The 576,716-nt window shown below is 50.0% G+C and overlaps 5 protein-coding genes, 1 long non-coding RNA gene and 1 other non-coding gene across 7 annotated transcripts in view; 1 reads left to right on the top strand and 6 right to left on the bottom strand.

The window, feature by feature from the left end:
- Window positions 1-13,537: 13,537 nt before the first annotated feature.
- Window positions 13,538-24,950, bottom strand: CACNG1 (calcium voltage-gated channel auxiliary subunit gamma 1). The gene is made up of 4 exons (XM_028522121.2): window positions 24,527-24,950; window positions 15,427-15,501; window positions 14,271-14,408; window positions 13,538-13,791 (listed from the first exon to the last, which is right to left on the bottom strand). The coding sequence occupies exons 1-4, from the start codon at window positions 24,759-24,761 to the stop codon at window positions 13,565-13,567; spliced, it is 675 nt and encodes a 224-aa protein (XP_028377922.1). The 5' UTR covers window positions 24,762-24,950; the 3' UTR covers window positions 13,538-13,564.
- An 8,778-nt stretch (window positions 24,951-33,728) lies between these two features.
- On the bottom strand, window positions 33,729-89,755 carry CACNG4 (calcium voltage-gated channel auxiliary subunit gamma 4). Its single transcript, XM_028520280.2, has 4 exons — window positions 89,304-89,755; window positions 43,119-43,202; window positions 37,825-37,965; window positions 33,729-35,562 (listed from the first exon to the last, which is right to left on the bottom strand). Exons 1-4 carry the CDS (start codon window positions 89,521-89,523, stop codon window positions 35,024-35,026), a joined length of 984 nt encoding a protein of 327 aa, XP_028376081.1. The 5' UTR covers window positions 89,524-89,755; the 3' UTR covers window positions 33,729-35,023.
- LOC114504430 lies at window positions 45,730-45,868 on the bottom strand. Its single transcript, XR_003685200.1, has one exon.
- Window positions 89,756-137,446: 47,691 nt separating the features above from the next.
- Window positions 137,447-168,618, bottom strand: CACNG5 (calcium voltage-gated channel auxiliary subunit gamma 5). The gene is made up of 6 exons (XM_028521706.2): window positions 168,420-168,618; window positions 143,682-143,938; window positions 141,493-141,579; window positions 140,419-140,559; window positions 138,876-139,021; window positions 137,447-138,620 (listed from the first exon to the last, which is right to left on the bottom strand). The coding sequence occupies exons 2-6, from the start codon at window positions 143,875-143,877 to the stop codon at window positions 138,363-138,365; spliced, it is 828 nt and encodes a 275-aa protein (XP_028377507.1). The 5' UTR covers window positions 143,878-143,938; window positions 168,420-168,618; the 3' UTR covers window positions 137,447-138,362.
- Window positions 168,619-187,082: 18,464 nt separating this feature from the next.
- On the bottom strand, window positions 187,083-543,326 carry PRKCA (protein kinase C alpha). Its single transcript, XM_028520046.2, has 17 exons — window positions 543,121-543,326; window positions 539,846-539,877; window positions 396,244-396,326; window positions 292,764-292,875; window positions 289,492-289,620; window positions 262,384-262,540; window positions 261,192-261,326; window positions 260,861-260,957; window positions 237,130-237,261; window positions 236,218-236,391; window positions 234,048-234,139; window positions 231,803-231,865; window positions 230,885-231,023; window positions 213,969-214,049; window positions 205,782-205,889; window positions 204,222-204,362; window positions 187,083-193,264 (listed from the first exon to the last, which is right to left on the bottom strand). The coding sequence occupies exons 1-17, from the start codon at window positions 543,291-543,293 to the stop codon at window positions 193,100-193,102; spliced, it is 2,013 nt and encodes a 670-aa protein (XP_028375847.1). The 5' UTR covers window positions 543,294-543,326; the 3' UTR covers window positions 187,083-193,099.
- On the bottom strand, window positions 470,994-478,174 carry LOC118502160. The gene is made up of 3 exons (XR_004904855.1): window positions 474,828-478,174; window positions 471,498-471,500; window positions 470,994-471,005 (listed from the first exon to the last, which is right to left on the bottom strand). It is a non-coding gene; the product is annotated as an uncharacterized LOC118502160 (long non-coding RNA).
- A 27,956-nt stretch (window positions 543,327-571,282) lies between the features above and the next one.
- APOH (apolipoprotein H) overlaps window positions 571,283-576,716 on the top strand; it is a 12,129-nt gene continuing 6,695 nt past the window's right edge. The window contains exons 1-4 of the mRNA XM_028520830.2: window positions 571,283-571,434; window positions 571,806-571,982; window positions 573,271-573,367; window positions 574,951-575,027. Coding sequence (XP_028376631.1) covers window positions 571,371-571,434; window positions 571,806-571,982; window positions 573,271-573,367; window positions 574,951-575,027 — 415 coding nt within the window. The 5' untranslated portion in view covers window positions 571,283-571,370. The remainder of the gene's footprint in view (window positions 571,435-571,805; window positions 571,983-573,270; window positions 573,368-574,950; window positions 575,028-576,716) is intronic.

The following is a 576,716-nucleotide window of genomic DNA, read 5'->3' as shown; positions in this document are numbered from 1 at the left end:
TCATTTCCAACCTGTCCCAGGCTGAGCTGACGCTGCTGGCATGGGTGCCACCCTCTGAGGGCCACTGGTCTAGAGAAAGTCTGAAAGTCTTCTCAACCATGCATCTGTTTACTCAGTATAAAAACAGAGCTCTTGAGACATTTTTATAACTCCAAAGCCATGCGTGAAGAAAGAGCTCTGTGGAGTGAAGAGGCCTCTGGATTGGCTGCCGCCCTGTCCCGTTGCCACCCCCATTAAGGTCGGGCTCCTCTTGCACGTGAGGGTGCAGAAAGCTTTGTCATTTCTGGGACGAGCTTGGATTTGTGTTCACTGCAGCCTGGGCTTGGGTCTGGGAACTGTGTGTGGGTTTGATGTGCACGGAGTCGGTCTTGACCTCCACCCACATGGACACGAGAATTGTGGAAGGAAGCCATCTGAATGTCACGAGGATGCACTTGGCACTAAGTACAGGAGGTCCTGTCCTAAGGTGGCAGTGACATGGAAGACAATAGATAATCCCCAAATAATGTATTTGTAGTTTTTATTGGGGGGAGGTTGAGGGCGAAGGATTTCTTTTAAAATTATGTATTTCTCAGGACAACGAAATTGTTTGGGATTCTCTATGTCAGCTGGTGTTAGAGAGGCTGCAGTGATGAAAATGGCAGAAGATGGATAATCATCTCTGATTACTTTGCTACCTTATACAAATCTATATAGTTTGCAAAAACAGTCTAGGGGAATCTGCCACCTACACAGCATGAGCTATTCATAAACCGTAGGTGCACATGGATGAGCAAGTTATTTTTGAGAAGGAAGCTATGATACAGTAAACCAAACAGGTCTCTGGGTATTTTAAAGTTTGTGTTAATGTCATTGTTAATATCCCCCTCTAGACTGTAGCTTGAGGGGTATTGGGCTCTATCTCCAGTTTTTAGTTTGACTTTGAATTTACTGAGATACTAGAATGAGAAAAACTATTTTAAGATAATAGATTGTAGAATGACTTAGACATAGAAGTCCACATTTTAAGCATCATTAGAACACCCAGCTTTGGAATTCTTAATGTAGTACTTCCTACTCAGAAGGCTTGATGCCCGTCCGCGGGGTTGTTCATTGTTCAGCACAGGTTACTTTATCCACTTCCAACTCATAGGGAGCTTTGTTTTATTTACATTTTGCTTTGCACATTGTCTTTTATGCAAAAACCTCTGTAAACCTCTGTCTTTCTGTAGGTCAGAGGGCTCCTTTGTCCACGTTGAAGTCCTAACGTGTCAGTCACAGCTGAGAATGTTTCTCAGCCCCCCGCCCCAGGCAGAGGAAGGGTCTTGGATTTTCACGCATCCAGACCGTGCCTATTTCCTGTAACTCCACGTGTGTGACATTGTACTGTATCCGCTTTCTGTGCCAGTCATCTGACCTGATTCTTTGAAACCCATGAAGGTACTGGTTATACGTAGTAGTTGTATTCTAGGTAAATATGGTGATTGAAATACCTCTCCTAAATTATAAAGGTAATGAGTTTTGCTTTGCATTTTATTAAAGGGTCCTGTTATTAGTGACATAGTTTTGTTTTTTTTAATGCTTCAAAAACACAGTTCTTATCTAAACTTGTTCGGCTAACTTCATATGATCAATTATTTAGCAAATTCACACTGGGTCTTATTTTGGCAAGTCTTCCAAAGGGAGGCTGATGTAAAACTGATAGGGTCAATTTCTGTCTCTCATTTGTACAGCCATCTAATCATAATTTATGGGAAAATTATAACAAAAATTTTTTTCTGAAGTTAATGATACCTCATGGGAGAGGTTCTAGTATCTAAAGAGTAAAATAACTCAAAGCCACTCTCTGGGGGGTTTTTTTTTTCCTTTTTTTTTTTGTCGGGTTTCTTCTTTCTTTTTTTTTTTAACTTAGTTTTGGAATTGCTTTAGCCACTTTGGTTCCTTAGGACAAGTTTTCAATTTGGGAGTCTGCAGTGACTACATTGTGATCATTGTCTTGGTGAAGTTCTTTTGTTTTAAAAGATTCGTGGTAACACAAAATGTATTTTACTGCTACAACTAAAATGTATTTATAATAAAATGCCTTTTTAATAATTTGGAGATGTGTTGATTATGTGTGAACCAGCATTCCCCGCCTCTCTTTACTTTTAAGATCAAAGGGCCTGACAGGAGGCCGGCTCAGCACTGTATTTTATTTCTGATACTGATCGGTAAAGCTAGCTAGAGGAACAGAACTGACGTCAACCTGAAACATTGTAACTCCAGTTTGCAGAAATTTGTGACTTAAACCTCCAAACACCAGCAGCAGCCTAGAGGATTAAAGTGGTACCTGCAAGTTTAAAAATCGTCAGTGGTCTGTGAGAGGAGGAGCCCTTTTCAATTTGTCATTCCACACAGATCTTAGGAATTGAACAAAATTATCATGAATGACTCTCAACGAGTCCCTTGTTAATGCTGGGCTTGTGCAGCCGGTAGTTTATTTTAGAACTCGTAAACGTAGGTTCTGTCACTACGTTATGAGGATGTAATAAATAAGACACTCGAGGTAGTATGCGACAGGCGCGAACTCTGCTATCTCACCTGCCTTTATCTGCACCCCGAGGCCCCACCCCACCCCAATGCTGGCTGTGCGGAAAATTGCCCTGAGTCAGGGTCTTGTTCCTGTTGGGGAAATCATTCTTTGCATCTGCTGCAACGCGACTTGGAGAAGCGTTTGCAGGTCATGGAGTGCTCTGCGTGCCGGGGCTATTTTATTTTTAACATTCTATTAATGTGGCCCCATAAATCTAACTTGTATATACTGTGCTCAAGCTTTGTAAATGTAAGTAGATAGGACAGTCAGCCTCTCATAAGGACAATTTATAATTCTTACTCATCACAGTGAGTCAGTTTTTAAGCTGGGTATCTTGAGTTGATATGGTATGACAAAAATCACCTCCGGATTTGGGAAAGAAAAACACTTCCCCACATACAAATCCAGTGGCTTTGGAGCACTCCTTGGGCTGTGGTCTGTTCTAGATGAAGTAACCTAAGGCCCCCGTTATCAGTGGGAAAATGCAAAGAAGGCTCTCCCAGGTGTTAGTTATCTGCCATGTTGGTGCTCTGGAGGCAGGGAGCCCAGGGCCAGCATGAAGGTGGGAGTTGGCGTAGTGAATGGAGAACTGTTTGCGCTCGCCTTGGTTGAACAAGAACGTGTAAATGCCCCCGTGGTTGAGGTCATGCCACCACAGAGCCTGTGGTCTGCAATGGACTCTGCTGCTTGACTGACTTTGCATTGTCCTAACAAACCAATCCCCTAATGCAGCGATTTTCAACCTGTGTGCCACAGGAATTTTTAAAACCGGTGCCACTAGACGATAAAGGTTGAAAATCTTTGCCTTAGTGGACGGAAATCCTTTTCATTCTTTTCTTTGGATTGGACGACCCTCACATTGATGGCATTGCCTTGGGTCCTGTTCCCCAGTCACCTTTCTGACACAGGTCTGCGCGGGCCAGTCTTCCTTGGGAGCCCTCTGTGGTTTCCCCTCACACCCTAAGCTTCTTGGCTGGCCTTGGGAGGTGCCCCTGGTCTTGTTCCTGAGCAAACTGCACACGACAGACCCCCATCAGACCTCTGCCACCCACTTCTGGGCGGGCCCGCTGGCCTCTCTGCTCTGATTGGAGCTTGCTCTTCAGCACTCAGATCTCCACCACCACCCCTCCTCCCCTCCCCCTCCCCCACTCCGTCTACATTGGGGAGTTCTACTTATTATTCAAGACTGTCAATTCCACCTCCTCTCCTCCCTTTTCCTTTGCCTGCAATTAATCACAGTTTCTGGATTGTAGTTAGGAGTTTGTGAGGTTCTGGAAGGCGGGGATTATGGCCTCAGGTCTGTAAACCTACCCTCAATGGCCTTTGAACACCTGCTGAACTGGATCGCAGGGTTTGATTGAAAGAAGAACTTATAGACACTCCCCTCCCCGCTGGCATCCTTTGCCAACACAGAGAGGCTAGATGGCAGGGGTGATGGCCTGTGGTGAAGGAGGAGCAAGCTCTCCCGCGCAGTGACATCCCCACCCACGCCACACAGCTCTCCAAGCAGTGGCAAAGCATTAGCATTCACGAGTATTTTGTGTCTCACCAGGTATCACTGTGAGAACCCTACATCTGACAGCTTCACCATGGTTATGTCAGTTTTGATGGATGCTGCCGACTTTCGCATCGCCTGGCCTATAGGCATATACCTACCATGCAGAGTTCTGGGAAAATGATGAAATCCCCCTTTGTCTGAAGCTCCCGTTGATGCTAAATCCGCAGAGGGAGGTAATTAAATTGAATAGAAGCTGCGGCTTGCAAAAATCTAGGGTATTATCCCACTCTTAGCTCATTAAAACGGATGCTCTGCAAATTGTTGTGAACCATTGTTTCGGGAAGCTGTTGACAATCCCTGAGGAGGAAGTGGCCCTGGCTGGGGGACGGGATGAGCCAGGAAAGGACTCTGGAAGGTGGGCGTGGCTGCTGACCGCTGGCTCCTGCTCTGGGCTCCAGGGGCAAAGGAAACGAGGCGAGAATGTGGTTTGGTGGTGTTTGCTCTCTAATTGAATAGAAATGTGATATGATGACAAGCCCTCTACAGCTGAACTGAGTGCCTTCTGAAAGTGTAGGAGAGCTTGCAAAGAAAACTTGAAAGTCTTCTAATTAGTCCTCAGGGTGTTGTTTCCTTCGTGTACAAGAGACTCGAGGGAGGAGCCTGAAGTGGCAAGAGTGGGCAGCTTGCGTTTGGGCCTGCCCGTCATGCCCATCTGCGGGTCAGGACTTTCCTCTGCGGGAAACGCAGACGTGTGTGTGTCCTTACAAAAGTGGGCAGGGGCTGTTCTAAGAGAAAGGTCTGTGGCCTCAATCCTCAGCTTCGGGACCAGGCTTCAAGTAAGTGGTGTAACTGGGGACAAAGTAGCAGGAAGGTACTGGAAGGTGGGTAAGCGAACAGACCTCCCCAGTGAGTCAAATCTCCTCCTCCTCTTCCTCAGGGGTGACCCTATAGGCTTTCTAGGACTGAAATGATTCCTTCTGGGCTGGTTCTGCTGATAGGATGGAAGAGAAACAGTTTTGGGGGAAAAAAATTGTGATCTAGGGTAATTAGAGGTGGTTTTGAACCTTCTGGAAAGCACTTCCAGAAATCCGTCTGTTCTTAAAGGCAGATCCGTGCCGTAGCTCAGGGACCATCTTGCGTGGGAGAAATGTGGCCATGTTCTGTGCTGCAGTGAGTAGCGCTGGCCCGTGATGCGTGGGTCACCGGCCAGCAGTGACCACGGAATGCTGCGGATGGCTCGCCGAAAAACACGCGAGAACAAAACTTGCACAGAGACAAACTAGTTTCTGTGGGGAAGTAGGGACAAAATGGCCACCCCCCCCTAGTGGGGAGCTTGCCGATTTACCATCCTTACCTGCTTTTATTGGGCTCATTTTGCATAATAATTCAGGTAAAGTACAGTACTCATTAGGGGGAAGTAAGGAACTATAGAAAACAAGGAAGTCTGCTGGTCTATTGAGTCGGGGTCAAAGAGCTGTAAGACTTTGAGGAACAAACTAACTTCCTCCTTGGACCCCTCTCATTCAACTGAGAGCATTCCAAACAAAGAAGGTTTCACAGTAATTTACATATTCTTTCTTAGGCCTGATCACCCTGGGAATCCGCCCTTTTCAGCACAGAGCTGCACCACCCTGTCATTGTTTCAGGCTTAGGTGGAGCAAGGGAACTAAGGCAACCAAGAGATAAGGAGATTTTTCTCCCAGACGATGAGAACTCAGGCTAAGTCAAAGCCGAGGAACGAGGGTCCATCACCCCCTTTTGCTGCAGCCCCCCAAGTCCTTCTTTTGGGGGGGCCTCCCAAAGTGATCGTGCCTGGCTTAGGTCATTCCCCCCGTGGGGAATCTTACCCGTCTTTGGCTAACCAACCAAGCTTTTTGGGGTTCAGTTATGAATAAAGCAGCAGAAGCGGCATTCCTGCCAGGGAGATAAGCTTTTGTCTCCTTGCTGGCTTACGGTTCCAAGGGCGTTCCCTCAGCCCTAGCCCAGGCGGGGGCTTCAGCCTCTGATACCAGTCAGGGCGGTCCCCAACAGGCCCGGTCTCATTCGTCCCACTTGGGCCCAGCCCCTTGGGCTGCAGACTCCTGAGGTCAGGGAACCAGGTGGAGCACGAGCTCCTTCCAGCTCCTCTCTTGCTCCTCGAGGCCTTCCGACTGCACTTCCTGCTGCTTCTCTTTGTAGCATCTTGACACGCACTCCCCCTGCCCATCTCCTCGATGGCATTCAGAGTCATGCACTCGGTCAAGGTGCCAGGGCGTCCTGAGGGCGCTGCATACTGGATGCTGTCCAAAGAGCATTTGGGGGAAAGGATGCAGGAGAGTTTCCAGCTGCCAGGATGATTTTGAAGAAAACACAGCCCTTCCCTTCAAAGAGGATGGCGTGTCGACACCCCGAGCGGTACACAGCGGCCACCAGCCGGGCACAGGGGCACGGGGGTCCATGGCAGAGGAAGAAGGGAAGTGTGAAGTTTGCACTGAGGGGTTGTTCACCATGTCACCCTGTGATGGCAGAGCTGAGCCCTGTAGAATGAGCAGGATTTTAGTGTCAGGATGGGCAGGGTAGGACAAGTAGGAATCTAGTTACAATTAGCATTTTGGACTACAAATATGGCCACCATTTGGACTACAAGTAATATGGCAACTGACCTCTGACCCAGAAGAGGTGACTGACATCAGACCAGGAGCCACCAATGCTAAGTTGCTTCTTTGTTCACCAAGAACCAATCCTTGGGTCCTGCGCGAAGTCCAGCCATATAAAACTCCCAGCCTTTCCCTTCTCCCACGCGGTCTTTTCTTAGCCCCTTCTCCAGGCGGGGAAAACATCGCCCGGGAGCACAAACTTCCACAATAAAGCTCATCTGCCTGTTTCCATGGCTAATTGGCTGCTTATTTCCTCGGCGGGGTCTAAGAAAACCTTACATTTAGCACATTCAGAAACGGGACAGACCACATGCATGTCCTTTTGTGTTTCCAAGGAACCCCCCCAAATCTCATGGCACTTATGTTTTATTTTGAAATCATCCACCATTGAACTCAAAGTTCCTGAGGGGCAGGACCATAATGTATTTCTGGTTATGTCCTAATTTAGCACAGTACCTACCACGCAGTGTTGATACTCAGTGGGGGAGGTGGAATAATGGTTCCCCAAGAGGCCCAAGATACCCACACCTGAGTCCTCAGAACCTCTGAGCGCATGTCCACACCTAGTGCCCGGGACCTGTGAATCACTGTGGAGAAAGGGACTTTGCAGGTGGGGTTATGTTAGGATCTCGAGATGGGAGATGATCTCGGGTTACCTGGAGGGGTCCGCTGTCATCACGAAAGTCCTCAGGAGAGGGAGGCGGGAGGGCCACAGTCAGAGAAGCAGGGTGTGAGCACGAAGGCAGAGAGACTGGGGTGAGGCCACGGCAGACCGAAGAAAGTGGGCGGTCCTGAGGGGCTGGAGCCATGAGGAAATGCATTCTCACCTGAAGCCTCCGGAAGGAACCTCCCTGCTCACACCTTGATTTTAGCATCATGAACCTCATTTTAGACTTCTGACCTGCGGAGCACTGTAAGAGGATCAATCTGTGTCCTTTTAGCCACTAAGTTTGTGAGATTGGTCATAGCATCATTAGGAACTGAGCATGCTCAGTAAGCACGTATTTGCTTAGGAGAAGGCCCTCCCTTTGGGGACAGATGTGGATGGGGTTGGTATGTTTGGAAAGCCACATTGGAGGGTGGCCAGGGCTCAAGTGGAGGGTAAGAGAGCCTGGCCTCCGGTGGCAGCAGGGACACGAGGAGGGCATGACTTTGGGAGTCATTTCAGAAGTGGGGTCTGTGAGGCTCGGCTCCGTCGGTGGGCAGCTCGGAGTCAGGGCACCCACAGTGATGCATGGCCTGGGTGAACGTGCAGGTGTAGTGCCTTCAAAATGCGGGAGCGACGAAGGAGAGCAGGTTTGGGTAAGAAGAGTCCGAGGTTGGGATTGCACTTCCACGTCTAGGGAGCGCTGGAACATCCAGGGAGCAGGCCCCCCTAAAACTTAGCGAAAGGCAGCAGGCAGCGGGACCGAAACCTGTGAGCAGAGATGGGCCGGAGGCAGGGGCCAGGGCCATAGACACAGGGGCAGAAGGAATTCTTAGAAACTGTGAGATGTGGAGGCAGAAGACAGAAAACTCTGGAGACACCTGAGTTTAAGGGGCAGGTGTAAAAACACAAACGTTGTGGAGAGCAACAGTACAGACAGAAGCATCAGTGAGCTTTTAGAAGGGCGCAGAGGTCAGAAGCATGAAATGCTACGGAAAGCTGTAGCAAGATGCAGTGGGCACCTGCGAGGTCGTTGGTGACCTGCAGGAGACCAGTTCCAGTGGCAGGGAGACAGACGGCATGGCTGGCGCAGGGAATCCGTGGTGACAGGAGAGATGGAGAATTATTCCAGACACCTGTCAGCTGACAGGTGAAAGGCAGGGCTGTAGGTCTCGAAAAGGGCACACTTCCTACCCTGCGGCTTCTAGCTACTGTCTCCGCCCGTGACCTCTGCCCTGCAGACACAGCTCATTCATACCCCTGTCCGTCCGTCTTCATCGTACCCCTTCCTTCCTCAGATCCTTCCTTGGCCATCCGTACGGTAAGCAAGAGAAAATTATTTTAAAGAGCTCTTTCTTTCTTGAACTCCTACAGGTTTTGACCGCAAGATCTGCATCATGGAACGTAGCTAGAAGGAACGTTGCCAATGGTTTCCAAAAATCTTAAGCAACAGAATCTTAAAAACAAAAACAAAACAAAAAAAAACCCCCAAAAAACCCACCACAGTGTTATGTTAGAACCTAAAAATGTAAGGCCTAAATATGTAGTATGTAAATGTATGTTTTACTTTTATAACTTTAGTAAATACAGTTATGACTGCTTCTTATAAGATCAATCCATCAGAGCACCGAGGGTGTTCTGAAGCACACAGACGCTCGAAACTGGGATTCACGAAAGGCAGATGCTGTCTGATGTCTAAATCCAGTGCTGATTTATTTTCCTTATTTTGTTTCAGTTGGACAACAGGAGCAAACCTGTGGTCCAGATAGATAAACAGAAATGTATCTGCTCGTACCCTTTTCCCTGAGCAGGTAGGCGCAGGCCTGAGTTTTACAAAGACTGCCTACCACGGGGCAAAACCCCCCATCTGTGAAACACAGGCAAGAAGTTGAAATGCACACAGAGAAACGGCTGAAGGTCTCCTTCGCAGAAAGTTCCAGCACGAGTTGGAACTCCTTGGAGGTCTTTTAGGTCCCGAGATGATGCCTGAGATGCGTTGAGCATGCGATGGCTTCTGCCCCAGGAGGAACAACTGAAGCCTGTTAGGTGCACGTGGGCTGGGCGGCTTCTCTGGCCGAGGGTGGAGCTGGGTCCTCACCCACTGCATGGGTGGCCCTTTCTGTCTTGAGACATCGTCCAACTACCTGGACGCAGTTAGAGGGGGAGAGGCTCCCTTCAGCCAGGCGCCACCTGTCCTCCCTCGTAGATCGCACCTCTGGAAACCCGCACAGCGGGGGTCCTCCTGTTCCGTCTGCCCTGCAGCCTCACCCCTTCTTCATAACCGCCGGCTGCCCCGTGGCCCGTGTGTCCTGGGTTTGCCAGCCTCGGTTGTGGCATTTCCTTTCCTCATTTTCCTCTCCATTAGGCAGATTATAGGTTGTCACCTCCCTGCCACTTGGGTGCTTCCAGGTAAAACTGTATCCCTGGTTTTAGAAAGCTCATTAGTGCTTTAAGACATGCCCTTGGTCGCCCTCAGACCCTGCTGAAGGGAAGCACAAGTTCTAGCCTGGCAGGGTGGGGGTGGGGAGCATGTTGGCTGTGAAATCAGGAGCCCAGCACTCGGGTTGTGCTGGAGAGGAATCCCCCACCCTCCTTCTTCCCCTGGGGTTACCAGGACTGCTTTGTGGGTGAAGAGAGGGGCAAGTCTAATCCCAAATCAGCAAGAATGTAAAAGAGGCTGGGTCTTTCACATTAAGGCCGAAAATTCTTGTCAGGAGCAAAGTCAGAAGAGGAGACAGCATTGCCCTTGGTAACAGCCTTGTGTGGGCACCCACTTCAGCTGCAGTGGCTGCACCCGAGGGAGACGGTGAGCTGGAGACATGAGCCGGCCACAGGCGGCAGCGTCCCCACCTGAGCCCTGTTGTGGGTTTAATAGGGATGTTGCACCTCAGGGGCTTGTGAATACCTTGTTCCCACCTCCAATCTTTTCTGAAAATGGGCAGGGTATGAATTAGACATGAATTTGTAAATAAAATATTTTATGGAAATGGGACGAGTCACACTGGCAGGAAAAATATTGTAATAGGATACGATTAAAACCCCTCTTTCCGGGTTAGCCGGGGAAGATAGAGGCACACAGAGATCCTTGATATGTTCAGCCTCGAGGAGGCATGAATAAGAACCAGACTTGGGAAGGACCTACTTCCTATGTGTTTGCTGAAGAGAGGGTGACATGTCTCTTGGTTCTCCCAGTTGCCTGGCGTGGAGGCAAGGCAGGATGGGGGAGGGGCCCTGGTGGGAGCCCAGCAGCCTCAGTGCCCACTCCTGTTCGGGCGCCAGTTAGCCAGCGCCCAGGGAGCACGTGCTTCTCCGGCCTCCGGGCCTCTCTTCTGTGCACTGGGGGTCTCTGCAGCCTCTCCCACTGCCAGGCAGAGCTGAGGAGCGAGTGTGACACTACCGGAAACATCAGTGATTCAGGGCCTGCCTCAGTTTACTTATGACATCATGTTCATCATGGACATTTGGCAACAATTTTGACTTTAAAAAAATCTCACAGTATTATCCAAAAGAATCGAATGTGTGGTCCTGGAGACATACTCGTACAACTGGTTTTATAGCCGCATTATTCACAACGGCCAAAAGGTGGAAGCGGCCCAGGTGTCGGTAGACGGATGGATGGAGAACCAAAGTAGGGCCCACACCTCCTGTGAAAGGTTATTCGGCCTTAAAAAGGACGGACATTGTGACAGAGGATAAAACCCGGATGAAATTTGAGGACACCGTACTAAGTGAAATAAGCCAAACACAAAGGAACAAATACTCTTACGATTCCACTCACAGGAGGCACCTGGGGTTGTCACATTCACAGAGACAGAAAGTAGGGTGGTGGTCACCAGGCGCAGGGTGGGTGGAGACGCTGGGGAGCTGTTTAACGGGTACTGCATTTCTGGAAGATCGAAGGGCTCCGGAGGTCGGCCCCACAACAACGTGAACGTGCCCGGCACCGACGAGCTGTGCACCTAGAAGTGGCGAAGGTGGCCAACTTCCTGCCATGTGGATTTTACCCCAGGGTTTTAGCATATCCCACGCAAATGCTATTCATCTGGACAGCTGAGTTGCTAGTCTTGGCTCTGCTGCCTTCCTCGCCTCCTAAAATTTTATGGATTTTAAAAGGCTGGAAAAGTGAAAGTGTTATGGAACCTCAGGGTTTGACGATTGTTGAATTCATGCACACTCAGCGAGGGATTAGCGGCTGTGGATTTCTGACGCTAAGTACACACGTTAGGGCAAAACGTCCAGCTGCTTTACTTCGCCCCCTGCCCCCCGGCCCTCTGGGCGTGGCCTGGCTGACAGCTGCAGTCAGGGCCCACGGGCGCCTTGACTCCTGAGCCAGACCCCGCTGGAGTGGACTGCCCAGCTGCCCCTCCCAGCAAGCACCAAGGTGGTAGGCTGGGAAGACAAGGGTGTTCTACTGCTTTGGTGGGTTTGCTTGTTTGTTTGTCTCCAGCGTCGGGCTCTATTTTGCATCCTCGCTTTGCCTTTTTCTCTGCAGCAGTGGCAGGAGCAGCCGCCCTCCAGTCCCTCTGTCTGCACGGCAGTTCCTGGCACACCTTTGTCTCTTGAAAGAATCAAAACTCGATAAAGCCATATGTGTTCTGTCCAGTGGGTAGCCAGTCAGAAGTGTTTTTCGGTGCTAAAAACATGGGCACCTGCCCTGACTGGTGTGGCTCAGTGAGGTGAGTGTCATCCTGAAAAACAAGGTTCACCGGTTCGATTCCCAGTTAGGACACAGGCCTGGGTTGTGGTTCGGTTTGCTGGTCAGGGCATGCACAAGAGGCAACAGATCGATGTTTCTGTCTGTCTCTCTCTTTCTCCCTCCCTTCCCCTCTCTCTAAATATAAATAAATAAACAAAACCTTAAAAATAAAAAATACAATCACCCATGTAGAAATATAAAATGCACACCAATCTAATTATTCTAAAAGTAATAATAATAATAATAATAAACCAATAATACTGACCTCCAAAATGGAGTTTGTGGAATGAGGTCAACCATCTTTCTTCTTACCCATTGTGAAATGCCAATCTCCTTTTAACTTTTTTTAAAACCATTTAAAATTGTAAAAAAAAAAAGGAAAAAAGAATCCTTCGCCTGTGAGCCGTGCAACAGACAGGGGACCAGGCGTGGCCCCCAGCCCGTGGCCTGCGGCCCCCATGCTGGGAGAACGAGCCTCACACAGAGCCTCCGGTGCACGTTCCAGGCCAGGAGCACACGGATCCTCACCGCCAGCTGCGTCCGACTTGCCGTCCCTCGGGCTGGGTGAGTACGGCAGGGCTTTGGGAGGAAGGAGGGTAGAAATGCTGGCACCCCGTGTGGCTACATGTTTGACTGCTAAGCCCTGCTTCCTGAGGTGCTTTGCAACAAAAATCCAGCATCAGAAATCGGACACTCGTGGCCATGCTGCTGTGTCAGCACTTGGATGCCTAGCATGCCGGCGCTCTGGAAATAACCCCTCCTATTTTTAACACCCCTGCCTAGTCAGATGGTCTCTGGCTTCTCCAGAGAAAATCCCGGGCCCCAGAGAGACAAGCTGGAATCCCGTTGGTAAACAGGACCTCTCGTCCCGCCTGGCCCCCCCACACGAGTCCTCAGCATTCCCAGGGACACGCTTTCCTTTCTCCCTCAGTGTCGGGGTGGCCCCTGAGCTGTAGTCAGGAATCCTGGCGATTGCTATGGCACCACACAAGGAAAAAGCAAGTTTTCAAAGAGCTTTTATTTCAAACCATGGTCAGAAAATACCCAGTTAAAAATGCTTCTCAGGCCTCCTGGAAGCCAAGGACAGAATGTTCAGCTCACTGAAAAGGGGGCATCTTGTCACCAAGGACAGAGGGGCTGGCTGCAGACACAGGGGAGCACCCGGAGCTGGCAGTGCACACAGGGTGTCCCTGTGAGGCTGAGAGGACAACGGGAGCCAGCTTATCAAAGACAGCTGGCACCGTGGGGACACCTTGGAGCTGCGGTGGAAGGTCAGGCCTTTGCAAACACCTGTGCACCTGCCGGACCTGCCTCCCCCCCACCGTGGGCAGGTCTGGGTCACGGCCACTTGCTGGATTCACAGAGGAGCCTGTCACAGCCCACAGAAGTGCTCAGAGAAGGGAAACAGTGGCAGCTGTTGTGGGGCAGGTGGGGGAACCGGGAAGATGGAAAGCTCCTGCCTCCTTTCTAGGATGTTCTGGGCTGGGTGCTGCCCGCTGAGGGGAAAGCCCTGAGAGTCGCTGGGGCCCCAGGAGGGCTAGTGGTCGGGGTCGGCATCCATGCAGGACTCCCAGGGGTTGCGGGGCATCCGAGGCAGGGAGAAGAGGAGCAGGGCGAGGCCGCCCAGGAAGAGGAGCACGAAGGCAGCGCATGCGCAGGCGAAGGACCAGGCGTAATAGTACTCGATCCAGACGGTGTCCTCGCTGTCGATCATGCGCTTCACCGACTGCCGCAAGACCTCCACCGAGACGAAGATGCAGAGGCCTGCGGGGAAGACCCGCACGCTCAGGGTCCCGCCCCCACTGGCGTCTGCTCCCGGGCACGGTGGAGACCCAGTCCCGGGCGGGAGGAAGCTGGAGACTGAGGATCTAAGTGGACACCTGCAAAAGCGCCCCCGCTGCCTGCTCACTGCACAGTTCGCCCAACCTCAGGTTACATTACCTGCGTGTCTCCCCATCTTTTGTTAGTATTTTCGCTGGATTCATTTAAAGTGTGTTAGTAACTGGCATTGCTCTCAGTGGCTTGCTGATTAAGTCTTTGTGAGAAATGGACAAATTGCCAACACTTGCCCTCCTAGACCCACCGAGAGAAGATGGCACACGGGCCAGGCCTGCTGCTGCGTGGAGCCTGGGCGTCCCTCTAGACTCACATCACAGGGTCAGGGTGAGGACGGGCGGCAGCATCCCTCACCCCGGGACATCGGCCCCCCAGCCCGGGCGCACGGGCGGGAGCCCCCGTGCTACCTGAGAAGGCGTAGAACATGGATGCCGGCCTCAGCAGGTAATCCCGCTTCTTCCCGAAGGACAGGAGCACGCAGACGGTTCCTATGATGGCGAAGCCGAGGCTGAAGATGGCGATGGCAGCGGCCGAGATGCTGTACTCTGCAACACACACAGGGCCCAGAGGGCACCTCAGCGGCCCTGTCCTGGGGCCTCGGGCCTCAGCCGGCTGTGCCGCCAACCGGTGGGTGACGATACCACATACTGTGGTTCCCACTGTGTTTGTGGAAAGACTGAGGGCCCGAGAGAGGAAATCATGCACTCAAAGTCGCTGACGGGTAATGACCTAATTCCAATCCTGGGTTGCAGTAAACTGCAAGTCCACCCCCCTCCTCACTCTGGGGGCAGAGGCCTCAGAAAGGGGCAGGAGGCGTGTGACTGGAGGCCTTTCTGGAGCAGAAAACTTCCTCTGAGTGACAGGGCAGAAGGGGCAGGCAGTCGGTCAGAATGGGGCTGACAAGCAGCCTCTGAAGTGTGGCTCGTTGCAGAGTGGGCGGCTGTGATTGTGTGTGTGCGTGCACATGTGCCACAGGTGTAGGATTGCTAGTGTGTGTGTTAGTGATGCACCAGCATATAAGGATCTATCAGAGTGTGTGTGCATCCCACACTGTGTGCAGCCATCCGCACACGTGTAGGTGTGGACCAGTACTCACGACAGTGGGGTGCAGGAGCTCCATGGTTCCCTGAAGGCCCCAGGGCCCATGTCTCCCCACGACCCCCCACTCTCCTATTCTTGATTTCGAGGGAGGGAATCGGACAGTTCCCCACGGACTCCAAGCCACCAGCCCCGAAAACCATCGCAGGGGCATGAGCACTTGTTCCGTTTCCCTAGCTCCCATCACAACAGCTCCCCTTGGGCTCTGCTGGAAAACGCATTCCTTCTGCAATTCAGGGGCCGGCCAGGGGCCGGCTCTTTTCCAGCCTCTCACCAGCCCTGATGGATGGAGGCTGGGGATGCGGGGAGACGGAGCACCTCTGTCTCCGGAGCGCAGAGGGTGACAGGGCCGTTTTCATCAAGCTCGGGGAAGTCAGGGCTTCTGTGCCAAATGATTTTCTGGCTCAGCAGCGTGTGACGGCAGCCAGTCCTCCCTGCCCTCCCTGCTTTCCGCCGCAGCCTTACCTTTCTGAGTGGTGAATTCGAAGATCTCTGAGCTCTCTCCTGGGTTAAAGTGCCTGAAGTAGGAACAGTTTTTCTCTGCAAAGGAGGGAGACAGCCTATGAGTCGAGAGAAAGGAGCCTGCAGCCGAGGCAGAGGCTTGGTCAGGAAAGACTGGACGTGGCCCCACTGGGGCGGCATGAAGGGACCTGCTGCATGGCCGGTCATCTTGTCCCCAGACCCTCACTCTGGGCTGAGACAAGCCTCTTTCTCTGACCATTAGACCAAAATTTCACTCGGTTAGGGGGGTTGCATAAGAGGCTGGCAGAGCTTCAGGGAGCCAAAGCTGACTGAGGCAGAGGGACAGGCAGTGCTGTGGGGACTGAGCCCATTAGGCAGATGGGATAATCGAGGCCCAGGGCTCAAGTCGCTTGTCAGGAGGTACGGGGTGCATGGTCAACAAAGGGCTGAACAGTGGTTCTCAACCTGGGTCTGGTTCTGCCCCCCAGGGGTCATTGGGCAATGTCTGGAGACATTTTTTGGTGTCACGAGTGGGCAGGGTTGCCAATGGCACCTACTGGGTAAAAGCCAAGATGCTGTTAAACATCCTACTGTGCACAGGACAGCCCCAAGTGTCAGCAGTGCTGAAAGAAACCCTGGGGCACACCACGACCCAGAGCCGTGTGTTGGCGGTCAGGCCGACCGGATTCCCTGGGTGTGGCTGGGGAAGCAAGCAGTGTTTTCCAAAAGCTTTCCCAGAGATTCTGATGGTTGGCGAGCCCTGCTCCAGGCCCCTAAAATGCCCCACAAAGTGCTTTTCTGAGGGGACCACCTGGATGGACTGGGCGAAGGCTCAGTAGAATCCATTCACGGGCCAAATGTGACCAGCACATCTTTTCATCGGACGCTCGGTGCCTGGGGCTGTGGAGGCAGCCCAGCCAGGACGGCCCATCTGGTGAGCATCAGGAAACCCACAGAAGGTATGTGGACAGCGGGACATACAGTCTGGATGTGGTAGGGGATAGAGGAAAGTCTCAGAACAAAGAAATTCATGTGTATTTTAAATGTAACTTCAGTCATGATTTCTCTTCTTCTTTTTCCTTTTTGTTTCTCTTATAAGTAGATATACTACAAACTCAAAGGGTAGTCTTATTGCATATTGAATACAATTCAATATTCTTTACTCCTAATTTAGGAAGTAGATGGGTGGGTTCTATTATTCTGTTTCTTTAAGAAAACTAAATTAGCCCCAGATGGTGTGGCTCAGTGGCTTAAGTGCCGGCCTGTGGACCAGGGGGTCGCCGGTTCGATTCCCAGTCAGGGTGCATGCCTGGGTTGCGGGCCGGGTTCCTGGTTGGATGTGTGCGAGAGGCAACCGATTGATGTATCTCTCACAAATATCGATGTTTCTCTCCCTCTTTCTTCTTCCCTCCCTTCCCTTCTCTCTGAAAAATAGATAAATAAAATCTTTAAAAATAAAAAAAAGGAAAACTAAATTAGGTTGCTTTTTATTTGTGTGAAGCCCATGTGGATCCATGATCTTCAAAGGAAAACATCCCTGTTTAGATGGCATCTGGCTTGTGCATTTATTTCTTTACCTTCAGGTTGTATTTACACTTTCTTGAGGCGATTGATGCCTCCTTTTTTTCGGAGACGCACCTGGAGCCCTGCCTTCACTGGATGCAGGCTTCCTTCTGTCTGGCCTAAATCATCTCTTGCCCCCTGAAGCCTGGGCCTCCCTCTCTCCCCTCCTCCCCCACGTCAGGGTTCCTGCCCCTCCCGCTGTGGGGGAGGAAGTGACCCCTGGAGATCAAGCCTGGCTTAGCCGCAGTAAATGTTCCAAGCGGTAAACCACCTTCTCTTTGAGCTTCTATATTTAAATCACTTTCCTTCTGAACCGAGTTACCTGGGGTGTGTGCCTACCAGTGGTGACGTCAGAATCGAAGCTGCTCTTTTCTCTCTCACAGCTTCCGGTGCTATTTTAAAGCATAACGCTCTTCTGTTTGTTAGATTATCCACTGTAGCTTCTGTTGAATCACTGCATCAAAGTGGCTTGTGCTATGTCGTATGTCACCACGTACCTCCCTCTGGACAAAGGAGCATTTTTCTGTTTCATTCTTTAAGGGCCAGTTTTGTTTGTCACTGAAAACTCTGAGAAGAATTGACTGGATTCCAGTGTGTTTCGTGCTCAGCTGCCTCCCTGACTGCTTTCAGGCCTCGAGATGGAGGCCCCCGGAGCGGAGGGCCCGATGGAGGCCCATGGGCGCCTGGCCGCGGCCCAGCTGCACGGCGGCTCCTGGTGGCTGCGGCTGCACCTGCACAGTTGCTTTGTGTCGTCAGCCCTGCCAGATAAGCTCCAGGCTCCATTCTGCATGAACGCTGCTGCCCATGGGTGGTGCCACAAAAACTTTCTGAGATCACAGGGGGAGGCTGCATGCCTGGGAAGCAAGCTTGTGGATCCTGGGTGGGGGGGTGGGTTTTCCCCTCAGGGGCCCAGGCACAGCACCCCTGTCCCTCCCCTCCCCTGTTCAGTGCTCTCACACACGGGGGCGGGGGACAGGGGCACCCAGTCCAGTGGGCAGGGTTTCCGCTGAGGACATGTAGAAGTCTCAGCTTCTGTCTCATGTGGCTGAACTTAGGGCTCGAAGACAGAAAGGCCAACCCCGTCTCCTCTCTTGGACTTCACACATGAGAAAGGCCAGTGCCTTTTGCCCTGAACCTGGGAGGGACACGCCACCCACTCAGGGCCCCATGGTTGCCCATTGGAGACCACAGGCTGCTTCGTGGTCCCTGATGGGTCCAGCATAGGTGGGAGCTTGTCAGACCCAGAGTTCGCCTGGACGCACCTGGCACCAACAAGATGCTCATTTAGGACCAGTCAAGCTGGGCATCTGCCACTGTTACTCAAGAATTGCCCAGGGTCCTCTTGGGATGGGCAGACCTGTCCCGGCCCTTTTGGGTGCTGTCTGGGTGAAGAGAGTATCGAGGGCACTTGAAAAGGAAGGACATCTGAATTGAGCCTTGTGTGGGCCACATGGTCACAGGTAGAGGATTTGGAGGAGGGGGCAGTGACAATTCTGTGCAGATCCTGAGCCTTCTTGCCTCTGGCACTCTGGTATCCTCCCCGGGCCCTGCCTGGCCTCCGTGACACTTCCACAGAGCTCAGGGTGTCCCGCTTTTCGGCGATGGGCTCTGGTCCTTCACTGGGCAGAAGAAACAGTGCTTAGACTAAGTTGGCAGAGAAACCAATGCCAGGGGGATGACCTGGGGCCTTGGTTAGGGGCCCTGAGGCTCCTCCAGCCCCCTCGGTCTCTGCAAATGGCTCACAGTGATTTTTAGAATTTGTATTTCTATTTTTCTGTATTTCAGAAATACCTGCCACAAACAGCCAGAAGACTCAGTGGTCTAAACCTTTCAGTGGGTCATTTCTTTTAAAATATGGTGAACTCAGCTGTTGGGCTTGGCTGGGGTTGGAGTGTTCTGGCTAACCAAATGCCGTGGTCGAGGGAGTGACTACACAGAAGCACATGTAACTGGGCCAATTTCAAAGAACTAGAACAGAAGGTACATTTAACTGCAAGCCATCCTTGAGTGAATACAGACCTGTCTTCGACAGCTGGAACAACTAGTGCAGCTAGGGGTGTTTTTGGGTGATCCCTGAGCATGTGTTGGTGTATCCGGTGCTGGTTGCTGCAGATGTTAATATATAAAAAAATACTTTGTTGATTTGCACAAAACCAAGAGAACTAGTACTTTAGGGGTTGGAAGAAACATTTCTCCCACTTCTAGCCCTGGCTGGTGTGGCTTAGTGGATTGAGCACCTGCCTGCAGACCAAAAGGTTGCTGGGTTGATTCTAGTCAGGGCACATGCCTGGCTTAAGGGCCAGGTCCCTGGTTGGGGGCATGCGAGAGGCAACCAATTGATGTGTCTCTTGTACATTGATGTTTCTGTCTCTCTCTCCTTCCTTTCCCCTCTCTCTAAAAATAAATAAGTAGAATTTTTAGAAAAAAAAAGAGAAACATTTCACCCATTTCTTACTTGCATCAGTGCCCGGTTGTCTTCCCTCTATTTGTAAAAGTTCTTCGAGATCCAACAGTAGTTTCTCTGTCCTCCGGCTCCCTCCACCCGCTGACCGAAGAGTTTTATGAAATGGGTTGGAGAAACCCCCAAGAGCCTACCCCAGAGCTTCAGAGCACTGCTGTCCTGTGGGAGAGGAGTCTAGTTACGGCCTGGGTCTCCAGCATGGGATTGTGTGGATGGGCAAGGGGGCCCCTGACATTCCTGGGGTCAGTAGCACCATGTGTTTGTGTATGGCCCCAGTCCCCGCACCGAGTACTGGAAGACGAGATGGGCCACCAGGGAAACGGGGCCTCGGGGCAGGCTGCCGCTGTGCCCTGAAGAGGCAGAGCCTGGAAGAGGCAGCGTTCCACCCGGCCCGTGGGCTTGCGGCCAGACAGCCTCTGCTGACAGCTGCGGAAGTCCCACTCACTTTCCGGAGGCACTAGTGTTGCCCTCAGGTGTTGATCTTGTGCATGACAATCCTCTGAAAATTCTTCAGGTCAGTGGGAAATCAAATGAGACAGGTTGTGTCTTCAGAGCCCCCAGCATTGTGCAGCTGCGTGGGACACTGGGAAGTCTCCTTGGGGCACCAGCTCCTGGTGCATGTCACGGCAGAGGCTGGCCTCCTGTGTTTTCTCAGGTCAGCAGCCTTTGGGAGCTATGTTTGTATGTTGAGTGAAAGGTAAGGGAGGGGGCTGGAGGGCAAAGAGGCTCCGGGTTTGAGACTTGGCCGTTGAGCCTCTGCTTGTTACCAGGTTAGCCTTGGGAAAGCCACACTGAGCCTCAGTTTCCCCACATGTAGAAGGAGAATCACCCGTGCGACAGAAGTCTCATCACTGGGTTGTTGTAGAGTAGTACAAAGTGGCCAAGAAAAGGGTGAACTTTAGGGGTACGAATTCTGGATACTCTGCCATGGTAACTGTGTGAATTTGGTCAAATCACTCAAACTCTCTGTGCCTCATTTTCTGTATCTGTAAGATGGGATGATGATAATAGTATGGACCTCATAGAAAACTTTGTGAGGATTACATGAGTGCATATATATATTTTTTGGTGTATATATACATATACATATAAAACACACACACATATGTGGTGTGTGTGTATGTGAGAGAGAGAGAGAGAGAGAGAGAGATCGATCTACTGCCTTCTAGCCTCCGTGATTTTGGGGAAAAAATGAGCTGTTTTCCGTACTAAGATTCTTTGTATGTGATGAGTCACTTCTTGCTTGCACGAGGGTCTGTCTTCCTCTTTTGACTCATCTGTCTTTTGATTATGATGTGTCTGGGTCTTGATTTATCCTGCTTGAAGTTCATTAAGCTTCACGGGTTTCTAGATTAATGTTTTCCATCAAGTTTGGAAAAATTTCAGCCATTAGGGATTTTTCAGTATCCTTCCTTCACCTTTCTCTCCCCCCCTCCCCCTCCTGGGAGTACCACTCTGCATATACTGGTACATTTCATTCTGTCCCACAGGTGTCTCGGGCTCTGTCCATTTTTCTGTCTGTTTCTCAGACTGGCTAATCTCAGCTGACCTATCTTTAGGCTCATGGATTTGTTCTGTTTGCTCAGGTCTGCTATGGAACCCCTCTGGTGAATATTTTTCATCTCAGTTATTGTACTTCTGAACTCCAGAATCTCTATTAGTTCCTTTTACAATAATTTCTATCTCATTGCTGATATTCTTGATGTCATTAGACATCATTCTTATCTTTAGTCCTTTAGACATGGTTTCTTTTAGATCTTTGAATGCATCTAAAATAGGTGATTTAAAGTCTTTGTCTAGTAAGTCCAATATCTGGGCTTCCTTAAGGATCTATTATTGGTTTCTTTCCTTCACTTAGGTATGGGCCATATATTTTTAGTTCTTTGCATGTTTTATAATTAAAAAAATTAAAATGTAAATTTAGAACTGGGAAATTTAAACAACGTAATGTAGCGACTCTAGAAATCAGATTCCCACTCTTACCCAAGGTTTGTTCCTGTTGCTCCTTGTTGTTATTGTTTGTTTAGTGACTTTCAGAATTAATTTTGTAATGTCTATATTCTTCGTCATGTGTGGCCACTGAAATCTCTGCTCGGTGAACTTGGTGGCCAGCTCAGAGATTTCCTAAAATTCGGGGAACTTATATGCCTGCAGTCTTTACTGAGGGGCCCTGCGCTAAGCAGAGAGTGCAGCACGCAGCTGAGCAGCACACCTTTCTGCTCTAGCCTTCATTCTCTGCTTGCACGCAGCCTCGAGGTACGCCAGAGGAGAGAGCTTAGGGCTTTCTCAGGTCTTTCCAGTGCGTGCACATCACACTCTGCGTGCACAGGGTTTTCTAAATCCCGAGGAATGTGCTGGAACTTTTCGGAGCCACCTATGGACATCTCATTCTCCAGCTTCACAGGTAGACTGCTGTTTGCCCAGTCATCTACTGCTTCGGGCAGTTATGGTATTGAACAGGCGTTTCTCATTGTTTTTGACAAATGCCCCCTGGGAAAACTACTGCTTCCACTGGATGGTCTCAGAGTCAGATGACATAAAGACAGCCTTGCAAGTGGGGACATCCAGGGGACCACCACAGATCAGACAGTGACAGTCCTCTGGGAATGGGGCTTTGAGAGAGATCCAGCCCGCTCCATCCCCTAGGGCGGCTGCCAGGCTGCTGGGCTTCACCATGAGTGGCAGCTGTGAGTGTCAAGGCGATGATGGACTTGGGGGGAAACGAGACCGGAGCAGATTGAAGCACCGCAAACCTCACTGTTCTTACTGAGACTCACCCATTTTTCTTGAATAAGCACTTGCTGGGTTGCTGTGACACTGGCTAATTTCCAGAGTTCTGAAAAAGTTGATCATGGTCAATTTTGCCAATGTTTGCACTGTTTTTGTGAAGAAGAGGATTTTTGGAGGTTCTTATAATGTCATTTTTTTTCTGATGTTATCCAAAGGTAATATACGTTAAGCACTTAAAACAATGTTTGGCAACTCTGACCCATGTGGCTCAGTTGGTGGGCCTTGTCCCGCAAAGCGAAAGGTTGCAGGTTCGATTCCTGGTCAGGGCACGTGCCTGGGTTGCAAGTTTGGTCCCCTGTTGGGGTACATATGAGAGGCAGCCAATTGATGTTTCTCTCTCACATTGATGTTTCTCTTCCTCTCTTTCTCCCTCCCTTCTCCTCTCTCTAAAAATAAGTAAATAAAATCTTTAAAAAAGAATTTGGGAGATAGTTCTCTATTTGTCTTTGCAGGGCTTACTATTAATAATAAGAACTTAATACTACTACTAATAAGTTTGTTATTAATGATAAACAGGGGAACATGTATGAACTCTATTCACCCCTCCAGGGAAAAAGTGATCCTATAGAGCACAGGTGGGAAAGCAAGAGATGTTCACATGCAGAGAAAAGAGAGGGAAGAAGGCAGGAACGCAGGTCAGAAGCTTGTTTGGGGTAAGGCTGTGCTCCTGACTATGATTCACTCTGAGGTAGACTGGCCAGGTTTAAGGCCAAGCCATGCCTGCTGGTCCCCAGCGGCTGGTTCGGTCACCTGCCGCCAGTCTGTCTCCTCCTTGTATAGACCCAGCTCACCTCCCTGCTCATCTGCCCTGTAAACTCACCAGCCTTTAAAAGGCACACGCCCCCAAGGACAGGTGGACAGGGCCGTAAAGGGGGCATTCCTGGAGAATCTGCCTGCCCTGCCCTGCCCAGGGGAGTTGGCTGGATGGTGAATCTGTTTACGGGTGTGCTCAGCGCTGGCTGAGGGGCATGGGCATCGGGCTATGTGATACCCTTCAAGCACATGTTCATGCCATTTAAAGCTCTCAGCCTTGAGACTCGGTGTTTCCAAGACAGCTGGGTATTTACGAGTCTTCTGCACATCCAGTGGGAACGAGCAAGGCGGGAGCCAGCAGGAGGGGAAGGAAGAGGGAGGAGGGAGGAACAGGGTTTGGGCTCCTTTGTCTCACACACACGCTGCAGGATTTGGGGGACATAGCACTGACTTCCTTGGAGGGGAGGTTTCGGGGAACACCCAGTCTGGGAACAGGGAATAATTCTGAAAACCAGGTGGGACGCCACTCTCACCCTGGTACCTTGCTATCTCGGAGGGACGGTTTTCAGCACTGGAAAGGACTTGGTGTTGCTGAGCCCAAGCACCTCGGGAGGAAGCTCAGTCGTTTAGGGCAGGGCATGGGCAACGCAGGGGTGGAGCCCGGCCTCTGACTCTCCAGGCCGCGTTCTCCCCTGAGCACACGCCGCTCTCTTTGCTGTAAGTGTGGAGGGCCCCAGCTTTGCAGAGGAGACTAACTGTCCTAACACCAGGTATTCTGTACAAGGAGCTTGCCTTCAGAGTGTGGTCGGCTCACATGGCAGGAAATTGGGGACTGCGCTCAAATCACGGTGGAAGGAAATGCTTCTCAACTCTGCAGGGGTCTGCACTAAGGGAGGACGTGCCGGAGGACTGACGGTTCTCCGAAGAGGCAGGCGGCTCCTCGACAACCGGGTCCCACTTCACAGACAGGTGCTCAGCCCTGGGCGGTTGCTCAAGGCCCTGCACGCAGGAGGGAGCCACGCTTAGTTTCCTACACTGTTGCTACCACCCTGAAATTCCAAAACAATGGCAAGGAGCCCTGCATTTTCCTTTGCACGGGGCCCTGTAAGTTCTGTGGCTGAGCCCTTGTACACCCTGGAGGCTGGGGAAGGAGTCTGCCAGCCCCCCAGGTCCCTTCAGCCTGTGGACATAGGGCCACCAGCCTGTCCTTGTAGGGAGAGGCTGCAGCTGGGCACACCCAGAAGAGTGATGGCTGCTGGGGCCCGAAGCCCCTCATCTGGCAGGCCCATGGTGTCTTTCCTGAGCCTCTTGTCCCACAAGTCCAGCCCCCTGCTCTGAGTGAAAGGCCCCAAGCCTTGGAAGACAGAAAGAGTGAGAGAGAAATGCCCTCGGTTTATAACTGGCCATGGCCCCCAGCACGGCCCCCTATAGTTCAGACCCCCTACCCAGGTCATGGAGGGCTCTTCTGAGCCTCTTTTCCAGGGTGGGGACAAGGACGGGCAGGAGGCAGGGATGGGGGCAGAGTGGGTACGTTACCCCCAGGCAGGCTGATGGGTCCGCAGCTCTTGTCCTCACTGTCACTCATGACGATGCTCTTGGTGCAAATCCGCCAGAGGCCGAAGTGGGCCGCCTCGCATGTGGCGCTGTGGTGCTCCACGTGGGGACTCAGCACGGCCCAGTGGTCGGTCACCACGGCCACCGTGGCCAGCACGATGCCCACCAGGATGCAGAAGAGGGTTACTCGGACCTTCAGCGTTTTGGTCTGGGCCATGGTGGTCCCGAGGAGGAGGCGCTCTGGGCAGCGTCCGGCAGCAGTGGCTCCTCAGGCAGGTGGCAGCCGGGCCGGGGTGGTGACAGCGATTGTGGCGCGGAGGGAAGAAGCTAAGTTTAGTGTGTTGGGCCGAGCCAGAGTGGGCTGGCCTTGGGGCCGAGGGCCGCTGGGCAGGGCTGAGCAGCTGCCCACACGTGACAGGGCCTGAGGGAGGCTTCTATTAATGCACAGGCACAAGCGTGCCGCCGTCGCTGAGGTTGACTTCTTCTCGGGTTGCAGGGCCGTCTTCCCCTCTCGGAGCCAGAAACACCCGCGGGTGGGGCGTGGGGAGAGGGCTGCAGACGGTGACTGGAAACCTGGCCTGAGGGATTGTGGCTGCTCAGGATACCTGGGTGGGGTGTGGGTGAGGGACACTCTGCGTGTGGGCTGGAAGTCACTGCTGGGCAAGGGCAGCAGGCCCTGGGGACTTAGGTGGCTCTGCCTTCTGTTCTCCCACTGGGCAGGTCAGTCACCAGGTGGGGTGAGTGGGTCCTTGTCCTAGAAGTCTGGGGAACCCAGGATCAGGGGCCTAGGGGCATCTTGCAATTCCCTGCCCAGGGCCTCTGGAGCCCACTGCCCAGGCAGGAGCTGCAGCCCCAAGGCCTGTGACATCCCCCAAAGGACAGGGGCATTTCTGACGGTTCCTAGACCTGCTGTGACCTGACATTATCCAGTGTGAGAATGTTATTTTCTTTCTCTCTTTTTAAAAAAGATGTTTATTTTTAGAGAGAGGGGGAGGAAGAGAGAAGGAGAGGGAGGGAAACATCAATGTGTGGTTGCCTCTCACACTCCCCACTGGGGACCTGACCTGCAACCCAGGCATGTGCCCTGACTGGGAATCGAACTGGTGACCCTTCAGTTCACAGGTCAGCACTTAGTCCACTGAGCCACACCAGCCAGAACACCTTTCTCTCTCTCTCTTTTTTTAAATCCTCACCTGAGGACATGCTTTTAGAGAGATAGCAAGGGGGGAAGAGAGAAAAACATTGATGTCAGAGAGAAACATTGATTGGTTGGCTCTAGCACGCCCCAAACCTACAACCTAGGCATGTGCCCTGATCAGGAATCGAACCCGCAGTGTTTTGGTTTATAGGACAATGCTCCAACCAAGCCACACTGACCAGGGCGAGAATGTTATTTTTGATTCAATTCTCCCATCAATCCAACTGGGTCCAGAAGAATAGCCCCATTTGGGGGTAGAGTGGCTTTCTGATACTCTCAAATCAAAAAATAGCTTGGAGAGGACAGAGCATCCGGCTGGACCTGACTGTAGTTCTGTTTTCATTTTACCTGTATTAATGACAGGCAATATTTTCCAGTTATGTATTTATTTACAAAGTAACTGTAGAAGTAAGTTGACCTACAGGTGCCGTTAAGAGGCTAACGGGTGTGTGGATTGGCAGAGGACATGTGAAAGTTTGGTCTTCCGAGAGACCTGCCGGCCCGCACGCCCCCTGGGTTGGTCTCCAGGGCCTGATGCACCTCTTGGCTCCTGTCTCTTCCCGCTCAGCTCACTAGGTGTCTCTAGGCTGATGCATGGCCAGGAATAGACCCCTGAGCTGGGCGGGGCTTGGAGCTTCAAAATCCTGGCCTCGGGTTGACCCAGCTCGTGGAAGGATCGCCTGTGTGCGGAGATGCACTCGGGGTCCAGCCCTGGAGTCCCAGACCATGAGTAATAGTGGTCATCGTAACGGGAGCTCATCTTCAGTGGGTGCTTACCACGTACCAGGTGCTCTGCTAAGCCTTTCGACATCACTGTAGTTACTCTTCACACTGATCCTTGAGGTGAGTACAGCCATTACTCTCCCTTTACAGATAGGGATGTGGAGGCTCAGAGACACGAGGTGTCATGTCCAGGGTCCCACAGAACCCCCATGTTTTAGAACCTGGAGCCAAACTCTTAACTGATGCTTGGAGCTGGGAGGAAACTATTGTGATTATAGGGAAAAAAATACATGTATTTTTCTTCCATGTGCTGAAGTCCTCAGCTCAGGCCCCTGTAACAAAAGATAGATTAACAAGAGAAAACCACCCATTTATTTCATATAAATTTTACATGACAGGGGGGCCTTGGCGCAGGAGATGACGGAAAGAAACAGTTAGATCTGAGCGTTTTAATGCCGGGTATGAGAAGAGTGGGAAGTCGTGGAAAAGTAGGGTGGGATAAAAAGAGGGTCTGGGTTACGTGCAGTAATGGGGTGTGGGGTTGGGGGGTGGGGCGGGAAGGTCTCTCAGGGCACCTGTCACACCAGGGTCTCATGACCTGCTTCAGGGGAAGGTCAGAAAGTCCTTCCTGCACTTAAACGTTCTCAGATGCCTTCTGTTTAAAATATTCACAACGCCACGTTGCCACATTCTGGTGTGGTGTGTTCTGAACCCCGACATGACGGATAAAAGGAACTTGCAGCCTGGGGACAAGCTGGGAGCCCCTGGTGAACAAGCAGAAAGAGGGTGTGACAGGCCCCGGAGCTGAACCAGCTGAACCGAGACCCCGAGCCTCCAGCCCCAGGTGGGGGGGCTGTGACGTCCGAGGTGGTTAGAGCTGCGCTTTCAGGTCACAAACCAGCCCCCCTGCCCAGACTGTGCTCTGCGGATGGTTCTCTCTCAGTCGTCCCCATCTTTGCTCCCCTCCCTCCCTGCACCCCCACTCCGTGTTCCCAGTGAGGGTCACCCACCCATTGGGGCTTGCTGACGCCTGTCACCACCCTGCTGTTGCTCAGGGACCACCTCCAAGCAGGTGGCTCCCCTTTTCCGCAGAGAACAACTACAAGATGAGAATCCTGGGAGCCTCAGCCCTTCCCCATCGCTCCTGGGGGCCCAGCTTCAGGGGCCAGGCAACTGGGGGTTCCAGGAGAGACACTGTGTGGCCTGAGGCAGACCTACTACGTGCCAGGCACATCAGCAGAGCAGCAGATGGGGAACAAGAAGAAGGTTCTGGTGCTTTAAAACAGAATATCTAGTAAGAAGCTATTTTAACTTTAGTACTGCAGATAGATATGGTACCATTTGGAGAAATAAAAAGTGTGTTGGGTTTCCCGGGGTGGCCGGGGTGGGCATCTGAAGCTCTCCAGCACAGGGCCTCTGCGGGTCGTGGAAAATGCCCCAAGTGCGGCCCCTTAGCATCAGACCTAGCAACCACACTGCCGCCACCAAGGGCCAGGCCCCACCTCCCCTCAGTGAGGGGCAGGTCCGTGCCGCATGCGGGGGTCCTGAGTCCTCCAGCCCAGCCAGCAGAAGCATTAAAGATTGATGGCATCTTCCTTTTGAAGTCCTCTGTGTGTGAGTCTACCACGAGGCTGCAGGCAAAGTCCACTGTCTCTTCCCCGTTCACTAAAAGCTCCTTTAAACAGAACGTTTCTGCTCTTGGAGGCCGCCACCAGGCTGCCTACTCAGCAGCATTTGCTGGGAGCTGCACCCCTGCCTTCCCCACCCCCATCAGCATCCTCCACACGGGTCCCACCCTTTTCTGGAAGGTCGGCTTCTCAGGGAGTGGGAACCAGCCTGCCAGTGAGGGGGCCGACAGCCCCAGGATCCGATCCCTGCTCCACTGGTCTCCAGCCGCGTGGCTGCTGGCCAGTCCTTAGCCTCTCTAAGCTGCCCTTCCACTGACTGGGAGCTGCTGCAGAATGAAAGATGATATGTTTATCAGTTTAGCCTGTGGTAGGCATGTCTGGGCTCTTTAGGACGGCCCTGCAACCGGGAAGGGTCAGTATAGTGGGAGAAAATGGGGAGCTTGAGGCCCTGAAGGGCTTGTTGAGGTTGGGGAACAGGTGTAGTGGTGGTTGGGGGGTGAAGGACTGGGAAGACTGGAAACTGCGGTCAAGGAGAAGGACAATGGGCCTGAAGATTACAGGGAGGACTGTCGGGGTGAGGACAAGATCCAAGTAGGAGATGAAGGCCAGCGGAGGTGAGAAGGCCAGGTGGCCAGTGTAGGTGAGCTCAGTCAGTGGAGGTGAGAAGGCAGAACTGTGAGGCGGGGAGTTGGAGTGGCTGGCCCCCCAGATGTTGGTGCGGCTCAGTTTGATGGTGGCAGAACTTGGGGTACAGAGAAAGACTTTGAACCAGCGGTGAAGTCTCCAGTGAGCGTGAAGGAGTGGCCGAGGAGTTGGGGTGATGACAGTGATGAGAGAGGGCTCAGGATGGTCTTTCCAGGCCCCCCTCAAAGGCTTTTCCCTGGGAGGGTGGAGGAGTAGTGGTTTGGAGGTATCAGCACCCCCACCACCCCTGTCCTACAATTGCAAGTCCAAGGACATGAGTTCATAACTTTCTCCGACCACAGACTTCTGTTCCCAAGGCTGCACCAGCCGTTTTGTTGGAAGCTGCAAGTTTAAAAATATCTATATCAGGTGTACCTGCCCCCGTCTTCCTCTGGATCCTAAGGTCCCTCAGATCCTCTTTCCCTTTGCAGCTCCACCTCCTGGGACTGAGGATGGGGCTGGGCAGCCAGCAGGGTTAAACTGGGGACCTGGGCAGGGAACCCCAGCAGCAGAGCGGGAAGCTCTCTCCAGCAGGACTGAGGAAAGGAGTGTCCCTGGGAGAGAGGGAATGGTTTTATCTATCTCAGCTGGCAGAGGGGGACCTCCGTAAGATTTCTAGATGCAGGGAGTTCCAGAGGGCCCCGTGGAGGTGGCAGGTGGAAGGAAGAGGCCTAGAACCAGGTGAGGGTCCTGGAGAGACCACGGGGGCACACCGTGTCTTCCAAAAACAGCCACAGCAATATTTCTGCTCCCACATGTTCTTCCAGAACCTCCTCACTCCCCATCAACAGGTGGCGCCTACTTCCTCTCTCCCTGAACTCAAGCAGGCTTTGAGAGTTCTAACCCTTGAGGCCCAGCGGAAGTGACTCTGAGTGACTTCTGAGACTGCCACCTTTCTCTCTTGCTCTGGGACACTCGCCCTTGGTCGGACCGGCCACCGTGCCGTGAGGGGCCTCAGGCCACACAGAGAAGCCACGTGTGGACACTCAGGCTGAGAACTGCAGCCGAGGCCTTTGCTCAGAGCCAGCATCAGCCGCCAGACATGTGAGCACATGAGCGTCCAGGAGATTCCAGTCCCAGGCCACCGAGATTTCCAGCCGAGGCCCCAGACACTGTGGGGCTGAGAGATGGGCCTTCCTGACCCTGTCCAGTGGAGATAAGAATCTGTGACCATGTATTTAATGACTGTTCACTGCCAACAGGTTCTGGTGTATTTGTTACGCAGCCCTATGAATGGCTACAGTCAGTGATGAAAAGGAGACATTTTGTGTGGCTGCAAATCGCTAAATGGAAGGCCTGGTGCAACGAGGCACCCCCCCGTCTTCTAGGAGGAACGGGGCAGGGAGTGGGGGAGGGGAAGCTGTTATCCCGGGGCCCAGGCACCTAGGCACCCAGGTGTGTACGTAAACAAGATCCGGACTGTGTGTGGAGGTGGACAAGGAGCTTGACCTCTGCGTCAGCCTCTGCGACAGAGCTGGCCAAAAGCTCACAGCGAGACGATGTTAGATCTTAACCAAATGCACCCTGACTATCTTTGTCGCAGTTCAGGCACCATTTACCATCTAGGGAGCAAATAAACCATGCCCACAGCAGGGCACCGGGTAGGTAAGTGGTGAAAGCTCTGCAGCCTCGAAAGACCATGGTTTTGAGGAACACGTGTGGATGTAGGGAGATCCTCACGGTGCAAAGCGGAACGAACGCAGGGGCCAGGCCCCACCCCGCACGCCCTGGGTGCGCTGAGGTGTGAGCCCTGCCTACGTCTCGGGTCCTGGGAGTTTGGCTGTTGCTGTGTTCTTGAGCTTTTCTGTATTTTCCAGGTAAAACACAATACTTTTTGGAATTAGAAAAACATAAGTGTCATTTGTTTTAAAAAGGGCCTGGCTATTTATAGTTTAACTTGTGGATCCTGGCGACCCCGCAAGGGTTACTGTATCTCCGAGAAAACTTGTCAGGGGACAAAGGTCGGGGTGTGGGTCCCTCCAAGCCCCTCTCCTGCAACTGAAGCACAGACGTGTGCTTGCCCTCTGTGATCACAGACTTCTGAAACTGAGGTTGCACAGCCGGTTTTGTTGGAAGCTGCATGGTTTAAAACATTTCTCTCCGGTGTTTCTGCCCAATCTCCCGCTCTGGGTTCTAGGGCCCGTGAGTGCCTCTTCCTCCCCTCGGAACCCCCCTGCCCCTCATCTCCAGGGCTGGGCGGTCAGGGGTGCTGTGTTAGGGAGCAGTGCAGGAGCTGAAGTCAAGTGGCTGGTTCTGAGCTCTCCACAGGGGGGCCTCCCCTCCCCCTCCCATCCTTATCTTCCCCCACCCTTTGCCAGCCCCACCCCAGGGGCCCAGAACAGGACCACCTGCCCTGCAGCCCTGCTCCCAGGGCACCTGAGAGGGGTCAGGACTGGACTTTTACCGCTGGCATCACCAGTGTGGAACCAGCAGCGCCCCAGTGGAGTCTGGGGGTGGGAGGGCCTGCAAGGAAAGCTGCAGCCACACAGCGGCCTGACCACGGAGGGCAGAAGTGAATGGGCACCGGCCAGGGAAGCAGCCTGGGAGGAGCCCTCTGCAGGGACGTGGGAGCACCGTGGAGTCCCTGGATCGGCTGGGTGGCAGGTTTCTGCCAGACCAAGTGCTGCAGGCACGACACCCTGGGGCCTGGCTCTCGGAGCACCCCTCCAGGGGCTGTTCTAGAACAGTCCACTGTGGCAAACTCCTGGAGTGTGTTAGTCAACAAACACTCCTGGAAGCTTATTCTAAAGCCAGTCTCCTGGCTGGGGCATTTCCAAGCGTTTCCTTGTTGAAGTTGAAGTTCAGTCCATCTCCCAACAGCCCTGAGAGGGGAGCGTTACCTTCCTTGTTGGGCTGAGGGCTCCGAGAGAGGCTGAGCGACTTGCCCAGTGCCGCCTGCAAGACGCCCAGTGCTGACCGGAGGATGTGACCCCATCTTTCTGGCTCTCAGCAACGTTGCTGCCCACTCCAGGCAGCCGCCCGGGTGTGAGCGGGGTGGGCGGGGCGGGGGGACGCCACAGAGAGGCGAGTCCCTGTGTCACGCAGGGCCACGTTTCTGGACTTGCTCTCCTGCCCTGGCCCCCAACCCGGCACAGGGGGCCGGCGTCCCCTTTCCTCCTTCCACCCCAGCTTCTGTTTCCAAAACCGTTGCCTCGAAAGGGGCAGGAGATAAAGTGTGCTGCAGAGAAAGGACGTGCTGAGAATAAACGAGGCTTCTCCGTATGTGCACGGTTTAGAGGCAAATGCCCAAAAGCCTCTGACGGGGGGCAGGGGGCGCCGCACAAGTGACCTCACCCTTCTGTGCCTCAGTTTCCCTCCCTGTAAAATCAGGCCAGCGTGGTTTCCTGGCCTGACATTTCTGACCGGATCATCCTTGGTGGTGGGGGTGGGGCTCTTCTGTGTGCTGTAGGGTGTTTAGCAGCACCCTTGTCTCCTACTCACGAGATGCCAGTAGCACCGCCTTCCAGGCTGTGACAACCAAACAGGTCTCCAGACGTTGGCAACTGTCCCCTGGGGAGCAAAACTGCCCCCACTTGAGTACCGCTGGGCTGGCGGTTCTGAGGCTGGCTTGTTCAGACGCCCAAACTTCACCCGGCCCCCCTCTGGCCCGTCAGCCAACAGGCGCCTCGGCAGCACTGCCCCAAAGTGTGAACCTGGCCGGCGGTGCCGGGCAGGGGGCCGGCAGTGCAGACGGAAGCAGGGGCAGCTGGCCTTGACCAGCACAGACCCTACCCCTCATCCCTCTTCTTCTGGGGGGTCCACAGCATCCCGCAGACTGAGGAACACCATTGACCCTAAGTGCCCACAAAGGCTCAAGGGGAGCTCTACCCTTCCCCCCACATCAGGAAGAGAACATTTTAAAAATCTTTTTATTTAATTAAAAAAAAAAGACAGAACAACCCCAAACCAGTAGTAGGTACAGGATTCACAGGTGCTTAATCGGTGAAACACACAGGGGTGGCTGGAGAGGGTGGGGCAGAGACAGCACAGGCCACCCCATCGGCCCTCGGGGAGGTCTCAGCCTGCAGGGGGCAGGGCCGCCCCACCGCTCCCCTGCCCCGGCCGGCAGCCGGCTGAGACGCAGGGAGAAGGAGAACAGGGGCCAGAGCTGGCCGAGGGGCCCTCCCGCAGCCGGGGCAGGGCGTGTGGAGAAAGGCTGTGAGGGCCAGGGGTCCGAGGTTGCTCTGCTCCCTGCCCTTTGTCGCTTCTTTCTACTCTCTCGGTCCCTAGAGGGGGCTCCGCCTTCTCGCCTGGGACTGGGCAAGAGGTAGGAATCGTTGGAACACAGCTTTCTCCATGAAAAGACAGCAGCTCCCGGGGTAGTGGGGATGGAGGGTGGGGTGGGGACTCATGTGGAAGAAACAGCAAAGCTGCCTTGCGTTTGGAAGTGACAGAAGAAGACTCTTGGGGCCTGGCCAGGGGAGGGGTCCCCAGATTTCACCCCCTTCCTCCTAGCCGGAATGATGGTGTCTTGGCATGGAGGGGCGAGGGCAACCAGGGGTGGGGGCAGGACAGCGGGGCTGGCCCAACCCGGGTGCAGCCAGGCGCCCTGACGCTCCAGCACTCACCGCTGCTCGTGCTTGGACAAACCTCCGCCCAGAGCCCGCCTCGAGGGACGAGGGCTCCAAGGGAGCACGACACAGCCTGGCACTGGGCACCTCAGCTCACCAGCACACAGGGCTGCCCACCGGAGGCGGGAGGTGGGGCACGTGGAGATTCCCTCTCTAGGGGCCAAAGGAGGATGGCAATGACCTTGACCCGGATCTGAACTTTCAGGGGGTCCGTGAGCAAGTGGCTGAGGTAAGAATTTGCTCGTCACTTCTAAGGACAACAGCTACCGGACGGAGTCAGAGAGGACAGCTCCGGATCGGATTCCCAAGTCTCCAGAAGTAAGAAAGGGTACGTTGTTAGAAAGCACGTGTTTTGTATAAAAGAGGGTGAGCTCCATGTCCCATAAAGTGTTTCTTCTGAACCCGAACATGCTTCCATGTTCTCTGCTGACTCTGGGGGAGGGGAAGGGCTATATTTGGAAAAACTTGCAACAGGGAAGTGGCCTCCTTGGTCCCAGGCGCTGAGCCGTCGGTCTGGTGAGGGGGAAGGAGGTCGCAGCGTGGCCCTGCGCCCGCTTCCTCGCTGAGCCCTTTCAGGGGTGGCGGAGTGAGTGGCGACAGGAGGGGCCGGGGGCGGTGTCCCGCTACTGCTTAAGATGAGGAACGAACGTAACCTGCTCTCCTGGTGTTTATGTGCAGTGAACCATGACTAATAACCACCTAGGACGTGGACCTTTGTTCTCTGGGTTTTTGGTCACGCTTCCCCCTCGGGTCTGCCCAGGCGTTCAGGCTCCTGTCGCCAAACACCAGTGTGTGTGCCACGTCTGTCCTGTGCTCTCCCCACGAGCAGCCCTCAGGCCACTGGGGTGGGACACAGCAAGAGGCCAGAGGGCCACCTTCCTCTGGCTGTGGAACCTTCAGACTCTCAAGTACAGTCAGTGTGTTCTGCCCTTTCTGGGTGAGGCGGAAACTTCCAGAAGCAGATGGGAAAGGCAGCAGCAGACTCCGGCTTTGACCTCATGTCCGGGCCAGCGAAAGCCTCCCGCTCTGTGGATTCCTCCGCAGGCCTCCCAGGTTGGAGGGGAGCTGGCCCCGGGGCAGTGCAAAGCCCAAAGCACCAGCTGGCTTCAGGGCTCCCTCCTCAGGATCGCTGCCACGACAGGCCACTGCCAGAGACAGACAGACAGACGGACGACGGATAGACAAGAAGGACGGGGCAAGCTTTAGCTTCCACGTGTCTAGCTCTCGGGCACAGAAACCTCAGGTCAGAAAGCGGCTGACCAGTGTCCTGAGGCCCCCGTGGCCCAGCCAGTGGCTGCTCAGTGGCCCAGTGCCCAGGCAGGGAGAGAAGGCCCCGGAAGCCGGTTCTCCTGGAAATACTTGTTTCCGAGAGGAGAGAATGGCTCGATGTTGTTTTCTCGGGTTTGTGAAGGCTGGGCGGCCTCCTGGGGTGTTTCAGAGCCCAGGCATCAGAACACCCTGTTTGGGGGTGAAGTCAGCCTTCCGCTTCTGATTCTAGTCTCCTGGCGCTTTGCTCCAAGCCAGCCCGCGACACACCTAGAGACCAGGGAGGGTTGGGTTTGGTTGCGGTCCGTGGCCAGTCCACCTGGAGGGTTCGGTGCCCTCGAGTGGGGTCCACACAGCCATTCGGGGGAGAGGCTGGCGCTGAGAGGGGTGCTCACACGGGGGTCGTCGCTCACACGGGGGTCGTCCGCCGGTTCAGCATGCTGACGTGCAAGCCTTCCTTCAGGTCCTGCTGGAAGAAGTCGTGCACCTGCAGGAAGCTGGCCTCCTGGCTGGGGCTGTAGCTGGCCGCCGTGGTCACCTTGAGGGGCTCCCGGGACAGCGTGTACATGGACAGCTCACCCATGGGGATGGCCCCCGCGATCTTCAGGCCCACCGGCGACGCGTCCCTGGAGGGCGAGGCCTCGGTGGACCTGGAGCTGGACCTGGAGCGCCGTCGCCGGTACCTGTAGCTGGGCATCCTGGCGTAGGGGGATGAGGAGGGGGCCTTGAGGAACTCCCGTTTGGTCTTAAATCTCAGCTCTTTATTCTTCTCAATGTAAATGTTCACGGCCAGGACGCCCACGGTCTCGGCCACGATGAACGACAGGGCTCCGAAGTAGAAAGACCAGCCATAGTTGTAATGGTTCTTTTTGTCTTCGTCGCGCTTGTCACTTGGGTCGCCCGTGTTGCTGGAAATGTAGACGATGATGCCTATGATGTTGCTGAGGCCTGAAGGGGGAGGAGGAGGGGCCGGGAGGGGAGAGGCAGAGGTTAGACCCACAGGGCACAGGGGGCAGAGCGGGGGCTGGGGGCTCGGACGGGCGTGGCCTTATTCTGGTTGCTGACTTGTCTTTTCAGCACTTGATTTTGAGTGGGTGACGAAGTACAAAGTTCCACTGAGATATACAGTAATGCACAGGCTCTTGGCCACCCAGTTGTCCTCCTGAAGGTGGCTGCTGTTACTGTCTTTCTTTTTTTATTTCTATTTTTTAAATTAATTTTTCTTGTAATCCTCTCTTGAGGATATGTTTACTGATTTTAGAGAGAAAGAAGGGGAGAGAGAGGTGTGAGAGAGCAACATTGATTGGTTGCCTCCCGTATGGGCCCTGACCTGGGATTGAACCCGCAACCTTTCGGTGTGCGGGGCCAGCTCCAACCACTGGTCCAGGGCTGTCCTTCTTACATTGTTCTTGCATCCAGTCTCGTTCTCTCTCTCTCTCTCTCACACACACACACACACACACACACACAGAGACACACACCCACAGATCTATTTTTTTCCCCTGCACACACTCTCTGGCCCGTGCCCTTCCACTGCAGCCCGTCTGAGAGGCAGTTCTGCGCCGGGACGTCCGCACTGCCTCTGTCTACCTGCGCCCACGGCACCTGCCCCCGGACACCCCGCCAGGCCTCTGCTGCGGGTGTCTGGTGACTTCCCGACCTGCTACGACCAGGGTGCCAGGGACGCCTCGTGTGCGCACCATTGCACACGCGCAGGAGCACACTGTGGGGTGCGTTCCTGCAGAGGGCCCCCCGCCTCGCTGGGTGTGTGCATCTGGATGCTTAGAAATAAGCTTTATTTTGGGATCCTGTGCGATTTATTCAAAAGTTGGGAAGAGAATAGAGAGAACTCATGCCTGACTCCCACCCAGTTCCCTGTCAACGTCTTCCCGCACCATGCACTCGGGTCACAGCCGGCACACCCGCCGGGTCCACTGCTGCCCACTGCTCTGCAGACTGTGCTCGGAGTTCCCGGGGTCCCGAGAATGTCCTGTCTCTGGTCCAGCATCACCCGGGGCACCCTGAGGCATTCCATGTTGTGGATTCAGAGTCACCGCTCCAGCACCCTCCCCAGGGGCACCGACGGTCTCAGCAGAGTTCTCAAGTGTCTGGAATTCTGCCAACCAGGGAGGGGAAGTACAGGCACGATCGCTGCGTTTATGTGGTTCTCTCCTATTGTGAGTGCGGGCCAGCAGAGCCAAGCCTCCTGGGCTTGAGTCTGTCTTCCACCAACTCTCAGCTGTGAGACTTTGGGCAAGTTACTCACCTCCCTGTGTACCTGTGTCCTTTTGTACAAATGGGAACGCCACGGTGGGCACTTTCACAGGCTGGGCGTGAGGGCTCAGGGGGCTCATACGCGCAGCGCCTGCAGCAAGCGCGTCTGGGTCTGTGAGGACCTTCGGTCTTCTGTCCTGTTGTCCATTTTCCTGCCGTCCGACCCCCGTGTGGCGGGGCGGGAACACTTCTCGCTAAGGGGGCCTGAGACCCTGCCCCAAGCAAGCCAGTTGTGGGTTTTAACCTTAAATGCAGGCTCTCCGTCCCAACACTCACTGACACACACACACACACCTACACACTCACACAGTTCTAAGACACACACATATCACAGTTCTCACACACACACACCATAGTTCTCACACACACCACAGTCCACACACACCCCCCCCCAGTTCTCATACACGCCACAGTTCTCACACACACATACATAACAGTTCTCACACACACATACCACAGTTCTCTCCAAGCCCTTTGCTCGCCCTGCCCCAGGCATGCTGGGCTCTTCTGCATCTTCTGTGCCCTGGCCAGCCCTGTCCCCTTCACCCTGTCGCTACCTGGCCAACTCCTTCAGGTCTTGGTGTCTGTGAGTCCCTTTGGGTGCCTCTCTGACCGCCCAACTTAACCAGACACCCCTCTTACAGGCTTGTGGGGCCAAGTGCTGCCTGTTTGTGGCACTTTGCATGCCCGGACTTCATTATTTCTGATTGAGGTTAAGTTCACATAGAATTAACCCTGTGAAGTGTGCAGGTCAGTGGCACGTAGCACACTCACACTGTCGTGCAGCCACCACTCCTGTCTCGTTCCAGAACATTTTGTCACCCAAAAGGTGGCCCTGTTGAGCAGTGTGTTCCCCACACCTTGCTCAGCCCCCACACCCGGACTTTGGAAGTGAGTGGCACACAGAGACCGTGGGGGCCAGAGCGGGCGGCTCACCTGCAGCCACGAAGAGGATGCCGGCACTGAGGACGATGTTGTTCTTGCGGCTGTAGAACCGCCCGGCAGCGATGCAGAGCCCACCGAGCAGCAGCAGGATGGTGCTGAGGATGGGGAAGACGCTGGAGGCGCGCACGATGCCTGAGCCGGGCGGGAGACAGAGCAGAGAGGGCAGTGAGACCGGCCGCCAGCTCCTGGCCACGGTGCCGGCCAGGGACCCCGAAGACCAAGGCCCGGCCCCTGGACTGTGACTGTTCCCATCAGGCCCTAGAGACCGTGGTGCATTGGGAGCTGGGCGGGATGGGGGCAGCTAGACTAGATGTGAGTGGCAGCCCCGCCTTGCTGGGTATACCAAGGGGCTGAAGTCATGCCGGCCCACATCTCGCCTAGGCTCTCCCTAGGTGTGAGTCACTTTTCTACCAGCCAGCAGGGAGGACAGCCCCTCAGTGGCAGCAGGGAGGCCACAACGGCAGCCGTGACAACTCTGGACTGCCTCCCCTTTGGATGGCACCTCCCAGCCCGCTGAGCCCTCTCAGGGACGTGGTCTCTGCGAAGCCTCCAGAGGCTGGCTCACGAAGGGACTTGGAGGGGTGGCTGAGAAGGACACGGCCTGGCACTGTGTGGGTCGGGGAACTGGCTGCGCTCTGTGACATGCTGGTGCCGGCTGTGTGGCCTCGGACACGTCGCTTTGCCTCTCAAACACTGAGTTTCTCCATTTGTGGAACTCGGTGCATAATGGTACCTGCAGCCTAGGGCTGGCTTCGTACGAATGAGGGACTTAGCACCAGGCCTGGCCATGGCATGGACTTCCGAAGTAACAGCCTTTATCTCTGTTGTCATTATCCTTGTCATCACCCTCAGAGACAGACAAGGACATGAGACCTCAGGACCTCCTGGGGTCACAGAGGACGAGGCAGCTGGACAGAGAGACACAGGTGGACTGGGGTGTCCAGCAGAGAGAGATGTGCTCCCTTGCTCTGCCCTCTCCCCTCTTTTATGCCTCGAGGAGAGCAGTAATACCCACCTGTAAGGGGGTGAATTGTGGCCCCCAAAAGATATGTCCAAGTCCTAGCCACAGGTACCTACGAACGGGAGCTTATCTGGAAAAAAGGTCTTTGCTGATGTGACTATATTCAGGATCTCGAGATGCCTCCATCCTGGACTTGGCATCCTAAATCCAATGCCAACCGCTCTGATAGGAAGAGAAGACCCAGCAGAAGAGGAGACGCACAGGAGAGAGGCCGTGGGAAGATGGAGGCTGAGAAAGGAGGGGTGCAGCACCAGGTCAGGGAGGTCAGGGAGGGCTGCGAGTCCCCAGAAGCCGGGAGCTGCAGGGAAGATTCTCCCCTCGGGCGAGCCTTGGAGGGAGCGTGTGCTGACGGGAGGCCCTCGGCCTCCCCACTGTGAGAGGGTGAGGTCCTGCTGTTCTGTGATTTGTCATGGCAGCTCTAGAAGAAGGATACCTGCCTGTGAGGGCTTTTGCGAGAATCTGATGAAATGAGGTTAATAAAGCACTTAGTAGGGGCTTGGGGATGCGGGTCCCTCTTCCTTAGCATCTGGCTGGAAGGGCAGGAGGAGGGAAGAGGGGGCGCGAAGGGGAGCCCTGGGCTCAGCCTTCCCAACGTGCCTGCATGCCTCCCAGCCCAGTAAAACTCTCCCTCCGGGACCCTTGGTGGCCCCTGCGGGGGACAGGGAGTCGGGGAGCGCTGGCAGGCGCCCACCTCCTGAGCCAGCTGAGCCAGTGTGCAGCGTCTCTGCCTCTGAAGACAGCGTTTGTCTCCTCTCCTGTGAGCCCCGCAGTGTGCGCCTGGCCTCACAGAGAGCCGTTTGTTTGAGGCCTTAAATGAAGCTCTTCTCCTGCCGCCACCTCTTCCTCCCTGTTTTTTCCCACAGCCATGGGCTCTGGGAGGAGGTTTCCTGGGGCTTCTGAAACGTGCCTCTGAGCCGAGCTCCCTGGAGGCTGCTGGCATCCTATGACGGCCCAGAGGGGTGGAGAGAAGGCGGCCTGGTGCCTTGGGTCGCTGAGGCCAGGCCAGGCTCAGAGCCATCCGTCCTGCCCAGGTAAGTCATGTAAGCACCTGTCCTTTGCCCCATGACCTCACTCCAGAACTCTGGATGTGTGGATGCCAGCCAGGGTCGCTGTTCACAGTGGGGCAGGCTGGGATTGCCCCAGGCTGGGGGACGAGCGAGGCTGATGTCCAGCTGTGTTCCGTGGCCACACCAAGCCCTGGCACACTTCCTTCTAATTCGCCATCAGACACACCCAGCAGCCCTGACATCAGCACTTGGAGGCTTAGCACTGACGTCATCCCCCTACCTGGAAATGCGGAACCCGGAAAAGGGGCGCCAGGCCTGGGGCAAGATGCTCGGGAGCCCCTGGGGCCAGCAGGGCAGGTGGAAACATGATCTCCCAGCCCCACAGCTGCCTGTGGGCCAGCAAACCAGCAGAGGCACTGCCAGAGCCCGGCAGGGAGCCGGCAGGAAGCCCTGTGACGGCGACCTCAGTCAACGGAGCCCAGTTTCTCTGGAAGCCTTCAGAGTGCATGGCTGGGGGCTGACTTGGTTCTCAAACTGTCGAAGGTGGGCTGGGAGGAGCATGCCCAGGGACCTGCCACTCCCACAGGCATCCACTGTGGAACCTCCTGCGACCTTCTCTGACACCCGCTCTCCACTGGAACGTCGGCCCCAGGAAGGGGAGGCCTGATCGCTGCCGTGTCCCTTGTGCCTACAGCAGTGCCTGGCGCATGGCCGGCCCCCAGAGCTTGAACAGGTGGAGACACGGGTTCCCATGAACTTGTGTCTCCCACAGATGCCAGCCCCACAGCCCTCTCTCCTGTGCTTCTGCATCTTTGGGGATCAACAGTCTGGATGAAGGCCACAGGACTGAATGCTGGGGACCAGGGTGTCCTCAGAGACACAGGCTGGATGGCTGCGGCAACTGGGACCTTGGTCTGTCCTGCAACGCTGCCTACTCCCTCCGGCTCCAGGCTCACAGGTACCTGCGCTCTGGAGCTCAGCATCAGGGCCGGTTCTCCCTGTTTCTGCAGCTGGAGTGGAAACAACTCTCCTTGTTGGAGAATCGACTCTGCCCTGCACCCCAGTTCCTCAAGCTGCTGGAGACCTCAGGCCCCGAACCGGTCACCCCTTCTCCTCCTGGGGAGTCCCCGGCCTGGTTACTGACCCTGGCTGTTCTCCCTATAGTGCATGCTTGAGGAGAACATTTCTGTCCCCAGAGAGCTTTAACTGCCATCGTGCTGTTCCCTCCTTTATTTGAGAAAGTCACTGCTGGGCCCTCTGTGCCCTCCCTGGGGCCACCGCTGGCGGGGTGAGGAGCCAGGGCTGGATGGCGCCTGCAGGGCACACTCTTGGTCTGCCCCTTGGGCCTGCCCCCCTCTACCTCCCACCCATCCTGCTCTGGGCCCAGGAGGCGGAGCCACAGAGAGTCATGGGCTGCCCTGGACTCTGGCTTCGGGAGCCCAGCGCAGGTGAGGCGGCTCTTTCCTTGGCTTTCTCCCTCAGTCTGCGCCTGAGGGGGCTGCATCCTTCCTAAAGGCCACAGCTCCTGCTCCATACCTGCCCCCTCCCCCGCCCGGGTCCAGGAGTGTGCCGGCTCCTTCGTTGCTGGCCCAGGAGCGCTCACCATCCCCTGCCGGTTTTCCACAGCCTTGCCCACACCTCTGTCAACAGTCCTGCACGAGCACCCTTCACTCGGCCCGTCTGAGCAGGCCCTCTGCTTCCTGCTGGGACCTCAGAAAGCCACATGATCTGACCTCTGGGCTGACAAGTCACGAGGCCAATCCAGAAAGAGACCCTAGAACTCTGGGGGCCACAGGGGAGGAGGGGACAGGCCCAGGGGAGTGAAGAGGAAGAAGCAGCGCCAGTGCCCGTAACCCCAGGCAAGTTCAAGTGGGACGTGGTAAGGGCGTGGTTTGTTTGTCGGGTGCCTCCTCCCTGCAGTCCCAGGGTGGGGCAGGGGGCAGATCTGCACCCAGAGCCTTAGGCACCCCCTGATTGCCCGGGTGGGGCAGAGAAGGGCAGGTGCTGAGTCGGGGTGGAATTTAGCTGAGCCCTCCCTCAGCGGAGCTAAGCACCAGGGGCTGCCCTAGACGGTTGTGCAGGCCACACCTTGCACACCTCGAAGGGTGTCACCTATACCGCAGGCTCAGCACGTGCTGTGCGGTGGGCCACCTGCACGACCATCAGTGGCCACGCTGTGGAGGAGTATCACTGGCTTGGTCAGTGTTGGCCCCTGGAAAGCAGCGAGGACAGGTGGGAGGAAGAGGAGAAGGTGAGGGAGGGCGATGGGAGGGAGACCAGGCCAAATTATTTCAGGTCCTGGGCCTGGCCGGAGTAGCCTGACGCCGCTCCAGGCTCCACTGGGACCACATGCTGTCCTCTTTTGCCAGATGACTCAGAACCTGAATCCTCTTTTAGAAAAAAATAAAACCAAACCAAACCGACCCACGAGCAGGTGCAGAATGAGCTGTGCTCCCTCTGAGGACACGGGTACTGATTCTCCATAAACGGGACCAGGCCCGCACCCCGGGGGACAAAAAGGGGAAAATGACTTCAATGTGGTGCTGCCTTTTCTGTCCCCGGGCTCCCTCCCTCCTTCCTCCTCGGGAGGCCCAGGGGTACAGTCTGGCTGGATGCAGGGCTTGGAGCTGGGTTAGTCCTTGGGATTTCGCATGTGCTGTGATGTGCTCCATTCCAGGGCCGGCCCAGCCACAAGACACAGGCAGGGCAGAGACAGACAGGGTGGCTCTACCCGTCGGAGCTGAAAACGCTTAAGGCCCACATGTCAGAAGCTGCTCTCACCACCTCCCACAGGCTGCCCGGCACCCTAACAGGCTTAGTGTGCATGGGGAGGGGTGGTCAGGTGCAGCGCTGGCAGGGGAGTGTGTTTGGGGGATCACAGCCCCCCAGGATGCCGGGCCTGGGCCAGCCTCTGTCTTTGACCTCCTGAACCCAGGCCCTGCTGAAGCACCTGCTGCCCTGAAGCCAGCCACACCCAGCAGCCCTGGGGGGCTGGGGATTCCCACGCCTGCATCTACTGTCCCCAGGCCACAGTCTCCCTGGGAGTGGGCCTCTCAGCCAAGTAACTGCACCGGGACACCCAGAATGTCATGGCAACGCTGCACACAGCTCCGTCCTCTGAACCAGAAAGGGAGAGACGAGCGCATCCAGAGAAAGGCACCCCCTACACCCCCGAAGAGCCCATCTTTCCTCCAGCGCCCACCTGCCCCCGGCTTCCCCTCCGCACACGCAGGGGGCAAGGGATTCTCGACACTCACGCAGGAGATACTCCGAGCTGTCGTGGTCGTAGTCGTTGTCCTCGGGGAAGTGGTTGATCCGGAAGCAGTGCCCCTTGTAGATCCCTGGAGGGAACGAGAGGAAGGGGAGGCTGTGAGAGCTGCGTGGGCCTCACTGGCCCGTTCGTTCTGGGCTCCGTTGCCGCGGGGGTGCCTGTGAGCCGGGCTCTGAGCAGGCCCTGGACACGGCGTCCCCAGTCCCGTGGGGGACGGGCACACACGCAGGGAACAACCCCACGGTGGGAGGGTGCCCCAGAGGCAACCATGTCGTTCATGGTCCCAGTGTGGCTTTTCACTGGTGGCAGTGAAGGGCACACGGCCTGTAACTATTTGGGGACAGAGAGACCTCAAGGAGGGCTGTCCTGGGCAAGCAGGATGTGCTCTCCCCTACCCAAGGGGACTGTGGGGACACGCCTTAAAAAATGACAAAGAATTTGCCACTGGGGAGTGGGACGGGGGGCTTTCCAGGCAGAGAAGGAAGCCATGGAATGAAGCCATGGAAGCCAACAGGGTTGGGGCCGGAGCTGGGCGGATTTGGGGGGAGGAGGGAGGTTCAGTGAGCCTTCAGCTTTGCTGGACGTGTGTGTCTGGGCTGAAGAGGGCCATATGCGGGGGACTATGAGTCAGGTAAATTAGGATGGAATCCGCCCCCACCAGATCTGCCTGTATCTTTCCCTCTCTCTCAAACACAGTTATGGTGAGTCCCGCCCCAGGCGCACGCCGAAACTGCAGGCAGTTGGCAACATGATTCCAATCCTCTCATCCGGTGTGAAGGAACAGAACATGGAGCGAAAGAAACTTCCAGAGAGACCGAGGCATCTCCTGCTTGGTTTCCCCTCCCCTCTGTGAGGAGTATCCTCACAGGGCGGGAGGCGGGACACCCTGGGTAGTTTAGTTGCAGGAGGACTGGCCAGTCCCCCTTCTTGAATCTTCCATCCAGCTCTGCCAGCCCCTGCTCCCCTGGAGTCGGGGAACACCCGGGACAGAAGGGGGCACCGGTGGAGAAGGGGCACATGGGGTGTCAGGCCCTGCCCAGCCTTCCAAGCCCTCGCCCCGGGGTCAGCCTCCCTGCTCCTGTGAGGAGCTCATCTCCATGGCCCGTACTGCCAGGCCGGGACGGTTTCCAGCTGGGCCCAATTCTTGTTCTGCAGCTGCTGCCAAGCGTCCTGCTGGCCCCCGGCAGCCCGGCCTGACCTCACACAGTGCGGGAGCAGGGCCTGCATCAGACCAGCATCCACTGAGAAGCTTGGGGCATGCTGCTCTTCCACCGTTTACCAATTAGCTGGCTTCCCGCTGCTTCCCGGAGCTGTCCTGCTGTCCGCTGCCTCCAGAGCGCTAATGTGCAGGGGGGCCCCCTGCTTCCCGAAGACCCGCAGGGGCCCCTGACGGGTGGGCTGGGCTTGGTTAGGGACGGCGAGGAACAGAGGAGGGTCTCAGAGATGACACCTGGAGTGCTTCACACTTCAACTGCGTTCTTGGAGCTGTGTCAAGCATGAACCACTTAGTGACCCGGTTCAGTCTCCTTGTCTGTAGGACAGACACAACCACGGGCCTTACTCCTAGGGATTTCGCATGAGAGAATACTCGAAAGATACCTAGACGATGCTTGGCCCACGGCGACGGCTCCAGGCAGGTTCGCTGCTATTGGACCCAGAAACTACCCGCCCCCTGCTCCGCCAGTCCTCACTCTTTCGTGAGTGGGAGTTGGTAGAGAACCACAAGTGTTTGCAATGGAGAGGAGAAAGCACCAAGACAGGCTGGGGTCAGGATGGCAGGGGTGGGGGCACAGGGGTCAGGACGGCTGGGGGTGGGGGCACACGGAGGCCAGGGTGGGCCGGCCACGCTCTCCCCTCCCTCCCTCCTGGCTCCGGTACCCCAGGTTCAGAACAAGCATTTTCCAGGCGCGGTGGGCTTAGCATAACATTCTGCTCTTTGTCGCCCCCTCTCCCAAGTTTTAGTCTACTCCATGAGTCTAAACACAGTCACCAAGTCACACATGCTTGCTGGAACCAGCCAAACAGTGAGGTTGAAAAAGAAAAAAGAAAATAATCTCTCTCTGCAGGCGTGTTTCCAGAGGTCAACAGTCGGCTGTGCATCTTCCTTGGAGTGCAACCTACACACGTACATGTACGTGAGGTCAACCCCTGTGCTTCTAGAAAATCCAACCTTTCACATGGAGATAATTGTACATTTACCCACGGTTGTAGGAAACCACACAGAGGGACCCCATGTACCCGCCCCCACCGCTGTGGGAACATCTTGCAAAACTACAGTATTGCAACCGGACACCAAGGTGGCTACAGTGAAGATACAGAACGTCCCACCCCACCAGGACCCCTGGTGTCGCCCACCCTTTTGTACCCACACAGCTCCCCCTGCCCCCAGCCCCTGTCCCCACCCATGGCAATCACGAAGGTAGTTTCCACTTGTGTGGTCTGTCCTTTCAAGAATGTTCCTTAGAGGGAGTCACACAGCACGTAGCCCGTGGGGACCGGCTCTTTTCCTTCAGCATGCCACCCCCCACCCCCACCCCCCGCTAGACTCGGCCAAGTTGTTTAGGTATCAAGAGCATATCCCTTTGTTTTTTCTTTTTATTGTCCTCTCCTGCCTCTGAGAGCCAGCCCTACAGTCAGGACGGCCCTCGTAAACTGAGGGGGAGATTGCTGTGTGTCCCGCCGCACCCCCTGTCGCAACCGAGCACAGGGGAGCGGAGAACGCACAGGCCAGGACAAGGGCGTGCCCTTTGAACCGCAGTGCACCACTCCGCGGCGTGGGCACACCACAGTTCGGCGTCGGCGTTGTTTCCGGCGATCCCGCCTGTGGCTCCCGGCTGTTTCTAATGATGCTGCTGTAAACATTCGTGCGCAGGTTTGGGGAGGGGCCGTGTTCTTTCTCTGGCACGCAGGCGCAGGGCGGCAAATGCGGGCTCACTCCAGACCTGCGCGTTTTGTTTTAGGAGGGACTGACAGACTGGTCTCGAGAATGGCTATACGCTTATTTTAAAAAGTGGAATCACACTCTGTAACATTTTACAATACATACACACATCTCTCCAGGTCAATATCTACAGATCTTACTTCTAAGAAAACCTGTTTGTTTTAAATAAAAACCAGTATGTTGATCCTAATCTGAACATTGCTGAAAATCCTAGAAGGAAATGAACAGCGTAGGGACCAGAGGAGTGAATCTTGCTCCATCACTGATAATGCTAAAAGAAAAACATGCTTTGGCAGAAATGTGGGAACCTTATATTCATACTTTCAATCTGAAAATAAAACTCAGGTTTTGAAATGTTGGCTTGCATATAAAACGCATTTGTTCCAAATGCTCCTCCAGTCGATTTGGCTAACTGCCTTACATTGAGAATGCTGTTTTATATTTGACAGAAATTGTAAGTAGAAGTCACTGCCTAACATATTAACTCATTTTCAGCATTCTTTTTATGGGGTTCATAACCATCCATCTTTATGGTTTATCAATTCAACTACACCATAGCGATAGGCATTCCCCTCTCTTGGGGCTGTGTGAACACACTGTAGATGCCACCGAGTGGAATTATGCTCCAAGGTACACGAACGCATGCCCTTTCTCCTTTCCCTCCCACCGCACCAAACTCCTCTGCACCGATGAAAAGAATGAGCACTATCGTGGGTTGAACTGTGGGGACCCCCCCGATATGTTGAAGTCTTTAACCCCTGGTCTCTGTGAATGTGATCTTATTTGAAAACGGGGTTTTGAAGACAGAGCCCAGTTAAGATGAAGTCACACTGGGGTGGGCTCCAAATTCAATGCCTGGTGCCCTGACTGGCATGGCTCAGTGAGCTGGGCATCACCCTGAAAACCTATAGGTCTCAGGTTCAATTCCCTGTCAGGGTATATGCCTGGGCTGCAGGCCAGGTCCCCGGTTGGGGAGAGGCAGTCAACTGCTGTTCCTCTCACATATCATGTTTGTCTCTCAGTGTTTCCTCCTCCCTATCCCTCTCTCTAAAAATAAATATAATCTTTTTTAAAAAATCCAATGATTGGTGTCGTTATAAGAAGGAAATGTGAGCCCTGTCTGGCGTAGCTCAGTGGATTGAGCGTGGGCTGCGAACCAAAGTGTCGCAGGTTCGATTCCCAGTCAGGGTACATGCCTGGGTTGTAGGCCATGACCCCCAGCAACCGCACATTGATGTTTCTCTCTCTCTCTCTATCTCCCTCCCCTCCCTTTCTAAAAATAAATAAAAATAAAATCTTTAAAAAAAAAACTTAAAAAAAAGAAGGGAATGTGGACACAGACACACACAGGGGAGATGGCATGTGAAGACAGCAGTTGGACTGATGTGTCTACATGCCAAGGGACACCCAGTCGTGCCCGCAAGCACCAGAAGCTCGAGAGGGGCAAGGAAGTCTTCCACCCAGAGAATCAGAGAGGGTGTGGCCCTGTTGACACCTTGGTTTTGGATGTCTGGCTTTTGGCGCTGGGATACAATCAATTTCTGTTGCTCTAAACCACCTGGTCTGTAATCATTTGTTACGGCTGCTCTAGGAAACTAATACAAGCGTGTTGCTGTGTGACAGGAAGTGTGGCCTCCTCGTTCACTCATCGTTGGAGCCCAGCCTTGCAGGAAGGTGGAACTTCCCCTACTCCCAGATGGGATGAGCTTTCCTGCTCCTCTGTCTGTTGCAGGAACCCATGGCTGGTGCCTAAGCCCATGTGTACGGGGCATCTGCAAAAGCATCTTCTCAATGAGTGTGCTGCGAGGAAACTCTGCAACCTCTCAGGGCTTGGCTTCCAAAGCAACTTTGCCAGTCATCTGGTGTAGGTCCCCACCGGGGTCCTGAATCCTCTCCCTCGGGCCCTCCTGTTTGGGGACTGCCAGCAATGGGGACCTCATCACCCCCCAAAGCATCCCATTTTCAAGCAGCTTTAAGTTCCCGAAAGGTCACCTGCCTCCACAAAATTTCACCCACAGCTGCTATTTATAATCCATGGCAATAGAGGTTTCCCCCGATCACGTGTCAACCCTTCAAATCACGGAAGAGGGGAATTGTGTCTAATGGGACTGAAGCACAGCGGCTTTCCCAGCTGTCCAGGGTTTGCGGGGAGGCTCAAAGCTGAGCACACGAGGTGGCCTACCAGCTGCCTCCTCTGGCCAGACCTTGCTAACCGTCTAGAGCACAGGCGGCAAACACAAGGCCCAAGGGCCAAATCCGGCCCTCCACCTTGTTTTATCCGGCCTGGCACCTTGTTTCTACCCGGCAGCACAGAGCTCCTTGCCCCTAGTTAAGGAGTAGTTACACTTACACAGTCCTACAATTACATTCGGCCCTTTGAAGGCAACCCTGAGGCTGATGTGGCCCCGGGTGGAAATGAGTTTGACCCCCTGGTCTAGAAGCCTGCTTTCAACCCCACCCACCTTACCCCGCCCACAACCTAAAGAGGCAGGGGCTGTGGAGGAGGGGGCAAGGAGTGTCCTGGGACCTGGAGAGAGAAGGAAATGCCCCTGGGGTCAATAATTTGGGTATTTCTTTTAAATGAGTGTCAAACATCTTCAGTTCCCCCAGCCATTTCTTTACTGATTGGTTTCAAGATCTTTTTTTTTGCCAGCCTCGCTCCCTCCTCTGGGTCAGCTCCCAACTCTCAATGCCCAGAACAAGCGCCCCACCCCCAAACCCGCCGTTCCAGGCTGGATCAGAGCGTGGCAGCCCTGCGTCCCCCTTCTCCGGACCCAGTGTTCCCGTGACTCAGCCTCCTGGGCCTTTTCCACAAGGGCCGCCTCAGCTCCACAACCTGTTTGTGTTGAGTGCAGTGTTCAGCCAGAAGGACCTCACACTTACTGCTGTCAAATTGAATTTGGTTAGCGGTGGCCTGAGGCTCTGACTAGGGAGAAAATGAATGGCTGATGCAAGCAGTAAGAGAGAAAGCCATTTCCAACCCACTTCACATGTGACCTCTCTCTGTGAACGGCCATTGGTGGCGTGGCGGAGTAAGTGCCCTTTATAGCGGTTAGTTCTGAGATCCAGCACTGGCCACGCTGTGGGAACTCTGAGGCGCTCCCGGGGGCCGCCGGCCTGTGTTCCCAGAGACAGGCAGTATCCCTCTCTGCCCCGAGGGTTGGGAAGGCGCTGGTGTGAGGTGCCTTCATTAGTCACCAGGAGAGTTACTTCTTCACCTGTCAGGCTCAGGGATGAGGCCAGAGGGAGTGCCTGCGGCCCTACATTCCTGGACTATCTAATAGAGAAACAGTATAGGAGTGTGTGGCTACACCATGAACCCCTTTCGTTAAAGGTTTTTTTTTTTAAAGATTTTAATTTATTTTTGGAGAGAGGGGAAGGGAGGGAGAAAGAGAAGGAGAGAAACATCAATGTGTGGCTGCCTCTCACGTGCCCCGCACTAGGGACCTGGCCCGCAACCCAAGCATGTGCTCTGACTGGGAATTGAACTGGTGACCCTTTGGATTGCAGGCTGGCCCTCAGTCCACTGAGCCACACAGCAGCCAAGGCCTACTAAAGGCATTTCTGTAGGCATAGGAAACATCTGGAAAGAAATACCTTAAAATGTGTGCAGTGTTTTATTTCTGGGTGGTAGGGTTATGAGTGAATTAAAATTCTCTTGTGTGTTTTCTGGGTTCTCTATGCTATATGAAAATGAACCTGTAAGGCTTGTTAAAAGAGCAGAGCCGAATCTTGGACTCTATGTGGTGATGTGGAGGTGCGTCTGAAATGAGCACCGACCCACCCAGACGTGGGAGCCGCTGGACAGAACGTGAACTGAGGGGCTGGGAAGGTGTGGGGCCGGCTCCTCGGCCTCTGCGGGGCGAGTGCCCCGTGTCCTTCCTCTGGGCTGGGACTGTGGTGCCCTGGGGTCAGGCCCTTGTCTACAGCTTGGATGACTAATCCCCAGGACTCTGCGAGGCAGACGTAAGACTTTCAGTGCCAACCCCAGGAAAGGCCCAGGCAAATCGGGACAAGCCAGTCACCCTGGAGTCACTTCAGGGTGCTTGCATAATGGGCCGCCTCGGAGGTCTGTCCTGGTGAAGGGATCCTGGAGGAAAGAATGCTGGAGGGAGACTTACTAATAATGGTTGTTTGTGTCATTCCTTGACTGCTTTTCATAAGCACTGGTTCATTTGGTCCTCAGGCACCATAGCAGCAGCGGTGGACACCTACTGAGAGTGTGTGACACCCTTTGCCCTGCCTCGTACTTCTCTGCCCGCCGTTTACTCCAGCCTTTTACTCATCAGTGCAGCAACCAGTTCCACACACGTGGCAGCTGAACCGGCTATTTCTTGTTTTTTGCCCACGGCACTGGGTGGATTGCCCAGGGGAGCTGCCCTGCATCTGTGCATGCGGAAGCTCGAGGGGTTAGGGAGGTGGCCTTTGCACAGGAGGATGGGAGCTGGTGGATAAATGTTCCCCTCCTCCATGCTTAGATCCACCCTGCCCGCTTCAGAGCTCATGGTGGGGTGTGTGGAGGGGGACAGGTCCCAACAGGACTGAGCACAGGGATGATCCACTCAGGGCCACCCCTGCACTCTCTGCCCCTCTGTCTCGGTTTCACTCCCCCCAACCCTCCCCGATGCCAGCTCCTAGCCCCGCCACCCAGTATACCTCCTGCATGTAAGGCCTGGCTGCGGCTAAGATGGAAGCTTATGTGCTGAGCATGTTTGATGCACACCTTCACAGATGGAAGAGAGAGGCTGAGAGGTGTTGAAGAACCTTCTTCTTCAAAAGCCCCATGGCAGAGGCCAGCTCGGGATGACCAGACACTTTAAAGAAGAGGCTCGGGGACACCCGGTGTGCAGGTGGCAGAGGGTGGCCCCTGGGATCTAGCTCCTTGAAGCCTCATCAAGCGTTCTTCCAGCCCCACCCTGATGCCGCCTTTCCGAGGATCCTCTCGGGACTCAGGAAGGGCTGCTGATGCCATCTGGGCTGCTGGTCTTTCTCCCCAAGACAGATCAGGAAGTGAGACCACAGAGCCACCAAGGGTGCTGGGTTCGAGAAGACGGTTCCCAGTGGTGTCTCCAGGCCGAGGTAAAGGCAGCTCTGGATCAGTGGGGCTGCTGGGAGCTCGGGGGTGGGGAGGGGAGGAGACCTGGTATGGCCTGGCCCCTCTCGGCTCCAGGACAGGACAACAGTGAATACACAGCCACAGGGGCCAGTAGAAGAGGGCGGGGAGCGGGGCTTTTCTGCACAGTTCTCTCCTCAACAATGTTTGTGCTGAGCACACGCTACCGTGCCCGGCGCTGGAGCTACAGCTCTGAGTTTGGAGTCGTCCTAAGCTCCCACTCTGGTGAGACAAGAAGATAAAATAAGTGACTGGCAGTCTCCTTTCATGGTGATGAGGCAGGCAGGCAGCGAAAGGGATCTGAGGCTTTGTGGTTCTGGGTTCCTGTCCTGAGCTCTGGCTGAACTCAACGCTGAGGCCCGGGGCTACGGGAAGGGGCCCACGTCTGGGAAGAACATCCCATCATTCCCAGCCTCCTGGTGAACACCAGAGGGGCGGGCAAGGCAGAAGAGGCCCAGCTGCCGGTGCTGGCAGCCCAGACAGGAGGAGGGGACGAGGGGGAGAAGCACAGCGGGCCAACCAGTCCACCAGCTTCACTGGGCTCATCCTCTGTGTTGGAAAATTATCAAACATCATTTATTCTTCTAAGTGGCTATCAGTTTGAACTTCCTAATAATTTGAAGTGGTTGTCTCCTGCTGTGAATTGGGTCCTTGTATTCTGGTCACAGCCCGGGTGCGAGGGCCAAACGGGTCAAACCCTTGTCTCGGAGTGGGCCGTGTGGGAGGATGTCCCGTCCTGGGGCCGATCACTTGTGAGGGTGGCTGCCCCTCCGGCGTTTCCCCGGAGCAGCTTGTCTGTGAGCCTGGCTCAACCTCCCATGGGAACAGCCTAGCAGGGCTGCAGGGCTGCGTGTTTCCAAGAAGGACCCAGCAATTCATGGAGAAGGTGGAGAGCTGAGGGGTGGCAGGGTCTCGGACTTGAGGGGAGATGTTATTCTCACAATAAGTATAGTGGCAGGGATTCATGTGGCAGTTACTATGTGCCAGGCACTATTTTAAGCCCCTGATGTTTGTTAACTCCCTTCATCTTCATACTAACCCTGGGAGGTAGAAAGGGTCACTAACACCACTTGCTACTAGGTGCCCTAGCAGGATTTGAACCCAGGCTGCCCAAATTCTGTGTACATGCCGTTACCTCCCATGCCCTGGAGGCAGAAGGACTGGGAGAGTCCTCAGAGCTACAAGTCATTCCGATCGCCGGGAGCATGATGGGGAAGTGTAGGAAAAACTCCAGGCTAAGGACACTGGCTGATGTTTGGGGCTGAATTAATCTTTCACTGGAGGATGGAGATGCTCAGGCAGAGGGATGTCAGTCCAGGACCTCCCACCCGTCGGGACAGAGGGTGAGGAGTTGTGAGGTGCCGGTGTGTATGGAGGGGGTGCCATGTGTGAGCGAGCAAAGGACCATGGGGGCCAAGGCGTGCAGGGAGGCCAGCCTCATGCTCCCGAACCTCAGACAGTCTGGTGTAGGCAGGGAGCAGCAATGGTGTGCAGTGCTGGGCTGGGGGTCGAGCACGGTAGGCTCGGGTGGGACTGGATGGTACAGTCTCTGTGGGGGTGACTTGAAGTTGCAAAGCCCTGGGTGGGTGGCCGCTCCTGAAGGGAGCAGCGAGGTGTGGAAAGGAGAAAGGCTGCGCAAGGTGGTGCAAGCCCCGCGCCCTTGGACTGGGGAGACCCCATTCTTGTCCTTCGACGTGTCTGCAGATGAGGGACCAGAGGCCAGATGGAGGCGACTCGGCCAAGGTCATTCCAGCGCAGAGACGGGGGCTATTCACTTCTAGAGCTGCCATAACCACAAACCAGGTGGCTTAACCAACAGAAATACGTCGTCTCACAGGTCTGGAAGCCAGAAGTCCAAGATCAAGATGCAGGCAGAGTTGATTCCTTCCCAGAGCTCTGAGGAACAACGCATTCCAGGCCTCTTCCCAGCTTCCGGGGGTCTGCTGGCAGTCACGGGCGTGCCACGGCTTGTGGAAGTGCCACCTTGATTTTGGCCTTCATCTTCTCATGGCGTTCTCCCCGTGTGTGTCCATTTCCCGGGTTTCCTTTCTTCACAGGGACCGGATTAGGGCCCACCCTAATGACCACATTTCAGCTTGGTTATCTCTTTAAAGACCCACATTCCAAACAAGGCCGCCACATGGGGTTAGGGGCAGATGCACAGCTGCCCAGCGGGGTGCCCAGACCAGTGCTCCAAAGGCTCCACACTCCCCCGCCCCTCGAGAGCCTTGCTTTGCTCCATGTAATTCCCCCTCAGAGCTCGTCCTCATAATTCCTTAATTCCATGCCGATCTCCAAAGAACGCTCCTAATAGCTGTGATTTACCAATTGGCACCCGCTGTGTCCTGCTAGGGCTGGCCTCTCTCCAGTCGCAGCCAGGCGGGCTGCTGGGTAAAGGAGCTCCAGGCCTGGAGAGGCAGCGTGGGCCGGGCTGGACTTTGTGGGGAGCCCCATCCCCCTGGCCTGTCGGTGACTCTCCGTGAGACCCTGTCAGGCCACTGTGGCCTTCGGGTCCCTCACCCGTGTGTTGGGCAGCTGTTCCGCGTGGGGTTCTGGGACCCGGATGCAGCAGGGTGTCTGCTCACTGAACACTCACGCCCTCTCTCACGGAACACGTGGATATACTGTCTCTCAGCTTCCTTCACAGTTCAGTGTGGCTACGTGACCGGGCTGGCAACCGAGTGTGAGCAGAAGGGAGGCGTGTTCTTTCTGGACAAGGCTCTGGTGGGTGCGTCCCACCAGCACCACTCCTCCCCTCCCCACCAGCCACAGGGAATGGTGGAGCCACAAGGCAGAGGGGACCGAGTCCCTGAATCCCACTGCGGAGGAAATGGGCTTACTCAACACCCACTTTGCACTGCTAAGTAGGCGATGCATCCACTTGACTTATGTGTATGACGTTACGCACTTTGGCATGTTTCTGTTACGGCCATGGTCAATCATGTAAAAAAGGAACATCATGAACATGGTCTCTGCCCGTCTGGAGCTTTCTGCTCGTGAGTCGCTCAGCTCTGACTGAGGCAGGAAGCCCGGAGGAGGGCTCAGAGCTTTGGGGAGCATGTCCCAGAGCCACCCGGCCCCCAGCTGCCGGGCAGAGGTCAGGGAAGGCTGCCCCACCTGGGAGGTCAGGACATGCGTTCACCGTCCGTCAGAATCGAGGTGAGGCCAAAGCATTTTGAGAAGGATGAAGCCTGACGATGTTGCCAGGGTGAGAATATAGTTTTTAAGGCCTGGTTCTTGGCGATGCCTTCAGAACTGACCGGCGTTCCGACCAGAGTTTGGGAAGGAGCCGTCCGTGCCTTGTCCACGGCCAGGTGTAGGGACGCAGAGCTGGGGCAGCCGCTCTGGTGAGGACTGCACTAGCCAGCAGGGCTGGGATGAGTCTCACTCATGCTCTTTTCCTGCTTAGAGTCACGGAGGTGCCTCGTGGTCCTTATAGGATCTGGTTGGATTTTGATATGAGCCTGGTCCGCCCGTTCAGCCCTTTGCCCATTCTTGCTTTTAATTCAGCATTCACTTATTGATGCCAGGCTGTGGGAGTCCAAAGACACAGGTCCTGCCGGCAAGAGCTTACAGTGCTCTGACTGGTGAGGCTCAGTTGGTCGGAGCATCATCTCGTAAACAGAAGTCTCGGGTTCGATTCCTGGTCAGGGCACATGCCTGGATTTCGAGCTCCGTCTCCCATCCGAGTGCGTTCGAGAGGCAACCAATTGATGTTTCTCTCTCACATGGACGCCTCTCTCCCTCTCTCCCTTCCCTTCTCTCTAAAATCAATAAGCATGTTCTCGGGTGAGGATTTAAAAGAAAAAGAACTTATAGCCTCTTTGGGGAGGTGAGTGCACACATCACCTTAGAACAAGAGAGAGTGGCAGCTGCTACGAGGGAGGTGACGGGTTCACAGAGGTTCAGAGAGTTGGGACTAAGTGCTGGACCGGCCACCTGGGACAGCTCTGGAAAGGGGCTGGACCCACAGCGCCAAGGGGCAGGTGCTGTTTGGTGTCTGGTGGTTCAGGTGGAGGAAAAGCCCAGACACACGTTAGGGGGTGAGCTTTTGGAAGACAGCAGGCCTGGGCAGTGGGGGTGGGGACTGGGGCTGCAGAGGGACTGGATTTAATGCCACCGTGAGCTTTTCTGAGGCTGGGAAAGTCTCCTCATGGCTAATGCCAGGAGTTGTAGTCCCAAGCGGCTCGGCATGTCTGGGATTCTGTTCCCAGCCTGGCGGCTCCACCCTGGGGCCCCTGGGGCGTCTTATTTTTGTCCCAGGGGAGCCCAGGGGCCTGGGAGATCAAAGACCGCACTCCTCCAGGATTAACAAGCTCTCTCTTCATTCGCTCCCCTCCCACTGCAGCTCCTTGTGAGGAGGGACACATTTAAACCTTGGCTCCGCCGGCAGCTTCTTGCAGCTGTCAGCCGGGTCATGGCAGCCTCTGGACCCGCCACTGCCAGGGACTCGGGGTGGGGAGGCTGGCGGGACCTCGGACTTGGCTGCCGCCCCCTGTCACCCACCGGGTGAGAGCCCTCTTGGGGGGTGTGGGTCCTTGACTTGCAATGCTTAGACCTGACAGAGAAAAGTGAATTCTACAGCGACGCGGAGCCCGAGTCCCCTCTGTCAGTTCTAGTCAGTGACAGGGCGACAGGCAGAGGGCTCCAGCTGCAAGCCACCTCCTACCTCTAGCAGTCTAGGTGACGATGAGGCCCAGTAGGGCATTTCCCCCAAATGGGACAACACAGAGGGAGGCCAGTGGAGGGTCTGGGGGAGAAGGCACCTTGTCATCAGCTGAAGATGGTGCCTGTTTCAGTGGGGCCGGCTCTGGTCAGGGTCCACTAGGGGCCTGGGGCCTGTCAGGAACCAGTTCTGGCCTAGCCCCTCCCCCAGGCAGTGGGGTTTCCAGAGACAACTCTACTTCTGCCCCCGAACCCTGTCTCTGTGAACCTGACACCTGGAGATCGGTTACTCTGGCAAACTGAGGCGTCTCTCTAGGTCCTGAGCTCTCAGGGTTTTGTGCTTGGCCAGGTTGGCAGCGACTCAGGGGCAGAACTGGGGAGAGGAGGGCGGGCCATCTGCCTGGTGCTAAGCCCATCCTGAAGCTCCGATGTACCGCCGAGGCGTACCTGTGGGAACAGGCCTGGCCCGCTCACACAGAGTGTGGCCCTGCCCCAGCCAGGGCTCCCGGCACACATCTGGCCTGAGCTGGGCCAACCAGAGGCTCTCTCTGGAGTTTGGACCAGAAGCAGAGGAGGCCCAGGGCCTGAGGGGCGGTGGGGAGTTCACCAGTGGGTGTTCTCAGTGGTCCGTGACGCCAGCTACGAAGCTCCTGGTTCTCCCCTTCCTCAGTCTTGGCTGTTAAGCTCCTTCAATCCTTTGGGACCTCCCATCCAATAAAGTCCTCTTTGGGGATCAAGCCAGAAGACGTTGGTTTCTGTTTCACTGCCCACCAGGAGAACCCTAACCCCCAGCCAGCCGCACCTTCCTCAGGGAAAAGGGACTCCAACCCAGTTCTCACGGGCTCCGAAGCCCGGGCTGTACTTCCCTGGGGCAGGTCCGCAGCACTTTCACAAGGTACAAAAGTGGGTGTGGGCTCCCGAGAGACTACAAGGCCAACGGGGAGAAGGGACGTTGTATCGGGGGACGGGAATGCTGAGCCCCAGCCCCCACACGCCATGTGGAAGCTGCATGGTCTGGGAGTTCCAGCCTCTTGGGGTCTCAGCGCCTGGGAACATGATCACAGGACTGCCAGTTAATCACACAGCGTCGCCGTTTCCTGGTGAACAACGTGCGGCCACCAGTGGGCCCCCCTCAGTTCCCAGGAGGAAAACGGAAGTGAGACCACTTGTAGCCGGCATGGAGACAGTGCCCCGAAGTGGGGACGTCTCCTCCGTTCCAATGAGAAAACGTCTTCTCACCTGCTGGTGGCCAGTGGACCAAGTCTCCTCCCACATAAGAAAGGCCTGCCAGGAAGACCTCAGAGATGCCTCTAACATCCCAGAGGCCCCCCGGCCTCACCACCCAGCTCCTGTCCACCCTCCCTGGCCCGTGGCAAGAGGTGGGACCCTGGCCTGGCCTCCTGTCTCGCCACCTGCCACGCCTCAGGTCACTCGGCGAATTCTTCGAGAGAACCCGCAGCACCGGCCTTCTGCCTCCTCCAGCCCTGCGCTCCAGAGCTGCCGAGATCTTCCAGGCTTCCTGCCGAGATTCGTAATTGAACGGAGCCGGGGAGATTTCCCCAACCAATAGCTCGTCTTCGCCCCTAACTCGGGGCAGCGTGTGCCTAGTTACTGTCTCTGTGATTTCTCTGCCCAGATCTGCTCGATGACTGCAGCTCCGATGAAACCTTAACACCAAGATCTGAGCGTTTTTTCTTCGTCTTCTCTGTTTCTTTCTCTCCTCTAACGAGGAGCAAATATGAAGCTCCGAGGCATGGAACAGACCACTGCCGACTCCAGGCTCTCTGCTGGCGTGCCCCTGCATGTCTCTGGAAAGTTCTGCTGCACTGACCCGAGAGTTTCCACTGAAGGGCCCGTGTGAAGGAAGGAGAACCGTGGTGTGCAAGCAGACTTCCAGAAGGGACTCCGGGGACCATCCACTTCATTCCATTTACTCTACACACTAAGAACCCAATGCTTGTGTGGGACCAGAGCCATTTCCATGGTGACAGAGTGGAGCCTGGAGCCCTGGTCTCTTGACTCCAGGTTCACTGCTCTTCCACCCGGCCCACTGCCTGGTGGCCTTCTGGGAAGGACGTCACTGTTTCTGCACCGTGCACCTTCCCAGGTCTTTGGAGCCAGGGCGAGCATGTTCATCCCATCCACCCCATGAGGGCCCCTCGGGTGCTGGCAGGGGCATCATACTCACAGCCTTCCAGTCCCCCATAAGTTCAGTCAGCACCCACACCCCAGGGGCCTGCCATGTGCCGGGCACCGGCTGTGCACGGGGCTTCGGCAGGGAGCAAGCCAGGGTCTCTCAACTTTGAGGTGGCACTGAGGGGACCTGGGGGGCTGGTAGCTGGGCCAGGAAAGCCACCCCAGGAGCTGACACCAGAGCTGAGGCCTGAAGGACGTGCAAGGTGAAGATGGGTGGACTTCCAGGTGGAGGGAACAGCGCTGTTGAGGCTCAGAGGGAAGAGGCTGGCGGCCAGGAGCATCTGAGGTAGCAAAAGGGGGGGCCCACGTGGCAGCTGGAGGCAGAGGGCAGGGGGAGGGATGCCGAGCGGCGGGGCCTCAGCACTGAAGGGACGGTGGACGAGGGTTAAACAAGTAATCAGATGGGATCAGACTTGCTTTTTAAGAGAGACCTGGCCCTCTGCAGGGTGGGGGACAGAGAGGAGGCAGGGAGGCCAGTTGGAACCCAGGCTCTGGGACAAAAGCCTCATTCGAGGTCACCGGCTGACTTGGGACAGAGAAGGGGGGTTCCCCAAGGCCGAATGGTGCCCCCACCCCCATCCACCTCAGACCGGTCATCCATGCCCCTGGGAAGCAGCCCTGGCATGGGGACACTAGAGCCCTCCCACAGTGGCCTCGCCAGAGCCGCTTCACTCACGTCCTCCTGGCTGTGCCCAGACTCAAGGCCTGGGGGACATGGCCCCTAACCCTCACGTGTCCTCCCATGTCCTCTCCGGTCTGTCCATGAGGCCACGTGTACACCCCTGCCTCTGTTGGTGGCTCTGGGTTCCAGGGGAGGTGGCCCGTGGTCCTTCTCCTGTCCCCGGGCCCTTCAGTCCCCAGGCCCAGCTCACTCAGCCTCAGCTCCCTCCAGGAGGTTTGCTGCTAAGGCCTGGGGCTTTTTCGTGTGTGAAAAAGAAAAAGGTAAACAAAATATGAACACCAGCTTCCCTCCCTCCACAGGCACAGCAGGGCCCATGAGTGGGGCTCTGTGGGCTGGGACGTGGCGGCGACAGGCTGGCTGTGAGCAAGATGACGATGGAGGAACCCTCAGGAACAGAGCGGAACAACTGTCATTGTGAATCAAGCAGGCCATTTATGGGGAGCATAAAAGTTAATGGGAAGCCATACTCCAGCTCCTCACCATTAAGCAAGAGAAATGCTGGTGAAAGACATCGAGAGAGAGAGAGGGAGACAGAGGGAGGAGGAGAGCCCAAAATGCCGCAGGATTCTGCTCGCTGGGAGCCTGGGAAAGGCCGGGTGGAAGCCGGCTAGAAACAGGTGGGGGGAGTCACAGGTGATTAGGCAGCAATCCGTGTTTGGACATCACTAGTTTAATCTCCTGTCCGGGGCTTCTTCATCAATTCCCCACCACGCCTGCCCAGGGCAGTTGAGGAGGAGGAGGGGCCCTCTCCTCAGTTCATCTACATGAAGCCCAGTCGGACAGCTCAAATGTGGAGGGAGCCTCCTCTGTCCAGGGTTTGCAGTGGTCCTGTCTCTTACTAGTCTCCAGAGGTGCGCAGGGGACACAGGACCAAAGTCTGCAGAGGGGAGCCCCAGCTGCTCCCATGCCAACCGATGCTATGGCTAGAATAGCAGCGATTACTGCCACCAGCAGCTAACACTCAGTGGGACCTCTGTTGCCTGGCTGCTTTAAGTGTTAACTCACTGAGTCCTCACAACCAACCTCTCACTCGGGCCATCTTACAGATGGGAACATGGAGGTCCTGAGAGGGTGAGCGACTCGCCTGGGGCTGCCCAGACCCTCAGTGTGGAGCTGGGATCAGGACAGGGCGGTCAGCCTTCAGAGCCTCAGTGCTGAAGCCACTTGGCCCTACCACCGTCACACGTGCTGTGCAGCGCCGACAGGCGCCCGCTGGCTGGGCCGGGGCTGGGGGAGCCCGACCCTCTGAGGGACCACCGCAGGGGCGCCTCCCTCTCACCAGCGTCTGCACCCCACTAGGCACCCAGGTGGGCCCAGATGATGGGTGTGTCTCCTCAGAGGTGTGCACTCAGGTGAGAAGGCAGAGCCGGCCAGGTGAGGGAGGAGGTGGGCCAACCCCCTGCAAACAACACAGGGCCTGTGGCAGGGGTGGCCCATGAGCGTGCCAAAGCCCCTGGCCTGGCCCTGAGTGAGCTCAACAGTGCATCGCTTTGGGAAAGGGGTTTCCTGCCTGCCTGTGTGTGGGGCGGGGGACCCTCGGGGCAGAGGATGCCTGAGTCCTGAAGAACAGGCCAGAGCTCTTGACCAGAAGTTTTCAATCCTAGGCTCAGGAATGCACACATTCAGTAAAGCCCGGAGACTTCACTCTGGGGTACCCCCCAGCTCAGAGGCCCTCAGATTCTCAGCATAGATGGATGTCTTCCCCCAGAGACTATCAGGAACCACCCTGAAGTGTCCTGAGTCCCGACATTTCAAGGGAAACAGCTCAGCATCCGGGACCTTTGCAATTCTCCAAGATTCCTCTTCTGGCTTCCACTGCCTTTCTCTCCTAGTTTCTCTGCAACCGTCCTCAGTCTCTCGTCAGGGTTTCTCCTCCACCCTCTGAGTTTCTCACTCCCTGTCTTTGCACCCCTCCCTGACTGCCGCACTCCCGAGGCTTTCAGCATCGTGCAGGCTCTGGTCCCCAGTCCACAGCTTCTGCGACTTCAGACCCAGCATCCCACTGCCTGGTGGGCACCTCTGCCAGGGGCCAGGCTTGGTATGGCTCACACTATGTGATCAGCCTGCCGTGGTGGCCTCCTCCACCCCCTTTCCCTGTCTTATTGCCCCACCCTCTGGCAGGGATCCTCAATGGTAGGTGTCCCATCTCCTCCTTCTGCACCCTGCCTAGATGTCAGCCATTAGCTAATCTTGCAATTTGATTTCCTAAAGAAGCCTTGTCACTGCCTCCCTCAAAATCACCTGCCAGAGTGATCTAGTGACATGAGACTCTGATCTGGTGACACGGGACTACAGTACCTTTGACGATGTTCACCTCCAGCATGTCAGCCGTCAAGGCCTGGTTCCTATTGACCCGAGTCTCGTGGCTGGCTCCATCCTCCAATGCCACGCAGCTGTGCGGGGTCCTTGTCCACGCCATGCTTTTCCAGACCATGCCCTGGTTCTGACTCCTCTCCTTGTCTGGCAGTTTCCTGCCCCCCTTGTGCCTTGTGCACTCCCAAACATCACCAGGGCAGGCACGGCCCCTTCCAAGAAACTTCTGCACCTGCCTCCTCCTTTCCCTTGAAAGCACACGACGCTCTGTGCGCACCCTCATCGTTGTAACTTCCGGCATCATGTTCAAATTGTGTCTCCCCCTGAGCCAGAGGGCCAGCTCTGAGGCTACCTTGTCTTTGAGTCTCAAGCTCCTATTCCAGTCTCTGCTCAGTTCATGCCACTTTAATTGTACTGAACTTTTCTCCAAAGGGGACTTCTGTGGGGCTGGTGACACGGGGGGCATCGCTCTCTCCCAGCCCCCCATTTTTATGTCCACGGTGGAAAGAACATGTACCCTGCATTCCCATCCCCCCTGCAGGTGAAACACCCCAGAAACGCTACCAGGATGCCCAGTAACAAAGCTGAGAGGCTCCGGCGGAACCCGCAGTGCCTCTCTGTTCTCGCGGTGCCAGTGATCCGCACTGCTTGTCATCAGCCCTCCTAAGTCAGCAAATCACTCCCTGATGTACGAGCCAATTGTAGTATGACAGATACGACTGTTCTGGAGCTGAATCCAGGGGCTGCACTCCGAGACCCGCATCCGGGGATCCGGTGTGACCTCTGCCAGACAAGCTCCATTTCAACCAACTCTAAAACCCAAGCAAAAACCCGCCATCATGTCAGCAGGCTCAACTGACAGCAACAAGAAAAAAAGGAAAAACCCAGAGGTCTGTCTGCACCCTGTTTCCTGTTCCACACACACTGTCCGTCCTACAGTCTGATGTCTTGGGAGAAGGCTGGCCCACACAGAGGAGACACTGTGAACTGAGGCACGGACTCTGTCAGGCCTCAACCCCCTGGCATGTCCCCAGGCCCCACCGTGAGCGGCCACCACCACCTCATGGCAGGGCTTTTGTTATTCCACAAGCTGAGTTTCCTCCCGGTGGAGGAGAGTCAGCCCTCCCGTTCCCAGGCTGCACCTCCCTCTGCCTGCGGACAGGAGCCCCGGACGCCCACTTCCAGCCGTGCAAGCCACAGGCGGAAGATGAAGCTTGTCCAGGTGCCGCCACCCAGGTCTGCGGCGCGAGCCGTGGCCAGGAGCCAGCACCGTGTCCGCAGAGGGCTGAATATTTTACATCTAATGCCTCTGAGTTATGGGCTTTATGCCTTTAGACACCAGAATTAACTTGATTTGGAACGGGCCCTGGGGGAATCTGCTAAAGAGAAATACAGATGTTAGATGGAGTCTATTGTGCTTGGCAAGGTGGCTCTCCCCACCTTTGCTCACAAGGCATCAGGGGAAAACTGCCCCAGCCCCTCCTATCAGTGCCACGACCCCCTATTCCCTGCCCCCTCATCCTGGAGCTGTCACTCACTCATACACGCTCTGCCCACCGTCAGCCTGCGAGAACGAAGGAAGGGGAACTGAGAGCTGCCTTTGTGGGGGCCCCATGCCACACCGCCATTGTGTCTACTGCCAAATCCTTCTGAAGACCCAGGAGGTGGGTACTGATGTCCCCACTTTACGAAGGAGGAAGCTGAAGCTCTAGTAAATGATATAAAGAACAAGTGAGGACAGCAGGGTCTGAACTCGGTTATCTGGCCCCAAAGCACATGCTTTTTACTTACAGGACACCCACCTCAGTGGTCGCCAGGACCGGGCCACTCGGGGGCCAGTTTGGCAGCTGGCTGAGCCTGTTAGGGGCCGGTGGTACTTGACAAGTTGTTTAACCCCCCTGGGCCTTGTTTTCCTGCTCCAAACGCAGGGATAATCGCAGGCCCCGCCTCCACGGGGGAGAAAGAGGTAAGGCAGGAGGAGAGCATCGGTGGTACAGGGCCCCATGTGCCCCGTCCCGCATGCCTGCCCTTGGAGGAGAGGCACTCTGTAACTTTAGCTCCAATCCTGAAGTGCGTTTGTCACTGATGACCGGGCGCGTGTGTGGCCAGGTGAGTGGGTGAGCTGGTGCTCTGCGGCTTCTGCTGGGACATCGATGGGAGAAAAGGTGGGTATACTGTCCTGTGCCCTGGTCACGGGAGCCAGCCCAGAGCCGGTGGCATGGGTGAGAAGCTGCCTTTTGCCCCCAGAGCACGCGTCCCGCTTTGAGCAGACAAGAACTGTGGGGTGTGACCCGCAGTCAGTAGGAGCACGGAGCATGTTCCAGCCACAGATGACAGCCCTGCCCGCCCAGGCTCTCAGAGCCTGCGTCTCCAGCTGAGCCCTGATTCACGAGGCTGCTGCCAAAGCTCATTAACACATGATGGAAGATGCCGAGCGCCCACCGCGGGCCTCGGGCCCACACGGACGAGCCAGGCAGCCTCGGGTTGTGAGGCCAGAGGCAGCCCGCAGAGTCCCACGTGTGCAGGCCTGAGCTCCCTGGCAGCCAGGCCACACCGGGGCGGGAGGGCCCGGTGGGCTGCTGACCCGTGGGGATGCTGGAGGCAGGGGTGGGCATTCCTCAGGGATTTCTCTCTGGAAACTCAGGCAGCCAGGATGGAGGGCTCCGAGTCTGCCACCAGGGATCAGGGCTGCTGGCTGGAGCCTGACAGGCCAGTTGGGAGGGGGCTGTAGATCAGGGAAGGAAAAGGACCCTTCCTGGGGGGCCCCTACTTGGCCTGGGGCACAGTGAGTTTCCAGGACCAGTGGGCTGGCTTCAGCCAGCAGGGATCCCCGATTCCACCCCCAGAGGCTGGCCCTGTTTCAGCGGCAGACGCCCACTGTCCCTGTCCCCATATGGCTTCATGTATGGAGGCCTGCTGGAGGAAAGCGGGCTGCCCGCAGAGGTGTGCACTGACTGTCTGTCATAGGGGGCCACTTACACCCCCACAGACAGGGCCTCTGTCTGCACCCGGAGGTCCTGCCTGCATGACATTTATATCTGTGGCCCAACCAGGGACAGATCCAGGGTTCAGTGGGCTCTGAAGTTTGTGCAATTAGACAAACCCTCGTAAAGAAAAAGAATACACAACTACAAACACACAGTTAGACTCTGGGCCTAGGAGGTGCCCCTGCAAAGAAGAGTTCTGGCTCTTCAGAGCCACAGTAAGTCCACTTCTGGGCTAGCCCTGGCCAGGCTCCCAGGCCCCAGGGCTGATCTTGTCCAGAGAAGGCAAGCAAACACCACAGCCCCACCCACTTAGTCACCTTCTCAAGAAGCTCCCACAAGACTGGGAGTCTCCATATCAGGCCTGGGGAACTCCGGAGAACCTCACACAGGTGGCTCCTGTCTGACCTCCTCCCCAGTCACCCACGGCAGGGCTAGGTCCCTTTTGTGCAGTTGGGAGAACTTTCTGAGTAGACAGACAGCCCTTTGCCTGGGAGAATCAGTGCCCAGTGGAATGAATGAAGGAATGAATGCACTCGAGGCTTCATGGGAAGGGCCATCTCTAAGGAGAGTCTTGAAGGATGGGTAGAGTTGGGTGGGCAGGCACCTTCCCCTGGGAAGGGACCCATGGCATTCCAGGGCAGGTGAGGCTACATACGTAGAGCGGACAATGGAATTTCAACTTGGCGCTCTCCTTTGAAGTGGGAAAGAAGGCTCAGCCTGCAGACCTGGGTGCCCATTCCTCTGATGTCTGTACGCTTCAACATCCAGGCCAGGGAATGCCCTCAACGTACACAAGACCCTTGGTTGGCGAGATGCCCTTTTAGTTGTTCACTTGTCCAAAGATCATCATGGTGGGAATTGTGAGGTCACATCCAGGGTTCGTATCTGGGGCCTGCATAGGGCGGTCCCTGCCCTGTCTGGTTGGGAAAATCCTAGTCCGTATAAGACTCTCCTGAGGGTCGGGACAGAGAACACACTCAGGTGCCAAATGGACCAACAGATGATGGCCCAGGAGAGAAGACACCTGCAGCCTCCACTGCTTGGCTCAGCACTGCAGGGGCGGGCCCCTCCTTCCATGAATCTGGCTTCTGGGAAGAGGAGAACCAGGCCTCCCGCTGAATAGGGAGGAAGGCTTTTCCACACTGTTTTTGTTGTTTGTTTAGGGATCTCCTTTCATCTTCGCCTTTCACCGGGCAAAGCTGTAGTGATTCTTACCATTTGGGAGAAGGGAAAGGGGAGGCGGGCCCTGCTCAAGGTCAGGCTGGAGCCTGGCCAGGCACCTTGCACATGTGCCACCCCTCCCATGTTCTCCTTCGTGCAGGAGATGCCGCTGGCAAAGGAGAGGGAGGGAGCTGCCATTGACTGCGCTCCTAGCAACTGGCAGTGGCTGCTGGTTCAACTGCTCTAATCCTCACAACAGCCCACGAGACTGGCATTGTTGTCTCTCCTTCATAAATAAGGAGACTCAGATTTGAAGGGAGCGCAAGAAAAATTCTCCATGGCCACACCCCAAGTCACGGATAGAGCCAGGACTCCAAGTCAAGTTCATCTTGGTCTCCAAGTCAAGTTCATCTGAACTGGGTAGGCAGAATCCTAATGTAATTCCCCAAATTCCCACCCCCTGGCGTGTTCCCCTTGAGTGTGGGCGACACCTGTGAATAAGAAGATTAGGTTAGTTATGTAAGACTCCAGTGCAAGCTAGAGTGGGAGAAGTCAGGGAGACACGCCTGAGGCTGGGAAGGAAGCGCACTGCCATGCTGTGAACTGCCCGTGGGACAGTGTGGCAAGGAACTGGGGGCCCCTTGGAGCTGAGAGAGGCCCCTGGCTGACGGTTAGCGAGCACACAGGGCCTCAGCCAAAAGGACACAAATTGTGCCAGCCACCAGGAAGCCTGGAAGAGAACACCAAGCTCCAGAGAGGAGGGAAGCCCTCCTGACGTCTTGGCCTCAACGTCGGGGGACCTGGACGGAGGATCCTGCTAAGCTGGCCCAGACTCCCAATCCACAGAACCCGTGAGACAATGAGTCTGCGTTGTTTTAAGTCACTAAGCTTGTGGTAATTTGTTAAGAAGCATAGACAACTCATAACATTTATCATCCTACAGGTCCATTTTGCCGCCAGTAGCTCAGTACAATCTTGAAAACAGCCAGTGATTGGGAGAGAAAGAAAAATATCCGTGTTCCCTGGGGGAAATGATTTCGCCCTTCTGAGAGTCAGTTTCCTCTCGTGTGAACGGGGGTCACACCTGTGCCTGCACCACAGGGTTGGTGGGTGGGTCAGACAAGAAAGCACGTTTGCTCTCAGCCCACAGAGTGAGTCCTCGGTGCACATACCCTAATGAAATTGCATCCCCCGTGTGTGTTACCCACTCTTGGAAAGGGACATCGGAAACATTTCAGGAGGCTAGTTAATTTGGTAATTATTTGCAAAGTTGAATTAATTTCCCTGCAAGCATTTCCTAGGGATACCATAAAAAAACTGACGCAAACCAGGGTGGCTTAAAACAAAGAAATGTGGGGGACTTCCAGCCAAGATGGAGGCGTAGGTAGACATACTGTGCCTCCTCGAACAACCAAAATAAGGACAACAACAATTTGAAAACAAAAAAACAACCAGTACTGACAGAAAATTGAACTGTATGGAAGTCTGACAACCAATGAGTTAAAGTAGACACATTCATCCAGACCGGTAGGAGGGGCGGAGCCAGGCTGCTGGGCGGAGAGGGGTCAAGGCAAAGTGGCGGCTGGTGGATTGTGGAGGGGCTTGGTGCGCAAGGTGGCTGGTGGACTGGGCAGTCCCACATTCACGTGCAGATAAACCAGGTGAAACTGGGGAGTGAGACAGACTGCAACTCAGGGTCCCAGCACCGGGAAATAAAGCCTCAAAACACCGATTGAAAACACCTGTGGGGGTTCAGGCAGCGAGAGAGACTCCCAGCCTCACAAGAGAGTTTGTTGGAGAGACCCACAGGGTCCTAGAACATACACACCCCATCCACACGGGAATCAGCACCAGAAGGGCCCAGTTTGCTTGTGGCAAGAGGGGGAAGTGACTGAAATCCGGCAGAGAGCGGAATAAGCGCCATTGTTCCCTCTTGGACCCCTGCCCCACATACAGTGTCACAACCCAGTGACTGGGTTGCCCCGCCCTGGTGAACACCTAAGGCTCTGCCCCTTACTATGTAACAGATGAGTGAAGACAAAAAAAATGGCCTAAATGAAAGAACAGATCAAAGCTCCAGAAAAAATATAACTCAGTGACGAAGAGGTAGCCAACCTATCAGATGCACAGTTCAAAACACCGGTAATCAGGATGCTCACAGAATTGGTTGAATTTGGTCGCAAATTAGATGAAAAAATGAAGGCTATGCTAAGTGAAATAAAGGAAAACGTATAGGGAACCAATAGTGATGGGAAGGAAACTGGGACTCAAATCAATGGTGTGGACCAAAAGGAAGGAAGAAACATATAATCAGAAAAGAATAAAGAAATAAGAACTAAAAAAATGAGGAAAGGCTTAGGAACCTCTAGGACATCTTTAAACATTCCAACATCTGAATTATAGGGGTACCAAAAAGAGAAGAGGGAGGGCAACAAGTGGAACAGTTATTTGAACAAATAATAAAGGAGAACTTCCCCAATCTGGCAAAGGAAATAGACTTCTAGGAAGTCCAGGAAGTCCAGGAAGCTCAGAGAGTCCCAAAGAAGTTGGACCCAACAAGGAACATACCAAGGCACATCATAATTACATTAGCCAAGATTAAAGATAAGGAGAGAATCTTAAAAGCAGCAAGAGAAAAGGAGACGGTAACCTACAAAGGAGTGCCCATAAGACTGTCAGCTGATTTCTCCAGAGACCTTGAAGGCAAGAAGGGGCTGGAAAGAAGTATTCCAAGTCATGAAAGGCAAGGACCTACATCCAAGATTGCTCTATCTAGCAAAGCTTTCATTTAGAATGGAAGGGCAGATAAAGTACTTCTCAGATAAGGTCCAATTAAAGGAGTTCATCATCACCAAGCTCTTATTATATGAAATGTTAAAGGGACTTATCTAAGAAAGAGAAGATAAAAATATGAACAGTAAAATGACAGCAAACTCACAATCATTAACCACACCTAAAACAAAAACAAAACCAAAAACAAAGCAAACAACTAGAACAGGAACAGAACCACAAAAATGAGGATCACATGGAGGGTTATCAACAGGGGAGTGGGAAGGAGAGAGAGGGCAAAAAGGTACGGAGAATAAGTAGCATAACTGGTAGGTAGAAAATAGACAGGGGGAGGGTAAGAAAAGTATAGGAAATGTAGAAGCCAAAGAACTTACATGTATGACCCATGGACATGAACTAAAGGCGGGGAATGTGGGTGGGAGAGGGTGTGCAGGGCGGAGGGAGTGAAGAGGGGAAAATGGGACAACTGTAACAGCATAATCAATAAAATATATTTAAAAAAACAAAGAACAAGAAAACCCCAAAGAAATGTGTCCTCTCACGGCCCTGGAGGATACAGGCCCCAAATCTAGCTCCTGGTGTCTGCAGCCGTCCTTGGTGTCCTGCGGCGGCCTCATTCCAGGCCAAACCTCCGTCTTCATCTCCACTAGACTGCACCTGAAAAGCCCCTATTCTCAGTAAGCTCTCAGTGACAGGTATCTATCATTTGGGGCACACAATTCAAGCCGCATCACACCCCAATGTGAAAGATGGGACTGCAAAGCCCTCAGAACCCTCCTGTTCTCATTTAACTCTCCCATCTTTTCAAGGCCTTACACACGAGAGAACCAGAAATGGGAAGCTTCTACCAAGGAATTTCTGGAACATTCTGGCTTGAGAAAGGTGCAGAGCAACCTCCCCCACCCTGACCATGTCCCAAGTCCCTAGGGACCCTCTGAGGCTCAGTGGAGACCAGGAGCTGTTGTCTGCTGTCTGCCGTCTGAGTGGCGAGAGAGGCAAGGGCCACATGAAATGCAGAGGCGATGTGGGGGCAGAGGTGGGGACAGGCCCTGCAGGAGGCCAGGCCAACTGGGGAGTCAATAGGCAGATGCTGCAAAATCCCTAACGATGGAGCTAGATTTCCAAGAAAAACAGAAAAGCTGCTTCCTGCCTCCGAAGAAAAGCTGGTGCTGCAGGATCTGGGGCCTTCTCCTTTCTCCCTGGCTCCTCTGTCCTGCCTCTGACCAGGGGCAGTTTTCAGAAAAAGATACGCCCATCCAATGGCTTGAATGACTGGACTGGCTGAGTCACAGGGCCCCACGCAGGAGGGAGCCCTGAGCCTGGATGCTCGTGCCCAGCCTGGTCCTTCCTCCACGGCGACAGTACAGGACGGGCCATGGGCAGATGCCGCTCCGGGTGCCCTGTGATGGCTTCACACGATTCCAGGTGTTGGCACATGGGGATGCAGGCAGCCAGGCTGTGTCCCATCAAGCTGGCGGCTCTGTGGCCCTATTATGTGCAGTTGCACACCTGTGTTACAACTGTGCATCCCCCGTGCTGCAGACCCGTGGTATGCACACATTGGGGGCATGTCCAATCTCAGCACACCAGTATCATATGCGAACCAGCACAAACAGACCAACGGCAGACACTGCTCATCACCCACAAGGGCAGCCCAGAGTTCCCCTGTGTCCCAGAGAACGACACTTCCCAGGCTCCCTTGCTCTTGAATTCTGGGCAGGTTTGGCCAAAAGGAAGCTCTGATAGAACCTGAGAGGGCTGAAGGAAGGGAGAAGTTAGGGTATCTCTCCCTCTCTTCCTTGGACAGTGTTTGTGGCAGCTGCCGCATCTCTTCTGGGAGTCCAGTTCCTTCTAGAAAGTCCCTCCGTTGCTGCTCCTAGCTTCCTCCATCGTCCTAGCACCTGCTGATGGCACACCTCTGGACTCTGGTGAAATCACCTCCTGTAGTTCTCTCTCTGCTGTAGGTCCTTCACGGTCCCCCCACATGGCTTCTCAGCTCTTCCATCACCTGCGTCATCAGCTCCCTCTGGTAAACGTCCTCAGTCGGAAAGACACAGAGTGCTCCTCTTTTCCCAGATGGACCCTGACCAACAGAGTAATGAAAACAACCATTTCTTGAGCCCTTAGTCTGTGCCGGCAGCTCTTACCTACACCATCTCCTTGGATGCTCACATGGGCAGAGGATGGGGCTGACACACTACTCCATTCCGTGCAGGAGAAACGGAAGGCTCAGGGAATTTCAGTAACTCGGCCGAGGAGAAGCCTCCGTGTGACTCAGCTGCGATGGAAGGAACACAGGCTCTGGGACAAGTCCCATCCTAGCCACCGAGCGGTCTGACCTCGGGCGAGCGGCCCAACGTTCCTGAGCTTGTTTCCTCATTCTAGAACATCTCCATTGCAGCTGGAAAAACCCTGTACCTGTTCCGAGCTGCTCCCGCTCCGCTCCTCCCCAGCCCCTAGCAGTCACTCATCTGCTTTCTGATTCTCCCGGTAAGTTGACTATTTCGTACAAATGGAACAACACGAGAGGGGGCTGTGAAGGGTTGAGTTGCACCCCTGTCCCCCTAAATCCCTATGTTGCAGTCCGAACCCCAAGAACCTCAGAATGTGACCTTATTTGGACAGAGAGTTATTGCAGATGTAATTGGGAAGGCTGTTAGGGTGGGCCCTAAGCCAGCCTGTCCGATGTCATCATGACAAGGGAAAATGCGGACACAGACCTGCACTTGGGGAGAATGCCACGTGAGGATGAAGGCACAGCTCTACCAGCCAGGGGACACCAGATGGCCAGCACACCGTCGGAAGTGAGGGGAGGGCACAGAATGGATCCATCCCCTCTCACCAACCCTGTGGCCGCCTTGATCCTGGACTTCGGCCTCTAGAACTGTGAGAGAGTACATGCTTGCTGTTCAAGCCACCCAGTGGGCGGCACTTTGTTACGGCGGCCCTGATGTTTGCGCCTGGCTTCTTCCACTTAGCATGTCTGTATGTCTCATCACTGTGTTCTGGGTCACTCAGGCCTTAGTTCTAGAGTGCTGACAGCCGGGTGCCTCTGACAGGACGTGGCAGCAATGTGCTCTCCCAGCCAGCACTCAGGATGGAGACATGCCCAGCGGGGAGACACAGCCCTTCCAGGACATGCACTGAGGAGCTCTGTGTCTTCCCTCATGGTCACACCTGTGGGGTCCCGAGGTGCGGAGCTACCCCGTGTCCTGCTGAGAAACAGGGACCGGCCTGCCTGGCTCCTATCACCACCCCTGAGAAGTCCCCAACTCTCCCCTGCATCTAGCAGTGGGGGCCTCCCCAGAGTTGCTGCATGGTGTGGAGGTTAGGAACGTGGCATTCAGAGCCAGACTGCCTGGGTTCAAATCCCAGGGTCAGCTCTACCACTTGGGAGAGTTACTGTAACTTGCTGTGCCTCAGTTTGCCCATCTGTGAAATGGGGATAAGTAGTGAAGAAACTAGTTAAGGCATGAGATCCTTGTAGCATCTGGTTCGACCAGATCGGCTGCTGTAAAGGGCCCCGCAGTTCCCTGCACACACCCTGTGCTTTCACCTCATGGCTGGGCTCCTCCGCCCCACTCACGAAGTCCTCTGGTCCTCCTAGTGTCCCTTCTTGTTTGGTGACACATCACCCACCCTGTCACCCCATGATGGGGTTCTCCTCCTCCTCCCCACATCCAGTCTGCCTCCAAGATGGACCTCACACTCACACTCCCTCCTCCATTCCATCACCCTGCCCTGGACTCTTCCAGTGTTTTCCTTCCCTGGTCTCCCCGCCTCTAGCCTTGCTCCCTCTGTTGCACCCTCTGGACTTCTTTGGCATTCCAGAACATCCCCAGTGGTTCACTCAGGACCTGGGACACGGTAGGCGCCCGACAAGGTGCAGCCTGTGTGCCTTTGCCCATATGCTGCTAGTTCTGCCCGGAACTGTCGTCTCCTTGTCTTCCTACTGAGCTGATGCTCATCTTTCAAAACCGGCTCAGATGATTCCACACTGAAGCCCACCCGGCCACTCTATCACCACAGCTGTCACCTTGACACGCTGGGATTTTCCACCTTATTATCTGTCTCTCCTGTGACAATACAACCATTACATGTACTGTTGTCTGTTTTACCCACTGCTGTAAAGGACACTCTCCCCACTACCTAGGACGCTGCTTGGTAATTAGCAGCTACTTAATACATGTTTGCTGACTGACGGAATAAATGAGTCTTCGGGTGCCCAGGACTCAGTCTGGGATCTGGTTTTCAAGTCCTATGAATATTTGCTGGATATGAATAGAGACTAAAAAAGTACCTGTGGGGCACTGGGGGCAGGAGGGGCAGGATGAAGGCTGGTGGCACGCATCCCCCAGGGCAGGGTACTAAGCAGCCTCTCAAAACCACAGCTGCCGGGCCTGAGAGAGTACGGGGGTTGTGAGAGTTCATGAGAAACGACAGATCACGAAGCACAAACAGGTGAGAGGTCTTGTCATTTGAAAGGGCTCCGGATCACAAGCTCACTGACACAGAAACGTCTTTTTCCGCCAGCAGGTCAAGCGGCATTCCCAAGAGGCTGGGCACAAGATATTGTTGCTGAATGAAGGAACGAGTGAATCCCTGAGTCCTCAGAGCCCAGCACAGGTTGGGTGCACCCATCCCCAGTGAGTACCTGCGGGGTCAGCCGGGACAGAACACCACACAGCCCAGCAGGTGGGGATTGATGGGGCAGGTGAGGGCTGGTGGCGGGCCGCCTGAGGAGTTTTTGCCACTCCAGACGTGTATGTTAGTAAAGATAATATACGGAGAGTGATCCTAAGAATGCAGCTTGATGAACGCATGTGTACATCCGTGTAATTACCACCCAGATCAAGGTATAGAACGTGCTCACAGCCCTGGAGGGGCCCTCCCGCCTCCTCCCGGTCAGTTCCCCACAAAGGAAGCCGCGTTGCTGACTTCCTTTGTCCTAGATTAGTTTTGCCTGCATTTGAACTTGACATGAATGGAGGCATACAGGATGATCAGACCCTGTTTTTCTGCTCTTTTGTGAGCTGGGAGTCACCACGTGAATGCCAACAATCGGAATGCGGGTGTGAAAGCGTGCTGGCAGGTGGCATCCCCTGCAAAACGTGGGTTCCGGGGGTTTGAAGTGCAGTTAATGTCTCCTTAAAGGAGCTGTCTTGAGCAGAATGCTTTTCAGCTTCTTTGCTGAGAGCCGCCCTCAGTCTGACAGCAAACCTTTCTTCTCCAGGCTGCATGAGTCAGACTGGGGGCCCTGCATTGTGGGCTCTCCTGGTCACGATGCTGAGTCCACCTCCTCTGAGAAGCCTGCCATGCCAGCCCGGCCCACCTCCACTGTCTGGCAGCCACTGGGCTGCACCTGTGGCTCTTGCTCTTTCTTCATGTGTGACCTCCCTCCCCCGACCAGCATCAGCAGTCTGTACTGTGTCCCCTGGGTTCCTGGGTCCACTTGATAGATGTTTAGGACACTGAGCCACCCCACAGCCTCTCCTCGGGGAAACTGAGTCTGCTCCTCTTCCCTGATGGGGCTGGAGAAAGAGCTGGGGAGAGGTTTTGGAGCCAGAGACCTGGGTGCAGTGCTGGCTTGGGTCCCAGGTCAGTGAGCCTGCCTCAGTCTCCCCACTCCCAGGAGGTACCCATACTGTGTTGTAAGGATGAAGTAGCTATGCAAAGCACTTGCACCTAAGAGATTTTCAGAAGTTGTAGCTGCTGCGGTGACAGCTCAGCAGTATAGCTTGGTGCTGAAGAGGATGGAATCTGAAGCTAGACTGCCTGGGTTTGAATCTCAGCTCCACCACCTGTTGGCTCCAGGGCTTCGGGCAAGTTACTCTACCCCTCTGTGCCTCAGTTTCCTCATCTACACAATGCAAGTAACGATAGTACCTACCGTACTGGGCAGCTGAGCATGGACTAAATCAATCTGTAAGACGTGCTTGGGACAGGGCCTGGCACAGAGTAAAAGCCAGGTAAGTGTTAGTTCTTTCTCCCTATGTAACAGGGCCCACCTCTGATGAGGGGAGGGTGTCCTTCGGGTCTGTGGAGGCCTGGCACCTCTCAAAGCGCTCTGCACTGGGACATATACCACTAAGGCTCGTGGACTGCAAACTAGAAAGCCACCAGTTTAAAGACAAACAAAGAAAAAAACAGGTAAATTTCCCCCCCTGATCCTCCAGAGGTGGGGAGGCTGAAGGAGGAAACGGGTACCCCTTCCAGGAAAATGGGGGCCTTTCAAGGCCTGAAGACGAGGGCTTTGTTTTTGGCTCCAGCAAAGACGGCATGAGGGGTCCCCACATCAGGGTCAGAGGCACAGCGGCGGCGGCGGTGAGAACCAGGGGGCAGCCTTCCAGGCCAGCTCTGGGCAGCCCGGCCGCGGGCCGCTGGGCTGGGGACCTCATGTCTGCCTCTCTGCGTGTTCGCTCGCATTTTTATCTCTTTTTAAATTTATTTTTAAATTATAGTTGACGTACACTAGCACGTTAGTTTCAGGTGTACAACACAGTGATTAGACATTTATATAACGTTACAGAGTGATCAAAAGGTGTCTGCATGTGACATGTCTGATAACGGCTTGATGTCCAAAAATACATGACTTGTGCTTTAATCCTACCTAAGACGGCCGCTAACGGGTAAAAGCAGCATTAAGGAGCACCTGGCAATAAGGACCCACGGGCGCTAAGACCTTAGCCTTGACTGGCATTTGTTTTTTTCCTTTTGTAACTTTTGTTTATTGATTTTTAGAGAGAGGAGAAGGGAGAAAGAGAAGCATCAATTTGTTGTTCCTCTGATTCATGCATTTATCGACTGATTCTTGTATGTGCCCTGACTGGGGATCAAACTCACAACCTTGGGGGACTGGAACAACGCTCTAACAGACTGAGCTATCCAGCCAGGACCTCAACTGGCATTTGAAGTGTCAGCTGACTCAGACACAAAGAGCGAGGGACTCTCTCGGTGGCGGTGCCAGTCACAGTGGACACTGCCTTTCTTCCAGTATCACCATGCAAAGAATTTTTCCTAAAGAATTTACACAGATGGAATTGGCAATGCAAAATTTTTGAGAGAGAAGAACCCTTGATTTTTAAACTGTTTGAAGATTTCTGGGTGCAATGAGGCATGCTTAAACAAGCCACAGGGGGATTTTCAGGAAAAGTAAAAAGCAAGCATCTTCTGTTCATACTTCGTTGGGTTCATATTTTAAGAAACCTTGGCCAGTCTGGCCCTGGCAGGAAAATTCCCCCAAAGGAACGTTTTATGACACAGCTTTTATGTTAAGTGCTTACTATTACATACATGATAAAAGCTGGTCAGACCACACATCTGGGTTTTCTTTTCTCATCACTCACTTCGGTGGTCAGCTTGGGCACGCGGATGGCATGAGGCCGATTTCCAGGAACGGAGGCCCCATGTGCATACGGCACTTACAGGAAATAAAGGTTCAACTGTGGACGGCTGGCCAGGGCTGGTGACAAGTGATTGCTCTGGCTGTAGGTCAGGGTGGCCGGGAGTCACACGCTGACAAATGGCGCCTGGGCGTGACTCGGGGGGCGTGCTCCTGGACGTGTCTGAGCGCAACGAGAAGCACTCTCAATGCCGAATGAATGCGCACATCCACCCGTCTGTCTGAGGACAGGGGGCTGGCCTGGCCTGGTGCCTCTTACATTTAAACATCAGGTTTACATGGTCCCCTCCGGCCCCCGCCATAACAGAACATTTGAAAAAGATAGAGGGAGATAAAATAAATCACTTATAGTTCCCGTGACCACGTTGTCACGTGCTGGTGAATTTCTGTCCAATATTTTTTTCCAGTGTCACACAACAGCCACAGCCGCAGTTCCATCTATTTTGTACCAGGTGACCTTTTAGAGGTTCCACATCTGTGGGTTTTCAACTTGCTCAATTTGCTATTTAATAGAATTTTCCCCGTGTTTAATAACCCTCCTAATAATCACAGAGTTAAAATAATACATTTTTATCTAGTAAATGCTTCAAGCGCTTTCAAAAGGCTGCATTGAACAGGAAGGAGAGGGCTTGTGTGACTGAAAATGTGGCAGACTAGAAAGGAAATGAGAAATAAGTAGAAATACAAAAAAAAAAAAAAGAGCGAGAGAGGGAGGGAGGAGAGGGGAAGCAGGGATGGGGGATAAAAAGGAGCAAATGATTCGGGTTTCAGAGGACGCCACCAAGCAGCAAGAGCATCCGACCCGTGTGAAGTTAGGGGACAGGTGAGGGGCCAGTGGGCAACTCCCTGAGACAATGAACCTCAAGGCCATGGCCACGGACCACGGGTGGGCACCATGGTGGAAGAAGGGAGACCCTCCAAATGGCTAGGCAAATGGGGGACTCTCCGCCTACCAGGCATCTGGCCTTGACGCACACGCAGGAATCCGTGGGCAGAGCGACAACAAAAGCTATTTTTCATGCAAGAGGAGTCGGACATCAGGGAAAATCAGAGCCCCTTTGTATGACATGCCAAACTACTGAAGCGAGAAAATGTCTCGGGCGAGGGCTCAGATGCGAGCTGGGAACAGCACGCTGGCCCCGGGGAAGTCGGGCCGTCAATGCGCGCTTGTTATCAGAACGAGGGCAGGAAGCGAGTGTGGGGCGTCCTCCCCCCACCACATGGTGAAGATGAGCTGGTGACACGGTCTTGGCCGAACGGTCCGGCCCCTGGAAGGGAGCCTGGATGTCCTGAAATGTCCTCGGGGAGCCTTCGGGGATCCAGCATCTTTTCTTTGCTCATGGTTTGGTCTGGGGGCTGGGGGCTCTGGGCCCTCTTCCCATCGCTCCGCATGCAGGGCGTTCTTCGGGTCAGTAAATGAGAATAACGACCAGGCACTGAACGCTTGACTCCTGCCTCAGGCTGAACACTGACATCTCATCTCCGCTCCTGCCAGCAAATCAGCACAGGAATTGCTAAATTGCTAACATCCCCATTTTGCAGAGAAAGCAACTGAGGCTCAAATGCGGTGAAATGACTGGCTGAAGAGCCACAGCTGGTAGGAGGCAGAGCCTGGACTCCAATTCGGAACCACATCCAGGATCTGGACCCTTTCCACCATCCCCCCCACTCCGCGTCCCCCCATCCTCTCCTAGATGCCACTCACAATAGCTGCTGCGTATTTCAAGTCCAAGACCAAGCAGATGTACATGGAGCCCAGCGTGTATTTTCCGCCTGACCCTCCCTAAGCCCCTGAGACAGGTCTTGTTAGAGCCCCGGCGGGCGCAGGCAACTGAGGTCAGGTGTATTCTGATGCTCGCCACACCCTGTGCTCTGTCGCCCTGACCGTCTCTCCTGTAGGTTGCCCGGACCCGGACCCGGAGAATAAGTCCCCCCAGGGCTCTCTATCCACAGTGCCCAGCACGAAGCCAGGCACTCAGCGGGCGCCCCATAAATGCTTAGTGATGGCAGAGTTTTAAGTAACATTGCTCTCCAGGCAGCCCCTGGTTCTGTGCAGTGTTTGTGGTGGGCTTTGGAGAAAAAAGAAAGAGAGGGGAGGTCTGCTCCCAGCACCCACCTCTGCTCCCCACCCCAGCAGCCCATTTCTGGGTAACCTCAGGGCCCTCCAGGGCACCCCTTCCTCCAGCCCCAGCTCCCCTGTCCCATTCTCCTTCTAATCAGACTCCTTTCTTGGGGTAGAACAGCACACCCAGGAGCAGTCACATAATTGGCGGGGTGCAGGGCAAAGTGAAAATTCGGGTCCCCTCGTTCCAACATGATTAAGAATTTCAAGCTGTGGCAGGAGATCGTAAATGACGCACAAGGTCCACCTGCACTGGTCTAGGGCCCGTGACTATGGCCTTGGTGACAACGGTCATTTTAAATCTTTTAAATGTGACCTGTTACTGAGGTCTGGAGATTTCTAGGGCAGTCTCGACTTTAGATTTTTCTGGATACTCCCCTACCTCCTCCAAAAAACTAGAGATACCGACACTCCAGGATCTCAGTAACACCTTTTATATCACCTCTTCTACCATCAACAGGAAATCTGTGCTTGCTCTTTTCTCCAGAGTTTTGGTTCTGAAAATGCAAATGCCACAGTACTGTTTGTCCCACAGGGGCCCCCAGGCACTGGGGTTCAACCTCCAGAGCCTGATGTCTCCTCACAAGGGGGAGATGCTTCCGTCCAGCCAGCGGGTGACTCCCACAACCACATCGTCAGCCCAGTCCTGCCTCGGCCTTGTAGTGAGGGCTGGCCCCCCACCCGGTGGCCGCAGCCCATCCAAACCTGAGCTCTCCTGTCCCCGAGCTCCAGACCACTCCCCCTGCGTTGTGTCCTGGGGAATGGCTCCACTGCCTGGAGGCGTCTGTCATTACATCTACTTATATCCATTTTACAGACAAGAAAACAGAGGCTCAGAGAAGCTAAGGAATTTGCCCAAGGTCACAGAGGTAAGACAGAGGTAGAGCAGGATTCAAATGCAGATCTCCTGGTCCACCCCACCCTCCAGCATCTGTCCTCTTAGCTACCACACAGACTCGGTTCAGGTGTCACCTTCCCCGACTCTCCTCTGGGCTGAGAAACTCCTGGGGGGAGATGTCAGGGGCTCGAGGGGGGCTTCGTAGGTCAGGGAATGGGCCTGGCTTGGTCACAGGTGGGATGTGGTCCCGTGGAAGGGTGTGGAATGGGCTGGGGAATGATGGGATCCAATTTATATTTTTATAAGATTTTTCCAGCGATGACTAAGGGCTAGCAGGGGACTGTGGACAGAAGAGAGAGCAGGGATGCCCGAGGCTCCCACCAGCATGTGGGTCTTGGCTGTGGGGTCAGGGTGAAAAGAGGCCAAGCAACAGTGTTTCCAAGAAAAGGAGCCTCAGGTCCCCTCTGCAGTACATCTGTGGTTTTCACAGCACTTCCCCGAGTGCCATCTCACTGGGTTTCGTACGGCGGGGTGGGAAGGCGGAGAGGACACAGGGATAAAGGAGGTCAGAGGGTGGGTGAGTGGTGGAGAGGGGATGAGAGAGGATGAGGGGGGAGGGCAGGTATCTTCTGCCAATTTGACAGCCAAGCAAACCGAGGCTCTAGGAGGTGACAGGATAAGCAGATGATGGTCCAGATGGTTGGTGGCAGAATTAGGGCCAGGCCACAGGTCGCATTCCTGCCCCTTGACCCCCTTTATCCTGGCCCGTATCCCTCGACACTGGAGTTCACAGCAGCAGCCTCAGTCCCTGCCAGGGAAGGGGATGAGGGGACACATGGCCTGGGTGGCTGCCATCACCACCACCCCAGGTGTGGCCTTGGTACTAGATCCTATTTGAACGAATTGACAGCCCTCAGGTTCTGATTTTATGGTTCACAGAAGCCATTCAGAGCGGGTCGGCCTCTGAGAGGTGAGGACACAGCGCGTGTTCTCCGCTGGCCCGACATCCCTGGGGAGGCTCAGCTTCTGCAGTCCCAGACCCTGGAGGTCAGTGAGCAGAGCTGGGGCCTCACTCAGCTCAGCCGCAGAGGTCAGGCCACTTAATTCCTCTGGGAAAACTTCCAAATTTCAGGAAAAGGGGAGGAGGCAGACAGGTGCATATCTACAAGGTACCAGGCACCATGAGGGTTATTCTGTGTGTTTTCTCCTATAATCTTGACAACAATCCCAGGGGTTGATTCGATGATGCTTCTGTTTTTACCATGAGGGTAAATGGAGTTCAGAGAGGTTAAGTAACATGTCTGAAGACACACAGCTGACAAGTGGCAGAGTCTGGACCCACACCCAGCTCTATGTGACCTCAGTGCAGGCCGTCTGAGGCTGCCGCTTCCTTGTGGACTAAAGGGGTTGGAAAGAGTGAGCCGGGACAGCATCCAGCCCCTAGCTGTCTCCCCAGGGAGAGCAGGTAACAGAGAGGCTGGTGGCAGGTCAGACAGGGAGTCCCACCACTTTCAGTTATTCGGTTTTCTCTTAGTCTGTGGAGCTGGGCTGGAGTCCAGAAACTCCCCTCGGCCTTTCCACAGTCTTTCAGAGACGGGGCAGTGGTGGAGAGGAGAGACCCATCCACAGCATTTGCTGAGCACCTCCTCCTTGGTAGGCTTGGCAAGGTAGGGGCACAGAGGGTTAGGATGACAATGGGCACCTTGCTTCAGGTGGGGGAGGGGAGAAGTAGCTGGGGAGCGGGAGAGTGGCCCCCATTACACTCCAAAGCCCTTACAAGCCCATGCTCAGTGAAACCCGGGGTGGCTAAGGGTCAGAAATGCCCCAGGAGGCCAAGGAAGGAGCTGAGTTTGGCTTTATGGAGGAGGTGGCTTGAAGGATGGACAGCAGGTTAGGGGGAGTGGGTAGATGTGAGGGTGACAGAGAGGTTACGATATTTGGGGGGAGCAAAAACAGTCAAAAGACTCTTCAGACCCAAACATAGCTCTGGCTCCAGGACCCCAACAAGGCAGCACCCCAGCCTCCTCCGACAGGGCAGTGGGAGGGGGAAAGGGGCCTGATGCCAAGGCCAGGCACAGCTGAGTGTGAAGTCACAGCCTGCCATACGCCACCCAGCACAGAGCCTGGGGTCTTTGCAAAGACCCTGGAACTTCACTGGGTGGGAGGGTCCACTGGACCTCAGCCCCGTCCTGACCCAGCAAAGATGTCTGGGAGCCCTGGGAAAACAAAGGGGCGAGGATGTCTAGCCCCTGCCCGGATGGCCGCCAGTGACGGATGGCCTTCGGGCCTCCCCAGAGGCTGCGTGTGCTGGAGGTCGGCGGCTCAATTCCTCATCTGGCTCCGGCCCACACCCTGGAGCCCGGTGGAAAACAGAGGCCAACGCGGCCCGATTCCCCACAGTGTTCTCCAAACAGACGCTCCCATTTTGGAGGTGTGTGCTGGGTACTTCCACATTTACTGCCTCACTATCCCAGTTTTCGGATTTGTGAGCAAGAACTCAGAGAGGTTAAGTAACTTGATCAAAGCCACACAGCTGCTCTGCAAAACTGGGCCCTGAACTCATCTTCTCTCCCCCAAGCTTGGCCTCTTTCCTCTACCCCTTGCTGCCTTTTCAGCAAAGTCAATTTCAACGCGGTAGACTGTCCATCTCTAAGGCGTCATCACAGATGTATTCCTTCCGTGCCCCTGGGTGGAGTGAGCTAGGCTTGTCCTGAGCCACGTTTCCTTTGGTTCACGCGCTGTGCCTCTGACACGTGTTCTCTCCGGCCCTGCCCCCCGGAAGCTCGCAGACGCGTCCGCGGCCGCCACCAGCTCCTCAGCCAGCCTTTCGTGCACTGACCCGACTCGACCTTCTCCTTATTTGACTAGTTTTAGTTCACTTTCTCTCGCAGTCCTTCACCTATTTTGTTACTTATGTTGTCCCTTCCTTTCTTCCTTTTTTGGTTGGGGGAAAAACAATAGAGTAAAATCATGTGATCTAAGCTTCGAAAAGTTTTTTCACGTGAAGAAATTGATACTGAAGAGAAAACATCCTTGGTCTCCCACCAGGTCTTGCCTTGCAGTTCCAAAAAGAGGGTCTTGAATGGCACTTTCCAGAGCACTACCTGTGGGGTGGAGGTTCCAGGGTAGATCTCCGTGGGTCCTGCCTGGCCCATCCCTGGGGGCAGAACCAGCTGGTTCTCCCCGTGCAGCTGTTCCCAGGAGAGCCACCGGGTACAGCTGTTCCCAGGAGAGCCACCCGTGCACACACTCACGGGAGGACGTTCCTGTCGGAGGACGCGGCTGCTGCCTGAGTGTGTGTCCGCAGGCTAACTGGGATGGAGGTGATGAGCTGTGGCAGAGAAGGGCCCGAAGGGAGTGAGTTCCCGTGTCTTTCTGCATTTCTTGCTGCTCGCCCTGTGCTATGGGGGCTGCTTCTTGCCCGCTCCAGGGGAGGCTGTGCAGACAGGGCCCTGAGCAGGCAGCCCCCACACCCACTTCTGCTACTGGCTGTGCTACCCAGGAGCTGTGTGACCTTGGGTGAGTCACTCTGCCTCTCTGGCCGCCAGTCCCCTTGGCTTGCAGAGCCTGAGAACTGGGTCACGTCAGCAGTTCACATCCACAGTGCGGACATGTGCTGGGCTGTCACAGGCAGGGTGAGCTGGGTCACCTGCGATTCATACTCCTTTTTAAAAAACTTAAATTTTTTTTTTAAATTACAGTTGGTATTTAATATTATACAATATCGCTTTCAGGTGAACAGCATAGTGGTTAGACAATCACATACTTTACACAGTGATCCCCCTGATGTGTCCAGTACCCGCCTGGCACCACACGTAGTTATTACAATATTATCGACTACATTCCCTGTGCTGTACTTTACATCCCCGGGTCTGCTTTGTAACTGCCCATTTGTACTTCTCAGTCCCTTCACTTTCTTCACCCAGCCCCTACCCCCGCCCCTCCGACAACCACCAGCACAACCCATCACTCTCGAGAAGAAGTGGCATGGGGAAGCGTCTCCGTCCCCAGTCACCTCAAGCCGATGCCAGGTCATCCCATGAGCAGGGACGCTCCCCCCACCTGCATTCCACGTGTTTTCTAGAAGGAAGGAGAGGAGTGGCATTCCTCCAAGCTACCAGGAACCGGGTCTGAGTGGTGGTTCTCTGGGGGGGGGGAGTGCCTTTGCTCCCCCAACCCCAGGGGACATTTAACATCGTCTGGAGATATTTTTGGTGGTCACAAGTTGGTGTGCAGGAAGGGGGTGCTCCTGGCTTCTAGGGCAGAGGTGCCAGAGATGCTGCTATACTTCCCACAACACAGCGGACAGCCCCCTACACAGAATGACCTGGGCCCAAGTATCACTAGTGCTGAGGCTGAGTCACCCTGTCCTGTCGTGAGGGACAGCTGATGCTGGACCTGCATGCTTGGGTCTCCTGTGAGTCATCACAATCCTCCCGAGTTGTGCTGTTGTGCTGTAGGGACTTCCTGGCACTACTTGGCTATGGGAGTGCTGGGTAGCAGTGTCAAAACCTGGGCACCCTCATGGGAACACTCTTGATTCTCTTTTCCAATCCTGTTCCTCCATCTTTCCAATTTGGACACGACGCTGCCAGCTGCCACAGCCCCTAATCCAGGCAGTCCTCCTTGATTCGTCACCCCCGCCTCCCACCTTCCCTCCTCTACCTCTCCGTCTCTGCTGCTCCTCTTGGCCCCAGGTCTCCAGTCTGGCCACCTGCAACAATGTCCAGACTGGTTTCCTGGTGGCCTCCTCTGCTTTCCAGAATCTTCTCCACATGCAGCCACATCATGTTCTAAAAATATAAATCAAGCCCCTTTATTCCCATGAAAAAGCCCCCAAAAGGTTCTGATGTGATCCCACATAAAATACAGGGGCTCCGAACCCAGACCTCAAAGCCTCTGCCAGGCCCCCAGGCAGTGACGTAGCCCGGCCCCCGCCGCCTCCTCCCTGCTCACTTTCCTCCGTCCCCACCAGGTTCTTCCCTTCTTGGAGCCTTGGCTCTCCTCTTCCTCTCCCTGGAAGGTAGTCCTCCCGTCCTTCTCCCACAGCTCTCTCCTGCCCAGGGACTGAGAGCATCCTTGCCCAGCCTCTGTCAGCACAGCCCCCTGCTGTTTTCATCAGAACACTCGGGAGTACCTGGCAGTGTCAGCTCGCCCAACATTATGTCAGCTCCAGGGGCGCAGGGGCCCTCGCTGCCCTGTCCACCACGGTGACTCAGAGCCTCGCACGTCTGACACAGAGCAGGTGCTCCAGGAGCATGCGCTGAGGGAGGGAGTGCATGCGTGGATGAATGAGTAGAAGTGGGCCTGGCGGGCAGGTGACTTAGACCCCTGTGTCTGTGTCTTAGGAAAAAAGTGAGAGCCGCCGAACTAAGTAATCTCGAAGGCTCTTCCAGCTGGAAAAAGCGCCCCCTCTTTCTACGACAAGGCCACAGTGGACCCGGTTCACTGGAAGCTGAGGGTGGGAGCTCTTGGGGGCTTGCACGTCAGGAAGTCCGACGAGAAGACAGGCTCATACACTGTCCTCCACAGCTCCAGTGTGGCTGTCCCGCTTTTGGCCTCCCTCACCTCTGAGGACCCGAGGTCCCTCCTACGCTACGCTGCACTCCCACGACTACGTGCTGGAATCCCCAGAATCCTGGCCTTCCGAGGAGACACACACAGGAGGTTTCATTTAAAGAGCTGCTGGTTTCCTGTTGAGCCTTTCCGAGGCCTCCGGGCATGGGGATCCTCCAGAGCCAGCTCTGTGTGGGGGTCTTAAGTCAGATCGCAGGCTGGGGTCCACCAAGATCCCCAGCTTCTCCTCACCAAATCATGGGGCTCCAGTTAAAAGGAACTAGTTTCTTCTCACGAGAAGGAAGGAAGGGGCGAAGAACAGAGGGGGGTGAAGAGATGGAGCAGGACATGAAGGGAAGGCAGACACGCGGAGGGACTGCCAGGGGCCCTCCCTGGGTGACTGGAGGGTGGGCTCCAGTTATAGAGCGGGAGCAGGTGGAATGCTTGTGTCCCTATAAACCCAGAGGCTGAATGACGCTCTCACCCCAATAGTACCGGGAGGTGGGGCTTTTGGGAGGTGACTGTGTGCAGATGAGGTCACGAGGGTGAGCCCCCATGACGGGATTAGTGCCCTGTTAAGAAGAGATCACATGAACACATCAAGAAAGTGGCCATCTGCATGCTGGGAAGCGAGCTCTCACGAGGAACTGCATCAGCCGGCACCTTGACCTTGGACGTCTATCCTCTGGAGCTGAGAGAAACAAATGTCTGTTCTTTCAGCCACCGGTTCTGGTGTCATTTGTTATGGCAGCCCAAGCTGACTGACTAATACAACACCCTTCCCAAATCTGGGTGGATTAAAAAAAAAAAGAGGACATCCCCTGGCTGGTGGAAGCCAGGCTGGTCTGTCCACACTCAGCTGAGATCTGGACAGTGAGAGGCATCCTGGTCCTCAGCAGCGGCGGCCACACCAAGCCTCATTTTCTACACCTATAAAAGGCAGCTAATTAATATCTATCTCGAAGTGTTGCTGACAATTACATGAACTAATGTGAGTCCTGTATGAAGGTCTCAATGCGGGGAGGCTGTTATTATTAACACTAGAGGGCAAAGGAGGGCGGGGGTGGAGGGGGCGTGGGGGGTTGGGGCACACGCCAGGCTTGGCTGCTGTCACCCCTTGGGCCTGACTGGACAGGCTGCCCCTGGGTTATTGCGAGAGAAAATGAAAGCAAACACAGACAGGAAACGTTCCCGGCCCAGGGGCCGTCGTGGAGTAGGTGGAGCAGGTGGAGCAGGTGGAGAAGGGAAAGTGTTTGGCTCACACCCTCTCTGAATGGGCCGGTGTCAGAGCTGCCCAGCTGACCTGCTGCAAAAGGCTCCCAGGTGCTGGAGGAGCGAGCTTGTGGACGAGGGGCGGGAGCCCTGAGCAGTCACTGATGACTGGCCTCTCCCTCGCAGCCCCTTTTCCTCTGTGTGCCATGGTGTGAATAAAGTCTGGGGACACTGGTGTGAGAGGTGCTGCCCAGGCGAGGGAGGCCAGTGAGACTGGGACCAGGGATCCTCGGACTCTCAGGGTCCAGAATCTTCCCACATCTTCTCTGGCCAGTACACAGATCGGAGCTGGCAGAGAGCAGGCACAGGAGCCACCCCTGGCATCGAGGCTGCCATGTGAAGGCTCTGACAGAGCTGTGGGTGTGCTGGGGACAGCAACATCTATGGAGGACTGGGGGGATGGGAGGGGCAGGGCGCTGCTGAGGCTGAACTTTGCCAGGACTGTTCATTCTGCAGCCAGAGCTCTCCTGATGGCAGCACAGTGACTGGATGCCTCTTGCAGCCTGGCCACTTGCAGCCCGGCCACTTGCAGCCCCAGCGAATGCTCTGCAGCTGACTGTGGGCATTGGGGCTCTGACACGCTGACAGGAGCTGCTGTCACCTGGGCCCCGAGACTCCTTTTCCCCTCCTCGTTTTCACAAGTCTTCTGCCCCTAGCAGACAGCTCTTGCTCTGGAATGCTAGTTTACATTCTGTAGCTTGTCTGCTTCCAACATGCCTATGAGCCTGCACAAATGCTGGTTGGGGATTCCTTTGGTTGAAAAGTCTGCAAAGATGTATTACTCCTTTCCTATGTCCACAGCCTTGGGCTGAGTGTCACCAAAGATACGAAAAAGAATAAGTGGGGGTCTTGCGGAGGGGCGAGCAGCTGGTTGAGCGAGATTAGGACAGGATGGTCCAGAACACAGTGGAAGAAGAGAGAGATGGGGAGAGAGAGAAAGAGAAGGAGAAACATAAACAGAGACAAAGACAGAAGGGGACAGAAAGAGGAGAGGAAAGGAGAGGAGAGGAAAGACAAGAGGAGAGAGAGAGCACGCACTGCAGTTATTTGCGTATCACTTGTATCTTCTTGCTTCTAAATGCCTTCACGCCTGGGTGGTCAAGGACTTGGTTCTGTTTTTAATGGCAACCCAGAAGCTGTCTGGGAAAGGGCAGGACGATGCGATGGGAAGAGCTCTCTAGTCAGACAAAGGTTCAGGTCTGGCCCTACAGCCTCCTACTTGGGGGCCTCTGGGCAAGCGCCTTACCCTGTTGGAGCCTGTCTCCCGTGTGTGGCCGGGTGAAGACAGTGCCCTCTCAGGGCCATTGCCATCACGCCACATGGCAACATGCACAAGGCTCTGTCTGGGCACTTGTCCAACGGAAGGGCAGCAGGGAAGACTGGGCTTTGGGTGAGGGGAGGTGGCAGAAAGGAGACTGGGGTGATGTCAGACCTGGTGGGGCTTGGGGCAGCACTCAGCTGCCCTTCTGCATGTGGCCCCAGCAAAATCTGTGGCCACTCTGCCTACGTGGGTTGCTGGGCTCTCCTGGCCCGGCAACATCATCTAGAGGAAACAGCCAGGAAACTGAATCTCTGGCGTGTGAGTGGCCAGCGAACCCGTCAGAGTTCTGCCATCACAGCCGGCGCTTTGTTAGCTGCCCGCTGCAGTATTTCTTCAGTTCCTGCCCGGAGGTTTGATCTTCTCTCTTTTTTCCCATGTAATGCTTTGGGGCACTTTGTTAGAGAACAGGCAGAAATAATGCATTTTACACACAGAGCCAATATTGAGGTGAGTGGGCCTCTCCATGCTCCCAGGGAGTGGCCTGAGGTTAACGTGTTGTCTGCGTCTCAGCCCAGACACTTGCTGGCAGCTGGTGGCATCATAGATGTCAGGTGGCTGTCAGACTCCGAGATGTGCTTTTATGAGACAGGCTGGCGGTTTCCACACAGGGTGAAGGGCCGTCAGGATGATTCTGGCCACGGCAAGGAATCCTGACCCAGCCTCCCCAAACCTGGGTCGGTCCGAGGATGTTCTAGCCCTGGGAGGTGGCCCTCAAACCCCTGGCGTCTGGGGGACGGCAGAGGCATGGCCAAAGTCCCCCCAGGTGGCAACTTCCCACCCTCCCCCTGTCAGGGAAGCCAGCTGCCCAGAGCCTGGGGCTTTCTTGATGAACACATCAATCCTCATTAGGACGAGGAGTTAATAAAGGAGGCATTTGAGCCACTCTGCAGAGGCCGGGCTCGTTGGCGTGGAGGTGTTCCAACTTCCACTGGGAAACTGGAAGGCTGGGGGTCCACATGTACGTTTGGGTGGTGACCGTGGCATGACTGATTGTGCCACGTGGACAGCGGCCAGTGGGGCCCGTGAGGCCGGCTCTGCAGCCCCTGCTCTGTGCCCAACTCAGGTGCCATGGCAGGCAGTGACGTGGGTACATTCTCCAAACGCGAGGAGTGGGTGTTCGCCATCTGAGCGACTGCTCACCAAAAATGATGTTTTTCAAAAGAAAAGAGGAGGGTGTGATCGTGGGCCCACCGATTCTTTGTGCGGCTGTGTTTCCCAAATTACGGGCTGCACACTGCTGCTCCCCAATCCCCCCACACCTGGGTGAAGGCTCCACTCACCCCTGGCATTGAACTCCAAACTGCAAAGGGTAAAGCGCCCTAGTAGGGGAGGGCATGTGGTGGGCAGAGGTGGGCAGGGTTCCAGATGAGACCAGGCATGGTCTTGGGGGAGAGAAAGGGGACAAGTCAGACCTCCCCAAGCCTCCCCAGCTTTACAAAGTCCTTTTATAGTGGCTCCAAAGGCGGCCAGAAAAGGGCCATGGTTTTGAGAGCTCCCTGCCAACCTCCACCAAGATCCAACCACGCGGAACTATTTGCAGGGGCTGTAACGGAGGTAAGGGAGGCTAGCTGTGTGGGAGAACTTCCCGAAGAACTGAGGGGTGGAGTTAACTCACGGGAAAAGGTTACAGAAAAACAAAGACGAAACTCTCTCCAAGGATTTCTGAAAGGAACGCTCTGCCGACTTCCCCCATCTCCATTTTAAAGCCAAGACCAAGCGGCAGACCTGCCCACAGCCCGACTGGAGCCAGATGGCCCCTCCGCAGCCACCTGTTACTACGAGTTCCGCAGCTGGGCGGGCAGGCACCCGGAAGGCGCTGGAGTCGGGTGCACTTCGCCACCGGAGTCGTCCGGGCCCCTCCCCCGGAGGAAGCGGTCGCCAGTCCCGGGGCACCCAATTCCGGCTCCCAGAGGCATTCCGACCTCACGACACTTACTACTCGGCCTCTTCGCGCAACCGGGGTCCAGGCGCGCCGCCCCTCCTGCCCCGGCGGGTGGCCACGCCCCTCCCAGGCCTTGCCTGGTCCGCGGGTCGCCCCTGCGCACCCCAGTTCTCTACCGAGCTCTCCCGCGGCCTCCTTGCCCGGGGACCACCACGGAGAGCTCCCTGCCCCAGTCAGGGGAGACTGGGTGTCGCTCCTCTTCCCTCCTCACCGAGCATATACCCCGGGGAACAGTAAGGGATGAAGAAGGGTCTCGGCGGCATCAGGTTTGGGCGACCCGGCTCCCGCAGACCCACTGGGAGACCGGTCCCCACCCGCACCCCTCGGCCCGGGCCTGGAGCGACAGCGGAGCGGTCCCCACGCTCCCCGCCCCCGGCCGGCCCCGCCCCAGGATGGCCAGTTCCCATAGCAATCGCAGAGACACCGGTTGCCAAGCAACCCCTCCCCCTCCTCCCTCCCCTCCTCTCCGGTCCCCTCCCCCCAACCCTAGCCTCCTCCCGCCCCCTCGCTAGCCTCCACCTCCCCCGGGGGTGCCAGCGCGGTCCCTCGGGATCGCTCTGGTGTCCGGCTGCGCGCGCGCGTGAGTTTTAGTGTGTTTCATTGTGTCTGTGGGCAAGGGGGTGTGCGTGTTTAGTGGAGAGTTTGTAGGGTAGGTGTGTCGTGGGGTCCGCAGCCGGGAGCGACCCCGACCTGGTACACAGCTGGCCCAGTGGGGACCCGCCCGTTCGTTCCGGCTCCTTTGTGTCTCGCGCGGAGCCAGTGCCGCGCCCACCCTCTTCCCTGCCGCCGGCAGCCCGGACAGGGGGTGGTGTGGTATGGGGTGTCTGTGTGTGTGTGTGTTGGGGATGGGGGTGCCGAGATCGGCCGTACCTTCGATGCAGCACACCCGCCACAGCCCCGAGTGGGTGAGGTCGCCGCGGGAGCGGCGGGGTGGGGGCCCGTCGTCCATGGTCAGGTTGCTGCTGTTGCAGATGTGCGCGCTGGAGTAGAGCCAGTAGTCGGTGCCGATGGCGATGGCCATGAGCGAGAAGGCGGCGAAGGCTCCGGCCGTGGTCAGCAGCAACTGCAGCCCGCGGTCGCATCGCACCATGGTGGGCGCCTCATAGTCCGCCGCCCGCCGGCCCGGCCCGCCGCGCCCGCCCGCCCTCCTTCCTCTGCGCGCCGCTCCGGGGCGCCCGGGCTAGGGGGCCGAGGGCCGGGGGGCGGCGCCGCGCTGCGCGCTCCGACCCGCGCCCCGGGCGTGCCTGCGCTCCGGCAGCGCTGGGGCTTAAACTCCGAGGCGCGGCGGCGAGTGAGAGCAGCGCGGGCCGCCGGACCCGCTGGTGGCGGCGGCCGGGGGCTCCTCCCTCTGGGCCCGCCCTCCCCGCTCGGCCCGCGCCTCCTCCCCGCGCCCTCCGCGCCTCCGCTCCGCTCGCCACCCGCCGCCGCGCTCCGGCCCGCGCCCCGCGCCTCTCGGCGCCGCCCCTCGCGCCTCTGCCCCCACCCGGGTGTGCGCTCCCCTCTCTTCCCCCAACCCCGGCCCGGATTTTCTCTCCCTCCCCACGTCTCCCCTCCCGGCTCTCGCGCGCTCTCTCTGTCTCCCAGGGTTCATTCACATTATTGGAGCGAAAGAAGCCGCGGCACCGGCTCCCTGGGAGCACCGAACGGAAACCGCTACCAGCCACCTCGCTTACCCAACCCAGGACACCTAGCCTCCCCGTAGACGGCCTTGAGGACCCTTTAATTTGTGGTGTGTATGTGTGGTGTCCCTTCTTTCCCCATGTATGAGTCCATGCCTTTACCTGGCGATTAATGTGTAAGAGCGAGTGTGGGAGTGTTCGGGTCAGATTTCTAGAAACCCCAGATGTGAGTCACAGCTGGGAGACTTTGCAGGCCGAGCCAGGCCCCTGCCACTCTCCTCCCGCACCCAGGCGGCTCCTGCCTCCCGCGCTGTCCCGGATTGGCTGTCCGGGATCCGCTTGCAGGGCCAGAGGGTGGAACAGAAGGGAGGTGTCAGCCGGAGGTCCTTCGGGAAGGATACAGGGTCCCTGTTTAATAGGGGGGTGGTGAGGCTGTGATTGAAGTGGGGGCGCTCCCTCATCACTGCCTTTCTGATGGTATGCTACTGCGAAACCCGGAACACCCCGATCGTGCTAGATTGAAACATCCCAGCCCGGAGCTGTTCCCTCTAGTCCCAGCTCGCTCTCCAATACCTTCCTTTTTGCCTTTTGCTCTACTCTCTACTCGAGCTTAACCGGCGTTCCCTGCCCTCCTCCCCGTTACTGTCAGCCTCTGCCTCAAGCCCTGCTGGCTTCTCTTAATTGCCTTTGCTGCTGGCATGGTCTTAACCTGGACATACTCCCTTCCCCTCAGAGCCAATTCAGCCGCCTCCTCCTTCAAAAGCCAGCTCCTAACTTTTCCTTCCATGAGCCTCTGAGACCAGCACCTGGATGTCTAACGTGCCTTTAGTTCCTATCTTCCCAAAGGTCAGGTTCGCATCCCTGATGGGCTTCCTGTGGGTTGTGGCACTGGGACACCGCCCCGCCCCCCGCCCCCCCACAGGTGAAAGAAGAATGTGAGGAGCTGCTATTCTTCTTGCAAGATGCAGCTTAAATTTCGCCTTCTTTGTGGGACCTTCCTGGGGCCACATCGCCGGGAGAAGGTCAACGATCCCGTGCTGGAACGGCTGGTCTGCCACCCGCAAGACGGTGAGCCTTCCTCATGTCTGACAAATACAAGAAGGAGTATTGCTGAGAGAGATGTGTTTCTCACCCCCTGGAAAATTATAGTCTGGTCTGGGGAAATAGAGCATGTAAATAAAAGGGGGGAAAATTCCAAGAGAAGATAGTGCAAGGACCAGACTGGCCGCACTAATTAGCACTTGTTGGCCTGGCCCCCTTCTTCTGCCTTTGGGGTGTCTGTTCTGCTTCCTCACAGTCTCAAAGGACAAGAGTCATCACCTCTGTGTTACTTCCACCCACCAGCAACCGGCCCCGGGGGCTTCTGCACACACACACACACACAGCAGGTGCAAGAGGGCTCGCTGTGGCTCAGAACAGGGCCGCACCTCTATCCCTAATGTCCACAAGGATATATTCTGTTCTCAGAAGCTCCCAGAACGGTGGGTCTCAAGCTTTGCTTTCTTTTTCTGTTCTCTTTCTTTTTCTTTTTCCTTTCACCTCTTCTCCCTCCTCCTCCTCCTTCTTCAAGGAACAAATCTTTTTGTCATATTAAATCTTAAACAGAAACTCAACAAACAAACTAGGTCTCCCACCACTTAGCCCTGTAGGTAAGAATGGGCATTTCTCTGGTTGGACGGGCACCTGTTCCCACCCACCCACCTATAAGACCACTTGCAGTCCCCAGAGCACCTCTGTGGAAACATGGTGTGAAAACCCCGCCGTCTTGAGACAGCTCCTGGGTCACTTGGAGATGACACCTGGGTGGTGGGGTCCTCCTCCAAGCAACAGATCCTCATGCTGACCCCACTGAGGCAGAACAGAAGTCTTCATTCATCACAGTCCTGTCGGACCAGCCCCCACCCCTCCACTCTCAAAGGAGTGTGTGGGAGAGTTGCGAGAGCACTAGACTAGGAGCCAAGACAGTCGCCATGGCATTCTGGATCCACAACAAAGAGGGTGATCTTGGAAAGCCAAAACCACCTGAAAGAAAGACACTCCTCCGGTCCTCCCTTCAGAGTTGTTTTGAGGGTCAAATAAAGTAGCCGTGCGTATTGCATACACTTAGGGACCATCGAGGAATCTGTAATAGATACTCCCTTGTCTACCTTCTCTTGGAGACAGGGAGCCAGACACCATCTAGGGGACGGACCTCACATTTTCTGTTAATTCTCACTATCAGCCTCCTTCCCGCACCCGGACAGTCCAAGGAAACTGCGTGACTTGCTTGGGGCCTCACACCCGCGGGATCCCAGCTCAGGTCCTGATGCCTTCAAGGCCAGTTTCTCAAGGACACTAAACAGCCTCTTGGTCTTTGTCCAGTACCCCTTGACTGCATTGTTATTACTCCTAAATTTGGGGGCTGGGGACTCCAGTGGGACTGGGCAGTTTGCCCTTCTCTCTGTGGACACCCAGCCGGCAACCATGCTGAGTCCTGAGACTGTGGAGTCAAATAAGGGCCTGACCGCCGGCGCGGGGAGCTGGAGCGAACTCAAGACTGTCTGAGCCCATTTGTCACGCCGGGGTGAGCACAACTTAAATCTGGAAATTCTGCTCAGCCGGATTAGAGAACTCTAAATGGCAGTAGTTAACTGCTGCCCGAGGCCCCTGGAGTTTCTCCCCTGTGGCATTTCCAGGTTTGAGCGAGGGCTGAGTCTGTGCTTGCTTGGTGGGGAGGCCCTGGATTGGCCTGCTTCTGGAGAGGCTGGACACTGGGCCTCGTCCCCCAGGGAGCTGCTCAGTGTACGTGTTACTGCCGGGGGAGGAGAGGGCATCATGGATGTTGTTACCTTTTTGGACAGCTGAGAAGGTGGCGATGTTGGGACCTGTCCCCCAAAGCTGTCTTTTTCAACACAAAGTGGTTTCATTCTCCTTCATGGGATCACTGGGGTAATTACCACGATTCTCCACTTTACTTTTGCTGTGAAGACAGAGCTTTAATGAACTCAGAACCTCCGACCATCCCAACTCTAGGGAGAAGCAGCCAGGCGGTCTCGGTGGGAGAGGAAGACAGCACCAGGCCGCTCGTGCTGCGTAAGGTGCACGCTAGAGCGGGAGGAGGCTGCGTCTGCAGTCCCGGGGACAGGGAAGGGAGGGCGGGGCCCGCCGCCAGCTAGGGAACGCGGTCCCTTTCTGCCGCGGCTCCGAAAGCATTTATTAAAAGCTTTGTTTCCCTCCTTTGTCCTCCAGAAATAATGACCTTTGTGTGGCAACTTTTTGTGATGTCTCATTTTCACGCCCAAGCAGATGGTTCTGCTGATTTCTTAGAAGGCTTAGTGGGGGGATTTTTGGGGAGCTTGGGAGAGAATGAATGCGAATAGACATAAAGAGTGATTCTGAATTTTGATAGCTAAGGGTTGGGGATGAGTCTTAGAAGGTTCCAGGGCTTGGCTCAGCGTGGAGCCTTATCTGCACCCCATCCGAGCCGCTTGGAATCCGAGAAGAATGCCTCTGGACTGGGTGCTGACGGCCCCCCTCCGTCGGATTATGCACACTGCCGGGACGGCTTTGTCCTCTCCTCAGTGTTTCAGTAGGGAGTGTGCAGATCAGAGAATGCTACCTGGCCTTCTGTGTTCAAGTTTATTTCATGTCGTTTGCTTATCACTTCTACGCTATTCCAGGTGATTGGAGCCGGACCCACAGGGTCTTTTTGAGCTCTGCCACAAGAAAGCGGTGGCAGGCTCACCACCTGCACACCAGGCCAGCCCCTAGAAGAGCAGAGGGAAATGAAGCAGCGTTTAACAAGTGCTTTCGGAGTGCCGGTCACTCTGTGTGCATGTCGCTTAATCATGGCAATGACTATACAAGGTGGATGCCTTGACTCCCATTCTGTAGAAGGTAAGCTTTTAGTTAAACAGAGTAAGTGACCGAGTTGGGATTTGAACCCAGCTCTGCCTGGAGCACAGCCAGGCTCTGTTGGCGACTCACAGCATCTCACTCCCTGGAGGGTGCAGAGGCTCCAGGTCTTCCAAGTCTCTGCCCGCATCTGCGTCTTCCCCCACTCCTCCTCCCTGTACTTATCCAGATGAAATCAGTGACTATCAAATAACTATCAAAGTCACACGGGGGTGGAGAGGTTAGGGAAAGGCTATACCTGCCACCCAGGTGGGGTGGCACAGGCTCTCGTTTCCTGGGACAATAGGGTGAGCCTGGCTGATGGCAGGGGCTGGACGCCATCAGCCTTAGGAGCCCACCCTCCTCTCCCTCTTGGCCCCGACTCCCAGCACCTGTCCTGGTGCTGGCCGGAGTGGTGGAGAGGGCCAGAGCCTGATCCCAGGCCAGTGGCTTCTCTGAGACAACTCTGGCTCCCAGCTGCCACCCTCTCCTGGGCACTTGTCACTTCACTGTGGTCAGAGGAGGACACAGCCCCCTCAGCAGTGACTCAAACGTTGCCCTGGGAGTGGAGTCCATGGGGGCATATTCGAGATCCGTGTGTTTCCCAGATTGATCCCATTCGGGGCTGCGCTCGGGGCTGTGCTGGGCCACCTCCCCACCAGAATTTGCTCTGGAACCAGGCTGGATGATGAGCATATTGCTAATAAGGGCCTGGCTTGGCCAAAGCTTCCAGCCCAGCACGCTGGATAGTTAGCCGGTTATTCTGAGAACATTCCTTTCAAAACACTCAACAGGACAAATAGGCCCAGAGTTCCTTTGTCCACAGCCAGCCTCTAAAAACTGAGCCGACTCTCAGAGAGTTGAGAAAAACCAAGAAAGAAATCGGCAGGAACATGGGGAAGTGGGGGTGGAGAAGGTGGTCAGTGACGGGGCATTCTGCGAGCAACTGTACCATTGGTGCTTTTTACCAAAGCTTTTAATTCCTAAAATATAACAGCCTTGTGCAGAGCTGGAAGAAAAGGCGGTGTTTCAAGAAAAGGCTGTGTTTCATGCAAAGTGTTTGCTGCAAAGTGCCTGGCTGCTGAATGAAAGGTTCGGTTCAGGGTGGGTCTGGCTACTTCCCGCTTCTAAAGTACACTGTCCTATTCATCTGCCCCCATGGTCTGCGCCTGCCCGCTGGGGGAGGGAGGCCGCGGCTACTCTTGGCCCTCTTGGAGCTGTGCTTGCCGCTGGGTGGGAGGGCTGGCTTTGTACTGCAGATGTCTTTTTGAATTGTGGATATTAATTGAATATTTGCATTTGCCTCCTCTGTTAGCTCGCTCACTTTGTAATTGCCACCTCTGTTAGCTCGGTCACTTTGTAATTGAGGAGCTGCTGGGGTCTTTGCTGCTTTTCTCTCCAAGCCCTTTTCTTATGAACAGGAAAGGGAAGGTCATTGGCTTCAGGTGGACCCAGGTTTCCAGTCCTGCTTTGCCATTTGCAGCTGTGTGACCTTGGACTAGTGGCTGCACCTCTCTGGTACTCTGGGCCCTGGTACAATGGGGACTCATTGGGGCCCAGGTAAGGCATGGACACAACAGCTACTCAGCACTCATAAATACCGGGTTCCATTATATTGACCATCCATTTGATCTCCCCTCAAACGCTTTGAGACACGTACTACTATTGGTCTCATTTGACCAAGGAGGTATGAAGGTTTAGAGAAGGGAAATCACTTGCCAAGGGTTGTGGAGTAGGGCGAACCTCAGGAGAGAAACATCAATGTGTGGTTGCCTCTCATGTGGCCCCCACCAGGGACCTATCCTGCAACCCAGGCATGTGCCCTGGCTGGGAATCAAACCGGTGACCTTTTGGTTCACAGCCCATGCTCAATGTGCTGAGCTACAGTGGCCAGGGCAAGAGTAGCTTTTATTATCTTGCTCATGAATACTCCTTAACAATTAACCTTAAGTTATTCAGTATCCTCATCCACCAACAACCACTGGCTTCACCAGATTCAAGCTTCCTTTGTAATACAGACCGTCACCCATCATCTTATCCAAACCACAAACACTGGATTTTCCTCAGGGGACCCCCTCTATTGGTTCACTTTGTCCCCTGAGAACCTATGAATGTGGGTGTGCTGGGTGGCAAAGGTTTAATTAAAATCATTGTCTTCCATTGCCAACACTCTGACATCTTTTCACGGCCGGAGAGTGGGCTTGTGGCAATCAGCGGTTTAGGAGACTCGACTCACTTCAGCTGTCATGTGGCCTTGTAGAGCTCACCTTCAGAGCTGTTGGAAGTTTGAAAATGACGAGTGAGGTGTGTGGCCCCAGCTGACCCACGCAAGGTGGTCTGACATCAGCAGACGTCACTGTGAGATGCACATAATATGAAATAAATAATATTTATTGTAGGGATGAGTGATGCACCAGAATTTCTGGGTCCTCTCCAAGTGTTCTGCAGACTCACTGGGGTCTTCTCGGACACGTCTGCCCAGAAGTACCTGCTCCCTGGCCTGGGCACTGTGCACCGGAAAGCCTTCTCCGTGCGCCTGCCCCCACCCCTTCCCGGCCCAAGGCGGCACCTGGCAGAGCGAATTCTCACACCCTCACCTCTGGCTTCGGGTTCAGCTGGATCTGATAACAGACCATTTCCAGATAAACAGGGGATGGAAAATGAATTGACTTCCTAGAGGAGATATTTTAAATGCATTAGATCTTTTAAAATTCTGGGGAAATGTGCTTTGACTGATGCTGTATCTGTGGAGAGTGTCCTCACCTGGTGGGCGGCACCTGCTGGGCGGCTGAAGTGCCGGCTCTCAGGCTCTGTGCCCAGAGGGGAGGCCTGGGGCAGCTGGCTCCGCAGGCCCCGGCTCTGTGTCTCCTGGAACGAGGCGCTGCTGTCCCCTGGTTCCTCCACCTGCCAGCCTCCACCAGCTCTCGTCCCAGAAAATGGGTTCACGGTGGAACACGACCGTGAGCAGCTCCGATTCATCGAACAGTTCTGTGTGCCCTGCACTGTGCAGCAGGGAGGATGTTGTTATCCACACCTTACAGAGGGCGAAACAGGCTTTGAGAGGGCAACTGGCTCAAGGTCGCAGCTGATGAATAGAAGAGCTAAGATTCCAGTCTAGGACCTTCTCCTGAGAATAGATTCTTCCTGTAGCTCCGTAGTTTTCCACCTGGATACCTTTGACAATGGCCTAGGGATGTTTAACAAATACATGCTTCCCTCCCAGAGAGCCTGACCACTCTGGAGTGAGGCCGAGGCACTGATGTTTTTTAAAGCTCCCAGATGATTTCTAATTTGCAGTCTGGGAGAGGACCAGGGCACAAGGCCATGATGTCTTTGGATCCAAGTTCTCCTGGAAAGTGGTTTTCAACTGAATTCATCGACAGCACATACAGCCTGGCTCAGTCTCTGTGGCAACGAACAGGGATGGTGGTCGGAGGGCTCCTGCCATCAGCTGGGCTAGCTTGTGCCTGCTCCCCCCACCCCGCCCCGTCCCCAGCCCTGAGTGGGGCAGGAAAGGCAGCTGCTAAACTCATGTGATCTGGGGGCTTCTGTGAGGCTCTCTTGGCCACCTGTTGGCCTGCCACCCAGCCGACACCCCCGCCCCCAGCCCCATCTTGCCTGTCTTTCCACCCAGCAGGTGGTACGGCCCTTCAGGCAGGGCTCTAGCTCTGCCTGCAGCCAGCCTCCTGGGAAGGGAGAGCTTGGGGACCCAGGGACTCGGCCAGTATCTCTCCTCCAGCAGCTGGCCCCATTGGTAATTGGAATCTGCCCTGGGGAGCTGTCACCACCCAGGAGGTTTACTTGGGACAGTCAGGGAGCTTTGGCCTCAGACCACAGGGCTGAAGGTTGACAGGCGGGTGGGGGACACTCACGTCGGTCCTCTGCGCTGGCTCACTGGGGACCTTGGGGCTGTGGGATGTCAAGTGGTGGACATGCCCCCGGGACATCCCAGAGCTGAGTACCCAGGCCGGGGCCGGGTGGCTGCTCGCCCACGGCTCTTCCTCCGCCTGCCTCCCCCGGTTCCCAGCAAGCCGCCCGCTGCACTTGCCAATGGAGCCAGATGCTGCTTTGGGGAAAATACCTTCTGGAGTTTGTTGTCTGAGCGCTCCCAGCTGACACCCACAGTGGAGAAGATGTGTCAGGATAAATGGAAAACCTCTTCATAAATATTTGAAAAAAGGCAAAAGGGAGAAGAAAAAAGAAATAGCCCCAAACTCCCAGCATTTGGGAACATCTTAATGATTACTGCTAACAGATGGGGGATGCAGGTCCTTAACATTCATCAATTTGTAGCGTGATCCCAGCATAGCAACCTGGGGTCGGTGCTTCCTCCAGGGGCTGCCAGCACCGCGGGCCGCTTAGCTTGCCCCGTGGCTGAGGGAGGGAACAGACCTGCCCGGGCCACCGGTGGAAGCCAGGGCGCGTGTGCAGGGGCCGGGCTGCCCTTTATCCATAATGCATAATTGTGCCTTTAAACTCAACTGCCTTGGGACTTTATTACAAGTGGAGCACAGGCTAAAGTGGCTTTTAGGAGAGCCCTTGGGAGAAGAGTAAGAGGCCCCGAGGGCTGGGGAACTAAATAGGGTAGTGCTGGTGCCCAAACAGAGAGAAGCCAGTGGCACACCCAGGGCTGGAAGGCCCAGGGGATGAGCACCTCCCACCCAGAGGGGCTCCACTATAGGGAGACAGGGCTTTTTTCTCTTAATTTTTTTTTTGTTTTGTTTTTAGAAAGAAGGGAAGGAGAAGGAGAAGGAGAGAAATATCAACATGGATCGGCTGTTTCTTGCACGCCCCCAACCAGGGATCTGGCCTGGCAAGCCAGGCATGTGCCCTGGCTGGGAATTGAACCAGTGACCTTTTGTTTCACAGGCTGGCACTCAGTCAATCCACTGAGCCACACAAGCCAGGGTAAGATAGGACGTTTAAAAGCTAGGCACTGTGTCAGTGGTCTTGAGCATTCCCCATGAAAAGGGCCCTTGTCAGAGAAACGTACCACTCACACTCAGCACCTCGGTCTCCCTGCCCACAGTCCCAGGGTTGGTCAGGCTGTCCCTGGAAACACAGCTGCTGCCCCTCACTCCGTGCAGGCCTGGCCTTTGGGGTCAGCACACGCCTTCTTGCCTGCCTTGGGCGAGGTCACGTGCCTGACTCCAGGGCCTGGTTCCTGCCTGTCTTAGATCACTGCGGATGAACCGGGTGCAGGAGAGGAGGATGTGCAGCAGGGGCAGGAGCTGGGCCAGGGCAGGGTCTCCAGAAGACAAAACCTCTGGGAGGGCTTTCTTGGGCAAGGAGAAGATTCCTAAGCCTAAGAGTTGGTGCCTGTGGTGAACTTGGAAAGACAGACGTGTTCTGATCTTTGAAGGCCCTTGTACCCTGCAAAAGGTGCCCTTGGCTCTGGGGCCTCTGTGCTGGAAAAGGGGGCACACAGATGAGCTCCCCACTCATTCGTGTCCACAGTGGGCACTGCCACCTGGAGGGGACCTTCGGTGAAGGCTGGAGTGTGGGCAGGAGGCTGCCTGGGGACTGTGGTGTGTGCGATGAGATACCTGTCCCCAGCGTGGGATGGGAGGCCACAGGGACCTTGACCTTGACTAAGACATTTGGAGCAGCATTTACTGTTGGCCTGTGTATTAGCGTTCTCCAGAGAAACAGAACCAATCAAGATATCAGGGGAGATTTATGATGAAAATTGGCTCACAAAATCCTGGAGGCTGAGGAGGCCTGCGACCTGCCGTATGCAAGCTGGAGCCTCGGGAAAGCCGGTGGTGACCAGGAGCTCTGATGTCTGGGGGCAGGGGAAGATGGATGGCCCAGCTCAGGACGGGAGAGAGAATTTACCCTCCCTCTGCCGTTTTGTTCTAGCTGGGCCCTCAGCGGGTTGGATGGTGCCCGCTGACAGTGGTGAGGAGCATCTTCTTTGCTCAGTCCCCTGGCTCAACTGCTAATCTCTCCTGCAAACACCCTCACAGACACCCCCAGAAACAATCTTTTACCAGCATCTGGGCATTTCTTAGCTCCTTCAAATTGGCACATGGAATTAACCATCACAACCTGCCTCCTCCTCAGATGCTGGAAATATTAACTGCTTCTAGAAGGAGGTGGGGCTAGAAGGAGGTGGGGACCAGGAGGGCCTGGAGGCTGGGCTTAGGGATGGCGCTCACCCTGTCTGTCTCTGCCTCCCAGGAAGGAGGATCGATGCTCACCTCTGCAACGTGAGGTCTGCCTTGGACTAGGACTCAGCTTCCCTCTGGTCTGTTGACTCTGACTCAGTTCTACCTGAAATGCTGTGTTCTGGACACCTTTCTCTTTCTTTAAAAGATTTATTTATTTACTTTTAGACAGGGAAGGGAGGGACAAAGAGAGGGAGAGAAACATCAGTGTGTGGTTACCTCTCATGTGCTCCCTACTGGGGACCTGGCCTGTAACCCAGGCGTGTGCCCTGACTGGGAATCAAACTGGTGACCCTTTGGTTTGCAGCCTGGCACTCAATCCACTGAGCCACACCAGCCAGGGCTGGACACATTTCTAAATAACCAACTTAGAAGAAATGCATGGTCACTAGAAACACCCTGAAAAGAAGGCTGGTTGAAAAGCACAGAGTTTGCTTCCTGACAGAAGTTTGAGTTACAGCTGGTTTTATAGTCAACCGACAACATTTGTCAGATTTTCACTCCTGTCTGGTGCTGGGCTGGTCACACTTGCTTTGATGAGTGATTGTGAAGAGTAAATATGATTCACTCATCCCTTACTCAGTTGATGGACATAGTGGTTTGAACAGTGGTCCCCAAAAGATATGCCTGTAGGTGCTAACCCTTGGAACCTGTGAATGTGACCTTGTTTGGGAAAAGGGTCTCTGCAGATGTCATCAAGATGGGGATCTTGAGATGAGATCGTCCTAAGTCAGAGTAGGCCCTAGCTGGAATGACAAGTGTCCTTACAAGAGAATGCATGGGGTGGGGGCACACAGAGGGGCAGGCCACGGAAAGACGGAGGCAGAGAATGGAGCGATGCACCCACACCCCCAGGAGGGCCCGGGATTCCCAGCAGCCAGCGGAAGCCACGGGAGAGGCGTGGAGCAACTGCCTCCTCAGAGCTTCCGGAAGGAGCCAACCCTGTCGACGCCTTAGTCTCAGACTTCCAGCCTCCGGAGTGTGAAAAAATACATTGGTGGCATTTTAGGCCACCAGTTTGTGACCCGTGGAAATGAATGCAGTGGACATTCGAGGGCCCACGGGCCAGGCTCTGGTTTCGTCCCCCGGCCCACAGCGGGGGACAGCAGAAGGGTGACCGGCCCCCATGGAGTTTCCTCTCTCGAGAAAGAGACAGATGCCAGCAGGGAATTGTGTGACGAGGGCGCTGAGGGCAATGCAAGCAACGTGGCACCTGTTTTTTCCTTCAGAACCCGAGCCTCTGTCTTAATATGACATCACCCTTGGCCCCTTGCTCACTCTGCAAGCCTGCCAGCCACCCTCCACCCCCACCCCACAGCTGGCCACCCTCTGATTCTGCACGGGTCTCGGCTCCACGGGATGTCTGACCTGCCCACTGCCCCCGGTCTTAGGGCTTCCTCCTGGCTGAGTCACCATCTCTCCTCCAGACCCTCCTGGAACTAATTTACATCCCTCAAGGGCTCTGGCCACCTACGTCTGCTCCAGTGCACTCTCCCCCGGCAGCAGAGGGGCCTGGACAAATATCAGTACTCCGCCTCCCTGGAAACCACGTCTCAGCTTTTCAAGCACTGAGGGTCAGATCCCAACGCCCGAACGTGGCCCGCCGGTGGGGTGTGGCCCCTGCCTGTCCCTCTGCACCCTGAGGAGCTGGTTATACCGGATACCTTTCCTTCCGCAGACTCGCCAAGCTCTTTTCTAACTCAGGACCATTGCGCACATGGCTTGCTTTCTATCTAGAAAGTTCTTCCTTCTACTCATGGGTCTCAACTCAATCTCTTGGTTTCAATGTAGATGCCACCTTTTCAGAGAGGCTTCCCCGACCGCCTGTGCAGGATCGAGCACCTCCGGCGGCTTCCTGATCGCACACCGTTCTTCTCGGCTCCTCTCCCCACAGTTACACAGTGGCGGCAGGGGTGACGTGCTCGACGTCTGTCTTTCCTGCACACAGCCCACCCAGCAGGGCGGCGGCCATCTCTGTTTCATTCATTCCTAATTCTCCACCACCTAACATGGGGCCGAGGATACAGAAAGGCCCAGTATCCACGTGTGCCATGAGAAGGTAATGAATGGGATTCCTGCGCCCTGCTGGGGAGGGGAGGAGTAAGGACGCTCTGGTGTGGCAAACTTCTCCTGAGAGCCTACAACTTCATTATCGCGTGAGACAGCCTCAGAAATGGAATTGCTTTTTTTCTTTTCTCTCTCTCTCTCTTTCTCTCCTCCCAAATCCTCTTCTTTAAAGTTTGTTCCCCCCTCCTCCGCCACCCATGGAGTATATATATGTGCAGGTAACCCTTAGGGCGGCAGAAGGGGAAGGTTGGCTCAGTTAAAGAGCGTGCTGACAAAGGTCAGCCCCCTGCCCCCAGCCCCCCGCCCCCCTAAAGGAAACACTTCCTATTAAAACATCTGACGAAAGTTAAAATGCATTGGCAGAAATAAATTGGTTGCTGTAGCAACCAGCCCTGGTTCTCCCCCAGAAGAAAAACAGAGAAGAGAGGAAAAAACGTCAGCTAACTCTGGTTAGAAGAAGCCGTCCAAATGGAACCCTGGGATGATATTGGGAAAGAGCTCACATTCCCAGCCTAAAATGACGTTTTGCAGCCTCTCCTGGGTTCGGGCAGTGAGCGCCCTTCCCTGGCCCGGCCCCCATTCCCATTGCCTTCCCGGCCGGCTCCTGTGGGCGGCACAATGTGTGACACCTGTGGACGATGCTTCCTGTCCCTCTCAAAGTTGTCCCGCGGCCTCCTGTCCCTTTCCACCTGCTCCCGCATTAATGTGCTCCCGGCAACTGGCACTTTAGAGAGACCCTGGGCTGGGTCCTTTGGGAGTGAGTAATCATCTTCCAGAAGTCTCTTGTTAGAAATTCAGATTTTTTATGCACCTGGATTTTGAGAGTGCAATCCACCCACTTGTGCCAAAGGAGTTCACAGAAGGTGTCAGAGTGGGGTGTGAACTCTCGGAGGAGATTCTCCATGGCACCTCTGGGGTTCATGGGGATGACCACCCACTCATGGGGGAGACGGTCGGCGTGGGGCGCCGGCTGCAGGGCTGTGGGAGCGGGGCACAGGCACCCCCACCCCGGCCCTGTGTTTGATGGAACGTGGTGGGTCTGGTGGGTGAGCAGCCCTGGCTCAGCTAGTTTTCTCCGGGCAGATTATCTGCCGAGCACTCGAGTCTAAGGATGCACTTTTCAGGGGTTCGGTAATGGCAAAAAGGCGTCAAAATGTTCCTGTCGAAGGCCCTTGGTGGGTGGTGTGCCACCCGTGAAGTCTGCAGGTTCAGTTCACTGTTCGCCTTCGTTCACCGTGCACGTACTGGCTCTCCTCTGCGGGAGGCAGCGCGACGGCTCCCCAGCGATGCCCAGCTCCGCGCCGCCCCCGGCCCCCGCTGCGCGGATGGATCGTGTTGCCTGGTGAAGGGGAGTTACAGCTGCAGGCGGAATTGAGAATTGAGGTTGTTGATCAGCTGACGTTAGGACAGGGAGATTATCTTGGATTATCTGGGGCCCGACATAATCACAAGGGTCTTTGAAAGTGGAAAAGGGGGGCTCCCCAGGAGGTCAGAGGGGTGCAGTGGAGAAGAGCTTGGGCCACTGCGGCTGGCTTTGAAGACCGAGAAGGTCCCAGCCGGGGACTGCGGGCGGCTTCCAGGGGCCAGGAAGGACAAAGAAGCAGGTTCTCCCCTGGACCTTGATTTTGGCTCAGTGAGACCCATTTTAGACACCTGACCTTCAGAACTGTGAGATGACCAATTTGTGCTGTTGAAGCCACTGAGCGAGTGGCCACTTGCAACAGCAGCCGTAGGACACCGATGGGCCCTTTAAGCGCCGGCCCTGCCCCCGATTCTGGGGTGAGGCAGAGTCGTGGGAGGTGGGGTTCTTACCCCCATCTGGTTAACAGTCCTGAGCTGGGGGCAGCCAGGAAAATCGGCAGGTGAGGCCCTGGGGTGCAGGTGGTGGGCGCTCTGGGGGGTGTGGGGGTGCCGGAGGGCTGTGCTCAGAGCCAACATTTGAGGAATGGACTTGAGGACAAGGGAGTGAAGAGGGGGCTGGGACATGCCGGCCAAGACAGAGGCAGGAGATGGAGCAGCCGGGTGGGGGTGGGGGTGGGGGCGGCTGGGAGAAACGGCCTGGGGGCCGCGGGGGAGCATCCAAAGGGTCTGGAGAGGGGACTGACATGTTTGGATCAGCCTGACTGAGAGCTCAGCCCAAGGCGGAGCATGTGGACTGGATCAGAATGAACTCGGATCAGGGCCTGGAAGGGTCGCCCTCCTGGAAAGAGATGGAGGCCTCTCTCTTGTGGGGGCCCCACCCTGCCCTCCCCATGCTCCCCCTAGTTCCCTTCCCAGCTGAGTCAGCAGCCCTTAGTATGGCTTGACCTGTTTCAAAGAAGTGGTCAGAGCTCCGCAGACCAGCCCTGACCCCCACTTCCCGGCTCTTTCCTCTTTGCAACTGGCCAGGCGCCGGCCGAGGAAAAAAGGCAAATGTGAAATGGAGCCTTCATCACAGGCAGAGCACTGGGTTTGCCATCCCTTCAAAAATTAAATGTAAACTGTAAAAATCGATTATTCAAGGTATAATCGCCATTATTTTCTAATAAAAAAAGGGATGGATGCTGTGATGGATTATGAGCCAGAATGAAGAGAGGCATTTAATTAATTCTACGGGCCTGCTGAAGCGCAGTCCCTGCAGAGCGGGGCCCTGCCTTGGGCCACCCGGGCTGCCGCTGGCTCTGCCAAACTGGTGCCCCAGCCTGGGGTCTGCTCTGGAGCCCTCTCCCGGCGCTGCCTGGGGGCATGGGCTAGGCGCCCAGGATGGCTCTGAGTCACGTCTAGACCTCCAAAGCTGGTTGGGCAAGTGGGAGGTCAGTGGAGGGCCAGAATCTGGGCTCTGGGAGGCTGAAGTCAAGTCCAGACACTCAAGCCCCTGTCCTCTGCCCAAGCCCCAGGACCTGCAAGGGGGCTTTGAGGAGGAGCCCAAGTTCCTTCTGGTGACTGAGCTCTAGGACCCCTACTTTTGTTCTCATCCTCGTGAGCAGGACCCTATGTCCTGTCTAGGTCTATCGAGTGGACATTCACACAAACTCCCAAAATCACGAGAAGAGCAGAGCAGAGCCTTCCAGGTCAGGTGCACAGCGAGGTGCGCAGGCCTGCTCTGGGCGGGAGGGCGGGGTGTTCAGGGACCTGCAAATGACCCCACTGGTGCAAGCTGGTGGGGGGCGGGGGCGGCAGGAGAGAGCTGCGCTGGAGGGACAAAGATGAGTGAATCTTGTCTTGCCATGAAATGTCACTGAAGAAATTTAGAAACAAGACACTGAGCAACTTGGCAAACCTGTCAGGGAGATGGAGCCAGGGTCTGGGTGGAGGAAGGCGCTCCAGTGTGAGACCCTGAGAAGGGGCTGTGGGTCCCTGGGCAGGAGGAGGTGCCGGCTTGGGCTCCACACGGCCAGTGGGGAGGCAGGGGTGGGAGACGTCTGGGCTTATTCAGAGGGGGGGTTGGGAGTTCTTCTCAGACAGAAGAGGCAAAACAGCCGCTTAAAGGCCAGACTTCTTCCCGATCCCTTTGGTTCCCAGCACTCGCTGCCACATCTGTTTTCTTGCCCTGTCTTGCGCTTTCAGGACACGCCACTGGGAACTGAGTGAATGACACCGTCCGGGCTCTTGTGTGATTCACGGACCCTGGGGCCAGCGCTCGGGGCACTGGGGCGGCCTCTGTGGCCGCTGGCGTCTCATTGATTTAACACACAGCTGAGGAACTGCAGTTTCCTGAATGAAACCTAAAAGTGCATGGACTGCAGCGCAGCCAAGGAGGACGTTAGTTCAAATGCATAAACCGGGGTGGCATCAGGACGCGGGCGACCGTCGCCGGAGTTAATCACTGTGCCTCAGATCTGCTGTCTGTCGTGTCTCCCCAGGGGGAGGCACTGGCACGGGACAGAGCACTGAGCTGAGCGGGAGGCTCTTTAGAGGGTGACAATGGCCACTTGTAAGAAAACAGGGTCCCCTGTACACGCAGGCCCCTCGCAGCGGGACTAAGATAATGAATGTTCTATGAGCAGCTCCCGTCTGAAGGGAACTAATTGATTCCGATTTTCCCTTTACTGGATTCCGTAATTCTTTATTATGCCTGCTTGTATGACTGGGGAGGCATCGGTGCTGAGTTGCTGTGTAATAGGAAGGCTGTGTAATCCACACGATAATCATTTATTCACCAGCAGGACAAATGGCGCTTTGTGTCACGAAGAGGACACCTGGCTCTCAACCTGTCACTCTTCCCATTCGAGACAGGTGTGCCAACCTCAGAGCTGAGCAAGCCCCGTCTCCCCCTCGAGGAGGAAGAAGGGGACAGGAAGCCTCCAAGGAAACCTCAGAGATGAATCTGAAATTGCAGCCGCCTTCCCCTCCCCCCGCCCCCCCCCCCAGGCATTCTAAGATAAATGGTAACATCTGGGGCAAAGTCATGCTTCAGAGTGATTCCCCTGTGGCAGGTGACTTGAGACAAAATTTATTTAGGGAGAAAGGACCCAGCTATATCTACGCGTGGGCAGGGTGTGCCCCTCCCCAGAGCCGGCCGGGCACGGCTCCAAGGAAGCCAGGTTCCAGGCAGGTTTTCAGAGACTGTTCTCTCTCTCCTCCTGCAAAGATGCAGAAAGTCAGCTCTTCCTGCAGCTGGCTTCACAGGCTCCTGAGTGCACGGCCTCATTCATTCACTCACTCATTCACTCTCTTACTCCACACACATTTATCAAGCTCCTGCAGTGTGTCAGGCGCCGGGGATACAGAGATGAATCGCACACGTGGCCCTGTTGTCAAGGAACGGACTTTCTGGCCGGGGAGGGAGACAAAAGCGAGCCAACAGAGGAGCGACAGAGCATGCGTGGTTCCCGGACCGGCAGGAGCAGGGACTGAGGAGGGCGTGAGGAACGCTCCCGCGTCTGGGCCAGCCTCTGAGCTGGGCCAGGGGACCAGGGTGTGCAAAGGCTTGTGGGGTGAAACCCAACGGCGACCTTACGGAATGATTAGCAGACATTCAGGGAGGGAAATGGCTGAGGCTTGTTGAGCCAAATCACGAGGGCCAGGCCTGCCTTGCTCAGCAGTTTAGGTTTTATTCTGAGGGCAGTGGGGAGCCAGTACAAAGTTTTAAGCCAAAAAGAGACACTACCCAATGTGCAATGTATGCACTTTAGAAAGATCCTTCTGGCTGTGGTGGAGAGAAGTGTTGCGGAGGGAAGTAGGGAACGTGAAAACCTGACCTAGGACGTGGGCAGTGAGCATGAGAGGAGAGGAGGGGGAGGTGAGGCACCAAGGACACAAAATCTCCAGGCCTCGGTGACTTATAAGACATGAAGGGTGAGGGAAAAGGAGGGAGTGGATTTTACTGCTGGGATCCTGGCTGGGGGCGCTGGGTAGGAGTGCTTTTGGCAGCAAGGGATAGAAACCTAACAGGGACCTCATCAGTACAGGCACTTCATTATCTCCCTTATTGAGAGTTCTGGAGGTCAGCCATCTAGGGTGGCTTAGCATCTCAATAGTGTTATTAAAGACCTAACATTTTCTCTCTGCTCACCATCTTCAATGTGCTGGCTTTTTTACCTCGTGGTTGCAAGATGGGTGCTGTAGCTCTAGACATTTTCATGGCATTCAAAGCAAGAAGAAGGGGAGAGAGGTGGCCACGGCCATGTCTATTCCCTTTAATCAAGGGACAAAATCCTTCCCAGAAGTTTCTGCCTGTAGGTCAACGATCATCCCTAGCTACAAGGTGGCTGGGAGAGGGAGTTTTTAACCTTCCCAGCGCTGATAGCGGAGGCAAGTAAGGAAGGAAGGAATTGGAAATGGGCATTGACTGGGTCAGCAATGTCACCAACCGAGATGTGCAAGTTAAGGGGAAAAGCAGCGAAGTCCTATGTCCTGGGGTAAGTGGGATGTAGAGAAAAAGCAGCCTCTGCCAAAGAGGGTTATGGGGCGCTGGGAGCCGAATGGAGGAAGCCTGGACCCCTGCTCCAGGGCCTGTCCGCTTCACATCCACTCCTTGCCCTTCCCCTGCTCTGTATGGCTGTGTTTCCCTGGCTTCCAGCTCATTCCGCCAATGGGAGGTCCTGGAGGAGACTGGAGGGCAGGAGGAAGAAGTCACCTCCCACCTCCCACCCCTGTCTCCAGGGGCTGCATCTCCTCACAGGCCTGGCTCCTGTCTGCTGTGGTTCCAGGCTCCCTGGGGGCCCCAGGTCTTCCCCTCCCTGTCCCTCCTGCCGCCAGGGAAGGTGGCTTCCGGCTGTCGCTAAGTTCTGGGTCTCCTGACTATTGCAGCTGGCTTCTCAGCACGTCTTCTTCCAGTAGAACCAGTTCCCCGGTCAAAGCCTCTCTATGTGAAGTATTCAGAATGCTCTATGTTTTCCTGGTGGGATGCTAACCGGGCCGCCTATCTTTGAAGAGGCTGGAGCAGGGGTGTGTGTGGGAGAATTTGTTTTCTGAGAATGGTCACAGGAGGGTGGTAGACACAGTGCTCTCGGACCCCTCCCTGGCTCTGGTCCCGCTCCTCAGCCCTGTGGGCACCTCCCCACCCCATCCCATACATCCTTTTCTGCAGAGCTCAGCCCGAGTTGCAAGTTATCCGCGTCCAACCAGCATCACCTAATTGATGTACGTGGGGTGACTAATTCCAGGGCCCGAGGACAGCTCAGAGGCCATTGGACCTGGCCCTGCTATTCTGCAGCTGCATGAATGAAAGCCCAAGAGTAAATTGAAGTCTGCAGACTGGACGTAACGGCCAGCAGCGGGAGTGCTTTCTGTGAGTCAGCTGTTCTCCGCCCATCCCCGATGACTCAACGGGCCAAGGCGAGGAGGGCTGGCACCCCTGTTTTGGGGACAGGATGCCAAAGCACAAAAGTGCTGAGCCACATTCCCGAAGCGACACAGCCTCCAAGTGGCAGGGCCGGCGTCCGAATCCAGGCACTTTGGTGCCAGATCCTGAGACATTCCCCGCCCCCATGTGCTCTACTTCCCACGGTGGCTTGCCCAGGGGACCATGCATGCACCTGGGTCCTGCTCAGGGTCCAGACTGAACTTCTGGCTGACAGGCTGATGTCAGACTCCCCTCTGTTTCTTCCTTTCCACCCTCCTTTCCGTCCTTTGTCCTCCGGGTCAGGTGGGGCCCCGTGTTTCTGTTTTGAAGGCTGTTTCTGAGAGCCCCTTGAGCCCTCAGGGGACGCAGGTGTCTCCCGTGGGCCACTCGGGCCTCCCCTGCCCTCATGGTGGGGTGATCTTGCCCATTCCCCGAGTGTCCAGGCCTGGGCGCCTCACAGAGCCCCACGAGATGACCGGGGAGCAGCCCTGGCCTTGCCTTGCGGGGCGCCCTGCGTTGTGCCCCCTCGTCGGGTGGGTCCCGCAGAGCGGTTTCAGGAGGAGGCCGCCTGCAAAGGCTTCCTGACCCCCTGGCGCCAGCGCTGCCCGTCCTGCCCAAGGCGAGGGCCTCCCCCCCGCACATGGAGGCCTCCAAGAGGCTCCGGCCCACTTGTCCCTCACTACCCTTTTCTCCCCTGGTGGCCCCTGCTTCCAAGCCTCCCTACCCAGAGGAAGGAGCCCCCACCCTCCTCAGTCCCGTTCTGTCACCTGCAAAACCCAGCTGTGGAGTCTTCACCCAACTGCCCCCTCCTCCCCATTTCCAGAAGAGAAGGGATGGGCCCAGGCCTTGCTCGAGCCCCTAGACTCGCCTGTTGCGAGGCCTGTTGCTTGTTGGTCTCGTGACTGAGGGGTAGGTAGTGCTTGGGAAGGAGGCTGCCTCTGGCTGCAAGAGGGTCAGCTCTGCGGCCAGGCTGTCCTGAGTTTGTATCCCAGCTCTGCTGCTCACTAGCTGTGTGGCTCTGGGGAAGGTCCTTCACCTCTCTGGGCCTGGGTTTCCTTATCTTAACATGGGAGTGGATTCTCAGCGTGGTGCTGATGCACGTCTGTTGCTATGAGGATGTCAGCCCCTTCCTGCCTCAGCTTCCACAGCAAGTGACACAGCCGATTTTCAAAGGAAAGCTCCAAGAACCTGCTCCACCTGCTGGAACCCTCCCATCCAGCCAGATAATTAAACCGCAGTGGGGGAAAGAAAAGAGGCAGCCCTCCGGCAGGGCAGGCGGCTCACTGGGTGCTAGCTAGCTGGCCCCACCGTCCCTGCTGAGGTCACCGTATACCAAGGGTTTCCAGGAGCCTCCTGAGGTCAAAGGTCAGACCCCGGGTCCCAGGCTGGTTGGAATGTATGGTTCTGCATTCAGGGCCCTCTCGGGGCAGGATGCCCAAGGCTGCTCAGAGGGAGGGGCGTGGCTTTTCCTCCACTGCCAGCTGTCTCAGGGCCTGAGAACCAGCGCTGTGTCAGTGTACATTCTGGTCTCTGCCCAGCAAGCGGGACCATGGTCTCGGCATGAGACCATGAAAACTAGACTGGGCAGACCTGGGGCCGGCGTGACCCAGGACAGTCACTTTACCTCTGCGAGCTTCAGGGTCCTTCACCGGACAGTGGAGATCACACTACCTGGCCCCCAGGTGCCCTCCACATGTCACCACATCAGATCCTCACAACCCTGAGAGACTGGTGTCTTCAGCAACCCCCTTTGCAGATGAGCAAACCGAGGCTAAGAAAGACCCATGGCTAGTAAACAGCAGCTGTAGAAATCCAACCCAGGTCCGTGTGACCCCAGAACCGGGGCTCCAACTCCTCACAGGCCTTTTTGCTAACACAGGATTCATTCATCACGAAAGCAGAGTCCACCAGGTCAGCCGCTGGCCGGTCAGCCAGTGGGCCAGTGGGTGGAGAGAAGCCCCCGCTCCCTGGGCTCTGAACTGCCTGACCCCTCCGGAGGCTCCAGCTGCAAGCAGCCTGAGCCCCTCCCAGCGCCAGGCTGGCCGGGAGCAAACTGGGGAGAGATACAGTTGGCAAAACACATTAGCATGTTCCTTTCTGCTAATTAGTTTTGTGAAAAATTATTTATCTACTTATTTTCACCAGAGAGCAGTTGGGGCTGCGGAAATGTGGTGCCACATTTTACATGACAAGGAAAGGGAAGAAAATGCCTCTCACTCGGGGTGTAAGCCACCCCCATGTGGGTAACGGGCAGGGGTCTGGGAGGCCCGTGCACAGCAACACCCCTGGGCAGGGGTCAGAGGGGTCTCCCGCACGCCGGGGCTCTGGAGAAACATGCCGCAGCTGCGGCAGTGTCTGCCAAGGGTCACGTGACTGGTGTGACGTTGAAGGCCATCCCCCAGCCCCATAGCCTTGTTGGTGCTGTTCCCACTGCCTGGCCCACTCTTCCTCACCTCCTCTGCCTAGAAAACGCCTCTCCACTGCTCAGGTGCCAACTCAGGAAGCATCTCCTTTGGGAAGAGTTTTCAGACCCCCAGGGGTAGGATGCAGCCCTCCCTCCAGCGCCCTTCCTGGGACACCCTGGCACCTGTAAACCTGTTAAGGGCCTCAGTGGTTTCCAGGTTCGTCTCCTGGCTACAAGAGGTGTGGAGTGCTCTGTGAACTCTGGGTGAAGAAGGCACGGTCAGGTGAGGTGACGGCCTCAGGCTGAGATGGTGAGAGAAGGGTCCCCCGAGGAGGGGCCCGGAGCTGGGACAGAGAGTCAAGTGGCAGAGAGGGTGTCCTCAGCCCCTGGCTCACGTACCTGGGGTGTTCCCTCCCACAGGTAACCTCCCCGAAGGCAGAAAGGACACATCGGACACCGGGTCCCAGGCTCAGCACGGGCGTCACTTGCATGGCTGTGGTTTGGAGAGGCCTCACCAGCACAGGTGTTCACGCCGTCCGAGCTGAAGGAAGGAATGCCGACGTCGTGCTCTAGCCGGAAGTCAGCCAACCTGAAGGTTCCTGTCCTGATCGTTCATCCTCTGTGTGATGCTGGGCCAGCCACTTCCCCTCTCTGGGTCTCAATTTTCTCATCTCTTGGTTCAGGCTAAATGTGAATTCCTCGGCTCCTCACGTTGAAGACTGCCCCTTTCATGTTTGGAGAGCTTTCTAAGGCGTGAGTTCCTCCCCCAACCCCCAGGGAGAAACCAGACACACTTCCTCAGCCTCCCTTGCAGCTCTGGTGTGGTCACGTGACCCGGACTCCACCCAGCAGACCGCTCGAGCCTTCCATCATCAGAGACTTTTTAGGCTGCACTGCAGAGCGCCCCGATGAGGATTACCCTTCAGTGGAGAGAGGTGGAGCTTTCAGGAGCAGCAGCGGTGCCGGTCTTGGTGGTGACGCCCTTGTGGGGCACTCGTATGAGCTGAGGTGTCTGTGTTGGTGGCAGGAGAAGTGTTTCTGCTGTGAGCCAGGGATGGAAGGTGTTACCTCCTCCAGGCCTGATGGTTTGTATGGCCTTTTCTCCCCAGAGGCCTGGGGTAGTCACAGGCTCTGTCCTTGTCTACAGAGCAAAGCTTGTAATCACTGCATGCTTCCCCACCTCTGCTAAATCTATTTTCTCGTGTCAGTCCACTTGGAACTCAGCTGACGTTACAAGGGAGAAAGAGGAAGAAATCCAGAGTATGAGCCCTGAATAGACTAGCGATGAGCTGGCCTTTGTTCTTAGTGCTTTGACTGCATCATCTCATTTAAGCCCCTTAGTAACACTAGTAATTCTATTTTACAGACATGAAAACAGAGGAACAGAGAGATCAAATATCCTGCACAAGGTCCCAGATTGGGAAGAGGGGGAAACCAGGATTCAACCTCAGGAAGGCTGGCCCCACAGCTTGTTTTTTCTTTCATATGATTCATCTCATCCACAGCCAGCTGAGTATTTTGGCCCTCGTCCTCAGGAGGGAGAATGACTATGTAGCAATGGCAGGTAAGGCTCATCTTGTATGTAAGCTCTGATTGCTTAGTTGTGGCTGCCCGGAGCACAGGCAGGGGAAAAGGATCCAGGCTCAGCGGGAGGCAGTTGATTAATAATGTTTGCCATTCAGAACAAGAAAGTGGCAACAGTTACACCTGTCTCTGGACGGTTCCACTGAAATGTTTAGATCCTGGACTATCCAATCAGCTCCACCTTTCCTGGCAGTCTGGTCTCCCCCTCCCCTAGCATTAACTCTCAGCCCCCTTGTTTTTTTCTCCAGCACCCACACTCATTGCCTTTGCTTCTGTGTGTCCCCTAAAATGCAGCCTCTCTTCTTGTAGCCCAACTGCACCATTCCCACCCGCCATGGGAAATTGCCTACAGTCACCGAGATGTCACTGATCTTTATTTTGTTGGAAGCTCCCTGTGCCGTGATACTCGATCCAACATTTGTGCATGCAGACCACCACCAGTCAGACCCCTTAAGGTGGGAGCAGGTGGGGTTGGGGGGATCCATTCTTGGTCTCTATCTCCCCCGGGGTCTAGCCTTATGCAAAGTGCACACTCCACGATGTTTAGGAAATAAACAGATGAAAGAGTGAGTGGGTGGTGTTCTTTATACATTTCATAGTTGTACCTTTTACCAACTCATTGTGAGCAGAGAAGGTATCATCTGAGTCTCTTGGGTTCTCTGCAGCACCACTGTGGTGGACAGTAATATTTTCTTAAAATCTGTGGGGACAGAAATGGAGCTAATAAAGCCTCTTTCACAGGTTGGTTACTGAGCAATCTGAATGTGATAGAGAATAATAAATGCTTATAGCAAAAACTCAATAAATATTTGACTGTTACAAATAGTAACAATAAAATCATAATACCACTTATTGATTTAGCTGTCTTTACCGTACAGAAGCTATTTATTTCATGCATCATTCAATGCTTCTCTTTCGCTGTCAATATGCATATGTAATTTATATCAGTTAGCCTTGGCTGTATAACAAACAACCCTAAAACTTAGTGACTTGAAATGATAATGATTTACTTGATTTACTTGGTTTGCACTTCAAATGGGTAAACTTTATAGTACGTAATTTATATCTCAATAAGGGTGTTTGCTTAAAAAAATAGTCACAAGGGGATCTTGCTCTTTGCTTAACACACTAGCAGAGCTTTTTTTTTCCCCTTTAAAGATAATGTTTCACAAATCTCTAGAACTCAGCTCCCTGAGGCTTTTTCAGGATATCTGGAAGATCAAAACTATTTTCATAGTAATATTAGGATATTATTTACCCATTCAAGCCTTCTTCTCTCACTAGTACGCGATGGAGTTTCCAGAGGTTCCATGAGCTGGAATATTGTAGCGTTTGGATGCAGCAGCAGATACGGGAACCCAGTGTCTCCTATGAAGTCAGCTATTAATGAAACCTGCAAAAATGTAAAACCATGTCAGTTTTCCCACTAAGAGTTTTGTTTTGTAAAATAGTTACGTTTTATTATATACATATATTTATGTTAACATGCAATGAGTTTGTTTATTATTTTAACCGAATGAATGTTTAAAAAATCTCTGTGCTTTAAATTCTAAAATGGCCAGTATTGATAAAAATAACCTCACATAAACAAAAGCCCTTGAGGGTCCTTCATGGTTTTTAAGAGTATAAAAAGTCCCCGACACCAGAAAGTTTGAGAAATGCTTCTGTAGAGCAATGTGACTCTGGGGCCCAAAGTCCTGGAGATGGGCTTTGCAGTATTTTCATTTTCAAATAATTTGTCCTAAGGAAATATCAGTGACATATCTCAAGATACTTCTGCAAGTTAGTTCATCCCAATATTATTTAAGACAGCAAATGTAAAAACAATGCAAATGTCCATCCATAGGGAATTGTTTCAGTAAATTGCAACAACATAATAGAGTACATACTGTTAATAAAAATAATAGTACAAAATAGTATTTTATTTTAATAAAAATATTCACAGTTTATTAGTCAAAAATAGGATATGGTTCAGTGTGTTAAATGTGATCCCATTTTTTTTTAAAAAAGAAAGTTGTTTATCTGCCTATACATAAAACAGAAAATATAAAACATTAACAGTAGTATTATGTATTTTTAAAGTATTCTATAAAAACATGTATTGCATTCTTAATTGAAAAGCTGCGGGAAAATGTTATTAAAGATTAAAAAGCAATAATGATCTTTTCTCATTATTGTTCTTTTAATCTTTAATAACATTTCCCGCAGCTTTTCAATGAGGGAGAAGGACCCGTGGAGGTGGACGACAGTGTGGTGGTGGTGGGGCGGGGTGGGGAAGGGGGGTGGAAAGAGGATAAATGGTGATGGGAAAATAATAATAGAAGAAATAATGATTTCTTTAGGCCACAATTTGGTGAGTAGGCATTTGGGACCAGGCTTATCTAAATACACAGTTCTTGGTGAGCTGGTCAGACTCGGGTCTCTGCGGGGTCTGGTCGGGTCCTGGCTGCCCTCCTGCCTGTGTCCTGACACAGCTGCCCGGCTGCTGGGCGGTGCCGCGGGTGGAAGCCAGCTGGCTGTTGGCTGGGTGATGGGGGAACACAGGTCCACCATCCAGCAGGCTAGTCTGGACTCCTTCACACGACGGCTCAGGCTTCCAAGAGCAGCAAGAGTGGGAGGCGTGGAAGGTGCCCAGCCTCTTGAAGTTCAAGTTTGGAAATGCCATGCCACTTTCATTATATTCCATTCGACCAAGCCAGATAAGTCCAGCCCAGATTTAAGGGGTGGCGAAATTGACTCTATTTCTTTCTAATGAAAATGCAGGGTATTGCGATGCTTTATGCATTTACTACATAGTAATACTGAGGCCCCTTTCATTTGACAAATATTTAGTGCCCTGTGCTGGACACACTGCCTTTGGTCTCTGTGGGGCAGAGACACAGACGTCTCACCTGAATACCAAACACACAGTGGATGATAAGGGAATGTTTGCGGAAGGAGGGACTGAGCTGGACAACCTCAGCCCTGCCTACCGACCACACTGATAAGCTCCACCATTATTCCCCAGCGCGACTGTCGCACAGCGTCAGCAAATCATGCAGACGCACTTCCCATGAAAGCAGAGGGTTTCTTCTAAGACTAACAAACAATATGCTGAGTTGTCATGGGGCGAAGCCACATCCAGTACAAGCAGACTGCTGGCTGCTCCACTTTTTAGGGGAGAGGAAAAAAGCACAGATCCATTCACTGAGGACAAAATCATTATTCTGGTTTTAGACACAAGCAGACAAGCTTATTAAAAGAATACGCTTCTTTGATGTTGCCACTGATAGAGTCTAGACACTCTAGACGACAGCCTTGCGAAGCCGAGCTCCACAAACAAGCTTTGGAGAGGGGGGAGGCCATGGGGCTGGAGGCTGGTGTGTGTGTGTGTGTGTGTATGTGAGAGAGAGAGAGAGAGAGAGAGAGAGAGAGAGAGAGAGAGAGGGAGAGAGGGAGAGAGGAAGCAGGAGAGAGAGAAAGAGCGAACAGGGGAGGTGAGAAGCTTCAAATCTTTTCATCTGTAAGAACAGAACACAGAATGCCTCAGAGGATGTTGCATTGCTTTGGGTTTTGTATTTATTAAAAAAAAACATTGATGACTTCTCCAGGGAGAAGGTTGGAGCAGCTGCTCCTGAATCTGCCGTTGTCTTGTCTACCTGTCTGCCCTGCGCCTTGTGAGGCAGCCACGTGTTGAGGTGGGACCACATACACGTGGGCACAGCCTGAGCCGTGCAGAACCCAGCCCCTCCCTCGCTCTGAGCAGCTCACAGCACCTCACAGAGTACAGACAGGGATGTGCAGGGATGAGCCCATTCTGTCCTGTCCTCTTGTGGCCAACAGGTGCAGAGCACAGTGGGTTCCCCGCAAGGTGAAGGGGCCTGGGCTGGTCATGAGGCACGGCGGGCAGGCAGGCCCGGCCAGGGCTGTGGGTGGGCCTGTGTGCAGGTTTAAGAGCGCGAACGGTGGATCCTGACAGCTCTGCCGCTTACTGACTGGGCTGACTTTGGGCAAGCTACCAAACCTTGCTCACCTGTATGTTACCATCTGTAAAATGAGGATAATAGTAATGTCCACTGAGCATATAATAATTGCTCAATAAACAGTAGGTTATGGACAGCATGCTGTGTCCCCCACCAGATTCAGATGTTGAGGCCTTAATCCCCAGTGTGACGGTAGCTGGAGCTGGGGCCCTTTGGACAAGGTCGTGGGGATGCCCCTCTCTGATGGGACTGGTGTCCTTCCAAGAAAGGAGGACAGAGCTCCGTCTCTCTCTTTCCACCAGGTGAGGAAACCAGGACTGGGGTTCTCACCAGATGCCTACCGTGCCGGCAGCCTGATCTCACACTTGCAGCCTCCTTAACTGTCAAAAATAAGCCTTTGTTGTTGAAGTCAGCCAGTCTGTCATTTTCTTGATACGGCAGCCCAAACTAAGCCAAGGAGCTGCAGTGCCACAGGACGTTGGCATGTGTTAAGGTACAAAGAGGGACCTCAATATTCAGGTCTCTGAGACCCACTTTAGCTTTGGGTTCTTGACCCTAGACAGCCCGCTCCCATTCCAGGGGGGTTCCAACTCCAAGGGCAGGACAAGACCAGGAAAGGTGGTGCATTTATGTTACCTCGTAGCCATGCTGAGCTCTCCAGAGCTGAGAGTTACTCCCTGGGGCGGTAGTGAGTGTCCTGTCCCTGGGGATATTCAAGTAGAGGTTGAGACCAGTTGCAAAGGTGTGTAGTGGGGTTCAGTGGTGGGTGGACAGATGCTGTCTTCCTTCCTTGAGATTCTCTGCATCCGTAACCAGGTAAGCAGCGCTCGGTGTTTAGGTCACTGTCTCCTAACTGGTTTCATTGGACTTGGGCTTCCCCGTCCCCGTCTGAGTGCCCCTCCCAGCATTTCTCCCCGGTCTGAGTCCCCTGCCCCTGCTGCTCCCGCCTGCGCCCGCAGCGAGGCCTGGACAAGTCCGCGTCCATGACGCCTGTGGTGGGGTTTGCCTGTGTGTTGAGGTTACGGCAAGAGGAAGGCTCATCTCAGCATCACAAGGAAGACCACTGGAAGGTGACTTTGCTGTTTGAAACAGTCCGTTGCTCATTCCCGCTGACGGGATCCTGCCACCTTCACGCGTGTGGTTCTCCACGGTGTTCTCCATGCACACCCACCGCCAGGCGTCTGCCCACTTTCACCTTTTGCTATCTGGTTCCAGCCCTGCCCTGGGGCTTCCGCTTCTGCCCAGGTGTATTCAAAGGTAGGTCCTCCCCATCCCCAAGAGCAGTTCTGGGTCAGGCTGGGGAGAGAAGTGTCCCCTCCCTTTGCTCTGCTGTTGTTGCTCGGGAGGAACAGGATGTACCCATCAGACATTTACCGGTTCCACCCTGGCTTCTGGGGCAGTAGATAGTACTAAATCTCTGTCCCCAACAGGGCGGTCAAGTCCCCCTTGGGCCCACAGCTCTCGCTCCGTGCCAGCAATCACCCAGGTAGTGAAGGGCACCCAATGGTCCTCGGCGCTCCCTTCGTCAGGCAGGCCAAGGACCCACGGCCTGAATGAGGGATCAGGACAGAAAACCTGTTCGCTTGGGGTGGCGGCTGCAACTGTCTGACTAGTCATTTCAGACGCACAAACACCCCATTACGGTGCCATCGTACAGGACGTGGGGACAGCAGGACTCACATGATTTCCTTTCTTGGTAATCTAAAGAGCTATTTTTTCATCCCATTAAGAAACCAAAGAACTTAACTTTTTAGAGCAGTTTTAGGTTCACAGCAGAGTTGAGAGGAAGGTACTTTGAGAAGAGATAAAAAAATGTGCTGCAGCGAACACGATCGGAAGAAGCCTGTTGGAAGGATACTAGGAACTCGGGGTATTCTCGGGCAGGCCGGAGAGGCAGCTTTCAGCAGACCCCTCCCAAAGCCGGTGTGCCATCCTGTACACCCTCTCTCTGCCGCCTAGCTGTCTCAGCCTCCTTACCTGCCTGGCCAAGTGGCAGCTCATTCTCTACAGGTCCAAGCATCCCCTCCTCTGTGACCCAATCAAGTAGCTCAGACACCCCTTCTGAGCCCCCATGGCACCCAGCAGCTGTGTGATAGCACCTAACACCCAGAGTGACTAGGAGGGCAGGGCTGGCAGCATCTTCCTCCTGCTCAACCCCCGGGGCTGGGGCCACACCTGGAGCACTGTAGGTGCCGATTCTCAGGCAGAAATAATGCGGACTGGTCCTGGAGTGCCACCTGGCAACCACTCCTGGGGTGTGTCCTGAAGCTGCATCTCCATTCCCAGTGCTGGGCCTGGGGGCCAGGCAGCAGGATGCTGACCAACTGCCCCAGATAGGCAGAGTAGGGCTCCAACCAGGCATTTGCTCTGGGGGTGGGTGGCCTCCTGGGTTTCTGGGGTGAGGACGTCTGCCCTGGAGGGTGTGTCTTCAAAACATCAGAGGAGATTAGGGGTGACAACTCTTAGGAAAGATGTAGGGAGGGGTTGCGTGTGCATGTGGGAGGGGTTGTGGGGGTGGCATGTGGGTGCACTGCGTCTTTCTGGCCAGCGGTGAGGTGGAGGGGGCTGGTGGGCTGAGGCATGCATGGACACGTGCTGGTGGGGTGAGTGTGCCAGATGCCCCGGCCTGCGCTTGCTGCAATTAGTTCTGTGTCGAGGGACCCAGGAGTGTGTGTCCTGCGTGTGTGTGTGTGTGTGTGTGTGTGAGAGAGAGAGAGAGAGAGAGAGAGAGAGAGAGCGAGCACGTGAGACTCAGCGCCGCTGAGATTCTGAGATGCTCCGGGCTCAGACCGTGACCGCCTCCTTCGGTGAGGACAGTTGGGCTTTGTGGGTGGCGTGTGCATGGGGGACGTTGTGTTTCCTCATTTCAGAGGTGCATTCATGACTGTTACCCTTGTCACACTGTTTGTGCACAAAAGGCACTTTTCCTGCTCTGTTTCCTGGCTGATGAACCGCGTCTGGACACCTGGCAGGTTGGGGCACTGGCAACTCGGAGCGGGAAGGACGGGCGGGGTGTCCCTCCAGGGCCGATTTCCCAGCAGCACCCGGGCCGCCACCCGGCTCCTCCCGCCTCCCTCCAAGCTGACAGCGGGGCAGAGGCTCCCTCTCCTGGGCCTGCAAAGCCAGTGGGAGCAGAGCAGCCACGCAGAGGGGAGGGACGTCTGCCAGGAGAAGGGACTGTCCCCCCAGCCCTGTGTCCCTCCTGCTCCAGAGTCTCCTCTGTGGGGCAGTCCTTTGACCCGGCTAACCACCCCCCCCCCCCCGCCCCCGCAATTCTTCCTGCAACGCGGGCAGTGAAGTGTTGGACTAGTGACCAGTGCTGGAACACCTGCTCCCCAGACGTCCTGCATCAGAACCTCTGTGGGGTGGGGGTCCAGGGTCTGTTGAGCCACGCTTTCCGAGTGGTTCAGACAGCTGCTGACATTTACAAAGCACTGTTCCAGAAGGTGTACTAGAAGCACAGTGGGGTGAGGTCACTTGCCCACGGTGTTACTCACTCATTCATTCATTAAAAATCTGCCAAGTGCCCAGTACCCACCAGGCCTGGGCACTGGGGTATGTCAGTGAGCAAAACAGACAAAACCCCCAGCCTCGTGAGCTTATATTCCATCGCTGGTGGGGACTCGGGGAGAGACACAATATGGAAAAGTAGAAAGCAAAGTGTGCGGGTCTAGAAGGTGGAGGGAACTCAGCCTAGGCTCATCGAGAGCCTCTGGCCACTGGGTGGGGACAAAGGTGAAATGAGACCGGGACGCAGGAGGCCACAGCAGGCCACAGTTCAGGTGGGAGGTGACAGGGGCTCAGACTGGGGCTGCCTCGGTGTCCTGGGGCAGGACTGTGTCGCGCTGCAACTGAGAGTGAGCAGGGAGAGCATGCTGGGGATCTGAGGCCCGAAGGGACAAGCCTGCAACGGTCATCCAGGCGGGTGGGGACAGAGGGTCGTTGGTGACTCCTGGTTCTGAATGTGAGGTGAGAATTAACCAGGGCTAGAGTTCTGCCAGCTGAGGGTGGCGAAGAGAGAGGCGACAGCAAGCAGGGTGCGGGCCCAAGGGAGGGAGTCTGGGCCTTGGGCGTGGGATCTAAACCGTGCAAAGAACGGTGGAGGCCCGGTGTTCACAGCAGAGCTGAGATGAGGGACCAGGGCTCCTGGTTTCTCTGCAGGAGAGACCGGGTTACGTGGCTTCCCGGAGGTTTGGTCCAGTAAAACCATCCTGCATCCACTGGTGTCCATGGAGGGATGCAAAGTCTCTCTGGTGCCCTCTGGCTTGTGCCGGGCCTGGTGCCAGCATCTGGATTTCTGGGCCCTTGGCATTTGGCAAAGGGGTGCCAGGGGCTGTGCCAGCACCAGCAAAGAGCTGGCACACAGCAGCTGTGCCCTAATGTCATCAATGTTTGTTGAATGAATAATGGATGAACTGATTCTGGCCTTCAAGTTTCACAGGTTATACTAGTGGTTTTCAATTTTCTGTATCTGTAGCAGTTTTGAATATAAAACTTTAAGTAGAGTCCCCTACTTGGGAGGGATTAAAAATTTGTCTAAATCATGCTAAATAACTGAGCAGTGTTTACACTTAATCCCCAGTGCCATGCAGCTGTGTCTCACAGTGTCACTAAAAGTCCTCATAATTGTTGCATCCTTCATTTTTGTTACCCTCAGTGTACGGCAGCCATCACCCCCTTCTGTTTCATGCTGCAAAGTTAACCCTGTCTTAGGGGTCAGGTTCTAAGGTTACCACCCAAGAAGAAAACACAGTTTAATAAAAAGTTACCCTAAAAAATAATGGATTGTGCCCAATAAGTGGAGAATTTACATTTTATGCTCGAAAACCTCTGCCCCAATATACATGTAATGTACAAATTAAATATTTTTAAATATTTTATTTATTTATTTTTAGAGAAGGGGAAGGGAAGGAGAAAGAGAGGGACAGAAACATCAATGTATGGTTGCCTCTTCCATGCCCCTTACTGGGGACCTGGCCCACAACCCAGGCATGTATGCCCTGACTGGGAATCGAACCAGCAACACTTTGGTTCATAGCCTGTGCTCAATCCACTGAGCTACACCCGCCAGGGGCAAATTAGATATGTTTATGCAAAATAGCAATTACAACATTTTCGATAGAATAAAAGGACAAAGAGTTAGAATTTACTTACTTGAATCAGAATATGTGCAAGAAAAAATTCTCCCCTGTCCTGGCAAAGTCACCATTCTTGGTCCCCAGCCTTGGGTCAACAAAGGGCACGCTGTCTTTGGCATCAATCAGGACAGAGGTGCTGGAGCAGAGAGGGACACCAGACCCCAGGCCAGCAGAGGGAAGCTCTTAAGGGTCCACGAATCCAAAGCAATTGCTTGATCTAAACTTCTGGAGCCACAAACCCTGAGGTTACAAAGAAAACTACAAAATAAAGGTGGGGTGCAGAGGCCCTGTTCCAGGCTCCCCTGGAATGTAGGTGCTATTTTTACAAATGACCTAAAGACAGAGGTCCCCAACTGCCAGACCACAGACCCCGAAGGGACTGTGACTGATTGTCAGGGTCTTAGAGTCCATGTGGGGAGGCAGCTCTGCCCACAGGGTCACTACTGTGTCCTGTGTGTATACGGATGGCTGTTTGCCGAATCTGTGTAAGTGCTGTCACGATAAACCAACCACAAGTCTATCCCAGAGCACTGCGGAGTTCCTAGTGACTGGTGGGTTTTGTACACTCTCAGTCAGCAGGTGCGACCCACACCTCTGTGAGAGCGTGGGCTCTGTGCAAATGCCGCCTGCCCTTCCCCATCTAGGAACTGAGCCCTTCCCAGGCCTCCCCTGCTCTCCTCCCCCACCAAGACCTCGAGGCCACTGTCCTTTTAGATTCTGCTTCCAGAACAGAGCTGGCAGACGGGGGAGCACATGGAATTGGCAGATGTGGAAATCTTGTTATCCAGGCTGCCAGCATGCTGAGTTCCACTGTCTCCCTTGGAGAGGGCCCAGGGGAGGCAGGAGAGAGCCCCTCCTGGTCCTGTGGGGACCCGTGCTCAGAAAGGGGACCCTGCAGGGGAAGTGCAACCCGTCCTTCAGCCTTCGGAACCTCAGCGTCTGCTTCCCACCCTGCGGGCTGAGCCTGCTCTTCCTGTTCTTGTTCCCAACCAGGTTTTATAACCAGGTTGTTTGCTCCTGGAAACGCAGCGTCTGAGCCAGGAATGGGACCCGGCGAGTGATGGATTGGGAACGTCTGACACTGGCAAAGTGCGGGTAAATCCCGGCCTCCTGCTCCAGGCCCCTGTCTGAGCTGCCTTGCCCAGCAATCCTGTCCCAAGTCCTCAGGTGGATCAGAAAAATACCTGTTTCTACAGACTGATCAGGACTGAGGTCATGAAATAAAATTCGAAGGAAAATTGCACTTGAGGACTTTTCTGAAAATGTTACTTTGAAATTTATGTTCGTTCGTAAACCTAGAGTTCTCCCAGAGGGGCAGGCTCAATTTATGCAGTTGCTGTATCTGGCCACTAGATGGGGCTTCTCCCTTTGTGTCTGAGCAGGCAGCCGTGACAATAGCTCCACACCAGGTTTCTCACTCCCAGACTTACGTCACCATTTTCTGAACTTAATCCAAATCTTTATTATTAATAGATTCCACAAATGTCCCCCCACCATTCAGGTCTCAATAGAAATGTCACCTCATCAGAGAGGCTGCTCCCATTCCCTTCTCCCTGACCCTCTTTCATCGCTGTTGTTGCACCTGAGCCTTTCTTAGGTGTGTGCTCAGCTGGTTTTGGGGTCCCATTCCCAGCCCCGACCACTGGAAGGTAGGTTCCTGAAGGTCAGGGCCTCTGGTTAGAATAGCCTCCGATACACAGTAGGTACCCCCAAAATGTCATTCAGTGGCTGAGTGGCCCTTCAGTAAAAACGTAGCTGAAGGTGGCAGGCAGTCGTGGATGACAGGTCAAATGTCAGGGTCAAATGTCAGGCTCCAGAGTCTGTTGGCCAGGTGGATTTGGGTAAATAATTGGGGTTCTCCAAGACCCACCTTCTGGTGTAGGCCGTGGAGAGGGTGGTCACTAGTGGGAGGTCACGTATGTCAAGTGACAGAGCCAGTGCTTGGCACATGGTTGGCACCGAAGAAATGTGAACGTCTTCTCACTCTTTCCCAGGGGAATGATTCAGAATAAATATAACATTTACACTAAACCTTAGCGTTTTCTCTGCTGAGCGTGTTCAGTGTGTTCAGAATAATTAGCTTCGAGCACCTGGCGGAGAAGCACAGACCCAGGCCCTGGGGAACCGGTCTGTCTGGCTCGGGCAGAAGCTTCATCCTGATGGTTTTTATGGAAAATGGTTCACAAAATACCTTCTCTTTTCTCTCCAAAAAAAAAAAAACAAGTAATGTGCATAATCATTGCAACCTGGACTCTCAACCTTAACGTCCATCCCTTGTGTCCCTCCGTCCTGCCTGCTCCCCTGGGCTCCTCTCAGGTTCTCAGACCCACCTCTGAGCTCTGTACATGCTGGTCCCATGTGCAAAGAACCCAGAAACAGTGGCTTGAGGCCTTTCCCCTGGGAACTCTTATTCATCGGGGCAGGCTTGAATGCCACCTCCTCTAGGAAGGCTTTCCTGATTACAGACTCTGCTGAATCAGCTGTGTCCTTTAGGCTTTGCTGTTAGACTTTGCATTTACTTTCCCAATGTCTAGCTTTCCTGTTATTTGTTGACTGAGAACTTGTTAGTAGACAATATCTGAAAGTTAAAGTGGTTTAGTCTTTAGCTGTGGTCTGAGGATCCGCGGCACCAAGATGGCTGCATGAGAACAGCGGTGAAGATAGGCTCTCCAGAACCTGCCAGAGCCTGCATCTGTGTGCTGGGCGTTTCCATGCCAACCAGCTGGGGCCTGGGGATGAGCACTTGCTTTCCTAAATGACCCCCCGAGTTGATTACAGATGTGCCTCTATTAAGGCAGGCAACTTGTTTTATAGTTTGTGAATTCATAGGGCCAGGTCCCGGCTGTTGAGAAATTCATTCTTAAAGACAGAAAGATGACAGGAAGTGAGCGGTGCATTCTCAGATCCAACGCTGGAAACCAAAACTGGGAAACCTGCCACACCCCCTCCTCTCAGCCTCCTGTCCCGCTGCCCCAGACACCGGGCTCAAGCCCTGGGGTCCGGGCCCCCTTTCCTGGCCTCTCCCTCTGTCATGGTCCTTCCCTGCCTTCTTCCTCTCTGATCACCAGGGCCGGTGAAAGCTTTTGGAAGTAACCGCCGGGTTCTCCATGTTGTTTTTCTTCTTGGCTGGAGCTGGTGGCCTTTCAGAGCATTCAGCCGTGTTCTGTGGCCGAAGGACTGTCTGCTCATGTCGCACCTCGAGTATCCGAGTCCTGACTGCAGCGCCTCCCAGTGGGGCGGACCTGCTCTGCCTCGGAGGCCTGGCTTTTGGGCTGTGTGTGTTGCCGCTATTTTTTGCTAAAATTTTTCTGTGTGTTCAAGTAAAAGCATTTGAATGGTGGTGGATTTTTTGTCTTTTTCTTTTAAAGAAACGAATTTTAATCACCTTTGGGCTGTTACCCCAATCAGGCTTCCCAGTGGTGGCACCGCCTACGCTCCCAGCCCCCTGCCAAGCCTGAACCCCAGGCCATGAGTCCTTCCCATGACCTCCCAGTGTCCTTGAAGATGCCGGGAACCAAGGCCAGGGGTCTTCTGTGCTCAGAGCGAATGGAGGCATGTGACCTCTGGCTTAAGAGTGCCAGTAAATATTACTGAGACCGAAAGGATGCCATTTACCAGGAAGGTTTGGGAATCTCTAATGTAGAAAAAGACCCTTTGTTCTGGATTTGCAACTTTTCTGTAAGTTTCAGATTGTTTCAAAATCAAATAGGAAGCTCTGGGGTTGAGTCACAGTCCTCAGGCTCTGTGTGGACAGAGGGCTCCCCTGCGGTGTGTGGGTGCTGGACTAGGGGCTGGCCAGCCAGGCTCGAAGGCTGCTGCTGTCACTGGCTGCATTGTAACAGGTTCTTCTGCATTTCCATGAGCAGTTGTGCATTACTCAGAAGAAAGTGCGGGTGAGACAATATCCAAGCCACCAAAGGAATTGGCCTGTTTTGGTCTATCCCAAGGCAATGTGTTAAAGAGGAAAAGGAGAAACGGCCATAGGAGGGCAGCGTTGTTAGCCTTTTTTCCTTGTAAAATGGGGGAAGCATTTGAAATTTGAAGGAAAAAAGGTTTCTTTGTGGGTGCACATTCTAGGTTGAAGGGACAAGTGCAGAATGTGATAAAGGAAGGAGATAAATGCAAAGGACTGACTCTCAGTCCCTAAACCCTATTTCCCAGGCCCTGGCTGGTGCAGAGTGGCTTCAGGCCTCCAGGTCTGCAGAGCGCCTTAGGTGACAGGGTGACAGCACCTTCTTACCAAACAAAACAGACACACGGACAATGCCCACATGGAGGAAGGGGCTGGTCATCAGCATTTTTGCATCCGTTCTGCGAATCACACGTAAAAGAGATGTTTCAACGTAGAAGGTCTACAGAGGGCCGTGGCCACCCCTTCCTGAGCCTCTGCCCTGCCTGCCATGACCTGGTGCCCTCACACCACTTGCCGGGAAGGCAGCCTCTGCCTGAGCCTCATCCTCCCTCCACTCCACCTGCTCTGTCCTCCTGTGAGAGAGTCTGTGGCCCACGCCTGGCCCTGGGGCTGAGCTGAAGCAGTGGACAGGCCATGAGCAGGGAGACACGGAGCTCACGCGGGGCAGAGCTGACTCTAAGAGCCACAGTGCTGTGAGCGTGTACTTTGACGTGGGTTCTCTGTAGAGCAGTGGAGGAGGAGGTTGGGGAGATATTGGTCAGAGGAAACTTTGGAGCAGCAAGGCAAAGGGCAAAGGGCACAGGTTTCAAAGTTGGTCAAACTCAGGCTTTGACATCGACAAGCCCAGTGACCATTAGAAAGTGACAAGGCATCTCTGGGACTCAGTTTGCTGATCTGTCCAATAGGAGTAACAGCGCTCCCTCCATTCCCTTGTTCTGTGGGTTAAATGGAGTCCTGCTTGTAAAGGGCCTGGAATGTGGTAAGTGCTGAAGAAACCTCACTTCCCATGTTTGTCTTCTGTCCCAAGGAAACAAAGAGGTTCTGGGAGCTTGCTTGGGGCCTCTTCCCTCTGCAGCGCCTTGGAGAGAGGGAAGGAGGAAGGACAGCAGGAGCAGCAATGGCCCTGTGTTTTGGGGCACAAAGGCATGCAGGAGGCTCAGAGCGAGTGATCATATAGGAATAATTATGGCTGCTATTTTTGCGCACTAGTTTAATAACGTTAATTTGGCGACAGCCTGATATTATAACATCCTCTCCCACACAGAGGTAGCTTTAGTTCCCTACTCACCAGAATTCATTTGCATTTTTCCTGTAGGGTTTGGGCTGGGGAGCTGGTGACTCACAGCTGGAGGGGACCTCCAGGGAGTGGCCCCTCTCCTTTGCGGGGCGTGAGCTGCTGGCAATGTTGCCTTGTGATGGACGAATGTAAAACTCGCTCAGCCTCCAGGGAAAGGCCCCTGGCCTTGCTCTCGGCCTCTCCGAAAGCTGGCAAAGAACTGACTGTTCCTGAGCCACTGCACCAGGGTAGGCTTCTTAGAGGGAGAACCTGTGATGCGGTTGCTCAGTGTCCTCGTGGCTGACGGGGAGCCCAAGGGGCAGAAGGAATGATCACACTAACGCGCACGCCTTGGACATGTGTGCTGAACAATGAAGACAAGGACAGAGTGGTTTCTCAGTGAGGGCTGGCAAAATGTGACTAGGGGGATGTTTTGCTGAGTGAACTCAGAAGTCCATCCACCAGAGACGGGCACGTCCACGCCACAGGGCGCGTGCAGCTGCAAACGAAGCGAAGACCGAGGTGCAGCGTGCAGAGAGCGGGCGAGGGCGGGCTTCTCTGACGGCAGCACCGCAGCTCAGCAGAGAGGAAAGGGCGGTACCAGAACCTTCACGCTCTGCGGCCACCAATGAAATAACGGACCGTGGCCATGACTGTCTGCGGCCACTAACCTCACAATGGAAAGGCAGCCAGAGGTTGCATGCTGCCTGATTTCAGATCATGAAAGTAAGCAATTATTGCTGATATTTTAAGAGTGTTATTATTGGCATTTGTGATTTTTTTAAAAAAGGAATCCTAGTTTTTGCAGATGCACAGTAAAATATTTACGGAGGAATGATGTGATGTTTGGGATTTACTTCTAAAATAACCAGGGATTAGCCCCAGCTGGTGTGGCTCAGTGGGTTGGGCATTGTCCGGCACTGAGGGGTCGCTGGTTCGATTCCCAGTCAGGGCACATGCCTGGGTTGTGGGCCAGGTCCCTAACTGGGGATGTGCGAGAGGCAACTGATTCATGTTTCTCTTGAACGTGGATGTTTCTCTCCTCCTTCTCCCTCCTTTCTCCTGTCTCTGAAAACAAAATCTTTAAAAATCCTAAAATAATTGGGACTGGACATGTGTTAATCGTAGCTGAAGGTGCGTGGTGAGTGCAGGGAGTTCAGGGCACTGTCTCCTTGAGGACTTCCAGACCGTTCTGGGGGCGGGGTGAGCACAGATGGCATTCAGGCCCAGCCTGTGGGGGTGAAAACCACAGCCTGCATTCTGAAAAGCAGCGAGGCGGCATCCAAGCATGTGGAATGCCAGCTCCTGCAATGCCTGCATTCTGAGGGCCATAGGTCCCACGGGAACGGTCCCGTGGTCTGCAGGGAGAGGCAGAAGGCTGTGTGGCAGCATCGCTGTTTGTGAGCGGAGCGGCCTTGGAGGCCACCTGACCCGAGGGATGTGCAGGCGGAATCGTGGTCACATCTGGGAGGTGAGCTCACGACTCTGGCCTCTCCATCCCATTTTCCCGGTGTCTGTCTCGTGGATTTCCCCGGGACTCAGGCCAAAGGCAGTCAGCCGCGGTGCCCTAGGCTGCGATTAGAAGAACGGGCTCCGTGCCCTCGGAGCCGAACAGAAGCGCTAGGAAAGCAGTGCTGGACGGAAAAGCGAGAGAGAGAGTGCACACATAGTTGGTGCGGTGTACGCAGATGAACATGTGCGTGCAAAAAGCAACAACACACATTTTAAGGAGCACATATGGCACAAAAGGATACTTTGGGAAACCCATCTCCTGCTTGCTCACGGGAGGGGAGGGGCGAGGAAAAAATGAATGAGCGAGAAACCAGGAGCCAGGACTGGGGCGGAGCAGTGAGGCCGCGCACTGCAAACTGGGGAGTGTGATGATCTGTCTGGGGTTTAGAGGAAACAAATAAAATCATGAAGGATAAACTGCCTAGGATAGCAACCGGCATACAGTAGGCACTAAATAAATGCTAGTGACAACCAAAATAATATACTCATTTAATTACTATTAATAGGCTAGCAGGGTAAATTATTAAGAACACTTTGACCATTTTTCCCCCATTGTTTTCTTCTTCCCCCATCCCGGAAAAGAGTCTGCCCCTCTGTTCCTGGGGACTCACTGAGGACCAACACGGAGTGTCTTCCCAAAGGGATGGGTCAGAAGGACATCCTTGGCAGAGGTCGGGGTAAATAGCGAATCCTGGGGACAGTCCCCATGCCTCTTGGGAAGGAAATGAGCCAGCAAGTGCCACCGGTGGGTTCCAAGGGGGCTAGAGACCAGAGACCCCTGCAGGGCCCAAGACAGGTGCTGGCCTGGGGTTTCTGAGGACGGTGGCCACCAGGAGTTGGGTCCTGCCTCTGCAAGGGCCCCGACACCTCCACTTTCCCGCCACCTGGTAGCCTCTGCCACCCGCTCCCCCTGGGACTCCTGGGCAGCCCTAGGGGATGCTGAATTTCCCACCAACCATTTGAGTGTGGCTCAGTGTTAGATTAGTGTGATTCAGAGCAACAAGGTGACTCTTGCATGTTTAAGTGTGGTGCAGTGAAACTCATTCACACTCCACTTTTTTTCTTTGCACCTCCCGCAGCCGGGAGCTCACACATACGGTGTTTCAGGAAGCGTTTTGTTGAACACACAGAAATACTCCTTCCTCCTCTCTAGCCGATGGGCACCGGCATAGAGGTCTCACTGCCCGGGGCACTGCCGTGGGCCACGTGCTTCAGGGCGCCTCAGGGTTCAGCCCGGAAAGTGGGGCTCGAAGCCAGAATCCGCCTCGAGCTCCTCCACAGGGTCTGCAGGGTCCGCAGGGTTGGAGCCTGGCTCCTCAGCACTCGGCTGTGTCGGGGTGTTGGGTGTGACAGGTAATCCCTGGTCCCTCGCTCCGTGGTCAGCCCCAGCACCTGCTGTGAGTCTTCGTGCAGTGACTAGCAAGCCAGGAGAGCGTGACGAGGTCCCACCACGGACCGACCTCACGCAGGGAAACCTGGAGCTGTTCCATCGCCATGCCCACCCTGGTTGTGTGAAGTAACAGGAAGCACGGCCGGGGTCTCTGCCCCAGCTCCGGGCACAGAGCTCCCGAAACCCTTGTAAGGAGTGCCCAGGGTGCTAGGAACATCTTTTGTTCTGCTATTCGGCCTTTGGCCTTGGCTCCTGACACGTGGTCCTAAGTGCTTTGGAGTTTCCTGGGTGCCAGCAGCGCCTCGTTCTAATGGGGAGACTCCGGGTGGGCACCTGGACGGCCTCAGGGTGGGGCTGGTTGCTGAAAGAGCAAGCTGTGAGTAGAAGCTTGGAACGCTCAGCCCAATCCCTCCCTGCAGGGAGGGGAGAGGGGCCGGAGGATGAGTTCGTGATTGACTCTGCTGCTGCGTGAGGAGGGACCCGTGGAAGTCCGCAGTGTGAGAGGCTGGCAGAGTGTCCTGCCTTGTGCACACCTGACCGCCACAGGGGCCGCTCCCAGATGCACCCTACACAGCTCTTCGTCTGGGTGTCCACCTGTACCCCCCGTCCCACCTTTTATTCTACAGCAAAGTGGTAAGTGTAAGCATTTCCCTGAGTTCTATGAGCTATTCCAGAGCTGATTGGATCCAAGGGGGCGAGTGTGGGAACCTCCACTTTGTAGACCCACACCCACTCCCAGGGTGGGGAGAAGCAGTGAGCAACCCAGGCCCTTCCTCTGTGGCCGGCCTCTGGGGTGGGGGCTGTGTGGTAGGACTGAGCCCTTGAGCTGGGGCATCTGCTCTAACTCCGGTTAGTGTCAGCATCTAACGGAATTGTGGGACACCCAGCTGGTGTCACCGAGAACCGAGCATGACGAGTAGAGAGGTGACAGAAAGGACTAACAAGCAGGGAGCTTTCAGGGGAACGACACTGCGCCACCTTTTCCCCTTACCGACGCCTTTCCTTCCCATCCACCTTTGAGTGGAAGCCTAGACTATTTCTCTGAGTGCGCTGGTGGGCGCCGTGGCCGCGCCGGGCAGTAGAATGGAAGACGCCCACCGCTGGAGACAGGAGCTGGCAGGGCGGTGCTAGTATTACCGCCTGCGTGGTCACCGGCCAGCCCCTAACCCTCTTCCGGTCTCAGTGTTCCCCACGAGCAGGACCAAGAGTGTTGAATGGGACAGTGCTTGTAAAGACCCTACTACATGCCAATCGCTTGCACGGGGCTTTACAAGCATGTTGACGATGACGTCTGGTGATGCCCCTCTGCAGGAGTGGACACTGAAGCCATAGAGTCCAGACTGAGGTTCACAAGAAACCAGCCTTGATTCATGACGGCGAAGCCATTTTCCTGAAACCCGTGACCGACGCTGTAGGACAGTCCATCCAGCCTTGGCCATTTGGGGCTCCGAGCATCGCTGAGGGTTTAACGCACAGGACCCCCAGGGACTCGTGTGGGGCTTGCCTTGTTTAGTCTCTTTACCGTTTTGTTCATGAAGGTAACTTAATCAGGAAAGGACGTAGGCTTTACATACATACTTCCCCCATCCATAGATTCCATCGTATTTCAGGCAGATTTCATTGTGTCTGACTGGGATAGGAGGAGGACCTGTGAATGTGGGTGGATTTAATATTAGAACTGACCCCAAATCAGTCTGCTAAAGAGACTGTAATACATGGTCTCGTTATTGCCTGATCAGAAACCTCCAAAGCCCTGAAGCCTTGTTCTTTTTATGATTGCTGAGTGTGAGATGAATTATTCAAAGGCCAGTGATGAAGATTGGCTCCAACTCTGCAGCCGGAGCCCGGGAACTGCAAGGTCATTTCTGAACATCCATCAGGACTGCTCAGGGCCCCAAGTTCATCCCTGGGCCCTGACGGTGGGGGCGGGGAGCACACCGACTCCAGAATGCTGAGTGCTCCTGTCCTCTTTCTCAAGGGCAGGCAGGCCCTTGCTGCATCCCAATGAAGACCAGCTCCTCAGGCAAAGGGCCCGAGAGCAGGGAGGCTGGGCCTGAGCCCGTGAACTTGACAGCTTGCCCAAGGCACAGCCTTTGTCTAAGGAGGCAGAGCCTGTGAGGGCTGGGGTGGGTAGCAAGGAGGATGCCTGGGCCTCAAGCATCCTCGGTTGCCCACCCAGCACTATTTCCTCTTCCTCTCTTGAGTTTTGTTTGGGAAGCCACTGGACTCCCAACGAAACTCCTGAGAAGGGGCTTTATCTCCATTTCCAAGGGTAAATCCTGGTGGGTCTGAGCCAGTGGTTCTCACCCTGGTGTCCTGTCAGGACCATGTTGGGAGCTTTAACCAGTTCGTGGGACTGGAGCCCAGTCTAGAGCCTGGAGCAGTGAACAGCCTTGTCGTCACCTGGAAGCTCGCTGGAGAAACGGACTCTCAGGCCCCGCCCGAGAACAAAGCCAGAATCTCTAGGCTCGAGGACAACAGGTCAAAGCCAATGTCGTGCGGCAGATGCACTTCCCCAAGGCGGTGCCACGGCAGGTCCCGCTTCTCACTCTTGCCTCACTGTGGGGCTCTGACACCCCCTCATCTGGAACCAGCAGGACCTGGGGTCCCTCCCCCGGCACCAGGGTGGTCTGGACCTTCTGGTGACAATGACACCAGGTGACACCTGAGGCTACTTCAGAGGAAGGCAGCGCTGCCTGTCTCTTGGGACGGGACATCCATCTGCCCTGTGAACCAGCAGTCACGCTCGGAGAGGGACCAAGCCTTGTGAGCAGATGGCAGAGGAGTTCCAGCGGACAGCCTTCGCTGAGGTCCCGGCGGGCGCCAGCCGTCAGGCGAGTGAACACGGAAGCTTTGCAGAGGACAGTCGCTGTCAGACTCCTGCTGCCGGAAGATCTGGAATGAGAGCCACCTGCTGAGCCCAGCCAAGCCCTCGATCTGCACAGTCATATGATCGTGACTGTCTTATGCTGCTGAGTTCCAGGCAGATTTGTCATTATGCATCAGTAGACGACTGGGGCCCATGCCCCCCCCCCCCCCCCCCCCCGCCCTTGCCGGATGTTGGTTTAGGGATGGGCACGTGACCCAGTTTGGGCCAATAAGGCATGTGGTGGAGTCTTCTAGGAAAGCTGCCGTCTCTGTTCCCGAGGTCACAGAAGAAGAGATAGTCCTTCTCTTCCCTCTGATGCGTTGCGTCTTGATATGACACTTGACTGGCTGCTGCCCTCTTGCTACCAGCCTGAGGACAAAGTCAACCCCAAGGATAGCACAGCGGAGACATGGAAAGACCTCAGGTCCTTGAGGGCATCCCTGAGCTGCTGCATTAACGGACGCCCGAGCCCACACCTTCTCCTGGCTCTCCTGACGTGAATGAAGATCACACTTACCGCCTAAAGCAGTCGAGTCACAGTGTTGCTTGTCAGAAGTGTCCTCTCTGTTGCAATGCATGAACCAGAAGCCAGTCTCCAGCAGCTCTGAAAAGGGAGCATCTCGAGGCCAAGGTCGACGGGCATTGGAGTGTCAGCTGTTTCCCCAGGACTGCGCCTCCTGCTGGTGAGCAGGGAGCTGGTGGGAAGTCCTTCCTAAGCCAAGAGCGGGTTGAGGATCCGGGAGGGCAGGCCGATGACGGGACCGGTCAGCTCAGCATGGGTCGGAGAGAGGGTGACTCTGCAGCCACTCTCAGCCCTGAGTCGGCGTGTCTTCCCCGCCAGGAACCGTCAGAAACCCCAAGTGAGTTCTCACTGTCAGGAACCCCAAGTGAGTTCTCACGCAGGCTCGCTCATTCCCAGGAGAGGAAGCCTGAGGGGGCTGCCTGTTTTGTGGATGGAGAAACCGAGGCTCACAGTGTGCATTGGGCTTGCCCAGGGGCAGTGGTGGCTCCGAAGTCCTTCCTCTTGCCTGCAAGACGCTGGCTGGGACTCGGCAAAGGAAGCTGCAGTTCACACCCCCAAACGCTCAGCCCACCTGGGCGACTGGCCAGCGCCCCGCCTGCGGATCTGAGGAGGAGGCTAAGCCTTTCACATCAATTCCGGGGTGAGCTTCTCCAGGGAAACCATCACTTCCCTCTTCTAAGTTGACTCCCATCTGGAAATTTCCATCTCCCAACAGACACATCTTGGGTGCCTTTCAGCAGGGAAGCACCTTTTCTGCTCTGCATTGGGCATGAAAGTGGTGCCTCTTGACCTTGAACCTGCTCTTGAACCTCTGGAGTTGGCTGAACTAGGGCCTCACTCACCATAATGTGGTCAGGGGACCAGGCACTGGCTGGAGAAGCCCTTTCCCCCTCCCCCTGGCTCAGAGGAAGGAATGGGACCCTTCCCGCTGCTTTGGGGGCCTGCCTTTTGCACTCAATCTTGTTCCTTCTTGGGGTCCCCCAAGTATCTGATCTTTTATCTAGATCCCATATTCTTTGGGCTGTCCTCCAGGTGCTCCAGGAAGAAGGCAGGGGGTGCAGGGGTGACGGGGCCCATCACTTGAGATTGCTTAGGTTTTGCTTGTAAACCCAACCACCTTTAGAGCTAGAGGCAGAGTCCGAGGACAGAGCCTGGAGATGATTTTATCCAACCCCTTCATAAGCAAAGGAAAAAGTTAAGTCCCCGGTTCCTCGAGGGGCCATGTGCTGGCGATGGGGCACCTCCCTCTGCCCCGTGGGGAGCGTCAAGCCTGCAGGTGGTGGCTGCTGAGCCTCATCGGCCTGGCTGAGCCCACACTCAAAGCTCAGGCTTGAGCGTGCATGGACGTGCTGACTCCCCACGCCCCCGCACTCTGCACCAACCCTGCATTCGGCAGAATCCACTTGTTCATCCACTTCTGCACCCACTCAGGATGTGGAGTGTTTGTGTTCCAGAGGCTAATTAACTTCCTAAGGGTCGTATTAGCATATGAGAGTGTGTTCACTGAGTTTGGTATAAAAGACAAGCATTGCAAATGGGCTCCGTGTGCTCACCAAGCAGATGGCCTCAGCCAGAGGGGCAGCCTGCAAGGCGCAGAGCCTGGGTGTGCTGACTCCCCACACCCCCAAACTCCACGCCAACCCTGCGGTTCTTAAGGCGCAATGCCATTTCCCCTGCTTTCCTCTGTCCTTTATCCACTTGTGATGGTTAATTATATGTGTCGACATGGCTGGGCCATGGTGCCCAACTATTTGGTCAAACATTATTTTAGGTATTTCTGTGAGTTTTTTGATGAGATTAACATTTAAATCAGTGGACTTTGAGTAGAACAGATTGCCCTCCATAGGTGGTGGGCCTCACCCAATCAGTTGAAGGTCTGAGTAGAACAGACTGACCCTCCCCTTTGTAAAAAGGAAATCTGACAACAAATGGCCTTCAGACTTGAACTGTAACTCTTCCCTGAGTCTGCGGTCTGCTGATGTTTCCCATCAGGTTTTGAACTTGCCCAGCTCGCATCATTAGATGGGCCAGTTCCTTAAAATAAATCTCTCTTGATAGAATCACATCCCATTGGTTAGCCCTAACACATGAGCTATCCAAATGTTAAGGAGGGGACTCTCCCCACGTGTTCCTCTGGATCATCACCATGTGGACTAGCCTGTGACTCCTCCCCTCCATTCTGCACATAGCCCTGACAGCAACCTTCACCTTTGGAGACCGTCTTGTGGTACTGGGGGCTGAGGCATCTAGACTCACCCGAGGCAAGGAGGAGGGTGGTGATTTCCAGCTGGGAGGGAGCCAATGTCCCATGGCTGGTAACCCTGAGTGGTTTTATTCTAAAACTTGTCAGGTTTTGGTGTATGAGTCCCCCATTCCCATTTTTTGAGGGGGAAAAATAAGCAGCTCATCAATGTATTTTTTTTTAAGTGCTCAAGGAAACAAAAGATCAGAAAGTGCATTGGGGAAGGATTCATGATTTCTGAGTTGAGTTTATATACTTTAATGTTTGATTAAAATCTTTTGATTGTGGAGAGGTGGCAAACAGGGTCCAGTTCTGAAGTTAATTTCCGGCTGGGAAGGAAACTGGGATGGTTGCAGTCTGGCAGCTCAGCGTCCAGGACAGTCGAGGCGCACCCTGGTGCCGTCGCAGCCAGCAGTCCGCTCCTGTCCTGCGGTGGCTCCTGTGTCTCCCGTGCGCACAGAGACAAGGCTGGCCCCGTGGCAGAGCACGAGCGCTTTATGTACGGAGGGAAAAGTGCATCCTACATGCTAATTACACTGACGAAAACGAGTAGAGCCTATTGACCCGCCTGTCGAGTTTGGAAAAGCTTCCCGGTGGTCTCCAAGGACATTCACCGACTCCTTTGCTGCGGGAGAACGCGGCTGCCAGATTATTCCGTACACGGTAACCAAAGGCTGGAACAGTCGTCGCAGGTGCCAGCGGAGGGAGAGTGGGGGCCTCACAGTTGCTACTGGCTTATAGGTGAGGATTGAAAAGTGGAAGGGGTTGAAGGGTTGAAGAGGGCAATCTGGAACTTTCTACATGAAGCTGAATCGTTAGATTTCGGCCTGGTGCCCCCATAAAGAGGGGATTTGGACACCAGGGGCGTGCACACATACAGAGGAAAGACAGTGTGAGGATATGGTCCAGAAGATGGCCATCCGCAAGCCAAGGAGGGGCCTCTGAAGAGACCCAGTTTCCTCACACCTTGACCTTGGACTCTTGGGCGCCAGCACTGGGAGAAATAAATGTCTGTTGTTGAAGCCACCCAGTCTGGGGCATTCTGTTGTGACAGCCAAGCAAACACACACACACACACACACACACACACACACACACCGCCAACCCCACAAAACACTGTCCTTTGGAAGGCTGCACACGTCACACGTGCGCTTTTCTGTGCAACTTTCCAGAGCCCGTGAGGGGCCCACCGTGGCTTTGTGCACGCAGGAACTAATGCTACGTTAAAGAGAAGGAGAGAAAAGCAGGCAGAGCAAAATACAGCAGAGAGCCCATTGTTGTTTTGCTGGTCAGAACCTCAAATCCGAAACCGCAGGAGCTGAGACCCCTGGAGAACCGAGGGGGTCCCGTCCTGTAGAGGTCTTGCCACCATTTTCTGTCCCCCAGACTTGGCAGAAGGTGCTCCACACACCCCAGCTCAGGTTTCCTGCTAGGAAAGTGGGCATCAGGCTGCCTCGCCTTCTGGGGACATTGGTTTGCCTACATGTGTACCACACCCAGGAGGAAGATGTGGCCGTTTGTTAGGATTAAATTGGCATCCCCCCTCCCCCACACTCACAGGCATCCTCAGAAGAGCAGCCAGGTCGGTCATTCCCAGCCTGGCTCGTTTAGATTCAAAATGCACCAGGTGTCGGCAAGTCCAGCTCCGGGTCCCACGCAGCCTCTCTGAAAGCTGCCTTCTGCGTAGGTGGTGTAGACTGCCTACGTGTTTGGATCTGAGGGTCTTGGACTGGACGTATGGCTCATGTGAGCAGGGACAGTATCCCCAGAGCCTGAAACAGTGCCTGGGAATATGAACTCAGGCCAGGAAAACTCTGAAATTCTCATGATCAGAGTCACTTCTTTGGGTTAAGGCATTGAAGACCCCTGTCAAATGTCAGGGAGGGGCCATACAGATTAAGACATCATCAGCCATTAACACCTCTTTGTGACTTCATCAGCGGCCTCAGAGCCCCCTTAGTCCCCTAGGGCAGTTGAGTTCTGGTGGGAGAAGGGGAGGGATTCACAGTCTGGGGGGCTGAGTGGGGGGTGGAGAGCACAGACAGGGGAGTTGCATGGAGGGAGGTGGGTGACAAAGAGAATACAAGATTTCACAAGGAACACTGCTGGACAATTCTGAACCAGCCAGACCTCTGCATCAGAGTCACCTTTCGGTCCGTGGTCCAGATCACCATGAGTGTGAGGGCCAGGCCAGCTGGCAAGCACTCAGGTCCCGCTGGGCCTGTGCGAGGAGGAGCCTGGCCTCTCAGGGCTGGCCTTGGCCTTGGCCTGGGCCATGAAGGTGGGTGTGCAGGGACCAATACACGGCTGCGACACCCGCCTGCTCCAGGAAGGGGAGAGTGGCTGGTGCGACTGGCGCTCCAAAGGTGGGGCTGCACTCATGCGCTCAGCCAATCTGCTTGCCCACGGGCTCCAGACCCCTGTTGCCACCGTGGGGCAGTTAGAGATACTGGGTGGGCGGAGGGGGGGGGAAGCAGGGAAACAACTTGGGTCAAGTGACAACAGCTAAGCTTGGAGGGGGGGCTGGCCTGTCAGCCATGGGCCTGGGGCTCACAGGCCAGCAGGGGAGCTCGGGAGAAGCTGCCTGGCTGTGCACAGTCCCAGGAGGCCGGTGGCGAGGCTCAGCAGGGGGAAGACGACATCTGGTCGTAGTCGGGGCACTTGAGCAAGGCTGGGTAGTTGCTGTTCATCTGCAGGGAGGCGTCGCTGGAGATGTCGGAGGGGCTGCGGCCCCGGACCCAGGCGTCTGGGTGGAGGAACTGGCCCGAGTAGTCGGAGCAGTTGCTCAGCCGCGGGCGGTAGAAGCCGGGGTGAGGCCTGTACATGTCCTCGGCGGTATATCTCTTCATGAACAGGTACACGGACATCACCCCCGCACTCTGCGGAGAGGAGGGAGCAGAGGAGGCCCACTGCTGGGGGCCTGGCCTTGCTCCCGGCAGGGGGACACAGTGACCAGAGCCACTGGGGGTGGGGACAGGAGCAGGGCCCTGGGCTATCCACGAGCACGTAAACCATGACACGTTCTGGGGACGAGGGGCGGTGCAGTGGTGGGTCCAGGGTGTGTGTAGCCTGCCGTCCCCCTCCGGCTGGGCCCAGCATGCCCCGCTCCCTGCCCAGCCCGCTGGAAGGGTTACCTCTGTTAGAAGGAAGGAGATGGCAGCGAAGGCGAACGACCAGCCGTACTTGTAGCTGAAGTAGGTCTCCGCGTCCTTGGTCCTGTTGAGCATCTCGTCGTTGATGCTGGAGATGTAGAGCACCAGGCCGACCACGAGAGAGAGGCCTGGGGGAGGGCAGGGGGGCTCAGAGAGGAGGCCCTGGGGTTTGATGGCGGGGACCTACCTCCCCTTGAGGTTCAGGAAGGAAGCCTGGGGGCAGGGCACTCGTCCTGGGGTTCAGGGAGAGGAGGAGCTTGCCTCCTGAAGACCCTGTTCAGACCATGACCTTCTGGAAAGCAGACACGTGCAGGTCAGAAAGCCCCCTGTCTCTGTCTCGTCCGTTCATTTTGGGGTGGTGAACACACGATACTACACACAGATGACATATTAGGGAACCGTACCCTGAAACCTACACAATTTCATTAACCAGTGTCACCCCAATAAAGTCAATTTGATAAAAAGCTTCCTGCCAGCCTCCTCCTGAGCCATGGAGAGCCGGTGGCTCTGGCCCCTCTGCTTCCTGGAGCCCCCGTCGGATGTAGATGCCCCCCCCCCCCCCCTGGACGTTCCAAGTCACCCAAGGGCCAGGGCCCTGGCACTGTATTATCTCACAGCGCCCCAGGCGACGCCAATGTGAAGGGCATGTGAGAACCACCGAGCTAGCAGGGGGCTTTCGCTAAACGGAGGAAGAAAACCGACTCCCGCTGGCTGACGGGGACAGCCAGGCCTCCCGTCCCTGTCTCTCCGGCCTCGGGTGGTAACATCACTGCGGAGACGAGTGGCTCCTGGTTTGTGCAGCCGTGCAGCCATCCCCCTGCCCCCCACCCTCTGCCTGACCACTGGCTGTGGCCTGTGGAGGTCGTCAGGCAGAGAGGTAAGGAGAGTTTGTCCAGATTCTGGTAACTGTTCAGTCGGGGCGGGGGTGGGGGGCCCCGTGGGAGCCCAGAGTCCCACTGCCATTGTGCAAATAAATGACAGCCTCAGGCACCGGTCCCGTCAATGAGTGGCTGTAATTGAATCAGCACATAATTAATTACCCTGTTTTGAGCTGTTCAGGTTTAATTCCCTTCACATGATTAAACCAGGGCATCTTGAAGGATGAATGTTCAAGGAAAATCCATGTGACTCAAGTCTCCCCGGGCACTTAACTCATGTCTGTGCCACTGCTGGTCCCGTGGACGCGGCCGCTGCTCTCGTTAGAACCACCACGTGCGGCCCAGTTCGACCTGAGGCTTCTGATCCTGACTGCCAAAAAATCTCAGGTGCCCCCCAGCTACTTACTGTACGGCCTTGACTACTGTCAGGTTCCTAGCAGGAGGAGGAGCTGAGCCCTGGGTCCCTGCCTCCTGGCCTGGGTGGGAACAGCACCAGGCAGAGGGTGGGCTGAGGACGCTGCAGGTGCCTGGGCCGCTCACTCAGCTGGTCTGGCGCCGGGGGCGGACCCACAGCCTCGGCCAGGACTGCCCAGAGCGCGGCTATTTGGGTGTCGAAAGTCCAGAGTGCACGACAACAAAAGACTCACCCGAGAGGATGAAGAAGATGCCAGAGACAAAGGCCAGTATTGTCCTGTGGGGACGGATGTGTCCGATGTTGCTCAGGATGAAGCCGATGAACATGAAGAAGAGGCTGACCAGAGGGAATGGTGTGGCTGAGCGAATCATCTCTAATGAGGGGACAAGAGGACGCTGTCAGCCTCCACGGGCCTTGCCCTCCCAAGTTGGGTGCTCCTGGCGGTGTCTGTCAGCTGGTCCCCAAAGCCGCACCGTGCACAAACTCCCCAGGCTCCGTCCCCTCCTGGGCTGGCCTGGGACCTCTCAGTGCAGCCACAGCCTTTGTCCCTTCGCCCTTAGCCTATGGAGTCCGTGCTAACTTAGTGTCAGAATTGCATTGAAAGCTCACTTTAGGGGTCAGAACAAGCTCTGGTGAAGCCAAGGCCATGGTCAGCCTCTCTGAGGGCCAGAGGGCTTGATTCAGTTCCCTGAGTACTATGGCCTCAATGTTTCTGTCCCCATCCCCCGTCCCAGGTCCGTATGTTGAAACCTACTCCCCAGTGTGACAGGACCAGAGGTGGGGCCTTTGGGAGTTGCTGAGTTGCTAAGGTCAGGAGGGTGGAGCCCCCCTGCACAGGGTCAGTGCCCTTATAAATGAGACCCCTGGGAGCTCCCTCACCCTTCTGCTGTACAGGACAGAGCAAGAGGGCACCCGCTACGAATCGGAAGACAGCCCTCACCAGAACGTGACCGTGCTAGAGCCTCGCACTTGGACTCCTAGTCCCCCGAACTGGGGCAAGCACATTTCTGCTGTGTATGAGCTACCTGGCGTGTGGGATTTTGTTCCAGCCGCCCGAGTGGGCTAAGATGCTGGGTGTGGATGCCCTCTCACTCACAGGGTCACAAGGCTGGGACATTCCAGCAACCTGTCACCCTCTCAGGACAAGCAATGGACAGAATGAGTTCCGGGGAGCTCAGGCCAGCACAGCCAGCTGAGCCCCAGGACATCGGCTCTTGGGAAACGAGCTGGTCGCCCTGACTCTTCCCTCTGCCCTGCTCTGCTCTGCGGAGCCAGCGGCCCAGCGTGGGATGCCTGAGGCACCTACTCAGGACGTTGACCGTGGACTCAGATGTCAGCTGGGTGTTCATAGGCATCACGTATTCTATGGTGAAGCAGCGTCCCCGCTCCTCGCCTGCAAAGACAAGAACCGTTTACCTTTTCCAGTCCTTCTGGAAGGTGGACTTGAAGTTATTTGGATTGTATTTCCAAATACTTCTAGGATCTTTGACCTGCGGGGTATTCACGCCGGGACGAGCTCCAGACCCTGGGGGTCCCCCCCCACCCCATGGCAGGGCTGGAGCACAGCCTGACGTCACGCCCTTCCTGAACCCAAGCTCTGGGAGGCGCACGAGAAGCGGCCAGACTACAGACTCAGGCTGAGTAACACGATGGTGGCGGTCTCGTTGCTCAGGGGCAGACTCAGTGCACAGTGGGCTTAGCTTCCCCGGTGTGGGTGTCACAGAGCAGAACCCCAAAGCCTTGTCAGCCACTCGGAAGCCAGGTCCTGGTGACTTCCAGCTCTGCTCGATGATGCCACACAGTCTCATGCAGCGAGAGGTGAGGTCAGTATCGGACACCATTCCCAAAACAGACGCAAGTCACTGGCAGGCCAGCCTTGACGTGTCCTCCGTGTCAAATACTGGTGGGCACCAGGTGGGCACCAGGTGGGCACTGGGAATATGGGGGATCACTGTCTAAAGTGAATGACTATCTAACCACTGTGCCGTACACCTGAAACTAATGCAAAATAATATTGAATGGAAACTGCAATTGAAAAATAAAAGTAAAAAAGAGAAGAAAAGGAAAAAGAAAAGGAAAAAGAAGAGGTAAAAGGAACTCGAGTGGCCAAAGACTGAAGTTGGGGTCCCTGGCATGTCTGCAAACCATCAGGGTGGTGGGGGCGGGGGAGGTGGGGCTGCGGAGGCCACCTGTGAGACCACCCAGGCGGAGGCTGAAGGCAGGGCCCAGTTTGGAGGTGCCCGGGGGAGGGTGGGGGAGACGAGGCAGAGACAGGATGACCCCGACCAGAGAGGAAAGGAGGAAACCTCCCCCACAGCCTCCCTCGCCGGGAGGGCCACTCCCAGGAGGCCAGTCGCAGCCGTGGGATGCAGACGAGGCATGGCCTCCCGAACTAGAAAACTTGTTAGAAAGGAAACAATGTCTAACATAAAGGGAACGGTGTGCTGGGGCTGGTTTCCACTGCATTCCAACTGTCCTTGCAGCGACTCTTTAGGACGGAGTTAAATACATGGGTCATGGCAGTCGGTGGGATTGCTCACCAGGGTGACAAACACACAAACACACAGACACTGGTGGGCACCAACCCCACGCCCATCTCCCAAAGTCCCTCCAGCTGGGAGGACCCCAAGGCCCCTCTGCCCAGGGCACCCAGAGGTTACGGGGCCCTCCAAGAAGTGCCCAGTGACCACCCTGTGGCTATTCCGGTCAGCCCAAATTTGGGGCCCGTCTCAGGACATGGAGACAGAGAAGCTCTTCTTGTACAGGCTGGTCCCGGCCATGGTAGCAGGACAAAGGACACTAGTGTGGCTCCACGGCTTCCAGAGAAGCAGTGGCCTCTAGAAGACCTAGCACTGGTGGGGGGACAGGACGGGCGGCACCCAGACCTGCCCCACCTCGCACAGTGGGAGAGACCTGCACCCCGGGGGCCTCCCCGCTGTTCCCTGCACACAGACACGGAGGCCGCCAAGCCTCGCCCATCCTGCGCACCAGGGCTGCTGAGCCAGGGAGGCGTCCTTCCCCTCCCCCAATCTCCACTGCCTCATGTGTAAGGTGGGCGCACCAACATTTTGAAAAATGCTTTCAACAAGGTGCCTTGCAGGGCTGTGGGGAGGCGTGGAGATCAATGAAGCAGGGGCTTCAGGCACGGGGTGGGGGGTGCTTTGAGCCCCGTGGGGCGTCAGCCTCCCTCAGCCTGGAGGTGGAGTGTGGGGGAGGCGTAGGCACACACTCCTTTCAGGTGGGGACACCCAGGTCCCTGGCGATGACAGCACTGCTCAAATGGACGCTACACATCGTGACTCCTGTTTGGGATGGGTCCTGGTGGCTGCAGGGGGCACTGCCCAGGCTGCAGGAGGGTTGTCCGGTTAACCGTCTCCTTCCAGCCACGGCACCTCTTCCCAAGAGTGGGGGAGGGGCGCTTCTGGGCAGGTTTTCCCGGGGTGGGGCTGCTCCTCTGTCCGGGGCAGAGCTGCCCACAGCCCTGGGTGTCCTTACCTGCGAGGAAGCAGACGCGCCACAGGCCCGAGTGCAGGGACATCTTGATCTCCGTGCTCTGGTTCTGGGGCAGGACCACGCCCTCCTCCAGGTACAGCCAGTAGTCGGTGCTGACGGCAATGCCCAGGAGGCCCAGGCCGCACACGGCGAAGACGCTGCTCAGCAGGGTCAGGGCCTTCCTCCCGCAGGCGCTCATCTTCCCGCAGGCTGAGTGGGCGGCCGGCCGAGGCCCTGGTCCCGCCAGCAGGGAATAAGCTCTGGGGGAGGGAGCAAGTAGCAGCTGTACCTCCGAGGAGGCCAAGGTGAGGGGCTTTGGGCGGGGGGGGGGGGGGGGTAACTAAGGTGAGCTCCCTCTGGCTAAACTGATGAGTCAAGACCAACAGGCCAGCTCCCTGGACGCCAGGTCACAGGGCCGAGATGCACCTTCTTCTCCTCCCTGCCAGGAACTCACAGCTTTCTTGCCAGGCTACTGCAAGGGGCCAGCTTGTCCTCTGTGGGAATCCCCCTTGCTGGATAATGCTATTCATCCACCCACCCATCCATCCACCCATCCATCCATCCACCCACCCAGCAGTCCACTGTGCCCAACACGGGAGATAAAAAGACGAACACTGGACACGACACTATCCTCATCCTTGAAGGCTTCCCACCTAGAAGGACAAAGGCTCCCACAAAGCAATTAAAATGCAGCTTCCGGGAGGCTGCGCTAGAGACCTGCCCAAGAGCTCTGCAGCAGGGAGGAGGGCTGGAGGAGTGAGCTCTGCCGGCGGGGGGGGGGGGCTTCTCAGTGTTGAGAAGGACTCAGGGTCAAGTGCGCTTTGGCAGAGAGCTGTGGCAGCCAGGAGGGGAAGTGGCGGCAGCCTTGGGAAGAGAAGGCTTCCTGGGAAGGTGTCTTCTTGGGAAGGGCTGCCATCAGGTGTAGTTCTAGGTCAACAGAAGTAAAGAAGCCACACCACACAGTCCGAGTTCAATGGACTTCCTAAAGCCACCTAGTTAGAGACTGCCTGACTCTTGCCTGCTCAGCACACAGCGCTGGCAGGAGCTGGCCCGAACCAGCCAGGGAGAGGCTAAGAGTCTGTTCAAGCCTGCCTGCTGACACCTGCCAGGGCCAGGCACTGGGCTGGGAGCTGGGAAACCCTGAGGGGTAAGGCTGAGGGATGCTGACCCTCATGGAGCCCAGAGCCCAGCTCAGGGCTCTGACCACTGGCTACCACCTGGAGTCGCCCAGGGTTTGCCCAGCAATCCCTGCTGCCTGGGCGCCACTCCAAGAGATCCCGGTGCAGCTGGGCTCAGATGAGGGTAACGGTGTTTTCCAAGTGCGCCTAGTGATTCCAATGTGCAGGGTCAGGGCCAAGTTGAGAGGGACTGGTCTTTGCTACTCAAAGTGGGAACCACGGACCAGCCGTGTCCCCTGGGAGCTTGTTAGAGATGCGGATGCTTCGGCTCTCCCAACTTTGTCAGTCAGAATCCTCATTGTAACAAGATCCAGGTGAGTTGTGTACCTGCTGAAGTCTGAGAAGAACTGGGTCAAACAGGTGGCAGGGAAGCCCAGGATGCTGAGACAGGGTGTGGTGTGAATGTTCTCACAAGTTTCCGGCGTCACAGCACCTGTGGCGGGGAGGGAACGCCACCCGGTGGAGACCCAGGGCCCTACTGGGGCATGGCATCACGTCTTAGTGGATTCGCCTGCGGAGGCTGAGCTGGCTATAGGAGGGGGGAAAGGGGAAGGTGGGTAAATGGGTGCTCTTTGCAGGGAGGGGGGATGTCGGGCACTGAGTCCACAGCACTGGCCCTGCCCTATCGGCTGACCACGGGAGGGCTGATGACCTATAGAATGAGCCCCAGCCGGCTTCCCAGAGCTGTGTGTGAGCCCATGGAAACCGATGCGCCCTGTCCACCAGGCCAAGAGCACCGGGGTTTAGCCCAAGCCACTCCTTCCTGAACCAGCTTTGACAAAGAAGGGAAACGAAATGCAAAACAGCCAGCCCTCCCCACCAAGCCAAGTCACTCTGCACGCAGTGGGGGTGGGAGGCAGAGGCAGCTGGCCAGGCTCCCAGCTGGGTTATAGGTATGTCACAGAGCACCTACTAGTGCTCTGTGCTCACTGCCATGGCAGAGGCAACAGCATCAGAGGCACTTCACGCAGAGTTCACGAGCTGGGAAAGGGTGACACAACAGTATCAGGGTGGTCACACGGGTGGGACCCATCTGGCAGGTGGACCTCGGTGGGGGAGGGGCCCTGGAGACCACTGTGTGGATCGGAGGGTTGGGGAGTGACGCGGGAAATGATAATTAAGGTTTTCATAGCGGTTGGCTAAGTATATTCACTTACATTTGAAGCTCCCAGGGCCCCGTATCTTCCAGAGAGAATGGGATTAGAACCCAGGACGGTTGCTGGAGGGGAGCGGAGCAGGGGAGGAGAATACCAGGGCAACACGCCTGGATGAGGACAGAGCCCCACAAGCTGCAAAGAGCCTTGAGAGGCAGGAAACCTGGGCCGTATCCTCAGCCCGGTCACTAAATCTCTGTGTAAGGCTGGAAAATCAACCTTTCTGGGGCCCGTTCTTCTCCCGGGCAGCCCAGGGGAAGAGAATAATAAAAGTGCAATCTCCTGAATGCTCACCAGCACCGTGAGGCACCCTGCTAAGCCCGTTCTCTCTGTTTTAATTCTCACAACTCTACCACTGCCTCCCTGCACAGGCGAGCACACAAAAGACCAGAGAAGTTAAGAAACTCACCCAAGGTCACCCAGCTGGTGGATGGAGGTGCCTACGTTTGAACTTCACCCTGCCTCATTCTCAAGACACTTCCCACGCCACCTGTATGAGTGTCTTCCAAAGTAGGGTTCACAGAACAAAACTTCCTTGGAATATTCTAGTGAAAAGGACTCTGGTGAAAAAAGCCCTGAAAAGCACTGCACGTGGGTCCTGGAGAATCCCACTGCACCCATATGCACACGTTAAAGCCCCGGGGACCCAAGCCCACGGTGCACTGAGTCTGACCCAAAGCTTCACGCATGCCAGGGTTTTCCCTGCTCATCTGTCCATGCAATGGCGCCTGCTCTGAGACAGCCACGCTGGGGACAAGGCTGCCCAGAACCACCAGGCCTGCCCTGCTCACCCTGCAGCACGGCCGGGAGATTAAACGTCACAGCAGCTATGACAGGCCTTTGAAAAATCTGAGGCACGGTCCTGGTGGAAGGAATTATTCGTAAGCACCGATGGGCAGATAAGCCCCATCCTTGTAAGGCAGACGGCTCAGGGCTTCCGAAATACGACAGCCGGTGCCGGCCACAGCTGAACAGCCCGTTTTAATGATAAGCTTGGCAGCGAGACAGAAAAGGGATCTGGGTCTTGGAGGCTTGGAAAGATGAAGGTAGACAGCAGACTGGATCTGAATCTATAAACACGAGAAGGGGAAGAAGAGGTCGAGGCTGACCTGACCTGTGAAACTCTGTGAGAGCAGAGCCTGAAGCAGGAGTGAGTGTGGGGCGAGGGGGAGTCCCCTTCCAGAGGATGGGATGAGCTCATGGGGCCCTGTGCAGAGCGGAAGAGAACAATCCTGTTCATGGCACAAGAGTAGTTATACTTCCGTTATGAAGTCGTACTTATCTACAAATGAACGGCAGCATCAGGACCTCACAACGACCCCCTATGTGGGTGGCATTAGCCCCATTTTGTGGATCGGGAAACCGAGGCTCTGGGACCTTAGGTAAGCCTGCAGGAGTCCCAGGTGGGGGACAGACTGCGGACTTAGACCTCGGTCTAATCCCGAGGTCCATGCTCCGGCTGCACCATCTCCCTGCTGAGGAAACAGACCCCTCTGGAGTGTTGGGGTGAAGAGACACATCCAAAGTGGGCCACTAGGGCACCTAGAAATGTATGTGACACAATACTTGGAAGATGGTCTTTGTAAAGGACCAGGTCACCTAAAGGCCGTTGGCTGATCCTACCGGGCTCGATCTCGGCAGCCCCCAGCTGAGCCTCCCATGCAGTCCCCGGGAGGTGCTCTCCGACTCGGCATTTCTGATTCCGAAAACCACGTTGGAGCATGAAGGGCTGATGTTCCTCTCAAACCGCATGTAGGAAAGTCAAGGTCCAGAGGGGAGGAGTGCCTGAGGTCGCCCAGCCAGGCCCCTGGAGGGACCAGCATGTGAACTGGTCATGTTTTGAATGCTGATTCAGTGTTTTTCCCCCCGTGCTGCATGGAAAATCATGAGGCAGCACAGGGGGAAATTACCTGGACTGCTCCATTCTGAAAACACGATTACTCCCATCTTAGTTCATTGCCTTCCTGTCTTTCTTCTGATGTCACCGCCTATGTGCACACCCGATGTCTTCTGGCGGTGGCAGCGGGCGTGGGGGTCCCATTGGAGACGCCGGTCTGGGGTGAGGTCCTGGTTCCCACATCATCAGGCTTTTGTCCACATCCTCGGTTGTACGCGACTGTCTCTCTCTCCCATGAAGCCCGTCCTTCATCCACAAGGTTCATTTGATGTTTCTGATGGGGAAGGCAGACGCTTTTTACGAGCCGCTGCCCGAAGAGATGTTTATCCCATAATGTTCCGTGAATACAGCTGGATGTGAAACTGCGTCTAACAAGAATTCAATTGTGAAAAAAACTCATAGGCTGGGAAGAAGTAACCCAAAATGTGGATGGTGGGTGTTTCCAGGTCATAAACTTATGGATATTTGATTTTCTTTATCACTTTCCTGTGCTCAACTAAGCTTCTAAAAAAACATGGACTATTTTTACTTCCAAAGGAGAGAACGGAAGTAAAGACCAGAGCTGTCCATTCTCCAGTTGCTGCCCTCGTGTGCAGGGTCCCCACTGACTCCTGGGCTGGAGACGCTGAAATGCAGTGTTACCCTCTGGGGCTCAGGGCCCAGACGTGGAAGCCGGGCAGCTTTGAGATGATTACCCGGGTGCCATTACCTTTAAGCATTAGCTTGTTAATTATCAGGCATTAACAGTTGCTAATTATCATCCCATGACTAGCAATTAGGGAGAAATGTCTTGCAGAGAATTAAATCACTAATGGCACATTTCCATGCCCAAGCCAATAATAAAAGGACTTGGAATGGCGTGCTTAGGTGCTCAGAGACAGGTGAGGGGACAGGTGTGCGTGGGAGGCCAGGGAGAGGACGGGACGGTAGTTTAACGGGACAAAGAGGGAAAGTGGAAGGATCGTCCCTGATCGTCCACCCTGATCTCGGTTTCCTACCAGCCCAGAGAAACCCTGGCAGTGCCAGACGGGCTCAGGGAGTGGGGCTCTCGGCAGTCACAGCAGCTGCCCCTGCGAGCTGGCCTAGGGACTCAGCATCTGCTTGTCCAGCTTCCAGCGGGACAAGCGGTGACCGTCCACCCCCAGGGGTTCTGTGGTCCTGTCTGCTTTCTGCTGTGCTGAGTGCCACTGCATGCTATGGTGGTTAGAAAGTGACCACGCATTTCCTGTCACTCCTCCTGTTGGGAGGTGGGGCCCATGTACATCTTCTCCCCTTGAGTCTAGGCGGGTTTGTGACTGCTTCGGCCAATAGCGTACACGGAAATGATGCAGTGTGACTTCCACGGCTGGGTCATAAAAGGAGATGCAGTTGCTGCCTGGTTCTCTTGAGAACTCCCTTGAGGGATGCCAGCCCCCAAGGAAGAAGTTCGACCCTCTGAGATCACCATGTCTCAGAGAAGGGCTCTCAGACTGGGCCCTACTGGCATGTGGGGCTGGACAGTTGTTTGTGCGGTGGGGCCGATGTGGGCAGTGCAGGGTGTTCGGTAGCATCCCTGCCTCTTCCCACCAGGTGTAATACACAAATGTGTTCCTGGGTGGGGCAAATCACCTCGGGTTGAGGACACTGCTTCAGAGGCCGCTCACAGGTGCTCTGGTGGGGACTCCTGCTCAGCAACCAGCCAACAGTCAGAACCTGCCGCCAGCCATGGGCTCGAGCCGTCCTGGACGTCCAGCCCAGCAGAGCCTGTGGATGACGGCAGCCCCTGCCAATGTCTGACTGCACCTGCATGAGAAACCCCAGCAAGGACTGCCCAGCTGAGCCCCAACTGGTGTGGCTCAGTGGGTTGGGCGTCGTCCGGCAAAGCAAAAGGTCACTGGTTTGATTCCTGATCAGGGCACATGCCTGGCTTGTGGGTTCTGTCCCTGGTCAGGGTGTGTTCAAGAGGCAACTAATCAGTGTTTCTCTCCATCTCTTTCTCCTTCCCTTTCCCTCTCTCTAGAAATAAATAAATAAAATCTTAAAAAACCCCAACTGTCCAGCTGAGCACTTCCCAAATTCTTGACCCACAAAACCATAAGCAAAACACATTAGCTGTTATTGTATACCATTATGTTTTGAAGTAATTTGTCATACAGTAGAAGTCACCAAGGCAACTTTATTTCTCAGTGATAGGCATGTTCTTCTAACTGCTAAGTATGAGGTAAGTCCCAGGGGAGATTGTTGAGAATGTGACTTAGCGATGGAGGGTCCGAGGGTCACAGCTTGGTCCCTGGAGTTTACAGCTGTGTGGGAAGTGGGCAGTGTGGGCTTTGGGAGCAGGCAAACCTGAGCTGGAGTGCCAGTGTTTGTGTTCCAGATCCTGCAGAAATCACACGGCCACGCTGACCCTTGGTCTCTCCATCGGAAGCAGGGGTGGCTTCTCGGGGGTTACTGTGGGGATCTAGGGAAGCGTCTCCGCGTAAGGCTGGGCCACTGCGCACCAGCCCGGGTAAACACTGAGATCACGACATGACACCCTGACACCCAAAGCGCAGTGAACAGCAGGGTGGATGGAACAGGGTGATTTTGTCTCTGAAAAGGAACAAAATAGCCTGGGCTTTCTCATCACCGTCCAGCTCTCCAACCTCCCCCTCATCCTGGCAGTTGGCCCCTGCCGAATTCTCACCCCCCCACCCCGCACCGCACCCTCCCTCCCCGGCCAAATTTAAGCCTTCCTGTCTCCCCTGCCACCTCCATACCAATGAAGGCTCGGACTGGACAAATTTTAGGTTTTTCTCATCGGGGGAGCTAAACTGCACAATGATGTAAAGGGCACTCGCCCGCAGCTGACCTAGGAGCTCTGCGGGCCAGGGAGACCGTGGTTCCTGTCTCCTGGGCCCGCAGGCAGGGTGCACACGGGGTGCAGACACGCGCCGAAGGCTCACAGGACGCGCGCGTCGGAACAGGGCGCACGCACAGTGACGACCGCCCTGGGGAGGGCGATGATGGCTGCCTACGTCTATCCACGGAGCAGCCACCTTCTCCCTCTGATCCCTACCTGGACAGGCCCCATGAGGATCACGGTTTTTTTTAATGTAAAGGGGCCTGAGGATGGAGATGTGGCGGTCGCCCGGTTCACACGGACAGAGGTTAGATTCGAACCCAGGTGCATCCAGCCCCTCCAGCGCCGCTGTGGACGCCAGCCCTCTCTTCCACTTACTCCAGGGATGTAAAGCCAGAGCTGCGTTTTTGACTATTTTACGTCAAAGGTAATTTATATCTCATGGAATAGTAAAATATATGGAACATATTGAGGTATATTATGGAATGTGGAATAACAAGCCGTAAGACCAGCCCATAAATCTATTGGATTTGAGTAAATGTGTCTGTACCTGGGGCTTTTGTGCTTCTGACCTGAGATGTCCCTCCCTCCCAGCCCTGCCATCAGCCAGGGATGATAGAGGTTTACCCTCCCTGCTGCCCCGCTATGTCGCACCCCGGCTGTGGACCACACTGGGGGGCCCCGGCAGCAGAAGAGACGCAACAGCAGATGTCCTGGCCGCCCCTAAACACCAGTCCCACAGGTAGGGCAGCCACCCCTGAAGTTCCAGCCCAACAGAAGTGGATTTTTATCTTGTGCTATTTGTAGAAGCCAAACTCCCCTTCAGAAAAGGCAGAGCTGCATGCGTCCTTCTTCCTTCCCATCCCACGTGCACACAGCCACGCCCAGGGCTGCACGCGGCGTCACTCGGTGACACAAAGTCTCAACTGTTGGCAATCAGACACCCACTCTGCGGCCGCCTCCTCCTGCTCACACCTCCAGCAGCGCCCACCGCGCCTGTAGCAGCACAGCCCCCATGGCTACCGGGCATGAGAAGAGCCAGCGAGAAATGGAAGATGGCTTCCTACCCTGGGCCTTAATACGTGTAGACAGGACAACAGTTCAGACTTGATCTAATTTTGGTGACACTGGCCATCCATCAGACCCAGGCCGCCAAAGCCTGCGGGGACAGTGCAGCCCAGGGGTTTCTCCTCTCCTGGGGACCCTGATTTGGAGTCTGCTGCTCCCCTGTGTACTTCTGTCTCCCCAGTTCTGGCTGGCTGATGTCTGCTGGATCAGGACTCCGTGCCAGAAACGGTTCTAAGCAACTTACACGTATTAATGCACTTAATCCTCGAAACAACCCTTTGTGGCCAGCACTGTGATTAAAATGAGGACACTACTAGCAACTTCTTCAAAGGGGGGTGAGGAATAAATGAATCAACACATGTAACTAGCTTGAAATAGGGGCTCCTGCCTAGCACATAGTAAGAGCACAAAGCAATTTTTTAAAAAGATTGTATTCATTTATTGTTAGAAAGAGGTGAAGGGAGGGAGAAAGAGAGGGACAGAAACATCAATGTGAAAGAGAATTGATCGGTTGCCTCTCAAACATGCCTTGACTGGGGACTGAGCCTGCAACCCAGGCATGTGCCCTGACCAGGAATTGAACCAGCAACCTTTTGCTTTGTGGGATGATGCCCAACCAACTGGGCCACACCAGCCAGGGCACACACAGCAATCTTAACTGTGGTCATTATCTCCACTTTATAGGTGAGGGGGTTGGTGGTTCTGCCACCCAGCCAAGGTCACCAGATAGAAAATGGGGGAGCTGGGGTTTGAACCCAGCAATCTGGACGCATTACTTGCTAAGCAAAACTGCTTCTCGCTCCTCTTATCCTGTGAAGTGGCAGAAGTCGTTTCGACAGAGTGCTTAGCTCACCACTTTGGAAACCCTCACTTCCAAAAAGTAGAGATTCCTGCTTGTCGGAGGGAAACTTGGACCTAATTTGGCTCAACATCATCAGCCTCTTGCTTGAGATAAGAGGGCTGACGGTTTCATTCCTTTTCTGCTTGGCCTTTGGCTCGCTCAGGTGCACAGACAGCCTGGGTGTTTCTGTATGAAGTGTGTGTGTGCAGCTGGAGTGGGCGGGAGGGGAAAGGGGCCGAGCGGTGCTGGCTGGCCCCGGCGTTACCCTCATTCTGTCCAATCCCTTCTCTGTGCTCGGAGTTAGTATTTATGTTTCAAGAGAGGCATTTATTTTTAAAGATTTTTATTTTTAGAGAAGGGAGGGAGAAAGAGAGGGAGAGAAACATCGATATGCAATAGATACATTGATAGGTTGCTTCTCGAACACCCCCAACTGGGGACCTGGCCCGCAACCCAGGCAGGTGTCCTGACTGGGAATCGAACCTGCAGCAACCTTTCAGTTCTCAGGCCGGTGCTCAATCCACTGAGCCCCACCAGCCAGGGCAAGAGGGACATTTCTGTTTCTGCTGATTCTTCCTTCTGGGAGGAGGGAGGAAAGAGGGCTGGGGGGGCCAGGGGAGGTGCACTGCAGAAACGCTGCTACAGAAGGACCCTTGGGAGACAATCAGTATGGCCTGTCCCGGTTACCAGGCTGCGGGTGTGTTTCTATAAATACCTCCTGCCATCCGTTTCCCTGCCTCTGGCACATTCTACCCGAACTCGGGATTCTGGTCACCGGTAGCACACATGCCCAGGCCTGCTCCTCTCCACCACCCTGAATCCCTGCCGCTTTAAGCCCCCAGCCCTGGGTCACACAGAGAGTCAGGCAGGTGGCTGTGGGCCCGGGAGCAACACCCACAAGCCCAGGGTTCCAGCCCTCCCAATGTTAGTGCAAAAAGGAAGATGAAGTGCCAGCCACTTCGGGGACAGAGCCTTGAACCAGAGGCACAAGGAGAGAAAAGCATAAAAGGGCTGATGTGTTTCTCTGAGGAGTCAGCTCTTAACATGATGCTGCCTGCTTCCCATCTGCCCTGGTGACTTAACATGAAATGGTGTCTGGGCCGCCCTGAGACCCACAGGCCTGGTTCAGAGCATGCCCAGACTCCCCCAGTGGGTGAGGAGGTCCAGGGCCACTCAGTAAAGTCTAGTGGCCCCTGGGGGGGTCCTGCTGCTGACCGAAGGGTCCTTGCCCCAAGGGATGCTGCATGACTCTTGACAGGTAAAGTCAAGGTGCTTACGATGTTTTAAAAGAGACTTTAATATCTCCCGACTAGACGATAGAACTAATAATCTGGGCAGGGAACTGAGGGCGAAGCAGGAATGGCTTCACTGTGCACCAGGCCCCCAGGGGGCCGGTGGGGACATGAATGAGGAGGCAAGGGTGCTGCCCTCTCTGCTTCTTAGCCAGTGACACCACGTTGCAGGCCCAGAGCTGCTGGGTGTGAGAAAAAGAAGCACTGGCAGGGCGCTGGTCTGGAAAAAGAAGCACAAGGCAGGACAAGCATGAGCCTCAGCCCAGCTGTCACCTTCTCTGTGGCTTGCTGCTCAGGACATTAGCCCACCGAAGCCACCTGGACGCCCTGGGCTGGGGTGGGGGTGGCTCTAGCTTCCAGTCCCGAGTCTGCCGGGGTTGGGCTCGGGGCTGCTGGCTCAGCCTGTCAGAGTCTCATCAGTAACCCAGGAATGGCTGCTTCTTTTCAGGGCAGCCATGGGGGTTCTGTGCCATGAAGTAGGTCGTGGGCTCTTCGCAAATGTTCATCTTCATTCCTCGATCCAGGAAGGAAGCTGGACTGGCCACCGAGGAGGCTGACCCCAGTGTGGAAAATGTGTGGGGTCACGAGATGGTGCTTGTGGGGTGGGAAGGGGAGGGGAGACTGCTTGTGTGCGTCTCACTTTAAGAGCAGCCTTGGAAACTGTCTCCCAACTGAACAAGCAGAGATTGGGGCGGCACGTGGGGGGCAGGGGACACACAGAAGCCTTCAGAACTGCTAGGGAGGAAAGCACCTGCTCTCCAAGGGGTCAGGTCAGGAACTGAGAGGAGAAAAGGGACCTCTCCCAGGACCCCATGGCACGATGGGATCAAACAGGACACAACCCTGGGCCTTTACATTGGTGGGCCTCAATCACTGCGGCCCAGGAGCATCATCCTGAAGAGTTTTGCAGAAACCCCAAAGATGATTGCTTCTGAGACCAATTACACCTGACCTTCTGGTGGGGCAGGTGGAGGGGAGGGTGAGGCATCAGTATTATAAAAAATTCCAGGTGATTCCAATGTGCAGCTGAAGTTGAGAACCACTACTCAACATGGGGACCCTCACAAGCCTGGACATGTACAGACCCCAGGCTCACGGTTGTATCTTAGTTCAGTTTGGACCAGAGCTGAGCTAGCTATCCAACATGGCAGCCACTAGCCACACGGGGCTCTGGAGATGCACAACGTGGCCAGTCTGAGCCGAGACATGCCACTAGCCCAGAACACACACCAGATTTCTAAGAAAGAACATACAGAGAAAGAATGTAAAATATCTCATTGACAATGTTTTAAAATACCGACTACATGTTGAAATGGCATATGGGGCTAAGTGAAATGTATGACAGAAAAATTTATATCACATCATGTAGCTTTCATTATATTCTACCGGACAGTGCTGGTCCAGAGACTAGCCAATGCAAAAATGCGTTTCCTATAGTTTTTCTATCTGTAAGTTAGTTTCACCCGTTGTTTTTGACAAGAATGTCACTTCATGATTCCATTTATATAACATTCTTGGAACGACAAAAATAGAGAAATGAAGAACAGATTCGTGGTTGTTGGGATCGGAACGAGAGGCGGGTGGGGGGAGGCCCGTGTGGCCACAGGAGGGAGCCTTGCCATGTGGGCATGCGCTGCGCCTTAACCGCAGCTACTCAGCATCCTGGTTGTAGTGCACTGTGCTGTAGTTTTGCAAGATCTTACCGTCGGGGGAAACTGGATAAAGGGTTCACAGGATCTGTACATATGATTCCTCTGAACTGCATGTGAATCTACAATTATCTCAAAAGAAGATGTTAAGTTAGAAAGAACAGTGTCACCTCTGGTCACTTCTGTGCTGTGCTGGCCAGAGCATAAGGTGGTGCTACCCTGTCGGAAAGCAGTTTGGCAACATGCCCTGAGCCTTAGGCATTTCTACTTCTTTCGGTCCCCCGAATTCTACTTCTGGGAATTGCAGCTAAGGAGATGGATGTCAGTACAAAGTACGCAAAGGTATTTATTCTCTGTTGTATGCAACAGCACAGCGCTCAAAACCAGCCAGAGTCCTTCCGAAAGAGAAGGGGTATAGGAACTATGGTTTGCCCACTCGATGGGCTTTTATGTAGTCGTTAATGGAAAATCCTGGTAAGATCACATTAAATGAAAAAAAAGCAGAATACAAAATATTGCTAATTTGCTAATCTGTAAAACAAAAAATCTGCTAACACTTGGGATGATGAATATAACAACATTAATAGTGGTGTTTTGGAACCAACTATTTGGGAAAACATATTTGCCAATGAAACCTCGGACAAGGTTTGATCTCCAAAATATATAAAGAACTCACATGACTCCACTCCAGGAAGACACAAAACCCAATTTAAAAATGGGCAACAGACTTGAACAGACACTTCTCCAAGGAGGACATAAAGAGGGCCCAGAGACATATGAAAAGATGCTCAGCATCACTAGCCATTAGAGAGATGCAAATTAAAATCACAATGTGATACCACTTCACACCATCAATAATGGCCATCATAAACAAATCAACAAACAAGTGTTGGAGAGGATGTGAAGAAAGGGAACCCTAGTGCACTGTAGGTGGGAATGCAGACTGCTGCAGCCACTGGAAAACAGTATGGAATTTCCTTAGAAAACTAAAAATGGAACTGCCTTTTGACCCAGCAATTCCACTGCTGGGATTATACCCTAAGAGCCCTGAAACACTAATCCAGAAGAACCTATGCACCCCAATGTTCATAGCAGCACAATTTACAATAGCCAAGTACTGGAAGCAACCTAAGTGCCCATCAGTAAATGAATGGATCAAAAAACTATGGCACACTTACACAATGGAATTCTATGCAGCAGAGAGAAAGAAGGAGCTCCTACCCTTTGCAACAACATGATTGGAGCTGGAAAACATTATGCTAAGCGAAATAAGCCAGGCCGTGAAAGACAAATACCATATGATCTCACCTTTAACTAGAACATTATCAACAAAAGAAAAAAGCAAACAAAATATAACTAGAGACACTGAAATTAACAACAATCTAACAATAGCCAGAGGGGAGTGGGGAGGCAAGAAAGGTTTTCAGGAACTACTGTAAAGGACACATGGAGAAAACCAAGGGGAAGGGTGGGAGCAAGGGAGGGAGGTGGGTTTGGCTGGGGTGGGGAGGAAATGCAGACAACTGTAATTGAACAACAATAAAGTAATAAAAAATAGTGGTGTTTTGATAGTAGGGTTGTGGATGAGTTTGTTTATTCTTTTTCTTTTGCTGTTTAATAAATATGCACCACATTTTCTTTAAGTGACCTATGATTTTTTCCCTTTTTCAAATGAGCTGTCTTCCTGGAGCTAAGGGACAATGCCTCATCAGGAAAGAGGGTGGGTGGCAGGCTTAAGCCCTGCTGGCTGACTGCTGTGGTGCAGCCTGGAGCCCCAGGGCACAGCTAGGAGAGCACTCACAGTTTCCCATCAAGTACCGGCAGGCAGATTTGGAGCTCAATCCCTGCCCCAGCACCACTGAGAGAACCTCTGACTGTTTAGGGGGTAGGAAGGAGAATCTGTAACTTCAGAGCTTATGTGAACTCTGGCGAGATACTTAACGGCACAGGGGCACAGTGGTTTAGAAACTGCGTTTGACTTTACTGCATAATGCCAATTGCTTTCCAAAGCAGCTGTCCCAAATTGCACTCCCCCTTGCAGCGTGTAAGAGAAGGGGGCTTCTCATCGCTTCCTACGGTGTGGTCGGGCTTCTTGTCAAACACGGTGGGAACAAAACGGTGTCCACTGTCATCTCAGCATGCATTCCATGGCCGCTAGTGACATGTGGCATCTTTGCACGTCCAGTCCCATTCCTGTTCCCTTTTCCATGAAGCGCCTGTTTAGGTCTTTCCCCATGTATTTTTCTCTGGGGTTCATCTTGTTTCTTACTAATTTATAGGAACTCTTGAAATATTCTGGATATTAATCCTTTGCCATATTTATAACCATTTCATAGTCTGCCACTGTTCTTTACACTTAATGGTCTCTTTTGAGAAGTTCTTAAATATATTTGAATGCGCAGTACTATTACTGATTTTTGTATAGAGCAACATTGCCCAGTAGGAGCATCTTAGATTTTCTGTATAGGAGATCTATAGTCTGTGAACATTGATACTTTTGTAGTTTTTCCTTCCAATTCTTATAACTCCTACCTCGTTTTCTTATGTCAGTGCACTATCAGGGCACACAGAGAGATGACAGAGACATGGTTGGTCTGATTTTAAAGAGAATGATTGTGACATTTACCACCAAGTAAAGGATACCACCAAGCTATATTTGTTGAAAATATAGCTTATCGGGGAAAGGAAGTTGTTTCCTATTGGTAGTTTGTGACAAGGTTTTCTTTTTGGTCATATTGATTTTTATTGTCCTTTCCATATTTATTGAGGTTTGCATGTTTATTTTTCTCCTATAATCTGTTAACAAAGTAAATTACATGAATAGATTTTCCTTTGTTAAGCCATTCTTCTGTTATTAGAATAAATTTTGCTTTTGTTGTGATATATGATATTACATATAAATTATAGGTCAATCTCATTCATGACTATAGACACAAAAGCCAGTTCAACATTACATCGATGACATCTGTGTTTATAGCCATGAGTGAGGTTGACTTATCATGTCCCCCATTGTCCTACTTAGTCTCCTCATCAAGGTTGTATCAGAACCACAATGAGATACCATGACACATACACACACGAGTAGCTAAAATTAAAAAGGTTGACAATAGTAAGTGCAGACCAAGATTTGGAGTAACTGGAGCTCTCCTGCATTGCTGGTGGGAATGCAAAATGGTACAATTACTTCAGAAGACAGTTTGCAGTTTCTTATAAAGTTAAATGTGCTCTTGCCACACAACCCAGCAATCCCACTCCTGAGTGGGCCGGTTTCTAGCCTCCTGTTCTCAGAGGGGCGCGACAACTTCTGGCCTTGCTAGGGCCCCAGGCCACATCTTCCTGTTTCTGGGTGGGCATTAAAATGTCAGACTTGAGCTCTTATGGCTGTATCTGGGCCTAGCACCTCCTGGTCCTCCTCGGGGTCAGCTCACATGCCAAAGGCTCTGGGTTTGAGTTCCTAGAGGACTTCAATCTTTCTTCCGAGTCTGCTGTGTATTTTAAAACCTTAAGTGCTGGTAGGTGGGTGGGTATGCGTTAGCTGAGCTTACTCTGTTGCTGACACTGGGCATGTTAACTCAGTATCAACTTTTGAGCCCCTTCTTGCCTAGAGGTGGCATCAGAAATCTCTAACACCCCCCACCCAGCATTCTGGAGTGGGGGTGGGAAGGGAAGATGGCCTCTTTCTACTTTTCTGAATTTCCTGATGTGCTATAACCAGCACAAATTATTTCTCCAATTGGGGTACATATGCATGGGAGTGTATATACATATATAAACTTTAGTTTAAAAATTAACAGAAGATGACCTATATGTAAAGAAAAAAGTACTTTTAAACCAGAGCCACTTCATGGCAGAGGGAGGCAGACAGTGAATCCCGGCCCCTCTCCTGGCATGGCCTTCTCTGCTTCTTCCTGGGGCAGAAGCCAGCCTGCTCCAGGCTTTTGCAATGTTCTATTTTTATTTTCATTATTTAACTGTGTCCAGTATACATTGCTGAGCGGAGTGCTCAGCTCCATAGCTTAATGGACAACTGACCTCGCTCTGCAAAAGCGCAAGTCACGTGGGGCTCTGCAGGCTGTTAGCGGGCTCCTTAGCACGCCCCGCCCGGTCAATTCTGGCCTTAGGCGGAGAGAACAGGGGTGCGGCTGCCAAGGAGGGGCACAGGAGTGAGTGAAGCGAGCCGCGGACACTTGCAGCCTGCTCTCAGGAGCTGAGGGGCTCATGGGGCTGCAGGCGGCTGACTATCCGTTTGTTTTCTCACCTCTGCTGGCTCGTTCACCATTCACTGAACTCAGCTCCTGGCCAGACTGACTAAGGGGTTTTAATTCTTCCACCTCATCTTCTTTCTTAGTCACTTAATTCTAGACCTTCACAGTGATCTTAACTGTATCTTTGGACCATCGGACCCCACAAAGGTCATACATCTAGGAGCCTGGAAAACAATGGGGGGAGTCACCAAGCAAACAGGCTCAGAACGGTTTGTTGATCAACTGCATTGACCCTGACCCTCGGCATTCATAATGTTTCACCAAATGTTTACACTGGATGCTTTCATCAAGCCTAGCAAGATGCTGTTACAGATGGTATGATCCATTTGGCAAGTGAGGAAACTGTGGCAGGAGAGGAGGCATCCCACCCAGGGAGGCCAGGATGGGACCTGAACTTGTGCCTCCTGGGGCACAGTCCTCAGCCTGTATTCACCCCACTCTCGCTACAGAGAGGCAGGGCGTCTTCCCAGGTAGACCCATGGGCACAGAGCCCTGGGGGCCACTCAGCCAGGAAGTGTAATGCCCAGGACCTGGGGTCAGGGCGCACCCTGGGCTGATCCGTGGTGGATCTGCCCCTCCCGGGGGTAGGAAGGCAGGGCAGAAGGGCTGCTGCTTTCTCTCTGCCTCCTGCCTCCCTCCCTCGGCTGCCCGCACTCTCCGCAGCCCTCGGCTCGCCAGCGCAGTGTCTGCAGGCCCCCCGATGATAAGTGTTCCTCATTCTCCCCACAACAGCTCATTCATCAGGAGGGAGACGGACGTCTGGTCCAGAGGGAAGCGAGAGGAAGTGGAGGAAATCAATAACGGAGAATGATGTCTCTATATTGTGCCTCCTGTGCGGTATTTCCCTCTGCGGAGCAGGACAGGGAAAAAAATGTTGGCTGCCTTTCTGATGCTAATTGATCTTGAAGCTGGGTGAACCCAGCGGTGGCCCCTTAAGGGCCAACCGTCACCTGCTGGCCCCAGGCTGACAACGAGCTCTCAATCAATGAGCACGGGGCCACCACTGATCTGACTGGGGTGTCCTGGCTCCTCTCTGCTCGCAGCACTGGGGCCTGCTCACAGGGCCTGGGCACAAGTCATCAAGTTTGCGGGGGGGGGGGCGATGTGGGAGAAGGTCAAAGGAGGAAACCAGGGCCACGCCACAGACCCAGACTCATCTCTCCTGCACTCATGGAAATTCCTACTCAGCTTGGGCTCAAATACCTTCAAAGCTGAGCAAAATCCTGGTGGTTCGAGCAGCATTATTAGCCAATAATAATACTTTATCTGAATTTACAGAGCCTGGGCCTCGATGGGGACAGTCACAGCCCTGTCCAGGGACATGGTGAGGAGTGCTTGAGGTGACTCATGCACAAGATGCAGCCCACGCCTGGTACTGTCATCAGCTGCTGTTAAAGCCAAGCTCTGGGACCCTATGCGGGGCGGGGCTTGGTTCCAGGCACACGGCAGCTGTCCCCCCTCAAGTTTCCAGAGTGATCTGCGGGAGTGGGATAGACAGGGGTACAAGGGTGCCTGAAATTCGGAGCAACATCCCGTAGGAAGGATTCAGAGAGGGGCAGCATGTGGGTGCAGAGTGCCAAGTGGGGTCCGAACACCACCACATGCCTGCCACCGCACTCAGAGCTGGGGACACGGCCTGGTCCTCTTCTCTGTGAGCTCAGGGGACAGCTGATGCCTTGTGCTCCAGCAGGGTGGGGTTGGCTTTGGTGCTATGTGCCCGCCAGCCCCGGAGCACCTTCGAGCTCCTTCTGCAGAGCAGGGTGAGGCTGGCTTCGGCCCTGGGGCCTCTGGGACGGAAAAGTGCAAGTGAAGGTCACCCACCTGGCAGCAGTCCCCTCTTCTGAGGCCAAGTGAGCTCTACCCAAGAAGCCGCCTGCATCCCTGCATCCAGGGCGATGGCTGGGGGTGTCTGGGTGTGCCAGCCCGCAGGAAAGGCACTGCTTTCTGGCATGCCAACTCTTACTGCCCACAAGTGCCACGCCATCCTCAGTGGGGCCCCTGTTTGGAGGAAAAGCCGTGATGGGCAGTGGAGAGCAGGGGCCGTCATGAGCCAGGGACAGTGTGAAGCTTGGGAGCCTTAAGCCCTTGACCCTGGCGTCACAGGAGCCCTGGGAGAGAAGAGGTCAGCAGTCAAGAGTGCAGAGCCTCCGTGGTCTCACAAAACATGGGTAACCACGATGCAAAAGGTTTTGAGGAAAAGTAGTAAGTTTTGGCGAGGATGTGGGGAAGCTGGTGATGGGAGTGTAAAATGGTGCTGTGGACAAAACGGTTTGACGGTGCTTTGATTAAGTCACACATATGATGACCCCAGGGCCCAGCAATTCTACGCCTAGGGGTATACCTAAAAAACCTGGTGATGGGTGTTACAACAAATACTTGTACCTGGATGTTCACAGCAGTGTTATTTGTAACAGCCAAAAGGTGGAAATAACACTAATGTGCATAGACTGAGGAATGGATAAACACATGTAGTAGACCCACACCGGAATATTATTCAGCCACGAAAAAGGAACGAAGTACTGAAACATACCACCACACGGGAGAACCCGGAACATGTAATGCAAAGTGAGAAACGCCCACACATTGTGATTCTGTTTATACACCAGGTCCAGCACAGGCAAAGGCATACAGATAGAAAGCAGGTGCGTGGTTGCCAGGCACGTGGGGCGGGGGAGCAGAGGGTGATGGGTGTGTGCTGGGACTCGACAGTGGTGATGGCTGTACAGCATCTGAAGGTACCAAGTGCCACTGAACCATATACTTTAAGATAGTTAAAATAGTAGACTTCGTGTTGTGTGTGTTTTACCACAATAAACCCCCCTACGGATTGCATTTATTTATAGCAAAGACAATGACTCACCACAATTTAAGGGAGATGTACGCACATACGCAATGAGGGCAGAGTCGGGAGGGCTGCAGGGGACGAGCGCAGACCGGCTGTGAGGTGCCTGAGCCCGAGGGGCTGCTCAGTAAGCTGCACTTCCCTCCTGGGACCCCCCCTGTGGGAGGGCGAGGCCCCTGCTGACCACACCCTTCCACACATCCCCTCATCCTGCACCCAGAGGTAGGCGGGACAGGTCCCTCGCTGTCTCCTGTGGATCAAATGATTCCCTGCCTCCCTGAGCAGCCTACCCCCAGGGACGGAACTCCGGAGCTCGCCTGTAACGCCTGGCTCCTGGCTTCTGTGAAATGCGTGATCGGCACTGGAGAACAGAAGCTTGTGGATCTGGCAAGATCTACTAAGGGCAAAGGAAGCACTGGGCATTGATTTCAGTGACCAGTGGGAGCAAATGTTCAACAAGCAGGTTGTGAGTACCCCTTCGGCAAGCCCTCGGTCTAGGGGTTTGGGGAAGAGGGGCAGATGCTGGCAGTGCTGGAGGCAAGTTGGCTGATGGAGGTGATGGCACAGAAGCACAAACAAAGGATCCTAACTGAGGAACATCTAGGAAGGCTTCCTGGAGGAGGTGGCACTTGAGCTGAGTCCATTACATCACCTGGTTCCTATCTGGAGAACAGTTTTCATTTTGAGTGAAGGGAAAGGGAAGAGAAGTTTGGGAGAGTCAGACCCTGTGCCCAGTGACTTGGTTACAGTTTTCTTTTACAAATTCCAATGGTCTCAGAAAGCATATTGAGCTCCTTCGGTTCAAATCCTGGCTCTACCGCTTATGAGCTGGGTGACTGTGGGCAAGTTATCTATGCTTCGGTTTCTTCACATATAAAATATGTTTAATGACAAGGACCTTGACGGGCTGCTTGACAGCTAGATGAGGTCAGTCAAACGCCCAGCACAGTAGACATAGAGGAGGGGACATGTGTAGGAGCTATTGTCATCATATCCACTCTCTTTACACTTGACTGTGTCTTTGGGGCTGGTTAACTGACAGGGCAGCCGACAAGGATCCATTGGCTTCATTCTTTCCCAGCCATCAAGTTCGGCAGAGCCTCTTGCAGACGTCATGGCGTGGGCAAGATGGGCCCAGTGTCCACAGGGCCCGGAGGACAAAGCAAGTGGCCACTGTGTGTGTAGCACCTCTTGTCACAGCCTGCGGTTGTGTGATGTCTGTTGTCTTCCTTTTAATGTTATCCTCACACCAGCCCTATAGGGTAGCTGCTCTCCCCTTCGTTTTAGAATTAAGGAAACTGGGGCTCAAAGAAGTAGAACATTTGCCCAAGGTCACTCGGGGCAGCCGAGCTCCAGGCCCCTGTTCCGCCATCCTCCGCCCAGTGCAGGGCAAGGGGCCTGGAAGAGAAGAGCCTGGGCTGCGTCCCCAGGCCGAAGCTTCCTAGCGGAGCCTGAGTCCTGGACTGGGAGACCAGCCTGACACCGAGGTGCGTCTCCCCGGGACTGGACGGCAGGAGGCTTTCCCACGAGCAGCTTCGAGAGTGATGAGTACCCGCTGCACGTTCACTCCTATTATTAGCGCAGCAGAGCCAGGTACAGACCAGATGCCCCAGAAGGGACGGCACTGTCATTAGCCACCATCTCCTGGAAATGTCCCCACATCAGTCTGTCCATTTGCCTGACATGTGGGACTCAAGACAGTACTTTAGAAAGTGACTCACTGCTGGTGCTCTGTCCCACTCACCCTGTGGCCTGTCAGCCTGCCCTCGGCCCCCACGCCTCGCTAAGGTCTACCTCAGAAGCGGGCCAGTGGCCACACAGGCTGACTGGGCTGGAGGTGGACGCCTTCCCCCAGCTGTGTGCGTCTCCTTCCTCTCCTTGCCTCCCTCCCCTCCTCCTGGTCTCTGCTCAAATGTCACCTGCCAGTGGTGCCTTCCCTGAGGTCCCTTTGAAAGGAGCATCCCACCTCCACACTCTCCAAACCTCCCCTGCCTGGTCTTCCTCTCTGCATTTTCACCTCGCAGCCTGCTGTGTATTTTCCTTCTTCGGCATATTTACTGTCCACCTCCCTCCACAGAGCGCTTACTCCTAAGGGAAGGGTATTGAATGTTGTCTGTTTGGTTCACAGATGTATTCCCAGTGGTTCTCAACAGTGGGTGACCGTACCCCGCCAGGTGCCATTGAGAGACATTTCTGGTTGTAACAGTGGGAGAAGGGGTGTGGCTGACATCCTACAGTGCACAGGACAGCCCTCCCCCGAAGAGCAATCGGGCCCCAAATGCCAACAGTGCCGCAGCTGAGCACCCTTCACTCACAACAGCAGCTGGCATGTATACAGCAGGTGCTCAGAAATGATTGTGAGGGAAGAATGAAGAACTCATTGCTATTATTGAAGAACGGATATAGTTGAGAATAATATTAAAGAAGGGGCTACATTTGGGAGTTCATGGCCAACAGGTCATACTGGTGACCTGAAACTCTCCCCCTCTGGGCTAAGTGTGCCCTTAGCAGCAGCCAGTGCTGGTTGCAAACCGCTCATTGCTGGGCCGTCACAAGCCAGGACCAGCCCATGGTACAGGTCTCCTTAGAGCCCGAGGGACATCCCCCCAACCCTGGGCAGGGAGTGTCAATTCTCACCCCTAATACCCCCCCAACACTTGCCCCCACACTGGGAAATTCCAGACTGTGCCCAGCTGGGCAGGGAACCACCTGCACAGTCTTTTAGGGTGACCCCGGCTGCCTCTCTCCGCCCAGAGAGCCCACGGGGCTCGGTGAACTCTGTTGTCTGAGAAAGGGCGACGGAGGCTGTGGGGCTGCTCAGGAAGGCACAGGTGTTGGAGCCTCCCCGGCGCAGCTCAGCCCAGGCCTTTTGCTGACCTAACCAATCACCGCTGACAGTTTTACACAGCCAGCTGACTAGCCCAGGCTCTGCAGATGCAGAGCGCACCACCTATGGAATACACTAACCTCCACGTGGCCACGCTGTAAGGTGAGGGGAGAGCAGCGGGCTCTATCACCTCCAGAAACGACACAGCCATAGGACTGGAAGCCTCTGGAAGCTTCTATCTAACACCTGCGTCCCCAGCAGGCTGCCCCGCCCGCATCCCCACCAGGAATTCTCACTGGAGGTTCATAGCTTTCCCTGCCTGCTGCTGGTCGCACCCCCCAGGGGCCTCCTTGGGCTCACAGCTGGGCCTTTCTCTGCAAACCCTGAGGCTGGGAAAGTGCCACCTTCTCTCTCTTCCTCTCCCCACCTTGTCTTTTCTCCCCTTTCTCTTCTGTCTTCTGCCTCTCCCATCACAAGTCCTGAAAGCTTTGAAACAAGTCACTAATGCTAAGGTTTAGTAGCTGACATTACCAGGTACAAGGCCAGGGGTCAAAGGAACGAGTCTCTAACGGTGGAATATTAGGCAGCAGACAGCCAGGTTTTGGAGGACAGGACGATATTTGGTGGGCCGGGGTTTTCCTGGTGCTCCTGAAGTCACAGGTAGCTTGGCCCCACTTTGGCCAGAGAGACAGGCTGACCCGAAACCCAGGATGAAATAAAAGATCAGGCTGGTGCCCAGTGACTGCCTGGGCTGAATGGGGTAGGCACAGAAGGACAGCGAGGGCTGGAAGCCCAAGGGGAAACGCCAATCCCCCCAGGGCAGGGCTTGGCGGGGACTGGGGTCCGAGTCTTCTGTCCTCTCTTCCTGGGAGGCCAAGCTCAGTCTGCGAGCTGCCCTGACCCGAAAATCTACACCAGTCCTCCAGCTCTGAGGGTGGCAGGAGGGCTCCTAGGCGCATGGTCACCCCCCTCAAGTTCAATGTCTGAGAGTCAGGCTGGGGACTAGAGGAGGTAGAGACAACCAGCCCTGGACACCTCCGTGAGCTGACATGGACATCTGTGTCCTTGCTGTGCACAACACCCGGCCCCATGCTACAGATGAGGAAACCGAGCCTCCGGGTCAGGAGCCCTTCTGGGGTTGGAGCCCGTGGTCTCCACCCCGACATAAGGCCCGCCTCCTCCAGCCAGCAGTGAATAATTCCGCCAACCTCTTCCCTCTGCGTTCCCCTCCCCCATCTCAGCCCCAACTGACCAAACCTCTACTCACTCACTACCTGAGAATGGCTGACTCTCACAAGCTGGCTGCCTGCTGGCTGGGCCGTGGCTGCAGCCCCTCAGGATGCCGGATCCTCACACATTGGACCTGTGAGGACAGGGCAGCCTGGCTCCTCCCTGCCCCTTGGGATATCCACACCTCCCACACGAGAGAGGGAGGCACCCTAGGGACCTGGCTCTGACACGGGATGCCCCCAGCTACCTCCGGCTGCCAAGTTAGCAGAAAAGTGAGGTGCAGCTAGGGCATCGCAGGCAGACTCGGGCAGGCAGGCTGGCTGGCTGTGGTGTCAGCAGAACGATGCGGCCACCCAAGGTGCCTGTGGTCCTGAGAGGTCCTAAAACCGGGACATCAAATCCAGGCCAGGCACCCCTCGCCTGCCTCCAGTGCAATCTGGGATCTTAATTCATCACCCCCCAAGGTTCATGGAGAAGAGGGAGTGAGCCTGAAGTGGCCGGGAGGGGGTCCCATGTTGGGCTCCCCGGGATGGTGTGGAGCCAGCACCGTGACAGCCGGAGCGTCACATCCACTTGGGGATTCTGTCCTGAGACCTGCTCTCATCCGGTCACTGACAATCCAGTGTGGAGTGGGTGACTGCCTGTCCTCTTCTGAACAAGAGCTTCTTCAGCCACAAAAGGGGACACCATTGTGCCTGGCAGGTTCTAGGGGGCAGATGAGAGCACGTGGCTACACCCAGCTCTGTGAGGGGCGCCCTGTCTGCATCAGCGAGGCTCAGAACAGGAGCCTCTTTCCTCCCCAGCCAGGTCCCCGGATTCTCTGTTAAGTGTCTTTCAGTCCCAGGAAGTGGCAATTCGATCATCAATCCCAGGAAGTGATCATTTGACTTCACTTACAAAATTGTACTAAACCGCATTTTCATCAATGGCCAAATTAGGATGACAGCAAAGAGACAAACCAAGTAATTAAAATGAGGGGACTTTGGGGTGGCGGGAAAAATTTGGGGATGCATCTGCGTGTGGATTCCCCTTGGCCACCACCTCCTTCTCTCCCGCGTGTCCATCTCTGCTCCCTGGCGGCTGGCGGGGCGCTTCCTCTGACCCAGCCGGACCCAGGCACCCTCCCTGTGCCGATGGGCAGCGGGAAGAGTCCTGGGGGCAGGCAGAGTGGCGGCGGGGAGATCGGACAGCTGGGGAAGTGAGGCCACCCGGCAGGCAGGCTGTGTGATAAGTGGGATATTCGACGCGCGTGGACAGCCCTGCTCTACAGGTGGCGGTGGGCTTGCCCTCTGCATTATCCGGATAATTCCTACCAAGCATTCAAGTCCGCCCAGGGAGTCTGCCCTCAGCTTCGGAGCGTGCGGAGCGGGCACACGACCTGCCCAGCGGCGCTGGCAAAGAGGAGGCATCACCAGGTCCCCGCACATCCCGGGGAGGGAGACGCACACACGCTCACACACACTCGCGCTTCCCACCACGCCGCCCCCGCCTTCGCCGCGCCCGGCCAGGAGCGCGCGCGGGGGGCAAGCCGGCCCCCGCCCCGGCTGCATGGTAATGGGGTGCGGGGCGGGGGGGTGAGGGCCGGCCCGGCGCCGTGGAAGCGGCTCCCGTGGGAGGTCGTACCCCACCGCCCCCAGGCTGGGAGAGCCGGTGTCTCCCGGTTTTCCCGGCTTTTACCTCGCTGGAGCCGCAGCGACCCGGATTCTGGTGCAACGCTCCTGGCCGGCTTCGCCTGTCGGGCGGTAGGATGCGCGCGAGGTTCCCCTGGCGCCGATCTCCTGTCGTCCCGCCGAGCCGCTCAGCGACCGTGACCGTGCCTACCGCTGCTGCCGCCGCCGCTGGAGCCGCGAACTCCGAGACTGAGGGTGGGCCGGGGGCGGGGCCGGGGGCGGGGCTTCCCCGCCTCTGCTCTGAGAGCTCCCGCGGGCTTTGGGACCCTGCGGACGCTGGGTTCCTCCCAGGATCTGAGCGCCTCCGGGGGAAACACCTTCGTGGGGTGTGCAGGTGGAGAGCTGGAGGCTGGGGTAGGGAGGAGAGACGGCATAGGGCTTGGCTGAGACCCCAGAGCCCTGGGTCAGACTTCCCTTCAAATTCCAGCTGTTACTGCTCCTGCTGCTCAACGAGAATAACCACAACATGGAACCTAGCATTCATTAATCACTTACTGTGCACTAGGCACTGTTCAAGGCGCTTTGTGTGTATTAAGTCATTTGACCACCACATCAATCCTATTTTACAGATGGGAACACGGAGGCACAGAGCAATGACTGGATGTGCCCCAGGACACACAGCTGGAAAACGCCAGAGCCAGGATTGCAGCTCAGGTCTCTGTGGCTCAGGATCCGGGCGTCAAAACCTCACCGTGGTTTCTGTCTGTGTGGGGTTAAGCAGATTACTTCTTAAAGGCAGAGGGCCTGGCACATAGTAGGTGTTTAGTTATATTTGTTGAGTGAATTAATAAAGCTGTTAAGGGGGGAACCGCCAAAAAAAAAAAGAAAGAAAAAAGAAAAGGAAAAAACAGTGGTGAAGCTGGATCAGTGATATGAAGGTGAAAAATGGGTATAGCAGCCAGGAGACGTATCTTCTTCCAGGTCCGCATTTAATATTCCCAGCGAAGGTCAGAGACGCTGCCCTGGGATCCACGCCTTGCAGGGTCATCTCTGCTGGGCAGCAGCCATGTCCTCAGACAACTGCAGAGTGTGTCTGGGGGTCAGCGGACTGCCTGAGGGTGGGTTTGAGGGCAGGGATGGAGGGGGCAGTGGGTGTCCACCCTCATGGGCTGGTCGAGGGATGTTAAAATGCGCTCCTGCTCCCCAGGTCCTCTTTGATCTGTGTGATGCTGGCCACGTTGCAATGTCCATGGTGAAGCAACAGACCCCTTACCTGCAGAAGGCACCCTTTAAAAAGAAAACAGTTTCCAGGGGTGCTCACAGCCTCCCCTCAGTCATTCTGTCGGGGGAAAGTGGGGAGGTCTCATGAGGTGGGTGGTTGAGAGAAAAGGAGTTGGGATTCAACATGATTCTGCTTCTAACTTACTGTGTGACCTTGGACAAGTTACTTAACTTCTCTGAGCTTCAGGTTCTTCCTCTATAACCAAGGCTGCCTTTGTGGGCATGTGACCTGTGCACATAGCCCTGCTCTTAGAAAGGCCTTATGCCTGCTCTAATGACCTGTGTTTGCTATCTTAAAAATTTTTAATCATTTTTAAATAAGGTGCGGCATTTTCAGTTTGCACTGAGCCCTGCTAATTGTGTAGCCAGTGTTGGTTATAAGACCCACCTCACTGGGTTACTGTGATACTCACTGAGATAATGCCTCCCACATGGGTTTCCCTTCCGCTGATCTGGCCGTAAAGATGAATAGGATTTCAGCAGGGAGACAAAAGGATGGGAAGGGGGTATCAGGCAGAGGGGCCAGCATGGGCAAAGGCCTGAGAATGTGAAATTACATTCAGGGAAAGACAAATGCTCTGGGGCCAGGTGGGGGCTGGAGACCGGAGAGGAAACCAAAGAGGCAGGTTGGGGTCAGCATGAAAGGGCTTCCAGTTCTTTTAAAGAGTCTGGACCTCAGCTTGGGGACCCGTGAGCAGAGAGCACTAGGAAGGGGAGGCAGATGGGCACCAAACACCACCACCCTTAGCCCACAGCTCAGCTTGGACTGGTGCAGATAATGAGCCAGGCAGCGGATGGCGTGGGCAGGAGCCCTGCTTGGAGGCTGCCAATATGGCGTGTTTGAGACGTTCGCTGTCGACACAATGGGAAAATGCTGTAGGTGTCAAAGCCAGCAGCGGCACTTGGGGACCTGGGGACTCTGGGCTTGATAAATAATGGAGCAGCCCTTCCCTTTATGCCTGGGTCTTTTTCAACGCTTTCAATAATTCATGCATTCCACATGGATTGAGAAGTTTCATAAAACATCATCTTTTTTCTGAATCCTGGGCCAGTCTGAGCAAATCTGCTAGCTTCATGCATTAGGTCTTAATTAGAAACATACATACACATGAGCCCATCCAGCTTTGTGAAATATGCCTTGTGATGAAGTCAAGGAAAATGCCCAATCATGTCTCAGATGGGGGGTGGGGGCAGGTCCGGCCAGGCCCCTGGGAGGTGGAGGTGGGCGCCGGCTGCCCTGGGGGGAAAGGGTTGGCGGGGAGGGTCCGCAGGGTGTGCACTCCCCAGAAGAGACTGTATACTTTGGTGCTCAGCGCCCTCCCTGTGGGAGGGGCTTCCTCCTTTGCCTACTGGAAGTCGGGCTCATCTAGAGGGCCTGCCTTGGCCAATGCAATGTGAGCAGAAGTGACATGTGTCACTTCCAGGGAAGTTCTAGGAGCCACTGAGTTCTTTGCCATCTCACGTTCCCTGTCTTTGGGACTGTGGAGACATGAGGCAACAGCCTTATGTACCAGCACATTACTAGTTCCTATTTCTAGGTGAGGAAACGGAGGGTTTAAGGTGCAATGTGACCTAGAAATGACCAGGTTACAGTACTCGCAGGAGAATGGCACATTTGGGTGCCATCTGCCCTGGCATCTCTCAGGCCGGGAGTGGGCACAGCAGCCAGAACCCTCAGGCCAGCTGCCAGGACCCAGGCACGCAGGGTCTGGTCTCAGCAGGGGAACCAGGGAACTGTTTGGGGGTGACTGGGCAAACAGGAAGGCGGAGGCGACAGGGTCACTGGCCGTGAGGTATCCAGAACTCAAGGAACACAGGACTTTAAGACGCAGGGAAATGAGTCTCTTTTTCCTTGGGGGAACCTGGGTCACCAGGTGATGTTTCTTGTCTAGCTGGCTGGCTGGCAGGGACCTAGAAGGTGGCTGTGCTAAATTTCCAGGTGAGATTACTACCTCACCTGCCCTTCCTGGCCCATGGATTCAGCCCTGTAAGTTCCCTCTTTTCTCCTAGGACTTGACCTTGCTGGTGGGGGAGGGGTCGGCAGGGACACTGGCTGTGCCGCACTGGGTCCCCATTACTCAGACCCCCCAGCACGTCTGTCCTCTCCCATCACCTCCCAGTTCTGCCTGAGCCGTTTTCCATGCCCCCAGCTGACACTTGTCTTCAGCCCCCTCAGTGCCTCATCAGGCATCCACATGGGGCCTGTTGATAAGTAATTTCTTCTCTTCAGTTAGAACGTGCCCGCCCCGCCCCCACCTCTTGAGGCAGCGGAGTGTGAAGCCTGGTGAGTTCACACCGCAGTTGCTGTCCCTGCGAGGTGACCAGGTGACCGGCTGGCCATTTGTATCCCCCTTGGCCCTTCTCTAAGCAGCACCCCCTGCTCCACTAAGACCAGCTGTTCAGCCTCTGCTCTTCTGATTTGTCCCCTTGGCAACTCGATTACTGCTTATCCAGCAGTTCGAGGGCAGGGGAGCCCTTCAAAGGAATGAAGACTCCTCTCCGTTTAGACCGAGGAGAAGTGACTGGGTGTCACAGGAAATGACGCTGAAATGAAGGCCCTGATGGGACTGAAGATGGGGTGGCAGGCATGGTTGAGGGGATGAAAGAGACGTTGGCAGGCAAGGTCTGAGGGTGGCACAGGAAGACGGTGCTCACCAAGTCAGCACCTGGACAGCTCCCTGCAGGGCCAGGGAGCCAGATGCCTGGGGAAGGATCTTTGCAAAAGGTGATTGCCGTCCTCTGAACCCTAGATTTTCCTTGTTCTCTACTGAAGCCCGTAAAAGCTGTCTGTCTGGTGATTCACCCCCTTGGGACTCAGGGAGACGCCCGTGTCATCTGATATGCTAATCCACGCCGCCACTCACGGATTCCCAGGAGCTGAGGTGTTCAGTTGGCCAGGTGACACATCACAGCTCCTTAGAGCCCTCCCAGAGGTTCCGGCCACCAGAAGAGGACTGTGGGAGGATCTGTGCAAGCCCAGCACACTTCTGGAAGGCTCCAAGGGGGTAGGCGGGCAGCTCAGCTCTCCTGAGAAATAGGTGAGGTGGCTGGTCACCTCCCCTCCCTCAGGGGCAGCTGCCCTGTGACTGTCAGCGGCTGGTGGGGTGAGAGCTCCTACAACAAAGGGCCCAGAGCCCTGGCGGGTGGGCTGGGAGTGAGGAGAAAGGGAGGCCAGGAACGGAGACGTGAGCTCCTGTTTCAGCACTAAGAAAGCAGGTCCAGGCTCCAGCCACCTCCCCAATTACCTGGCTCCTGAGATGACAGAAAATAGTGTCATAAAGAGCCATTTCCTGGCTTTGAAGTTAATGAAACAAGCTTTGAAGAATAGGAGTGAGGGTGGTTTTTGAAGCAGGCTGCATGTGGGGAGGCGGCTGTGTGTGCCCCGGAGGACACAGATGTGCCCCTCCAGCCAGGACAGTCCCCTAGCCCTGGGCCAGCCCGAGAGGCCCCTGGGCTCTGAGATGGCTGGATCGGACCCCTCCCCTGGAAGAGACAAAGGCTTGAGAAAAGGGACAACATTCCTTGGGGCACTCTGGCAGGGGGATCAAAAGCATTGCAACTGTTAGGACCCTTTGACCCAGTAACCCCTCTTCCATGAATCTCTCTGTGTTCATCACAGCCTTACTTACGATGCACAGAAGGAGGAAACCCCCTCAACGCCCATGTCCACTATTTGGGGATCGCTGAGGATGAGTATGTTAGAGCCACAGGATGGAACATCATGCAGTCATTAAAAGTCAAGTTTTCAATGTAAGGGTACAAAAAGATGCTCACCATATCTAAATATCACTTATATTCATATATTTATTAGAGAGTTACGTGAAAATTTGGACACAAAAATATTTATATAATATGATCCACTTTGTGAAAAAATCAAATAATATACATAGACACACCGTGAAAAATAACTGCAAGGAAATAGATCAGAGTGTTCACCATTATTAACTCTGGAAGAGAGACTATGGGGGATGATTATGTTTTTCTTCATGCTTTTTTATATTGTTCAAAAGCTTTTAAAATTATGAACACAATTTTATAATCAGAAAAATAACATTTATTATTGTTTTAAGTATGGTGCAACATACATAACATAAAATGTACACTTATGGTGCTGTGCAACCATCACCACCATAAAAAGTAACATTTTAAGTGTACTTTGAGCCTTGAGGGTTTTTGTGTACATGGAAGTAGAGGGCTGGAAGACAGAATTTTCAAACCGCAGCGTGAACGTCTCTGGGCCATCCCCCGAAACTCACTCAGACACAAACTACGGTCTGCTCCCTGGAAGCATCGAACCTACCAGTCAGGACTGTTTTGGCGGCAAATGAGAGAAAACCAGCAAAGGGAATTACGTGACTCAGGTAACTGGCATCTGGACTGAGTGAGTGTGGTGGGAACAGGTGTGCCGAGGACAACTGGGGAGTGGATTCTGGAAGAAGGGACAGATGTCATTTCCCAGATCAACAGATGCTTGCTACAGGGGAGCTCAGGCGGGACACCTGTGACGCACCAGCTCGGCTCCCTGCCCAAGGCTGCCATAACTACGACACCATGTTTTTAATTACGATTTTTTAATTGAGGTGAAATTCACATAATATAAAGTTGTCCATTTTAGATGCCATTTTCAGTGACATGCCATGCACCCACAATGCTGTGCAGTCACATCCCTGTCTGGTTCCACTTTCATCGCCCTGAAGGGGACCTGTACCCGTTCATTAAGCAATTCCTTCCCACTCCATCTCCCTGCCGCTGGCCGCGACCAATTCCCTTTCTGTCTCTATGGACCTACCTATCGCAGATACTTCATATAAATGGAATCAGATAATAAATAACCCTCTGTCTGGCTTCTCAACACTTAGCACGCCTTTCAAGGCTCATACACATTGGAGCATGCCTCCATTCTACAGTTTTGATGACCCTGTATCACTGTACATCGTATCACTGTGTACCCCACTCGGTTTACCCAGTCATCTGCTGGTGGACATTAGCGTTGTCCCACCCTTCGGCTCTTGTGACTACTGCTATTATGAACATGTAGACGCCTTATTTGTTTGAACACCCGTTTTCAGTCCTGTTGGTTAGGAACCTGTACCTCAGAGTGGAATCACTAGGCCCTTTGGTAACCCTGTCTCCCTGTTGCAGGAGCTCAGGGATTTTCACAGGGGCTGAGTGTTTTCCATTCCCAGCACAGCGCAGCAATGCATGAGGGCCCCCTCCCAGGGCTCCGATTTCTCCGCGTCCTTGCCAACACTTGTTATTCCCTTTTTCTTACCACTGCCCTCCTGCTGGGGGCGAAGTGTGTGACAGCCCTTTTGAGGGGATGGTTAGCAACGGCAAGGATGGGAGAGCCGGTCCCGGAAATCCGGACCCGAGGGCGGGCACTTTCCTGCTGCTCTGCTGCGCTCTCAGACCAGCCGGAGGTCTGCGTGCCCATCGGGGCTGGGCAGCAGGATGTGACGTTTGCTCTGGGTGCGATAAATTGCCCTCTCCAAAAACAGACCTGCCTCAGGTTATCCAGAAACCTCTAGCTTCTGGAAACCTTGATTAAGAATGACAAATCCCCCAGCCATCACTTGTAAAGGTCTTAGGTTCTGCTCCCGCGTGGGGGTGGAGCCGAGCACCACGGTTCCCTCAATCACTGCCACGTACTCGGAAATGTCTAAACGTCCTGGCAGACCTGTCCCTCTAGGCGCCCCCTGCCCAAAGGGGAGGACTGGGGACACTAGCTCATGTTCTGCCTGGCGGGGGGACCCCCATAGTGTGCAGGCAGTGCCCACCTGTGCTCAGAGTCAGAAAGGTCCTCCTTCTCCGTGGGGAGGCTAAGCAGTTTTCCAACAGTGGGTCAGGACAACCTCAGAGGACCAAGATTCAACCTCCAGCTACTTTCTGTGTCCTCATGGGGTGGGGGGAGGGCAGAGACCATCAGGCTCCCCCAGGGAGGCCGGAGGCAGCCCTCAGTGCCCGCAGTGTAGGACAAGTTCTAGTGCCTGGGCCTGAACAGGGTTTCCCAACCCGGCACTGCCCACACTGGGTGGGGGAGGGGGCTGGGCCGTGCACTTCAGGAAGTTTAGCCACGTCTTTGGCTTCTACCCACTCGGTGTCAGTGCGCCCTCACCCCCATTGTGACAACCAACATACCTCCAGTCATTGCCAAATGTCCCCTGGGCTGCGAAATCACCCCTGGTGGAAGACCTCTGGGCCAGATGTCAGCTGAGGCTATTTCTGGCCAGACTGCTGCTGGCTTCAGAGCAGAGAAGGGGGGTGGGCAGTGTCTCCGATGCGGGAAAGGCTGCCCTGGCTCTGAATCCTGATAAAGTTGTGCACTAGTGAAAGAAACACGCCCCCCCCCCATTCTTTTAGTTGCTTAAAAGCCAACACCTCACTACAGCAAGTCTTAATTTTCTTCCGAGGACAATGTGGTCTGGCTGGGGCACCAGAGGGCGGAGCCTTGCTCCTCTCACCCTGACTGACCCACTCCTTGTGTGATGACAGCTTGGTCACGGCTGCCCCTCCGGGCCTTGCTTTCTTCATGAAGACCCTGCAGCAGCCAGCAGTGGCCGTCCCCAGACAGACAGTCTGGGTCCCCACAACGGCCTCCGATGGAACGGAGGGAGTGGGATGGGGGCGGGGAGGGGGAGTCTCAGTTCTTCCTGCGATGCTATAAGGCAGATCAGTGTTCTTTTCTTTATTATTTAAATGAGCAAATTAAAGATCTGAGGGACTAAATGCACTCACCCACGGTCACTCCGTAAGTCTGAGACTGAACCGGCACTCATTCATTTGCTCCCTCCCTCCTGTGCCTGGAGGGGTGGGGGCCATCAGCTGCAAGCTCCCCATCACAGGAGCAACATGGTTTTGACCAATGGACTGGACCCCAGTGGGGGTCCCGACACCAGCTCCGAGGGCATGTCGCAGCAGAGTGTCCTGAACAACATGGGAAAGGAAGGAGCATATTTGTCCCTCCTCCCTAGGTCCTCCAGTGCCCCACTATGCCCGTTCCTGTTAGCACTGTCCTGTGACCCACCCTCTTCGGGCCCTGAGATTACAGACTGTCAACTCCCCAGGTACGCTTTAACCCCTAAGCACACCCTGGGCCTTTCTCGGAAGAATGAGGAGAAGGGACTATGTCAGTGGTTCTCCCCTGGGGGGTGACTTATCTCCCCAAGGAACGTTGGAGCATGTGACATCTGGGTTGTCACAGCTTGGGGAAGGGGTTGTGGTTGGCACCCAGTGGGCGGAGGCTAAGGATGCTGCTCAACATCCTTCAATGCACAGGACAGTCCCCCAGAATAACGACCCCAAAATGTCATAGTGCCGAGGTCAAGAGGTTTCAAGATAGATAAAATATCAGTGCACATGCAGCTTGCAGGGGAGAAGCGGTGGGGTGAGTTCCACAGAAGGAGCGCACAGGTCGAGGGGTCACCCCCAGTCTGGTTTGCTCTGGAAGGCCCTGGGGGTGTCCTCGGGTGCGGCAGGAGGGGCGGGCTTCTCCTGCACTTTCCTAAGTGTCCCGGTTGGACAGCTGTTACACAGTCACCTGCCGTCAGGGACGAGCAACAGTCACCCCTGTGGAGGCCAAAGCCCCTGGACACGGGGACAGAGTTCTGCCCCTTTTACAGGACAGCACGGCCTGGAGACGGGCGAGCGGCTGGCTCTGGGGGAGGGGATGGAACATTCACAGAGACGCAGGAGTCCCTCGGGGCCTTTGGGCAGAATGATCCTCCTCGCTCACTAAGTGATTACTCTGTGTTTTTTTTCAGTGCGATAAAATTTCCCAGCATCTCCTTGCTGGCCTTTATTGTTTTCTGTTCTTACTGTTTTGTTTCGCTGTAAATTGTTCCTGCTGCAGCAGCAGGTTCTGTGCCAGGAACGGGAAGCACACCAGCAGGAGCTCTTGGATGCAGAGCTGTCCCCGGGACCTGCCCCTACCCAGCCTGTCCTCGTGGGCCTTTTGGAGGCTGAGCCGGTTCCTAGAAGGGTCCTCACTCTGGTCTCACTGAGTCACATGTTCTTGCCCAAACCAGCTGTTGGGAAGGAGAACGGGATTCCTGTTCTCCTTACACCAATGAGCATCCGTCTGCTGGGGACCTAGAGGACCCAGGGAGCAAGTGGTCACCCCAGCTCAGCTCTGGGCTGGGGTTCTGTTGACAAAGGAGCATGCAGAAGCAGCTAGCAGCTGGGCTTTCCCCTGTGAACTGTGAGGCAGATACAGCAGTTAAAGCATCTGCACAGCCCCAGCCCCTCCTCGGAGGGGACCTCCCTTTGCCCATCTCTGACGACCTGCCCAGGTGGCACGTCTTGTAGCAAATGGCCACTCCTCTCAGCCACAGGTGATTGGATTGGAACTGGGAACCTGACCCCCCACAGCCAATCCACAGGCTTGCCCAGGACCAAAGACGTGGCCTGACCAGGAAGCGCACTGGGCCACTGGAGTCCCTCTCTGGGGACAGCCCCGGAGAGGCCCACAACTCAGGCTGAGGGGGGCCAGGAGGAGGTGCGGCTGGTGGGAGTTTTGAGAAAACAGACGTGCTGAGGGGTTAGAAGCACACTCAGAAGGGGATATCCTGTGTGTTTCCATTTCTCTCCCACTCTTGAAAGGACACACTTACAGTGGTGGGGGGAAGGTCAGTGGCGGCCAGGGGCTGTGGTGGGGGCTGCAAAGGAGTGGCACAGGGGGCTCCTTCTGGATAGAACAGTCTCGATCCCGAGCACAATGGTGGTTACAGGGACCTGTACGGGCACCTCATAGCCCACACACGGGCACACAGACACACAGACACAGGATGTAAACCCTGGTGAGGCTTGAATAAGGTCTGTAGTTTGCCTCATGGTGTTTTACTGGGTTACTGTCTTGGTTTTGATGAGTACTGTGGTTAGGTACAATGTTATCACTGAGGAAGGCTGGGTGGGTGGGTACGTGGGCCCTCTCTGTATTATGTTTGCAAATTCTTTCGAGTCTGAAATTATTGCAAAATGAAAAATTTTTAAATGAAAAAGTGAAGCTGAGATACTAACATGAACGACAGAGAAAGATTCAGCTCCTAGAGCTGCCTCCAACCCAGAGATTTCTGTGTTTGGTGCAAACCAAGGAGCCTCAGCGGAACCAACCCTTGGTACGTAAGTCTCTGCGTTTTGGGTTATTTCTTAGGAAAAAATCCCCCAGAGCCGATTTGCTGTGCATAAGCACATTTTAAAGACTTTTGTTACATTGTGCCAATTGCCCTGCAGAGAGGTGGTCCCCACTGATACCCGCACCCCCAGGGTGGGGGAGTGCTGGCGTCCCCAACTCTGCCAAAACTGGGTTTTAATCTTTAAACCCAGTCGATACATAAAATATTTGTTCTTTTTTCTCGAGGAATTCTAAGCTATTTGTTTGGACCAAGCGGGACCATGAGACTGGCTGCTCACCCGGAGACCCGTAGCCTGCCAGTGGGCCGCCCTCAGGACGCGGCGCTTCACTCTCGGGCCCCCGACTCGGTACAGACCACCCGGGAAGGGCCGCGTGAAAGTTTGTCTTTTCAAAACACCCCAAACTTTGGCGAGGACATTGTTGCTCAGTCTCTGGTCTAGGTAATAACATTGTATCCAAGAAGTTTCTTCTGAAACCTTCGCTGAGAGAGGCTTGCATTTCCCAGGGGCGCGCGTCTGCCCCGCCCCGGGGACGGATCACGCTCCGCCTTCTCTCGTTGCTGGGGAGCGAGAAGCCCAGCCTGAGGGTCCCCTACAACACCTTGGCTAACTCTCGTGGGACAGAGATTTACGTCTTTATTGTCTTCCCTCCTGCTCTTCTGTTTTTATTGTATAATTCAGGTGGAGTGTTTCACTTTCGTGTCACTCCAAATCCTGTGGAAAAAGGCAAAAGCCGACATTCCTCTTGGTGGTAAACTCTGGTAACCAGCGTGTCTCTATAGCACAGACCAGACCTGGCACCTAACACAGCGCTCACATAAATGTCTGTTTAATGAGCGAAGACACGAGTGAGTGAACGCACTTGACAATGGCCCACCACAAAGGCATCGACACCGATGGAAAGGAGACACGAGTTGCGTGTTGGTCCGAGAGCAGGGACATGTTACCATGGCAAGTAGGGCTTCCAGACACAAAACAAAAGGAGAAAGGAACACAGAGTCTCAAAAATGTTCAGCTGTATTATTTTTTAAAAATAAGCCATAATGCCTTCAAAATTTCAGGAACAAAGATGTTCATTACCCGGTTGTTTAAAATAATGTAAAAACTGGAACTAACCTAAAAGTCCAATAATAGGGGGAATCAGTAAGAAAATGATGGTGATCTGTCTAATGGAAAATTGTAGCCATCTACAATGTTCGGTACAGAGAGTTCTTCAGGACTTCAAGAAAAATGTGTGCAATAACCTCCCCTGAAAAGGCAGGAGACGGGATTGGGTGTCGTTCCTCACGTTCCCCGCAGGGCGAGACAGCGAGCACAGGAGGAAGACAATGAACTCCGGAGCTCTCCGTGGCGTCTCCAGCTGTGTGCTGACGGGTGGAGTTCATTGTCTTACCTTGGCTTTTCCATGTTCTCCACATTTTTGGCAATCAGCATCCATTTTATAATAAGGGAAAAAGGCTTAATTAAAAATAGAGCAGGAAAAGATACAGAGCGATAGTAAGATCGTTGAAATGCATTTTGGAACGAGGGCACATGCGTCGGACGGAAGCGCGGCTGAGGTGCTTGCTTGCTTCTCTCCCTGACGGCAGCCAGCGTCCTGAGAGGCCCGCCTTCCCGTGGTGTGGCGTCTCTCTCTGAAATTCAAGGTCGAGCCTGATTCCTCTCTGCTCGATTGCGGGCTGGACTGAGCGACTGACCTCTGATGGATGGAATGCAGGGGGAGCGACGAGCGGCTTCCCTCCGAGAGTGGACTGTGACAGGTCCCAGGGCTCCTCCGCCTGGGGGAGGCCCGCTGGCACGCTGCGAGCCCACACGAGCAGCCCCACGACGGCCCGCGTGGCGAGGACCCGAGGCTCCCCTGCAGTCCTCGTGAGGGTGCACCTTCTTCGAGGCAGAGGCGGACCTTCCGGTGACCGCAGCTCTGGGAGGCACTTGGCCAGAACCCGGGACAGACCCTTAGCCCGCCCACCCCGCCGAGTCACGGCCGACTTCCTGACCCGCAGAAAGAGTGAGATAATACGTACTTGTTGTTTTAAGTTGCTAAGTTTTGGAGAAATTTGGCACATGGCAACAGATGACTGATGCGTAGGTAAACACTGACTGTGCGCAGCTATGGAGGGTGTGTGCATGTGCGGGTAAGAAGCTTCACAATGAGCCAGTTTGGTAAAAATTAGAATGCTTGGTTTCCTTCATTTCTTACTGCAGTTTGACATTATGTATCAAAAGCCCTGAAAAGGTTCGTAGCCATTGACCGAGAATCCAACTTTGTGGAATTCACCCTAAGGACACGGGAAGCTCACAGAAGAGCACAGTCTACGAGAGCAGGGACCCCTGTGGACTTGGCTCTGCGCTGTTTCCCCAGCACCTGGGACAGTGCATGGTGCCTTGCGGGGGCACAGTACAGGGGTTCTGAATGAACGAATAAACACATGGAAAAATCGGCCAAGTACATGAAGATGTGAAGATTGGAATATTCATCCCGACGTTGTTTATGACAGTAAAACGTTGAGAATCACCTGAATGCTAGGACAGAGGAGATGATGGGCCAGCATGCACCAGATGCATATGTATAAAAGGGAATATTATGCACCCCTGAAAAGAATTATGTGGAATGATCTACATTTTGTGGTGGAATCTTTCTTAGTGGATATCTACTAAATGACCTGGATGAACCAACATTTTTTTTCTCTACCAAAAATGAAATAATTCCCATGATATGCTGAACATCTTATTTTCTTCAAATTCCTGTTTTCTCATGTCTCCATGCAATTTCCCTCCCACTGTGACTTCCCATGAGCCAACTTATTCCCAAGACTTTTTGACGCCTGCCATATTGTTTTCTATTTAAGTAGCAATTTCAGCAAATGCCATGTAAATGGATGAAATACAATGCAAAAGAACAGAGTTGTTTTGATGAACACAAAATAGAACTTTTAAGAAAGATAATACAGGTGAGTTTTTAAAATTTATAGTGCTAGTTGTGGGCAACTCCAAAAGACAGGAAAATATTGCAGAAATCTAGAAAGATGGCATTCAGGTTGCTTTGTCAATATTGTGCTTCGCTTCAAATAAACTCAAACTGGAAATTTTAAGTCAAGCACTATGGGTATGGCTTATGCAAGAAAGAGACACCCCGCTCAGGAAGTTTCCACCTTTCTGAGAGGTTGTGCATTTATAGGTGTTGCATGACGATGACATGTTTGAGACGTGTGTGTGTCACCGTCATGTTCCCTGCTTTTGAGGCTCAGCTCCAAGGCCCCGTGCAGTTTGGTAAGAGGGTTTCATGGTCCCGTCACAAAAAGGAAAACAAAATAATTAATAAGGTTAAGTGAAGTGAGCAAGCGGTTTCAGCATGGCGGTGCTTATCTGGGGATGGTGGGATTTCTTTTATCTGTATTAGCTAGAAGAATCAGGTGCCATTTTTATAAATTTTTTAAAGCTTCTAAAAGCCTTTTCTAAAATAATCTAAGAGCATCCCCATAGTGTTCTGCCCTGGCCTGGCTTCCCTGGGGCTACCCACTGCAAAGACATTGGCACCTTTGTTTTGACAAGCCCCTATACTGCCTGACGGTTGCCTCACCTGGCCAGCCCTCAGCTCCCCTCTCCCCACACCCCTCCCTGGGGTTCACCTGCAGGCACTCAGTTCCACTAGCTGTTGACATCTGAGGGGGGCAATGCCAGGGCTGTGCTATGGTGAGAGGGTGGGCCGCTTGCTCCTTCCTCTCAGGGCCTCTCCAGGCAAGAAGCACCCAGGTGGGGGTGGCTGCAAAGGGACCTGCCAGGTTCTGAGAATCACAGTGCTATTTTTCTCTCTCCACCCACATCCCGACAGCTCAAAAAAAAAAAAGTCAGGTGAACGTGGGAGAGAGGCTTCCAGAAACAGCTACAGAAGAGCATTAATCTCGTGGGCATCAGAGGCAGCTGAGAGATGGGGCGGGCTTTGAAGGAAGCCACGGAGGGGACAAGGCCCCAAGATGGCCCTGCATCCCTCTGCTCCCCCATCCAAGCTGCCCCGTTGGTCTTGCGAACGTGGCAGTCAGAAACATCAGGGGCCTGGCGCCCAGCCTCGCTGTGCTGCTGAGGGGCTCTGTACCTGGAAGCCGGTTCATTACCTCGGGCCTCAGTTTCTCCATCTGTTAGATGTGCACACTGACTTCTACTCCGCAAAAGCGCCACAGGGGCCCACGAGATGATTGTGTTTAAACTATGCAATGGCTGCTGGATATGCCCATCCTTCCCCTCCACCTGCTTGCTGATTTCTGCCTGTTCATGCTCTTCCCTCTCCATCTTGTCCTCCAATGGACCACAGCTCCCCTGCCTCCTCCAGGAAGGCCCCTGGTGTGGCTCACATCTCTGCTCTTCCAGTTGGCTCAGTCTGGCATTGCTCACCCAGGGAATATTTGACTGCTCTGGACTCACCTTTCCTATCCTGTAAAATGGGCACAGTAAGGAAAGGTGAGAAATGGGCACCCACCTCAAGTGGTCACTGTGGCCTCTAAATAAATGCATGTAAAGTTACCAGAAAAGTGGCTGGCATGCTCACTCAGTGTGTGTGTGTGTGTGTGTGTGTCTATAATTTGCATTATATCTATATATACACGTATATATACATTTTTTTTTGCTATTTTCATCTGTGTCTGAGTCCTTGAGCTACCACTAGCTCTTCTGTTTCTTTAGAACCATATTGTTCTTTTCCCTCTCATGCCTAGAATAGGCCTCTCTGCAATATTTTTATCAAATTAGCTTTAAAAAAGGAATCTTGGGGAGACATCCAGTTCTGCTTTCTTGGAGCCAGAGGCCCTCCTGGCGGACTCCCACAGCCACGGCCCTGCCCCCGTGCTGTGGGCTCTGGGGTGGGGACACGCTGTGAAAACAGACGACCTCTGCCTGTGCCCAGCGCACTGGCGTTTTGGCCGAGCTGTGACTTCACCGCCACAGCACAGGGGAGGCCGGAGGAAGAGCTCGGGGCTGTAAGCAGTCTCGGAAGTGTAACAATAGGCAGCCATTGCCTCTAGGTGCAGGGCTGATGGGCAGAGATTGGGATCTTGGGTTTCCTCGGCAGGAGCTCCTGGAAAGTTTCGAGAGCTGATCTTTGGTTAATTCTTGTGTGTACATCCGGCCTCCTTAATTACCTGGTGACCGCCTCGAGGGCCCGGCACAGTGATGGCTGGGTAAAATCTTGCCGGACTCGGCAATTTTGAGATCCATGTGTTCATTCCCTCAGCCCACAGACTGCCTGCCGAGTCCCCGCCACATGCCCCTTTCTCCGAGAGCTCGCGTTCTGACGCGAAAGGCAAGCGGCACGCGGCGGATGAACCAGATCGGCCCTTCTCTGCGCTCCCCTCCTCGCCGCTGAGCTGGGGCCACGAGCCGGATCTCGTGGGGCCGGTGGGCTGTGCGAGAGTTTGGGTTTCACCTGAGGGTTGTGGAAGCCACGGGAGGGCTTTAAGCAGGGGAGAGACCTGCGTGGACAGGGTCACACTGGCTGCTGTGCCGAGAGGGCCTCAGGGGACCCAGGGGGACCTCGAGGAGATGGACAGAGAGAAAGCGGTCGTGGAGTGAGTGCCAGGACATGGTGTACGTTCATAATGGGGTTTTTGGCGGCAGCATCGCTGGCGTTTGGCCTGGACTGTTCTCTATCCCCATGTCGCAGGTGTTTAGCAGCACCTGGCGGTCGGTCTCCGCCTTCTGGAGTCTGTAATGCCTCCCTCCAGCGTGACCACAGAAATGTCTCTAGACATTGCCAGATGTCCCCTCAGGGGCAAAATTGCCCCCAGCTGAGAAGCACAGCCTTAGTGCTGACCCGACAGGACTTGTGGATGGACTGGGTACCGGTGGGCAGGGATGGACACGGGCTGGTGAGGCCAGTATTGGACGGAGGACTGTCTTTTTAAAATTCTTACCTGAGGATAGGTTTTTAATGATTTTAGAGAGAAGGGAAGGGAGATAAAGATAGAAATAAAGAGAGAGAGATTGACTGATTGCCTCCCGTATGAACCCCAACCAAGAATTGAACCCGAAACCTTTTGGTGTGTGAGACAATGCTTCAACCAACCATGCCACCTGGCCAGGGCGGCACTGCCCACCGATTCAAGGCAAGGACAGCTGCACAGGGAGCCTGCCCCAGCCACAGGGACACGGGCCGGAATTCCTCCACCTGTCAGACTCTGGCTCTCTTTCTCCCAGCAGCCTCTTGCACAGCCGCAGGGGGCAGGCCTGGAGCTCCTGGGGCTCGGGGGTGCTTGGGTGGTGCCGGCTGTCTCCTGGAGTTCACGCAGAGCAGAGCCGGCCTGGGGGCAGGTGGCTGGGCAGCAGCCTGGCCGGCCGCAGGGCACAGATGTGCTGTGGGTGCCGAAGCTGAGCCTTGGCATGCGGCCTGCCTCTCCCTCCCACGCTGCCCAGCTGCTCCTCTCTGTGAAAACTGAATTCCTATTTCTAGAACATCCATCTTTAGCCTGCTGGGGGTCCCCCCACGCCTCCATTCAGCCCTGTTCCTCGACTCTGAGGTTGGCTCAATAATTATCTTCGCACCAGGAATCCCCTGATTAGCTGATTCACAGCCCCCACCCCCTCTTCTCAAATGGGACTGGAAGAGAAAACCCCAGGTCTGTTCTCCAGCTGCAGCCCCACCGTCGGCTAGGTCCCAGCCACTTCCTGCCCTTGTACGGAGCCCTGCCCCTTCCTACGGGGAGGGTCTGTTGTAACGCTGCAGGTTCACCCCACAGTCCCCACCGTGACCCCGTAGGCACCCTCATCATCATGGTCTTTTACACACGAGGACACGGAGGCAGAGACAGGCACAAAGAACGTGCCCCTGATTGAACAGTCACAAGTGGGATGCCAGGCCGTGTGGCTTCAGCTTTGCTTTCTGCCACCAAGGCTGCCTCTCTGGACGGGGGAGGGAGGAAGAGGTGTGGGCAGGGTGGGGGACAGCTTGAGGTGCTGTGCTGGCGGGAGACGGTGTGAGTGCCAGGCCCACAGCAAGGACCGGGTGTGGCTGTGTGAGCCTCCAGGGACCATGTCAAGCTGAATGGCTGGAGTTGACTCGGCGATGGGCTGCCAGCCTGGCCAGAGGTTTCTCTGTGCCGCAGGTATTAGCTGTGTGGGGTAGAGGAAGGGACAGGCTTCCAGGGACAGCTGGGGATCCTCAATCCTGAGACTGGTGGCTTATCAAGTCGTGATGGGGCTGCCTGTTCACCTCCTGGGGCTCAGGTCACGCCCTGGCCCCACGACCAGCCACGTGTGATCACACTGCAGTTGCCAGCATGTGGAAATGGACTGAGTGTGTGAGAAGCAGCACCCGGAGGAGAGAAATCACAGTGAGGGCAGGTGTGGATGCACAGTGAGAGGCGGGCAGGGTGGGGGCTCGGGGTGGGGAGCAGGAGGGGACACAGTCCCCCCAAAGGAGTGGAAGAAGCAGGCAGAGGTGAACTCTGTCAAGGCTGACTCCTTCCTTTAGGAGTGCTATTTTTGTTCCTGTTTTTTCATTCTTTTTGAGGCTAATTCCCTCAAGAGCATTGAGTTTTAAGACACTGGGTGTGTGGGAATGCTCCCTGTTTCATCCCCCACTTCCTGTGCCCAGCAGCAAGGACAGGATGAGGGCTGCTGAAGCAGAAGACGGTGACGGTCTTGAAGCCGAGTCCCTGGTGCAGCTGACAGGATGTGTGAGCAGTATGTTTCTGGAGGCAAATCCCAAGATTTGACCTGAATTCCTTCTGAAATCCTCCCAGTGAAGGGGACAGCCCATCCTTGGACAACGTCCTCACCCGCCGCTGTGTGACCCCTGCAGTGTGGGGGTGCAAGAGTGTAGGCTCCACACAGGCAGGGGCCGTGACGGCCCCCCTCCCCCCACGTCCCCAGTGCCTGGTGCGGCTCCTGCCCCAGGCACGGCCGATGAATGAATGAATGAATGAATGAATGACTTGCCATGACTTCATCCCAGTAGAGGATTTCTAATTGCTTGGGTTTCAACTTAAAGCATATTTTAAGAAAAAAATTGAGCAGGGGTGGGGGGAGGTGGAAGAGTGTAAAGTGGGGATAAACGGTGATGGAAGGAGGCCTGACTTGGGGTGGCGAACACGCAACACAATATACAGAGGATGTGTTGCAGAACTGTACGCCTGAAACCTATGTAATAGTATTAACCAATGTCAGCCCAATGAATTCAATTAGAAACTTAAAAATCCTTCCAATCGTATACATTGAAAAGAAGAGTGAACGTAAGAGGAGTGGGTGCTGGGGAAGTGTCCCGAGTCCCGTTCTCAGACAAGAACACGTGAGGAACAACTCCGATGCCACAAACGATGCAGACGAGGCCGAGTGCACTGAGGAATGATCATATTTATTCATACACAATTAATGTCTCTAACGAAGCATATCATGCAAACAGAGATTAGAGGTCATACGGATTGAGGAAAGCGATGCAGTAAGTTGTACATTCACCTTGCCCGCTGCAAGCCCGATGTCCTCCGCCAGCTGAGCGGCCTCCGCAATTGTCACTGGGGACTTACTCAGAAGGAAAAACCTCCACCTCCGCCTCTTCCTCCTTCGTACACACGTGGGGTCTTACACGGTGTTTTTCGATGAACGGCTTAAACATGGCATGTTCCCCCCATACACACAATATTAGGTAGCAAAAGCAATGATTTCAAATGTTTCTGACCATCTATAAAAGTTATTCTGAAAGACCCTAACAGAAGGGACGTGAGGTGAATTTCTAGACCATTTAGACTTAAGAGAAAAACTGCCTTCATGGGTGACTTTGAATAGTCCACGAATCCCCTCAAGAAAAGAATCACATTCTTTCAGGAAGAACATCAACAAAAATCTACAATCACAGGAACAAATACTCCTAAAGTTCAGCAGAGGCGACGAAGACACAGTTGTTTAATCAGAAAATGCGAAGCCACCCTTTGTCTTATTGTAGAAAAAAAGATTCTTACAAAGTGGACTTGATACTTATTTTTCTGAAAAAATGGGGTTCTGTCTACTCACGTGGGAAAGAACTCTGAAACAGATGCCCGCCTCCTTCCGGGCTGCGGAAGTGTTTCTGGATTGCCCAGTGAGCAAAACCCTTGCAGGACAGCCCGGCATTTTCACTGAGGCACCTGGGGACTCCTGGGGGCTGGAGCCAGACCTGAGCGGGTGCCCCCTTCCCGTGTCAACATGGGGTGCCCCAGGGCTGCATCTGGAAGAGGGACAATGAAGCCATCGTTCTATGGTCTGAACGTCTCTAGGCCCTAGACAGTTGTCCCCAGGGTCTACTGAAAACACAGAAGGTGTCGGTCTGCCAGGGTATTTCACCCAAACCTCTAGTCATTCCAGCGAGGACTCTGTACCCCACTGGCATGCGAGACCCTGCAGAGCACGTGCAGGTTGGGGGGATTGTAGCCGGCTGCCGCCGAGGCCTCCTGCAGGGTCTGTGTGGTTGGAATCTTATCAAATTGTCAGTAACTTTAAAAGCCCATTTTTAAAGAATTGAGTTATTAAAGTTCTCTATAAAAAAGTACAAAGAGCCCAGCATACCCCGTTGTTTTACTGGAGTTAAATTCATTTCTTCCTTAAGGTTTAAAAAAAAGTCTTTGGAACCTGTGGGCCTTCGTGTGGGGGCATCGTAAGGCTGTTTGAGGGCTGATGGGGTCGCATGGTCGTTAACTGCACTTGGCCACACAGCTCAGAGGCTCGGGGCCTCCCAAAGGGCAGAGTGGGCAGGACCGTGGTCGACACTGTTTCCAGACGCCAGCTTGCACCCACACATAATGCAGGCCACCTTCCCCAGTCCCCTCTATTTCTACCGGACGAGAAATGCAGCTCTCCCTGCATCAGCCTGAACGGGGAAGTGACGAAATGTTCATGGTCTGCTGCATTTCATAAATGTAACCCAAGCAAGTCAAGGAAAATGTTTTTAAAATACTTCCCAACGCTCCTTGTCAAACTAGCGTGCAGTCACTGATAACCAGAGTGTCCCTGTCCTTCCCCCGATCTGTCACGCCTTCGCTGCTCCTGTAGCCCCGTGGGTCCCTGGCTCAGTGTCCAGCGCATGGTCATGATTATTCGGTGCGCTCAGTGGGGGGTCTCCTGCCCTGGCTGGGTTTAAAGAAATAAGAACTGGTGTGAACTGCACACATAATAGGCAACTTCATACGACCCAAGTGAGAAAATGCCTGTCAGATTGTGCTGCCTTCCTGAGGCTTTTAAAAACCTGAGACTGTCACTTTCCTCCCTCCTTAGTACAGAGAAAACAAATCCCGGCAAAACACCTCTAATTTCTCTTGCTAAGTGGGCCCAGGTGGGAACGGCAGTGTTAGCTGTGTCTGCGACTTCCCCATCGGTCCCTGGCTGCCACAGAGCTCACAAGCCCCAGAAGGGAAACGGGTGGGGACCTACTGCCTCCCAGGGCAGGTGGGTGGTTCTGCTCAGCCTCTCCCATGTAGGCAGGGGAAGGGGCTTCCAGCAGCGGGTGAGGGTGCTGCTGGCATTTGGGAGATGTTTCCTGAGGGGGACCAGACCATGTCCCTGGCAACAAGCGCCCTCTCCAGGGCCCGCAGGCGGTGACTTTCTTCTGCACCAGCGGCTTCCCATGGAAAGCCCCTGGAAATGGCAACAGCATCCTTCCCAGGATGCCCCCTCCTTCCCCTCTGTCCTGGCTTCCTCCTGCCACAAGCCTCCTTCCAGATGCACACAAACCCTGCTCCTCTCTCAACTCCGCGCCCACTTCCACCTCCGCAGACCTCTCACGTCTCAGCACACCGACAGGAGGGGTCTGCACCCGCGTTCACCAGCAAGTCAGTACACTCTTCTGAGAACCATAGCTCAGGGAGGCGCTCAGCAGCCATCTGTCGGCTTGCATTCATCCTTGGTCTTTCAACCAACCATCTCAAGTCATTTCCAGGGAGCTCTTAACCCTCTGATCTTCTACCCAAATTCCTAATAAGAAAGCCTCATAAGAAAAGACGGACAGTGATTCTGCACTGACTTGCACCAGGCCACGGGGACGCAAGAGAACTAGATGTGTTGACAAGCAATCGCGTCAGTGCCTAGGGGCTCACATCAACCTTCTCAATCCGTTCTCGCCTTGCACAAACCTGCGTTAACCTCTGAGGGAGGCAGTCCAGCCCCTTCTGTTCAAACCGACACCTAGTGGTGTTAGAGGAGACACCTACCGCCTGCAGCTCACAGGGCAGCTCCACCGCTGGGCAGTGGCCACCTTCCAAGGGAAAACAACGCAGGGACATTGGACGGCCTTTTGGAGTCACAGAGCCACGAGTCCGGTGGAGACGCAGAATGTACACGACCCTGCTGGGGGCCTGGATGGCCACAGGCCCTGGTGGCATGGGTACTTCCCCAGCGGCTGGAACCTCCTGCAGTCCCCCAGCCACCTGGCCCTGCGAGGCCTCCTCCTTATTCTGGCCTCCACCAGGGCCCTGCCCTGTGCTTCTGTTCCCACGATGCCCCCAGAGAGGGCCAACACCATAGAATTCCACACGTGCTGCGGCAGACAGGTGTGTGAATGGTTACCACTGGACTCACTCTTTCAGCAATAAGCCCAGGACACAGCCTGGAACCAAATAACCTATGTCAGAGAGACACTTCGCTGGGCCCACGTTTTTCCTGTTTGTCCTTGAGCCTGCTGTTCCTGGGGCAGAGTGCTGGGCGCACAAACGGGGAATTTTCTTTGAAAACTATGCCACACATTTGGAAAGAATACAAGGCCACTAAGATGTGGGATATGTTTCGCAGAGAAATACGAATGCTCTGGAAATGTGTTGGCTCTTTCCCGGGAAGCCCGAGCTGCTGCGTCTTAAACAGGCGGGCAGCGTGGGGCTCAGGACAAATGGCCCTCCGCCATGTGCTTTGCTGGGGCCTTCCTCCCCCTTTGGGGGCTCGGCTGGGGACCCGTCCTGCCGTGGCCCTGTTCTGGGGCTCAGTGACTGGCGCTTCTGTTTCTTAGCCTCTTTCTGCAAACTGGTGCCTTTCCCGTCAGATCCAGCTGAGGTGTGCCTGGTGAGGGCGTGTCCCCGGAACATGCACCGGCCTGGTGTGGGGGCAGGCTGCAGCTCTGAGTGCGCCAGAGCCCCTCGGGGATTCTGAAGCCCGCGGCCCATCAGAGATGGTGGAGGAGCTGCTCTTTTCGGGTCTGACTGACTCCCTGCCCACCTCTTCCTCCCCTCAGGGGTTCCCAGGACAGACACGCCTCTCGGGTCAAAGCCCCCTCAATGGGAGGGCGTTCCATGAGTTCCAGGCAAACAGCCGAAGTCAGTCGCAGAGCACTTCGCTGGGAGATGCTTCTGGGGAGTGGAGAGAAACAGAGCAGGCCTCGGCAAGGAGTGGAGGCAGCTTCCGTCTGGAATGTTCTTTCTGCCGTAGAGGACTGGCTTCTCCGAGGGCCTGGCGTGGGCGGTGTCTGACACGGAGGGCTCCCCGGGCGGGTTCCAGGGGCAGGTGGGAGAAACTCGGTCGCCTCTGCAGAGAGTCTGCAGAGAGCCCCAGGGGATGGTCTGCCCCACGGTCTGCACGTGGGGAACAGGCGTGCCGGCCTCCCAGGGACAGCGCGCGCTGTCCACGGGGCGCAGCCCCCGATCACTCACAGTGGCGAGGCTGGAAGGGAGAGAACCACCGCGTCCAGCCGGGGGCTGTGCTCGCACCACATCTGCCCGGGCCGGTCACACTGGAGTCAGACCCTCTGTCCCCACGGGGAGGAGCGGCAGAGCAGCCAGAACAGAAGACGGCATTAAGAAGCTAAGACAGAGTCTCATCTCAAAAATAATCCCCTAAAATTTTTGTTTGCAGGTAAAACCAAATATTTATATATATATAAAGCCTAATTAATCATGTAAAGTAGCCACTCATTTCTGAAATTAGATCTATGTTAAAAAATTAATATGTCCGACACGGCGCCGATGCACAGCGGACACATGGGGCGGGGGCGGGGAGCAGGGCAGCGAAGGGTTTGACCAAGACATAACCATAGAAGCAGATTAGAAACGAGAGCCTTCACAAATATAGCACAGTTGTGTCTTATAAAATTATTATAACACTTTCTTTATGCTTGATACGATTATATCAATAATATAGATTCACTTGTTATTAAGGTTTATTATAAACATGCAAAATTCATTGCATGATGCATTTGCAAAACATATTAAAATTCTTCTTGCAATAAAACATCTTTGCACTGATATGTATCCAAGTTTCCTGATTCTACGGCTCCAGGTGTGTCACTCAACGTGAACTAGAAGTGGGGACCAAAACCGCATTGATTTTCATCCCTATGGAGACATCGGGGGCCAGAGACGGGAGGAGAATCCGTCGGTAGGGACTGAGGCTAGAGGCAATGCCTGAAGTGACTGTACATCGTACCCTCTCCAACGACACTGCAGCCTGTTAAATAAATAAGTACAAAAGGGCTGGGCGCACGCTTCAGCTTCTCAGGAAGTAGGGAGCAAAGTGTTGGGGGCTGGGGGTTGGCTAACAACACTGTGAGCACTGGCATTGCCGATGGCACCCTGGATCGCAGGATAATCTCCCAGAGATTAAAACGGACGCACGCACACACACTGCTGTATCCTTGATCTGAAACGACTTCGCACGCTCATGTAGCAAAGTCCTTAGAAGATTTGGCCTCTTACAAAGAAATGCAAGTATCAAGACAGGCGTCAACCGAGCAGGACACGAGAAGACAGACTCACTGAACACCCATCTGAGGTTTTCTTCTTCTGTTTTTTAAAAACGGTGACCACCGGGCCGTGGTTGGGTGACAACTGGCAATGTCTGGGGACAGTGAGCTTGGAAACGACATCCTGGCCTCTCGATTCCAGGGATGGTTTCCAAGGAGGCGGAGAACAGAAGCGGCAGGGGTGCGGAAGCCTCCCACCCCCAACCCCGCCTGGCTCCCCCTCTGCCCTTGGGGCTCCCGTTCCTTCACTCCCAAGGTGCCTGGGCAGGGAGGTGTCCAGCCCACATCTTTGGGGGTGCGGGAGGGGTGTCCCGATGGTGAAAACCGACAGACAGAGGATGTGGGAAATATATCAAATCGTACCAAAAAGGGGGCAAGAGCCTGACTGCTGCCGAGGCAGGGTTAACCTACAGCCAGAGTGACTTCTACATAATGAAACCGGACACTGTACATTGTATCATCTTCCACTCCGAGAACGCCGTTGGTTGTGAGAGAGAGACTTTGAACAGCGGGTCACATTTGGACTGACAACCCTACGATTCGCAGGCCTCCATCTGGAACAAGAAACAAGGCCATGGCCCTAAAATTTGAGGGTGAAGGATCATTTCCCGATGCTGGGGGGGCGGGTGGGGCGGGGAGGCCTCTGCTCTCGGCGGCGAGCTTCACGCTGCGCTCTGCAAGATGGGGTGCACAAACTGGGGGTTGACATACGAGAAGCCCTCGAAATCAGACTGGTCTATGTTAGAGATGACCAGCTGATCCGGAGGCGTTAAGACCGGTTGCCCGCGTGTGAAGAACTTGTCAAAGTTTTCCGCCCCTTTGCCGCACTGCGGAGAAAACAGAGAGAGGAGAGGTCAGTAAGTGGCACGGAGCACTGGGCGGCCGCTCTGGAGGCGCGCCCGCAGGGAGGGGCGCGCTGGGGCAGTTAGACAGGAAGAGTCCGGGAGGTGTGCGGCCGACTGGATGGGAAGCCAGGCACAGCCAACACGGTGGAGGCCCACGCGGTTACTGACCCCCACCCACCTGCCCCCCACGAGGTGGCCGCTCAGGGGAAATGCCCTGTTGACAGAGTAAGGGGACAAGGGAACAGCTTCTCGTGTTCCCACCTCAGAGCAAGTGAGGCCTGAGCACAGCTGCCACACACACTCGGCCAGCAGCCTTGGCCCCTGTCGAAGGGCCGGGATGCTGGGCGGGGGTACAGGCAGAGGCCGCCCAGCCCCCCCCCCCCCGCCGAACTGGAAGGCCGAGCTCACGGCCCCACGTCTGTTTTTCTGCCATGGTGTTTGTAAAGAAGCAAAAGCTGTGTTATTAGTGTCTTCCAGCTGGGATGTTCTAAAATCCTCAACCTGAGTCCGCCTGTGACCGCCCTGGGTCTATGTGATGGTGCAGTTGGGCGCGCACCCCGGGGTGGCTGGGTGTCAGCTTATCTGATGGATCTGGGCAGCCAACACAGGCCGCCATGGAGTTCATTTGCAGGGTGGTCTCAGGCTGGAGGTTTGCCCCGGGGCCAGAGGGAGGTGGGGCATGGCCTGCTGTCCATCTCAGGTGTGCCTCTCCTCCAGGTGCGCCTCTCCTCCAGGTGCACACGGTGCTCAGTGCAGACGGGGCTGTGGGCAGAGCTGCCCTGGGAGAGGCTCCGAGCAATGCAGCTGCTCGAGGACCCAGCTGCTCGAGGTGCCCAGGATCCCAGGGCCACTCGGAGACGGGGCGTGCTGGGAGGTGCGTGGGCGAGAGGAATCCCTCCCTCCACACTCTGGGAGGCTCATCCCGCCCCCTGCTGGCCCCCAGGGCAGCGGGCGTTCACTCTGCCTCAGCAGCAGCTCCTCGTGGACCGGGCCTTCTGGCGGGGCTCTGACTGGGCGGCTCCAGGGAACAGCAGGGGGGCCACCCCGCCCCATCCTCGCTGAAACGGGAGGACGGTTGACCTCTGCCTGGACGGCTGCAAAGGTTGAGCACACTGCGTGTTGCACACGGCCCGGCTCGTGGCGACAGCACGGCTCTCGGGCTGTTGTCTTTGTCCGGCTGGTGTGGTCTCGTGGGCCACACGTCCTCACCTTTTCCACAGCTCCTCCCCGTCTTCCAGAAGGTTTCCTTGAGAACCTAGCTTCCTTTTGCTTTCCCCACCCTTTTTCATCAACAATGCCTCCTCCTGTCTCGGTGGATGGCATGTCATAAATTCAAAGTCAGGCCTTCCTAATGGGGAGTTTTCCTCTCTGGGGTTGTTTTCATTTTGTAAGTGACCACATGCTCTCAACTGGAGGAGGGTGCGGACCGGTGACTGGCGGGTGGAACTGAGCGGCATGTGTGTTGTTGGGGAGGAGGGGGAGGTGAGTGGGAGATGGGGTGGGGGGCGGAGTTGTCTGAGCCCCTTTTAGCTGCGTTTTGGAGGCCATGCTAACTAACTATTAGTCCCGCTCACCAGGCGGGTCCTGCCTCCCGCACATGCGCAGGGAGAGGCTGCCCTCCGCACTCCCCGTTTCCATGGTGCTGTTCCCCGGGAGAGCACACAGCACCGTGGAAACAAAGGTCAGCAGAAGCGGAGTCTGCAGTCGGCTTCCTCCCACGTGCACAGGCCACTCTGAAGCGCCCAAAGGCGCTCCAGCAAGGACACAGTCATTGATCTGCACTCAATTCATCAGTCCAACCGACCGACCAACCAGCCAACCACAGGACCCGCCTTGGGGGGCACCACATTCCGCCACTGCTGTGGCGATGGCGGCTGGAGGAACAGCCCTGCTCTGGATATCCCAGTGGTTCTCAACCAGGACGATTCTGCGGCCCTTCCCCTGCCTCGGGGACACTGGGCGACATCTGAATTTGGTTCTGATTGTCGTGACTTGGGCAGGGGGCATGGTTGACGTCCAGTAGGGAGAGGTCAGGGATGTGGTTAAATGCCCTGCAGTGCACAGGACAGCCCCCTGCCACCCCCCACAAGGACTGTTGGTCCAGAATGCCGACAGTGCTGTTGTTGAGAGACCTGGGGTGCGCCAAGATGGTAATAAGCGGCTGAGCCAGTTCAAGGTCAAGCAAGGAAATGAGGAAGAACGGCCCTCTGGCAGACAGGGAGTGGAGAAGCTGCAGAAGTCCAGGGCAGAAGTATTGAGCGACAGCGAGCCTTAGACCCTCCCTTCGAGGAGAACATCTTTCGGGCACCTAATCAATCAACGCCCATTCAAGTGAATCCACTGTGGGCGCTCCCAGAGGCCGGGCCAGGCACTCCCTTAAAAAGCAATCATTTGCACTTCTCTTGCTGTTCACTGACCGTGCAGACATGAACGAGGAGCTTCTGGAAAAAGTGGAAAAGAAGGGGGAGGTTCTAAAAAAAAGAGGAAGGCAAGCCAAGGTAAAGGTCCCTCCCCTGGCTGAAGACCCGTCAGTCTGGCTCTCTACTCGTGGGGAAAGATCGCATAGACCCGACCTGCCCTTGGAGCACCATCTCGATGGTGCTCAGCAATCCTCTTCCAAGGGCAAGTTCCACAGACAAGTGAAAAATAGGCTGAAGGAGAGTTCCTAAGATCCCCAGAGTGGACCACATAAATGTCCACACTGAGGAGCTGGGGTGGGGGGGGCAGGTAGTCCAGGACATCGAATTCTAAAGCTGACCTCCAGAGGAGGTCGCTCTGGAGGGTGGCCACAGCTTGCACAGCTGAGCACTGCAGCCCGCTGGAAAGCCTCCCGCTGGGCCTGCTGCAGCCTCGGGGGCAGGGGGCGCTGAGGAGACCAGGTCAGCCCCAGCTCTGCTCTGCGTCACATGCCACTGGGCTGTCACTGTGGGCCTCAAGGCTGTTCGCTGCGGCAAACCTCTTCCCCTTCTTTCTAGTTCAAGATCGACATCGTGTTGGAATTTCCCTGATCCCAAAGAGAGAGATCAGGTGTTAGCCAGTGGAAGGGGTTTAAAACCTGTTCACTCAGGCGGGGAGACCTGAGGCAGGGCCGGCGGAGGGCAAGGATGAGAACCGCGTCTGCGGCTGTAACGTGTGAGGCACAGGGGGAAGCCCCGGAGAAGCTGGAGGTGGAGCCGGAGGATCCGATGAGACCCAGGACACAGAAAGAATCTTCACGCTTGGGGAAAATCACACCACTTCTCCCTCACCAGGGACGGGGGCGGAGCACAGCTATTTTTATCCAAAGTTCAGGACTAGGAGCAGCAGCGCTAATTTTCCCACCGTGGAGGATCTCGTAATGCCCGAAAGATGAGCCCTCCACACCTCTTAGTGCAATCAGGCTTAGAGACGGACGCCCTCCTTTCAGTCACATTGGAGAAGACCTTGAATGTCTATTTTCCTAGACGTGGGGAACCGCCAACCTACTGAACAGTGTCATGGGAGTCAGAGCTCTTTGGTCCTTGGGGGAACGCTAAACAACAGCTTCACCAAGCTACTGCATTTTTAAGGTAGAAAGGATTCTGCCCACCACCTGTGAGCCAACCGCACTCACAACCGTCAGCCTGTGGGCGAAGGGCCCCGGCGCCGTCCGGGTCCGAGAGGGAGGAGGAGGAGGCACAGAGACTGAAGGGCTCGGGGGCCCTGGCCGTGCCTGGGGACGCACTGGTGAGCATGTCAACGAGTGATGGCGTGACGGAAAAGTACAGCCGGCCAGACTGCAGACGTCCTCAAGCAGTCCTCAGGGCTGAAGGGGAAGGTGACCGCCATGGCCACGGGCAGGGCAGCCTCCACCACTGTCCACGACAGCAACAGGCAGGTATGGGCGGCCCTTGGCCTCAGAGCGCTAGGCCACCTGATGACCCCCAGAAGCTAAAGGCAGCATGTGCAACTTGTGAGAAAAACTCCTTGGCCGGTGCACTGTCTTCAGCAATAAGGGCCTCCCCTCCCTTTCACCAGCTGAGGCTTCTGGCACCTGGGATGTGGGACAGAGATGGGGGTGGGGAGGGCAGCAGCAAGTGGCCCAAACCCGACAGTCCCACTGGCACTCCCGGAGACCAGAGCACATCTGCGTTTACGGGGCCACATTCAACTCCCGAGGGAAAATGGGAGGTGCAATGGGGTGCAGGCCCCAACCGGAGTTCAGAAGCCTGGGGTACGGCCTTGGGCAGCCCACAGGAAAGGGAAGATGAGGATGGGAGTGCCCACCTGCCGAGCCTGCTGCGAGGACTGAAGGGAGCACCGTGTGTGCTGCCCTCCCTAGTGATCAGGCGTGACACCGCCCTGCAGCAGGTGCCCGGCAGGGAAAGGTCTGTGATCACCACATGCAGCGTGAGGGAACACCAAGAGTCGTCTACCCCCTTCCTTAGCTCTGCAGTCGGGACTTAACTCCTGGGTAGCCATCTGGTCAACAGCGCCACTGAGAAGAGCCCAGGAGATGGCAGGCACGGTAAGGGCGTGACGAAGCACAGGAAGGTGCCGACGCCGGGTGGCATGTGGGACTGCAATGCTCCCTCCCCGCGTGGCACATGGTCCACCCACAACGCTTTGCATCCTGCCTCCTGGGCAGCGGGCCTCGGGGAGGAGGCTGAGTCTGAGCCTGTGCTGCGGAGGTCGGCTTCCCGGCTCTGATTCTTACCTGGCGGGGGGGGGGGCCACCGAGAGTGAACCGCACGGGTAGGTCTCAATCCTGACCTTTACCTTGGTGTCTCAGTCGTGCAGAATGCAGCCCCACAGTCACTGGCATGGGGGTTTGGGGCGTGTGAGTAGCATGGAAACACCGCCATCACAAAGCAAATCCACACAAACCCAGAAGAGCAGGAAGAGCGCGCAGCGAACCGAGAGAACAGGCGTGGAGCAACAGGGAAGAGAAAGGAAACTCATCAGGGTGGGCACATCTCCGACAACCCCTCAAGGCAGCCAGATGTGCTTTGTCTCAGGGTCGCCGTTAGCCACATTCCAAGTCCCAGTTCTGGGGGCCGACCGCAGCCCTGTGCCGAGGTCCTAGCGCAGTGGGTTAGTGAGAGCACCGCCAGCACCTGTGCATGGCGCCCCGACTCACAGCTGTACGCTGCCTTCATCCAATTAAACAACCCGCAGCAGAGGGGAGTGGGCGCATGCTGCCCTGGGCCCCCGGGAGGTCATGTCCACACTGCAGAACCATCCAGGGAGGGCGCGGGGCCGCTGGGCAGCAGCCCTGGGCCTGTCCTCTCCAAGGAGGTCAGCATGCTCAGGGAACGGTCTTCCGTGCACGGCCAGTGCAAGCAGGCACACACGCTAAGGGTTAAGGAGTGAGGTTAGCTCGCTCATGGTCAGTCACCCAAGGCTCTGGAAACGTGCTCACCGAAGGCCTGGATGCCCACTGAAGCCAGTGCGCTTTGGTACAGAAAGTCTGGAGAACAAGAACGGACAGGGGAGAGCATTTGGAAAACGGTCAGAGCTTGGCTTAGGAACTCCAGATCGGAATGGCCTGTGTAAAGGACGCCACAAACCCACAGGAGCCGACACGGAAACACCACGGAGACGTGCTGCTGTTTGGAAGATGCAAGGCGCGAAACAGGGCGCCTGCTGCCACCTCGCTTGTATATACGTGCACACGCATGTACAACTGTCCAGAAGGTTCCAGAAAAGACACTGAACAATGACATTAGTAGTTAGGGAGGGAGGGAGTCTTTTCCTCTTATGTCTGTCTCTACTGCTTGATTGTTTTCCCATGCAGAGCCGGTATTTTAATAGTAACTGTGGTGAGAGATGGAACAGGCTACGGTTTCCCAACGACACAAAGTTAAACAGCACTTTTCTCACCGGTGGCCTTAGAGCCTCCCTCGGGAAGGGCCAGTTCTGGCCACAGGGAACGGCTCTGCTGATGGGTCTGTGCACAGGCCCAGGCTATGAGCCACTCGTGAAAGGAGTGGCTGCTCGTGGGCACAAGGGCCATGTGGGCACGAAGGCAGAGACTGTGGTGCACCTTGGGCTGCATCCTGTGGAGCAACGCCATGCCCTCCGCTCGGTCTTTCTTCATACAAATGACCAGCTTAGAGGACTCAGCGACCACTGTGATTGGAACCACTACTTCCGACAACGGGAGCTCGTCAGCTCGTGTGACTCGGGGTGCATGGGGTCCACATTTATCCCACCTCTCACCTCGGCAGCTCCTCAAGCCTTGCCCAGAGCTGCTTATTTATACTGACTATTATTTTACATGTCTCCTTTCTTCCCACTTCTCTTTCAAGCAGAAACACATGTGGGAGAGTAATTATCAAAGAAAAGGAAGACTTCTCGCCTCTAATTAACCAAGTAGAAGCTGCTGTCTCGGGCTGGTTTCGAGGCTTAAATCTACCCGAAGTCCGTCCGGATGTGGCAGAGGCTCTCATCTCCCCAGGCGGGTCAGTGTTCCGACGTTGCCGGTGAGGCTCCGAGTCTGATGAATCTCACTTTTAATTGGCATCCCTGCTTCTGGTTCCGTGGGAAGGCGGAGAACGCACCTGCCTGCCACCTGAGAGGCCTGATTAGATGCTGTGGGAGGCAGCCAGCGGCGTCATCGTCCGACAGCCCCTCGCCTGGACAGCTGCGGCTCTGCACAAGCAACTTCAGAGCGGTGATGAGCAGGGCACCGTGCCACGGAGCGCCCTTCGTTGTAGGGAACACACGCAGAATTATTCAGGTAGAAAGAGACATTAGGCCTGCCACGTACTCTCAGAGGATTCAGGGAAAAAAATACGTGTGTGTGTGTCAGACGTAAAGAATGAACTGATACAGCTGATGCGGGAACATGCTATGTTTAGGGCCTCTGGGTATGGGGTCTACAGCAACTCTTCAAACGATTCCTGCAACTCTTCTGCAAGCCAGAAATTAGAAATCATTAAAGTAAGTAAAATGAATTAAAAAGCACTGCGCCCACTTTGCTAGTTAAACTGTCGTCCAGCTCTCCGAATAAGCCAGAGGAAGGAGCCGGAGGAAGACACGGTGAGATGAGGGCCTTTGGAGCCACAGCAGGGCCTCCTCGGGCTGGTGACGGGCTCAGCTCTTTGGCTCTCGCTGCAAGACTGATGACGTCCTGATGGAAGTTGTTATTTTTTCCTGTCTCTTTTTGATGCCACGACAGTAATTTCCCAAGAAAGGCTACCCGTGAATGACAGGCCTATTTCCAAAGCACTTTGCTCATCTATCAACTCTGGGATCTATTTCTCGGTGTTAACTTTATAGATGAATTTCTCTCTCGCCCACAACCGTTTAAGTACAGTGAATGCTTTGGTCTCGCCTGTGAACTAGATTAGACATTCTGCTCCTTGGTGCCAATGGATGGAATTCAAACATGAAAAATCAATTAACTTTCCACTTCCAATATTTGTCTAAACTGTTATGTATCACGGGCAGGAAGAATGGGAATTTGCAGGGCATTATAGTCCCATGAATAATACATTGGGATAAAAGCCGACAAAATCTGAAGTGACGCCGGGTGCCCCTGAGGGCAGGGCCGCTCGCTGTCCAGGCAGAGCAGAAGGAAGGCGGTCCTCTCCCTCAGCGGGTGCTCAGGACGCTGGCGCGTCACCGCCTAGGTCACCTGGGACCGGCAGGCAGCCAGGACCCTCTCAGTTCTCTTTCAGCAAGTACAGTCACCGCTTCAGGGCGACCTCTTTTTTGAACTTAAAAGAAGAAGCTCCTTCCATGGGATCTCCTGAACGGGCCTCTTTTTGATGACTCCAGTGTTTCACTCAGAACACTAGCCAAGTGCTGAGCCAACGGCCGTGTGCCGGTGGTGGCGCGAGGCTCCTCGGGGCTGCGTCTCTCGCAGGGACACCGAAACCAGCTTGCCCTGCGCTGTTTTCCGTAAAGGAGAGAGAGTTCGCTGGCTACCTCATCTCCCAGAGAGCAGAACACAGATGATTTCGTTTTACAAAATAAACCAGCCCAGGGCGATCTCCCTCATCTTCCAGAAAATCATAATCATCTTCACAATTGCATTTGGTGGCCTTCTGGGGACACAGGGTCCTCCCTGACAAAGGGTCACCGCAGTGCATGTTATTCCTCCGGGCTGCGGGCACTTCCCCTCCACCTCCACTTCTGCGCCTGGGTGACGGTCGCCCTCTTCTCCCTGCTCTACTTGATGTGAGACCTTGAACAGAACCCAGGCCACAGAAAGCCCTGAAACGGCCTTCCACAGACCTACAGCGTCGTGAACCGGCCTTGAAGGTGGAGCTCTGTTCCCCTGGAGCCTGAGTCTAGTTTCTGTGATGTTGTCTGACAGGCAGGCAAAGAAGGATGGCGAGACACTGTGGGAGCCCTGATCACTCAGGAGACGCTCCGTTTTGGTCCGGCGACAGGAGTCCTTTACTCTCTCAGGGAAGTCAGTGACTTTGAAATCATCTTTCATTGGAGATTCAAAAATTAAAAAAAAAAACCCTCAGAAAAAACACAACGGAATGAGACTCCTGAGCTCATGCACACAAAACAGGCCTCCAGAAGCACCCTGCAGATAACTGTGGGTGCTCCGGGGCCTCCTGCTGGCATCAAAAATAACCAAAGCCTCCATTTCAGGGAAAGTGCTTCACCAGCACTTGCTGAGGAAGCACTGAACGCGCTCCAAGACAGACGAGCTCCGCCCACCAGGGCTGTCGGCACCGCTCAGAGGACAGGTGCTGTCCGAAACGGTTCATTGCACACACGTTTGGTAGAATCTGGCAGCAATACGTTTGCCACAGCAATAGCTCTGCTGGTGCTGCCACATCTTTGAAATAACGAAGCCGCTGGTCAGAGAAGACTCAGCTTTGTACTTTGTCAGTAAACTCTTTTGACTTTTAATGACAACGTCTAGGAATAATTTTCCGCTCCCCTCGGCTGTGGTGCCGATCTGGCACGTGCTGCCGTCTCTGCAACATTCAGACTTCACAGAGCGATGGCTTTCTTCTGCAGCTGGCGTGTGGTCCTTCCGTTTCAGGTGGGCACTGAGAGGTCCGAGTGATGTCTTGGAAGCTGCCGAAGTGCTCCCTTCACCGGAAGTTCAGAGCCATCTCTGCTGCCGTGCGGTGGCCTGGTGTGGGGTGGGGCAAACTGAGCCCCCCCCAACTCTCGTCCCCGGGCTGTCCTAATGATCTCGTTGCCCTGGGCCCTCTTCTGCATTTGGAAAAAACATCTGCTGCTTCATCCTATAGCCACTGGCTTCCACCTCCACTCTCATTTGCATCTCCCTTGGGTACCAACCTCCTGCCCTCTGCACTCTCCTAGCCGCTCTTCCTTCTCTGCACCCAGGTTCCCCAGCTTCCGCCTGAGAAACCTCGCGGAGGGCAGGTGAGGTCTCACCCTCCGACCAGAGCTCCCACCACACAGGCCTTCCACACGAAACGGTGCTTCCAGTGATTCCCACGGCCCACGGGGAACCATGTACATGTGAGCCACCAGAGCCAAGCTGTGCTCTGGCTTCCCCTGCATGTGAGTTTAGGGCTGCGGTGTTCACAAAAAGTAGGTGACCACGCAGATGGACAACGTCCTGCTAAAAGCCAGGCAGGAATACACAGAGAAAGGTGTGTGTGAGGGTGACTGGGCCACACCTCGTCTCTTTCTGGAAAGGGGATGTTGCTGAGTACTCAGAGCAGGGTCCCAGGGGGTGCCTCTGCTGTCTCCAAGAACTGAGCTGCGTGTGAGCCCTGCCCACGGAGCACCTCTCACAGTCGGTTCCAGAAGGCTGCCAGGCAGGGAACGGGAAAAGAAAGTCCCTAGAAGACTGCTCCGTGCAGACGGGCTGCAGTACCACTGGTCTCTGTCACGCCCCTCCCTGGCCTTAAAACCAGGCCTTGTGAACCGGAGGGAAGGGCCCCTGTGAGCGCCCCCGAACTCGGGGCCTGGGCCTGGCTAACGCGAAGGTGGGGTGACACAATGTCTCTATTTGAAATGATGACTCGGGAGAAAGTCAGCTGACCTGATTAATTTTAGTTTTTCTTCATTTTGTGCTAAAAATGTCTTGGAAAAATAAAATCAATGGACTGACCACCCGCGGTTTTATTCTTGGAGTAGAGAACACGTAAGCATATTGAGGAAGTAGCTGCTCTAAGAATAAAGCTGTGTTACGGAGCCCCCCCTCCCGCCCCCCCACCACAACCACCCCCTTCGGCCCGGTCAGTAACTCAGCCCCCTGGAGGGTCCCTGTGCCTGCTCACAGGGCCCTGTGAGGAGAGATCTGGGCTGAACCCACACAGCAAGTGCTTCTGAAACTGTGCAATATAGCCGCCCCGTGTGCAGTCTCGGGAGACGAGGCCTCGTGTGATGACCCAAGGCTGGCCGAGCCGGTGGCTGAGCCTCAAGGCCCAGACCCGTCTGGCCTTCAGACGTGGGATGCAGGGAAAGGCAGCCTCCCTGGAAACACTGCAAAGTGGCAGCGGGTGTGAGTGAGGAGGCTGATGTCGTAAGACTCCCAGTTTCTCTCCAGAGATAGATACACTCAGAAAGGCAAGCGCAGGCTGCAGCCAGCAATCGGAGTCTGGTGTGTGGCAGTCACTGAGGGGTGGGGGGGCGGGCGGTGGTGCGAGGGGAATCCAGGATGGCTGGAGACTCGGAGCAAAGGGTGCAAAGTCCATGAGACCCCAACCCAGAGCAGACCTGCCCTGGCTCTCCAAGAGTTTTTCGGGGTGCTCAGCAGCTGTCCTGCTGGAGTGCGTGGTGAGCGCAGCGAGCCCCCGCCCCCTCCGCCCCTCCAGCTGCCTGGTCTGTCCTCACACTCAGAGTCACAGCAGGGATCCCGGTTTCTCAGGTCTCAGAACGAGGGCAAGGCAGGTACCTGGCCACTTTTTTCCCCTTGCAGAGGCCAGGGGTCACTGGCTGCATCTCTCCTCCCCCAAAACATGGGTGGGTGGGACACCTCTGGGATCTGGGGAAGCACGGCTCAGACACAGGCCTGCCCCTGACTCACCACTTTGGGCTTGAAGGGCGGCTGGATCTCCCGGTTCTCCAGTTTCTCCCAGTCGATCCTCCGGAAGAAGGCGTGTTCGCGCACGTCCCGCTCTCCCTCGGGCCCGCAGCCCAGCCGCTTGCCTGGATGCTTGGTCATCAGCTAGGAGGCAGGAGAAAGGAGCTGATGTGTGTCGTGGTACCCACAGTTGATGGTAATGTACTGTGTGACTCAAATGTGCCAAGGGAGTAGAACTTCAGGGACAAAACTAACTATGCGAGGTGATGAGCGAGTCAGCCTGACTGTGGGGCCCTTTTATCATGTACACTTGTCCCTCGGTATCAGCGGGGGACTGGTTCCAGGACTCCCCTGTGGACACCGAAATCCCCTTCGCCCAAGTCCCTCATGCGTGAAAGGGCACAGTGTCTGCACATCACCTGCGTGCAGCCTCCCGAATGCTTTAAGTCACCTCTAGATTACCTTTGCTACCTAACGCCGTGCGAGCACTATGTGACGAACTGCTATACTGTGCTGTTTAGGAAGCAGCGACGAGAGAAAAGTCTGTCCCTGTTCAGTGCAGACACGGCCACCGTGGGCCTGGCTCCCGAATGCATATCAGCAGCCACGTAACTGCTCTTTTGGAATCTTCCTGACCTGTGGTTGGTGTGCTCTGCAGAGCAGGAAGGCGCGGCTACAAAGGGCCACGCATATCAAGTCATCACGCTGTACACTTTAAATATGTTACAATTTTATCAATGATACCTTAATAAAGTAGACAAAAATAAGCAGAAAATCCGTTCCCATGTTCCTCAAAACACATAACCCAGAAGCCTCAGGGCAGTGTACTTGGAACTGCCCCAAGTCAAAAGGAAACGACCCTCGCACCCACCAGGGGCGGAGAAACGCACAGGAGGGGCTGCGTTCACTCAGGGAGTGTGCCCAGGGTGCAGAAGGCAGCCACAACCGCGTGCAGGACGCCAGGACGCCTCACCAGCACCATGCCGAGGGGTGCAGGGAGCAAGACCCCAGGTGTGCCAAGTTCAAGCAGGCACGGCCCACCTCTGCAGGGACAGGCCGGGAGGGACGACAAGGCGGGAGGGGTGGGGGCTCCTGGGGTGCGGAGGCCGAGCAGTTACATGGGTGTGCTCCTTCGGGGACAGTTCGCTGACCTGCGCCCTGATGACCTGTGCCCTTCTCTATACGTGCATCACCCGCACATCTCAGAAGTGGAGAGGCGACCACGGGACTGACTGGGCCCGTGCCAAGGGAGGCGACGAAGAGCACGAACATCCTCTAACCTTTCGAGGTCACTTCTGGTGACCTGCACCAGGACCCCTGAGGTGGACGGGAAATGAACGCTGACCGGGCCAGGGTTTCCAGAGGTTTTGGGGTGTTGACCCACTTTCCAGGCTTTCACTTTCCCCACCACACCCTGCAGGTCACCCAGCTCTAGCTCTTAGTGGCCGGAGGCAGTGGTGCAGGTTAGTGGTCTCTCTGCCCTTCTGCGGAGAAGCCCGGGAACGGTGCCCGTCGACCCTTCCGGGCCGTGACGGAGCCCAGCGGGAACCCACACCCACTCACCCCTTTGCAGATGGAAACGGCCTCCTTGGACAGGGACTTCGGGTACGAGACGTTGTGCTCCATGATGGACTGGAACAGCTCGTCTTCATCTTCGCCATCAAACGGAGGCTATTGCGGAAGAGAGAAGGAGGCAAAACATTGAGGCAATTTATTAACGTGGCGCCCGAAGCCCCAGCTCAACGCCGAGAAGCTCCACAGGCTGCAGAGGCAGCGCGGTCGCCGGCGGGTGTAGTCGACGGTCTGTAATTAGGCTGCGGGATGAGTGTCTCTGTTTTTCCTGTGCCTTTAATTATCTTACCCGGGGCAACTCGAAACAATCTTTAAGAAAAATGTTTTTGAGTAATGCTTTGAGCGATTTGCAAGTGAATTATAATTCATCCATTACTCTTGTAATTATGTGTTAAAAGTCTAATTACCATCAAGTCAGCTTACAGATGACTGTGTTCAGAAGGTGGGGGCATGGCAAACACTGATGCCTTTGGATTCTGAACACGGGGGTTAAGTGGACACCAGCATGTGGCCAAAGAGGACTTCCTCGGGCCCCTGGGATCCAACACGGAGCCACCCTGGACGCTGTCCTGTCCTTTTCCACCGGGTCTGCATCCCCAAGTGGGGAGTGGGGGCACAGACGCACTGTGGGAGGTCATGGCTTTGAAGTCAGGTAGGTCTAAACCAGAACTGCAGCCCCCTCACCCCCTAGCTGGTTGTCCAGAGGCAAGTGGCTCACCTCATTAAGACACAGTTTTCCCGTCTGCACAGTGGGGTTCCCTGGTGAGTCTGATATTTGTCTTGTACCCAGTAAGGGCCCAATGAAGGGTGCTTAGCGGTACTAGTATTGTTATTGAGGTGGATGGAGTGTCTTCGTGGGGGCAGGGCCGCTGCGAACCTCAGGAGGAACGGGTGAGCTCAGCACGCCCTCAGTCCTGGGATTAGCAAATTACTCGTCACTCTGGACAACCCACAGCATCGATGGGCTTAGGAAAAATGGCTTAACGTTCTCCTTTCACTTAGCTAACCTCGAACTTAGCATGCAAAAGGCAGACCAGGGTCAGCCCGTGTAGAGAGAATCCTATTTCACCTTGTGTTTTCCTTCTCATTATAAGGAGGGCTCCCAGTCACTGTGGCTGATGAGGTTAGGGCTCAGATAACAGCAGAGTTGGGCTTCCGTCTAAGCTATCTCGTGGACCAAAGACAACTGTGCAGTCACCAGCAGGACGGCTGTCCCTTCCTGTCAAACAGCCCCCTTGAGTGAGAGAGGCCAGCTTCCCTACCCACCACTCACAACCACCCCCACCTGTTCTCTGGCCCCCGACCTCCCTCCTCTGCCCCAACCACAGCCCTGAACAGGCGCTGGGAGTGGGTCCAGCACACGGGAGCCATTACCCACCAGTGGGAAAGATGCCGAGTCTATAAAGAACCCTACCTTTGGGCCAGGTGTGGGGTGACTGATGCCATGTACGCCTTTTTTTTCCCCCTTGGTCTAAGAATATAAATAGGCCTATTTTCCAGCTGTAAGTGCCTGGCATTGAGAATGTCTAATTTGGTGGGAGCGTGAGGAGGGCGAGAGAGTGAAAATCAGCCTGCCTGTGAGTGACGCAGAGCAGAGCAGGAACAGAGTCCCCATGGGCAGAAGTGCCATAGCACCTGGCACCTGGTGCCCACCAGGCACGTCAGCTGGGGGCAGACACCCCAGCGGGGAACGCAGGCTGAGGATGGTCACCTGTGTCGGCAGGGGATGTGCGGCATCTGCCTGCAGAGCAGGGCAGGGCAGGCTGGGGGACGGGTGTGGCTGCAGCCAGCAAGAACTCCAGTGGAGGCCAGTTGTACGGTCCACCCCACAGAACCTTCTCCCCTGATGTCCTGTAGCCTACTTCCTCTGACCACCCGCTGCACGCCAACCACAACACATCTTGTTTTCCCTGACAAGCGATCCATGTATGTGGCTGTGTTTTGGCCAATGAAATTTTCGTAACTAAAACAAACATGGTGTGGTTTCTGCTCAGGGCCCCCACCTGCTCCGAATTCGCTGTGTGTACGCACTCTGCAATGTCATGGTGCCCCGGAGGTGAGCAGGCCCTGCTTCCAGATAACCAGTCAGTGCTCCCAGTGTGGCTCCTTGGGGCCACTGGTCAGGATGAGTTACACAATTTGTGAGTCTCAGAGCAAAGTGAAAATGAGGGGTCCCTCACAAGACTGCAGAGCACTAAACCTGATGTGCAGGAGTCTTCTGAGCTCGGGCCCCGTGTGACCGCATAGGTCACACGCCCATGAAGTCGTGTGCTGGTATGCTTCACTGACAATGACGAAGACACCAGGGGGACTCACCCCGCCTCCCCGGTGACGCTCAGAACCAGTGGCAGGAACACCACAGGGGCCAAGTGACAGGTAATCCAAGCCATAGGCCTAACAAAACCTTTCTCCAAAGAAAAACCCTACCAAACACTTCTCAGGAATCCTCCTCAAGCGAGGCAGCGAGAAGGCCCTCCTCACTGAAGACCACGAGGTCAGTGAGGCCGGAGCCCTTCTTTCCCTGCAAAGTGAGAGACAGGAGTTGTCAGGGCGTTCTGGGCGGGGCTCTGGCTCTGACGCCTGCCTCCCGGTCTCCTGGCATGGGAGCCAGCTTTGCTCACGGAGCCTCCCCACGTGTGCTGGTTTCTGAAACAGATACGGCTGGGCCAGGCCCACTGCAGGTCAAAGGAAGATTTTTTTTTTAAACCACGCAGCAACAGCTGTATCCCCACTGAGGGCAGGATAGATGGCCCCTGACATGCCCAGTGAACATTTCTCAGGACATTGATCCCTCGGGATATTTCCGGGTCAAGTTTGCACCTGCAAACTTTTTTTCTGGAGATTCGCATGGATACGTTCTAAAGGCCCTGAGAAGTCCTGCAGTAAGGAGAGCTGTCTAACCCAATGCAGATCATTACAGTGGGGGGTGGGGGTCTGTAGAGGCCCCTTAGGCTCATCTGTTGCAGTAAGGTTCCTACGCTATAGCAGAAGCCACAAGACCACCTGTCTTTACGGCAGAGACTTGGGGTTTTACCCCGTGTCCCACCCTTGTGTGGCCCCAAGGACGGGGGCTTCTCCCAGGGAGGACACAGGCCCTGACCCCTGCAGTTCTGTTGTCACTCCCGTGAGTCCGCACTGCCCGACACGGAAGAACGGCCGGCACTTGGGAGAGCACCATGGAGGATGACAGCGGCAGCCACATTCAGGTCCCAGGCTCTGTCTCCTCTGTGCCCGGCATGCTGCGGGCCACCCCCTCATTCCCCCAAGCACCCCACATGACGCAGGTGCCATTAATCCCATTGCAGAGTGGAGGTCACTGAGGTTCCATTGAGTGCTCTGGCCGGAGTTATAGAGCTGGAGTGTCCAGGAGCCAGGAAGCAAGCCCAGGCACCCTGACTTCGGAGCTTGGACTTGCAGCCAGTCTGGGCGATGCCACTTCCCACGCATGTCCCGGTGGTCAGACCGTGGACAGTGGCGCCGTGGACGCCGGGGAGGCGCTGGGCTGCTGGTGCACGCAGCACAGGAAGAGATCTCCACCGCTCGGGTGAGACTGTTACTTTAAAAAGCCTGACTCACGTCCTGCGCAATGGGTAGTGGGGACCTCTGAAAATAAAGGGGGGCAGACGCCATGGCCTGGGATGTTTCCAGTCACTGTGAAGCGTGTGACTACCTCTAGACTAGAGACCTGACATGATCCCCCAGCCCAAATGTGGATTAGCTACCTCCTGCTCAGGCCGCACGTTCACTGTGGGTCGGCAGAGGCGCCCAGGCGCCCACGCTGGTGGAGCAGCGCCACCTGGTCCTGCTGTGGCAGAGCCAGAACAGGGGCTCTGAGGGGTCTCGCTCGAGCACTCAAATGCTCCTCCTGGGAGCACATCCACCCAGACCTCGTTGGTCAGAACTAGTCCCAAGTCCCACCCACCCAATCACGAGGGAGCCGGGGGTACCATCCTACGTGTGCCAGAAGGAAGAAGACCCCGAATACCTGGGGAACAGCAGTAGTGACCACCACACTTGGAAAAGCTCCCGGGAGCCCTATATGAAATTGAAATAATGTATTTTTGGGGGGAGGGGAAGTCCATGAAAGTAGCATCCGCATCCCTCTTACCCCGAAGCGAACATTGCTCTTATTTTTCTGTGGACCCTGTGGCTTTTTATATCATTTTCGAGTGGTGAAACATAATTTGGAGCAGTCTGCTCTTCACTCGCTGTTGCAAACACATTTTCTCTGCAGCTACCAGTGTTCCCAGTCAGATTAGTGCCGCTGGGGGACACGCCATCCCGGGCCGACTCATCTGTCCAAGGCGCATTTATAATCGCTTCCAGCGCTAACAAATGCTACTATAAATGTCTCTGTGTATCGTTTGTTTCTTCTCTGAATTACTTCCCAGAATGATTTCCCAGGTGTGGGATTAAGCAGCTGAAGGACGTGAACATTTTTCTGGCTCTCCCTCTGCCTCTCCTGGTCGCCCCTGGGATGTTCTCACAGGTGACCATTCGTCTCAGGCCTGGTGTCGGAGGCAGGTCCACGTGGAGAAGTCATAATCACGTTCACTTTCCTTCCCAGACGCGCCAGCCACGGAGCTTGGGGACCCCAGGGGGCCACGCGTTGTGGAGGTACTTAGGGCATGACCATCTTGGGTTGCTTCTCCCCCCTCTTCCCGCCGTTCCCAGGATTATTTTTGAAATTTCTACCAATCTGGACTCAGTGTTTCAAGCTAAACTCAGGCCTTGGCTTGGGGGTGCCCTCCTTGGCAATATGTAACTTGTGAATTTTAAACAGGCAAACGAAGGATGAAGGACTCATTCCAAAATGATCCCAAGGTCGCTCACTAGTAGGTGGCCACTGGGCCCGCCATGTCCCCTTGCAGGTCACTGATGCCTGGGGGTGGGGGGCAGGGGGCAGGGAGAGAACTCCAGGACTTTCAGGCTGATGTTCTGGGATACAGTACCCATTGCCGATTCACCAGGAATAAGGACAACCCTGGCAGAAAGGGACGCGAGAGGAGAGGGCTGGCCCCTTTATGATGAATGCCCAAGAAAGCTGGGAGCAGGGGTAGCCGGTTCGAGTGCCGGGCAAACACAACTTGTGCCCTGTAGTCTTTGTATTTGTCCAGCCATCCGGGAACTGAAGATGGCTTCGGGCTGTTTCCACTTAACTGCCCCTGCTGGCTGCTCACAATAAATAAAGCAAATAAGAAGAAAACAGCAATAAACTTTTTCTGCTCATCTTCAGCTCTCTTGATTAAAGAGGACAGATTTAGACTACAGCCCCACCAGCAACTTTCTAATTAGTTTTACTTTTCAATAACAGTGTCTATTCCCTCCGCTGGGTCTCTGAGGTTCCTGCAGCTTCCGGGCGGGGGAGGGGGCAGTGTGGACGGTACACGTGGAGCCTTTATTGTCCTTTTCGGGCTTAGTCACAGCCCAGGAATATGTTCAAGTTTGCATCGGGTCAGGGAGCAAAGCGAGGAAGGGGGTCTGAGGTGGAGACACCGTGCCGGGCGGCACAGCGGAGGCTCTGAGGAAGGAGCAGTGGCTGTGTCCGCCAGTGCGCCCGGACGTGGGCCAACGTTCAGGTGCCACAGTGAGAGCCTCCCCGTGTCCAACAGAGATGGTGGACACTTCCAGAAATCACATAAGGCAGGCTCATTGACCCCGAGGAACGGGATGAAAAATAATGAAAATGTGCCAGAATGTCTGTGGAACCACGGGGTGGGGGAGGGCCCTGGGCTCTCTGGGGTGAGAGGAAGGACCCGCTGCAGAGGAGGCGGGCCTTCAGAATGCCCCCGGGAGGGGACCTCCCCGAAGGAGAGCAGCGTCTCCTGCGCTCTCCCCTGCAGAACACAGACCCGGGAGGCTTGGAGGGGGAGGAGGAAGACGGGGTGGAGGGGACTTCGCTGCAGGCCTGGGTCCCGAAATGCTAGTCTCCTGCCGGCCAATAAAGAAACAGCTCATTTCAGCTCTTGTAAAGTGCCCTTGGAAACAGATCCTATTTCCACCCAACCAATTTTGTTTGTTGGCATATGCAAATGTGCCTCTTCATGAAAGCAGGGCTTGTTTTCCGGACTCAAGAGTCAGGACATGCAAGTGGGATCGAGGAGGGGAACTCAGCTTTCTGTGCTTCTGAGAACAGCATGGCCCCCAGGGGGCCGATAATTCAGTCCAATTTTAGCGTCAAAGTTCTAAAGAGGGGAAATTAACTCAGGGAGCGGGAGACTTGTGTTTTGCCAGCTGTTATCTCCCTGACAGCTGTTCTGCATAACCTGCTCTTCTGTGTTTACAAATGGAGGCATTTGGCCTAAAATAAACATGGTACTAGGGACAAAAACCTAAATAATACACAAACCACTTTTTAAAATATAAATCCCATCCTAACATCACGGAGAAATAATGACCAAATGTAGGCTAGTACCATATATCTTTTAACTTCTAAAAGACTACTTTAGTATCTGAAAGATGTAAGATACGATCAGAGAGACAGATCCTCCATGGCCTCCCATCCGGTGGGAAGGCCAATGGCCTTGCAATGATCCCTACGCACATGTGACCTGGTGTGCCCCCCTTTGTCTCCGACCTTGGACCTCCTCCTCTTCCTCCTCCCACCACCTGCTCCCTCGCAGGACTCCCTGCTCTGCTCCAACCACACTGGCAACTTCCCTTCCACTGCTTAAACATGGTAGCTTAGTCCCACCCCAGGGCCTTTGCACCTGCTTTCCCCCCAGATATGCACATGGACATTCCCTCATATCTCTTTCATCCTAATTTGGCTTGTACACAAGGCCCTCCTTGGCCTTCCCAGCTAAAATTTCAGCCCTTCTCCAACACTATGCCTTCTTTTCCTGATGGTTACTTTTCTTCTTAGCTTTCCAACTGTTACACATTTCCCTTCTTTACCTTGCCTATTGTCTTTCTGTAGACTGTAAGCTTTGTGAAGATGCGGACCTTCATTACGGGTTATTACCATCGTAAGTGCATGTTGCGTGAATAAATGAATGAGTCAATGGGTGTAAGTTGTCAGAAAGGGTAACTTCTTTTCAGAAGCAAAGATTTAAAGACTTTTTTGGGAAGTGTAGCTCTGCTATGTAACACAAGCACTTCTTTCTATTCTCCTTACTCAGGCTCTTAGCTATCGGGGTGCTGGCAACTATAAAAGCAGCCACAACAGAATCGTTTTGAAGTGCGATGGCAGGGATCGGGTAGATGCTCACCAAACCCGCTTCTCCCTGCTGAGCTCACAGGTGCACGATACCTCCAGCCCTCTGCAATGCATCTCCGTGGGACCGTGGGGCCAGCATGTTGTAGGCGGGAGTGCTGTGTGCCACCTGCAGGCCTGGGCCTGAGGGCACAGGTGTGGCTGTCCTCCGTTTCTCTCCTCACCGCTGGCTGAGTAGTGAGGGGGTCAGTGGAGGAACCCGAGGCTCCAGAAGGCGGAGCCAATGGGTGCAAGAAGCCTGGGTCCTTGAATGACCTTGGGATCCGTGCCCCTGCCCCCACACAGGCCTGCACCAAGAATGTGAAATATACCTGTGCTGTGTGTTAGCCCACTGAGATTCTGAGGTGGCTTGTCGCAAGGGCTGCTGGGACTTACTCCGATGAAGACATGAGGCCATCACCTCAGCAAGCGCCGTGCTGGGCAGTGATGCACCTGGTTATCTGATATGTCATTCCCAAGAGAAAACCACACGTGTCTTTCCTCAGCTGGAAGCTCAGCCTCATTGGACTTTTACACAAGTTAGATGAACTGCCTATGGCGGACAAGAGGGGTGGGAGAAGCTACTGGAGCACATCTTCAATGATGGCGCGCACACACACACGGGCGGCACCAGGGTTCTGCAGACGCACTTGCAGGGAGCCTAAGCCGGGTCTGAGACACCGCGGATGACAGGGGCCTGGGTCGTCATCGGTGTACAGGGGCTCCTGTGTACAATGTGAAAGCTGCACACTGTCTGACTCCAGGATGCACCTGTCAGTGCAGGTTTCTGGGACGAGAAGCTAACTTCTGCCCATGTGCATAGAACCCACTCTCAGGGGAGCGTCTCCCCCTCCACCTGGGCCCAGGGAGCCAGCCGGCACCAGCCACACCACAGTGCCCAGCCCGGCCGCCTGGCCCCGCCTGAGCCGAAGCGCTCACACCAGAGGGCAGAGAAGCAGCAGGAGAGCACGGTGAGACGTTACCTGCCCGGCCAGCATTTCGTACAGCAGGACGCCGTAGGCCCACCAGTCCACGGACTTCCCATACGGCTGGTAGGCGATGATCTGTGGGAAAACAAACGCCAATTACAGTCGGTGGCAAATCAAAAATCTTGTGCTAGAGCAGGTATAAGTCACGCCTGTGGGCATTTACACAGTTTTCGAATAAGGGGGTGACAATGTCTTTGATTTCTGCACCCAGGGCAGAGCACCCCTCAAATCAGGCACCTTGAGAACCACTGGCCCCGATTCACTGCCCAAAACCTGTTTGGAACTTGCCTTCTGCGTCCCCCCCCTGCCCCCCACTCCCCCAGATGCCATGGCGCTGTCTGAAGGTAGATTTGATGATCCTTGTTGGAGAAAAATATTTGGACACTGAGGTGGATTTAATTTTTAGAAAATGCATAGGTCATTTGAAGCGAGGGTCTGATATATAAGAAAATGAAGCTACGTGACAATTTCTCTACAAGCGATGAAGATGAAGAGGATTATGGAACAGTAACAAGGAGAAGGAGGAGTAAAAAAACTCTAGTTTTCTGGTGTTGCACACAGAGGTACAAGATTGTTGAATGACTAAGGTTTCAAACTGCTTTCAGAGAAACATAAAGTACAATAACCAAATGTAATGCTTGGGATTGTCTGATCTTGATTCTAACTAACCAACTGTAAACCAGACACTGGGAAAATTAAATACGACCCTGATACCAGGTGACATTAAGGAACTGTCAGGGAGGATAAACGGTATCATGATTAAAGAGTGTCCTTTTCAGTCCGAGGTGAGTGCATTTTTGAGTGAAATGTGTGAGGGGTGAAGTATTTATGGGTAAAATGAAATCTCAGATTTGTTTTAAATGCATCAGTAAAATAGGTGGGGGAAGAGCAGGTGAAAATGCAGGCGGCCGCCGAAGCTGGGTGACGGGCTGACGGGGACCCCCTTCCCTCCACCCTCTGCCTTCGTGGTGCCCAGAAACCCTGGAGCAACTCTGCAACCTCCCCTCGAGGACGGGTGGGCGCGGCGCTGGCTCATTAAAACCCTGGCTTTGCTGCCAGGCAGGCCGGCCGAGCACCTAACGCACACAATCCCCAGGTGCCTGGGTCGTGCCCAGGATTCGACGTGCAGACTGACTACCAGGGACTTGGCACGACCACTCTGGTGCTTTGCATGTGAATTTGACTTTGACATGTGGTACGGTATTTTTTTATTGGCCCAGTAGGTCTAATCAAACGTCCTGGGACATAAACAAGTTTCCTGCCAGCCTGCCCGTCTCCCTTCTGTTAATGAGCCACTAGGATCTCCTGTAGCAGGACCAGAGGGGCAGAGCCCCGGGCTTGCTCACTCCAGTGTGGGCGACGACAGGGGGATACAGATTTGCACTGGGCGGCTCTATGGCTCATTTCCATGACGGGAGAATGATAAACAAACAAAAGGAGGCCTTCGTTTCTTTTTAAAATTACATTTGTTCTTTTCTGGAAACTTGGACAACACACACACACACACACACACACAGCACCCAAAAAACCTGCCAAAATAAGTCTCGAATCTACCTAACGACCCCCAGACAGGACATCACTGGATCGAAGCCTGTCGTGGCCAAGCGGCAGGACCACGAAGAGTGCCTTTGGGCGGACACAAGCACACCCACAGAGCACTGACTGTCCGTCTGACGCTCTCCACATTGTGTGTGATCCAACGAGGCAGACACTGCCGTGATTCCCATTTTACAGGCAAGAAAACTGAGGTGTAAGAAGTTTGGGACACCTGCCTGAAAGCCCATCTGTTCACAGGTAGTGCTCTGGATACTGACATATTTGTTTTAAAAATATGATTTATGGCTTTCAAATACATAGAATGTTAATCAGAGGGCTTTGAGGATTAAAGAGATCTGAAGGCATCGTTTCAGTTTAGTAATCATATATCAAAAGCATGCAAATAAAATTTGTTCTTGCCACTATATTAAAAGCTTCCCTGCGATCTGCTTTCAACAACCAGTGTTTTAGTAAGTTGGTTTTTAACACGCGCACAGCTGAGGCGCCACGTTGCTGTGTGAATCATGATGCCGCGGAACGGGGGCTCACTATCTCATATCCAGTACCCCACAAATACCCGCACAGTCGTATCGCCCGGACCCCTGCATGTGGGTGGTGGGAAGGGCTGCCCGAGTTTGGAAAGCTTAGGAGTCAAGGGCATAGGACCCCTGTTTCTGGTCAGAATGATTTACAAACCCTAAAAGCCAGGGCCACCTGAAGTTTTTCTTCTTCCTTCTTGACTTTGTCAACTTTGGTACAACCTGCTTTTAATTTTCAATTCCCATGGCACTAAACTCCATGACTCCCGTTGTTAACGCCCCCTCCCTCCCCCATGGCCTCCCAGAGCAGAAGGCCACATGCCAACGGCTCGTTCTTCTTGGCGACAGCATTGGTCACTCCCCGGAGCCCGCCAGCTCAGCCACTGCTGGGCCGAGGATACAGAGTCACAGATCACGGCGGTGCCTGGAGACAACAGGATGGGACTCAGGATTTCAAGGGGGCATTTCCCACTCCCTGCCACACCGGAGAAGCCCATTGTCTGTTACCACAGCTCATGTGCCAGAGAACGTGGGACGGTCTGAAGGTCTGTCACAAATCTGGGGGCAACTTACCAACACAAATTCACTTTTAGAACAAAGCACACTTTCTCCTCAATGACCAGCTGCTAGTCATACATCCCTCCCATTACCCAGACTCTCACTGCAAAAGGGAAACAGCGTTAGCAAGCCCCCTTTGAGGGGAACAGTTAGAGGCTCACGGTTCAGGAAGTCGGTCGCACTGTCCCCTGTACGCTGTGTGGACTGCGTGTGGCTACTGAGCTCGGGGTGCCCCACACATGCGGAGGTGTGCGGTGGGTGTAGATCACGCTGCAGATCCCAAAGATGCAGAGACTGGAAAATGCAGAACATCTCATTCATAAGCTTTTATTCTGGATATCTGGGGCTAAAATATGTTCAAATTCATTTGGCTTACTTCTCTTTCAACTTTTTAAAAATGTGGCTGCTAAGTGCAGTTGGCTTGTATTTATTTCTGTTGGATGTGCTGGACCGGACCCTCGCCCCGGCTCCAGATGGCCTAGGGAGCCAGCCCTGGGCGGAGGACCAGGCCCAGAGGACACAATGGGCGGTGAGGCTCGCTGGTGTCTGCCCCCACCGGAGCAGGTGCCTCTGGCACCCGTGGGCCAATGGAGGCTTACAGCCAAGCCCGGGGGCGGGGTGGGGCGGGGGCACTGCCTGACACCCCAGGCAAGGGGCTGTGATGGTTTCTCAGAGCAGAGGACTCACAAAAGGAGAGGCGGACTTGGCAAGAGGGGCTCGAGTTGGCAGACCTCCGGGAGCACATGGGAGGCTGAACTTCAGCTTCAAAGACAGACCCCCCAGCCAGGCCAGTGTCATTCAGTTTTACTGATGTTTGTCATCATGATCATTATTATTGTACTTATACAGGCCCACTGTTTGGGGGGCGGGTGTCAGGATGTTGTAAATGGCTGCCTGTCTTACAAAAGTGAGCTGTGAATGAGCTTTCTTCCAGCCTGGGCACAGAACTAGGAATGCGGGGGCAGGGGGGCAGGGGCAGCCTCCCTTCTCTGACCAGGCCAGAGGCCCACAGTGCCTGGAAGGACATCTCCCTAAGGCCACCCGCCCTTCCGCTCTCTGCCGGGGCTATGGATCGGAAGGCCTCCCGAAGGCGATGGGGCTCCGGAAGCTATCTGGAAAAACCGGGCCGTGTGGTCAGGGTGGAGATGCCATGGCAGTGGCGACAGTGGCTGTACCCAGGGACTGTTGCCACTGTCACCAGTACAGCATCCACCATGCACCAGGCTCTCTGGCTGTGTCAGCTCATCCAGGCGTCACGACAGCCTGGCGAGGTGCACGGCCAGGAAGAGGCAATGCCGGGACTGGACCCCTGGTGGTCCAGCCTTGGCACCCACGCTCTCGACCATTTGGTTCTCCACCTCTGCACCTTGTGTGGTTCCCTAGACAGCGGTGGTGGCAACTGGCCCGATTCAGGTGACTTTTGTAAAAAAGAGGGTCCCAGTGCTTAACGGGCTTGAAACAGCCAAGGCTCCCACTCCCCCAGGGACTCCGGCTCCGAAGGCCTGGTCTCGAAGGGCCCCCATGCGACTAAGACGTGCGCAGACAGGGTCTCCCTCCCGTTCTTGGGTGCACCTCCTCTGGACCCGGTTCTTCATTTTTGTGTTCTATTTACTTGCCAGACCTCCAGAGCCCGTTCTAAAATAAATGGCCTGACCGCAGAAGCCTATTTCTAGGCGGCCATCACAACATAATGCTGGCCTTCATGCATAAAACATGCTCACGCCCTTTTACTGTCTCAAGGAAACCAAGAATATCTCTACTTTTTATTAAAAATAACACTGACGTGTCCAAACGGTGCCGTCTGGACAGAGAGAAGGGGGGCCTGTTTTCTGAGTGTTCGGTCCTGACAGGTAGGACGGGCTCCTCCACTGCCCCCTCAGGGGCCCACAGCCCCCGGACACACAGCTCCTGGAGCCAAGGACACATTCTACGAGACTGCTTATCTGCCCCCACCCGACCCCCGATTCTCCCCAGCAGGGGCCGGGCCACCCGCTGGTGCACCCTAGCACCAGGCCCGCACCCAGCCCAGCAGGCCGTCCGTCAGGTCGTGTTGGAGAAACTGACGGTCTGGTCCCGCGGGGTCTGACAGCCCGCCCTGCAGACACCACTGACCACCTCGGCGCACGGTCCAAAGTGCTTGCAGCATTGCTGGGTTGCTAAGGTGGGAAGGGGCTTAGACGTGATTTAGGAAGGTGTCCTCAGGGTTCTGAACAGGAACCTGAGGCTCAGAGTAGCGAAGTGGCTTGTTTGAAGGCCACGGGGCTGGGTGACGAGCCAGTGGCAAGGTCTCCTGACCGTGTCCTCTTCCTGCAGCACCAGGCCTGGACCAGAATGTGCCAAACAGGAAGCACCACGGCGGGGGACAAGGGTGGGGGACTCCCACCTCTCAGCCAAGGTGCTCCAAATGCACTAAAATGTGGTATCTTAGATCAAGGGTCTTAGTGTATTACAGGAGAAACGACAGTGATGTTTGAAATCCTTGGACAAAGGGCATTATATAAGTATATAGACAATTTGCACAAGATGAGAACGAAAAGTCTGGAGTCCAACTTAGACAAAAATTGTGGCTCTCTCTAGCACTGGAGAGAACAGAAAACAACTTCTCTAATGGAAATAAAAGTGTTCCAAATCCACTCATAGTGACCCCCTGTGGTTCCCTCTACACGGCCAGAGGGAAAGCCACGCAGCAGGACAGGGCAGGACAACCTGAGCACTGCGCCCCCTGCAGGTAGGAAGATGGTCTGTAAGGATTAACGCTGGCTTTAAGTGGCAATCAATGCAAATGAAAACCAAAGAAAAAAGAGAAGGAAGGAAGGAGGGAGGGACGGAGGGAGAGAAGAGCACTGCGAAGCCTAAAGCCTGCTGATCCCAGGTCCTGCTCCCAGCTCTATTCCAGATGCTCCGAGGGGAAAGGCCACACAGGCTGTATTTTTAAATTAATATTTTCTTTTCTAAAGAGGGGTTTTAGGTGCACAGCGTAGTTGAGTAGGACGCGCAGAGCCCCCACCTGCCCCCGGTCCTCACACGTATGCTGTCCCCTACGACTGACATCTCTCGCCAGAGTGACACGTTCAATGAATTTATACTGTCACATCATTATCACCGAGAGTCCAGAGATTATATCAGGGTTCCCTCTCGGTGTTTTATATTTTATGGGTTTTGACAAATGTATCGTGGCACATACCCACCACTGTAGTGTCACACAGAACAGTTTCTCTGGCCTCCAATCCTCTGTGCCCGGCCTAATCATCCCTCCCTTCCCCCACCAATCCATACCGACCACGAATCCTGGTACCATCTCCCTGGATTTGCCTTTTCCGGGATGTCCTGTACATTCGTTGGGATCACACAGTATGTAGCCTCTCAGATCAGCCCCTTTCACTTAGTAACATGCACTCGGTTTCCTCCAGGAGTGTTCCCGGCTCGACGGTCCATTTCTTTGCAGTGCCGGATGCTACCCCCTTATCTAGACCTACCCACCCCTTCACCCATCACCTGCGAAGGGCACCCCGGCTGCTTCCAAGTTGTGGCAGCTGCAAACGATGCCACTGCCCACACCCTGCGCAGGTATCTGTGCGGATGCGCTTTCGGTTCACTGGGGTGAACACCCAGGAGAACCGGTGCTGGGTCGTGGTGCCGAGATCACCACGTCCAGCTTTGTCGGAAACCCTCACATCGCCCTCCCAAGTGCAGCGCGGGCTCTGCAGGAGCCGCACACAGGCCTCTGAGTCAAGTGCCAGCCTCTCGCTCTGGGAGGAGGACGTCCCTGATTCTGGAGTGCAGACCAGAGAGCAGTGGGATGTGGTTTTTCATGGTGCTCCGATGAGGCACTCACTGTACTGAGTTCCTTGGAGAGAAAGCATTCCCATTCCCAGTCTTTGTGTAATTCTTCCAAGCAGGATCTAACCTCCTACTCGGACTAAGCTCTCTCTAGCTCCTCTGTGACACTTGCGAGTCATGGAAGAAGGGAGTCGGGAAGGAAGGGGACAATGGAATGACTGGGGCTGGGAAACACCACCCCAATGGACTTGGGTTACCAACCTCTTCCGCTCAGTACCCCACAACTTCTGTGATTCCTGGTTACAGCAAAGAAATCAAACCTCTTTAGGTTCTCTCCCTTCTCCCAACCTGAAGTTGTCAAGAACCTCTGAAACAGTGAGACACCCTGAGAGTGTGACACTGACAGTCACAGAGGTCAAACTTTCACCCACCTGCCCCGAGCGCAGTCCCCACCACTGTGCCGAGCACCACTCCTAGGGGCCACTGGGGAAGTCGGGGCGTGGCAGCTCAGATGTGGCGACCCCCCGGCCCGGGCCTTCCCTCTTGCGGTACCCTCTCCGTGTGAGCAGGGGCCGGGAATGGGGCAGGGACCCGGGACGTATTACCTGTGAGCTCTCTATGTACTCTTTCTTCCTGTTCTGTGTGAGCAGACAGACAATGGTGCAGACTCTGAATATAAAAAACACTTCTCTGCTCACAACATAATTTACTTGGTCCAAAGCCAGGACTCCATACGGCCTTGGGACGGGCTCGTGTCTAACATTTGAAGGTGGGGAGGACTCACACACAAAACGCCTAAATATATGCCACACATCGAGCTAGCAAACGGTTAAACAGAGCACGTTCTCCCCTTGGCGACTGCGCCCTTCCTGTACCAGTCGGCGCAGGCTGCCGTAACACAACGCCACAGACCAGGTGGCTTAAACACCAGAAACTTATCTTCTCACAGCTCTGGAGGCCGGAAGTCCAATTCATGAGCCGGCAGGGCCGGTTTCTAGGGAGGCATCTCGGCCGCAGATAGTCTTCTCGGCAGGTCTCAGCTGGCCTTTCCTGAATGTGCGTTTGGGGGTTCCCCTCGTCTTCATAAGGACCTTATTTAACTTTATGTCCTTAAAGGCTGTATCTTTACTTACAGTAGAGCACTGGAGGTTAGGGCACAACACATGGCTTGGGGGCATAAGTCCGTCCATTAATGTCCTCCAAGTACCTGGCAGGGCTGGTTCAACTTTAGAATCCACGGACTCCACAGAGTCCTTCGGTGAGTGGAAACTGGGTCCCCTCCACATCTCTCTCCAGTTCCTGCTCATCACACCCACGAAGAGCCTAGTGCACCCTGGTCTGCATGTCCAAGCTCTGTCCTCTGTCTCCTGTGCACAGCCACCACTGATCCCTCCCCGTCAGAGGCAGGAGTGCACAGGGGAGCAGGCTGGTGTCCCAGGGAGGACGGAGCTCGGGAGGAGGCCCTCACAGGTCCTGGAAGGAAATTTTCAGGCCCTGAGTCCTGGGAATTTCCCTCCCTCGTCCCAACAGACCCCTTACCCTACTGGGAAGAGCCAAGGCCGAGGCAGGCCAGAGGACAGCCCTCACAGTTGGGAATGGCAAGCGACAGCTTCTAGGCCAAATCCAGCCTGCCTCCTGCTTGTGCACAGCTTGTGAGCTAAACACGGTTCTCACATTTTTAAAAGTAAATTGAAAATGTAAAAAGACTATCAGTCTTCTGGCATGAACAGTCACTCGGTTTTGCCTCTTGGCAAAATCTAAAATGTAGATTAAGGCAAAGCCTAAAATATTTACTCCCTAGCCCTTTGCAGGAAGAGTGTGCTGATCTCAGCTCTAAACACGGGGGGGGGGGGGGGGCCGCTAGTCTGAGTCCTCAGGGCCTTCAGGGACTCCCCCTTCGGGGTGCTATGTTAAGGATCCTTTCACTGGTCAACACACAGCAAGACCAGCTGTCCCCCAAGATGGACTGTCTCTGAGGATGGCTGCAGGGACCTCCCATCCTGTGTGCCCTCTGGCGGTGTGACACTGCCACTCCTCCCACCAGGATGTGCCATCCATCTTGCCCCCGCCACTCCCGCCCCGGGCTGGCTCAGAGACTTGCTTCAAACTAGAGAATGTGGTGGAAGTGACACCGTTCAGTGACAGGGGCAGCTTCAGGAAGGGGCCTTGTGGCTTCTGCTTTTGCCCTCTTGGGAACCAGCCACCACGTCCAGAAGCCCTGGACAACCCACTGAATGAGGAGGCAGGCGGACTGCACAGAAAGACAGACCGTGTGCAGGAGAGCACAGCTGCCTTGGCCAGTGGGTGGTCAGCTGGGGGCAGCGGGGCCCGGAGCCGACAGTGTTCAGAAGCCCCTGTGGCCGAGTGCCCCGGACCGCCCTGCTGCACAGAATGGCAGCATTCACAGGGCTGTCGTTGTGAGCCAGGGAGCCTGGGGTAGTTTCCCAGTGACGGGCAGCCGAGACGCCTGTCAAAGAGGGGACAGCCGTGCGTGGAGCGCCGCCTCGGAGGCCGGCTCGGCTCCTCACGCGTGAAACTCCACCCTCAGAGTTGTGCTTGGAGAAAGGTGCTATGGTCACCCCACTTTACAGACGTCACCCCAAGTTCTCTCAGGAGCAGAATGACAGCCTGAGTTCACTATGCAATGAAGAAGCTGCCGCCCCTGGAGTCACATAGGAAGTTTGCCCACGGGGTGGACACTGTCCACGTGAGGCTAACACACAGGCGGCCTGAGTCCCTCTGGGGCCCGACACATCGTCCGGGGCCCTCCAGGGCCCTCCAGACTCTTGTCAGCTGGCTCTCAACCTCGGTCACTGCAGCCCTTGTCACCGGTTTCTCCTGGTGATGGCAGGCAATGGGGCTGGTGCCTGGGAAGAGCAGGGTGGGGTTCACGGCGGGGCCGCCACTTCGGAGCCCTGCTTGTCCCGGGCCTCCTTCGCTGAGCGCCAAGCGGTTCAGAACGTTAACTGTGCACGCCAGCAGGGTACGTACTTGAGCAGTGAAGGAACGGCTGGGGGCTAACATGTATTTTGTGCCTGTAGGAGTTTTACTAGCTGACATAAAAGACGTCCCAGAACCGGGAGGCCTCACAGCCCAGGGGGTCTTTGTAGACGTTCTCGGTAATGGCTCGATCAGCGAGGCACCGAGTGGCAACTGGGCACTGGTGGCGACTGTCACCCGGCGCGCCGCAAGAGTTGCTGAAGCATGAGGTCCCTGAGTTGGCAGTCAGGGGCAATGACCGCTTTTCCCTTAGATTGTCAAATTTAAAAAAAAAAAAGTAACAGTTAACACAATAATAGCCATCGGTGTGGATGAATCAAAATTATACCTATTTTTTTTTCAGATTGGCACAAAATATATTTTTGGGGGTGCTGTGGGGTGTCAGTGATTGGCACGTGGGTGCCGTGCGACAGACAGGCTGAACATGGCCGCACTGTGAGACAACGGGCCTGCACTGTGGGTTGGGCGGCCCAGGCCCGGCCCCCGCCCTGCTGCCCGCTGCCTGCCAGCCCTGGACGGGCCACCCCTCAGCTCCCTCCTCCTCTTCCTCGTCCTTGAACAGGGTGATTCCACTCCCTCAGAGGGCTACTGCTGGAATTAAACATGATAACAGGTATCGGTGCACCGGTACGCACTAGGAAGCCAGCAACTGTTGGTCGTCTCTCTGCAGGCACCCTCCCTCTCCTCCCCATCCATTGCCCAGGCAATTTTGCAAAGTAAAAGATGAAATAGAATTCGGACACCTCTGACCCACTTTTACAGGAATTACACAAATCCCAGGTGCAGGGCCGAGAGGAGCGCAGCCACAGACCACCAGGAGGCAGGAGTTAGTTATCAGGGCTCTGGAGACAGGGACCTGGCTTGTGAGAGTGGCTCACTTGTGCTCGGGGAGGGAGGCCTTCTCTGGGTGGCAACTCAGCCTATGCTGCAGCCCCCTGCTCTCGGGACAAGAGCCCCTGCAGAGAGGTGCTGATCAGCCCCAGGTTCGAAGCCTAGGACCCCCTTGAATTGGGGCCATGGGAAAAATAAGCAAATCTCTTCGTGCCTGGGGCTCGTCATCCGGAAAACAGGGCTGGTGACACCACCTTTGCAGAGCTGATCAAGGAGCGAATAACAAAACCAGTGAGGCGCTCTGCCTGGGTCTAGGTGTTTGCCAGGGCACTGAGCCCACAGCAGACCGCTCTGCCCGGAGGCGGAGCTGAAAACGGGGGTAGGGGGGGCCCTGGAGCCGAATGCTGCAGAAGAACGGGACTGAACTGATGAAACCCCGAGGCCGGGAGAATTGAGGCAATTAAGGAGCTGCAGGCAGATGGCAAAATATATGAGCTAATATAACCACCGTAATTCCTTGACGAGATCTGAGCAGAGTTACACAATTTAAGGAGGAACCGAGAGGAAAGCCCGGCCTTGGCTTTTCAAGTATTTCTGGGAGGGAGAGCGGCTGCTTCATTTTCTCTTGCAAGGCAGCAGTCACTGGCCCGCCACCTTCCTTCTGTGGAGGGGAGTTGGCCTCTGGCGGAGAGCAAGCCGCCCTCGGGTTTATCGGCCTCTTTCTTTAATCAGTGCTTTCTTTGCTCGGCCGGTGCGGGCGCGTCGTGGGGCCGGCGGTTCAGAGGCGCTGATCCCGGAGCAGCCTCACTGGAGCTGACTGGCCCCCCTCTCTCTCTCATTTCCCTTTCTTCTCGGTCTGGCCAGTAATTCACTGCCTGACCGCCGGACTGAGTGCACCCCTGAGCTGTCTTCTCATTTAACTTTTACATCCTCTTTCCTTCTCTCCCTCTCTATGGCGCCTTCCCCAGCAGCCAGGGAAAGTCTCAGGATGTCAACACCAGGGGACTTGGGCTGTCTGGGGGACTGGGCTGGTGTCCCACCAAACTTTGGACCCTCAGGTTCCCCCGCAGTCCAGGTGAGGCACATGGCCGTCCTTGGCACTCGGTCCCCTGCCATCGGCCTCACCCCGGTGGGAGCCTTGGGGATGCCCCTCCCAACACCAGGTTCCCGAGTGCCTGGCCTCTCAGTTCCAGAGCCTTCAGCTCTGCTCTGCTGCTGTGTCTCCTCTGCCACTGTCACATCTTGGAACGCAGCAGGCTGCAGTCATTTGTCCCCAATACATCTGCCTGCCTGGGCATGGCTCCAGACCCGGGGCAGGGGTCATCAGTGAGTGCAAGACAAAGATTCTGCAGTGTGGAGCTTGGACAGAGCGCTGGCTGGGTGGGGCTGGAGGTCTGCAGTTTCAAACAGCATTACCGGGAAAGGCGGCCTCCCGGACATGACCTCAGAGCTGAGGCTTGAAGGAGGTGAGGGAGGGTCGTGCGTGGACGCCTGGGCGAGACGTCCCAGGAAGACTCCACAGCTCCCTGCGTCTCCTGCCTCTGTGCACACCTCCTGGCCCCCTCTTTTCCTCCCATCCCTAAAATGTGGCTCTCCCAGATGTGACCCTTGACCCCCTCCAGAAGAGAGGTCGCAGCTGATGGCCCACTGGCCGAATCTTCCCTGGACACGTTTCTCTTAATATATGTTTAGAGTCAACTTGAACAATTAGGCCAATTTTACATAAAAATGCAGACTTCCAGGCAATGCTGGGCTGGAGGGAGATGCCAGGAGGAGCCCTGGGAATAGGCCTTCAGCTCTCTCACACTATTTGGCCCCCAACACTCCCAGGAGTTTGCACATCTGCATATGGCCAGCTGGCTGGGGGTGGCAAGGCGCCCAGACTTTGCCCTCGTGATTTTGGCCATGTTGGAGGTGCCACCTGTTCTCGCCAAGGGGAATGCTGTCTCATCGCGTCTCTACACCACGTCTTCCCGGGGCTGCAGCGGCCTATTTCTCACTGCTTAGCCCCCAGCATCCTCCTGAGTCCCTCTGGGTTCCCCTTTCCTGCTGAACGTGCTTAGGCACTTAGCAGGCACCTGCTGAATACCTGATTAACTGCTGCCACGTGAGGGAGAGGGGCCGAAGTGGTGCTGGCTCACCCCATGGCTTCCGAGGGGCCTGCCTGGTGTTAACAGCTGGAACACAACCCCACATCAGTGCCCGAGCTGCGGTGGGAAGGCCTGACCACGCCCCAGGCCCCCAACCCCAGGTCAGGTGGGTGGATGTCCACCTCGGCCTAGAAGATGTGGAGGAAAAGACGGTCTGTAACATCCCAGAGCTCACACCCCACCTCTCCGACCTCTCCATTTCTGGAAGGAGCGCGCATCTGGAAAGACCACACAGGCTCTGGGGTCGGAAAGTCTCGGGTCCGGACGCTGCCTTTGCCTGTTACCAGCTGCGGGCCCTTGGGCACATGGCTTTAACGTCCGCCCCTGCAGGACACGTGACATGCCGCAGGATGCGCTCAGAGGGCGTGGCACAGGGTGACGGCCACTGCGTCAGTGGGGCTGGTATCCTCTGCCTGTGGTCTAACATGCCCTGTGTAGCCAGGCCCCGAGGAAGGATTCCACGTGCACATCTTCAAAGAGCGCCCCCTTGTGGCAGCAGGAGGTGCCCAGAGGTCCTCCAGCCAGAAGCAAGCCCTGTTCCTGCTGCTCCTCTTTCTTCCAGGAGTCCGTGGGCAACGCTGGTCAGCAGAGTCTGTGTCGTGGCTAGGGGAGATGCCCGATTTGTGACTGGGTCTCACACGCCCCAAAGAGCGAACTTTCAGCTGGGGGTTTAGATCCAGGTAAGGACTCTCACTGACCCTGAAGAATCTTTCTGTGTCAGAGCAAAGGGTCCCCTTCATATCAGCTTCAGGGCTTTCTCATGGGCACCCCTTATGTGGGTGTCCGTCTCAACCCCAAATCACACCTGTCAGCGACATTTTCCGCCTTAGCTCATCTTCCCCGGCTAAGGAGATGCTACCACAGTGTGAATCCATTTCAAGGTTTTTGAACAAGCAGTTATAAATACTTCAGCCTCGCTTTGCCTATTAAGGAAAATGCCAGGTGAGGTAATTATTTTGCCTCCATCTGACAGGAGGATTTGCACAGAGGTCAGGATCACGTTAACCTTTGATCACGCTTGGAAACCTTGAACCTGGGTGGTTTTCCTCTGCAGCACAATTATTCCTGTGGCCCGGCCTGCCAGACACCAGGACCCCTATGAGAAAGATGCCAGCAAAATGGGGGGCGACCTCGAGCTGCTACTGACTGCATTCCCGAAGCAGCGCCGCTCAATTTTCACGGAAGGTCGGCCGGCACCTAAACACGGATCTTAGGTCCTGCTTGTCTGCACGGTGTCTCCTTCTAAACCGAGGCCGGGCCCTCGTCTGAGGTATTTCTGCGCCCCTGGTGGCACCGTGCGTGACACAGTCAGGCACGCAGGATGCTCTCCGGACACATGACTCGTTGGGGGTTTGAGCAGCACTCGGTGTGGTGGGTGGGGCCCTGGTCCGAGGCGGCCTGAGCCTGGGACCCCTGCTCACCCACCAGGCAGCTCCTCCGGAACATGGGCCTGACGACGTGTCCCCGGCGGGGTTGGGTGTGAGCTCCGAGGGAGAGCATGCGAGGGGCCTGGCACGGGGGAGACCTGCGACAACTGGGGGAGCACTTCCTCTGCTCTCGCTTGCACAGAGGATCAAAGGAGAGGGATGAAGGCTTGCGGAATGGAGGGCACTTAGGGCCAGGCCACGCCCCCTTGCATCCCTCTCTCTGCCGGCCCGTGCCTGACATCGCTCGGCGATGGTGACATCACAGGGTCCCTCCTTCTGAAGGCTCGTTCCCAGGGTCCTGGCATGACATGGCCGACCCCACACAGGCACTGTGTCCTCTGCTGACTTCTAAATGGCAGTCAACTTCTCCGTTTGAAGGGTCTTCCCAGGCCAGCCTGGCCTCTGTGTTCCCCCAAAAGGACCATGAACACAGCAGCAGCCAGAGCTCCCCAGAGGGGCTGTGGCAGACAGCTGCAGGAAGGTCCCTGTCCAACGTGGCAAATGAGCAAATGCACCATGACAACGGGAGGACCCACTTGCCCGGGACAGAAAAATACTCCAAGTACAGACAACATGCTTGGAGAGGAGGCCTCCTCACCCCCCAATGCACAGGCGAGAATACTGAGGCCTAGGGTGTTAGGTGACTCGACCCAGTGGTAGAAGCAGCACCCAAACACGGCGACGGTAGCTCTAGAAACTGCTCAGCCGAAAAAGCCGGTCTCGAAAGGTTACCCACTGTACGACGCCATCATCGGACGTTCTCGAAATGACTGAGTTATGGGATGACAAATAGGTGCACGGTTGCCGGGGGTGGGGAGGGGCGTCAGGAGGGGCGTCAGGAGGGAGGTGGGTGTGGCTGTAGAGGTGGTGGTGAAACTGAACTCATCTTCCCTGGGCTGTTGGAACCTACACAGGTGGTTGAGTTGCAGAGAATGAAACACATAAACACACACAACTGCGTCTAAGCAAAAAAAATAAAAAGGCCGGGAGTTAACCGAGATCCCAGATACATCACAAGTAGGTTGAGGTGCGCTTTGGAAGGCGGTGGGAGGTTATAGAGTATAGTTAGATGCCGTCATGAGTACAGTGCAAAGGCGTGTACACCCTCGTCCCCACAAGCTGTGACTCTATGTTCACTTCTCTCCATAAAGGGGGGTCTGCAGATGTGACTAAGTCAAAGATTTTGACATGGGGAGGTGATCCCGGGTTACCTGGGTGGGCCCCATGTTATCACAGGATCTTTAGGAGAGGGAGGCTGGAGGGCTGGGGTGAGAAAGGACAGAGATTGGAAGACACTATGCTTCGGGCACAGGGGACAGAGGAAGGCACCTCGAGTGCAGGACTGCAGACAGCCCCCAGGGGCTGGGAAAGGCCAGACTGTGCATCACCCCAGAGCTTCCCGAGGGAGGGCAGCTCTGTCTGCAATGTGACCTTGACCCCATGAGACTGATTTTGGACTTCTGGCCTAAGGAACTGTAAGAGAATATGTTTGTACTGTTTTCACCCACTAAGCCTGAGCTTATTTGTTACAGCAGCAATAGGAAACTAATACAATGAGAAACATGTTTTAAAAAGACAATAAGCTTCAATTATTTGCGAAATCCCACCCACGTGGAACACTGCCACCCCTGGTGAGAGCAGATGGCTGAGGTGTCAGTGAGCACAGGAAGCTATTTGAGCAGCTGAGACCTGTCTTAACGAAGTTCAAAGCCACCTGTAGTCCTGAAAATGCTGCTATTCCCTGTCCCCAAGCTTTTACAGCATCCACTGGCGTTACCGGAGCTGGCACAGCTCATAACCACAGCCTGTTGAATCCTTGTCGGCCAGTGGACGGCGTCACAAGAAACACTGCACTGGTGGGGGCGGGAGTCGCTTCTACTGTAAGACCTTCCTTTTGTGCTTGAAAACAGGGCTGTTTAAGCTCATGTTATGCCTGGAGATACCACTGTGTGAGTTCTTTTTTTTTGGGGGGGGGGAACCTCAACAAATTACTTATCAAGATAAGACAATATCTTTGGCCACATAATTCAGAATTTAAGTTTCTAAGTAACAAAGGAATATAAATTAGTTTCCCGTTTGGAACAGTGGCTCCTACTGCGGGTTTCCTAGGTGCCCGACACTGTATCAGGCACTTGACTCCTCCCAGCAACTCCACTCGGAGTGTACTACCACCCCGACTTGCCGCTGCAGGACCCCGTGGGCTCAGAGAGGGTAAGCGGCTCGCCTCAGTTCCCCCCGCCGGCCAATAGCAGAGTCCGGACTGAAGCGCACACTGATCTGAGTTCTAAGCTCGTGCTTTTTCCAAGGTGCCGACTGCCTCCGAGAGGGGGCAATATGCTAAATAAACACCATAAAAGCTGCCAACGGCTAACATGAGAGCTCTGTAAAGGGCCGAAGGGTGGCCTGACTTTGAATCCATCACACTGGTGCCCAGCTGGGAAAAGACTTTCATCCGCAGGGCTGTGTGGGGAGGGAGCTGGCCCCGCAGTGACCCTGGGGTTCGGCCCCTTCTGTCGCTGGCGTGGAAGAAGCTTCATCAAATATGAAGCGAGTCACTCAAGGAGCATTATAATGAAGGCCAGGTAGTACAGCCTCGCTGTCAACATGCACATCTCAGAACCACTTTGCTCATAACCCCTTGCACACGTCCTTCCCAGAACAGACACCGTGGTCAAGGCCAGCGCATCACTGAGAGCACTAATCGCTCTGATTTTGCTCAAGAGTCATCATAGGAACCAGCTTTGACCCAGTTTTCCCACAAAGAGCATTTTTACAAGCAAGACCCCCACCCCCCCACCCAGCGGCATTTCTTAAGTTGTTCTGACCGTGGGTGGCCACTCGGGAGATACGCTGTTCCAGGTGGCCAGCCGACGTGTGCACACGCGGGAAACAGAAGTTCCCCAAACCGAGACATGCTGTGTGTCACGAGGGGTGCGTTTTTCCCCCGTTCTGCTCTGTTTAGTCCAGTTTGGTCTGTTCTGTGGCTACTGCCCCACCCAGTGACACATCAGTGACCCCCGACCCCACGAGGGAGCTGTGGTGGCAGCTTGAAGGCGCTGGTCTGGAAAACAAGGAGAATGGGGCCCTACCTCTGGGGCGATGTAATCTGGGGTCCCACAGAAGGTTCTGGTCGTGACCCCGTCCATCATGTGCTCCTTGCACATCCCGAAGTCAGCGATCTTGATGTGCCCTTCGGAGTCCAGCATGACGTTGTCTAACTTCAGGTCCCTGCAAGGAAGCGGCAAGGCATCAGGGCCCCGCCCACAGTGGGGCGTGGCTTGCTCTGGAGCAGGATAGTTGACTAGCAGCCGTCACCATGGCATCTGAACTACAAGTTCCAGGGGAGTCGGGACCAGGAATTCTTATTACTAACCTCTAGAGCCTAATGTGCCACTTAGGGATACAGGAGTCACTGCCCAGATGCACGCTGAAGGGAAGACTAATTGGCTGAACCAGCAATTCCCAACCACGGCTGCATGCGTGAATCACCAGAGGTTCTGGTTCAGCAGGTCCGGGCCACACACGTGTCCCTTCTCCTCTGCCCAGTGCCATGTGTCCTTTTTGTCACCTTCCCCTTAATACTGGGGGATGTGCCTCTTTCTCGGGCACCAGACTTTCACGAGGGCTGACAACCAGAAGAATACGATCTAGCTTTCCCCTTGCCTCTCTCCCCCCAGTGCCCCGGTGCTTAACTAGCTGAGCATCTCTCAGAAATTCAGGCTCCGTGTTGCTGCCCGAACTCCCTTCCAGGCAAAAGGTGGAGAGAGAGCTGTTGGTGGAGAGAAGAGCATGTTTTCTTGTGGGAACTAGAAACGAGAGGACTCCTTTGAGGCCCAGAGGTCAGAAGGTGGTTCTGGTTTCCCCGAGGGTCCCCGCAGGTCTCTGCTGCCTTGGGGGTTGTCGACGCTACACCTGGCGTCCCCATCACGGAATCACGTGCCCACGGAGACCCAGGGGTCCAGCCACACGCTCTGCTGCACGGGTGGTGGGGGAGTGTCACCACGCACCTGTAAATGATTCCTTTTTTATGAAGAAAGAACAGTCCAATGGAAATCTCTGCTGCGTAGAATCTGCAAGAGAAAAAGCTCGTCAGGCCTCATCGGACCCCTGGACACTTTGTAACCACCCCCCACCGCAGTTCACGTGTCAAAGAGGTAAAACAATGCAAGACCTGGGGCCCTCAGGGGTCAGCACCGCCCCTCGCTTGTTCTTCCAACCCTTCGCCCTTCCCTCTGCCGTTTTTGTCACTACAACTTCTACCAATGATACAGCTAATAAAATCAATGAGATGAGTTTATTTCCTGCCCAGAAGCAGGCACTTCTTGTCTGGGGCAGGTGCACAGGTGACTTACTGCTTAAGAGAAACTCCTAATACAATCTTTAAAGGGGTGGATATTAGACGCCTTCCTGTCGGGGCTGTGGCAGAACACACCTCCCTCTGCCCACTCACGAGCAGAGTGCGGCAGCGTCTGCACACGCAGTTACTCCCCGGAAGGCAGAGCATCGTGTGCGGTGAACTCTTCCCCTGCACTCCTCACCCCACCCCGCCCCCGGGCGCCAGGATAAATGCGACACTGTGACTCGTGCCCGAGTTTACCATTTTGAATAATTCATAATAAAAAGCAGTTACTGTCATTATTTCAAAATTGCTCATAGGTTATTATCTGAAACTCAGTATAAATGCTGAAGGATGTTTCAAAATTTGTATCGTATTTAGGAGTCTCTGAAGTCTGAGAAGCCGCAAAACTGTGGGTGCGAACATCACACCCGGGAGGCTCAGCAGGCACTGGAGTCTCTGTCTGCCCGGGCAGAGCACCCCTGATGACAAGGACCGGACCCTGAGTGGGGAGCAGGCACCTCCTCTGAGGGCCGGTGGGAGGCGGACAGATAGAAGAGGAAAAAGAGGTGGGATTATAGGCGACTTTTACATTATTTTTCATGCTTTCCTCTCTTTTAAAAAATAGTACCTTTCTGGCCACCCCGATACAACGAAAGGGGACTGCCCTCTAGGTTATCTACACCACGAGGAGGCTATTCTGCCGCTTGGTCCTAGAGCCGTGCCCCCCAGCTCCACTCGGCAGCCTCAGCACATTAACGCACTCTCACTAATGACATGAGGGCCGGGATGGGGCAGGCGTTTCTGGAGACTGGGCAGGAAAACCTGCCTTCGCATTTTCTACACTCGCTACCAAAGAACTCCCGTCGGCCTCTGGCCACCCTCCCTGGGGCCGGTTCTCCGCACCGCACCGCTGTGGCGTTCCCTCGGCCACAGCGCAGGCTCAGTCCCGGCACCTGCACACCCGACTCACCAGCGCTCACGCCACTGTGCATCTCGTGGGGGGAAACGAAATTGCTATTTGTTTAGATTGGCTCCTGCTGAGTTTCCGGGGGCTTCCTGGCCCCTGAAAACGGATGGTTTTTCAGGTCCCCAGGTCCCAGCTCTGTCTCCTGTATCACTGACTCACATCCCAGCATTCGAGGTGTATCCCAATGCAACCTTCAGACAAAGCTCCCCATTCTCCCCCAAGAACGCCTCCTCCTTGATGGCTGCCCCAGATGCTCCATGGGGCGGCACCTGAAGAGGTTTCTCTCCCTCACCTTCAGTCTTTGAGTTCTGGTTTTCTTCCTCCAGAAGGGCCCTCAAACACACTGACTTCTCCAGCTCCTCCCCTTCTCCTGTCCCTTTTCACCAGCCACACACTCCCCCAATCCCCCTCCTCCTCTCAGCCAGAGGGCTGTGTGAAAACTTAGCCTGGTGCTGTCAGGCCTCACCGAAGCCCCACCCAGCCTTCCTGCTTCTCAGCGGGACACCCACGAGGCCTGTCACCCAGCGCCCCTACTCCACTGCCCTCCACATCTTGCTCCATCTCCCGAGCTGCTGCGATGGGCACTCCCCGAGGACGGTCTTCCCTCCCCTACCTTTGGGGCTCTGAGTAGTGTCCTGTGTCACCTCTAAAGCTGTGGCAATGCACCACCATTGTCTGGAGACCTCTCCCACTCCAGGGCAGACGGTGGGCTCCCCAAGGGCCCGGGCACTCACTCCTTTCACATGCAATAAACGAGCGGCTGGCTGAGTCCCTCTCCGGTTTACCAGAGGCTTACACACTGAGATGGATGCGGCTATAACCCCACCCCCACTGCAGGGCGGGGCACCCCACTGCAAAGGCATGGAGCCCTTGCACCGCTGGCCCAGCAGAAGCTCCCCGCCAGGCCGCTGCGTGTCTGAGCGAAGGGACTTGAACGCATACTCACACTGCCTGTGGCTCCTTGAATTTCCCTACTTGCTGAATGTGGTACATGAGGTCCCCGCCGTTGACGTATTCCATGACGAAGTACAGCCGGTCCTGCGGGCCAGGGGGCGACACGTGAGCTGCGTGAGCTGCGTTGCTCAGTGGGCGGGGCATCGCCCTTGCGCCCTCCCAGACCCGGGTCTGCTCCCGCATCGGCGAAATGTGGGGCGTGCCGACAGAGGAGCGCAGTGCGGCCCCTCCATGTGTGTGTCCCCAGGTCTGCCCCTTCTCCCTGCCTCAGAGGGTCTTCCCTGTTCTCCTACACGCTTCACACATGTGCAAGTCAGGGGCGATGTGAGGAATCCACATGGGCCAATTATTAAATTTTCACGAGTGTTTCTTGTTCGCGATGTCTAGGAGGCCTGCCAGATCAATGCAGCAACGCGTTTAACTGGATGCTTTTGAAAACAAACCTCAGGCTCAGTGACATTTACTGTGGGGGAGGGGACAGTCGACGGAGAGGCTAATCAAGCGTTCTTCTGCCTCCACAAGGAGCCCACAAGTGGTTCTGGATGTCCTCTGTTGCTGCTGTGCTGAGTGTTGGCCCCACGAGGGGCATACCCCATAGAACCCCGTAAATGTGCATATTTATGAGGACACTATGCTGGGGCAGGTGGAGACAGAGGGGGTCTAACAGTGAAATAAGCAACAGCACACAGCGCATCCAGGTGACAGGCGCCGACCTCTGCTCGCCCCTAGAAAGCACCACGGTTTCTCGGAGGTTATTACGCCCGAAAGTGCTGCTCAGGGAGGCCAGCGACGATGAGCTGCAGCTGACAGGCGGGACAGTGCTCTGGGAGCCTCGGTGTCTAGCTTTCCTGTTATGAACTTTAATTCCATCATTATTTCTCTGCTTTGCAGCTTTCTGGAGCGTAATCAGTGTAACCAGGGTTACGGGATCTGGGCTGGGATTCAGGCACAGCTCTGTCTCAGCACACTGCTCCTCTCTCCTTGGCGCTACCTAGGTGCTGCTGGGGGCAGGGAGCGGTGGGCCACTGGCGCTCGGCTGACACGCAGTGGCCTGCGCCCGGTTCTGCGGCCCCACGCTGAGGCTGTGTGGCTGCCCTGCCATGCTGAGATTCTAAAATCCAAGAGCATTGAGGGCCACCTCCCAACAGATTTCAAAGGGAGAGAGAAAACGGAAAGTCAATTTCTGGCCAATGGGAAGATGAAGACAGTAATAATCACAGCAGTAACAGTTACAGCTACTGATTATTGAGTCATAAGTTACAAGGACAGCGGCTGCGGGCTGGACAGTGCATCTCTGGGGATGCTTCACCTCGGCGCCATCTCAGCCCTCACATTTCGTGCAGGCCGAGTGCGAGCACCAAGCCAGGGCCTCGGCCCCGCCACTGGCTGGTGAGTGCTCTGGAGCTTTCTTCATCCTCTGCATAGCTCTGCTGTATGACAGGGCTGGAAACTTTTTCCTTAAAGGGCCAGACAGGAAATAGTTTAGGCTTTGTGTGTGTGTTGCAAGGACTCAGCTCCACCTCTGTGGCACGGACACAGCTGAAAACGACAGGTAAGTGACTGAGAGTGGCTGTGTCCCCACAGAGCTGTTTGGGGCTCTGAGATGTGCATTTCACCTGCTTTTCCCATGCCATGAAATAAGATTTTTATTATTTTTTAAACCTTTCTTAGAACTCATGGGCTGTGCTAAACAGGCCAGATTGCCAACCCCTGCTGTGTGCTCTGAGAAAGAACACACTCTTTCACGAAACCGAGTCTCCGCGTGTCCCAGCACAGTGCCTGGCAGCTGGCGAGCTGGCCTGCAGACAGCCGGCTCCATGAGTTGTTTCATTCTGTGTCTCTGAGTCCCAGCACACTGCCTGGCATGAGGAAAGCCTCTGATAAAACGTTTGCTGAATTAAATGGAATGGATGCCAAGTCTCTAAGTAGGGCACATCCCAGGGAGGGGGCGCTCCAAATTTACCAGCGGCATTTGACTGAGAGGTTGTTTCTAGTCGCCTCTGGGTGGCAGAGAAGACTGCGGGGCCGAGCAGTCCCCAGATGATGCCTTTCTCCAGCCTTCTCTGCAGGAGTGAAGTGGCTGGGGTGCCGAGGGCACCGGGGCTCAGGGAGCCCTGTGGGCGCGCTGGGCCGAGCATAGCCGTGAGCCCCGGGGGCCTTACCACTGTCTGGAAGCAGGAGTGCAGCTGCGTCAGGAAGGGGGGCTTGTCGAGCAGGGCCAGGACCCGCTTTTCCACCATGGTGCACTCCACGTCGTCGTCTTGAATCACCACGTCCTTCTTCAGGATTTTGATGGCATAGAGTTCTTCTGTTCCCTTCCTATCAGCCAGCATCACCTGAGAACAGATGAGAACGGCCAGGCATTCGTCAGGTGACAGTTCAGACAGTGCAGGCAAATGTGGAAACGTGTGGTATAAAAACAGTCATCAAGTTCCACATCATGCGCAGACTGTGAGATACTGCAGGTCGCTGCACATTCAATTTCTCCTGCACTGTGTAGTTTTCAAGGCAGCAGGATCTGCACACTGTGCAGGCTGTTGCCACACGGTGGCGCTGTTGTGACCGCTAATAGGAATATGCAAATTATAGCGTTAGGGTTGAATTAGCATTTTTTCATGGGCATCCTTACAGCAAAAAAAGTGACTGACCTTTATATGCTTCTGACCAGTCAGATACTACCACAAAGAAACAGGCAGGATAGAAATCAGTTCCTGGATTTATGGTGGGATTTGGGGCCAGAAAAGCCAAATGCAAGATGTATAAGCTGGAGAAACCCAGTTCAATCTCTCGTGATTATTACATTTGCTTACTACAAGTCGACATTCAATTTTAGTGGTGAAAACTATGCATTCAGCCAACCCTGCGGAGCACCCAGGCTGTCCTCCTGAACACCAACATGGCGGCTCAGCGACCCCTCTGGAGCTTTGTGGACACGGTTATTTTTAATGAAATGAGAAACATGTGCAGAGAGCAGGGAAACCCGGAGGGCAGCCCCGGAGACGTAAGAAAGAGCAGGATGACCCCAGCACACCGTACAGAAGCCTGGCCACGCCACAGGCCACTGCCCTCCTCACCTTTCCGAAACTCCCCTTCCCCAGCACCATGAGGAAGTTGAAGTCAGTGAGCTTCACTCTGTCCAGGTTGTTGGAAAATCTCCGGTCTTCTGAAGGGCTGATCACTTTCTTGGCGGGGCCAAGCTTGGCTTTCTAGACAACAAACAGACAGGTGAAAACAATCAGTCATTTTTTTTTCTCCCAGGGGAAAGATGGATAGAAAACGCTGTAACTAAGTTCGATGCCAGCTAGGAGGTGGGAGGTGGGAGGTGGCATGAGGCGAGAAGAGCCCGAGATGACACTGCTGTTCACACTCAGTGGTTGTACTCCCCCTGAGGCAGCGTTTGCAAAGTGCCAAAACATTGCCCTTACCTATGAAGAGGCAACTCTTTAAGTAGCTAATCGAGAATCCAGTCCAAGGACCCTGGCAAGGGCAGGCTGGTTCTCGCTCTGGGATATAGACGTTAACTTCTCGGGGAGCCAGGGCTGGCCAACAGTCAACGTCATAAAAGAGAGAACCTATGTGCTGATGTTTTTATTTGTAGATTTTCCAATTTAAGTTGAATCTGCAGACGGAAACTTGTACCCCTGCAAGAAGGGAGGGCTGTGTCCTCAGGAGAGGAGCTGCTTAAGTGGCAAGCTGTGGGGATGATTTATTGCTACTTTAAAAGGCAAGGTAAGAACAGAGTGTTTTTTTTTTTTTTTTTTTTAAGTCATGAGAAGAAATGGTGATACACCGAGAATCTGGTTTCACACCCTGGAAACACGCTCCAAACACGCTCCACCCTTGGAGCCTGAAGAGCACGTGGTCAGTGAGGTGAATTACCGAAAGGAGTTTCTGTAAATTAGACCCGGGCCACACAAAGACCCGGCAGAGACTGCACCCTCATCACGGGGGAGTCAGTCTCAGGTTAAAGGTGAAAAGCAAGAGGCTCAGCAGAACAGGAGAGGCAACTGGGATGACAGGGGAGCATCTCAACTGTCAGCCAAGGAGGCTGTTGAGAACGGAGGACCCCCCCCAGGGTCTGCATTCTGAAATCTGCCTGACAGTGAGGGAGCCAGTGGCTGGGCGTGTCAGCAGCTGAGAAGGCCAGGGTCCAGGGGCCTGGCTGAACCTCCGCAGCCACAGCCCCGGGCTGCAGGGCCAAGACGCGAGCTCTGAACACATTCTCAGTGAGAGGGTGCACCCCCTCCCCACTGTGGCAGATGCAACCAAGCACAGCTGAGCTTCGGGGCAGGAGCCAGGGCAGCCCTGAAACCAACATGGTTCCCACGAACACGGCGTGGGGGGCAAAGAAGGTGCTGGTGAGGCCTCATTCGACAGCCAAAGCTCTGGCAACGTCAGTTCTTAGCGCTTGGGGGTGCAGGTGGGGTGGGGGATGAGCAAGCTGCTCCGTGCCAGGCTCTGCTGAAGACGCTGGGCCCCCATCGCCGTCTCTGGGGCCCCAGCCCTAACACAGCGGTCGGCACAGGGTGCGCACTCAGCCCTTTGGCTGAATGGATAAAGAAATGAAGCCGTACTGTGTCCGTCAGAGGCTGTGCTAAGAGGTGATGCTTTTCTCCGATAAAAACAACTGGCCCTTAGGGGGTCAAATCTCACGGTTTGAACGCGTGCTTGGTTGAAGTGCGCACACCCAGCTAAGCAGAGACATCAAAACATGGGGGAAAGATGGCCCCCACTTTTCTGCCTCAAGGCCGAAAGTATTAAATACAGCTGGACTGAACCCCTATTGGCAGTGCACGGTGGGAACCGTGGGCATTAGGGACCCTGGGGACACCCATGCTCGGTCAAGGCGAGGCCTGAACTGCAGGGACATGTGACCTGGCCTCCCCTTTGACAGAGGATGGGAGGAATTTCCAGACAGATTTGCAAGAAAAAACCAGGACTTGGGGTCCATCAGATCCTCCCTCAACTTCAGGTCCAGCCCTCATTCTCCCAAGACCCGCCCTGGGAATGATTCTAAGTGGAGAAACTTCCTGGTTTGCGTCTAACTTTAAATGAGTAATCAGGAAATTCAAGTGTGAGGTGGGGATACTGACTAAGCCACTCTATTCTGCTCTTGTGATTTATAAAGAGAAGAAGTTATCAGAGAGAGGCACAGAGGGGTCACTTTGATGCTGTTGGGAACTCCGCAGTGACATCTGGAAAGACCCAAGCACGAGGGGCCCGTGGCTCTGGGGCGCTGGGAGCAGCTGCAGCGTGTTCACCTGTGCAACTGCCCGTGACCGGGACCGGGTGCCCCCGACCCATCGGCAGTCCTGAACGGTGACGGTGCCCTCGGCACACCCCACTGCCACAGGCTGCGTACGAGGGACCGTGGGCCGATGTGCGTGGTGGCCTCCAGAACAGAGACGGGCTTTCCCACCCAGGCACCTGTTGCCTGCATGGGGGACAGTAACCCAAGAGCTCTGTGGGCTTTGTGCTATGACCTCAGTCTAGTGATAGGTGCAGGGTATTCCCCACAGTCAGGCCAGAGGGATGTAAATGCAAAAAAAAACACTTTTGCATTTGGGCACTTCTGGACCCCACTGCAATGCGACCTTCAACTGCCGTGGATCAACCTGTGAGGCTGAGGAGGAACAGCCGCAGAGAAGACCCCTGCTCACAGGGCGGAGGGGCCGAGCAGCTCGGCGGGGGGCCCTGTGCAGATCCCCTGCCAACGGGAGGGGCAGTCTGCCCTCAGTCGCGTGTGGAAAGGCTTCTCAAATCCTTGTGGCAGAATATCCCTTCTTCCCGGACTTACTGGTCTGCCTTCTGGTCCCGGACAGTAGGGGCCACCCCACTCATCTTTGTATCTTGAGACCGAGCACTTCACCAGGTATGTAATTGCACACTCACCGAATGTCTCATTCACTCATTCATTCCAAAACATATGACTTCATTAAACACTGGGGCTGGCAGAATTTAAGAGGCTAAATCACAAACAGCACAGTGAACTTGTAGCCAGCCCTGGTCAGACAAGCAGGTGCCACTAGGTGGGTCCTTTCAGAGACTGGCCCCCTGAGCCCCTCTCCTTCCCACAGCCATCCCTGGTCGTTCTGGGGCAGCCACAGCCAGGGGGAGGGAGGGTGGTGGGCCACGCAGCCAGGGGGCGTGCAAGGCTGGCAGCTGGGCCAGCCGGCCGGGGCCAGGCCCTGGGAGGGTTTCTCCGCAGGGGCCCTCCTCAGGGTGGACGTCCTGCCCGCCCCGACCCAGCCCTGATCTCCGACCAACGGGCGCAGGGAACCTCATTCTTCGAGCGCTTCAATGAGCTGCTTGGCAACCCGTCTCCCTGTGGGCACAGACGCCCGCTCTTCCCGGCTTGCACGTAGCTCACCTGACTCTGGCGGCCATGGATCACTCAGACTTCGCCCGGAGTGCAACTAAAACCAGCACGTGGGAGGACCGGGCTGAAGCCGACAGCCGAACCACAGATGTGCCGGCGAGCCCATGCAAGCATTGGGATAAAAATAAGCCCACTGACACGCTTCACTGCAGCGACACAAACCCTGACCACACAACCCGGGGTTGGACCACGGGGCAGGGAGGACAGGGTGTCTCTGGAAGACGGACAGAACATCGGCTGGGGCTGGGGACCTAAAGCGCACAGCAGTCCCCCAGTAACACTCCTGCCGGTAACTCTCCTGCCGATAAACCCCAGCCCTTGAGCTCCACCTCACTCATCTCGGACACTCACGTGAGGACCCTCAATGGAGGGGAGATCCCAGCTGCTGTGCCGTCCCCCTCCAGTGAAGCCCTCCTCCACCCACCCCCAACACAAGAGTGCGGGGTGGGGGGGCAGGGGGATGCCCTCTTAGCTGTGATAGTGTCTGTTAACTTCTTTAGAGAGAAGCAGCCGGAGCTTGGGGTGTGAGTTCCGACCTTACCACACCGCCGCAGGGGCAGGGGCGGGAACGGGCCTCACCTCCAGCTAATTAAAATGGCATAGAAAGTTCTTAAAGAGAAACTAAAAATGGTGTTGTAAAATGGACTAAAAATGACTTCACATGCTGAAGATTTAGCACGTTGTTTTTAAAAATCAGACGAAAACTCAGCATGGCTTATTAGCTATGACCAAACACCTCAGACTTCCAGGTTCCTTGGAAGATGGCTCGTCAGCACCAGGCCCAGTCTGGCATCATGCTGCCCGTGGGATCCCCAGGGTGTCGGAATGACCGGCGTTCCCCGCTATCGGAATACTTACTAACAATCAGCACGCGTCTCATTGCACACAAGACACACCCTGAAAAGCCACAACAGTGTGCAGTCACCAAAGGTGTTCCTTGCTTAAAGGACCCCGATGGTGGTGTCTCTGTAAAGCACAGCACGCAGTGAACCCCAGTAGTGCAAGCCCAGACTCTCGGGGGCTGGGGTCCTGGCATGTAGGTGTGTGTGCCCCCATGTCCGAGGCGCTATCTGTGTGAACTGCGAGAGGCTCCATGTTTGGTGCACGGCTAGGGGGCTTTTCAGATTACAGCTGAGTGGGGGATGCACCAGAGGACCATGCTGCATAGCTATGAGGATCAGATTGCAGGAGATATTAATTTTCTACTAGGCTGGACCATTTATTTGCAATAGCTGAAATGTGACAATCTGACTTACACAAATGGCAATTCCAAATGGCTTAACTTAATACCGTAGATACTCTGCAATGTTTAGGTTTTGCATAATGATTATATGTTAGCCCCAGGATGCGGGAAGACAGAATAAAGACACAGGGCAAGTGGGGAGTCGTAAGTCACCAGCCTCCTAATACAACAGCCCCCTGCCTAGCAATCCTTCTAGGAAGTGCTGACTTGTCTTCAGTAGGAACCCAAGCCCAGAGACGCATCCACAGCAGGAATGCAGAGACTGGTCATTGCCAGCCTCCCAGGGGGCCTGTCCCGTAAAATCACCGAGCTTTTGGGTAGCCCTCAGAAGAATGCTGTACTGTTTAACTCCATTCCACTATAACTGTGTCCATTCATACCTCTTCTGAGAAAGTTTCTTTGGCAATACTGTATCTCCTTGCCTAACAGAAAGTACAGCTTTGAAGAATATATGTATCAAAGATGTTTGCAAATTGTAGAGAGATGAACCTGAAACAGTAGGATTCTACTTCTAAGATTCTGAGGGCAGATGGCCAACAATGAGCAACTGCAACAGCAGATGAACACTGTGGATTTCTTCGGAATGTTTTTTCCTTAAGGTGAAAATGCTCTGTGTCCAGGGCTTAGCCGAACGACCCTGGCAATGTAACACAGAGGATGTCTCCTTGCTGCTCCGTGGGTGACAGAAACAGCCATGCCATGAATAACCAAGGACCCCAGCACAGTGCCTCACCTCTGGGGTAGCTGTGTGCACATATTCACCTGCACCCATGGTGACATTAGTTAAGAGAAATCACGTGGTTTTGGGAGGCAACAACCACAAAGGAACCAGGAAGGTGTTTCAATGATCCCATTAATGGAGTAAGCCTGCCTATTTCTAACAAGCCCTGAGTCACGACACTGATTACCTGCCACTCTGTCACCAGGCAACGGGTTAAGATGATGCTACTAAATGGCTGTCACAGCCTCCTGGGGAGCACAGGCAGGTAAACAGAATGCCCGCTGTTCTCTGGCCAACTTTTCATCTTCGGAGACACGCCAAGCAGGCTTCTGCCGGAAAGCCTTCGCACTTTCTGCTGCCTCCGGCCCACACAGGCCCAGGCCGTCTCTGCTCCCCGCCGGCCCTTCCTGCGGCGTGTTCTCCCTCACGCCGTTCTCACTGCCCGCCATGCGCTTCTCTTTCTCCCTCCACTGGACGGGGCGCGGGAGCCTCCTCTGTTCTGGTGGCTGACGGCTCCCCAGCGCCCAGGAGCGAGCCTGGGGCGGGGCGGCTCTCCGACACCTTTACGGATGCATGGACGTGTATGTGGGGAAGGCAGTTCCTTGCAATGTAAAATGTTTTAAGAGGCAGCATGATCGTTTTTATGAAATTTCTACCATAAGGCTGCTTCTTGTCATACAAATAATGTTCATGCCAGAAAATTTAACAGGCATGGACAAGTAAAAATATCTGTAATTTTATCACCTAGAGATAACATTGTTAATATTTTGGATATTCTTTTTCCTCAAAGATTTTTATTTATTTTTAGAGAGAGGAAGGGAGAGAGAAGAGAAAGAGAAAACCATCGATGTGAGAGAGAAACATCGATCATTGCCTCTTCCACGTTCCCCGACCGGGGACTGAACCTGCAGCCCAGGCGTGTGTCCTGACCAGAAATCGAACCGGTGACCCTTCCCTTTGGGGGACGATGCCCAGCTAACTGGGCCCCACTGGCCAGGGCTGTTGGATATCCTAGCTCTTCTTTCACGTTTTCTCCTTTGACGTTGTTACAGAATTACACTGTTTGTAGCCCGCTTCACCCCTTCAGAGGACCCCCATGCCGTGTGACTGCGGTGACTGCACACCGCCCCACGGCGGGCGCCCCTACTGCCGGGCCTCCAGGTTGCTCCCAGCGTTCCCTGCATCCAGTCACGTGCAGACGAACGGTTCTGTCATCCAGTCTCTCTGCACCTCCCTGATCTCCCCGGGACGGGTTTCCTGATGTGGGGTTTCCGGGGCAAGCAGGGCAGGCACTGCAAAGACAACTGGGGATGCCAGACAATTCGACCCGACCGACCTCGCAAAGTCCAAGGAAAGGGAGGGCCGGGAGAGGCCGCCCAACTCCTGATGGCAGGGGCTCGGCTTCTTTCAGGCCTCGTATCCGACCACACAACCACACGATCAGGACTCCCTTTGCTACTCCTTTGGTAGGCTTGGCAGCTGGATCTGCAGCTCTAGTCTGGGGGCACGGGGCCAGGCAGCGACTGTGTCGGCACCTGGGTTTTCTCTGGAGCGGGGTTCAGAGGTGAGCAGCACATCACAGGTGCGTGTCGCTCAGTCTCCCCGTGGTGACCACACCAGCGGCTGTCGGCCACAGACGGGTCCTTGGGGAGGGCGGACCTGCTTGGGCACAGGTGAGGACACAGGCCTACAGAACCGACTCCCCACCTGCCTCGGCACAGGCTCAGGGCAGTGCTGGGGTGGGGAGCAGCGGGGATGACAAGAATGCTGTTTCCTCTGTATTGGTCCTTGAACAGGACCCTGGGTCCTCCCGCAGAGGGGCCACTGCCCTGTGCCAAGGGCTGCTCCACCTGGGATGTGACCTCTAACCAACTGCACGAGGGGAGGGGGCCTTTGGGATGTGAAAGGAAGTTGGAGAGAAGCTAATCAAGGCCGCCCACCTTCCAGATGTGGAGACTGAGGCCCGGGGGTGGGAGGCTAAAGTGACGTGTCTAAGTTGATTTTCCTCCCTGGGCTCTGAACCCAGAACTCTGTCCTTTGAATTCAGGGCTCATCCTCCTCTATAGAAGGTAGGAAAATGTAAGGAGTCAAATGATTACATTTCGGGGTTTGTGAGCCAAGTGCTGTCTCTGTTGTAACTAACGAGCCAGCCCTGCCGGTTCGGTGGGAAAGCCACCCGAGTGAGCACGTACGTGTGAGCGTCTGAATGCTAATGCTGCCTCACGTTAGGGAACAGGCAGCACATGGCCGGTGGGCTCCAGTTTGCCTAGATGATACAGGTTCGCAAACTGTCCATCCTCATTTGCAGTTAGATTTACATACAACGTCTGTATTGCATTGCTAACTTACCAGAACAGCACAAACAAAGACCCTCAAATGCACCTGAACTAAATTACTATTTGGTCTGCTCCACTGTGCTGGACAGGCTGGCCAGCACTGGCCAAATCTGCCTCGCAGCCAGGCAGCGTGGGGAGCGAAGTGCTTCGTGGAGCAGAAATTTCCGGGAAACCACATTAAATCATGTTCTTAATGAGAAACATTTTTATGGACACATCCACTTACGCTGCTGCCACTGTGGAAACGAATTCACAGGAAGCCAGCGGGCCTCTGTTGTCATGGTGACCGAGCCGCACTCTGAGAGGACAAAGGGGAGACCTGGGACCTAGCGTCTGCCCGAAGTGGAAAACAGAGGGCTCGGTTCTTCTTGGGCCGAGGATTCTACACCTCAGCTGTTCCGCTGGGTTGTCCTTCCACCAGCCTAGCTTCTCCCACCTCCAGAGGTGGCCGGTGAGTGTCAACACACGTCCTCCTGGGCTGGCTGACGGTCGTCACTGGGCTGCAGGAGAGTGGCCAGCCTCGCCTGCAACACGGGCTGGGGCAGGCTGCTGCTCTGAGTCCTGCCTGGCTGCTGAGAGCCCAGACTTACGTGAGGATGCCAGGACCGAGAGCACCCTGACTGAGTCTCCCCATCTGCAGAAGACTGTCTTCCTCTCCCCGACCACACGCATTGGCCCACCTCCCAGAAAGGCCTGAGTGAGCAGGACTGGCTGTGGCACATCGCTGTCAGAGTGTTTGGGCACTCAGTGATTTTTTGAATCCTCTGTCCTTTCCCTGCAGGAATGCTCCCCTTTGGAATCCGCACCACACTGGCTTTGTGAGTTGGAGGTGGCAGGCAGGATCAGAAGCCACATGAACTCACAGATGCTACTAAAGTGAATGGTTTTCCTGACAGCGAACAACACTGCTCAGCAGTGGGGACTTCTCTGCCCTGAGAAAGCAGAGTATGTGAAATGGGCTGCAGCCCATGCAAGCCAGAATAGGCTGCAGGAGCCATGCAGACCCGGAGAAACCCTGACATCTTGACTTTTCAGCACCTTGCTAAGTCCCTAAGACCACGGAGCAATTGGGAGCACAGAGGTAATCCCCTCTTCACATCCATCAAAAAGCAGAGATGCAGGCACAAGTCCACTGCTATCCCATGAACAGGCTTTCATGGACTCTTTTATTTGCAGATCTTTGCTGCCCTCTTGTGGTATGTTTTCAAAACAGATTGCACTTTGAGCTGGACCTTGTAGCAGAAACCTGTCTAAGGTTCACCAGTCTGGTCCACAGAGGTCAGCTTCCCGTAAGTGCTGCAAAACGGCATAGACACGGCAGAAACTCCATCTTCCCACCTGCACCTTCGTGCGAGAGGGCTCCAATCTCCAACAGGACGGCTGGGCCTCGGCATAATGCCAGTGGAGTGTAGACTGACACCAGAGGTGTGTTTTGGGATCTCTGGGAGTTTTCTTCCTAGAAATCAGCAAGACCCCAACCAGACGCATCTCTGTCTCCCGAATCTAACCTTCGATGGGGCCCAGGCCTCGCCAGTCCCAGGTACACGGAGCGGGGGAAGGGAGGCAATGAGGGCTTCCGGGGGCCTGGGGTGGCCTGAGAAACACCGAGCAATTTCAGAAGTGATAAGAAACGATGATAGTCCCATGAGGGCAGAATTCAATAAAAAAGCCACCACTGGGGACATTCAATTGAAGCTAAGTGATCACAGAATGGCATCTCCTGAATTAAAAAAAAAAGCCACTGGCAATACAGCCCAGATCCCTGGGACAAGTTCTAGACACTTCTCCCCATCACTGCGTGGCTGCCACCGGGGAGGTGGGCAGGACTGGGCACCTGGCAAAAAAGGATCCAAACTTAACCCACACAGAGGTAGAGACAGGAAAAAAAAATCCTTTCCCCCAAATGCTGATTACTTTTGCTCAATTACTCAATTTAAGGTTTTTAGAAATGTCTCCAATTGATAGCAGCTAGCATTCTGAAAGCGGGCCGATGGCAATTAAATTTAGCATAATCAAAATTTACATAATCGTTGATTTCATCCTATCTTCACTGAGTGTTTTAAAGCCACATGAGTTTTTAAAAACAAGGGTCCTAATTATAGCTCAATGGGACACCTGCTTCCAAGGCTGGCGGCAGCTGCACTGTTCTGGGTGGTTCCTGGGCCCCTGCGGCAGTGGACTGACAGGGAAGCTGGGGGTGGGGTGGGGTGGGGTGGGGTGGGGTGAGGTCAGGGAGGCCACTGCTGAAGAGCATAGGAGTTCAAGTCCCAGCAGACATGGGCTGGGGCGCCAACTACGGCACTGTCAACTTCTCCAAGGCCTCAGTTTCTTCACCTGTAAAATGGACTCTAGTTCCTCACCTCCTCCTGTGCAGAGCTTTTCCTTCCTGCAGTGACAGGAGTGCAGTTGGTGCCCAGTAGCTGCTGCCAGGCCAGGGCCTCAGAAGAGAGACTCAGCCTTGGCTGGATGTCAGTGGACTGAGTGACAGCCTATGGACTGAAGGGTTGCCAGTTTGATTCCCTGTGAGGGCACATGCCTGGGTTGCAGGCCAGGTCCCCAGTTGGGGGCGCATGAGAGGCAACCACACACATTGATGTCCCTTTCCCTCTCTCTAAAAATAAATAAATATCATCTTTTAAAAAATGAAAAAAAAAAAAAAAAGAAGAGAGATTCCTCCTGGAGGAAGCAAAGGGATGGCAAGTAGGATCCCGCACAAACAAACCTGGGGGGCCCCCTGCTGGCCAAGAGAGTCCACAGTGTTTGCTGTGAGAGTCAGCCTCAGGGGTGGGAGGACGGGGGGACAGGATGTTCCCTGCCTCAGAAGCAGATGGGGAATGCCACAGACCAGGGAAAGGCCAGTAAAATGTATAAAATAACTCAACGGCTGTGCTCTCAGAGGAACCACAAGCTGCGGGGCCTGGGGAATGTGGGTCACGGCAGGAGCGCCCCTAGTGAGAAACGAGGCCACGGCTGCCCCCTCTCCCCAAAGCTGTCGGTTCTGGGCAAGAGCCACCCACAGCCGCTGCCAGGAGTCAGGAAGACAGTCCTTCCGGCACGTTCCTTTCCAGCCTGTCAGCCGAGAGAACCGGCCCCTGGGGAGCAGCGGTGGATTGATCGCTGGCAACTCTGTTTTCAGAACAAGCTGCAAGGTGAAGGCTGGCCCACGAACGAGGGAGCAATGCCACTTTCGGAAGAGGTGTGTGTGTGAGGGGGGGATGGCGCTCCGTTTTCACTGCACGGGCCAGGGCGACCTTCCACCACGCAGGTGACGACGTTTTCCCTCTCGGGTAGAATAACCTGTGTTTCTCGCCGGAAGACCCACAGCCAGAAGCACAGGGAATGTCAGAAACACGCGCCCACAAACAGCCTGTCCCACGGGGGGCTTTGCCGACTCGAGAGCTCTCAACCCTATTCTTAAATGGCCCGAGGACGTCCTCCCTGGATGCAGGGGGCGGGGCTGGCGGGGTCACTGCTCCTGGCTGACGGAGCCCACGGGTGGTTCAGAGAGCAGGACGAAGGGTCCGCTTCACGTGGGCGATGGCTTCTCAGACGATGGCAGGGCACAGGGGCACTTCCAGGAGGGAGGGCGGCGGCGGGTGAGACGTGGGGAGTGCCGAGTGTGACGGGGGCAGCAGCAGACGCTCATCTGGACGGCGCGGTTCAGGCACCTTCTGCGGTCACTGTTCAGTCCTTGCGGCAACCCCCGCAGGGAGGCGCTTTGACTGTCCCCATTTCAGAGATGGGGACGCTGAGGTAAAAGAGGTGAGCTATGTGGCCAAGGCTGAGAGGTGGTGGAGCTGGGATCTGAATTTGACCTTCGCTGTGCTGTTTCCTCGGACTGACGAGGTGAGAGCCAGGCTGCCCCGCAGGCCGGGGGACAGGGCAGTCCTTCGGGAGCGTGGACGGCCCCTCGCCAGTCGGGAGGAGCTGCGGTTTCCCAGCTGGAGGGACCCAGAGTGGCGAAGGCTTTACCCAAATCCTTTCCTTTTCCCCCTCTCTCTGTCCCGTCCCAGCCGCACCTGGTTCTGCACCGGCACCACGACAGGGGAACACAGCCCTGTAGTAATACGTGTGCTTTTCTCCTGGGAATAACAAAGTTTCCAACTGGAGAACAAAGACGGAAACATGCTACGCGGGCGCGTCACAACCCTCGGGGGAAGGACGTCGGGACCCGAGGACCCAAGGTGGTGGGATTGCTTCATCAGAGCAGAGTGGCCTCCGAGCGACGGGGTCTGAAACCACAGGCGGCTCACTTGTGCTGGACTGTCCCCACATCCCCGCGCGACCAGCAAGGACCCACTCGCTCTGAGGCCGTGGGAGCTGCCACTCGCCCGGTGCTCAGGGCGGCCCCGAGTGAACACACGCACCATGGGACCGGGCTTCCAGGGCGAACGCCCGGAGGGAGGGGCAACGGAACACTCAGTCTCGGGACACTGAGGTTTCACAAGGATGGACGCTCCGCGAGACCCATGAAACCTCCAAGAGTATTTTTTTTTCTTTCCCATTTCCAATAACTCTGAGTCACTAGTCTCTTGTGGCCCCTCCAGGGCACCCCTCTGCAGTGTCAGATACAAGTTCTGGAGATGAGAGATTTCCCGAACATTAGTTCCTGGATGTTGTCTTCACACGAGGCTCTTCAAAGAGCATTCCAGGTTGATTCTAGCTTAGAGGAGGGGGTGGAATTTCCCCTGGCCAGTCCCCCACCCAAGTACTCCAGTGTTTAAATTTTCCACTCGGTTCCGACATGAATGCGCTGTAACAGTCTAGAGCCGGTTTCCGTGACCAACAAAAGCAGCACGCGGAGGGCACCGCTGGCACGTGGCCCTAACTGGCCCCCCCAAAGAGAGCAGTGTTGTCGGAAACAACAATAGACCAGAGTTTAAAATAACTGACACGCAAGTGGCTGAGCTCCATTGGAGAGCTCGGGGAGAGAACGGCTGATTAGGTTACGACCGTTAAGTGAGCTGGGAAGAAACTAAAAAGTGAGAGAAAATGAAATATAGCGCGTTGTATTAAGCCAGGCATGAAGAAGGTGGGGACAGTTTGAGGGGTTCAGCCTGTGTGTGTTACCCTGCACCCCTACATAAGCGCAGACACGCAGGGTGCAGGGTAAGTGCCCGTGTGGGCTGCACGCTCAGGCTGATGCGTGCCTAGGTAAAATTGCAAATGTGGTTAGGCATACACAGTGACAGAAAGAGAGGAAGATGGGTTGTCAATTTAAAGACGCACTCTTTCTGTGCATTGGATGCTTTCTGATCAGACCTGACCCTATCGTTAAGCACTCAGAGGAGATATTCCAATATTTCCTGGTACAACTGTAAACAGACCTCGTCTGAAGAGAGGGGAGGCCTGGTGTGTTCTCCGGGTGACTGGCACACAGGCATCCTCCCCCACTGGGGGGCTGTGGCCTCAGGGCACACAGACTAGGACACAGGTGGGCATGGGGTTCGAGCTCCTGGAACACACAGTGCATCTTTAAGCATGGACGGCGTGGCCGGGGCTCAGGCTTGGAAGCCACACAAACCAGGGTGGACGTTTCGTGGAAGGAGTGTTGGCAGAACCACCTTTAAGAAGTGGCCATGACAGCACTGTGAGAGACAGGGGAAGGAGAAAGCTGCTGGGTTAGTAGGGGAAATGCTAGCCATGCAGGAAAACGATTAGCACTGTGAGAAAATAAAGATGGAGAACCACAGGCCACCAGTCACATTTACGATGCAGACAGGAAGCCCTGGCTGGGTAGCTCAGTCAGTTAGAGTGTCGTTCTGATACACCAAGGTTGTGGGTTTGATTCCCAGTCAGGGCACATGTGAGAATGAACCAATGATTGCATAAAAAAGTGCAACAACACATCAACAAGTGTCTCTCTCCTCCCTCCTCTCTCTCTCTAAAAATAATCAATAAATACAATGCAGACGGAAGGCATGGGATGAGGCAACTCTTCGATGAGCACCAGCCCTCTGAGGATAGGAACTCTCCCCTGTAGAGGAGTGAAGGCCCTTCTCTCTTCTTCCTCGTGGCTACACAGGGCATCACGTCAACCGCTTCACCCCATTCGTGGATGTTTCTCCTGCTTCTGGCCAATCCACATGATGGAGTCATGGAGTATTTGGTTAACCAAGTGTCTGAGCTTGAACACAGCTAGTTACCTGGTCATTTTTATACACAGACTGCCACTGCTACATGAATGAGAATAAAACCAAATCCACTCGCCATTTAAACTATTTGTAGCCAAATTTCTTTTCCTGATGATTCAGAGGGCTATTCAGCATCTTGAAGTGCCCAAGGTTGCTGGTGAAACAGAAACTGGCCAGGCAGCTGATTAACCAACCACATCCTGGCTGACTGAATGCCAGGTAAACAGGATTTGTTTTTCAGACACACCTCTTTTCACCTTCCAACCTCTGCCTAAAATAACTCATCATAACTTGGTAACTTCACTTTCTCACATACTAATGCGGAAAAAATGAAGTTGAAACCATCTTAATGGAGAATTCCATACAAGCAGTCACGGGACCATCCCTCCAAGTTCAGCCAGTGTGCGCGCCAGCTTCCGGGAGAAGTCTGAGAGAGAGGCTGACTTCCAGAACCCACATTCCACGGCCTGGAAGGGTCGCAGCACCCCTGAGCCTGCACAGACAGACGACCAGAGACAAACAGACGATGCCTTGTGCTCGGGAGTCTTTGCCTACTAAGACAGGACACTGGTCAGATTGTGAATCTCACATCTCTCTGAATAGGTGCGGGTAGATGATCTCCCATTGCATCTTGTAATTATGGTCCTTTAAATCTGTAATCACAAATTTATTTATAATTGTTCTCAAAATAGGCCATTTTATTCCAATCCCAAAGCTCTATTTTAGGCTAGAGATCTTAATCCACGTCAGGATGAAAGGGAACTAACAATAGCAACAAAAACATCCTTATAGGAATCTTGGAAAGAACCTTAAGGGAAAGGTAACCTGACATTTTCCCTGCACCTTCCTGATAGAATCGCTCAGTCTGCCCGAACCCCTCAGGCAGGAATAATTACCCAGAGCGGGGATCAACGGTCTCACATCCCCTACACTACTCCGCAACATTCTTAAGAACAAGGTTCGTGCCTTAACTCTTTGTCCCCAGCAATTGTGCTTGACACAGAGTAGATGCAACACTCACCAGCCGGAAATTTCCAGAACTACCCATTTCTGTAATTGCAAAAAGTGTGGGAAAGGAGCTGGTCCATCTGCAAGAGCTTTGCCTGACTGCTAGAGGGATGTGGGCAGACAAGGAGAGGAAGACTCTGGGCTGCACAAGGGCAGGCGTCCTCTGCTGGGACGCCGAGGACAGCGGGGTGAAAGGTGCATCCCCCCCCCCCCCCCCCCGGGGCCAGAGGTTCAGATTTCAAAGCATTCAGAGCACCACCCAGGGTGCTCTGTCTGCAAACAGGAGGGTGGCAAATCTTGCGGGTGTGTCCAGCAAGTGAGCAGTTTGCACAAGGAAATGTCAGCCCAGTGGAAAAGCCTTCCGGATTACATAAAGGTGTGGCTGGGATTCGAAGAGCTTGAGACAGAGGGAAGTGGAGGAGAAGGGAGGGTCTTTCCCACAGAACATAAGCAAGCACTGAGATGCACGAAAGAGCATGTGTCTGTGGGTGTGTGTGTGGGGGGGAGACCTGGTGTCACCAGGAGGGGGGCTGGGCACCAGAAATGAGAGAAGCGTCATCCCACACAGACCGGTCCTGCGGGGGACTAGCTGGACTAAATCCCCTCAGAGCTTCTGTTTTCTCATCACACAGATGAGACACACCTCCCAGTTCTCTCCTCCTACTGTTCCCTTCTTCCAGGGGTCAGAAACCATCTTCTGTAAAGGACCAGACAGCACACATCAGGCTTCCTGGGTGCCCCCTGTCGCTGCTGCAATGACTCAACTCTGCCGCCGTAGCAGGAAAGCAGACGATCGGTGAGCACACACACAGACGCGGCTTGTTAATGAAACTGCATTTGTGGACACTGACATCTGCATTTCATCTAATTTTCAAGTGTCACAAGTGATATCCTTTTTGATTTCTTCAACCATTTAGAAATAGTAAAACCCTTCTTAGGTCACAAGTCATAAACCACAGGTGCCTGCTTGCTTGTGATCCCCGCCCTGTGTAAGTCGGACATCGGGGCCAGACGGAGTCCGTCCTCACGGCCTGCACGGCCACCACAGAATCGGAGTTTGCTTTTCATTAGCCAGCAGGTCACGTCCTCTGGACCGGCACTTCTCAAACTGAAACGGGCACAGGGGTCACCCGGAGAATGTTCACATGCAGATGCTGACTCGGTGGAAGTGGAGGATGCGGTCCAGGGATCTGCACTTCTAATGAGCTCCCAGGTGTGTCTGATGCTCCACGCTCGAGTCGCAAGGACCTGGAGCCCCAGGGTGGTCGGAGCTTCCTTTTGCAAAATACCCAGTGGGTTCAGGATCTTGGGACTGAGCTCTCTAGAGACCCCCAGTCCGAAAGCTTTATAGGACAAACTCCTGGGAAAAGCTAGCACACCTCATTCTGTATGGTATAACCTTATTCTAGGCTTTTCTCTTTTAGGGGCTGTAACTTCTTCTTAGCTGTGTAAGATAGAGCCATAAAGACCTGGGTCAGTGACTGGTTGGCCTGTCTGTGTTAGTGACAATGGACATTGGCTCTACCTTCCTTCCTTTTAATTCCTTCCCCACGGAGAGAAGCATCCTTGGCACCTGCTAATCCTCTCTGGGTACCAGGGCCAGCTGCTTCTAACATTTAATATTAGGCTTGCCCAACATCCACCCACATGGCCACCCCCGTAGCTATAAACTCAAAGCTTTTTATGTCATTTCAGGAATTCACGAGGAAGAAACAGACAACTGGAATATGCAACCTTTTTTTGTTTGTTTCTCAACAAAGCCATTTCCCTAAGATAAGCTGAACAAAAAAAACACATCACCCGTGCTGTGGCAGAGCGCACTCGCCCTCCCTCACAGGCTCATGGAAACCGCAGGTGCTCTCAGAGCCCGCCTTTGAGTTTGCTCGGCCAAGCGGCAGTATCGACCTCAGTGGACAAGGGTGTAAGGAGTGCGTGAAATGATGTCCAACATTAAACCTTGTCCTGTTTCAGTTTAAGATGTTGTATCTGGCCCTGGCCAGTGTGGCTCAGTTGGTTAGGTGTCTTCCCACATGGCGAGGGTCACCGGTTCGATCCCTGGTTATGGTGCATGCAAGAGGAAACCTATCAATGTTTCTCTCTTCCATCAATGTTTCTCTCCCTTTCTCCCTCTTTTCCCCTCTCTCTAAAAATAAATAAATAAAATATTTAAATAAATAAAATATTACTCTGCTCAAAATCTTTAAAAAAAAGATTTTGCTTCCAAGACAGAACTGAAGTACAAAGATGCACACTTACAGGTCCCCCCCACCAGCACACAGTTCAGAAGTGAGTGATTAAAGCTATTTAGAGAGGGAGGGGGGGGAAAGGTGGACTCCATAGTGGGAATACACATTTTCTGTTTAGTGTCCAAAAGTCATTGGAAAGTACTCAGTTTCCATAGTAACAGTAGCAGACCTGATCAAATCAACAAATAGCTTCAATTTATCTGCGGGTCTCCAGTGAACTATTTCCCCCCATCAAGACAGGAGCCTTCTGAATTAGATAAAGTCTTCAAAGACAGTGGAAGGAAGCTTTTGGAAAATCCAATTTCAATAATGATAAAGGGAAAAGTGCGTGCTTGCCCTTTTCACATAGAACCTAGCAACAGCGTGTCATGCACGTTATTTAAGTGCCTTAACTGTAATAATAACTGGGCCACACTAGTTTGTTAGTCAGCAGTAGGAATAATCTCAAAGTGTCCCCCCAGAATAAATAAAAGGAGCTATCGATGTGATCTTCGGGCAGCTGCAGGCTCCAGGGAGGTCCCTCTAGTAGATCCCGGACCTGCATCACCAGCCCTGCAAAGCAGCTCAGGCTAATGGGCCATCGTCATCATCAATTCCACTGTGGCTTCTTTGTGCTGAGGCCCTCACGTGGTTCCGAATGGTGACAAATACAGAGACTGCAAAGTCACAGACATCACATTATTTTGACGGAAGTTGTTGATAATCCAGTTTTAGAGTCTGACCGATGGATAGTCTGTGGAATCTATTCAAACAAGTCTTTCCGATAAAACATTTCAGCCATAGAAGGTTCGTGTCACCTATTTCCAAAATGCCTGTTACGACGAACACAGCTCATGGGCCCATAGCCCTCAGGGGACACGTGTACCGGAGTCCCGGATGTCCGACTGGAGGGAGGGCAGACCCCCTCTGCGCGCAGCTTCCCGGGCACGCAGTGGGTTGCGCTGGGACTTCCAGGGCTGTGACTGAAGTGTGTGCTGTTAGCGAATGGGCAGTGCGAGCCTCATCCCAGCGGCGTCACATCCTTGTCTCTAACACGGTTACTCGGCCGTGCAAAACCCGACTCCTTAGGCCCAGGAACAGGCTGAGAAGCTAGAGGGAATCTACTTTCTGAAGTCCAGGTTTCTTGTAGACAAATGATTTGTAAGCCCAGCAAAAATATATTAGAAAGTCATGGGCTTTACATTTCAGCGCCCCCTCACCCCCGCAGCAAACTACTTTTCTTACTGGGTGGAAGGGCTGACACCAGCCCGGTCTAGAGGAAATGCAATGTGAGCTACACATGCAATTTCACATTTTTCAATAACCTCGTTAAATATATACCAAACAGGTAAAGTTAATTTCAACAATGATGTTGCTTACTGCTATGTTTAATAATATTAGGCTTAGTACTAATATAATGTTCATTAAATATTAACTCAATCTATTTAATATATTATTTCATATTGATATTTATATTGTATTCACTAATATTCTATATTTATTAGATTTTAATAAATTAATGACATAGTTACTAATAGATTTGTTAGTTTTTAATATTCATTAATAGTTAATATTTATTAAATACCAACATTTAATATATCTACTAATGCCAATAGTTACTATACATTAAATATCATTTAGTAGATATTTAATCTTTATGAAATATCAATATTTAGTATTTATTAATATATTTACCGATATGAATAGATTTATTAAATATATATTTTATTCAATATATCAAAAATATTTTTCAGTACACTGCCAATGTAACAGGTATCACAGACATGACATTTTATACTCTTTTCCTTACTGAGTCGTGGAAGCCCGTGTGAATTTGATACTTGTGGTGTGTTTCAGCTCGGACTGGCCACCTTCAAGTGCTACACAGGCACATGGGGCCAGAGGCTCCTGACCTAGGCAGTGCGGCCCCTGAGGGTTTTCAAAGTAAGAGAAAATGAGGCCTATTCACTCTTGGGGATTCAGCATCATGTGATTATTTGGCTGGCTACGTAGTCGAGTCCCAAGAGGTGGACAGGCTGGGCTCCCCCAGGCCAGCCGAGCCAATGGGCAGACTTCTGGCTTCCCTCCACCCCCTGAAGAGAAGGGCTGGGTGTGCAGTCAGGTGCAAAGGCTGACGACGGTCAGTGAGTGAGGGGATGAGACTCAGTGTGAGGGGTCGACTTCGGGTTCTGGGGCACGGCATGGGTGGCTCAAAGGCCAGCACCAAGCCAAGGGTGGCGGGCTGGTCCTTCGGACAGGCCGAAGCTGCCAGTCAGGTGAGCCCCAGTTTAAACAACTGTGAAGCCCCTCCCGTGTGCCCTGGGACACAGAAGACCAAGTCGAAACAGAACCAAACTGGGAAGCCCGACAGCTGAAAACACCATCGAGACAGGAGAATCCAAATTAAGCTTCAGGCTCCAAAAAGCTGTGAATGTTGGGACCACTGACCAGGGTCCATTCTCAGGAATGATTCCTAGACAAAATTTCTAACACGTCAAACAGGGTTCTAAAATACCTCTCGGTAGCATCTCTTTTGCACTTATAAATATACTTTACCCAAGTCTTAAAAAAAAAGAACCTTACCCAAGCTCACCAGCTAGTAAGTCGTAGAGCCTGGGTGTGAACCTACAGCTAATTATTCCAAATTGCACAGCCCTTCCAGAACACCACAGTGCAGCACTGAGTGACTGGCTCAGGTTCATGCAGCTGGAGGTGGGTGAGCCAGGACTCGAACCCCAGTGGCGCTGGCTCCAGGGGCCCTTCGCCAGGCGCAGCAGCACTTCCCCAACGAAAGTGGCATGAGTGCTCGGCATGGAAACTGCCGGGAGCTCAGCCCGCACTCACTGCTGCTCCCCATCATCACTGCTGCGTCCGTCACGTCACTGTCCCCCCCAACGCTGCACCCCTGCTCCAGGGAAGGGGTGGCAAGGCAGGAGTCGTCGAGACCACGCTCCAAGGGCAGTTCCCGTACTTCACGCTTGATCGTACACTTCCCTCTTTATAGAACTCAGAAGGTACGGGCACACCATGGTTCACTGCACTTCACAGATGTTGCATATTTTCCAAATTGAAGGCAAGAAGACCCGCCATCGGCAAAAAGATTACAGCTGGTGTTGTGGCGGGGTCTGGCATTGAACCCGCAGTATCTCCCAGGTGTGCCTGTACTTCCCTACAGACAGCTCACCCACGTTTCAACTGACACTGCAGTTTGAATAAACTCTTCTTGCTTTCTTGAATCCTGATGCCCCAAAGAGTGATTTGTGACACATCATCTGCCAGCACCCCCATGGAACGTTACTTCATTTTATTGTTTTCTGACAACGTGATGATTTCGTGGCAGATACAGATGTGTCTGTGTTGCTCTTTAACATCTGTTTTTCTTTATCTTTAACGTTTTTTAACATTAGGGTTTTTTTTAAGATTTTATTTATTTATTTTTTTAGAGAGGGAAGGGAGGGAGAAAGAGAGAGAGAGAGAAACATCAATGTGTAGTTGCTGGGGATTGTGGCCTGTGACCCAGGCATGTGCCCTGACTGGGAATTGAACCTGAGATGCTTTGGTTCGCAGCCCGTGCTCAATCCACTGAGCTACGCCAGCCAAGGCAACATTAGGTTTTAACACCCTGGAGCAAAGCAACGGTAGCAGGCAAGCGTGACAGTTAATGGTAAGAACAGAAAAGGGCTCACATGCTTTTAGCTTATTTGTTCTATTTTATGAGTGATCAGAAACAAACAGTGACAACAATGAAAAGCCGGACCATCAGTGAAACAGAATGGCATGACCTCATTTAAGGAAAGGCCCGACTCCTGCATCAGAATCTCCAATAACTGTTAACAACATGTGGCGGAGATGAGCAACCCCACAGGAGGAAGTGAGTTCGTTTAGAGTCCATTTGTAGCTAACAGAGTCATCAAAGTAAAAATCAGAAGCAGTGATTGGGATCGGGAGTAAAATGAGGGAATTTAGGTTTTATTTTGTTGAACACAGAAATTTAAAAAGCGAGGAAGGGAGAAGAGACCCCTGAACTAATGCCCAGGTGCTGTTGGCCTGAGGAGGCCAGGGCCAGGGCCAGGGCCAGCAGCCCTTGTGGCTTGATTCCTATAGAGTCTATGGCAACCAGGATTGGGGAGAAGGTCTTGGTTAAAGTCGAGGTAGGGCCGAGGGGTCGAGCCCCGGGGGGAGGCTCTGCATCAGAGCAGAAGGGGATAGAGGTGGGAACAGGGCCCGGGAAGAAAGTGGCTGGGCTCCAGAGGAGGGGACAGAGAGTCATCCTGTCGCTGGCCTCACCTTCCTCCTCCCCCAAGCCTCCTCCCATCGTCTTCATTCTGGGACAACCCCAAGTCTGGGGTAGATGTGGTCCAAACGGCTCAGGGGAAGCATCACCTGACTGATAAACACAACACGAACATGCTCAAGCTCACCAACAACCACGTAAATGGACAAATGACAGTAACATCCTCCGGAAATATTTGAAACAAGGAAAAGACGTGGCCAGAAGATGGTCCCCTTTCTTCCAACCGGGGAGCTGAGTGTCACACCTAGCTCCCTAGGCATAGCTCCAGAGGCGAATGGTCCAGATCTCAGGTTTTGTAAAAGATCAAAACGGCAGCATGGACGTAACAGAAGTCCTGAGCTTTCATGTGAATAAAATCAGTGCTAAACTGTGCCATTTGTTGTTAACTTATAGCCGCTACCGTCCTCACAAGGTGTTCATTCGTGGTGTGGGTGACAGCAAACGCCTTCAGGGGTGCTCACCTCGAGTCTTTAATGAGGACCCTAAAGCATGCATTGTGGTCGGTGCAGATGCCGGCTCAGCAGGAGACTAGTGACTCCCGATAACCACTTAAACCCGATCTTCTCCAGCGATTATCTGATCCATTCATTGCCAGATACACAAAGTTCCCAATTCACAAACACACTGTGTTACAGAAACCCATCTAAATGCACAGGGGGCTATATTCCCCCCAAACAGTATTATGAACGGCGGCAATGCTCTCAGTAACACACCTCTATTTGGTAATGTGGCTGGACTACAGGGCGAGGACCATGCCCACTTCTTAGAGCATCTTTCAACATGAAAAAAAATTTTTTTTAGAGAAGCTTTGGAAATTAAAAACAAAAAACAAAAACAATACCTTCTCTAACCCAGTTTCTGCAATGAAACATATTGATGATGATGATGATAAGAGCCAACCACTTGTATATAAGGTTGCTTTCAGGACTTTCCTACTGACTACTTAATTGAATCTTTAAAACACTACCATTAAGTCAATCCTGCTAACTGTTCCCGTTCGCAGAGAAAACACGTACAGGGAGGTCAGATGTTAACATTAATGGCAGGAGCCAGGATTTGACTGTGGAGTCTGTGGGCTGAGCTAGGGGTTGGTAGACCGTGGCCCACGAGCCAAGCAGGTCTGCTGTCTGCTTTTGTGAATAAAGTTTTATTGGAACACAGCCTCATCCATTTGCTTCCATATTGCCTGTGGTCGCTTTCATGCTACATAGGCAGAGCTGAGCAGCTGCAGTGAGATTCCTAATTTGTAACTACTTTAAACCTCAGGCCTGCAAAGCCTAAAATATTTATCGTGTGGGCCTGCACAGGAAGTTTGCTGAACAAGGACTAACCCACCCTCAGGCTGCTTCTACGGAAGCCTCTTCTCTGACTCTGGCCGGGCGCCTCATCACTGGCAGAGTGAGGACAGCAGCCCTGACGTGCACACCAACTATGGGAGGTCCTGGGAAACTGCTGACCCGCACAGGGGTTATCGCGCACTCATGTCTCAATAGCTTCCTGCATCATTTCCAAAGAGACCTGAAGCAGGGCCCACAGCTACCGCCCATGCAGGAGGGACTGTTAACTTTATTTATTTATGGAACACTATTGAACAAATGAACAAACATGTATTTTATGTTTGTGATTCAGAGACCACTTGTGCTTTGTTTAAAGACAACAGGGAGCAGGCTAAAGGACCACAGACACCCTGTTCATGAAGATGGCAGTTAAGGTTCTGGTTTGTTTTGTCTCTCAGGCAGATGAACCGCTCTAGTGGGACAATGCATTACGGAGCAAGGTCATTTCCAACCATCCAGGGCCTTTTCGTAGCTCCTAAGAGCTTCATTCACTGCATGTTCTGTTGGCCAAGATTTTCAAACCAATGATAAATTTGAAATTTTTTCCATGTTATTGTCAGACGAATACTGACACAGTGGCAGAGCTGTAAAAGCTCGGGTGTTTTATTTTTATGTTTTCCTTTCTTCAGACTGCATGACTCTGATTTCTGGGGGAGGATTTGAAACCCACATTTAGTGAGCTCTTTGGGGGAGACAGAGCTGGACAGGGAAAGAACAACCTGGGAGGCTAGACATTGCACGACCCGGCTGAGCGGGCCCTGTCCCCGAAGGGCCCAGCCATCGGGCCATGTTTCATCCAGGGAAGGAGCAGAGCCCTTCCTTCCTAAGAAAGCATTGCGCCCAGAACCCCGCCCATCTCCCCAGGAAGTGCACACCAATTTCTCACGCAGACATCAACCATGGCCTTCTCTGGGACGCTTCCATTCTCTAAATGAGAATGGACCCAGCATGTCAACCGCTTGCTAAGGAAGTGACTAGGCAACATTTTTTTATTTTAAATAAAAAGAAAGGTCAACACTGAAACTCCTTTTTTCCCTTCAGCAGGGTGACCTCAGAAGCCTGGCTCTGTCTGAAGCTATTAAGCTTTCTCCAGGAAAGGGGTCCCAGTGACTTCCTGGGTGTCCTTACCTCGAACTTCTGCCTGAGCTCCATGTTTCCTTCATCGTCCCCTTCTGGAATGGGCACATTGTAGTACTCGCCTTCTTCTTGGTTGAGCAGCTTGTACCTTTCGGAGACGGGGGAGAGAAGCGTGAAGGCCCCAGGCCCAGTGACCCGCCTCCTGCAGCCTCTAGCCCAGCTGTTTCTGAAATGTATCCCGCAGGGAGATGACCGCCAGATGACCACACACTCGACGGTCATTTTAGACTCAAACCAGCCTGTTCCCACACCTCTCACTGCTCTAACGTCCTGAGCCCACCAGCCCTCGGCTGCCGCGGACACAGGCAATGGGCTTCCTTACCACCCGCAGGCCGGCATCTTCATGAGCTCTGAGACGCCGAAGGAGAGGGATCCCATGAAGTCGTTCCTCGTTGTCCGATCCCAGTCCCAGATCTCTATGGACAGTCGTCGGTCTTTATCTGAAGGTTTTAATTTGCTACAAACAAACACACACGCCATTACACTGACCATGGTTTCCTGGGAGACACCCCATGCCCATAATGTGAGCTTGCAGTTAAAAAATAAAAAGTACATTCAATGCTCTTCCTGTGACTCCCCACTGCCAACAAAGTACCAGCCTCCAGGTGACCAGCGCTCTAGACTAGGGGTTAGCAAACTGTGACCCATGGGCCAAATCCGGCCCACTGCTTGTTTTTGTAAATAAAGTTTTACTGGGACATGGCCATAGCCATACATATTGCCTACAGCTGCTTTGACTCCAAAACAGCAGAATTGTGTACCTGTAACAGACACTGTCTGCCTATAAAGTCTGAAATATTTACTGTCCAGCCCTTTACAGAGGCAGGCTTGCTGGCCTCTCTGCTACGCGGTCGAGAGCTCCTTTCCTGTCTACCCACAGATAGACGGCTCCCTGTGTGGGAGTCTGCAAAGAGGACCACGGTTCGTGCGCAGCCACAGTCAGCGCCTTCCCACCCCTGACTTACTTACACCATCCTTCCTCCCAGTAACCCCCTTCCTTCTTTCCTGTCTACCAGCTCTGTCTCTGAAGTCCTGTATTCCTTCAAGTCCTGCTTTAAATGCCACCTCCTCCAAGAAGTCTTCCCTGCTTACAGGTAAGGATCTTCCCATTTCAGTGGCAACAGCAGTGTCTATGTTATTCACTTATTCCATTTCTTAAAAGTTGTCATTCAGATCCTTCCTTGCCTTACATCATCCCCTAACCCTCACAAGACCCTAAGTTCAGCAAGAAGTATTTCTATATCATCTGTAATGTAAGAGAATCTTTCTGTGCAGAGTAGGTATTGATAATAATTTGGGGCCGGCAGCATGTACTTCTTGACAAACCAGGTTGCTGTCCATCAAACGGGGAGTGACAGCAGCTGTCTCCCTGACGGTCGTCTGAGAAAGTCTCAGGAGCAAAGTGATGTGCAGGGGCAGTTGTGACAAGCCCCCCTCGGATCGCTAACCACGACGCAGGCAGTTCTGTGGTGGGCAGGGAGGGCACTGGTTCGAGAAGAGAGGACAAAACTTACAACGTGAAGGACTCGTTCCACTGGGGGTTTAGTGTGGAGCGGATAGTTTTGGTTTTTTGTTTGCTCTCGTTCTTGGGATCAGGAATAAGTTTCAGCTTCACGTAAGGGTCTGAAAGTCCATTTGGATCCATGGGGATTAGATTTTTTGCATCTTGCACTGTGAAGAGAGAAGGAAGAAAGATTAAATGTTACAAAGAGGAGAACTGACCGCATCGCCCAGTTGTCAGCACTGGGCTGATGAGAGGCATGTCAAGGTGGTGTTCACCAGGAGAGGAGGTGAGGACCAGAAACCTCCGACCGCTCCGTCCAGACAGATGACCCGGGGCATAGTTCTGGCAGCACAGGACTGCCGGGAGAATTCAGCAGAATTATGTACAACGTGCCTGGAAAGTGGAGGAGGGAACAAACAATTCCTCGACGTGAGCGCCCACTGCACCTGGGGCACTGTGGTCCGCACTCACCCCCACTACCCACAGTTGCAAAATCTCCGACGAGGGAGAAGGTCTCCAGGGGACCTGGCTGCCTGAGCATTCCCCTCAGCTCAGGCAGAAGGTTTTTAATGCAATGCAGAAAAAGACGAGTCTCCTGAAGCAGCAACCCAAGTATCACAAAGATTAAAAATGGGAGCGTAATGAAGCTCCCCACAAGGAATGGAAATGAGCCAAAGGTCTCTCTTCAGTTAAACACTGGGAGGAGAACCAGATTCTTTCCAACAGCAGAAAAAGCCCCAAATGTCTGACGCCGAGGCTGCATCCCGGGTGAGCTCACAAGGACCACTGAGGCTGCCCGGAGTTGTGCTGGCGGCAGAATAACTGTGGGTGCAGCTCTGTCATCTTTAACTTACGGTGCCGACAGCCAGCACACACACAGATCGTCTGAGGCGGATCTCTTCTGAATGGTGATGAGTTAACATCTCGACAGGGTTTAAAACTGTGGGCTTCCAATAGAGACATTAGCATTTAAGCTAAAAATCTAAAGAAGTTATCAATTCCAAACATTATTGAAGTAAGCGGTGGGTCCAAATTTCAATTTCTTATTGCACGGAGAACAGCATGCCGGAATACCTCAATCGGGATGAGGGGCAGAGCACGTGGGGTCTCATCGGCTCCGAATGCGGGCTCTGGGGCCAGGCTGCCTGTGTTTGGATTCTGGTGATGTAGGTTCGTGCATACAAAGTACTTGGAACAATGTGATAGGCACACATAAGAGCCGGGTAATGATCATGATTGTTGTTGTTAATACAAGTTCCTGGCAGAGAACACAACCCGAAGGGATGTGCAGAAACTGGACCGACAGCTTATGAACTGGCAAGCAAATGCCGGGGAGAACAATGCAACGTGGAAATTTTCTGACGTGGCTGCAACGGCAAGGTGCCAGTGATGCCTTACCTTAAGCAGCAGTGTCAGAGGGTGCCACTAACAGGAGCAGGTGTGGGAAGCTGGGAGAGGGAAGCTGGGAGAGAGAAGAGCAAAGGAGTGAGGAAGTGGATGAGAAAAAGGGCCAGAGGCAGGAGAGAGAACGAAGAGAAAATGCGATGGCAGTGTGGAGTCAGATGCTGCCCCTGTAGGTGTTGCTGGGACTGGGTACCCCAGGGCAGTGCGCCTCCACCCCTGCTGAGCACCGGAAAAGCCCGGATGCTTCAGTGAGTTCTGACGGATGTGTGCTCCAGCCTCCCGCCAGCACCTGGGAGTCTGATTTAACTGGTCTGGGCTGAGGCCCAGCCGTTCACACGGAGAAAGCTCCCCAGCTGAGTGTCATGTGAAGTCACTCAATGCACCTGGCCATCATTCCCAAAGTATGGCCCTGGGATGGGCATCAATGGCATCATCTGAGGACTCAGACCAATCTACTCACTTTTGAACACGCAGCATTTAAAAACCGATCACTCAAAATGGATCACTATGGTACATGGAAAACCAGGATTGTCTGCCATGAATGGAAATAACCATAAAAATAAATACAGTGACAACCCAACAGTGTTCCTTATTTCCGGCTGATACAGCAGCCTGAGGCCTGCTCTCAGTTGTTACAAAGGGGGAATTAACAAGACGGAGAGTGTTAAGAATATTCCAGCCCCGCAGTGTCTTTTTCTAGATTGAAAGAAAATTGAAATGGGAAACCTTTCTTACCATGTAATTTAATACTTTTTAAAATCATCTCAAGTACGACCAATAGTCACAGCCCATCGGTGGCCCCGGTGCACACAGGGAAAGTACTTTGGTGGGCAGGCGGGGGATGCCAATTCTGAGACAGTGAGGGTGCGGGGTGTTTCAGTCTCGGAGAGCCAGCAGGTCCGAGAACAGACCTGGCACGGGGCCCACGGCTCATTTCTCGTCTCTCATTTTCTGTAAGAACCAAACTGCTTTGACCCACAGAATTAAGAGAGAAAAAAATACCACGCCGCTCTGATAAATGAACTAGTGGGAAGGACGCTCTTTGGGGAGCGGAGGGTAAAGCTCCGTTGTGCCAACCCAAGTTCCGAAGGCAGAGGTCTCTAGATGCCGCAGCAGAGGACACAGCGGCCTTTCTCCCTCGGGCTGCAGCACCCCCACTGCCCCCGGGGTCTGTGCACAGGGGGGCTGAGCCCCACCGGGAGGGCGTGTGGGCAGGAAGGCAGGAGGTGAGAGTGCTTGCCCTTTGCATCTCATCAGCCGTTCCGCCGCCGCCTCGGTGGGGGCACATCTGCCCGAGGAACAAATACGTCTGGGCCATGGAGTTTGCTGTTTCAGAATGCAAGTCTGCTCCGATTCCAGAACTTTAACAGAAATACAGAACATGGGCTATCTCACTATTGGTTGGCTTGAGGTGCCTGTTTGGAAGCCCAGCTATCAAGCCCAGCAGCGAGGAAAACCAGCCTGGGTTGAAAGGTATTTAACTCCCTGAGAGTGTAAGATATTGCTTCTGGACAAAATCCATTCACATAAGATCAGGAAGACTGAGAAACGCCACGGTGGTGCTGGGAGACGCCTGACCGAGGTGGCGAGGCCGCCCAGAACGTGCGAGTTCCGAGAGCGTTTAGGCACAGGGGCTGTCTTGTCATGGGCTCGGACGGCCGCGCAGCTTTGCCAGGCCGGGGAATCGGCATTAAAGCTGCCCTGTGGTAAACAGAACCGCTGACATTTAGGAGGAAGCCAGGGATTCTTGCCAAGGGCATGCCTGATGAGGAAAAGTGGAGATGAGGATGCAGGAAGGAGGCGGGTGGGCAGGAAGCAGCCACCCCCGTGCTTTCTTGAGGAGAGGCAGGCTAGACCCATGAAGACGTGCGGGTGAGTGCCTGCCTAGTGTGCGTCTGAGGACTCATCTACTGGGATGGAGGCTGCAGATGGTGGCTGGCTTCTCAGGGGCAGCGTGGCATGGTGGCTAGAAGCTGGGTTCAAATCCCTGCTCTACCAATTATTAGCTGTATGACGTTGGACAAGTTACCCCACTTCTCAGTTTGTTTATCTGTAAAACAGGAACAACAGTAGTGTTCATAGCGCTGTTAGGAAGACTAAATGAGTTAGCACACACAGAGCATTTAGAAGAGGACCTGGAGCAAACCAAGTGTTACAGAAGCACCTGCTGTTATCACTACCCATGATGTCAGTGCGAGTTTGCCATCTTTATCATCCCTGTTATCACCACCACCTCCGCCATCACCCAGTCTCCTGTCTGGGCCAGGAGGCAGGGCGATTCCTCAGGCTGCAGAAACCTAGTATGTTTAAGGGCAGTTAATATAGCACTGGAATTTTGAGACCTCAGGGTTAGGCTGGAGCTCAACAGGCAGCTCTTCGTTGTTCCAAAAGAGCTTGGGATTAAAAACATTAAAAAAAAATCAGTGCAATCCTTGATCCATTCAGAATGGCCCAGGTGGTCTCATGACCCAGAGAATGTCCCTAGCATAAAGGATGCTAAACACCTGTGAGCTCACCCCCTAACATAAAAGCTGGGTCAAGGCCAACACCGACGAACCCAACCTGTGTCTGACTCCAACGCCAGGGGCTTTGAACCTCACTCTGAGGCTGCTTCAGGGCCCTCTGGCTGGGCACGGAGCACTGGGAGGCGCTGAGAGACTCGTGTACCACACACAAACAGAAAGCTCTGCTGAGGATGCAGCTGAGTCCCCTTTGCCTGTGGAGGCATCTGCCCGCGATGACCCACAGTGACCCTGCCCATCGCGGAGTGCGCCTGCAGCGGATGTTGTTCAGTGACGCGTAAAAATCAAGTGCCTCCGAATTTGAGGACAGCATGGCCCTTCCAACAATCTGCTTTGTTTTAGACAAGAATTCTCTATTTTTTGTGCCTTTCTCCTTCCTCTAAGAGCACCTTTGTTCATGGTTTCTGTTGAAAGCCAAAAAGGACAAAGGCTCAAAATGGGGGCTTGCTGCAAAAGCCAGGGTTCCTCAGTGCGTGCTGACCCGGTGACCCCTCCCACCACCCTCCTTGCTCAACAGCAACAGCAGGAGTAAACAAGATTCTACAATGCTACCCCGCCTCGTACGGAAGCAAAACTTATGTTTCCCGACACTACAGAAAAAATACACAAACTCTTCTCTGTTTGAAGTTACCAACAGCCAAAAAAAAAAAAAAAAAAAAGCAAAAATGCCAGGGGGTCCGCTAATGCAGACCACAGGCCAGGCTCCAGAAAGGACCTGCAGTCGCTTACCGTCAGGGAACAGAGTGGCGGAGGCTGCCCAGCGCCGTGACCACGCCTTTGAGCAAAGCCAGGGAATTAATTTTGATAACTATTAGACAACTGTAACACCTCCTTTCAAAAAACTTTGGACTCGTGTTAATTTCTTATAAAAACACAGTCACATTCAAATATAGCTGTAATGTCGGAGAAACTCGATGGGCAATATTTCTAGGGGTGTGCCTCCAGCGAGAAGGCAGAGACAGGTGTGTGCGTGTGTGATCTCTCACTTGTCCACGGAGCAAGGCTGATCTGACCCTCGTGGCAGGGGGGTCGTGGCCAGGTCCCTCACGCTCTAGGGAGCGAATGAACATGGTGGCGATGGCGGTGATGGCAGAGATGGCAATCTCCCCAGCATTCCTGGAGAGATTACTCCGGGGCAGGTGCTGTTTTAAGTTCTTTACAATAAGAGAGAGGTGCTATTCCCAAGCCCATTGGCAGATGGAGGCCTTTGGATGCAGGGAGAGGTGTTATTGCCTGTTCACTACACAAAGGTACCAGGTAGCCAAACTGTGGTTAGCGTGTGATTGCATAAAATGCAGCTTTGTGCTTGTTTTTGGATAAAAATGGCTTGAACAAGTCTTGTGCTAGGCAGTAAAGTTGACCTTGGCTAGGAGGGGGTGAGGGTGTTTGTCCGAGAGAAGTGGGAGGAAGGGGAGAGAGCACTCGCCCCTCCACTGGAGGGGGATGGCAGAAGACGGCCAGGTGAAGGGAACACACCCTGGGGCGAGCTGTGCTGCGGGGCCCGGTGGCAAGGAAGGCGAAGAGTATATACAACCACATTTCTGCTTGGGTGCCATCAACGCAGTCAGCTAAGCACATGGCTTAAAGATGTGAGTGCAGATCTTGGGGTGCATATCTAAGCTCACTTAGCATACTGGGATGTTTCGGTCACTCAGTGGCCTCTCTAGCTGGGCCCCTGGCACATGCTGACATCTGTCAGAGAACACATGGGTTAGTGCCTGACTCCAGTGAGGCCACCATGTCCCCAAGACACAGGGCCCAAGAGCACCCAGTGGCTACAACACCAAAGGGGCCCCAAGGGAAGGCGCTGCCCCTTCACACTCAGGAACGGTGCTTGGAGTGCACTCTGTGTCCCTCTCACCCCTTTGTGGGAGACTGACTGGAGGACAAACGGCGCGTGGACAGCACAGAGAGACAAGGGGGGCTGCCCTGGGTGTAAAGTGGGCCGGGCAAACTCACACTAAACGTCAAGATGCTTCAGATCACAAAACAAGTATCGAAACCAGAGATGACATCCCACAAAACCACATGACTGTATCCCAAACGATTCCAAAGCGTGCTCGTTTCCCCCACAAGAATGCTGAAAATATCCGCGGTGCGCATGCCGCGAGAAGCCTGCTGGCGGGGGCTGTGTGTTTTCCGTCAGAACAGCATTCTCCAGCTCCACGTGGGAGTGGAAAGAATGGCGCGGGGCAGGGTCTGGGCTCATCAGATGTTCATCCTCTGCCAAACCGAGCTTGGCCCCTCCTCCATGGCACGGCCCCTGGGGGGGCATCCTGCCTCAGCCAAGACCCTGGGACACACCTCCCGCTGTTCACATAAGGTCGCAATTTACAGATCCCAGGGACGAGGGTCGATATTTTGGGGTGGTCATTATTCAGCCCACCATCGAGGGGTGTCTCGTTGGGGTGATGAGAAATGAAAATGATCTGGAATTAGCGGCGATGGCTGCAATGTCTTGTGAATGCGCTGACAACCCCTGGATTGGGCACGTTGAAAGGTGAACTTCACGGTGGGTGGCTCGTATCTCAAGAGGCCCCTTTACCGACAGATATCCATTTGCCTGAGTGTACCTGCTCACTTAATCCTCCCAACTTGTCCTGTGAAATTCAGTCATGTGCCCATTTTCTGGACGAGGGACTGATGCACAGAGATGTTAACTAACTCAAGGTTGGGCATGTAGTAAGTGATGGGGTCAAGAGTACAGCTGAGTCTGACCCTGGGGCCTGAGCAGTACCCTCTACGTGGTCCTCCCAAGGCGGCCCCTGCGTTCAGGTACGGCTGTTAGTGTAGAACAGGGGAGCAAACCTGCTCTAGAAAGAACCAGGTTGGACATGTTTTAGGCTCTGCCACAAAGCCCCCAGCACAAGTTCTCAAGTCTGCTGTTGGAGAGTTAAAGAAGCCAGAGACAATATGCTGAGAAATAAACATGCCGTGTTCCAACAAAACTTTATGTAAAAAGGCACGAGCAGTGGGCCAGATCTGGCCCTCAGGCCACACTTGCATGATCTCTGACATAGGCCCCCAGTGACTAGTTTGAGGAGTAACAGACAGGGGAGAGGGGCCCCTGCTTCCTCCCTAGGACTCTGCTTCCTTTGGGTTCCTTCTGCTTTGATCTGAGCCTCTAGAACTCTGACCTGGTCCTAACACTTGGGAGGGGTCCGGGCCGGGGTTGAGGACAGAGGGTATGTGTTTTACAAGGAACTGGAGCCCACCCTAGTCTTTTGTTGTTCTCTCCTGTCTCAGTGGACCCTTCGGAGGCTGATGTCTCGTGCGTGTGCTTTGGTTTCTTTTCCCCACGAGGCTGCATCGGGCTTCTTTGGTGCGGTGGCCTTCGCTCCTAGACAAACCTGATTTGCAGCCTCCTCCCTGGAACATCGGTCTGGCCCTGACCTGCTGCAGCGAGCCAATCCCACCTCCTTCAGGCAGACACAGTGGGGCCCACCCAGAGGCCAAGTGCAAACAGGGAGCATGATAAGGCATCAATGGGGCCATTGTTTAATTATGCAGCAGCTGCTCTGGAAATGGGGACGTGAAGGAGCGTGCACCAAGCGGGCAGGGATGCAGAAAAGCTGACCTGGCAGAGGAGCACAGGCAGGGGGCCGTCCGCTTCCCGGTCAACTTGGACGCACCTTACGGAGCCCAGGGCGGCCCTGCTGAGAACGCTGCTCTCCTGATGGCCTGGGCTGCACTGCACGTGGCCCGGGGGCTGGACCAGATAGAAAAAGGGTAAAACCCTTTCCAGCCCCCCACCCCCACCCTAAGCTACTAATCATGTGGAAACACAGCCACACCACAAAGTTCTCGTGTTTCCTCTAGATTACACTTCCCTGGTCACGTTACGAGGAAGAACACCCTGTTCTCAGGGTCTGTTTTCGCCTCACTTCAGGCCTCTCCTGACGCTGCTGCGAGGGAGACGCTGTGCGGAGACGCTGCCAGTTCCCTCCCGTCACCACGAGTCGGCTCTGCGCCCGGCGCCAGCAGCCAGCCCCCCGAACGTTGACGGGGAAACCGGTGGCCTGACAGATTGCTTCCGGAACAGGAGTTACCGAACTCCCTCCACGCAAGATGCTTCGGGGGCGGTCAAGCTGTCTAGCAGTGTGTGAGGTTCTGGGATTGGGGGCCTGAGCCGGAGCCTCTCAAACCCCCAGACACACAGGCCCTGGCAGAGGGGGCACGTCACAGGTGATGGCAGACAAGTTGGCCCGGGACCCTGTGAAGGATTAGAACTGGCGAGGCCACAGGCCATCAGACGGGCATAAAAGGTCACCACAGAGGGACACTGGGCAGGTCCCAGCTGGCCCGAGGGTGCGGACACAGAGAGGCACAGCTCCCAAGTCACATTCCTGATGCACGTGGGCTTTAACTCTGGTGACGTGTCCACCCTGAAAGACTTCAGACTGGACTCTTTATTCTCCATAGGCCGTCTGCCCTCTGACACAACACTGCGGTTGCTACGGCAGTGTGAGGGCACACGTGAGCCCTGGGGGAGCACCTCTGCTGTGCGAGCCGTGAAAGCCCGGCTCTCCGAGGCTGGAGCGCATCTTTCGGAACCTGCGTGCAGGGAAACAGGCAGTGTTCCTCTGGGCGACTCCTGCTGTGGCTGAGCACGCGCAGGAGCCCGGGAGCCCCCGGCAGAGGTCATGGCAGTGGGGACGGACAAGTGGCTGTCAGTACGGCGGTCGGTCCAGGGCAGCGTCGGCTGTTCTCCATCAGCTGGAGCCTGGGCACATACGAGTGGGCACCCACTAGCCCGTAGGGCTCAGTCTGGCAAAATTAACCCCGAAGTGTTGCTAGGTTAGGTGAGAGCTGACCATGAACTCATCAGGCTGATTCAACAGGATTGTTTAGCTGGGAGAAACAAAAAGTCACATTCTTCTCTCCTGAACAAGTCAGAACTGAGAGGCTGAGTCGCAGCTGAACGACTCAGTGTTGTTGAGGCTCCCAGATACAGACCCGAGGCCAGCAGCCTGTGTTCTGTTATTTTAACAATTCTATCTACATTTTAGGGATGCTGTCCTCCGGTCCACATTCACCTACTACACAGGGGCATGACTTAAAAGCTGGCGTCGGTTCTGACTGGTTGGTTGTTATGTATGTTAAATGTTTAACTGCACCCAACCTATCACATTCACTGTTTATACAGCCCGAAGACCCACTCCACACCAATGAGGCAGTCCCTTTGCTGATACTCTTGCTGAGCCCAAACTGCCTGGCCCAGCACCGTGGTATGCACTCCCACTCAGTAATTGCCTGCTAAATACACAGAGCTCCGGGCTACCTGTCCTGTGCTCCTGGGTTCATACTGTCCATTTCTGAGCCAGCAGAAGCACACCCCTCCATGCAGCTTAGTACCATTAGCCCTTACTTTGGCATAAGACCCATCTTCTCTGACCTTCTATTTACTGCCTGCCCAGCCCACTGGAGTTTCAGCTCTGCATCAAACCCTATACCCACACTCCCCGCCCCTATCCCTCACCGCCAGGGTGAGCACAGGGTAAGGCAAAACCCGTGAGTGTCCAATGGGTTCTTGTTTGGCTGAAGAGCTAATGCAGACAGGAAAGCTTGCAAACGTTTCGTCTTCTGGTTGCAGTACATGAAGTATCCATTTGGAGGGACTCTTGGACCAGGAAAACCCTCCCAGGCTGCACAGTGGAGAATCTAGGCAGGCCCGAAAGGAGTCGCACACTTTTCTAGGCCACGTTCAACACTGGGAACAAACGATCCCTGGGCCCGCAAAGACTAAAGGATGTACGGCAGAGCTCCGGATTTCAGGAGAAATGCATCCAAAAGGGGAGTTTACTCTTGGGGAAAAAATTTCCATGTAGAAATCCTCACGATTTTGAGTAAAATGCAAGGCTGTCATCAGCAACGAGGGACAATTACTGACTGGGCGGCCCCAGACCGAGATTTGGTGAACAAGCTGGGGTCTGGGGCTGTCTGGTGAGACCCGGCTCTTCTTTCTGTGCCGTGGCACGTCCGCCGACGCCGTGTGTGCGGATGAAATCCAGAGAACTCTGGGTGTGATCTCTTCCATGTGAATATAACATGACCCGTAAGTGTGTGATGTTTGCTCCTTTATTGCCCAAGACAGAGGCAGGAGCACGGAGAGCTCCTAAAACTACACCTGCTTGGCCGTTCCCGTCCACAGAATCCATACAAAAATCCGGATTCAGGGACGTAAGTAATCTCACCCTTCGGACCTTCGTGCGGAATGTTCTGTTTCATTGGTGAGTCTCACTGCGTGGTGATAAGACTGTGATTTCTGACTCAGTGAATTCAGTGGCCATTCACATCCCCCAAAACATGAGTCAGCAACACTTCAACCCAAGTCCTGCTGGAGTAAAACTTATGAAAGCGGACTGAGACGGCTGTGGGGTGAGCTGAGGAGAGCAGCACTCGGACCCTGGGAAAAGATCATAAACACTCCACCGCTTTTTCTTGTCCAGTCAGCGCAAAGTGAACATTCCTATTAAAGTCCTCTACCCCGATGCTCTGAAAGGAAACTGAATCTGGTTGTGAGAAAGAGAGAATAGTTTCCAGGTACTGAGAGACTGGTGTGATTCTGCACAAACAACACTGAAAACCCGCAAGAAATATTTTTCTTATTTAAGACTAATGTATACTTATTGTACAAAACTCTAAATACATACAGTTTAAAGGAGAAAATTAAAATCACCTATACTTCTGCTGGAAGAGAGACCCACCGCTGGCACATTGGTGCATTTTACCGCCAGTCTCTTTGCTCTGTGTATAAGTAGCTTGAAATATTTATTCTTTTATAGAGCTTATATCTACAAATACAGTTTTAGGTCCTGTCTTTACAACATAACCAGACATGCTATGAAAGCATTTCAAATGCCTGACATCCCAGTATCCAGCTACGTGGTACCTGATTTAATGAACCTTGTGTTGGGGCCGTCTGCTTAGTTTACAATTCCTCACCTTCCAGAATAACATGGTGACTGATCATCTCCATGCACAACCACACAGTCGCCACATTTCCTTCTCCCCCTCAGGGTGCATTCTTAGAAGTGGATCGAAGGGTGCCAAATCATCCGAGACTCTACATGTACTGGCAAACTATTCCCTCAAACATTGTACCCAGGTCTTATCAAAGGACAGGTGAGAGAAGTAAAAAAAAAAACAAACAAAAAACATTGTAATTTTGGCTTTGTGATGATCTTTGAGATTTAACTTTTTTTTTAATGTGGTTATCTGGCCACCTACCTACCTTCCTTTGACTTACTCCCTCTTCAAGTTTCCTACAGGGTGTCTGTCAGAGAATTCTCTGACTGGCTCAGAAGAGCTCACACGGGGTGAATGAATGACAACAGTCCTTTGTCGTATTTGCTGCAAAATGCATTAAGATTCTATTCACCAAGCCCTGGCTGGCATAGCTCAGTGGACTGAGCACGGGCTGGGAACCGAAGTGTCCCAGGTTTGATTCCCAGCCAGGGTACAAGCCTGGGTTGCAGGCCATAACCCCCAGCAACATTGATGTTTCTCTCTCTCTCTCCCTCTCTCTCTCCCTCCGTTCCCTCTCTAAAAATAAATAAATAAAATCTTAAAAAAAAAAAGATTCTATTCACCGTGCTTCTAGGAACCTAGAAACTGAAGTTTTGACACAATTAAACTTGTCAAACATTTAAAAACCTTCCTCCATTTCTTTTAAGTTTAGAAAAATCCTTGCCCTTTCTGAGGCTGTTTTGTTATTTTGTTTCTCTTCTTATATTTAACTTTTAAATCCATCTGAAATTTATTTTGGTGTACAGTGTGAGGTAAGATCGAATTGACTTTTTTCTCCCAAATGTTCAGACAACTTTCCCAACGACATTCGAGGAGTGAGCACCGTATTTTGCACTGGGCCACGGGGCTCCTGCTTGTTTGCATTGGGGGGTCTACTGCAAGGGAGTCGGCCTTGAGCTGATTCCTACAACAAGCCTATGTCCTGGATTGTTCCGGGTTTTCAACTGGTTTTGAAATACAGCCTTTTCTTCCCATGTGCAGTTTCCTGAATCAGGGAATTCCACTCAGCTGCCTTTTTTATGTCCGCCTAATAAAATCTCTTTGGGATATGTGTGTGTGTGTGTGTAATTCTGTTTGCCTTTCCTCTCGACTTGTTTGTTTAAACAGTCTCCTGTTCTTGTTTGGTGGAGATGGTGTATTCTCGAGTTCTACAGAGGTTTACAAGGAGTTTTCTCAAATCTTCTGTCTTCGCTCAGTAGTCCATTTTCAAACATGTTCTCCACGACGATACTCCCTCCCCTTTATTCCTCAATGTATATATATTTTTTAATGGGGCACAGATTATGCAATGTTGTCTTTCTTTACTCATTTTCAACTGAGGAAAGAAAGCTACCTCCAGGCTTGGTGATTGCCTAAGGACGCTCCATTCAGATTCTCACTCGGCTCTGTCTCCTGTCTACTTGGCAACTGGTGAACTTCTTCCCTCAAAACTAACTCAAACAGATGGGCAAGGCTCCTTGGACCAGTATCACCGTGTCTTTGCGGACCCAGGTGGGAGCATACCCACTTCCTAGCACACGGTCATCCCACACACAGAGTCAATGGTATCGTTTTGACTCCCACCAACACCAAGGTTCTTCTTACTTTCCTACCTGTCCGTCGCATTTCATACCTGGGCTCCTAACCCTCAGGACACACGGCACCCAGACCAGCCCTGTCCTATGGCCAATCCTTTTGTCTTTCCTTTGGAGATGACCCTGTGTGGAAGGATAAGAGAGAGCAGCATTTCGGCTGCCCAGAGTTGGAGACCGTCTGCAGTAAAGGGGAACCTCCCAGGTTTTCTGGCTGGCGAAGACCCCGTGTCTCTGAGTCCGTGGGAGGCCTTAAGAATCTTCCTGCTTGCTTTCGGGAGCACAGGGCTTTGCTGTTTTCAGGAACCAAGTATGGCCAGACCACTGATAATTTTTTCTTAATGCAGACCGACACAGGCTAGTAGTCAGAAATTTCTCCAAGATGGCAGCGAGTGGTTTGGGTCTCTCGCCTGCGGGCTTCTGTCTTTTCCTAGGGCTTCCTAACTGTTCAGAGGGACACGTGAGTGGCTGAAGTTCGGAGGTTACCGGCTTCTTACCTTCATTCAATGCAGAAATCTATCGCTTTCTTAAGCAGCTCTTGGAATCCCACTGTTTCTAGAAAACCTGGTTAATTGGAAGACGGATGAGTTCCCCTCAACCACCCTCGGTTTGAACCTAAGTGGCCCCCGTCGTTTCTCATGGCAAAGAGCCTACCTGTCGCCGTGTCACTGCTGGGCACCTTTTCAGTGTGCTTCCCCCGGTGCGGTCTGTCCTTTAAAGGTCAAGGCTGTCTGTTCAACTCAATTCCACATCATCTCAGCAGTCATTTCACCCCCTAGCTATGATGTTACTCAACTTTCAGATACTGCAGAGAGGACGTTATGGGCAGGAGAGGCCAGAGAATGCTATGGACGAGGACAGTGGGTCCGCAGCCTGCCCCACCCCCACTCTGTTCCCTGGGCAACCCCTAGTGAACCGTGTAATCTGTCTGGAAAGCAATAGGGCTGGTGGGACTGGGACATCTCTCAGCTTCCTTCTACTTTGATCTCGGGCTCCTGAGAATTAACAGCATATGTTTATGCCTTTGTTTTTGGGGACACATTGTCTATGCCCAAAGGGGGTATGTTCCTAGTCTGGGTACTAAGCAGCCAGAGGTCCTTTGCATGGCCCTCCATCCTGGATATAATCCCGAACTTTAGGGGGTCACGGGATGCCTTGGAGAAGGTGACAGCTGTGGCTGTTCTCTCCCCCACGACATAGATTCAAAATTCTGCACATCATTTTGGAGGCCTCCCCGATCCCAGGCAGCTGGGATGGGGCTGGGCTTATGCCCACAGATCGGAGCTCAGAACCTGCTGCAGGATCAACACGGCTCCTCTTCCACTTGGGGCCGTCATACAAACTCCGGGCTCCATCAGCTTCGGAGCTCTGCCAAGTCCCCTGGAGAAGACTGGAGTTTCCCAGACTCGCAGGACCAGCCATGTCTCATGTGATATGCTCAAGTAAGAGAGAGAGAGGAGGAGCACCCTGGCAAACACCAGGACTGTGTGCAAGACGGGCCCAAGGGGAAGCATCTGAATGTTTCACCCAAGTGCCTCCTGTCCCAGAAGCACGGCCACCCTGCCTGGAGACCTCAGCCTGATGCCGTGAGGCACGGAGCTAATCCCCTGGTTCCAGGCCACAAGCCTTTCGGTTCTGGGTCTCGCTGAGGGAGCTTCTGCCTAACATATTTGACCTAGATGACCCCCTCGAATAGGGCCACCCAGGTACCCCGAGATCTCAGAGCAACAAGGCGCCCCAGGGAGAAAGAGCCACAACCACACAAGGACAAATGGGGTCTGCCAGAAGGAGACAGGGAGGGGCAGGGGAGGGTGTACTCAGTTTTGTCCTGGCACTGGAGAAAACTGCTCCATTTGTACTTCTGGCTGCGTAATGATTATTGTCCCCTTCCCCACCACAGCTGATAGGACGTTTCCTTTCTTAGAAGAACAGGATGACACCCGAGATGAGTCCACAGTGAGAACTGGAACTTGGTCTGGATGACTTGTCTCCTGTGGTCACTGGCTTCCTATCAAGAGGGGCTGAGCTTGAGTAACCAGGGAGGAGAGGGGAAATACCTCCTGCCCCTCCCTCACCCGCCCCCTCGGCCTGGTTGCTTCCCCTTCATCTGTGCTTAAAATAGGCTGAGCCGAACTGAAAATAACCGGGGAGATTAAATTAAACGTAATCAGACCTGGCTCCGGGGGCCGTTGCTAATAGAATCATAACCATTCACATCAGCGTGGCAGACAAAGACAAAAATGTTTATTCGTTCCTTATTTCTTTTCCCCTGAAGTAACTGAATCCTTAAGAGAAAAAGCCCAAGGAAACCAACGTGCTTCTAGCACCTTTATGCAAGGGATTAAGTGCAGAAACCTCTGAGGCTGGTCAGCCGGGGCACTTGTTCTCCCGAGCTCACCTGAGGGAGCCCCACCTCCCGGCGCCCTTCGCTGGGCTTCCTGCCAGGAATGTCCTGGCTGGGCATCACGCAAGGTGCCGGCGACAGTCCACATGCTCCCTCAGTCGGCAGAAGAGGGACCAACTGTCCCACTCCGGGATGTTCCCCGCCCCTGAAGGACCAACGACTCTCCCATTCGTTCCAGTCACCAAAAAGGGGCTCAGAGCCGATTCTCTGAGGGGCACACTTCTCGGGGCTATTGGGGGTTCATGCGAACGAGAGACTCTGAGTATCTGCCTCTGGAACACTACAGTCCTTGGAGAGAGAGGAAATTGTGACAATAAGCCATTTTCAGCCTTTCTATCCGCTGTACTACTGTAGCCTTTAATCTGAGACTACAAAGCTGAAGATAAACATTAATTAAACTTATGCTGTCAAGGCTAAGAGATTTTTACCTGGCAAAGACTCTTATCACCTCAACCACAGTCAAAAAGAAAAAAAAAAGCTGGGCATTCTCATTAACTTCAGGTTCTTCGTCTGACTGGGCCCATCTGTCCACACAGCACCTTAAGCCAGCACTGGGCAATGGCGGGCATCAGACCTAGTCGGGACTAAATGAATTCTGGAAAGACAGGACTGGGAACCAAGAGTCTTGGATGTAAAACTTGTAACCCGGTGAAATAACCAAGGTGCTTGTACAGCACCAGGCCGCGGCGCTGAGACAGTCACTGAACCCGCAAAGGCGTCAAGCAGAAAGAAGATTAAACAGGGAGACAGCCAGTGCTGTAGAAGCCACGAGTCAAAGACGATCCACAGGAAGAAGATTCTAGCCATCTGAGTCCTTAAGAGGCAGGCCTTTCAGATCTAGGGGCTCTGGGAGGCCCCTAGAGGGGACCTGCCCCCCCTCCATAATCCCCGCAGCCTACAAACCGAGCAGGAGACACCCCATTTCCCTAACTGTGGGTGGACTGATGGCTGATTCACAGATAAAGTACACCTTGCTGAATGAAAGCCAGGCAGCCTGGCTTTTCTTTCTTTTCTTTTTTGTTTTTGGAGAGAGACTAAGAATCCAGGGCATTGTTAGCATGTTGCCAACCACTTTATTCTCGCAGCTGGAATTTCTCATGAAAGCCCATTTCCAGGAGCGAGAGGCCCAGGGCTGCCAGGACCAAGCGAGCAAACAGCCCGCAGACAAAGCTGCCCAGGGGGAGGGTCCTTTCAGGCCAAAGAGCTCGACATGCAGGCTCTAATCACTCCCCTAATCATAGCTGCCGTTCCTGGGTCACTTGCTCCGCATTCTGACTGCGGCCCCATTCAACAGGCTCTGCTTCCTGCGGGCCCCACCGCCGCTGCCCTCCCCACGTCGGCACCATTTGCACTTAGAACCCAGCAGCCGCTTTGCAGCTTCCAGACAAGAGGAGGTAATTACTGGGCCAGGGTTCTGAATTGGACACATGTCGCTGAAGCAAAGCTGTTTCTTTATCCTTGGCTGTTTTGGGAAACTGGCCAGGCCAGGACGATGTTCCTTTGTTCAAAAGGGACTTGTGAGTCATATCCAACTTTTGTACGGAAGCTGGACTCTAGCACTGCTCTTCAGTCCTTTCGTGGACGTGCAGTGTGGTTGACGGGAAAAAGCACCAAAGCCAAAGGCAGGTGCCTGGCTCCAGTCCCTACTCCTAAAGCCCCTTCCTGCACAGCCCCGGCAAATGGCTCACAGTTTCGGCATTACCTATTCATTTGTCTGCTTAGCGCCATCCCCCTTGTTCCTCTGGATGTCTTTCCCTCACCTTTACCTGTCCTTTCAGAAGACCTTGGACTAGTCCAGAGGTGGCACATGACCCAAAGTGAGCCAATGACTCCTTCCCTGGGTCTCTGGATTTGCTCCTGACACAGCAGGAGAGATGCTGTGGGACAACGCTGCAGAACCAGCCGTGGCCACGTGTCGGGAAGCCCCAGCTTGCTGTGAGAAGATGAATGACAGCCGTGTGCAGAGAGGAGGAGAGGTAACATACAACAGCTAGTCCCTGCGTCTAGCTGTTTCTGCAGCTCTGCAGCATCCACCCCTGAGTTCCAGAAGATACCCCAGATTTCTTTATTTTAATTCTCACCCAAGGATATGCTTATTGATTTGAGCACGAGACAGACAGACAGATTTGGATGTGAGGGAGGCATCGGTGTGAAGAAGAAACATCGATTGGTTGCCTCCTGTATGAGCCCTGACCAGGAATTGAACCTTCAACCTTTCGGTGTACAGGTTGATGTTCCAACCAACTGAGCCACCCAGCCAGGGCCCCAGATTTCTTTTGATAACTTTCCTACGAGCGTGTTGGAGTTTGGTTTTGTCCTTTACAATCCAAAACACCTACCTAGTAGTCACATTCGTTCTCTAAAGCTTGGTTTTGACACAGGTAAAATGCGGGGGTTGGGTTCTAGCAGTGGTTTCCAAACTCTGGTCTACAGACTCTTCTCATGGGTCACAGAGGAGGGGGAGGAAGGCGGGCACCACGTCCTCTCCCCTTGAACGGGAATACCACTCCAAATAAGATGTCACAGGAAACAGATGTCACTGTTCAAAGTGGTTTGAAAATTACTAGACCTCCCCCACTTGCAGAGTTCCTGGAGTCTCCGAGTCTACTGTCAGTCCAAGGGGCCCCTGCTGACTGGCACTGATTAGCTTTCTCTCTGAAATGACCCTCACAGCAACAAAAATGCTAGAGCCAGAGGGAACCTTGAAGTTCAAGTGCCTTGATTTGCAGATGAGGAAACAGAAACAGAGAGAGGTTAAGTGATGAGGCTAAGGTGGGTGGCAAGTTAGAATCTTTGAGGTGAATATTCTGAGCCTCACATGCAACCGTCCCCCTCACACGAACCCCTTTCAATTCCGAGAGTGCCGGCTGCACGCTGTTTCCTGGGTGGTGCCTGGTGGGCAGCGCCTGGTGGGCGGTGTGGTGAAGGCAAAACAAATGAAATCCGGCGCCAGGCTTTACTGGGAGTGGCTTAGCCCCACTGTGGCTCCAGGTCAGAAACAAGGCAGGACAGAAAGAGTTAATGTGTCAATCAAGTGACACGCTTGGATTCACTGAACTTTATAGCATCAGTGTGACCGGAGTCACATGTGACTCCAGTCACAGAGTAACAATCCCTAATGCTCAGTGAGCATTAGCCCCAGCTGTAGAGCTGGGAGTCGAATCCAGTCTATGTGACTCCAGAGCCAAGGCCACAGTTTCCTCTGAACCCAGATCGCTTAACTATCTGCTACACATAGGCCCCCCTGTGTGCATCCTGTCTTCACGGAGTGTTAGTCATTTCAGTGACTGGGGACTTTTCTTCCAAAATATTCTGGCAGCCTTCAGAAGCTCAGAGTTCTGAGGATAACAAAGAGTCCCCCCTCCCCTGGGCAGGGAGCCGGTGTGTGGTGGATGGTGGGAGTGCAGGCGGACATCAGCTCAGGGTCACTGGGGATTAGAAGTAACGAGGCCGGCTGGTGCTGTCGATAATGTGTGGTGCACACACTTTCCTCTCCAGCCTCCTGGGCAGAGGTTCGGCCACAGGACACCTGTGGGGAGCCACCGAGGCAGTCTGTCCAATGAGAGCAGCAGTGTGGCCAAAGCAACATGCCTTCCCCCATTGCCTGCACCCCCGACTCCCGGGAACGGCTGGCTACAGGCAGAGTGACTGAACAAAGGGAAAGAGATGTCAGCACGGTAGTTTCCAGGACAAGAGCCCTCCTCTCCCCGCCTCCCTACCGGGAGTTCAGCGAAGCAGGCATTTCTCTTGATTGCATCCCCTGCCTCCCGCGGGTCTGAGCCTCGGAAGTGGCACTTCCCCTCCGCTACCTTCCCCAGGTCCAGCACCCCCACCTCGGAACACTGATAGGAAGTGTGCCTCTCGCATCTGTTCTTGCTTCATTATTCTCAGGGGAAAAATGCCTGCCTCGGTTTTAAAAGGAACCCTGACTGTCTTTAATTAACCATAAACCTTGCATTAATTACCAAATGGGTGGTAAAGTACAACCACTGTTCTTCTCAGTAGAGAACGTCCCCCGTGGGCAAGCTCTGGTGCAGAGCGCTGCGCAGGTGGCCGCGCCCCCCTCCATTCAACCGAGGATATTTTAGAACTGCCCCAGGAGCCGATTTCTCTCCTGTACTCTTTCCAAGTGGAAATGCCTACGGCTGAGGTGAGCACAGTCTGATGTCTCTCTGCACCGTTTCCATGCCCACAACCAGGTCGCGTGCGCACACATGGACTGGGGATTGCTCTACAAAGCATTTGGAAAACAAATGTTTGGGGGACATCAGAAGAGCTTGGTGTTGGAGGCGACCATAAGACAGCACCTGTGTCCGCTAGTTTTTGGGGGGCCCACTCTCACCCACCCTTGAAGAAGAAATGAATCGGAGAGGAAGCGAGCTTGCGTTTACTCGGCGAGCACTGTCTCTTGGTGAACCAAATGATTCGCAAACACTGAAGGTTCAAGTTCTCCAACCCTTTGGTGGGGAACCAAAAGGGGGCGCTGACCTGCTCTTTGTTTCCACTTCCAACCGGATCCCCGTGACATCTCCTCACCCATAGAAGGGTTAAAAGAAAGTTTCCACAGAAGGGATTAAAAAAAAAAGCATCGTTTGCAAGCTTCTAAGAGATTCCTCACTTGGCTAATGCATTTACTTTCCAGAAGATCAAGTTCTTTGCAATAATTTCATGGCAATTAATCTTGTGCTTAAACGATAATCCTATAATTAGAAGCAATTAAAATCCTGCACAAGAATGACCTGCTCAGTTAATGTCAGTGTCCCTATATGCTAGTGGGGTAATCATGAAACAGGCCCCAGAAACTATTAGTTTCTCCTCTTCCCAGGGACACAGGCATTCAAAGCCCATATTAAAAAATACTTCTTTCTCGTGAGAGCCACTGAAGTCACAGTGGACAGAAGCCGGAGGCCCCTGTAAAGAATCAGGGGCTTGAAATCATCTTAAGCAGGTGGAAGAGAAGCCATGCCACTTCCAACTTGAATACCTGGGCAACTAGAGACAAAGGGGCGAACACCACAGTAAGGAAAAGGCACCGGTGACTCTTCGCCCCTCACCCTCGCCTCACTGTCTCCCACAGGCACCCAGTGACTAAGCACCCAGGGTGGAAACCTGTGTTGGAATCACTGCACAGAGAACCACACAGGAATAACAACCCGTGGGAGGGCGCGCGGCTAGTTAGTACACATTTGACATTTAGCTCTGCCTAAGATAGGTCAGGACGAGGCACCACAGTCAGGATGCAAATAACGAAACGTCTTTTTGACGAGATGCAACCTCTTTCTTCCTGGGCTTCTCTACAGGACCCCTGAAGTCGTGTGGCTTCATGAATTAGGCTAAAACAGGATCGTTTAAACTTGATGCAGGTATAGAGTTAAAATGGGAGGAGTTACTTGGATTGGGGATATCGGAGCACAGTGTACAGCTGAGAGTGATTTGTTTGCGTTGAGCCTACTGGATACTTCTATCATCGCCATCGTGATTGCCTGGTCAACACACACAAATCAGCAGCAGATTCCGGACACTGGGCGGGGACCAGGAGATAAGGCATCCTCTCGGACCTCAGAGGGCCAACAGTCTGGTAGAGGGAAATCAACATACAAATTAACACGCCAGTGAAATTGCATTGTAAGTGCTATAAAGAGCATGGGGAGAGAAGGGGCAATTTTAGGCAAGGCAGGAAATGTTAGGAGAGGTTCACAACTGGAACAGAATGTTGAAAAGACGTTCCCCGAGGGAGCAGTGGGAACAGCGAGTGCAAAGGTGAGGTGGTGGGAAGTAGCCTGCCCGCCAGGAAACGGCGCTTCGTTCTTTTTTAATATTGGAACACAGAGTGTCGAGGGGTAAAGGGACACGGGGTGGGGGCGGGCATAAAGGATGTAAACTGGGGAGGCAGGCAAGGTGCTGGCTGCTGAACGGGTCACAGAGACATGTGACACCTGGTACTTAGGAACGTCACATCAAGGAAGAAGACGGAGTAGATGAACCCAGTGCAAACATTCCAGCATCACCGAGAAGCATGTGCATTTGAACGGGCAATGTGCCAGGTCTCTTCCGGTACCAGCAAGCTGCCAGTTGGTTTGGCTGAGAGCAGGGGTGTCCAACTCATTTTCACCAGGGGCCACAGCAGGCTTGTGGTTGCCTTCAAAGGGCCAAACGTGATTTTAGGACTGTGTAAATGTAACTACTCCTTAACTAGGGGCAAGGAGCTCAGTGCTGCTGCCAGGTAGAAACAAGACGCCGGCCGGATAAAACAAGGTGGGGGTGGGGGCCGGATTCCGCCCACGGGCCTTGTGTTTGCCACCTGTGGTCGAGAGTTGGCTCTTGTTCTCTTTTGCAAAGGATGTGCCTGGATGTTAAGCACAGGGACAACTGCTGGAGGTGGGTTCTCCCAGACTGTGGGGATGCGCAAGCAGGGACAAGTCTGAGATGGGGAGAACCAGGGCCAGTAAGGGAGAGCCCGCGGTGGGGGCTGAGAAAGGATGCTGTCAGATCGCACATCTGGCCAGCTCACGCACAGCGAGAACACATCCCGAAGGGGTATGTTTCCATCCTGGCCCATTTTAATGCTTCACTTTAAGGCAGGGAAGAGTTCAGCCAGATTTCCTGCTGCCACTTTCATTTCCAGCCATTATGTCGGCTTTGGGACAGGGAGGTGCCGGGGGGAAATAATGACAGACCCCCAGCCACCACGGTGCCAGCAACACTGCAGTAATTGCAGGTGTGGAGAGGCCACACGGAGTAGCCTCGACTACTCATTGCAGGGCAGAGACGTGAAACTGCAAACACTTGAGCAGCGGTGTGGGCCCAGTCTCTGCTGCAGGGACAGGGGTGTGAACTGGCACACGGACTCCCTGGGCCGGAGCCGGGGGTCAGCTGTGGGAGAGAGTGGGTGGAGTGGGCCTGGGTGTCGGGGCGCAGTGTGCTTCACCTGGCAGCTGTGTGACCTTGGGCAGGCCACTGGAGCTCGTCCGCCCTGTCTCCTCAGTTACAAAATGACAGTGATGGCAGCATTTAGCCCTGGCCATGTGGCTCAGTTGGTTGGAGCATCATCCTGTGCACCAAACGTTTGGAGGTTTGGTTCCTGGTCAGGGCACGTACCTAGGCTGCGGGTTTGATCTGCGGTCGGGGCGCATGCGGGAGGCAACCAGTCAATGTTTCCCTCTGACATCAATGTGTCTGTCTGTCTCCTCCCCTCTCCCCAAATCAATACATATATCCTTGGGTGAGAATTAAAAAAAAAAGAATGTACTTAAAAAAAGTCTTCCCATTTGAAAGAGAAGTATTTAACTTGAAGCCTGTACCGCATGGCTCCTAAGAACTGTGCATTCTGTAAAGTGGGATGAATCCCGAAAATGGAAGGAAATTTCCCTCCATCTCTCCCCACCGCACACTTGGAATCACCCAATTCCTGGTCTGCATCGATCTTCCTGAGCACCCCGTGCCCTTCCGTGGCTCAGCATCTTTCCCTGAAATGCCCCCTCCCCTCCTGTCCCGCTCTCGCTTCCTCTGTGAAACCACCTGCATCTTCCCCAGGTGAGGCCCTGCTCTCCCAAGCTCCCGCCACACTTAAAGGCACCTGGAGCACTGCCCTGCTGTTCTCTTTCATGTCTTAATTCCTCCCAGAGGCCGCACATTCCGTGATGAGAGCCCCGTCTTAATTATCTCAGCATCCCGGGGCCTGGTGGAGAGCCAGGAGCGTGCTCAGTGAATATGCAACAAATGAATGACTGAAGGCTACGTGGTCACTGTATGAAGCTGAGCCCCACTGCCTTGACTCCGCAGCAAGCATGCTACTATTGTAGGGTGGAAAAGTACAGAAGGGGTGTTATTATTTTAATCACAGCAACTCAGCGGTGAGTCTCGATGGCTGGGGTGCTGGGACAGGGGCACCAGATCGCACACCGTTCTGGGAGGTGGACAGAAGAGGAGACCCTATGGTGCAAAAAAGCTCGGAGCCTGCAGGAAGTCCTTCTCTCCCCACGGAACCTTTTAGAACTTCGATCTCTGTGCCAAATTAAGAACCTAAAGTAGGAGAGAAAATTAGACTCTTCAACAGAATAATCTATCTGTGGGAGAGATGTGTTCCTAAAACAGTTGTAAAGCATATGATATTTTTTCCATTTACTTACAACACTAAATTGAAAATTGGTTCCCATAAGGGATTTTACCACTCCCCCAAATGAAATAAAAAAGCACACAAGAACACAGAAAACCTATTAAAATCGCCTATTAAAAAAATGACACTGTTCAGATAACATCAGCACCACTGACCAAGGGCAAAAAATAAACACACAGCAGGGAAGCAGGGGCCTTGCCTATAAATACCACACCAATCTAGACAGGAAACTCATCTCTGATCTCAAGAGGGCGATTTCCGGCCAGAAGCAGGAGTCCACTGGGAGTTTCTGTTTTACTTTGGAAATTATTTTTTATTTGAGTGACTCTGCACAGGTAAAATGGAGAGGGAGTTGATCCACAATTAACACAGCTGCTCAGAGTTCAAGTGCATTTTCCAAGAAATCACATTCGAACGATCAGCTCTCCTCACTCCAGTTGGTTGTTTGCACCCGTGTTCTCATGGATGCCAGGCTAATCCCCACGTCCTGTGAAGCCCTCTGTGGAGCTCCCTCCCCCCGCCTGTCCGGTATCGGCAGCCCTTCCGTCTCCTCTGTGGCGTCCTTCCTCCCCACTCACGGCCATGACTCCGAGCACCTCCCACTGGTGCCCTGGTGAGCCCCCACGTAACTGAGCATTTAATTATACTTGGACTTGGATTGTTCCCTCATTCGTTCATGGGTTCCTCGTTCTCCCCTGGTTCTATGCCCCACATCTGGCCCTTCTGCAACCTCAGGGAACATGTGGAGTGCTGAGTAGGGGTTCAGCAAATACTCATGGATTTGGTCTTTGGTAAAGGAGACTCTTTAACAAATAAGACGTAGGAGATTCCAAGCCCACAGCTGTGGGAGTCAGGTCTGGGATCCAGTCCTCACCCTGTCAATTCCTACCTTCCAATATGTAGCAATTGCCTTCCCTTCGCTCATTGGCTCATTTCAAGAAGGAAGATAGTAATAGTCCTTTGTTGTGTTGTTTGAGGGGGTCGATGAGACAATAAATGTAAAGTGCTCTGCACCATAAAACGGTCCAGGTCTAGGAAGGGAGCGTGTACTGTAAGCACTCAGTAAGTGGCAGCTGCTGTTGTTCAGGCCACTTGTCGACACGGACGCGGGCCTGGGCCCGGGGTTGGGAGGAGGGGCAGCAGGTGCTGCTCGAAAGGACCTTCGCTTTGTGCTCCTCGCAGCCCTTCCACCCTGGGACGAGTCTGGTGTCTTCTGCTCTTTAGCACAGTTTCTAGTGAGTAACACAGGCACCTATTTTTCACAAATGTATCACATACTCTTTCAAAATGTGACTACTTGGATACTCAAGCTATAGTTACATAAGAAAGTTAGTATCAGGGGTGCTGGGTGAAGGGTGTATAGGAAATGTACTTACACGACTTTTTTTTTTTTTTTTTTTTTTTGCATTTGGGCCATAAGCCCTACTCTTTGTGGCTGACTATTTATGCTCGTGTTCCCATTAAAACCAGAGTCTAATTCTGATAATCCAAATGTAAGTCCACATGAAAAGTTTTAGAGAAATGATTGACTATTAGTTAGTTCCTTCAGTTTGGTTTTTCTCTGTGTGATTTTGGACAAGTTATTTACTTCCTTTGTGCCTCAGTTTCTTCATCCGCACAGCAAGAATGACAACATAGACTTCCACAGAGGTTTAAACAAGTCACTGTGTAAAGTGCCCCTTTGTGGAAAGGGCTCAGTTAGCGTTAGCTGCTGCCGCTGCTTTATTAAACTATCGCTGGATTCATCTTCCTAGAGCAGAGCTATACCTATGCAAACATTTTTAGACTAATTCTCAAGAGACTTGCCGTGGATTATTGTCTTAAGTTACGCTGGTGGCTTCCACGGGAAGTCTGTGTGTGGCTCAGTGAAGGGCGCTGTCCCCTAGGATGGTGTGGCACCGTGAACCCAGCTCAGCGCTGGGCCGTGGCGGAGCCACTAGCGGACAGGCCTTGGGAGGACGCTCTTTGCTGCCCTTGTGAGATGGGGCCTGACCTTTCTCTTCTGCTTGCGTACCACGTGCTATCCCGCCCAGGGCTTCTGCGCCCCTTCGTGCAGGCTGGCATCTGTGCAGAGCCTTCCGGGGCCCATAGGAGGGACTGGAAAACACGAGCAGCCCCACACGGTTGCTGCTTTATTGCAGGTCAGCCCCGGGCTAGGCCTGGCACGCCCGGTGTATGTTTTGCTGTTTCCAGAAGTGCAACAAGGGAGAGCTGAGCCTTTACAAACTCTGCCCAGGCGTTCTCGCCTCGGAGGGGCCACAGCCCTCACAGTTAAGTGCTGATGGTTCGCCGCAGCAAGCTAAGGGAGAACATTGAAATGTTTCACCAATAGGCATTCACTTTATGCTCCTCAATCCCTTACTCTTGATTGAGACAATGTTTTATGGTAACTTTCTCCTAAACCACATGCTCCCTGCCCCCAAGACATGGCTTTGACAAAGTAGGAGTCTCAGCGGAAAGGAGAGAGAAACAGGAGTGAGGCAATGCACTCAGGAGCCCACACGTGCCTACGACGGGGATTTTGTTCACACTGTGATCTGGGTCGGTAGCTCTGCTGTGTTTCATAAGGTTCCTGAGAGGCTGTGTGCTGACCCTCTCCTGGCAGTACCTCCAAATCCCCTGATTTTCTCTGAATTCTTATCTGAGGGGACAGCTATGGGTAGAAAGTTTTTTTTTTTTTTTTTTTAAGATTTTACTTAGTTTTTAGAGAGGGAAACAGAGGGAGAAAGAGAGGGAGAGAAATATCAATGTGTGGTTGCTTCTCACGCGTCCCTTATCGGGGACCTGGCCCACAACCCAGGCATGTGCCCTAGACCAGGAATTGAACCAGCAACCCCTTGATTTGCAGGCCGGCACTCAATCACTGAACCACACAAGCAAGGGCATGCTTATTTTTAAATTAAAAAAAAAATACATGAGGATGTTTTAAAAAATGAGCTTTCCCTGAACTCCTTCTCTCTTTTTTCCTTAAATAGACCCTTTTGATCTTTTTTTTCCCCATAATATCTTTTTATTTACAAGTAAAGAACATTAAAGTTAGCCTTTCCATTTTCACTGTAGCTTTAAATTCCTAAATACAAATGGCAACATTAACATCTTTGCTGTTCGATTGAGAATGAGTGCCTTTGTCAAAGGAAAGAGAGGGGGTGTGAGGGAGCCCCACGAGTCAGGAGACCCCTGAGAGCTGAACCCCATGTCAGCACGGAGCAGCGCGCAGCAGGTGTGCCAGGTACCTGCGAACCCCAGACTGGGTCCGGGGCCGGCACAGCTCTGGCATAACTTGGTCGAGTGTGCTGATTTACCCGCTGTGGACGTGGTGGGCCAACCTCAGGAAAGCCGTGCTGCGGCAGAGTGCACCCAGACACAGCCCCGGAGAGGCAGGATCCTGGCCCACGAAGGGGGATCCTGGCCCACGAAGGGGGATCCGGCTCTGTGCCTGGGCAGTTGGCAGGAGGTGCACGTGAAGCGACAATTAGAAGCACGGAGTATGGAGTCCAAATGTCTTATTTCCAGCCCTGGCTCTGCACTAACTCTGTGACATTGCAAGTTACTGAGCTCTTTGTGCCTCGGCTTCCTCTTCTGGAAAATGAGGCTCATCATCGGGTAGTTGTGAGCACTAGGTCAATTAACTATGTGGAGTTCTCAGCACGATGCCTAACGCAGAGGAAGCATAAACACTCAGTGACTGCTTGTTGTCACTGGCCTTAGGGTGGACTTACCAGGTCAGCACAGCCCGATGCCAGGAAACATCCGGATCAGCCATCGCCTCCCCTCGCCCCGCCCCAGTTCCATTCCCCCCCACTGAGTTTCTGCTTCATTGGCTTCCCTGACCCCTTGTCACCAGGGGACAATGCACCCGCCACGCTGTCACAGTTATAACTCGCAATGGCACTGGGCCTTTGGGAACTTGCATACAGCGTACAGAGCAGTCTCCTAGGAGACGTGCTAACGGGGATCAGTGGACCAGCTCCGAGGCAACAGCCAGCCCAGGTGCCTGAGCCCTGCCTCGGTGTCCCCTGACCTCCATCCACTGGGGAGCTGCATGCCCGATGCCCCCACAAGCGTGCCTTACCTATGACATGGAGCTTTTCGTCAGCGACCTCAGCCCTCAGGTAGATCCGGCCCCTCTTCTCAGTGTGGTCCATCCCGCAGAGGCTGGGGACGTTGATGACGCACTGCTTGTGCACGTTCATGTCGCAGGCTGCGGATCGAGAAAGCAGAGGCTGAGCTGGGCATACGGACCCGGGCCATCGCTTCCTCGGTGTTTTGGTTGCAGGAGCACAAGTGAAAACGGGCTACCCTTGAACTTGATACTTTGCTATATGTTGTTGGTGACATAAAGAGCCGCTAGCAGATGTCCCTCACAGCACAGGCTTCGTGTGAGTGGCAGTATCCTTAAAATATCCACGCCATGTTTGTCCAGACTCGGCGGAAGCAACACGCCCCTGCCTGGTCTTCCGTGATGCTTCAAATATTTAACAGTAGACAAAATTCACACAGGTAAATGCATACAAAGGTAATTCCTACTTTTGTACACAGAGGCAAATAATATGCACAACTTAAACAGAGGGCGATTTTTCTGCAAGACAATTTCTTATGCCTTCCTAGCTCACCACTCAGAAAGGGTGAGCATATGTGGGTTGAGCACAGGAAATTCATAAAATTTTCCTGAGCTAAGTCTGTATTTTCAAGAAGGCTTAAGTACATCGCTTTTGCTTTTTTTTTTTTTTTTAAAGAACTTGTATTTGGTATTTTAAACCTGTCTTCAAATATTTAAATATTATTCCAAGTAAAACAAATACACGCCTGGCATGATACGCCATTCTTTACCAGCTGACACTGCGTGGGCGAGACCGGGGGAGGACTGAAGAAAAAGACTAGTCACCGCGGTGAACTGAAGGCTCCGCGGAAAGAATCCCGTGTGCTGAGCACGGACGTCAGGCTCTGCGGAGGCGTTGCAGCGCTCTGGTCCTCGCGCCTCCGGGCTCCCAGGGGAGGACCGGCTGCTGGGACCCTCGCGAGCCCTCGATGGGGTGCCGCAGGCTCTTCTGGGACCTTCGAGGCACAGCCTTCACGCCATTTCGTTGTGAAGGTTTGGCTTGAATGTGGTGAAATGAATTGCGGAGAGCACAGTGAAGGACACCTGTCTGGCGGGACTGAACACGGAAGGCAGGACACCAGACCCGAGGCGGAGAGAACGGCTGGCTGATTCACACGCGTGGATTCTGGTTACGCTCCTATTTCCACAGCTAACTGCTCAGAGCTGTGAACCTTGACTTAGCAAAGACACAGACTCAGGAAATATCTTTAAGTGCCTGGGAAGAATGTGAAACTCAAAGGCAATAAAGGCCACGGGCTCTGGGAAGAGCCGAACAGCAGGGAGGGCGTGGCGGGGGCGGGGGTGCGTGGTGAAGGGCTCTGGGCTGGGTTCTTGTCTCCACGAGCAGCTTTTGAATCTTGGGAAGCTTATCTGCTCTCTCAGGTTCCACTTCTTACTCTGCAAATGAAGAGCCTGGCCCAGACAAGTGGTTGATAAGTTTTTTTTTTCCCCCACCAAGCAGGATTGTACATGGTGTTGTGACCCTACAATGTGTGAGGGCACAGACAGAGGACTCTTCTCCACAGAAGCTAGGGGAGGGGTCGGGTCCTGGTACCCTCCTCCTCCAGGAAGGAGCCCAGGCAGCCGCCCCCGATGCCCTGGGACTCCAAGGGAAGGAGTTTAAAACAAAACAAAAAGCACTGATTTTTAGAGACTTTTTTTTTTAGCAATGGAACCCATTTTTTTTAAGCAAAATCTTTAGCAGAATCCTAAAATATAAACCAGATGAGTATTAGTTTATTAGCATAAACTTAGTTAATAAATTCAAATTTATACCATTTATTTGTTATAAAGACATTCATGGATAACCAGTAAGGCCCTCTGATCCAAAAAAATTGCAAAGCCAGCTCTGAGGGATGCTCAGTTCTGCCTGAGGAACTCATGCATGTATGTATGTATCTTGTTAGAGTTACACAGCGCCTCAAACCCCGGCTCCTGCAGAAGAGTGAGCACACACAGCCCTGCTGTTCAACTCCGTGCTTCACAGCCCCCGCGGCTCTTCAGTCCAGTGGGTGCAGTGGCAGAAACTCGACCACACGTCCTTCCCGGTGAGTGGCGCTGGGCAACATCAGGTCTCCGACGTTGTCTTCAACTTGTCAAGGTTGAGTGTGTGACGCATTCAAATGTTCATTTTTGTTCCAAGTTTTCAAGCAGTTAAAAGTATATTTACAAATGCACTTAGAATTGCACTTGCAAAACCCCTGCAAACCACATCTCGGGAGTCCTAGGGTTTCTTGAAATGGAGCAGGCCACGGGTCTGGATCATCACTGAGGTTTTGTTAGGCTATTAAATTCCACAGCTTTGGGAGGGGGAGGGACCCTGGGTTCTGGGAAACGACCCAGCTACTCTGTAGCGTGCATGTATCTTTGTTTTCGTATACTGTGTTTGCTCCACATAGGAGAGCTCCTGGCCATAACAGTAACCATTAATGAATGACAACATGCTGATGGTTCCGTAACACTTCCTTGTCTACTAGAAAAACAGACACAGTACTTTCATATCCTAAAAGTATGCGCTTTTATTTAAGCTAATAAATAGCCTGGGAAATGAATTTCAAAATAGAATTATCAAAGCAAAGACCTTCCACAGTTGTTTTTCTTTCCTCCTGGCGGTTGACGGAGACACATACAGAACAGAACAGGAGGGTGGAGGACACCCAGGTCTTCCTCATCAGTGTGTTCACTGCCTTCACCATCGGCTGGGCTCACAGGAATCTGAGCTGCCCACGGCCACACAGGGCGAGTGAACTTAAGGAGACACCAGCCTGGGTTTAATTTTCAGTGTGGTTTCAGTTTAAGGAGAACCTACTGGATTTTTCCACGGTCTGCCCACTAATTAGAAACACAGGAAGATAATGGCTCGGGTGGCTTCGCGTATTTTGAAGCCTAACTGAATGTGGGGTCTGGAGGTGCGGAGTCTTTTCTTGGCACAGGGCTTTTGCTTTGGGTTTGACTAGCCTGCATGCCATCGTGGCTGCAGATTTCTGCCATGAGAAACTGGGGTAGCACCAACTTCATTTATAAATCGGGTGCTTTTGGGGGTTCATAATTAGGCAGTGAAGCAGTCTGATAAACCAGAACGTTAACAGTGGGAAAATCCTACACTTCACTGGCCTGCTATAGATCTGAATGGTTGTCTTTGTGGACGAGGTGGTGCTGAAACGTTACTGAACCTGAGGTGCGCGGGGAGCTCTGGGCACCTGCTTCGGAGCCTTGCCACCCACCGGAAAAGAAAACTTACTTACTGTCGCATTTCATCCCCTGATGGATGAGTCCGTACAGCAGCGACCCGCAGTGGTCACAGAAGGTGGGGCTGCCATAGGTGTGGATTTTAAACTTGTGCTTGCTCCTGGGGTCCTGCGGGGAGAAGAAGCACACTGCTCATTCCGGGCACGAGAGGACGGACCAGGTGGTTGGGTGGGGCCAATGTCAGGCCCCGCCCCTCCCCATTCCCACGTCAAGGTTCGGTGCAACCAGAGAGTGCACTGCTCTTGGGGGCCATGCAACGGGTGGTGGCGACTTGGCCATGTCACATTTTAATAGGCTGCTTGTTCTGGGCCATGTGACAAATACCCACGTTTCTTCTTTCCATGGGATGCACTAAGGTAATTTGCATATTGCTGGGTTCCCACCAAAGCTATCGCTTCTGGCCCCACAGTCATCCAAGTGCTCGAGGACAAGCCCATTCGACGCTGCGGTATCTCTGCATCCCCAGTGCCCAGCACAGAGGAGGCGCAAAATCGGGGTGTGTTTGTGAAGCTGGACTGAGTTCGGGCAACCTGCTGGCGGGCAAGGTTTCCGTAAGACCAGAGACGCACCCCCGCCAACAGGGGCGTCTTCCTGCTTCTGCACTGTTTCTGAAGCACCCCACGCCTTTGCACGGGACAGCGCCAGCACGGTCGGGGGACGTCAGAAATGCACCGAACGCAGCTGCCGCAGCCCCTGCCGCAGTTTCCTTCCGTCCCCTAGCACACCGCACGCGCCACCGAAGGGACAGCCAGGCAGCTCCTTTTCTAGCAGCACTTTTGTTTCTCAGCCCGCAGGCCGCCGGTAGACGGGGAAGTACACATTCCACGGAGCACGCCGCACTGGCCCAAGCTCACGGCCCCCGCGGTCAGGCTGCCCGCGTGCCAGCCCCAGCTCTGTCCTTCCCAGAAGTGTGACCCCGGACCCACGACAGCCTTCCCGCCTCGTCGATGAACTAGGAAATCAACAGCACCTGTCTTAGGTGGCTGCCATGAGGACAAAGCCAGTCAACCACAGTAAGGTGCCGAATGGGGAAATCCCTGGAGAGAGTGAGCTCCTCTGCTCCTCGGGCCTCTGTCGATTGGTACATAAAAGCAGGGGGTTGAGCTGAAAGACATTTCTGTCCCCCACATGTCCATATCGGGACCCTCCCTCATCATATGCCTCCCCCTGGATGACATTTTTTGTGTCCCAAGCAGATGTGAAGATGGAGCTGCCATTAACGGAACTAAGGAAGGGGACTGAGGGGCAGAGTTTGGGGAAGGGAAGGAGACCAAAGGCCCCGTTTCAGACGTGCCCGGCTCAAGCTGTCCCTTGGTGTAGGGCTTCTCAAACGCAAACATACACAAACATGTTCCTGGCTTCTGACTTTCTAAGGGCCTAGGTCCTGGTCGGTGACTTTGACTTTGTAAGATAACTGATCACTTGTTTGGCTTTGGAACCTAAGGTCTAAACCACATACAAGCCACATACTTTTTAAAGACATAAATTCTAACATTAGTGACTATTTCAATCATGCAGAACATGAATAATAAATCAAACACTCATGTAAGTACCACCCAGACTTGACAAATGTTAACATTTTCCCCAATTTTCGCTGCATAATCATTATCCTCGTTCTACAGAGATGGCAGTGACCTTCAAAGTCACGTGGCCAGCGAGTACCAGTGATGGGATCTGAATACATCTGAGCCTTCAACACCGATTCCCACCCAGGCGCTTTCAGAAATCCACTCGGAATGAGGCTCTGGTCTTAACAGCTTTAATTTTTATTTTTATATTTGCAACACAACTTTTTTTTGGGAAATGAGAACACCACCTGTTTTATAAATAAACTGTCACTGGAATTTGGGCATGCTCATTCATTTACATATTTTCTGTTGCTCCAGTGGCAGAGCTGTGCAGAGCCTGCACGGCCCCCTGGGCCTGAAACACTCACTTTAGGGACAATCTCTGCTTCTTGAGTGTAGTTCCCAAAGTGTGGTCCCTACCCAGCATCATCATAACTTGGAACTTGTTGGAAATGAAGTTACTCCCCGCTCAGACCGCCCGAATGGAGCCTCCGGGCAGAGGCCCTGTGGGGGTCCCAGCATGGCGAGCACACTAAAAGTGAGGACTGAGAACTGCTGCTTTGGGAGGTTACTCAGCAAATACGGAGTAGGTGCCTCACGGGGGCCAGGTGCCTACCTGTGCAGATGCTCAACGATACTCTCGAGGCCGTCACTAGTTTACTTTCCAAGTGCCTCTTGGGCATGAAAAGTCAACGCCTTCCTTGGGAGGTTAGTTTTCCTAGTAAGTAGCCCCTGCGAATACGGTCTGAAGTACGTGTGGGCCTTAAAGCAGTCCCTCCGCTTTCCCCAGTGTCCTGGGACGTTAGGGAGAATGTCCAGGGAAGAGGCCAGTGACAGTCTCCACTGCAAGTTCCCATGAGGACAGCCGAGGTCGAGTCCCACCACGGGGAGGGCAGAGAGGACGCCCGGGGGAAGGACACAGCCAGCTTCCCCTGAAGAAGCCAGGCACCCACCACGGGCACTGAGTCAGCAGACGTGGGCGTGGGCGTGCCGGGCAGCTCCAGGGCGGCCGTCTTGCTGGTCGGTTGGCACGTGGGTGCCTGTGGCTGTGGCGCATGGGTAACTGGTTTCACTTTTCAGGAGAATCCAAATCTTACTTATGCACCCCCCACCCCCCATGGGGCATCTTCGGGCTCTAACCATTCGGAGGGGTTACCATTAGGATGAGAGGAAACCTTCGCTTTCAGCCCCTGGGTAAGTCTGGAGAGTGACCAAGTCTTAGAGTCCTCATACTTCAAAGTCACGAGCGGCCAAGGATCGTGCTCATGGTGACAAGGACAACGCCGCCTGCCTGCTGGTCATCACTCTCGGGCAGGTGCTTCACAATGACCGAGATCTCCCCCACAGTGAGACCACTGACCAGGATCCGGGAGACCTGTGTTCCGACTCCGGCCTTGACACAGACTCAGTGAGTGACCTTGGGAAGGTCAGGTCCCTTCTATATGAAGCAGCAAGAAAGCCCGTCTGCCTTTGTGATAGTCGGGAGTGAGGCTTAACCGAGGGAACACATAAGGGTTTCCCAACCTGGAAATCCCCAGGCAAATATGAGAGAAGATGATTGCAATTATACTATCCTTGGAAGTGAACCAAGGTGCATAACACTTCCCTTCCTTCAGTGACCTGGGCCTGAATCGGAAGGAAGAGGAAAGCTAATTAGCCTCAGTCCCGATCGGTGGTCAGAGCAGATGCCAAAGTGGCCAGAAGCCAGGGGTCTCCTCTGAGGTCTCCAGTTCCTGCTCTGTGCCGAAGGCTGGCCTTCCGAGGCCCATACCCTACGCCGAGGGGTAAATTGTGGAACCGCCTGCCAGCCCAGCCGCCCGTGCCCTGGACCGACCGTGAGGAGGAGGAGGACACCTCCCACACACCAGAGATGGAATGCAGGAGCATAAAGCCTCTGGCCAAAGCAGCCTCACCTCGTCTGAGAAAAGGAACCACAGTGTCAGCTGAGGAGCCGTGAGTTAAGGGTGTAAGGGTGCCTGCAGACAGCAGCCGCACTAAAGAGCTACCGGGCTCCGTGTGTCTTGTGTGTCTCTCCGCAACCACCAAGGAGCGGTGTGTTTCACTGCTCTGGGCCCTGACTGCCTCATCTGGCCCTGGAAAGCGCTGGGCTGGATGAGCCTCTTCAAAGTGGCACTTCACAGAGCCCTGCAGTGGGCAGGGTGCGCCCGGGGGCCGCTGGGGGAGTGAGAGGGGAGGGCGAGAGAATGAGGCCTTGGCTAAATAACGCTTGAAAACTGGACTAGATGATCTCTTTAATTCTGTCATCTTGCTCTCAAAAAGAAAACAACAAACTTTTAATTTTTATTTTGGAATAATTTAAGACTTGTAAGAATGTGCAAAAATAGCACAGACTGTTTGCATGCAGTCTCCAACCAGCCTTCCCCGGTGATGCCTCTCACATAACTGCAGTGCATTCACAAAGCCAGGGCATTGGTGGGCACCGGGACCACCGTGCCTTCCTCCAGTGATGATGGTAGTGTTCTACCGGGTCTTACATGCATAATGCCGGTGCGGGCATTTGTATTAAGCAGCTTACGAGTTACACACTGTTTACTGAGTGGGGGCTGCAGTAGCATTTGCTGGGTCCGCATCACGGGCTCAGTCAGAGCCCCACCAAAGACCATTCGCGGCTTGTCCATCAGACGCACAGCCCTGGGTCTCCCATGCAGGGGTCCCAGAGGGTGAGTCTGAGGATCTGACTGAAACGTAGAATCAGTGGGCTTTTCTCTCCACAAAGGAAACTCACACTCTCTCCGAAATTTTCTCATCAGTTTTTCTAAACAAAAACCATTTTGAGGCACAGGTTGCCTGAGGTATCACACAAAGTAGGTGCCGGCAGGGGTCAGGGGACAGTGGAAGGTGTGTAAGTTATGGTGACACTTGTAACCTGATGGAAAGACAAGGACATCAAGGCACGAGCTGTCCCCCACTGGCACCAGAGTAGGTTCTGGGCAGGTGCCCGTGAACCATATGCCCGGCGAGGGCTGAGGCACCCCAGGAGGCCCTGAGTGGCCAGGGAGCGGGGTGGGGGGGGCAGGAATGTGTGGGGCGAGGAGCTGAGTCTTCAGTGTCCTCAGCAAGACAAGTCGCACTTGTCCTCAGGTTGTGAGAAGCAGCATTTGGTGGATAATGGGGCTTTCAGATTCTTTCCTGCACCTGTAAACCTTGACGCCGAATCCTTCACTGGGTGATCCCCAGAGAGCACCTGGGCTTCTCCTATCTTGCTTCGGCTGTTCCCTCTATCTGGTATAACCACCTTGTGCCGAGGGCCCACCTGCTGAAACACCTAAAAAGGCAGTCACGAGGGCTGCTTCCTCCTTGCAGAACACCCCCTCAAGTCTCCTCTTCCCCCGGACCTTCCACAGCATTTCATGTCTGTCGTCTCCACACCACTTCCACGCTCTGCCACTGGAGACGGTTACTACTCCGGGTGCCTCCTCTCCCACTTTTCATCATTTATCTCTCTCTCTCCCTCCCTCCCTCTCTCTCTCTCTCTCTCTCTCACACACACACACACACACACACACACACCACAGTCTGACAGAGTTCTGGAAGCACGGGGCTGAATTTGCAACCGGACTGGAACCGAGCCTGACAATTAAGTTTTAAGTAGCAACTTGATCTCCAAGCTTCCTAGCAACCAAAAAAAAAAAAAAAAGGAAAAAACACAGTGGGTTCCTCTGGGGCTGCAAAGCCCCCCAGATGCAGAAATCCATCTCAGTGTGCTCCAAAAATCATTCTGTGTCTCACACACGGTGGACCGTCTACCCACAGAAGGAACCACTGAATCTCCTGCAAAGCGCCCTTCTGTCACTGCTCCCTGGAGGGTTCTTGATAAAGTCACCTCACATGTAAGTTAAGTTGGGCTACAGCTAGGGCCGCAACACACGCCACGCCTCGACCACTACCAAGTCAGTCACACCCTCCCATTTAGTGCCGGTCAGGTGGACCTTCCCTGGGCCTTGTCCAGGCACCGGCGGCCTCTTACGAAGTAGGGTCTGAACCCTCTGTCTTTTGTCACGAGCCTGACATGTTACAGGGAAAGTGAAAAACATTCAGCTTAGATGCTTCCGTCCTACACATGGTTGGGGGAGAAAAGGGAACTTTTGACTAAACCAGTGTTCATAGGCACGAATGAAATCCAACCCACAAATCTCCCACGGGTGTCCAACCTGCGGCCCACGGGCCACATGCAGCCCTGGATGGCTGTGAATGTGGCCCGACATAAAACCGTAAATTTACTCAGAACATTATGAGATTTTTTTTTGTGAATATGTGTTGAAATGTATTTAATGTGTGGCCCAAGGCCACTCTTCTTCCGGTGTGGCCCAGAGATGCCAAAAAGTTGGACACCCCTGATTAGTTAAAACCTTTAATTGAAAAAATAAACGAAAATTTCAAGCTCTATGGAAAGCACCTGTGAGTCTGTTTCTCATCCCTTAGCGTTACAACGGAGCAACACCATCAGCCCCCTGCAGGAACACCTCTCGGTGTTTCTCCCGGGACTTTCAGAGTCTTTCCCGGTCAGCAGCACCACCTCCGTCACCATCGCTTTGCAATGTGTTAGAAATAAACCTACAGATCTGCACTGTACCACATTTTGATGCCGTTTGGGTCTTACATCACCTTGGGTGTCTTTCTTATTAACTAGAACCATCTAGAAGGGATATTCTAGGTAAGTTGAACTTCAGTCTGGTGGATGGAGAATGAACCAGCAGTGCATGATGGGATACTCGAGAATACCAGGAGGCCGGCGATCGGGGATGCTTTTTGATGAGGATGTTGATATCTGAACACACGTTGCTCTGACTGCCCCTTCAATTCAACGAAGAGAACAACGGCAGGCTTTTTGCAAGAGGCCCTCCTGGCTTGGGTTTTCCACACATATCGGAATGTTTCTGAAACCCCCACAGGTTTTGCTTGCAGCGCCCAAATGGCAGCCACCAAGGGCTGGAGTTCAGATTTTATGGGTTTCTGGGAGAGACGGTCTTTGAGTGAGGGAGGCCCTGTGGTGTGACTCTCTCCATCGTCTGGAGCGGCGTGGCTGCTTCGAGCTGCTCCCTCTGAATATCAAGGAAAATTTCCCCCACTTCCACCATCTGATGTGTTCTCATGAATCACGCTTGTAAGCCAAGCTGGGGTCTAAATGTCACCTACATGCTGACTACACAAGCGACACTGAGAAGACATTGCTTTGAAGGCGAATCTGGCTCTGAAGATGATCTTCAATTTCCTGGGAAGCAAGTTTTTTTTTTAACTCCATGATTTTAAAAATTCCTACTTAAAATTTTTGTTAACATGAGACTATTACCCACACCAGACCATACGACCACAGTGATTTCATGTCACTTAGGTGTCACTACGGTGGTTACGTTGGTGGTCACGTTCCGAGCCGGGCACCCCCAGCCCTGCTCCAGCTGCTGAATCCGCCTGCTTGCGTCTTTGCTTGGGCTGAGGCAGCACGCTCTGCCTTAGAGTGCACTGGTCTTGCTGGATGGGGCCTGTTCTAAGAAAGAACTGAGGAACTTCTGGGTCTGGTGACAGTTGATTTTTGATCTCATGTAACCCTATGTTCTCCTCATGAACAACATTCGCCTTGACAGTTGGACTAACTCGTCAAATCAGGCTTTGCTGGAAGAAAGATTCTTATGGGTCTTTTGTCAAGCTATGCAAGATGCCTTAATTATTATATGCGAATTGACGACTCTATTAAATAAATCTCTACCAGCAAGGCAGTGACTAAATAAACCATAATATATTTATACTAAAAAATACTCTGTAGCAAGCTAAACCAAATGAGCTTCCTGTAACAACATAGCTCTCCAAGACATAGTGTCTAATGAAAAGAGCAAGCCACAGAATGAAACATAAAGTATAATGACATTCATTTCAAAACCAGGATTAAATATAACCTCCAAACACAGAGTAACAACATAGCAGGGGAGACGTATAAGCAACATGCCTCTGGGGGAGTGTGGGGACAGACTGGCTCTGCAGGTGACAGTGAGAGGTGCCATGAATATTATCTGAAAAGGTTTGCACTTAAAAAAAAAAATGAGTTCCTGCATTATCTATGTAATCCGAATTACCGCGACTCCCACCTGAATGTATCAGGTTGTGTTTTAACTGGCTCATGAGATGCCATTAGCGGGACAGCCTCTGTGTGTTGAAGAAACTGAGGCACAACTGCCGTACCTGGTGGTCAATGGCTGTGTGTGCAGCTTCTCCAGCAACCTGCTGAGGTGTCGAGATGTGATGGCAAAGCAGATGTGCAGTGCCACCCGCCATCAATAAGGGTGAAATCTTAACTAAAAGCTGTATTATACAAAAGCTACATCTCCCTACTTGTAAAAAATTTTCTATGTTGTCACCATCTCCAGACAAAAACTTGACATAAGTCAATGTCTTATCAATTACAAAAGAATCTTTGATGGCTTACTTTGAAATTCTAACACTAAAATAAGATGTTTAAAATGGGCAAATATTCAAATCACAAAGCCTACTATTTCCTAGTTAGCTAGCAAATTTCTTCATTTCACTTTTGAAATTATTTACTGTCTGCCGAAGAGTTTAAGTTTCTATTTTGAAATACTTTTAGGCTCACAAGTGACAAAAACAGTTCCTGTGTAACCTCCCCCCAGCCTCCCCACAGTGACAGCCTCTTACCAAACCACTGTCCACGACCCAAATCTGGACACGGGTGCAACGGACACCCCCCTCCCCCCCCCCCGGTCTCTAAGTGCTGTCGTCGTGTGTGCCTGCCTGCCTAGCTCTGTGAGATTCTGTCGCACTCACAGCCATGACACAGACGGGCTGTGTCACTACAAAGAAGCTCCCTCGTCCTGCCGGGTGTCATCATACCCCCACCCCCATCCCTAACTCTGGCAATCACTGATCTGTTCTTTAGATAAACTTTTATAGCAATGTATTTTAGCACCAAATAAGGTCTGTGCTGGTTAAGGATCTAGTTAGCTCCAGTGCCACAGTTCGAAAGGAAAATAAAGCAGGAATACAAGAAGCATCCCTGCCAGCCCTGAACAAAGTTAGTTGCTTCCTAAAAAAGAAATCTGTGGCCAATCTTATGCGACATCTAAGAACAAATCAGAGATAAAATGGCAGCATATTTATTCAAGAACATCCAAGATCCTATCACCTTTGATTTAGTAAAGGCAGGACTGGGTTGCTGGTCACGTGAGAAACCTTGTCTGACGCTCACAGATGGCCCGGGACAAATTCTGGAGCCTGGAATCTGGTGGTAGGTAGATGACATGCCCCAGATGCAGCACTTACGTTTGCCACAGACTCGAAAAAGTATAACATTATTTGCAAGAAGGTGGATTTCTATGCCTCCCTGTGAGGCTGGGAGATTCTCCAGCAGCTGCTATTTGTTCAACTGATTAAACACAACAGAGGAGGCAGAAGGTGTACCCCTGTCTCCTTCCTGACCACCGAGTCAAAGGGGGCAGGGTCCTTTCTTTCCTCAGGTGCCTCTGATTCTTCCCACAGTCTGCTCACTGCGCCCAGTGAGTATTTCCCAAATGGCAATGCCCGCCCCCGCACTGGCTACGTTAAGAGATATTTACTTCCTCATGTCTAAGGATCTTTCCAGTTATAATGTCATGTTTTATTTTTTTAAAATGTGCAGTGTATGTTAAAATATTAATCATTTTCACCACTTAATAATTTTCAATTGTTTATTCACATGTTCATTTATGTACATAAAAATCCTATTTGTTATAAGAAAACGTGGTTAAGTAGACAGGAAAATTATATATATGTAAATACTTTGGTATGTTTCATTCAAGAAAGATGTGAGTGTGAGTGCCTGTGTGTGTGTGTGTGTGTGTGTGTTTTCTCAGGAATCACCCTAAATAGACGGGGTCTCTAGATTTCCCTTCAAAAAGAAAAACTAACAGCTCATCTTAAACATCTTTCCATCTTGCTAAATATAAAGCAGTATCATATTATACTGTGTGGTATTTCATCATACAGATGCACCATCATTGACTTAACTGATCCCCCATTCCTGGACATTTAGGTTATTTCCAACACCACTATTATACTATTACAGACAATACTACCACAAGTGTCTGTGAGCATGTGCTATGCAAGGGTCTTATCAGCTCCTCAGGATAAAGGGCTGAAGAGGAAATCCTGGGCCAAAAGCATGAACGGAAAATACTAAATTCAAAAACTATTCACCCATTATAACCCCCAAATCTGTTTTTGGTCCAGGCACTCTGGTTGTTCTGGGTAAACTCACAAGTAGCCAGTGCTGTATCCCGGCCAAAAAGTGCCGCACAGCTCTAGGTTTGGACCTGACTTTTGTTAGGTGCAGGCATTCATCCTTGAGTTCTGCTGCTCCCACTTGCTCAGTGCCTGCCGAGAGCCTCCCCAAAATGAGAGCTGACGTTGTCTTCCCTCCCTGTCCTCAAGGATTTACTGTTCTTTCTACTGACATCTTTCCGTTCCCCTTTCTTACACTGGGAGTTGAGAAGCAGTGGCGGCACATTTTCTGGACAGTGACTCTCCAACCGCTTGTCAGTTAAGGGTGGCTGGGCTGAAGCCACGAGGCGGCAGACCATCTTACACATTTACAAAACCGATTATTTCGGCCCGCTGCGGTCTCTGACATTAATCTCACACTGGTGTCCTGGGTTTGGGCGTACGGATTTGACTGGGTAAAAGACTTCCACCTTGACCTTCACTCATGCAAAGTACTATCACAGATACAACTGAATTGCCCTTTAGCATTTGCCTATTGTGCAAACTCAGCATTTTGCTTCAAATTTTTGTCCAGCGTCTCTGCCTCAGGCTGCTGTGTGCTGGCGATTCTGGGGCACGCACACCCGAGCCAAACACATGCACTCTCCACTCACCCTCTTTCTCCTTTTTTAAACGCTAGGAGCTAACACTAATGTGCTTTCCTCCAACTGTGACTTTAAATGCAGCCTAAGCAATGCCTCCCAGAGGTCAATCTAAAGAGTGACAAAAATAGTCCTCGTTCAGCTGCCTCCTAGGACTGCACCAGGCACCTCCAATCCTTCATCCTAAACGGCTGGCTCTCTGTGCTCAGCTCTCAGAAAAAACCCGACGTTTGCCCTTAGGGTAGCGGAAACCTACTACGCACATTTGAAATTTGTTTTACCGTTTTATTCCCTTGTTTTGAGTTAAACAAGCATCCTAACAAAAATATCACGTAGAACATGCTAATATTTCCACTTGAAGCAAACAGTTGTTAGAATTAAGGCAGAAATTCAGTGCTGCCTGCCCCCTGCCAAGGGCTTAGTCTCAGTGCTCATCTGTCTCCGCCCTGCAGAGGGAGGCTACCACAGGGTGACGGGAACAAAGCGGGGGGGCGTCCCATTAAAGTGCATTTGTGCACATACCTCCTCTTATGTGAGGATATACAGAAGTACTGTGATGGCCAGTATTCTAAAAAAAGTTTTTTTCTTTCTGTTAACTGGCTTAACCTTAGAAAAAGTCGACATTTAAAAGAAAAGGGAAGTATTATACAGCAAAATCAAATGGAAGCCTGTGGGCCCCATCACCAATGCAACGTCAGCCCCTACCCCCAGTGCTCCATGGGTAGGCAGAGGGTTGGGAAACGAATGTCCAGTTTACCTGTTCATCCGTCCATTCTGATAGGGTGCCAGGGTATGGGAAAAGGGGGTCAGAGAAACTTAATGGAGTCTGGCTACATTCTCAAAGGGCTTGCGTTATTGCTTTTCACCTTGTGCAATGGCCGTGGAGGGTCGAAGAGGGGCAGTCCCCAGTTGAAAGATGAAGAAACCAAAGCTCAGAGAGGTAAATGATCTCAGCAAGATCCAAAGCTGGTAAGTGGTTAAATCAGGATTTCAGCTCATGTCTTTAAACTCAATTGGTGGGTCTGAACCTGTGCTGGATGTTGAACCAACGCTGGGCAGACACAGCCACAGACCGGACAAGCAGACTCACTGGGTGTCAGTACAGATGCCCAGACCTACTTTCCTTCAAGGAACTCAAAGGGGCATAGAGCAGAGAAGACTGCTCTCCTTTGAGGACAGGAGAAAAGATAAAATATGAAGCAGCAGCCTATCAGGGGATGGAAATAAATGGTGATAGCTTCAGCCATCTTTAGTATCTCTAGATTTCCATTTCTACCATTTTCAGCATGTCCCAGCTGGAGCAGAAAAACAGATACCCTTTCATTCCACTAGAGGGCAACAGAATGGGGTCAAGGGCGCAAGTCAAAGAGTTTTACTCTGCAGCAGAGTAAAACCACACTGCAGCAGGGACTCGGGTTGTCCTTGCTGCTCTGATGCACCTGGGTTTCAGAGCGGGTGGTCTTCTTCTTATCACAGTCTGTTCCGGGGAAATTAAATCAGGCCGAAGTTTTACTCAGCCTCTAGGATACATGCAATTCAAACACTCTGTTCTTCCTGGAGGTAATTTTTCTATTATCCTTTGTCAAGCCCACAGCATTTGACGGCCAAACCAATGTAATTTCACAAAGAATCTAATTGGTGTCCGTAAGTGGGTATGATCTGTACAAACCGAAGTTGCAACAGGGAAGGTAGTGTGTGGTACAAAGCACCGCGGGAGACTCTCATGATCTACTGAAAGAAAAGGGTTTGTTCATGAGAGAAACTAATGATCCAGCTCAGCAGTGTCCATTGGAGCCTTCCATAATGACGGGAATGTCTCATGTCTACTGTCCAATACAGTAACCACTAGCTACATGTTGAGTGCTTGAAATATGGTGACTTCTACTAAGGCACTGAATTTCTGAATTTTCACTTACCTTCAATTCACTTAAATTTAAATAGCCACAGAGGGCTAGTGGTTACTGTGATGGACAATGCACAGTTAGAACACTCTTTCCAGAGAGGCCTTGTTTGGCCCTTTTTTCCTGCTCCTCCTCTAAGGAGCCATGGAGGCAGAGACATGCTGGGGGAGCTGTTCGGTCTCCCAACAGGTAACTGGACAAGCTGGGCTGTTAATCGTGGCTGGGCATCTTTCTTGAACTGGACCTTTTATGCTAATCCCGCTTTACCACCCTAAAGCCGGGCCCTAGAGCCACATATCCAGTCTCCTGGTGGCTTCCTACCTCACTCTGTAGTTCAGCCTGATTGGATTACTTTCCATGATCCACTGCCAGCACCACATCACTCCCTTCTCAAACCTTCCCCCGCACCGCCCCGGGGACTCCCCACTGCCTTGGCAGTCTGGCCACAATCTAACTGTCCAGCATCCTTCCTCACCACAGGACTCGATGAACTGTCCACCCAGGAGCCTGCCCTGGTGTCCGTGCTCATGGGCCTCTCCCCTCACTGGGAAAAGCCCTCTCCCAACCCCACCTCCGCTCAGCGTAGGCTCCAAACGAGCCTTAAGCCCCCGCCCAGGCCACCTCCTCCAGAGGCCTCTGACTGCCTCCGCCTGCAGTTTCCCTCTTTTGCTTCACAGTCTGCTCCCAGCTACCGCTTTTTGAAGGCTGGTGAAGGATCTTCGTTACTTATCTGTTCTCGGAACACATCTTTCTTTGTTCCATCTCAGGGCCTTTGCACTTGCTGCTGCTCTGCCTGGAACCAGGCGCCAGCTCTTCAGGGGAGGTCTCTCTCGTCACTTGGGGTGGGCTGAGCTCAGCCTGCTGCCCCGAGAGGTCCTCCTCGATTCCCTTCTGAAGGAGCCCTCTGAATGCTGCATGCTGTGGTCTGAATTTGTTTTTCTTAGTTACTTGTTTAAATTCTGTATTTTTTTTTCTTTAAAATGTAAATCCCATGAGTAGAGGGGACTGTGTCTGCCCGGTGCCTGGAATGGGGCCTGGCCCCCATCTGTCAGGTGAGTCCTACAGTGAGCCCTCCCAATGGATGGAAAACTCAGGGGTCACGCCTTCTGGGAGCTCAGCCCAGGTTTGCGCAAGACCATAGCAACAACAATACTCGATCTGAGCCTTCGATCAACTGGCTCACAGGTGACCCACCACTAAATGAAGGTACTTTGCAAATGAGCCTTCAGAGGTCTCTAAACAAATATATTACCTTTGATATTTATGTCAGTCTCTTAGAAAGTCACGTTTAGGCCAAAAAAAAAAAAAAACTAGCTAAGGTCAATATTTAAAGATGGAATAATCAAGTAATAGTTACATTGATACCCGTTTAGGAACATTCTAGAAAGTTTAACTGATTTCGGTTGTGAGCTTATACCGCTATGAGTGATGCCATAGGTTTTCTGGTGGGAAGGAGGAGCACTTTGACTTCTCTCACCAAAGAAATGAGGTGCGGCGAGGCTTCCCACCCATGCAAGATCGGAAAGGAAACCTCCTAACGTGAGTCCCTCAGAAAACAGAGAGAGAAGGGTGAAATGCGACCCCACTTGTGGCTCTTGTCTTGGCATTAAACTTGGTCACAAATCAGCACTTCCCTGGGAAAGGTCAGTCCTCTCCAGTTTACTGAGCTAATCACCTGACAAGTGATCCTCTGACATTTCATTTTCTGGGGATGTCAGTTTCCCACATGAAAATGAAAACCGCAGTCCTGAGGGAAGATAACCACCCAGAGTCAAGTCTGATTACAGCTCCCTTTGAGATGGTTTGCTTATACTGTTATTCTGTCCTTGAGCACTGATGAAAAGCAGTGAGCCATCTCCGGGCACAGGGATCTGCTCTGCTGGGCTAAAATTTTGGTTCTAAACATATCTGTTTGTAATCAGCTTTTCTCGGTTACTGTTAATCTCATTTCTTAGATTACAGATGGAGATGGCCATTGTCTTCATGCAATTAACTATGAACAGCTCCCTGTTCCCGAGAAGTCTGCCAGTAGGCTGTTGTTAACGATTGTCATTAAACATTTTTTTAAAGACCCTTTTTTAAAAATGTGGACTCTCTGAATTTAGTTGAAAATCCTTGCTAAGGTTCATTTACTACTACAAACATGTCTGAGGATCAGAAGTTATTCTGACATAACCAAGCACGTTGTTTTAAAAGTGATTTTCCTGATCACATCTGGAAGCTATATGCAGCCAGAGTGGGTATAGGTTCTTATCCTTGCTGTTTTCTGAGGTTTCTATGACATTTTCTAAGAAAAAAACATCAACACGAACACCAGATCAGCTATGAGTATTTGTCCTGAAAAGTGCATCCTACTCCTTCACTGAAGCATCTATTTTTAATGTTTTCTCTTAACCCTCTCTCCAAGAACTGAAGGCTTCATAAAGAAATCTGGTTCTAATGGAGATGTCAAAAAATTGCTATGAATTTCCCAAATGGAGCAAATGATCCTCCTGGCTGAATGCTAAGTGATCAAAACAGGGTATCATTTCATTGATTGCACCATGTTTTGCGATGGTAAATTGAGCAAAGTATGTCAGTAAACAAAGAAAAGAAGGAAAATGAGGACAGTGAGTCCTTGGTGAAGAAGTAATTTTAAATGGCTCAATGCATCAAATTGTGATTTTGTTGAGTTTCAAATAGAAATATTTACAGACAGACCTGAATTGCAAAATTGATATTGAGAAAATGCCATTCACATAACTCAAATATGATCCTTCTTTTGGGTTGACCCTGGTAGGTCTCTGAAGCCCACGGCCCCAGGATTTTACTAACTGGGACAAACCAATGAATCCAGAATTTTGGGAATGGAAGGAAGCCTTTCCTGATGAACATTAAGATCAACTTGAGTCTTCTCTGTAGATAGGCTACTAGGGGTTAACAACCCTTAGAAGACGCATAAGCTAGCACTAAGTCATTGAAAGAGCCTGGCCCCGCTTGTGCTGATGAATGGATAAAGACTTATTTTTACTCAATCGCCAGAGGACAACTTCATCAGGAAACTTCAGAGCTGAGTTATTTTCAGACGCTCCATGACAAAGTGTACGCCAACCCTTAAGGCTCTTTTGTTAGCTCCGAAGATAGATCTATTCTCCTTACAAAACATGCAGAGAATAATTAGGGAAGAGGTTTGGCAGAACTTGGGCCTCTCCAGGTGAACATCTGCACACTTCCTGTGGACAGCTGACGGCGAGACAGCTTGCGGTGTCAATGCGCTGCCGACAGCACGACAGCACGCTCACTCGGACTTCTCAGAAGCGCTCAGCTTCCACGTGCTGGGGCTGGAGCTCCCTCCCAGGGTCAGACATTCCTAGGTCCCTGGCCCAAACCTACTCTTTTTCCGTTGTGAAGCGATCTCTGGTTTTTGTTGGAAAGACAACATGTCTAACTAACAAAATACACTTCCCAGCTACTCTTGCAGCTATAGTTGGTCACGTGACACAGGTTTGGCCAGTCAGATGTAAGCACAGTCTGGGGGTCACTTCTGAGAAAGTCCTAATCTTGGTGCCCCTGCCTCCGAACTCCCTCGCTCCCCTTTCTCATCTTCCTTCCTGGAGGCGGAACAGCCGTTTGGTGACCAGAGGCAAATCCTATTCCCTCTATAAACGTGGAGACCTTTGGAAACTCTCTTAGAAAGGGAGCTGGATTTTTTTCAGGCTGTTAGGAAAACAGGCACCAGCTGACAGAGGCTGTCCAATGAGTCATGGAGCTGTTTTGTGGCTTTTATCCATCTCATCGGGTTCCCACTGAGTCAGAAAGAAGCAGAACTTGTTGCTCCTTTCTCGTGTTGCTTGCTGTTTACCTGACAGGGTGACACAGCTCATGGAGGGAAACCCACTCCCCGAACGCTGTGCAATCCCTTCTGTACTGGATCTGTTTATGCACCTCTGTTCCCAATGACCCCATTGTGGCCACTTAAGGGAACATGTGACAGTGTGGCTGACCTGAAAAAACACTTTAATTACCTACAAAAGCCTGTTTTCTTAGATGTTTTGGGCTGTTCCTAAGTAACAACTACCTACATCTCAATCTAGCCCCCTCCATTACTGTAAAACCTCATCTTGGGAGTAGGAAAGCAAAGCCAAGGTTAAAAAATAATCACAGTTTTCTGGACATCATACAGGCAGCTTCACTCCCACTTTCCTTCTTTCCTTCCCTCCCTGTCAGAGGTTTAAAAGAGACTATAATAAACTTCTGAAAACATCTGCTTAATGAGGCTTTGCCTTGAGACACTGAGTGGGGGGAAGAGCAGGAACTGGTTTCAACACAGTCGAGCTTTGCCAGAGCCCTTGGCTCTGAGAGATGTGCACAGCCTTGTCATCCTTCAGGGGCTTCATTTCGCAGACGAAGATAATGACATTCATTTGAGGGGCATATTATGCCCTTCTGTTGCATATACAAACCAGCCTTAATGGATAGTTAAAAAAGCTTCCCACGGGAAAAACAGGCCATGCGAAAACGCCGGGCTTTCAACTGTTCCTTCCTCCCAGGAAAAGAGGAAACAGAAAACCCAACAGTCCTACTCAGATGGAGACGGAAATTGCTCTCCGCGTTCAAAGCTCTTAATGCTGCCGCTTCCACATTTGGCTGGTGGGCTTCCTCCAACCTGAGGCCGCTTGGAGGGTGGACACCTGCCAGAGTCACACACCAATTTAGAACAATTCACGCAGATGACGGGAAAGAGGGGGACAGAGCAGGGGCTCCAATTTGTTTCTCCTTGCAACCAGCTCCGACTTCCATACTGTAACAGTTCACAACAGAGACTTGGGGACAGCTGTCTCCAAGAAGTGCCACTATTACGAGGTTATTTTCCTGACCCCCTGCTCCTCCAACTGACTTAGAATACCAGAGAAAACTGCCAAGACTATAAGATTTTTAAAAACCTATGAGCCACATGGTTCTTAACTTTTTCTGTCTGACTTACTTAGCATGATATTTTCAAGATCCACCCAAGTTGGGTCAAAGGGCAGTATTTCATCTTTTCTTATGGCTGAGTAGTATTGATTTCACTCATATGTGGGATATAAAACTGAAAGCAACAAATGAACAAGCAAGAAAAACAAAAACTTTGACACAGACAACAATGTGGTGGTTACCAGAGGAGAGTGGGGTGAGGGGTTAGTAAAGGGCGTCAAATTTATGGTGATGGCAGAAGATGTGACTCTGGGTGGCAGGCACACAATGCAGTATACACATCATGTATTATAGCATTGCATACTTGCAACCTAGATAATCTTACTAACCAGTGTCACCCCAATAAATTTAATTAAAACTGAAGTATACAGATATGAAACAAACAAACAAACCTATAAGCCTCACTTCCTCAGTTACTGAAAGAAGGGAATGTAATCATTGGGGCTAATTCTGCTCAATGGGACCCACTTGACTCATACGGGCTCCATCCTCACCCATTTCCCGGTGAGAGTCTAAAGGCTGTAGAAGTTAGCAGGGGAGACCTAAGGTGACTGACAAAAGGATGAGTAAATGAGTGGATGGGAGGACGTTTGGGAGGGGAAGCAGGAACGATCTGTGCGTGAAGAGGCGGGACACGGTCATTCCAGCGGTACTTCTCCTCCCTGACCTTCCGCAGAGGTCTGTGTGCCTCGCCTGCCCTGTGTCCCTGTAGGATGCAGACATGCAGGACAGAGTGCCAGCATTTCCCACAACATGAAATTGCCTGGGTCACAGATTCTTTTATTAAAATTCATGAGTGCCGTCTCAGATACCGAAGTCCTCACCATTTGACTTCTGCTAGTTATCTCTGGGAACCATGATGCCGCCTGATGCCCAGGACTTTCTCAAAACTGTACCCATGACTAATTTAGCGTTTGTTTTTTAATCCTCACCTGAGGATATGTTTATTGATTTTAGGGAGAGAGATAGGGGAAGAAGGGGGGGACAGAGACAGATAGACAGACATTGATGTGAGAGAACAACATCAATCGGTTGCCTCTTGTATGCATCCCGACCAGGAATCAAAACTGCGACTTGGGCATGTGCCCTGGCCAGGAATCTGAGCCACGACCTTTCGATGTATGGGACGGCGCTCCAGCCAACTGAAGCACCTGGCCAGAGCTAATGCAGGCATTTTTTTAATACTGATTTTTTGAAAAGTCATAATGATAGGTCCAAAAATAATCTATTTGTTTTATAGATAAATACTTGTAATATGTATATACTGAGAGTCTAGGTGGAGAGCAAAGACATATACATCTAGGGAGCTAAAACAATACATGAGAATGCATGAATAAACAGCTAAACGATTAAGTTTAATGACTCTATTGAGGGCAAGACTCATTCATTAGTGTATTGAAAGAATAAGGTTACCCTCGACTTAGAAATTAATGTAGCATCTGATCCCACACGAATAGATGGCCACATTGGGCCAACTGAGCCTTCACGACACAGCACGTGTCTGGCACCAGAGGGCCTTGAGAAATTAGCCTGCTGCCTCTCAGCCTGATAGAAATCTCAATATCAGCTCAAAACAATGTGAGTTTCTCTTCCACTGCAACACAGGAAGTTCCCACTATACTAGATGGTTTTAAAGGTGTTTTATTTCCAAAAGTCCTTTGTGCTCTTGACAAGAACTTGACAAAGGGAGGACAGGTGGTCTCCAGGCAGTTCTGTAGAGTTCTGACCCGATTTCAGTAGGTTTTTAAGAAAGGCGGGTGAGCGACATGCCCATCTGTGGCTACGGCTGGGGAGTTGCCTGGTGGTTTCTTCCCTCTCCGGGTCTGGGTTTCGGTGGCTGGAGGCAGATCTGCCTGCGCTCGAGCCCCAGCCAGCTCATGCATAATGCATCCGAGTGGGTGGAACAGGCCCACCAGGGACAGACCTTGGCCTGTTTCCCCTGGTTCATCATCAAATTTGCTCTCTCTTTGATCTCAATGGCTCTGTAATGGTCCCCCTTTGATACCCACGAAGCTGGTGTAAGTCAGATAATGACAGGAGACATCTGGTGGCAGATGGAGCAGGGTCCTTCTGAAGAACAAAGTTGGGCTTCAAACCCAGCCGATGGGCCAGGAGAGGAAAAAAGCCCCAAAACTAGATTATGAACATGAAGAAAAACAGCCCATACCTGGTAGGTCGTAAGACATGAAAAGGCCCAGACAGTCCATATGCAAAACCCAGTGCATCATCCTGCCCCCTCGGGCCCTGAGATGAAACGGCCCCCGAGCACCTGGGCCCTTTCATCTCAGCTCCTCGCACTTTCCACCAGGAAGAGACTGAGAACTGGCAGGTTGTTCTGCATCTGCTGTGCTTTTCCAGAAGCTGTAGCTTATAAATGTGCTGTGTTAATCAGAATTATAAATGAGGAACTTTTTGTTTTTTTAAATACTATGAGCTGTTCGGGCCTGTGTCCTGAACTTCAGCCTCCCCAGCAGCCAGGGGAAAGCGGCAGCTCCTGCTCCCCACCCTCCAACCGCTGCCAGCTCCCCACGGCCCTTAAGGGCTTCTCCTGGGCCCAGTCGCCTCTCCCGCCTCCTCACTGCCTAATCTTCCAGCCCCTCTCTCCTTTTTCTCCCGGTTGGATCCCTCTGGAATATAAGCTTATGGCACTTACTGCAGTTGTAACTAATTCATTAATTGTGTGAAGACAGCTCAGAGCAAACCTGACTCATTGAAGTGTAGACTCCACCCAGTGGTTGTCGCCATCTGTGGTGGCCGTGCACCCCTGCGCCTGTGCATGCGGCCCCAAGCCCAGTCTTTGCACAAGTCGCCGAGGTGGATGGAACCAGCCATTGGGCCTTAATCACTTTGTTACCCCCAGTGCCCAGCACAGTGCCTGAGGCACAGCCGATGCTCGAAGGACATCTTCGAAATGAACTGAAGACATCAACTAAGTAAATGGATCTCAAGGCACCTCCTTTCACATATGAAGATGGATTTGCTTAAAGGCACTCAGCTACCTGGTGTTGCGGCAGACTTGGAATCCAAGTCTGATGCTTGAACGTAGAGTGCTTTTTCTATCACGACTGGGGTGAAGGTGGGGGCGGGGCCAGGACGCATAAACCCACTTAAATGTGCTAAATTAATTCCACATAAGTGAATTTCTATATTCCATAGAGCTAAAATTCATGGACAATTAGCAAATGATGATTTTCGAGGGGCCAGCCAGACTTTCTGATAGGGCCCTCAGGAAGGGATGTGAATTACAAAAAAAAAAAAAAAGTATTTTTCTTGACATCTGAAACCAGGATCCAGAGCAGCAATGGATGTCTGTTTGACTAAAACCTCGCTCAGCTGAGCTAGGTGCTGAGCAATTTTCCTTAGTTCTGGCCGTATAAGCAACACACTGAATATTCACATACAAGCAGCTTACAGGGCCCTGGAGCTCCATCCCCTGCCCCACTGTGCAGGGAAGGGATTTCACTTAAACCCTGATGGACACAGGGTCACCACGACTCCTGGTGCAGTGCTCTTTTCCCCGCACTGCGATGCTCTGCTTTTAGTAGTTGTGGTGTGTGGATTTGCTTTAAACTGGGGGCGGCTCTAACAAAACTTTGCTTCATTCTCCTAGAGCATATGCAGGTCTGGATGGGCCCATGGCTACTGTGGGAAATAATCAAAATGGCAATGCAAATTATTCATTTTCTCTCAAGTGTGGAGGATACTTATGAGTGGGTTGTTGTAAAAATAATTTGTTCTAAATCAGGATATTTTTACCCCAGGGCTACATACCTGGTTCACTTCCCAGATCAGACCCTCCATCCCAAAGTGCCATCTTCAGGCCCCTACAGAATATCACCCATCACAGCAGAGAATGCTGGTAACCTGCCCCAGCATCTACTTGCTCTCTCCCCTCCCTAGTAGAATCCCCGTGTTCACTGGGCACACTGAAATCTGTAGCATCTAGGCATGGCCATATGACAAGTGAGATAAAAACGGAAGTGTCACATGAACTTTCTGAAACGCTGCTTAAAAGGCAGGGCATTCAGCTGGGAGAGGTGCCCTTTTTGCCCCTCTGTGGCATGCAACACAAACTCGAGGGCCGGAGCTTCAGCAGCCATTTTGGAGCAGAGGGGGCTGCATGGAAGCCATGGGCTCAGATGACGTAGTAGAGATAGAGCTTTATTGCTGACGCCCATGGAACTGCATCATAAGCCCTGGTCTACTTCCCTCCCTGCACTTTCCACACAGAGGGAAACAAATGCTCTGCTGTTCTTTGGGAGTTTTCCACTATATACAGCTCTGTGCAATTCTTAACTAACATGCCCATAAATAACAATGTGTCCACGGAAAATTGGGTTGTCTACAATATACCTATCCTTAAGCCTTTTTTTTCCCCTAAGCCCTCTTTGGCAGGGCAACAAAAAGAACATGCACACACCTCCAAAACAGCCAGAGAAAAGCATAACAGGAATTGACATTTGTGGAGCATTTGCATTTGACAAGCATAATATTTGTTAGCCTCCACAAATATCTAAGGTAACTATGAATTACTGCCCCCCTTCTACAAATGGGGAAACTAAGGTTCAAGTAGCTTAAGCATCTGTCTGTCCCCAGTCAGTGAAGTGGCTGAGGAAGAGTTACATACATGGCAGGAGACAGCATAGATATGGTAACAGGTAGAAAATGATAACATTTTTAAAGAACTTATCAACAAATTCAGTAAACTGCAGTTACACGGGGAAGCTAGATTAAAGAGGTAACTTGACAGAATTAAATGAGGTAATATACTTAAAGGTGTGCATCATGTGGTCCTCCAAAAATATCAGTTTCCATGTGGATTTTTAAAAAGTCCTTCCTGAAATATATACCTCTCCCCCCACCCTCCCAATTTTTGAGATGTATTTTGTTAGACAATTTTGTTCGGGAGGTAACATACATGCGATTCTACAATCATTTAAGAAGTTGTACCTGAAAAATGAAGTGGCTAGGTTTGCGTACTAGGTTGACTAGCACCCCCCTCAAATCCATGTCCATCCAGAACCTCAGAATGAGACCTTATTTGGAAATAGGATCTTTGCAGATATTAGTTAAGACGAGGTCATCCTGGATTAGGGTGGGTCCTAATCCAATGGCTGGTGTCCTCATAAGAAGGGAAAGGACCGCAGTGACACAGAGAGAAGAGCTCCGTGTACAGACAGAGGCAGAGACTGGAGTGATGCAGCTACAAGCCAGGGGATGCCGAGTGTGGCCGCAGAGCCACCAGAAGCAAGGAAGGGCCATTCAGAGCCTTCAGAGGGAGCATGGCACTGCCGACTCCATGATTTTGGACTGCTGGCCTCAGGACTGTGAGAGAATACGTTTCTGTTGTTTTAAATGACCAGGTGGTGGTAATTTGCTACAGCATCCCTAGGAAATGAATAGTCTGGACACAGATTTAGAGTATCAAAGAGAGCTGACTGCTGGAAGTGATTACAATACTGAGATCCATTTCTGTGTATCTGAAAACTGTCTCCCTGATGTAGACTGCTGTGCCTTTGACCTCCAGTTTCTGTCTCTCCAGCCACTGCTGTGCTGGCCTTGCCTCACCTCTTTGGAGCCCGCACCAGGCTCTGGATTCTGGCCGAGAACTCCACTCACCGGTCAGTGCTCTACTGCATCTGTTGCTGGTGCACTAGTCATCGAGGTGAGAGAGGTCAGCTGCTGTATGTCAAGTGCACCAATAAACAGCTGCTAATTAGATTTTGGGATGAGATTTGATTTTATCCTGGAAATATAAGCAATCTGTGTATACAATTACAACTTGTAGATATGTGCCTAATTTAAATTTACTGTTCAATTCTTCTGAAATTAACATAATCAAGTTTAGTATACTTATGTTCAGAATATCAAATGAATAAACATGACTTTGTACATACTCCATAGTTTTACAAGCCTTTAATGGAGAAACCCAATTATGATCATTTAAAGACAGAAATGATAATTTCCTTCAACTGTCTGCGAGAAAAAAGGGTTTTCTTACCCTGGAAAGTTTCACAATACCACAAATGAGACACTTATCTCTTCAGTTTCCACACAACGTAGCTAAAGACAAAAACCCTCCAACAGAATGTGTCAAATATTCTCCACCGAACCTAGGATTTTCAAACTCACGTGTGTGAGAATTTCACAAATATCAAAACGTTCTCGATGGGAAGCGGTTATGTTCACTCACCCAGTATTCCCCTCAGGGTTCAGAATTCTCTATGTGTGCTATGTTTAACGTGTTCATATTATCGGTGTCAGATTTCTCCGACGACCAGAATGCTTCCTAAAAGTGGGTGACATGGAACTGAGTGGATCACAGTGTTCGTAACGTCTCTGTGGTGTTTGAAACAGTTGCTAGTTCTCCTTCCACTTTCTACTTGCACGGTGAGATATGCTTAACGCCAAAAGGGACCCTTCGGACTCCACAATGAAAAGATAAATAACCCGATTGTAAAATGGGCCAAGGATGTGAATCAACATCTCTCTGAAAGAGACGTGTAACGACCAATGACCACATGAAAAGGTGTCCAGCATCGCTAGCCACTGCGGACGGGAAAATCAAAACCACTTCACCCCTGCTAGGATGATTAGAAACAAGAAGATCCCCAATGACAAGTATTGGCAAGGATGTGGGAGAAACTGGACCCTCATCCATCACTATAAAATGATGCAGCCCCTTCAGAAAACTGTTCGGGAGCGCCTCCAAATGCTGAACACAAAGTTACCGAGTGACCCAGCAAGTCCCTCCCACGTGGATAACCAAGGAAATGGAAAACATGTGTCCACCCCAACCTGCACAGTGCTGCTCAGGGCAGTGTTATTCACAAGTGGCCACAACCCTGATGTCCACCAACTGATGAGTAGATTTTTGAAATGTGATACACCATACAATGGAGTTTTATTTGGCCATGAAATAAGAACGAAGTGCTGGCACGTGCTACAGCATAGGTGAATCCTGAAAGTGTTATACTTAGTGCAGGAAGCCAGTCACAAAAGACCCTTTATTCTATTATTCTAGTTATGAGTTGGCCAGAATAAGACAAATCCATAAAGACAGAAAGTAGTTAGTAGTTGCCAGGGGTTGGAAGAGCAACAAAACAGGCAGTGACTGCTAATGAGCGTAGACTTTCTTCTCAGGGTGATGGAACATTTTGGAATTATGGTTTTGCTCATGTAACTGTGAATATACCGCTAAAAACTGCTGAACTGTACACATTAAGCAGCTGAAATTTGTTATATCAACTATATGTCAATAAATCTATAAAAATAATAAATGTGGAAAATTGCATTTTTTAAAAAGAAATTACAACAAAAAATAAAGTAACACAATACTCGTTTTCCACAATTAAAAATACCTTTGCCCAAACAATAAAGACCCAGCAGTCCTATGATAATTCTCTCCGACTTCAATTACATGGGGTTTCCCTTTCTCCATCCCTTCTTCTCTTCCTCTCCTCTTCTTCTCTTGGGGCTTCTGGTCAAATCGTTCAAAAAACCTGTCACACCTGTAACTGAACTGGCCAGCTGCTTAACTGACTCAGCAAACTGTATCTGTACGACAGGCAATGCAACTGTGTGCTTTGCTGACCAGCTCTAGAGGCCTAGGCTGGACTGAGGGAACTGACAACCGGCAAAGTCAGGACTTTGGGGCGCATCCACCCTGAGGTCCTGTCATCCTGAGTCTCCAGTCTGTGGCTGGTCTCTTGCATTTCTGCTTTGGGTCTGGCTGTTCGGTTCACCAGGTACTGCTCAATTACAAATGCAATGTGCTACCTAGCCAGACATTTATTCTTTAATTTACTTGTCTATTGGTGGGCTGGCGTGGACTTACATCCCATCTTTTACCACCGGACTTACTGGCAACGTAGAAGCACCACAGACTACACTTTTAAAGCCAATGCTTATCTTGCAGTCCAACAAAATGATTATAAATGCATCTTGAAGAGGCAAGTTTGTGAAGGAACAAATCTTGCAAAATTCCATGTTTTTACAAATAGCTGAGTCATACAAGTCAGATTTCATGGTGCTTTAAAACTCCAGAAAGGTCAGTCCAAAGGCGGGTTGAGGAGCCGCCATGAAGAGCTCGGCCTCTGGGGCAGACCCAGGAGCTCCTGGTCCCACAAGTGCGCCCTCACCTCCAGTTACTCACCTGTCAAGTGACAGGAGTGGATCGGGCCTCCCAAGCCTGGCTCATTGTCAGGATCACTTGGGAGGCTTAAAAAAAATCTTTTCATTATGGGAAATTTCCAACATGCAAAGAGTAGAGAGAACAATGAATCCTGAGTATGTACTCATTACCAGCTCAAACAATCATCTATCAGCCTGTTCCGTTTCAGTGCAAACACTCCTCTGCCTCCCAGCCCCACTGGTGAGCTTTTCAAGGACACACATTCCTGGGCTAGAGATCAATCAGGTCTGTAATGGGGTTGTTTTTTCCTAAAGTCAGTTTGCAAACCAATGGCCAGGAGGACCACTAAGTTTCTTTCCAGCAAGAAAATTCTATCAGCATAGGATGCACAAAGCTACCAATGCCATAGGTCAGGTTTATGAAATGATAGAGATGCATCTTATGTGCAGTGTACGTACTTTACCGAGCATTAAGCCATTGCTGAAGAAGCTGATTCTGTTTTACATCTGGACCCGGACCCCCATAAAGAACAATGCTTGGTGCGGGCTGCAGAGGAGCCCCCGGTGCTCCAGAAGTTAGAGTGACACAACGCAGACCATGCTGACAGCTCACCTGCAACCGGAGTGAAGGCCACCCCCGCAAAGTGAGGACGGCTGCACAGCACCCAAACTCAAATGTAAACCAACTCGTGTGCTTTGATACATGCAGAGACCCGCTGACAGTTGGCACCACCAAAACACTAAGGTATATAGCCCACACCAAACGTTCTGAGTGGGTAAACATTTTAATCTTTGAGATGATGCCCCATGACCAGTTTGGTTTTCAAATTAATCTAACTTTCTGATGGTGTCTTGTCCAGGAGAAACCATCTGTATCTTTATAGGCGGTTGCATTCGAAAGCTGGTATTTCAGCTTCCCAGTTACGATACAAAAAGCCTTCTTTTTGCTCTAAGATCACAAAATCCTGAAGCTGCCCAAATGGATAATGAGTCTTTTCACTTTTCAACATTGCTTCTAACTTCCTTTACTTGGACTGCATGAGCAATCAGAATGACAGTGTCCCCTGGATTAAACAGGAATCCAGAAGGGAGACCTGGTGGACCCTGTGGGCACCCACACAGCCCCGGTCCTTCTGGGTCGGGCTTCAAGTGCCCAGAGAAACCAGGCTGCATGTGAGCAGCTGGCAGGAAGCGGGACCTGGAAGCAGCAGCTAACGCTTCAGGCGCATCCACCCTGAGGTGGTGAAGGAACCAGATGCTGCTACAAAAAGTAAAATAAAACAGTAATGTTTGTAGTTTGATACAGGCTCCTTGACATAAACACCAACCCATACCAGAGGAGAAAATGACACGGTGTGTTTTCTAAGCTGGATCTCAGCAATAACTCTTTTTTAAAAATGGAGTCAAGTGTGTTTACCTTTAAATAAACAAGACACAGACTTTTACTTTTATGTTTCTAACAGAGGGGTTGGAATAGCAGCCCTCGCGTCCCTCCCCAAAAGGGACGCACTTTCAGAGGGTGATTCCCAGCTTGCTTGCAACAAAGTCTGCACTGCACTGATTATGTGCCTGAACTTTTCCCCACAAAACTATGAGAATTGGAAAAGTGGGAGAATCGTTGAACCCTAGAGTGGTTTTGCAAAGGCAGAACGAACCCATGGTGTCTTAAGCATTTTTCTCATTAGGATAACGCTGCCTAATTATTATTTTAATTTTAAAGTCAATCAAGCCTGCATCTTTTGGGTTTTATTGATTGAAATAATCTGCATAAAATAAATAAATATTCTAGGAAAAATAATCCTTAGAAATATAAAGTCTATTTATAACAATGTTTTAAATCTTAAAAGTTACTGTATTACAAAGTAAAATGAAGAAAAAATTCCCAGAGTCCCAGTAACACGACTCAGTCGCCAGAATATTCTTGTATATTTCCTTTTGGTGATTTTAAACATGTCTCCTTTTGCAAAGTTATAATAAGAATAAATATAACATTAAAATCTCACTTTCCCATTTAATATGAGATGAATTTAGTCATGTGACCATGACTTTAGAATAATTTTCAAATGAAACACAAATGGGCCATAATTCCCACCATTGTTCCTTCATCATTGTCAGGTAACATTGCGGTGGACACATTCATGCGCATAACTACATTGTTGCATTCTGAGAAGGGATTTCTAGAAGTGGAACAGCCACAAACATCTTAGGGCACACACTGCCACACACTTCCCAAGCATAGGACCAAGTTATCACATAACCTGAAATATGGAGAAATGCTGCTTTGATACACTCGATCAGCAACATTGCTTTTAAATAAAATTCTACCAATGGTACTTTATTTTTCACTTTAATATCTTTGTCAGAGTACCAGAATATTTCCTATTTCTTAGAGTTCCTCTACTGCGAGCTCTCCTTTTGAAATCTTTTGCCAATTTATCTTCTGGAGTCCTGTATGAACTTTCCACTGGATTTCCTTAATCCTATGGTCTCCTGGCTTTTCTTTGGTTTAACTTTATTATATTTAACATTTTAACCTCTCTTAAGTTTATTTTCATGCATGGTAAGAAATAAGCATCAAATTAATCATTCTCCTAAATTACTGATGAATTTATTCCAAATATCATTTATTAAATAATCCTTCACTTCTCATTGATAAGTAGCAGTTTAGATTTAAAGGACAACAATTAAAGTCAACAGCATTTTTTTTCCAACTAAGGTGAGGAAGGACACTCTTGGAATAGAACCGCATCACTGTTTATTTCACAAACTGATGACTGCACTTCCATGTTTGTCTGTGTGTGCCTGCACACACAGGCATGTACATAACAGAGATAGACAAGGTATAAATGTCTGCGGCTACGTGTACCTACATACCTACATGTATATTAAACAGAAGGAGATATTTTGAGAGCAAACAAGAACAGGACAACAGCGCTCACAGTTGGACCATTAGTCTATGGCCTGGGTCTGATCAATAAAATTAAAACAAATTGGTGGTGGGATGGAGAAACACACAACCATCTGATTTCAGAATCTGCATCATGTTACCTGACATGCGTTACTAACATTGGTCATAGATGTTTAGCACAATACCTTTGATATTTGTTCTTCTTTTGCCTTGACTTCTGTCCTTCGCTATAGGGGACTAGGTAACATTCCATCATGTGTTGACTCAAGAAGTAACTGTGGAGCGCCTACTACGTGTCAGGTACAGTTATAAATGTTGGTGAGTCAACAGGAAAAACCCGACCAGAACCCTGATCTCATCAAACTGTCTTCCCAGTGGTGACCCCTCCACCCTGTGCCCAGACAGACTGACTTGCAGTGTGGAAAGCAAAGCAGGATCAGAAGGCCAAGTGCTCCTGGGCGCAGTGGAGGCAGCTCTCCCGACCTCCCACGGGCATGGTGAGCTCATATCACGTCTCCGCACAGCTGTGCTGTTCTCCGATTGCTGCCCATGTCCTCACACAGGCTCCACGACCTGAGCTTCCCCCCAGGACCCAGCGCCATGCTGGGCACCTGCTAAGTAACGGAGTCCTTGAATGTTGCTGAGGGATTCTACTCCTAAAATGCAACCTAACTGCACTGTACGCCCATCTACCAAACACCCATCTTTACTCAAATGGCCTCTGGGGGAATGCTGTTCCGCTAGTAACTGTCTCACAGAAATCTATCGACAGAAATCTCAATGCACTTGGGAGTAACCGAGGGCTGGTGGCAAGGGGCTCTGACACCGCATGAATCAAGGGGGCTATTCAACAAGGACTCCTGGCGAGATAGTGAAAATGTGAAGCAGGGCACGGATTTTTACGAGTTTGTGGTGGGGGAAGGAAGGCATAGGAGACAAGGGGCCCATTCCCCGGCTAGTCTCCAACCGAGACTTTCTGCAAAGACTGAGTGTAAATAGGATTGTGGCTGCAGCTGGTCTACAGGACTCATTACTTAGACCTCTCACTGCCCTGCAGCTTTGGAATCGTGGGTCCAGGTCCAGTTAGCGGCTCCCTCTGGCCAGAAAGGGACTCTTTAAAAGGGCACGTGAAACAGGCCATGTGAGGGAAGTCTTCAGAGCCCTTGGGAAGGTGACGGTGAGAGAAAAAGGCACACGTGAGTGACTGACGATCAGCACTGCTCCTGGGGGCATCCTTCCCGCGATCAAACACTAAGAGATGAACAAGTCCCCAAGCAACACGGAAGCACAGGAGCTGTGCTCTGAAGGCACAGATTAGACCAGGCTTTCCATGCTAATGTCAGCTCTGTACTACAGGTGAGGGCTGCTGAGGCAGGCAAGGATGCTCGCTAGTCCTTTGTAAAAGCATGCACAAGTATTGTGCTACAATTTATACACCGCACATGATCCACTGCAGGGAACTGTCCCATGGTTTTAGTTCAGACTCCCGCGGCCATGGCCACGGTCCATTTTAGACCATTTTTACCACCTCAGAAGGAACCCAAACTCACCAGCAGTGGCTCCCCACTCTCACACGACCTCCCCCTCACCCCAGCCCTAGCTTCCACCATGTGCTTTCTGTCTCTACACACTCGCCTACTACGGACACTGCATGTCAATGGCGTCATAAAACATGTGACTTTGTGTGTCTGGCTTCTTTGACTTAGCACGACGTCACCAAGGTGCACCCATGTTGGAGCAAGTGTAGTACTTCATTCCTCTTTATTGCCCCATAGCATTCCCCTGTATGAATGCATCACGTGCATGTATCCATTCAGCAGTGGATGGACATGTGGGTGGTTTCGACTATGTGGTGACAATGACACTGCTGTGACCACTGTACTGTGTGTCTGAACAGAGGAGGATTTCAGTTCTCTTGGATACCCACCTAGGAGTAGAAGCGCTGGGCCACTACGGAAATGCTGTGTTTGACTCTTTGAGCAACTTCCAAAAACCTCCCCAAGCCAGTGCATCATTTTACATTCTCACCAGAAGTTAGGAGGGCTCCAATTTCTCCCCACCCCTGCCAACACCTATTATCTGCCTTTTGACCACAGCCATTCCAGGAGGCGTGTTGTACTATCTCATTGTGGCTTTGATTGTTAATTCTTCCAGGAAACACTTGGTGTCCTCCCGCTGACAGGGAAGCCATGTTCTGAGGGGAAGGGCACTGGTTTTAGGGTCTGCGTGGCCCCCCGTCACCATTCCTGTGTTGAGTGACCGGGGGAAGTTCTGAATTCCTGGGCCACAGCCCCTCGGCTGTGGAATGCCGGTATCAATGCCTCTCTGTCCGTGTTCGGTCCCCAGGACAACGCCTGCCCTGCAGGGGGCCTCTAGTAAGTGGGCACCGTCATCACGTTCACACCCCAGCCCCGGGCTTAGAGTGAGACAACACAGAGTCTAGTGTGCAAACCCTGTGTGTGCACGGGTCCAAGAGCACCTGATAAGTGTGCTCATGAGGTAGTCACAGGGAGCCTCAGGAACAGACTGGGTGCTCACACCTAGCAGGGGAGGCAGTGGCAGCTTCACGGAGCAGCTGAGCCAGGCAAAGGTCACCCTTCACTGTCCTATTTTGACGGTCTCCACGCTCCTGCCCAAACGCCCCAGCATCCTGCTGTAGGCGACACACCCACAAATTTAGTCTCTCGGTGATTCAAGGTTTACTGAATCCTAAAAGTGAAGTAAGAATAGTAATTATTTTGCATTATTTTTCAAAATGCTATGTTTTAAGCCAATCCCAGATAGTCATTCCCTCAGAGAATGCAGAAGATCAACTTCTGTATTTTAAAGAAGTGTGCCTGTGGATTTGGCTAAATCAAGTCGTACTCAAAATCCAGACTCTTTTCCCTGGCTGGTGTGGCTCAGTTGGTTGGGTGTCACTCCACAAGCCAAGGGGTTGCAGGTTCGATTCCTAGTCAGGGTATATTCCTGGATTGCAGGTTCAGTCCCCAGTCAGGGTGCATGCAGAGGGCAGCCAATAGGTGTTTCTTTCCCTCTCTTTTTCCCTCCTGTCCCCTCTAAGATTAAAAAAGAGAATCAACACTGTCTTTGGAGAAACAGATGCTAGTGGCATGCCTCGAAAAACTCTAAGTAGGTGGTAGTGAACTTGTACTTTGTCCTGTGCATATGCTGTGGCAATGAACTCAGCAGCTGGGCAGACACAGTTTCGTCCAGCACTCGGTCTGCACCCAGCACAGGGCCAGGAGACATCCTCGGCTCCCGCAAATGCCCTCTGCTCCACTTTTTTCTCCTCACGAACAAAAGCAACACATGGCAAAACACAACAGCTGCACGTGGCCTTCACAAGTCAAGTTTCCTCCTGGACAGTCCCTCCCACAGCCACTTGGGGGTTTCACGTAAGTCAGGAGTTGCTTTCTCCTGCCTGGGAGACGCACTGTTTCCTAGGCTGCTTATTTTATTCTTTTTCCTCACAGATGTCACCAAAGCTTCAGTGGAGCAGGTTTTTATTTGGAACTAATATGTTTTTCTTTAAATGCACTCTGGAAAAACCTTGTCTTTATTAGAGGTGGTCTGTAACGGCAACATTCTGTTCTGGGGGAGAATCGTAAAGACAAGCCGGGTGCTGAAGCTGGAGCAGATGGAGAGGAAGCCTTCAGCAAGAGGAGGAGGAAGGGGGAAACATCTTCTGACGTGCCCAGCAACGGATAAGGGGCTAAAAGAAATGAGGTGCATGGAAACGTCACTCAGCCTGAAAAGGAAATTCTTACACGTGCCAATGGATGAACCTTGAGGACATCATGGTCAGTGAAACAAGCCAGTAGCAGAAGGACAAATACTGTATGACCCCACTTGCATGCGGGCCCCAAACTCGCTACATTCACAGAGACACCCGGTGGAACAGTGGTGGCGGCGGCCAGGGGCTGTGCGGGAGAGGGTGCAGAGTTACTGTGTGGCAGCCACAGAGCTTCAGCTTGGGAACATGGAGAGAGTTCCAGAGAGGGAGGGCGGTGATGGCCGCTCAACAACGCGAACGTCCTTACTGCTGCTGACCCGCACATTTGGATGGTTAAAATGGTGAATTTCTTGTTACGGATATTTTACCACTACTAACAGAGAAGAAGGTTACAGAGAGACCTCCAGCTCCCCCTCACCGGTTCCCCATGCCCACTGCAGAGGCACCTGCAAGCCCTTGCTGTGCCGCTCACTTTGGAAAGGCCTGGAGGGGGCTCGACTTAGACCAGCGCCCGGGCTTGTGTGTGAAGGACCCGCATGATGCTCAGGAAGGGGCTAAGGCCGGAATTCCAAGGAAGAGCAGCAGAAAGCCACCCCCACAGAGAGAGCTGGCCCTGGCCTTCCGTTTGTCCCGTCACAGGCAACTCCTTCTGAGACAGTTTCCAGTGGCTTCTAAAGGATCCAGGGCAGGAAGAAGAACTCCAGATGGTACATCAGAGCAGGAATCTCTAAGGCCCCCCCCCCCCCCTTAAAACTGTTCAGATCTGACACCCCTGTCATTCTACAGCAGCGAACTACACCAGCCAACAACAAAAACAAACAAACAAACAAAAACCAAAAAAAATTGGTGGGGGGAAGGGGCTGCTTGAAGTTCTTCAATTTCCTACAAAGGTCCTGAACATCGATGGAAATGAAAACCTTCCCTTTTCCATCATGCACCCAGGACGATACCGATCACCCCAGCAAGGATGGGAATGTGTGGGGGCCGGCTCACCGTCGCTGAGATGTGGCGCAGAGCCTGGCTGGGAAGAGTGAAGTGGCAAAGGCAGAGGGGCAAAGGGGAAAACACTTCTCACTGGACCTCACATGACCAAATTACAGCTCTGACTTTCCCCATCCTGTTCCCACTTGCTTTTTTTTTTTTTATCATGCTTTTAGGGCTCAAAGGAACCACGATAAACAGCATAGGTACAAAGTGGAAAACATGCCAGAAGGTGCCCATCAAGGGGTAAAATAATCCTTACTAGGCCCTGGGAGTGGAATGATGGGCACCACGCCCACTGGCTAATTACAGAGCCGAGAGAGCCAGCGCACGCAGAGGACGCGTCTCTGTGAGCCCCCCTGTTCACACGTGGCCGTGCAGACGGGCTGCATGTGAGCGTGCCTGGAGGTGACCCACAGCCCATCTCTGCAGGACGAGCCCACCCGAGTTCTGGCGTTTCCGGCCATGCCGCTGTGAAGGACGGACAGGCCCGCTGCACTGACAGGGCTCTGTGCTGCCAGCCTTTTGCAGCCATAGGAATGGGGCTTGGCGGTGACGGACTCAACCTCTTCTAATGCCTGTTTGCTAGGGTGTGTCATGGGTTAACTATGTCCCCCCCAAAAAAGGATATGCCCAAGTCCTAACCCCTACTACTTGTGAATGAAAGCTTATTTGAAAACACGGTCTTTGCAGAGGTAATTAAGTTGAAGATCTTGAGGTGAGATCATCTGTCATTGAGGGTGTGCCCTAAATCCAAATGCAATGATTGGTCTTCTTGTAAGAGAAAGGAGAGGGAGACCCGAGGCACAGAAACATGGGGAAGGAGGCTGGGGGAAGACCGAGGCAGAGACGGGCGTGACGTGTGCACGGACTCAGGACTGCTGTGGACTGCCGGCCCCACCAGGAGCAAGGAGAGACTGATGGAGTGGAAAGAGCCTGCCAACACCTCATTGTAAGCTTCTGGCTTCCAAAGTGACAGAGGTAAATTTCTCTTGTTTTCAGCCCTCAAGTTCTGCTAGTTTATCATGGCAGTCCCAGGAAACTAACAAAGATAGATGCCAATTCCCTCAGTAAGAGTGTTGAAGAAGGTTTCTCTCGTAGTCCTTAAACTAGGAGTGTGGACCAGTGAGGCGCCTGCAGCTCCACGGCCCCTTCAGAACGATGCGGTTCTGTAGCGGAGGGTGAGATGCCGGAGGCTCTCTTCAGAAGACAGCAGTGAGTTTCCCTCTCCATTTATAACTTAATTATTTTTCCTTGGAATGGGGAGATTGTTCTCTCGGACCTAGGGAATTCAACTGGAAATGTGCCAAAGGGAAAAAAAACCCCACACATTGTAAACAAACATCATCTTTCTATAATTTCCCTGAATTTGCTGGCCAATAACATGCTAATTAACAGATCTTCCCCGGGCTGCCTGAGTTTGCCCTTTGTTCAAGTCACTCAGACCATGGTCATGAAAAAATTAAGAGATTCCAGAAATTTCTTGCTGAACTAAAAATAAGGAAGCCATCTGGGAGAGCCATCTACAGCTGTGTTGGTTCTGTTGAACAGCAGCACACAGGAGCTGAGAGGTGGTACACACAGGTTTCAAACCTGCGGTTGTTAGACCATTCCCCACGATCAACACGTGCTGGGACAAGTCGTCACTGCCGACTAACGGTGGAGACATCGTCAGGTTTGGGCTCTAGGCACGTGAGGTCTTCTTTGAATTGTGTCCCTGGGTCTCCTGCGAAACACTCCGAACGAGAGCATTGTGTTTGGAGCACAGGACACGACTTAGAACCTTCCCTCGCACCAGGTCTTTGGGGATAATCCCTGACGCAGGACGGACTTGTTCTCATGCCAACCAGGCCTTCCAGGGTATCTGCCTTCTAAACATGGGGAGGGTCTGCTAAGGTGGACTGAAAATGGGGGCAGGTAAGAAGCAGGAATTTCCATTTCCAATTTTGTTAGAGAGAAAAATGATATGGATCGAAAACATCTTCAAGTCTGTGGCCCAGATTGCTGTGTGTTCCCAGGACACATTCTCCTCTTCTTTGAGTGACAGAGACCTCTCCCCACTCCACCCTGGATTTCAGCTGGGCAGCTGGCTGCTCGGCTGAGGCTGCTACGTGCCTGCCTCTCCTGCAGTTGGGTGCAGCTATGTGACTGGGTTTGGGCCAGTGGTTGTGCAGAGGAGTGCTGTGCGACTCTTCTGGGTCTTGACCTCAAGACATCGAGCTTTAGTGCCCCATCCTCCCTCCTCACTTCCCTGCAAACTGGATTCACCTATGCAGACAAGGAAAGCATCCCAGAAAATGGACGGAACATCAAGATTGGAGAAACTCAAGTCCCTGGAGGACCACATGGTACAAAGCTGCCCCCACCAGCTTCAGGGCTGCTGTATAAGAGGAAAAATAAACTCTCGACCTTAGCCACTGTGGTCTGGAATCTTTACTGTAGCGGCTTAGCCATCAACCTAACTAATCTCCAGGATCAGGCATTTAAGCACTAATAAATGCATCCTTATTTAATGAATAAATGTTCTTTGGTTACAAACAATTTAGAGAACAAATCACATAATTCAACTGCATCGCAGTGTGCTTCCGTACAACATAATAACCAGAGTCGGTTTAAGTAACCCCGTGGCTAGAAGGCTTCAGAGGAGCGTCTGGAGGCCCCCACCCAGTCTCGCCTGAGCGTGATTTACGGCGTGACCCTGACGACTCATGTCACCTCCTGCTCCTTGTCTGGATGAGACCTAGGATTCCTTGGATGCACAGGAGGAAAAATAATAGCAAAGGAACAAGCTTTTCTGTGAAATTAATTGATATAATCTTTGGAAATACACTGAGCTCAAGTCCTTTCTCTCTCTCTTTTTTTTCCATTTGAAGGAAGCAAAGGGCTTTCTTTGATAAAATAGCAGTTTAGCTGTTAGTAACTTTTAATAAGGTCCTTACCTGGCAAAATTAAAAGTTGACCACATTAATGCTCATCCCACCCATTAAAAAATTACTTGCTAGGCCCTGAAACTTCCCAAACTAGATCAGCTATCCTTAAGTCCTAATATGCTATGATTACTGGGTACACAAAGTTAAACTCGGAGCAAAGGCGACTGGTGTTTTAGTAACAATTGAAAAAACACATTTGTCAGAGGTGACAGCTCTCTGCCAGCGCTCAGGCTTATATAAAAGGACCCTGTCTCCGGGGGAGCCAGCCTCGGCCCAGCACCAGGCCCCCTGGAGGAGAGCCTTGGACACAGGCTTCCCGGCTGTCAACAGAGCTTTTACTCATTGTTCTGTAGCTGCAGGCCAGCTCTTCCTTCAAACCTTATTCAGAAAAAGCAAATCCTCATGGCTGGTAACTAACCCCCAAAGGAGGGCACTTTTATTAGGAAAGAAGTGTTGAGGAAGTTCCAGAATGATGAATAAAAACTGTCTCACCAGGTCCGGGGAAAACACTGTACATGCCTTATTCCCTTTGATTCTCCCAAAGACTGTATCATCATCCTGATTTTACAGATGCAGAAACTCCAGCACAGAGAGGTTAAGTCCCTTGTCCAACGACACAGAGCTGTAAGTGGTGGACCTGGGGTTTGAACCGGGGCTGTATCAGAGCAGAGCTGCACTTTCCCCACCACACTCTGCTGAGCACGACTCCAAGCCCTAAGCTCTGCAGTTGGTTCTCAAAGCTGCCCCTGTTGCCATTCAGCACGGGAGGTCTCATTTCAACACCAGCACCCTCTTTTTTTCAACTTTATTTTAATCATTGTTCAAGTACAGTTTTCTGTCCTTTACTCCCATTCCAGCCCACCCACCCATCCCTCCCCACCTCCTTCCTATTTCCACGCCTCCCCCTAGTTTTTGTCCTTGTGTCCTTTATATTTGTTTCTGCAAACCCTTCCCATTCTCCCCTGAAATTCCCTCCCCTCTCCCTTCTGGTCACTGTAAGCCTGTCCTCTATTTCAGTGACTTTGACTATATTTTGCTTGTTTCTTTGTCTTGTTGTTTAGGTTCCTATTAAAGGTGAGATTATATGGTATTTGTCCCTCACCGCCTGGCTTATTTCACTTAGCATAATGCTTTCCAGCTCCATCTAAGCTGTTGCAAAGGGTAGGAGCTCCTTCTTTCTTTCTGCTGCATAGAATTCCATTGTGTAAATGTACCATAGTTTTTTTATTCCAGCACCCTCTTTAACGTCCTCTGGACCTACTATTTACCTGACACCCTTGTACACACCCGAGGACAACATGAACGATGCTGTGTACTCAACATTCACATAGAACCCGACAGCCAGCAAACGGCTTTTCCATCCTCTCTGTGACTCGAGTCTCACATTTGTGAGGCCGGTGAGGCCGCTGTCATTATTAGTCCTGGTGGGCAGGGGCGGAAACTGAAGGACAAGAGGTTATGTGGCTCATCTCAAGCGAAGGTGGGGCTGGACCGTCAGTCAAGGTAAGCATTTTATACCCTTTAGATAAAAAACAAATGTGCGATGTGGGGGGCCACATGTATTGTCCCAACATAATTTCTGACTGTTAGTGTCCGCCTCCTTTAACAGAAGATCAACTGCCTTCCTCCTAGTGACAGCTCCCCATGTCCTGCATCTGCTACCTCACTGGTCCAAGGCCTCTGCCCATTCCCCAGAGGATGAACCCCGAGGTCGAGGACTGAGACCATGTCAATTTCTTCCACGTTCCCAACTCTCAGCAGGTGCCTGGCATGTGGCAGGCACTCAACAAGCCCCCTGGGAACCAGTGAACAGCTTCACTACCCCCCACCCCTACCCCGCTACACTCAACAGCTCGGGATGTCCACCGCAGCGTTGGAAGTGAGCATGGCTTTGCTCCTGTAATTCCAGGTCTTGGATTTTGTTTTCCATAAGGAAGTGCTTAAAGATATTCACAGATATCCATGCTCATGCCAAGGCTGCTTCTTACAGGAAAAGAAGTCTTTAAGATACAAAGGACGCAGCCATTCAAGCTGACACTGCAGAAGTATATCTATTAACCTAAAGATTTCCAAGAGAGTTATCAAGTGAAACATGTACAACCTAAACCCACGTGTTCTTTACAATCACTGTCGTTATTATACCATACTCACCCAGCCACACGTAGATCCAGAAAACAAGAGCGGGGTCCGAGTCAGAGTATAAGCAGTGGCTGTGTCTTGGTGGGTGGAATTGTGCTCATCAGTGGGATTTATGATGAACATGGATAGCTTCTGTAGTGAGAAAAACAGGTCTCCAGTCTGGGAGGATGACAGCGGACCCACCCTGTGCTGGTGGGCGCTGGCAGACACAGAGGGTGTGTACAGACCTCAGGCACTTGTGACGCTGTGAACTGTGAGTTGCCAGGCTGGTGCTCACCTGTGGCATGGGTGATGGCATCAACCACTCAGTCCCGAAGGCCCAAGCAAGGGACCACGAAGGACCAACAAGAACAAAGACATTTTCCAAAAGGCAATGCTTTAAAAGACAAAACAAAGACTCAAAAAGAAAACAAACAAAAAAAACCAAACCCTGAAAGCCCTGTCCCAGTAACATCTCAGTCAATGGGAACCGCAAAGATGGGCACTTACAACCACAGGCCAGCCTTAGAAGCAGACCCGACAGACCCTCAACAGATGTTTCTTTCTCTCGATGGCTGAACCGCACTTTCCCACATCTCATTTCTCTTTCATTGAGACACTTCAGTGACAGTGTTACCAACCGGGAGGAGATACTTGCAACTCAAATCAACAAAAAAATTAGTAGCCAGAATATGTAAAGAATTTTTACCGATCACTGAGAAAGAAGCATCCCTCCCCGGCATTCCCACAAGAGGTGGAGGTCAAAACATGCCAAGGATAGAAAATAATTCTCAGAAACAGCAGCCCTGGTGGCTATGAAACATATGGAAAAAAGCTTAACTTTCCCGGCAACCAGGAGAGGGGAATGGCTGCCGTTTTACACCTGTCAGTTGGAGTGTTTTGGTAAATCTGATCTTGGTACTCACTGGCAGGGCCTTGAGGACACAGAACCCTCCAACCCCCCTGGCGAATCTGAATGGTTCAGGCACTCTGGAGAGCGAGCTGCCAGATGCAGTCAAGTTCAAGAGAGGCCCACCTTAGGAGCAGCAGTCCCCCTTCCGAGTGTGCCCAACCCTGGGGGACATCCTCACACGCGAGTGCGCTGCAGCCCTGTTTAACAGAGAGCATAATCCCAGACGCAACCTGCTTGTCCACCAGTAGGGGGACGGACAAGTCACTGTGGCTACAGGACCAGTGAAATGAATGAACTAGATCTAAACGTGTATCAGCGTGGACACAACTCCGATCTACAGTGTTGGGAGGGAAAACTATACGGGAATTCGTAGAGTGCAGTATGATGCACGCGACATTGGAAACGCACAGAACGATGCTAGACAACGATCTGTTTAGATATTTACACGCATGTTGGAAAAGTGCATGACAGTGATGCTCATCAGCTTCAGGATAGCGGGTGCCCTGGGAGGAAGGGGAAGGGAAGGAGGATGAGGGGCGAGGAAGTAAAGTTTGACACAAAATATTTTGGGGAGGACACTTCCACAGGATGTGGGAATGAGGGAAGGGAGGAGGCCTCTGTGACGACGCTGGGGAACAAGTCGACCATCTTGCTCAGCGCCCACAATTCCAGCCCCGATCTCTGCTCGTTTTCTATTCTGAGGAGACAAGACTCACTAGTTTCTGAGTGGACACTATCTGCTGACCAGACTTGCAGACACCACTTGTAGCAGAAACGCATGAGCAGCGTGGCAATAGAGTTAGAAAAAGAAAAATAGGCCCTTCCCATTACTTCTGCCTGTGTCTCCACACTCTCACCGGTGACTGTGCGCTAGTCCTGGGTTCCCATGGCCCTCAGCCCACAGCTGCGGGCAGGGACAGCGTCTCCCTTCTGTGTCCTGAGCCTGGTGCACTGTGGATACTCTGTTGTCGTTAACCGGCTAACGGGATCATAATGGATGAGGATCACAGGCTTCGCCTGGGTACCTATCACCTCGGATGGCAGCGAAACCTGGCACCACCGCCTGTGAGTGAGTGAGTGAGCTGCTGAGGGGACTGAGCAGAAGTCCCCTTGAGCTGACACAGCACGTCATTCAGCAGCGCCGCAGCAGCAACAACCCCATAAGGGTCCAACCTTGGGCGGCAAAGGCTTCTTCTAAACTCTCTCCGGAGGGTACTGGTGACTGGTCTATAGTCCAAAGGGTAGAGATGCCTTTATTTTTTCTCATAAAAGGACAGACGATTTTATGTGCTCTTTGTCTTCTATGGAGGCCTCCGGTTAGACCTCAGTCTCATCACATCCGCCCAAGGTATGAATGGGGGGGATGACACTAATTCTGCTCTTTACCTGAACACCTAGAATAACTTTTTTTAGTCTAGAATTTTTTTTTTTTTTTTGAGAGCTAGCTAGGTGTCGAGTCCTGGGCTGAAGGAGGCCACGTGCTGGGTTAAGGCCAAGTGGGGAGCCGCTGTCCCTGCGTGCTGTGGGGTGGGTTTAGGGTTGTCCCACTCATGATCTCCAGCAGCCTCATGGAGGCTTGGTCTCCGCTGGCTCAGACCCACAGGGGCACCATGCCACAGCAACCCCAGCCATGACAACTGCTGAAACACGGCCGGGTACTGCCAAGACTCGCTGCTGAGTTCACTGAGTCCCGTCAACAACCTGGGTCATCTAGAAAGGCCAATGCCCCCATCTGTAAGGAGTTGCCCGACATATCTGTGAGTTGTCAGACATAACCCACCTGAGGACAAGAGAGTTACTGTGGGTCATGGAGGGCCTGACGTCAGATTCCACGGCACTCACTGAGTCCCTGCTACAATCTGTGCACCATGCCAGCCACGCCCACCGGCCCCCATGTGATGCCTAGGACCCAGCAAGGGAAACATGATCACCTCCATTTTACCAAGGACAGGAGCCAAGGCTGGGAGACACTTGGTAACACCCTCCTGGCCACAGGGTAGAAAAGGGGAGGCTGGCTTTTCAAACAGAAGTGGCTGGCTCCTCACCCCACAGTTCACTCCAGCCCCAGACTGCCAGTGTTCTAGGGACAGGAAAGTGGGTCCCTGGGTGGAAGGCCCCCCCAACAATCAGCTAAAGTCTCTGTGAGGCCAACTGTGGAGGGTTCAGCAGTCTCCCCTGCACCCCAAAATACATCTAAACCCTAACTCTAGTACTTTGGAACATAACCTTCTTCAGAAATAAGGTCTTTGCAGGTCTAATTAAGAATCTCAAAGTCCCTTCAGGTGGGTCTTAAATCCATAGACTGGTGCTCTTAGAATGAAGAGGGAAGTGTGACCAGGACATGGGAGAGAAGCCCACGTGGTGACAAAGACGGAGAAGTGACGCCGTCACAAGCCAAGAACCAGCAGAAATTGGAGGCAAGCAAGCACCTTCCCTGAGAGCCCCTGGAGGAGCGTGGTCTTGCTGACTCCTTAATTCCAGACTTCTGGCCTCTGGAACTGGGAAAGGAGATATTTCTGTTGTTTTTTAGGGTGCCCAGTGTGTAATGATTTGTTATAGCAGCCACGGGAAACTGATCACTAACCCTGACCTCGCAGATTTGCCTGAAAGCGAGCCAGCGTGAGAGGGGGTCAGGAAGAACGCAGGGGAGAGGCAGGATGAGGGACAGGGAAGTCGTGTGCAAATGTGGGGTTTCTTTCCTTTCTGCCCACCCAACAGACTTCTGCTTTGAACTGAAACCAAAATCAACCAGGGAAATTAATAGCCTGAAATGTCAGCACTCTAAGAATACATCTCATCAGCTTCTCGGAAGACGCTTACCTACTTGAGGCTTTAGACTGTAGGTCTTAATTTCATGACACACACCTCTGCAACCTTCGAGTTGCGATGAAGATAATTGATTTTGGAGAGAGACTCTAATAGCCTCAGGCTTTTTAAAAAGGCAACTCCACCCTGAGAAAAGGAAAAGTACACATAACCCATAATTCTACCACCTGAACAGAATTATTCCTCATTTTCAAAAATCACCTCTCAAGTAAAATGATTTTCCTCTGCTCCTAACCAGGCAAGGCGGCACTTTGGGAGGGCGGGAAGATGCTCACTCAGCCAATCCCGAACCCAGAGGTTGTTTGATTCTTGAAGATATGAGAGATCACCACTATGATTCTTAAAGCAGGTTTCCCCAAAGGGAAGTAACCATTGACTGTGACCTCCGTCAGGATGTCACTTTAAATCTCATAGGAACAAAGTCCTTTTACACAGTACTGAAGACTTGATCGTCCATTCTTAACCCTGCATTTTAGTATGAGTCCCCAAAACAGAAAAAGACCATTTCGGGATGTTTAGCATTATTACAAAATGAGATAGGATAGAAAACTGACAAGTCATAAAGCAATATTCATGAAATTTATTTTTCCTTAAACCCCCCACCCCCCAAACCCTTAACTTGTTTAGTGGTCATACATCTGGGGGCCTCAATGACCATTCCCAAGGCATGAGAACGATGCGACCGTGCGCTCACTGAGTGACAGCAACGACGAGAGCGAACACGTCGGGCTTCCTCGGTGCCTGGACGGCTCGCAACATTCTCGCACGCTTCCATTCACTCAGCCCCGCCAGCACCACTACCTGACAGAGCCTCTCCCCCCGACTCCACAGACAGGGGAACTGAGGGACAGAAAGGGGGAGTGACGCATATGTCCTGAGTGGTAAGCTGGAATTCCACCAGACCGGCCCCCAAGTCTGTGCCCTTGACCTCTGTTACATAAAGCTCACATTCTGCAGAGCCCAGCTGAGGGTTTAACACGAGGTTTTTCACCTCTCGCCTTAGCTTTATTCAGGCTGCCAATGAGAAACAGCAAGGCAGAGTTGATGGAGGAGGTGGACTGGAAGGCAGGCGAGGTGCAGTTATTATAGCTCAGACCCCATGGCCACAAGGAGAACAGAAAATAGCTCAGATGCATTCACATGAAGGCCCTCCAGGGTGGGGGAGTTTGACATAGAAGCCAAGTGTCCCTCCCAGTCAAGAATGCCCAGAGCCACTCCTGTGGGTGGAGGAGAAAGTGCAATGGCTACATGCTAGGCACTGGTTGGAATGGTGCCTGGAAGACCTGTGGAGAGGGGATGACATCATTTCGGCTGACAGCCAGAACACTTGACAAGGGGTCTGTACTGCCGACCACACGGGATTCTGTCCTGGGTACTGGCCCGGCCATCCTGGTGCGACCAGATGCACACCCTGCCCGCAGCCCCATGTCACAGAAGACACAACAGACCCAGGGAATTGAGTGGCTCCTCCAAAGAGACACAGCAAGAGGGCAGGGCCAAGACTATGACGTGCTACCCAGATTTTCTGAGAAAACATTGTCAGCGCACTCTGAGAATATAAATAAGTGTTAAAAATTTTTAGAGAGATTCCCTTTCAAGTGTGGCTGAAGTGGAAAAAAAAAGTGGAATAATGTTTGTGACGAGCCCACATTTTGTGAGCCTCGCATGTCACTGTCCGTAAATCCCATTTTTCACGCACGGCCACACCCATCTGTAAGCGTGCGGTCGGTGGCTGGTTCTACAACCTGTCGGCAGAGCTGCAGACCACACAGCATGCGAAGCCAGAAATATTTACCTCTGGCCCCTTGCAGGAAAAAATTGCTGGATGACCTAGAAAATTTATTTAGAAGAATTACTCTTTTTCTGATGATTAAAAAATGAGCAAGACCGTAATATAATAACAAAACAATTTACAAATAACAGCCATTATAATTATTAACTTCTACAAACTCGAAGGGAGTCTCTGTGCCGAGTGTGTTCAGCCTTTGATGGAGAGCCTTCCTCTGACGAGACTGACTTTCCGCTTATCTGATTTCCAGGATACAGAAAAGACCAATTGAGGATTGTGAGGGGAAAACACATATTTTGTCTTAGATGTACAATCTCCTGCACCCTCTATGATTCCATTGGCATAAAGTTCAAACACAAGCAGAACTAACGCAGGCTGTCAGAAGCTGGACAGCGGTGACCCACCTGGGGAGGGCAGGGAACAGAAGGGTCAAGAGGGGGACGTGGGGGTGCTGCAATGCTCTGCTTTTGGGTTTGGGTGTAGATTACAAGGGTATATTCACTTGACAAATGCAGGCTAATGATATTGCAATTTTTATGAAATACATATATTTGAATGCCTGTAAAAGTTCGTGTATATATCCAGAAAGGGAGAGAGAGAAGGAAGAGGGGGAAGGGAGAGAGTGAAGGGAGAGGGAGGGAAAGAGACAGAGAGACAGGGGTGGGGGGAGAGAGGGAAATGGGAAACGGGGAGCGGCGGGAAGGGGGAAGAGAGACAGAGAGACAGACACAGACACTGATGTAAGAGAAACATCCATTGGTTGCCTCTGGCACCGGGACCAAACCTGCATCTTAGGTATGTCCTGTGACTGGGAATTGAATGGGACAATGCTCCAGTCAACTGAGCCACACTGGCAGGGCCTGTAAAAGTTTGTATAAAAAATGGGTGGCCTCTCTTACACTTGGCTGTGCAGCAGCTAAGGGGCTTGGTGTTTGTCCTTAGATCTGAGAGGCTGAGATGAACGGAACCCTGGAGGTCCGAGCCCAAACACTGCTCCCTGGTCTCATGTTGGGCCACGTGGGGTGCTGAGTCGCAGGAGGAGAGCTGAGAGGGTCAGCCTGTTCCTGTCCCAGCTGCCTCCCCCTCACCGCCAAATGCTGCTGGCTTCCAGAGGACTGCGAAGTCCCAGGTCCTGGAGCCCGAGCAGGAATGCAGCAGCCCCAGCAGGCAGTGCGCGGACTGGCCTGCCGTCAAGGAACCTTTTGACTCCTCAAGAATGCGAAGCTGGAGGAGTGATCCCAGTTCCTGGTGGTATTAAGGAAGTGGAAATTTTAGCTTTAATAACAGACCACTGGTCCCCCACAAGGAACTTATTTTATTTAGGGTCAAGGTTAAAGAAAAAATTATTTATGACACTTGTTAAAGCAGTACGGCAGACTTTACTCCGGGGCCTAGCGCAGCCGGTCCAGGGACCGCTGTGGCAGGGTTTTGGTGCAGGGGAGACACACTGGGCTCGACTCCCAGGAGAACAAGGGAAAGCGGGAACTTACGGCCCAGGAGCAGAGTGGAGGGCAGTAGGCAGAAGGTCACTGAGGAAGCTCCAGGGGTGAGGGGGTCCCTGCTGCAGGCAGGCCAGGGGACGGGGAACCCTGTCAGATGCAGGGGGGGTCAGATGTTGAGGATGGGGGATTCTTGCTGAAACTGGACGATGCAGAGAGACACCAAAGCCCGTGCATCAGGGGCTGGTTGGGAGGCGAATTCGGAGGAGAATGACTAGCAGGGGTGTCCAACCTTTTGGTGTGTCTGGGCCACACATAATCACAAGAAACTCTTACAATGTTTTAAGTAAATATGCAGTTTTGTGTTGGGCCACATGCACAGTTACCCTGGGAGGCAGGCAGCCCATGGGCTGCAGGTTGGACACCGCTGGACTAGAGTTTGGTTGAGGAGGAAATCTTTGTCAAAGCCACAGGTAGGTACAGTGTGGAAGTCATGTCAGAGTTTTTAAGAATAAGTTGAAAAATGAAATTACTCAGTAAAATACCTGACTTTATACCTCTGTAAATTTATTTCTGTCTTTTTAAAACCTATGGCGTGTCCACTGTGCACGGGGAACCCGAGAGATGCTGGACCCGCCAAGACAGTGCCTTCCCTGGTCTTGAGGAGCTCTGAGGGCGTGCAGGAAGGAGGGGCACTGACAGACAGTGACACCTGCACTGGGGCTTGAAGGACAAGTGGGAGGGAACCAGGGGAAGGAAGGAGGGAAATCCATCCATCCCTTTTTTTTAACCTAAACGAGGAAGTGACAGTGTACAATTTCTCCTTGCTTCCAACTGGAGCTTCCCTTCGCACCCACTGCCCTCCCAAGCAAGTAGACCAACCACTTTAAAATACACATTGGATCCTGTCACACTCTAAGCAGTTGACATGCCTTCCTCTGCCTTCCAGCCTCGCTAGTCTAAGCTGCAGCCTAAAGACCTCTTTCGAGGCCTTGACCAGGCCAAGCAAGATTACACAGTGATTAAGGCATGAGCTTGGGATCCAGACGCCCTGGGTTCAAAGCCCACCACCCTGCTAGCTTCTCTGTGTGTCAGAGTCACCTACCTTGGAGAATTTTACAAGGATTCGGTGTCTTTAGGATAGAGCCCGTCACTGAGTAAACCCCGGTAAGTGCGCACTGCGGCGACCACTGTGCGGTTCTGTTAGGCTCCTCCCATCTCAGCCTGGTGGTCCTGGAAGGCTTCCCTCAAGCTCACATGCTGACCTGAAGCTGCCTCCTACATTGGTTTCAGCTTAGATGCCACACCCTTGAATCCTGGTCTGCTTCCCTCCTGTCCCTCTCATGCTCTTGTCACCATGTTTAACGATGCAATTATTGGTATGAAGACTGGTTTGATACCTGTCCCCTCACCAGTTTGTGCGTCCCACAAGGGGTAAAGCCACTTCTGTGTACTCAGTGCTGCGCCCCAGCCCCACCACGGTGCCCACTGAGGTACTCACTCATGAGTGTGTGCACAAACATATTCCAGGCAAAGCAGCAGAGCCCCAAGAGGCTACGGCCCACACAGGTGCAAGGAGCCCCACAAGGGAGGCAGAGGTGAGAATGAGGGAAGGGCTGGAACAGAGGCCCAGGGTTGAATCACACAGGGCAGCCTGCGAGCCGTGCTCAGGTAAGTCACTGGGAGAGGTGAAACACAGCGGTGCTGGCCCTGGGGTGCTGTCCGCAGTACAGAGGGGCCAGAGGATGATGGGGAGGAGGAACGAGAGCAGAGGCAGGTGGCCGGTAGGAGACTCCCCCAGCAGTCACAGATTTGGATGAGGACGTGAACCACCAGCCTAGGACGCAGAGGTGAGGCCTGACTTGAAATAAAAGATGTGGAAAGGGTGGAACCTGGGGACTCCTAGACGGGGCTCCTTCTTTAGAATGGCCAGGGAATTAATTTCACTTATTTTGTTTTCCTCCTTTATACCCCACTCGGAGGAAGGGGCAGTTTGTGCAGCTCAGCCCAGCCCCAGATGCTGTTTGTGGCCTCAGCTGTGTTGTCCCATTGACCTGAGGCTGAATGGGTTGCTGAGCTCCCCGGGGCCAGAAGGTGCATTTCCTGGCCTCGCATCATTTTAGAGGTGGTGAATATAATAAGCAGGCATAGACTCCTCTGTGCTGAATTCCTCCTCCACTTTATCCCTCTCCGAGGATGTGAAACCCCATTGAACTGGAGGACTTCTGAGGTCAAGCTTTGGGGACGTGACGTGTGGGAGCTTGACCCAGCCTGTGACCACTGTCCACTCTGGCAGGTGTGCTGACCTCGGAGCTGCCCTGACTCTAGGACGAGATGAAAGGCAAATACCAAAGACAGACAATGAACGCTGGATTGTTTCTTTTCACTGTGTTTTCTATTTTTTTAAAAAATCCGTCTCTCCCTCCCTCGAAGATGAAAAGAAAAACAGTTTTTGAACCTGGCATTTGGGAGGTGGCGGGGGGCGTGGATGGAGAAAGGTTAAGGAAAGAACTGACGGGGGTGGAGGAGGCACAAACCTGGCACCGAGGCCGGTCTAGGAGCCGACGGGCAGGTGTATGGGTGGAGCAGGCAGCTGGGAGGGGGTGGCAGGCGCTGAGGATCGGAAGTGAAGTGCACACAGGATTGAAAACAGTGATTCATGTGGCATCAGGGGACAGGAGAGAAGCACCTCCTCCCCTCCTGTCGCCCCCCACCTTCACGGAGAGTCATCCTCTGCTCTCAAGATAAATGTGACAGGGGACTTCCGGTTAAGATGCTATTGTAACGTGCCTGCTTTGGGCCTCTCCTTCAGTACCAAATACACAGACACACAAAGAAATACCCCCAAACAGGAAATTGGAATGGTGTTTACTTCTATACAAAATAAGCATCTCCACAAGCTAGAAACTGAGCAGAAACCCCAAGCTGTAATTGGAGCAGAAGCTGCAGGCCTGCCGAGCTCCAGGTCTGAAGCAGACGAGGGGTGGGCAGTTTCGGCTCCCATAGAAAGAGACACTGAAAGTGGCCAAGCAAGGGGCGGGGGGTGCTGAAGTCCAGTTGCACGGAATCTGTGGCTACCCCCCCACCCCCCATCATCAGAGGACCCTCCTGTCCAGGCCACAGGATGCATCCTGGGAGGCCCTTGACCTCAGAGACAAGATCTACTTTTATTCTAGTCTGGAAAGGGAACTTGTACTTGCCAGGCCAAAGCCAGGAGGAGAACTCTGACGCAGAAACAAAGGCCTTGACAACTGGAGCAAGGAAAGCAAAAGTCCCCGTCTCCAGAACTCCAATGGCAGACCCCCTGTGCCCAGCCACCTGCCCTGAACCGAAGAGTCTGTTTGTTTCAGTAGCTATGAACCCCTCTGACTAACAACTGTTGTGATCCAAAGTACATGGCTATTTTCCAAAACAGCTTAAGGGGTTGAGAAGGGAGAAATGAGAGACGGAGCACATGACACCCACCACAAACCCTCCGTGAGGTGACAAGAACGCCCTGAGGTTTCCTTGCTCAGGAGAGAATGGGGGTGCTCCCCTGTGTGCATTCCCCGCTGGAGGCTGAATCTGCTAATTGACCACATGACTCGCTGGGCAATTACATAACGTGAAATTTTGAGCCTGGTCAAGTCATATGGAGATATCCAATTTCTCTGGGTTTGTGCACAGCAGAAATGATATTTCAGCATGAAAAAAGTCCTATGGCTCTTTGCAAAAATCAACAGGAAGCAAATTATATGCCAAAGTAAAGAGCCATAGGCTTTGGCACTTCAAGAGGCATTCATTTCAAACCATAGACTGGCCTAGAATTATTCAAGCTCTTCCTTCATCGTCCTGGTACATCTAGAACAGGGGCTTCAGTCTCTCCCACGCTTTAAATGAACTTCATGAGGTCAGAATCCAAGCTTCCTTATGCTTTGTCAATCGCCATAGAAGATGGCACTACAACTGTGACGTTCCTTTTCGTGTGTCCTCCCATGCATGACATAGATGCAGCAGTGCACATAAAATGTGGTGCCCTTGTTCTTAACGCTGTGTTGAAGTGACTTTCCGTGTTGTGACATAGTTGTCTTAGCCACCATTTGGAACCACTATAATTTATTTTGCCTTTCTTCCAGTTATTGGATGATTGGGTGTTTCTAATCTTATGTACTAATATTAACACTAACTCCTATTATCCAGACATCGTCCGTAAGTGTTGCTTCATTTAGTACTCAGAACAATACTGAAGGTGATAATAGACAACTTCTTTAAATTATCGACAGTATTACGGATGTCTCCCTTTCCCCCACTGTGTTCCCCCCCACCCAGCCCTTGTCTGTGTCCACGGGCTATGCATCTACGTTGTCTAATCTCTTCCAGTCCCCTAAGTAGGCCACGATTACTGCATATTTTCTATATGCCAGACAAAGTTCCAAGTGCTTTGCCTATTAAGATTTTATTTTAAAGAAAAGTCAGCAACAGAGATTATTGTCATCCTCGTTTGACAAGACGGAAAGCAGAGGCTGGGTCACGTGCCCGAGGCACAGAGCAGGCGGACAGCCATTTGAACCCACGGGTAACTGGGGTGCGGCCCCCGCCTGGGTGGCTGGGGCACCACCGCTCCACTGGGGTGAGCATGTCAATGTTTTCCCAACAACCTGGTGTTTAGACTGTGGATTCTTCCTTCAGGTAAATGAACACAGAAGTGAAATTGCTAGGTTAAGATTATAAATAGGAAAGCTTATTGACACATATTGTCAAACTCATTTCCGAAAAGACCATATAAACTTGCAGGTCACAGACAAGATACGAGATTGCCATTTTCACTTGGCCTGCCTTACCGACCCTGGGTGCTGTGACCTCCTTCGCTGCGTAAGTGGGACCTTGTTTTGCATTGTTTTATTACCCTTGAGGCCATTTTTCTAGATGGTTGTTTACAGGTGGTATTTCACCTTTTGAGAGGGTGGAATAATTTTTTGAACTGGTGGGTGGATGTGGCCCTTCAAAATGAAACATGAGACTTGGGAGCTTAGGTACAGCTTGCTAAAGCCAGCAGCAGAGCATGAAGTCAAAGAATGGTGCTGTGCTTTATTATAAATGCTCATTAACACTGTTCTAATGATCTACAGTTACAATCTACAGTTACCCAGATGGTGCAAGTCATGAACCCAGTGTTTCCACGTGAAATGCCGTGGGGTGGGGGGCTCAGGAAAAAGCCCCTTTGCAGACAAAATGCAGCTCTTTCCAACTCATGAAGGCAAACTCACACTTTTCAAAGTTCCTGGCCAGCAGTTCTCAGAATCTTTTAAAAAATGACTGGGGGGAGGTCACACTTTGAGTTTCTGAGTAAGGTCTCTCCTACTGAATTACTGAATGCTGCATTTTTAAAAAATGAAAATGGCTGAAAAGGGGACAAAGGCGCATCCCTCATACATTGGCAAAAACTAGTATGAAAACAAATTATATAGCCATTTTTAAATATTTGAGTCACAGAGTCTCCTAGGAAAGTTTAGTGGGTAGGAGGTTAAATGTAGGTTACCTGGACAGTTCAATGAACTGAAACATTGCTGGAAAGCTGGTTCACCTTGGGCATTTTCTTAGAGTAGTTACTGATATTTTCATAGTCTTTCAAAACACAATATTCATTCTGAAAAGTATATAAATTCAACTGAAGGTTAATCGATGAGTATCTAGAGATTTTAGGGATCTCATGTACCTTATCTGGGGCCACAGCATCAGATACCAGCCACTGACTATTCCACCTCTGTCAGTGTGCTGCACAGGCAGCACCCCAGTTACACAGGGTGACGCGCTGGGACAGAACCCCGACACAGCACCATCACACGCACAGAACGGTCCAGATGCCGTAGCCCGAACAGCAGTCACCCAGCTGTCTGCCCCGTCCAACATCCTTTTCAAGTCTCAGCAGGAAGATACAGCTACCCTCCCGACCCCTGCTCCCAACAGGGCGGCCTCCCTTTTATCTGTCCTTTCTATTGAGGTTTAGTGGAAGGTTTCATTTGCAGAAACGTACATCTTATGCTAAACAAAAGTTTTAGAACCACTGGTCTAGATCAGTAACCGGTTTTCTAGGAATAACAATTTCCAAGGAATTCACTTAGGTTGTTCAATTAAACTGAAGTAAATTTAAACCATGGGGTTCCCCCTCCCTCCTCAGATACATTTCTCCTGACCAATTTATTTGACTAAAAGTTCCAAATTAGCTTTTTCTCCCATCAAGCAGACCATTCCAAGTATCAGTGACAATAGTTAAAATGGTTATGCACAGTGAAACTTACTGCTAACTTGGCATATTATGATTTGTTAACAGGCACATAATTATACTTAAACATGTCTGTATATGCTGGCAAAAATGACTCTAGAGACGTGGGTGGCAGACCTAAGATTTCCAGAGCCAGCTCCTTTCCTCCACATCCGGCCACCCCACGTGAGCTCCTGTTGACATGAAACAGAGAAATAAGTACACAACAGGCTGCAATGTGACAGGCATTATGAACGAGAAACTTCTGCACCTTAAGATCACTCCAAAATTCCTCCATCATGCTGACTCTCTAAAACTGTGCTTTGGCTTTTCACACCTTGCATGTCCACAGACATTTAAAACATGTCCACGTGCTTAGAACCTCGCTGCAGTGGTGGGTCTGTGCAAGCAGACGTATTCCCCACTTGTCACAGTTTGGAAACACACTCGCAGACACTGCCTCGCTTTATCTACACAGCAGTCTTAGGGACGGGGGTGTGGCTTTCACAGGCAGCCTTAATGCTTCCACTTCAGGGGTGGGGGAGTGTCTATAAGGAACGGCTAAGTTACTTGTTCCAGGTCCGGGACTAGAAGCTGGAACTAGAACCCAGGGCTCTTGGCTTCCGGCCCAGAACACATCCCACTGGATTGTGCTGTCAATCCGCTGGAGAAAACTTCACTCCCACAGTTCAAGTTGAACATTTGATAGCTATTTAAATACTCAGCTCCAGGCAAGCAGTTATATGAAGACATTACATATAATTTTAATAGGAAAACTGCCAAATCGAGTAAAGGATGCCAGGGAAGCCTGAAAAAAGAAGTGAAAGCAGAGTCTTTCACACCACGCGGGATGCAGCCACAGCACGAATTCACTCTGTACACATGGGCATCACCAGCGCCCAGCGGGCACCATGCACACACCGTCGCCGAGATGCACAGTAGCCTGGGTGTTGTTTGAAGGCACTTCTAAAATAAACCATCTCCATCAGGTTTGACAGAATTTCCAAATGCACATATGATGCACAGCCTGATGAACTGTCCCATGACACCCTCCTCAACACATCCGCAATCCAACCAATAGCCCAGGACCCAGTGCCTCCTTGTGCCTCTTCTGGTCACCATCGTCCCCGACAAGGCAGTGGTTATATTGATGCATAGCAGTACTGATGAGTTTTTGCCTGTTTTTGAATTTCAAAGGTATGGAATCATTTTAAAAAATGTGTACCTTTGTGCCCGGATCCTGGAGTTCAACATTATGTCTAAGAGAATCACATTTATTTTGTTGCATGTAATAGGTTTTTCATTGTGTTACACGGTATTCCACCATGGGATTATACCCCTCAAAAATCCATTCTACCTGTGAGGGCCATTTGAGCCGTTTCCAAGTTCAGGCAGCACGCATCGCGTCTTCTCCATTTACATCTCTTGACCTTTCCCTTCTCAACCAGCAATCCCCCAGGAGGCCTGTTCTCAGAGGCCCCCACTGGCCTCTGCCTGAGCCTTAATCCCAGCTTCAGCAAAAAGCCTTAAAGCAAACTATGAGTTGTGGTTCCAGAATTATACCGTGGGATTTCCTGTACAGAATGAAGGCAAATGAAACTGCCCTAGCAGAACGCTGGAGCTATAGATAAGCAGTGGTCTGGGGACTGGCGGCCTCAGGTTTGCATCAGGAGGGTCCTTTTTTTTTCTGCCCTGGGTAGTACTTCTTCAGATGGTCTCCCAACATCTTGGCTCGTGGGACCTACAAAAATGCTGGGTGACCCACTGATAAGGGAAGAAATGGATCCCTTGAGAAACTTTCCTTCCATTTGTTCTCACCATGCTCTCTTCCCAGGTCTCCTCCCAGGCTGCTCCAAACATATCTCAGTAACTGCTATTCCCCCACAACCCTCCCAACCCCATCCCCAGCTTCGAATGAGGAGGAGGAATACAGTGGCTTCCCCACTGGCAAAAATATTGAAGAATCCACTGTTCCCAGGGTAGAACCCTTCTGAATTTGGGTAGAGAAGGCCTATGGATACACCTTTTATTGTTTTGCTTACAATTTTTTTATTGTGATAGAATAAACTTTACTATTTCAGCCATTTTTAAGTGTGCAGTTTAGTGACATTAAGTACTTTCACATACTTGTGCCACCATCTCCATCCCTTGTCTCCAGAACGTTTGCATCTTCAAAAACTAAAATTCTGTATCAATTAAACATTAAGTCTTCACTCCTCTCTCCACCCCCAGCCCCATCCTGGCCCTGGCAACCACTGTTCTGTCTCTGAGAATTTGACTGCTCTAGGTTTATCCTATAAATGGAATCATACAGTATTTGTCCTTTTTGTGACTTGCTTTTTTTTTTTTAATGTAGCACGATGTCTTCAAGGTTCTTCCTTGTTGTAGAATGTGCCACAATGCCCTTTTTTAAAATGCTGGATAATATTATACCACATGGATATTATTTATCCATTCATTCATTGATGGAAACTTTGGTTGCTTCCACCTTTTGCCTGTTGTGCCTAATGCTTTAATAAACATGGGTGTGCAAATATCTCAATACCCTGCTTTTATTTCTTTTGGGTGTACACTCCCAAATGGAAATGCTGGATCATCCACCTTATTCTTAAGAGCAGCATTAACTCCCACTGTGGAAATGATGCCCCGTGAATGGCAACATAAAGTCCAGACTCCAGAGGATCTGCTTTCTTCAGCTTAGTGGACATCCAGTGCCAGTGGCAGGACTCAAGCTAACCCAGCGTCGGCACAAAACTCAGCTCCCTCTGCCTGCTCCCTTCTGAGCTTTCCAGTTCAAAGTGGCACTGAACTGCACTCCAGTTTAGGTTCACAAACTGACAAGGAAGTTGGATTTCTTCATTATAACAGGATAATGAATTCTGTACTCAAAATTTTAAGCTCCAGCTTTGTCGGTAAACACGAGATCTTTCATTAATCTTGACTGAATTAAAAAGCATGTGAAAATGATCATTTCTGCACATCTAACCTGCTACCACTTCATCAGATTAATTTCATCAGTCTAATTTAACAGGCTTTAGAATCATCTAAAATGGTATGTTTTGAGGAAAACAGTAGCTCTTGCTCTCCACAGGTCCACCTTCTCAGACACTGGTCTCACTGGTACTTTAAACCCCAGCAGTCTTTGGCTGAATCAATATTTAAATGGGGAGACTTCCAAGGAAAACCTGAGAAGGACAGAAGCAAGTGGAGAGACAGGAAGCACTGCCTCAAGCAGACAGCCAACAATCTCCCCGGACCTATGACTGGCTCCTAAAGATGGAGGCTGGGGTGGGCCCTCACTCCTTACAGTGTCTGAGGTCTCAGCCAGGTTTGCCCAGAATTACCCCAAATGCTTTGGAAACCCCCAAGACCTGGTGCTAACCCAGATCAAATGGAAGGAAAATGCCAGAGATGGGGCTGGTACTATTTTCAAGTTCTCCAAGCACAGTCTGAATTTAAAAAACAGAGCTGGAAGGAAATTCAGACTTTGCTCAATGGTGTTGTACTGCTTACAAATGGCGTTTTTGTACATGATCTCATTTGATGCTCTCAGCAAAAGGCATGGCCAGGTGGGCTGACACTGTTGTGCCTGTTTCACAGATGGGGAGTGGAGATCCAGAGAGCTTGGGTGACATGCCTAGAGTCCCACAGCTGACTCAGGGCTGCACAGTGCCAGCCTCTGTCCTTCCCTCTGCATCACGCTGCATCACAACAGGGAAAACTTTCTGGCGAGAATCAGAAATCCCCCTCTGAGGAATACACTGGTGATGGGCTTGAAATGCAATCTTTTATATTTTCCTGAGCCTGCATAATAATACTTACGAATGTTCCTAATTTTTCACAGAAATGGCTTCAACTGCAGTTTGCATTTTATGTTTTAAATTGCATTCTCATTTGCTACTATTCCTGATTTCCTGTGGGCTCAGCCAAGGCCTCCCTGACATTTCTTTAGGGTTCTGATGCAACCATTACGCAACTCTCCTCGGCACTCGAAATGCAATGGTCTCTGTGAGTCTTTGGAGGGAGAGTCAGCCTCTGCCAAGCACACCCACATCCTTGGCTCTCCAATTTATAAATGATTGCTCTGCTGTTCACACGGGAGAGAACATCCTTGCTGATGAGGAAGAGCCAACATCCTAAATGGAACCTTCAACTCCAAATGTGAACCAGAAATCATTCAGCTGCGACGTCCCCACCACAATTTTTTTGAGCATTCCTCTATATGCTCCAAGCCTCCGTGGGCTGTCTTACAGCTCAGAGCTTAGCAAAAGAAAAGGGGGAAGGGGCACTTAGAAACACTATAAATAGAGAATTTCGAAATCTATCGGCCCCAGCGGCCAGATCTCATTAGATCTGAAACTGTTTGACTTCTCACAGAGAGTCTTGCAGCCCAATTACCATGGTTCGCATATAAGGGAAATGATCTTGAGAACACCAGGATTCCACATTTAAGCTGTTTACTTGAAACAATCCCCTAGGATTGTTTTTGGATGGGCTTAATCCTTAAATAAATTAATTCTGAAAGGATTTGGGAAAGGATACCCTAGAAGGCTTATAATGAAGAGTTGCAAAAGTATCACACACAATTCTCAGTAAGAGAAAGGTTGCTTCGGCTGACAGTTTTTCTCCAGCTCTGTCCCTACCTGGCTGTATGTCTGTGGGGGAACAACCCATCACCTCTCCAGCCTCAGTTTCCTAAACTTTTAAAGATGAGAGTGCTGGGGGGCTTCTGTGCCTTGTCCCTGCTCAAACAGTCTCTCATCCGAGGACTCTTCTGTCCCAACCGTTTATGATTTAGTACGAGAGCTACAATGGCTTCAGAGAATGTGTGGGTCCCTGAGCTGTTCCTCTTGAGCCCAGAGGGATCCTAAATGTGAAGTTACAGTGAGGGAGAGACCCCCTACCCCACCTCTGACCCCCACCACCAGGACAAAGTTCCTCCTGATACTCGCTCAGTTCTTGGCTAGCATTGCTTCTGCTTTGCCCTGGACCCATGTTTCCTCTGGTAAGACAACGTCAGACATTCATTGAACAGCATGCCCAGCCTGTGGTGTGCCAACCCCAGCTGCACAGTGGGATCGTCCACACCTGACCCTTAACTGAACCTTTTGGCTCCCCCTTCACTGCCCTCCACCTTGATGACCACCACCCCAGATGTGGGCTTTATCAACTTTCACCTGAGCAACTGCAGATGAACGTTCTCACTGCTGTTCTCACCTTCTCTCTTGCCCATTCCCCCTTTCTTTCTTCTTCCAGGCTGCAGTTGGGGCCATCTTTTTGACCATCTCACTCCCGGCACTCTGCCCATCTCACTCTCCTGTGCCCACAGTGCTCAGGCTCATGGCCGAGCTCCCTTCTACCTGGAATGCACTCTCCTCTGCTCTCCCCTAGAGACTCTACACATCCTATGAGTCTCAGCATCGAGATCGGGTCCTAGCAATGCCATGCCCACCATCCAGAAGCAGCAAGCCCTTCTCTTTTATTCTCTATCAGTGCACCTCACTGTTTTGGCCTATGAGGCACCCAGCATGACTTTAATGTATTTGTTCACCTCTATGCTTGCTGTCAGTCTCTTCGGCTAGACCATAAACCCCGGAAGTGGAAATGTCTGTTTTAGCATCTACAGAATGGCTGGCATGTAGTTGCTGTTAAATACACATCTGGTCTCTGAATGAACCACCAACCAAACCAACAATCAAACCTAGCAGTGAGGGGCCCAGCCATGTTTCATGAGAATTTCTGGATGCACAGCTGTTCCCATGTTAGCTAGGGCTATGAAGTCTCAAACATGTGAGAGCTTGGCAGCCACGGGCTTTACTTATAAGCGACAGTTGCATCACAAGGTTGCCCAGATGTTGGCAATGAGCGTGCTCACTGGTGGGCACCGAGGAGGATGGTGTGATCTGCCAGCTCAGAACCTGGGCCTGCAGGAAGGGGTCCCGTCTGGTACTCTGGGGCAGCTATCAGCACATAAACTCAAAACACTGCTCCCTAGAAAACCTCCCCTCACAGGCCAGTAGAAAACCTACCAAAGTGGGGCATACCATTCATTAGGGAGAAAATACTGGGAACATTTTTTTCCAAATTTTGAAAATATGAGATAAAAACCCATTGTGTCTACTGAAGAAATCTCTGTGGGCTCTACTACAAAATACCCTAGAAGAGGATTAACCTTGGCTAAAACTGTTCCAAAAAGTCCCTCCCCCCTTATAAAACATAAACCATATTATAGTGTCTACTCCATGAATAGAGCTATTACACCAACGATTACACTGAATATATGCATTTAAAGATCCTAATGAGTAATCTGCCACCCCGCCCAAATTTTACGACTTGCATAACCCATGAGACCGTGCGCACCACTTTCTGAGTCAGACTCTGCTCCCATTCAAAGAGTAACTATGGGAGCGTGAGTGACAGGTCTAAGAAATGTCAGCAGGCAACTGCTATTGTAAGTAGAGTGCCTGAATATAATACATTACTAACAATTTCAGAATTGTAATTTGTATCAAGTTGTCTTGGTGCAACTTGCTTCACAGAGAAGTGTCTCTGAATAATTCATCACGTATCTTCCTCAAGCCCCTTAAAAAAATCAGACACTACAGACAATATTCTATCCCTCAAATGAGTCCTATACATCCCTTTCTCCTACCAGTTGAAGTAATGTTCCTGGAGGCACAGGAGAGAAGAAGTCACACACTGGTCTCTGAACAGCTTTGGAGACCAGGGGCTTGGGATGCTGTGAACCGGTCTGGTCCAGTCATCACACTGCTGGGCTTCCTCCTCCCCCGGCCCTGGTCCTACGTGGTCCTTCCCTGGGGAGTGAGCCCACTCTCTCCCACACCCAGCTAACTGCCTGTCACATGTCTTTGCGCTCTTCAAACTTTCTTTCTTTGGTTCAACATTTCCATTTCTTTAGCTCCAGGAGTCCACTTTTCAATAATCTCTTTGAGTAATAGGTCGTGGGCTAACATGGAATTGGGTATAGCTTTTGTCACCTAATTCCCATAGAAACTACTGTCTTGACTTTAAAAAAAAGAAAAACAGAGACCATTTTTGGAGCACAAGAGTTAACTCATTGGTATATAGCTCCAGGTGCAGATGCATATTTAATAGATGTTTTCTGGTGATAAAAACTAAATCTTGAATTTTTAAAGCGCCTTTCGGTGAAAGACCCAAATGTGTTCGGAATGGAAAGTTTCCAGGCAGTAAACAGAAACTCGATGCCGGAAGGTGTTCTGAGCAGTGCAGCTCAGGGGAAAAGAACCCCAGTCTCAGTGAGGCGGCCCCCTGGGTGGCTTGCCCAGGCTGAGCCAGGCTGGACAAATGCCTTCTTTTTCAGGGAACATTTTTCTCCAGAAAAAGTGGTAGCAGCTGAAAATACCCTCGGCAAAACAAATGAGAAGGCTCTATATTTAACAACAGGAACCAAAAAATAATTAGTCGCATTCATCACCATGGTATGACAAATGAAATGCTCGATGAGTTCTTCTTGGATTCCACACATTTTTAATCTCAAATAGCACCTGGAGGGGACCCCCTTCACCTGACGACAGTCTGAAACTACTACCGAGACAGTTTGTCAGTGGTTGTCATTCATAATAGCTGTGCCAGGAATAATCACAGAAATAATGCAAAAGGCTTCCTGTCCCCGTAAGTCAAGTGGGAGTCTGGGTGGACTGGTTCTCCTGCAGTGCAGGTGCCTCTTCAAGAACACGCTCGGCCATGAGTCACCACATTGCCCAGACGTTTCTCAAACAGAGTTAGAAACCAGGATTTTTACAGCACACACTCCCGAGGAGGAGCATTTCATAAGACACTGGTAAAGAGTATCTTCCACGCTGGGTGGGGAGGCAGCCGTCTTGCTTCTTTGTCCAAAGGCGCCCAAGTGGCATGGGGGAGTGAGCAACACAAAGTGGAGTTAAGGGAGAAAGCATTTCTCCACCAGGATTCCGCAATATGGCGGAAAGGTGCGCCCCCGGTGGTGAGGGGTCCATGGGAGGCGATTTCCATAAAGGAGGTGGCCAAGAAGTCGGCCACGCAAAAAGGGCGACACACACTCCACATGGCTCTGCCTCCACCCAGCATGTCCACGGATCCTGAAGGAAGAATAGGCCTTCCTGAGCACCTGTTACATTTAAAATACTGTGCTGGCTTCTCAGCAAAACAGATTCCCTGCCTTCAGAGAGTTCCCAGCCACTAAAGGAGACAACTGTGTGATCATCAGCACTCTGGGATGGCACCGACACCACAGCACTAAGTAAGTGTTCGGGGGCTACAGGTAGCCCTACCTACCCAGCTGGTCCGGTCCTGCAGCAAGGAGAAAGCTGCTCTTCAACGGACCGACCGCAGAGCTTGGGGACCCGAGAGGGAGGCAGAGGCTGCAAACAGGGCAGCAGATGTCACGACCAAACTACCTTCACGTCCATACATTTACTTTGTTGGTTAGGGGCAAAAAACAATTTTTTAAAATCCTTTAGAATAAAAGCTCACCCTGCCTTTGGAGGGTGGGTAGGATTTAAAAGGCAGGAACGGCCCAGCGACTTCAGGAAGAAGTGCTCTAGGAACAGGAAGGGCGTGAGCAGACTCTTGGGAGTGTTCTCTTCCAGCCCGAAGCGTGAAACACAGGTCCCGACGGGAACCAGAACATGTCATGGCATGGTTACAGATGGAAGCCCTAGGAATCTTCTAGGTCAAAGTTGTGTTAGGTAGGCTTTCTGCCACACAGCCTGGGTCTCTGTGGCCCCAGGTTCACACTTGCTCTAAGTTCAAAGGAGTTAGAAGCTGCTCTTTTGAGAAGTCTTAACCCTGCCTTTGGGTCCTCTCTAAACACAGATGTCTCTTTTTCTTGTCTCCGCCCACGTGCTGCATAGCACTCCGCTGAGGAGCCTTGTGCTTCTCACCTCTGTAACTGTGAAGGCCTCATGTCTCATCTCAGCTTGTGCAGCACTTCAGCTCTCCATCAGCCTCTCATTTCTATCCCAAGCCCAAAGCTTATCCCTCAACCTCCAAGAAGTCTTTCCAATCACTGCAACCACACATGTCACCTTCTGAATAATCGCAAGGCAGCACAAGCTTTCCAATATGCAACAAGGTCTTAAGCAACTTGGGCAGAAGGGCCGCACCCAACACCTTTAGGCCTCTTCTGAGTCCCTAGCAGAGTACCTAATGAATGTAAGGACTCAGTTCCAAGATGCTTGCTTTCCTCCCAGGGCTGCTGGCAGGAGGACTTGGCTCCTTGCCAGTCAACCTTCCAAGGGCTGCTTGAGTGTCCTCACAGCATGGCCCCTGGCTTCCTCTGAGTCAGCGATCCCAGAAAGAGCAGGGAGGGAGCTACAATGCCTTTCACATGGAGTGTCAGAAGTCACACGCTGCCACTGCTACCACATGCTACTTATTAGAAGTGAATCACCAAGTGCAACCCTCACTGGAGGGTATGAAATTTAAGCTCCACCTCTTCCAGGGAAGAGTGTTGAAGAATTTGTGAAAATATTTCAGAATCACAGTGGGGAAGCCCTGGAGTCATGTGAAAGGAAGGGGTGTCAGGCAGTAAATAACACATGACCCAACCGAAGTCTCTTCTTATCCAGCCAATTATTTCATTTATCTGCTAAGGAAAAAAACAAAACAAAACAAAAAAACCCCACATTCCTTGGTCCAAGTACATTTGAGGATAGAGGAGTCCTAAGTTAAAAATCACTCATCAGATTGCACAGAGTTAGGTCTCCCCCGTAGCTAGATATGTCCGGTGTTCCACTGAAAACACGCTCCCGCATCTCAGCACTGCTGGGCTCGCAAGCAGGTACATGCGTATTTATGTAGACGGTGGTGGGCAGCTCTGACACAGCTCCCAGGAGTTTCCACCGCCCTGGCTTTGTGCCCTTGTGTGGACTCCTGCCCTTGAGTGCCCTCGGTGACCTTCCTCTAGGAGAATGTATCAGAAGGGTTAGGCTGTCATCTCTGTGACCCGGTGACAGAAGACTGTGACTGCAGCCTTGCTGGCACTTTTCTCTTGATACTGCCTGCTTCCAGGAAGCAAGTGAGTGGCCCACGAGGCAGGCACTGAGGGCAGTTTCTAGCCAACAGCCAGCGAGGAACTAAGGGTCTCAGCCCAACAGCTGCATCTTGGGAGTGAACTTGGAGGCAGGTCCTTCGCCCGTCCAGCCCTGAGGTGAGGAGGCTCCAAGCCAGCTCTTTAGCTGCGATCGGTGAGAGACTCGGAGCCCCAGGCACCCAGGCAGGTGAGGCCTGGACTCCTGACCCACAGCAACTGTGAGTTCATAGATGCTGTTGCTTTCAACCACTTGGGGGGTGATTTGTTATGCAGCAACCTAGTTTCTGAAATACACCTATAGTATCTGGGACTTAAAAAAATCTCATGGTCTAGGCTATTGTACTAAGTGAAGTAAGTCAGAGAGGGACTGGCACCATATGGTTTCACACATGTGCAAAATTTAAACAAGAAAACAAAACAGAAACAGACCCACAGATACAGAGAACAAACAGAGGTGACAGAGGTCAGGAGAACAGGGGGATGGGCGAAAAGGTGAAGGGGAATAAGAGGGGCAAACTTGTGATTATAAGAGAAATGAGCCACAGGGATGTGACGCAGCACAGGGAATACAATCGATAGTGTCCTAATGACTTTGTGTGGTGACAGATGGTTACTAGATTTATCGTGGCGATCACTTCGTCAGGTGTATAAATATTGAATAACTCAGTATTGTATGCCAACTACACTTTAATAAAAAAATGATCATCTATAATGTAAAAAATCCTATATATTTTTCAGAACACATCATACTTTGCACTCAAGACCTAAGCATTTTAGAGTGTGTAAAATGCATAAGGGAAAGCAGAGAAAATGAGTCCCCTCTCATGGACCTCACACATGCATCGGGTTTTCATGAAACAAGTCTGCAGGGCGTGAAACTCACCGTTCTGCCATGAGAGGAAGCCTGTGGGGCAGCCCCCAGTGTGACTGCCACCACATCGTGTTCGCCAAAAGCCTCATCTCGCAGAAACATGTTCTAAAATCTTACAGTTTCTCATTATACAAGTAAGGAGCCAAGAGGAGTTCTGGTGAGAAGGTCCAGAAAGAGCCACATGGTGACTACAGATTGCCAGGAAGCCAAGGGACAGAGGCCTTCTTCTGAACATTCAATTAGTGCACTTGGACTGTTGCAAGGAAAATCCCCAGTTATATTTTATACACACTCTTCAGCTCCATGCACTGCTCAGAAGTCTGCTGCCATGCAAAAGAAACAAAGTAGATGACCACTGATGAGGCAAAGTTTATACAATGCTAGGTGCTAAATCAAGCATATTGTGCTAAAACTTTTACGGACTATAAGCAAAAGCAGAAATTATGGAAGTGTGTAGCTTTGGTAATTGTGTGAAAATAATACCATAATTCGACTTTAATTGGATGCCTACAGATGAAACAATAATTGACTTTTTAGCTATAGCTCCAAGTTGTTTTGTAACTATTATATTTTCCAAACACAGTCATTTATTTGAAAGATCTCATTGACTCACCAAATGTTATCTTTAAAATGCTACCCCCATTCTGAGAAAATGACATTCACATACCAGAATAAGATGACCTGCCAAATACAATTTTAATTCAATAAAACAAAAAACATGCATTCATCTGCACTTTATCATTTAATAGCCTGGTGGTATTTTTCAAGAGAAACAAACACAACGTGTAGCCCACAAAGGCACGTGCACGTTAAGTCTCTCCAATCTGTTGCTGCTTACCTTTCCAGCCTCACCTCCCAATCCGGGCCTGCCCCGTGGAGTTCTGCCCAGCTAGTCCTTTCTGAACAGTCCTCACACACTCACTACCACTGTGTCTCTGTCCAGAATGCTCTGCCCTGCCCCCTACCCCACACCCTGCGGTGTCCCTTCACCCAAGTCTCATTGTAGCATCTTTCCAGGTCCTTCTGATCTGCTCTCTTTTCCAGAAGCCTTCTTTGGGCAGAAGAAATACCTCCCTGGTCTCATCTCCATGGTGCTCAGCACTTCTCATGCTCTGGCTTTATTACAGCATGGCCGGGGTTTACCAGTTGCCTGCTTCCTACTTACGTGCAGGGAACTCTCAGGGCCAAGTACAACCACTGAATGTCCACAGAAACTAACATGAAGCTTGTGCATATAAGGATGCAAATAAACGTGACCTTAGTAAATTAAGTACACACTTAGCATGGAAACCATAGACATGATAAAAAGAAAAAAGATCCTAGTTTCAACACTGTCTCCTACAGTTTCTTATAACCTCTCTGCAATAATTTTAAGGTTAGGGAAATGTTTGGCTTAACTTGCTCTGTATAAACTCTTTAAATGTTAACGACTAAGTTTTAAAAGCATGGAATGACTTTTTCTCCCCTGTGGCTTTATATAGAATCATAATAATTGTGACATGAGCTTAGGGCACTGTAAGTGCCTGACATTAAACCCTCTCTATGGGATTCCACACGGTGCCTTATTATCAGCCTCGCATAGAACAAATATGGTCAAAGTATCTACAAAATCTGCTGTGAGATATATTTCAGGGGCTCATGCAAGCTTAGGTCATTGATATTTAATTGATAACCAAGAAGCATACAATGATAAAAAATCTGAACAGACTCAAAAAAGTTTTAGACAACATAATTATACATTTTATAGGGTACATTTTTTTCCAGAACCCCCAGAAGAGATATGTAAATATCATATAAAGTGGCAATATTTTTACTTAATTTTCAGCATAACGAGTCACCTCAGTGTGTAGCTTTCGTGTACAGCAGGCACAGAGAGTCACACGCACTTCCAAAGTGCTGTGAGATGTGCATCAGAAGCCAGCTCTGCTCTGCGCATGTAATTCCTCTGTTCGGAATCGCGGCTGCCATCTGCTGCCTCTGTGTTTGCCTCTGTCTGGACAGTAGGAATTACTTCTTCTTCCACATCCAGGTTCAGAAGGGCAAACTGGCTTTGAACCCCAGTCAACTGCTCTTTGCCTGTTGCAGAAATTAAGTTAGGACACAGAGGAACAAAATAATCGAGGGAGCTAAGCCTCCAAAATCTTTTGGTGCCCCTTGGCTCTGCAGAGGCTCGTCAGCTCCTGCAAGAGCAGCAGGGATGGGAGCACATGAGGGGCAGGCACGAGCGCCTTCCACAAGCCCTCCCTGCACTGTCGTTGTCAGCTAGCTCTCCCTCACCTCTGCAATGCAGAAACAGCACACGGCGGATTAAGAATCTAAAAACAAACCAACCCTTACGTTCACATCTCAGTTCATCAAACTCTCACTATAACTATTGCAAAAACAAATCAGATTTGTTTGAGAGTCATCTAAACCTTTGTCTTCCCCTGTAGCTACCCTTAGTCACCAGCCAGCTGGTGATGACCGGAGAACAGATACATAAGGGAAAACTAGTAATAGCCACTTCTTACCTCTGTATGGTTTTACCAAACTCTTGCACATACCTTGTCTTATTGGGTTACTCACTGCAGGGTGGGATGGGATAGGGGCTGCCATTTTTTTCCAGCTGAGAAAACAGAGGCCCACAGGGTTGAGTGAAATGCACAAGGAAACACACCCGATGAATGTCAGACCTAGAGCTCAAATGATATACTAATAACTACCATTGACTATGCACTTGTCACATGCCATCATATTCAATCTCCACAAAGGAGGTCTGTCACCCTTCTTTTACAAAGAGGGGGACAAATGGAGATGCAGAAAGTGACGGAGTCAAAGAAGTGAAGGCTGAATTAGAGATATGATACAAGTCTAACAAACTCCTCGGCCCAAGTTCTAGATGCTGTCTGCTCACAGTCCAGCTTGGTGTGCCTTCCACGATGCCACTGTGGCCCTAGCAGCCTGCTGGAGCATCTGGGCTGCGAGGCCCCCAGCAGCCCCGCTCCAGACGAGCCTCTGCCTGCAGCCCCCGCACCGCAGCAGCTATGCAGCCGACTGCGCTGGGCTATTTATGCGACAGTCCTCGCTCTAAGACGTCCGTCTTTGGATTGTTCACTCCCCCCTACGAAGCAGAACCGGCACAGGCTGTCCCTTCTGTGCGGAGCCCTGTTCCGGGTTCCGCAGTCAGCTGCCTCCCTCTCCGCCCCCTCGCTGACAGTGGAGGCTCCCAACTGGGGCTGAACCTGCCCGGTGCTGAATGTCACCCTTTGTCTCAGAGGCCCTGGGTTGGCTCTGGTGGCTGGAAAGCCTGAACAACAATGATGAATCAGAGTATTTATTTTTGAGGTTTTTCTCCAAGCTGCCTCTTCATCAGCTCTTAAATAGCAGCATTCAAAGCTGCCACAGACACTTCCAGAAGTTTCCTGGCCTGGGGTTCCCAGTGGGGAAAACTTCGCCTTCCTGGCAACAGAGGCAGCAGCGCCACGACACCCTGTCTGAAGGAGAGAGACAGGGCAAACTTCTCTGAGAAAAGACGGGAGGCCTACGTGTTTAAACTGATTTTTCAAATTACTTTTAAATCCCTCTGGTTGCATGAGCAATGCTGGATTCCTATTTCTAAGCACGGTGACCTTTTCGAAAACTGTTTTATGCTTTTCACTCTTCTTTAATTGGTGCGACCTAAGACTATACATTACATTAGTGTGGGGTGTCGGAGCGAGCCATGGAATCCAGGACAGGGAGCACAAGCCTTCCCACTGGAATTAAAAGCACCGTCTAGGGGCACAATATGGTTTTCACGTGTCATGCTCTCAGGTAAAAATTAACCATTCTTGTTAAAATTGAAAGCTTAAATTCAATAATGAAGTTATCAGGCTTGAGAAGGGGAAATGTAAGAATAATTCACAAATTAGAAATCTGTTCTTTCTTGTTGTACTTTCTGACTGTTAACATCATAGGAAAATATTCTCCAGGTAGAGCATTCTTTTACATACACCCCCCAACCCCTGGCCCACAACACACATACGACCCTTATCCAGCACCCATTGCAGGGAATGGCCCCAAGTGGTTCTCAACCTAACCGATGCAGGAGGACGGAGGACGGAGGACGTGACCAGTGACTACACAACCTACCCGGCCCCCCACTGCCCGCACATGCCCCAGACCCACGGGAGACTCCCCCTTGTTAGAGCCATCTTGTCAGTCCTGACTGTTAACATCAACGACAGCAACAGCAACAGTGACAAGAGCCACCACTGTTCATTGGACACCTGGTGCAGTTATGCATTGCTGGAAGCACCATTAAATCCTCACCACACCCCTATGGCAAAGTGCTACTGTCATCATCCATGTTTTACAGAGGAGAAAAGTGAGGCACAGAGTTTCAGTAAATTTCTCCAGGTCAAAGAGCTAGCAAGCGGCAGAACAGGGACTCGCACGCAGAGCCCAACATCTGGTCCTGTGCTGCACCGCCCGGAGCACCGCCCTTCCTGGAGGACTGACTGCTGCATGAATGGAGTCTTGGACCGGCGGCGTGGCCATTCTGTCCCACTTCAGTTCTGAATTTCCAAGTGTCTGCTTTTTCATTCTGGTTGCTCTCGGACCTTCGATTATTGCTTCTCTTTCTTCTATTACTGCTGAACAAGTCACTGTCCATTTTTTATTTTGGGATGATGGGGGGAGGACAGACATGCTCAATGACCTGCCTACCTCTGGGGAGTCTGCTTACAGGTACTGTGAGTGGGAGGGGAGAACTAATGACTGAAACAGAGGAGCACCGCCGCTCCCCATTATCTGTGGATGCACCACCCTCCGGAAAAGCTCTTTCCAAGCGACCACTCTCTCAGACTCGGGGTTAATGGTTGGAAGAACGACGCAGCTCCACCTGTGGAGAGTGAGTTCTTCTGCTCACCGCTGCAGCAACAAGATGTAAAACCTTAAACTGCAGAATCACAGAGGGAAAAGGGGTGAGAAGAAGCTGAACCTCTTCAGTGTTCTCCAAGTAGGTGGTTGACAGGCTATAAAATTCATGTCCAGACTTTCTCAATAGTCCAGGTCAGTGCTTAGTAATGCTCCAGACAGGAGCCAGGTCCACGTTTGCACACGCTACTTCCCAGTGTGGAGTGTGAGTGGAGTGGCGCAGGGCCACCGAGGACCCGCTGCTGCTGTCTTCGAAACCTTTGGGAACTTGGGACAGTAAGACCACAATAAAGGAGGGGTGTTGGGGCTGCATAATTTACTTCATTTTGGTTTCTTTTGTCTTGCTGTCAATTTAAATACCCAAGTCAACAATGTGGCTTTGGGAGGGGGCTGTGTAGGCATATGGTCCTTTCATAGTAAGTAGGTTTGTGTGGAAATTACATAACTCCTTTTGGTAACTCTTCTTGGTATTGAGACGAAACTCACACACCGTGCACAATTTGCCCATTTGAAGCATTCAGTTCCAGGATTTTTACTACCTTCACAGGTTGTGCAAATGTCCCCGCAGTCTCAGGGTAGATCCCTTTTTTCCCAAATGAGTTCCCCACACCTATCAGCATCATGACCTCTTTCCCTCTCCTGACCCCAAACCTGAGTCATTGTTCATCTGCTTTCTGTCTCTGGGCTCGAATGTGCTGACTCTCGGCATTTCCTGTAAGTGGAATCATATGAGATGTGGTCTCGCATGACTGGTGTCTTTCACATATAGCTCTTTCAAGGTTCATTCATGTGGCAGCATGTATCAGGACATGTATTCCTTTCTATGGCTGAGTGATATTCCATTGTAAGGATAGCCTACATGTTACCTGTTCCTTCATTAGTTCATAGCCATTTGAGTCATTCCACTTTGTGGACAGTTTGGAAAACGTTGCTGTGAACATTCCAGTACAAGGGTTTGTGTGGACACGTCTCTCTGGGGTATACACCCGGGAGCAAAACTGCTGGGTCTTATGATACTGTATGTTTAATCTTTTGTTAAATAAACACATAATATTTTAATTGGAAGCTTCAGGTGACAAGTTCAAATGAAGAATTTAACTATCATCTGTAAAATATAAATGGGCTTATCTCCAAAATAATCCATATTCCTAGATTATAAACTTCTTAAGGGTAATAGCTCATATCTTATTCAACCTGCCCCTGCATGTGCTCTACACACGGTTGACCTGAAGAGATTCTAATCTGCCAGAAAACAAAACACTTATTTTAAAAAGTGTGAAATTCTACAGATTCTGAAGCTCCCATCCACTTCCCAGCTGAGGGGACAGAAATGCAGGCCCTCCCAATTCCTTCTCAACCCACTCCTTAATTGGGATTTCTTGACTCATTGCCCAATTGGTAAGGTGATGATGGTGCAAAAAGGTCAGTCCTGTCAAGGTCACAGACAAACAGGAGGAAGCTATAAACATGCACAGCAACAATGCCCATGGGATCGGGGCTTACTGGCTATCGTCCACAGTGTTCTCCCGATGGCTAGCCACAGGTAGACAGAAATGCTGTGGCTTTAAGACCACTCCCACTCATGATAAAAACAATGCAAAGATGATGAGAGGCCAAATTCCTTCTCTACCTGGGAATGCATGTGGCTTATCTGCATACACATGAATTAACTGATGGAAAAGGTAAACCTCCTGAATTCCTGGGAGGGAAGGTGTTCCTTTTCAGTAACGTGCCAGAAAGTTTAAGGTGCATTGTTTTTGAGTTGCAAAACTCTACTGGACCCAGTTTAATAGAATTTCTTTTTTCTAAAAGGCACTGGATATCTCCCTGACTGCGTAAAGGCACACAGGAAGGGACGGGAGAAAGCAGAGCTCAGTCCTGAGCCTGCTGTGAGCTGAGCTTTGTGCAGAGCGCTCGCATGTGTTTGCCCTTTGGAGCCCCACGACAACCCTCTGCAGGCACGGTACTGAAATGTACTCTCAGAAATGCCCGAGGTCCTGGCAGTGATAGCTGCCACTGCTGCTCTGCTCGTGGTGGAGTCAGTGCCCCATTCCGCAGCTCGGAGCGGGTCAGCAAGAAGCCCAAGGCCACAGAAGCTAGACATGGAGAAGCCACTTCAAGCCAGGTCCTTCTGACTCTGGAGCTGACCATGTTGAATACTGTTCTAATCACATCTTAGATATTTTAATTTGTATTATCCTTTTTTGCCCAGATGGCATAATCTAATAGATGCTGTCATCTCACAAGAGCATTTCCCTGTGGGTTTTATTTTCCCATCTGTGTGTTTCTCTGGGGCTCTTCTGTGAATGAGCCCTCCTCAGTCAACAGAGGATCTATTTGGGTACCAGACAACTGGATTCAGGTGGAAGGGTCTGGCCACCAGGCATAGAGCTCTGAGATGTTTTCCTATCAGGGCATCCCGAGACCACGACGGTGCTCTCATTCAGGGCTGTGATCAGCAGCAGGCTGAGGGGACTGCAAGAAATAAATGCCGGGATCAGAAAAGTGGGGCACATATAAAAAATGGTTTTTAAAGAGAAAAAAGGGAAAAAAGATATCTCTAAAAAACAGTGACTCAAACTCCAAGTAAGAACAGAGATGGTGAATACATAAATACCAGTGGGCAGAGCCAAGAGCCACCCAAGGTCCAGGCGAGTCATCGCCGACCACAGGGGTGAGGAGGGGAAGGAAATAAAAGCTGCCTGCCCAATATGTTCTCAGCACGACGCTATTTTTGGCCTAAGTCTTCCCTTTTGCTTAAATGTAGGCTTTTTTCTTTTCCTTCCTCACCCGAGGACATTTTTTTCCCATTGCTTTCTAGAGAGAGAGGAAGGGAGAAAGGGAAATATTGACTTGAGAGAGAGGCATCAGGCAGTCACCCCCCATACGCGTGCAGACCAGGAATCGAATCCACAGCCTAGGTAGGTACCCTGACAAAGAATCGAACCCTCAGTCCTTTGGTTATGGGACACTGCTCCCACCAACTGAGCCACCCTGGCCAGGTCTAAACGTAAGTGTATTAGTACAAAGGAGGGTGAGCCAGGAGACTGGAGATCTGGCCTAGCAGACACAAGTACCCCAGCTGTGTGGGCCCATCTTTAAAATGAGGGGATGGACTAGAAGACTCTGGTCTCAAGAGACCCTGAGACCCTGTAGCTGTCTTTCCCTTATTGAGAGAACAAGCTGAAGATGATGGAGCAGAGGAGGGACTCCCAGGAATGCAGAAGGGAGGGCAGAGCTAACAGGGGCCAGGGACCAGCCACTGAGCAAAGGTCTCTGTGGCCCAGATGGCTTGCAGAAACCCCTTCAGAGTTGGGCTGTGCACCTCCTGCCCTGGTGAGAGCACCAGGCCTGAGAAGCTGGGCCAGCACAGAGCTGGGAGGACACCTGCCAACAGGTAAGAGGTCTGTGGGCAGCAGGGGTAAGATTTGAGTCCATGATAAGGCAAGTTAAAGTAGCCGCCCTGCCTGTTTAGGTTTCATTAGCTAACCCGCAAGACATCAACACAGCTCTCCTTCTGCCGTGTGTTGGCTGGAGGTAAAAGCCCCTGGCCTGATGGACACCATCAATCAACACACAGATGGCCTATTTGTACTCAAGCATCTCGTAAGTAGGCCTCATCCTTGGTGACTTTCCCCATCTGGTAAAGTGCACGTGACATGAAAGAAGCGGTATAGACGGACAGTGAAGAGTAGTTACAAATGGGAATTCGAAAACTGGACTGCACGTGTTAAAATCGTGGAGGTCACTCACCAAACCGTGGATGAGCTACTAAACCTTGTTAAGTCACAGCTTCAGCTGAAAAGCAAGGGGGACCAGAGGGCCAGATCGGAGTCTGGGGAGGATTCGAGGAAGCGATTCACAGAAAGGACCGAGGACGGAACCTGGTACTTTCACACATGCGCGCCGAGTACTGACTGCCCTCACTTAGGGTGGCGCTGGCCAAGTAAACGACAACAGTGAAGCACTCTGCACTCGGATCTCCTGCAACTGAAATATATTCAAATAGTTACCCTTTGGATCAACAAAAGCAGCATACGCCACAGAAGGCTGAAGTTTGCCGAGTGATCCTCCTTTATTTTGTTGTCAGTAACAATGATCCAGGCAGGGGCCAAGTTATTACGTCTTCAAGTTTATTTTCCCATTGCCTTCGTGCTAGAAATTTATTATCCACATACACTTGGCCTAAAGTTCAGAAAGATCAACCTGTGACTTTTAATATTCAGAATACAAAACTTGAGAGGAAGCCAGACATGTAGCACTAAAATGAAACCTCCGTCAGATTTACCAAGAATCAACAGAAGACAGCGGACTCTCCCTCATGCGCCAGAGACCCCAACTGTGTGCCCTTTAGAAGAATGAGAAGCATGGAGCCCTGCACAGTCCCCATCCGAGGGGAAGGTGCAAGTGTGGGACTTTGGCTCTGACACAAAATCCCAGTCAGCTCCACCAGAGAAGAGACCGGTCAAGGTCAAGATCATCAAAACCAGTCACTTTCAAATCGAGGTGGTGGGGGGTGTGGGATCAGCTAAGGTCATGATTTTCATATTGACTCTCAATAGAGGAAAACTATCAGAACTCAAGGCTCTGCCTCCCACCTCTCCAGGGAGGAAGTGCTCCATAAACACTTCCGTGTTAAAGGTGACAGGGTCACTTCTGCCCCAAGCAGTCCAGCCACCTTCGGATGACTTGTTCAAATGCCTGAGAAGCCGGCTGTCTGGGCTGCCCTTCCGAGCGGCCTCCTCAGGGGGACAGATTCCTTTGCCGTGGCAGAAATAAGCCCGAGCCATCAAAGGCAGCATTCCGAAGTTGACAACGGCCTCTTTGAGTAGAAACCTTGAAGGGGAGGACGATTCTGCCTGGTCAGCCTGAGAGGCAGCACGAAGAATGTCGCCTGGATCTGTCCAGGACGCTCGTGACTGACCCACGGGGTATCCAATTAAACAAAGCCTTACAGGGAAAACACGGTGGGCAAGACTGGTCTGCAGTTCCGGAGGAAGCAGAAGGCTGGTCCTTACAACAGTCCTCCTCTGTTCAGCCAAGTTAAGATTAATTATAAACCAAGTCATTCACGTGCAGACTCCCAGCTGTGGACAGGATGCATTCCAAGACACACGGCCGAATGGCTAGCGTGAAGCAAACCACTGGGCTTCAGGAAAGGACACAGGGCGTGGCCAGGGCTCTGCTGCCTTCTGGAGGCTAGAGAGAAGCACATCCTGTCTGAAGTGACAGCACCCGTGGGAGCAGAGGAAACGCAGACCGCAGTCACACTGGTTCAGAGAAGGTGCTGGGGAAGAAAAATGGCTGATGTCCTGAGATAAGAGCCTATCGCTTTTCTGCACAGTTTGGGGCAGCCCTTTAAGTGCTGCTTAGTAAGGAGAGAGGAAGTGTGAGAATAAAGTGGTTATTATCTAAGACACGTCATAAAAAGCTCTAATGTTTGAATCTCGTAGACCTCGAAATCTATTTTCAAAGGGCTGGAGCGTTGCTGACTGTGTACGGTCACAGTTGCGTTCAAGCGTGGATGCGGGGAAGCGAGCGTGTCTGTGTTGTGCCGAGAAGGCACCGCTGTACCCCACAGTGGGCCGTGTGTGCAGACCGATTCCACCCGCGGCAGCACGTGAGTTGCTGGGGACAATGTGAGCCTCGGCACCCTCCAGGAGGGAGTTCCAGAGGGCTGATCTTCAGGAAAGGCAGGTGGGGGACCTGGCCAGTCACCAACGGCGAAGCCAGATCATTGGTGGGTGAAAACACAAATCCAAGCCAGTCCTTGACCGTTTATCCCACACCAAGGTGGGGAAAATGGTGGGGTTGTAAGTCGATTAAAAAGACAAATAGAGGCTTATGAGGGTTGGGGGAGTGCATCAATGATACTTAAAAAAAAAGAATTGAGTCTGGTTAAAAACAACCGGCAAAAAGGTAATGAATTATCACATGACTTTTTAAAAGCCCTGCGCTGGTTCTGTAATTCCTTCTGCACAAAGGTGGTTGAAAGAGAGGCCCGGGGGACTCAAGCTGGAGCCAGGTTTTACCAGAAGCCAGTCGCTGGGTTGGGGGAGGGGCGGGGGAAGAACCCATCCCTGGGGGCAGAGCCATCTGCAGTTTTCCTTCTTGGAAATTCACCCGGCTTAGAAGTGGAACACGGTGCTCCAGCAGCGAAGGAGCTAAATTATGCAGAAGCAAGTGCACAGAAGGGAGGCTCGGGGTATGTTTGCCGGTGCTGGGTGGGGACGCTTGGCTGCCTCGCTCCTCAGGCCCAGGAACCAGAACACGCAGCTCCTCCTGGAGAAATCAGACCCCACCACTGGAAATGCAGGCTCCAGACTGTGAGGTCTGGGGAGGTTAAGCACCAATAAAATCATTTTAAGAAGAAAGCCTACTTTCTCTCTGTCCTGGTTGCTAAGCAGGGACTTGTGGGCACCCATGATGGGTAGTCTCCGTGTGTTCCACTTGCTGCCCTAAAGGCTGGGACTGGCTGAGGACAAGGTGGTATGACAAGGAGTGGTGGGGAGAGAGGCCTGACCCTGAACCGCACTTTGCTGCTGGCTGTTCCAGGCAGATGGCAAAGACAGGAGGCCCCTGCTAAGGTGACTTGTGGACACATGGGCCAGGTCGCCTCACCTGAAACAGTCACACCATGAAGACAGGACAGACCCAGGGAACCAACCACCCAGTGGCAATTTCTATTTCCTGACATCAGCCACAAAAGGAGCCGAGGCTCCCCTGCCAGACAAGCAAAGATAACCGAGTCTAGAGCTGGGCTTCTCGGCTCTGGCTTCACATCAGGATCACCTGGGGGCCTCTGATAAAACCCTGAAGCCGCGAACTACTACCTCCGAGATGAGGATTTAATTGATCCAGAGATCGGCCAGGCCTAGGCCCTCCTTTTAAAAACTCCCCAGGTGACTTGCAGGTGAACTCAGGGCTGAGCAGCACAGGCCTACGAGGTCCTGGGGCGGGTGGGGGGTGAGGGAGCAGACCTGACTCCCAGGCTGCAGATCCTGACATTCCTGCAGCTGCCTGCCTCTCAGCTGGTCTCCACTGAACAAAGGAACAGCAGGCTGGCTGTTCTGGCTTCCCCGTGCAAGTCCCAGGCCCGTTTAATGGCAGGCTTTCCAGGAGCCCTGCACTCATGTGTGCTGGGTGAACAGGAGCCAGCAGAGTCCCACCGGGGCAGCGAATGTTACTGAAAAGCTCCTAATTGTCAACAAAAATCTAGGCAATCAATTAAGCCACTGAGTGTTACCAGAAGGAACTGGAGGGCTCAGGTGAGGGAGAGGGAGACCGACAGACAGACAGGTGGCAGGCGAGGGGCTCGGCTGAGTGTTCCACAGGCGGAGTGAGGTAGGAGCACAAGGGTGGTTTTTTTTCTAGCTCTCCAACATTTTGTCCCGATAGCACCCCTTAGAGAGCTGGGGTGGGGTATGTTAGCATTGCCGGCACAGATGGCCCTGGCACAGCACGGAAACCTGAGACAGGTGTCCTGGATTCTCCCTCCTGGCTTCGAGGTGCCTGGGTCAGGGACCCCTGGGCTTGAGCCCCATTAGTCCATCCCTCTAACAACAAGGACAAACCCCAGACCAAACGCCCAGAGGGTTGGGGACTCATCACATCCCTCACTTCTCTGAACAGAGAACAAAAGATGCTGGGAAGACAGCCATCTTCTCCCTCCTGGAAACGGAGAACACTCTGGGGGCTGACAATCGGGCAACAGCCTGCAAAGGGCCTGTTCTGCTTTTCATAGCCAGCCACCTCTGTGGCTGGAAAACGTGTAACTTGATATTTTCTTTCTGCCCAAGTAGTTTTCAATTACCCTGTTTGGGGGAACCTCAGTGATCATACCCTGAATGGTGAAGTTCACTCTGCCCCCTGTATCTGTGTAAGTCAGACTGCGTCACGGTCTTCAGTTTAATTAAAATTTAGTTACGTGTTTATCCCTCTTTCCCTCTCTCAAGTGAAAAGATGATCTCATTTGGAACAAATGTACTCAGCTTACATCCCCTACTTTGGAGTTCAAAATATGTTATGAACTTCAAGACAGTAAGGGTTGGAACAGACCGATTTTAGCCAGGATATCTTACGGAGGGAATCAGAGGGACCTGAACTTGGGGCAGGAGCCAAATTAACAGCATTTACTTCCCGAGAACTGTATATTGCCAAATGAAAGCCAAGGGCATGGTTCCTGATTTGGTTCGCGGGGATTGGAAGGAATTTCTGCTCTGACTCGGTTTCCCTTACTGCTTATTGCAGATCTGGGAGGACAGAGCAGGAGCACAGGAACAGATATGGAGTGCATCAGCGGAGTCGTCCAGTCTGTTCGCTTCGCCTGCGCCCATCAGGCAGGATGCGCAGCAGCTGATTCTGAGGCTTCAGAAGAGCCTTTGGCCCTGATTTACCCAGCTAAGCCACGGACCGACGGCAACGTCGGGACTTCACGGGAGGACTCACAGAACGAGCCACACAGAGGACGTCCCTGAGGACACTGTCCGAGTGATCCTCACTTACTCAAAATATGTAAAACTAGCCTTGGGACACATGAAATTTGCAAAATCTCACTTTATCCTTGGCGGAAAATGCAAAGACAACTATGGGATTCTGGGATTCTACCCTAGGGCCACTCCCCACGCACAAAGAGCTCATCCAGGGTGGGATGTGCTCCCCTTACCAGTGAGGACCCGGGCTCTGTCAGGTCACGTGGCTCTGGGAGAGGAGAGGCGGGACTACGAAGTGACTTACAAACAGAACGCCAAAGCTGGAGAAGTGAGCAACTATCCTAACTCACAACAGCGTCTTATACCTTGGAAACAGTGGGACAAAACAGGGAGGGAGAGAAAAGTGGTATTTAACATGATGTCTAAGTTACAGAATGTTACGGTCACTTTACAGAATTTGGTGGAAATCTGTAAATGTTTTAAGCTTAATGCTTGCACTCAAACTTTTGCAAAGATCTTAATTACAAGGATACCAATAGTGATCAAAGATGATATTTCAGCTCAAAAAGTCTATTTGAAACCAGAAAGAGGCTTAAAAAAGAAAAGAAATTGGCTTTCCTATGAAGGCTGGAGCTATCTGCCACCCTGACACAGCCAAACCTGAACTAGAGAACAGTTTTGTTAGGTTTATATATCATTTCCTTGATTTTGAACTTCAAATTTTACCATTTTCCCCCTCTTCTAACATTTAAAGGTCCCTTGCTGCCTCTTAGTCTTAACCACCCAACCAAAATAAACTTAGCAACCACCCAATCAAAACACACTAGCCAACTAAAACACACAAAATAACTTCCAACTATTATTTTGAAATATCTTCCCTTCCAGTTATATACGCTGTGTTAGTTTTCTACTGCTACTCTAACAAAGTAGCACAGCCTTAGTGGCTTAGAAAAACACAAATTTATTATCTTCCAGTTGTACAGGTCAGAGGTCCACTAGAACTCTGACCAGGCCATAATCAAGGCGCTGGCAGGGCTGTGTCCTTCTGGAGGCCTCTGTCTCCTGCCTGGTCCGACCTCTAGGGGCCCCTATATTCCTTGGCTCATGGCCCTTTGGTCCATCTTTAAAGCACAAACCTCCAACCTCTGCTTCCATATCATTTTCTGACCTCTCTAGCTTCACTCACATAGGGTACACCGAGAGAATCCAGGATAATCTCTCCATTTCAAGGTCCTTACCCTAGTCATATCCACAAGGTGCTTTTTGCCATGAAAGGTTACGTAGTCAACACTTCTGGGTTATTAGGACGTGGGTATCTTTCAGGTGACCTTAGTCTACTACTACATACATACACACATTTATTACACAGTTGCAACAGTGTGCTGGCTGCAGTTCCAATTTTTACGGAACATTAACCATAAGGATTTCCTGTATTTCTATCAAGATTATTTTAAAACATAAATTCCCATGTGATTGAGAAAAACTACTATAAATATATGCCAGGGAGGTGACAAATATAATATATAGTTTTCTTTCTTTTAAATCTTCTTTGTAATATTTTGCCCCAAAAAGCCACTTTATTAATTTCAAAAAAGGGGCAACAAGAAGCAGCACGCCTCCATGCTGACCCTGGGGGTGTGGGCCCCCGTACTAAGCTGTCGGGGGGAGGGAAGTCTGAGCAGACCAGGGTCTTCAGTGTTCCTCCAGGGAGCAGAGGTGAGAGGGTTTGCACTCGATTCTACAGAGAACACAGTCAGATTGTCTTCAGCAGAACAGGAACAATCGCCCTATTGTCTAACATCAGGAACGACCTACAGAGCCGCCACACATTAGCAGTCAAGGCCGGAGCGGCACCTGGCTCTCATTTGTATGTCCTATAGGCTGCAATTTGTCGGCTCGTTCACTTTGGTTTCAGGGTTGTAGCTTGTGGGTGTGAACTGGACTGGCTGCCACTGCCACAACCCAGGTGCCAGGGTTACTTGATCTCCCCATTTTATCTGTTACAAAGACCCACAAGAATAAGAATATAACCCTAAAAGGAACTGGGGGCTGGGGGACGGCACAGAGGTGGAGATTGAAACTGAATTTGCTTCCCATAAACTATTCAGTTGCCTTGTATAAAACAGGGTTCGCAAACTTTCTGTGAAGGGCCAGGCAATGGATCCTCCCAGCTTTATGGGCCATTCGGTCTCTGCCACAGGCACTCACACTTGGCTCCTGTGATGGGGCCAAAGCTTCCACACACAACCCAGACACTGATGTATGGGCACAGTGCTGCTCCAGTGAAACACTGTTTACAAAGTTAAGCTGTGAACAGGATGAGGCCCAACCAGCTGAAATTGGAACCCCTGGTACAGAAGGATGACAGGTGTCTTTAAGTTGTAAAAAGACCAAAGTATCCCCAAATTCTTTCTTTACTGCTGCTAATCTAAGTCATCTGTTTGTACATTTTTAGCAAGTCTGGGGCCGTCTTAAGAGTCACATAGATAAGATGGTATATTTCATTACTGGCCCCAATTTTTCACCCCTACCTGTAGCCATGACATTTTTCACATGACTTTGGGGTCCCTCCCATAAAGGTCAAGTATGTTTCTTTGTCCCTGATTTTGGGCTCAGCCATGGGACTTGCTGTGGCCAATAGAATGAAGCAGAAACGCCAACATGCTGGTTCCATGCCTCTAACAAAACAGACTTGCCCTGTTGGGCCTCCACCAGCTCTGGGAAGGACACGACCAGGCTGGCCACCTGCTTAGAGGAGGATGGGAGGCTTGTGGAGCAGGGTTGATGCCCGGCCCCATGATAAGAAACGCAGGTGCCCAGAGGCACTCAGGTAAAATTGGCCAAACCTCATATGACCTGCACACTACGTGAGTGATAACGCTGTTATTGTTTTAAAGCCACCAACGCCTGGGGTGGTCTGCTAGGTGATCAAGGGGGTAGCATATCATTCATGAAGCAAACTATGTCTTTTTTTTCCAAGACCACCCACTCATCTCCACAGAAATCATCTCCACAGAAAATCGTCTCCACAGAAAACTGTATCTCCTTCTATGGAATGATTTCTAATTGAGATTACATACATTGTACATATTTGCTTTAAAACTTGCTTTACTCATTCCAACTTTAATACTAATAAATTTTCTCAGTATTTCCTCATAGTAGTGTGTAGCTGCTTTTACCCACTGATCCAAACAGGTATCTGCAGAGCCAGGTAGTTAATATATGTGATTCCCCAAATTTTTCCATCACAGCCATGTGTCATTTTTAGACCACTTCATAAAACATGCTTTGCCATCACAATAAAGCAGTCTGGAACCATGCTGGCTGTGCTTGTTTATTTATAGGAGGTATTATTATAGCAAGGGCACTAATAAAATGGTGTTTATAAAGCAATTATGCACAGGGAATATTCCTAGACCTCCATCTGAATTAAATAAAAGCCCCATTTTCTGGAAAAGAGGAAAATGTGTGCAATGGCCCTACCATGTTTCTGTTTAATTTATGGGGACAGATGTCCATTCTCCACTTTGGACTGATATCTCTGCGTCATGACTTCCATCAACACTTCTACTAAAGACACAAGAAAGACTGGGTTCAATAAACATACACTTGTCCAAATTCCGGCCAGGGTCAGCTTCAACCCACACCCCTTCCCAAGGACATCCAGCCATCCACATCCATATGAAGCCGGTTCATATACCCTAGGAAGCTTTCACCACCCAATGGCTGCAGTATCACATTTGCTGAGCTCATCTCTCCCTCTCCCTCTCCCTCTCCCAACAAAACACACACAGCTAGTCACTACAGTTTAGGTGGTTCTATTCCAAAAGCCTATCTCTAAGTGGGCGATTTAAAAATGTGAAATGCGTTTCCAAAGCCAATGTTGCAAAGTCTATTTAATTCATAACAAATGGGAATTATATTAACCTCTGCATTAATAAAATCTTTACAACTTTCAATTGTTAATAACAAAATCCTGTGTGCTGATGCTGATGGTGTCTTGAGATTTAGGTGGGTGCAGCCCCCTGCAGCTGCATCCCTCTGTCAGGTGGCGGGACTAGGTGGTCTATGATGGCCTCATTCACTGGCCTGGCAGATGGGGCTGGTTTGGCCTAGGGCTCCTTGGCCACAAGGCTTATTTCTGTTCCACGTGTCCTCCCAGCCTCAAGAAGGCTTCTTCCTCAGTCAGCATTCATTCCGAGAGAGTGAGTAGGAGTGGGTGCTATGAAACCTCTCGGTTCAGAGCTCTGCAATGACGCTCACGCTGCATTCTACCGGACAAAGGGAGCACGGAACTGGTCTGGACTTCCTGGTGCGGGGACATGACTCCACCTCCTGACCAAGGGTGTGGCAAAGTCATATTTCAAGGGAGCTTGCCACAAGGACAGGAGAATAGGGGGCCATTTTTGGCAATATACCACATGTACCTAACAACTACATGTTCTACTGTTTATGTAAAAGTGCATATAGTTTTCACAACTTCGTCTCCCTGCATAGTCACAAGCAAGATCCCCAGAGGGCTGGGGAAGGGATCATAGATAAAGGAAGGCAGTCCTAGACACCTGCCACAGGTTATTCCTCACCTGGGAATAGGGTGGGCACAGTTCCAGGCTAATGGCCCTAGAACTTGTGCTCCATGAGCAAGCACAGGGGTTATTGCCTGTTTAACTCAACTGATGGATCCCCAAGGCACAGAAGAGGGCCTGGCTCATAGCAGACAAGCAATGAAGCTCTTGAAATGAAAGAGTGAATGCCTCCTAGGGGTTCTGAGTGGAAAGTTACCCAGTAGCCCTGCAGTGGAAACTGAAAACTACCTGACATCCAAGATAATACTAACTTGGGGGTATGGATCATCGGAAGTCTGGTGTTTGTAAGTCGGGGACTACCAGTACTTAGAACGAGAGCAGAGAAACGATGTGCTAAGATGTTCCCATATTAATCTTCCAGGATGACATTAGCTTCTTGAGACTAGAAATGAGACAAAAGCATAATGAAGTAGACTTTCTGTATCATTCTAACAAAACAAGAACGCTCTTGTAAGTGGAATTTTCTGGCTTTGCTAACTTTATAGGAATCTGAATTGTGAGCAAGAAATGAGCAAAACACAGTCTTTCACTGAACAAAGGATCTTACACAGTACCAGGAACTGAAAATCAAGGGTGCGCAAAATAAGTGGAAAGGAAGTACAATAAACATTGGTTGGATGGTCAGTGTCAGAGCCAGAAGACCCCTGGCAGTCGCCTGACCCCTGTTCTCACAACGAGGAAGCTGAGGCCTCAGGATGAAGTGGCTGGTCTGAGGTCACTCAGCGAGTTAGGGCAGCGCTGGGACAAGAGTTCAGGAGGTGAGACTGAGCACCGAGCAACTTCCACTACACCCTGTTGACAATTTCCAGCAGTATAAACAAGCTTTTGAATAGCAGCAACTATAAATAGCAGTTAGTCAGAGCCTTGTATTAGACATGTTGACATCATCACGGCAGCTCTGTTCACCACCAGCCCCTCTGACACTCGCTCGGAAACAGCTCTCGACTCACTGCCTTCCTCACTGCCACCAGCACTACCCCGGACCCCACCGATCCAGACCATGTCCTCCTAGCAGCTCCCAGCAATCTCAGCCTCATCACAATGTCCCCTCTTCTCCCAAAGCTTCCTGAATACTCATGTGTACTTGCTTTCTCAGCTACCTACATCACGTGTTTGTCAGGATAGGGAGCATTATTTTTATGATGCCTTTGCACATTCCCACAGTACTGGGAGCCATTTGACACACGTATTTTGGTTAAGGTAGTAATAGGTAATATTTATATTGAATGATTACCATGGGATAGGCACTGAGCTAAGCATTTTACAAGAGTTTCATTTAATTTATCCCCAAACTCTATAAATAGGATTCTTTGTCCTTTGCCCACAGATAAAGAAACTGGTCTGTAGAGGTTAACTGACTTGCTCAAGGTCACCCAACTAGTGAGGGTGTTTGGAGCTGAGATTCAATCCTGGGACTACTTGACTCTAAAGTTCACACTAAAGCCTGGTCCTTTCCAACCAAGACCTGCCTGAGTTTGGAGTGGAGCCCAGAAAATGCATTTTGGAAATGTGCCCGGTGATTCAGGTATATACCAGGTTTGCAGGTTACTGCCCTACACTCTGCAACCTACACTGCTTGATCCTGCTCACATTTTTCTGAAACCAAATGAAGGCACAGCCAGAATCCGGTCAGCTCTCCTCAGGTGACTCGGGTTGCGCACACTGCAGAGTACTGTCTGCTCTCCTGAACTCACCCCTTCCCACGAGAACCCTCCATGGCCAGGGCACCAGGAGCAGTGCTGAGGGTCTATCAAGGAAGTCCTGACACCACAGTCCAGGAAGATAGCAGAGTTCAAGGCCACACAGGTTCATGTGGATCTCAAGATAACATTCTAGGTCCTCTTCTTTGGTGTCTTTTTTTTTTTAAAGAGCTACCCACACATCATCCAATGACAGGCCTGGCTACACAGTCTCACACCATTTTCCCCAAGTTCAGAATAGACATTACAGTTTTCATTGCTATGTGCCAACACTGGGCATTATAAAATACCCTCAAGCATCCTTTTAAGAAATTTTCTTGGAGCAGCTGGTCCTTCCTTCTTCTAGACTCCATGGGGGTCAGTGCAAACCACCTACAAGAGGATAACTTGGCCCATTTATATACAATACTATACCTAGCACAGGACTAAAGTTCTCCAGGAGATCACAACCACATGCTTTCAATCAGTCCCTAAGTTTCCCCTTCATCAGGGGCTCTCCCTTGCTTCAATCACTGTTCTCTCCCCATGCTGCTCTCTCCTTCCGTCTCTGCCAAATACCCAGGAACTCCTTTCCGCCTAGCACAGCTGACTCATAAAGACATTATGAAATACTGAAAGGAAATAAACACAGAAATTACAGGAAGCCAATTAGAAAGGGGAATGCTTTGGAAAGAGTAGGTGTCCCGTGTTGCCATAGCGGGCTTCATTGGCTTTGCCCCAGGTCGTATGAAGTCCTGGGATTTCCATCAGCTCTTCTCCAAGGTTTAGTACAATCTCACAGGCCTGCTACCTGTGCTCCTGTCTCCAGGCTCCCAGCCCACATCCACCTAGAGGATGCCCATCTAGGACCCCAGCAGCTCCCCAATGGACATCTTGAGGGATCTGTGGTCCAGACCAAGAGAAAGACCCCTGTCCTTGTCATGAACAATGGGAGCCAAAACATGGCCAGGAGGGGAACAGGGGATTGAATAGTAGCTACAGGGGCCATGGTTTGAAGGAAGGGCTCTTCCAGAGCTAAATTTAAGTTAGTTCCTCACTTTTTTTCTTCACTCAAGTATTTTGTTATTTCAAAGAACATTCAGTATTTTGGAGACTGATCTAAAAGTAGAAACCAGGTCTTGCTATTTCCTCAGCCTGTGTTCTTGTTTTTCAGAGTAAAAGGATAAAACAATCCTTGACCCTATTTTCTGTTCTTACACACATGGTAAAAATCTGTAAAACCAAGAGGATTCATTTCATCTTCTCCTAGAAATTGGAATTTGTCTCACACTGGCCCTCTTTTCAACATACATTCTTCTAACTTAGGTCTCCTTAAAGGATAGAAACTGAGCCAGACTAGACTCATCACTCCGTAATTGGATATTTACTTTCAGTTGTCCTAATTAGCCAAAAAGAAAAAAAAATCTTGTCATGTATACCACTCTTCTGGGATCCTAGAGAGAGTAAGTGTGAAAAGCGACTCAGAATTAGAGAAAAAAATTCTCTGTGGTCATGCACTACCATTATCTTCATAGATGAGTTTACATCTGGATGTTGAAAACGTTTAAAAATGATAAAAATGAGATTTCTGATTCTGACAGTCATTACACTCTGCACACCCATCACTGCAATATACCATTACGACTATATTTGTACTCCTGCAGTGTCTAAATACGAGTTAGAAATTGCCACATCCTTTCAATATCTGTGAATGCACTTGTTAGAGAAACTGCCGACTGCGGCAGAAACCCTGTAAATGTCAAACATTTTTAGTACTTTTCTTTGGGTGGCGGGTAACTTCCACACCAGAATTAGCCGAAGCGCAGCTCGGTTGGTGATGAGTGGGCCGGTTCCCACCAAGTCCTGGCGACGCCGCGTGGCACACAGAATCTGAAGAGTCTCATCGTTCTAGGCCCCTGGCCTCCCAGTATACCAACGATGCTCTGGATTGAGACTTAGATCACTGCAGTGTTTGTTTTTTAAATATTCTATGGCAGAATTAACAAGAAATAAAATCAGGAATGGCAAACACGGGAGAATTTCACTGAGTCTAAAATAGCAGCTGCAGGGGGTACTGGAATCACTCTACTTTTCCTGTTAAGTCTGGGAGCAGATCTTCTGGGTTTCAGAAGCCCAGCCATCAACTGTCACTTGGGAAACAAAAGGGCAGGATCCTAGAGTTAGAAAAGAATGTGGTCAATTGTTCTTGTAGCTCAAACAGAAAGTATAAATTATATAATAGTAAGTATGGACACCTGAAATTCAGGGGGGAAATGGTTGCTCACTGCATTAACTTGGACAAGCTGAATTAAAAGTGCTTTTTGATTGCAAAATAAATATAAATAGACCTTTTCATTCAAAGTCATCCTGTTCTTCCAACAGCTCAGAAATCCAAAAGCCGCTTTATTCAATACCCTTCTTGTAGCAGTGGAGCAGGCAAGTTCTGTGAGTGACCAGCAGTCCTACATAGCAACAAGAACTGTACTCAACCACGACCAAGGTAAACCCACTCCCAGAAACATGTGCCAGGGGACCAGTTCTCAAACAGAGTGAGCCCACCGGGAGTGCTCTAAACACAGACTCACACCCAGGGTGCCCATTCAGCACTTCCGTGGCACCTGAGTATGTGCCGGTCCAGCAAGTGCCCAGGTAAAAATGAGGCTGTGGGGGGTGGATCTGAGGACACTACTCCAGGGAACACTGAGGAGCATGGGGGTAGGAGATTGAGTACTTACCCAGCACCAGGTTCTTTAATTGTCATCACTCCCCCATTTGACCCTCAGTGCAACTGCTGGGAGCATCACCACGTGAAAGGTGAGTAAACAGACACCAAGAACAGTTGTAGTATTTGGTGGGAAGTGAGAAGGCAAGAGGTAGTCCCACGGCAGTGAGGGGTCCCCGACACCTTCCAGTTGCTTCCTTAGACCCACCTTAGACCCTAATCAGTTAAATCATATCCATGGTAAAATACCCTGCATTAACATCTGATTGGGCTACCTTGAGACTTGCAGACTCGCTAAATAAAACATTCTAACTGGGAAGCCTTGGAGAACTCGCACAATCATGTGCTGGTATTTTTCATCTAAGGAGCCAGTTTCCACCTCTCCCCTTTAACTTTTGGCTTGCTCCTTTCCTGCCCACTCAACAATCTCCCCAAACCCTCACCAGTCCATGGTAATGACCTGCCCCTGACCAAGGATGGAACTCACTACCTGTATTTCAAACAGGAAGTGCCCATTGCTTATGCTTTTTGAGGCTGTTACGGCTGATGACCCACATGTTTCTTTTGTGTTTGTGGGTGTCAAAGTTATGTCTTTAATGTAAGCTCCAAAAATACAAGAGCTCCATGCTTTGTACAATATGCATCGTAGCACAACAGTTAATAAAGGCTCTGTGTTGGTAATGACCTGCAGTATCTCTCCATTATCAGGGAGTCCCTGCCACTGTGTAACAAAGCAACTCCAAGATCTGTTTCCATGACAACGGCAGCATCACACAGGAAAGAGAAGAGAGTACAGAAAGGCTCTTCAGAAATTGGTACCAAAATGCATATCCAGTTTAGGAGACTAAAAACAATGTTTGTGCATTAGATTTGAAGTTGAAATCTTTTTTTTTTCTTGAATGTGTCCTCTAATGAAATAACTATTTTTAAACACCTAATAGGAATTGATTCAGAACACTATAAATACCACCCATCTGCCAAATTTCAAGTCTAAAATTAGGTTACCAGGTTCATCAATTTCCCTTACAAGATTCTGGCAGAAACAGATCAACTATCTCTGACAGCAACAGCAGCGAATGCTGACGGGTCAAATGCTGTGATAAATAAACAGCGCTCATTGAACAATGACAAGCTTATGGAAAACTCCCCACACCATCATTTTTCTTGAATAACATTAAAATGGGAAATATCTTATGAGATAGGAATTTCCTTAGAAGGCCCTTCAAGCCATTTACCAAGCCACACACTGAAAATAACTCACAGCAGTGCGTGTTATAACTGAATCACACACCATAAACAAACTCGAGAGGGGAAATCACGTTTTCCTTTTCGGCTGTGCTCGTCATGGCCAGCCATGTTCGCTTTTCTCTCTCAGACGAGGGAAAATAAGATGAAATGCCAAGCAACTTGAGTAACCTCTCCCTGCCTAATACTTGTTTCTACCCCGGTTATTTCATGCATTGGTCATCAAAGAAGAAAGGGCCCTCTGACTAAAAATACACCGGAACAACAGCCAGAATCGGGGCCTCTTTTGTTCTCAGCCACTGGGAGGTAAGGCTCTTTCACCTCCACGTGTCCCAGGTTATTTCTGACACTTGCCTTGTTCTCTGTTTATTCTATTTCCATAAACCAAAGGGAGGCTGCAGCCTCCGCAGCACCCCCGGCCCACGCACTCACCGGCAGGCTCCACACAAACAGCGCGGTGGCCACTTTTCCACCTTGTCACAACTATAAAGGTCGGACATCAAAATGAGATGGCCCTCGCACAAAGAACTGTTTTTCTTTATTCTCAGGAACCATCCATTATGCTGAGAGGCCACAGCTGGCTCAGGACAAACAGGAATTCTGTATAACATCTGGGTTAACTCGAGGCGAATCTCCCCGATCATGTACTTGCTAACTCAATAATTAATTTTTTACTGAGAGCCAGCCAGATGCCAGATTGAGGGTAAGTGTGGAGGCTGGGGAGGCGAAAGACAGGGTTTGCCCTCCCGGGGCTGCAGTGCATGGTGGTGACCGAGACCGTTACGGCGCAGTGTCACAGCCGTCTTCAGAGAGGTAGCACAGGGAGAATGAAATGGGGGTGTGTGACTGAGCTGGCGGTGGAAAGGAGCCTGGGGCCATAGAGCAGGTGGTCGGAGAAAGGAGATGCCAAATGTGATTCTCAAATGAGGACGGAGCACCAGTCAGGCAGCAGGGGAGACGGGCACTGAGAAAAGCCATGTCTTTAGAGCATCACCTCGGCCCCCAGTGCAGCTGCTGCTGCCCTTCTGGGCAGAGTGGGGCTGGCATCCCAGGCACACTTCGTGGGGCTCCTTGTTCCGGAGTCCCTCTTCTACTGTTAGAAACATCTGCTCTTTGGAAGTTCTTCTTGGTGTTTATGCCAAACTTTGCCTTCTTATAACATCCATTAGATCTGGATCAGCCCCTGGGATTCCAAAGTCAAGTCCACCCTTGTTTCTAGAATGGAAGACAGCTCTCATCAACTCCTACAATTTATTCCTTTCTTTGAGCTGAACATTCCTGACTCATTTTCTGGGGCTCCGTACTCTTGTTTCCTGACCACACCACTGCCCTCATACCCCCTTAAGATCTGATGCCCACATGGAACTTCGTCTGGTCCCCACAGAGGAGTGCCACCTCCCTCGCCCTGGGGGAGCCCTGCCGCGGGTGACCAAAGCCGCTCCAGTCGACAGTGAGTTATTGAGATACCTGCTTTGCTTCAATCAACTCTGATTATGTATTATCAGGAACTACTATGTAATGAGAATATTATGACTGAATGCACATAATTATTGAAGCTCAAAATACCTCAATACAAAATGCTCCTCACTAAAAAACAAAGAACAACAAAACTTAGAAGTACAATCACCAAAGAACCAACAACTCATTTGGGTGAGAGGAACTCATCATAAGACTTTCTCACTGTCTTTTTGTCATCAGCAGATCAAGAAACCCATTTAGTTCAATTGCATCTGAAAACCCCTCGTGACATCAGGTGAGTAACAGGCTCCCCCCTCTGCTGCTGAGACGAAGTCACAGCACTAGCAATACCGACAAAAAGACACTCCCAGGCACATAGTGCAGGCAGTTACGTCTAGAAGGCAATCAGCCCTCAACAACTTGAGCATAGACTTCATTGTTGCCTACTTAACACTGATTCTCCTCTTCTTTTGTTACTGGACTGCCTTGACTTTGTTCTGGGTTGGAATATACCTGAGCTAAAATAGAACAAACCAAAACCTACATTTTTTTCCAGGTAGGAGTGGCTAATAGGATGGGAACAGAAGTTGTTGCACTGGGTTTCTGGGGGAGTCCTTTGAAAGGGAGCAGACTCAATGAGCATCTGTGTTTTTGACCTTCGCCTTTCTGTCTCCTGTTGCTTGGGACACGATGGGATGGAATTGAAGCAGCCGGCTGACAAGTAGGGCAACAACAGTGAGAACGAAGAAACGAAAGCTGCCAGATGAGATGGCGGCACTGAAAAGCAGAAGGAGCCGGGTCCTCCGAGGGATCTCAGAGCCACCGTGTGAGCCCAAGGCTGCCCAGTTCCAGATATTTTGGTATGTGATGAGGACAAAATCCCTATTTAACTCAAGCCACTGTTTGGTCAGGTTTTCTATTGCTCATGTCTGAACCCAATCCCAAACTAATGCTCAGCATGTAGCCATGTAGACACCTGCAACGAAGAGCCTTGCCATCACACTGTTGGGCAAGGAGACATTCTCAGACGGGCGGGGATGCTCCACTGAGACCACAATCCTGGAGAACACTGCGCTTGGCTGCAGTTCCATGACAGGGACGGCACTGGGGAGGGGTGCAAGTACTTCAATGAGAATTTGAGAGCTTTTTAAAAATTGTTCTATTCCAACCAGGTTAAATCCAGAAAAATAATGTGAGTCTAATTATCTTAAAAATCAAATTATCATCACATGATTTCAATTTCCTAGGGTCCCTTCTAGTTCCTGCCTCCCATCACATAAATTCTGCCACAGTACTAATCACAGTAACAACTTCATATTAAACTTTTGCACCGAGCATCATATAAACATTTTTGCATGTCTTTATAATCGTCATTCTTAATGCCCACCTGCATTCTATCACACTGATGTATCACCATTGACTTAACAACTCCCTGCTGACTGACAAGAAAGTGAGTGGAAGAAAACGATGGCTGCGGAGGGGAATCTAAGAAAGAAACACCACTCCCTGCCAATATCTAGCCATGCCATAATTTTCGATGCTTAGATCCTATTAGATATAAATGATTCTCAAGGTTTTAAATTTGACACTTATCCCACTTATCCAAATACACAGAATCTGGCAGTTAATTAGGTATTCTAGCTAAATGAGATCGATAACAGACATATTATTTTTCAGTGAACTTTACAGACCACATATTGTTAGCATTATGAAGAACATCAAAACCTACTTTACCAGAGCTTGTTTCTGGACACATTAACTAATTTTTTTTTAATATACAGAAAAGGGATAGTGCATCTCAGTTTGCTTACAAACTAGGAGATCACATTGAATTCTGTATTTCTTAACTGCAAACACATAGAGGCCTTATTCCATGTTATAAATAAATGGGTTTTTGAACATAAAGCCATTGATAATTGTATACTATTTTAAAAGACCTAAGGCAATGCATTCCATTTCCAATGGAAAAAAAGAATTGTGCAAACAAGCTTAAAACAAATTTTTTGTGTGTTTGCCAGTGTTATAATATGTAGCTTTTAATAAAACCCTGACCCAAATGCCAGCAACTTCGGAAAAGAATTTGGGTGAGGGGAAGAAGAAAGTTGTTTCATTTAGGAAAAACCACCATCTTTCTCCTAATCTTCAACACACAATTTTAACATATACAGCTAGCTGTAACACTTTACACAATCCCTATGCGCTACAACAGAGACAAGATCTAAACACAATCGTATATTTAAGCACTGGACCAAGGCTTCATATAAAAATACCACCCTCCTTTCCCCGCCACATGTCTAAAGTATGACATACCTTCCCCAACGTCTGCAGCCATGCAGGGATTTTTAGGGAACTTTTGGGCATGATCTTAATTCCCAACCCCTGGCTCTTCGGCCTCAGTGACCAAATACCCTTTCCTATGTGTTTAATTATTTTGGTTAATATGGTGACAATTAAAAGTCAAGGTAAATTTTAAGTACTAAGATTTCTGATTTCTTGAGCTTGAATTATATACCATGATGCTGATGTAGAAATGAAGGGGGCACTGTGGTGAATTGAGAAAAGTTTCTCAGTTTTACCAATTGTGATTTATTCTTTCCTGTGACCTCTTTCCCCGTTGTCTCAAACCACAGCAAAAGGACACTGCCTTTCTTATTCTTGCAGGGCTGAGGTTACGGAAGTCATCCAAAACACATCTCAGTCTGTTCTTGGAAAGTCCTGCTAGCTGAGCGGCAAGTCTACTGAGCGTGGAGAACAAAGATAAACATATTTCATGTTTTGCACAAAAACAGAATTTGTATAACCACACGACTTCATAGTTGTGATCTCAAAAAAGGGAATTTCTCTATCTTTTTTTTGCAATTAATGTAAGAACACTGAATCTCCAAGCATCTGAAGTATGAGAGGTGGAGATGGTCTAGTAAAGATGCAGTTGCAGTGTTTTATTCATTTAACCTGTGTTTATTTTTCCTTATATACTCACCGGTGATTTATTTGTTCAGCCTAGTGATATTACAGCTAAAAATAATCATTCATTAGGAAAAGTAGAAGCAATTTCAACAAATAGGGAATGTTTATTATTTTATATTGAGTTGAATATTCGACTCTTAACACTTTTCTACATACAAAATGCAAGTATCTGGAAGGTTCTTCACACCCGCACTATGGAAGAATGTAGTGTGTGGTAAGCACTTCCTGAAGATTTGACATTTGATCATAGTGTCCATTGGGTGGTTAATTTTTTTCTTAGGAGCCCCATGATGAAAAGACTTAAAGATGAATTTGAGAAAAAAACAGAAGAAATTGGGTTATCAGGTTCTGTTAAGTTGCTACATATATATCTTAAGTTTTTGTTCAATAGTTTATATCTACCTATTACATAAAGCAAATTTGGAGGGAAAAGAAGATTATGAAGAATATATTGTTGGGTTATTTTGAAGATACATCCAGTCACATAGTAGGGCTTAGATTTAACCAGCATGGCCAGTTTGTTAACTATTTGGTATGACATCATAATCACAAAAAAGGAAAAGTCTCTATTTACCCTGAGGCATTTCCTTTAGGTTATATTATCAGAAGGAATCAAAGAGAAAAGACCCTGTAAGATTTTTCATGTCTCTTGTAAGAGTAACATGCATTCATTCATCCACCTGACATACATTAATTGAGCACTTATTTTGTGCCAGTTCTAGGTTAAAGAGAAGAGTAAGTAAAACAACGTCCCTGCTTTCATGGTGGTGGAAGAGACAAACAATAATCAAGTAACTAATAAACACTATGGTTTAGGTGATGATGGGGGCTATGAAGTACACGAAGGAGGAAAGACTAATAGAAAATAATGAGGGCAGGGTCATCTGAGGAGATTCTTGAGTGGCATGAATGAGCATCCCCTGGGAATGAGCTGCATATAGAAGAATCCACCTATGCAAAGGCCCTGAGATGCAAATGCTCTGAGATGCAAATGAACTTGGCATGTTCTGGTCAGGGAGGTGGAGAGGAGCCAGACTACAGTCATGATGGGCCTTGCTGACCAAGGGAAGAAGTTCATATTTTATTCTAATAATCAAAGGAAGCCACTGAAGGGTTTAGGCAGAGCAATACAATGACATAGCCTGCCTGATACATGCAAGAAACCACTCTGGCTGCTGTGTAGAGGATAAACTGTAGGAGGCAAGAGCAGAAATGAGGAGCAAGTTAGGAGGCCACTGGGCAAACTGTATTTTTTATGAGGTTATTTTTGTTGGAGTCTCCCATCATTAGGCCCCTAAATGAAACATTTACTATGTGAGAATATGATCGAATTTAAGCAAACACCTCCAAATCAAGAGTGGGCATGTGGACTCACAGAGAAGGTTTCAGTTATGGGAGCAATTCCTTTTTAAATGTTCAACTTACCATTTTCTTTCCCATTCTAGTTCTCTGCATTAAGTTACTCTAAATACAGATTTGTAATGAAAAAAAAAAAGATTAAAATTAACTACCTTAATCTTGGTGCATACTGCAAGCTTAGCAAATGCTAAAGAGAACCACCTGCCTTTCTAATTTTAAGACCTGCTGTGTGAACTCCTCTCCTTTTTCAAGTGTCCCTGGTCTTTTGTGATTAATTTTAGTAACAGGAGAATGACCTGCTTAAGTCCAAATGAGTCATGATACAGCATAATATCTAGAAACCTAACATCACCCTCCTCCACGGACAGTGTCATTTCCAAATATGAAAGTCTCATGTTTTCAATATTCCTACTCTGTGTTAACACTGTAAAGCTCCCTGCCTTGAAAAAGAGGTTTGAAAAGACAGGCTAGGGATGTGCCAAATACAGAGAGCAAGCAACATGTAAATTTCCTTCTGAAAGGTATTTGTCTTAGGCAGGTTTACGACAAGACAAAGAAAACCCCTTGGCTGTTATAAAACAAGTTTAGAATCGGTGCACTTTAAAATACATTCTTTCACACAGTAATCTCATACTAAGATAAGTTTCTCATGAGCGTGAAAGCAAGTGACCTGAGTGAGTCCCACACAGACTACTGACCCTGGCCCAGCTGGACAGACAACAGACGTGCACCTAGGACAGCAGTGGTCACACCGGACAGAAACCAGAGCACAGCCACGTAGGGAGTGTCCCTGGTGCTCTCTGTCACCTCTCGGCCTCGAGAACTGTGACTGGTTAAAACCTCTCCAAGTTAACTGCATAATTAGCAACTACTTCAAGGATTATAAATCTAAAATATGCAGTTGACAAAACAAGCATTTCCTCTCGGTGGATTTTTTTTCCTTCCCATCGACATTTAACCAAAACCTGTTCACCAGGTTAAAAGTGGTCACACAGTTAGCAAGCACGACTCACTGGCCATCATGCATGATGTTATTTGGCTTAAATATTTTTCAAGCACTGAAGAGTCCCTCCATAAGAAAAAATCTTTTTAAAATAATAAGGAAATTTACTATCTAACAACTAACTTTTAATCAGGAGATGGCTGGTATTGATTCTGAGAGAATCTCATGAAACATTTTAGATATTTTACTCAAACCAAGGAAATGATTTGCATTCTGTTTTGGGATCAGAGATTTTACTTTTTCATTCATTCACTCATTTAACAGTGATTACTTACGATGACTCAGAAATCATACAAAGCATTAGAGATACAGAGATGAACAAGATATAGGGGAAGGAAAATATTACAGTATAACATAACCAAAATAAGTCTCCCCATGATAAATTGGACAGCAATGGCCTGAGGGACCAACCCCGCCCAGGACCCACCCCCTGTGTGTGCGCACTCTGTGGTGGTGAGTTAGTTCTGCGTGTGCACCTGACGGGACCAGGGGACACCCAGACACACGTTTGGTCACATTATTCTGGGTGTTTCCATGAGGACGTGATCTTTGGATAAGATTAACATCTAAATCAGCAGACTGAGTAAAGATGATTGCCTTCCCTAATAAAAGCCCGAATAGAACAAAAAGGCTAACCCTTGGCCAAACAAGAGGGAATTCGTCCTGCCTGATGGCCTTAGAACTGGGACACGGCTTTTCCTGCCTCTGGGCTCCAGCTGAAACACTGGCTCTTCTGGGTCTCGAGCCTGCTGGCTGTCGCACTGGAACTGTACTATTGGCTGTCCTGCGTCCCCCCCTTGCCAACTCACCCTGTAGATCTTGGGACCTGTCAGCCTCCATAGTTGCACGAGCCAATTCCTTATAGTAAACCTCGTTGTGTGGCAAATAGACATACACAGTGTATGGGTTCTGTTTCTCTGGAGAACCCTGATGAATCTGCCTTCACGGGGACCAAGGGGACATCAGGAAAGATTCCAGCAGAAGCTCATTAGGTTCGTGTGCACTGCGGCTTGCCCTCCGGGAAAAGCAGAGCACCACGTCAGAACCCTGTGCTACTGGTGTCCTGCAGAGGCCAGTGTGAGGGAGAACCAAGGCGTCCTGGCCAACAGCCCCGGCAGTCACCTTGTGGGCCCCTGCAGAACCCCTTGGGAGACATGAGACAGGAGAGCAGCGCGATCACGTATGTATAACAACTGGAGTACCACGGGGCGGCCAGCCGCATACAGGAGAGAGAGTCCAGCTCAGTAAGGCCAAGTCATAGCACACGATGAGGCCATCAGTGAGAGGGCGGCTGTGACGATGGAGACGGCAGACGGGGCAGAGCCCACAGAACCTGGAGATGTCTTACAGATGTGGGAGACAAAGGAGATGGAGATGACCAAGTTAATCACAAGGCTGCTGGCTCGGGAGACTATGTAAAGCTGATGGTCTGGCATGGTTCCAACACAGACTAGTAAGCACTGGCCTGGAAAGTGGAGAAGACGCAAGGAGAATGGCCAGGGTGACAGCCATCAAGCAAGACATAGTTGACATGAAGAGCTTGGGCACTCTGTCCACATCGAGGATGCCACCTGGAAAACCCTCACACGGTCAGGACTACTCAGCACCTAATGGCGATGTGACAGGTATCATGACAATGGCGCCCTTCTTAGAACCTGGCTTTTGCTTCTGGCATGTCAGTCTCGAAATATATGTTTGGGGAATATGTTGGATTATAAAAACAGAAGTGTTCAATGAATAAACAAAATGATTATGAAAACTGACTTTCCCACTGCCCACCTCCTCTCTCGCCGGCACTCGACTCCGTGATTGACAGCATCTGCACACAGCTCTGGTACAACATCACAGAGCCGCTGCCGGGGAGGGTCCCACTTGCTTCATCTCTCTAGCCATTATCAAAGGCTACAGCATGCCTAGTAAAGGGGTTCACTTGATTGCTGGGATGGTTCCTTTTGTCTTTGACCTCACTGTAAACAAATAAATGTCACAGTGATAATGCTAGCTAGAAAATCCTCGATAAACCTTCCTGCCTTTCCTAGCCCCTAGCAAATGTATTTTTTTATTCATAGACTCTCCCTGCGTCTCCCGCTGGAAATTTGTTAAGTAGCAGAAGCAGAAAACAGAGCCAAGGTGAGGAAGGTGCCAGCTAACTGAATGGGACTCACACACTGGCTTGCTGAAAAGCGACTCACTGAGGTGCAGGGACACGCCTGTGGCGTGAGCCGAAAAGCTGTGTGGGCTGGTCTTCAGCTTTGGGTGAAGCCACCTGAAATGAGTCTTTCCAGAAACCCAGTGTCCTGGGAAGTCCTACCTCCCACTTTCTTGAGAAAAATTCAAACGAAGTCTCCAAACTGCTCCAGGCTCTCACTTGGTCCCATCAGCCCAGTGTGCTCTAGTCTAAACTAGGATGCATGGTTGATCTTGCTTATGAGTGCTTTCATTGTTAATATTTTAGGGTTTCATCCTTTCAAATCTCTTACTGTTTTAAGATTTCTCCTACTCACAGTGAGCCTAGACTCTGTCCACAAAAACAGAGCCTTCATAGGCAGAAAAACTGCCCCTTAAGTTGGCTTTGCTGATCAACCATGTGACCAACCAGTGACTCGACGTGGTTCAAAGCTTAACACACCCTTTACTACTGGGTCCCAGTGAGAGTCACTTCCCCACTCCTGCACCTTGATTTCCACATCCGTACAATGGGAACAATGATATACGCCTTGTGCATTTACATATGTGATCCACTGAAGTAATTATCTGAATGAAAATCATGTTTATTCATGTGTGTGGCTTCCCACTAAGGATAAACTGAAGACAAGGACCATGGTTTTTTTTAACCTTTGCATCTCCTAGCCCCAGGCACAGAATGAATGCTCAGGAAATGTTGAATAACATATAATGAATAAATACAAGAGAAGCCCTGGGCACAAGAAATGCTAAACCTACGTCAGACAACGTCATGCAGACTCAGTGACTTGTAGAGCAAACCTGTAGCTCTGGGTTCCCGATGATTCGGACCCCAGGGACTGGCTCCCCAGGCCACATTTCTGGCAAGAGTTCTCACGTACAGATTATTCTGATTGTTCGAACACCACTGACTGGCTGATAGTCCTAAGTCTCTTGTACAGGTCAGGAAAAATAAATAAGGAAGCCATCCTACCAATTTCGATCGCAACCAGTCCAAAGGCTATATTGCCCAGAGGCACCATTTTTAAAACTCAAATCCCAAGAATTAAGACAATGGTTTCAAATGGCTATTGTGAAAAGCAGGAGAGCCCATCAGTGGTGGCTCCCCCACTCCCACAAAGTGCCACGGTCACAATGGTGATGAAACATCCATTCCTAGGTGCTCGACCCAGTCAGTAACTGTCTCATGTGCAGCTAAAACTATTCAGGTAACTGGAGACCAGATAAACACAACTGGCAATAGAGTCAGGTTAACAGACCTTCATCCACGCATTCTCTGAAGTTCAACAACATTTTTTCTGTGCCAGGTTAGGCACTGGGCTCTTGGCTTTTAAAGGGAAAAGACACAAGATCTGCTCACAAAGCATTCACTGTGTAGGTGTAATTTGTTAAGCAACAAATCAATTTTGAATTGTTATTTCAAAAACAGAAAACCACACAAGCATCAACCAGAAGTGCCCCAGAGAGGTTACTCAGTGATTCCTGGGTGCCCTCCACACTCCGCACAAAAACGCCTCCCTCCAACCTGATGTCGAGGGCAGTGCTTAACCTGCACGAGAAAGACCACTTTGTAACCTAACTCTTTCACCTCCTATTGGGCCCAGTGCTACCCACCTCAGTCCCGCTCCTTTTCCCATCTGGCCCCACTGGACTTTTGGCAGCTTCCCCAAACAACACTACCAAAGGCTAACAACTTGCCAAGAGCGGAGATTTTGAGAAGAATGTGCTACTGGCCTTCTATGCCGTTCTAAGAGTGGAGTTCCAAAGATGTTTGAGCAGTGACAACTTAAACAGTTGGATTAAGCTGGAAAGCCCCAGGAGCCCTTGAAAACAGGCCTTTGGCTAAAAAACGAGGCACCCTGTCATCACACACATGCCCCGTCTCACTGGCCAAATCCTGGGAGGCGGAGAGGACGGACATTCCACCGCCCAGCTGCCTCCCATAGCTCTCACCAGAACTGCAGACCAGGGGGCAAATCTCTGGGGCCCCTTTTAATTCCCAGCTGGGTTAACTGGCACGAAAGTAGCGGGAGTCCCTTCCCTTGCAGGACATGCTTCTTCTGCTGTGAATCCGGTACAGAGAAGAATCTACCCACCAAGGGTCAGAGTTAGCACAGGAATTATTTGCTGGGGTTACTTTCCTGAAATAACTTGTTGTTAAGGTTTCCCATGGCATCGCAGCACGTGAGGAATGCCACCTGTGGGCGAGTGCAGGGGGGATCCCAGGACTTGGCCAGGGCTTCCTCAGAGGTGGATGCAGGGGTGAGCCCTCCAGGGTGTGCAGAACACTGCGATTTCTCTTGCAGGTGTTCCTTTTACCAAGCTTCTTGCAAATACACGTCACTTACATCTGTATGCCACTGGATAGCAGCAGCCTTTGGCAAGAAGTGTAACTCCCTTAAGCCAGAAGGGAGACATGAAAATACTGGTCTGTTTGTAAAAGAAAATTTTGAAAAGAACTGCAGTCTATCTGAAAATGTCACCACCTTCAGGAAACCTTCCCTCATTCTCCCATTAGATGCTCTCTCTCCCTCTGCTTAAACTAAACAGCATTCTGTTTCTCCTCCTCCTATGCAGCTATCATATGCAATCTTATAGGGTAATTATTTGCATGCTTGCCTCATCCGTGTGATGCAAGAGACTGTATTGGCAGGGCAGCAATGAAACTGTCTTCACCTTCATATCTCCGCAGCATAAAGCCCTTAATAAATATTTAGTGATGGAATAGACCTTAGGGCTGAAAACAACCTTAAAGACCACTGAGTTTATCCTCTATATTTATAAAAGAAAATCAAGGTCTGGAAAGCTTTGTGGGGAGCCGGCAGGACAGCCAGTTCCCACTCCAGGACCCCTGTTCCCTCTGCTGACTTCCAAATGCCACTTTTTAGCGCCAGCGCCTTTCACAAAGCTCACTTTACTGAGTTCAAGCACATAAAAATCCATCGGGTATAACTGGGTTTGCTCACAAAATTGTGATTTCTGTAGTAAATGTAAAAGCACACTTTGAGAAAATAGATTTGCTAATTAAATTTACCCCTAGATTTGTTTTAAATGTTTTGAGTTGTGTTATAAATGAAGCTTTGAAATGTTGGATTTTAAACAATTGAGCAGCCTCTCTTTATTCAAATGGTTTCTAAGACACCGAGAGGAACTTGAGGGCAGAGAATTCTCAAGACCACCATCGAGAACAGAGAGCAATTTTGCTTTCTGCACAGGCGGCCCTCCACGGAGTCCAGCTTCGTACCAGACAGTGCTTTTGCTTTGAAGCAATTTGCTCAATCGGTTCTATTTTTGGTTCTGTTTATAAGTCAATGCTCTCAGCTTCTTCAAATGGCTCAATTTTATGATCTTCGCAGGCTTGAAGCTGTGCCCAGATCAGAAGCAAGCTTCCCTGCCTTCTAACCCGGTAACTTCATCAGTGCCCCTATCCTGGGAGGCACCAGCCGACGTGTGCCACCACCTGCATGGATGTCGGCTGTCTCCCAGGTGAGGGGCACTGATGACCCGGGAAGTTATTTTTAAGTCACCTGAATTCTGTGCAATTGTATGGCTCAGATTTAAGAAGTGCAAAGTCCTGCATGACAAATTGCTCCCCAGATAGGCCAGGGGCGTTAGTGAAAATGGTCAAGGAAAAAAAAAAAAAAGACGGGTTAAACAAAAATGCAAAGAAAAATGCAAGGGAAGTTTGTTACCTCTAAAGCGCATTAAGACTTGTAACGGATTACTCCCTTCCCCTTTCCCCTCCCCAACCCCCCACACGTCCAGTGCACAGGGTGAGTGCCCCCAAGGTGATGTTTAAACACTTGCTCAGCATTTGTGTCATTTTATACATATCACGTAGGAACGTTTCTCTCCCGACAACTTTACACAACAAAAGGGTGTGTGTGTGAGTGTCTCCCCATTATGGCTTTAAAAGCAGAACTGAGATGGGTACAATGCTCTGAAAGGGCCATTTTGCAGCTTTCCTCATTTAAGGTGCACGGAGGAAGAAAATGACTTAATGTGCTAATAATCTATACACACACACATCTGGCAGGACCCGAGTGACCTGTTTTCCCTCTAGCGACACGGGCTCTGTGAACAGACGTCATTTAAGCTGAATGGAGATGATTCTAAGGACGAGGAGGAGTTCCAGACTGAAGGACAAAGAGACTGGCTTGCTGAAATCTTAGACAGCGAAGGGAAGTCTCAGACAGAGCCGGCCCCTTGAACCTCCACCAACCCTCCTCTGTCTCCCTCGTCACCACGCCATGGCCACAGCAAGGTCACGTTCTCCGTCCCCACCCCCCAAAGCCAAGCGCGGCCATATTCCCTATCTACCCGTGCACCATGTCCTAGTTCATGTCTCAACTTGGGGGGTAGGGGTGGGAGAAGAACTATTTCTACACACGGACCAGTTTTGTCTTATTTCTCTGTTGTCACATAAAATCTGGGATGTAGGGCAGGGGATGCTGGTGCCGTGCACCTGGAGACACAAATTCTGCACCAACTCAAGTGCCTTTCCAATTCCAAATGGGAAGAGTCCTGCATGTTCTGTGAGCCCCGTCCACCCCTTCTTTCCAGCTGGTGATTCCTGGCCTTAAAGATTCACGGCGCCAGTGAATGAGTTAACCTTTAATGCTACGTGCTCCGATTTCATTTTCCTTTGCTACTTGGTGTGCACAAGGTTGCACTTAAAGCCTCAGAAGCCTTGGCTTTTATCTCTAGTGGTGGCGGTAGGGAACGTCTGAGAGAACTCTGCTCACCTGGGCAGGTGGGGGGCAGGCCCAGAGACTGGCCTGATTTTCAGAGGGTCCTGCCACTGAATCCCAGAGCCCTTTCTCCTCCGAGGTGCCCCGAACTTCCTCATCAATTCAACAGGACTGTTCTTGGAGTCTTAAAGATTACCTGTGTTCAGAACAATGTTTAATTCTCTTCCTATCTGATTATGGTAATCTGGATTCTGCTGTTTCATTTTTCAGGACTTTTCCTTTCCTTCCATCTGAGAGATGGTGGAGCAGGCACAGTGCTTGTGGGCCTCATAAGGTCGGGCCTTCCCACCTGCAAATGCTCGGAGTCTGGTGGACTCAATGGAGGCTTCGTTAAGCCCAACATAAACTGTGCGCTCTGAGCACTCACGGTAGTGTGAAAAGGAATCTTAACTGATGAATCTTAAATTTTCAGGGAAAAAAATGTCTGAGGTAGTTTTTTCGCCTACATTATAAAGGGTGAGGCAAAAGTAGGTTTACAGTTGTTCATATAGAAAATAATAATAAATAATATAAGAATAAACTCTGCATTTTGTGTACTCACAACTATAAACCTACTTTTGCCCTGTATTTCTTTCTTCCTGATCCTTCTGCCCCTTTAACGGGCCTTTCTTGTGTCCTTTAGCACTTTTCTGAGCGTGTGAACAGAACTTGCAATGGTTCCACCAGGGGGTAGACCCCAACAAGCTCTGCTGAAGTACAACCAGGTCAGGGGCCCTTCTCTCTTCCCCCTAACAGCCTCCCAGCTTTTTAGTTCTGTGATTTCAAATTTGCTGGAAAAAAGGATGAAACAGGAAAATTCCTACCATCTCAGCTCAGCTCAGTGCCATGAAACCTTCATGCTTTTCCAACTACTCCCCCCCTACCCCCGCTGGGTACAGTTCATCTTGCACATTTGTAAAATAATAAAATTGCCCTGCATGAAAGACAGAGACACCTCCTGTGCTATGGCTGCAGAGAACCTAATCACAGGCCCCTTAACCCCAAGGACCAAAACTTCCTCCTTGGAAGAGAACACACAATTCTTTCCAAATCAGCCAGTCAAATCTCACTGATTCTTTTAAATGTCTCGTGTACTTCTTTTTCTCTCACATTAAAAAAAAGGTTCATCTCGTACCATCATTATTTCCAAGGATTATAAAATGTGAGGCTCAGTACCTACAGCAAGTCAACACAGAGTGAACGGAAACAGGCCTCAGCGGGACGTGGGGTCACGGGGGCGCCTCCCATCACATGTCACACCGAGCACACCATCCCTAAAGCTTCCTGCCTGGCTCTGGGCTCCAGGAGGAAAGGGACCACAGGGCAATCATTCACACAGCATAACATTTCCGAGTGTGAAAAAGGTCACGAAAAATAATTAACAGGCAAGAACTGATCTCTAGCGGGCATACACAAAGACTCGCCCTTGTCAACGAGACTGTCTGCTGGACACAGGGATGCACAGTGCCCGTCCAGGGATAAAATCGAGAGCCTACAGCGAAATTGCAACAGAATCACAGACGTGATCAGAGAGTTGGGCTGTGCTGCTTCAGGAAAGCGTTACGTCAGCATCGCACTCCTGGATTTATTTCCCCCTCCCTCCCCTCCCTCCTTCTTCCCTCCAGTCTGCCACAGTTCCTCAGATCTCTCTCCTGGGCCCTGGTCTCTTTTCTTTTCACTCCATACCCTCTGTTTAGGCTAGGTAACACTTTAAAAAAATCTTTATCTTTAGGACATATCCCACTTCTCACTTCCAATCCTATCTTCACACACAACTGTCTTCTCAATGTCCAACTTCTCAAATGTCGAAGTCAAACCCTTGGTCCAATTTACCCCAGAGCCTCAAAGATGCTCTTCCTTTGGGCCAGAAACATGGAAGTCTTTTTCAACATCTCCATCTCCTTGGTCCCGCAATGGCCAAGAACCACTGATCAGGCAGGCACCTCAGTGTACCCTGAGTGGGCTCACTCCGCCCATCCTCGTGGCCTCCACCTACTCCAAGCTCCCACCTCCTTGCCCTGGAGAGCGGGGCCCCTGTGCTTGTTCTCCACCTGCTGATGTCCCCCCACGTTCACCTGCACATTTGAGCCCACTTCCTACCCAGTTCATTTTCTACCAGGCAACCACAGCCACCTTTGTAAGACGCAACTAGGATCACATCATCGCTAGGGTAAAACCTTTCCCTGGGACTGAAATAATTGTAGGACTGTGTAAATGTAACTACTCCTTAACTAGGGGTAGGAAGCTCTACATTCAGTCCTTTGAAGGCACCCATGAGGCTGATGTGGCCCCCAGTGAAAACAGTTTGACACCCCCGTTTTAATGTCTATCTTCCCCTATATTAGGAGTTCAATAAAGTGTATTTGACTAAAAGAATAAAGAGGTGGAAGGAGGAAGGAGCAGGAGGAAGGAGTCAAGCAAAAGCTGTTTATAGCCCTATAGCTTGCACCACCCCCACGGCTCCCCATGCCATTCTTGATGGGGCCAGTATGAGAGGGGACACAAGAGAAATGAGCAAAGCTCAAATAGGAGGTGGAGTTGAGAATAACGAGCAAGGAGGTGAAAAGACCACCACGTGATGCTCTTCATTTGCACTCATTTTTATCTCTTTTTATTTCTTGCCCCACATGGAGATAAGAAAGGGGATTATGGAAAAGGGAGGCATGGATGACACCACATAGCTTTTTCGTATGCAGGCAAGTCACTCAACGTTCGTGGACTGGACTTCCTGGTCCACGAGGGTATCAAACAAGATCACCCCAGAGGTCCCACTGGCTCCCGCATTCTGTGAGTCTTTGCGGGACAGTGGTAGCTCAGAACTGGGGCACCCGCTCTATGCTGCCTCCGCCAGCATCTGAACTGAGACACAGCATGTCTCCACACACTGGGGGTCCCCCAGTAAGTTCCTTCATTACATGTGTTAAAAAATGCAAAGCTGAATTGCTCAGAGCTCCCTGTGAACATGCCGGCTCCTGGGGAGGGGAGAATTCAGCCCTGCCTCCACTGCAAACGCTGCTGTGAAATCGGTTTCCTGATGGGAATGAATGCGGAAGGTAGAAATCACTCAGAGCATATAATTTAAGTATCAGTGACTACAGAGATCCAGCAAAAGCAATTCAGAATAGAAATGCCTACTCTTCAGTCCTCCCCCGCAAAAAATTTTTTTCAGTTGAAATATTACTTTCCATGGAAACAAACCATGTTCCTTTCCGTTCAATATACATGGTGGGGAAAGCAGATTTACAGTTGTGAGGACGTGAAACCCAGAGTTTATTCTTGTATTATTTATTCATTGCTGTATTATTATTTTCCGTACCAACAACTGTAAACCTGCTTTCGCCCCACCCTGTATGTCTGATGTGGGTATTTCCCATGCCTCCTAAGGCCCGCTCTGCTGGGCTGGTCCCGTTTTTCAGTGCATCACAGATGCTCCATAGAGACAGGCAGAATTACACGCAGGTACACAAAATTACGTGTTCGCTCACGGGCAACTTCAGAGATCATCTGTTCGGTGGAACAGATGTTAACTTACTTAAACCAACAGGAGCGTTTACATGAAACGCAGCCAGGATCTCATGAAGTGAACTAGATATGTTTGTTACAGTGGCCAGAAGCAATGAAAGACCCACTAGTTAATGAACTAAAGAATGATTGATGTTGATTGTGAAATTTGTCAGCATATTCGGGAAAGACCTGCATTGTGTTCGGGAAAGCTATTCCCATCCATCTGGTGGACTTGGTCCGTGTGGCTGCCCTAAGCGGAAGACTGCAGAGGACCAGTCAGCAAGAAATTCTCCTCCGTCCCCGGGTGGTCCTGCCAGGGCTCAGAAGGACTGCACATGTGTTCACTGGTACGAGCCATGCAGTACCAGACCAACTGATAAGTCTTCTCATTAGCAGTAGAGGCCCAAACAATAGTTGTACCAGCATTAAAAAAATTAAACTCAGAAATTCTCATTGACATTGAGTAACAGCTCCCAGACTACTTACGTCAGTGTCGGGTCCCTTGTCCGCACCCGGACAAGAAAATGTGACAAATTCATGGCACCTCTTGTGAACCACAAAACAGCAAACTGACGGAGAGAAAAGAAAGTCGAAATTAGAATAAACCAGATTTAGTATACAAACTCTGTTTTCCAAAAGGGCTACATACTATTTATTAGCAGTCAATTTAATTTCACTACAGAATCTTAAATAGCAATCAGAAGGCATTTCATTCAAAATGCAGTGACACTTGGTGTTGATCGAACTCTGATAATAGAACCACACAATGCCCGCACCGACAGGATCAGGAGACCGGACCCGCAATACCCTTTCTTTGCAGTCGAAGGCGAGAGGGCTAGAGACTGTAAGACAGTTTCTCAAGGTATAAAAAACAAGAATCAAAATTTAAACTACTTTGCACTTTCTTACACCAACACAATCACGCTCACATAAATGTTTATAAATGTTACACACTGTAGGTGACATAAATTATAAACAGTTTATAACTATAGCCCTGGCTGGCGTAGCTCAGTGGATTAAGCGCGGGCTGCGAACCAAAGTGTCGCAGGTTCGATTCCCAGTCAGGGCACATGCCTGGGTTTCAGGCCATGACCCCCAGCAACCACATATTGATGTTTCTCTCTCTCTCTCTCTATCTCCCTCCCTTCCATCTCTAAAAATAAATACATAAAATCTTTTAAAAAAAGAGTTTATAACTATAAATAATGTATGAGTATCCCTAAGTGTGGGTTACAGAAGTTCCATAGCAACTTCTGGACCTGAGAAACTCATTAAGACACAGACCCTGTGTACAGAGAATAGCTCTTTGAAATAAGGCAAGGCTGGGGAATGCCCTTGCACCATCTTGTTTCTGCGTCCTTGCCATAACTCATATATAATGGGAGAGAAGAGAAGAGAAGAGAAGAGAAGAGAAGAGAAGAGAAGAGAAGAGAAGAGAAGAGAAGAGAAGAGAAGAGAAGAGAAGAGGGGAGGGGAGATGGGGAGGTAACGGGGTTGGTGGGGGGATGGATAAAGCCCAGAGGATGGAGCTGTGGGTATGCCAAGTCAGAAAAGTAGGATAATGGTTGTTGTTGTTGGTTTTTTTTCCTTTTTAAATAGTTACCTTTTAATGCAGTCATAATGCAATGTCATGGTGCAAGTAGGTTTTTTTAAAAAGAAAATGCAGGCTGGCCATCCAGCAGGCAGAGCTGGGCCTACAGGGGAACCACCCCAGGAACATGACAATTGAAGATCTCTGAAAAGAGCATCACTTTAGGAGCAGAGATGAGGGGTTCTTGTTCACTGCCCGCCACGCCTGCCCATCACACACAATCAGGGTGGGAGGCAGTGGGTGTGAACCACGGAGGAGACCCGCCCAGACCCTCGGATGAGGGCCTTTCCTTTCCACTGTGTTCCTGCCAAAGCAGGCGAGCTGCAGCACTGCAAGGGCGAAGAACACGGCGGCGGCACGAGAGGGCACACACGACTCATCTGCCCCCTCTGCCCAGGCACAGTGCCATCTTTCACCCCCTGGAATTAGGGGAAGAAATTACTAGAGAAAAAGGCTCGCAGGAGCCTCGAGGCTCTACCACCCTCATGTATTATGGATGTGGTGTTTTGAAGGGAAAATAAACATTCTGATTCCCTACTTAATCGTTCGAACGTGCAGGGCCTTTCACCTCTTTTTTTCCTTTTTTAAAAATCTATCTCTGCATTTATTAAGGAAACCTTTATTTATCAAATCCCTTTGGAAGGATAGTTTTTTTAATCTGTCCTTTCTACCCCTACTTACCCATCCACACAATTATATGTCTCAACAGTATTTCTATTATATGCCTCAAAAAAATCATATCTGACGAAGAACCAGGCCTTCAATGCACGGCATAATTTACAAGGTAGCAAAAAGCCCCCCACTGACCCCAAATACTTCTTCCCAGCCTGCCTTAGAGCCCCTGGCCTTACATGAAAGTCTCAGATCCAGCAGGGCCTGAATATCCTACAAGACATGGAGAGAAGGGCCGTGTCTTCCCAGAGAGCCATTCAGACACGAGCTACATGAAGGATAAAGACCCCGCAGGCCTGTTCAAAGACTGAAGATTCAGAACAGGTGGTCTTCAAAGGCAGCTACAGACCAGACCTATGCCTGAGTGATCGACCAAGGAGAGACAGCTGTGTTAGCCCTCCCCTCACCCCAACCTCCAGCGAGGGGAGCAGGGAAGAGGAGCTTCCTGATACTGGCTGACTCCAGCATTGGCCAGAGAAAGGTTATCTCAGAAAACTAAGCAAGGGCCAGAGACTCCAAAATCACCAATGGCTGGCCTTGACTTCTGGTTTCAAGTTCCAAACTAAATTGGGTAATGCATACTTTCTAAGACAATATGATGTGAACATTTGAGGAGTCTTGCTACTGTCACTGGAAAATGAGGGAAAAACTTAATAAAGCAAGAGAATGCGTTGGGTTGACCTGGAGATTGGACAGCACAGACTTTCCTGAGGCTGAAATTAGGAGCTATGGTTTTTACCCTTTTTATTTTGGAGTTCTAAAGGTCTTCATCTCATCATGTTATGGGGAGCAAGGGGAGCCAGGGAGCTGGGGAGCGGGTGGGGGAATAAGGTGCTACTTGTCACAGAGTACACTTTCAATAAATAGTTGCCTGGCCTTGGCAAGCGGAAAGGCAACATTAAGACAGCAGCTGCTCAGTTGGAAGACATGTAGACATAAGTCACAGTGGATTCCTTCTGCTCCGTGCTTGGTCCTGGAGCTGGACCGTTGGCCCTTGAAGTCCTTGCTTAAGCAAGCACAGGCTGGCCAATCAGACTCTGAGATGGAGCCTAGTGTGCAAAGACTTTGGGGCCCCTCTGCTTATATAACCGAATGAGAGGTTTTAAAATAGGAAGCTGTCCTGCAGCTTAAAGTCACAAAGTAAACCTTCATTCAATTATTTCCTAAGCACAAAATCGCTTTCCTCTAATCCTCGCTGAGATACGCTTGTGCTGCCCAGCAGTGATGGCTGACACGTGAAATGCACAGATCGCACTAAGCAAATGACGTGGGAAGACAAAAATAACCACAGTCTTGGCCTAATCACGCTCCTCAATGTTACGTGGCTTTAAAATGCAGACTGCTCAGTCTACTGATCCCTATCACACACTAATCTTACTTATGGAAGTAAACAAAGTGGAAATTAAGGAGAGTTCTGGCCATCTGTCAAAAGTACATTTCAGAGACAGAACAAGTGATAGTCACCTCCATTTGACTGAAGAATTCATAAAAATTAAAAAAAAAACAAACCAGCAGGTGTGCTGTGCCATTGCTGTGCTGACGTTAACGGTGACTCTCAGGTGTGCCCACTGGTTTAAAGAGAACAGTGCTCAGCAAAGGGCAGGCCGACAGCCAGACACCCCGTGAGGGAGAAACACCACTCTCTTCTGACACTGCACCTCCCCTCCCCCACTGAATTTGATAAGAGCCCATTTAGTGATAGTGAATTTTGGCCCATTAGACACACCTGGGTGACCCGAGACTGCTCTGTGTCAAATGTCGTCATCATACAAATGGATGATTCGGGACTCTTGATACTGAACGATATTTGCTGGCGTGACCTCGGGCAAACGGTAAGCCCAGAGACACTTTCCGTACTCCATCCATGCACACAGCTTCACTAGGGTGAGCTGACGCTGTATACAAAGGAGTCAGCTGAAGCTAAGATTCCTGCTCATCAATTCACATTCCTCCTTTGGACTGCCACCAACACTGGTCAGTCACCCATCATGCAGGTGCAGCTGTGGCCGCCACGTGAGAGAGAACTTAAAGGTTCTCCACTCCACACCCACCAGGCAGGCTGTTATTAAGAGAAAAGAGGGAAAAATACCCAGTGATGGCCAGGGTGAGGAGGAACTGGAGCCCTCGAACATTGCTGTTGAGAACGCAGAACAGTATACAGTCACTGTGGAAGAGAGTACGGCTGTATCTCAAAAAGTAAACAGAACGACCATAGGGTCCGACAATGCCCCGGAGACATCGGGTCATGTAATCTGCCTGTAAAATGGGCTGCCCCCGTGTCTGCTTGACAGGGGCCATTCCCTGAGGGGAAGAACTGCACGTTCATGTGTCACTTTCCACTTCTCTTTAAAAAAGTATTTCACCGTCAAGGCTCAACTGTGCAGTGTTCAGAACTCAGGTCGCAGTCATGTCCCCCACCTGCGCACCCATGGTTTCAGTCACCTATGGCCAACCACGTTCTGAAAATATTAAATGAACAATCCCCAGAATGAACCACGTGTAACTCTTCAATTGCACTGTGTTCCGAGTTAGTGTGCTGGAATCTCGTGCAGTCCCGCTCTGCCCCGCTCCAGCCCGCTCAGACGTAGATCATCCCTCTGTCCAGCTGTGGACACTCCCTGCCCATCAGTCACGCAGTGGCCATCTGGGTTATCAGATCAGTTGTCAGGGGACTGCAGTGCCTGTGTTCAGGTTGCCCGTGTTTTATGTAATAATGGCCCCAAGTTCTGGCAATTCAGCTGGGCCAGCCGTAAAGTGACTCCTGTAACTGAGAAGGTGCAAGTTCTCGACTTAATAAGGCGTTTTATCAGCTCGCATCACCACAAGAAGAAGGATGAGTACAGTACAGTAAAATATTTTGAGAGAGACCACATTCACGTAATTTTCATTAGCATATATTGTTATAATGGGTTTTCATTAATTATTATTGTTCATCTATTACTATGCCTAATGTATAAATGGAACTTTATCATAGGTATGTGTGCACAGGAAAAAGTGTATTCTATGTCTGCAGGATTCAGTACTATCCCGGGTTTTAGGTATCCCTGGGGTCTAGGAACACAGCTCCTCTGAATAAATGGAGCCCACTGTCGGCATAAAAGTCCCATTACCCAAAATTAACGGGGTGAAAGTCATTATGCAACAAGTTCTGAATCCAAGAAAGAACCTACTAAACGTTACTAGTTCAACTTTGTTTAAAACAGAAGACTGGAGACTGAGCTTCCGAAAGCTCCTTTTTAACATGCATAAATGGTTGCCATCATGTGAGGTGGTTTTAATTAAATTTTGCTTAGCTGGAAGGGATTAATGAAAGGTAGCGTCACATCAGAACACAATGAGAGTGAAAATCTCTAAGGCAAGTGAACTGCTTTCAGCTTCGGAGGGAAAGTAATGAAAAATGGAGCTTATATTATATTTGCATATTAAAAGAAAATTATTGGCTTCAGATGTGACACAGTGAATGCATTCTTCTCGTGGGACACACGTTAAAGTTGTCTAAAAACAAATCGAATCGATGTGCTTTGTGACATAACACAAAGAGTGCCATTCTCCAGGCAGCACACGGATCCCGCCTCGGAGCATTGGGAGCCTATTCCCATTACACTCTCCCCCGAACCCCAGTATTCCCACTTCTGACCAGGCACCCCTCACCTCCCCTTCCTCAGGAGAATCGTCTTTAATCTCTTCTCAACTTTCCTTCCTCTTACATTATCACATCTGACTCATGCTTCCCGTCTGCACTCCTCCCTGCTTGGATTGGAGAGATACTTTGAAGAAGAGCTGAGGGATTTAACATGAGGTGCAGAGGGAAGGGGGGCTCAAAGGTGGTCCCCAGGTGACCAGCCAGAGCAACTTGGCAAGCAGTGTCACCATCGTGGAAACAAGAGGGGAGCCCTAAGATGAGCATGAGAGCACAGAAGACTAAGGAGGAGGGAGAAAGAGGGAGATGGAGTGGGGAGCAGAGAGAGAGAGAGAGAGAGAGAACAGGGTGGGGGGAGAGAAACACCAGATCACCATGCTGGCATGGCACACAGCTTTTCAGTTATGGGAACCATCAAATACCCTTTAAAGATTTCATTTGCTTCATATATACCCACACCTTCATATATGTGACAAATGTTAATATATCCTGAACACACAAGATCATATCATACACGCACTTTATTGTTTATGCATGTTTGACCTGGCTCTTCTGTACTTGCAACAGAAAGAATCCTAAATGATAAAATGTGAATGGCAGGGTGTGGGAAATGAAGGAAGGAGACCAGGAGGTAAGAATGAATTAACTTGGACTTGGGGACTCGCAGCCTGGGTGAGCTGTCCAGAGAAATTGCACAGGCTGAAAGAGGAGGAGAAATTATTCTTTGTGTTGTGTAAACTGGGGTTTCAGTTTAGGCAAGTTGAGTATAACATGCTGCTGGGTCTCCCAGATAGCCCTGTCAGACAAGCAAGTGAAACGTCAAGGTTAGAGGTCTGAAGACAGCTGGGAACTGCAGCCCAGTTCTGGAGGCATCTATGTGAGTGACAGCTGAAGGCAGCATGGTGAATGAGGACTCCCAGCAGCAGGGGGAGTCCTGGGGACACCCACATTTGTGGCTGGTGGAAAGGTGCAGATGGTCTGGGAGGGGAAAGAGTCAGGGGAGAGCTGGGCCCTGGGGTGGAGGGAAGGAAGAACATTAACACAAGCTTTGATGATCACCAGCCCATTATCGCCCCAAAGCCACACACCTGGAAGAAGGGAGCTACTGCCAACAGGTAATTGCTAAACAGTCTCCTTTTACTCAGTTCAACTTACCCCCATGTTCTTCAACCCAGAATGGAAATGAAATAGACTTTTCTGATACCAACTACCAATACGCTGGAATAAAATCTTAATACCTTGAGTACCTGGCAGTATAAAGGCCTGTTTTATAGAAACAAAAACAAAACCTCTTAAAGGTAAGTTTATGACAGATCACTCCAAAAGGCGTGAGAAGTGACCTTTAGCACTCACCTTCACAAAGGATATCACTGATTTAAAAGGCACTAGACATCACTGAGGGTCTGATGATAACAGAATCAGATGAGACCTCAGAAAGAACCTACTGCAGTGGTTTTTCAAATGGGAAGCCTTTTGGGCTAGGCGGCAGGGGCTGGGTAGCAGGGGCTGGGTAGCAGGGGCTGGGTGGGTGAATAACAAGGTCGTGACTCTTCCCCGCCACTGTGCTTTTCTTGTTCAATCCTAGGCTGTAGTTCTATTCTTAAAGTTTTGATATCCTAGCAGCCACACCAACAGTCAACATCCTTAGCCCATATTCGTTCAGTAAACAAACCATGTGGTTACAAAGCTGAAGGTCAAGGGCAAAGTAAAGAATTGTGTCACTCTTTACATGAATACCTATGAAGCTCCCAGTAGAAAGCCAGGAAGGCTTGCAGACGTGTGAGGACTATGGGTTTAATAACCCAAAGGGAGCTTTGCAATTGTATGACTGGAACCTTTGGGGTATCTGCTTAGTAGAGATGGTGGAAGCCACCTACGAAGAGTGGGTGGACATCCTGAATGCGGGGCCTGGGAAGACAGTGTGCTTGAGGGGTGAGACAAAAAATCAGCAAAAGAGGAGAGGCAGGCCCGGGAGAGAGGCAGGCCGAGAACCAGAGCTCTGACATCAGAAGGTGGGAGTGTTTCAAGAAGGAAGAAGTTTTCAGTTGAGTCACTTTCACAAGAAATCAGGGAGCAGCTGATAGAGGCAAGTCTAATTGATCAGGGACTGGAGGGTCATGGCCATGCACTGGCCATGGTTTTGACAATGGTAAAAACAGAGAAACAACACGCAGGGGTTAGCAAGACATCGGGTAGTAAAACAGAGGCAATGGGTAGGGAACATTCAGTTCAGTTAAATTCTGGTCAACAAATTTACTGAGCAACAGTTACATCCCCGATATGGCGATAGGCCCTGGGGATGGTCAAGGTCAACAAGGTTCAGGTCCCTCCACAAGCTTGGAGTCTACTTTGGAAAACTTCAAGATTGTAAAGGCAGTACAGTCAAGTCTCCCTATGGACTGTGAGCGCCCAGGGACCGACTCTTATCCCAGCCTCAAGTTCACCGAAGTCTTGTGGCAGAAACGATGATCTTGGCCAGGCTGGAAAAGGACAGAAAGTCAAGGGACTTTTCCCCCACCTAGTGAGGGCAGTCACGTGGCAGTCTGCAGTAACATCTATGTAAAATTATGAAAATGGGCGTGGCTCTCCATGCAAACCACGAGAGAGGTAGCAGGTCAGAGGAAAATCAAGCACTGATGGAAAGAAATGTGATTCATATTTCAACCAAGAAAATACTGCTTTTGGTCATGGTTCAGGAAGGAAGTTGCGAAGTTGTTCCAAACATTGTAGTAAACGTGCTCATTTTAGAACATAGTGATGTTTATTTTATTATTGTTATTATTTTGTTTGTTTTAGCCATATAATTGCAAAGCACCTGTGGCTAAACTAAGTGAGGGAAAAAGTTTCACGCGTAATGTCCCAGTTTGGTTTGATTTCAGCCTCAGACTGAAAGGAGGATGTTAACACTGAGCTACAAGAGCAGGACATAATAAAAAGAAGCAGGGTACAGTGTTACTACTAAAACTACAGAGTGACCATGAAGCAATGGTAGCTTTTAATTCTTAGAGGTAAATGCATACGCAAAGTCTCCATAAATAAAATGCTTTCATGCTCTTGAGATGACATTGAGTTTGTGACAAAATCTGTCCACATTATGTGCATTTTTACCCATGTAGCACTTCCCTCTGTTTATCTTGGAGGACAATTCAAAAGAAGCCATAATACACTAATTACCTCCTTTTCATCAAATATGTGGGAAACTAATAAAGCATCGGGGATGTGGAACACAACATAATTACAAAGCAATGAGGCCAAATATTTCCGAAAAGGAGACCTGAAGGTGTCCGAGGGATTTGCAGGGGCGGCGAGCAACTGGGGAGAGACTCCGCACGGAGGAACCTGGAAGTTTTCATACAAATAAGGACATGAAGCGTGGAGAGCAGCAGGGAAGCAGTGAAGGAAAAAAACCTCACAAAACAAATGCATTATACTTCTCAATAGCATGCCAGAAACTATAAGGCAAAGTGAATTTTTTAAAAATATGAATTGTTATTCAGAGTGTTAAGACCAAGTTGCTTTTTAATCTACACTTACAAGCATCAAATGCCTTACATTTGACATTAATCTTCATGCAGAGCTATTTACTGGTTTTAAAAGATGTGCATCTGGTTGTTTTGTTTGTTTGCTTGTTTGGCTGGTTAGTTTTGTGTGTTCCCGTGGGGGAGAGTTTGCTGAAGATATAGGCCAAAGCGGTAAATGGATTGTGCCCGGCATGGTGTTTAAGAAGATTTAATCTTACTTTTCTTTCTTTTTGTTCATACCTATTTTCTAATTTTTTTCAACCACTGATGCATTAACTAAAAATATAACTTTAAAGATGATGTTCATAGTAACAAGCTACAAGCTCCTGAAGTGATTTCTGAATCATCACCATAAAAAAGATCTTAGTGCATATTTGGAATTTGTTGTTATACTGTAAGCCCATCAGGTATTTAATACAATTCCATGACTCATGCTGCTGGGTACTCAGCCATGGGATGTAGACGGAAACTAGAAAACAACTCACAAATGCTTGAGGACAATAACTGAGACAAGTACAAGAGCCAAAAAAAAAAAAAAAGCAAAAAATATGATGCATCTAATTGCTCAAAAACTTTTGGTTTTGCATACAAGCAATTGCACACTCAACAATTAATTCAAAGAAAATGATTGGAGATGTGCATGAAAATGTGGCACAAAGAATGTTTATAACAGCATCATACATAATGTCAAGAAATTAGAAGGACACTAAGAGTCCAAATGGAAATGCAGGTTACCAGGCGTCCGTCTGATACAATACTATGCAAGCCATAAAGACTGTTGGAAAAGCACACTTACTGCCGAGAGGAGACGCCTAAGGGGCATTCCTAAGTCAAAGGAGAGAAAGCTAGCTGCAGGAGCATGGTAGACGTTGTAAATGCACATATAAAGCCACACATCAAATCGGTAACCGTAACTAGCTGCATTTGGTGGGGTGAGAGTACCGTCACAGCGCAATTTTCTAAAATTCAAAATGTGACCCTCGAGACAAATACAAAATAAACATGTTGAAACTATTCACCTTATTAACAGGAAGACCACTAAGTTGGTAGAGCTGGTGGGTTCCAACAAGAATGGAGTCCACCAGGAAAGGCACCGTGAACGAGGCTGGCCGAGCCAGGCAGCAGGGAGGGGCTCCAACAGCGTTCTTTCTGGGGCGAGCCCAGTGCTCTAAGGGGCACTGTGTTGACGGGGGCACGCCTCTGACAACTCTGGAAACCATCGAATCGTGCACTTTCAATGAGCGAATTGTATATTATGCAAATTACGGGATATCAAAGTTAGTTTTAAAAAGCTAAAATCAGCCCATATGTGGGATATAAAACTGAAACTCAGGGACACAGACGCCAGCATGGCAGTGACCAGAGGAAGGGGGTGGGGTGGCAGAGGGTAAAGGGGGGCAAACATACAGTGACGGGAGGTGATTAGACTCTGGGTGGTGGGCACGCAATGCAATACGCTGATCACGTATCATAGAGTTGTACACTTGAAACCTGTATGACCCCACTGACCAAAGTCACGCCAATCAATTTAATAAAAAAGCTAAAAACAAAGACCCCTGGCTGGCATAGCTCAGTGGATTGAGCGCGGGCTGCGAACCAAAGTGTCCCAGGTTCGATTCCCAGTCAGGGTACATGCCTGGATTGCAGGCCATGACCCCCAGCAACCACACATTGATGGTTCTCTCTCTCTCTCTCTCTCCCCCTCTCTTCCCTCTCTAAAAATAAATAAAATCTTAAAAATAAATAAATAAATAAGCTAAAAACAAAGAAACAGTACAACAGCCTAAATCACCAAATAACCCTTCAATGGCTTCTTTAAGCAATGACCCCAAATAACCCTGACAGGCTACCTTTATGCTTTCTTTCTAAATTTTAAATCATTTTCTCGACCTTGAAACAATGTATTTTTATTCTGTTCCGGATGTCTTCCCTGCGTGTCTGGGACTAGGCGTGGACCTTGGAAGCGGTCCTGTCCGTGGCTGGCTGAAGCACCCCAGATGGCCCCCAGCAGCGTGACTCCAGTGCAGTCGCTCAGGCTGGCAGGACGGGGGGCAGAGTCCCGTGCCCTCCTCGCCCCCACCCCACTCCCCAGCCCCATGACCCCGGGCACATCCGCTTCAGGACCTCAGCCACCTCCAACTCTACCAGGGAAATTGGCACCACCGGCCTCACCGAGTTGTGAAGGACCAGACAGGGTGGTGTGAATTAAGGTCCAGCCCAGACCTGAGTCATCGTAAGTACTCCACAAATATTTCTTTTTCCCTTTGTTGAGATGGGAGAAAACGGAAATTTGTTTTTAAAAAACCAGGTCATTTTGGTGGGGGTTCAAAATAATTTGGAACTCATGACTAGACTGAAGAAAGAGAAAAATGGGCTATTTTCAAGTGAAGAAAACGTAACCCAAGATGGAATTCGGCTGACATGGAAATCAATGAGTAGAAGACACAAAGCGAGCCTGGGCTCGGGCAACCCCAACCACCACAGACCCCTGAGAAGGCAGTTCCTCCTACTCCTACAAAATAAGGAGAAAACACAGCAAGGAAACCAAACAGCCACCTCTCAGACTGAGGGTACCCCACAGCCAGCTGTTGACAGGGCCCCAGCCCAGGGCCTCCCCTAAATCAGGTATGTGGGGAAGCCGGGCCAGGACCGGCAGAGGAGGTGCCGTGGTGCAGAGAGGCACAGGCCCCTCAGGGATAAGCCAGCAAAGCTCGGGCCTGCCCTACCCGCAACCTGGACAGCTGAGGGCTCCAGAAGTGTGATCACGTCCGTTTCAGGAGGTCAGCTGCCACGGGAGTCAGCAGCAGTGGGCTCTTCCAGTCCAGGTGTGCCGGGGAACTGGGGGAGATTGAACAAGGACCCACCACAGTGAGGGGCCAGGGGGTCGGGGGTGGGCGCTCCTCGGCTCCATGCATTCCTCCAAATCCTCATCGAGAGCAGCCAAATCCCTCATTCCACAACTCACGTCCACAGACGTTAATATCTACAAGTGTCTGTGTCTGTGATAGAAACGGCTGACAAGCAGACCTGAGAAAGCATTCCACTTAAGATGTGTGCCGACAGGGAGATGGCCTTATGAGAGGGGAGGGCTTTTTGCCTCCTAGACTCGGGCGAACCCACAGAAGGCAAGTTTCCCAACTGGGCAAAAAATAGGAAACTGGGAAAGTCAGTACATGTCCTGGCTGGTCAACTTAGACACTCAAAGAAAACTCCAAGGCTAGACCAGGCTGATTCCACCAGCCAGACCCTATCAAGATGACACTGAATAATAAAGATAATTCAAATTCCCACACCTGGCTTCCAAACTACATAAGCACAGAGTGAGAAAGAGATAGATCAACCACCATACAGATGAAAAAAGTGAGGCATTTTAACTGATACAATACACCATGTGGTATGGCTGCCAAAAGAATTTCTGGGAGAAGAGGCTGCATTAACAGATGTATATCATCTAGAATGAAGGAGGTGAGAATTCCACACAACTCTATTCCTCCTGAGACACAGATCAGAGTTCCAAGGGCTTCTGTTAACTGTGGTTGCAGTCTCTCTTTAGTTTAGGATATCTAAATACAAGTAAGATGGTGAGACTCCAAAACACCTCCTTAAGACGAGGGGGAGGAGTCTGTCTGAAAGGGAAGACTCAGACTGCAGCTGAGCTCGGTGCAAATACTTGAATGTCTGGTATTTGCAGGAAGGATTAAGCTTGTTCTGTTTGTCCCTAAACGGTGGAAACTCTAGAGGACTAAAGACAGTCACAGAGTATCAGGTTTCAGCTGACTATAAGCAGGGACGATGTAAGGGCTGTCTGAAAAGGAAGGCGGCTTGCGGGAGGCCACCAGAGCCCGCAAAACGGCTCTCGCGCATACCCGGGAAAAGTTCCGTTGCTCTACGTGACCCAGATTGCACATGAAGTTTAAAGTTTGAATACCCACCCAGAAACCTTACCACAACCGAATTCAACCAGGGCAGGTAACTGCAGCAACCCTTTTTATATCAGTTTTGCTTACTATTAATAGTGTCTTCAAGTTGAAAGAAACGAACTTCTGGTACAATAAAACCCATCTGAAGAAGACTTCAGGAAAAACAGCTTTGCCTTCAGGGATGGGACAAAGCCTTCAGCACGTTCTAAAGCTAAAGGTGGAATGTGGATCTGGAAGCTGCAGACTTGGTCCCTTCGCACCTGATGTGTTACAGCCTTTAGCTGCAGTGTGGCCCCGTGCTCTGCCACCCCCAGCCATCTCCTGGGAGCGTACTTTCCCGGTGCGCACAGCAACAGCAGCCTTTCAACTAGACCGACTCCTCCGCCGGTCCAGTATATGCCGAGACAATATTCGCCGGGCACCATGCCAGCAGTCCAGGGCTCCCATCAGTTTTTAAAGCACTCATGAACGCACACACAAGACAGCAGACAACGTCACTGGAGAGTTTTGCTGATGCCAACAGTACCATGGGTGTCCTGGTCTGGACGTGTTGTTGCAGAAGGGTCTCTAAATTATGTTGTACGATGTCAAGTCACCGGAACTGGGTTGCTCACCCGAGAAAAATAAAGCACAATAATAAGAGTAAGTCCTCGTAATACTTACTAAATACTTTCATTAAGGATGAGGAAAGAGGGGGGCAGAGAGAAGGAAACTGTGGGGTCACACAGTTAATACATGGGGCGGCTGAGTCCCACCCTGCCAGTCTGGTTTGAGGGCTCAGGTTTCCACCAGGACATAACTGCAGCAACTGGGGCTCTTATTCTTGGTCATTACTGTGCTCCGATGTTCCCTTGGATTTGAACAGGAGGACAATAAAAGACTGGCTGGACAGAGGGGCTCCACAGTGACTGAGGGTCCAGACAGCAAGGTGTTCCCTTTCTGAAGGCTGGTATTCCAGGGAACATGCCAGGACCCAGGTGTGAAGACAGAGTCCTGAACTGGGCAGAGCAGCTCCAGCGGAGGGGAACAGCTGGGTGGCAAACTGAGACAAATCCATGTAATCCCCACAGGTGTGACAGAGCAGGCAAGGTGACAGGGAAGCCCGTGGCTAGAGGACACTCGGAGAGACAGAGAGAATCCTGGCCTGGGGCGGAGAGCAGGCAGCAGAGCTCCATGGACCCAATGCCTAAGCTCTGGGTTGCAGGGGGTGTGGCCCACCTGTATGATCAGGAAAAAATACCTGCTGCTGGAACAGGAGAGAACGGAGGCTGAGGGGTAAGAGGCAGGCAACTGTCCCAGCTCCGGCCAATGACCTCCCCAAGGAGAAAGAGGACTTCACCTGGCAAAACAAAGGCTGCCTCCTTCAGCACAAGGCAGGCAAGCCCAGGTTCAAGCACCTCAGACGGCGGCAGAGAAAGCCACTGCCTCTTAAAAAGACACCAGTTTCTCTGAAAACTGAAAAATGACCGACAGTCATTGCACACGTAACCTGATTGTCCCCTACTGCTCATTTGGGAGCCACGCAGCAGCCTCCCAAAAGAGGCGGATCTCTCTTCCAGCAGCCTCCTCGGCACAGAGATGCCCGGTGCGGAGGGCGCCGCAGGCTGGCGGCACTGGTCGATCCTGAGTCTCGTTCATGGGAAGACAGTCGCTCCTAGAGGCTGACCTAAACTGCTGGCTCTTCGCTTCTTGTTGGCAACTGAGCACTAAACCCAGGGAGGAAATATCAGGTCAATTCTGATCATAGGTGTCTGTTCCCTTGACAAAAGAGAAAACTGGAGAAGTGCTAATAGGACTCATGGGCTCTAGGTAAGGATTTAGGGCAGTTCCCTGCTGTTGCTCTCAACGAGCAACGAGGGACGCCTGCACATGGCCGGCTGGGTGGGCTGCGAGCAGGCGGGACTCCTCCCCGGGGGGCCAGAGCCCCTGGAACCGGCGAGGGGAAGTTCAGGTCTTCTAGAACCTACCATCACCCCCATCTTGGGCTCTGTGGAGGTGGCTTCACTGGTTGTGAACAAAGTGTTAGCTTTACTGATCAAATTGATTGAGATCCAATTCTGATTCTTCCGCATCCTTGTCTTTCCTCTCTAAATCCTTTAGAGTAATTCCGTAGGTGCTTGCCCTACCCACACCACTGAGTGGTTCACAGCAACCCTGCAGGTAAGCCACTTTCTCTCCAGAGGTCAAGGCCAACTTTCCCACACCATTTCATGAAACCGAGCAGGGATGGGGAGCCAACACAGCAAGACACATTCCCCTCTGCAGGTGTAAGAAATCAGAGTTAAATTCTAGCTCTCCATTCCATTTTTGAAAAGTAACTTTCCAGGTTTCACGTCCAGGAAACTTAGAAAACAGTTCATTCAATCTGTCAAACTCGTTCAGACTCACCAGCCTGAAAATCAGTTTTATATTTGCTGTCCCCTAAAATCACACAGGGCTGAGAGTTCTGCTCTCTGATGACTGTCTTGTCTATACCCATTGTTGCCCCTCAGTTCCATTCAATAAACCTCTCCTGGGTATCTGCGTGCCAGACGCTGGCTGTGTCTGAGATGGATAACCTGAGGGCGCTCAGGAGCTGATTAGTAACGGACACAACACAGGTTCATCAATGATAAACCTCTCCCAGAGGCACGAGTGGCAATTACCACCTATCAATTGCCTGAGAACAGGGTTCAAAATGTATTTGATACACCAGAGTATCCAATTTCTCTGTGATGTATTACTTACTGATGCCGCCAACATAAAACAAAACAAAACAGAAAATGTTGCTCTGACAAATGCTTCTGATGGAAACAAAAGCATTAGGAAAATGAAGTATATTACACCAGCAAATGCAAAGTGAACCTGAAGTTTCAGGTATTAAAGAATATGTCCAAAATAAGGTTGGAGTTCACTTACTCAATATTTGCCCCAGCTCTAGAACTCATAGAACACCTCGTGTAAGCGTAACGAAATACACTGAACATACAGGTACAGAGTACAGGCCAGACACGAGGTTTAGAGAAGGGTGCGCTTCCTCTCCCCCATGAAACACCACCTGCGGCACTAATTAGACCCACTCAGGTGGGGGTGCTGGCAGCCTCAGCACCCCAGGAGGGGAAAGCAGACCAGAAGATTGCTTTTCAGGTTTTAATTCCCTCCGTTTCCTCTTCTCCTCGAGTATCTGACATTTGTTTTGGAGCTGCACGGCCTTGCCTCTGCTGTCTCCCTAATAATTAAATCCTAAAATACCAAGTCCTTGAATATCATTTCGAAAGGGCGCCTGTCGGTGCTGAAACGAAGGGCTCCCGGTGCCCTTGAAGGCTGAACCGTGTGACCACCCCCGGGGATTACTGGGTCTGCCCCGCAGGGTCCCGAAACCTGGGTGGGGCCGGGAGCTCCCCCTGAGGTGCCGTCTCTGTCCCATACGAACGTAAAGCGGTTCAGGTCCGTTAAGCATCAGCTCTGAAACGTGTCAGGGGAATTCCTTTCTTGGCATGTGATGCAGAGGTTCATTTTTATGGCCTCTTCCTGGGACACACAGCCAAACCTTGTTATTTTGTTCCCTAAAAATGAGCCCATTCAAAACAAAACAAAAACAAAAAGGACACATGTGCAGCATGATGCAGCAATGGACACATTTACCGTGGGTCACTGCCTTCAAGAGGACTCATTTCCAAGTCACTTTTAAAATTCCTAATGAAAAAGCTAAACCAACAGTTTCTCTCTAGGCCTCTAACTTAAGGACACTTACATAATCCCGAATCTTTGGTTCCCTTTAAAACTCTGGCCATTAGGCCTTGCTGCTTATCACCCACTTCCAGAGTTTCTCTCTTAGAAAACAAAACAAAAAACCATGAAGTCTTGTACTCAGGGGCTGGGAGATTTGACCCAGTGGATCATGTGCGCCTCCTTCCACAGCTACTCACCCCCAGCGTATGCACGTGCAGACAATTGCTGCCTTTACTTCCAAATGCTTCATCAATAACCCAAGTGACAAAAGTAGCAGCTTGGTGAACAAATTAATAGAAAACATGCTTTAAAAGGTTTTTTTAATGCAGTGACTCTCCAATATACAAAGTCATACCACCCCTATGTGCCCATAAAGATTACATAGACTGATAGATCAATTTTCAACAGATAGCTAGACAGATGGGTTTGTTCAACTAAGACCACCTGCACACCAAGGTGTGGTACTGTGGTTGCCACCTGGTAGAGGGATTGTGTTGTGTTTTCAACATTACTTAATCTCATTTTCTCCAATGAACATGTGTTACTGAAAACTGTTTCTCAAAGTTCAGCGCCTGTCGTACTTACTCCTCACCTGAACAGATCACCATACTGGCTACACAGCCCAAAGAGAGTGGGGGAGACGAGTTCCGAGCAAGCCCTTGTGAGATGATGGCAGGTGCCATCACAAGTGAACACACCTGGGAGCCCAGGGAGACGGGGGAGTGCAGACCTCCCTGCAGCCGGCTATCACCAGGGGGCGCTCCTCGTGGCCTGGCCCCACCCCTGAAACAGGAGGGACATGGCCCACAGAGACTCGCCTGTGTTTGGAGGAGAGAAAGGCACCTGCAGGGGCAGCTGGACTAAGTGGGGCCCAGTGTGGACTCTAGAATGCCACCATCACATCCTTCCTGGTGCTGACTAGAGAGACAGTCTAGGTGGGAAGTGATGGTCCAAAAGGGAATGAAGCCGAGCTACTGCCCCTCTGTGTTTCGGCTAGGAAAAGAGAACAAAAGGGAGGGAGCTGAAAAACAGGTAGGACTGGTCACCCATGGAGGTAAGAGAAAGTGGTGAGTGGGAATCTGCCTTTTCTCTCCTGACAACACCCAGGGTGGGTTCCCTTTCTCTTCGGCCCTCCTTCCACACTCCCCGCTCCCTCCCCGGCCCTACTCTGGGGCTCTTGCTGCAATGATGTCCCAGCTGTTGGGTTTCGGAGCACATCCTCCACTTGGAAAGCTCCGAAGGTCAGCCTTGGGTGTTTATTCCAGCTCAGCTTCCTACTGAAAGTGCACCGACACACTGGAAAACCAGAAGCAAGGGCAGCAGGAAGCGGGTTTCTCAGCCAGATATGCTCTGTCATTTGCAAAAGTGTCAGACCTTGGGAAAAGTGTGAATTATGATTTGCTTCCCCGAAATGCATCCACAGGAAAAAGCCAGCCAGCTGACTGCGAACTGCTGCACCGAGATAACAGATGTGAACTAACGACAGCCAGGAGACCCAGCCTGCCCCTCCAGCGGGGACACGTGGCCTATGTGGCTGTAAGAGTATTTGCCAGGATTCGGGGACAACGAAAAGTAGTTTGTTTCCTTCTACATCACTAAAACAACAGGCGGCAGCGGGAGTGGAGGCTGGTGCATATTACCTTTTCCAATAGATAGCTACACAGTACAGCCCCCGGAAAGGAAAAAGTCCCTCTACAGTTTTCATATCTCTAAGCCAACATGCACCAAACGGCAATTATACACCTATTTGAATAACTTTATCATTTCAGAGGCATAGTGGCACCTTGTGTTTTAGGTGATCAGAAGAAAGAGGTGTCAAAATGAGACCACACAGCTCCTGAGAACAGCTACCAAGGGTTGCTAAGAGGAGGACCGTTCCAGGGATATGTGCTTTCGGGGAAATGGAGCCATCAGCAAACAACAATAATCTACTTTTAGTGAGAGAGCCTTTTTTTTCCGGAAGAAGACATTTTATTCCTCTGAGGTACAAAACAATATTTTTTAGAAAGCAAAAACTGTAGGTGGTAGGGAGGGGCGGCTGTGCTTTTGTAGATTGGCCCCCCAGGAAGCTGCCACCATCGCTGGGGAAGATGGCCTGTGTCTGGCTGAGAAAGAAGCTAAAAATGACAGGAGAACTATCGACAAGCTTGAATAAATTAAAAGACAGGATATGAGTCTCATCCACTTTGAGAATGAAACAAATTGATATAATGGAAAGGTTTGCAGATAATACAGGTAAGGTTATAAAATAGCCTTGGTTTGCTATAGAACAAGGTGCTCAAGATTTAGAAAAACACAATGCCTGTGCAGATACAAACACTGCGTGCCTTTTTCTGGTCTCAGAGTTAAGCAGCCCCACCAACGCGTCAGTGGCCTGCTGGCTGCCCATACGCCACTCTCTGCCCTCACCTGTCCTCCTAGATAGATGCTGGTTCACGAAGAAACAATGAGAAAGAATGACTGACAAGCCAGGCTTGGTCCTGGGTGCCCATCTCGGAAAGCACCAAGGATTCAGCCTCCATCCACTGGAGGAACTGGCCAGCCTGTCCTGGGTCAGCGAACTTATTACACACCCTTGGTCCACAATCAAGGTTTCCTTTAAAAAGTGATAAAGCTGTAGATTTGAGAAAGAAGGAAAACTGAAAACGGTTTGTGGAAGACCGAAACACCTCACTGAAGTCCCGCTGGATGTCTTTGGTAGGAAGGAGCCCTCATCCGTCACATGCTCGTCCTCTGCAGTTGCCAATTATCGGACACCCCACTGCCAAAAAATTCATGAGCTCCCAGGAAGCCCACAAAGTGCTTCCACATCAAGCAGGTACTCAGGTTAATGTTCTTTGTGATCTACTATCGTAATGTAAACCTAAGTGCCAGTAAACGCTGATTTCTATTAACATTTTACATCATTTCTGTCTGCAGATCACTTCAGCTCTCTGAACCTCAATCACTGCATCACAAAATGGGCATAAAAAGCAATTAGGGCAATTATTATTGCACTGGAATTTGAGGTCATTGTCTCATCTCGAACATCAGAAAATGAAGGATTCCTGGAACTGGTCATCGCAACTCACACTGCCCTGCCGTTCCACTGAGAATCTTTACTTGGAAGGTTTCACTGGAGCACAGGTGGCAAACACAAGGCCCGCGGGCCCTCTACCTTGTTTTATCTGGCCTGGCACCTTGTTTCTACCCAGCGGCAGTGCCGAGCTCCTTGCCCCTAGTTAAGGAGCAGTTACATTTATACAGTCCTAGAATTACATTTGGCCCTTTGAAGACAACTGCGAGGCTGCTGTGGTCCCCTGTGAAAATGAGTTTGACACCCTTGGTCTAGATGATGACCTGCTCATTCCTTAATGTGTAAGGTAACGCATTCAGGTTGAGCTGAGATTAATCAACAAGTCTGGTAGAAGTCTAATTGGAAGAATATTTTCACATGCACATATGTTAGTTAAATTTTTAATATGGCATGTGACCTTCAAAAACATATCAGGACAGAGTCTCAGAGAAGGCTGGATATATTTGTTTCTTAAACCTTCTTCTGTAGTAAACCCTGGGACAGGAGCTAGGACCTCTGAAGGCTGTGGCCGCTGTTTTGCTGGTTATTATCTCCCACGTGTCAAATCCTGGGAGTGCTGTTCTGCTTCTACAGCAAAAGATGCACAAGGGCCTGGTGTTTGCCCCTGTCGACTGGCAGGTGGGCACAAAACCTGGCAGTAGCGTTCAAAGGTGCAGCTCAGCTGGTTCTCCAAGGCCTCAGCAGAGGGATTACTGGGAGGACAAGACAAGGCTGTACTTTATTGAACCTCAATAAGTGCCAAAGCCAGACGGAATGATTTCTGTCCTTCTCCCCTTCTGCGCCGTCGAGACTCAGAACCAACAGATGCAAGGAACATGCATGCACATGGCCTGAGAGGGGGTGAGGGACGGAGCAGGTGGGCTTGGGAGGGGTGGCTTGCCTTAGCTTACCAACCCTGCATGTTCAGTACACATGTTTTCCTCGCATACATGAGACCTTTTTCACACACTTGAAGAGTTTAAATGAAATAAAATCTCCAGGGAGCTATTTTACAAAGGAAAAACCCCTACATAGCAATAAGAGCCATGATCTCACGTTAAGAACCATGAGTTTTATACAGGTCATGAATATTTATGTATATACATATATACACACATACATACATGCCACCCCACATGCTGCATTCAACTCTGCAGCGTATTTCTAAGTCCACAATCAATAATCTCAGATTTCATTTATAGAACTCATTACATGGCATGACAATTAAAGCTAAGAGTGCACATTCCTTTGGACTTAAATAAAACAAAAACACTGTGGACTTCATATTTCAGAAACTGTGTGAGAAACAGGCAGAAAGGCAAAGGGATACTGAAAAACAAAATCAACTTTGCAAGAAAAGCTTGCACCCAGTAAGCAGGATGGAAAACCTGCTTTCATGAATGATTCATCCTCAGAGACTGCGGATGGATTACTCAAGGCCGGCTGACGTGAGCCTTCCTGCACATGCACCACCCAGCAGGCCGCATGCACTCTCCAGTGGTAGTGCTTTAAAAAAAAGTGCCAGGAAACAGGTGGAGAGCAGTATTTGTACACTAAAAGCAAGAACAACAGCAATGTCCTAAACAACTATTTGCTTAAAAGCACTCCCAAGAGAATCTGGTCACAACTACAGGAAAAACAAGCAGGAGCACCTCCCTGCCTACGATCATGCTTGTCTCCCTGCTTCTTCATTTCAACAAGGGAGAACTGGACGAGATGGCTTTATCTGCAGAGTGAGACCCTCTGTAGCATCTCATTTACCCTGCTCCAGGAGAAGACAAAGTCTTCGATAGGTGGAATTTTCAGGAAATGCAGACTTGTCCTGCACTGACCAAAATTTTTAAAATAACTTGAAGCCCTGCTTCCTCAAGAGTACTGTAGTGTGTACATCCGTGCCTTCTCGCATGGGAGGTGCAGAACATTAATTCGATCTCCCAGTGAGTACTGACTATGCTGGTCTTTGGTCAGTGTCGCAAAGAGCTCTTAAGTGCTTCTGCTGAAGTCCGGTTACCTTTTGTTCTATAAGATGTTCCGCACGCAAGAGGGGGAAAGCTATGCAGGCAATCCAACTTGGGTTCAAATCCCAACTGCACCACTTTGTAGCTGTGTCAACGTCAGCAGGTTACCTTACCCTCCTGAGCCTCTACTTCCCCATCTGTCAAATGGAGATTGTAAACTTCATGTCAAGCACCTGGCACATAGTAGTCATTTCATCAATGTTACGTCCCTCCTCCTACCCTTTGCTTCTTCTAAATCCATATAAACTAGGAAAGCCAGTAGCCAAACCGGTAAGGAATATTATGATACAATAATTTTCAGAAGAACTGAAAGGGCCCTGAGAGGGGACTCTAAGCTGCGTAGCATGGGACGTCAGGGGTTTTATGCTAGCTGTCTCTAGCCGCCGTCTTTGTTTAATTCCAGAGTCTAGCTTCTGTTTCAGAAAGGTGCAGATTTCTTTGAGACTTAAATCAATCTTTTAGCTATAACTTTATTCCAATGCCCTAAATAGAAAGCACATTGATTCACACACAGATCGTAACAAAAGATCCTCCCTGTGCATCCTGCAAAACAGTTCTTTCTCATGTTTAAATATCTCAATTTTTAAAAATGAAAATCTGTATACCCCCACCAACTAAGTATTTTCGAGATCTCATCTTAAGCTGCCTAGTTTTGGAAATCACTACCTTCACGACAGAACGTTGTGAAGGCTATAGTATTTACGTCAGGCTGCTTGCTCCCCCCAGACTTGATAGATGAGAGATGACAGGTCTGAATACTCAACAGGAGCGCAGAAGGGCGCCAGGCCTTGTCTGTTCATCCTGTAAGGGGGAAGGCCGCGGTCGGGCAGCACTGAACAGGTGACCTGGCAGCCAACGGTAATGAGTGAGAACTCACGGAGAGCCAGGAGCGGTGCTGGGGCTTGATGGGCAGGGTGGGGCCAAAGTGGGTTTACAGCTGTGAGTACGCAAAACAGAGTTTCCTCTTGTATTATGTATTAATTATTGCATTATTTTCCATACGCACAATCATAAACCCACGCTGACCTCATCCTGTACATCAGACATTGTCCCCAGCTCTGAGTGGCACCACTGTCATCATTTCCGACAGGGACATTCCAATGCGCAGTGAGCTGGAAGCAGAGCTGGGTCACCTCAGCCTCCCCGACTTCCGGGCAGGTGATTATCACCACCCCCCACACACTAAGAAACCCTTCACATCCCTTTACCCCAAACACAGGTGGTCTAGTCTTCAGCAGAGACACTAATAGGTACTAATTTCCTGATCCACAGAGGCCCAAATACGTGATGAAGAACTCAGCTGTTCTCTCGGACAAATGCCTAAAATAGCAGTGATGCTCCAGGCCAAGGAGAGGATTCCAAGATGACACTATTCCTTAAATTCTTACTGAAACATTAAATCACTTTGCCGTGATCACTCCAGGCAAAAAAAGCTTTCTATCCCGGCCATGTACCCCCCACTGCCACCCTGGTGGGAGCCTTGTCATTGCAGGCACACCTGGATCCCGAAGCCGGCCTGAACCCTGGAACGGACTCCCTGTCTGCTACTTCTCCCACTCTGTGCTCTCGTTTCAGCACAGAAAGCTGTTTCTGGAAAGGCTACTGTGTGCCCTTCAGCGACGGGGATCTGGCCTGGTCCAATTCTCCCAGGACCCAAGCCACTCCACGCCCTAGGCATGGAAAGGCAGGGCAGGAGGTGAAGAATGGTTTTTTTTTTTTGGCTTTTGTCTTCTCCTGACACCTAACCATACCTCTAAATCAGCCCCCAATTGTCTGAAACAGCAGAGGAGAAAGCTCGACACAAGCACAGACAGTGGATGACAGTTTCAGAGTCTAGGTGAGAAAAGACCCTGTGTCACAGCTGGGCAGGGTCTCGAACTACCTGGACTGGGTTTGGGGACATGGGCTTCCTATAAAGCCTTGGACAGGAAGGAAAGCCAGCTTAGGCCACTTAAACTGGCTTATAAGAACGTCTCACTCCCCTCCCCTGGGGCAGGACAAGAAGACATGCAGAGTGAGCGGCAGTGTGCCCCCCTGTACTCAAGTGGGCAAAGACGACACAGAAGTGCAGGGGGAGGTGTATCTGAAGGCAAGGGCCGCTGTAACGAGGCACCATAAATGGGGCGGCTCAGCGCAGCAGAAGTGCTTCCTCTCACCACCCCGGAGGCTGGGAGTCTGCAGGCAGGCAGGACCTTGGCAGGGCTGGCTCCTCCAGGAGGCCCTGAGGGATGGCCTGTTCCAGCCGCTCTCCTGACTTCGGTGGCTCCCAGCCGCCCCGGGCGTCCCTTAGCTTGCCAGCACATGGCTCCATTCTCTTCCTCTGCTGACACGCGGCATTCTTCCTGTGCCTGCGTCTTCATGTGGCCTTCTTATAAGGACAAGAGTCCTTAGGTTTAGGGCCCACCCTCATCTGGTATGACTTCACCCTCGTGAATTACCGCTGCAAAGATCCTATTTCCAAACAAGGTCACACTGGGAGATTCAGAATGGACGTGAATTTAGAGGGGGAACCCATCAACCTGGGATAGGGAGAAAAATAAGAAAAGGCGGGTAAACAAGTGAGCACAACTGGGCCTACAACACACGAGGTTTAAATGAACTTCCCAAGCCCTTTCTCAGACTACAGCAGAAGGAAGGTGGGGAATGCAGTCTCCGCCCAGCTCTGGTGTCCCAGGGTCTAAGTAGAAGGAAAACCCTGCACAGGCAAGACCCCAGTAGGTCAAAACACCACCGTGGGGCTCTCCCCCAAGTGCACTAAAATGATGGATGAGGGAGTTTGGCACGGCCAACCCTCCACCACTTTCATAAGGCGATCGCTGTTACAGACTCCAAGAAACTAAGATCATCTTCAGAAAGCTGGGAATGATCAGTCAAGTCTGGGCACTGCCCAACACTTCAGTGTTGAGCATCCGTGCCCCCGGCAGCTCTAGTTCTAGGTGCTCCAGAGGGCTGTCCCTTTTCCTCACGGTGCCAACAGAAATGGCCGTCCTCGCCATCCGAAAACTCAGCACTCCCGGCGATGCGACGGCGTCTGTGTGGCCAGCGGAGGCCATTTATTTCTTCAAGTGCATTTGTAAAACGTGTGGGGCACTGACTAAAATTAATGAACTTTTCTCGCCAGAAAGAACTAGGCTCCTTATTTGGCCGTGCCCTGCCAAATAAACAGTGTGACTAAAGTCAGTTGGTGAAGAAAATAAGACCTGTCAGATGCCGCAGAAGTTGAATACAGGCAGCCGCCGACTTATTAATGCTGATCTAAAGCTAGCCCTCATCTGAGAAAAGTCAGTCCGTACCTGCAGCCGAGTCCACCAGAGACACCCCGCCCCCAACTGCGTGCTCAGCACATCTCTGCCATCTGCCTCCCCAGCTTCCTCCTCCCTCTACAAAGCCTCCACTGTCTGGGCCCACTGTCCCCAGCCCCTCCAGCCCCTGGCCAGGCACCTGTCCCTGCCTGGCGCAGCCCGGGGTCAGTGGTGGGCCAGCTGACAGTGAGCTATGAAGGAGGAAGGGAGGGCGCCTTCCCTACTTCACGAGGAACTCCTCTGCCTCGGGGCTGGCTATCCTGCAACCCTGAAACCTGCCCAGACGCTCCCTCCTCCCACCCTGAAGTCCTCGGCCTGGGGTTTCTTAAAAAAAAAAGGAAAGAATGTTTAGTCTTTTACTCCAAAAATCTACAACACTGACCTCCTTGTTCTTTACGTAACCAGGCATTTCAGACCCACGCCCACCTTGAACTTGCCTGCCCCTGAGGCACTGCCTCCCTGAGACTGCCAGCCCCCGAGCACTGTTCCCAGGAAGCTGATGCACAGACCACGGAGTCGGAGCCCTGGCGCCTGCCGTGGCTGCCACAGGCAGGCCACCGCCCCACGGGGAGCACAGGCTGTAATTTGAAACTGAATGCCATTAATTGTATAATTTTACGTTATTTCATATTAATTCTCCTAAAATCACATCATACAATTAGGGCATGATGAAGAATTGTTTCTGGAAAGAAACCAAAGTCTCCATAAGTACTGGGTTCATGTTCAATACTGACAGCTAAATACAAATGGAGGGATCGATGCAAAAAATTTTTGATTGAGCTCCAACAGACAGAGATCACATCCCAGTTTTAAAAGCCTGGGTGCCCCTGGTATTGGTCTGGGAAAAAACCTATTCTAACTCCCATGTAAACTACATGGTTATCTTGAAATTCTTGAAAAGATATGTGTTTCCAACAGGGAGAAAGCTAGTGGAAAGCAGTGAGACCAATTTTAGCAGAAGAAACCCCAGAAATGCAGGAAACCCTAACCAGACCTAGTTTTCCCAGTGATGTCCTGCTTTTGGCCCAATTCAACCCCAAACTGACAGGGGGAGTGGAAAGGGAAGCAAAATCGATCGATTCCGGAGATCATGGGGAGAACAGGAAAAGGGGGTTGCAAATGATCAGCGACGGTAGATGAGTGCCAGTTCCAGAATCGATCTGGAGTCCCCTGAGGTGCCTGATCCCTGCCAATGCCAGAGCCTCTGCCCCAAGCCACAGCTCCATCATTAATGGTTTCCAAGTTGGGATAATTCCACTTCTACCACCACCAGCCAATGGGAAACGAGGGAAAGGAGGACTTCCTGTTCCTCATAGGCTACCACGGGGGAAAAGCACCCTTGACCTTCTGGACAGGACCCCTAAGTTTGCCTCTCCACACAAACATGGTTCAGTGTGGTTCAAGCAGAGTGGGGTGTTAAACAGGCCCTGTGGTTTGAGAACACGCCCATCACAGGTCCCATCATCTCTGAAGGACAATCGTGTTTGTGGTTCAGTCGGTCAGTACAGCAGTGAAGTCTGAAGCCTACTCGTGGGTTTCAGTGTTTCAGCCAGGCGCGCACTGGCCCTGTTCCCGCAGACTTCAGCACGACAGGGACGTGCAGGGTGGGTGCACAGCTGGTGGTGAAGAGGCTCCTTGCAGTTCCCAGAAAGCACAACGTCTCAGGAAGAAATAAAATGCTCAAGGCAGAAGCTTGGGCAGTCCCTCACTCTGCTACGCTAGTTCCACTTTGCTGGGAAAGCCTGTGAAAGCCTAGTACGGTTTCCAGAAGCGCCCAAGTGAAAGGCTAACCTCCGGGGACACCCGGGGACACCTGGGCTGCACCTGAACTCTGGGGCTCCCAGCCTGTCTTGACAAATGTGGCACAGGCCTCGAGGAAGAGACTAAGGCTTCGGTGGTGTAATCTGAGGCACCCAAATAAAGAGAAGGCAAGCAACTGGAGACACTCCTCTAGACAAAATGGAAGCATTAGCAGTGTTTTCAGTAAATGGAATCACCCAGGCCTCATGGCTCGGAGGGTCGCCCAGCGCCTCGTCCCCTGGATCAGTCTGGAAGTGTCCCTGCTACAAGGGGGGGCCATAAAACGCTTTCTAGAAGTGAGGAATGAGCCCTGCACAATGAAATGGCTGCTGCAGATTGCGACGTAGGAAGCCCTAATCAGATTTACTTCCCGGCGATGTCCTGCTTTCAATCAAATTTTCTGGACAGTTAGACTGAGACTGAATTAAAAAGGTATTTGCCAAGAGGAATAGAAAAATGATTCCTGTCCCCTGGCCTTTGTCTTTATTAGTATCACCCAAGAGTCAGCTGGAATGCGCAGGAAAGCCACGAGACTCATGAGCCTGTGATTGAAGCACCATGGCTGGTGGGCGGGAACACAGGATTCAGGGGTCCTTCCTCATCCCTCTGCCCAGCCGGGGCTTTGCTGTCTGACTCCACTGTGGACGGAAGAGCCCATGCTCAGAGGATTGCAACACAACTGCTCCTCCAGAATAACTGCTCACTCTCTAATTCCCATGAACATACACTGGTTAGAGAAGTGCATCATGCCGTTCTATGAAATAACAATTTAGATTGCACATGACCTACTTGTTACCAAAACAAACAGAAGAAAGCATCTTTCACTCAACCTATCCCAGGGAAAAATTATTTCTAATTCTGGGCTTTAAAAAATTTGAACTTAGCCCTGGCTGGTATAGCTCAGTGGATTGAGTGTGGGCTGCAAACCAAAGCATCAAAGGTTCGATTCCCAGTCAGGGCACATGCCTGGGTTGCAGGCCACGGCCCCCAGCAACCGCACATTGATGTTTTTTTCTCTCTCACTCTTTCTCCCTCCCTTCCCTCTCTAAAATAAATAAAATCTTTTAAAAAAAGAATTTATTAAAAAAAACTTGAACTTAATATGATGCCTTACTATTAACTTCTATTATATTCTATCATTAGAGCCACCACTTATAGATCAAAGCCGAAAACACAAAACTGTATGCATAGCTGAAGCAGTGAGGATTTAATATGTGGATTCACCAGACTAGCATGTACACTGTCCTTTTCCTTCTGAATGTGAGTATTGATGTCTAATTTTCTAAATTTCTCCATTTTTAATCAATATGCTACTTGGCTAATGAATTGACGAATCAAAGATAGAACAGCAGAGGACCAGAGACTACATTCATTTTGTGGTTTTGCCTGAATCGATGGAAACACTCACCTCTTTTTCCTTCCCATCACTGAACTTTTTTTTTTTCAGGTAAAGTGACAGAGAGAGTCACAGAATGGGTTCTTTCAGTCCAATTCTAAAAATTCACTCTGCAGGAAACCTCCACATAGCAGTTCCGAACAGTACCATTTTCTTCTCAAGTTAAAGTGGAAAAATCAAAATGTTTCAGCAGTTGCACGAGTCAGTGGTTTTCATAAGTAACGCAGCACGATTTTTTTTGAGATAAGTAGACAACAGTGCAGGAGCCCATCACCGGGCCACTGGAACTTCAGGCTGTCATCCCTTCACATGACAGCAGACACCCACGCTCTTCCAAAACCCCCAGGGCAAACAGGGTGCCACGGTGTGGATGCAAGTCACTTGGGGACTAGTGCACCGGAGCAAACCACCACCGGCCCTGGGACCTCTGCCCAGTTCCAAGCCCTCCCTTCCCTTGTGCCTCCTCTTTTCAGGATGTGTCTGCTCATCTCCACCTACGTCTCCATGGAAACCCTGCTGTAGACTGAACGCTCTCCTTCCACATCCCTGTCAGACGCTGGCCTTTCCCAGGGCAGGTAGGTGGACATGAGCCAGCAGACTGTGCAGTGGACATTTTTACCTGTCGTGTTTTATTTAACACCCAACACTGACCTCTGAGGTACTGTTATACCTGCTCTAGAGAGGAAACTGAGACCAAGGGAAAGTCTCCCAGTTTCCAGAAAGCCATTTCCAATCCTTGCAGACTGGTGGGATGCCCCTGCCTTGTGGCCTGTGGCCCTTCCCTAGCCATCCCCTTGACTATGTTTCTCTCCACCACACAGGCCTTGGAGGGCCCTGCCTGGTGCTGGGCACACAACAGGTATCCACTCAGTGACTGCTGCGTGAATCAGCTACCTTGACAAAGGCCGCCCAGTTAACGATGGACAAAGATGTAATTCCAGAGCCTCTATCTATTCTTCCCTCCCTCCCATTGACAGCCTGTCAAGGCTGCAAATGATGCATTAAAGAAACGCAGAGTTTGGCCAGAGTTTTTCTTTTACCTGTCCACAGAAGCAGTATATGATAACACACAGTCACTTCACTTTGCAAAAGCACATTTTGCGGGTAAAGTTGTCTAAATAGTTTCATGAACTGCTTAAAGGGATTCGTGATGTGTGGGGGTTTGTTTACTTGGTTTAATTCTGGGCAAGTCAAAGAGCTTGGGAACCCCCCGGTGGGTTCCTGTTAAAGTACAGACTTTTGTTATAACCTGAATAATTGGCTACTAAAATGCATTTGATCACTAAATTTGAATTTTTGTGCAACTAATTTTCAAAATAAAGGGCTAGCACAGATAGAGAGTGTTTCTAAAGATTAAAGCCATTTATGAGGATCTGAGTTCCTTCCCAATTCGCCACCCTCATTATATTTAGCAGTTTAATGGCGCCAGGCCTAATAGGTCTGGAAGAGCACAAGACGGCTGAGATGCTGCGCTAACTTCCATCAGGCAGCTTGATTCCCAAAACCGACTTTCAGCTTTCACTGAGTCCCAAAGCAGCAAAACCCACTGCTCCGTTCAACCAGACCTCATTTTTGCCATGCCACATTAGGACAAATTGCAATAATGACAGGTTACTAATGACCCATGTTACCCTAACGTTTAGAAGTACTACTAAGTATGCACTCTGATACCAACAGAACAAAGTCATGGTGTACCAACAACTTGCTAGAAAAAAAGGCACAAAATGAAACACAACTCCCATCTTTCACCACGATTTCACTCTGAAGAACCTAAATTTTATAATGCAATTCAAGGTTTTAATTCACTCCACTAACTTTTCATTGAGTGCCTTCTCTGGGTTATGTGTACACCTAAGCTACAGAACGAAAAGTGAATAAGGCAGCCTCGCCTATGGATGCTCACTGCCCAGCAGAGACAGAAAATTAGCCAAATACTCACTCCATAGGAGGGGTGTACACGTGATGCTTAGACAGTAGGCCCTGAAGTGATTAGTTCTGTCTGGGACTTCAGGAGACGTCCGCTACATCGGAGAACGCCCCTGAGCACAGGGGTGGGCGCCTTCCCTCGCCCCTCAGAACTCACCTGGCCGCGCCCGGACAAGCGGCCAGTGCTGTACACAGGAGGCTGAGGGCAGAGCACTGGGGGAAATGAGGTGGGACTGGAAACACTCACAGGTTAACGGCTTCTTATTTTCAATGCCCCTGCCCTCCAGTTAGCCCTGTCACCTCTCAGCTCTGTCACCATCATCCCGTATACAAGAATATGACACTGTCTTCACTGTCCGCACATTACTAACATTTTAAGGTTCCAGCCAAAACATTCTCAGGGAGCGAGCCCTCCAAATACAGGACTTATGCTCTTAATAATTTATTGTCCTGTCTTTTGATGGCTTGATATTGAAGTCATTCTGAAACTTAACACTACAGTAAACTGTTTTTTAGATTAAAAGGGAGTCATTTTGCTAAGTGAAATATATCAGTGAAAAACAAAGATGGTAGATGAGGAATCTAATAAGTTATATATCTCATATATATTATAAATTTATTTTATATAAATATATACATTTATTATACACACACACACACACACACATCTCATTAAATAAACTGACTTAAAAATGAGAATAGTCTCTTTGACAAGCGATGCTGGGGCACACACACATGTCAAAGAATGATTTTGGACCCCTACCACACAGAATGTAAAAATCTCCTCCAAATGGATCATCTCACTAATTTCAGAGCAAAATCTATAAAACTCTTAGAAGAAAACAAAGGAATCTTTACAACCTCAGATTTAGGCAATGGCTTCTTAGCTGTAACACCAAAATAATAAATAGCAAAAGAAAAAAAAAACTGGACATCACCAAAACTTAAAACTTTTGTGCTTCAAAGGACACCATTAAGATTGTGAAAAGACACCTCAGAACGGGAGAAGATATTTGCAAATGCTATGTCGGAGAAGGGGCTTACATGCAGAGCATACAAAGAACTCCCACACCTCAACAACACAAAGACAAGCCAATTAAAAGGTGGGCAAAGGATCTGAAGAGCTGTTTCTCCAAAAAAGATATCTAAATGACCAAGAAATGTGTACAAAGATGGCCCATAGAGTGGGTCACGGGGAAAGGCAAATGAAAACCACGTGCGGTGCCACGTCACGCCCAGGAGGGCCGGCTGTTGGGAAACGCGGGTCTCGGTGCTGCCAGCGACGTGTTTGGAGGGCCCGGAACCACCACGCACCGCTGGCGGAAACGCAGCCCGGCGTGGCTGCTGTGGAAAACAACTGGGCAGTATTTCGAGAAGTTAAACATGGAGCTACTGTGCGATGCAGCAATCCCGCTCCTGGGCATGTACTCAGGAGACCAGCAAATGTGTCGACAAAAGGCTGTGGACAGCGGACACTCTTCCACTGCCCGTGGGGACAGGCTCGCCGCCTGCTGAGCTGCATCAGCCAGTGCCTGCCTGGTGCTGTCCGGAGAAGAGGCACTCTGGGCTAGGAGCCAACTGAATAAAAAAAAAGATTCTGCTAATTTAAGAATTTCATAAACATATGGATCATATGTACATATGGATTAAGTCTGTTTCACTAAAAGTAAATAATGAGCAAATTTCTGACTGTTAAAGGGGTTTTTCAGGTTCTCAGAAGCAACCACGGGATAAGCAGAACAAGCCAAAAGTTTCCACCCTGACACCAGTGCAGGAAGACTCCCCCCGCCCCGGCCCCCCCCGCCCCCCCCTCCTCCACACACACCCCCTGATCAAACCCTCTATTCATCTCAGCTGCCCCTTTGCTTGCTGGGCTAGAGGATCGTTAAGTCCCTGAGATGCTCCTTCACTTGAGCCCCAGGAAGGAACCTTAGTTCTTGGGGCTCCTGGGCCCTGGGCCTCCTGGGGATGAGTCACAGCAGACAGTCAGAATCCGCTCAACCACTGAGTGCAAACAGCAGTGAGTCACTGGCCTGTACAAATCCCAGTGCCCTGGGCAGGTAGCGCTTGGAGCCCTTTACCCAAATCTAGATGAGGGTACAACCTCGTTCACATTACAATACAGCAGCTTACGAAAACCCACCTCAGTCTGTATTTTTTAAACAGAATGACACTGTGTCCCCACCAGGATCCAGTCGAGAGATCCTGCAAGTGCCTGGCCTTGCCTTCCTGGAGCAGAGCTGCTGAGGAAGGATGGGGATCATCTCCCTCTTGGAGAAGGTGGATTGAGGTGTTGCACAGTGTTTGGATACCCGGGCAGGCCACAGCAAGGATGACCGGTTCTACCACAACCCCCAGCCCTGGGGTTCTGGAAGGGCGGCGGGCGCTGGTAGTGGGACAAGAGTCTGCATCACTCAATAAAATTAGAAAGCAGCACCCCTTTTAGGGCCCAGGTTGGTGGAGTCACAGAAAAAAACAGGCTCAAAGGCCCACTGTAGGTCCTGGTATAAAGGTAGGCAAACCCAGCCCCAACACAGATGTTAACCCCTCACCACCACCACCACAAACAAAAGGCCAGACCGCGCAGCTTCCTCTGTGAAGGTCACAGGAACATGGGCATGGCTGCAATTTGCACTGCTCACCGCCCTGCACGCTCTGCAGAGCCCCAAGCACTGGGGTAGCACACGTGTCTGAGCATGGGCCCAGCCCCCCACCATGTGTAAGACCACAAAGTGGGTGTCTCTACACCCTTCAGGTCCTCAGAGGGTCACAATTAGTTCTTCTCTTCCCAGGACAGTGTCAATTAGGCCTGCACCCTAGTCACCAGGGATTCCCCCTGATCACGGCATCAGAAGCCTTCTGCTCAGAGGTGACAGCTCTGAATGACCTCTAACCTCAAATACTTGGACTCCCCAGTGTCAACAACAGCCCTGACCCACTGCACCCAGCCAGGCTGGCCCTGCCAGCATTGCAGGCTCTTCTACATGGAGCAGAGCTATTTTGACTCCAATTTTTCTTTCAGCCCTACATGGGTTTCAGCCTGGAAGCATCACCAAATGTCTGGACAACTAGGAGCTCAAACCCCAGGGAGAAGGGGACCAGAGAAATAGGGATGTTGGCTTTATTCAGATGTCCAAACCTGGGCCAGTGTCACAAACGTGACACCAAAAGAAGAGTCCAGGTGGCAAATTCAGGGATAGGTATGTGTCACTATGAATTCCAGTGCCCACTAAGGTCCCTAAGGTCAGCCAATGTGCGCACGTGTGGTGTGGTGTGGTGTGGTGTGGGGTGTTGTGTATGGGGTGTGTGGTGTGTTGTGTGTGTGGGGTGTGTGGGGTGTTGTGTATGGGGTGTGCAGGCTGTGCTGCATGCGGTATGTGTCCTGAGTAGTGGGGAAAGGTGCTCAAAGACTCCAAAAACTGAGTGGGATTTTCTAAAACACTGAAAAAAGAAACATGTAGGGAAGAAAATTATATTTTGCTCTTAAAGGCTTTATTCTCTCCAGCAGGTGCAAACACAGTTTCAGAGGTGGGAGTACCTTTCAACAAATAATTCACCATCCCAAACGCTAAAATCAAACTCCTACACAGGCAGACAACAAGGGAACGATTCTCCCCGAAACTTATCACTAACACACCTTTCCAAATGAACCCACTGAACCCCAGCCTCAAAGATAAGCCTCTGCTCTCTGACACTTACCCCCTTAACCAGCAACTTGTGGAAACTGCCAACCTAATAGAGAACTCCTTCTCCTTCCAGAAAAGAGGGTGTTTCCTGAAGGTCAGGAGAGGAGGGCTCTGAGACTGAAGGCCTCACCCACCAGGCAGCCGACTGCTCTCCAGAGAGTCACCTGTCCATGGGTCTGGGGAAACCCAAGATGCCATCCCTGGTTAAGATGTCCCTCTAAGAAGAAAAAAGGACGCTGCCAGTGAACCTATGGCATGCCACTGACTGTAAGACACTGTACGATTCTAGAACATGGAGGTGTGAAAACACATGTGTCTTGGATACAATGAGACAGGGCGGCAACACACGGGCCCAGCCTGTACCAGGAGTCCCTGGGTTTTGGGGAACAGGACCCACAGAGCAGTGCTCCAGGCTGACTTCTGTGGCCTGGCACCTCCCTCCCTCTGTTCACTCAACAAATATGCACCAAGCTTCGTGCTGGGACCAGCACTGGAACCTTTACATGCTTGGGGCACTTGAATCTCACAACGACCCTGTGAGATGTCACGATCATCCTTCCCCTTTTACCAAATGAGAAACAGACTCAGGTGAAATCACTTCCTGAGGCTGGTGGGAGGCAGGCCACAAATCCCCACTCAGGGGTGCAAAGCCCGCAATTCCCACCCCAGCCCGCACTTCGGGTCTTTCTTTCTCCAGGTGAAGCAGGTATCCGCCTGCATGCTTTCCCTTCTCCCTTGGCATATCTTGCAGCCCAATTCGTGGCTTCTGGCAATGAGGAGGCATTCCTTTTCCTTAGGCTGTGTGTGGTCAGGAACTTAGTATTAGCTCAACCTCTCCTCCACCCACTGTACAGTTTATTCCTCCCTTTCAGTGGGCCACGCATGCCACATCAGTGAGCCCGGGGGGCAGTGAGTCAGTTACCAAGGCCTGGCTCTCGCATTTCCCGGGGGTGGGGAGGTTCACAGCACACTTTGTGTTGACTTGGTCTCACGGATCCTAACATGCCACAGTTCGTCACTCATCAGGACGAAGGCATCTACTTGTGGCTGAAGAAAAGCATATAACCTGTTTAGTGAGTTATTCATTAAGTTCCGCCTTCCACAGACTCTCAGGGGAATTCTCTGCAGCCAGAGCAAACAAGCTTTCTGTTCCACACATGAAGACATCTAAGAGTCCAACTATATTTTCCAGGCTCTGGTACCAAGGCTGGCTTTCTTCCCAGGAGGGACAGATGCCAACCACCTCATCAGAGTCATCCCCCAAGTTACTTCTCATTCATTACCTTCAAGCCTCAAGTCAAGAGTAGAGTTTGTGCGGGACCAGCCTGTTCATCATTATAAAATGTAATTGACCAGCATGGAAACCATTCAGAAAGGGCAGCCCCAGAATCAGACTGGAATCAGAAAACCTTGATTCGACACGTTCATCCACCACTTGCAACAATGGAAAAGGTGCTGACCTTCTCTAAGCTCCAGCTATTGGTCTAATAAAATGAGGTCCCTAATAACCACCGGGGATTCCATGAGATCGAACTGCCCTGTGCAAGAAGCACATCAGCGTGAGACGTCACGGGAAAGAGGCGACAGGGAGAGCTATGGGCAGAGCTGTCTCCTGGTCACGTCGACGGCTGCAATGCTGTGTTTCCCACAGTGTGAAAACAGGACTCCCTCCTGGGCAAACAGGAGTGCAGGAACTGCTTGCAGCCACCCAGTTCCATAACAGTTTTCCCCAAAAACAGAAACGTAAGCGTGTACATGCATGAGGGTGTATTAAAAAGCAAAAATACATATTAAGAGTAAATACTGGATATGTATTTGTTGAGCAGTTATATGTGCTAAGTGTTGGGGTTCAGGGTAAATAAACAGCAAGATGGCCTCTGGCCTCACTGAGCTTGCGGTCTGATAGGAGAGATAATGTGAACTAAATAATTACGAGACTAAATATATCATACCTAGCATGAACATTAGGAAAAAAATGTGGGGGATACGAAAGCAAATCAGGGAGGGACCTGAGATGGCCTGGGATGCAAGGAAAGGTCTCCAGAGTAAAACTACGTTTCAGGTGGGCGCTGGAGGGAAGCAGCTGCCAGGACCAGGTGACCGGTGGGCGAGGAGCATTCAAAGCCAACGGAACAGCCCAAGCGAAGGCCTGGGACAGAGGGAGGGAGCGGGGCACCCTCATGGCACCTGGAGACTGAGGGAAGGGGGTTCAGAAAAGAGCAGGGACATCATGTGACACAGGGCCTGCAGGCCAGGGAGAAGATTTTGGCCTTCATCCTGCAAACAGTGGAAGCCTCTCAATCATTGTCAGCAGGAAGCATGGAGTGGGGTGGCCAAGTTTCAAAGATTAGTTGATAGAGAACAGACTGGGGGCAAGGGGACCAAAGAGGGACAAAGGGTGACCCGGTGAGAGGCAGGGGGACAGACCCAGGAGAGACTGACACCATGAAAAAATAAGATGACACCATGTAAAAATATCCCGTGGTAGAGTTGGGGCCATAAAGCCAAACTGGCTGGAACCAGAGTGTAGTCCTGGATGACATTTCTGTCGTCACCCACCTACCCGCCACTCACCAAAGGCCACTCCTCCCCAGTGGGTGTGAGGCAGTGGAGGATAGGAGCACAAGAAGCTTACAACCAGCATGGGTTCGTTCTAAGAAAACCATCACCCGGAGATGACCTACTAGTATTTATTATGATGCAAATACACATACAACCTCAGGCATCAGTGTTAGGGTGCAGATCATTTCTGTGTGAATATTGTGTTCTGTCTCGGTCTGCATTAAGCTCATTGTGCGGAGAACAAAGACAGTGTGAAAACAGGCTGCGTGCACAGAGCAGCCCAGGAGCTGTGACGTTGCCCCCCGTTGGAAGAAGGTGCTCCGGGCCTCTGACTTCCTCTGCGAGGGGAGTGCGACCGCAAAACCACCTGAGCGGGCAAGCAGCTCTCTCTGGGAGAGCAGAGTCACGTGGAGCTGTGTAAAAATAACAAACATTTTCAAGGGTTTCCAAAAGAACCAGCAGGCAGATGGGGCCCCACTTCATTTTTAGATACAGAAGCAGACTTTGAGGAGAAAAGGGAACGTGGGTGCCACCCTCCGGGAACAGCGTTCTCCCGCTGCGCAGGAAAGGAGCCGGCTGGGGCCGTGAACTCAGAACACCCGATCGATTGTGTCAGCGCTGCTGTCCTGCATTCTGAGGACCAGTATTGCCTCACTGGCTCTCGCCAGCCCACCCTCAGTCCCTGGCTGCCACGTCCAGGCCTCCCCCCACATCGCCCCCCTGACCACCAGCCCCAGCCTAGGCCACAACCCCATCGAAGGCGCGCTCAGGGCTCTGTGCTTCCCCCTCATGTCACTCCTTGTCACTAGGACTCTGTAAATATTTGGATTTATTGTCACGTATCCACCCTTGCTGAACTAAATAATCTGGGAGGCCACATCTTCCTATCTTCAGAATCTACCACAGGACTTGAGAGAATGGGAACTCAGTAAATATTTGTCCACTTGTTGAATAACCAAGCTAATCAAAAGTGACTAAGTTGAATAAAATCTAAAAAGAAGAATGAAAACGCACTACATGTTATGGTTGCCACCTTCTTCAACTACGGAGGACTGATAGTCTTCTCTGTCCCCTAGCTTTGGTGGGGGGGCTCTTAAAACTGTGGGGCCTGGACTATATCATTATATTATACTATATTAATATATTATATATTATTACATATCATATATTATATTATAATTATATTCGCTTTGATTTACCTCATAAAAACTTGGGCTTATCAAATTCAGTGCAGTTGCATTCACTCAGAAGTCAATGACTTAAGACATTTTAGGACTCAATGTTTCTGGTATTTCATAAGGAAAGGACATTTTGGGAGAGGAGGAAAAAAAAGCAAGCCTCTTATTTAGAAGGGGCCTACATATCACCCAAGCTCTTTCTGGGCGTGATTTAGAAAATCCATCAGCAGAAGGCTGTTGCATTAATTTTGGGATTTCCAGGGAGTGTAGGCACAGATGAAAAACAAAACAAACAAAATAAATAAAAACCCTTATTTCACTTCCTGAAACAGCAGTGCTGATTTGCTTTTTCTGCCTGTGTCATCAGGCCCTTCAGGTCACGTGCCCGACAGGCTCTCTGGCCCAGGGATGAAAACGGTGCTTCTGGCCGGAAGGATGTCCACAGAAGACGGGGTGCACCAAGGCTCGTCACAGCCTCTGGCAAAGACGGAGGGGAGTGGGAACTCCCACACCCTCCTTTCCAACAAACCTCAGAGGATCTCCAGCCTTCAGGCACAAACACCAAAGCACAACAAAAGACCCTGCAAAAACTGGGAAGCCACCGAAGAGAACCCGCTGCAGACTGCCACAGCGCGAGGCCGGCCACTGCCGTGCTGGAAGACTGGGAGCAACAGATTTTTCCACCTACGAAGTAGGGGTACAGCATCATCTAATGTATCATGGTCGTGGGGAGGGCTGAATGACACCAAATGAGACACAAGCTCTAAGTGATTCTATGATGCTTCATGCACTGAGGTGGAGACAACTACTCTGCTCACTGCTAAGAGGGGATGCTTAGTTCTCTGTTCCCCCTTCATCTTCTCTCCGTGGTCTGGTTTCAGTGAAGCAGCTGGTGCAAAGGAACGACTAACCACAAATGATCAAAGCTGGGCTGGCAGAGTTGTTAAGAAAACTTGTTTCCTCTCTAAAGTGCTCCCTTTTTTGAGTGTTTTACAGCCAGGAAAGGGCCCAGTTGGCTGTTTCCCACCAGGGGCCCATGTTCTCACAGCAATCGTTTGTTTCACAAGGACATGTGTCCAGACAGTGTCCACCGGACACTGCGAGGCTGCCAGCGCGGGAGGCACTAAGAGGCCTGCATTTGCCCCTTGCCTACAGAGCTGCTTCGTAGGTGGAGAAACAGAGAGTGAGATGCTCTGGGACTCTCAGTGCCACTCAAGACCTGGAACTGAGGTCAATGGGTCCTGAAAACCTGTGGGCTTTTCTCAACCCCAGTCTCATAATGTGAGGGCAGAGAGAAAGGGACCCCCAGCTGCTGCCCGCTAAGCCCTGTTCTTCCAAGACACTGTTCTCTGACGTCTTTGCAGGTTTGGGAGTTTGTTGTCCACCCTCCCAACCCTCAATAGCCTCTATAAATAGCACAGAAGCACCTCATCAAGAAGCCTGCCTACACGGTTGTCAAGTCCCATCATGTATTTATTCATGGTGTCCACATAGGAAGGGGACCTGTTAAAAGATATTTACACATGTGAGTCAGTTCTTAGAAAGCACTGACAGATAAAGGGTTTCCAGAAAACTAAGCAGACACAGGGAGGCAGGGAGGGTTCACCTACGTGGGTTTAGGCTGTTTAAGGAGTTAGCCTACTCATTTGGCTAATCTATCTGAAGCCAAAAAAGGCAAGTTAAAAGAACTGCCCACTTATTTCTGGAATTTGCAGCATCATGGTTCGAGCTATGCCCGGTTCGCTATTCCTGAATTGTATGTAGTGGGGCCGCCCAGCAGGCAGGGCCTCTGGCCCCACTGCTCCAGTTCAGACTCAGGAACTGTTTGCCAACTTTTGTTTCCTAGGAGAGATGAGCACTTCAAAATAAAAGTTTTAAAACTCCCCAAATTACTTCTTTCCCAGTGTCTAGACCCATTATGAATAAGAAACATCATTTGCAAAAAGGAAAATACCAGAAGTTTCTTAAGGTTTGAGAAGCGTTAACATGCAAGTCAAAAATGTAGACTTTTGTGCACCCTAGAGAGAAAACCTGTTTGTGTCTTCCCCCTGCGCACCTGCATTCTCTCCCTCATTTACAGGGGAAGCTCTTCCCCCACTCACCGCTTCTCCCTCCTCTGTGGGCACCGTGCTACCAATTCCCGACCTGGAGCCCACATGCATTCCTTCCTGTATGTCCAGTCTCTGGCTCTCCACAGGGCTGCTTTTCGCTTGTCCTTTAAAACACGCAGCTCTCTCGTGGCTCGTCGGGGTTTGCGTTCACTCTGCCGGTTCCTCGAACACCATTTCATCACTTGCCTTTCACCTCTCATCTGGGTTCTCATATCCCTCGAACTCGGCTTCTCAATTATCCCACAGCTGAGCTGCTCCAGCATCTTTAACAACCTCCAGGCCTAATCAGTGGCACATTGTCCCTCTCCATTTTCACTCAATTCTCAATGTATCTGACTTGGATGACATCTTTTTAGAAAAAGAAAAAACCAGATGCTCTTCTTCTTTGGTTTCCATGACAACACAGTCCCTTGATTTGCCTCCTAATTCTCTAGTTATTCATTGTCTGTGTCTTTCCTGGTTCTTTATTGTCCTCCCATTAATCGACAGGTATTCCTCCAAGGCACCATTTGCATTGATCCCCCCATTTATCAACCTCTTTGTTCACTCCATTGGGAATATCCATTATTCTCAGAGCTTTATCATCTGCACCTCCCAAATCTAGACTTCTCATCCTCACCCTTACATCTGATCCTATACCTACTCTGAATTTCAGTATGATGAATACTGATAGTAACATGGCACTGACATGTATTGAGCACTTACTATGTGCCAAGCGTTGTTCCAAACATTTTACATGTGCTGTCATTTAATCCTCATAACTACCTTATGAGGTAGGTATTATCATCACCCCCATTCTATAAACAAGGAAACGAAGGCGCACAGAGGTAAATTTGACTGAAGTTGCACAGTTAATAGCTGGTGGAACTGAAGTTTGAACCCAGGTGTTTGGAGTTCAGGGTTCAAGCTTCTAATCAAGGACACAAACTTTCCCATCTCCTTTGAAAAGAGTCCATGATTCCCCTTGCAAGGTCACGTGATCTTGATTCAACATCAACACTATACATCACCCAGCTCCCAAGCTTTGGAGACTTAGAATTCTATTTCTCCCCTCTTTCGTTTTCTTTGCTATTCAACTTTGGAACAAATCTTGATGGTGTTTCCCCCGTGACACCTGAAAAGCGGGTCCTGCCTGTCCACAGCCAGCATCCCAGTGCAGCCATCATCAGCCTCCTCTCGCCTCGTGACAGCAGCTTCTGGCTCACTCCCATCTGATGGAAGGTTTGCACGTGGCACCTCTACCCAAGTCACAGATGTGCCCTGCCAGTGGCTCCCCCTCATCCGCGATGACAAGTCTACATTCCTTACCTTGTAACTCAGCCTCTCCAGTTCTACCCTCACTACTAGGCTCAACAGAGTATGGGTCCTTTGGGGTGGTCCTGTCAAACACCCGTCTTTATTCTTGTTCTCTGCCTGCACTGACTTAACACGTGCCATCCTCTCCACCCGAAAGGCCCTCCTCCTTTTTCTTCTCTTCAGGATCTAGCTCAGAATCACTGACTCCTAAAAAGTCTTCCGTCCCTGCTCATGAGAACCATTCCATGGGTTTTGTGTTTATTATGTATTGTTTTAAATACGTCTATTCACATTTCTTGTTTCTACTACCTGATATGCCCCCAATTTAACATATCCTCCCCCTCATCCAAGTTGCAGATGGTTCTTTTCTATACTTGTCCACTTCCCCCAGTTGGGAGCTAACAGCCTAATTTTGTTTGTACAACATAGTTATCCCTGGGGCAGCCCTGTGGTCCTAAGTAAGCCACCCGTAGCTGTTCATAAGAACACAGCACACACACACCATTGTACCAACAGGACAAGCAGCCAGGTATAAAGAGTACCAAGCCTTATTATCACAACACCTGGGGCTTTTTAAAAAATTAATTATTTTTAGAGAGAGGGGAAGGGAGGGAAAAAGAAAGGGAAAGAAACATCAATCTGTGGTTGCCTCTCACGCACCCCCTACTGGGGACCTGGCCTGCAACCCAGGCATGTGCCCTGACTGGGAATCGAACCCATGACCCTTTAGTTCACAAGCCAGCACTCAATCCACTAAAGCCAAACCAGCCATGGCCATCTGGGGCTTTTTATTTGTCAATATAAACTGCACTCTCAAAAGAGGCCAGAGTAAGAAAGGACAAGTCTCAGTCTATGCTAGGTGTGGCAAGGTATGGCTCCAGGACCTCATGTGGGCCTGAATAAAGAAGGGACTGGACTGGGATGGTGCAAAAACCCAGGCAACAGTCCTAAGGTAGGAGGTCAGGACACAGTGCCAGCCTATCTTTGCCCTTGTACTTAGAAAAACCTCCTTCTCCTTCTGAATCCAAGCACACTGGACTCCACAGCAGGAGCCTGGTATTTGAATTTATTTTTATTTCATTCACACGTGATCACCCAGAAGAATACAAATAGCAAAGTACAAATACATTTGAAAATCAGCATTAGGAAAAATATGGATCAAACCAAAATCCAGTTTGGGAGATGGAAATAATACAGATATTCAAAGCTAAGATTCCCCGGTGGTGGTGGTTTTGCTAACATTAATTGATTGTCACTGTGTTTGAAGAAGGCTCCAAGCACTTGACATTATTATTGTACTTTAATCCTCCCAATCACCCCATGAGGTAGGCAGTATTCCTATACCTGAGAAATTGTTGTGACAGCTGGGTGCCATAATTTTAATCAAGGCACAGAGAAGCTGGGCAACCTGTCCAGGGCCACGCAGCTAGCAAGCTGCAGAGCAGATGTCAGAAATGGACGACCCGACTCCCAAACCACGGCGGGGGCCTGTACCTCCTGATTGCCAAAGCAAAGGGGAAAATCAACAACATGCCAGGGCAGACTACAGCAGTGGGGGCCTGACTCGGACAGTTCTAACAGCAGCAGCTGCAATGAGCCGATGGGCCTCCGGCTTCTGCACTCCCCCCTTCACCTGTGGGCAGGGCCTACAAGACCAGATCAATGCATTTATCTGCCTTTACAAATCATCATGTAAAGCTTTAAATTTGCTTTTATTCAGGTCCCCTCCCCATCACCTCCCTCCCCCACCGCAGCACTGTGAGGCCTGTGACAGCTCAACGAGGTCAACGCAAACTGCATTGGATGATGAAGTCCAGTGCAGAGGGACTGGCTTTCATTCACACACGCACAGCCCCCTACTTAATGGGGCTAAACTGACAGCCCCACCGAGGGGATGAGAGTCTGGACACCAAAGCACTGTCCACTGGGGTGAATAAAGCTGTTGTGCAGACGAAGGATCCAGGGACTGTCCTGTCTCCCATTCACGCTGCTCCAAACCTTAAGGCTCAAGCAGGAGTAAAGATCCAGTGGCCCCTTAGCTCTGCTGGCTCCTGCCATGCCCTGGATGGCTGCTAGAACCCCCAGAAGACTTTGGTTAAGAGAGAAAGAGCAGAAGGCAGGCTCCATCCCAGCCGCGCTGCTCCTAGGCCAGGAAATTCACCTCGGTGGCCCCCACTTGCTCCGCCCACCAATTCAGGGGCTGGACTAGAACAGAGCCCATTAATGAGGAGGTACTAGGTCGTCCACCTGGAAAGGTCTACAAAGACAAGCCAGTGCCCAGGCCTCACCACGGGAGGCTCTGAGTCAGATGTTTTAGAAACACTTCCTGGGTTTCCTGGGGGAACCTCTGGGCTACAGGAATTCAAGCCCCATCCCTGCTCCTTCAGCTCCTCTGTGCTTACAACAAACAAGCTCACTCTGTGTTTCACAGAACAGACCAGAAAGGGGAGAGGCTCATAATAACTCAGCAGGCAGACAGGCTGCTCTAGACCGTGTTTATAGGAAACTTCTGTGGAGGTAATTTCATTACAAGATGCCTCGAGGGCCCGGGGCGAGGGCCAGGGGAAGCTCCAGGATTCCCTCCAGGGCGCAAACTGCTGGGAACACACGGACTGATTCACACATGGCCTCCCGAAAGCATCCAGCTATTGCAACACTTAATCTCTGGAGTTCTCTTTGCTTAAAAAAAAATAAACAAAAGTAAGGCAGTAATGATAGATCCAGGTTAGGAGTTCTTAATTCTAGTCGGCCACCGCCCTGTTTCAGGGCTTCCTCCTTCTCTGGGTTAATCACAGACCTCAGGCTTGCTCTGGGCGTTCCGCCTTCGGCACCTTACAGCTCACAACCTGCCTGGCTTGCCCAGCTGCCCTCGCACCTACTGGAAGGTAGATAGTATGTGGATTGTAAAGGTGGGTGCATGAGGGTTTCATTGGTACTCAGTCATCTTAGGCTTTTAGAAATAAAATCTGGCAGCCTCGATTTACTCACAATCAACAGACACGAACTGCACACGCACAGTGTGAGAAGCACTAACCGGGCCCACACAAGTAAGGCACAGCCCTGACATCAAGATGCTTAAGATTCAGAAAATTTACAGTGACTACGTGCACCTGATGACCAGCTGTGGGAACCTAGAAAAGCCACGTTATCTCTGTCTGCCTCAGTTTTCTCAAACATTGAGTGTGATGAAACCAGACCCCTGTACACGAAATATCGTCGGGAAGGAGAGTGAATTATGACAGAAAGGCTCTCCCCAGTGGTCTCCTGCAGCTTTGAGAATGCATGAAAAGGGAGAGGGGGATGTGCCTGGTGGCAAAAAAAAAAATCTGTAGTCATGGTAAGAGAAACCACCAGTTTCAATGATCAATGACAGCTCAGCACTAGTACACAGGCTTGTGCCATCTCCGAGTCTTGTCAGAAGGCCAATCAACAACAGGAGCACACACATGACCTTGACACGGCTGAAGTCCAGTCAGACCTACCTCCCAGTGCCTGCCCAGCCCTGCACCTCACGCTTCCCCAAACCCTCCACAGGGTCAGCTCCCAGTTTGGCTCAAAGAAACTGTCCGCAAAGCAGACCTCTCCCTGCTACTTATATGAGTAATAAATTCACTTTATTGCTTCACATATGGAGTGGAGGGCTCTTTCTTGAGCATGAATCATAAAAACATTTTTGCCTGCCTCTCTGGGTACATTTCAGTCTATGGACGAAATGAGAAATGGACTTGGACTGTGATTCGGAAATGCTGAATCTCTATACAAATGACAGAAGGATGAGAATGTGCAGAAAAACTTATTGGATTTTCCACAGGACAAGTCCTTAGGTGTACCCAGTGCCAAATTGGCCATGTTTTAGATATAATTTAATATGCTCGATTATTGGCTTTCAATACTCACTGGAAATTAAAAGCTGCAAATGAAATAGGGCAGAGGGAAGAAGCTGGCAACCAGGGGCAACCAGGGGAGATAATACACAGGGACTCTAAAAACTGCACTACATAACCATCCAGCTCAGCAGTCAACTCCATTTAGTCCTCAAGTCTCAGTGTCAGAAGGAACTGAACTGTGACACAGTCAGCATTCGGTCATTAACGCAAGTATAAAGGTGCTGGCACCTAGATGGGTAAGGCCCCTCGGCTTTATTCAGAGCAAAGCCTTCCCTGCAGACCTCTGGAGAGCTGAGGCAAAACTTTCGCAAAATATTTCTGATGTAATCAATTTCTATTCAGGAACCACAGGCTGTAATGAAACCCAAGCTGTTCCCCTGAAGGCAAAGGAAAACATGAGGGCACGTTTCCTGAGAGCCTGGTCTGTTCCATCAGGAAGACGACGCCAGGGCACTGATGAGCAGGTCGGTTGGTTAGTGTTGTCCCCGTACGCCAAAGCTGCAAGTTCAATCCTCAGTCAGGGCACACACAAGAGGCAACCAATGAATGCATAAGTAAGTGAAACAACAAAAATTGGCATTTCTTTCTCTAAAATAATAAACACATTTTAAAAAAGAAAAATATGGAAAGATCTGGAATATCAAAGGAAAACAAAGAAAGGCGACAAAATGAATTCAATTTCTGGACTAGCACAGCTGCACTGAGCTCATTTACATTTGCAATTAAATAGCCCTAATAAACATGAACATGGCACCACATACAGGTCCATGTTTGAAATATCTAAACCCTGCCACCCTAGAAGCAGTGGTGACCAAATACATTGTTCCTTTCCCTCCCAATCAGAAAGAATGAATTAGTGGGCATTTATGAAAAGAAACTCAGCATTCTGAAAGCTAGTTATTCACAGTGCACAAACAGAAACACATTTTCCAACACGAATAATGGGGCCAGCTGTGATTTCATTATAAGCCTGAGGTGCAGGCCCTGCTCCCCAAAGCAGTCTCAACCTATGAAGCAAATTAAGATTCCATTTCACCACGGGTCCTGCGATTTCCTGGGAAAGCCCTGTGCCAGTCAGCACGCTGGACTTTTCCTCTCTGTGCGGAGAGTAAAGGATTCATGAAAAAGAACGGGAGCAGTCTACAGTAAGTGAGCGATGCTGCTGGGAGCCCAGACAAAATAACCATCTCCTACCCTGTGCCCACTAGGCCACTTCCTGGTGCTCCCAGCAAGTCTCCAGAAACCCCCTCTCTTCTCAGCTGTGTGGGCAGCACAGCGCTGGCAGACAGCTGTAAATTAACTCGGTTCCTGCAACTTCTCTCCCCATGAATGAAAATCAAGCTCTCCTGAAGGCGGCTCTGGAACCCTTCTCGGGATGCAGGGAGCCACAGCGTTGGCCCCACCAAGCCCCTGCACACCCCCTGGACCCCAGATCCAGGCTCCACCTCTCAGAGCCAAAGCACAGCTTCTGACCACACCTGGATGATGCTGGCTCTTGTGCAGGAACGTCTGCTGGGACCTGAGGCAGGCCAGGGGTCTCCGTCTGCCTGGGAGGCTGGGCCAGCAGCAGGTGATGCTGCCGGACAAGGCATGCCGCTCTCTGCTCTAGTGTGCAGTGCTGCCCCCGAAGCACAGGGCTCAAGGGACACGTCATGGAGAGAGGCAGGAGACTTTCTCCCTCTGCATGAACTTCATCCAGCCCTTGAAGAGGAACTGTGGTAGCAAAAGGACGATGGGGAGTAACTAGATCCTGGAGAGACAGAGTTCATTAGGGGCTAAGAACAGAAAGAAAAGGGAACAACCCAAAATACAGACATGTGCATCTTTGTTTTTATCTTTACATAAAATAGCGTGTAGCTCAGGGGTCGCTGGGGATGCAGGGACAGGCAGCATTCTTTCATACAGACCAAAGGGATGAAGTGTATAATTACATCCACAGTCCCCAAATCTGGTTAAGTATAAAAGTTTCACTTTAGAAAAAGATCTTAAACAGAAAATGGGCAGATACAGCCTCCCCTCAAGATGCCTACAGTCATTCTTTCCAACACACATTAACACTTCTCGCCAACATATGCCCTTACGGAGATGGACCCCGCTACACTTTTGCCTAAATGTCGCAGGGAGGTATAGGCTGGGAGTGGGGCCAAGGGAGACAGGTACATGGTTCCGATGAGGACAGAAAGGGCCAGGTAGGTGGTAGCTTGCTTTATCTATTATACAAACAATTGGCAGTTGGACGTTGGGTCAGGAAGTCAGCATCGGCTTCCTCCTCTGAAAATCAGAGTGATACATCATCACCAAGGCCCCTCCCAGCCCCGGCAATCTGTGCAATGTCCATGCAAACTTTCCCTTGCTACTAACTGGTTCTTCAGTAATAATCCCAAATCAAACAGAGTAAATGATATGCCAATGCTGATCATGGAAAGAAATAAAAAAGACAGTAAAACCCAACCTATGCATTCACACACATTTATTATGTTCATGAAACCAAACCTAACCAAACCGGGCTGTACACTTTCATTCCGGAAGATGGTACTACCACATGGAGCTATGCTGATGGAAGGAACTTAAAATAGGACTCCCGAAAAATGTGGAGTAAACACACTTATTTGATGTGTATTTGCAGAGCACCTACTGACTGTCAAGAACCATGCCGGATGTTAGCGGCCCCAAATCAGACATCATCCCTACTCCCCAGAAATATGGGGGCTCGGCAGAGAAACACTCACAAAAATAAATCTCCTAATAATGAGAAGGCATTCCTTATAATCCCCAAAGACCATCAAACCATGTTTTAAAAGACGAGAGCTTGTCTAGAACTTTCAGCTACGAACTCAATGTGCATGAGCGGCTCGGAAGGTCGTTAGGAGGTCAAAGCTGAAGCCAAAGCCTGATTTTACTGTCACTTCTTCAACGGTCCCCTCCTCCCTGCTTCACCGAGACTAAACATCTGCTGCTGGTAGAGCAGCCTTCCTCTTCCAACTTTCAACCTAGCTTTTCTGGTATACCTTTTGACTTTTTTTGAAATATCTTGTGCAGCTTTCCCCTGAATACTGAAATGGTACACACTGGTTTTCCCCCGGAAGTGATCAGATAAATCATCCTTGGTCCGACCTGTCTTCCTCCGACACCTCACGGTAACCATTGTTTAGTGTTTTGAAGGCAGCTCGATTTCCTGCTGAAGTCACTGCTCCCTGCGAAGGCCTGCGGCTTCGCCCGCTCTGCTCACACATCCCTGCCCTGGAGGCCATCACCCGACAGCGCCCCAGGGCCAGTGCACTTGGGGCAGTGCCAGGCGTACAAAGAGGCGTCTGCTGAAGCCACTCCTGTGAGCTGCGCCCTTACTACGGGGAGAAGGTCTTATTTACAATAACAGGATCATAAAAGCTAAGTGTCATCAGTCCAATGGTCCTTGAACTGAGAGTCACATGAATTCCTTAACTCTTAGGGCTGGTAACATGGGGTCAGAGGACAAGAGACTGTAAAGTAAAAAAAAAAAAATTTACTTTTTCCTTGTCTGGGACAATCAGATTAAACATTAATTTTCATATCAATACCATCAAGATATGTCTCACTCTCATGGCTGAAATGTCTGGATCTCTTATCTTCATTTAGAACAAACTAATCTCCCCTTCGGCTTTCTCTTCCCACTCGGCCGCTCCGCTGAAGCGCCTGCCGTGCGGCTCCGGCTCTGCGCCATCCTGCTGAAATCATAACCAGCCTGCGCTCCGCGTTCCTGACGACCCCTGTGGGAACTCCTCTTTACTTGGTTTCCGAGACGTGCTCCTGACCCCCGAAGGTGCATGTCTAGTCCCACGGCACGTGCCACTTACAAAGCCCTTGTCTACATAACAATGTCCAGTTACCACGGACAAAACAAGGCCAGTATCTTCACAGGAGAAACTCTGGCTGCAAATAAGTGGAAGATCTAACTCAAAATGCCTTAAACGAGGGGTCAGCAAATTGTCCTCGGAAGGGCCAGACAGTAAACACTGCAGGCGTTGTGAACCTCAAGCTCTCTTTCCCAGCTACTGCGCTTCGCTGTCAGGACCAAAGGCAGCCCCAGGCAGCACGTGAACAGAAGGGCGATGCTTGGTGCTAATGTGACTCCATCTACAAAAACCGGCGGGGTGGCCCATGGGCCAGAGGTTGCTGACCCCTAGCTTAAACAGAAAAGATGATTCATCTTACAAAACAAGGAAGGCCTGAAGCAGGAAAATCCCACGGTTGCTTAATTCAGCCACTCAACCACATCCTAAGGCCCTGTTTCTCTCCACCTTCTGCTCGGCCGCCTGACAAAGCCAGCTCTTCTCATGGGCACAAGACGGCTGCCACAACTCCAAAAAGCATGTGTAACATCCAACAGAAAGACAAATGGCTTCTTCCTTGTGCCCCCTTTCAGGGTATGGAAACCTTTACCAGAAGCCACCTGTCTCACAAGAATCCCATGCCCATCCCGAGGAAGATTCCCGTCATTGTCTCAGACCAATCAGGACTCATCACTGAGGTCACATGGGTGAGCCAGTAGAGACCGACCCCTCAGTCTGCACGGGGAGGTCCGACCTCCTGCCAACCATTCCTTCCCCAGCCCTGCATCAACCCTCCCCTCCAGCGGGACTCGCTGCCACTGAGCCCTGTACAGTCCAGCTCACGAGCCCCTCTTCTATACCTTTGCTCCTGCTGTTTTCTAAGCCTGGAACGCCCTAACCTCTTCTCCAAATAACTACCTCGTTCACATTTTCCAATACTGGGACACAGAAAAAGCGGTCACACATAGACTTGGGAGATCCAGGTTTGACTCCCACATGAGGCAGCCACTTGCTGTGGCCTAAGCAAATCAGCCACACTCACAGCCATCACCCTCACTCAGGAAGTCACAGCCACAAGGAGTACATCAGAGAGTCACAGTAAAGGCGGGATACAAGCAGATGACACCAGGCCAGGCTTGCAATAATTCCCTTCCTCCTCCCAAATCACACCATGTCTGAGATTCCTTTTAAGACCATTCCTGCTCCCACATATTAACATTAATGTTTAATTAGAGTTAACCTACTGTGGATACCTGAGGGCTTTCCACAGCGTAAGTTACATGCAAACAAATAGTACGCTACTTTGAATCGCTGGGTTTGAAAAATGATACAAAGACTTTTTTCCTGAGTTCCACGCAGTCATTTTCCACACAGTCCAGGTTAGTTTCAGGATCAGGCCACAGAAACTCCATGAGTTCTCTCGTCCTAGAAGCTATCACCAGTAAACCTAACTATGATTTTGCAGTAAAACTGCCACTGTACAATCACTGACAACTTTGACAATGAAAACAAAAAAAGCCTCGAACAATAGGTTGATGTAGAGCTGACAAATTTCCTTCCCACAATAAGCAGGTTAATAGCAGTACTCATGTCCAGGCACCATGGGCAGCCCTGGCCTGGGTGAGCAGGACAGAGCAGACAAAACCACACTCTGAAGGGGAGGACAGCCACCCCGAAGGGTAGGACGGTGGCAGGGAGAGGGCTGGGGGGTTTCGCTTTGATGTGAGAGGCATGTGGATACTGCCAGAGGCTGGAGAGAAGCACCTCACAGGGATGGCACTCTTCAGCATGAATCACAAGAGGGAAGAGCCCAGCAGCATTCAGTGACGGCACCCTTTGGCTACGTAGACTCAACAATCCTGCAAGTTTTTTCCACAGTCCCTACAAGCAACAGGACCAGCAGCCGTGGTTTGGATGTCCGCATACGCATGGCATTTTACTCCACAGTTGCACGTGGAAACCACACGGGAACACACCGCGAAGGCCTGTGCACGGCGGGCAGGAACAGTAGGCAAGTCAGGCTGCTTATGGAGCTTCCATAAATGGACTTCCAGGTTTAGAAGACTTCTTTCCCTAACACTAAGTTTTTTAAAAATTTGAGAGAGAGAGAGAGAGGGAGGGGGGGAGAGAGGGGATGGGGAAGACAGAGGGTGAAGCACTGATTTGTCGTTCCACTTATTTATGCATTCACTGGTTGCTTCTTGTGTGTGCCCGGAGGATCAAATCCAGAACCCCGGGACGATGCTCGAACCAGCTGAGCTAGCAGGCCGCAGCCCCATCACTAACTCTTATTCCAAGTAACAGTACTTCAGAAAGATGTGAAATGTCTAGAAGAATGGGAGTTTATGTTACATAAGCACATAATCACGACCAATCTTTGAGTACTCGCTGCTCCCTCTTGCCGGAAAGGCCCTGAACGGGTGCAGCTGACAGACAGCCCCTGGCGAAGGAGAGAAATGGGAAGAAAAGCTGCTTCTCCCAGAGTCGCCCCACAGGAAGGCATCACCCTCCTCTCTGGCCTCCCGCAGGAGCTCCCAGCTCCCCTGCACTTCGGCGAAGGCAGCATTAGCATAATGCTACACAATGCCAAAGAGAATTGTTTTAATACGCAGGGTTTTTATGCTCCTGGAAAACTTGAACACAAGCACTTGATTCTATTAGCTAAAGTGCACAGCAGCTAGAGGAGGACTCACGGTGGAACGATCAGCACGCTGCTCTTTGAAAACCTGACATCCCAGCACTTACAAGATTGGGTTCTTAAGCACATTCAGCTCAGAGAAGTGCTTCCAGGCTAATTAGAGAGATCCATGTAACATTCTAGAAGTGGAAGTGGGCTTTAAATATTTTTTACTGCATAATATGATTGTGTTTCTCAACTGGGGGCAGGCCATTGAAGGAAACCATAATAATTACTGCAGATTACCTGGGAGGAACACCAGGATGCATTAAAAGCCTCAGTAACAGCCCACTTTAGAGTACATGCAGGCGACCAGGCCTGGCAGGTGGTGTGTCTTAGGTGGTGTCTTGTGAGTCAGGCTAACAATTGCTGCATGTAAATGATGCCTCTCAAGATATGTGGAATGAACCTAAATCTCTCCTGATAGTATCATTCTATCATATTAATTTGCTCAGTAAATCTCTCATATATAAAGGTAAATTCAGTCTAATCTCTTTGAACTATCCAAGTCTCCAACCTATAAAGTTCAAATGATCGAAGATGTCTAAGTAAGGAATCATAAAAGTGATAAGCACAGCTCCTTTCTATGGTGCATGAAAGGTCGCGTGAAGCAGGGATCTGGGCAGGAAAGAAAGTTGTGCCTGAATAACTACAGGGACAAAATCCGCTCTGCTCTCTGGGTGGACAGCATTGTCTCCGTACCGTGAATGTAACTCACCAACGCTTTTGCTAAGAGTCCAGCACCCCAACAATTCCTTTTCCCCTGCAATCACACTTCACTCAAATGAGGTCAGAGCACATCTTACCTGTGGGGGTTCAAGAAATTTTACCATTGCTTATCAATGATCCAATCACCATTTTTTAAATATAGTATCCCAGTAAAAAAAAAATGCATGACCTGACATGGAGTCATTTACATCCTGTATTTCCTGACACAGCAAGGTTAAGGTTAGTGAAGATCAGTCTGTCCTGCTGTCTTCCGTGCAAGGACTCCACTGCATGGAGCCCTAAGGTTGATGATGATCATCACTGCCTTTGAGCCCTTTTTAAAAAAAACATTGGAAACTAACACAGCTTTATGCATACCTTTAACTTCCTTACACATTTGGCGTGCATCTGTCCAATGACATTTAATATTTATTGCGGGTCTGCTCCAGGCTCTCGGCGATAGGAACACCGGTGCGTGAATGGAGCAGACAAAACCCCTGCCGCGTGGTGTTTACCTCTGAGTTCACGCCACACCGAGCAATCACACACTGAGCTCTCGAAACACACAGGAGCCAACTTCGGGAGTCCCAGAGTGGCGGATTCGCAAAGCAAAAGTAAAAAGAGTAAAAAGTTAAAGTCAGAGGAAAAAGTATTTTAGAAATACATCCCTATAAAGCAGAAAACCACTCCAAAGATTACTTTTAAAAAATGCCTTGGCTAAATTGTGACGCATTTACACAAACTGACAGGCAAGGTTAGGAGTGGCCAAAGCGGGGAGGGACAGCCCCTGCCTCCCAGGTGGATGGAACCTGAACACAGGCCCGGTGCCCGTTCACTTCTCCTGGAGTAAAAGCAGAAGGAGGGGGTTTGTGCGTGGGCCCGTGCCTTTCTGTTAGAACAGCCTGGGAACGTCTGTGACAAACGCCAGAGATTCTTTTCAGTTTTCCCCTCCCTCAAAATTACTCAACCCAGTCCTTTCACTTTCACTTCTCTTCTTCTGGAGTAAAAGCAGAAGAAGCTGGTTTGCATGTGGACTCAGAGTGGAAAAGTAGTAGAATGAGCTCTTCTGGCTCCTGAGACAAAATTCACGGTCTTTAAATGTTTTGACCATCAGACAGTCATGTCCTCATTTAGAACCTAAGAATAGTTCATTTCAGTATAATGCATTACCAATAAGCTATCAGAAATTCTGATCCTTTCTTTTTGGGGGGATTAATTCCTCCTTATAAGGAAGATTTTTTTAAAACTATTTTGCAATTACAGTTTGTTTTAACATTATTTGTATTAGTTTCAGGTGTAAAGAGGATTTTGAAACATCAGAAACAGGAGGAGCCCTGGCTGGTGTGGCTCAGTGGGTTGAGCACCAGACTGTGAAGCAAAAGGTCGCTGGTTTGATTCCCAGTCAGGGCACATGCCTGGGTTGCGGGCCAGGTCCCCAGTGGGGGGCTCACGAGAGGCAACCACACACTGATGTTTCTTTCCCCTTCTTTCTCCCTCCCTTCCCTTCTAAAAATAAAACCTTTTAAAAAAGAAAAGGGAGGAGAGCGGGGTGCAATGACATCACTAAATTCCAGAAGTGACAGCCAAAAGGGACCCTCTGGGTATTTCTTGATCCAAAACTGGCCTCAAAGTATAAGACTTGGTCAAAATAGCCTATCAGAAGCCTTGCAAATGTCTTCTCTTCCTCTTACTATAACTAGTTTATACTCGCCCCTAAGTTTAGACAAAGCTGGTGTTTCGGTCTTTAGGAGCAGAGTCCCCAGACAAAGGGACAGTTCCTTCACTCATTCAACAAATACTGACTGAGGATGTCTTAATGTTTACTGCGTGCCTCCATAGCTCAGTAAGTGCTGAGCGCACGTGGCCACAAATGAAGAATGGAGTACACGGGTAGACACATGCTTTGAAAACTTTCCTTATCACCTCCCATGACTTCTACACTTCAGTCTCTAAGACTTCATCGAACTAGGCTTGTTTGCAAGTAGGCAGTTTTCTCTCGGGGCTTTCAGAGCTTCTTAATCCACAGAAATCTGCCAGCTTTCAAGCCATCCTCATCTTCCCCAACAAGTCTCATCCATCATCCTTCCTTCACTCTCACCCTTCCTCCCAAATGGGGGGATGCTGCTTCAGGAGAAGACAGAACGGAAGCTCACGGAAGTCCGGTGAAGTGCGTGCTGAGCTGTCTGCACTGGCTGCCCAGAGAACCACACCCCAGAGTGGTTCGTTTGGGGAACAGAAACGTGCACGCTGTGTCCAAGGTCACTGTGCAGGTCAGTGTGGTTTGCATTTCTAGCGTGGGAATTAGAACAGAAACAGAAGAGTTAAGTAGTTTTTAAAATAAAATCCCAGGTCCATGCATCTTAGAGACTTTGACACAATAGCCTAGGCTTCGATTAGGTGTTTTGTTTTGTTTTGTTATGAAGAGCAATTTTTACATTTAAAAATTTTATTTTTCAATTACAGTTGGCATTCAGTTTATTTTGTATTAGTATCAGATATACAGCATAGTGATTGGACAGACTTTACAAAGTGATCCCCCTGATCCTTCAAGTATCCACCTAGCCCCATACATGGTTATTACAATATTATTGACTATATTTCCTATGCTGCACGTTAAATCCCCGGGGCTATTCTGTAACTACCAATCTGTACTTCCTGGTTCCTTCACCTTCTTACCCAGCCCTCCAACATCCCTCCTATCTGGCAACCATCAGTCTGTTCTACGTTAATGAGTCTGTTTCTGTTTTGTTTGTTCATTTATTTTGTTCTCCAGATTCCACATGTATGTAAAATTGTATGATGTCTGTCTGACTTATTTCACTTAGCACAATACCCTGTAGGTCCATCCACGCTGTCACAAATAAGATTTCATTCTTTGAAGATAAACCTTCTTTGACATCAATATAAGGCAATCTTTGATCTTTATAAAAAAAAAAGAATGCTTTAAAAATGCTTAGAAACATGGCAGCTTAGTTTTTTAAAACCTCTGGGCTCTGACAAAGGTAATCCTAAATGAATAGCTGCAGACATTCAGGGCTACCTCTGGGCCAGAAGTTAGTAACTGACAGCTGAGCAAGTGTAGGTAAGCTGCCTCTCTACAGCAAGCCTCTCGCCTCCCACGGATCACTGTGAAAATTACAGAGTGCACTCTCTTAAGTGTGAACCAGCTGAGACTTGACCACGTGCTAATCTGATCCATTGCTCTTAGAGGAAGCAAGTCCGCAGGAGGTGCCCTTCTACCTTGCTATTTTCTAAATGAAAATCACACACCCAAATCTAAATTACATGACAACATCTTTTATCTCAACTGTGGTTAAATATATAATATCGCTGAACTTAAGGTCAGCAAAGATGATATGGACTTCACTATGAAAATGCAGATGAGTTGGTCTAAAAAAAGCTTACTTGAATTACTGATTATCAAAGTAACCCAAGCTCACTTGAGAAAATTTGGAAAGTGCATAAGGATATTAAAAAAAACGTTATTACCCAAAGATAAATGTTAGCATGTTGCTATGTTTCCCTCCAGTCTCTGTTCCTGAGTATATGTAAATATGTTTCCTTTATGGTCAATTTATAGAGATTTGTACCCTGCCATTTTTTTAAAGATTTTATTTATTAATTTTTAGAGAGGGAAGGGAGTGGGGGGGGGGGGAGAGAGAGAGAGAGAGAGAGAGAGAGAGAGAGAGAGGGAGAGAAATATCAATGTGTGGTTGCTGGGGGCCATGGCCTGCAACCCAGGCATGTTCCCTTACTGGGAATCGAACCTGCGACACTTTGGTTCACAGCCCATGCTCAATCCACTGAGCTACGCCAGCCAGTGTACCCTGCCATTTTTTAAAAAAATATTAACTATGTTACTAACTAGTTTTTAAGAACAATTTTCAGTAGCTTCATACTATGTCACAATGTATTAAAACAGCCTCTTTTGTTGTTTATTTAATCTAAAACAATGCCTGGCCTGGACCACGCCTGGTGTCAACTGTAACATTGTCTCCCATAAACAGAAACCATGCAGAATTAGTAGCAAAGAATCCAGAAGACCAGAACCACTGTCAGGCCGGTCATCCTACTTACAAAATACAAACATTCCTGGTTATATACATGTGTAGCAGGAGAAAGCGGTGCATTGTGATGAGATTATTAGCCAAGACATAAACCACAACAGTAAGGAGTGCTTGGCAAACCCACCCAGGAAGGACCCCAGAAAGCAGACTGAACGTGGCTCGGACAAGGGTTTCATGCAGCCGCAGGGTCCCCTGTGTGGAGACCCCTTTTTTTTCCTAGGGCCACAGTTTTCACACTCTGGGCTCAGGACAAACAAACACTAGCAGCTGCTTTGCTTCATTCATCTTAAAGAAAACATCTAACAAATGCCCAAGGCTGAAGAACCACGATTTATCAGCCACTTCTAAGTGAAAATGATGATCCATGAGAAAAGTGGCTAGTTCAGCGGAGAATTCAATTGTGCACAAGTCTCTCCCACCCGTCAGCAGTCAGCAGAGGCCCTTTATATGTACTTCCCATGTCATTACAAAGAATATGCAAAAAACATAACTCAAGAGCCAAGGTTTAATAAAATAAATCATTTCTGCCGCTTCATCAGGGATATTAAGTGGACATTTTTACAACTGCTAGTGCAGTGCAGGCCCAGGAACCAGCAGCTCTGTCCACGACCTGCTCTTGCAGCACTGGCTTGCACGGTCACAGCCAATGTCAACACCACCGAAAGGGAAAGGCATCTGCATGTAGTCCAAATAAGTGTGGCCTTGAGGTCCCTCTGAACGTCATCGTAGGCCCCCCGGGGTCCGCAGCACACACTCTGAGCACCACTGGCCCAGAGGGCAGGACAACTAAAGGAACTTCAGGATGGCCTTTTCTTTTATTTTTACTGTAAGTCCATAAATAACCTTTAAATGTTTAAAAAAAACTAAACTTATTTTTTCAAGGCTTCTGAAACAACAAACAATAATGAAACACGTAAAATACTACTTCCACGCAAGGATCGGCCCACTCTGGCGCAGGGGGTGCTGGCTGCGTTGTGAAGCCGAGGCGGCAGCAAGCCCTCCGTCCTGCGAAGCACGGGTCTGAGGAAGTCGTTTGCTGGTCAAGTTCAAAAGTGCAGCTACTTGAGAACCTCAATGAACTGGAACGAAACTTATACAATTGCTCTCAGAAAACAAAAATAACAATATATCACTTTTTTAAAAAGTCTAAGACACAGTTTCCTTAAAGTATTTAAAAGTTTACAGTTTGAACAACTGTAAACTGTCTTTCAAACCAGAAAAGTGAATAACTTAGTACAATTTTCAGTGATAAAGTAACAGACGAGCCATTTCTGCGTCTCCATTTGCAAAGTCACTCAGGAGTGGTTAGGATACACTGGGAGGTCTTTCTGCAATCCTTATAAACTACAGGAATCACAAACATTCCTCATGTAAAGAAAAAGCATTCTCAGATAATGATAGTGATAGACATGATTTTTGGTAGTTGTTTAAATCCCTCTTAATAAGCCCTACCAAACTCAATAACTTGCTAAGGCAGAAACCCAGAGTCCTGTAGAGCATGAACTTTTGGAAAGAGGACCAGGGAGATGCTGGCAGTCATCCCCGTCACTCCAGCCAGACACAGCACCTGGCACCCTGGCAGGTGTCCCGCTAGCACCCCACTGGTTGAACAAATGAATGAACAAACAGATGAATGAATGAACACAGTCGATGCTGGCAGACACACCAGCAGGACCTGCTAACAGTCTGATTTACATCGGGAACTCGCAGGATGAGGAGGACTTCTGATTTCATCTATTTAAAAAGGACTGGAGAACATACAGCTAACTAAATATTAAACTATTCTCAAATATTTACTTTTCTGAGATGCAAATAATTTCTAGCCGTTCCAATACATCTGAGTGAGAAGATATATTGCGTAAGTTTATTGGATATATTAACACGTTTGTTTTCCTAAGTGTTCCCTTCCCTAGAAAAATGAATAATCTTTATTATAAATTATGATTCATCAGTGGAACGGACACTGTACCTACCATGAATCCAACAGGAAAGGCATAAGATGCACAGGACGACCCCAAGACCTGGTGGAAACCACCAAGGTTTTCAACCAGTGAAGCAGCTGGCAACAGGGCGCTGGGAACAGGGCAACAGACCCTTGAGCCATTTTTACCCCCCACTCCCCCCACCCGCCCTTTATTTCATGAGTCCGTATTTCATGAGTGGACCTCAAAAATGCTTTCTAAACTTCCTCCAGCCATCACTTATAGTTGTAACCAAAAGCTCCCAAAACTTAAAGCTTTCTGATAACTACAACACATTCTATCCAAAGTGCTCCACTTCCCCTACATCGAAGCAACACACAAGCAGCAAGTACACTGGTCGGTATCTGACCTTCTCTTTCTCTGCCCTAATCACTGGTGAAAGTAAAATAAAATGAATATTTGCATTGAAATGGAGGGAGTAAGACTCAAGCCAATTAAAAAAAAAAAAACAGATAAACCCAAAACTGCAAAGTCAGGTAACAAATTTTGGGTCTGGACACCCCCACCTGGATGGGCGCGCTCAAGCACGTAGATGGTGCTGCAACACCCGAGCTGGACTGTAAACCACTGACTCAAGTGGCTAGCTGGGACGGACTAAATGCATTCTCTTTTTACAAACTAGTTTTCCAAGTTCCGGTTATGAAATTAAAATGTTTGACACCCTTTAGACTGAAATGCTGTCCTGCAATGCAGTGATTTGAATAAATCATGCCATCACAAAGGTACTAACTCATCAACAATTGAAATATACTCAACACATTCTCAAAGCTAGAGGATCTCTTTAAACACTAAATAATATTGAAATTCTTTTCCTTCTGAATATTTTTCTTTTTGCATTAATTTCAGTTTATCTGTCAATAACATGCCATGGATCTACAGTTGCCTTTGACAGTCTATTTGGATTAGAGTGTTTTCCAGTAAGTCTTTCTAATGCTGTATATCACACAGCTACCCAAAAGAAATACAGAAAGCGAATTAGTGTCAATGCCAATTTTTATAATATGTAACTGAGCACAACCTTCCTGGAGTCATGGGTGGTTCTAACAACAGATTATTACATAAATGCTCAAATCCCTACCCACCCCATTTCAAAACAATGAATTTCAGCTGTTAAAATAGTGATTTTAACTGCTTACCCAGTGCCTAGTTCTAAGAAACATAAAAGTGTTTACCTGTGTGTACAGACAGACTTTGAATGCTGCTTGCAATGTTCAAGAATGAATGTCATAACCCTTGCAAGTAAAGACAAGGGTTAAGCCAAGTAAAATTCTGTTCATGTAACATTCAAAGCAACATTTTTGCTCATGTGCCAATATAACTGTAAAGGACATCTTTTTATTTATAACTTTTTGACAAGAAATGCAAAAAAGTTTTTCAGAATAGCAGGATCACACGAGTTCTATTGAGTTGCTCAGTCTAACAATTCCTGGGATATGTGTAAGTCCAAATAAATATTAGATGGAGGAATAAAACAAACAAAAAGATAACTGAAGATCACAATTCATAAATTTAACTCATATTTCAACAGGGTACCCGCTGGACAAGTACACAATCAGTTTCACTAGATCTGCACAATGGGGTAAAATATTAACAGTCAGGCTTGCACTTTTCTAAGCAAGGAAGATGGTTTAGAGGTTGCATGGAAAAGACTTTCAGAAATGCAATCATTTTCTTGAAATTAGATTTCCTGGAAATGAAGTGTCTTCTACAGATGAAGTCGCCAAGAATTCTGAGCCAGCAGCAGACGTGAGCTCTCACTCCAGCAGTGATGAAACCCTGCACACGGCGCTCCTGGGGCCCTCTTGCACTCCCGGGCGGTGCGGATGGTGCGGGGCATTAGAAGCGAGTAAAAGAGAATGAGGGTGGGGGGCCTTTATTTTGACCTCCATGGTATTGGGTTCCAACCAACTACAGAAATCAGTCCAAATGATGAAATGCATTTTTTAAACTTTAAGTTTTTACTTCCAGATTAACATTTAACATCAGCACAACAGATTCCTATCCACCCTCGTCTCTTCTGAGGCCATGGAAGACCCAGAAAAGCTCTCCACAGCTTTCTGAAGCTGTCTGCGCAGCATTTTCAGCCCTGCCATAGACTCCTGGCAAGAGAAGCGGCTACTTTGCAGGCATGATATAGAAAGTGAGAATTAGCCACCAAGAGCTAATTTTATTTTGGAATCCAACCATACCCTTAGGTGACCCAGTCGAGTCTTTTGCTCATGGGGCGTTGTCAGCACCTGTGCAGTGGGGTTATTTTTTACAGAGTAAAATATCTGAGAGTATCCAATGAAACTGTTCTATGGCAAGTCATCCCAGGAAAGAGACGAAACCAATAAACAGGTCACATTTTTAATTCAAAGCAGCCTTTTCTTTTTCTTAATGGGAGACCTCTAAGCAAAGTGAGCAAGAAATCAATGTGCAGGCGGACCCTGTTTTATTGTGCTTGCTTTATTACACTTCACAAATGTTGCATTTTGGTTTTTGTTTTTTTTGTTTTTTTTTTTTTTTAAACTGGAGGCCAGACCCTCCACCAGCAGAAACACTGTGACTCGCTTTTCTGTGCTGTGTCTGGAACCGAACCGGCGCTGTCCCCAAGGTGCAGCATCAGTGCTGCCTGCACTGAAACCCTGGCACAAATCTCTGTTATCCCGTTTTCTTAGACACCTGCAGGAAGAGGTTTTTGGGTGTGTTTGGCAATCCCTCTAATGGGCTGCTGCCAGCTCTCACGGCTCAGCCTCAGACTCAATGTATGATGGGGCAAACTGGGGCAGGCATTCAAATCCGACAGCTGGCTGGGAAAGGGGAAGGAAGCCACTTCCTTCTCCTTCTTGGGTAAAGAGGTGAGAAGTGTGTATTCCATTCTTCCTCTGCACCAACCATCACCACTGCCCATAGGAAGTCCCCAATCCCACTAACAGGAAGGTGGCCACAGAAAGCCTGGCAGAGCCCAGCAGAGCACCACTTGACCCCTGCGAGTGAAAAAGGAAAAGCTGCTCATGAAGAGCCAGGACAGCCACCTGCCAAGAATTGTCAGCCACCTCCCATGCAGGCCTTAGCGCCTATTGGGGAGGACTACTTGTACATGCAAAAGAACAGGGATTGAATCATTGGATTACAAACCCTCAGAGAAATATGCTTCGCCTATCAGGAACTTCTAAATTTACTTTTTAAAGCCAATGAAATCTTTAAATGTCTGGTCTAATTGTGAAATTCAAATAACAATTACACAGAGGGCTGGGGTTTTTTCCCCCTATTATTAATGAATATGTAGTAACAGAACACTGATGCTGCGAGATCTCGTAGGAGTTTTCCATGTGAAATGACAGCTGGACCTGAGCCAGAAAGCATCACGAGAGAGAGGGCGTTGGTCCACAGTAAATCCGAAGACAGGGTAACACAGCTCATCGTCACTGTGTCTCTGGTCCACCTGAGGTGAATCAGAAGTGAGCAGCCAAACCAGGAGCTTAAGCAATGACACCCAGAGACTGTGCAGTGGCGAGCTAGCTACGCTGCCCTTCGCAGCCTGCACATAGCGCTTCTCTCGTACACCAGCCTCATGCAAACCCCTGGGACGTGTGCATCACAGGCCCTCTTGGCAAAGTGAACAGACATTACCCACAGGATAATCGCTGCTCTCCACCTTCCCTCCTGATCGGAGAGAAAGGGATGAGCTGCAATTCCAGGAAGATGGGTTTCAATGACATCAAGAGGGCCTTGCAAGCAATGTAGTACTGGGGTAGTGATAACAAGATGAATAGATTCCAGCAATTCTTGAATGTTAGTGCTGCTGAGGACCAGCTTGTGGCTAACCTCTATTGCCTGTAAATAGTGACTTGGCAAAAATAAGAGACCAAGAAGGGCTTAAGACACAGGCACTGTTACCCAATCACAATCAGCACATTCAGCTGTGCAATGCTACAATGCATTATCAAAGACAGTTTTTAAAAAATTTTTCCTGGAGGAGTCAGGAATAGGAAGTGCCTACTTCATTATTTGAAAAAGGATGTTCTACAGGTAGAGGAGATGTTCTACGGAGGCTTTCGGAGGAGGACAAAGGGAAAACTACCAACAAGTATTTCCTGGAAGTCTCTTAGTGCAAGGTCCGAGGTTGGATACTGTAATTGAACAAATTAATTACTGCACTTTCCTTCGGGGCACCCGGCATGCGAGTGCTTGGGTCAGAGACCAGGAGTGAAGGGTGAGGATTCAGGGTGAGTAACACATTCAGTGCTCGCCTGCAGCCTAGCCTCTGGGCTGCAAAACGAGGATCCTGTTGACTGCGGAACTCTGCTCTCCAGCATCTCGGAGTGCTCAGAGCTCTGCGAGAGCCACAACCGGCCTTATACCATAAGCACAAGCCAAGGGCTCTTCTCTGGAATCTGCCTCGTGTTCTATTTAAACAACCTAAATTAACCTAAATTCAACAACCTGAACAATAAATAAAATAATAACAATGGAATCTGCATGACCCACTGAAAATTAACACATACTGGCTGAAATTTACAAGGCCCCATTTCTCCATAGTTAAACCTCTGCTTTCTTTTAATGACATGATTGACAACTAGCCTATGCCACAAAGCTGTGTGACTTGGACGGTTCACAAACGGACTTACGGCTGCCGCTGTGGTCCACTGAAAGACTACACTGTATACATCCTCCCGCTCCCAGCAAGAGCATCCCAGACACTCCTGCATCTCCATCCGCCCTCCTGCAGAGAGCTGGGCATTTACACCTGGAAAACTTTCACTGAAATGGCTTTAATGGGTTCTTAGTAAGACACTACTCTCAGTGATTCATTCTTCCATTTGACTGGCCAAGGATTTGAATTATAGCTCACAGGGCAAATTCATAATTAAACAGTGCCAGCATCTTACTCAGGGCCGTAATGCAGTGAGACGCACGCTCATATTTGCCCATTACTGAATGAAGCACCCCACTGCAGAGTTGTGCCGGTGTCTATGAAGGCATACCTCGTCAGACGCAGGCATCTCCTTACACAGGCATCCCCTTATTTTCCCACCAACTCAGGGTCAGGAATAACATCTCTTCTGTAGGCTAGACTGCAGTGCAGGTATGTTTCAGAAGGCACAAGATGCCTCTCCGTATTTAAAACACATAATAATAAACCATAATACAATGATTGCAATATGCTCCTGGCATAATATTTCTTGGAATAGGTCACTGAGAGAAATGTGAGGTATGCTATTGTTTAAGTCACCGGGCTATTAAAGAAACCCCAGGGGTTCTTCTTGATGCAACCCTGTTCAAATTACAGAGTGCCACATACCCAGTGACAGCTGAATCTTGACACTAAAGAATCAATCAATCCATAAACATGAACCGAAGGGTCACTACATGCAGCAGAAGTCGAACCACCGCTCCTGCAGAGGGTGTTAGCGGGATGGGCAGAAAGCGGGCTTCGAACTGATGCGGGAGCCGGTGACAACGCTGTTGACGGAAAAACGGACTCAGGAACTAACGAGTCACAGAAATTACCCTCCAGGCGTCTTTCTTTAGTATGGAGTCCCTCTACAATCAGGAGCTTTTCCTACCCAATGTTGTTCACTTCCCCAACGTGTCTTTCCAAGATCTCTTTAAGAAAAATACTGACTCCACAACAATTTTGGCCCACCCTCTCCAGCGTCTTCTAGAACCCGCTTCTATTAGCCATTCCCTCTTTACCCTTACATCTTCAGCTTCTTCCCCAAAACCAGAAAACATTTTTAGTGTTGTAGTTAAATGAGATCTACACAAGTTATATGACCCAGGGCTCTCTTACTGTGTGTGACACCTCGATCCACTTAATCTCTTTGTGCCTCGGTTTACTCATTTATAAATTGAGAACGATAATACCCTGCATTTCTCAGAGTTGTGAGGATTAAATGAGTTCATTCATGTGTAACTGCTGAATGTGGTGGACACAGAGCAAGCTCCTTACAATGTGAGCTATTTTAATTACGACTGACCTCTTCCCTCCACTGAAACATGCTCACATCTCTCTGATTCCTAATAATAATAATAATAATAATAATAATAATAACCCTGACCTTTTTTTCATCTTTCCCTTTTCCCTTTCTAGCTAAGCTTCTTGAAAGAGTACTTTACACAGTCTCCTCTTCCTCACTAAATACCTAACTGAAATTAGCCTCCCACAATCAGTAAGCTATGAAAACGGCTTGGGTCAAAGTCCAGATGACTTCAAGTTTGCGTTCCTGACCTTTTCCTCCATCTGGGGCCGAGGCCACAGCCTCTGCAACCTGCCTCCTTTCTCAGCCCGTGACACTGCTCTGGCCCTAACTCCCACAGCTCGCTCTCCGGCTCCCTCAGCGCGTCTGGTCCGAGGCCCCCTGCTTTTACTGTGTCCTGTTTGAGGGCTCCCTAATCCACTGCATTGTGTTAGCACCACTGTGTACAGCTAATGAGTCCCAGGAGCGCACCTCCCTGCCAAGCCTGACCTGCATACCCGAGGTGACTTGGATGTAACCACTTGCGTGTCTCACAGACCCATCACCCTCAGCCTGTCTGAAAGGAAACCAATCACGCCTGCCCCAGCTCCCACTCGCACGTCCCTTACATCGGATCACGGAACCACCACCGGGAAGCGGGGAGCTGTGTTCCAGTTTCCTCTCCCTCGCCAGCCACATACTCACTCATCAGCAAACGGCTGCTGATTTTTCTAAGTGTTCTGGAGGCTCCGTCATCTTCCTCATCCCTACTACCACTGCCTGGTTCAGTCCTATCGTCTTCCCTGAAATTTCCCAGAAACCAGCCACCTAATGCCTCTGCCTCCGCAGCCCTGACACCAGCAGACTGGCGAGCTCCCATCCCGCAACCCTTCACTGGCTTTCCATCTGCGACAGGGCAACACCCAAGCTCCGGGGCACACAGCAAGCACCTCCTAGGGCCTCACCTTCTGCCCCTCACCTCCTTGAGCACCGAGTCTACACGGCTGCCGGGAGCTCCCACACCGCCCGCCTTTGCTGAAGCGGGCTGGGCTGTGGGGCTCCGCGCACAGCCCCGCTTCTCCAGGCGAACTCCTACCGCTTTCCACGGTTCAGCTCTGGCTCCACCTGCCCATCCCCTTCCACAAACTCACTTGGCTAGTGTCTCCCTTCCCCTTCTCTCACCAGCAGCCCGTGCCAGGTGTCCTTTGTCACTTCATTTACCTCTTCCTACAAAATGTGGCTTCTTCTCATCAGTCCCTGGAGGGCAAGAACTGTGTCCTGGTCACCTTTGTGTTGTCAACAGGACTCAGTATTTACAGAATTGAATGTTTACACTAAATGAGCAAAAAAAGAATTCCAGGTAGTTAAGTACTGGAGAAAAGTGTCTGGGATATTCTTGTGCAATCAAGTACTCAGATACTATCGATGCTTTAAATATCCTGCCCCTTGGAGGACTATAGCAGCAAATATAAATGAATCTCAAATGATATTTTAGGATTTGTTTATAACTATGAGGAAAAGATTGATGTGCTATATAAGTATAGATGGACCTCACACCCATTAGGATGGCTACTATCAAAGACCCAAAATAACCAGTGTTGGCAAGGATGTAGAGAAACTGCAGCCTTGTGCTCTGTTGGTGGGACTGGAAAACTGTATAAAGGTTACTCGAAAATTAAAGGTGGAACTACCATATGACTCAGCACTCCCAGCTCTGGGTATATATCCAAAAGAACTGAGAGCAATGTCTCAAAGAGATATTTTCACGTCTGTGTTCATAGCAGCACTGTTAGCAGTAGCCAGAGGCGGATTCAGCCCAAGTGCCCAACAACAGATGAGTGGTTAAACAAAGATGGGTTATCCATGCAATAAAGTATTATTCAACCTTCAAAAGGAAATTCTGTGACAGAGCTTAAAAAAGAAAACAAAACAAGTGATGAAAACCACCTGCAGTAACACGGATAAACCTTGGGCATTATGCTCAGTGAAGTAAGCCCACCACAAAAAGACGAAGCCCGCACACCTCCACTTGTACGGGCTGCCCTCAGCAGTCAAGTCCATGGGAACGGGGAGTAGAGTGGTGGCTACTGGGGACATACGGGGAGGGAGAAACGGGGAACTGTTGTTTAACGGGCGTAGAGTGTCAGTTCTGAAAGAGCAGCTCTGGAGACCCAGTTCACAACACTGTGAACTCACTAACCACCACTGGTCTGCACACTTCACAGTGGCTGAGACGGTAAAGCTTGTGTGATATGCTGTCACCACACACACACACACACACACACACCCTTGCAGACTGAAAATGATAAATTCAAACAAAACATCCAAAAGTTCCATTTACTGCTTTAAAGAAATTATGACTTTATTTGCACATGGCAGTTACTTTCTTATAAAAACCATACGAAAATTCCACGTGACCATATGAAAATGATGTCCAACAAGCGGCCCCCGTGCCCTCCACAGCCAAGCTACCTGCATAGTTCATGCCTAAACTGGATCTGAATCTACATGACAAAATGAAGAACCAGCAAACACAACAGTTGAGCATTAAATGGAATCAAGTCTCTGGAAGTAGCACAAGATTGATTCTTAAAGTAAACGTAACAACCCTGCCTGCCTAGTGTTCTGAAATTTCTGGAAGCTTTTAGCAGGGGCGGAGCTCCGACTGCATGACCTTATTTTAAGAGTATGTGAATGTGCTATAATCTTACTTATTAAAAGAACATATGAGTAGTGTAACACCGCCCACCTCCCCATCATCCATCTGCCTTTTCCCATTCATCAATTACATGCGCTTCCGATGCGCCTGTCCTGGTTATCCTAAATACTAATAGACACGCTCCAAACTGGAGAACCTTCTCTCTGTCTTGCCTCCTGTTTGATTAAACCATGATATTGTAGTTCCCTCCAAAGTCTATAGTGCTCATGGAACCTTCCCACCCCTTACTTCACCCCACCCCCAAATGCCTTCTCCCCCAACCAGCAATTCTTACCCACTTATGTTTTCCACTTAGTCTTCCAAACTAACCCAGCGTCCACTGATGCTTCTCCAACAACATCTGAAAGCCACCCTTCCCGAACCACCGTCCACTTGAAAAATGAGATTAGGTTACGGTGCTGCTGCATGGCCGCCCACCTGTTTACGGGGATAAGCTGTCAGTGTGTGGCAGAGAGGATGTCTGAGCTAGAATCACCATGGTTTTGAGGGTTGTTGTGGTTTTCATCTCTGCCTCGTTCCCTTGTAGTTCTCAAGGCCATTGGGCCTGGACTCTTACACGGGGTGTGGAGCCAATATAATCTCCAGGCCTGCACATTCCTAGCTCTGTGACTCCAAGCAAGTTACCTAACCACTCTGAGCTTCATCGTATCAACCACAACATGATGAAAATAATAGTACTTGTCACATTTGCTGTTGTAGGAGTGGTCACGAGAATAAAGTGCTGAGGGTCACGGCCTGGTGCAGGGTCACTGAATAAAGGTCAGTGAGAGCAGACACCTGATCCCTTAAGGAGCATGCTAGCTACAGTCCTCTGGAGTTTAAATGATGTCACAGTGCTTTTTTGCTGAGCCCCGGCACTCTGCAGAGGCCAGGAACACGCTGCCAAACTCAGGAGTCAGACTTAGTGGCATCTTCAGGACACAGCCATCAATGTTGCATCGTGAATGTGCTGCTCTCAAGAATAACCCTTAGTGAGTGGGTCGTACTCTCCATGACATATTACTGATTACACGTGTCAAGGTCACCACAAAGCCCTAGAGTACCTTGACACGGTAAAAAAAAAAAAAAAGGGGACAGTAAAAACCACCTATGGCCCATCCCAGTATCCCTCAGATAAGGCTCAGAAAGACATTTCCTCCTTATCAGTCAAGAACAAGGGCTGCAAAAGACAGCCTAAGAAGAAAAATAGAAAATGTGCCTTTAATGTATCTTTTTTAATTTTAAAATCTTGTGTGAAAATGACATGCCTGCCATCTACCAATTTAGTACGTTCCTTTTTTTAAAGGAATTTAAAAAAAGATTTTATTTATTTATTTTTAGAGAAGGAAGGGAGGGAGAAAGAGAGAAAGAAATATCAATACGCGGTTGCTGGGGGCCATGGCCTGCAACCCAGGCATGTGCCCTGAATGGGAATCAAACCTGTGATCCTTTGGTTGGCAGCCTGTGTTCAATCCACTGAGCTACGCCAGCCAGGGCTTAGTATGTTCCTTTATAACTGGAAACCCCAGCACGGGTGGGGCTGGGGGGGGGCAGGGCTGGGGGAGATGGGCTCCCAGGTGAGTGGAGGTAAGAATGTGGACTTGTGCTATGGCACAGGGAGAGGATTTGACGGCACACATCAAAAGCCCCCCCAAAATCTATATGTTTAACTCAATAATTTTGCTTCCCGCAATTTATACTGCAATAGTTCAACTTTCAAATCAATATTTATGTGGAAGGATGTTCACCCCAGACTTATTTACAATAAAAAAGGAAACTAACAAGAGGGTCACTAAAAGTTAAATCAATGACAGAACATAAGGTAGAATATTGTGCAGCCATCATATATTATTAAATAATACTTGTGAATGAGATAAATACCAATCATACATTAACTATAAACAAGATGAAAACTACACAAAATCACACTATAAAATAGATGACTAGAGGTACCTAAAAAAAAAGAAAAGATAAGGGATTATGAATAATTCATTCTCGTCTTTTCAAATTGGCTCCAAAGAACATACCTCACTTTTACACATGAAGGCAGGGAAGGTAACCTGTAAAAACTGTCTGCCTTTTATTCGCAAGTGCTCTCTGCCGCTCCCTTAACCCCGCAGCCCTGGTTCGCACACAGCACACTCGGCATCAGTGGTCTGTGCCAGACCGCCGTCACCCACAGACTCCGAGCCAATCAATCCCCTGATCTGCAGCTGAACTGACAAAATTCAGAAGGAAGTTTTAATGCCGTTTGACAAACAGTGTTTCATCCATCCAAATGACTGAGTAGGTGGGAGGAAAACTATACTTAGTAACCTAATCCTTGTTTCAGTTCAAAATGAATAGCTACAATATTCAATAAAGTAACAATTTAAACCTGTACTGAAATAATGCTAAAAATAGTCCACTGCCTGTGCCAATGACTTTCCCCAGTGGGAGACTTTTCAGGTCAAGCATGAATGTTGGTGGAAGTCCTTCCCATCATTAAGAAAAGGGGTGGAGAGCACAGGCTCTGTGACACCAACTTCCCTGCATGAAATACAAGGTCTCTGACCAAAGGTGGCCCCTGGGCGCCCCAAAGCTTTCCGTCACCTGCTATAACACCGAGCAGTCTCTTACCGCCTGTCCTCATGGTATCCCTCCCCACAGGGCTCGGAGCAAGACTGCTAAAAACAGGAAAGCCAGATGTTTTAATCAGCGGCAATGAGATGAAAATAATCACCCACCATGATGTGTGGGCGTGCTGGCAACAAGCAACCTGCAACAGAGATGAGTTGTAGGAACTATACTTGTCCTCAGCTGATGCGACACTGCTTACAAGACCACCACCCAAACTAAAGAGGGCCCGAGCCCCGCCCCCAGCAGCCTCCAAGCCTGCACTGCCCAAAGCCGCTGCACACCTGAGACACAGCGGTGTCCCAGTGGAGATGTTCCAAGGCAGGATAAGCAACAGATTTAGAAGGCTTGGTGCAAGAAATCCTGATTGTTCTGATATTACATGCTACAGTGATAACATTGTATATATACACAGGATTAAAGATATTTTAAAATTAGCTTCACTTGTTTCTTTTTACTCTTTTAACGCGGCTCCCACTGCATGTCTATCAGCAGAGCTGCGTTCGGCCACCAGGCTGTCTCCTTTCCTCAGAGCGTGCCTCGCCGAATCGACCCTGTTCACGTGTGGGGATGACTTCTTTTATGAAGGCCCCACCCACACAAAAGAAGCTCGTCTTCTGACCTACTCCTCTGGGTGTGAGCTACCCTTGAAAACTCATTCCCACCTCTTCCCTGACTGACCCCCGCCCCGCGCCCACACCAGCAGAACCCAGGACGGGCTGGTGCTGGGCATGAGATGAGCATCCAGCTGCAAGGACTCTGAGCTTAGCCGTGTTCTGGCTTCTGTGCGCCTCTGCTTTCAGGAAGCAATAATAGTGCTTTCTGTTTATGTAAAATGCTAAACCAAGATCCTCCGCCCCCACCCATGGCCCCTGTCTCTCCTGGTGCAACACACAACCCCTGTGGGGGCCACCCGCCCCTCCCGGAGTGCCCTCTCTGCAGATGTCTGTCTGGCACCAGGGAGTCTCCTCTGTTCTGAAGGCCAGTGACGTGAGGAGAAGCCCCTCTCTCAAGCCTGGACTAGAGGCCCCCTCCTGGAGGGGTCCCAGGGAGCCTCCACCGCTCTGACACTTGAGATCAGCATGCCTGCCCACAGCCCTGGGAGACACGAGGTCTTGACCCGGGTGACCCCGGCTCCACCCTGCACTCTGCACGAACTCAGGCTCTGGGCCTGGAGCTCAGGTTTGCAACAGGAAATGGCAGGCCACTTCCTGTCCATCACAGCCACTCCCTCATCAGCAAGGTGGACTAGTTTGATTTTTTTCTCTTTGGTTTTGGTTTTTGTAGGTGGTGGGTTTTTTTCTTCTACTGAATTGAGACAATCACAAGTTGGATTTGGGTGACAACTCAGACCGTGTGTCTGGGAGAACCGCATCAGTGAGGTCATGAAGGCCAGCACCTGAGGCCCAGAGAGGGTCCTGCACCTGGAGGGAAGGAAAGGACCAGAAGCCAGGGCTCAGTAGGACGAGCTGTCTGCCTGTCTACATCTCCCCATTCTCTACACCTTCTCTGCATCTCCTCCCGGTGGGGGGATCAGCCTGTTACAGTGCTGAACAAACCCCGCAGTGGCTGGTCCTGCTCTGACGGTCCGAACCCAGACAGAGGTCTGGGACGTCGAAATCCAGCCCCGGGCTCTCCAGGGGTGGCCTCCGCCTGTCCTCTAGTCTCCCTGGGTTCCAAGAGCCGCCCACCGGTCCGAGTTCGCATTTACCTCCATTTCACATTAGTTGTTCTTATTCTCACCCCAAACCAATACTGAATAGTTATTTTCCAAGTTTCCCTTCTATTTATTTACCCAGTGAAATGCCCAGCAGCCTGGAAGCACCTTTCTCTCGTTCATCCGAGGTGTAGGCTGTTGGTGCACATCTTGCATGCCTCTAGAAACTGGAAAGTGGACACAGCCCCCTCAAAGTGCTTCAGAGGTAGCCTTTCAGCTTCAAGGTCACATTTTTAGATTTAGCAAAGCCCTCTAAGTATAGGTGGAAACAACTGAAGTTCTGACTACTTGCACCGACCTACATTGCCTTTTATTTATGGATGTATAGAATTCTACGCCTAATCACAAAATTAAGCCACAGCTGTTATTAAAATGCAGAAGTCGGGTCTGCTCTGGGCTCTAAGCTCTCACAGGCATGTCACGCAGCACGGAGAACCCAGCTGACTAAACACTTTGCTGGTCTGCACAGCCCCTCCACACATTAATAAACCTGCCAGCAGACACAAGCAAAATTAAAGGCACTTCTTCAATGACAGCCCCCGAGAGGCGAGGGAAATAATAAGTGTGGTTATTACAAAACCACAGAGGAATCATAAAAGTGAAAGCTCCAAATATGGTCAAGTTGAATGAGTTTTTCAGGGAGACAGTGAGTTCTTCTTTGAAAGGCTGTACTTGTTCGCTGTTAGAATTTTAGACATGGATACTGTTAAGGGGCCTCTGTGCACACAGCTCAGTTCAGATGTTAGCTTCTCAATGAAACTATTTCTAATTGTTCCAGTTTTCAAAAAAGTAGTTTTCCACACTTTGTACTCCCAAAGCACTCTGACCCTCAGCAGGGCAGCTTCTAATGGGGTGTCATTCCTTTCACAGCACTTAAATACGCAGGGGCAGGGAGGGCGCCCCCACGCCTGCAGCCTCCTTTCAGATGATTTGGTGCACACGTCTGTACGTGTGTGTGCATGCATGTATGTGTGTGAGTGCACATGTGCGCTGGTGTACACATGTGTGTGCGTGGAGAAAGATGGATAGAGCGGGGGTGTCAAGTAGTCAGTCAGTAGACACAGGTGGTCACTGCACTGTTCTCTCAAATCTTCCATCAGTTTGAAAGCTTCGAAAATAAAATGAAAAATGCAAAGTCAAGTGACACACAGTAGGAGCACTGGTTGGCAGAGTACAGAAGTGCTGTATTTGGGCAGCTAAATGACCACTTAGTATCGCGTAAAGAGGACTCTGGGGCTTTTCACCCAACAAGCATGGAAGCTCCCGCCGCCAGGCACTGAGGTGGACACAGAAGATGAAACCATGAACCCAGCCTTTGTCCTGACCCCAGGGGTCACCAGGCCACTGGGAGAAGCAGATGACCCGATCAGTCAGGCCCCAGGCACTCTGCCAGGGGCAAGTAGGAGGTGCTGTGCAAGGAGGGTGGAGGAAGGCACCCATCTTCTCTTGGGGTAGGAAGAGGGAGCCATGAGACACTCAAGGAACACATCACAACCAATCAATATCTGTGGATGGATGAATGAATGAATGAATGAATGACAAAGTATGTGAACGCTGAATGGTGCCTTGAAGCATCCAGCAGAATGTGCCCCTGTGGGGGGGGCGGGGCAGGGTGAGCACCCCTGAAAGGGTGAAACACAACCAAAAACAGAAGGGACAGCCTGCTCTCCTCCTGCGCATGGCTCTGACGCTCCATCCAGGAGCCCGCCCCTCGGGGGACCCACGTAGAGCAGCAAGCAGCCAAGGTTGGTGGCCAGTGGCGTGGAGAGTGGAAAATGTAGGCTCGTTAGTTCTTTAATACCCTGCTGAAAGGCTGGCGGAGACAAGGCCACTTGATCTGTCAAATGGGAAATGCCTTTTCATTCCTAGATTCCACCAGAAGTCCCCAGGAAGGAGTGATTTCATCTCCAAAGCACTGGGAAGTTGCCGCTTTCCCTCCCTGACATGCAGACCAGGTTCCTCAGCTTCCTGTGCGAACAGCCCCCGGGAGTGGTCCCTGGCTGTTTGCTCCTTGAGACACAGGTGAGACTAGCCTCCCTGTTCCAAAGCTGGGCTGGTAGAGCTGCCCACACCCTCCCTCCTGCTTGGAGGCTCCCGGCTGCCCGTCCTATTAGAGAACAAGGCCCCGATGGCTTTGCTAGTTGGGCCTCAAGTCTTGGACACTGGAGAAGCCCACAGAAGCCCCTGCGAAGCTCCTCTTGGGGACCCCAACACAGGATGTTCTAAAATCACAGTTTGCAGCATGTCCCTCCCTGCACATTCCACAAAGTCACTGCAGGTGCTGCTGACGCTGCAGAGACCCCCATCTGTGGAAACGGGCTGGCTTTTCTCCCCCCACCAAGATAAAAAGCAGTGTTCCCTAAACCCAAAGCTGAGTGGGAGTTGACCTCATGTTTTCCCTTTCTCTCCTGTTTGGTGCTTTGTTGGTTCATGGATGTCGGCTATGAAAACGACTTCTAACAAACGACTTTTGGCTTTTGCAGCCAAAGGAAACCAGGAAAGCACAACTACTAACATGTACATCACAGTCAGGGGCACCCAGAACACAGAAGAAACATCCTGCAAAGTGGCCCACCTTCATGATCGCATGTTGTTCCAAGCTATTTATCTTCTCTGGGATTATCCACAATGGATAAGCCACCATTTGTATGCACTTTACTAGAGTAAGTTCCTTACACCTCTGACTTTCTACAAGAGAACATTAAAACTATATATAAAAAAGTGATACTATAGGATCAGCAATTTTCATCTCAAGTCAAATAGATGACTATTTCAAACCTATCAGCCTGATCACCAGAGGTCACCTTCTGCACCTTGGCCTGGGCAGGACCAGAGCATCGCAAAGCACACCCACTCACTGTCAACCACCCTGGCTCAGAGTGATGACATTGACCATGATGATACTAACACTTGATGTTGAAGATGGTGCTGGCCACTGTTTCCTGGGGACCTGGTAAGAACCAGATACTACCTAGGCTTTGTTCCCCGCCCCACACACATTCTCTCCACCCCTCAACAATAACCCTCCTCAGGTGCCCTTCTGCAGAGAGGGACACTGAGGCAGAAGTCACACAGCCACAGAGAGGCAGGACCCCCCACCCAAGAGTCTAACAAAGGTCAGCGATGTCCCTCACATATGCCACGCTGTAGGAGGGGATTGGAGACCCATCTCTAAGGAGACACAGGCCACGGGGAGCCATAAGCTTCTCCTCCTTCCCCGCCCGGTCAGCCCTTGTACAAAAGTGAAATTCAGTCCCACAGACGTTCACCTACCGAGCTCCTTCCATGTGGGAGGCCTGCTGACGGGATGCCCCAGGGAAGATGTGAGGAAAAGAGCACTGGCCTTCATCTCAGGCCAGCCTCATAGCTGTGAGGAGAGTGGGAAGATGCCACAGCATTTAAAACAGTTGTGATATGTGAGGCTGTTTCTTAAATGAAATCACAGCAGTCACCATCAATGGCTTAAATGAGCCTCTCCCCGCTTCCCACACTTTTCTCCCTTTCCTTCCACGACTCCGTGTGTTTCTTTCCTAGTAATGTCATCCACTTGACATTAAATAAGATATCCTTTGGTGAGGAGTCTCAGGTCTTAAAATTAAACAAAAAAATGATGTAACCCTCCTCCCCCTCCCCCGCAGCGAGGCAAACGGCAGAGTAGAAAAGTCAGGACAGGGCTCCGAATGGATGCCATCCAGCACGTGCGTTACCTCTTACTGCGGCCCTGGGCCGGTCACCAGCCCCCCTCACCCTCAGTCATCTGTGGGGATGGCATGGCCACCCACAGCACAGGTACGGACAAGCTTCAGGGGCCTGTGAATGCCTTGACTTGCATGCGCACTTGTGTGTGTGTGTGTGTGTGCGCGCGCGTGTGTGTGTATAAATACACTGTATGCCTTCTTTTCCAGGTAGAGGGTCACAGTTTTCTCCAAATTCTGCAAGAGAACTGTGACCAATAAGAAGTTAGTGTCACTAAGTCCAATATCTCTAAGGTCCAATCTGTCTCCAAAATTTTTCTGTCCGAATGATAAGAAAAGGAAGCATGTCCCTGACCCTGGGAAGCTGAAACGGCACCCCTCGCCGTCTCCTCCGCGCCCACTGCCTCGTTTGGTCATGAGGCTGACTGTCGAGGAAGCTCCAGCTGGAGGCTTTGCCCAGACAGGGGTCGCAGTTCAGCCACGCCCTGTCCTGCTCCATGGTCACCGCCTCCTCTTCTTCCTCCTCAAGCTCAGACCCAGGTTTTCTGCTTTACTACCTTGAAGCTGAGACTTCGAGAGGAGACTAGCATCTCACCAAGAAAGGAGACAGCCAACAGGGGAACAAAGGTCTAGGCACCATGGAGGAGGAACAGTTGGGAAAGGAGCCAGGGACAAGGCAGTTCAGGCTGAGCGCTGCGGCAGGAATGCCCCCCACACACCCAAGGGAACGTGAGTGGCAGTCTGGAAAATGGACAGCACAGGCTGGCAGGCCCCAAGCACCATGCCACGGCTTTCTCTAACTTCCCGTCTGCCTCCTCCCTGCTCTAGGCGAGCCTCCTCAACAAGGGGGTTGCTACAGCGGCTGAGGGCTCCCTCGGGGTGAGCAGCCAGGAGCCCCATCGCTTAGAGGGAACCAGGGGACTGGCGGGAAGATGCTGGTGATGGTTACAAAATAAGCAGCAGCAAGGCCAGTGTGTGAGAGAACCTCCTTTCTTCTTTGCTAAAAGCCACTTTTTCAATGATCCTTCTCTCGCAGGCCTGCAGGAAAGTCAAGATGAAGAGCCCCTTTGACTGGACCAGCAGGAGTCTCTGCACCAAGGAGAAGGCTGTCGCCAACTCCAGGGCCCGGCAGCTCTCCCAGGATGCCAGGCCCTCCCCAGGCTTTGCCAAGAGCCCTCAGCTGCCTCTCATTCAGTCCTCCCTCCCTCCCTAGTTCCCCCTCACAAAGGGGACGGCCAGCTATCAGGCATGGTCTGACCCGGTGATGGACGACAAGGCCTGTCTCACCAGGCCTGGCATGCAGAGACCTCAGTTTTTCTGCCCACACGGCTGCCATGCTATTATTCATCAGCAGACACAGCGCATCTCACCATGGCCCAGTGTTTCACTTGTGTCTGCCCTCCAACCCCACCACATGAAGAGGAAAACGAATCTAAGAACGTGTTCCTGTTTTACCGAGAGCTGATGTCAATCATCCCAATGGGCCTCAACACTTCATCGGGCAGGATGAACCTGCTCATATGCAAATGTCAAGCAACACTGAGCACACAGGAAGTAACCTTTTCTCTTAGTCAAGCCTATTGTATTCAAACAATGAGGGAGAACATTTCAACCACAAGTCCAAGGACCACTGATTTTCTTCACATTTTCATCCATTCTTCCACGAACAGCCACACAATGCTCGGATTACCACACTGGCATTTCACAAGATGGGCCATTGTGTACTCGAAACGAGAGATAAGTAAAAGGAAGTAAAAAAGGAACTTGCTAGCTTCTAAACCTCCTTATGTTAGGGAAAAACTACTCTCTTTAAGGCTCAGAAGTTCAATTGCTAGTGGAAGAGTAACTTGGTGCAACATTTGTGGAGGGCACCCAGGAACACCCATCACAGTTGGAATGGCACCATTTTCTTCAACCAACAAGTCTGCTTTCAGAAACTTATCCCGAGAATATACTGTCCAGTGTGCCCCGACGGACTCAGAGATGGTGCCAGTGATCTGTGAGCACTTTCCACGTCCCATGATGTTCTACGTGCATCAGCTACTTTACTCCTCAGAACCATCCCATTTTACAGAGGAGAAACCCAAGGACAAGAGAGGGAAAGCAACTCATTCAAAGTCAAGGAGCTTGCAGCTGGCAGAGCCAAGGTTCAAACCCAGCCAGTGTTTGTTTAAAAAGGCAATGCACAGCATGTAACTTCAATGTTCATCAATAGGAAACTGCTAAATAAATTATGGCACATCCACCTAGTAGAGCGCTTTGCAACTACTGCAGAAAGAAATCGTGTCTCTACGTGCTGGCGTGGGGAAAGGTGCAGGACCCATACTGTTGATGAAGAAGTACGTTGCAGAACTGTGGGAACGTATGGTAGCCTGTGGGTTAAAAACCAAAAGGGAGAGAGTAAACAGAGACAAACAGGTCAAAAGCGAAGTTCTAAAGGATACGAGAGAACTCACTGGTGGTTACATCTGTGAAATGGGTCTGTGACATGGGAAAGGAGCTTGAACATTTTGTGTTCTTCCATCCGCTTCATTTCTTATCAAGAGTATTTATGCATTTCAATTTTTAAAAGTGTTTTACAAAAAAGATTAGACATCTATCCATAATACCAGAGAGGGAGAACAAACTCTGGTCTTTGTGCTACAAACATTTTGAGTATTAAAAATGGCAAAGCCTTATAAAATACCATCCAAGTCCCATGTGTGAGTGTGTGTATGTGTGTGTGTCTGATGCAGAACCGGCCACTCTTGGGTTGAAGAGTAAGTCTTGCACCTGGTTCTACAAAATGTCAAAAATATTGCCTTCAAATATTTTCTACAGCAAATGTAAAACAAACTGGAACAAAACACTTGATTTGGTGCTCTTCCCTATTTTCCAGTCCAGATTGGTGAGCTGAGCCAGAGAGTAGCAGAAGGGGCAGTGGACAACCTACAACAAGGACTGGAAGGGGTGGCCCACACACGGCATTTGCCCGGGACAGTCCTGGCCCACACCGGCTGTCCCAGCTGCATGGTGTCACATGGCTGCTCCGCCGGTGTGAGCCCACCTAAGCCCAATAAATGAAAACGCTGCGTCATTCAGAAAGACTCTGCGCAAGAAATACGTTTTGAAAGTCAAGGAGGAGGAGAGGCTTTCTCGAGATCCCGGTTAGGCATCTGTTTTCACACACTAGCACTGAGTTGAAGAGAAAAACAGCCTTTTCCCAGCACGAACATATAAAGAACAGTATTTGTAAAACTCAAAATGATTTCGATGTTTTATTCCAAAAAGAACCAACTCTCCAGAAACCAGAGAATTCATACTGCTCCCCTACACATTTGAAACTCAGAACACCTATGAGAAAAGCTGTGTTTTTGATGAGTTTCTGAAGCCCTGTTCTAAGACCAGTCATCTTTCCAGGAAACGGGTTTACCACTGGAAAAAAAAATGACGTAATTGGAATCTTATCTCTAATCAACGCTTCAACATCAAGTAAATCACAGCCCAGACCAAGAGTCCGTCAAAGGCAACACTCACCTGTAACCCCTGCAGTCATTACCCTCAGTAACTATACTCTAAGCCCTGCAGGGTGGCCATAAATTTGCTCACTCGTGTTTAATGCATAATGATAATACATAAAGACACTCTGCATAGGAAATGCTGAAGAGTGTTCAGTGCCCACAAAATACTGAAGTAACTAATCAAAAACAGGAAAGTGAAATGGAACCCAAACTTTTACTTAAGTATATTTTAACTAACTTTAATCATTCCACCAAAGTGCATTTCATTTTCTCAGAATGTGACGGGATCCCCCGTGATGCGCCCAGTGATTCTGACCCTTCCTGAAGCCCTCTGGGACAGCAGCAGGACTGCGGCCGATTTTCTCAATGGCCCGTGGCCGTGACGGGCCTCGTCCTCCCGGCCCTGCAGAGGCATGCAGACGCTGCGTGATGACCTTTGATGCCAGACGATTAAAAGCGTATGTGTCTCTCTAAAAAGCACTTCACAAAGACTACTAACCAAAGAAATACCACTTTTTGCCTATTAAATTAGCAAAAAAATATTTTTTCTCATAACATGGATGCTTGATGTGGACAAAAACACAGGCCAAAAAAAGTTCATTCATTGCCGATGACATTCTGAAATCAGGACTACATCTTTGGAAAGCGATTTGGAAATATATGCTGAGAACCATCAAAAAAATTCACCCCTTAGAAAAATATGAACACTTATAAATCCTACCCTTAGAAAATAATTGGGAATTCAGAAAAAGCCAAATACACCAAGTTGGTCATTGTAGGCCATTCACAAGAGCAGTAACTTAGAACATTTACAGTAAGGAGACATGGGTTACTAAGTGTGGAAGCCTGCACAGTAACCCTTTGAACTAGGATACAGTGCCTAGCAAAAAGACCTAGGTGTGAAAAGCTATGTCCACAATTACATATGTGCATATACAACGGTGAAAGAAAACAAGCCAGTATGGCCATGCAATCAGAGGCGGGGTTACTGCATGTTAGAGAGGGATCATGACAGGATTTCTCAAGTTCAGCACTGCTGACCCTTGGGGCTGGGCTGTTCTCCATGGGGAGTGGGGGGACTGTCCTGTGCGTGAAAGATGTCCAGCAGCATCCCTGACCCCCCCCCCCCCAACCAGACGCTGGTAGCACCTTCGCCACCAGCTGTGACAAAGCCATCCCCAGACACTGCCAGCTGTCCCTGGGGGAGAGCAGAATCACCGGAGTAAGACCTGCTAGGTTTAAACTCCTTTTTCCTCTATTTTTCTATTTATTATATATGAAAATAATTGAATTTTTAAGTGAAAATGGTAGTAGCAGGAGCCAACATTTAATGACTTACTCTGCAGTCCAAGCGGAAAGCCTGCGTGCATTGCCTCCAGCCCAGAGCCCAGGCCCGGTGGGCTCCTTGCTCAGCCTCGGCCCAGGGCTTTCTCCCCTTGGCCCATCCCTGTGGCCTCTCGGAAGGCCCAGGCTTGGAAGGACACCAGGTTTTTCTCCACCAAAGCAGCTCTCCCAGCCCAGCCCTTCCTTGCTCCGTGGACTCCCCTCCTACAAAATCAACCCACATCTAAAAGTTTTCGTAATGGAAATTAACAGAGGGAGACACGAAATGTCACTACCTCTTTCATAGCATTTGGTATTTTGCTGCCATGCTCTCTCCTGAGAAACCACGAAATGCATGATCACGTCAGCAGCACACATTTCAAAAGGAGCTTCAAAAATCCCTTTCTAATTAGTGAACTCTACAAACAAGAATGAAAGAGTATTTTGGCCACATACTGTTGCTTTTGAGTTAACGGGCAAGAGAGAAATCGCAGAATTGCTCAAAAATGATGACAAAACAAGTTAAACTATTTCTCAGAACCCAGCGAGTGAAGCAGTACTTTACAAACTGTAAGATGAGGTGGGGGGTAGTCTTTATGACACTTTAACTTCATGTATTGGCAAATTCACATACATTTTGTTGCTGCATAGTAATTACACTTAATGGTAAATCTCTATGATGGCTTGTCCCATAAAGGCCAAACTGGCCTAAGATTCCTTTGCAACCGTATTGCCCAGTCCTCCTCCCCTCGCTGTTGACTCCTTGGCCCTCCTTCTCCGGCTGCTTCCCAGCAGCCGGGCCTTCCTGGCCAGAAGATGCCTGTGGACCCATCACTCACAAACATCCACCTGATGAATTCATTACCTCCACCATCACCCTCCCAGACACACCCTTCCAGCGCCCGCAACCTGGGAACTCCCTGAGGACAGAGATGGAACCCCAAGCTGTAAATGCTGACTTGTAATTGACCTAAAGCCATCTCCAGAAAGCCCTATGAGCTCCTCTCTCAAATTCATGACCTGCCTACCTCATGTTTGGGCTGGGAGAAAAAGAGTGCCTTGGTAGAGAACTCTTTCCTGAAGATTGTTTGTAAGGAACAAGGCGGCATTTCTGCCTGCTTGGTTTTGCTTCTAACCATCCCCAGTGCCATTCCAGAAAGCCCTAGCGGCATTTCAGCCCTTAAACTGTCATAAGTAAGGACGAGAATCTGACATCAATCCATTCTCCCATCTGGTTCTACAACTGCACTTCTGAACCTAGATTATAACTAAGTAAAAAATGTTATCAATAATAGAAATGTTATTAGACTATCTCATTAAGTTATTCATAAAAGCAATGGCTCCTGTGGGCAAAATTAATAATTAACACATATTTACACAACAAGTCAAAAACATTATGGTAGTATTTAACATTCAAGTTGGAAGTGCAAATAATGCTGGTGGCTTAACTGTATATTAGAAATATTTTTAAATAAATGACATTTTATAATAAGCACTTGAGCATCTACTAAGCATTAGGCTGTATTCTAAGCCTTTTAATATGTCAACTAATACAACCCTCACGATGCCGTAAGATATGCACTATTAACTTCCCATTGAACATGGTGATTATAAGGAACCTGAGGAGATGTATCTGCTCTCTCCTTGATTAAAACTATGTGGTCTATTTCCACATCTAAAGAGTGTATGAGTATGGGCAGACAACCAAGTCACATACTCTCAAGTCTTTCCCATAAAGTCAAATACAGTACTTAAAAAATTCCCTATGAAGCAACCCACATGAATGTTTACACTCTTATTTTATAACATGTGTTTCTCGAAACGCTCACTGGGGGCCATGTCAAAACACTTCCAAAACTGGATCTTGTGTGAGTCGTCAGCTCAATTTTAGAATAAAATTTAATTTGAGACTGGGGCATTTATTTATTCCTTCAAGAAACAAAACCTATAATTTTGGTCTCCTGTGACTAGTAATTTCAACAACAGGACAGAGCAGAACATCAATCCTTTTTTGAAAAATCAAAGTGCTTTATTTTTTTATCCATTATATACTTTCAATAGCCCTAACCAAAGATTATTTTTAACAACAACAACAACGACAACAAAGAAAAGCCTCACAACTTGAAAGCGAGCACCAGACCTAAGTATAATAGCTATTACTGTAAAATTCTTGGGAGAAAACAAAGGAATAAATCTTCTCGGCCTTATATTTGGCAATGGTTGCTTATCTCTGACACGAAAAGCATAATCAATCAAATAAAAATGCATAATTAGACTTCATCAAAATGAAAAATGTTTGTGCTTCAAAGGACGACATTAAGAAAGTGAAAAGACAGCCCACAGAATGGGGTATGATATTTACAAATCATATCTGACAAGGGACTTGTATCCAGACTACATGAAGAATGAATAGTAACGAAGACAACCCAAGAATTTGAGGAGACATTTCTCCAAAGCACACATGGCTAATGAGCACATGAAAAGATGCGCAACCACAGAAGTCATTAGGAAAAGGAGAACCAAAGCTGTGAGACATCACTTCGCACCCAGCAGGATGACTAAATAAGAAGACAAGCAATCACAAGTGCTGGCAGGGATGTGGAGAAACCGGGGCCCTGCACTGCTGGGAGGACGGTAAGGTGGGGCAGCATCTTTGGAAAGCAGTTTGGCAGATCCTTGAAACGTTAAACATAGAAATACCATGACCCAGCAGTTCTGGTCCTGGCATACACCCAGGAGAAATGAAGAGCACATCCACGCAGACACTTGTACGTGAATGTTCCCATCAGCGTTATCACTAGTAGTCGAAAAGCAGAAACAACCCAAAGGCTACCAATGGATGAATGGGAAACAAACGACGGTGTCTCCACACAATGACACACCGCGGAGCTACAAAAGGGAATGGAGTACTGATACATGCCATAACATGGGTGAACCCTGAAACACGCCAGACACAAAAGGCCACACAGTATATAATTCCATTCATATGAGATGTCCAGAATGGGCAAACCCCAAGAGACAGAGAGTAGATTCATGGTCACCGGGACCTGGAGAGAGTCGGCACTGGGAAGGGACTGCTCCCAAGCGTGGGGTTTCTTTCTAGAATGATGAAAATGTTCTAAAGTCAGGTGGTATGAATATGGTTGTGCAACCCTGTGACTATACTAAAAACCACTAAATTGTACACACAAAAGGGTGAATTATATCAACAAATCTTATTTAAAATGACATTATGTGGCAGAGCAAAAAAAAAAACAGACAAAACAGACACGTCAGAAGAAGCTTTACATTCAAATTCAAATACGGTGTGTGCAATTGTGTTTATCAATGATTCTTCACTTCCCCCTCTATCCCATCACACAAAACAGTAGCATCAGAAAGCAGCAGCTATGTACCTGGGTTCTACATCAGCCCAGCCACTGGTGGGCCTGACACAGGGTCCCAGTCCTTGGCCTCAGTTTTCTGAGTGGTTGTGACAGTGTGAGAGGGCTGACAATACTCTAGAATCTGAGGCTTTGAGATGGTAGCAGGCAAGACCATTTACAGAATTCATCACTGCCAAAACTTGTAAGCAACCCAGGCATTCATCAGTGGGTGAACAGATAAATATACTGCTGTACATCCACACAATGGAGTATTATTCAACACTGAAAAGAACTAAGCTATCGAGTCGTGAAGACACACGGAGGAAACTTAGGTGCATATAACAAAGTTAAAGAAGCCAATTGGAAAAGGCTGCATGCTGTATGACTCTAACTGCATGCCATTCAGGAAAAGGCAAAAGTGTGGGGACAGTGGAACAGTCAGTGTTTGCAGAGGATGGAGGGATAGGGATGAATAGGCAAAGTTCAGGTTTTTTAGGGCAGCGAAAATTCTCTCTATATTATAATGATAGCTAGATGTCTTTATACATTTGTCCAAACCCACAGAATGCACACCAGCAAGCATGAACCCTAATGTAAACTAAAGACTTTGGGCAAATGTGTATCACAGGAGGCTCATCCATTGTCATAAATGCACCACTCTGGAGGTGCGATGCTGAGAGTGAGTGAGGCTACATATGTATGGTGGGAAGAAGAGGCGGAAATCTCTCCTTTCCCCTCAACTTTCCTATGAGCCTAAAATTGTTCTTAAAAAAAAGGGGGTGGGCTTTGGTGGTGGTGGTTGGGGAGACCCTTTAATAAGAGGTTCCACTCAAGCTCCACACTGGCTTGATGTGTTTCCAGCATCTTCTCTGCCTTCTTGTGCCATTTGAAGCCAGCAGATAGGGGGCCTCAACTTACCCATCTTGAGTGTGCTCCAAGTCTCTGGGCGCTCCATACACAGTAAAGTGCCCTGCAGGTACCGCAGCCCGGGGTGAGGATTTACAAGAGGACCCGCCATCCATCGCCTCTCTCCCCACTCAATGCCCAGGATGGTGCATCAGACTGGGGTATCTTATACTGGGGACCCAGCTGCCCCCTCCTGCTACCTGTGCCTGCCTCACCCCAACGTTTACGTTGTTTGTCTCTGTATCCATCCTACTGTGCCAGGGCTTCTTCTCAAACTTCAGTGTGTGTCAATGTCACCAGGAGGGCTTGCTAGAACACAGGGTCCTGGGCTCCAGCCCTGGAGATTCCGACTCAGCAGCTTCCAGCAGGGACCCTGAACTGGCATGTCTACCAGGCTGACTCAGTGTGGCTGGGACTGCTCTCTGAGGGGGGCTGGTATACAGCACTGTGCCCAGCATATGGAAGGAAGTCGATAAATGTGTGTTGAGTAAATAAAGGGATCTTTACCCAGATCATAAATCATGTGTCACAAGTGCCCAGCACTTCACTGCCTGTGACCTCGGCTGATTTTTACAACTCAACGCATTAGCAAGTCAGGTACCAGCGTCCCTTTACAGCCGCCTGAAGGACCCAGGCTTAGAAGGATTAAGCAACATGCCAACTCCATATGGTTCCGATGGACGAGCCTGAGAAGCCAGGGGCTGGGAGGTCTCCATGAGCACTACCCTGAGCCCCTGCATCTTTCTATGTTTTTCTTCATTGAACCTGTTTCTCCCCAGTTCAGCATTTCCCTGGTAGGTGACCCAAGTGGTAAAACAGGCCAGAGAAACACAAAACTTACTCTTAAGACTGGTAGAAAAGATACACACACACACACACACACACACACACACACAGCCTCAAAAGCTGTAACAACACATGACCTGTAAAAGGAATGTATGGAGCCCTGGCTGGCGTAGCTCAGTGGATTGAGCACGGGCTGGGAACCAAAGTGTCCCAGGTTCGATTCCCAGCCAGGGTACATGCCTGGGTTGCAGGCCATAACCCCCAGCAACCACACATTGATGTTTCTCTCTCTCTCTCTCTCTATCTCCCTCCCTTCCCTCTCTAAAAATAAATAAATAAAATCTTTAAAAAAAAAAGGAACGTATGGCTCACGCAGAAAACCGGAAATACAGTGTGCGTGGGAGGCTAAACTGGCTTCGCCAAGGGGTCCGCAGCTAATGGGACAAAACGCAGACAGGTGAGAAGCCCAGCCAAGAGCATCACTGGCTCCATTTCTGACAAAGCAGAGCAGGGGGACATAAGCCATCCATCACCAGGCGGCCCCTGAGTCATTACCTGTCTTGAGCTAGCAAGTCAAATGGAAAAGCTGCCCGTGTGGAAAGCCAGGGCCCGTCACGTCTAAAGATGTGGGTGTTTCCAGGCAACAGGCAATAAATATTCATTAACTAGAACTAGGAACTTCCTTTTCCTCAAATGCTTTTACCTACAACTGGAACGATTTCTAATTCAGCTCTGCCCAATCTTTTTTCACCCACGCCAAATCCTCCCGGAACTTCTGGTGCCCAGAAATCCTCTGCGGCATACACAGGTAAGATAAATCCTTCCATTATACAGTAAAGACCTCCATGAAACTTCCCCACCTCGAGGCCACACACCAGGCGGAGGGATGCAGACTCAACATAGAAAGAATGCACCTCGCAGGTGTGGGGCACGCAGCAGACATTCAGTAACACAGCAGATGTAACGACATCATCACTGCCTTTCCTGAGGACCAGGACCTCAGACCCCAGAATCCAGCTCCCCCTTTACAAGGCCATCCAGAACTTGTTTGCTTGCATAACTAATTCAGGGGCTGAGGTACAGACGGGACTGAGCACCAGGAAGGAAATTAGATTGTGGAGGCTCCTCTAGGCTGGATGGGTGCCATGGTAACGAATGTGCAAGAGGCCATGTGAACAGCAAAGGAGACCAAGGCGACATCCGCATGACCTCGATAGCACTAAGCCCAGAAGGGAAGAAGCAGGCCTTCGACAGTCTCTTATGAGGACAAACACCTCAGCCTCTAAAGGGAGGAGGGAGGGACGCTATAGCCACACAAAGCACTCGGCACCACATCAGGTGACAAGGGGGTGAGGAAGCTGGGCCCAGTGGGGAGAGTTAGAGGAGGTGGTAAAGGAAAAGCCCCAGGAGAAAGCAAAGGGGCTGAGCTGCAGACCCGTCCAGGTGGCACAGGTGCTCATCCCCTTCCCCAGAGCCAGATCTGGCAGCACCAGCAAGGGGAGCCCTCTCCCTGTGAGGACGGAGGACAGGCACTCCACGTGAGAGCGAGCGAGAGCGGGAAGGCGGAGCCCGGGCCCACCCCACCTTGGGAAATGAGGCAATCTTATTAAGTCTAAGGGCTGCTTATGGCCTGGGGTTCACTCATTAGCTGCTAAAAACCTGAAGACCATTTAATGTGGCTTCTCACCTACATCAGAGTCTTGACTATTTGATGCTACAAACCAAGAGATAACCTACCCTCTGTCACAGGATGGAAAGTGAAAATGAAAACAGGGGGAGGGATTTCAATGGCACCTTCTCTACAGCAGTTAATTGTCTGAGTTTCTCTGATGTGAATCCCCGAATGACAAAAGCCATACCAATAGCCAATTTCACACATTTAGAAAGCCCTTAGGATGATCTATTGGTTCATTTAAGTAATAACTGGTGGTTCAGGGGAAAAACAAAATTCAAAGCAGCAGAAAAAATAAAATCACCATATCCCTACCCAAGAGGTGGACATTTTGGTGTACGTCCTCACAGGCCTTTAAAAACGAGCAACTGCATGCCTATCAACAGAGCAGCAGTGTCACGTGACAGTTCCAGCACCGAGAGGTGGCGGCCACTTACAGGCTGTGTGACTTTGGGCAAGTTGCTTTCCCTCTCTGAGCCCCCTGTCCATCAGAAAACAGGGACAACACTTCAAACTCATCGTCTAGTGCAGGATTAGAGGAGGCAATGGATACATGCCAAGTGTCTGCCGCACAAGAAGTGCCCAGGGAGTGTTTAGCTCTCTTGGTGCATAAGTTTGTGACGTGCCTCACCCTGCTTTTTCATTTGCCTGTGTGTCGAGCATCTTCCCAGGGCGGCAAATGGAGTTCTACATTTTCATGGTAGTTACCAGTGCCTACTGCACGTGGGGGCCATAAATTAACTATGTCCCTCTGCCACCCTTTCAACACAGTCGCTGACTGTCCCCTATGAAAGACGACAGCAATGTGCCTCCCCGCCACCCAGCTCAGCCCAGCCAGCCAGTTCACTTCTTAGGGAAACTCTCCAGAGAGAACTGCTGAGAAAACATATACTTACGTAGTTACATGGCCTTTTGCTCTTTTTTTTTTTTTTTAAAGAGGCAAAATGTAAGGACTGTTGAAGGTGTTACTGATAAAGAAGGCACCTAACGTAAAATGAAGCGGAGTCACAAAGACTCCACCAAGAGCAGAAGTTCCTTCCCTTTTGTGTAACTGAGGTCATTGCCTCTCAGGAAAGTGTTTGTAAACATATCCGGTTGGCCAAAAAGTTCGATTAGTTTTTGCCGTAAAATAAAAAGCATTTTTCATTTTCACCAATAACTTCATTGATTTCAATATTTTGAGCATGTTGGCTGCCCCCCACAAGGTGTAACATTGGTTGTTCTCAATTAATGTCTTGATTGGATCGCTATCAACTTAACTGCTCTACCCGACCGCAGAGCACTGTCCAGTGAGAAATCTCCAGCATGAAACTTTGCAAACCACTTTAGACACTTTCAGTCAGTCACAGCACCTTCTCCATGCACTGCACAAATCCTTTTTGCATTTCAGTTGCATTTTTACCTTTCTTGAAATAATGAAGCATATGCCAAATAATAAAATGCCAAAAAATGTTGCATATCTTCTTCCTTCTTCAATATTAAAATGGCTACACAAAAATTCAATTTTGATAAATTTTTTTGAAGCACGCTGACATGACAGCTGTCACAACACAACCTAACAAAATCATTTTGAATGACATTAAAGACAACTAAGCGTTACTAGAGCCATCTTATGGAAAAACCCCATGGAACTTTTTGGCCAACCCACTATCGCTGCTTACCTTTTAAAGAGTCATCAGTGCCAAACATTATTTGGCTCTGAAATGCTTTCTTAATATGCAGACTCAGTAGCTTTCCCCATTTGTATACGCATGTCTGTCTGTCTGTCTGTCTCTCTATCTCTCACCCCCCCCCCCCCCGCCCTCAGTGCATGGGCATCTAGATGCTGGACTTGAAACTGTTTTCTGCACACCTGGTCCACAGGTCACCGTGTCAGCGCAGATCCCTGGGTCCCACTCAGACAGACCAAGTCAGACTCTCAGATGCTGGGGATGCATTTCTTAAATGAGCCCCCCGGGAGATTCTTGAACAGTGAGACACAGCAGATGCTCTCTTCCTGTGTGATGCGCACATACTGGCATTCCCCCTCTGTTCACTTTTTAGATCCTTCCAACTTCAGCCTCTGGACACAGCCTCTCACTCTCCTACACTTGTTTAAATACTAAGCACTTTTAAATTCTCAGTTGAATTTAACAAAAAGTATTTGACGCCTATTATGTGCCAGGCATTGGGTAGGGACTTTCAAGTCTCTGCTTCATGCCCAAAGAAACACTTTTAAGGAAAAAATCCACCATCTGGTGTTTGGGCAGCATTGCCAGATGTCACAAAGACTCGAGCCATTAAATGGTACCTTTCTTGTTCTACTGTATCACCCAGTGCCCCTTAAAAGGGAGCATGTGAATTACAGATAAAATAATTATAGAATTCCTCTATGCCAGGCCCTATTATTCTAAGAACTTCACATATGTTGATTTGATTCCTAGAACAATGCCAACATAGCCAGTGGTATTACTACCTATGTCTTACAGATGAAGAAACTGAAAGGAAGGGGGAGGCACAGGACGCGTCCAAGATCACAGAGTTAAAACAGAAGAAATGGGACTTGAACCTGGGCAGTCTGGGTCCAGGGCTGTACTCTTTGCTACCAGCCTAGACTGTCTCTCTAAGGTCCAAAGCTCACCCCCAATCTCCACTGAGGAAGATCACTTTTAAAATGGCCATCTCCTGAACGTCAGGAGAGACAACAATCAATTCTCTTAATTCTCAAATGCCTCTCAACTCATTAGTGACTGCAGGGTAGGGCAAGCAGTTTGAAATCAGGAGATGAGAACCCTGGCTTCACTGTTGATCTGAAGTGCTTAACTCTACATTGAACCCTCCACAGGTCTAAGATGTGATATTTTTACCAAAGGTGGGGAACTCAAAGAGAGCAACCATAAAAATAAATGCATAATCATTTATTTGCTACCTGCACTCTGTAATTATATATAACCAGAAATTCATACTCCTTTGTTGAAGATGAACAGGAAATGATTCATTTCTTAGGGATTCACTAAGGAGAAATGATTAAGGTGACAATTCGCACTTGTACATACTATCGTTTCCCCCCACATCTGCAGTAACTGGGTACTAAAGTGACTACTGGCTTAAACTCCCTGTTCGATCCCAGCTCAGCCGTTGACTACTTTCAGGCAGAGCTAATTTCTCTGTGCATCAATATTCTCTGCTACAAAATAGAGACTATAATAGTACCTAGTCTATAGAGTTATTGAGGATTAAATTAATCTATATGAAGTGCCTATCCCACAGCTTGCACCTGGCACATGCTCAGTATGGATCAACTATTCCTCAAAGTACTGCAACTTTCATCTGTAACTCACATGCTGCCTTTTAAAGGCGCCAGGTGATCCAGCAGAACAAGGAAAGTACTATCTAATGGCCCAAGTCTTTTGATATCTGGCAACGCTGCCTGTTGACTGTTCACCACCCTGGTTACTTACCATCCCTGTTCCTAAAGTTTCCCAAACTGCTTTAATTATTTCATTCAATAAACTAATTACCTCTGTGCCACTGTGGACTGTCCTTCCCATCAAGAAGGCTTCAATCAATACAAGTGACAAGCAGGGAAACCATATGTCTGTGGTTGCCCGGACAGTCCCGGTTAACACCTGCTGTCCCAGCTTCAAATTCACGGCACAGCCCGCCTATCAAAAGTGTCCTGGTTTGGATAATAAATTATATGCCCACCCTAGTGATAAGATACCTGGAAAAAAACAACCCACTACTATCTGGCAGTGTTTAATAGGTCCCACAGCAGGGACGCGAACAGGCTGCTCACATTCTACTGGACGGAAACCAGGAAGGACGCTGGGAAGAGGGGCTGCCTCCACTGGGCCTCGGTGGTGAGGGGGCAGGTACTCGGGCCTGGGACGCAGCCAGCTCAAAGGGAGGATGAAGATGACACCCGGTGAGCTGTCACTCCACTTCTCCCCTCTTTGCCCAGCAAGAGTGGACTGTACCACATTCCACAGTGAAAGGAAAAAAAAAAACGCCACAGGATCCCACAAATTTTACTGGACTATGTGGGGTAGGGACAGAAAATGCTGGGAGATTAAATGAGTATCTCAAAGCCCCCAAGTTAATCAATCATTCATCTCAGCAACAATTGCCTTAATCTGATCAACATCTAGCTGAAGTGAGCCTCAGGGAATTAACGTTAGTAAGAAGGGGAAGAGAAGAAATCAATTTTCCTGTCACTGGTCTCTCCTCCCCATAAACACCTCCCCCACCGTTTTCTGAGGGAATCTTGGAACCACAGAACAACCCTCACTGACCCTTCCTGTAGAAATACAAAATGTCCTGGAGTCCATTAGACTGGGACACATCGCTGAGGCTCAGTCAGGGGATGCTGAACGTTGGAGGCACTGCAAGAGCAGGATTCTGGGATGCAGCCTCAGCACTGACCTGTTTCACTCAGCCTTCCCTTGGGCAGAACTTCTGATTATCAACAGAAGCTGAGTTCTGAACAACAGTATCCAAATCTCAGATAAGACACAGCCACCCTATGACAACCCTGGAGAAGAAGGCACCAGCCAGGGGTCATTGGGACCGACTAGAATGGAAGGTTGAAGAACAGGCTCGGGGAGCTGGCTAGCCAGACTCCCTGATTTACAGAGAAGCAAACTAAAACCTTAGAGATGTTCACACTTTCCCTGGATCTGATGCCTTGGGCCCAGGAGCAAGACCCATGCCCTTGCCTGACCCCTTCACTACAAAACCCACTAAACCAATCAGCAGGCTCAATGTGAAACCACCGTATTTTGAGTTCGTATAGAACTTATTATTTTAAAGTTATGCTCAACATGTACCTTCCCCAATATAAATAAGGCCTTTTTATACTATGAATGAGAAATACGAAATAAGATTTGCTACAGGCCAAAAGCCACTGGAATACCCAACAACTGATTCTTGACGTTCAAAATGCCCAGTAGGCCACAGCAATTTAAACCAAATGCACAGAATTCAACACAAGGTAAGAAACACCAAAACTGTATGAGCTTCATTGTCTTAAACATGTCCAGAAAGAAATGCCATCGAGCAGACAGCTGGGGAGCCAGGGCTGGGGGGCGGAGTCCACAATCCCCACCAATCTGGACAACCCGTCAGTTGTCCATCACTGCATGCAGTATTGCAAATCGGTACAGTCCCCATCTAGGACGTGAGGCAAAATGAAGAAGCCAAATGTGGACCACCTGCCAGTACCATGAGGCCCAGAAGGATGTAGCTCATATCAACCCTGGTGTTAGGACACTAAGAACGAATTGTTTCGAATATAACAGAATTGCTTTTCTTCACCCCAACTGGTCACTTCACCGGGAGAGAAAAATAGACCTTATAAGGCTATTTCACTCCACTTGCACGATTGTCTGCTAGAATGACAACAGCTGAACAGGTTTTGAAGGACTCAGTAAAGAATTCAGAACAGGACTGAAATAGCAAAGCCCCAAATTTCTAAAACTTTGAATTTTAAAATAATTTTAGGTATGGCCGTGGCTTTTGCTGGGAATCTTTTGTTAACTCTAGATTTCTACTTAACAGCCTCTGGGCTTTAGGACCGTAATTTTCCACCTGCCCTCCAAGCTTTCATTCGTCTTTTATCCACCATCGTGACCAAGGGCTTTTTCTTAGCTCAGGTTCTAGGGCGGGGAATTCTTGGCCCGTGGCCCAGCCACTTCTGCAGAGGACTAGACAGCGGCTGGCTGGCTTTCTACTTGCTAACATTGATTTCCACAAAGAACACTCGGGCCTTTATTGTTTCCTTCAGAGAAATAAAATTTTTCTAACTCCATATGGCCCCGTTAAAAACTTTCAAATCGTTTGCAAATTGAGACTACTTGCACACGCTTTCTTTTGGGCGCTATGAAAGCTATATTCTCAAAAGACGGAAGGGGCAGGGAAGAGGGCAACCTGCAAAGACCACTTTGACATACAATTGTTCTGTAAAGGCCAGCACGGTATAAAAACCCCAAACGTGCCTCTCAAATCACTTAATAAATCTAGACAATGAGTTAATTAAAATTTCTGCTCACTATGAAGTGCTTTCTAAGGCTGACTTTCGGATCACACATGTCGCTTGTTCTGATCCACAAGCACATTGAGTCAACGGGAATTTCTTGCATGAGAAACGCGTGAGACTCAGTGGAGTTTTCGCGCCCACGTCCTCCTGTCAAGGAAGCCAGCCAGAGTGGGCAGGCCGCTCACCTGTCATTCCCCCCACAGCAGCTTGCCTGCGATCATTTATCATTCTTCACTTTTTCCAGTCCTGCTGTTTCATCCCTTCAAATGCACAGCAATTATTTAACTCTGACAAACTTCCTATAATTCACAGGCCCAGTTCAGTTCAAGTCAATTATAATGTCTCTTTTGGATTCGCTACAGAAAGGAAAACTTCTCAATCTGCTTTAACCTTAGTACCAGGCCCTGAACATGAGAACACAAAGGCAATTTATTTTTAATAAGCTAGTCAGGTGCACATCACTACGTAAAGCCTGGCTGGGAAAGTTACTCAGAAAACAGAGTAAGTTTTGCTTTAAGGCACATTTTACATCAATAGAAATCTATGTTTTATTTATTGATGATCTTATAAAACTTTTGGTTTCAGAAGGAATTTTTCCCTTACAAGTACTACAGTTGTATCATGAATAAAATACAAAAAAAAGTCATGTGTACTAACATCTAAAAGGTCATGTATATGATAGTTATCTTTAATGCTACAAATCCAAAAATGCAGGAATCGAGCTATTTTTGTCATGGGGATGACTATGGCAATGTGGGAATGGTGTCAGTGGCACATTTGTAGCTACCACAATTGTAATTACACAGCCCGCTTTGAAAGTACAAAAGTATCACAGTCCTGATACAGACGCATAATAACATACACATCTCCATTTATAACTTCTCTGACTACTAGGGAAAGGTAACACTTATTTCAAATGCTTTCTGTATATAAACAAAAAGAACATGAATGATGCATTGCTGTCAACACTCAGTTCATATCAACAATGAAAAACCATGGCTCGGATAACATTAAATGGTGCATAATAAATTATTTATGTTAGGCTTTGGCATGGGTTCCATGCTTCTGCTTAACTAAGGAAGTCTATGATAATCAGGGAGGATGAAACATTCATAAGTCTGTTTTCTCAACGGATATATATTGAATAAAATCACTTTTCTGTCGAGAATTGTCTTCATTTTAAGAAATATTCACTGAGCATTCAGGATGACAGGAGACTTATTCTAGGTACAGAATAGAGAAAGAATTTATTTATTGGGGAAAGTAAATATACCACTCAGATAAAGAGCAAAATCATTAATAAAGAGAAGAGTTCAGTGGTTAAGCAGCATAAACTCTTGGGTCAAATATGTCTAAGACATGCAATTTCCTCTGATGGAATTAAATGAGATCGTGCATGCAAAGTGCTCAGTCCAGGGCGGAGTCATCTGCTCACACCCTCTGCGTCTTCTGCTTCTCCTACATCAGGCTGCAAGTAGCCGACAAGACTGGAAAAGTTTTCTCCTCTTCCTCCTCTCACGCAGGATGTATCTAGTGCCATGACGTATTAGCCACTGTCTTGCATAATCCACATCACACATCCAACATCGTGCTGAATTTGGAGACTTTCCAGAAAGTCTACCCTCCTAATTCCAGTTGGTCTTCACCCCAAAAGCCTCGAGACACCTGCACAGTAAAGGCAAGAGCCTATTCTAGGAACATCAAGACATGAAGATAAATACTGCTTTTAACATGAGCCCCCTTTTCTTTTCTCCTAATGTTTACAGAGAGACCTTGGTGGAGTCTGGAAAATATGTACAATGAAAACTGTCACTTGATAAGATTAGATTTTACATTCTTCAGTTAGGATATAGTCTGCAAGGGGAAAAATATTTTAAAGCAGGGTGTTAAACTCATTTTCACCGGGGGCCACATCAGCCTCATGATTGCCTTCAAAGGGCCAAATGTAATTTCAACTCCTTAACAATTAAGAAGTAGTTACATTTACACAGTCCTAAAATTATTTCAGCCCTTTGAAGGCGACCATGAGGCTGATGTGTCCCCCAGGGAAAATGAGTTTGACACCTCGGTTTTAAAGGGTTCATGGAGCTCTGCATGTATAGGAAAAAAATCACATTGGTTGGTCTAAAATTAGATGTTTGCACAAGCCCATGATGAGATGGAAAAGTGGAAATGAGAGAAAACACAAAAATCGCTGGCTGAGAGAATACATTACGTGTGCGTGAGGAACAATAACAGCCACGGAGAAGTGGAGACTCCCGAATATGGGAAGAGCCACCCCTTGTCACTGTCACAGTCAGTGGGTAGGCATCAAACTCCCCCTTCTCCCACATGCCCTACACTGACTGCTACACTGAACGACTATTCATTCTTCTAGTGCATTTGGCGTCTTCCAGCCCGCCCCTCTGACCTTTGCTCACACTGTCCCCTCCCCCTCTACAGGGCTGCTTGCATAAAGTGCAAGCATTCTTTAAGACCAGGTTCAAGTGCTACCTCCTCAGTTCCCACTCTGGCTCCAGAACACATCGGTTTTATGTCTGTGATGGCATTTGTCATGATCTCCCTTTCTGGCTGTAGGCTTTCTCCTTGTCTGTGTCTCCCATGAAATGACAATGCTCTTTAAAAAGCCCATCCCTGGCTTGTCCATCTCAGTCTTCCCCATGGCTAGCACAGAGCAGAGCACAGGGAAGATGCCCCTTTATTTTTTGTGAAATTAAATTGGCTTTATTGGAACAGTGTTCCTCCTTAATGAATTGACTTGCAACAAACACTATATATAAAATCATTCATGGACGGCTTGCCTCATTAAAGCCGCATGATGTATTATGTATGGAATGTAAGGAGTCTTCACCCTTAGAGGGCTGGTTTTAGTTTTTGTCTGTCTGTTTTACCAACTCTAAAGGACAAAAATTCCAAAAAAAAAGCAGTTGCTTCATTTTTTTGGTTTCACACTTTACTTCATTGTTCTTCTAAGATTCATTCCATGCAGCCGCAGAGGGAGAAGACAGTCCTGTGTACAGAGAGCCTGTAAAAACAACACAAGGGCTGACTGATGGAACAGCATACCCCAGGGTCTACCACACACCTCGGCCGCCCGTACTGAATCCCGCAATGTCTTTTAATCTAAACGCTCTTATCTATAGAGGCAAAACCAGACGAGTCTTAGTGGCGATGAAAGAAAACATGATTGCTGGATGTGCCGGGCACATTTAGACGGTTTCCAACATATCGGATTTCTGGGACAAGGTCTCCCGGGCGCTGTCATCATAAAATAAGACATGCTGGAGGAACCTGCAAACCTGCGTGGCACCATGCTCGTTGACGGGGATAGAAAAATACATTTCTCCATCAAGTGACGGTCAGCAGACTTCACCTGTTGTTTCCTGTGAATTAGACCTGAGACACACAAAGGTAAGACTTGGTCTCTACCCTAAGGAGCTCAAGGTTAGGTGAAGGCATGAGACACCGGGTGATCGTAACACAGAGGCAGAGTCGCAGGCACTGCAGATTACGGGACAACTGGGCAGAGGACAGAAAAAAAACACTCAACCTGAAGAGCCAAGATGTGTTAGCCAGCAGGCTGGGGGGTGGGGGGTTGGGGGCGAGGGTCCCACTCAGAGGAAGCAGCCGTAAAAGGCAAAGAAGTGAGAGGGTGCTCACCTCCTCCTAGAGCACCCACACCTCAGGAGAGCAGGAGTGGAGGCTGCCGGGAGGTGGAGCCTCGGCGGAGAGGCCTGGGCGAACAGCGGTCTCACACTGCTGTCTTCAACGGACCGAGTCCAAGGGCGCTCAGAACGCTGCCCAATGCAGAGAGAGTGCTCAGGAAAGACGAACTACGGACCACTATGACTACAGCAGGTCCTCGAACGGTCGTTCCATTCAATGTCATGTCATTGTGAGGCTGACGCATGTGCAGGAACTTGTTTCCGCCCATTAGCCTATGGTACCACTGGTTTCCTTTACGTCGTTTCGCTTCAAGTTGCAGAACCTATAGATGATGTATCTCAATTGTGTTAAGACGGATACTTCTGATTTACTTGCTGTCTTAGTGGAAGGAAAAAGTAATCTACTCATCTATAAACACTAAAGCAGCAGTGACCACCTTCAACAAAAGGTAAGTAACTATTTGAAAAGCAGAACAAGCAAGACTGGGGAGATACCATGCTGTCAGACAAAAATGGAGAAAAACAAAAAAAGGAATCCAATGTATACGTTTATGGAGAGAACCATAAAAGAAGGATAAAGAGTATCTGTTCTGGCCTCTGAAGACTCAAGATCCAAAAAGGATGTTTTATGCTGAATGGCTTATTGATATTTGGACTCTGGAATGTAATTACTGACATGTACATGGACAACTTCACCAGCTTGGAGGGATTTGCTTCCCTTGGAGAATACTCCCCAGGTCTAATGCCCTGGACCCAGCCTTGTAAATAACCTTTCGTGAGAACAGCATGGTCACCCACCAGTGAGTGCTTGCTGAAACCTAACTTTGTCTCCTCCCCTTTCTATTTTTAGTCACCTACCCAAAGCAAAAGGGAAAGCCAAGCATCGCCACACAAAGACTGTACCCTAAATTCCTTCAACCCAAAAACAGGAAACAACTCCCAACTCATCCCTACAACTCCCTCTCTGAGTGCCGCTTTGGAGCTGACCATCCACCAACTCGACTGCTTCTGAGGCCTGGATTCAGCCAAGGGCTAGCAGAGCCAAGAACTGCATTATCCGGTTCGGATTGTGAATGCAGCTTTGAGGTGTTCCATAAAGCAATGTATAGAAAAGATGCTGCAAATAAGCCCCATTGATCCCTTACATCTGAACTGCCTGCTGCTCCAGAACCACCTGTGTCAACGCTGGTCTTTCCCCTGATCACCCATGCTCTCTGCTGCCACAAACAATGTTTCAGAGCTCCTCATCTACCTCAGAGCTTCTTCCGAGCCCTGTCCTCACCTCCCAGCTTCTGAGCAGGGCTGAGGGAAAGAGCCAAGCCCAGGGCCACACTTGCTAAACACACATCAGGGGATCCCGTGTCCGGGCTACAAGGAAACTGCAGGCATTTTTCTTGCTAGCAACGAAGGGTCACGTGGAGCACTGTTTCCTCCCCTGCCCAGCCCCCACATACTGAAGGGGAGTTCCCATTAATTAAGGTGGACCACATTTGGATCAATATTACTTCTAAGACCCACTCACCTTCAGCCAGTGTGAAAGGGTCTCATGGTTTGCTGAACTTGACAGCCATGAAAGCTCTTCCCTCCAAGTTCAAATAGTACAAAGAAATAAAATACATTTAGAATCTTGGTAACCAAGTCCAGCAATGTTTGAGTGGAAATGTGAGGGTTTTTTTTTTTTTTGAAATGCTAGTCCAACTGCAGAGAGGTAGAAAATATTCCATTTCTCCATATAAATTCTCTCTGCACAATCTAACTGTCCTTGGAGACATCCTGGCCTCATGCTATAATTCTGGTCTAGAGAACACTGCATTCAAGGGATGAAAGACAGGGCCAAATAAGAGACACTCAAGCAATGAGCATGGTCTAGTAGGAGTTAAATAGCCAGAGGCTACAAAGAATAATCATTCATTCCAGTTTTCTAAAAGAACTGCAACTAGCTTGCTTAAAGTACTTTGAGTTTATGTGCAAGTTTGTGCCTACTATAAATATTTCTGTAATCCTTTTCTGCTCCCAACTCCTTGAGAGAAGCCAAAAAAACCTCTGAAATATTTTTGGTGTTGGCCTAGAATGAATTGTTATTATTAGCATTTGGGACACAATTTATTGAGTTGTCCCTCAACATCCTTCACCCTACCCCTTGCGTAATCTGAACACACCATAGGTATTCTACTGCATAAAACCACGGAGTCAGTCGCCTTCTCTTTAGATGATGATGAACCCTCTAGAATTTCAAGGCCCACATGGCCAGGCTGGGACGCTTCTATAAATAAGACCTCAATCCTGTCAATTTTACAGCTACTGAAAGGTTTATGTCATTACATGGTGTGCTATCTCTGTGAGGAGGCAGGGAAACCAGTTTTCAGTGCATTGAATCCAGTTCTGAATATATTAGGAAACTGTGATAGGTTTTTTTTTAAAGACACCTGCAGCAGATTCCAACATCATTTACAAATGTATGACTTGTGATGAGGTTTGGTGTTCCAACAATGAAAGCGAGGCGTGTCCCGAGCTGTTAGTGCAGAAAGTTGGTGCCTGCTGAAGACTTCTGAGAAGCTCTCTTTGTTGGAGACCGCCTCAGTTTCCCTAAAATCTAAATGCATGTTTTTCATTTACTTGGCTCTTCCCAGATGTGTTTTGGGGATGGCAAGTTTTGTAGAAAAGTAAGACCTTCTACTAAATTCCCAGATAACTTTCAGTTTTATGGTGAGCTCAGCTGAGAAGAGAAGGGAACCAACTAATGAACGGTGAGGATAACAAAGACTACGTTGAAAGTCATAATTAATTCACCACAAATTTCAGGCTCATTTCATTATTCACGGAGGTGAAACATTTCCTTAACAGAACTGTTTGTTTAGGTACTCACATCTTAATACCCCATTAAATTTCGTTTTAACTTCTCAGATTGACACCATCTATAAAACCATGGAAATCAATGGAAGAATATGCTTGTTAGTGTGAAAATGAGACGCTTTTCTTTGTGGGAGTGGGGCCATTTGGACTTTAATCACAAAATGAATCAGCCATGATGAGATCTTGGATTTATGTGAACAGAGCAAATGTGCCAACATCACTCTGGGAAAAAAAAATTAAGAAGAACAAGCAAGAAGGTGCTGGTACATGTCTTATGTGCCAATGAGTGAATAAAGTGGTGAGTGAATTAAGAACAACAGTGCTCTCATCCCACAAATTATTAAGTCAGCGGGTGCACTGGAAGGAGCAAAGTGGTTGCTTGTGTTTCTTCTTTTTCTCGGTGTCAGGTTAGCTTCGGGCCTGCACGTGTCAGAAAGGAACTGTGTGCACTGTAAGGGTTTGCCATCTATCTACTCAGTACTATGTATGAAGAATATTCCAGATACTGGAAGGACAAAATGTGAATGAATCGGTCTCCCACCTCAAAGAACTTACATGTTTTACAACCACCAACACAGAGCGTCAGTTTGGTCCACCTGGTACCAAGGATGACATGGATTACTCAACTGCAGTTAAGAGTCCCTTCGCCTTCCTGGGGGAAAGGTTTAAATGCAGTCTTCAAAAAATATGTAAGAACTCTGCCTGAACATCAACACTTTAAGTATATTTCACCCATTTCTGCTTTTCAAAATGCTCAAGAGATTGAATTATGAATTGTGAAATATGAATAGAGAGCAAAACAAAAGATCAATAGATTATAATTGCCATATCAACTCTAATTAACAGCCTTACATGTTGTATAATCTGTTACACTTTTCTTGGCTTCCAAGTTCACCAGAAAGACTGCGTTACAAAGGAACTCATCAGCAATAATGCTGCTGTCCACTGAACTTCCAAGGAACCGTTTGAAGTGTGGACCAGGTTTCTATTCTGAGCTACTGTAGTACAGACTGTGGGCCTGGTGACACAGCATTCAGTAGGTCTTTAAATAGCACTTACTTTACTGCTAGTTCATGATAACCATCATCTATCAAGTACACTAGGAATTAGGCGCTGGGTAGGGCTTAAATGGATGTCATCTCTTCTTTAATAAGCACAGAACCCTATGAGAAAGGTAGTATTATTTTCTCATTTTTTAAATAAGAAAACTCTAAGAAAGTTAAGTGACTTGTCCAAAATTCGGAGCTAGTAAGTAGCAGGGCCAGTGTTTAACCCTATTCTAATCCCAAAGTCCTGTAGAAATTCTACCTTCATTAAATAGAATTAGAAATAGACACTTGCTATGAAGATCAAAATATATTCTCAGTTTTATTTTTTTATTATTTATTGAGATTCGTTGTTTATACCTCTGCCACCTCTACTATCAGGACAGACCTTACTATCCTTATAATTCAAGGCTCAGTTTGCAATAAACATATAATGGCAATAAAAACAGAAAGCTGAATGCAAGATAGCTGGTCCAAGGCACATGCTGCGGCACGACTGAGGCTGCAGTGGCCTTTGGTGGCCTCCTCCCCCCTGTGGGAGCAGCCCTGACCAGAGCCAGCACCCAGGAGCTGGGACACACAGCACCAGGGCTACTAGACAGGAACTCTCGCCTCCTGGCAACACTGTCCCCATAAAACTCTTCACAAAAGGAAAAACCTCTCCACTCAAAAGGATGCATTTTAAGGGGCTACTTTTCTTACCAAAGCATCCATTTCTGCCTGCTTTGTCAGTCTCATTCACTTTCAGGTATTCATCTATGGCATTTCATTATACAAATAATGTGGTTCCCTTTTTGTAAAAAAAAATTGGACAACACAAAAATTATAGAAAATGACAAGAGAAATAGTCATCCATCATTTTATCAGTTACTACAATCACCGTTCGGCTTTCACCTACAGATTTTGTTGTTCATCACTGTAATCATACTGTGAATATAATTTAACATCTTATAAGTGGCAGAGGATTTTCATGAGCATTTTCCCCTATTCTTTCTAGACAGTGATTTGAAAGACATTAGTAGCAGACTACTTGAACATACTGTACTAATCATCGCTGAATCATTTCCCCCCAAACTGGACATAAAGATGTCTCCAATTTATTGCTATTGTTAGTAAACCGGCAATGGACAAGTGACTATGCAAAAAGCTTCCATAGTTCAGATAACTTCATAAGGGCTGATTCCCAGAAGCTGGATCAGATGAAAAGAATGACTCTCAAATCAAAATGAAGATGACCGTGATACTGAGAAAATATTTCAGACATACACAAAAGTTCCGAGAATGCTGCAATAAACACTCAGGCACTCATCACCGGACTGAAACTGAATGGTGGGAATTCAAGACCCAGGAGCCGAAGAACAACAACATCAGAACTTCATCACCAGCAGATAAGCAGCTGCAATACTTCACTCCAAAAATCCTAGAAATGTACTGGTTACATCAACAGGCAACAAGAGGAGTCTCACCACCTCGTTTCCATTAGCACTTCTCTAGGTTTTCATTAGCACATACAGCAGGGTTTTGAAGGATCTGTGTTAACTGCCTGCTTATGATTGAATTAGAATGATCTCAGTTTTAATGAAGCCCTTTCTACATATGTAAACAAAAAAAAGAGAGAGAGAATTTGACCTGTAGGAATTTGGAGAATGTTGTCATTAGCAAATGCCATGAAATGTGCTTATTTCAAATTAGTCTTTCAGAAACTACCACATGCCAAACAGCACTTCCATTTTCACTGCCGTCTCCCCTCTAGCAACTAGAGTTCCCAGGGGGCTGGTGAAATGTAAACACGAGAGAGAAAGCAGCTTTGTATCACGATGCTGAAAATAGGTAGAATGTAGTCAGCACTGACAACAACAAAAATCATGTTTCTCCCCTGACTACACTAGAAGATATAAAGACGTATCACAATAAGGCAAAAGCACAAATGAAAATTAAATTTCTGCTTAATCATCCTTTTCCAGAGAAAAACATAAGTACTTTATTTATTTATGCACAAGGCAATATCGTCTTTTAATAGCTGCAGGGACACATTACTATTATCCTGCTGCTTCTTGGCTGGAGAAATAGGATTAGTGGCCTAAGAAGGAAGAGCTTAAACTGATTATTAGTCAAAGAGGCAGTCCTAGGGCAAATAAACAGGAAAAAGGAACAGCCCAGGTCTTCTGTGGATAAAGGTCCTGTAGAGTAAGACCTGGTCAATCCAAGGCTGGCCCAGGACTTTAGATTGTGATTTACATGGGGAAGGTTCTTAATCTCCCATTTTCAAAACAGACTCCAAATGACAGAGGTCAGACGTAGGTTGGCTCAAAACACAGCTTACATCTTACAAAGCAGTTTCAGGATGGCCACCACGCATCTATTCACTCACTCACTCAAACCAGCAGTGCTTACTAGGCAACCACCACATTAGGCATTATGGGGACAGCGATGCAAGACCCAGAGCCCACCTGCAGGGAGCAGAGCTAACATAACTGACTAATGTTTCTGCCTGATCAGAACGTTAATGACAAAGAACTGAGCATCTCAAACTTGAGTCCTGGTGTGTGGGGCTGGAAGCTGTCTTTCAGATCACTGCAGCCATCCTCCTACATTTGGCAAAAAATAAACAAAAAACCCGAAGCCCAGAGATGTGTGTGGACTAACTCAAGAACAAAATTTAGCAAGAGTGTATGTCTACAATCCCAGCCAACAGCTCTTTCCACAAAACAGGCAACACAGATTTATTTTGAAGAACTTGGTACCCAAAACATCGGAAAATTTCAAAATGAGAAGTTTTTGCAAAGTAATGCAAGTGAAGTAGTAATGAGCCTCTCTGTTTGACATTCTAACTCAGGACAATGGAAGGGCAACTCTAATTAAAAAAAGTTCCCAGCAACTGAGGATGCTTAGAGGCCTGAAGTGAGGTGGGAGCATCTGCCCCCAGGTTCTGGGAGCAGGTCCCCAGGGCCACGGAATGCAGAGCAGGCCACAGAAACCCGACCCACAGAAACCCGACGCTTGTGTCCTTCATTTCCAAACATTATCCACCATCTCCCTGTTGGGGATTCCTCCATGCTTTCCTAATCGAAGTCAGGAGGGAAAGAGACTCCCCTTCTGAATCAAACAAGCCAATCACATCTGCTGTGAAAAGGAGGGGACACCTGCCATCAAGTGCAGCAGACAGCCCGAAGAGGAGGTGTCCCAGGGTCGATTATAAAAATTAAAATAAAGATTAGGACCCAAGTGCGTCATCAGACATGGCTAAGCTTCACTGAAATGTGCAGAAAAATCTGCCCGCATCGCACTTAATGGGAAGGATTTCGCATGCTAAACCTAGGACACACCCCTTTAACCAGGGGACTTTATTAGTTTGATGCCCCCACAGCTACCTGACTGTTTAACAGTTCTCTTTGGAGCCTGGCATAAAAACGAAACTGCCTTCACTGCAACCAGGTAAAGTTAGTTGACAATCAACAATAATCTCTGACAGGCTAAAATGTCTAACATGATATTAAGAACATTACTGAAGGGTCACATCTAAGAAATGTTTCTGAACCATGAAGTGGCTGATAAAACTATGTAGTCTGAGAGAAAATTCAAGAATGTCCCTCACATACCATTCCCCACCACTTCCCTTCTCCCCAAGCCCCTAAAACAACACAACGCAAAAAAATTAATTAAATGAAAACCTCAAGATGTTCTTTTCTTCCCTGCCATCCTTCCCCTTTCATTTGCTCTGGAGCTATCCACAGAAATTCCACCACTTTGATAGAATGACTGTTTCAATAACCCTGTGGCAGAGACGGTCTGGGCTGTCTGCATAACCCATGCCAGCTCTGAAAATTCCACCTCATGCACAGAATGGGTCTCCAGGCAGGCATTGAGTTTCCCTAAAGAAACCGTGGAAAACAGTTGGGAGGAAAGGAATTAAGGGGGTATCAGACCCTGTGGCTTGCTGCAAGTATTGCAGCCCTGTTGACTCTTTCCAAACTTTTGATTGATAGCTTCCAAATGCTGGGATCCAGGCCTCTAAGCTACATTTATTCCCCAGACTCCTCCATGCATTCGCTGGGCGCCTGACCAGCCTCTGTCCCCCAAGAATTTAAACTGAGACTTGCATCTGTCTGCTCTTGAACTTGGGGGCTAGTACGCTCAGATGTGACCTGGCCATTTTGAATCCTGTAAGCAGGAAAGTGGAGAAAGCCCAATTGTACCCTAGAGAAGCATGTAGCCAACGCAGGGAAGGAAGCGGGGTGAGCCGCAGGGAGGGAAGTGGGGTGAGCCGCAGGCAGCCTCAGGCGGAAAGGTCCTTGGCTCCTGGTGCTGCCAGAGCTGGGTTCCTAGACCCCCGGTGGCCAGCAGCATTTCCTGTCATCAGGAAACCCCCTATAAACACCCACCCCCGCCCCTGTGGATCCTTATATAAACTCTTTTATAGCTTATGCTGGTTTGAATAGGCATTTGTTTTTTTGTAATCAATCAGATGTACTAAAATGTTTAATCATTTAAAAGCTAACATTTACTGATTTATAACCCCCCAGTAGAACCTAGAAGACTATTTCTTTAGCAGCATGTACTAAAATATTTGTATCCAATTTCAAAATATATTTTATAGTTTCCCTGTAGCCCTTTCTAAAACACAGCCCCATGCCTGGGAGGAAATTTAAGTATTAATACTCACTCTCCTTGTCCTAAAGGATGAGCTATTAAAATCTAAAGACCTTGGGTGGAAGGTTTTACTTTCAAGTCTTCACATTCAGAGAGAGTCTCGTAGATTTAAAGCACAGACCAAAGAAATTGCTAAATGATGAAAAAGCTCATTCAAGGCTCAGAAGCAGAGGGCACCCAAACCGTGCTGTAGGTTAGGTAATATGCAGCCTCCAGCCATCACAGCCCCTGTCCTGGTAAAAGGCATGCAGCCACAGTCAGAGGGAAAAAATAAAATCAGAACAATGCTGACATTCCATGCTTGTCCTGGCCAGTGAACGCAGCTGTACTTATTTAAGCATCCACCCACTCAACAGATAGTCACTGTGTATCCACCCCCACCTTGTACCAGGCTCAGTACCATGTAGTGGGGAGTACAGACTCTGTCCACTCAATTTCTTCCATCAGACATTTATACTTTAGTAAGAGAGAGAAAACAGACACAATTACAATCTGCTGTGGTCTCTGATGAGGTGAGAAGAGAAGCACAGCATATCACAGGATGCGGAGAAGGCAAGCGGTATGCAGCGCCCCACGTTGGGAGGGGGGCAGGACGAACAGGCCTCGGGACGCTGTGAACATGCCTGCGGATCCTCACTTCACTGCGGTGACTCCCAACAAACTGGCCCCAACACAATTGCTCAGCCTTCTAAAAGAGGAAAATAATAAATTTTAAATATTTTTACTCTATTTCATTTTTGTATTTTAGCAAGGAGAGGACGAAATCATCGCCCCTATACTCAACCCTTCCCTGTCTCTTAAAGGTCCACTAACACCCACCCAAGGGAGCCCAGCTCCCTGCCTGGGTGTGCCCTGGCTGGACTGACCACTCCGGTGGCCACCCATGTGGCTCACTTGGCTGTGCCTCTCCGGAGCCCTTCCTTTCAGGCGAGAAACGCATGCCACTTACTGAGCAGCTCAAGTTATTTTTTTCCAGCACCATTTCAACATGTGAAAAGCCAGTTCCCAAAGAGAAATAAAAAGTACTGTTATCACAAATTTGTCCCCTTATTTGTAACTGGGCTGAGCTGAAAGCAGACTCCTGCCAGCCCCTGAAAGGCCATCACTCTGAGGATACTTGCGGGAGCTTTAGTTACAATATCTCTTTTCACTGGCCCCTAGGTGCGCACCCTCCCCCGCTCCTCCCCCCACACCCAGCTACCAGCTCCTAGGATGGACTTTTTTTTAACCTTGGTAACTAAAGAACCCGATAGGGCCATGTGATAAGGGAACGGTGGCCTAAAAACCCTAAGTTTCCAGTTCCAGCAGCTATGGCTCACTTTTCATGTTTCACACACAGAAGACATTAACGAAGGCCCTAAAAATAAAAGACACTGGAGGCAGCCAAAGAGATACCTAACACTCAATCAAAGCTGTACAAGTGAGGAGAGCGCACTAGCAGTTTTGGGGAAGCAGGCCAAATGTTTTTCTACTGGAGGAATGAATTTAGGGTTTGTGCGCAGTCAGCGGCCTGAAGAAGGTGCAAGAACACAGGAACTGGACAACCGGGAGGCCCCGGAAAACCCTCTCTGCCCTGCCAAAGTCCACCACGTGGGCGAGCCCTTCACAGCCAAGCCGGTAGAAACGGATGATTCATTTCTTCCATCCATCAGGCCTGGAGAAAAGTTAAACACAGGAGGAGAAAGGACACAAAGGATGTGATGACTTATCTGCAAACCTCTGCACAGCCCTGTGGTCACTAAGGGTGGTCTGCGTGGCAGGTTAGTGCAAGCCACCGGTTTGCCACCCCGCTCCTAAGGAGCATAATACCAAATGCACGGGTGCCTTGAGAACCCCAGCAGCTGCAGGAAGGTTAATGTTTCTCCTTTTTAAAAGACAGGTCTCCAGAGAAAAACCGTATTGTCAAATTTTTAATGGCTGGCCAAAATAAAATATTTGCTCTATACCTGCTGCTATAGGTATAAAGTAATTTTTTGATTGGACAATTGTCCACTAACAGTTAACAGGGCCCCTCCAATTATGCACAGGAGGAGGTTCAAGTGTTCTCCACATGAGGGAGGTCCTTGGAGAAGCACCCTCAGCTTTTCACATTTGTTCAGCCTCTGGTGCAATTTGAATGCTTCATTAGAGAAATTATTTAAGCTCCCACTAACAAAGTTACATTCCAAAAGAAAAAGGCTTTATGAAAATTCTCAAACCAACCCTAGAGCCATTCTTAGTTAAATGATACATTAAAAGTTTGAACAAACGGGTTTGGAGACCTGTAATTTTTAACTATATATAGTTTTATTGCTTTTCAACTAAGCCGCTGACTAAAGCTAAGAGCAATTTGCAGCTCCATTATCCACATGTGGATGATTCATTGGTCGCCTGGCATCACTTCAGGCTGCCCACCTGCCCTGTAGTCCAACCTGCTCCTGGACCACGTGTCCACGACCTGCCCACCTAGGCTAAGGGCATGCAAACCAACTTCGATGCCCACAGAAGCAAAATAAGGCAGTGATGCTGAATGCCTAGAATGTGTTTCTCTGAGATAAATAGGGATTTTGAGTTATGTATTATTTTGGACAATTGGTAGAATTTCAATTTAAGTATGAATTTTAATGTGCTACATACAAACTCTTAGAGTATACTCCTCAGACCTCCAAGGCTCAGCGTGACTGAAACTATTTTCCTGATACTGCTAAGTCATTATTTGCCCTCTTCCCTGGGTTGACATCTGTCCCGAAGGTGGGAAAGCAATGTTGGAAAGACCGCTGGTGACTTAGCAAGAACCAAGGCGGTGACACCTTACTGTGTGGCATGACATTCATCCCGCCATGAAGCCCTAGGGTTTTGTTTTGTTTAGTACCAGCTTCCTGTTCAAGAACATCTTGATGGTGCATTAAAATTAATTTTATGCTAATATTCTGTGTGACGCACCAAGCGCTCAGGCTGCACCCTGAGCAGGACGGTCACTCTTCCTATGGAAAACCACCATTATCCGAAGGTGCTACAAGCTATGTCTATCCAGACGAGGATTTCTGGCAGATAACTTTCTTGCACACGAATGAAGTGAGGGCCTGTCACTTCATGGAAAATAACTGACAGTATTTATAGCCAATGATGAAATTCAAGCTTTCAAGGAAAAAACAGAATTTTGGAAAACCTGAAGCTTGACAGCTTCCTCGTACTTTTTTTTTATGAGATCGATGCTGATCTTAACTGATTTTTGACGTTGTGTAATGAAATGTATCGACGTTGAGAAGGCCTGCAGAGCCCAACGATGTCACGTTTCCCAGCCAAAGAGGAGGAGGTCACACAGCACGTGAAAGAGGCTCTCCAGGCAGACCGATGGGCACAGATGTGGTTTCGTCTTCTTTTTTTCCCCTTGGTTTCATATTCTAACTCGGCGTTAAGGTGTTCCCTTGCCAGCTACCACTACCAAAGAAGAATGTCTCCAATCATCTGAAAAGGCTGTTAAAATACTGTTCCCTCTTCCAGTTCCACAGCTGGGTTGCAAATAAACTTCACCCAAAGCAACAGACCACAACCGGACAAAAGCGAAAGCAGCCGAGCCCAACTGTGTGTTACTCACATCAGACATCAGAGAGATGTCCAGTATATAACACACCACCACCCCAAACTCTAGGGGGTTTTGAAAAATATCCTTTTTCATAAAATTATATAATTTATGTTAACATGTAAAAGGCTTTTGTTATAAAATGAATATTTTAAAATTACTTTTTAATGAGGTAAATATTGGTAGAGAAAACAGCTTTTGTTTATGTAAATTTTAAGTCATGAATAACTTTTTAGAACATGGGTCCTGAGACCGAAAAGTTTAAGAACAACAGCCTAAATATAATTTATATTAAAAATTCAAAATGTGAGTTTAGTTATTTCCAAATGTAAAAATAGATTTCTGGTATCATAGTGCATCTGTGCACTACGATAGATAAAGTGACAGAGATGATATCACTATGTAGTGATATGACAGTGATATGTCTAAAAAACGTGACTTTTTAAAATATACTTTGTTATCTCATAGGTTCTGTGGCTTTTATACTAAAACAAATCTTATCTTTTCCTGGCATGCATCCAGTTACCATTCACAGTGTACTCATTGAATACCGTCTATATAATGCTAAAAATACAGCCACCTCTGCCCTCCTGGAGCTTACGCTCCAGTGGCCTTCACCGCCTACCTACTTACACAACATTCCCTCAATAAAATTAACCAAGCACCTGCTATGTGCCGGGCACTAAGCTTGGCCATCTTCTCAGGATCAAGGTGTTGATGTACTTCACTGCACTTTCCATCAGGGCTACACATACTTTCCAAATGCTCTCAATTTTTGCTCATTTCCACATTTCTTGGGAGTTGAGATTTCTTCACCCTAAATCTGAAGGCTATTGCTATATTCATTTTTGCTGTCTACAATTTCATGACAAAGACACAGTTTCGTGATAAGAGGATCTGTTGACAATCAGCAAGACGATAGCACACTCAGCCAGCCCCGACACTCACTTGCTCCCCTCTTCCATGATAAGGGCCTGGTGGCTGGCCATGAGGGTTGGGGAGACCCAGACTGCAGTACTTCAAGGGGGACCTAGAGAGCACCTCTCAGGGCTGAGAGAAACAGAGGCTGCCCCCAGACTGCAGAGATTTCCTTATAAAATTAATCAGGCAAGCAGTGCCATACGTAAACACAACTCAACATCATTAAAGATTCCAGAGAAAACTGAAAGATAATTGGCCATTAGTTACACAGGCTGAACTTAAATGACCACTTCAGAAATTCAACTTCCTAACAAGGTTTTTAATTCAATCACAACTTTTAAAAAAACCCAACAGCACCACCATGTACATAAAAACTGGCTAGAAACTGATGTGGGGAGTAAGGCTGGTCACACTGAAATAAATCTCATATCTGTGGCACAGGGTATAACAATTCTGTGAATCTGAATAATTTTGCTATTGCCAAAGCAAGCAAGATAGGGCATGTAAGTTGCTAAGATAACCCAGCTGTAGAGGATAAAAAAGGGCATTTTGTTTATACAAGCTAGAGGATACAAATTAGAGAAATAAAAGGGATAATCTTCTAATCTGGGCATTACATAAAAGAGGCTTCATCGGAGGGCAGTGTGCTCATTCTTTCTTTCAGCAGAGACCTGAGTACAAATCACTAGTTAAGATCTAAAGAACCCGTATTGCTTTTGCCAACCAACATGTCTTGTCTACATAGCGGAAAGCAGTGAGATTCGGGAGTCAAAGAGATTGGATTCAAATCCTACTTTTGCCACTTGTTACCACCTACCACTTACTTGCATTTTCTATGCCTTAGTTTCCTCATCTATACAATGGGAATGCCAATACTAATCTCACAGGGATATGCTAATTGCTGCTGGCTGTTTCTACTCTAAAGGTTAAGGAATGCACTAAAAAAATAAAAATAAAAATAAAGCAATAAATAAGTAATAAGCATAACAACTGCTAAAGAAATTAAGAGGTGCAAAGATCACTGGTCTCAGGTGGTCAGGGAAGAACAGTTCATACTCCACTATAAAGCTGAACAGGAAGTTCCTATTCATCAGCATTGTTTCTTGTGCTTCATGAGCCCATGACAGATATTTATTGAATGGTAACTGTGATAAAACATACTTAGTGATTCTTCACCTTTCTTGAGTCATATGGCGCTCCCTGAGTAAATAAAGGATATGTAATAAACCTCTCCCCAGAAAATGCTTCTGACAATCATTTAAAGTCTGGGAGGGATAGGCCCCCAAAAGTTCATTCAAGAGCCCTAGCTAAACACATAAAATGTTAGGCCCTGGCCAGGTAGCTCAGCTGGTTACAGCGAGGTTCCAACATGCCAAGGTTGTGGGTTTGATCCCTAGTCAGGGCACACACAAGAATCTATCAATGAATGCATAAATAAGTGAAACAACAAATTGATGTTTCTCTCTATCTAAAATAAATAAATGAATTAATTTAACTAACTAAAGACATACAGTGTTACACACGATGATGCTATTGATTCTGAAATGAACCCCAAGGTAACCTGGTCCAGTATTGTGAGTCAGGTGTACCAATATCAAGGTTGTCGTGCATCATGCCTTATTCTGTGTGCAGCACCACGATCCATCCTACTGCGCAAGATCAGAACCTAGGAGTCACTCTGGATTCTTCCCCTCCTACAACTAAGCTTCCAGGAGTTCTCGTCCATTTCTCAAGCATGGCCTCACATTTCCACCTCCTCTCTCCAAGTCACTGTCCACCTCCAGCAAAACTGCTTCAGTAATGCTGTAACTGGTCTACTCTCACTCTCTCTGGTCTCCCTGTCACTGGGTCTCTGCACAGCAGGCTGAGCTCCTGAAACTCGTCATATCAAAACCACCCCACACCCAGTTAAAACAAAGAAAAGTTTTCACTGAAAGGAAGCCATACCATTCTGAGAGGTACACACCCCGGAATGGATTGGGGGAGGGAGGGAGGAAAGTGATACAGAAAAAAATTAAACATGGCAGGGAAGCAATGAATTATGTATCAAAAATAACAGCCATTCTCAGTTACTTGGGAAACCTAGGTCTGTATGTGTTACATATAACCAATGTGAGGTATGGTAAGCAATATTCCCTCCCACTTTCCCCTTCCCTAATTTTAGAAATTAAAAATATAAAAAAATAGCTATTCGTATCCTCAACACCCAAAATTATCTGCTTTTTTAAGCTCTTGGCATATTTGCACATTTTTATTTTTAAATATTTTTAAAGCATTTATACACTTTAGAGTAGAAATACAAATGCAAAAATAAATCAGACACCAACACAAAAATAACATCATTAATGTTAGGCAAAAACCATTCTAGGCATCTTGCCACATACATGGAAGGATGGATGGATGGAGCTATAGGTAGATATAATTTTATGAAAATGGGAACATATTCCACATGCATTTCATTTTTGATATATTAAACTTAAATTTGTTGGCCTATAACAAAATAAAACTTAAGATGAAGAAATAATTTTAAAAATTAAGAAACTGGAGTCATTTTTTATTTTATTGTTGACACTATTACAGATGTCCCTCATTTCCCCCCCACACCCAGTCCCTGTGCCCCCCACCCCAGCCTTCACCACATTGTCCTGTCCATCGGCTATCCTCTCTGCCTCCACACTTTTGTTCAGTTACAAAGCTAAAGACTAAAAAAAAAATGGTCATTTTCATCCTCTGTCCTGTTCCCATAATTCCCTTAATTGCCTGTCATTGGTTCCACCTACATTTAAATAGGTTCAGATACCTATTACAGTGCCCCCACCTCTGAGTTCCTCACTTTGATTCACAGCTTGGAAGTGGATGGATTTCAGAAACCTCTTAAACACAGGGCCACGCCGCTGAACTCAGTGTCTGTGTACAGCAGGTGCCCCAGAAACATTAGTTGAATGGTAGAATTTATAACTCAAACAGTGTGAGAATAGTTTATCTATTAAACGACACACAGTATATCTGTGGCACATGTAAAAGGTAATTCAAAATCTTGAACTCCTTGTTGAAGAGCTGTAAGAAAGGAATTCACTAAGAATATCAGAATTTTATAAGCTGCCTCCTGTTTGAGACTTCTTTAATAAATCTGCAATACATTGAAGGTGGCTTTTTTAAATATATAAATGCTTAGGGCAACATGCACAAAAGATGTTCCTTCACATAAAAGAAAACTAACATTCAGAAGATAACCAGGTCAAGTTCAATTTCAAATTCCAAGCTGCTATCGCACTGTGCTAGGATTATACTGGCACGGTCAAGTATCTAGTTAATTATTTGTGACTGATTACCATTTATAACTCATGTCATCAAAAAGGGTTCCTTAGTTACAACCACTCTTCAAAAATTCAAAGCTGTAAGGTTGTTTATAAAGTACTTTTGACCCTTTCAGAAGCCTTTCAAGGCAAGATACTCAAAATTAACAAGCAGTCACATTGCAAGTCACCGGCACACACCTCTAAACAATACGCCTCGCTCGATTCTGTACCTCTAAAAGGAGACTTCATACTGAACAAAGATATTAATTTTTTAAAGTACTTAATACCTATCAATTTGCATCTTAAAGAAAAAATGCAGAAAAAGAAAAATGGCCATGATCGAAACTGAATTTGCAGAGGTTGCTTAATTTACTGCCAGCAAACAGTGTCATGATGAATTCACCAAGAGTCTTGCCACAGATCCCTAAATGACTGTCACAAAGTAGGCGGCTGGCAACCTTCTAGACACAGGTGTCTGAGACCAGCAAAAAACAGATTCAAAAAGACCTTGTGAGGTGTTTTTAAGTCTTTCCAAAAAAGAATAAAAAAAGAATTACCAAGATCCATGCAAGTGACTTTTCAGATCTGTAAGAATGTATCTATCCTCCTTGCAGGCACAGCGGGCAGGAGGAGCCCCATGCCTTCCTCTGACTCCCACATAACTGTCCTGAAGCTTCCCTGACTCCTGGCATTGGCCCTTTCACCAGGAACTCACTGTCAAGTTCCTCCTGGGCCCTACATGGCTGCAATTGGCTCCTTCTTAACTGCCAAATAATTTCAGCAGAATTATTGCTTCTGGCCTAACAGCACTCACAGTTGCTTTATCAATGATATATACGAATGCCTTTTAGAGCAAGGATTTCTGCAATATCCAAATTCAGACAGGCTTTTCCTGCTGAAACCAGACACCACCATCTAATTAGGACATTTTTCTTAACTCTCCCTTAACATTTTAACTAGCCTAATATTGATGCTCAAATTTTTCTCCCTGAATGTTTATGTTTTCCCTTCCTTAAAGAAACTATGAAGCCACGGTTATACTTAGACCAAATTCATCTATAGGAAAAACAGCATTTGCATGTCAGAAGCACCACGTCTCCACTGGCCTGTGTGGTACAAAAGCTTCTGGAACATTCACAACCTAAACCAAGCTGAGGCCTCATTCTGACAAACTACATCTGACATTGCCGATAGGAGCCAGGATCCCCCAGTGCCTGCCCAAGGTCAATTCACCCACCCCAGATGAGTTCCCCGAGGCCTTGGTAATTGTTTTCCATCACTGAGATTATCTTCAAGCAAAAGTCTATTGCTTTTGTCTGAACAACTGTCTGATACAAACATTTTATTTTGTACAGCTTGCTCTAAGGCTTAAATGTCCTTTTTATCTATTCCCCCAGAGAGTTTAATGCAATAAGTAAAGAAGATGAAGGTATGTGTATGTAACACGGAACTAATCCACACCATTTTTATTCCACCCCCCAAAAACGGTCCTCCCGTTAAGCCTGGAATTAATAAAGTACCCAGCAACGTTAAGGCTTACTTTAGCTCATGCTATCAAAGTTATATAGTTCAGGCCTCTCACGTTCACCTCTGTCATAAAAGCATTTGAAAATCTGATTAAGCGTGCATTCATATCACAATTGGCAGATTTCAACATGGGCTTTGAATATTGGGTTATTTTGTTGCTTTGGGGGAACTTTCTAGTTTGAAGACCTAAGTTAACGTCAGGCTATTTCCATAAAACATTTTCGTCCTTTTTGGTGGCCGTCAGAGGCAAGCTGCCACTCTTTGCTCAGCAACTGGAAGAAATCAGATAGGGTTTGGGGTTAATGCAGCAAAAGGAAACAGCTTCTATTTAAAGGTCTTTGGGGCGGGGGGGAGTCAAAGAAAAACAACAGATTCTGGAGTTTACAATTCTTTGCGGTGCTCCAGAACAGCTGTCATATTTCTTTGTATGAGTTCCACTCAGGTAGTCATGGCAAAACAATATTCAGTAGTTGAAATGAACAACAGAATAGAAATTAAGTTTCCTTCCCAGGAAGGGTTCTTCAACAACTCTAGGAAAACTGTAGGAGTCATGTAAAAAAATTCAGCATAAGCTAAAATTAAAATTAAGTCAGCTTCAAAGTGGTTTGTAACAGAAAAGAAAAAAGAAGAAAAAAAGAAGAAAAACCCTTGAGTTAATGAGAAGGGTCTTAGTCCACATGGAAGCTTAAGAAATTTGGGTTTTACAAAAGAATCCATTTCCCTTTTGAGCCACTAAGTTTTCAGAAGGCCTAATTTTAAAGGGAAGATGGATTACATACCAGGACAAACAAACAGCAGGGCCACACCACCAGCTCACTGAGGCAGTGATGTACGAAGTACATTCCTGTGACATTCTGGGAGGTTACAACTCCAGATTTAGGTGTGGCAGGTCAGCTTCAAACTCCAGCCATCCCGTTTCCCAGCTGACGCTGCAGCAGCAACCATTTAAGTTGTGCCTATTGCACTTTGTTCGTTATCAGAAGCAAAATGATCACCTATTCCCAACCCCTGCCTATCTACTTCCCCTCTGATTAACACACACTCTCTCTCTTCAATAAGTATCTAAGGAATGCCAGCAAGATAGATCAAAGCCTGTTTGAGCGTTGCCGCAATTAGCATTTAATAAATATAAAACTAAAACACAGCTAGATATAGGCAAGCCCAGGATGATAGCCGCAAGTATGTCCTTTTCATTTCCTTCTATTACCTTGAGGATCAGGAAGCACGTTTCCAAAAGGAGCAGTAACAGGCGGCCTGGTGAATTGTGTGGCTATCTAGGACAACCAGCTTCACCATAAATAGTTTGTGTCAGAGTCCGAGAAACAGCTGCATGAAACCTCTGCCAGGAAGAACCAATTAAAATTGCAGTAACATCTTCTTTGTCCATTCCACAAAATATGCCCCCCCCCCTTTCTTTCCACTGTAACCTCCTCAGAACACTGTGAAAGCCCAGATGCAGCTGCAGAATCCTGGTTCATTTATATTTTAAAATTTTACTCTATAAGACAGCTTTGAACAACAACCCCAACCCCATATGTTTAAAATGCATGGGGGGAAATGCAATGTCCTTAGCATACCGAGTTTGCTTATTTAATAGATGCATAATGAAAACAACTCCTTAAAGTCAGAAAACCCAACACGAGGAGAATCTACGGCCCCAGCAGATGCTCCCCATGCCAGTTTTTGCCCATCATCTCACCTGGATGACAATTCAGTGAAGGGCCAGCAGGGGCCTATGCTGATGCGCAGAGAGCATGGTTCACAGCCAAAGTGGGGTTGTGCATAGTAAGTCAAAACAGCCGGTTCTAAAAAACTGGACTGAAGTCTACAGTTTAGAGCCAGGCAGAAAGCAAAAGTGACAAGTCTGGTGAGCAACCACAGAAACCCAATGTTTTCTGGTGACTGCAACAGAGAGACCGGGCGGCCTCAGACGGTGCCCACTCTGAACATTCCCCGCACGGGACAAAGATGAAGCATGAGGCGAGGTTCCTCCAGAAGGCCTTCGGAAGCCACTAGGAAGAACTGGATGCCTTCCTGGAGGACTCCACAGGGTTAAAACTCACTCACCAACAATAAGTGGGAATTTCAGGGAAAAACAAAAGCCCAGGTTAAAAAAATATGCTGCTTTTACATTTTTGCAACAAGAGTTAAAAAACTGACTCTCAGATTCACGGGAAAGCACAAAAATGATTGATCATCACTGGCTAAAGATTCGGCATTTAGGATTTCTTCAAGAATTACATTGAATCAAGCTCTTAATGCTCAAAGGCAAAGGTCAGTGCCAACTTTTCTGGGATTCCTTTAACAAAAAGCATTGAGGTCTATTAGCAAAAGATTTAAGTTTCATTATCCATTTCAACCAGGTTTCGATCTTTGGGCCACCATGAACAATAGCTCTTTCAGGTCAGGCAAGTTACTTACATCTCACAGAGACTTGGTTTCCTACTTGGTAAAGTGAGAGAAACTTAGAATTTTAAGGACTGAGAGAACATGAAAGGGTTCTTGGTCAACGGGTTGTATTCCTGCCTCCACTCCCTGCCATCCTTTCCCAGCCCTTGGCAACTCAGGGTCCCCTAGGGCCTCCCTGTCCCCTAACTCTTCCCTTCCCTCAGCATTTTTGACTTTGACTTTGTAGAAGAAGTGAAAATAGTGATGTACTCTAATTAAACGGATTTGTACAAACAATCAAGGAGACACGCCCGTCAGCAGTCACTCACTCCTAGGAAGAAGACATACATGCAGAACAGGCACGTGCTAAGCACAGATCAGAGCCCGGGGAGCACGGGTGGTTGGGAGAAGCGGACTTCACACTGCCGAGTTCCAGGGCGTGGCCTCGCACAGGAATGTCAGCTGCCCGGGAAGAAGGTGCTGGCCCAGCCCCAGTGCACAGGTGCTCTCCTGAGACTCAGCGTGTCCTCACCTCACGGTGCAGACAATTCCAGGAGGTCAAGGGGCGGGGAGGACATGGGGGCTGTCCCCTCCTCTCCACTCTCTTCTACAGGGAAGTCTGCCACGGACTGCCATGAAAAATCACATGCAAAAGCTCAGGGGGTGAGGGGGTGGAAGGGCAAATAGGCTGAGGAAAGATAAATAATTAAAATATATCAATGGCAGAAGGATAATGATTTACTATATGGGTGCTTAAATATTAACCAGGAAGAAAGTGAGTAAGTCAGTTGAGGGGTGGGGACAGAGCAAAGGATAATGAGTAGCCAAATCCATACACACACGCACATATACACACATGGCGATCCTTCGTTGGGGGCGGCGGGGGGGTAGGTCATCCCTTCTCCCTTTGGGCTCCATTGCACCACCTGGATACTTCCTCTTACCCTTAAGTTGCAGACACCCTCTCTGTCTTACAGACTGGGTTAAGAGCCAGTAATATTTGTTCCCACAGCAGACCGACTTCTCATTTGACCGCACCTTTCAGTGTTACCATACTTGTTCAATTGCCCCTTCCACTAGACCGTAAGCACAGTGAGAAAAGCATGGCCTGCCTTGGTCCTGTTCAATAGGATGTCTAGCATGCCTGAAGAAGGATGTGGCGCCTAGTAGGTACTCAAATTCATTCCACAAATAAAGCACTCCAGGTACTTCAGGCACTATTAATGAAAGTGAGAAAACTATTTAAAGTCACTAGTCATAAAACGGATACAAATTTTAAAAACGGTGACAAACCATTGTTTGGCTTAATAGGCAATTTGTTTTTAATGACAATAGTGTCTGGAAAGATAAGATGAAATGAGCACTCGGTTGAAACACACTTTAATAACCCTTCGAAGGTAATGTGATGATATGGATCAAGAGCCTCCGAAAGGCTCATCCCATGCAGCCTACGATCTCGGGTCTCAGGATCCAACATAAGTAATTAGCTATAAAGAAGAAACCAATACACAAGGACATTTATCACAGCATTGCTCGTGTCTGTGGAACACTGTCAATGTACAACAATAAAGAAAATGGTAAGAAATATTTTGTATAATGCACTATCATACAAGTCATGTTTTCAAAGAATAGTTAATGACATGGGAAATGGCAATTTTTTAAAATTGTGGTACTGTACCCATAACATACAAGTTACCATTTTAACCATTTAAGTTGGCAGTTCTGTGGCCTTAAGCACACGTCCACTGTTCTGCAACCACCACCACGCCGTCTCCAGACCTCACCCCAACTGCAACCACGCACTAAACACCAGCCCCCATTCCCCGCCCCCCAGGCCCTGGAAACCACCACTCTGCTTCCTGCCTCTCTGGATTGGACTGCTCTCGTATCTCCTCAGTGAAATCCTACGGTTTGTCCTTTTGTTACTGACTTTTGTCACTTAGCACAATGTCTTCAAGGTCTATCCATGCTGTGGGGTGTCAGAATTTCGATCTTTCTAAGGCTGAATAATGTTCCATGTGTGTGCACATCACCTTTTGTTTATCCATTCCTCCGTCAACAGACACTTGGTCGCTTCAACAATCTCGTGGTGATATGGTGAATAACACAGCTATAAACATTGAGTGTGCAAATATCCATTCCTCTCTCTGCTTTCAGTCCTTCGGGGTACATACCCAGAAGCAGAATGTGATATCAAATGGTGTTTCTATTTCTGATTTTTTGAGGACCACCATGTTGTGTTCCACAGTGGCAGTGCCATTTCATAGCCCCCCCAGTAAGGCACGAGGGTTCCAACTCCTCGCACCTTCACCTACACTTGTTTTTCTGTTTTCCTAATAGCAGCCATGTGAAAAGGCATGAAATGATATCTCCTTGTGGCCTTGTTTTACATTTCCCTGATGACTAGTGACGCTGGGCATCTTTTCATGTGCTATTGGCCATTTGCACATCTTTGGAAAAATGTTTATCCAAGTCCACTGACCATTTTTTAACTGGATTGTCACCATATATTAAGTGACAGAAGTAGGGTCTAAAAATGATTTAACAGAAAATTATGCATATATACATTAAAAGAGGAAGGAAGCATAACGAGATTAATGGGTTACTTCTGGATAGGAAGATTATATACAACTTACTTCTTCACACTTTATTTGCAATGTTTCTAAAAGGAACATCTATGACTAGTACAATCAGAAAGGAGGGGGGCATTAAAAGTACCTTTTTCAAACCTGAACCCAACCACAAAGTCAAGGTTTCAATGAGGAGCATTCTGAAGTAAAGAGCTTCTGAAGCTGGACTTCAGTAGGAGCAAGGACTCAACTTCTGCTTGTCCAGTCAGGGAGGGAACCGGGCACTGGAGGAGCCCCAGGACCTCTGGGGGACGCCGGCAGAGCACTCGCCTTGGCCAGCACCCCGTCCCGTCACCCCTCCATTCACGTAATCCAGGCTCCATCCCCTCAGCCCACAGACCAGCACGTGGCACAGGGCGACAGGACACATTCTCCTCACAGAACTTGGAAGCGAGATCAAACTAGACGAAACTGTGAACAACTGACAGGATAGCATATGAAACACAACTGAATAACCACACAAACAGGTGCGTCAGGCCAGATGAAAGTAGACCCCTCTAATACTGACCCATGATTCCAACGAGACCACTGTAGCCTTGAACGTTTGCCAGAAAACAGCTTGATGATTCATGCCATAACAAGACAGGTAAAAACTGAGGGCAAATTTTCAGCATTTAGAGGAATCCATTTCCATGAACAATTGCTCCTCTTTGTTATAGTTTCTTAGATTCTCTAGTAGCCAACCATAGCATATTTTTAAGTTATTTATAATGCAGGCCCCACTGAGTAGACTTCCCACCTCCATGCTGGTTGCACTGGGCAAACTCTTGCCATGCATGGCCCATGGGTCAGAGGTACTGGTCCAAGCAGCTGAAGGGAAACCTGAGGGTTCGCTTTACCTGAATAAAGAGTTCAGCCTCCTTAATGGCACCAGACTCAAATCACCAACAGATCCTTCAAATACCAGGAACCTGATTTAGACCTCACAGAAAATGGAAGAATGAACATACTTTGGATGGCAGTCAATAGTCTTAGATGCTAATGTCCTTCTCCCTCCAACTCCCTCATATCCCCCAACCTCACCAAACCCTAGAGCAGAGGCTATGAAACTGCTTGAACGAATCACATGCCCTGGGTATAGCCAGAATTCACATGTTCTAGTCCAAGACATATTACATTTATACATCCTGTTGTGAATGTGGCAAAAGTTTTCTTTTGCTCTAGTGTATTCTGAACCAAAAACAATTGGTCTGCCACCCTTGTATGGAGAAGAAAAATACTGATCAAATATTCAATGATAACAGGAAAAATAACTATAAAAGTACTTTGACAAGACAGAGTATGTGTGCTTTTACACTGCCTTTAAGACAGCTTCCCTCAAGGGAAGGCTACAGCAATGCATTTAGTAACCAAGAGATTACACAGTTGTCACAGACTTCCTTTACAGAAATATGTCACAGATGTGACAGAGATGATAACACTCAAACACTCCCATCCTTCCCCGCGTGTTCCATTTCTTCCCCTGCCCACGCCAGAAGGTCATGTAACTTGCTCTGACCAATGAGCTGTGAGAGGAAGTATCATTCCTGAGCTGAAGCAAGAGAAAGTCCCTGCGTGATACTCTACCCTCCTTCCTTCAGAGCTTCTGAAGGAGGCAGCCCGATGTTCCAGATGCTAAAATCCTACAAACCTGAGGAGCAGAGTCCCCTCATCGACTCCCAGTGGTTGTGTACAGAGAGGGAGAAGCAAACTTCTGCTGTGTCAAGCCACTGAGATTCAGGGACTAATGTGTTGCTGGAGATGACCAATCTCCACTAATACAATGGGAGGGTAACAACCACTAAACACACAGCACCATATCCACCACAACATGGGGGCATAATTAAAAGTATGTGAGAGTCTTCAGAGGTTAAAGAGTGGGGAGACGCAAAGAGGTTCTATTTATACTTGAGCTCAGAAGAATGAATCAAGGCTAGGGAAAGGCTGGGGGACAGGAAGCATGGGACACACACGGTCTTTTAACCCAAACTAGCAAGACCAGGTTGTCGGAACACACAACTGAAACAGTCGCACACCCAACCCCCTTCCCCTGATAATCTAAGCCCAAGAAGCAGGGAGCTATGATTCCAGATTATTCTTCCTGACACCCCATCTCTATACACCACCCCAAAAGCACTTGATCAAACATCCTCAGGGCTGCCTCTATCAACAGCATCTTAGGCGTGCCCCCTTGTGAGTTCACGGAAGGGTTTCAAGGATTCAGAATATGGAGCAAGTGACAACACACACAAAATTCTTAGGAACAAGGAACAAAAATAAATAGTCTAAGATTAGAAAAAGTAGAAGCAACCATGTGCCTTCTCCATTCCTCCCAGGATCCCCACAAAGTCAGAACCCGTTAATCCTGCTATGACCAGCCTCACTCCCCCCAACACAAGTCCAAAATCGTTTTCCCCATTGCCATTTTAAAGTCCATTGCAACTTACTTACAAAATTTTGTAATCTAGTTAATGCCAGAGCACATGACCCTCCAAATATCCCTTTTTCTGCAATCATCCTGCGACCCTTTTAACAAAATACTTGAAATTGGGGTTGAGTCTCTAATACTATATTCTAGCTTAATAAAATCTCCAAACACTGACAAATGTTTGCTTGCCTACTGATCCGTTTTATCTTTTCTGATAGGATGAGCAGGTACTGCAGCTGTCCAACTAAAAAAAAAAAAATAATCAAATAGTCCTTTTACTGATGTATACAAATGTCCTGGCTGAATAAATAAAGGCAAAGCGCTGTGGTTGGGGTTCATACCTCCCTGAGTCACATACAAATTGATTATCAGAGAACAGCTTATCTTCCCAGCTGTTCCTTCTGTATTAATACCCAAGAGACAGACAAAAGGTCGAACGAGATCAGCTCAGTAAAAACTGGGTGTTGAATGCATAAAAATTTTTAAAAACTCAAGTTTAGCTTTTTCTTTCTAAAGAATGAAAGCAGGGTAACAATGTTTTCCCCGGTTGGCTGATAGAGACAGGCATTTCTCGGGAGCCATACCCTTAACAACAATGCATGGGAAGCAAGAATGATCCCAATAAACTGGGATGCATTTCATTGAGCAATCCTCATACTGTCCACGGCATTCTTGCTCAGGTATTGTCCCCATTTCCTTTACTCTCTGCCCCATAAACAATAAAGCTTTACTGACAATAAAGCTTTATAGACAATAAAGCTCCAAACCCCACCGGTTTCCAGACAGACAGCGCCTATCTGGAAACCTCACCCTACCTACAGCAACAGGTCCTCCTCTTCCCTCTGCTTTCCTATACCACAGCCTCTGGTTTTGCTCCTGCCTCATTGGCCCCCAGGCCCCACCCCTCTCTTTTTAAGGCCCATTCTTGCTGACACAGCCAATGAATGCCAGGATTCCACTATGCTGATGGCATTGGCCCTATCATCTTTCCACGCTGTGCCCTCTTCCCCAGCCATGCTAATCCTTACCATTCATTCAATTCCACCTGTGAGCAGACAACTCTCTGGCCACCCCACACATCTCTAGTGCCCAAACCCAGCTGGCATTCCCTATCCCTCACTTTAGAGACCTCGAAGGCACCTCTCACTATACAGGTTCAAAGCTACATGCTCTTTCCCAAAACCTAGTCTTCCTTCCTCTGGCTTGCTACACAATAGTGAATGGCACCACCCTTCTGCTCTCTGACCTGCCTCTCCCCTTCCACACCCAGCCGATTTCACCTCCTCAACAGCCCCTGGATTTGTAAACATCTCTCTACTGCCACCCCTCCAGTTTCAGGAACCCAATCTCTCACTAGAATGAGGACTGGCCTGCCAATAGCTGCCCCATTCACTCCTGCCTGCTTCTAATTAGTTCTCCATATAACAGCAGACACAGTTCTTTTCAAGGAAATGCTGATCAGGCTGCCCCTCCTTCCTTAAAGCCCTTCCATGGATTCCCATGGACAAAGGGCGAAATCTTTAACGTGGTCTAAGAGCTGCAGTGTGGCCCCTGCCTTCCTCTCCAGCCCTTTCTCACCCAGCTCTAACCACTCCAGGAACAGGGCTGTTTTGGTTCCTAGGACACACACACTGCCTCCTTTCCCGGCCTTTGTATTTGTGCTGCTGGTTGCCTTGCCCAGTAGGCTTTTCCTTTCTTCTTCACCTAGATAGCTCATAATCCTTCAGAGCTCATTCAAATGTTTCCATAGGAGAGAGTTTCCTGACCCCTAGACTAAGTTAGGCCCCTCATTATCCACAGCCAGAGGCCAGAGGCCCGAGGCCCTCTCCTTATTTGCCCTCCTGATTACTGGATCAGTGGCCAGGTCCATTACTAGAGGGATAATACCATAAATAGTCTCAGTTTGGATTATTTATATCTCCAGCACTAGACACCATGCCTGGCAGATACAGCAATGTTAAAATGTATGTTATATTTTATATATAAACAGTCATCTAAAATTTTAAGCCTTATTTTTTTAAATTCTCCTCCAAACCTGTCATGTTAATATTCAAATAAAAGCTAAGTAAAAAAATTATAAGAAATGAGAAATAAAAAGACAAAGAGCTAAAAGGATAAACTGAACTAAAGAATTGAGTCATGATTACAGTGCTGATTCTAAATATTTGGGGGTTATGGAAATAGAAGATGACACAAAAACATAGGATTATTTTTAAACAAACTTTCAATTTATCAAATAAATTATCAAATGTAACATGAAGGGACCATCTGATATCACTTTCAGCAGAGCTCCCCTTTATAAACTTTAAAACAACAAGACTGTACCAGCACTGATACACCAGGGGGCCCATCTAAATGGAACCCCACCCCGACTCTGGCGAGCACAGCGGCGGTAAGTGCCCACAGTGCATCTACCTCCCCATTCAGGGTGAGTTCAGCGTAACTGATCTCAGCGGTGCCAGGACAGACAGAGCAGACACATGGCAAACAGACAGTCACACCAAGTTGTTTCCCAACCTTGGCCAAGGACAGAAGCGAATGCTCCTAGAAAATAAAATGTTAGGACCCAATTTATCTTTTATTAAATTATAAACCCGTTCTGTGTGTCTCTGAAACCTCCCTAGTCTAATGTTTGCTAGGCTTGACTGCACTTGTTTTATAACGTCCCCATGGACCACCAGAATGTAAGCCAGGAAATTAAAGAGCACGTTCTTATGGACAGATTTCCTACATTGTTTTGTGTGATGGGTAGAGGGGGCTGCCAGGGACAGAAGACAACACCTGCATCCAGGCTGTAAAAACAGGGACATCATTTTCAAAATATATAAATCCATGAAGAATTTATCCATCGAAAATGATATTTTAGGTGACATTTCACAAAAATCAAAAGGAATCAATAATCAAGATCTATATTCCAATACTAACATAAACCAGTCACTTAGTTGTATGATTCAGGCAATAACCTCTGACCTCATCCATAAAATAACTTGTCCTCATTTGCTCGTGACTATTAAATAAGGTATATATGTAAAGTGTTTAACACTGGACAATACACTAAGGACATATTCAATAAGTGTTAGGTAGTATTACTATTATTATTCCCAGCACCTAGCACAGTGCTTGGTAGATAATATGTACTAAACATGCAATTTTAAGTAGATGGTTGACAGCCAGGCATACACACCTGGAAGTCTTAGGGCCTTAATGTAACCCTAAAATCTACAACTTCACTAAATAGCCAGCTTTTTAAAAAAGGGAAAAGGAGGAGAGGGATAGGAGAGAGTAATGGAAATCACTTGAAAGGTCAAATTTGCACAAACAGGATTTGTGCATGCAGAAGCATGCAGTCTTATAAACTGCAAGTAATCCTGGGGCTCTGTCTAGCTCAAAGGACTGTAAGCAAGCTTTCAAAAAAAAAAAAATCACAGCTACCCACCCGTCTGAGTTTTTTCTCCTCTCCCTTAACTCTGTTCTCAAACAGTTTTAGGAACATTGCATCCTGGCTTGCCGCTTCCAACATAATTTCCTCTCCCGTGCATTTCTGAATAGAGCAATCTGTACCCTTGCTATCACCAGCCATCTCTGGGCTCAGTGTACCACCATTTCAGCCTTCATTATGGTTCCTACAACATCAAACACAAAGCTCTACTAGTATTTTATTTCCTCTCCAGATTAGGAGGGGAAAGAGGGGCTGCAGAGTGATTACTTGGGTCACAGAGCTCTATAAAATACCCCGAAACCAAAACATGACTCAAATACCAGATTTCAACTGTAAGGAGGTCACATAAATTGGATAGTAAAAAACATTGGCTTGGACCCAGCAGAAGTCAGAAATATTTAACATTTTACATGTTGCTAAAAAAGAAAAACAACATCAAGGCATGAACACAGTTTGTTTTTCTCATCCTCAACCAACTTAATTCCTGGCTTACAGCCAATTCCCAGAAATGACAGTTTGTTTTGCATGAAACTTTCAATATCTCATGATAATATTTTTAGGGAAAAATTCTCAGTACAATTATTTTTCCAAGGTATTATGTTTCTATGGAAGAATTAAAAGAAATGGGGAAATGTATAAAAACTGAGTGACAAGGAGATTGAATGCTTCCAAGGATCTCCAACCCTCAGGAGATCAATGAGGAGAAGGAAATCAGGCAGCCCAGGACTGACAAAGGGATTGGTCTTCCATGTCAGTTCCAATCACGTGATATGCAATGGCGGCTTGCAGTACTGAGTTGAGACGGATTCTGAAGCAGAAAAAGGACCATGATGACTGTAATTAGTGTCACCTGCCATAGCAACTGGCAAGAATGTCACATTTACTACCTTTAACAGAGTCCAACTCCCCCATCACAAAGTGGACAGAGGCCTAAACTAAATTCAAAGCAAGATTAGCTAATTTCTCCTCTAGTGCTTATTGGTCACATAGAAAGGTGTCTCTTGATGTTTTTTTTTTTAAACACACTTATATATGTTGACTTTTAATAGAAGAACTCTTTAGTGTCTAAGTCATACTTATTTAGTTATATTTTAAACTCCCCGGTAAAAGTGAGCAGGCCCTCTAACTCTCAAGAAACCCCTCCTCCTCCACATCAATAGCTGGAGTGTGGTTCTGTACACAGCAGGCCCAAGAGCTGTTTACCATCTGCTTCTTCAAATAAGAATACACCAAATGCACCCTTCACATGCCTATTCTCTGTGCCCCTGGATAGTGCAGTGCACAAAAGTAACTCTAAAGCCCAAATTGGTCTTCTGTTGGAAATTAAAAGACCAAGAACAACAACAACAAAGAGCATGTACAGCCATGTGGGTGAGGTGTAGACAAGTGAATGACTATATTACAATTCAATTAGCAATTCTTTCCACCACCCCCAACAGGCAGACACACAAGCATACCTCTTGCTCACAGAAGCACTTACTAAAAACAAATTTACATAAAGGTATTATGAACACCACACATTTAGAAAGACCTCTGACAACCTGGTTTTCCACAGTAGCATGCAGGTGTTTCCATGGTACACTGCAAAATTTAGCATAAACAAGTTAAACTAGGTTAACTGTTCTCAATTTTGGGTACTTTATTAATGGAAAAACACTCCATTGGTGTTCTTTCCACATTGATATACGTGTAACCAACAATCACATGAAGTTAGAAAGACATCTTAAAAACTACCTAACCTAGACCTGGCTGGTGCGGCTCAGTGGATGGAGTGCTGACTTGCAAATCAAAGGGTTGCTGGTTCAATTCCTAGTTAAGGCACATGCCTGGGTTACAGGCCAGGTTCCCAATAAGGGCTGTGCAAGAATCTTCTTTTAAAAATTAAAAACAGAAAAACTATCTGACCCAGACTGAATCGGAGTCCACTCAATCAAATTTCTTGATCCAGCTGCCAATCTGCAAAATCTACAGAGGAATGCGGTGCACTGCACCATGAGCCTGTCATCAGCAGAGTTCCCCGGGACACACATGGGTCCTAAGGTCCAGGGCCGCCACCCTCCCCCAACCCCCGCTAGAGAGATAAGGAAAAGAAGGGACGGAGGATGAAGTTGCAGATTGCAAGACTCAAGGACATTTCCAATTATTTCTAAATAGACAAGATTACACTGCAGTGTCTAAGCCTAACCACTTGGGTGATGAAAGAAATGCACACATCTGATGAATCTGAAAATCACAGCAGTGGTTACTCTGGAGGAAGAAACAGGGCAGATGGAGGACTTGGCCAAGTTCTACTACTCGACCTGGGCAGTGGTCACAGGAATTACTAGCTGTATAATAATTCATTAAACCACACATTGTCTGGTTTTACACATCTGTTTTATTTCATAAGGAAAGGTTTTAAAAGTATCCCTCGCTTTTAATCCCTAAGGATGCTCTAAAGTTGAACTCTTCCAATACAGTAGCCACTTGCCACGTGTGGCCACTGAACTTTAAACTTGAATTAAAAATAAAAAATTCAGTTCCACATTTTAAGTGCTTAATAGACAGTGCTAGTGGCTACATACTGGACAATGCAGATTAAAGAACATTCCCATCATCGCCCAAAATTCTACTGGATAGCAATTGTCTAGAAAATAAGCTGGCTTTCCAGGTCTCTCAAGCTCTGAATTCCTAACTCCCCTCCCCAGAAAAGACCAAGCAGGAGACCCTTTACCTTCAGAATAAGCTTCCATTCCTATTATCCTGCTTGTAAATAAGATCCCAACAATAAGAAGCAACATAAACTCTAGTGACAGCCACCCAGCAACCACAGTAACCACAAGGCTGACCCCGCCCGGAATAGCATTACTCCAATGCAACTAACAGTAAATTTTTTTAAAAAAGGGAGTGGTCTGATTTTTTAAAAATATTTTATTTATTTATTTCCAGACAGAGGGGAAGGGAGGGAGAAAGAGAGGGAGAGAAACATCAATGTGTGGTTGTTTCTTGCGCTCCCCACACCAGGGAACCTAGCCCGCAGCCCAGGCATGTGCCCCGACTGGGAATTGAACTGGCAAACCTTTGGTTCACAGGTCAGCAGTCAATCCACTGAGCTACACCAGCCAGGGCTTATTTGTGATCAAGAAAAATATCTGATTGTTCAGATGCATGATTAGATACACTACCCCCAGACAACTGGCAAAAACCTGTTATCTCCAAGACAAAAGAAAAATAACTAGACACGAGCTGGGATCCTGGATAGAATCCTAAAACAGAAAATAGACATCAGTGGAAAAACTGATGGAAATTCAAGTAAGGTTTGTAGTTTAGTTGATGATACTGTACTGATGCTCATTTCCTGTTTTTGATGGTTGTACCACTGTTTCTGATGACTATGCTATGTCAATCGTGGGGGAAGCCAGATGAAAGACACATGTAAACTCCCTGTATCATTTTCAATTTTTCTGCATCTAAAATAAGTTTGAATTAAAAGTTTGAAGGAAAGAAAAGATTTCTTCCAAAAATTTAAGAGTGAGCTTGACGGAGGCAGAGCTCCAGTGAGAGCCCAGGGTGGCTTAGCCACTTGAGATTGAGATGTGGTTGGTGTCCCAGAACCATCAGATTTTTCTGGAAAACAGAAATGAATTCTTTGAAAAGAAAGGCTACTATTCCAAGCTGGTGATAAATTTCATACAGCAGGCACAATGGAGCTATAAAGGTGACATGGGAAGTGATTATCCTTAGCACTTAAGTCCTATCAAGACATTTTTAAAATTATTTGCACGTATCAAATTGGCCCTCATAATTTTTAAGCTAGCATTTCTTAATTTTGAGCATGGTCCAAAGACTCTTGGAGCAATAAATATGGCCAAGAGTATTGTGGGGAAATTCACCCAAGGTGGGGAAGAAGCAACCATCTTCTTGGGCTCATTTCTGAATCAACTTAGTAATCTAGGACATGAAGGAAAATTTCCCAAAAAACATTTCTAAGATATATATGGCATATGGGTTTAGAAAAAAAATGAAAGAGGTATGCATAAATGTCCATGTTTGTTATCATTAGATCTGTCATTTTGTATATTTTGTGCATTTGTTGTATCGATATTTCCTAGAGCAGAACCTCAAATCAACACTAAAACTATGAAATAAAGGCTTTATTTCTGTATTTGACTGTACTACTGTCCAGAAATAATTTCAATTCTAAGAGTGGTGTTACTTATACTACAGAAGGCAAAATTACCAAATAATAAACTCTACAGTTATATCGAGTCGCCATTTGAATGAATCTTATTTAGGAGGCTACTAAACATATTTTAGTACATTTGCAGATTAATTAAATACTAATTTATACATATATTTTCAGGTAATATAGGACACAGAAAATCAGCTCAGAGGTAATATCTCACTATAAGATAATCAGTAAACTAAGAAACACAAAGATGTAGCCTGTTCCCAAAGAATCATGGTAAAAGTTAAAATTAGGCAAAAGTCGAAACATTACTTCAAACAGACTCATTTTCCTTGCCCGTGAATTCTCCAACATCAATGCAAAGACTTAAGAATTTCTAAAACAATGTTTTAAATGAGGTCTTTACATGTCATTTCCATACTGGTAATCTATAAATTATCAAAGAAAAACATAATGCTTAGTAAAATCCCAACACTTAGAGCAAAATACACATTTACCTCTAAAACACACTGCCAGTTTTCAAAGGAAATAAAAAGAACCTTCTTTGTTTGCAGATTTCCTCATGCCTTTTTTTAAATAGAGATTATTGGAAGAGCACCCATCCTCACTGGCCATGGCCCTTAAGTTCCAAGACAGCGAAGTGCAGGCAAGCACAGAGGTTTCTGAGCTACCAAGAAGCAGGAAAGGTATCGATGGGCAGCGTCACTACTGGCTGTTGGGAGCCCGAGATTTAGGTGGTCACAGTCTTGTGGGTGGGTTTACAGCAAGTCACTTAATTCTCCTGGCCACCTCCACAGCTGTAAATTCAAGGACCTCAGCTACACAGTCCCCATAGTCCTTTCTTGCTTTAAGTTCTAAGAACATGGCTCTTCCTGAACCTGTGACTCCAGGATTCAACAGAAAGGTCAAGCAAAGCCAGTGCTTGAATGTATATGAATTCAGATGTTAACCTGCTTTTAAACACAAGCATATTCTTATCATCTACGAATATATAATTTAAGCAATTTTAAAGCTGATATTTACCAAGAGAACTATCCTGGTTCTTTTTTTATTGACCAAAAGTTTTGTGCATCTGACATGAATATATTCTACCACTTCCAATAACTAACTTTTTAAAAATCCTGAGGAAAAGCTTCCTCAGTTTCAGGCTGTTAAGACAAAATATACAGAATATGCAACATAACTTGACATTAAAGGAACACATAGGAAGTACGTAAAAACAGGCCAAAAGTTAATGATGCTTTTCAGAATTCTAAGACAAAACTTGGGGCTTCATTAATTCCCCACTGATAGGCAAGCCATCCAAAAGCACTTTGCTCACAAATGATCCTATCGAACTCAGAGCACGGATGCTTTCTCTCTCGCAAGTTTAGTCTTTAAATTTAAAATAAATTGTGCAAAGCCTTTTACACCTCTCACTATCAAAGTAACTGAAGAATTTAATCAGCCCTGAGCCTCACCTATGAGTGATCCTATGCTTTCTACTATTTACCTTTTATCCTAATTACCCTGCAACAGCATTTCATTTGATTCCTCTTGGACCACTAAGGTAAGTCATAAGCATTACCAACTATTTCAGCTCCTGCCCAATAATTCTTCTTTAAAAAAATGCAATCTTGCAAATTAATTTGCACCACAGGAACACAAATTTGGCACAATACCAGCAGGTGCTGTGGTGAAATTAAGCAACTACAAAGGAAAAATAAGGACATCTGAGTCTTTATACCTAACTTTGATTTTGGACCTAAAGAATAAAGGAATGAATAGCGAATATTAATTAATTAATTTTAAAAAGTCAGTCCTGCATGCTCTGAACTGTTTAAAATAGATCACCCTGGCTGGTATGGCTCAGTTGGAGCATCATTCCACACACTGAAAGGCTGTGAGTTTGATTCCGCGTCAGGGCACATACCAAGGTTACAGGTTCGATCCCCAGTCAGGGCACATATGAGAAGGCAACCAATTAATGTTTCTTTCTCTCTCTACCTCCTTCTCTAAAAGCAATGGGGGGGGGGAAGTCCTCTGGTGAGGATAAACAAATATAAATAAAAATAAAATAAATGATCATTTGATTTTTAAAGGCACACATGTGGTGTAGAGAGAGATAAAATGAAATCAAAACAGAAGAATGATGAAGTTTTCCATGTTAATGAGTCACTCAGATCAAAGCAACTAATGTGAAACTAAGGCGACAAAAATCACTTTAGCGATCAAACAAACTCAGCATGTGAAAGCATTAGATTTACTCAAAAGAAGATTCCAAAGTAGTTATTAGGCAAATGACTCACAACATGGTATTTTATAATCCACACACGAAACGGTAAACATCCTTACACAACTTTTTATGATTATGATTGCATTTTAAAAGCATTTTTTGTTTATATAAGAAAATATGATTTAAACTACTTTTTATTCTGTAAATAGTTATCAAATTGCAGTATCTAAGGTTGTTTTAATGAGTTAACTCCTGCTTTCATGTTTTAGGATAGTTACATAGGTAGAGGCATAAATTCAACAGGAAACTAATTTAAAGTCACTTACTGCCACTAAACTTTAAGACATGTGCAAATGGAAGCTAACGGAAGCGTTTACAAGCATGAGCCTAACTTATGAATCAATGAGAGTTTCATCAACTACAACAAACAGCACCATGTACCATACTTTATTAGAAAACCTGAGGGAAGAAAAAGACAAGTGAAATTAACAGTAAAAGGGATTAGCTACTTATGCGTACAGCTTCAGATACTAAAAACCTACTGCCATCAAACACACTGACTAAATCTGCCTGTTCTCAAAGCCACAAGACCACAGGCAACTACCCCTCCGGGTCCCAGCGTCTGCTCCCACAGAGAGGGGACAGTAATGCCAGCTCCCACAGAGTGGTGGCATATCATTGAGTACACATAATATTGCTACTAAGCTGACCTGAAGTTTTATTTTGCAAATCTGAAATCAGGTAAGCATCCATCCCACGCTACAACCTGAGGTGCTGGGCAGCACCCTTTGCCCTCCTTTACAAAGGTTTCTGATTAGGGTTATAGCATATTCTCCTGAGTCTGGCCCCACAGAGAAGGAAGGAATAAGTAGTGATGATGAACCAGAAATTCAGATGGAATATGCCAGTACGCAGTTTTTCAAATAGAAAGTGCTGACTTTAAATATGCAAATGTTTCCTTTATCATTTCCCTTATTAATGAATATGAACATACTTAGTATAACTCAATGCATCTATCACCTCCACTCATAATTTCCATGCAGTAAGACTCTGGACTTCCAACGTGATGCTGTAATCGACAGCAACAGCTTGGTTAATAGAGACCCTTGGCGCAGTGTCAAAGCAGCGCACTTTCTAAAACAAGAAGATATTTTCCACGCTTTGATACAATAGATCTTTCATAGAGATACAAGCTTTAATCTCCTATAATTGCAAAATTTTTCTGAAAAGGAAGCATGACACACAAATACAAAGACACAAAAGGAAATAATGTGTTTGTGTAGAAGAACCGATATACGGGGAATCGCACGAAGTGCTCCACGTGCATCTCTCCCATCCATCCTTCTGCTCGGGGTTTGGCACTGACATCTCCAATAGTCCGGCCTCCCTCCTGACCTATTTTGCTGTTATTTTTCTCACATTAGAACATCTTCCCGCATCCCTCCAAAGGAAATTCTATGCATTCTACAGAGCCCAAATCAAAGCCACCTCCTAATGAGCCCAGAATATATCTTCCTCCTCCTCACCTGCTTCAACACTATCCCATTCAGATATATTACAACGAGTTGTTTCATCGAATTGTTTCCCTCTGAGCTCCCTGATACCAGACTGCCCCACGCCCTGCAGTGTCTGGCACAATAGAGACACAGTAGAGGTCCACATGCCTTGCCTCATGCCCACGACAGGGAGCAAGCACATGAGAGTTACTGAGTGGGACAGCTCCTTATTCTTCCACACTTCCACATCAAGTGAGTGCTGTAGTTTAAGTCTGACACAAGGGGGGCTGTGAGGCAACAGAGAGAGCACTTGGGTGAACAGCATGGAGTCTGGACCCATCCTTCCTGGGTTTGAATCCCGACTCTACCATTTTTTGAACTGTGTGACCTTGAGCAAGTTACTAAACTTTTCTGTGCCTCAGTGGCTGATTCCTCATCTGTAAAATGGGGGGAAATAACACTGCTTACCCTTTTCAGAATTATGAGGATCAAACAGGTTAATGAAAAGTGCTTAGAACAGTGTAGAAGAGTCAGCACAAGCGTGACTGTCAGTGTTTCAAGTACAGGAAATGATCTACGTCAGACTCTGTGCACTGCTGTGCATGAGCCAGTATACACATCCTTGCAGCAGTCGTGGTCTCGCCGACAGCATTAACTGGGGACGAGAGGAATTAGAGCATCTCTAAAACAGAACCTGGCCTTCAGAATTCAGCTGTTAACCGGACTCTCCTCTTATCCCATTTCTCATACAGGTTTGTCCAAGTTGGAGGTAAACTTATACCTTCACATTCTGTATTTCTACCTTCACTATTTATCTCCTGTCTATTGGAGTTACCCCCAAATAATATAGATGGGCCATGTATTTCCCAAAATGCCAAAAGCACAGATATTACAGGAAAAAAAATAGCAACGGCATTAAAGATGAACTGACTTCACGCTAATCTTACTTTGTGAACTCCCTTTTAAATAATTCTTATCTTGTGCTGACAACTAATCAAATCATTCCCCTCCACCTGTTTCTTGATAGACATCTATTTCCAGAAACCATCTTGCATGTTGTTCAGTTTAACAGAGGGGACTTCTGGTCAAGATGGTGGCACAGGCAGACTTGTCTCACCTCTTTGCACAACCACATCAAAATTAAAACTAAAATATAGAATTATCATACAACCATCAGAAATCGAGTTGAACAGAAGTCTGACAATTACAGAATTAAAGAAACCATATCCATCCACACTGGTAGGAGGGGCACAGACACGGAACAGGTTGGTCCCTCACATACGTGTGGCACATAAAAATTCAGAAGGTATATCTCGGGAGTGAGGAGTCCCAGCCCCACACCGGGCCACCCAGCCCAGGGTTCCAGTGCCAGGAAGATAAGTCCCCACAACTTCTGGCTACAAAAAACAGTGGGAACTGAGTCAGTAAAAGAAACTTCTGGAATTCCAAGCAGTTCTTCTTAAAGAGCCCACACAGGAGCTCACTTAGATTCACTCCCTCTGAGCTCCAGCACCAGGGTAGCTTGAAAGGCACCGAAGTACACAGGGAAAAACTGAAGTGTCTGACATCAAGTCAAGCAGAGGACACTGTCCCTTTTCTAAGCCCTCCCCCCAATAAAGCCAGCAGGCTGGTGCCATATCTGAGACTCCATCAACCTGGCTAACACTATTTGACCTACCTTGGAGATCCCCAGAAGCTCTGCCCAACCCAACTTACAGGCTCACCCAAGCTGCTTTTCCATATGAATGGCTGGTCTTGGCTCAACCTTCACAACTTCCTAAATCCTACCAAATAAGCAACAGTCAGCCTCAGTGAGCCCCAGGCCAGTCACTAGCAGCAGCCAGACTAGATTCATAGTTTGGCTTCACCTGGGAATCTCCAAGCCCAGCACAAGTACCAGCCATCTCAGATTGCTTCATAACTAAGGCAGGGTGGCCCTCGGCAAAACACAGGTGGAGGATGACCTTGGCCTGCACCACCTGGTAAACCCCAAGGCCAATATATCCAGTGGACAGCTACAGACCATGTCAGAGGACCACATGGAGTCCCTGACATCTGATCCTATACAGAGGGTGGAGGTTTGTGGTCAGTGGTCAAGGCCAGTCCTTGCAGCTGACTAGCCTGGATAAATCCCTCCCATTGATCTGCCAACAGCAACCAAGACTCAACTACAAGAGGAGGATGTACTCAGCCCACACAAAGGGTATACCTCGAGTACCCAGCTTGGGTGATAGGGGAGGCAGGGCCACTGGACCCCACAGGACACCTACTACATTAGGCCACACTACCAAGACACAGAATAAAAGCAGCTCTACTTAATACATAGAAACAAACACAGGGAAGCTGCCAAAATGAGACAAAAAACATGGCCCAAATGAAATAACAGATCAAAACTCCAGAAAAAGAGATTACTGATCTCCATTTTGTTTACCTATCAGATGCAGAGTTCAAAACACTGGTTATAAGGATGCTCAAGAAACTTAGGAAGGACCTCAACAGCATAAAGAAGATCTAGTTAGAAACAAAAGATATACTAATTGAAATAAAGAACAATTTACAAGGAAACAACAGTAGAGTGGATAAAGCCGAGAATCAAATCAATGATATGGGAATAAGGAAGCAAAAAATAACTAATCAGAACAAGAAGAATCCAAAAAATATATAGTATAAGCAGCCTCTGGGACAACTTCAAGACATTTGCATCATAGGGATGCCAGAAGGAAAAAAAAAAGAGCAAGAAAATGGAAATCTATTTGAAAAAACAGTGAAAGAAAACATCCCCAATTTGGTGAAGGAAACAGACATGCAAGTCCAAGAAGCACAGAGAGTCCCAAACAAAATGGATGCAAAGAGGCCCACTCCAAGATACATAATTAAAATGCCAAAGGTTAAAGAGAGAATCTTAAAAGCAGCAAGAGAAAAGAAGTTAGTTATCTACAGGGGAGTTCCCATAAGACTATCAGCTGATTTCTCTAAAGAAACTTTGCAGGCCAGAAGGGATTGGCAAGAAATATTCAAAGTCATGAAAAGCAGAGACCTACAGTCAAGATTGCTCTATCCAGCAAAGCTATCGTTTAGAACAGAAGGGCAGATAAAAAGCCTCCTAGGCAAGAAAAAACTAAAGGAGTTCATCATCACCAAACCATTATTATATGAAATGTTAAATGTACTTAAGAGATCAAAACTATGAATAAAATAGCAAAAAATACAAATCAACAATTGAATCTAAAAAACAAACTAAGCAAACAAGAACAGAAACAGAATCATGGATACAGAGAGTGTTTTTGATGGTTACCAGATGGGAGAGGTGTGGGGGAATGGGTGAAGGGGTGAGGGGTGAAGTACAAATAGGCAGTTCCAGAATAGCCATGGGGATGTAAAGTACAGTATAGGAAATGGAGTAGCCAAAGAATGTATGTGCATGACCCATGGACGTGAACAATGGTAGGGGAACTGCCTGAGGGAAGCGGCAGAGTATGCTGGATGGAGGGGGGCAAGGGGAAAAAAATCAGGGCAACTGTAATAGCATAACCAGTATTTAAAAGTCTAAAAAAAATTAATAGAGGGTTTTTAATGTAGCCTTAGTCATTTTGATTAGATTTGACTGGTAATACTGCACCAGTACTGAGATGCTTATGTGTCAAAGTCTAACATGAGGTTTCAAAGTCTGGTAGAAAACAGGACTTTAAATAAAGGGTGTATCATGGAAATTCTGACCGAGGAGAGTGAAGCCTTAATTCTCTGTCACCAAGGAATGGTTGTTTCCCTTAACGGCATCATTCTTTCCCCTCCTAACATAAATCCAGGCTTTGTACGTATCCAAAAACTTTCCACTCGGCTCTGAAATGTTTTCTGCAGAACGGTTAGACCATGAATCTACGGCCTACACCACCCCACCAGCCTGGTGAACTCCTCAGCAGGGGAGTTATCTCGTTTCTAAAAGGGGGGGAACGTCCCAGGCTTCATGGGGTGCTTTTGGAATGAATGTGTACAGAATGTGAGAGCTCCTAAAGGCCCAGCACGCTGCACCACTTAGTTCACATTAGTTTGTCTTTCCTTTCCATTGCAGAAAACCTTTAATGTGATTGTCAGTCAGGTGTAGCCCTTCCCCTTCAGTGGCCCTACTGCCACTTGCATCTATTCCTCTCTCGGCAAGGCACAGACACCTTTCGGGCACAAGAAGTGTTAGGAATACCAGAGTCAGTCCAGTGAGCTACTGCTCCCTCTGGAGCATGGCAGTCCGGTTTCAGCTATTAACAATCTGACACAAAAGAAAACATTTAAGTGACTGTCCCGGGTGCGTGTACTAGAGCTGGTTTGAATCCCCTCTTACCCAGGACATCTCCCCCTCCTGCTGTGGCCCATAACATGCTTGTTTTGTTTGTGACAGTAAGATTCATTTCTTTCTCTTTTGTTGAACACTTTTTTATTCTTACCCCATGACAATTTTTTCTCATTGCTTTGAGACAGAGACAAAGGGAGGGACAGAGAGAGACATCAATGTGATGCAGAGACATCAACTGGTTGCCTCCTGTACACACCCCAACTGGGGATCGAACCCGCAGCTTAGGTGTGTGCCCTGACTGGGGACTATACCGGCACCTTTCAGTTTAGGGGACAATGCTTCAGCTGACTGTGCCACACCAGCCAAGGCCAATAAGATTCATTTCTGATGCTTGGGTTCCTTTCTAAAGACAGAAGGATAGCACGTGAAGTGGTTTATTCCTATTGCACTAGTTTTATAACTTTAGAATTAACACATAACTCATTATGGATACAATTAAATTACATATAACTTATTACAGATACAACTAAAATTTCGTGCTCCATGTTTTATATAAGTATGCTTAGCTTCACAAAGTACAATACTTTTTGTTAAGCCATCTGAAGATCTATGCTAGTCGACCTACCCTCGGATTGTGAACTAGATTTTAAAAAGTAGGTAGGCAGAAGTCACTGTGACCCTTCTGGTCATGGACGTTCATATCACAGTTCTCCTAACATTGACATCGTGCCCTCTGAGTGCCAGGAACTGCCTTAAACACTGGAGACAGAGAAATAAGCATCAGTTCTTGGTGTCAAGGCTGGCAGAAGAGCAAACAAAGAAAAACGGTCCATGGTAAGAGCGCCTTTCTTCTTCCAGGGCGGCCAGGATGGCAGGAGGATGGAGAGGGCTGGGATAAGACTCACAGGTGAGATGGGCACTATGTGGGCAGGGAGGGTGGGGAAAGAAAACGCTTTCTGGGAAACTGCAGCTTACTCAGAATGACTGGGAGGACGGGAAGTTCATTAGATGAGTCTGAAAAAGCAAGACAGCAGGATTTAAGAACAGAATGTCCTGCTGAGGAGCCAGATTGCATTTGACAGGGACGCTCTGAAATTAACGCTATTTTGAAATGAGAATACTCTGAAGGAAAATGAGCAAGCTAAGGGTTAATGTGCCTAAAAAATTAAATTGTAAGACATCCAGGGGAGTGAAACACTCAGAGGGAAGGAAATCATTTCATCATAAAATTAAAGGAAAGTTAAATGTCAGATTCATGCTCAGAAAAAAACACAAACATTAGGTCTCTACTGCCTGGTAGGAAGAACAGCCACTCATCCGCCACAGCATCAGCTTCCGGTGGGAATGTGTGCGTGGCTGCAAGGAAAACGCTTCCACCTAATGCACTCTGCATGATTCCGAAAGCCATCCGTCAAAAATCACTTCATGGTCAGTGTGGAGCACCAAACAGGAACACCCAACACTCATTTTACCCAGGTGTCCTTATTTCTAGCAAGTGTTAATGCATCTTTGTGGAGAAAAAAAAATAAAACTAGTGGAAACAAAAGCAGCTTTAACTGCCCACCTCCACTGCACTTTTCCATATTTTAGGTATTATTGACGATTTCCTGTCCAAAGCTGAAATAACACTTTGATCTGATCTCAGCACAAAAATGTCCCCGTTTCAAATTATACTTGCTCTTCCACGGGCCTGTCTATTTAGAACTCTATAGATAACCCCAACAGTTCATCTATGGTTTGCATAGCTTCTAATGTGAGGTAATTCATGAAAAGGGGGTGCCGAGAGGCTGACCTCAGTTTTGAAATTGAAGGATGGAAAATCCCGGCATCAGGTGGGTACCAGACTTGTCAGGGTATCACTTTGTAAATTACATAAACGTGTAACCACTATGCTGTACACCTGAAACAAATACAAAAACACTGAATGTTAACTCTAATTGAAAAAGAAAAACAAAGGTCCTGGCATCAACTTTGAAAATCAGTGGCCTACCAAAGTTTAGGGGTGGCCAACCCCATCCCCAGGAAGCACGAATTCCTCACATTCTGCCCAACTCCATCCTCATCCCTCTTCTATCTTCTGACACCTGGTGTCCGCACTTGACTCCCAGACCCTGCAGACTGATGAGAATAACTAGACATCCTTTTCTGAAAAGCTGCCAACTAAATCCCCACTCTGTTAAAGGTCACCCTCCCTTAAATTGGCCTGGTTTTCTGGAATTCCTCAGCTTGTGCAGCCAAGGGAGACTCATTCTTTTTTCTTCCCTGAAACATCAAATCTCACTCTTACAGAAGGAATATAAAATACCACCCTGTTCAGCAGAGCTGATGTAAACATCTAGCCCGAAGCCCGAAGCCGGCCTTCGACATGGAATGTCATCAGCAGAGGGGAAGGGAAGCTGATTCTTAACCCTTAGATACTGAAAAACACAGAGTGTTAGCGAGAGGCACAGGGTAAGTACAATAGTTGGTATGTTCATAGCAGGGAAAGGGATCAAGATTCAGAAGTGCTTCCCAGCGGCAGGCTGAAAGCACACAAGTGTAAATTAATACTCCCTGCAGGCAGACCCCCTCAAACATCCCAGTGTCCCTCTTCAGAGCCGGCAGTCCCCTGCTGTTCAAGGTCATTGGCAGGGATTAATCCTGATGCTCTCTTTTTAGGGTATCCTAATCAAAGAGCCTCAGTTAGCAGTCATTTTTGTTTGTGACCATTAAACAAAAGAGAAAGAGCAGAAAAGGCAGAAAAAACAAGCCGAGGTGAACCAGAGGTAACAGGCCGGGGGTGCCAGTTTGGCACGTCCACTAAGCAGGTCACCCTTGCAGAGGCTGCTTCTATCACTGTAACTAGAGAAGCACGTGGGTCCTGCTGCTGCTGCAGCTGCCGCTGAGGAGGAAAAAAGTGAGCTGGCTCACCCCCTTTTCCAATAGTGAAAGTAGCAGATCAGACTGTTGGGGCTCCACTGCCCCCAGAGGAAGAGAACCTTGGAGCAGCTCAGTGCACCCTCCTGCCCTGTGACCTGGGACCACTGCCTTTGGAAGCAGTCAGTACTGGGTGGAAACCCCCGACTGGAGGCAGACCTTCCCGGTTGGAATCTCAAGTTCATCGATGACCAAGCCAGACAAGCCCACGTTCCTTTCTCCGAAAAACAGAGGGGGAAGGACAGCTAGCCTCACAGAGATGAAATAAGCATGGGGCAGATCAAACCAAGCAACCACATTGTGTCAGAGAAAATCAAAAGGCAAATTCGAGTCATGTCATTTCAAGGCTTATTTCAGATCTAGAAAGGGAAAGCTTGTCTTCATCTCTAAAAACCTTAAGAAAAATGTTTCATGGCTTCTAGATCTAGCCTGAACCCTTCCTTCTTCTCCCCCATGTTTACGGCCCTTGGTTTCACTATTTCAGACAGCAAATCTCACAACGGGATCCTCCTGATTTCCCTGCTCTAGTAATTTGTTTTCAAGCCCATCATTCCCTCTTCAGTAAAGTTGCCTGCTCCCATTTATGTTGTAACTTGGAAAAGAGAAGACATGGGAAATAAACTTACATGCTTTTTGTACATGTTTGTAAAACATAATGCTTTCTAAATGGCATACATTACAAACTCAGTTTTAAGGACCCAAACTCACTCATTTTAGTTTTCCGATCCTCACTAGACATTTACTAGGTGAAATGATGGCAAATACTTTGGATTGAAAGCTACCTCACTGCATGAATGTGTGACTCCCTTGGCACATATGCACTGACAGTGTGCCTGCTGAACAAGGCAGCAGAACATACTGAGAGCTAGAAGACGCTGCCTCCATCAGGTGAGAACACGCTGATGGGTACGGAAGGCAAAAAGCAGTCTCCGCGTCCAGCCGTCCTGGTCAGAGGGTATGTCGCCCAAGGCACGGATGAGAATGAGTTTTTTCCCCTGAATAAGAATGAGACTATCAAACAGAACCAAGAGGAAATGCTTACAGTTAGAGAAGAACACTGAGAAAACATTCTGAAATGGTCAGATGTGACAAAAATTAATTTCAAGCAGAGAAGCAAAATAGGAAACACTGGGTAACTATTGTGCAATTAAAAGCCACTGTATGGAGCTAACAGATCATTAATTAAGTTACAACGAGTAAGATACAATGGAGTGATTAGCATGCCTACTCAAAGTTAAATACAAATGATACATACTGAAATTGTGACAAGCAGACAGCATGTTACAAAAAGACATACTTAAAATGGTTTTCTGTGAATTAAAATTTGTAAATGCAGTAGGGGAATTTGTCAAAGATGTTTGACTTTCAATTCTTCACCAAAGGAAAGAACAGTGCATAAAGTACCTAGTCACTGCTCTAGTTTGTCTCATTTGTAAATCCTACATTCATTCAAATAACAGGTAAAGTAAGGCAATTCACAGAATACATACAGATGGCTCAAACATGCCTGAAAACATGCTCAGCCCCGCCCAGGAGATGGAAGGGGCGAGCAGGCTGGGGGCGTAGGGAAGGCATCTTTTCATCAACCAGAGCAAACATGAAAAAGACTGATATGAGCCAATACTGGTAAGAGTGGAAGGAAAAGAGGATTTCTCATAGATTAATACTGAAAATGTAAATTGGAAACTATTTGGCAAGCAACTTAGCTGTACTCATTAAAATTTAAATGTATACACACTCTTCTAGGTAACTATTATAGGAATACCTATACAGGTGTCCGAGGGTTTTGTCAACAGTGGTATTTGTACTAGCAAGAGCACATAAACTGTTCAAATATCCATCGAGAGAGAAACGGGTGAATAAATAGCCACAGCCATGCATGCAACCACTACCGAGAGGAGGTGGGACTGATGTTTTGACATAAAGATACCCACCACACACTGCTGAGCAAAAAAATTAAGTTGCAAGATGATGAAAAGTCTGATCTCTTTAAAAACACTAAGTGTGTATGATTGAGTCAACAAATGGGTATCTTAGAAGTTATCACTGAGGATGGAAAGGGAGGAGGGTATACATTTTTACACAGTGTTCACAATTTTTGCAGCCATCATTTTTTGTGACTTAGTTAGAAGGGAGTTATGCTGTGACTATTAACCTGCTCATTCACTCAAAGTTCAGTAGGTGCTCCATGAAGAGAAACAATTCAGGTTCTCCCTTGTAACCTAACAATGCAGCCACTCTGATTTTACCAACAAAATTTGCTTGGAAGGATGGGTCTGAAAGGGACCAACTTGACCCTGAGGTTCTTTATATGCAGGAAATCATAGTTCATAAAATAAAATACCACTTTGCACTCAATATTATTTAGAAAATTTAGTAAATACTTTTTTGTATAAGTTTCCATAGGTCTCCACCAAACACATTACCAATGTGAACCACATTAGCCCAGAGTCACAATTTACATCCATAAACAACCTAAGGTTATGTTCAGGCACAGACCCAAAGGTTGCCTACATAGTTGAGGTCTACAGCTTTCAGAAGTGGGAGGAGTTACACCTCCATCTTTTATAAAGATACTGGTGCGACACACCTTCCTCTTTATTCTCTTTTTTAAGGAATATTCCTTGATTCTGCCCCAACCCATGTAACTCTCAAAATGATTTATTCAATGGGGGTTTTAAGCAACATTGTAAAGGAAGGTAAAGTATTAATTATACCATAAAATACCTGCATCTAAAACATTTAGAAAATGTACAAGGTGGGACAAAAAGTAGGTTTATAATTATTCGTATGGAAAATGCAGTAAGTAAGAATAAACTGGTTTGCATACTCACAATTGTAAACCTACTTTTGCCCTACCCTGTGTGTAAAAAACAGGTTCACAAATTTGCAGAAAATTTTAAAGGTAATCAACTTACTAGCATAACTGCAAAGGTACAATAAGCACACACAGTGTCTCTCTCCCCCTCTCATGCACTTATTATCAAACAGTGTTAGGATATTTTCCAGGCTAGGATGTACTTTCCACTTGCCCTATTAATAAACCTATGCCCAGATGGGACATGTAACCAGAACTAAATAAACATAATATAGACAGTGAACAGGAGAGCCAGAAGGTAGGCTAATAAACCTGGGATGCCTTCACAAACTAGAAAATGCTTTAAAAATTTTTAAATAGAATGGAAGTACAAAATGTTATATATTTGACTTATGAAATGGAGAGCATAAAAAGTTATATAGGTGACATCTGTAAAATGCAACTACAAATCAGAGGAAGAGACTAATTGATTTCTTTCCGGATGAAATGGGTAGTATCATATGTTGTCACATATTGAAGCTGAAGAAAAAAATGTGCCTCCTACTGCAGCAAAGAGTCATCATCGAATGAGCTACACAACTTTAAAACGCGTGAACTTTGTTCTGGATGACGATCACTAATCAAATAAACAACATACAGTATAATTAACATGTGGCCTAAAATTAGGAGTCCAACTTAACACATGGGCAAGAGATGAAGAAAAAAAACGGAGGAAGAACAAGAAAAGCCACACGACGGTAAAGTGATTCCATTTTTTTTCTGAACACCCACACAAAGACAGCAGTTTCTGACAAGAATGTTCTTGGCAAAAGATAAAATTACAGGAAGATTTTTTTTTCAATGAGGAAAAAGGCAGCTCTATATGTAGATTACTAGGCAATACCGCATGATTTTTTTAAGGCCCAAATTTAACTTACAGCCCTCATATTTGGAAAATATATAAATAACTTTTTTGGATGACAAAGAAGAGAGGGCTGGAAATACAGTTCCTGTGTGAAATGCTGACTTCATATTGTACTGGAAAGTAAAAATCGAACGTGGCAGCTTACCTTGGCACTGGAAGCCTTGTTTCCCAAACCCCCTGAAAAACAGAAATAAGAACAAAGTATCTTAACATATTTTGTGTGGGATGCCATATTTTAAGCCAGTTATGTGACAAAGCATTTTACAGAGTTAAAGGTATGTACGAAAAACCCAGCGATTTGATAGGAAAAACACGTCTGAATAGCTCGGTGGACTGTATGAATCCATCTCCGGAAAGCCTGCCTGGCCTCCAAGGGCTCCCGGAGCTATTTCGATGTACCCGGATGGATACTTCTTTCCAAAGTTTTACACTGTTACCAATACTTAAATTTCAAGGCAAGAACATAATTGTACATTCAAATTTGTTGGCCACAATATTCAAATAACAAAGGACTTCATGGGGGGAAAAAAAACCCTAAGTGGCTTAATTTGGTCCCTAAAGACCAACTGAAAATTACTTTTTCTCCCTAAAGACAGTTAAAAAGTGGCTTCCTCACTTGTAACAAATTTGTTTAAAATATTTGTCTACAAATTGCCAAACAGCACCACTCTTAATATTAAATTTTGGCTTAAAGGAGCCAGATTTTATAAAGTATTCCTATTTTTGTATTTGAGATTATGACCTAATTTTTACTGTGTACCAACAGCATTTGAAACATACTGAGGCTATTTTGTTCTTGAAAGTTACTTTAGAGAATTCACTCTCTAAGTGGAGAAGCTTGACATGGGTATTAAATTGCCAACACTGTCCTAACTAGGATGAATTGCCTTAATTTTTTCAGATTAGTCATAATGTCTTGCTTTATGTACCTTTCTACATTTACAAAGCACTTCACCCATTTTTATCATTAACTTAGTCATTTGCACCCCCCACCCCCCCAAAAAAAGCCATACTTAAAACCCAAACACATAAATTATCAGTGCTTTTATATTTAAATAAAATTCAAGTCAAGGGCCCAGAGAAACAATGATGAAAGCACACTGAGAAATTAAAACCACTGCTAGACGAATCTGGTGGATATTTTCCTGGAACTTCTGAGTGGCTGCTTTACAGTTAAGTGGAGAAACGTTACAGGGGTTACTCAGGGAAGAGAAGACAGGGCAACCTTTATTTTCCACTTCACCTTATACCTGGTGACCAGATGGCCCACATCAGTCCACCAGGGGCTAATCCTTCAGGGCAACTGATAGTGGAAAGACATTTGCTACCCTGCGTATGCGTGCTGCAGTCCCTTTTCTAACTTACCTACTTCCTGCAGGAGTCATCAGCAGTCTGCCTGTCCCCTTTCACAGGATTTCACATTTGACAGGGGAGGCTGAAGACCTCCCCTTAACTAAAGGCAATCTTTTCCTTGGTGCTCCAAAAACTTACTTTAAATGGCCTTATCTACAATTTCCTAGTCCTTTGAGCTCAATCGCTTCTTAGGCTGACTATACAATGGAAATCATTCATAGAGATAGCTGTGCTTTTTGTAAGTGTAGTTTTGAGCAGATTTCTAAAAAGGAAAGGAAAAATGAAGCACCTTAGCACCAAGTGTGTGGGACTCTCCCTTAGAGATGTTCTCCAGGTGTGATAGATGCAAATAAAGCTGTCCATATAAAAACTAAGCACCTTATTAGCACCACGTTTGTGGGGACTCCCCCTTAGAGGTAATACTCCCCAGGTGTGATGGATTCAAATAAGGCCGCTCATAAGAGAAAAATTAACCGCGGTTAGCACCACGTTCGTGGGATTTCCCCCTTTGAGGTGTTTTTCCCCAGCAGGGAGATGGATTCACACAGAGCCACCCATACTTCTCCCTAGGGCCCCAACAAGATAAACGTGACACAGCCAGCTAGTGGCAGGGCGCACTCTGTGGCACTGTCACACTGGTGCAGCTCTCCATCCATCTCTGTGAGGGGAGAGCTCAGGAACCCTAGCCATAGCTCGGACTTCGGGGCCTTGGGAAGGTATGCAGGCACAAAAGGTAAGAAAAGGCAGGGTATCTGGCCACCTGGGGGTTGGGGGAAGCAACTACAGCTCCTCAAACTGCATCCCCTGGAGTTCCAGCTTTCTAAATTTTAGGGACTTGGGGGCAGGGGTGTCACCGATCTTTCCAGAATCAACTAATAAAGCTATAATTATCTCACCAACGAAAAGCACAAACGGGGGGGCGAGATGGGAGAAGGTATAGGGAGGATAAATGGTGATGGGGTGGTACACACTATATACAGGTGATGGAGTATAGAACTGTACACCTGAAACCTATGTAATTTTATTAACCAATAAATTCCATAAAAAACATTTTAAAAGCACGTGCAATTTCACCTAATTTTACAGGGTTCAGAGGCCCCTGAACCCCTCCATTTATCAATTCTTCCCAGACACCCCAAGGTCCCCGAATTAAGAACAGCTGAGTTCATTGGAAATTACCTGCACTCTGACACCTTTAGCCCCTACAGTATTTTTCCTTAAATAAGGCCTCTGTCCTCGTCCACAGGGTTACAGATCTAATCTCGTGTTGACAGGGTCTATTTTAAATGACTCGCTCTGTCCTTCTGCCATTTGCCTGCTGTTTTATTCTGCACCCCCCCCCCCCCCCCGCCGCGCTGCAAGCTTTCAACAGTTTATTGCCTCTCTTCTCTTTGGGCTCACCCAGAAAAGTCCAAGCCTTTCCGTGCCCAGTAGATACAAGCTACAGTAGGCAGGAACCCAAGGTTCCAGCGGAGTCCACGCCCGCTGGGAAACAGACAATACACACCCCTCAAACGCGCCCAGCCTGGCTCGCTAACACCTTGGACCCAGCGGCGCAATCGCCGGCCGCCCCGGTTACTCCCGGGTGTGTTCCCGGGGAAACTCTGCCCTCTGGATTCTCCTTTCCACTTTACCCTTCATTCACTCCCGGCAAACGGCTGCTTCGCAGTTTGCACGGAAGGCGGGCGCGCCTGGGGAAGCCGGGCGGCGAGACTCGTAGAGGGGATCAATGTCACTCCCGCGCGCGGCCAGCGGCCAGCCCCCCGCGGCAGGGGTGTGTGTGACCCGGCGATGACTTCCCTAAGAGTCCTGCCCGCGTGTGTGGCAGTGGCCCGGGCGGTCGGGCGCGCGCGCGTGTCACTCCGAGCGAGAGTTTGGACTCCCGCCGGTTCTCCAAGTTCCCTGAGTGAGTCAGCCCTGGAGTGGACACGCCTGCAACCTGGGCTGGGTGAGCGAGCGAGGGTCCCCGGGGCGAAAGGGCCCCGGACCAGGGGCTCGCCCCACCCGGGGGCGCCGCGAGCGGGGTCCCGAGCGGCGGTCCACGCGCGGTGCCCCGAGCGCACCTACCAGATGAAGTCGGTGCAGTGGCTGCAGAAGGTGGGCTGCTTGAAGAAGCGGGCGATGAATTTGTGGTCCTTCACCTCGTGCACGTTCTTCTGTCTCAGCGCCCCTTTGCGGGCGAAGCGGTTGGCCACGTCCTGAGGCGCCGTGGAGTCGTTGGCCGGGAAAACGTCAGCCATGGTCCCCCCCAACCACCTCTTGCCTCCGCCGGGGAGCAGCAGCCGGGGAGGGCCGGGTGGGCGGGGGCGGATCAGCGGGGCCGCGGGAGACCCTGGGCGTGGGGCGCGGGCTGGTGGCAGGGGGCGCTGCGAGGAGGGGCGGCGGCAGGCGGGAGAGTCGGGCCGGAGCGGAGCGAGAGCAGGAGCCGGAGCCGCACACTCGCTGGCTGGCACCAGGCTCACTGACAGCCCGGCGACCCGCGCTCGCGCTTCCTACTCTCAGCGGCAGAGGCGGCCCGGAGCGGCGCCGCCCACCGCGCATGCCCGGAGTGCCGGAGCCGCGGGGGCGCGCGGGCGGGAGCGCGCGAGGCGGAGCGGCGCTGCGAGGACGCGCCTGCTGGAGGAGTTGGAGTCTCAGCGCTTTCGGAGCAGCCGAGAAACTGGAGGCGGCGGCGGTGGCCTGGGGAGAGCCAGGCCGAATTTGGGAGCAGAGGCGGACGCTGGGCGGGGCGGACCCGTTTTCCTCCAACGCTTTTTTCTTTTTCTCTCCTTTCCTCCTCCCGCCTCTCTTCCCTCCTCTGCTTCCGCTCCTCTAGCTTTGCCCGCTCTTCCCCCATTTTCCTCCTCCCACTCCCGCTCGCTCCCTCCAGCCCCTCTGTCCTCCTCGCTACTCTTTTCTCCCTCCAGTGGGAGGTCTGCGCCGCCGGTGCAGGGCCGAGAGGAGCCCCGGGTCCCGGGATGGGGCTCCACGCTGCCTCCATCTCCCGCCGCCTGGTCCGACCAGCTCCGGCTTCTCACGCACCCAGCTGCCCCTTCCCGCTCTTCCAGGTTTTATCAGCTTCTATCACTCTGAGGTTTCACCTGGCTAAACTGCTCCAACTCTGTGTGCCCTAAAATGCCCAACCGCCCCCCCCCCAGTCCTTCACACTGTTTATACATGAAGGGCAGGAAAAAAGGGAGGGATTTTAAATTTCGCTCACATGTGGGATGTAAAATTGAAATACACAGACAACAGTATGGTGGTCGCCAGAGGGAACGAGGTTGGGTAGTAAAGGGTAAAAGGGGCCAAATGTATGGTGACAGAAGATGATCTGACTTTGGGTGGTGGGCACACAATGCAATATACAGATCGTGTATCATAGAATTGTACACCAGAAACTCATATAATCTTATTAACCAATGTCACACCAATAAATTTGATTTAAAAATAAAGAAATCATTGAATATTGACTCTTTCACCTTCCTCCGATTGTCCTATATTTCAGCTACGCCTTGTTATGGACCTCTGATTTGCACATAGTTTAGTTAAAAAGGACTTGTCTTTAGTTATTTATCCCCTTACTTGTTGCCTGCCACAGTTATGATGTGGATCATGAGGCTTTCTTGATTTTACAAGTCCAGAACTTTAATTCAGAAATCGTTTGCATCTAAGCTAATTACTTCAATTTTGGCAGGTGCAGCCAGTACATTTGTAAATTACCAAGTAAAACTGCTTGTGAAAGGGTAGCTTGTATACATATGCAAAGGACACAGGGGGGATGTGCCAACTAATCACTTGTTGAATATTTATTAGTTCTGCCTGGAGGATGCTAAAATACATAAGGGAAATAACCATCTCCCAGCATTTCGTTAGTGTTTCATTTCACAGTCAGGTTCACTAGGTTCACAAATCAACTTCACAGGCTGGAGACATCAAGAAAGAGAATGTGCCACCTCACACCTGTCAGAATTGCTATCATCAGAAAAATCAACCAGTAAGTGTTGGCGAGGATGTGGAAAAAAGGGAACCCTCCTGCACTGTTGGTGGGATTGAAAGCTGGTACAAACACTATGGGAATCAGTATGGAGGTTCCTCAAAACATTAAAAATAGAGCTGCCAATAAACCCAGCAATTGCACTTCTGTATATGCAAAAAAAACAATAACACTGATCCAAAGAGATATGTATACCCTATGTTCATTGCAACGTTACTTACAATAGCCAGGATATGGAAGCAACCTGTATCCATCAGTAGATGAGTGGATAAAGATGTGAGATATGGGTATACATACACATACTGGAATATTACTCAGCAATAAAAAAGAATGAAATCTTGCCATTTGTGACATCGATGCACCCACAGGGTATTATGCTAAGTAAGATGGCATACAGAGAAAGACAAACACTGTATGATTTCACTTATATGTGGAATCTTAAAGCAAAAAATGAGTAAACAAGCTAGTAACAAACCCTTAGATACAAAGAACAAGCTAATGGTTGCCAAAGGGGAGGGAGATGGAGGATAGGTGAAAAATAAAATAAAATGCCATTGATATTTATAAGTACTGAAAGAAAGGAAGAAAGAAAACACATTGTTTAACCCTTCAAGAAGTTAAACAAAAAAAAAAAAGAAAGCTTTTCTAAGATAAATACTATCTTATAGCATTCACATAGACCAAGTCAGGTTACTATTTTTTTAAGATGGCCTAATTGAATGCTAACTGATAGGAATGGCTTTTATATTTTAACAAGTATAAGCTATTGACTGGCCATTCATGGGGCATGCAATTTGCTGGCCCACGTCTAATCTCTTGAGCCAATGTAGTTGGTACTTAAAGAGACTGCACCTACTTTAAATTCTATCTGGTCAGAAATTTCATCATTTGTGGTGGCCTCCTCTACTCCAAGGAGGTAAAAAAAAAAAAAGGCAAGGAAAGGAATGGAAAGCAGAGCATTTTGGGAAAGTAGATCAAATTCTCCTTCAAACACTGTATGCATCTCAAGCCATGGTTGTTAATTGCCTAATAATCATAAATCAAAGAGAGCACAGTATAATGAAACAGAGTTCTTTCCTCACAGCCATCTTTATCTAAACAGAGGTTCTCACACATTTCATGAAAACCAGTTTTTTCCACTTCCCAGAAGCCTTGATGCAACAGTGGAGGAAGAATATGGAGGAGCTGGAGGGTGGGATTGTTGATCAAAGTCATAGGGAAGATGAGCTAAGAACCAATGGACCTTGGCAGCAGACTGCTTGAGATGTGTGTACGGAGTGAGTGATTGCAGCAGTGAGTAGACCAGGTGGAGACAATATATCTCTTCTTTCAGGTTGTGACTTTGCCTGCTTGCCTCATGTATTACTCTTACTCCTTGTGGAGAGGACTAACTGGAAGTTTGTTGATTAATAGCTGGACTGAGCTTGAGTGGTCAATTGCCTATAGCTGAGCTCAGTTGTAGGGGTGGGGTGGGGATGCCCCTGGAGCAGGGAATTATCAAGCAGTGTAACACTGCCCCTAGCAAGGACTGATGGGAATGTGAACCACAGTTGGTCCATGCCACCCACCTGAGAAACCCCCTTGGGAGCACTAATGTGGAGGGGATGCAGGAAGAACTACTGCAGAAAAAGTGGTGTAACGTGGATAAGTAAACTTCTTCAAGTCTGTATTTCTCCATCTAAAAATGGAGAGATTCTTAACTACCCCAGGGATTTCTTAAGAATTTAACCAGATGATGTATAAAAGAGTGTTTAGTAAATTCTAAAATCTTGTACAAATGCAAGGTACGTTTGGTCCTCCTTTCCTTTACCAAGCTTGCATTTGAGAAAAACTGAGTTGAGGGCTCCCCTCTTCTAAGCCCATTCTTCCTCCAAAACAGACTATGAGTTAGGAAGCAAGAGCTCATGGAAGATAGAGGGAGTATACAAACTTTACCTGCAAGTCCACATTTCAAACTTCTAACATCACCTACAACCCTCACTTTCCAATTGCTTTTTGGTGAAGGTCCTAATGCCTGGATTCTTTGAAAATGCAAGTTGCACAAGAACCCAAGCAACTCCCATTGCTTTCCATTCTCTCCAATGGGAGCAGGTACTTAAGAGTTATCTCATGGTGCTCTCCCAAACCTGGCTGGGGAGAACAGTTGCCAGTTCCTGATGAATCCTGTTTCATCCATCCCCTGCCTTCTCTCTTTCTCTCTAGACAATAAAACCTTGAAACACAGTAAAACATCAACACCAAGAGGAAACTTTTGAGGTAATGTCTATGTTCATTATTTGTTGGTTTCATAGATATTCACATATTTAAACTCACTGCATTTTAGACTTCAAATATCTACAGTTTATTGTAAATCAATTATACCTCAACAAAATGGACAAGCTAGAAGGCTTTTTATGGACAAGCTAGAAGGCTAGTTGAAGAACCAGTTGGCCCTCCCATGGGGCGTTCAGCTGCCTTTCACTTGGGGGCAGGGGGTGGGCAGGGAGGATAAGCTCATTCTGTCCCATAGGCATGAGACTCAAGTTTTGTTCCATTTCAAAAACACTCATTGAGCTCCAATGCCACAGCAGGCACTCCGCTAGCCTCAGAAATACAAAACGAAGAAGACCAGCTTCCTGCCCTCCAGGAGCTCAACTCAAAGGAGAGAGGTTCAGACGTGGAGTGGGGTCTCATTTAAAGCAGCACAGCTAGGCAGAAGGAGGTAAGATAAAGAGATAAGAATGTCATTTGTTTCTCATGTCCTTCAACAAGCATCAAACAAAATGCAAGTCATAACCTGAGACGAGACTCTTCAATCCTCCTTCCTTTCCCCGCCCCCTAACGTGCACTCGGACCTCCCACGTTCTCAGGAGCACCTCTGAAACCTCCTTACCCTCCAGAAAATGTGTTCTCCTCTACCCACAGCTAGATCAGCTTTGACTCCCTCTCCTCCTATTAATATTATTTTTTGTATTCCTTGCTGTCTTACCAATTTTGACAAGACCATTCCCTACCTCTCCCATTAGAAAAAGTCCTTCCGCACTCTTCCTGTGACCTTGCGTGACAAAAAGTCTAGGAACTGGTTTAAACAGGATAAATCAGGGTGCAAGTGAGCATCAGGATAGCTGAGCAAAGGGAGAGTGCTGGCAATCACCAGATTCTCATCTGTTGATTCAACAATGGAGGCTAGGTGCTGGAATATTAATATAGTGTGTGTTTAGTGTATATCGATACAGTGGTAAGCCAAACAGACACAATCCCTGCCTTTATGAAATTCACATTTTCTTGGGTGATTTGAATGAGAGAGGGAAGTTTGTGTATGCTTCCACCTAGCAAGATTTAACCCATCACCGATGCTCACTTCTACTTTTATGATACCCATCATTTAATACACATTCAAAATTTTGATCTTGTCTTAGTTTGGATGTTTTATGCTGTACGCGGTCATGGAGTGAAAACAGCACGCCTCCCTCCAGCTGGTGGAGGAGAGTGAAGATGCAAGCACTACTTGGGGAAGCAGCTCAGAAGGTATGTCCAACAGGGTTTGTACGGGCAAATCAGTAGGGACGTGGAATGGCAGCCTCCCCTCGGGTGGAGCTGTTTCACAAGCATCATGCGGTGATGCCCACCTGCTTCCTTCGAATGTGCACTTACTGTTTTCTGGCAAACTGTACAATCCGCCATTGTGTCTGTGATTGGCTGGGCCTCAGAACAAAAGTGGTGACACCTCCCAGAGCCTTGGAATCCATTCGAATGTCATTCAAATGTCTATATAAGTTGTGGCTTTAACAAATAGGAAAAATAAAAGAAGTATTCAGAAACGCATTTTATTAAATAAATATTAACTGTGCATTTATTACATGCTCAGGCACTGTTATAGGCATTGGAAATGAACAGTGAACCAAATTGTTCCGGTGGAGAGGTGTGGGGGTTTGTTTGGAGGGGCGTAGGAGACAAGGGAAGGAGAGAAACTGAAGTCAGAAATCGCAGACTGCTGTTACAAATAAAAGTTTTTAAAAAGTGGAGGAGCATGGCCAGTGAGTTCCAAATACATTTTTATAAGAAAAGTAACATTATGTTTGTATGGTAGTGGGAATGACCCTAGAGAGGGATGAGAAAGAGATATGTCAAATCATTTCAGTGACTGAGTACAGGTGATAGGCGACAGGGAAGAAAACCTTCTCCTCTACCCCCTTAGGTTCAATGAGTGGGGTGTACGAATTAAATTGGCCAAGAACAGATTAACAGGAAAAAACACCAATTTTTATTCCCATACATACACAAAGCACACAGAAAAAATGTGACTCAAAAGGACAGTTAGAACTTGGGGCTTCTATACCATCCAGACACGGGAAGGGAAGAGGGAGGAAGATACTTGGGCGGAAACAAATGACTCGTGGGAAAGACGAAGGAACCCTCAGGAGAAGAAATAGGAGATAACATCATTTTGGTGACAAGATGTGTCTATGTGATCTCAGAGACTTCTCTCCCGTGATCAAGCTGTGACATTCATCGGGAGAGGATTTATGACAGCTGAATTCTTTTGGAAGGTTCTGTTTTCTGGCAGATAGGGAATTCAGAGGAAAAGCCTCTTCTTGCAACTGCCAATTTTCAAATGATTTCAGTTCAAAATAATTTTTATGCCACAGTAGCATATTCTATATTTTGAAGTCTGCGACAGAGAGACTCTTTTTAAAAAGCCCAACTCCACAGGCAGTCACGAGAAAAACCACTTTCTGGGCCACAGTGCCAGGCTGCGGTTCCTTTGGGAATGTCTGGCAACAGCCTTGACCAGGTGAGACGGCCAGGTGGGGTCGGCCCCCCAAATCACAGGTATGGTGCAAATGCCTCCTCTCAATGGTAAGTGTTTAATTTATTTTATCATCTGTACAGTTCATTCTACATTTCCTGAGAATGAACTATACAGATTAAAAGAGGGAAATCTAGAATAAACTGTACAGATGCTAAAATAAATCTTTTTAATTAATCTTTTCGTATTATTTTCCATTTAAATCTTTTTTTAGTTAAATTCAGAAAGAAACTTGTGTGCTGTGTTCACAAGAATTTGGCATAGTAGGGGTTTTGACAAGTTTACTTTGTGCTTCTAATTTACAATGTGCAACTGAGGGATGGACTTAGACTGTGACTTTAAATTGAGATCTTCCTGACTGCGTAAGCAGCACTAAAACCCTTAGGAGAATTTTAAGACTCACCAGTTTTGTAACTTGAATATTTTAGACACAAAAAACTTACTTAAGTTTTAAGTCTTAACCAGGACACCTTTGTTTGTCAGACAATTGACCGTTTATTATTGTTTAGTATTTTCCACAAGCATTCCTGAAGTGATTTTCAAACAGAAGAAGAAGATTTGTAACCTGAACTTAAAAGCATCCAGGGTAAGTATATTTGAAAATCTGTAACATTAGCAAATTAAACATGAATGTTAAAACTATGTCCTTCTGACTGTTTTTCTGGACAAAACAAAAGAATGACAAAAGTCACCCTTGGGGACATAAAAACTCACACTGACAGTTTTGTGTGAAATTTCATCTTATACCCATGTTTATTTATTTAAAGTTGTTGTTTTTTTTCCTGCCCTTTTAACAGGGGTCCAGAAACCACTAAGAAGCCCAACTCTTGCAGCTAGGGGACCATGAGCACATACATTTCTAACAGGGCTTGTCTTGTTTTTCTAAAAATATCAAACACACATTCAGAGTGAATTGGACTAAAGGTTGTCAAATCTAGATTCATTACCTTTGGAACTGGCTGCTTCTCTAACAGTCTGGGTGTCAGCTATTGAAAAATGTCTGGAGCTAAAAAAGAAAAATGTAGAGAAATGAAGGTTTAATGTTGAAAAAAAAAATCTGGCCTACCAAATTGCTTCATTGCCTTAAAAAAAATTGTAATGGAATTTCGAAGGAGGGAATTAAGTGGATACAGAAAGCACACTGTTTCACAAGGGCAGCTGGCCCACCGAAACGATGACATCCAGGGAAGGCCCATGCCGATGATGGCATGTCCCTACTTTGGGGACCAATGCAATATCAGGGTTAAATTCATAAACATCGTCTCTAGTAAATACCTTGAATTGATACTGGATAATTTTGCTTTCTATAACTGACCTAAACTGACATAATCACTTATACTGTTTAAGAAGAGAGAAATGACAATAAAAAAGCATTGAACATTTATAGCATGATCGACTATGTCCCAGGAATTATTTCAAGCTCTTTACAGGCAAGTGTTAGCTCATATCATAAGAGGTAAATGTTAATTATCCCCATTAAACCTACGACAAACAAAGGAACACTGAGATACACAAAGATGTGATGCCACATATCCAAGATCACATAACAGGCCACCAGCAGCACTGGGATTTGAACCCTGGAAGCCTGGCCTATAGCCCATGCCCTAAACTATTCACTAAGTGGTCTGCCATCCATGGCTAGTGTCATGGTCATTTTTCACGTCAACCCTGTGCTTTGACAAGAGGAATTCTTCCAAGCTGGTCCTCTCAGTCACAGAGTGGGACTTTTTTTTTTTCCAATTTAGGAGATTTTTGATGACGAATCAAAGCTGCTGCTGCCAAAATGTAAATATTGAAAGAGCAAGAAGCCAGTCTTCCATCTAGTGGTGTGAGAGCGACTTGTGGCGATTGAATGTGGAGCTTCCGTGGGCCGCTCAAAGAATAAACACGAACAAATATGCAAAACCAATATTTCAACACGACTGTTCCAGGCACCACCCATTTGCTAGTAGCTGTTTTTCTCTCCTTTGATAGAATGTTTAATGTACATCAGAGCACCTAGACTAGGCAAAGATGGTGTCAATGAACACACCCTCTAACGCTGGATATTTTGTTACTCTAAAACTATATCCATTGTAACCCAGGAGCCTAAGCAGCAAGAATCGTCAGCGAAGAACTGGAACCAGGTGTGAGATTTTGTGATTATGCACCTGGAGTGATTATGCTCCTCTTATTTGCAGTAATTTAATTTATGGATAGAATATGGCGAAGAGGAGTGGCGTTTTGGACACTGCCAAAGTTGCATAGTAACAAATGGCATGCCTAGTCTAGCCAGGGAATAAGCGAAAGCAGCTCATTCCAAGAGAAATGCTACTGTATCTTGGACTTTCTTCTTCAGCAGAGATGCTCCCTGCCCTACGGGGCTACATTGGAGGCAATGTGTCAAGGATGAAAATGTTTAGAACCAGGTTCAGTCAGTAAGATTGCTAAAAAGCGAATGGAAACAGCATTCTATCCAGGGAGAAGGGGAGCCAATCACCTCCCAGAAACGGGAAGTTCCTAGGGCTGAGAAGGAAGCCTCTGGCTTTATTCACAGTGGTTGTGGAGCCAAAGAGGCACTCTTGCTTCCGTGAAATCAGGGAATTAGAGTTTCTCTGTGAGCAGCACTGCAGGAGTGGCTGAGCCAGGGGAGGGAGGGGAGCCGGGGGCACCTGAGAAACGTGGCTGTCGGTCTGAGCTCTTCCACTTCGGGGACAACTCTGGGCAAATCTCCAGCTTTTCTGAAAGCACCTACCTCTCGGACCGCTGTGGGAATTAAATAGGATAGTTCACCCACAGTCCTTGGTGTATGTGCCAAACATGCTGGCTCTCTTTCTCCACCCACTAGGATCGCCTTGTAGTGAACTGTTGTCTTTTCCTGGTTGTGTTATTTTGGTGTTCCTACCTTACATCAGAAGAGCCCTCTTCCTCAGGCATGAGTCTTGGGGGCAGCTGGCCCTCTCTCCCTTCACGGAAAGGGAATGGGACACCTGTTCCTTATCCCTGACACCTGGAGGAAAAGTGTGTGAGCAGGTGTGGCCAAGAACGGGCTTTCATATCTAGTTTGGGATCCCTAAAAGCAGAGCCAGAGACAAGGACTTGGGTGTGAGAGTTTGTGTTGGAGGTGAGCCCGGGAGCGAGGCTGCAGAGCGGTGGTGGAGGAGGAGGCTCCAGGAAAGGGTGTGTTCCTGGGCTGCTCGCAGCTGGGGCACCAGCTCCGTCCTGCTGGGGAACATCTGAGGAACACTGCAGACCGAAGCTCACTTTGTCCACACAAAATCTTGTGCTCAAATATTTACCGCAGTGCTGTTCACAGTAGCCAAACGACGGAAACAACCCAAGTGTTGTTCATTAACTGACAAGCAAATCAATACGATACGGTGAATGCATGCCATGGAAAATTATTTGGCCACAAAAAGGAAGAAAGGAATGAAGCATGCTATAGCACGAATGAAAATGGGAAGCATGCTAAGCAAAAGAAGCCAGACACAAAAGAGCCCATGCTGTATGATTCCATTTATATGAAAAGTGCAGAATAGGAAAAACAATGGGAATAAGTAGATTAGTGGTTGCCCAGGGAGGAGAGGATTGTGGGGATAGAGGTGAAGCTAATATGCACCGAGTCTCTTTCTGAGCTGTTGAAAACTGACCGTAGGGATGGTGGCTCTTATCTGTGAATACACTGAAAAAACCATTGAATTGTACGCTTTCAATGGGTGACTTGTAATATGATATGGAAACTATCTCAATGAAAGTCTGAACTGAAAAAGCCACAGAACTCTATACTTAAAAATGGCTAAGAAACCTGGCTGGCGTAGCTCAGTGGATTGAGCGCGGCTGGGAACCAAAGTGTCCCAGGTTCGATGCCCAGCCAGGGTACATGCCTGGGTTGCAGGCCATAACCCCCAGCAACCGCACATTGATGTTTCTCTCTCTCTCTATCTCCCTCTCTTCCCTCTCTGAAAATAAATAAATAAAAATCTTTAAAAAAATGGCTAAGATGATAAAAATATTTAAAAAGTCAATGGCTTACTGTACTAAAAAATAAAAAAGAAGGGAAAGGAGAGATTAGTCAAGGTGGCCATCCTCTGAGTCCTGTGGTCTGTGTGCTAAGCACCAGGGCTGGGCTTCCTGCTGCCTCACTTTTCCTTTTCCGAACTCCATTCCCCAGCCTTGCAGAAGAGCCCAGGAGTCCCCTGGAGTCCTCCCAGTGCACTGCTTTGGTGCTCACAGCTGGCAGAGCATGCCACTGGCCGTTGCCTGCCTCCCGGAATCCCGACTCAGACACGTCTAGGATAGAATTAGCAAAGCAGAAATTTCTGAGCATGGCATACTGCGGCCATTGATTAATGCAAATCCTAGGGCAGAACTTCAGATAATGGACAGGCCTGTTTTTAGGCAAGATTTAGCCTTTCTTAAACAGCAAGACTAAACAGGTCCCACTGGTGATTCAGGAAAAGTGTGCTTTGGAAAGTGCCCGTCGTGGTGGGGGCAGGAGTGGAGGGGGGCCATCCAGACGGTGTAAGGGCTCTGACTGCAGGGCTGCCGCAGCCTCCCCTGGTCGGTGGGTCCAAAATCAGCTGAGGATGATGAGAGAAGAGAGCCATCTCAGCCCCTTAAAAGCAACTCTGCGCTTCACAGCAGGAGCAGGAAGAATTACTAAGAGAAAAAAAATAGGTCTTTAACTGGGGTTATTCTCTCCATTTCCCACTCGCTCCCATTTCTGGGGAGGAAATGCCAGCATGGCTTGTCCAAAGGCTCACCACAGGGGCCAAGGAAATAATGAAATGGGAGCAGCAGGAAGGGAGTGTAGGAGGCAGAAATGACTGGAGGGAAGTGGCTGCTCCCTCTTAGTGTGCATGACCATACCTCCTGCATGCAGTACCTTTGGGCCAGCGATGGCGACCTCTGTGGGGGTGGGGGATGAGGGGGTGTTGCTGAGACCCTCCCACACCACCAGAGCAGCAATGCCTGAGTCAGGGATGATGTCTTGGCAGGGGCTTATCTGCAGCATCCTGGAAGCAAAGAACAGCTTGAAAGAACATTATGATCATGGACTAAGTCCTCATCCCCAGCCCAGCCCCACTTTTCTAAGGCTACAGACACAGGAGGATTTTACCACCAAAAGGAGGAGGGGGAGACCCTCCAAAATCTCTCGGCACTGATTTTCTGCCAATCATTGGATAGGAGCCCAAAGCAATTGAAATTTGTTTTTGAGATATAAAGTAATGGGATCTTTGGTGCATCTGAATTTATACTCAGCACATAACTTTTTTACTTTTCAATTTCCTGTCTTCACTGTGGTCGGTAATTGTACAGCTAAGTGCATAATTATTTTCACTGCAGAAGCAATCTCTGTGAGCAGACTCCGTACAGCAAAGCTGTTACATGTTTATCATCAAATGCAGCCCAGTCTAAACTTGACACGGGTCTAAAGCTGCAGACTCTCACTTTGTTGTCATCTCTTTCTGGCTGTTTGGCACCACGTGTTTGGTCCTTCAACCTACTTCCACCTCAGGTTAGGGCTGTCCTCTCTTTCTCGGCTCCCTGGAGACCTCCTGGGACCTCAGGACATGCTCCAACTCTCAGATCAAACTCCTCTGCCTGTAGCTACTTGAACTACTTGGGCATCAGAGGCAGCTGGAATCCCCAGGCCAGTGTCTCTCCAACCTGATAATGCATCGGAATCATTAGCGGAACATGAAAAATCTATCCAGGTCCCGAACCGATGGTTTAGTGAATCAGAGGCTCCAGGAATAGGGCCAGGAGCCTGTATATTTAATAGCTGCCCCAAGTAATTCTGAAGTACAGCCAGGTCTGAGAATCATTGTCTTGGCCAGAGCTTCTTAAACTGCCCACTTCTAGCCGTAGAAGAAAGCCAACCACGAGACCCTGGGAGGAGCCTGAGTCCATAAATCAGCTGCCAATTAACAGCTGAAATGCCTTGAAAGCTGAAATGAGTTTTTGTCTTAAAACTCATTTATTCTGATCTCTTAAAGTGCCAGTTCTGCCCTCTCTACTCATTTTGATTTGATGTCTGTATAATAACATGACCAGAAATTACAAACCCAACTTTCCCATCACGCATCCCATATAAATATGTCATTTCCCATGTTTTCATGAAAAGGTAAATACAGTGCCGGGAACTTTATTTAACTAAAGCTACCAGACCCTCACAAGAACATGCAAATTTTAGGTGAAGAAACTGCAGCTCACAGAAATGACACAGCTAATAAAGTGCAAAGCTGAATTTTTTTATTTTTAATTTTTTATTGTGTTTAAATACACATAAAATTTACCATTATATCCATTTTAAGTTGTAAAACTCAGTGGCATTAAGCGCATTCACAATGCTGTGTAACTGTTAATGCTATCCATCTCCAGCACTCCTTCCTCATCCCCACAGAAACTCTGTGCCCATTAGACAATAACTCCCTGTCCTCTGCTCCCCAGCCCCTAGTAACTACTGTTCTGTGTTTTGTTTCTATGAATCAGCCTATTCTAGGTACCTAATATAAGTGGAATCACATAATATTTGTCCTTTTGTGTCTGGCTTATCATATTTAGCGTGATCTTGTCGAGGTCCATTCGTGTCACAGCACGTCAGACAGAGCCATAATTCACACCCGGTTCTAAGAGATTCTTAAGTCCACACTCTTTTCACTTCCCATTTTGCCTCCAAGTATTGGAAGGGCTGGGAGGTGGAAAAGGGATCGACTGCACTTTGTTTGGCCACAGAACATGGAAATAAGACCATCAGTGGAAGTTTCAGAAAAGCAAATTCCAACCTCAGAAGCTGAAAAAAACCCACAAAAAAAAGCTTGTCATTGGAGCTGACCCGAAATAACATGGGGCCATCTCACTAGGTAATGAGTTACCTGTCACTGGAGGTGACCAAGCATGGGCTGGACAACCAAGTGCTGAAGGAGCTGATTGCTCATGGTCCCCAGGATTTTGGTTGGGAGAGGGGCAGGGTTGGAATAGAAATAACTGTTTTCAACTGCTACTCCTGAGATGATGTCAGAACAACCTGGAAATTTAAAAAAAGAAAAATGACTCCTAGGTCTCCCTGCAGAGATTCTGATTGGTCGCATCTGGAGAGGATTCAGCGGGTTTGCTTTGGAGGAGCCTTCAGAGGCCTGGGATGCACGTCAGGGTTAAGAGCTGCCAGATTGGATGATAGCGAGCCCCACCCTGACACCAGATCGCTTGGATTCAATTCCAACTCATTTATCAAAGGGACAAGGTGTGCACTTAAATGGGCTCTGAAGACCATTAAAAGTTTCTGAGAGACAGAGGTTAGAGGTAGGCGGTTGTCTTTTGGTAATGATTCTAGTACTGAAGAGAAGCATTAGAATGGTGAGTGCTCAAGCCCATTAACATCAGGAAGCATTGCCAGGGTCAGGGAAATAGTAATAAAAGTCATTTTGATATCTGCGCAAGAAACAGGACCCAGCTCACGCTATTCTGGCCTTGCCCTCTAGCTGAATGTCTTCCCCACCCTCGTCCCTCCCTCCAGCCCCCGCTGGTTCCCATGTGTCCCCAGCACGTGCAAATGGACTGAGAGTAGAAGGAGAGGAGAGACTCAACGGTAAGAAGCAAGCTAGAGGCAGCTGGTCCCACCCTGGGATCAATAAGCACGTGAATCACCCGGAGATTTTGCTAAAATGCAGATTCTCTTTCCAGGTTGGGCATGGCCAAGGGACTGAAGAGTGTGCACTTCTAACAAGCTCCCAGGTGAATCACACACCTACAGCTAGCTGCTGGCGACATCCCCACTCAGAGGAGCACACATTGAATAACAAGGGTTAGGGGGTTCAGAGGGCAGCTTCATGACCTTGGATGAGACACTTAACCTGACAGTCTCCGTTTCTGCATCTGAGAACGGGGGAAATGATAGTACTTACGTCACAGCACCTTGAGGATTACAGCAGATCAAGTGTGGAAGGCATTTCACACGGTGCCCAGTACGCAGCAAGAACTGTGCACCAGTATCAAACAGACTGACGAAAAAGGAGTTAGTTGCTCCTAGAGCCAGAGCTGGGAGGACAGGCCATGTGCCTTCTGGACCAGGAGCTGAGCTGGACTCTGGGTGTGGCTGTTTCTGCTCACCACCCCACGTGTTAGCCCAGTCCTGGAAATCACTGCTGCTTTATCATCTGCACTTTTTATGAGGCTTGTTCAGAAGGTGCTGGCCAAAACCTACACTGAGGAACCCCTCAAGCTTCCCATGACTTTGGTGCTACTGCATTTGCTCAGCAATCGTGCCATGATATGCTTTAGATCAGCCATCCCTAAATTGCTATCCTGTTGCTTTATTCCAACTATAGAAAAGCCAGTAATGAGTCCAGTTTGATGAGTGACTCAGGTAGGAACATTCTTTTCATTCACCGGTGAGACTCCATCGCCTACCCAGGCAAGACCCAGCAGGAGTTCTGACCTGCCACGATCTTGTTAGCAGCTGTGGCTTACCACCCACAGGGCACTTGCCACGTGTGGCAAGGGGATGGCCCTGGGGCAGCATCCTCATGCAGGCCTGCTGACTTGTTCATTTTTTTTGCCAGTTTCCTGGATTTTCTGTATACCTCTTTGTCCTATTCTTCTGGACATTCAAAACTCTGACAGGTAGACTGCTAGCTCCTCTTTTATTTGTAACTATCAAAGCCTGGTATAACTCCATGAGCCGAAAAAAAATCCTGGTTAGGAATGTTGCAGGGAAAAAAAGTCTCTAATAAGTGGCCGATCCCACAGTAGCAACAATGGCTTAGAAATCATTTGAAGTCTCTTCCAGAACAGTCTCATGGGCCTCTTTTACTGTACCAGGACAAAGGGTAAGTCAGCTCCTCCAGGGTTCTTCACTGATATGTCAAGAGCCTTAATAGCTCACATCTGAGCTTCAGGCCTTTTCTTTGTAATTGTATCCAGGTCAGGACCTCAGTCTCTCCTGGTTGCAGCCTAGGCCTGGCTTCAGTAAGGGGTTCTTTAACAGTGAAAATGAGACAACAGGAAATTCAGGTTCAGGGGTCCAGGGCCAACATGGTTTGAGGCAATGGTGGCCTTGAGGAGTGGGAAATTCTGTAGGGAAGAACTGCTCCAGTGGATTATACCTCATGCCTCAAGAATCAAAGCACTTCTCACTTCAACAGTTTCTTATGCAGATCTTTCTGAAGTTCACTTTGTGCATTGTTACAGGAAAAACACAACCTATGTTCCAAGGCTAACCCACCATCAGGATACCTGCTATTATGGTGATAAGTTTGAGAGGTGTTGAAGTGTTGACCCTTACACAAAATAGCCCCAGATTTTCAACTTTTTAAAACTAATCTTTGTTGCTTTTTCTGATTATAAAATAAGGGTTTTAAGTTTTTTTTTAAGTTGTTCACTTTTGAATAGTTTTTACTCTTTCCTTCCAGATTATTCACCTGTTCCTTCCTGTTCCTTCTAACAAGCGTCTAGCAACTCTCCTCCCATGTGTTACATTTAATCTCTCCACTGAGGCCAGGAAACCACATAATCAAGCTTGTTACAATTGTGTACACAGAGAACCCTCAGGACAGACAAACACTCAGCTGATCAATATCGCTATTAGGACAGAACTTTCTAGTGGATAATGGAAGAAGTTTAGGCTATAGAATCAGACAGACCCAAGTATAAATTGCCTCTCTGACACTTACTGGTATTGGGAGCTTCCACAAGTAACCTAATCATCCTCAGCTTCCGTTTCCTCAAAGTGAAATCAAAATAATAACAACCAACTTGCATGGCCTTTGTGAGGACTGAAAGAAATAAGATACAGCACACCCGTTGCAGTTTGGCTCACGATGGTGCCTGCATGAACACTAGCCCCTCTTCACGAGGTTGTGGAAGGAGAATGGCTCTAGGATGGTAGTTCAGAACCTGGCCTTGCATCAGAATCTCTTGGAGAGCTTACAAAAACACAGATTACTGGGTCCCATACCCAGAGTTTCTGACTCAGTAGTTAAAAGCTGGGGCCCAAGAATTTGCATTTTGATGATACTTCCAGGTGTGCTGGTGGTGGTGCTGCTGCTGCTGGCCTGGGGCCCACAATGAACACTTAGAGTGAGTTGAGGAGACACACTCTGGTCCCAACCCTGCCATTCAGTTGTGTTGACCTGGGCTTCACTGATCCATGGTTTCCTAGTACCTAATAGGTCTTCATAAACCTTATTTTTTTCCTCTTTGAGACAGTGTCTCTGCCTATTTAGCTTGAGGATTTTCAGTGTCCCAAGGAACTACAGCAACTAGATGATTTAGCCCCTAAAATTATGTACATTTCACCTTAGATACTTTACGAAGAAGACACCTGTCATTTGATTGGGAGAGCAGCGATAAACTCTACAATAGGTAGGACATACAGGCCATGGAGAGGTAGCTTAGGAGATCAATTCCATTAACTTCCTACCTGTTTACCTTTTAGTGAAATGATGGATTGATTAAAAATTATTTCTCCCTGTTGACAAGGAAGCCTTGTACAGGTGAGTATATACCAATCAATGAGTGTTTTCTCCATTGGTGTTTGTGGACTGTGGGCTGTGGCTTGCAAGCAGCTATCTAAACTCACGCCTAAAAATATTACATATGAAGCCTGGGTCAGCTAGTCTACTTGGCTAGAGCATCGTCCTGATATGCCAAGGTTGTGGGTTCAATCCTGGGTCAGGGCATACACAAAAACCAACCAATGAATGCATAAACAAGTGGAACAACAAGTCAATGTTTCTCTTTCTCTCCCTTCTTCTTTCTCTCTAAAAAAAATCAATAAAATTTAAAACACTTTAAAAGTATATGTACTCATAAACTGCAAAGCCAATACAACTCTAATTGGATATATTCTGTTCAAATGACACACTCTTCAGGAAAAGAATATCATGCTTTTCTGCTGTGAAATTGGTTTGCTGGGGTTCTGCCAAATGGAAGTCTTATCACAGTAAATACTTCAACTGTAATTATTCATTTCTACTTGTTTGAAGAAATATTCTTATGTGACAAACATATGTATTCATACATTTCCCTGTTGCAGTAACATGAACTAAATAAGTCACTTTCACACATAAATGCAGCTCCAAAACTTACTGCTAACTTGTATTTTCTATACTGTTCACACATTTCCCATTCAGCTGGAGAAAGTGTAGTGTTTTGGGTAATGGAATTTTGGAGTAAAAAAATGAGGATCTTTTTAGTGTTCTTTCCAAGGGGGGGGAAAGCGCAGGCTACCATCTGCTATTATTGATATATCGAAACATCTCTATCTATAGAAACTTGTCAAAGTACAACTGGTTTGCCAAATGCATCCACTGAATCTGCATAACCAAAAGGAGGCTTCCAGTCTTCGCAGCTGTCTTCCAGTCTCTGTGACAAACACATTAGGGCCCATTCCGCCACCTGGTGTTCATTGAGGGAAGCGTCCACTGGGACAGGAATGACATGGCCAGTGTTTATCTCATATGCTATTGGTGGCTGTGACACTGTTATAACCTCAGTGAAAGGCAGTTCCATAATCTCTGCCAAATTCCAAAAGAAGGCAGTTGAGGATATCTTTTAAAATTTAAAATGCACATACCCTTGGTCTAGTGATTCCACATTTATGAATGTACTATGTATACATTTATACATGTGTACAATGAATGTGTCCAGAAAAATATTCCTTGTAGACTGCTTATAATAGTGGATGATGGATAACAAGATAAATATCCATCACTGGGGTGCTGGTGAAATAAATTATGATACGCCTTACCGCGGGTATACTGTGAGACTGTTTGAAAAAAGGCAAGTCCATATCTACAGATAGGGGATGATCACTAAGCTGTATTGTTAAGTAAAATAAACACCATCTAACAGTGTGCATAATACATGGATATTGGTGTAAATAGACAAATGTTGAATAGACGAATAGCATAGAATGTCCCTAGAAGGATACCCGAGAAAGTGTGAACAGTGTCTAACAATGAAGAAAAGAACCATGGTGGTCAGAGATGAGAAGGTAACTTACCCTTTACAATCAACATTTTATAGTGTAGGAATAATCTTTAACATGTAGATTGTAGTAGATGTACAAGTCTTTCAACATTCTCAGGGAAGGAATGAACATCTGAAGTTCTTATATTTGGGACTTCCACAAGTATATCTTTCTTCTATGTGAAAATTCACACGTACGATGGAGAAGAGAGGTGATGCATATAGAATCCCCTTTCCTTCCCTTTCACCTCTTCTTCCTTTTTCTGTCCACCTCCATCCAGGAGAGCGAATGGGGGCAGTTTGGAGTGGCACAGGGCTGGACCAGAGCGCCCAGATCGAGCCAGGAGCCCACTGTGCTAATGTGAATGAAAACTTCGGGAGCTTTGAAGTCCATCCATTGCAGTGTTCTCAAGGGCAGTTGGTCAGGCTTGGGGACTTTGCCTTCTAGAAAGGTCTCTGTGACAATGGAAGCAGAGAGGGTCTCATTTGAAAACAAACCAGCCCCAGGTGGTTTCCATGCCGGTGATCACACTGGTATTCATGCTGGCAGAATGCCAAGTGCTGTAGTGAGAGGTTCTGGACATGCCATTCCCAAGGACAGTACCTTGATGTGTTGAATATTTTAAGCTGAAGGAATTGGACAAATGGCTTGTGTGGAGGGACTTCCTGACCTTCCCCTAGAGCAGGTCATAAGACTCTCGTGTGAGAAGCGCCATCCACGTACCCTGGGGACAAGAGCATCCCTGCCTCCGAGAGAGAACGCCACAGAGGAATCGGAAGAAAGAGGACCTGCTGCGTCTCCCCCAGGTGGATACACTGACTTCATGTCCTTTTGTCCTGTTGTATTTTCCCACAACTGCGCACTCATCACCAAACCTGGCTTTTCCACGTGCTCCTTAAGAACTGCCAAACTTAGATCTGGCCAGCATAATGCAAAGGAGCAACGTGTCCAAGACTGGAGTCATCCCCGTCTTTGAACGCAGCCCGATTCAATCACATTTCAGCTGTGTTACTACTAGGTCAGACTCCCCGTGTGGTCAGCAGAAACATCTGCAACTTCTTTATGCTAAAAGCCCTTCATCCTCAACTTAATCAACATATGTCCTGAGGTTTACATTGATCTTGCGGCATTTATCCTGTGGCTTCTGGTTGATGTATGGAGATTTTTGTGATCAAGTTTGTCTGCATTTTCTCAGCTGGGCAACATCTGAACATTTGTAGATTTTTTTCCTATCCTTCATCTAATTTGTTTAAAATATTGAATAGAGTAGGACTGGGGACAGAATTCTGTAGTTTTCTTCCTGAAAGTTTTTCTAAATTATCAGCTTTTAAAATAACAGACCAAGTGGATAGAGGAGTATATTGTTATATCTGTAGTGAAAGTGTCTTGGTGAATAAATACAAGACTGAGCAGAATGGCTCACATACAGTGTGTCCCAGCAGCTGCTGAACCAACCTGCAGTACTGTAGTCCGAGCCACAGCTCAGCCCCTCACTCCCAAGGATGCCATCCAGATACGAGTCATCAAATGCTTGGTTGAAATGGAAACATGTTATAATGAAAGCATTCTCTCTTATCCCTCACCTAACGATTATGTCAAAATCACCACTGGACATAGTTTGTTGTAACCTGCTTGAACAGAGCCTGTGTTGATTTTTAGTGTTCCTCTCAGGTTCAGCCAAGTGCACATTGACCGTCTTTAACAATTTCTATCATGGGGCTGTGGATTTGTGTCAATCTCAGCTGATACTTGGTTTTTACAATCTATTGCTTTTTCTCCTGTCTTCAGATGGATCTCTTGTTTATCATTCAAAAAATTCCTTTCAAAGTGATACAAACACACTACATAGAATTTGGAAATGGGGAAATAAGAAAAAAAATCTCTGAACCAAAATACTCTTGATATTTTGGTGTATTAACTTCCAGAATTTTTCTACATATATTCCCTACAGCATCACAATGCTGTACACATGTTTTTAAATAAAGCGTTCATGTTATTAGATTTTCTTCCTGACTATCCTATATTGCAAAGATTGATGATGGTGATGTTGAGGTCACAATTACAAGTTCTAGCAACTTGGGAAATATTTTCCTGGCTTTATAGCCTGAAATTCAGAGAGCTAGTTGGTTTTATTATTTGCTGGCTGAGCTTCAATCCCATCTTCATGATGTCCATGTTCCCTTTTCCAGTGTGAGTATAATTTTCTTTGCTAGATAAGCCAGAAGAAAACTAAAAACTTGAATAATGGAACTCTGTCTCTATCTGTTCTTACCATTACACTATGTTTTGAACCTTCAAATGTTGTAAAGTGGGAACATAAATTGAGTTAACCTTTCTGGCTGGTGGCCAAACAGTATGTATCAAGGTCTTTAAAGATGTTTTGCACTTTGTGAAAGTAGTTCCACATCTACAAATAAGATTCCAAGGAAACAATGTATTCAAACATTTTGTAGAAGGGTCTTAACTGTGGAGTTATGTTCACTGATGAAAGATCCCTCCTAGATGTCTATAAGTAGGGAGATGGTTAAAATATAGATGGTGGAAGGTCACATGACCACTTTCAAAAAGCATGCCTTTGAAAAATAAACAATAATCTGGGAAAGTGCTTATGATATGAACATAAAACACAAAATTGTATGCTGGATAAGACCTCAATTTTGGTTTTGATATATAAAAATGCTGAAAAGACATAACTATACATGGTAATAGCACAGGATTTTGTATTTGCTCCATAAATTTGTTTTCCAGATTGAGTCAAATGACATGTTACTTTTATAATGAGTGAAATAAGCATGTAATTCCCAGATACATGAACTGTCTTTCCAAGGAAGTAAAATAACTGCTGCTCCTCTTCCTATTCTGACCCCGCCCTTTGTTGTCTTGGCATCTTTCCAAATCTTTGTCATCCTGGACCTGCTTTAGTTAGCTGAGTTCCTGACACTTTGCAGACTTGATTTATGCCGCCTCTGAATCCAATCCATGTAATATTCCCCTTCTTCCATTCCCCCACCCCCTGCAACCCAGTCTTTTCATATCTGAGCTCATCAGACAGCTTCTCGGGAAGTCATATTAGTTTCTCTGGCTGCCTCCTCATTTTCTTCTAGATCCAGTAACTGGTGAGCACATTTCCAGCATTTTATTCTCAGGCCCTCATTGTGTAAGCCTCACTCCTTTTAGAGTTTCTGGCGATGAGATCATACCAATTTTTTCTTTGGATTTCTCACTATGTTTTTCTAAATAGTGTATGACACTTGTGCGAATTTCCCACTGTTCTCTTCTTTGTGCTCCAAAGTCATGGCCTTTTGTCCCAAATTTGAACTAACTGGGGACTTCACACGAAGCAGGAAAAGAAAGGGAGTGGGAACCTGACACCAGGCCCATGCACCGGGACTGGACAGAGGACTGAGGAGATGGAGCCAGCTGCGGGGCTGACTCCAGAGAAACTGGCTGGGGTTTCTGGTGATCCATAGATTTACATGGGTGACATGGTGACTCTCCTGAGTCTTGGGGAAAACACCTGTAGTGTTAGCTACTCGAAGATGAATTACTGGGGCAGGGGAGTCCTGCCACTGTGCTGCCCGTGAGGACTAAGGCCAGGTAAGCAGCTCCCCGGAAGGCTCATTTCACATGTACGAGTCACACACCTACTTTAATGTTTGTAGAGTAAGAAAGCTTACTTTTTCCCCAAATGTGGAAATAGATCTTCTGTCTTAGTCACTGGTAAAATTTTTTAAATCAGCAAAAACAAAACAAGACAAAAATCTGACATATTAAAAAAAGGAAGAAAGCAAAATACCCATATTCTTTTCCACCTACAGACAACTACCACTGACATTTGCAGTGGTGAATGGAATGTGGCTCTTTCTTTCTGTCTTTTGTTCTTTTGTGTTTTCTAGGAAGGAACACCAGTTCACCGCATGTCATCAAAATCTGTTACAATGTACGGCTTTGTGTAGGAATGTCCAACACTTTGCTGTGAGACATCTGAGTCACCGGTGTTAACAATAAGAAGAATACTAATGACAGCTAAATTTCATCAAGCACTCAGTACAAGCCAGGTGCTTTGTCAGTACTCTGGATGCATGCTAATTTAATCCTGACAACAAGCATTTGAAGTAGGTTTTATTGCCACTTCCACTTCAAAGATGAAAACGACCAGAGAGTGTTACCTGTCCAAGAAACCACAGCTAGTAACAGGCAGAGTCAGGACTCAAACTCAAGTGTGTTGGGATTAGAACGCCTCATCTTAGTGACCTGGGACACCATACTCCCTTTCCACTGGGAGCTTGCTGGTGGATGTTGGTTAGATAGATACCCAGGAAGAGGCAGCATTGAAAGTATTTTTTTTTATTCTAAACTATTGCTAAATGTTTTATGGAATGGTCAAAGTCTCTGCTTGTAAAGTAAATAGGAAAGTTTTTGAACATGTGATGCAATGTGATTACAGGAATACAAAACCTTGGACTCTGAGTCTAGGTCTCTGTGGTTTAATTTACAAAGTAGAGTGGGAAAGAATATGAAGTCATTAAGAGTTTTGAGACCACGGTCCTGTGTGTCCTCTAACATGATTGTCATCCATTCTTCAACTTAGGTGTCTGTGAATCTGTGCATCCCTGTTCATGGTAAATAAAAGATAATATACTAAGTGCAACGTTAAATCCAAGGGTTGGTTAATCCTTAGTGATGAGTATAAACCTCAGCAATACAAAACAGCCACGATTTGCCAAAATTTTTTCAATTGTTTCCCCTTAATGCTTTTTCCATTTGATGTGCCAAATTAAACTGCAACGATAAGTTTAAATGTGTCTTTAAAACATGATTTAATGTCAGTTATCAACCAGCTCCTTGGTTACTCTTGTAAGCTAGTTATTGGAGTATGAATTGAACTACATGGAGGGGACGGGAGACCAGACTACAGGTCAGTCACATGGTGCTCAAGTTACATGAAACCATAAATCACAGGCTGGGGGATGAGCAACTACACCACTTCTACGGCTCATCCCAAAGGCTTTCCATGAGACCGTGTAAGTTTGGAGAAGAGTTCTGGGAGCATCTCAGAACTCTCAGGCATGTGCAAGTGGCAAAGCACTCAGGACTAGTAACAATTATAGTGTATTAATTGTGCACATTACCATCTGTTATATATATTACCATCTTTATATCCAATTGTACCAATGAGGGAACATTTTACTAGTCCAAAACAAACGAACAACACCCACCACGAACTCATGTGCCTTTCTTCAAAAACTGTCAAGCTAAGTTTGATTTAGTTGTTTCTTTCTTTTCTGGTTACTTTGTCTTTACATCATTTTCCAAAGTTCAGTAGCTGCCAATAGCGTGTGGGTGTCAATGATTATATAGCCATACATACACACAAACTAAAAATTGATGACATTTTGTTCATTACACTGACTTATAGGGGATGATGCAAACAAGCTGAGGCCTCACATGTTCCAACAAAACGCAGTATCTCATTGAGAATATTTTAAGGATGCCATAAAGACGGCCCACAATTCTTTTCTTTTTTAAGTTATATTTTCAAACAATTTCAAATTTTCAACACACAGAAAATTTTCAAGAATAAAACAACAACAACAAAATCCCTTCCAAATACTTTTTTACCCAGAGACCTCCTTACAGTTTTACCAAATCTCCCCGAGGCTCGTATAGCAAGAGGATCATGCGGCATATACCCATTTAGCCTGTCGCCCGGGGCCACCTCAGCCTTCCTTTGTCTGTTCGAAGTCTGCAGGACAGTCGTTTTGCATACTGTCCTTCCACTTCGTATGTGCAATACTTTCTCACAACACAGCCTAGGTTATTATGTCTTTGGCAGGAAGATCTCAGAAGAGATGCGGTGTTCTCAAATGTCAATCTGTCTCATTAATGGTGGTATTAATTTTGATTATTTGATTAGGATGGTGTCTGCCAGGTTCCTCAGCTATAAATTTTCCTCCCATTTGTAATAAGTGATTATTTTATGTGGAGACACTTTGAAGGCCATATGAACATCTCATTTCTCATCTCACTAACACTGCCTGGTTTTAACATCCATTCTGATGGGGTTTTTTTGCCAGAATTAAATGTCTTTATGATTATTTCCAAATTGCATTTGCTGGTTCCAGTATTCCCCCTGTATTAATCCTCCTTTAAGCAATAACTTTCTTATCTACCCATATATTTGTCAATATGGTTATTGCTCTCAATGTGGACTCATTGATTCCTGCTTTAGTCAATGGATTATAACTTGTTATTGTCATTAATTATTTTGACACTCAGATTGTCCCATATTTCACTAGTGAGCGCTCCTTCAAATGACTTCTGGTCCCTTTTTATTTGATCCCTACCATGCTCTGAGCATTATCTGAGTTGTTCTTCCCAACATGATGTTCCAGGCTTATCTTGCCCTTCCTCTGCCCCATGCCTGGAATCAGCCAATTTCCCAAGGGTCCTAGGTGCCTTTCCGTGGAACCAAAACCTAAGCACTAGGTATGCTCACTGCTCCCGGGTGTATTGCCATTCCCAGACTATCTCAGTGGAAAGAGCTAGAAATCACATGTGTCTATAGGCATAGTACATACATACACACACACACACACACACACATACCTTTATATCTGTAGTTATTTCTATATCTGTCTATATAAATATGCAGAATTTCTACTGATACCTCTACTTCCAACCAACACCACAAGGTTCATTCATGCTTTCCTTCTTGCTACCTCTCTTTGTCAGTAAGAAACTTGATTCCCAGTATCTTCAATATATTTGCTTGTTTGCTCATCAACCCCTTGCATGTAGCCAACCTGTGACAACATTGAGCTGCGATTCTCACAAGGGCCACTACGACTTTCCCACTTAGGTCTGTCCCATAACCTTTGGACAGAATTAGGAAGGAAGGGAAGAAGGGAGGAAGGGAGGAAGGGAGGAAGGAGAGAGGAAGGGAAGAAGGAAAGAAGGGCATTGCTTTTAAATTGAGTTGTAATTAACATATGAAAGGCACCAATCTCAAATGTTCAGTTGGATGTGTTTTGACAATTGCATGTACCTACCTATGAAATAACCAACTAAAATAAAATATAAACTCTTTCCAGCCCTCCAGAAGGTTCCCTTAGGTGAGGAAGTACATCCATCAGCAAGCATCATTAAAAACCCTTCTCTCCATCATAGATCCTCTCAGTGTCTGTCACTCAAGTTTGCAGTGACTGCCAAAAATGTTCTCTTCTGAATTTCAAGCTTCTCGACATTTCTTTCCCTGGTGCCCAGCCTGTCTAGTTTCTCCCTCGTTCTCCATCCGCCACAGCACTTTATTACATAACAACTTGGCTCCTCTTCACTAGCTTTCTCTCTTCCTCACCCATAAAGGGAATTCTCCACAGTAATGGAATTCTCCACAAATATGGTATTCTTCCATATTTAACTATGCGGGGGGAGAGAGAATATTGTGATTTAATCACAAAGGGGAAGGATGGCCATTATTTTATATTAGCGGAAGTACACTTGTCTACTTATCATGGAACACCATGCTCGTTATAAGCATAGTTTAAGAATCGATGCCTGACAAGAACATTTCTTAAACTGCTGTGTCTCCAGGAACTTCAGACCTGTGGATATAAACCTCGACCACCCTGGTGAGAGCACAGCAAAGCTGTTTATTCAGAGTTTGTAATAGCCAGGGAGTCAGCCATCATTATTTGTGTCTGGCAGAGACTCAAAGTCAGTTAAAGGAATGGGAAACCTTAGGGCAGACAAAAGGGAAGCTTTCAAGTTGCCCTGGTTGCAGCTTGTTGCTACGGGGAAGATGGAGGAGATGGACTAACTAGAGTTCAGGCAGCCTATGCGATTGGTTAGAAGAGCATACTTGTTTTTTTTGGGTTGGTGCCAAGTTGGGCCAGTAGCTACAGAGGTTGTGATTTGGCTTCCTGGATTGGTTGCTACAAAGATGGGGGTCAGCATGATATTCTTATATATTGCCTGGCCATGGCTCATTTGCATATTCAGTTCCTTAGAGCAATGAAGTATGAGAGAAATGTGCAGAGGAAGGTTCCCCTCTGAACCTTCCCCATTGACGTCATCACCATTCCTCCTACTCAGCTCCTTTTCTTCTTTGAGCCCTGGTCAATTTTCTAATCCCTAAAACAGATCTAAACATCTGTCTACGCAGATCTAGGAAGTGTTGAGAATGGCTAAGCAAGACTTGGTGTTGATTTGATGTGAGTCGACTGAAGAGTCAAAGACAGCTCTGAGGTCATAACCAGAGCCCCCAGGAGGATCTTGTTGCCAGCTGCAGGCAAAAGAGGGATCTGGCAACAAACAAGTGTTGGAGAGGTTGTGGAGAAAAGGGGACCCTAGTGCTCTGTTGGTGGGATTGCAGACTGGTACAACTACTATGGAAAACAGTATGGAATTTTCTCAGAAAGCTAAAAATAGATCTGCCTTTTGACCCAGTAATTCCACTGCTGGGATTATACCCTAAGAATCCTGAAACAACAATCCAAAAGAACCTATGCACCCCAATGTTCATAGCAGCACAATTTACAATAGCCAAGTGCTGGAAGCAACCTAGGTGCCCATCAGTGAATGAATGGATCAGAAAACTATGGTACATTTACACAATGGAATTCTATGCAGCAGAAAGAAAGAAGGAGCTCCTACCCTTCACAACAGCATGGATGGAACTGGAGAGCATTATGCTAAGCAAAATAAGCCAGGCGGTGAGGGACAAATACCATATGATCTCACCTTTAACAGGAACCTAAACAACAAAACAAAGAAACAAGCAAAATATAACCAAAGACACTGAAATAGAGAACAGGTTAACAGTGTTCAGAGGGGAGAGGGGAGGGAATTTCAGGGGAAGAGGGGAAGGGTTTACAGGAACAAGTATAAAGGACACATGGACAAAAACTAGGGGCGGGTGGAAATGGGAGGGAGGTGGGGAGGGCTGGGTGGGTGGGCCGGGATGGGAGTAAGAGATAGAAAATTGTACTTGAACAATCATTAAAATAATTTTTTAAAAAGAGGGATCTGGAAGAAATAGCCATTGCGTGAGAGAATAACAAGCTCCATTTTTTAGACATATTAGGTATAGAGGCCTCTGTCATGTTCTTAAGAATCATACATCTAGAAAGTGGAATATCATGTTAGAGGGGTGAAGACTGGAGCCCTGAAAGAAAGAGAGGATCCTAAGTTTATGTGCCAAGGCTGGGGGTGAAGCAGTCACTTCGGTCTTCAGGTGATCCATCCACGATGAGGAGAAAACAAAGGCTGGGAAACTAGAGGTCTGGGCCGAAGACCCGGCAACCTGGGAATCGCCAGGGTTCTATCAGTGGCAATGATGCACTGTTTTGTGCCTTTAACAAAATCGTTATAAAGACAAAAACCATCAACCGATGATTTCACAACAGATCCGCAGAAGTGGAAAGAAAGTAAATGATTAAAGAATGTAGGCCTCGGAGTTCCTTTCAAATCGTGATATGTTATCTTCTATTTACAGACAAAAAAGTACACAAAAATGGTTAATAGTTAAGCACTTTCCTACGTGCATCCATCTTTTGGGTAGAGGAAAGCCACTTGGGCAGCGTCTGTGTGAACCATCCACAATGATTTCTCCAGTGCTCCTCTTGTTCTCGAGTCTTCTCTGCCACGTGGCAACTGCAGGACGGAGTAAGTACCCTTCACTTTTGCAAAAATAATCGATCTCTCCGACCCCTTGGTATATTCCAGGGATCGCTAATAACTTAAATTCTCTTTAAGGTGGATGCTGGAGAGGCTGGATTGATACTTATTTTTGAATTTTGCCACGTTTAAAGGTTCTCCAGAAAATGCTTAGACAATTTAAGCCTCAGAGTACTGACCTGTACAATGGGGATAACAATAATACCCTTCAGAGTGTTGTTGAAGAGATTAGATGAGATACGGTACAGAACTTTGTAGAGTTGTTGTGAGCGACAATAATGAGTTTTAATTTCTATGCCAGCTGAACTGAAAAATGCACACCTAGATTTCTTAACCAACTGCTTTGTGCTCTATTTTAGCCTGCCCCAAGCCAGAAGAGCTACCGTTTGCCACAGTTACTCCCTTAAAATTGGCCTATGATCCAGGGGAGCAGATAGTGTACTCCTGCCAGCCAGGCTATGTGTCCCGGGGAGGGATGAGACGGTTCACCTGCCCTCTCTCCGGAATATGGCCCATCAACACGCTGAAATGTACACGTAAGTCAGTGCCTTCTTGCACATTCTCTCTCCTCACTTGGATTCTGGACATTTTGGGGGTTGGGGGTACCCTACCTTATCATGCTGCTCAGGGTGCAGAAGCCAGCAGAGCTGTGTGTGTGTGTGTGTTTGGGGGGCTATAAAGAAACAAGAGGGTCTGGGGACATCTCCATAAGAGATGAGGCCAAGGGCAGTAGGTACTATTTAGGGAAGGGGAGGCAAGCTGTGCCCAGAATTGGGGGAGTTGTGAAAAAGAGACCTGGTGTGATAAAAGGAGAGGGAAACACTGCAGAAGTGAAAAAAGAAGTGCAGATATTCTGTAATTTAAGGAAATGCCAAAGAGACACTTGAAAAAAAAAAACAAATGAAGAATCATCATATCCCTGGACTTTGCCTCAAAATGAAAGCAGACTTAGTAGTTACTGAAATGATAATAAATTTCATCTGAATTATGTATATATTACATGTTATATTCGTAGTAAAGAATAAATATGTATTATACTAAGTTAGTCATATAACATAAATTATATACATTTATATCTCCTTATTCCTTTATGCTAGATGGTTACTTTTATTCACCCTCAGAATATGGTTCTGTGATACCAAGTTGGTATTATTTTTACAGTCAAATATTGAGCAATCAACCAGATAGAATTTTCTGGCAATTTTACACAGAAGTTAAGCACTAAAAAACTGTATGGACCTATCTAGGCTTTGGTTATTTCGGTCATATGGACATCACATTTGTGAAAAGTATACATGTTCATACAAGTGATTTTAACATACTCTTTGATTAAAAAGACCAAACATAACTTTTAGTGAAAAAACACTATAATATCTTTAGAAATTTTTTCTTTAAGTCAGTTATAACTCTAGAACACTAACAATTTCATTTTTATCTCCCATATGTATTTTTTTGCATATTACAGAGAGTAGAGACCATTTTGTATTCTTCTATTTTCATCAGTATAGCAGAAACATTGACTATGTCTCTATGGTTTTCATAATCAATATTTTATTGACTACATTATAGTTCAACTATTGATTTACCATCATTAATTAAAACAGTACCTTGAGAGTGAACATTTAGACTGTTCAGTTTTTGTTATTAGAGATAACCATGTAATGAACATGTTAATGCATGTATCATTTTACACATTTTAGTTATTTTTCTTAGAATGTTACCAGTAGAGTTATTGGGTCAATGGATAGAAATGAGTTTATATGTTTTTATTTTAATAGGAAACTCTATAAATAGGTATTTACCTTTTTAATCTTTAAATCACAGCCAGAGTGTGTCCTTTTGCTGGAATCTTACCAAATGGAGCTGTACGCTATTCAACCTTTGAATATCCCAGCACGATCAGTTTTGCTTGTAACACTGGGTAAGGACTTCTAGGTGACTTCTGAGTAGCTAATCGATGAAGCTCATTTCCATGCCCTTAAGCTAAACCTCAGGACTAGTCTAGACTTTATTTCTGGCCTTAGATTTACTGAGTACAAATCCCTGAATACAAATACACAGCGGTGCTGAGGGTGGGTAAGGGGTGGGGAATATGATAATTAGCAAAACATGTCTAATTTATCTGCATCTGATTAGTTACTTATCTGATGAGGTACATTAAAATTATTGACAGCTGTCTGGGGGGTGGGGATTAGGGGATAAAGAAATTGAGCAAAAAAGAAAAAAGAGAAAAACTCATGGACACAGACAACAGTGTGGTGATTGCTGGGAAGGGGGGAGAGGGGAGGTGGAAGAGGGTATGGGGGTATATGAGGGTATGGGGGGAGAGGGTATAAGGGTAAGAGGGTATTGGTGACAGACAGGGGCTAGACTTGGGGTGGTGAACACACCGTGCAGTTACAGATCATGTGTTGTGGAATTATGCACCTTAAACCTGTATAATTTTGTTAACTGGTATCACCCCAATAAATTCAATAAAAAGGAAAAAAATAGAAAAAAGATGATTGAAACTGGACTGTAATTCCTTATAATTTCTGGGCCAAATCTTGATATGAGGATTAAAATAGTATAGGCATTGGATTTGGGCTTTAGCCATGAGGCTAACTTGATTGACTAAGCTGGCAGTCTCTAGAAGGGAATTCTGTGGAAAAGGTTGGGAGTATGATGATGGAGGACACAGTGCTCTTAATTCTCAATGCAGTGCAACAGCCCCAGGAGGAAAGCCTGTGGTTGGTAATACGGCTCATCTGCCTTATGAGCAAAAACACCACTGGTGTCCCTGGAAATATAGCATGTTGATTGTACATACAGTTGGGCAAAACTTTACTGAGGATCCTTGTTTGGGATTGGAGATTAAGAAATACTATGTGGGAAAGAGAAATGCAGTCCTCTCATCTGAAACCCAAATTACTACTGGTGGGTCTAATGATAAAGCACACTGAAAAAAATGGCTCCAAGGACAAAATGTTACATTTTTGATGAAAATAAACTACATTGGTTTTTTGGTTTTAAATTTTTTAACTTTTTAAATTATAGTTGGTATACAATATTATATTACTTTCAGGCATACAACATAGTGATTAGACATTTATGTAACATACAAAGCAATCACCTTGATAATAGACTGCATTGTTTTTATACATTTGTGTCACTGGGCTCTCAGAAAATGAATAGTAGTGATTACTCAATTTGATTCAATTTCATTTTTTTTTTGCTTCACATAGCAATCAACCAGTTGGTCCAGCTGGTTGGAGATGAGGGTTTGGAGGTTGGGCCACTGTACCCTCCAGCTATGGAACCCGCCCCTTCTTCAGCGATTCACCTGCAGCTTTAGGCTGGGAGACCTGAGCCTTGTATATGTGTTAAGCTCCACAGGAAAACAACGTTATAAAATGTGAACAAAGTCAATAGTATTAATCTGAAGCAATGCACAAGGGCAAAGACATTTGAGATGCTCTCGATGGATTCTTTTCCCGCTTGATGGATTAAATTTTCCTTTTGCAGTTTTTATCTGAATGGAACCAAATCTGCTCGATGCACTGAGGAAGGAAAATGGAGTCCCGACCTTCCTGTCTGTGCCCGTGAGTCTGTGGGTCCCAGATATGGGGGAGGTGACCAGGTGGTTTACCTGGGACTTTTCTGGTTTCAGGACTCTAAGTCTCATGCCTGGAGACCCTTCAGTCTCAGCTCCATGAGACGGTTGGTCGCCCTTGTAGGGAATATTCATCCTGATGACATCATCCTCTGGAGGAGTAAAGAAGCACTTGGGAATGACAGAAGGGAAGCCTTCTACCCATGAACACATTTTGTATCCTCTACCTGATGGTGCCAGGGATCTCTGGGTTTATGAATTCCAGCTCTCCCACAGTGTTTGGGCAGGGGCTTGGGTGTGTGTGGCATTGGTCTGTCAGGGACTGCCACCATTTGACTGGAGGAACTTCTGCATCAAACACCTTCTTCCCCCTCTGGAACCCTATTCACTCATTCATCCATTCATTCACTCACTCATTTATGTATTCAATAGACATATACTGAGGACATAATATGCACTACATCCTGTTTTCAGCACTGAGGCCACTGAGCTAAGGGAGACTTAGCACTGCCCTCAGCAAGTAAGTCAGTAAGATGAGGGAGACGAGGAAGTTACCTTCATGGTAAGTTTAGAGATTATCAAAGGGCCCTGCATCCAAAAAGCTGATTGAGTTTCCTGCAAAAGGCACTGGTGATAAGATTAGTTCAGAGGACACTCAGTCGAGCAGTCAGGGTCAGCTCTGGGCTTTGCTTTTATGGGGAGGGACATTCTTACATGCCCTTACGTGTGATTTTTGCAAGTCTAATCTTTGACCAAAAGGCCCAGGCATTACAATGATACTTATGAATTTTTGACATTTCAGTGAGGTGTGTCCCAGCAAAAGAAGTAGAAAAGTAAAACAATTTCAAATAAACACTAGTTTAAGAAACACTGAACTACCAAAAAAATTATTTTAAGCTAAATTAAGTAGAGTTTTTTACTCAGTCATAGGAATCACCATGGTTCTTATAAATAGCTTCCCTATTTATTTATGTATTTTAAATCCTCCCCTGAGGATATGTAAAGTCCCTTTTTTCTTTTTAGTTACAAGTAGATTGACTACTTTAGCTTCAATCTAACCTAAACAAGTGCTTCTCATACTCTAGTGTGCATACGAATCATCTGGGCATCCTTACAAAATGCAGTTTCCGATTCATGGGTCCTGGGTAGGGCCTGAGCTTCTGCATTTCTAACAGGCTTCCAGGCAGTGCTCATGTTGCTGGTCCGTGGATCACATGTTGAGACTCTAGATCAGGGGTCCCGAACACCCCGGGCCATAGACTGGTACCGGTCTGTGGCCTGTTAGGAAAGAGACTGCGTAGCAATGGGCTTGAATGTAATGTGTTTGAATCATCCTGAGACCATCCCCCCTACTCCGGTCCATGGAAAAATAGTCTTCCGTGAAACCAGTCCCTAGTGCCAAAAAGGTTGGGGACCGCTGCTCTAGATGATTCAAGTGAAATCACATTTTGGTCGGCACTAACTTCCGTTATGTTACCATAACTTTCCCTGGACTCGCTCAGACTTCACATGAGTCAGGTCAGGATGACAGCCTATACCATTTCTCTGTGGAAAGCTCTTTGTATAAGCTCCAGAGTGCACAAAAAGCGGGAGGTATTCCACAGGAACAGACGAACCTGAACCAGCAGTAGAACTCAGACGTGGAACACACGCAGCTTTGTACGAAGTTGCTGTCAAT

Source organism: Phyllostomus discolor, chromosome 8, assembly GCF_004126475.2.
Source record: "Phyllostomus discolor isolate MPI-MPIP mPhyDis1 chromosome 8, mPhyDis1.pri.v3, whole genome shotgun sequence".
In the NCBI taxonomy this organism is placed as follows: Eukaryota; Metazoa; Chordata; class Mammalia; order Chiroptera; family Phyllostomidae; genus Phyllostomus; species Phyllostomus discolor.
This window is presented reverse-complemented; position numbering and strand designations above follow the sequence as displayed.

Coding starts and splice junctions, on each gene's coding strand:
- CACNG1 (XM_028522121.2), bottom strand. CDS start 24,761: ATGGCCCAGACCAAAACGCTGAAGGTCCGAGTAACCCTCTTCTGCATC. Junction 15,502..24,526: donor ACCCATCAGCCTGCCTGGGG/GTAACGTACCCA, acceptor CCTCCTTTGCAG/AGAAAAACTGTTCCTACTTC. Junction 13,792..14,270: donor CATGTTCTACGCCTTCTCAG/GTAGCACGGGGG, acceptor TCTTCCCCGCAG/GCCTCTGCATCTTCGTCTCG.
- CACNG4 (XM_028520280.2), bottom strand. CDS start 89,523: ATGGTGCGATGCGACCGCGGGCTGCAGTTGCTGCTGACCACGGCCGGA. Junction 43,203..89,303: donor GCGGGTGTGCTGCATCGAAG/GTACGGCCGATC, acceptor CGTTCCCTCCAG/GGATCTACAAGGGGCACTGC. Junction 37,966..43,118: donor CAGCTCGGAGTATCTCCTGC/GTGAGTGTCGAG, acceptor CGCCCGGCTCAG/GCATCGTGCGCGCCTCCAGC.
- CACNG5 (XM_028521706.2), bottom strand. CDS start 143,877: ATGAGCGCCTGCGGGAGGAAGGCCCTGACCCTGCTGAGCAGCGTCTTC. Junction 140,560..141,492: donor GTCCACGGTCAACGTCCTGA/GTAGGTGCCTCA, acceptor TCCCCTCATTAG/AGATGATTCGCTCAGCCACA. Junction 139,022..140,418: donor CATCTTCTTCATCCTCTCGG/GTGAGTCTTTTG, acceptor GCCCTCCCCCAG/GCCTCTCTCTCGTGGTCGGC.
- PRKCA (XM_028520046.2), bottom strand. CDS start 543,293: ATGGCTGACGTTTTCCCGGCCAACGACTCCACGGCGCCTCAGGACGTG. Junction 539,878..543,120: donor CACTGCACCGACTTCATCTG/GTAGGTGCGCTC, acceptor TCTGTTTTTCAG/GGGGTTTGGGAAACAAGGCT. Junction 205,890..213,968: donor ACGAAATGCTGGCCGGGCAG/GTAACGTCTCAC, acceptor CTTCCGCAATAG/CCTCCGTTTGATGGCGAAGA.